This window comes from Falco cherrug, chromosome W, assembly GCF_023634085.1.
Source record: "Falco cherrug isolate bFalChe1 chromosome W, bFalChe1.pri, whole genome shotgun sequence".
Taxonomy (NCBI): Eukaryota; Metazoa; Chordata; class Aves; order Falconiformes; family Falconidae; genus Falco; species Falco cherrug.
Genome location: NC_073719.1, coordinates 5,095,236 through 5,670,352, shown reverse-complemented (window position 1 = coordinate 5,670,352; position 575,117 = coordinate 5,095,236). Strand labels below are relative to the sequence as shown.

The window sequence follows — 575,117 nt, the reverse complement described above, 5'->3', positions numbered from 1 at the left end:
GAATATCCTTACTACATGTGTCTGATACTGTACCCTCTATGGGACATACAGTATGGGCAAGTGACAAAGGAACATGGACAACTCGCCCTTGAAAGGAAAAGTGAGAAGTCATACGCAAGGAATGTTAACTCTGTGTCCTTTATGGAGAAAAAGACCTTTGGAACCTCAGTTGTGGGGAAGATTAAGAAGAGACTATGCTGACCTATGAAGACATCCCTCAACGGGAACCCAAGTAGAGTGGATATTAGAATCTATATTTAGTCCACAATTTACTTCTTTCCAAAACTGTATGTGGTTGCACAATTTGACTGGACAAGTGGAAATTTTAGCAAATACAACTAGAGCTGGACTACAAAATTTAAACAATCAGTTCCAGGCGACTTAAAAAATGACCTTACAGAATAAGCTGGCCCTAGATTTATTATTACTGCGAGAACATGAGTTATATGGGTATTTGAATTTAAACAACAAAAATTTTTGTGTCCATATCCCTAATGTTACAAAAGATTTAGACAGTCAAATTGACAAAATAAAACAATTAGCAAAGTCCAGTAGAAATCTTAGAAATTCAATGGAAGAAAGTTAAACAAAATATTCCATAGTTTTGGATTCTCCCTTCCTGAATGGTTAGCAAGCCTACTTCAGGCTGTAATTATAATAGTTTTATTTTATAATAGTTTTATTGCCATAATCTGTATTGTTTTGAGTTGTATTAAGAAATTAATTGTACAATCAGCTGTTGGAATTCATGTAATGATAGCTAAAAAGAATAGTGAGGCTCACGAGGCTTGTCATCAAGATAAATCTCTTAGCCTCAAAGGGGGGAAATTATATCAAATTAATAAAATTGAATGCATTGTTAGTAGTTTAACTTTTAAACAATTAGAACAAATAAGTTAATACGTTGATTCAGGTTACAAGCAATTTTGTATGTCCTTCTAAGCACTTCGTTAAGCACTGGCAAATCCTTTTGTTTAAAAGAACTTCAAGGTTACAAGCAAAAAGGAATTTCAAAAGAAAACACCCCCACAAGATCAGATGAGCCGACTGGAGGCTCACCACGAGAAATGAGCCCAGCGAAATTAGGGGAAAAGTAATCTTGAACTCAACAGGAAGTCAGTGAAACTAGAGGAAAAATAATTCCAGCAGGGGGAGACTGTGACCACCGACCCATTGACCACCAACTCAAGAAACCCTCCGACTCAAAAGGAAGTAAGAACTGAGCATGTGAACAAATTAACATAAGAAGCAAGAAAATTATTTGACAAATAGGGAACTGAATACTAAATAATGAAGGAATGATGTAACTTGTAACCAGTGAAGACTAACAACTTTGCTAAAATGTATAAATAGTGTAAAGTTTTCTCAGTGATTAGTTTTTGTGGATTACCACCTAGCTCCCTATCTTGCACAAACTAGAATAAAAGAACAGAAACACCTCAGCTTGGTGCGTGAATTAGTGCTGTGTACCGAATAACAGACCCGCTTATGGGACAACATTTCTTTCTTACTAGTTGGTGGAGACATAGCTGTTATTTTGTTGATCACATCCATTGGGATCTGATGACGTCCATCTTACCATTTTATTCCCAAAAACTGAATCTCCTGTGCAGGTCCCTTGACCTTACTTTGTTTTATGGCAAAAACAGCTTTCAGAATGGTTTGGATTATTTTCTTCCCTTTCTCTAAAACTTCTTCTGCTGTATTGCCCCATAATGATGGTGTCATCAATATATTGCAGGTGTTCCGGAACTTCACCCTTTTCCAGTGCAGCCTGGATCAGTCCATGGGAGATAGTAGGGCTATGTTTCCACCCCTGGGGCAGTCGATTCCAGATGTATTGGACACCCCTCCAAGTCAAAGCAAACTGGCCAGCACTCTGCTGCCAAAGGGATTGAGAAAAATGCATTTGCAATATCAGTAGTGGCATACCACTTGGCTGCCTTTGATTCCAGTTCATATTGAAGTTCTAGCATGTCTGGTACGGCAGCATTCAGTGGTGGCATGACTTCAATCAGGCCACAAGTGTCTACTGTTAGTCTCCATTCTCCATTAGACTTTTGCACTGGCCATAGGGGGCTATTAAAGGGTGAACAGGTCCTGCTGATGATTCCTTGGCTCTCCAGTTACTGAATCAGCTTATGGATGGGAATCAGGGAGTCTCGGTTGGTGCAATATTGCTGCAGGTACACCATTGTGGCGGAGATCAGCACCTATTGTTCTGCAACCTTCAATAACCCCACAACAGAAGGGTCTTCTGAGAGACCGGGAAAGGTAGACAGCTGCTTATTTTCCTCCATCTCCAAGGCAGCTATACCAAAAGCCCACCAGTACCCTTTTGGGTCCTTAAAATACCTTCTCCTGAGGTAGTCTATGCCAAGGATGCATGGAGTCTCTGGGCCAGTCGCAACGGGGTGCTTTACTACTCATTCCCAGTCAGGCTTATTTCAGCCTCCAATACAGTTAGCTGTTGGGATCCCCCTGCCACTCCAGAAATACAAATGGGTTCTGCCCCTGTATGGCTTGATGGCATTAGGGTACACTGTGCACCAGTGCCTACTAGAGCTTTATACTCCTGTGAGTCTGACATGCCAGGCCACCCAATTCACACAGTCAAGTGAACCCAATTGTCCCTGTCCTCCACCTGGCTGATGGCAGGACCCCTCTATTCCTGGTCATTGGATTCTCCACTTACTTCTTGTAAAACCAGATCAGAATCCCCTTCTGTATCATCAGGAGTAAGATCAGCCCTTCCACTCTGTCTGGGAAACTTCCTACTGGAGAGCAAAGCATCAGCCTTCCTGGAAGAACCCCTACTTGTGTTTATTTTTCCTTGCAATTCACATACCCATGCCTCCAGCGTCCAGTTAGGTTTTCCATCCCACCTCTTCATGTCATCTCTGTGGTCCCACAGGTAAAACCACAGGGTGCCCTGTGTTGTGTACCTCCTATATTCTCCCTCTTGAAAAGAAGGGTGCTTGCTGAGATGCGGATCCGTACAGGTGGGGAGTAGGATCTATCCTCTTTGAGTTGCTAGACCAGTTCCTGGATAGACAAGAGAAGGGACTTAGAGATATTATCTTTGTATTCTCAGAGTTGGCAAGCCACTTCATCCACTGTCGGTGCCTCTTTGTGCCTCCAGCTCATTACTGCCAATGAGTCGGCATATGACAGTGGTGCACTCTGTACAATTTCCTGCCACATGGGTCGTATGCATTGGACTTTGTTGGGATCTGTGGGTAACTGCGTGTTGTTTGGGTCATAATCAATCAACTCTTTCACAGCTAATTCCCTCAGGTACTGGATACCTCTCGCTATTGCAGTCCACTTGCCTGGGTGGCATGTAATATCCTCCTTGAAGGGTCCCTCATGCTTGACAGGAGTTGCCTCCAGAGGCTGAGGACTTGTGTCCCTTTTCCAGTTGCCTTGTTGTGAGAAAATTACTTGGGGGAAATACAGAAAACTGGGGTCCAAAAGAAGCTGTAGTATTACAGAAACTTAGGGCAAAATACAGTTGCCACTTTCAGGACAGTTGGCATGCACGGAATCTACTCCACCATGGTTCCCTAGGCAACACAACCTACTATCCTAGAAGGCCAGTGGAGGGTGGAGCAGAGTGGAGATACTGTGGCCAGGCTCTGCTGTACTCCCTGCAGGATTGGGAACTTGATGGTACCATACAACTGATAAGCTGCATAGCAGCTGTCAAATGGGAAATATAAGAGATGTCCATTGCTGAGTCAACAACTGTAGCGAAATCATTTTCCTTAGATGAACCTTAACCTTGCTCATTATAATCTTATTATAATACTAACACACACCTCCATCCCAAAGTTACCCACCTCCAAGGTATGATCACCCCTCACTGAGCATGCGCTTTCTATTTTCCATTGGCTATATCTTTAAACAAGAAGTGAGACAATTTTACACCAATCAATAATAAGAGAATGTATGACAAGTCACTCAAGCTCCACCTGAGAGTAAAGAAAAATATAAAAAGTGAATGAATGAGGGGAGAAGTTAGGGAAGATTCCATTGTAACTTCTGGGATCAGTCAACAGGCTGAACCTGTCTTCTCCCCCATTGGGACACCTATTGGCTAAGAACTTTGTCTTATGCACACTAAATAACTAACCCATGCTAGCTGTTATTAGTGATTATAGTTTTGGTTGTATATAGTTTGGTTGTATATAACTTCAAGCTTATTTTTGCAGACAGTCCCTATCACCAGCAATCATGAATCTTAATTTGTCACGTTTTTATATTAATAAAGAGTGTTATTCCATAAACTTTTAGCGTTAGTCCTTTGTGGGCCCAAACAGTCACCAGCTGTGGGTAACATGTTCAACTCAGTGGGAAGACCCATTGAGGGGTCCCCCTTATGCTGTTGGTATGTTTCCCTGAACAAGGCAGTCAAATCGCCCTCCAGTCCAGCAGGATTGTTCAGTGAACGGTCCCTAAAACGGGATGCTGATAGACTGGTTGGGCACAAGGGTCTCGCCTTTCCTGGGGCGCTGATAGACAGATCAAACATTAGGGGTAAAGAAAATCTCCCCTCCCTTTTCACATGACACATGTCAATGCCCCCTTCCCTAGAAAGTGATATAGCTTCTTGGCTTCCCTACCCTAGCTACTAAACTACTAGCCCTGTTATCTCAGCATCGAAGCAGCCAGGTGATAATATGCTCACCTGGATAACAGCTGAAATCTTTTAGCATATCCCACAGCTCATTCAGTCACTGGGATCAAGTGGTTACCTCTTGTTCTGTCTCTTCCTTCTGTTCCTGTGATGATCCTACTTCATCCTCCTTTACTAAATGAGCTGACTTTTGTATCCACTTCTTGTGTATAGGGGTGATTGATACTGGTACAGGATGGTCCTCTGGTTCAGCTGCAGAGTCTGTCACAGGGGTTGGAGTAGCTGCGGTGCCTGTTGCTTTGTCATCAGATCCAGAGACCTTCTCTGCCCCTTGAGGATACTGAATAGTGTTGAACAGGACTTGGTAGGCATGGGCTAAGCCCCAGCACGTTACAGTAATTTGTGCCTCTCGGGAATTGCCAGGGTGACAGCATACTTCTTACAAATATTTTACTAGTTTTTCCAGATACTGCACTTGTTCAGGGGTGAAGTTCCAAAACACTGGAGGTACCCACTGTCCTAGTACTTACCCATACTATCCCACACACCCTGTCACTCATAACTATCCAACTTTGGGGCAGATCTCTGAGTGGTGTTCTTAAATAGTTGTTTAACCTTAAACAAGACCAGAAACATATTCAGCATTCCTAGCAATAGGATCACGTTGGCTTCAACATCCCAAGGATATTCAAAATTTTCAGAGTTCTCAAACGCTACTGTAATTAAACTGCTGGGGAAGGGCAAGATGTAGGAGGGTGTCTCCTGCATAGGTTGGCTCTCCAAGGAAAAAAGGCAAAAGGTGTGATTGTTAATAGATCCCATTCGATGACTCCCGAAGAACAGAGGTGATGGCAATGCTGAGTACACAGACCAGATAACTTCCACGACCAGTGTCTGTCATATCAGAAGCCAGCACTACATAGTACAACACAATGATAACCGTAGCCCAGACCCCAAGGTCAATAAACGGCACCACAGGGAACACAATGCAAGTAAAGTACATAATGCAACCTTGAGATCATGGGCAGACACATTAAGAGCAAAGAAATCAACATTGTGTCCAGTGATTTTTAAACCAATACAATGAATACTTATAACAAGTACAACGGTTTAGTCAGATCTGTCGTTATCTAAAACCTTCATGTCCCATGTTGGGCAGCAAAAAGGACTGTCATGGTTTAACCCCAGCTGGCAACTAAGAACTATGCAGCTGCTCACTCACTCCCCCTCTCCCCTGGTGGGATGGGGAGGAGAATCAGGACAAAGGTAAAACTCGTGGGTTGAGATAAGAACAATTTAATAATTTAAATAAAATATAATAACAACAACAATAATAATCATATTGACAACAACAACAACAATTGGAGAGAGGGGGAGAGAGGAATAAAATTCAAAAGGAAAGAAACCCATGTGATGCACAATATAATTGCTCACCACCTGCTGGCCAATGTCCAGCCATTCTCCAAGCAGCAATCCCCCGGCTCTGGCCAATCCCCCTAAGTTTATATACTCAGCATGATGTTCTATGGTATGGAATATCCTTTTGGTTAGTTCAGGTCAGCTGTCCTGGATGTGTCCCCTCCCAATTTCTTGCACCCTTCCAGCCTTCTCACTGGCAGGGCCTGAGAAACTGAAAAGTCCTTGATTTAGTGTAAACATTACTTAGCAACAACTGAAAACATCAGTGTGTTATCAACATTTTTCTCATACTAAATCCAAAATACAGCACTACACCAGCTACTTGAAAATTAACTCTATTCCAGATGAAGCCAGGACATGCACATTAAAACTATATTGGGGAAAACAGTCTGTTATTCCTGCCTCAGGCAAAGGCCAACTCATTCATGGGACTGTTTCTGCTCAAGAACCTGGATGCACTTAGTGGGTAATGTGGAAGGATGGGGAAGTTTTATGTGTGTCTCAAGAGGAATTGATTTGGGGTGAAAATAGCCAATAAATCAAATAATTGTACAATGTTAATTGCTATAGAATCCTGTATATTGTCACTTCTATATGCTTGTGGCACCTGTGTCTGCCATTCCGGATTTGGAGATCTGAACCTGATTCCCTTCCAATTGCCACATTAATGAAGAATGAACTTTGATGAAACCAGACCAGCGCAGCCGTAATAGAATCAGAACTGGCTTCAACATGCAACAATCCAACACCTTGCACCATCTTTCCTGCCTTGAAAGACTCTTATAACAGATGGAGCCCAACATCATCAACTAAATTAACTCAATGGACTTTTAGAGGGATGGCCCATAGACTAAGGGAATGATATCTGTGTGTTTATATAAAAAGACAGGGAAGGTGATAGTGTATTGGAAAGTGAGGCCTGATGTAAATGGTATGGAAAAGGGGTGGTTATTGTCTTGGTTTTGGCTCAGATAGATTTAATTTTCTTCTTAGTAGCTGGTACAGTGCTGTGTTTTGGATTTAGTATGAGAATAATGTTGATAACACACTGATATTTTAGTTGTTGCTAAGTGGTGCTTACCCTAAGTTGAGGATTTCTCAAGTTTCCCATACTTTGCCAGTGAGCAGGTGCACAAGGAGCCAGGAGGGAGCATAGTCAGGGCAGCTGACCCAAACTAGCCAAAGGGATATTCCACACCACAGAATGTCATGCTGAGTATATAAACTGGAGGGAGTTGGCTGAAAGATGCTGATTGCTGCTCGGGAGCTGGCTGGGCATCGTACAGCAGGTGGTGAGCAATTGTATTGTGCATCACTTGGGGGGTGGGGGTGGTCTTTGTAATTTACTCCTCTCTCTCCCTCTCCTCTTAATTACAATTATTGTTGTTGTTCTTGCTATTCTTCATATTATTATTTTTACTTTATTTCAAGTGTTAAACTGTTCTTTTCTCAACCCGTGGATTTTACCTTCTTGTCAGTTCTCTGTAGAGAGCTTTATAGCAAGTGCTGGAGGCCATGATGCCTGTGAAGGACCTTGAAGGCTAAAGAAGAAAGCAAGCAAGATAAGGTTGGCTGAACGCCTGGAAGAAAAATGGGTTATGAAGCAAGGCTGGAGCGGATGCACAATGCCATGTCTTGGCGGCTGGCTGAGAACATGAAACTCCCAGAGATAAGAAAGAAGAGGGGAAAAAAATGCAAGAAGTTCAGTGTGTTTGTAGCTTAGTAATTAACCAATTATATGTAGCCAAGAAGCGTGTGAACAGTATTGATTAACCAATGATATTTAGTATGTTGCGTGTGAACAGTGAACAAGGATATATAAATGTGGGGTTTGGACTAATAAAGGGTCTTCAAGTCAGATTCAGGAGGCCGTGTCTTAAGCTCCTCAAATGGTGACCCCGATGGAGGAGTTCTGAGACCTTGGAAGGATAAAGATGGAACTGGACAAAAAAAACAACTCGTGGAAGAGAGCTGCGTTCCGGAGGAGATGTCTTGGCTGTTGGGGTCTGCAGCAGGTCTGCAGACAAGTTAGTTGACTTCAAAGACTTAGCCATGTACCTTTAAGACAGCCACAAATTGTCAGGTATGTAAACAGGATGTGAAGAACCGGAACTTAGAACCGCAGCATACGGGCACCTACAGCAACAACAAATAGCAAGCAAGAAGAAGAACACAAAAACCTATCAGAGTCTGACACCTGTACTGTCTAAGGTATATAAATAATTTGTATAAACAATAAAGGCCATTTTGTCCAAACCCAGCCACGCAGACATGGTGTTTTTTCAGTCCACCTCAACTTGCGTCACCACACTTGGCTGATCGATCGTCCTGCCGGCTGGACCAGGTGGACAGCCCAGACCCCGGGGGCTAAGGAAACTAAGGAAACAATGCCTGTACGCATCAAGACAGGTGAGCAGCCAAGAAACTTTAGAAACTTTCAGAAATTTTAAGAAGCTTTAAAAATGGGTTTGAATATGTCTGCAAAAGAAAAAAGTATATTAAGGATGTTTCAGCATATTTTGCAAAAAAGAGGAGTCGTATATGAAAAAAGTAATCTGGGACTGTTGCTAGCCTGGTTAAAGAGCCAAGGCACCCCAGCAATCTCTACACAAATATTTGATGTTAAAATGTGGGAGTCAGCAGGAGAGCAAATTAGGGAAAAGGCATCTCAAGGGGACTTGAATGCTAGCCAAATTATGACTACTTGGAGATTAGTGCTCGAGACATTGAAAGAGACGCGTGCAGAAAAATAGCTTGCAGGTATTGCTAAGGAGGCTTGGTCAGAGACTGAGAAGGGGCAGGAAGCTGATGTAACAACAAAACAAGATGTTGCTCAGCAGACAGAGCCGAATGAGAGCGAGGCTGAAACTGAGCATATTTCTGATGAACTAGAAGGAGCAGAGTCGGAGGACACGGATGAGGATGGACAAGATGAAAATCTGTTAAATTTAAGATTGGACGATTTGCGGTTAAAAAAGGAACAGTCAAAAGTAAGGAAGAAGCAAGTGGTGCGGCAGAGCGGTAATACGGGAAGCAGTAGCGATAATGAAAATGATAACAGGTGACAGATTAAAGAAGGGTGGAGGAAAGTGCACTTGGAAAGTATCAAAGATGGAGTGCACGCATTTCCCGTGACATTACAAGATAGACACCCAGGCCAATATCGGGCGTTTCACTGGGAAATGATTAAGGAACTACGGAAAACTGTAATGCCAAATGGACTATATGCTCCTTTATCACAAACTTTATTAGAGAATGTGATGATGGGTCCGCAGCTAGTGACTCTGTTAGAATGGATCTGTGACAAAGTGCTGGACTTTCCACCTGATGGCACTTTGCAAATTCCTGCCTGGCAAGCGGTTGGCAGACAATTGTATGATGCTGCCGCAGAGGGGGACTCCACAGTAGGAATGCATTTAGCACCTTGGTGGCAAATTCTGACTACTCTTTGCCATGTGTGGACTAATTCTACTAACAGTGCTAAACCAGGGGAAACTGTCAATTCCACCAACAGCAAGACTGCTAAACCAGGGGAGGCTGTAAATCCCACCAACAGCGCGACTCTTCTCAACACACTGTCAACGATCACGACTCCATGCACACCTCCTCTGCCCCCAAAGCTCCTGTCAACAATTGCAGCAACCCTCACAGCACAGGACCAAGTGTGGGAACAGAACAACTCGGACAATGATTCCATTGAGATTGAGAAACCTTTTGATCCAGGTCCTATAGATCTGGAAAAGGAGCTAGACCTTTTTCCTCCCCCTCCCCCCCCCCCCCCCCCCCCCCCCCCGATGCATTGACTGTATTTTCGGGGAGGGTGAAAGGGGGTATGAGGGATTGGTGGCACAAATGCAAGCGGCAAGTGCTTAAGCAAGGGGATTTGGGAGTCGCTGTGGCATGTTCAGTATTTTGTCAGACAAATCAACTTCGAGAGTGGCAGCCTGTGCAATACGAGGCTGTTAAAGAGTTAAGCAAAGCAGTGCAGAAAGGGAGGATTCATAATACATTTGCTATGTCCCTTCTTGAAGTGATGGCAGAGCCTTATACACTCACACTACATTATTGGAAGTCATTGCTTTGTATGGTACTAACTGATACAGTATATGATGTGGTTATCTGATTTTTGTGAGCTATGTGTAGTGGCCTCGATTGAAAACCTTAATCGGGCAATTGCTGTTAACTAGGAGCAGTTGGCTGGAGAAAATAATTGTGCCGATTCTGTGACTCAGGCAAGGTATCCCAGGAACAACTATTTGCAAATGAAGGAGATGGCTATTAAGGCAGTCCAGATATGGGACTCTGGGCGAGCCTCTAGTGAGTCGTTCGCCACAGTCTTGCAGGGTCCTAAAGAGTCATATACTTCGCTTCAGAATATTTTGCAACAAGTCGAGCATGAGGAAGCTCGAGGGTTGCTTTTAAAACAACTACCTATGATAATGCCAAGGAAAACTGCAAACGGGCATTGCAGCCCTTTTACAATCGCAACCCCAGCATGTGTCAATTTATCATAACCCAGAACTCACAGCAGACTGTAACTCTCAGGTTGAGTTCTGGAATGTAGCATAACACATTTTTGCTTCTCTAATCTCTTCTGTAGGAATAGTACACGCTTTTAACTTGCTTAGTTTAGTAAATTAGGCTGCTGTCTTGCTAAAGAAAGTAATACTACAAATACTGTTCTTTTTCCTGGCTTATTAACAGATGTTGGTTCTGTATGTCATATGTTGCTACAGAACTGAGATGCTATTGATTTTTATTGTTAACACAGGGACATGAGTGTGAAGACTTTGATAGGATGTGTTGTGTGAATCTGAGTGACCACTCTGAATCAATCCACAAAAGCATACAAAACTTAAAAGCCTTAAACAAAGATCTGCAGCAGAGCCAGGGGCGGGATGCCTTTGGTCTCTTCTCACGGCTGGGAAACTTTGGGCCATGACTCAAAAGTATTACAGGATTTATTATAATTACTTTAACCACCTTATTGATGTTTGCCTTATGTCTCCCATGCCTTTTTTCCTGTATTCAGCCTTTAGTTGATCATAACATAAATCAGGTCATGGTCACCCAGCTGCACAAAACCTTCGCCTTGTTGCAATTAACAAGCAAAAAAGAGGAGGACAGTGAATGTCTGAAGAGAGATATAGGAGAGGAAGATGGAGAATGTCTGACCTGACAAGAGATGGGAGAACAGCTAGGTATTGTGAAGGAGAGTAGGAAAGATGAACATGGTTATCTAGTGACAAATAGGTGTCTGCATGCTTGTAGTGATATATAGCTGTGTAACTGCATGAATGGTTTCTGCCCTGAGCCTGGTGGTGCATGCAGCTGCAGTTTGTGTCCGGGCTCAGTCAGAGATGTAAATATGGGCTTGTCTGTTACGGTAAAGTGTCTCTGGTTGCATAAAAAAAAGAAGGAAAAAAAAAAAGAAAGGTTACTTTAATAAGACTTAGAAAAACAATTGTAAACATATTTTTTTTCAGTTACTCTTCTTTTTCTAGAAATACGGGTTTTCATCATGTGTGTTTTCAGTTAAGGGGTAAAGTGTGGAAACTAGTTGTTAAGATGACAACCGCAACCTAATCTAATTCCAAGAAATTTGAGATACAATGAGATTCTGAATTTTGTTCATAAATTATAATGGAGTGCTACATATATATAAATGCTAGAACATAACCCTATTTCAGTGTGACCAGAATTTAGCATACAACTGCATCAGCATATTGACAGAATACCTTTTGAATTCTTTCTTTTTTTTTTAACCTCTAAATTGGGAACAGCTCAAGGTGAAAAGACTGTTCAAATCCTCAGCTGTTGCTTCAGAAGGAATAAGTGTTCTTTGTGTACAGGTGAATTTCACACAGCTGAAAATTTGTTTTGTGTTAAAAGTCAAATATCTGTCACATCTTCATCACCACCACCACCACCACCACAACCTTTAAGGTCAGTGGGAAAAGTATTCTGTACTCCATTACAGCAGTGAAACTTCCCCTGAGCAGCATTAGTTTGTGTACTTAACTGCAACTCCTTTGGTCAAAATGAAGTTGTCATAGGAGTTAGTCATTAACCCGAGTAACATACCATTTGATACCTTGTAAGTGAGAAAGATTGTGTCCCGACAGCATGCCGTTTCCCACACTTGTGCCTAGAGTTATACTTGAAATCAGCTTGCGTGTTAAGTTTAAATGTAATCACACACACTCAAAGGCCACAAAGATATGTTACTGCTTAGGGTATTCTTGCAGTACAGCAGGTGCAAAACCAGTTCTAAAGTAATGATCTAAAGAAGTGTTTTCTTTCAGGAACACCATTATTTCACTTCTAATAGATCATACACAATGCAACATAATATCTCTCCATAAAGTGTCTTGTGGATAGAATGCATTCTTCAAATTTGTATTAGAAATAAATGTTTGTATTTTCACCTGATGAAATAGCCTAAGCTAAAGGATTGTGACCTAGGCATTGTTACAAAGCTCACAGATAGAGACAACAGTGATGGAGAAGAGTGATTTAACATATAGTTGATTTATGGTTTGTACAAGACTATATTACACTGCAAAAAAGGTATTAATTCAAAGTTGTGGATGTACTGCATGTTCAGGTAACAGTTTATATACAATTAAAAAAAGGGGGGGTGACTAAGCTGTAAACACTGTATACTATTATATTTCCTTTTTTTAAGCAAATTTTTAATTTCCCTGTTTATGTATAGTTATATATATATATATATAAACCCCAACCAACACAAAGCATCCAGAACATTTTGAGAAACTTTTATAGTTAACTTCTACATTTAATTCCAGTAACGATCTAAATGTGTCCATTCAGCTGTTTGTTTAGTTCTAAGTTTTCATTGTATGCTTGCAGGTTCTTTGAAAAGCAGCAATAACAGTTGAACAATTATTTAAAGTAAAACTTTGTTCTACACAATTTCCACTTCCATGCTTCAGAATGGAGGCACAGTGGAACACTCGCCCAAGTGCAAGATTTCAAGAGCTTTTAAGTAGGTTTTATCTTTTTTTTTAGGATAAGAAAATGTTTCTTAACAGCTTATATACAGAATTTACAAGTTAAACACAATTTCTCATGCTCATTTATTTGATTAGAAGTTTCTGATATAATATTTTCATAAAATTTCCATACCTTATTGCATGTTCTGACAAGTAATCATAAACCTATGCGTTGACCTCCGTATGAAATGTGCTGATAACAAAAGTTTTGCATTTTGTGAACCTGATTGAAATGTACAAATGTACACATAAAATAAGGCTAAAATTGGTAATTAAGTGATGAAAGGAAAAAAAAAGAGAGAAAAAAAAAGGAATGAACAGTCCATAACATGTTAAAGCAACCTTATGAAAAAAAAAAACAAAAACAAAACCAAAAAGGGGGAATTGTACAGAACAGAGACAGTGGGTTGTTTTCACATTGATAATGTGCAGCTGTGACCTTGCTATGACGATGTGCAACTGTGATCCTGCAGCAAAGATTTAAATAACTTTGAGGGAGTATGAGAAGAAACCTGGATGAGACAGAAACAAAGGAGGAATGTGATCTCACCTCTAGAAGATAAGGAAACAGTATGAACAGCAGAGAGTAGCCTTTAGTGAACAGCGCTAAGGAAAGTGTTGTATGAACCGTTTGGACCATTCGGAGTCAATTCACAGTCAATTACAAAAATTGAAGGACATGTCAAAGGACTTACAGCATGAACTATCGGGAAAAATGGTCGCGGAATCTTTTTAAGTCATGGGGAATCACCGGAAGGTTGCAGGAGCTTACAATATGTGGAGGAATGTTGTTTTTGGTAATTGTAGTTATATTGATGATTATTCCCTGTATGTTGAATTGTATAAGATCTATGATTCAAAAGCAGTTTAACCTGTATGTTGTTTCTGTCAAAAATAAAGAAGGACAAATTGTAGAGGGTTTTATAGCAAGTGCTGGAGGCCACGATGCCTGTGAAGGACCTTGAAGGCTAAAGAAGAAAGAAAGTAAGATAAGGTTGGCTGAACGCCTGGAAGAAAAATGGGATATGAAGCGAGGCCGGAGCCAATGCGCAATGTCACGTCGGCAGCTGGCTGAGAACATGAAACTCACAGAGATAAGAAAGAAGAGAGAAAAAAAAAATGCAAGAAGTTCAGTGTGTTTGTAGTTTAGTAATTAACCAATTATATGTAGCCAAGAAGCATGTGAACAGTATTGATTAACCAATGATATATTAGTATGTTGCGTGTGAACAGCGAACGAGGATATATAAATGTGGGGTTTGGACTAATAAAGGGTCTTCTGGTCAGATTCAGGAGGCCGTGTCTTAATCTCCTCACCTTTCTATTCACATTTAAACTTTAATTATTCATTTCATTAGACTTATTAAAGAATGCTTTGTACACTTATACCAACAAATTTATTGTTATAAATATTTAATTTGTGTGTGTTTGTGTATATGCTACATATAAAATATATATATATATGAAGTGTATCTATAAATAAATAAATATATATTTATACATTATGGTGGATAGGCTTTGGCTGTGCAGCCAAACTCCCACCCAGCTACTCACTCACTCCAGCCCACCTCGTCAGGAAGAAAGGGAGTGAAAAAGCTCGTGGGTCAAATTAGGAAGAAATCCTTTACTGTGAGGGTGGCGAAACACTAGAACAGGTTGCCCAGAGAAGTTGTGGATGCCCCATCCCTGGAGGTGTTCAAGGCCATGTTGGATGGGGCTTTGAGCAATGTGGTCTAGTGGAAGTTGCCCCTGCCCATGGCAGTGGGGGTTGGAAGTAGGTGATATTTAGTGTCCCTTCCAACCCAAACCATTCTATGATTCTATGATTCAATGAAGTATGTATATCACAGGAATCTCAGCATCTTGTACATTGTCCAGAATGTTTTTTGTCAGGGTAAAAAGAGCCACACCATCACCCTCAACACAAAATGTTTGGTGCCATTTCAGAACCTCTGACATAAGCTCTAGGTTGTATCCCTAGCCAGGCAGATGTAACCTGGCAAGGCCTGGTTCATTTTAGAATCATTTGATGATGCTATGCAGTCACCCTATATGTACCTTGTTGTTGATTCAAACTCCTCTGTGTTGGAGACTTTTAGTCTAAGAACTGGCCTTTTCCCACCAGTGCAACCTTCCATTTACATATTGGGAAAAGACTAGTGTTCAGAAATAAATAGAGAGCACATGTAGCAGTTGCTTTGGAAGACATCTTAATAATCAATGTCCCCCACCTTCCTCCTTTCTCTTAGCTTTCATTGCATGACGTCATATGGTATGGAATATCCCTTTGATCACTTTGGGTCAGCTGTCCTGGTTATGTTCCCTCCCAACCTCTTGTCCCACCTCCAGCCTACTGGCCTTTGGGAGTGGGGAGGGTTGGAGAGACAGCTTTGATGCTGTATGAGTACTGCTCATCAATGGCCAAAGCATTGTTCTACACTGTTCTAGCTACAAATACAAAGCACAGAACTATGAGGGCTGCTATGGGGAAAGTTAACTCCATCCAAACCAGACCCAATACAGAAGGACAAAGGTAGCAGTTGTTACTCTGTCTTATCAGTTGGTCCTCCAGTGTAATGTCCAGATAGCTAAAATTAGAGGTCAGGGGGGAATTCATGAGGCCCATGGTCTCACCAGCGTACAAGGTTAGACTTGTCAGCTTTTACAATCTTGTAGCAAAGGTACAGTAAAGTCTTGTTCAGATCTTTCTAATCTTTCCCATTCCAAGCTATGAAAAAGTCCAGAGCTGCAAACTCTGCAACAGTGGAAAGTGGAGGCACCTCAATAAACAGGCCTTTCTCAGTGCTGATGTGCATTGGGGACACTTCAAACAAATCCAGGTCAGATTTGGTACATTCTTCTGAGCAGCCCTGAATGAAAGCCATCCTTTTTAAAGTGTATTTCCTTTTCTAGCTGTAGAACAGGACATCTTTCACTGGGTTATCTGTTTCTTTTGCACCACATGGCCTGGCTTGTTCTTTTTCTTCTTGTTGTCCTGGTCAGGCTGTTGTCTCATGTTGGGAGAGGGGTCCGCCGGAGTCAAGAAATTACTCAATATGAGTTATACATCTTGCTCATCTTTATTGGCTTCTAACTCTTCTTATATAGCCTCAATACACAAGCATGTTCCCAAAGCAAACATAGAGCCGACGGCTCTACTGGAATTGAATTATTGGTGTCAACCGAGGGCACCGGTTCCAGCTCATTTAACAACTCTGCAGGTATTTTATAAGTTTTATCACAAGCCGTCAGAAAGCTTTTCATGTACATCTCATCATCAGAGTCCTCCCAAAGCTTCACCCTCCTTCGCGGTTCATGGGTTTTAGGGCGTGCTCCAGAATCTACAATCTCTTCTCCTTCCAACACTACATTCCCCGTTGTCCCCTTAGCGTCCATAATTTGTGCATTTCTCTGAGTCTGTTCCTTTGAAGGAAGTGGCACAGGGGGTTCAAGACTTTGCACGGTATTAGAAGCAGCAGCAGTGCCCTCTGCCTGATCTCGCTGTGCTTTAAAGTCTTTCAAAGTTTCATAAAGCAGACGCCACGTCGTTCAAAGTGCTGCAGCATCTTTGCCCCCCCCGTGTGGCACAGTCAAACAGTTTATCGCCTAACTCTTTCCAAGTAGAAACACTAAAAGTTACAGTATTTCTTTCATATCCTTGTTCTTTACTCCATAATAACATTTTTCGCAATAACAACTCCTCCAACTTAACTCCTCGTTTTTGCAAAATCATTTTCCAAATAGTAATGATCATAGTCTCTTTACTTAATGAAGTACCCATACCGATTAGTCCCCAACGGCTCACCTCTCCCGGTGTCTGTTATCGCAGGCTCTCCCCGCCTGTCTCAGCTACGTTGGGTACCGCCGTCACCGCTCGCTCCTGCGGTCTCATATAAACAAACTTTAAGTTACGGCGGTCAAACTTCCTTCCCTTTGTCCCCAGCAGCTCACCTTATCCAGGTGTCTCTTTCAAAGCCGGCTCTGGCAGCTCTACCCGCTTGCTCTGCTATGCTGGGCTCCGTCTCAGCGGCTCTGCCCGCCGCCCTTGTAGTCCAATTGCTGTAATCACGTCGGGGTCACGAGATGTCGCTGTTGAGACGGACACGACACAAAGGATTGTGCACAAAACCAAAAGGCCAAAGGGGGCCGTTTATTGTTCTAACAAGCCTTTCTATATATTTCTTAAGAAGAGGTGTCTATACATGATTGGTTCACTCACAGACCATCAGTTCATGATTGAATGGCCTTTTCTTTGCTACATCTTTGATACACTTCTACTTGAGCATCTGGCAGTTCCTTATCTTGTTGGCTCAGCTCTTCTCAGGAGTTTCCCAGGCTCTTCAAGGATACAGGGGTATCTGTTCAAGGCTCATGTTAAGCTTGCATTCCGATCCCTCGGACCAGCCGAGGTTTCCCACAGTTGAATATGTATACATGTACTGCATAAAAAGAGCTACCCGAGAGAAGGAAGCCATCCATGGTGGAGCGATCCTCTGTGCATCCAGCGCTGCAATAAAGAATGCCTGCTTCTTAATGCTACGTTGGTGTTAAGGAGTTTTCTTATTCCCGATTTTGGTGACACCGTGCAGCCCCTGGTGAAGACCATGGTGAGGCAGGCTGTCCCTCTGCAGCACATTGGAGGTCCACGGTGGAGAAAATATCCACCTGTAGCTCATGGAGATTTTCATGATGGAGCAGGTGGATGTGACCTAAAGGAGGCTATGATCCCATGGAGAGCCCTCACTGGAGCAGGCTTCTGGCAGGACCTGTGGCCTCGCAGGGGACAGGTGCTGGAGCAGTTTGTGAAGAACTGCAGCCCATGGGAAGGACCCACGTTAGAGAAGTTCATGGAGGACTGTTCCCCCATGCTGGAGCAGGGGAAAGGTGTGAGGAGGAAGGAGTGGCAGAAACAACAAGTAATGAACTGACCACAACCCCCATTCCCTGTCCCTCTGTGCTGCTCAGGGGGAGAAGGTAGAGAAATCAGGAGTGAAGTTGAGCCTGGGAAGAAGGGAGGGGTGGGGGGAAGGTGTTTTTAGATTTGGTTGTACTTCTCATTACCCTACTCTGAATTGATTAGTAATAAATTAAATTATTTTCCCTGAATTGAGCCTGTTTTGCTTGTGATGGTAATTGGTGAGTCATCTTTCTGTCCTTATATCAAACCATGAGCATTTTGTAGTATTCTCTCCCCCTGTCCTATTGAGGAGGGGGAGTGATAGAACGGCTTGGTGGGCACCTGAGGGCTAGCCAAGGTCAACCCACCACATTCCCTCATGGGTTTGTACAACTTTATGGATTCCATAACCCCTCCCAGTCTGGGATCCCATCTGATTTAAAATCTTATCAATTGCAAAGTCCAGATTGATCTTCCTGGAAGTGGTGCCTGTAGTTTCTTGATAGCCCATCAATTATTGTGGCAACTTGTTTCTTGTCATTGTTTCCTTGTTTGTTTTGTCAGGTCTATGTTTTCTGTATGTTTTGTTTATTGTTTCCCTTCCACATACACTTACAGGGACATTTGTGGTTATGGTGTTTCTCATCCCGAGTAACTGTTAGCAACCGTTATGTGTGGTAAGGCCCTGCTTTCCAGGAGGTGGTTAAACATCTGCCTGCCAATGAGAAATAGTGAATTAATCCCTTATTTTGCTTTGCTTGCATGCACAGCTTTCCTTCACTTATTAAACTGTCTGTATCTTGACCCATGAATTTTCTCACTTTTACTTTTCTGATTCTCTCCCCCATCCTATGCAGGAGTAGCAAGTGAGTGTCTGGGTGGGTACTTAATGGCTGGCCCAGGGTCAACCCATCACAGGAGGTCAGCCCTATCCCATTTCAGGTTTGTTCTCTCACCTGAGAGATTGGATATCAGTTTTCCCATTTCCCTGCTCTACCTGATTTCCACAGGAAAATAAATACACCGATGGGGGTGGTTTTGCACTGGGAAGTTGTAAGAGTTGGTCTAAAGAGAACGATATTGTCTCAACATTGCTAACAGAGACCTGGAGATGGAATGTGCTCCTCATGGACACCGAGATGCCAAGACCCTGAAGGAGAGCTGCATGGTACGAGGAGTACTATGCCGCTCCCTGATACCCGGCGCTGGAAGGAACAACTACGATAAGGTCGCATAACAACTGTTGTTGTTACGACAAACCATAACATGCGTGATAACCTTGCTCAAGAAGGCAGAGACTGACAGCAAGCCATGGGCCAGAGGAGGAGCAACGTGTATTGCTCGGTATAAAAGAGGACTCTTTAGCAACCGAATTTTAGGAGATCTCCCCCACCAAGGATCAGGACGATCAGAAGGATCAGCGGGACGCTGCCTGGACCTGGGACCATAGGGACACCTTGGACCCATGGTGGTAGCTATAATCCTCTTTCCTTTTTCTTTTTACTTTATCTTTTCCTTCACTTTCTGTCTTTTTACCTATTGCACACCGCTTTACGGGCAAATAATAAAATTGTGCTGTTTAATTGAAGCATAACCCCTTGGCGTGGTCGCCTTGATTTTTGCGCTTTGAGATCATAGTAAACGAACCATCACGATTCCACTGAGTGGACTGTGACAGAAGTTCTAATCCATTATGATCCTAGAAAGAAAGGCACTCAGACTCTGTAAAGTACCATTTCAAAAGGTAATTATTAGAGCTAACACTATAAAGAAGGAGAGAATAGTATAGATAATCTTGCATCCCTTTATATGCTGGGAACCTCAAGTTTTGGAGCATCAAATAGGCCTCCAATCAGGGTGCAACACACCATGCAGATCCCGTCCATGGCAGTTATGCTATTGTGGTCATTCAAGTCATTATATGGCTTTCTTACAAGGAAATGAATCTTTTCATAATGTCTATTGTCAAATAGAAAGGGTGTTCACGTGAGAACTTCTTGCTGCGCTTTTAGATAAAGGACACATAGGTGGCATAATCGCGGTACCAAGTGGGATCTGCCTTCAAGCTCCTCTGTTACAATGAGCTGGCTGAGTTTATCCTGAGGCCAAGGAATCTGAGCAGCACAAAGCAGGCCTGAAGGCCAATCTGTATGTGCAGCACAGCAGAGCACAGGCCTGGGCCTACTCAGGTGTTGTGGTTTAAAACCCAGTAGGCAGCTAAACACCACACAACTGCTTGCTTGTTCTCCCCACAGTTGGAGGGGGTGGGGAATAATTGGAAGGATAAAAGTGTAAAAACTCATGGGTTGATATAAAGACAGTATAATAAGAAAAAATAAAAAGGAAGAAAAACCCTCCCCCAACAAATAAAAACAAACCCAAGAAAAAAAAGTGATGCAAAAAACCCCCTAATTGCTCACCACCTGACTGATGCCTGGCCAGTACCAGAGCAACAGCAACCCCAGCAAAACTCCCTTCCCCCAGTTTTTATTGCTGAGCCATCATATGGTATGGAATATTCCTTTGGTCAGTTGGGGTCAGCTCTCCCAGCTGTGTCCCCTCCCAATTTCTTGTGCACCCCTGGCCTACTCACTGGCAGGGCAACGTAAGAATCAGAGAAGGCCTTGATGCCTTGAAGCACTCTTCAGCAATAGCTAAAACATCAGTGTGTTATCAACACTTTTCATCAGAAATCTAAAACATAGCACCATACAAGCTACTATTAAAAAAGTTAACTCTATCCCAGCTAAAACCAATACATCAGGTTACCCGTTACGTGGATCACTAACTCCTCAATGTACAATGATTTTTCAGTCAGGATCACTACAAGGGTCATTTTTTATTTCTTCTTCTGAAGCTGTTTTACTTTGTAAAAATAACTGAATATTTACTGGAGCAGAACTTAAAGCTGATATTCCCACAGTCAGTGTGAACAGTTTAATCAGCAGAATTTAATTTTCATCTTGCACTTTTTCTCTCTGGAGCAATGAATGTTAAATGACATATAAAGTTGAACTCCAACTCTGAAACTCAACCCCGTGTATTCAGTATCTGGAAGATATACAGAGAGAGAGAACTTAAGATACTTTTCACTTGCATTTGGAGAATAGAGTCCACTATTTCAGCTCTAAATCATGCCTCACAGGAATTTGAAAAAAGTTTAACTCCTGGATAATTGCATACAATGGACATAGAGCCAAAATTTGTGATATGTTGGGGAACCTGGACAGTGCCATACAGGTATGACAGAGGAGAATTCTCTAGAGATTTATGTGTGAGTACTTGGCTAAATATCTGTAAATTAGCTATGTAAACTGAGCACCCCCCAGCAAAAAACCGGGATGAGCAGCTCTTGCGCATGTGCCTATGGTACCTCTGGTGCCGAGGGGTCATCTGTGTGAACTTGGACACCACCTCAGCTCGCTGGTATCACAGCCGGGCCCCACTGCAGTGCCGGGCCGTCATGCTCCCTGACAACCGTTGTCAGACAACAAACGCACAACCGCGCACGGCAGAGGCGGGGAACGCCCCCTTTCACGCTAAACACCACGTCTATAAAACTATGGGGACTCACCCGGAAACGCTTCTATGAGGGCGGTACTAGGTGTCGTGGTTGCTTTCGGGTGTGTAGTGTGTTTCCTCAGTTAGGTTTCTCCGTCGTGACCGGTTGTCGCCGCAGACATCTTTTTCTGGATTCCGCGCCTGCTGGCTTCTGACGTGAGGCTGCCTTCTTTCCACCCGGTTCAATCTTTCTTACCATTAGTCCCCTCTGCACGCCGAGTGATGCTGTTACAGGGTTCCGGAACCGCGGGACCGTGGGGGTGGATGACGCTGCTGCTGGTGGTGGCCTGCACGGCACGGGCCTCTGAGCTCACTTTCGAGCTGCCTGACAATGCCAAGCAATGCTTCTACGAGGAGATTGTCCAGGACACTAAGTGCACCCTCGAGTTTCAGGTACTTCTTGCTTCCCTCGACTCCTGGGGAATCTTATGTTATTTCACTTTTACCGTTAATATTAGAGTTTTAATAACTTACTACTTATATAAATTGGTGGACACTCAAACTGTTATGTGAACAGCGTATCTGAAGTATTGCTTTTAGTGCTTGGCAACTCTGAATAAATCTTTATAGCATTATATGTTTTAATAAATATTTAAATATTTCAAATAAAATGTCTACTATTTTAGAAAGCTTCTGTATGCATGTAAAAGGGCTGTGCCTTTGGATAGAAGTCTCTTCATCCTTCAAGATGCTTTATCTTAAAGTCAAGAAGTTTAGAGCAGGGATTAAATTTACTAGCCTGAGCGTCATCAGAATAGTAGGCTGTGAATATCTAAACTTCCAATTGCTCTTGCTGTGGTGATAGGATAGCTAGCCTGATTCTGCAGAACAATGTGCTGTAGACCAACAATAATTAAAGGCTGACAGTACTTGAGACACACGTATGAAGTTTTGAGTTGCTTGTAGGCATAATCTGAATGTGCTGGTATTGGAAAGAAATGCTGTCATTAATTGTGCAGGAGTGAAGCAGTAGAACTTCTAGAACATTGCTCTGTTGACGTGCACATATGAAAATGAGCCAGGCTGTAATACCTGTTCTATTGGACATATGCCATTCCTGCAACATAAAGCAGCTTGACCTAATAGGCTAGTTAGCTCCTTTATGTATGGCCTAAATTGTCTGTTTTACTGCTTTTTGGCAATCTCAACTTGCTGAATAAATTGCATGGATGGGCTTGTGGATATAGTAAATTACTGATTTATTACAGTAATGTCTTTGTCCCGTCAAATTTCATCTACTCCAGCCTTTGCTATGGCACCAGTATCTTAAAGCAAAGTAACTAAAACTTCCCTCAAACCGTTAGAAAACTTGTTGATTTAAAGAATCAGTCACCAATATTCAAGTGAGCAGAGGTTATCTTTATTCAGCAGCGCTGGGTGCATGGGGGATTGCTCCACCAGTCATGCACACCGAGGGGATTTTTCAGTCCCCTCTTTATACAAGTCACTCATACCTATTCATTAATTTTCCAGGAAATAATTTACATATTCATTACAATTCCAGGAACTCATTTACATATCTCACTAAACTAGTGACCATGATTTAAGTCCTTGTCTTTGCCACGTTGTATAAACAACAGGAACTTAGGACCAGATGGCTTTTTAAAGATGACAAATCCAAGGACTTAGCAATTAGTACATCTGTCATGTTAGCAATAAGGGTCCTTGGATGTTTCCCAACTTTTAGATAAAGATAAGTACATCATCCTATAGATAAGTGGTACATCATTCATTGTCATTACGTATCCTCAGTTTAAAAGATCTTATTTTTATTTGTTCTGTGAATCTTCCATAGGATGAGGATTTTGCAAACTGGTATTGGAATTATTTTTTTAAATTTATTTAATGTATTTTATTTTAAAACATTTGTTAGATCAAACAATTTGCAGTGCTAGTTGGATGTCTGTTCTGCTTAAGACAATTTCTTGTTGTTTTCAGGTGATCACTGGAGGTCATTATGATGTTGATTGTCGGTTGGAAGGTCCTGATGGTGCTGTATTATACAAAGAGATGAAGAAACAATACGATAGTTTCACATTTACTGCATCCAGAAATGGAACATACAAGTTCTGCTTCAGCAATGAGTTCTCTACTTTCACACACAAAACTGTGTACTTTGATTTCCAGGTTGGAGAAGATCCACCACTGTTTCCTAGTGAAAACAGAGCAACTGCACTTACTCAGGTAAAATATTGTTGTTTGACAGCAACTGTTAGGTTGAGGGTGTTTTTCAAATTCAACTGCATTAGATATCTGTATCACTGTTGAAAATGAATGGGTTGGAGCTTCTTTAAAATAAACTGAGTTACTAAAAGGGAACCTTTTCCAAAAATTAGAACTTTTGGAATGCAGAGCTGAGGAGGAATTACCAAGTGTTTAAGTGGGAATTAGGGAAAATATACTGTGGCCTAGAGTTTAAGGGAACTTTTTTATGCCATGGTTCTGTCTGTGGAAGTGTGGATTCTATAAAGTGTAAAATATCAATGGAATGGGATTTTTGAAATTTCTGAACTTTGGAGAAACTTTGAGAACAATTTGGTTTTATAATAAAATTATTTAGAGTCTTTTTTTGAGGGGAAGACTTGAATGGTTGATCTCCTATGTAACTGTCACTTTTAAAATGGAAAGAGAATTCTAGCAAAATAAACAAATGAACAAAATCACTCATACTTAACTGGCTTCTAGATATGTAATTTATAAGACACTTAAGTGGCAAAGCAGTATTCTTGCTCTGGACTTATTTTCCTAATGTTCCCTTCTTTCTTCAAAATTTTAGTTTTATACCACTTCTGCCCAAACTAAATCAGCCAACTTCACTTGGAATGGTCACTTTGCGAATTCTCACTAACATTCTTACACTATAACTGTTGCCAAACTTCACTTTAAACAACCATTATAAAATGCTGGACACGGCCACTATTTTACTAGTTTAAACTCAATGGTAGAAATGCCAGTTCCCAAATATCCATCTTGCTCACTTGAATTTGTCCCATATAATTCTGCAGTGGCTAAAGATTTGTAATGAGTATGTGACTTGCTGTGAATTTGGTTATAATTCTTATCTCTTTCTTCTCATCACCTTTCTCCTACTTTATGTTGTCTTTTGATTCTTGATCCTGTAGCTCCCTATCTCCCTGCAATTTCTTTAGCCTTCATTCTGTGTGTTCTGTTACATGTTTTGGTTATTTGTGTAGTGGGGGGTGTGTGTGTTTGGGGGGTTTTGTTGGTCAGTACTTTTGCACCAGTAGAGAGAGAGTATTGAGAACACAGAACATGCAGGTTCTAGATCCAGTATCTTTGCAGGCTGTGGGAGAAGATAAAAGAAAAAGTTTCACTTGGTTGTAGCATACATAATGCAAATCAGATCTTTGGGAAAGGAGAAGTTAACTTTCAAAGCATAACACATCTTTGGTAAGTAGGTTCTCTGCTGCAATTTTCTTGAGGCTTGTAGTATGACCAAATTTGGGCAGACTTTCACAGGGACTGTAAAAGGTAAATCCCTGAAACTAGACTTTGTTTAAATTTAAGGTCCCTGCTGCAGAGTAGAGGAGGGCTCTATAATTTAGCAGTGAAACAAATGGCAGAATTCAATGCATGAAATCTCTTCCTGAATTTTGTTTAGAAGAATATCTTGGACTTGTTCAAACACCTGTCCTGAAAGTCATCAACTTGAAAAACTGATTTGACACAGATATAAGTAACTGACAGTGGTTTTCATTAGGGTGTCAAACACTTCCTTTTATAATAGATTGTGGTTTTGATCTTCAGGAAATACTGTTTTTTAGGGGACAGCCAGTTGGTTAGTTGTTCTAAAACTTAAGTATTTTGAAGATATTAATTTCTTGATGGTCAAAAGACAGTCATGGGTACTGACTCTTACTTTCAGAAGATAAACTGAAAATGGAAGAAGTTTGTATAAAATGATCTAGGTCTTGGAAAGCCAGTAGTACATAGATTGAAAAGGTTAAGATTTTTCAGTTTGGAAAAGGGAATGTGATTCTTATGAAAGATGACAAGTGCAGTTGGACAATTTGGTCTTGAGTGTTTGTTATATGAATATGATAGGGAACATCCAGGAACACTGAAAGATGAGTTGTCCTTTAATCACTTTTTACATATGTGACTAATAGAAGGGTCTCATGCCAAAAGAGCGCGTTGAGGTCGGCAATCTAGATTTCAGGCTTTTGTGAAACTGAAGTTTCAAAATTATGCAATGAAGAATTACATACTTAGAAAAACTAAAAGTGTTTTAGTATCTACTATGCACATCTTAATGATATAAGAAACTTGCTAGCTATCTAAATCTGGAGAGAAATTTACTACTTGTTTTGCTGATATATGCGGAATTAACAAGTGTTGGATCACTGTCATATTTCAATACAGTGTTTATGTTCACTTTTGAATCCAAACATGCATGAATTTTAATATTCAGTTTGTGGTTCTTAGTCCATTACTTTTTGAGTCTGCAGTTTTGCATTCTTTGGTACTTCAGTGTTTAAATTCTGTGTTTAAATTCCTGTGTTTAAAACTTGATTGATATGTTAGATTTATAGTATATCAGTCCAACAGTGGACTGAGATAATCTTTCATCTGTAAAGCTATGTGAATCTTAATTTTAAATATCAAACCATAGAACTTCATAGAACAAGCATTAGAAGGGTTCTTAATTTGAGCTGTGTATTTGTTTGCTTCTCTAGATGGAGTCTGCGTGTGTTTCAATTCATGAAGCTTTGAAGTCTGTCATTGATTATCAGACTCATTTCCGGTTGAGAGAAGCACAAGGCCGCAGCAGAGCAGAGGATTTAAACACAAGAGTAGCCTATTGGTCAATAGGGGAAGCAATCATTCTTCTTGTAGTTAGTATTGGGCAGGTATTTCTCCTTAAAAGCTTCTTCTCAGATAAAAGAACTACGACAACCCGTGTTGGATCATAACTAGTAGTGATAATGCTTAGGGTCATTGTGCTATTCACTTGTGAAATTACTGTTCTACAATTAATTGTAGGTACAAAGGAACTAAATATGTGTAACATCTAAATGTCTACCCTTCCTCACTGATTAAAATCACAAAGCATACCCCAAAAGCTATGAAAAGGACACCCAATTTGAAATAAAGAGTAGACTTAATGTTTTCTAATGCTTGTATTAAGTATCTGGCAAAGACCAGCCTCTTTTGGTTTTGCTGATTTTAATCAAAATTGAATTTGACTTTACTGATAAGATTGCCCATCTGTGGTATAATGCTTTAAAAGAACCCAACAATCTAGTGTCTGACGTGAAAGACAATACTTATTAAAAATTGATTTGACTTTTTCAGGCTGAATGTATTGGTTTATTATAAGCAAGCTAATGTGATGAACTGTAGCTGCAAAATGTATTGCACTGCTTTGATTTGCTGTAACAAAAAAAAATATCCAATCATATCCTTTGCTTATATGTAAAACTGTTGCAAGCTTGATATTACATGATGGTGCAAATTCTCCACCTGCTTGGTAAATCTCAACTTTCAAAATCTGCTAAATTTTATACTTGAGTGTATTTGCTTAAACACATACTTTTCTACATTAAAATATAATGCATTTCCTCTCTTACAATGTTTTACTAAACAACTTCTAAATTGAGACTACTCAGGAAATGTGCTTTCTCTATTCAAAAACTTAAAATATTCAAGTTATTTTAAAAAATGCAATAAAATAGGGAATCTTGTAACTGTCACTAAAGCTGTGCAATCTCTACTTGTGCTGCTGCTGCTTGTCACATAGACCACAGGTAGCTTGATTTTTATCAAGCAATACAGCAACAGCACTGGACAGTTATATTGCATCCATCAGGCACATGCAAAGCTTTTTAATAAATTGTTTTCCTATTAAGAAGTCCATTTGATGATAGTACTGCATTGTGTGAGTGTTGTGAACTTTATTTTCCTGTTTGGTGCACTGATACATTATGGCCTTGTACATGTAATTGCCACTCTTATCTGTCAGTGGTCAGGAAATGTTTTAAATATTTTGGGGTATCTTTTTGGTAAATTTATAGATACATTGCTTCCACTGCTCATGTCTTTAGTTTATGTATTGTAATAAAAACTTGTTTTATTTGGATGTGGAAGATAGTAAATGTATGTACATACAAGTTGCTTGAATTGAGCTAGTCAAAATAAGGGTAAACTTTTTCAGATGGTTCTAGAGGAATAAATGAACTCTGACCAATTTTTAAGTGTGCACAAACCAAAACTAAGATGAAAAAAATTGGAGTTACTAACTCTAATTCAAAAGATTCCACTTAAACTAGTTTTCAGCAAGCAGAGAAAAAAATGCTAAATCCTCATTAGTTGCCTGTATTATTTCCAGTAAAACATTGATGAGTTTTGCATATACATATGTCCAAGTGGCACTTGGAGGCTCTGAATAATTGATCTAAGATGACCTCACTTTTAAAAAAAAAAATAAAAAAATAATTCTTTCCTCTGTTGTAAACTGATAAGCTACTCTTTCAGAACTGAAAAAAAATATTTAACACCTCAAAAATGAGTTAAAAGATCACAGGTATTAAAAAGCTTAATGTATATTATATTCAGAATTATGCATAATAATGTCCTTCTATCCTGTATTGAGCTTGCAACATTGCAGTCCCATTTCTGAGATACAAACTTCCCTGAAATTGTAAGTCTCAAAGATCACAAAACAAAAAAGCTAGTGTGTTCTTTTTATGCCTGTACACTATTCTTAATTGTATCTATATGCTTTATCCTTGTTTCAGCAACTGATCTTCAGTATTTTTTTGCTTCATTACACAAATGGTGCAGTTTAGGTGCAAGAGTCAGTTAAAAACATGATTTAATTTTGATAGTGTCCATTATAATCTTTGAAGCCTGAATATCATTTCTTGAGTAGCTTTAATCACAACAAAAACATTTGTTTCAAAAATTCAAACTTTTTTTTCCCCACTCAGTTCTGTGTACTGTCAAAATTGGTAAACAATGGGGTAAACAAAGTATTACCTGGCTGTCACATACATGTCTCTAATTTTTCTTAATTTTTGAATGTGTTGAATGGGACTGTTTAGCACCCTATTATTCCTGCTGAGGTTTAGTGAATTTGAATTTTGCATTGAAATTATGTATCTCAACCAAATCTCTGGTATAATGCTGTATAATATGCAGCAATAGCTTAAAAATGCCTTTTTTGGGGGGGTTATGAAAAATATGATGCACATTTTAAAATTTAATGTATTTTTAAAATAAGTGATTGGATAGAATATAATAAAACATATGCTACCACTTCAACACTGGGTGAAGAATTGTTTTGTGATTATTTATTTTTTTTTTGTTAAAGCTGCATATATGAATAGAATAGTTTAGTCAGTGGTGTGATATGCAACTAAATCACCCTGTGTTAAATGTGATACAACTGTGTTTGAAATTGTGGAAGGTTTCAACTATTCTTTGGATGTTTTATGTTTACATGATTTCTTTTCTTGTCCTGAAATGTTCTTGTTTTAATTTGAAGTGGGGGGAAAAAAAGTTTGAATAAGACAAAAAGACCCTGTGGATGTTGTATGGGGAAAATACAAATTAATATATGAATGTGATCTGATTTGTTATTCAAAGCTTTTTGGAAGAATAATGCTCCTCTACCAAATGAAAACAAAACAATTTGAGAAGTCAGCCAGTATTTTAACACATTACCTTCAAAAGTGTTAATCCACCTGACATTTAATTGTTACTTCTATTACTGTATGTTGAGAATTGTACAAGTTGACTGTTGTTCATAATTAGACATGCTTTAAGGTCTTTGGAAAAACTCAAGTTAGACCAAGATGGCATGGTTACTGGCTCTTTGCTCAGCACATTATCAGTGCATGCAATAGTAAACCTGTTCCTGTTGGAGTGGAATTTTAAGTATTTGACTTCTGATGCCTGGAATGACTTGACCTATTGCATCTGTTCCTGTTAATACAGGATGACCTAGAAAGATTAATCTCTAGAGATGTCTAATAATGGAATATAAGCTTTAAGTAATTCTTATATGGTAGCTAGATGTGTGTTTGGAGGTATTTTATATTGTATAGCTTATTGTTGAATCTTAGCACATACCACTTCAACTTTTAAGTTTTAAAAACCTCATATAGTAACCATCACTGGTATGTGGGCATCTTCCAAAATGGCTTTTTCCCCTCCTGTTTTTTCTTCTCCGATGTTGGTTGCTCTACATTCAAAATCTTTCAAGAATATTTACACTAAGAGGTTTAAAGAAAGGGGTTTTTGCTAGAAATATGAGTAAATTCTACTCTTTCTGTGACATGTTACAGTTATAGTCAAGTAGTGGTGTGGAGTATTTTTAGGTGCCTGGCACCCCAGGACTAGAAGGTAGCTTAAGATTGTGGTGGTGCACTGCACTGGGGGTGAGGGGGAAATAAGAGATGGTGCAGTGTTCTTCCTAGATCTCAATAAGAAAGGCCTGACAACAGATGGCTTAAAATAGCTGTTTTAATGTAATAGAATAAAAAGAGGAATATAGATAGCAAATACTATGGTCCCTTTAGATGCTGGGAAACCCATGTTTGTGAAGCACTTAGATGGATTTTCCTGTGGCATACTACACAGATTCCATCCATGGAAGAGTTCTTCCTCCCTCCTATGCCATAGTGCCTCTTATGTGTAACAAAATTCTACATCTTCTCCTGACAGGCTGGAACGTTATCTCTGTCATAACACCTGCCAGTTGCACAGTACAGGCTGGCATGGGGCATTCCAGCAAGTTTCTTTGCAGTGGCTGCTCATGCTAACATAGGGGCTTCTCAAGCCTCAAGTATGAGGCCTAATAAAGCAGATATGGCTTGTTCAAGATCATTAAATCCTCAAACAATGTCTTTCACAAGGCTCTCAATAGAGGTGGTTCAGAGCATGTTCCCACTGAAAACTGATCATCTTACCAAAACAAATAACTTTTTAAAAAGGAAAAGTAAAAAGATAGATCTAAAGTAAAAAGTGGATCAGCTGACTGATATGACAGTGAATTCTTTTATCAAGGAAAAAGTGGAAACATGCTTTGGACTATTGCAACCCATCTTAAACAGATACCCTTAAATAGGTCTCTGTGGTGAGTTGACCCTATCTGGATGCCAGGTGCCCACTAAAGCTGCTCTATCACTCCCCTTTGTGCTGCTGCCCCCCCCCCCCCCCCCCCCCAGCTGGACAAGGCAGAGAAAAATATAATGAAAAGCTTGTGGGTCAAGATAAGTACAGGGAGATCACTCAGCAATTACTGTCATGGGTAAAACAGACTCTACTTGGGGAAATTAATTTATTATCAATCAAGTCAGAGTTGGGTAATGACAAAATAAAAATCAAATCTAAAAACACCTTCCCCCCTACCCCTCCATTCTTCCCAGGTTTAACTTTACTCCCGATTTCTCTACTCTCCACATCCCCCCCCCCCCCCAGCAGCACTGGGGAATGGGGGTTGTAGTCGCTTCATCACACATTGTCTCTGCTGCTCCTTCCTCCTCAGGGGGAGGACTCCTCATATTCTTCTGCTCCAGTGTGAGGTCCCTCCCATGGGAGACATGCCTCCACAAACTTCTTCAAAGTGAGTCCTTCCCACAAGCAATATAGTTCTTAATGAAGTGCTTCAGCATGGGTCCCTTCCACAGGGTGCAGTCCTTCAGGAACAGACTGTTCCAGTGTGGATCCTCCACAGGGTTACAAGTCCTGCCAGAAAACCTGCTCCAGAGTAGGTTCTTCTATGCATGGGTCCACAGGTCCTGCCAGGAGCCTGCTCCAGCATGGGCTTCCCATGGGGTCACAGCCTCCTTCAGGTGCATCCACTTGCTCTGGTGTGGGGTCCTCCACAGGTTGCAAGTGGATATCTTCTCCACTGTTAATCTCCATGGGCTGTAGGGTGACAGCCTGCCTCACCATGGTCTTCATCACAGGCTGCAGGGGAGTCTCTGCTCTGGTCCTGGAGCATGTCCTTCCCCCTCCTTCTTCACTGACCTTGGCATCTGCATAGTGGTTTCTCTCACATATTTTCACTCCTCACTCTGCTGCAGTTGCTGTTGCACAGCAACATTTTCCCCCCTTCTTAGATATGTTATCACAGAGGCACTACCACCATTACTGACTGGCTCAGCTTTGACCAGCGGTAGGTCCATTTTGGAGCCAGCAGGCATTGGCTTCATCAAACAGGGGAAGCTTCTAGCAGCTTCTCACAGAAGCCACCCCTGTAGCACCCCTGCTACCAAAACCTTCCTGCTCAAATGCAATAGTCCTTCTTTTGGGACCTTATGATTCAGAGAGTGTGGATAACTTGCATCCTCCTAATATATAAATAGGCCTATATAATATATAAATATGCATATAATTATATATACATATATAGGCAGTTGTGATGGAGTCTTCATGAGTGTTGTGGTTTGGTCGTTGCTTCCTTCAGAATCTTAAGTACAGCAAAAGGTATCCTTATTCTCTTTACTTAAATCATAGAAGAAGGGATATGCTAATGAGAGTTTTAGGAGTTCTTAAATACTTTTTTATGAGTACTTGTACTATTTTTCCTCATTTTAGTTTTTTTCTTTGCTATTTGAATGATAATGGTCTATCTACACTGTGTTGAAAGAACACCCTATTCAATGCCAGATGCTAGAGTCTTCAATGATTGAATTGGTTTTGAATTTTCCTCTTAAAATGTGATGATCTAAAGTTGAAAGTGGAAGCCAAACTTCTTAATTTGGAAAATACAAAAATAATTGCATTTAAAACAGTTGTGAAATTTATCACTTTCTAGCTTTTGGAAAGCACTGATCATTAACAACAAACTCTTTCTAATATTTCATTAAATTAAACAGTGAAAACTGGGAGAAAGAAAAGTGTTTTCATTTTGAGATGACACAAAGGTGGATTTTTTAATGATACAAGATATTTTTGCTCTTGAATACCTTCTCTAAACAAAATAAAGTTTATATAAGCTCAGACTTACCCATTTTCTTGGAGTTGGGTTTTATGATAACAGAAGTAACTATAACACCAAACCCCCTTGCTTGGACTTTCATCTACTCTGTCTCTTCATGAGATGATTAGAAGAATCCCTTCTCTGCTGGAATTGTGTTGAATATATTTATACTTTAGTTTCATTAACAGGATTAGCATATGCCAGTTCATAACTCCTGCTAATAGTGCAAGTCAGCACACATAACAGAATCACAAAATGGTTGAGGTTGGAAGGGACCTCCAGAGGTCATCTGGTTCAACCCTTCTGCTCAAGCAGGGTCACCTAGAGCTGCTTGCCCAGGACTATGTCTATATGACTTTTGAATATCTCTGAGGAGGAGGTCTCCACAACCTCCCACAACCTCCCTGGGCAACCTGTTCCAGTGCTTAGTCACCCTCACAGTGAAAAAGTGTTTCCTGTGGTTTAATTTGTGCCCATTGCCTCTTGTCCTGTCACTGGGCACCACTGAAAAGAGCCTGGCTCTGTCTTCTTTGAGCCCTCCCTTCAGATATTTGCACACATTGATGAGATCTCTCCCCCCTCCCCTGAACCTTCTCTTCTCTAGGCTAAATAGTCCCAGCTCTCTCAGCCTTTCCTCATAGGAGATATGCTCCAGTCCCTTAATCATCTTATTGGCCCTGTGCTGGACTCACTCCAGTATGTCCATTACTCTCGTACTGGGGAGCCCAGATATGGACATAGTATTCCAGGTGGGGCTTTACCAGTGCTGAGGGCCCAAGTAGATAACTCCCCTCAACCTGCTGGCAGCACTCCCCCTAATGAAACCCAGGATACCATTTGGCCTATTTGCAGCAAGGACACATTACTGGCTCATGTTCAACTTGGTGTCCACTAGGACCCTCAGCTCCTTTTCTGCCAAGCTGCCTTCCAGCTGGGTGGCCCCCAGCATGTACTTGTGCTTGGGATTGTTCCTCCCCAGGTGCAGGATTTGGTATTTTGAAGAGGGTCCCACGTGGAGAGTTGGCCAAGTCACGACAATCACACCAATATGGCTACATGCCGTGCTCACTTTATTAAACAAACAGGTCATATTTATAACTTAAACCGACCGCTCACCCGACTGCACACAGGTGATTGGATAAAAGTCTCTGGCCACGTGGGCGTCCGTGTCACTGATTGGTGAGCATGCTGCAGGTGTCTTATCAGAGTGTGCTGATGAGAGTGTGTTGATTTCGCAGTTCCCAGGACTTGCTCTGCACCTGGCTTCTTGTTTGTGCATAGCTTGTTTTCTTTTTCCCACTGCTTGTTCCAAGGACAATTTAAAGTTGCTCTGCAGCTTCAACTAACAGGCCTGGGTTGTCCAACCTGGACAATGGTAACATATGTCCTTGGTCCTTTAAAAATCCCTCTACATATCCCCCTTTTTCTTTTTAAACAATCCATGTCTGTTTCACAATAGATGTTAAACCTTTATTCAAAAAAGAAAATAAACAGCTAAAAACTAAAAACATTACAACAATGATTATAACAAAGCGTATTCCTTCCATCAAAAACTTCTTTAACCAACCTGTTATCCCCAGTCCTCTCAACCATTCATCAAAGGGATTATCATCAGCAAGAATATGCTTCATGTTTCCCTGCAGTTGTGACAACATCTTGTGCATCGATATGGAATGATCGGAAAGGTTCATACAACACATCCCTTCAAAATCCTCACAACCGTGTCCATGTGCTAATAACAAAAAATCTATTGCAGCTCTATTTTGTAACGTAGCATGCCTAACACTATCTACATCAAGCAATAACGAACTTAAAATCTGCGATGCAAGATTAAATTGTTTCTCTCCCCAGCACGCTAACCTTCATATATTCTTAGCATTTAATGCTGCCATTGCCCCTGGCATAAATATGGAGGCTAGGACATTTGCTGTTACTGAATGTAGATCGACTCGGTCATTACATGTTTCATCAAAGGTGCGCAGTGCCCTCTGTGATCTATGAGATTGTTGAGTCATTTTTAATAAGTCTTTCATATGTGGAGCAAACAAAGTTAAATGCCCTAAATAACATGGTCCACCGACAGGATACAAAGGAATCCCTGGCCACGCTCTGTCCCCACATATCAGAAAGACTCCCGGTGGCAACTGATAGCCCCCTCATACATCTATATGGAAACCCCCAGTTTTCAATTCACCCCAAATAGGTGAACCGGTTAGATTTTGAAACCCTGTATAAAACCCCCGTTCACCTTGACGTGTTAGCTATAACCGCCACGGGTCACCAAACTAAATTACTCCAGTGCCATTCACGGGTTGAAGTGGTGATGACATGCGGGTACAGTCTGCCATACCAGTTGCAGTTACATTAACATATTCAACAGGTACAACGCTAGCCAATAGGACTAGCTCCTGCAAAGGTAAATGATGTGGCTGATTTAAATTCTCAATAACCGTCTTCTGCCACGCTGCATTACGCATAGAAGGCCAAACATATTGCCCATTTGGATTCATACATGTACCATTCTGATTGGAAGTCAGATCCACTGTTTTAACATTCCAAAACCCATCAAAGTTTTTTTCATTCTCTTGCAGGGGACTACCAATTAAACAAGTTCTAAAGGGGTTGTCATCTTGTTGCAGACTCAAACAAAAGCCTGTTACTCCCGTGATATTTGCCCATGTCACCCATATGTTTTTCCTAGGCAAGATGTCAAAAATACTTTGGCCAATGGGTAAAAAATTCATCAAGACCGCAAACCAAGTCCACCACTTAAACATGTTTAGTCCTACATTTTCCACTTTTTTTTTTTTTTTTTTTTTTACATTCCACCCCACAAATCTGTGCTTTCACTAGTCGTATGCTTTCTCTTGCTTCATGCCCGGTTACTAATCAAACACATACACTCTTTACACCATTTACATTTCAGCTTTGGCTTACAGAACCGTTTTACCCCACATAAAACACATTGGCATAATACCCACGTTTTACATCCCTTACAACATAGACAGTTTATTCCATCTGCTCGCTCTGAGTCTTCTCTTCCGTCTTCTGATCTTGACATACAGGTCGCACAAACTTGCTAGGGACCCATCTAGGTCCTTTATCTGTGGAGATACAAAAATAACCTCTACCGATAAATAACACCGGATTAGGTCCTTCCCATATGCCTGAAGCCATATTTTTATACAGGACATTCAAACCAGGAACTGTAGTTGTTTGGTTCCCTCGTGCTGTTTGGTGATGTATAACAACAGGTGGTCCCTCTCTATCCTCCATAAGGGAGAGATAGTTTAAGGTAAACAACACCTTAGTCAACCGTTTAGTTCCATCTATGTCCTGCGATACTTTCTGTCTCTGAAGATAATCCTTCAGGGTACGGTTTGCCCTTTCAACAGCTGCTTGCCCCGTTGGGGAGTGAGGAATCCCTTTGACGTGTTTAATTCCCCAAGCTGTCATAAACCTAGCGACTCGTTGACTACTATACGCTGGACCATTGTCTGTCTTTATTTCTACAGGTACTCCCATGACAGTCAAACAAGACATTAAGTGTCTCTCCACATGTAATGCCTTTTCACCGGTTTGTGCAGTGGCCCATATAAAATGAGAATAGGTGTCAATTGTGACATGCACATACTTAAGCTTCCCAAAGTCAGGTACATGTGTTACATCCATTTGCCAAACCTGAAGTGCCTTCAGACCTTTTGGGTTAGTGCCCACCCCTAAACCAGGTCCATGATGACTACATTGAGGACAGGAGCGAACAATACCCTTTGCATCTGCTATGGGTATTTGATACTGTTGATGTAAAGACTTTGCATTTTGATGAAACATCTCATGGCTGTTACGAGCTTCTTCAAACTTATTTGTTGGAGGAGTTATTGCTGGACAGCTGACTGCTTCATCAGCTCTAGCATTACCTTCACCCAACCCAATGGTCCACTGATGACTTCTAATATGCATAATACTAAATTCATGTTTTCTCTGTCGAAGAGTACTACGCAGTCGTATAAACATTTCACCAAGATGTTGGTTCTTTGTCTCTCTCAACAAGACATCTTCAATGTGCTGTACTACACCAACTACATACAATGAGTCTAATACTATGTTTACAGGTGTGTTGTTCCAGCTTCCCAATGCCCAACACACTGCTTTCAGTTCTAAGGTTTGAAGGTTGTCCCGTGGTTCACCAGTGATCACTTGTTTCTGCAACTGATTATCGGATTGCCAAACACACGCAGCCTTCTTCATCTTTCGTCCTGCATCTGTAAACACCGTTGGCCCGTTAACTGGTCTTTTTGAGCGTAACGGTCTTGCAATCCACTGATAATGTTCTAACAACTCCAGAGAGGTCCTTTTGGCCGGTTGTTGTGTACAACACCTGTATAGCCCATCAAGGCTTCCTGTATGGCTGTTGAATGTCTCAGGAGCCACTCATAATCATCACCATGGACTGGAATACTGATATCTGCTGGTTCAGTCCCATCAATTTCAACAATCCTGTCTCTTCCTTTTCTCACCAAGGTCACTACTGCTTCAGGGCGACTTAAAATACGATGTCTGGGCTGCAATGGCAAAAACAACCACTCTAAAACAATCGCTGTATTTCCCCCCGTTTTTCTTTTGCCATTGTAAAATAAGGGCAAAAAGTGAAGTGGCAACATTACAAACCAAAAAAGATAACGGGTGAATTGCCATTCGGTGACCACACCAGCCAGTCTGAATCTTGCGGGACACAACTTCTAGGGCAGCCCGCTGTTCTGGTGAACAAGTTTGAGGACTGTTGGCTTTGGTGCCATGCAACCAGGATCAGAACGGTTACAAATCATCGTTAGTGAGGCCAACTATATTATGAACCCACTGTAGGTCTCCTAAAAGCCTTTGAGCATCATGCAGATTAGTTATTTGTGTAGTAAGAGTTACCTTCTGTGGTCGGATTTGAGCATCCGAGATGAGCCAGCCTAGATATTTCCATGGGGCCGAACGTTGAACCTTCTCAGGTGCCACAACCAAACCACATGATAGAAGGTGGTCAACAAGACATTTCATTTGATCATCTGAAATCCCTTGTTCAGCGACCAATAAAATATCGTCCATATAATGATAGATCAGGACATGAGGCCAACGCTGTCGTACCGGAACAAGTGCCCAATCTACAAAAGTCTGACACATCGTAGGAGAGTTCTTCATTCCTTGTAGTAAGACAACCCATTCATACCGTTTGACCAGAGCGGCACGGTTAATTGATGGCAGAGTGAATGCAAATCTTTGCGTGTCGTCAGGATGTAAGGGAATCGTAAGGAAACAGTCTTTCAAGTCTATCACGACAATTTGCCAATTCTGAGGGATCATTGTAGGAGTTGGAAGACCAGGTTGCAACGCTCCCATCACTGACATCTGATCATTAACCTTCCGTAAATCATGCAAGAGTCGCCATTTCCCAGTTTTCTTTGGTATCACAAAAATGGGAGTATTCCAAGGACTTGTAGAAGATTGAATATGACCTATTTTCAGTTGTTCCTGCACCAATTCCTCAGCAATGTGCAGCCATTCTTCTGTTATCGGCCACCGGTCTACCCAGTTTGGCTTTTCTGTTAACTATGTAATCCTCAGTATGGGTTGGCTGCTGATCAGTGGCCATGGTGCAAAATGCTGATCAGTTTTCATAACTAGTCCCAATTGTGACAAAACATCCCATCCAATCAACCCAGATAGTGTGTGTGGGAGTTGCATTACATATGGCTGAACTACAATAGCCTGGCCATCTTCAAACTGCAATGTAATCAAGTCTTTACTCTGTTTTGGGACTTTTGCACCTCCTACTCCTACCACTTGGGTGATTGGAGCTTGCAGTTCCCAATTCTGGGGCCATAGATGTTGATTAATGATGGTGACATCTGCCCCAGAGTCTAATAGAGGTTCCAGACTAATTTGCTGACTGCCTTTCTTCAATCGAATCTTCTGATATGGTCTTTGATTAAGATCTAATGTGAAACACACCTCATGTCCGGTAGATCCAAAACCGTCTTCTCCTCTTATCTTAGATGTCTGGCCTTGTTGTCTGAGTTGCTCATAAGATTGTCGATGTGCAAGAAGGCTTTCATAGGGAAGTATTTGAGCAATTTTACTTCCTTTTGGAATAGTAACAGTTGGTTGTAATGCATAGGCCATAACTTGTACGTGTCCCGTAAAATCTGCATCAATTAACCCAGATAAAACAATTACTCCTTGCCTTCCTGTTGAAGATCTCCCTAATAAAAGTCCTCCAACTGCAGAATTCACGTTAGACAAAGGTCCTTTTACTTCAGTTGGAATTAAAGTCACTTCTTTATTATTCAAAGTTACTTCTACTGTGGTTGCCACATCCACCCTGAGACTCCCCCAGGTGGTTAGGACACGCTGGTATAAGAAACCACATTTCTCATCTGCGTTGTTGGGGCCTGTACTTGTGTCTTTGTGCGTAGACCCATAGCGCTGTGCTGCATGTTTCCCGACCTGTTATATCTACAAACAGCAGTAGCATGTGAACCTAAGTTACATTTGTGACACCAAACAGTCTTTGAACAAGGACTCCTCATGTGTCCAGATTCACCACATTGATAACAAATACCAAATCCTGATTTACCATCATTCCCTTTTCGATGTCCACCTATATGATTTGTTAAGGCTGCTGCAATTATATGCCCTTGCTCCCTCATCGCAGCAGTAAAGGCAGCCACTTGGTTATTTTGTTCGACTTGAGTAGCTCTAATAAACATTTCATCTACAGGACTTCCTTGGGGTAGTGTTGCTAAGATCGCCCTTGTTCTTGGATTAGCCCCTTCAAAGGCGAGGGTGCGGAACAAGTGTTCCTGCAGGTCCAAAGGTAAATCAGAATTGTCCTTTAATGCTGCAGACAAACGGTCTACAAATTGTCCATAGGGCTCCGTTGTCCCCTGACGAACAGTGGTATAGGAAGCAGGTTTCTTCCTGTCTGGCACAGACAAAAGGGCTCGATGTGCTAAAGTTTGAGCAAGTCGATGCATTTGTATAGGATACTGCAATTGAACCTGCGTAGTAAAGTCCCTGCCCAGTTAACATATCTGCCCATATACCATAAAGTGGATCTCCTATATTTGGATCTTGATGTTTATTTGCTTCCTCTAAGGCTAGTCTCTTCCACTCCCTCTCAAACATTAAATATTGAGAAGGAGTCAATAACAGGGAAGCAAGTCCAGCACAATCAGCAGGTGAGAGAATGTCTGCTGTGAAAATAAACTGTATGATCTGTTGTGCAGCCTCTGAACGCAGACCATGAGTAGTGACCGTTTGCTTTGCCTGTTGCAATATTTTCCAATCATGCGGCTCCCATTGTGCATCAAGGATATTAACCACTACTGGACAAGCTAATGAGCTAGTCATATGCCAGTCACCCTCCAAAATAGCATCATGAACAACACCAGACCAACACTGTAGAATTGGATCTTTTCCCGAGTTCAGCATTGGAGGGGTAGTTGGGCTAACTGGAGGAACTACAGGCATTGAAGTAGTAGGCAGGTTCATTTCAACTCGCTTTTCCATGTTTCTTAATTTATCTATTACCTCCTGTAAAGATTTCTCTGTATTGTTATCACAAAGCTTCTCCCCGCCTTCCTCCTCAAATTCGTCCAATGATGTTTCAGGAAGAGGAGGATACGACATTGGATGGCGCTTTTGCCCCCCTTGATTTGACCTACGAGCTGTAGCCACCCTCCTTTTTGGCCTTGCTCCACCCACAGCTCCAATTGGTGCAGCAGGACTCGCTGCTCCTCCTTCCTGGGGAGGCTCAACAGGCTCTTCCGGTTTTGGCTCAGTTACAACAGACCACTGAGGAGTAACTTCCGGTTTGTCTGCTGTCTTATCTAAAAACTCCTGTACTGTTGAACACGCAGAGGCTGACATACCCTTCATAGGACGAGTATGCCCAACTCCGAAAAATGTAGCCAAGAGAGAAGGCTTAGGTGAATCACCCTTCTGCTCTATTGGCTTTTCTACCACATCTCCTCCCAACGCTTCTATAGCTGCTGCCGCTACTTTTTTTTCCACCTTCATAGTTTCCAGAGTGTTAATTATAGATCGCCGCATAGCTCCTAATGCTTTAGCTTCTTTTCCTTCTTTACCTCCCTCGATCGTAGTATCCCAGAGACAATTTCCCACTTTTCTCCATTCCGTAATACTAAACAATAATGCGGGCTTGGGAATCTTATCCTTTTTTCGTGCCCAGTGAACTAAATCCTCCACTTCTGTTTCTTAAGTGCTCTCACCTCTCTTAAAGAGGATACTAGTTAAAAGTTTAATTGCCAGGTCTAGTTCCACTGCGGTCTTCCTCAGTGCTCCCCCGTCTCACAGAGAGGGTATCAGCAGAGAGCCCTGCTGCGTTTTTTTTTTACCTTGCGGTCTTCCTTAGTGCTCCCCCCTCTCTCAGAGAGGGTATCGGTGGAGAGCCCTGCCGCGTTTTATTTGTTGCGGTCTTCGTTAGTGCCCCCCTCTCTCTCAGAGAGGAAATCAGCGGAGAGCCCTGCTGTGATTTACTCGTCACGGTCTTACCTCCGGCGGGGGTGTGATCTGCAGCTCTACACCGAACTCTGGACTCTGCTTTTTGCCTTCCAGGTTCCGCCTGCCTCCGACCTCCAGCTCCCTAATCGGACAACGTCCCTTCAGGTCCAATGCACGGAGACTGCCGCATTTAAGCAAACAGTATTTAAGCTAAACCGCATTTAAGCGAACTGCATTTAAGCGACTAAATGGGTCCCTGTTCGGGTGCCAGACGAAGAGGGTCCCCTGTGGAGAGTCGGCCAAGTCACAACAATCACACCAATATGGCTACATGTCGTGCTCACTTTATTAAACAAACAGGTCATATTTATAACTTAAACCGACCGCTCACATGACTGCACACAGGTGATTGGATGAATGTTTCTGGTCACGTGGGCGTCCGTGTCGCTGATCGGTGAGCATGCTGCAGGTGTCTTATTAGAGTGTGCCAATGAGAGTGTGTTGATTTCGCAGTTCCCAGGACTTGCTCTGCACCTGGCTTCTTGTTTGTGCATAGCTTGTTTTCTTTTTCCCACTGCTTGTTCCAAGGACAATTTAAAGTTGCTCTGCAGCTTCAACTAACAGGCCTGGGTTGTCCAACCCGGACAATGGTAACATATGTCCTCGGTCCTTTAAAAATCCCTCTACAGCCTTCCTCCATCGGATTATGCTATCTCTGAGCACAGGCACCTTTCGGGGTGAGATGGGAGCTGGACAGTCCTGCTCACACCCTTCCACAGTGCTCTTCAGGGTCTTGCCTGTATCCCTCAGTGTTGATGCTGCAACCCCTCCTCCCCTAACTCCCCTAGATCTGCCATAAATCTATCTACAAGAAAAAAAGAAAAGCAGAGCTGAGATGCTCCATCCGTAACCCACAGGCTGGGGCAGGTTGCTAATTCTCCAGACACCTGAGAAATAAACCCCAACCAAACAATTTCGAGGCAGGAGGGGAAGGGGGTCAAAAAGCTTGTCAGAGCTTGTGTGTTGGTGAGAGGGCTGTGGGCGCGATGTCACCCTGGCTGCTCGGCAGCCTCTGCTGCGTGCTGGTGCGTGCTGGTGATGCTGGGTGGCAGCCCCACGGAGGAGGAGGAGAAGCTGATCCGGATGCTGGTGCTGCTGCAGCAGGATGACACCTAATTCTCGCTGGGGCAGATGCGGCCGGCTATCGAGTACGTAGTGCAGGGCCTGCGGGAGAGCAGCGACGGCCTGCAGCCCGGCTATACCTTCCAGCCCACCTATGAGGACTTGGCGTGCAGCAACCACACTGTCTTCGGCCTGGCGGACATGGTGGCCCTGCAGCGCCGCCACTCGACCGGCTGCTGGGGCACGTCTGCTAGTAGACGATGGCGCCGGTAGCTCAGCTGGCGGCGCACTGGGATGTCCCCATGCTGTCGGCGGGGGGGCTAATGGAGCCATGCCACACTGCTCTACAATGACAGCAACCCCAAGTGCAGCTGCTACTTTGCCATGTAGGGTGTCCATCTGGTCTTCCAGAAGGAGGCCTTCCACATGGCTGTGCACAGCTTCGATGAGAGCAGCTGCCACCTCGACATCATCTGTGCCCTTGATACAAAGATCAGCAGCATCCAAAACCCCTTGCTTTCTAACTTCGCTGAAGTGTGAAGCTAGGTGCAGCTGGGTAACGAGTCCAATATAATAAAACTCAATAACAGCAGACTGTTATTAAGTAAGGTATTTGTTACTGCAGTGCTGGGGTAGCACTGGGGATAGCTCCACCGTAAGCGCTCCAACAATCTGGCAAACTTTTAGAGACTATATACCATGAAGTTACACATATTCTTCAGATTTCCAATAACTCATTTACATATACATGAGATTTCCTGGAACTCATTAATATATGCAAATGTCTGGTTCGCATGCGTAGTCATCTTCCCTGGTGGTCTTTGGGTGGTCATTGGGGTCTTTAAATGAAGGCTTGTAGTCTTCTTCACTGTGCCCACTGACTGACCTTTACTTCTGCAAACTCAGTTCTGGGATCAATAGATCATATCCTTCGAGGCTATTGTTGCCATTCTCTGGTAACTTTCTTGTCTTTATGGTCCTGTGTAACCCTTCTCAAGATTTAGTTGTTTACCATGAGATTATCTCGGTGCCCCCTTATTTTACCCCAGATCCCTTATCTTATAACCATCCAGAGCCTCTTTTGTTGAGCTAAGTATCTAAGGTACTTACAACATCTTCCTTGGTTTCAGGGCCTTAACCTTTTCACCCTCCTGGCCAGCGAGAGGGGTGAGTGGCAGTGGGGCACCTGGCTTGGCTCCTCAACGGCTTTTGGTGGCATCTGGAGTTGGGGACTGGGGACGTGGTGCTGGGGCAGCAGGAGCACAGGAGATGGAAGATCCTGAGGGCGAGGGAGTCATGTCCTATCTCTGCCGGTGGAGAAATTGGGCTGCAATGCTGGGCCAGCATCCCTGGGCCAGGCATCCCTCAATGGATGGGGGCCAGCTTCCCCAAGAAAAAGTTGTGCCCACAGAAGTTTATTAGAGCTTTGCCTCCTGCAGCAGGAAAGGGAGGCTCACCTTCGGAAACCGCACTAGGAGGGTTTTTGCGGCATAGTGAGAAATCAGCTTTTTGCTGGTGGTCTGGGTTACCCAAAACTGCCCACATCCACAGAGCAGCAAATCTGTTACTTATTCTCAGAGATTTTTGAAGTGAGTCTGTGTAAGTTCAATGGTTGAGCAAAGATGTTTTCTTCTCACCCTGCTGTGTCTTGCCCTGTCGAGTACTTCATAAATAACAAATGCATTTAGGGGAAGCAAGTTGTTTTGGTGGATGTGTGGATGCTAAACCTGTGAGTGTGTACGGTAATATTGCCACCAACTGTAAGCAAAACACTGGAGATAAATAGCTTGTAAAACATCTTGGAAACTCACCCCTGAACTGGATGAAATGGCTTTTCATCATGAAGTAGTAAAACCCTCAAAGTGTTTTGGAACATGGAAATTTGTAGTTGCATTTTAAAGTGAGATCTCACTGAGCAATACAAGGTTATGTGGGCTCATCAAAAAGGCATTTTCTGTTAGAGGCTTTTACCAGCCATAGGCTTCCTCAGTAAGTTATTGCAAAAAAAGAAAAGGTATATTCCAGGTGTGGACTGCAAGATCAAATTGAAGAAAGTCTTTAGCTGTTTTTCAAAAGAGGCATAGATGTACAAAGCGCTTTGTACAATTTTTACATCCCCAATTGTAGAAAGCATCAAAATTGGACCAATAAAGATCATGCCATGTGTGACTGGCACAACTGGTGTTATGGTGCCATAGGCTGCTGACAGCAGCCTCGCACTGCTGCTGTTGTTATGCTGCTGTGAATTCTTTAACATGCACAGGACTGTCTGAGGTAACTGAAGTCCAATAGCATATGGCTCTTTAATTCTCTCTTCACCAAAGCAGGTGCTTTTAAATATAGCTTTCCTAGTAAGTACCATTTGGTGAAATATACTGAATGGAGAGAAAGAAATGTGTAAGTGCTAGAGGAAACTGCTACATATGGAAAGATGATTTTTTTTTTTAATCAGCCTAACTTTTGCGTTTGTGTTTGGCTTTCCTGATGCTGAAAGCATAACAGTATGCTTACTGCAGGAAAAGACGAGTGTTTGCCCTTAGCCAAAGGGAGCTGTGGCTATTATGTGGGAACATGACTGATGGCTAAAGACAACCCTGCTCTTCAGACCGTGCTGACAGTCAGGAAAGAGAGGCTTGCTTTCAGCCCAAACTTAAATGCTTTGTTGAGCTGGGACCTTTGGTCTTACATTGTTCTGTAACTTGCAAATGAGTGAATGAAAGCAGTTGTCTGTCTGTCTTCTTCCCCCACCCTCCCATCCCACCCTGTGTGCCCTGTGGGGTGCCCTCCCTCTGTCTCACCTATTCATTTGTCCTCTGACTCATGCCACTACTGCAAAATGCAGCAAGTGGGGTCCTTCTGCCTCCACTTGTGCATTTCTGACTTTAAAAACTGACTGCAGGGTTCACCTTGCATGTTCCTCTAGGCCTGAGGAGTGGTCCTGCTGCTCATGACATTTTTCAGGTTGTCACAGTATTTTAAGTCATATATAATGTGAAGGATGCACCACATGCCTTAGCTGACCAGATGAGGTCTTCATTTTTCCTGGAGACTCCTTGGAGGTCCCCCCACAGGGAAGCAGGGCTAGTGGGTAAAAACATTTTTGGTTGGTTGGTCGGTTTTCTCACCAGTTTATAAGGGCTCCTGTATTGCACCTACTGTGACATCACCCTGTGCTCTGATCCTGCACCCTTTCCATTTCCAGAGATCACTGCTGGTGGTGGTCCTGAGTGGTGGGGCTTCCTTGAGCTGCTCTAAGTGGGAGTGGGCTTTCAAGCAGATACAGGATACATGCTCAAAACTCTCCCAGGGCTGAGAAAGAAGCTGGCCTCGTGGGTTAGGTGCTGCTGGCTGGGGGTTTGCACGACTCTTGGGGGTCCAGGAGGCAGGGGCGCACTCAGCCACACACCCATGTTTGCCAGCGGGTTCCTGTCCAGACCTCGGAGACACTTCAAAAGACTTGCATCTTGGAGCCACAAAAAAATTATGATGAAAAATACAATGATAAAAGTTAACCACTTGTTTTTAATTAATTTAATTAGTAGTTCAAGCTCACTTGTAGGCTTGGTTAGTCATGCTGCAGACTTGATGCTGTAGGCACAGGTTAGCCGCAATGGTCACAAACCCAGGACTGTGCTTAAACATGTTCTGCATAAGCATGTAGTTGAAGGGATGGCATAGCGAAGGGAACACTTACTCCTTTAACTGGAATTAAGCTCTAAGTATTTGCAGGATGAGTCAATAATCCTAATGAGGAGATTGAGACACAGACTCCTGAATCTGACCAGAAGACCCTTTATTAGTCCAAAAACCATGCTTATATATCCTTGTTCGCTGTTCAAGCACAACGTACTAAAATATCATTGGTTAATCAGTACCGTTCACACACTTCTTGGCTACATATAATTGGTTAATTACTAAGCTACAAACACACTGAACTTCTTGCATTTTTTTTCTCTCTTCTTTCTTATCTCTGTGAGTTTCATGTTCTCAGCCAGCCGCCGAGACATGGCATCGCGCATCCGCTCAAGCCTTGCTTCATATCCCGTTTTTCTTCCAGGCGTTCAGCCAACCTTATCTTGCTTTCTTTCTTCTTTAGCCTTCAAGGTCCTTCACAGGCATCGTGGCCTCCAACATTTTCCATAAAGCTCTCTACATCCTAATAAATTTGGAATATTAGTATTAGAATTACTGTGGTCTGTGTGTATTATACTGGAGGGAGAACATTTTGTATGCGTGTGCACATACACATTTGTTTGTATACAATTGTAAGGTACAGATGCAGATTAAATACACATAATTTAAATTTTTGGGACACTGAGAGAGACTTGCCCATAGCTTATTTGCCTCAAAATCTTGAAATATGTAATCTTTGCTCTCCAGCTGGGTTAAAAACTACATCCAAATAGTTAATATTACTTCCCTTACATTCCTTTAGAGGCTTACAAAATATGACTTAAATGTATTTTAAAGTAGAGTTCCTCCTCCCTCTCATTTTTTATTCTTTTTGCTCAAGATCTTTTACTTGTGTTGTGGGAATTTCTTTGATTCCATTTACAGATTATAATTTTATGACAGATGTTAATTATAAAGATGAAGTCAAAGGGGAATTGGGAGGGCAGCAAGGAAATGTTTCAAAAGGAAATCTCTCACCTATACTGAGATTAGGAACAGTGAGAAAAATTCATTCCTGATGTGCATCTAGAAAAGATTTGATTCAAATTTTATTGTAAGAATTATTTTTCTTCTTCTTTTCCTTCATGCTAATATACCTCACAATAGTAATGAAATATGTCTTGCTCTGTTGCTCTGGAAATTATTATATTACTCTGCTATAATCAGTAGGACATAGCTATGGATGGTATAACTCTCCTGAAGTGTGGGGATATACTGAATGTGACTCATCTCAGAGGCAAATCTGGAATTGATGCCTGTGATGGCATCCAACCATAAAAGCAATGGGAGAAGATTCATTGTGTGTGAAAAGAGTTGGCCCCTTTGGCCTTTTAATTTCTTATAATAGCAAACTTTTCAACTCAGAAAAGTTGAATGTGGTTTTGATTCAGTTTTATTGTTGGGGTGAAAATATTTGTGTACATTATTGTAGCTTTTGAGCCCTGCCATGTGTGACAGTGTTCTTGGAACTGTGTGCGCAGTTGGTTTTGAATCATTGTCCCAACAAGATCTCTTATGACTTTGCTATAGGATATAGCCACGAAGCATTCATTGGTACAATACTTCGCTATTCTTTCTGATGTCAGTAGCTTCATACCCATAGTCTTGTGAGCCTATATAAAAGTTTATGGTATAATGTGCTCTGCGTGGGCAGTATCTCCCCATTGCTGAAGACTCGTCTGAGTTCCTGCTTTCCCTTTGCAGAGGGAAGGAATAGCAAGGGGAGTAGTTCCCCCTGCCCAACAGGTTGGGGAACTGACCTCTCAATCACAGTTGTTGCAATGTGGATCATGGTGCCTGCATGGAGCACACCTGCAGGCTTGTAGGTCCCACTGTAGCAGCAGATCCCCTGATTAGCTTTTGATCCATGATAAATGAGGCTCTGTGGCATTTAATCTTGTAACCACCTTTGATCTTCACACTCAGAAAGTGGAGCTTGCTTTTCCCTTTTCTGAACATTAAGTGTCCCATCAAAGGTCATTGCCTAGGCTTATTGTATAGTCTCTGAAGAGAAAGTCATGTCTTAGAGAGATTCATACCACTGTTCCTAGACAGCTGTCTTGGGAAGGAGTGAATCAGCTGCTGCTTTCCATTGACTGTAGAGAGGCAACAAATTCTAGATCAGATACCTAAATTTTGGATAGCTGAGGAGTAGGTGAGATGAATCTAAGACAAACTGTTCAATGGAATGGAAATTAAAACGGTAATATCATTGTATCATCTTAATTCTTCATTTTCAGATTATCATATGTCCACTTAGAAGTAACAACAATGGCTTATGGTTGCAATCAACTCTATGAATATATGCAGTTGAAGAAATTTGAAGCCAGAACTTATCACGTGTTGCAGGAATAAAAAAAATAGATCATACAGAGACTCTTTTTAATTATTTTCAGAGGAGACAAGGGAATAGGAAGCATCTCTGTGTTTGGTACCTATCTTTTGTCAACTGTTTGGGAAATCAGCTTGCTTTGCCATCTGCGTTGTCGTGTTTGTTGCAACACTGGGAGGACAGCTTGGGTCACTGTCTCTGGCAGCTTAACAGGCTGTTCCCTGAAGTTCTTGAACTGTTTCTTATCTGTTTTTTCTATTTTCTTCCACCAATTGTAATCATGTGTGCCAGCAGCAACACAATCAGGAACATTGTGTTGGCTGCTCATTGGCAAGGAATGACTAACAGGGATTATGCTTTCTTCAATATTGAACTCTTCAATGTTTTTCCTGCCCAAGTATGTTGCAAAGTCTTCTGTAAGACTGGTAATATGTTTAGATTTGTTAGCCTCAAAATATGCTGCACTGAGTCCTAAGATACACCACTGTCTCTCCCTATTGTTGCATTTACCTTCCACTTGGGCTATGATATTGCAGGAAAGGACCCCATGGCTATAGTTGCCACTGGGTCGATCACAAGATGCCAAGATCACTATAGGCATTATTTATGTAGTTACTTGTAGGGGAAGCAACACCAGACAGAGATGTTGGTTACAGCATCTAGGTGTGGGTCCACCACACTGCAGTGTGTGTGCTCAGCTCTAGGTTGCTTGTACCACATCCAGCACCGTGACTGCCAAATCTCAGGGCAGGCATATTCCTAGCTCCCCAGTAGGTTGCAATCTATGCAGCCAGCTGGGAGAAGGCACTAGTGATGGCTGGGGCTGTGGGCAGCCGCAGGGCCTGGGTCTCCAGAAGTCATCTCTGGAGAGATGGGGAATCCACGTCTCATTTGTTTCAGTTTTTGATCACAAACTACAGCTGCAAAAAATATTCAGCACTGTTGTGTTGAAGGGAAAGAACTGAGTAGGACATGGACAGTCCAAATGTACTAGAGTAGGGTGGATAAAACTGGCTGATTTCATCCCTAAGTAAAAAGGATCATATTTGTCAAATTAAGACATGACTTTAAAAATGTAAATGAAATACATTTGCTTTTTGAAATATACCTATGTTCAGTTACATTTGATATTATGACAGTGCATGGCAGGGACTAAACCTGCTCTCAGCTGCTACAGCTGTTTCAGTTAAATTCAAGGTAATACTGTAGCAATGTTTGCTGAGTTTTAAACAATCTCAGATGGCTGAAGCTGAGGAAAATTCCTGCCTTGGAACTAGATTTTGTTGAAGTGTCAACATGGCTTTTGAAAGGAGCAGCCTCTTTTGCAGGTGCAGAGAAAATAATTTCCCCCCTGTAGGCTGCCTTAACTAATCCACTACAATAACAAATTAATTTCAAATTGAAAACCAAGTGGGATTTGAGAAAGAAGGAAAACTTAGGGTTTTTTTTTTCTTTCAAGCCTCAAAAAGCTGATGAACAGGAACAATTGAATTCACAAAATGATGATGTATTTTGTTTAATAAATCAGTTAATTCTAAGTTAAATTCTTTTGCATAAACTTTTTGTTATTCATCTACCACCTCTGAGATTATTTTACAATAGTGCTGTTTGTTGAAAAGCTTTATAATGAACATATGTAGCTGTATAATTCAGAGATGCAGATAAGTACAGGAGTACAGATAACACTACATGTATCTTCTAGAAGTGCCAGGTTCTGCCAGGTAATAAAGTAATCAAATAACTAAAAGATAAAGTTGTAGAACAAGATCAAAGCCAGTGGTTCAAATCACTCGCCAAGGTGATCAGCTCCAGAGCAGGTGTGTTCTGCAGTGGAGCAGGGGATAACAGCGTACGGGGTGTGGGTGTGGGGGTGTTACAGAGCCAGGGACACGCCAGGGGAGTGCAGAGACCCACCAGGAGCCAGTAGCTTACAGGAGCTGGCAGCTGAGGAAGTGTGGGTGATGTGGCCAGGAATAAGGGCAACCACTCCCCACTTCCACAAAAGGCAGCCCTAGGGATAGGGAGTGCTGTGAACAAATCGGGCAAACAGGGTGTGTCAGTTTGGGAGGGAGGGCACCTCTTTGAAGAAGGGACATTCCACTGGCTGAGTGGAGAGACTCGAAATCCACATAACCCAGCAACTGGGCACCGTTCTGTGACCATCTGCACAGGTCAGAGGCACTCATCCTACCCAAACCTCAAGGCAGAATAGTGGGCACTCATCTGAGAGCAAAGGCTGCAGCTCTGGTAGGGGGTCTGCACTATCTACCCCAGCAGTGGCCAATGCCTCTACCCAGATGGAGCTGCTGAAAGGAGAGGCTGTAGTGCAGACCTTGGATTGCAGTAAGTGCCTAGACCTTTCTCCTGGGGCAGAGACAGGCAGCAGACCTGCCTGCAAAAGGTATGCCCAGGTGGAGAACCTCCTGCAGCAGGTGGACTGTTGAAAAAACAATCTGTGTTCCAAAGTCTCTTACTGCTGCTCCCAGGGCCCTGTAATCCTTCTTGATGCCCCTCAGACTGCTCCTGGCTGTATCATGGGTGCCCACATGAAACAACAGCAGTGGATAATAGTCAGTAGACTGTACTAGGCTTGATAGTCTCTTGGTGACATCCCTGATATGAGCCCCCAGTAAGCAGTACACCTCTCTAGAGAGCACATCAGGTCAGCAAATAGGTGTCTCCATACCTCTCAGAAGGGAGTTGCCTACTACTATCACCTGTTGCCTTTTCTTAGTTGAGCTGGCTGTTATACGGGGAGCAGATCAGGCTGCCTTACTCAGCTCCAGTGTCTTTTCTGATGTGACAGGTCTTTTCCTCTTCAGTCTGCAGAGCGGTGAAGCAGTTCTGTGAGGGCACCTCAGGCTTCTGGGGCAGTCTCTTCCTCCTGCAGGTCCTTGCCTTTGCAAGCTTCCATTCTTCTGCATTATTGGTTTCCCTCCCTTCTGTGTGTGCCAGTGGGGGAGTTTTTCGCTGTTTGGCCATGGGTCCACTGCAGACTACACTTGGAACCAGCGATCTAATTCCTTCTCAGCCTCCCTGATGCTATGCAGCCTTCTCACTGCCTCCTGCAGCTCAGTCACCTGCTGCAGGAGGTCCTCCACCTGAGGATACAATGCTCTGCCGTGAAAGTTGGTTTGTGGTGGTGTTGAAAACAGTTAGCAGGGGCTGTAAAATAGAGGACTTAATTTTAGAGCCAGTCCTAGGCATTGCTCATTTGAGTTTAAGTTGTTTCTTTATTTAAATGGGAATTACTTGTAAAACTCTAAATGTAATCTAAGTATAAATTCAACCATCAACAAAGTTCAGGATTTTGATTTGCTTTATCTCTTGAAAAGATTTAATGTGGTACTGCCATTGGAAAGCTATGCCTGATCAAGTGATTTGTCATCAATTGAACTTCAAGAAAAAAGGAACAGAACTCCCCAAAAGGACAAAACAGTGGAGTTCCACCTTTTTGCAGCAAGATTAAAATTACAAAAAAACCCACCCTGAAGAATGTGGAATTTCCCCCTTGAAAGTCTTTGTAAAAGAAACTCCTTCATGAGTCCATGGACTAAACTTATGCCTGAAATTTTAAGAGCAATGATGAATTATGATGAATTATCGCATTACACTTTGGATGAAATTTTTTCTACTTCCTATTGTTACTGATTTGTTAATAAGTTAGAATTAATTAACCATATTTGATTTTATAGAGCTATTGTAATAATAATATAGAGTTATAAGAAATATTTTAATGAAATTTGTATTTGTACTGCAATAGCTGCTATAAAATCCTCTGTATAACCCCGTACCAAGGCTGAAGGAATTGGTCAGAATCACCTAGTAGGAATGTTTAGAACTTAGATAACAGACTTAAGATTCAAGATGATTGTTTATATGTAACCTAGGAGAATGTACTAAAATGTTAAAATGAGAATTAATGTGAACTGGGGAGAGTCGAGTGAAGCAACTCATAGTTACCTGCCAAGAAACAGTTACCTTAAGTGAAAGGTAATTCCGGCAGGGGGAGATCGAGACCACCGACTCATGTACCACCTACCCGAATAATACCCCAGCTCTATTTTAAAACTAGTTCCTATTTTGACCAGCCATCCATTCTTTTGGACAGGATTTCTGTAGTACAGTGCTCTGACTTCTAGGGACTGTCTGTAAATTCAGTTCATATGAAAGTGAAAAAGGAACCAGGTCATTTTTCCCTCTTCAACTGAAAAGCAACTACTTAATTGTTGGTAAATGTGGTGTATAGCATTTTATCAGATGTCATTCTAGATGCAGTAAGAAGTAATGTCATTTTGTATATCTCTACATGGGAGGAGATGGGGTTTCCATAGTCTTTCAAGAGATTAATGCAGGAAAACCACATCGAGTCAGGTTATAAAGAGCTTCATAGTGTCTACCACTTTTATTAGTAGCACAACTTTGTGAAACATTTGGATTCTAGTTCCTAGCCAGGCTGATATCCTGGAGAGCTGAAGCTATGCAGAAAGGACTGTTCTTGTGCTATTTTCAGCCATGATATGAGATTCAGATGAAGGACTGATTTACAAGGTATCAGGATCTAGGCCCAACAGATCATCATGTAGCTGTGCACCCTATAGTCAGAGCCTCATTTGATGCATGAAAAACATTTGCATAATCTCCACAGAAGCTTTCAGAACCTAATTCAGAAATTTCCCAAGATTTAGATATTATTGCTACACATGCATGAAAGCATGGAATAAAATAGCTTCTATTGTAAGAAGTAGAGTGTTCTTCTAAAACAACAGGAAGTGACTTAAAATATTTAATTAAATTAAAAAATATGTATTGGGAGTTTTAATTTCAAGTTTTTTAAAGCACTAATGCGATAAAAAATAAATGTATAGACTTGGTGGAATACACATTTGTCATTTGTCATCACATCGCTAGAATGGGAACAAATGAGATTACCAAGAGAGAAGGACAAAGGCTCCAAGAACAGATGGGTGGATGGAGGATGACATGGGAGACTAATGAAAACAGTACAGAGAAAAGAGTGGGACAGCAGTAGTCAATGAAGTGCTATGCACCAAAGCAAGTTAAAAGAGGAGGTATTACACTTAATGAGGAACTGGCATTTTCATACATCAATTAATGTAATTTAATTTGACCAAGATGGGTAAGAGGTCAACAAACAAGATGGACAGAGGTTCACAGAAAAGGCTAGAAGGCAGAAACTTGGTAGTGAAGAACAGATCACTTCTTCAAGCTGCCAGAAGCAGAGGAAGAGGAATTGGAGGTATTCTCATCTTCTCTGCAGACAGAAGTATTTTGGAAATGTAGCTTCATTTGTGCACTGACAAGAGACCTCTAGGAAGTGATGTCTTCTTTATGTGCAGTTTACCATGTATTTCCAAAGAGCCTGCTTGTTCTTTCTTTTAGTTGTATATTTTGCTCACAGCATGAGTAATTGCTTTTATGACATACACACACACAAAATGCTGCCTTAAAATTTTTAACTCATTCTCCTGTAGAGTTGTAGACTAAGGTCAAAAGGACAGAAATGTTCCTTATGTTTGTAAAAAAACATCTCTTCCATATCTTTTTCTGCAAAAGCAGACAGAAAGAACAAACACATGCAATTGTGGAAAGGTTAGCATGAATTAGACCTCATCTTTCTGAAGAAGTAAGCAGTTTTATTCTTCTTTTCTCCTCTTAAATTTTCCCAGCAGTTTTCACATAAGAAAAAAAGGACAGAAAATATCAGGTTTTAATTCTTTTTTTCTTCAACTTTAATTGTTACATCATTCTTTTTTTAAAACCAGACAGATCTTTTCAGGAAAATGAGTTTGGCCAACTCTTTTCTCAAAGGCAGTCGGGAGCTGGTCCAATGTAGGACAGAGCACAGCAAGATGCCAATGTAATTTGTAGCTGAAGTAGGACTGTTCTGGGGTTTGTGTACAACTGTTCTTGATGAAATCAATTGGACTGCTATGAATAAAAAAAAAAAAAAAAAAAGGGCAAAACCCAGCTTGAGGTCACACCTATTCTGGCAGTAGGTGATCTGAAAGAAGGGGCTTTGGGGATGGGTCTCCAGCCCCTTTCTGGCTGGCTGGGTCCTGCTGCCAGAGTTTACTGTCCTACCAGATATGCTAGATATACAACTGCATGTGTAATTGCTGCTTACCCCCATTCTGTCAGTATGATCTGAGTGTAAAAGATGTTTCTGCTAAACTAGGTCATTTGACAGAACTGGGCTAGGGAGTAGCTCCATGTGAAGTAATGCCAAGAGACTGGGAGGGGGTAATAATTTATGGTGTAGTGGAGAAAACAGCTCCAGGTGAGCTGTCATAACAAATTTCTTATCCCAAGGCAGCTGCACCCAAGGTGTCATATTGGGCTGAGGTGATCTAGAAGATAAAATAAACATATATGTAGACAATATATTTTATTACCACCTTTTCCTTCTCTTGTGGTTTACCCTTGGTGCCATCATTAAACAGTACTATTGTTTAAAGGGGTGATTCACCCTATGATGTTTATGAAATGAAAGTTTTATGTACAGAGCCTAGCAGCACAGGCTGTGTAAGTATGTGCTATGTACAATGAACAATGTAGTGCTTTCCAGGTATGGCTTTGGGTATGGGAGAATCACGTGAAGACAGAGCCAGAATCATGACAAATGTGGAGGCATCAAAAAGACATGAAAACAATGAGAAGTGCAGCTAGTCCTGACAATAATCACTTTATTGAAACAAAAAGGTATGCATTAGTATAGACTGCATTAGTTTACTGAACGCTTGCTCACATGATTAGATGAAACTGGCATAAACGTTTTAAAAAATATACTTAGAGAGAAGTTATCAGTCAGACTGCGTTAAACTGGAAGAGTATTTCAAGTAGGTTTTCTCCTGTGTTTGGTTCTAGTCCAAAAAGTCATTAGGTGTATGAGGGAGGAAAGAGTACATGTTAAAAATCTGTGAACATGTCAAGATGAAACAAGGCTGACAAATACTTTCAAATTTTGATGATCATAACAAACTGGGGAGGTAGTTTGAAGTCAATCAATCAATTTAATAATGTCCAGTGCTTTGCCTTCCAGGAAAGTGTACAGAAAAGCAGAATAGAGTACATAATAGCACTGCAGAAAAGATTCTACTTGTCCTAAACAGCCATGAATTGAAGGCGAGTGAGCAATATGATGTTATTAATATTAGCAGAAGTGCTGTGTGTCAGGTCTGAGCCATAGTCCACTCTGCAGGAGTACTCTGATTTGAGCATTACTGTTTTGAGAGAAACACAAAATAGAGAGTTCAGGAGGGAAGAAAAAGAATCTGGAAGCATGTCCCCCTGAGATGGGTTCAAAAGTTAAGTTTGCTTAGTCTAGAAAAGAGATGTTATGGTCCCTCTATATGGAGCAGATGTTTTAAAGATAGTGATCAGCTGTTTTTTCTGATCCATGATATTGCCAAGACATCCCATCTCATTCTTGCAGGTAAACGGTGAATAACTAAAACTTTGCATCTCCCCTTGGAATATCTTTTTCCTCTTATTAGCATCTAACTCAAGTCCCTCAAGAATCCATCTTCTGGCAGCTACCGCTAACTAAGGGGAGTTTTGTCCTCTACTGTTGGAGAATGGCTGGATGAGAAGGGTCACAGATCATTAGAGCATTTGTATGAGCAGAGCCAAATCTAACTGGTGTGCTATCAAGACTAGGCCTCAGCTGAGGTTGCCAGCTGTGCTGATGGCTGCGGAGTTGCAGGGACACTGCGGCCTTAACAGGCTTCACAAACAACTCTGAGGAGGTATGTGCAGTAAAGATAAAGAAGTTATGTAAGCTAGCTAACCGCAAGTAGGAGGACCATGTAAATGACTAGGTAGTGATTCTAGCCAATCATAGACTGCTGAGTATGCATAATTAGATACACTGTATAAATAGGAGCTATTCGGGCCAATAAACTGAATCATGCTTTATCACTCATATTGAGTTGGCTGCGTGTTATTCCCCGCCGCTCGCAAGTGATGTTCATGAGAAGATCACTAGAACATTTGAGTCATGGCTAAAAAGAAAAACCAAGAACATACTTTGCAAATAAAATAAATTTCACTGGAAATGTGTGAAATCAAGTCATAACTGCAATGAAAAACATGGTCAAAGGAAACAAAAACCTAGAATGCAACATCTTCTTTCCCTGTGCTGTCTGCCATTTCCCAAAAAAATTCTCTGAGAGAGCATGTGCAGGAGAAGCTAATGCAAGGATTCCTTTGGTATTTGGAGAACATTTCCAGTGTTATGTAGTATGATGGAGATTGCTTGGAATAAGGAATTGAATATGGAAAATAGATGTTTGTGACTAAATAAATGACTGGAAATGCATTTCTTGCTTCTAATCAAGTTATGTAGGAAATTTCTCCATGCGCCACATTATGCCATGGCATGGGGGACTCTGCTCACAGAGGAGATGAAGGAACAGTTTGGTCTCCATAATGTGCAAATCACTACTTTTCCTGGTAAGAGTATTAGGAAAGATGTTTGATCATGCTAATTATTTTTTGTGGTAGACATAAACTATGAAATTTAGCTCTTCATTGTATAGTTATTATGTAAATATATCCATGGTCTGCTGTTACAGGCACAGAAAAGACTATTCTCAGGAAAAGAAATAATCAGTGATATCTATAGTGGAAAAAAGCTCTTCAGAAATTGTAATTCCATTACAAAAGTATCTGAAATAAACCACACTTTCAGAGTTTAAATTCTGAAATACACACTAAAATGAACTATAACAGGCTTTTGTTAGGGAAAAAAGGTCACCATGAAAGTATTTTGGATTCTGAAAAATTCCATATATGAGCAAAAAAGTTGTATATAGTAGAACAGCTTGGTGATGCTCAGTTATAGTAACAGCTAGTTTTAAATTAGGTACAAAAAACAAGGGTGTGTCCAAGAGCCAGAATTCTGGGAAAAAATGTTGTGTCAATTGGATTTTTAACATCAGTTCATTGTAATAGCTTGTTGTGACTAAGAACAATTAAGGACATGTGATTTGATTTTTTTTCAGTTTTTCATCCCTCCTCATCAGTATATGAAATTGCTAACATTTTATTTCCCGTTTTAAATGACTGTTGCCTCACTGTTTTTTCTTAACCAAAGAATAGGAAATGGAAGGCAAGAGCTCTGAATCCCCATCTCACAGCCCAGTCACAAGACTGAGAGCGAAGACCAGAGCGGGAGTCACAGAACTGCACAACTACAGACAGCAAACCTTTTATGAAGACCAGTATCCAAAAAAGATTTTTAATGAAAAACAAAAAAATGTATTTATGTTTTTAACTGCAAATCTTACTGGAAAATTGGAGTAATCTGCTGTAATACCATCTACTTGGACAGTTTATCCTAAAGGCAAAGATGTGGAAAAGCATCTTAATCCTGGATAGATCACTTGGGTTAATAATGTGCCCCCCAAAATTACATGTATGAGCTCTATGAGAAGAACACAGGAAAGATCTGAGTTTGATTGAATGTATGCACATCGATTACTTTTCATAGGATGATAGAATATCTTGAGTTGGAAGGGACCCATAAGGATCATCAAGTCCAACTCCCTGCTCCTTGCAGGACTACCTCAAACTAAACCATATGACTAAGAGCATCATCCAGACACTCCCTGTACTCTGACAGGCTTAGTGCTGTGACCACTTCCCTGGGGAGCCTGTTCCAGTGACTGACCACCCTCTCAGTGAAGAACCTTTTCCTGATGTCCAATCTGAACTTCCCCTGATGCAGCTTCATTCCATTTCCTCCCATGCTATCCTCCAGAGAGAGCAGATCAGCACCTCCCCCTCCACTGCCCCTATCGAGGAAGTTGTAGGCTGTGATGAAGTCACCCCTCAGCCTTCTCTTCTCCAAGCTGAACATGCCAAGTGACCTCAGCTGCTCCTCCTAAGTCTTGCCCTCAAGGCCTTTCGCTATCTTGGTCACCGTCCTCTGGACACACTCTAATAGTCTGATGTTCCTCTTATATTGAGGCACCCAAAACTGCACACAGTACTCGAGGTGGGGCCACAGTAATGCAGCGTTGAGGGGGACAATCACCTCCCTTGATCGACTAGCTATGCTGTGCCTGATGCGCCCCAGGACACAGTTGGTCCTTTTGGCTGCCAGGGCGCACTGTTGACTCATATTCAACTTACCATCAATCCAGACCCCTGATGCCAAAATGGCACAGAGTAACTGCTCAGAGACAAATTTTGTCTTTAAGCAGCAAAGGTATTTATTTCATGCAACATTGGGGAACTAACCGGTTTGCGCCAGACAAACTAGCTCCCAAGTTTTCAGTGAGAAGTCAGGTAATTTATACAGTTTTCATGAGAGGTTACAACATCTTTACATACATTTTCACTTAATTTTGACATCTAATTATCATATTCATAATAGGTGGGGTTTAGGTGGAGCTTGAGGCAGAGTCTTCTAGAATCGTCTTTTTGGGGAGACTTTTGTGTGGTCCTTCCGTTCTTCGGCTGGAGCTTGCAAAACTTCCTGACTCATGGCCTCTCATCTCCTTCAAATGCCCATCTTATCTTTATTTATGACTACTAGATTGCTCAGAGTACATTCCTCCTATCTCTTTAGTACCGTCAGCAGAACAGAACAGGCTGTGCCATCTCTGTTACAGAGCATCACCCAGAGCATGGTACCAAACCCATCCTGACTAATCCTTTAAGACCTTGCTCTGTTTCACCCCCAGATCTCTTTTCACAGGGCTGCAATTTGTATGTATAACCAGAATTACCCTGTTCCAGGTGCAGAATCTTAAACTTGCTCTGTTAAATTTCATACAGTTGGTGATTGCCCAGCTCTCTAGTGTATCCAGATCTCTCTGTAAGGCCTCTCTACCCTCAAGGGTACAAGACAGCTCCTCTTAATTTAGTGTCATTGGCAAACTTACTTAATGTACATTTGACTCTTGCATCAGGATCATTTATAAAAACATTAAAGGGCACTGTCCCTAAAATTGAGCCTTGGGGAACCCTACTGGTGATTGCCTGCTAGCCTGATGTAACCCCATTTACTATAACTCTCTGAGCCTGACCTGTCAGCCAACTGTCATCTCGCGATGTAAGTTTAAAAGTATTGTTGCTTCAACTGTAAGTATGCACAAAATTTTTAGCCAAGTGAAGTAGGGGTAAATCTGAGATACAGGGAAATTTAGAGACATGAGTTATCATTGTTATGTTTGTTAGAAAGACGCAGAAGGCCAAACCTAGTTTTATTAGAGAAAAAAAATCACCCAGTATCTCACTTTTTTAAAAAGATAACAATTTTCTTTTAATAATAAGCCACAAAAGTTGAAAAAATATCAAAAGCCAAGGCTTAGATTCAGTTTTTCTAGCATGTTCATTTGAATCAGGACTTCAGTTATTTTCACAGCTATTTTAATGTAAACTATTTTTTTCTTTAACTTGATGTGTTAAATTTCTGAATCTACATTTCTAAGCTTGCTATATTGAACTTCTAAGAAGTTTACTGCTTTCTTGTACCAGCCTAGGTGAAATTAATACAGCAGAAAATTGCACAAAAAGATTTCAATTCTCAAAGCTGAGATTCCTGTATTTGCATGATTTTCTAATAGGAGCTGATAGCTCTTCCCTTGATGTGGGCTTCTGGAAATCCATTAGGCCTTGTTTTCAAATGATGTATTTTCAACTCTAGATGTAAATGGATGGCTTTCATACAATTTGATTTTCAAATTAGTTGGGAGTTTGCAACATTAGGAAATACTCTGCAGTGGATAGAGTTGATATAATGTACACCAAATATAAACAAACCCAGACACTTTACAGAAAGGCCAGTGCTGTATCACAAGTTAGATGGGTTTCCCTAAAGCAGCTGGTGCAAATAAGTGGTGTAGATAGATATGTTACAGGTTGTGAAGTATTTTTCTTAAAATATCATCTTTTTCCCCTTCCTCACTTCCTTGTATTGTCATTTACCTTTTGTTTGTTTCTCACTCTTTTTTACGCTCTTCTCCTTTTAATATTTTTGACTAGCATTTTTAAATTTTAAATTACTAAATTTTGATTAATTTTTAAGATTTTTATTTTAATTTTGATTTTTCATTTTGGTAAACAAAATATAAGCCAAATAACATTGCAATTCCAATCAAACTTTGCAACAAATTTCAAACGAAGCAGAAACATCCAGACATTCACTTGGTGATAATTATTAAAGAATACTGAAATGAATTTACACTCAGAGTCTGGTTGAGTTTACTCACATCTCTTTAATTACACTGCTTAAGAGGGAAGCCAGCAAAACACTCATTTGGTTTTGTATTTTATGCCATAAATCCCATTATCTAAAGCTGAGAGTTGTGAACAGGGCACCTTGCAGAATACTTTCTCATCAACACAGTGTATTTCACTGCTGCCATCTGGCAAAAAGGACAGTTCTTCAACAGTTCTCCCAATTGCTTTTGAAATATTTAATAACCTTTTCTCTTTAACAGTATCACTAAAGATTTTGTTCATTTGGGGGTTAGCTAATTTATGTATAAGTTTTACAATGTGTTGTCTCTTAGCCAGTTGTAATTCATCCACACAAAAAGATTTTAGAAGACATTGCAAATTTAAAAATTTCTATTTTAAAACAAATATCCTTTGTATTAATAAACATTGTATTGCTATACAACATCTTACATATATTAAATGTAGTTAAGAAATGTTTTTGCCAATATTTATGCTTCTTATATTTTACTTTTAGACAGCAAATAAATTATTCAAGTCTATTCTGTAGACCTGATTCTGTCTTTAAATTCATATTTACTAAATCTACCCATTTTAATATTTTTAAAAATAGAAAAATATATTTGCAATACTTTTAAGCTCCTACATTTGTGGTCAAATAATGTGATGATGTGCTCTCGACCATCCTTCACCCCTACATAACCAGTATTTGAAAACTATACAAAACTGCCTATTTTTCCTGAACATTTATCTTACAACACTTAGGTCCATAGAATCTGAGGTGCTCTGGTGTTCATCTAAACACATTTTAGCTGAATGAAACACTCTAAAACACAGAAGTGGTGTTGGGCATTCTGCAGGCAGCAGAGGTCCAAGCCAAGCTGTAGCCTTGACCTCTGATTTAGACTCTTCAAAGGCCCCATCCATGTAAGGACACTATGTCTGAATTTCTTAAAAATGTGAAATCTTGTAATAAACACCTTTCTTAAACTAGGATACTGAATGAATTCACCAAACACCTAAGGCCTTGGGACAGACTGCTCTGGGACCCCAGGGCCACCATGAGAACATGCTGAAAGTAACCTTCTAAATTAAACTATTATTTATTTTTATATAGAAACAACAGCAAGGAGAGAATGGGAGGAAGGTTACAACAGCAAAATGTCATACCTCAATACCATGGCCTTTTCTTAGAGATATCAGTAGCCTCCAACCCCCTCCCTGACAGCAAGACTCCCCTCAGGACAGTGATATCATATGATTAAGGGAATAATTGATAAAATAAAATATATTGTTAAAAGTTTGACTTCAGGACAATTGAAAGAAATGAGTTGTTAATAGTTAATTCAAGATATAAGTATATCCTGCTAAGTGCTTCGTTAAGCACCAATAAATCCTTTGTCCAGAAGAACAACTTCAAAAGGAAGCACCCCCACAAGATAGATGAGCTGACTGGAAGTCCACCATGAGGAATGAGCTCAGCAAAAACTAGGGGAAAGAATTCCAGCAGGGGGAGATTGCGACCACCTACTCATGAAATCCCCCAGACCCAAAAAGAAGTTGAGACTGAACACACAAACTAATTAACATGAGAAGTGAGAGAATTATTTGACAAATAGGAAACTAAGTAATGAAGGAGTTAGGTAACTTGTAACCAATGAAGGCTGATGTCTTTGCATGCTAAACTGCATAAATAATGTAAAATTTTGACAATTGGCGAGCTAGGCATTTGTGGGTTACCACCTAGCTCCCTACTTTGCACAAACTAGGATAAAGGAATAGAAATACCTCGACTTGGTGTGTGAATTGGCACTGCTCACCAGGTAATGGGCCTGCCTGTGGGGTAACAGGTAAACACAGATCCCTCTGTGCACAGAGAGGGCCCAGCTGCTGGCCAGCACTAATCCTGAGCCAACTGTATAGCTGTATAACCTTGGTTACGCCCAAGCTGATAGCCTTGATGTCATTATACGACATGAAGACTGGAGTCAGGTTCTGTATGCATGGTTTAGAGTAGAGATGTTCCCTAAGGTTTTTGACCTAATAGTAAAAATCTGGTTTTATGTTGAACTTCTAGTCTTTTCAAACTTTGTTTTGTTTTTTGGGTTTGTCATTGCATATCTTATTAAACAGGTGTTTAATAAACTATGTAGTAGCTTATTAACATATGTTTAGTTTACTAAGAAGGTATACAGTGGTACATTTCAAAGTAATAATTTTCATTAAACTGAAGTTTTATAACAGTACTATATAAGTAACCTGTAATAATAATGGTTGCTTGTTAGATATAGCACATATAGTCACATAGCTCCTTGTGAAAAGTATATGCATTCTATTTGCATTCTTGACATAATGTGATATTAGATTAATAATCTACTGATTATTATTTTCTCTATATTCATTATATATAGCATATTATATAATGCATTTATCAATGAGCATTTAGAGATGTGCAATAAACTTAAAGCTGAACATGATGCTCTCTTTGCAGAAAGAGCTGCAAATGTCTGTAAACCCGTTAAAGTTACATTATCCTATGGCAAGCAGGTTGATGCTGAATCATGGAAGACTACTCTTTATCATATTGCTTGTGGAATTAGGTATGATTCTATTATGTGATATATTCTACTTTTTAGGTAGATCTGTGTCTGCAGATTGTTGCTGTGAACTTTAATGTCAGGATAATGTGTAATTTATCCCTTAGTCATTTATATCAACTGTTTTCAAGGCATCTTGTATATAATGAACTGGAGGTAACCAGTAGTGTTCTGGTTCTGGAGTGTAATTTTTTGCCTTATGAAGATACAGTTCCTAGAAATAAAAAGAACATAAGTGAGATGTTTTAGACAGACATTACTTGCATATTTTTCCCCACAAGTACTGCTGTTGCATTAAGAAGTAATTTGATAATAAATTTCCTCTATCAAATTGAATGTTAGTGCATGCAAACTAGATTGCATGGACTTGGGAAAGATGACTGTTGGCTGATGTGTCAGTTTATTTCAGAGAGTTAATGGTATGAGTATCTTTCACTTGAATGCATTTTTACTTGCATGAGAGGTACCCATAAAAAGGAGCATTGTGCATCTCCTGGTGACTAAAAATTGCTGTGGGGTGAATTTGGACAAAACACACCAGACACCCTAACAGTTAAAATTATCAAAACTGTAATTCTTAGAGATGTGTCATGGTTTAACCCCAGCTGGTAATTAAGTACCATACAGCCACTCACTCCCCCCTCACCCAAAGGGATGGTGAGAAGAATCAGAATGTGACCAATGCCCAGCCAGTCCCCCAAGCAACAATCTGCCTACCCCAGCCAACCCCCCAGGTTTATATACCAAGCATGACTACCCATGGTATGGAATACCTCTTTGGCTGGTTCAGGTCAGCTGACCCAGCTTGTGCCCCTCCAGCCTTTTCACTGGTAAGGCCTGAGAAACTGAACAGTCCCTGACTTCCTATAAACATTACCTAGCAACAACTGAAAACATCAGTGTGTTAACAACATTGTTCTCATATTATAGGACTGTACTGTGTTTTGGCTAGCTCCTAGTAAGATAATTAACTCTATCCCAGCTGAAACCAGGACAGTATCGCTGAAACCAGGACAGTATCCACCCCTTATTCCATACCATTTAAGTCATGCTACATTTTCCAATACATCATCACCTCTCCTGTCCTTTAATATAAATACAGAGATATCATCCCTCTAAAGTTCATTTAGTCCATGACTTTGGGCCCCACCTGTTATAACAGTCTTTCTGGGCAGGGAAGATGGTATGAGGTGTTGGATTGTTGCACGTCAAAGTCAGTCCTGATTCTATTACAACTGTGCTGATCTGGTTTCACCAAAGTCATTCTTCATTGGTGTGGCAGTTAAGGAGGAGTCAGGTACAAATCTTCAAATATAAAAGAGTAGAGATAGGTGCCAGAAGCTATCCAGTCTCTCTAGGGGCATGGGTTCAAATCCTACTGCTGCCACCAGTGACAACATATAATAATCCATAACAATTAACATCACTCAGTTTATTGGCTGGTTTCACCCAAAACCAAATCCCTTCAAGGAACACATCAAACTTACCCATCCTCCCACATCACCCACCAAGTACTCCCAGGTCCTTGAGCAAAAGCAATCCCACAAATTGGTTTGCATTTGCCTGAAGCAGGAATGACCCTGACTGTTTTCTCAAGCATATATTTAAGATGCACTACAGGAACTTTATCCCCTTCTACAGTATGTAAAAGCTTTGATTGGGCAGGACCAGCTCAGCTGGCAGCTCCTCTGGTATTAACTAACCAGGTAGCCTTTGCTAAATGTGTATCCCAATGTTTGAAGGTTCCACCACCCATTGCTTTCAGTGTAGTCTTTAACAGTCTGATACATCATTCTGTTTTCCCAGAGGCTGGTGCATGATAGGGAATGTGATATACTCACTTAATACCATACACTTTGGCCCAAGTGTCTATGAGATTGTTTTGAAAGCAAGTTCCATTGTCTGATTCTATTCTTTCTGAGGTACTGTGTTGCCATAAGACTTGCTTTTCAAGGCCCAAGACAGTGGTCTGGGCAGTGGTACTGGGCACGTTTCCAGCCATCTGGTGGTTGCTTCCATCATTGTAAGCACATGGCACTTGCCTTGGCAGATCTGTGGGAGTGTTATAGTCAATCTACCAAGCCTCCCTGTTGCAGCACTATCAAAACTAGCCAGCTGCAACAAGGCTTTTACTATCACATACCAGGTTAACTTCAATAAGTAGTTCCTGTGCCTTGCCCCAGCACAGCCACCAATCCCCCACAAGGCTGCAGAAGTTCATCTACTGCCCATGCTGTTTGTTCATCCTCTTCAGGCCAGTCCACCCTGCTTCTTGCCTCTACTGCATCTGGATTGCTCTTTCTCCAGGCTCCTCTTCCAGCCAGCCTCTGCTCATCCAGGCCCCCTTCTTCACTTCTCCCAGGACCTCTCCAACATCTAGGGTGCTCAATCTTTCCTCCCTCTACTTTCCCAGATCTCTCTTCATCCAGTAGTCTTCTTTCATACCCCTTAGAGCTATTTAACTACTTTGCAGGAACCAGCCACAGCTGCACATTATCCATGTCAGCCAACCCACTGCCCCTGAAGCCAGCCCACAGCTGTATATTATCAATGTTAATTAACCCAGCTTCATTGCTCTATAATTCCTCTACACCTCCCCATATTTATATTTCATCCATCATCCTCCAAACCACTTGGCTTGCTTAATTGCAGTGCATGTTTCACATTCATGGATTACCTGTGTAATAGTGTCCATGGTTAAGTCCACCCCTTGATCTCAGGCCGATCTATATGTTGCATTTCTTCCTTGATGACCTGAAGTGTCATGGGCCCACCGAGCTATAAATAATTCACCTTTATGTTGCCAATCCAAATCTACTTGAGCCACTTCAGTCTTGGCTGCTTTATCTACCTGCTGGTTGTTTAGATGTTCCTCAGTGGCCTGACTCTTGGGTACATGACGTACCTTTACAACCAGGTTCTCCAACCGAGTGACGACATCTTGCCATAATGCAGCAGCCCAGAAGGCAAATGTCATAATGCCAAATGTCCCTCATCTTCTTCCCCCAGTTTATATACTCAGAATAACATCATATGGTATGGAATACCTCTTTGGTTAGTTTGGGTCAGCTGTCCTAGCTATATCCCCTCCCAATTTCTTGTGCCACTCCAGCCCTCTTGCTGTCAAGGCCTGAGAAACCAAAAAGTCCTTGACTTAGTATAAACATTACCTAGCAACAACCAAAACCATCAGTGTCCTATCAACATTGTTCTTACATCAAATCCAAAACACGGCACTGCGCCAGCTACTGAGAAGAAAATTATCTCTGTCCCAGCTGAAACCAGGACAAACTGCAACCAGACAACTGTGGAGGCATATTCCTGTCCAAGGCAGACAGAAAACACTAGTGTGGATAAAGACTGAGTGGTTTTGGAAATACTCTTTAAGTACCAAACAGTATGTGCTGGTTTTGTTTTTATAAGCATAGCTTCTAGCAATACTTAATTTTCATAGCATCAGTTTACCATTACCTGATTTGAGTGCCAATTGCTCAGATCTTTCCCAGAATTGACTGTGCAATTAAAAAACAGTGAAATTACACAGGGCATAAGCTGAAGTCCTGAAATGAGTTTCCAAAGGCCCCTTACTCAGGAAAAGTCAGACTTGGCAAACTAATTTTCTTTTACCAGAGGGCTTGCTGTGTTTGCTTTTCTGGGGGAACAGGCATGGACTGGGTTTGGATGCAATAGGAAAAAAATGTAGTCAGGGCAAGACTGACTGTGTAAAGATGCATACAGTAATTAACAATGTATCTTACAGATGGGTTATCCCTAAAGGTGATGCTTCCCTGCTTTTAGAGGAATTGACATAATATTACTGTATCTGAATACTGAAACTGAATCAGATTGTCCCAGTGGTGTAATTCAGGAAGTAATATTAGCCATTGTGGGAATTTCATCCCAAGATGTGACAGGAAGTATCTTAGTGGAATTACCCTGGTTTATGGAGTGTCCAGATGACTGAGCCAAGCGAAACTTTCAGGGGAGTTTGCACAACTGAGGAATCTCACTGAAGGCCAGAACAGGGATTTATCCAGGTACAGAAATTCCTGCCAGACCTTATTTGTATGTTCTTGGATGATCTATCAAGTTAGATACCTTCCTTCCCTGTCTTTCTGTGTGGCTCCTTCAGCAATTTGCTTTGAAATCTGCTTTAAGGTATGAGCAAACAAAAATTGCTTTGAAGTAATGCAGAGTTTGAGCTGTACCTTATCAGCTACTCCACTGGAAATGCCCATGGCATGGGAGAGTCTGAAGGGCCAAGGGTTCCAGGAAGGCTGGACATTCTTCAAGAAGGAAGTCTTAAAGATACAGGAGCAGGCCATCCCCATGTGCCAAAAGACAAACCGGTGGGGAAGAAGACCAGCCTGGCTGAAAAGAGAGCTTTGTCTGGAACTCGAGGGGTGGGGAAAGGAGAGTTTACCACCTTTGGAAGAAGGGGAAGGCAATGCAGGAGGACTATAAGGATGTTGCGAGGTTATGCAGGGCAAAGATTAGAGAGGCAAAAGCCCAGCTAGAAATCAGGCTGCCCACTGCTGTAAAAGATAAAAAATGTTTTTACAAATACATTAGAAATAAAAGGAGGGCCAAGGATAATCTCCATCATTTATTGGATGTGGGAGGGAACATTGCCACAAAGGCTGAGGAAAAGGCCGGGGTATTTAATGCCTTCTTTGCCTCAGTCTTCAATAGTAAGACCAGTTACCTTCAGGGTACTCAGCCCCCTGAGATGGAAGACAGGGATGAGGAGGAGCAGAATGAAGTCCCCACAGTGCAGGAGGAAATGGTTAGTGACCTGCTGCTCCACTTAGACATGCACAAGTCTGTGGGGCTGGATGGGATCGACAGTACTGAGGGAGCTGGTGGAAGAGCTTGCCAAGCCACTCTCCATCATTTATCAACAGTCCTGGATAACCGGGGAGGTCCCTGAAGACTGGAGGTTAGCTAATGTGATGCCCATCTACAAGAAGGGCAGGAAGGAGGATACAGGAAACTACAGGCCTGTCAGCCTGACCTTGGTGACTGGGAAGGTTATGGGGCAGATCATCCTGACCGCCATCACATGGTACGTGCAGGACAACTGGGAGATCAGGCTCAGCCAGCATGTGTTTATGAAAGGCAGGTCCTGCTTGATGAACCTGATCTCCTTCTATGAGAACATGACCTGCCTAGTGGATGAGGGAAAGGCCGTGGATATTGTCTACCTGGACCTTAGTAAAGCTTTTGACACCGTCTCCCACAGCATTCTCCTGGGGAAAACTGGATACTTTACACTGGGTAAAAAGCTGGCTGGACGGCTGAGCCCAAAGAGTGGTGGTGAATGGAGTTAAATCCAGCTGGCAGCTGGTCGCAAGTGGTGTTCCCCAGGGCTCAGTATTGAGGACAGTTCTGTTTAATATCTTTCTCAATGATCTTTATGAGAGCATTGAGTGCACCCTCAGGAAGTTTGCAGATGATATCAAGTTGGCAGGGGGGAGTGTTGATATGCTTGAGGGCAGGAAGGCTCTGCAGAGGGATCTGGACAGTCTGGACTGATGGACTGAGGCCAGATTTATGAGGTTCAACAAGGAGAAGTGCCAGGTCCTGCACTTGAGTCACAACAACCCCACTCAACACTACAGGCTTGGGGAAGAGTGTCTGGAAAGCTGCCTGGTGGAAAAGGACCTGGGGGTGCTGGTTGACAGCCAGCTGAGCATGAGGCAGCAGTGTGCCCAGGTGACCAAGAAGGCCAATAGCATCCTGGCTCATATCAGAAATAGTGTGGCCAGCAGGACTAGGGAAATGATTGTCCCTCTGTACTCAGCACTGGTGAGGCTGCACCTCGAATTCTGTGTTAAGTTTTGGGCCCCTCAGGTTCGGTTCCTCTTAGCATGTCTAAGGTTGCAGGTTGTGTTGCCTGGGGAACTACTGAGGAGCAGATTCTGTGCATATCAATGGCATTCCACCCTGGAAGTAGCAGCTGCAGATTTACCCTAAAATTTCCTTAATGTTATATCACTTTAGCCTTTTTTCCACGCATAGTGACACTTGGATTCATGGCTATGTGTCTCACTCTACATTGCATGAAACGTGATATTTCCCTGTATCACAATCTGAAATCGTCAGGTAGTTAGGGAGTAAATCTGAGATTTTCAAAAGAGCATGAAGAGCCATGGTGTCCAACTCTACTGAATTTCAAAGGAATCTAAATGTCACACTGTCAAGCTCTTTTGAAGATGCCCAGCTTTGCTTCAAAGGGTCCAGTCTGGTCTCCCTAAAAGTTGTTCTGCCGTTTCCTTCAATAGCAAAACAGATATGCTATTTGGCTAGTACTCTCCTAATGATGCCTGAGGCCCAGAGCTATGCAGATACTCTGGGTCTCAAGCTCCTGTCCCAGGTGCCCTCACCCTCACTATAATCAAGGATTTGCAGTGGAGGAAAAGTTTGCTGTGAAAAAGGTGATAGAGTACTCTTGTGGATGTAGGCTTATGCTCTACTAGGAGATACTGGATTAAATGATAGCTCTGTCACTGAATAACAGTGTGAATTACAATCTGTCTATTAAGGTGGTAGATGCAAACAGCTTTGCTTTCATGGTAGCAAGAAATGTTGCTTAAAATGTATTTGGGAACTTAACATTCCAGATTTGGTGGGGTTTTTAGGTTAAAGCAAGACATTTGCAGCAGGAGAAAACTGGCCAGGACAGGATATTGCTGAGGTATCCTTTGGAAGTTCAGTTAAGTACTAAAGGAACATTTTTTCTTTTGAAAAACCCAATGCTTCAATTTGGCCTGCACTTCATAATCAGTTATTATAAAACTCCACTTTTAAATTTATGCTATAAGAACCGAAGTGAGCAAATAATTTAGAGAAACACTGCCACTTCACTTTGATTCCTAAAAACAGAAAAGTGAGTGAGCACAGAGGGGTCTGTCCCCACTGCCCTGTCAGCCATCTTCACTCAGCACTACGGATTAATATATTTGATTCCCCCCCCAGTATTATTATGAAACCCACTGCCATGAATAGGCTTACAGTGTTGTAGCTTTTGCTCTGGTCAGCTTCTTGGTAGTTAGCAAGGATGGACACTCAGGAAGATACTTGAAGAAAATGGGGCACAACTCACCCACACCCACCCCTGAAATGCAACATGAAGCCAGCACAGGGAGAACGACTGCCCTGCAGCTGCCTGCAGTGCTCACCAGCAGGATGCTCCAGCTGGCACAAGTGGATGACCACTCCCTGGCAACATCCTCCTGCAGATCCAATTGCCATGTCTGATGCCACATTCAGTTCCAGTTTTTCCTCAATTAAAAGGGATGTGTAGTCTCACTGGGCAGGATCTGTCTCCTCTGTCAGCAAGCTGCATGCATGCTATGTGCTCTGGGTATGGAGACAAGCTGGGTTGCCTCCTGGCATGGCCCCTCTCTCTCTATTGATGGAGCTTACATCAAATATGAATATTTTAGATAGCTGAGTCTGGCCTCAGCTGAAATGTTTCTTTCCCCTTTTTCACTCTTCCTTCCCTCCCTTTGATGGCCCCAGTACATCACTCCACCACAGGGGGTCCAAACTGGGCAGTGCTGGCCCTGTGACAGCTCCTGCTGCTCTGCTCACTGCAAGTGTAGCACATTAAGGTCCTAGTTGCTTTGATAGTAAAGTAAGGTCAGACCACTAGAATTTCTGGTCATTTTGGGGTTTTGCCTCCCCAAAAGCAAGTGCTTCCCCTTTGTGGTGCCCATCATAGCAGGACTCCATGTTGCACTGCAGGTTCCTGCAGGGCATGAACTTCAGTTTGGATGCAGAAATGAATCTACAGCAAGACCTCAGACAAAGCCAGGCAGAGTGCTTCTCTCCTCCCAGGCAGGGTGGACATCTTTAGCCCCCGTCTCTGCTGCTCATCTTTGCTTTGCCTGTGTAACTTCCTAGCACACTTCTAGTGGGGATTGATTTTTCCTGGTTTTCAGGAAAATATGTGCTTGATTGTTGTGTAGGCATGGTAGGTTGACCTTGTCTGGCCGCCAGGTGCCCACCAAGCTGCTCTATCACTCCCCCTCCATCAACAGGACAGGGGAGAGAAAATATAACGAAAGTCTCATGGGTTGAGATAAGGACAGGGAGATCACCCAGCAATTGCCATCACAGGCAAAACAGACTTGACTCAGGGAAATTAATTTAATTTATTGGCAATAAAATCAGAGTAGGATAATGAGAAATAAGAACAAATCTTAAAACACCTTCCCTTCACCCTTCCCTTCTTCCCAGGCTTAACCTTACTCCTGAGTTTTCTACCTCCTCTCCCCCCAGCAGCACAGGGGGATGGGGAATGGGGGTTGCAGTCACTTCATTATGCCTTGTCTCTGCTGTTCCTTCCTACACACAGTCTTCCCCTGCTCCAGCATGGGGTCCCACCCACAGGAGCCAGTCCTCCATGAACTTCTACAATGTGGGTCCTTCCCATGGGCTGCAGTTCTTCATGAACTGCTCCAGCAGTGGTTCCTTTCCATGGGATGCAAGCCTTCAGGAACAGACTGCTCTAGTGTGGGTCTCCTGCAGAGTCTCAGGTCCTGCCAGAAAACCTGCTCCAGCATGGGCTCCTCTCTCCATGGGTCCACAGGTCCTGCCAGGAAGACTCTCCATAGGGTCACAACCTCCTTCATGTGCATCTGTTGGGGTCTGCAGCGGGCCTGCAGACAAGTTAGTTGACTTCAAAGACTTAGTCGTGTACCTTTAAGACAGCCACAAATTGTCAGGTATGTAAACAGGGTGTGAAGAATCGGAACTTAGAACCGCAGCATACGGGCACCTACAGCAACAGCAAATAGCAAGCAAGAAGAACACAAAAACCTATCAGGGTCTGACACCTGTATTGTCTAAGATATATAAATAGTTTGTATAAACAATAAAGGCCATGTTGTCTGAACCCAGCCACGCAGACATAGTGTTTTTTTCAGTCCGCCTCGACTTGCGTCACCACATTTGGTGACTGTGATGTGCCGATGTGATCCCAGTAAAGGGTATCAAAAAGAGATTCTGAGACTGTGCCGATCTGACCCCGTTAAGGGGTGTCAGGAGCAGATACTGAGACTGTGACCAGCAGGTTGCTGGAGAGGTGGAGCCTGGTGAAACAGAGTAGCGCAGCGAGCGGCTGCAAGATCCTGGGAGAACGTGATACAGGTAAGGTGAGCCACCAGGGACAGCATAGGGAGTAACTTATCTAAAGAAGATACCATGGTGCTATCAATGTGGAAATTAGTATTAGAGAAGCGTGGAATTACTTTAGATGGGCTTCAGTTAAAAAATGTGTTATTGTGGGCCAAAATACATGGAGTGGAAATGTCCCCCGCGACTGCTCTTAGTGTGTCGACCTGGGACAATTTAGGATCAACACTGTCAGAAGCTCTGGAGAAAGGGGACAAAAAGGCGCCGGGGCTTTTGCTTACCTGGGGACTGCTTAGACATGTTGTAGGGGGCTTCAAGAATCCACAAGACACAAATGGGGGCTTGCAAAATCAGCAAAATGCGACTGGGGGCTTGCAGAGTCCGCAAGACGCAAGTGGGGGCTTAAAAAGTCAGCAAAATGCGAATGAGGGTACATCGTTCAAACCTCCCCTGTATCCCCCTCCAGAATACAGACAAGAGGATGAGGGGGTGGGGGAGGGGGAGAGTCTGTGCCCCTTACCAGGCGTCACTCCCCAATGCCCCGAATCCCCTAAATCTCTCCAACTGCATCAACTTATACTCGATACCGATTCCGAGGATGAGGACGACAAGCAGAAACCTCGGTGGACTGATCCCAGCCCCCCTGACTCCCCCCAACATTTGTGCCAGCACACACGCCTTCCTCCCTCGGCTCCGGCCCTGCCTGCACAGGATGGAAATGCCGAAAACCCGGATTCGGGTCCAGCTACGACAATGTTATCAGTCACAGGCAATGAAGAAGTTGGAGGTGGTAAAAATCCAGTTTCCAGTGGTACAGTAATGACGAGCGACCCTCAGCGATTTTGGCAGGCTGCAAGAGATGGAGCATTAAGAGATGGAAACTGGGATTTAGTAGAACTGATAGGCGGACCACTCCTTGATCTTCCTACTCCTTCCACCGATGCACTGCATGCATATCCTATTGTATTGGGAGATGCGGCTGCTGGTAATCCTCACGTTCACACACCATTTGCTTGGAAAGTAGTCCAGGACTTGCAAAAAACTGTTTCTCAGTACAGGGTGAATTCGCCACCTACAATGCAATTGCTGCATTTGCTAACCATGGGTGCTTTGACTCCTTTTGATAATTCTCAGCTGGCACAGATTATGTTCCAACCTGTGCAACTAGCTGTTTTCCATGCCACGTGGCAGACAGCTGCAGAACAGCAGGGGCTGCAGAATATAAACCTTCCACAAGATGATCCCCGGTTTGCTAATGGGCCTGATCTGTTGATGGGTCTTGGGCAGTATGCCAACCCTCAAGATCAGGCTCAGTGGCCCACCGTAGTATTAGATCAAGTAAAAAATATAGGCATGCAAGCAATATTGAAAACTGCACAATTAGCAGAGCCAAAACAGCGTTATACAGCAATTAAGCAAGATCCAAAAGAACCATTTTTGCCATTTGTGGAAAACTTGCAACATGCTATTGCCTCTCAAGTGTTTGACCCTCACCTGCGTGACATGCTAGTAAGGCAACTAGCCAAAGATAATGCTAATGCTGATTGTCAAAAAATAATAGAAGGATTACCAGGTGAACCCAGTTTAGAAGCGATGATATCAGCCTGTGCCAAGGTGGGCACCGTGGAACACAAACTAGCAGTAATGGCTGCTATGCAAATGAAATATTATTCTTGCGGTAAGTCAGGACATCGTAAACAGGACTGCCCCTCCAAAAGACAACACGCACCATGACCAAAACTGTCCTTGACGATAATTCCTTGTTTCTGCTGTGGAAGGCAAGGGAATTTTGCAAAACAATATCATTCTTGTTACGATAAAGAAGGATTTCACCTACCACGCCAGGGAAACGCTCACAAGAGCGCGAGGAGGCACGCGATGACACAAGTACCTCAGGTTGTCATACCAACCGTCCAGCCTTATGTGACCAATTATCAGGGAGGACCCAGGGATCAGCAGGGATGGATGTATACACCAGTGAATCAGTAACTCTAACCAACCATGGAGTGTTTAAGGTCCCTTTGAATGCTCAGGGGCCAATAGGTAAGGGCCTTAGTGCCTTACTAATAGGTCGATCTAGTACTACTTTGCAAAATATCCAAGTACATGTTGGTGTTGTTGATGCAGACTTTACAGGTCAAATATGTGCCTCAGTTTCTACACCTGTGCCTCATGTTACAATTCCAAAAATTATATGCCTTGCTCAACTTGTGCCTTTTATGAGTTGTATTCCCAGAACAGAGCCTAGGTGGCGGGGTGATGAAGGATTCAGCTCCACAGGAATACCTCAAGTGTGTTGGACACAAGAACTATCTTCACAACTACCCAACCTGACCTGCACCTTGGCGCTATCGGGAGGCACTCCTGCAGAAGTGAGATTGAACGGTCTTCTGGATACTGGAGCAGATGTAACTGTCATATCGGGCAAAGACTGGCCACCTCAATGGCCTTTGATAAATAATGCAGCAGGAGTTGTAGGTCTGGGGGGCATGACTACTAGCTAATGGTCTGTAAAACCTATACAGATCAAAACACAAGAAGGACAGACTGCCACCGTCTGCCCATACATTGCCACCGCACCATTCACTTTGTGGGGTCGAGATTGTTTAGGACAATGGGGAGTTCATATCACCATGGATTTTTAACTGGGGCCACTGTACTGCAGGGAGTGAAACAGCCTACCCTTGGTCTCACTTGGTTAACTGACAAACCGGTATGGGTAGATCAGTGGCCCCTGCCCCAAGAAAACCTGTATGCCCTGCATGAATTACTTAAGGAACAGTTAGACGCAGGCCACATTGAAGAATCACATAGCCCGTGGAACACCCCTGTATTTGTGATAAAAAGAAGTCTGGTAAATGGCGATTATTGCATGACCTGCGTAAAGTCAACGCAGTGATGGCCCCTATGGGGGCCTTACAGCCATGATTGCCATCTGCCACCGTGATACCAAAGGACTGGGACATTTTAGTTACTGATCTGAAAGATTGTTTTTTTACCATTCCTTTAGATCCAAAAGACAAAGCAAAGTTTGCTTTTACAGTACCATCTAGAAATAACTCTGAGCCCACAAAAAAGTACCACTGGACCGTGCTGCCTCAGGGCATGAGAAACTCGCCAACCATTTGTCAATGGTTTGTGGCCCAAGCCCTGAGCTCTGTGAGAGACAAATACAAGGATGTTTACTGTTATCATTACATGGATGACATTTTGCTGGCAGCACCGTCAACAGAACTGCTGAACATAGTTGAAAAAGATGCCAGACATAGCTTAGCAGAGTTTGGATTGGTTGTAGCTCCTGAAAAAGTTCAGAGGCAAGAGCCTTGGAAATATCTGGGCATGAATGTGCTGAAAAGAACTCTGTCTCCACAACCTATTAAATTGAAACTGGACATAAAGACTTTGAATGATGTCCAAAAACTTGCAGGAATGCTAAATTGGTTATGGTCTTATTTAGGCCTTATTAATGAACAAATACACCCTCTTTTGCAACTTTTAAAAGGAGACACAGATCTTTTAGCCCCAATTTAACACGTGCAACCTTAGCACTTGTGAAAGAAGATGAACAGTTGATCTCTTTGCGACATGCGTGGCGTGTAGATATCACGCTTCCTTTAAGGGGTTTTTATTTTAATGGACCAATCTTCCCCTTATGCTATGTTGGCCCAGTGGAACCAGGCTTGGGAAGATCCGCTGCATGTACTTGAATGGTTGGTTTTGCCTTTGCAGCCTAAGAAAACTGCTGTTGAATGGTATGAACTTGTTGCCGATTTGATCATAAAAATCTGAAAAAGATGTTTAGAGTTGACTGGAGCTGATCCAGCAACTATGATTATCCCTGTACAACAATACTATGTTGAATGGGCGCTGTTAAATTCTGCTGCCCTTCAAGTGGCTTTTGCCAATTTTCAAGGGCAAATTCAGTACCATCACCCACCTCATCCACTTCTGAAAATGACTGTAAATCTAACTTTGCAGCCACAGCAACTAAGTCAAAGACAACCAATTGAAGGTGACACAGTATTTATAGATGGATCTGGAAAAATGGGAAAAGCCACAGTTGCTTGGAAAAAAAGTGGGCAATGGCATTCCCAAATTGTATATCAGGAAGGATCCCTGCAAGTTGTAGAATTACAGGCTGCGGCTTTGACATTTCAGTATTTTCCAGGCCCTCTTAATCTTGTTACTGATTCGGCATATGTGGCAGCCCTCCTTTCCAAGTTAGATATGGCTGTCCTTGGCCATGTCAACAACCCCAAGCTTTTTTGCAATTTTGACTTTAGTTTGGGAAGAGATTCGGAAACGCCATTCTCTATATTATGTTATGCATGTTAACAGCCATACTTCCCTACCTGGTTTTATAATTGAAGGCAATGCTCGAGTTGATGCTCTAGTTTCTGTGGCTCTGTCAGTGCCTGTTCCTGATGTCCATCAGCAAGCCGTGTTAGCCCACCAATTCTATCATCAGAATTGGCGATCCTTGTATCATCAGTTTGGCCAAAAGGGTCTCTCTCAGGCTGCTGCATGCAGTATTATTGCAGCCTGTCCAGACTGTCAAAATGTTACTTCTGTGCCAAATTATGGAGTTAATCCTAGAGGCCTTCAAGCTTTACAACTTTGGCAAACAGATGCAACTCATTACAATGAGTTTGGCAGACAAAAATATGTCCATGTTACAATAGATACATATTCTACTGCAATGATTGCTACTGCCCACACAGGTGAGACTAGTCGTGACGTCATTCAGCACTGGCAATGTGCTTTTTCTGTGCTCGGTGTCCCTCTTGAAATCAAAACAGACCGTGGACCTGCCTATAGTTCCAGGCCTGTCAGTCAGTTCCTTTCCCAATGGAGGATCTCCTGCAAATTTGGAATTCCCCATTCCCCTACGGGCCAAGCCATTGTTGAACGCATGAATGGTACTCTTAAACACCAGCTTGAAAAACAAAAAGGGGGAACGAAGGGAATGACCCCAGAGGCACGATTAGAGAAAGCATGTTATGTTTTGAACTTTCTGAAAATCTCTGCCGACCATGCGGTGCCTCCCATTGTGCAGCATTTTGTGTCAATTGGTGACAAGCAGCAAAAGCATGAAGGTGTCTCAGTATGCATGAAAGATCCTCGTACTGGGCATTGGTCGGGACTGCATGAATTGTTAACTTGGGGGAGAGGTTATGCTTGTGTTTCTACAGATGAAGGTCTGCGATGGATACCTGCTCGCTGTGTGCGGCCTGAGCTTAGCGTGCCAGACCGTGGGAGCACTGCTGCTGTCAGTCAACCCAACAACTAATGTGTGGCCTCCTTACTGAACCAGTCCTTGTTTGGTGTGCCCTTCCTTGAAACTGACTTGCAGACATTGTTGCAAAAAAGTGAATGTATGTGGGGAATGAAGAATCTTACTGAAAGTCTTGATATTTGGGATAATTGATTAGCTCTGTATAATGTTAACCCAAAAGAAGTCAATATTGTTTGCACTTTGAATGTCGATAGTTGTCTTTATGTAGATGCTAATGTAGTGGAAGACTATGATGGGACCATGACACCCACATAAGTCAACACATGAACATGCTGATAAGCATAATGCGTTTAAAAGCAATATAACTTTGGATGAAGCATGTAATGATGTAGTTGATTTATGGAACTGATGGGAACGTATTGCAGAATTTCTTCTCTTATTCGAAGTAACAGCAGGGAAAGCATTAAAAAGTTAAATCACCTTGTTTGTTAGGCAGTTAAGAATGTGAGTCAAATTTGCCACCATTACATACACAACAGAGCAACTATTGGCTTTTTGTTGTTGGCTCAAGAACATGGCTGTGAGGATTTTGATGGTATGTGCTGCATGGATTTTAGGCCCTCCATTGCAGCAACATGTTACCAAAATCTGAGAAAATGTCAGCCTTTTTGGCATCCATTCACTCAATTGGCAGTATTGCTTGTTTGCTATTGCCTTAGTTGCTGTCATGTTTGCAAGGGCCCTGTAGAACATGACAAACCTGGTACTAGCTGTTCAAAAACAAAAAGGGGGAATTGTTTGGGTCTGCAGCGGGTCTGCAGACAAGTTAGTTGACTTCAAAGACTTAGTCGTGTACCTTTAAGACAGCCACAAATTGTCAGGTATGTAAACAGGGTGTGAAGAATCGGAACTTAGAACCGCAGCATACGGGCACCTACAGCAACAGCAAATAGCAAGCAAGAAGAAGAACACAAAAACTTATCAGGGTCTGACACCTGTATTGTCTAAGATATATAAATAGTTTGTATAAACAATAAAGGCCATGTTGTCTGAACCCAGCCATGCAGACAGTGTTTTTTTCAGTCCGCCTCAACTTGCGTCACCACATGCATCCATCTGCTCCAGCATGGTGTCATCCATAGACTATAGGGCGGATATCTGCTCCACTGTAGACCTCCATGGGCTGCAGGGGGACAACCTGCTTCACCATGGTCTTTACCATGGACTGCAGGGGAATCTCTACTCTGGTGCCTGGAGCTTCTTCTCCCCTTCCTTCTTCACTGACCTTGGTGTCTGCAGGATTTTTTCTCTCACATATTCTCGTTCCTCTCTCTTCCAACTGCTGTTGCGCAGCAATTTCCCCCCCTTCTTAAATATGTAATCACAGAGGTGCTACCACCATCACTGATTGGCTCAGCTTTGGAAAGCAGTGGGTCTGTCTTGGAGCCACCTGGAACTGGCTCTGTTGGACATGGGGAAGCTTCTGGCATCTTCTCATAGAAGCCACCCCTGTAGCCCCACTACCAAAACCTTGCCATGTAAACCCAGTACACTAGGATACAGGTAATCTGTGCAATGTGCTATGTTTCAGGAGGCAGGGGGAAAATGGGGTAAGGACCAACAGCAGAAAATCCCGTCAGTTGGCGCACATGGTAAAGATATCACACTGAGACTTTCAGAAGTTACTTGAAAGGATTCAATTTCCTTTTCAGAGGCACTCTGAGAATCACGTTTTTTCTAAAAAAAAGATAAATAAAAAATACTTAAGTCACGTCTGTGGCTAGTCTCCTGGATCAGTTTTATCAGCAGATAGGTGAAACTGAGTTTCCAAGAGGAGCTGAAAGCTGGTGCCCTGGGGAGAGGGGTTAAAATGAAGATTTGCCCCAGCCCCACTCTGCTGGCCCCCCCTCAGCTGGTGGGGAAGGACGGGAGATGACCTTGGCCAGCCTGGTCTCCTGCCCCAGTGGGGTTGTGATCCACCAGTTTCCCCCAGGACAGGCAGGCTCTGCTGGCTTTGCTGCTGCAACAGCAGATATGTCACCAATGGTGGCTGTGTGGTACAGAGTTTCTCTCTTACATGTCTCTGCGATGCTGCTGCCATCTTTCAGGCTGCATCCTGGCAGCTACCTGCTTCGTCCGTGCCTACAGCTGGCCACAGAGTGCAGCAAAATAAATGTGCTGACCACAATGATAATGTTACTCTTCCTATGTATCATCCTTATAACTCAGCCTAAAGGTGGAGGCATAGGCTTGGCTTGCTGCATTGTGCATCAGGAGCATCTCTGGCCAGAGATTTGCTAACAGTCCTCTGGCTGAGCCTTTCATAGTACTACTCAGGTTTCTTTCCCCCCAGAAACTGACTTTGACATTACTGATGAACAGAAATGACACACATGGAGTGAGACTTGTTGAGCAAAAGTGTTCCACTGCAGAAGATCTCTTGGCCATAATTCAGTGTCCCATCTGTTTTTCTTATGAACTAAGAAGCATCATTAAAATCAGATCAGTAAATTTAATGTGTGCTTTAGCAGCTTCCATGTCCTGAGGTTTCTGAGGCTTTTCTAAAGATGTATTAGAGAAATAAGGTCTCTCTATTTCTCTCCAAAGCCTGTGTTGGCTAAATAAATTTGAGCTCTATATGAAAAAAATTACACCTCCTATGAACTCATCCAGATTTCTGCGCTTGTTAAATTTAAATTACCAAAGATGCCAAGACGAATGACTTCTTTAAAAAAAAAAAACACCATTTTTTCTCCTAAACAGTAACAGCATATGAGCCAAAAAGGAAAGCAAATTAATTTATGCACCTTTAGTTTATGCACCTTTAGGGGTATATACCCCTTTGTCTGTGTCAGTGTCACCTGAAACAGGCTATGGGGCACCTCTGACAGCTTTTCACTGACCTGCCTCTGGTTATGGTAGGTGTAATGTGGTTTACACTGTGTTGGAAGGAATTAATTGCATTATACAAGGTCTTCAGTCACTTAGAATCATAGAATCATTTAGGTTGGAAAAGACCCTTAAGACCATCAAGTCCAACCATATAACCCAGGACTGCCAAGTCCACCACTAAACCATGTCCCTAAGCACCACATCTATGTGCTTTTAAGCACTTCCAGGAATGGTGATTCCACTACTTCCCTGGGCAGCCCGTTTCAATGCTTGACCACCCTTTCCATGAAGAATTTTTTCCTAATATCCAATCTAAACCTACCCTGGCGTAACTTCAGGCCATTTCCTCTTGTCCTGTTGCTTGTTACCTGATAGAAGAGACCTACCCCCACCTGTCTACAACCTCCTTTCAGGTAGTTGTAGAGAGCAATAAGGTCCCCCCCAGGGCCTTCCTTTTCTCCAGACAAAACAACCCCAGTTCCCTCAGCCATTCCTCAGAAGACTTGTTCTCCAGACCCTTCATCAGCTTCATTGCCCTTCTCTGCACGTAGTCCAGGACCTCAACATCCCTCTTGGAGTGAGTGGCCCAAAACTGAACACGGTATTCAAGGTGCAGCCTCACCAGCGCCAAGTACAGAGGGACAATCACTTCCCTTGTCCTGCTGGCCACACTATTTCAAATACAAGCCAGGATGCTATTAACCTTCTTGGCCACCTGGGCACACTGCTGCCTCATGTTCAGCTGGCTGTCAACCAGCACCCCCAGGTCCTTTTCTACCAGGTAGTTTTCCTCCCACTTGTGTGACTTTTAGTTTTGTGTTACAGAAAAATAATTTTTTTTGGCTATCCTATTTGTAGACAAAACTCCTGCAGGATCCATACATAGGAAGAGCAAAGCAAAGAATCCTGCTGTCCTCAGTAGCAGGGTACAGAGCAATTAGTAACTGACATTGAGCAGATCATGTCACTGTATACTTGAGAAACAACTAACCCTTGTTAAAAGCAATGAGCCAGACAGGGAAAGAGAGGAGCAAGGCAAAGTGTAAGAAATTGTCCAGTTCAAGAGAGTTCACAGCATTTCTCACAGTGCACCTATGAAACTCAGGGAGAGGCAGAACTGCTCTGCAAAGGAATTCTCCATAATCCTGTAACCAATGGCTGTCTTGGATGGAAACACCGCTGGTCTGTGTCTGGGCCACTGCCAAAAAGGCTGTTCTAACCCTGTTTTGGATTTTCACAGAGCATCAGCCTTACCAAGAAAGTGGCAGAAGTCTACTCCGGTAATGCTACCAGAAAGAATTTGGGGAAATCCTATAATGCTTTGGTGAAATCCTATAATGCTTGTAGGCCTAAAGGGCAAAAAACTTAGGTAGTATTGCTTTTCCGCTTAGATTTTTACACTACCTGCTGAACTGCAGCCTGTATTTGATTTACACCGTGACAGAAAATTTTACTCATCTTGTCAATGTGTGCGGTTTTGCTCATGGAAATCTACTCACATGATACAACTTCCCTTCAGGGCAGCATACTTCAGGCCAGACACACTACTTCACTGTGCCTGACCTGGTCATGCTAGCAGGAGAAGGGACTTCTCCAGGGTTGAATCACAGAATGGTCAGGGTTGGAAGGGACTTCTAGAAATCATCTAGTCCAACTCCCTGCTAAAGCAGGTTCACCTAGAGCGGGTTGCACAGGACCGCATCCAGGTGGGTTTTGAATGTCTCCAGAGAAGGAGACTCCACAACCTCTCTGGGCAGCTTGTTCCAGTGCTTTCACCCGCAAAGTAAATAAGTTCTTCCTCATATTCAGAAGGAACTTCCTGTGTTCTAGTTTGTGCCCATTGCCCCTTGTCCTGTTGCTGGGCACTATTGAAAAGAGCCTGGCCCCATCCTCTTGACATTCACCCTTAAGATATTTGTAGATGTTGATAAGATTCCCTCAGTCTTCTCTTCTCCAGGCTAAACAGGCCCAGCTCTCTCAGCCTTTCCTCATAGGGGAGATGTTCCAGTCCCCTCATCATCTTTGTAGCCCTCTGCTGGACCCTTTCAAGTATTTCCCTGAGGGATATGAGGGATTAGACTGGGCTGCTGGCTGCTCAGGCTTCAACGATGGGATAGAGCTGTGTCTTTAAAGAGGTACATAAACCTGGAGATTCAAATAACGGGGGTTTTTTCCGCTTGCTAGTTTGTTTGTGTTGCATTATTTCCTGAACGCCGTAACTCAAATTGCAACAGTTCCCTCTCTCTCTTGAACTGGGGAGCCCAGAACTGGACACAGCACTCCAGGTGCAGCTTCAACCAGGGCAGAGCAGAGGAGGAGGATAACCTCCCTCAACCTGCTGGCCGCACTCCTCCTAATGCACCCCAGGATCCCATTGGTCTTCTTGGCCTCAAGGGCACACTGCTAGCTCATGGTCAACTTGCTGCCCACCAGAACTCCCAGGTCCTTCTCTGCAGTGCTGACTTCTAGCAGGTCAGCCCCAGCCTGCACTGGTGCATGGGGTTATTCCTCCCTAGGTGCAGGACCTTACACTTGCTGTTATTGAACTTCATTAGGTTCCTCTCTGCCCAACTCTCCAGCCTCTCCAGGTCTCACTGAATGGCAGCGCAGCCTTCTGGTGAATCAGCCATTCCTCCCAGTTTTGTATCATCAGCAAACTTGCTGAGGGTACACTCAGTCCCTTTATCCAGGTCTTTGATGAATAAGTTGAACAGGACTGGACCTAGTACTGACCCCTGGGGAACAGCACTAGCTACAGGCCTCCAGCTAGACTCTGCGCTGTTGATCACAACCCTCTGAGCTCTGCCATTTAGCCAGTTCTCAGTCCACCTCACTGTCCACTCATCTAATCCACACTCCCTGAGCTTACCTGTGAGGATGTTATGGTAGACAGCGTCAAAAGCTTTGCTGAGGTCAAGGTTGACAACATCCACTGTTCTCCCCTCATCTACCCAGCCAGTTGTTCCATCATAGAAGGCTATTAGGTTGGTCAGGCATGATTTCCCCTTGGTGAATCCACGTTGACTGTCCCTGATGACTACATGCTTCGAGACGACGTCCAAGATGAGTTGTTCCATCACCTTTCCAGGGATGGAGGTGAGGTTGACTGGCCTGTAGTTTCCTGGGTCCTGCTTCTTGCCCTGTTTGAATACTGGAGTAACGCTGGCTTTCCTCCAGTCCTGTATTGGGTCTGGTTGAGCCCCATAGCAGCCCTCATAGTGCTGTGCTTTGTATTGGGTGAGGGCAGAAACCATGTAAGAGAGCTGGATCTGCCCCACTCTCCTCCTCTGGCAACTATCAATAGCTTCCTCTAACCAGTGAGGAAAACACCTACAAAACACACCTTTCTGCTAGGTACCTCTGGGAACTGGTGTAACTGCAAATTACACACAGCTTGGGTGTCACAAAACAAATTGTCCAAAGCACTTCTGCACCATTGCTGTCAGCAGAGCTCAGATGCAGTGAGTTGCAGGAGAAGAAAATGTTTAACCATGGAGAAAATGTGCACAGACTGTGACTGTAAGCCCTTTTTGGGTGCACAACACTGGGAAAACCCCATGAATCTGCATTCCCCTTGGTAGCCCATCTTTGTGGAGGCTCCCTTGAGGAGAAGGGTGGTGGGTTTTGCCTGAATTCTTGTTACTGACCAAAACTCCTGCAGAAACAAAGAGCAGATCACAGAAGCCTTCTGTGAAAATACCTCACTTGCTCCTGTGGGTTCACAGTGGTCAGCGTAGAGGTGAGAAAAGGCTTCAGAGCCATTTTCACCCTGCAGCCATGCTGAGGTCTGAGGGCTTTGTCCGTGGCCGTTGCAGCAGCGAGCCAAAGGGCAGCACAGGCATTTTGGAGGAGACTTCATCCTTATGTTGCTGCAGGAGCAGTGGAAGTGCCAGCCAGACCGAGGGAGTAGGTAGCCCACCAAGAGCAGGGCTGGGAGCATGCCCAAGAAGGAACAAGCCCAGAGAACTATGGTTGGCTAGGAATTTGGTGATGGTTGGTGTGCTGTGGTGGCATGGTGCTGAGTGGCCTTCATCCCTTCAGCTGTGGCCTGGCTCTCGTAGTATGGCTCAGTGGAGATTGCTTGTGAAATAGCAGTTTATGTCTGGTATAGAGGAGTTAGCACTGCAAACGATTATTTCTAAGTGAAGGAACTGTAAATGTTTAATTACAGATACAGCCCTGCCTGAGCCACAGCAGGCTTTTTTCTTTTTTTTTTTTTTAAAAAAAGTTTTAATTATTTTTTGTTGCTTCTTGAAAGAGTGGCCTGTAATTTTACATAATAACATCACTAATAACCCACTTTCCCAATGTCATTATGTATAACATAAGAGTCACCTTTCTCACAGAACAGAGTTTTTGCTTGCAGAGGAGGTGGAAAGCAGCTTTCATCTAGCACTTATTGCATTTTAGCTGAGATCTCATTATCTGACAAACAGATCCATGTGCTTCACTTCATCTTAAACTGTTGATTACCAGACAGAGGAATATGCTGCTGCCAGAGAACCAACAGGGGAAAGATAATTATGGCTGTGTTTGAGCTCAGCTAGCAAAGGTTGGAAGGGTAATGCTGGGTGTACAAACACACAGCTGAGAGGTAGGGAGGGGGTCAGATTTTTTTCTCTTTCAGCACTCTTGCAACACACACTGGCCCTGGAACTAAAAGCAAAATTAAACCTTTTAGATCATCTCCAGATCAGTAGGATATGTTCTCAGCATGAAGCATTTTCATTGTTTTATTCCAGTACAAAGTGAATTCAAAGCACTGCTATTTTGATGTCCTATTATTTTAGATTTGGTTCACACATTCAGATAAGTGTATTTGATCATTTATAGATTTTCCTGGTTTCAGCTGGGATAGAGTTAATTTTCTAATTAGTAGCTAGTGCAGTGCTGTGTTTTGGATTTGGTGCTAGAACAATGTTGATAACACCCTGATGGTTTTAGTTGTTGCTAGGTAACGTTTATACTAAGTCAAGGATTTGTCAGTTTCTCAGGCCTTGCCATTGAGAAGGCTAGAGGGGCACAAGAAATTGGGATGGGACACAGCCAGGACAGCTGACCTGAACTAGCCAAAGAGGTATTCCATACCATGGGATATCATGCTCAGTATGTAAACTAGGGGCGGGTGAGGGGTGTTAGCTGAGGCAACCGATCATTGCTCAGGGACTGGCTGGGCATCAGTCAGTGGGTGGTGAGCAATTGTATTGTGCATCACTCGTTTTCTTCTCTCCCTTCCCTTTGAATTTCATTCCTCTCCCCTTCTCACTCCTTTTCATTATAACTGTTATTGTTGTTATTATTATTATTATTGTACTTTTGGTTTTATTTTAATTAATAAATTGTTCTTATCTCAACCCTTGAGTCTTACATTCCTTTCCAATTCTTCTCCTCATCTCTCTGAGTGAGGGGGGAGTGAGTGAGAGGCTGCATGGTACTTAGTTACTGGTTGGGGTTAAACCACAACAGAGATCAAGAATGGAAAATCAGTTCCTCCATTGCTTTTTACTTCTGAGTCCAAAATTTCTGCCCATAGACTGTGATTTTGTGGGCTAGCTATTCCTTGCTGAAGGCACAGAGGAGAATGATGGGCAGCAAAGATTTCTGCAGATGGGATTCTGTCCAAAGGTTTGGAAATAAAAGAGCAAAGTCTAAACTATTATTAATTTGGACCAAAAATTGTGTGTAGCATCAAACTACCAGAGAAGTGATGGGTAGGAACCATGTGGACTCTATTAGAAAGCAAAGAAGGGAATGTTTCTTCTTTCCAATAACTGCCAAGAAACATGCTTGTTTCAGCTTTTGCATGAAATGATAGATAGAGGCTTTGAAGCCCAAATCTCTCTGGTTTTATTCCTCTTCCCTTTGGGACTTGGGTGCTGTGGATGTTCATTACTCATGTTGGAAACATTTGCCACAGGAAGCTCCTGGAATGGAGTTTGGAAAGCCACGAAAGCCCTAATAGCAGCTGAAAACAGTGCTTTTCCAGCATTTGCTGAATCAAATTAAGTGCCAAGATAAATTAGTGTTTGTCTTTGAGTCATTCCCAATTTTCCAGAGTCCAGGGTTATCAAACTCCTTTCCTATCAAGAAAATCCTCTCTCCTTGAAAAGGAAACCCCATTTTGGTGGCAGCAGCTTCCAAAATCTGGAACTGTGTTTAGAGAAGACTTGCTTCACTCTCCACTGAATTCCTTTTCATCTCTCCTTGCCCATTGAAATAACTGGAATATTTGCTTTTTTTTTTTTTTCAAGTCAGGATTTTCAGTAGTTATAAAGCATAGGCTGATGAGCCTCTTCTGCAAGGCTCTGTAGTTGATTTTTATACACTGAAGCAAGGCTCAAGAGCTAATCTATTACGTGCATTCAATGATCCTGAACATCTGGCTTGAGAATCAGAGTTTTCACTGAAATTGAATTAAGATTCCTTCCATTAGGGCTTCAAAACAAGGAGGATAAATACAACAAAAGCATAAAGCAAGGAGTCACAGTTCTGTCTGGCAAGCCCATGGACTGAGATAACCATGAGCTGCCCCTGCTCCTGGGGGTGTCGCTGAGACTACTGGGGTACTGCCAGGCAGCAGGTCAAGTTTATCCTTGGGGGGAAACACTGAGCCCACAGCAGCTGAGGTCTCTGCTCCTATGCTACAGTTGGCTAATGGAGAAGGAGAAAATGGGAATAAGCTGCCCTTGGCAGCCTTCGCTCCTGGCAGCCCTGAGCACTGCCCCTGCACTGCTCAGCCCAGACCCTGTATGTCTGTAGGGGCTGGCACTGCCTTTCCAGGAGATTGGCACAGCCCCACACTCCTCTCTGTGGGCTGTTAAATAAAAATTGCTGGAAATAACAGAGTAAAGTGGCAGGGTACAGGCCAATGCTGACACCCTTCCCAGTACTTGTACTGCCAGCAGACATACCCCAATTGAACATTGCTCACCTCTCACCACCATATCTCCAGGCAGCACCTCCTCCTGTAATTTGACTTGCCCTGCTGTCTCCTACAGAAAGAATCAGAATATAAAACAGAAAGCACTTTCTCATCATCATTCAGCAACCATCAATTGCACATCCGTTCCAGCATCTGCAAGGGTGTGAACAGCCTTTGCATCATGGATCTCCCATTTGGGTTCATCTTCCATTTAGACAGGAGAACCACAGCCCTTTTCAAAATCCTTGCTGCTTGAAACTTATTCTCCTCACTTGGGGTCAAAGAGAGAGTTTCCTATGATTCCACAAGGATTAAGACTAGTCTTTGTTTCTTCAAACTCTCCATACCTCATCCCCTTCTCAGTAATATGCCAGGGAGTGAAGATACATGATGGCTGCCACTTGTAGCTGCAATCAATGAAGTTGGGGCATTTTAACAGATTTAACTAATTTCCCTTGTTTAGCAGAGCCTGTGGTGTTATGCTTTGCTGCCATAGCATGGTGGTATGATGAAGGCTTTTTACATTATCGAATAACTTAGTACCTCATTTCACTGGTGGGTCTTGGCCTTCTGCTTAGTCACATCCTGATTTGTTCCCAGAATCTCTTTTAGAGTGCACAATTTCCCCCCTCAAAATTAAGCCTGAATTATATTTGTAGATTCAGAGACTGCCTTCTGGATGAATGATCCTGATTTAAAGAATCAGTCACCAATATTCGAGTGAGCGGAGGTTGTCTTTATTCGGCAGCGCTGGGTGCATGGGGGATCGCTCCACCTAAGTCATGCACACCGAGGGGATTTTTCAGTTCCCTCTTTATACAAGTCACTCATACCTATTCATTAACTTTCCAGGAAATCGTTTACATATTCATTACAATTCCAGGAACTCATTTACATATCTCACTAAACTAGTGACCATGATTTAAGTCCTTGTCTTTGCCACGTTGTATAAACAACAGGAACTTAGGACCAGATAGCCTTTTTAAAGATGACAAATCCAAGGACTTAGCAATTAGTACATCCATGTTAGCAATAAGGGTCCTTGGACGTTTCCCAACTTTTAGATAAAGATAAGTACATCATCCTTTAGATAAGTGGCACATCATTCATCATTCATTCCCCCCTTTTCTAGCAACTTTTGCAAATTCTTTTGCAACTACAAAAAATCATTATGCCTTATGATCATTCTTCGACAGCACCAAACAAAACATTGAAGTAATACACATATTAATATTCCTAAAACTATTACAATAAGTATTATAATAGAAGCATGCTTTAATCATTCCAAATTAGGTAACCACGAAGTTAATTTGTCCCATATAGCTTTAGATTCCATGATAAATCATCTTTAGTAATTTCATGCAGGATCTGCACCTTGTTCCATATCTTATGGATGTCTGTTTAATCATTCCATCCATCAGATTGGGAACAAGTGTTTTGCCCTGGGTTTCCAGGACATGCTTCTTCTGTCTTTTTTCGAGCTTTCCAATGACAATTATTATCACTTTTCATAAATACTGTGGTGGTTAGGTTTAATATTTGTAAATCAAGTCTGGGACCCAACTCATATGTTTTATTATCAAATAGGCAATATCCTCCACCATGGTTTGGCTTTTTCCAAAAGTCTGGCCAGGTAGGCCATTTGTCATCGAGATAATTCCAGTTTTGAGAGGCCACCCCATACAGGGGTGTTACCAGGCCTCCTTTAGGAAGAGAGGTACATATCCAGCATTCCTTAGCTTTCGTAGCATTAACAATTATTTGCAATGTTTGAAGACGGATATTGTTTAACCATGTTTCAGTTTCTAATATCTCTCCAACAGTTACAATTAAGATCAGAATAACTTTACACAAATGTCCCTGATCCTTTTTGACAGTCCACTGTGTCTCCGGAGATTTCTTTACGATCTAAAGAACCGTAGTTTAATGGGCCCTGCTGGGGTGATGGCCCATGATTTCTCAGGAGCCTTCTTTATCCGAGAGTAGTGAATCCAGGCTGGTTGTTCTCTTATCTTGACGGCGGTGAAGGTTGTCAGCAGCACCTGATAGGGTCCTTCCCACTTTTCATCCAAAGGTTTCCCTGAAAAAGTCTTTATATACACATAGTCACCAGATTTAAAGGAATGGACTGGTTGATCCAACCCTCTGGCCCTTGTTCCCAATACTTGTTTATTTATAACTTTTAATTGTCCCTGGAGGGCCTTCACATATTCACACAAATATCCCTCCCCTAACTGCCTTAAATCTTCTCCAGCAAATTGTAACTGGTACGGTTTCCCATATAATATTTCAAAAGGCCTTAAATTCTCCTTTGTTCTCGGTTTAGTTCATATTCTTAATAATACCAAGGGAAGAAATTGTGGCCAAGTTAGATTTGTCTCTTGTCCTATTTTCGCTATCTGTAAATGGTTCATTTTTTCCACTTGACCACTTGTTTGAGGCCTATAAGGAGTGTGTAATTGCCATTCTATTCCTAATACTGTACTCACTTGTTGTATTATTTTGGCACAAAAGTGTGAGCCTCTATCAGAAGAGATTGTTGCCGGAACCCCAAAGTGGGGAATAATCTCATTTAACAATCCCTTTGTTACCTCTCTTGCTTTATTTGTTCGACAAGGAAAAGTTTCTGGCCAACCTGAAAATGTATCAGTCATAACTAATAAATATTGGTACCCCCCCCCCCCCCCCCCTTTTCCTGGGAGTTCAGAAAAATCAACTTGCCACTGTTGTCCTGGCTAATTTCCTCTACTAATGTTCCCTAGTTTTATTCTATTTTTTACATTGGGATTATTACGTAAACACACTTTGCATTGCTGAGTCACCTGCTTTATTACAGTATACAAGTTTCGCCCTATCAGTTTCTGATTTAGACTTTTATATAACGTATCAGCTCCCCAATGAGTCTTATTATGTTCTGTTAGGGCTGTGGTCCATATTAAATTGGATGGTACCACTATATGGCCATCTGTCAAATAAGCCCACTTATTTAATTTTATTTTACCTTTCATGTCCTGAATTAGCTTTAGGTCTTCTTTAGAATAGTTTGGCTCCTGATCTGCACTTACAGTTTGGATTTTACCGTCTGGTATTAAGGATAATTCCTCCTCTGCTACTCGTCTGGCCTCATGGTCAGCCAGGCGGTTTCCAATTTCCAAATCAGTGCCTCAATGGGTCATCTTATGTTCTTCCTTCCTGGATGACCCTCTTATAACAGCGGGGGCCATTCCTCACATCAAGGTCTGGCATGGCATATGCTCTCACCGCTCAACGCCTACTGGGTTGCAGCTAACAGCGGAGCTCAAGATTCTTCTTGGTGGCAAACACAGAGGCCAACCCAGTCTTGCCCTTGATTGTGGTAGGAGGTACCTGACCAACCTTATTCCTTGTACTTCACTGTCAATGCAGTTTCATCTGCACATCCCATAACAAGTCACTGTCATGGCAAAACACACAGATTTACATTAGTAGAACTACTACAGAGTGTATTTTATTTCAGTTTTTATGCCAATATCCCCCACAGCCCTGCTGACCAAGGGATATTGTTTTACCTGAACTAGGCAGGCCTCCCCCTTATCATTTTTACTTTAGCAGGTAAAGCATTTTTCGCCTTACCTGGAATTTATTCCCAGATATACCTGGTTAAAGATTTCTTTTACTTCAGGGAGGTCCTCTTTTCCTCTTTTCTGTTGAATTAAAGATAAGCTCAATATTTCAATTACTTGATCATTTTTAACTTTTAGTTTCATTTCTCCTTCTTTAAATGTCTAGATGTTCTAATAAATCTCATCCCAACAAAGATTTTGGTGAATTGGGCGTTCTTATTTGTTTTCTTAGTTTGTACTTTAAAGGTTTCAGGATGTTTTCCTGGTGGCCAGCAGCTCCCACAACTGTAACAAATTCTTTTCACTGAAGTTTAACACCAAATAAGTTGGTTTTGTATTCACTAAAAGTTCCACGTCATTTTTCCTAGTCCCTAGTTCACCAGAACCCCTTGATGGTTCTTTAGCTAAGGGCAATCTCACTTCCAGTGTCCACTTTCCCTACAATATGCACAGTGATCCGATCCCATAGGAGAGGGGTTCACTCTTTCACTTCTGCCTGACATTTCTCCTCTGTCTCTGCCTCATCTCCTCTACCAGTTTAGCACGACCCAGCTCTTCTTCTCTTACCTTCTGTACACGTTCCCTGTTCCTTCTATCAACTTTTTTACATTACCTAGTAACAATCAACTCGAACCTTCTAGATTATCCTGATAAGTCTTTCACAACCAACTTTCAAACATCTTTTAGTTTAGGTCTGTTTTTCCCTATCCTTTTCTAGAGCCATAATCAAAGATCAGGTGGTGTTAATCCCACACTCCTTCTGTCACACAAACATAGCTGCACACAATACTTCATCCCACTTTTGTTTTCTTCAAAGAAACAGCATAAGCTATAAAATTGTGTTGTAATATAAGACTTCCTTCGAGTGGCCATCTTTCACCATCATCTAATGTATACAAAGGCCACCAATTCTGACAATATTTTAAAAATGTCTTTTTGTTCAAATTTCCTCCGGGAATTCCGCCAAATTCTTTCCAATGCTTCAAAATACATCCCAGGGGTGTTTTGGTATTTATTTCTTGGCTAGGTCTGCCCCCCATCTTCCTAATAAGTCTGGTATTTGTCTACAATGTATGAGTTATTACTGGAGGCACCATACTTATCTCAGAACACACACCACAGTTCAAGACCTCTATTTAGCCTTATTTCTTGGTCTCATTATTTTTCTTCTTATTATTATTATTACATATTATGTTAGTTCTAATGTTTGGTCCACAGTCTCCCACTCTAATTTCTAATTATGCATTCCAACACTTCATAAATTGATTTTTCAATCGCTCCATCCATCTCTGGCCGGCCCCTTGCGGGGGAACACAGAAACACAGATCGGGACTCCCCACTCGCTTCGCAGTGACACCGCGTCTCTCACACACATCACACTCTCCGGGCAGCCCTCAGTCACACAGGCAGCATGTTACACAGTACCGTGCACTTACATACAAGTCTAGGAATGCTGACAGTTCGCATTATCACACAAAATACACATTTCAGTGAACAATTGCCAAAAACCACATTCTAATTTTTTTTCTGGCCTTAAGTAGAGTGTTAAGTTTTCAGCTATTTGCCTAGAATTACCAGTATATTATTTTTTTTTTCAACATACATTTCATAACTCCAATTTTGAACATGTAACAAGACAACACATAGAACAAACAAGACACAGAGCGCTACTTCAGTTGTTACATTCTAGGAATTCCCCAAATCTTAGGACAACCTAAAGGAAGTTTTTAGTTTCCCAAATCTTAAGACAATCAAATAGGGCTATTACCCTTTTCAGAAGGCGTCCCTTCTTCTCAACCCTGCGAGACGGCGTCCCGTCTTTCGTCTTATGGGGTAAAACCAACTCTTAAGACAATCAAATATTCAAAACAAAGAATAAATATAAATACCTTTTATGTTGTGCAGAAGTCCTTGTCCACCTGTGTGAGAAGCCAAGGGGTAGGAGAGTCTTGCTGACAGAAGATGCAGTCGGGAGCCCTGAGGGTCCCCAGGCCCCTGGATTCCAGCACTGGTGGAGAGTTCTCCTGGCTGGCTCCCCAAATTGATGCCAAAACAGCACAGAGTAACTGCTCAGAGATGAATTTTGTCTTTAAGCAGCAACCCCCACCATATACGCAATAATTCTTTACACTATATGTGCTTTAAAACATATAGAGGTTTACACTCACCCCTCAGATGTTCAAGACAATAACCACATACCAACATTCATAATATACCTAATACAGAAATGTTCTCACATTTCCAGCATAAAATGAGTATAACAATTATTATTAGTAACCCTATATTATTAATCCTATATACACAGATTGACTTCAAATCATCAAACGTGTCAGTCTTCCGACCAAAACAGAATCAGAGTTCTGATATTACCTCAATATTGGAATGAATACCAGATCAGAATCAGATGTATGCCTGCAGTGCTAGCTACCTGGCATACGCCACCCTGCATAAGCACACAGAAATCTTACGACTTACAGACAGCTTTACAGATGGACCGGTCCCCAGAACCAGAAATATCCAGAACAAAACAGTACTGTTCTAAATATAATAGTAATATAATATTTACAATTAATATAATATTTGAATAAAGATAGTACCTTTGCTCCGCAAGATGGAGTCCTTGTCTGCTCCTGTGATGATCCAGATGAGACGAGGAGCCCCTCCGGGAAAATCCCCGGGGGTACCCTAGGGAGTCCCCGCTCTCAATGGGTCCCGCAGCCGAGCAGAGGAGGTCCCACCTGGGGTGCCAAATTGATTTAAAGAATCAATCACCAATATTAGAGTGAGCGGAGGTTATCTTTATTTGGCAGTGCTGGGTGCATGGGGGATCGCTCCACCAAATTCATGCACACCGAGGGGACTTTTCAGTCCCTCCTTTATACAAGCAACTCATATCTATTCATTAACTTTCCAGGAAATCGTTTACATATTCATTACAATTCTGAGAATTCATTTACATATCTCGTGCCTGTGCAATGTCCTTGAGGAGTTGTCTCTGCGCAGACTATTCCTTAGCGGCCATGTTTAAAGTCTTTGTCTTCGCCACGTTGCATGTACAACAGGAATCTAAAACCAAATGTCCTTTCTAAAGATAACCAACCCAAGGACTTAGCAGTCTGTACATCCGTCATGTTGACAATAAGGGTCCTTGGACATTTCCCGACTTTTAGCTAAACATAGGTGCGTCATCCTTTAGATTAGTGGTACAGCATTCACTATTCATTCATACACTACAAAGTCCTTTGCAAGCAGCAGAACTAGTGAAGCCTGGCTTCCCTGCATGTTTTCTTTTGTATCCCTTCTCCACCTCATCACGGTACCTGTAATTTTTTCACCCTGGCCTTCAGTGTCTGCCCTTTCTGCTCTTTCTCAAACATGTGTGTAGAGGTAACTCTCTCACATGTGTCCTAGTTTCAGCTGGGATAGAGTTAATTTTCTTCTTAATAGCTGGTGCAGTGCTGTGTTTTGGATTTGGTGTGAGAACAATGTTGATAACACACTGATGGGTTTAGTTGTTGCTGGGTAATTTTTATACTAAGTCAAGGACTTTTCAGTTTCTCAGGCCTTGCCAGCGAGAGGGCTGGAGGGGCATGGAAAATTGGGAGGGGACACAGCCAGGTCAGCTGACCTGAACCAGCCAAAGAGGCATTCCATACCATGGGATGTCATGCTGAGTATATAAACTGGGGGGGTTGGCCGGGACCTGACCTCGAGGTCAGTGGGTGGTGAGCACTTGTGTTGTGCATCACTTGTTTTCTTTTCTCCCTTCCCTTTGGATTTTATTTCTCTTCCCTTCTCCCTCCTTTTCATTATAATGGTTATTGTTATTATTATTAGTGTTCTTTTGCTTGTATTTCAGTTATTAAATTGTTCTTATCTCAACCCTAGAGTTTTACATTCCTTTTCGATTCTCCTCCCCATCCCTCTGGGTGAGGGGGGAGTGAGCGAGCGGCTGTGTGGTACTTAATTACCGGCTGGGGTTAAAGCATGTCCCCCATGTGCCTGCTGGGCATCAGGCAGCATCTGCTGGGGCTGTTTCAGATTACTAAAACAAGTAGTACAGTTGGCTGTTTGGCATTTGACATATCAAACAAAACAGCTAAGCTCATGCTGATCCCTTTGGTGGAAGCGCTGTATTATTCTTGTCTACATAATCACCGTTTTTCACGTAACTTGCGCGAGTTTATCTTGGAGATTACTTCCTAGCTTTCAGTAATCTTGGAGTAGGTGTACTGGTATAGAATGATTACATAAACCTCTGGGGGTGGGGTGTGTGTGACACCAGATTAAAAGCTATTTCAAAAGAAATAATTTTGGAACAAGGACAGGACCTTCAAACCTGTATTGCTGAGTTTGTTAAAACTAGCCTTACCAAGGGCTGTAGGTTTCTCTGACACTTGGTCATGAATACCAGCAGTGCTAACAGAAAGCTACCAGGTAGGAATAGTTTTTAAAGCTGATGATTTATATTCAATAATAGGGATGTGTTTTCTGTCTATGCTAAATAAACTTGTTAGGAGATCCAATTCCACTCTGTAAAATAGATGGAAGTCTAAAAGTGTCATATTGAACTAATTTAATAAAGTTACTTAATGTGGCTGTTCTGGAAACTTCTTTATTTCAGCAAGCATTTGGCTACACTTGTAATTTGAGAATAATCAAGGAATAGATTGTTTTCTCTAGGTGTTTTTTTTTTTACATCGGGTGGTTGGAGCAAATGAGTTGTTAAGGGTTAATTCAGATAACAAGCACTTTTTACGTCTCCGTTAAGCACTGATAAATCCATTTGCTCAGAAAAGGAACTTCACAAAGGAAGCACCTCCTCGGGATGAATAGGCTGATAGGAAGCTCATCACAAGCAATGAGCTCAGCAAAACTAGGTGAAAGGTAATTCCAGCAGGGGAAGGTCGGGACCACTGATTCTTTGACCACCGACTCTTGAAATCCCCCCAGACCCAAAAGAAGTTGAGACTGAGCATGCAAACTAATTAACTTGAGAAGCGAGAGAATTATTTGACAAATGAGAAACAGAGTACTAAGTAATGAAGGAGTTGGCTAACTTGCAACCAATAAAAGCTGATGTCTTTGTATGCTAAACTGTATAAATATTGTAACATTCGTACAGTCCTGGAGCTAGGTATTTGTGGGTTACCACCTAGCTCCCTACTTTGTGCAAACTAGAATAAAGAAATAAGGAACACCTCGACTGGGTGTGTGAATTAGTGCTGTGCACCAGGTAACAAACCCGCTTACAGGACAACACTTTGTGCAATGGCACTTTCAGCCACAACTGACACCCTGAAACAGTAGGACAATATTCTGACATGTATCTAACTGCATAGTTTCTTGTAAAATAAACTCAAGCTATTGCTGCATTGCAGGTTGGTTTGTTTTTTTCAACCTGACATCTTGCAACCTCTGCCCTAAGGGTATAATCATATTCTGTCACTGTCGTTGTTTTGAGGACTTAAATGGCACATCTTGCATCCTATTTCTTGCTACTTTTACACTGTTGATGCAGACAAGAAATTAAAAGAGTTAGAATAGGGTATTTTGTCTTTATTGTAGTGTCACCAAAATCAGGAATAAGAAACTCCTTAACACTGATGTAGCATTAAAAAGCAGGCATTCTTTATTATGGCACTGGATGCATGAGGCATCATTCCACCTAAAGTGCATAGCTTCCTTCTCTCAGGTAGCTCTTTTTATGCAGTACATGTATACATATTCAACAAATTTCCTAGAAAATACATACATATTAATGAGATTACCCAATGCTAATTATAATATCCAGCCTTCCCTTCATGCATGCCCAGTTATCCAGAGCAGGGGTCTTTGGTGATCTTGAGGGTCTGCAAATCTGCCCACTCCTCTACTCAGTTGGCTAGAGTTTTCCTTTGTAGTCCCCATATATGGTCTTAAATCAGGTCATCTCAGTCTCTTGCTCTTTCTTGGCCTGAACTCTCTGGCCTTGGGCCACTTTTCCTTCATCCTCCAGGGCTACCCTTTTGTTAAAACCTACATTCATTGCTTACTAGCATACAAAGATTAGTTTCAAACAATTAAGGTACCTTAACACTAGGTATTCGAACCTAGGATGCATAACTACTACTAAATTCTAAAGATTAAACCTTAAGCCTTCTGTAACAGTAGTCTTGCCTTCACCATTCAGGGATGGAGACTATTGAGACTCTTATACCTTAAGATGCAAGTGTCTCACATTTGCACCAGTCTGGATAGCTTTCAGGAATGCTGGCTGCCTGGTTGCTGCAGCACAATCAAACTAGTAGACTGCAACAAGGCTTTACCATTGGTCAGATTCTACTGTCTGTGCTGTGTCACCTTCCTCCAGAGGTCAGACCACACTACTGCTCCTCCTCTATCTGACAAAACACCTCCCTCTGCATAATCCTCAGGGCTATTTAACCACTTAGTGGGAACAAGCTACACCTGTACATTGTCCATGTCAATCAACCCACTGCCTTTGCGGCAAGGCCACAGCTGCATGTTATCAATGCTAATCAACCCACTGCCTTCATTCCTCTACACCTGGTGCCTACTCTGTCCAGGTGCCTCCTTCAGTCTGTCAGAGCAGTAAAGATTTTAGAGGAAAGATGTATTGATGTGCCTTGTCTCAGGAGATTTTGCCTAAAAACCAGGCAGTGACTAGATGGCTTATATGCAAAACATACATGTTCTGTATGGGAGATTGGTATAGTATTATTGTTGGCTTCCTCAGCAGCCACAAACCTGTTACCTGAACAAGATGCTGTAAACTAGTAAACAGTCAAGATATGCTATTCTATTAGTAAGTTTATCAGACATTCCTGCATCTTAGAAAAATGTAAGTGAGGGTTGGACAAACACTGCAACACAAATTCTGTTGGATAGCTTGGGAAATGCTCTTTCTGTGAGAATGATTTCTCCTTGGTCTTGTTTCCCTTCCTTTGGCTCCCCATCCATCTTCTGAGGAGACCAACAAGCAAGATACTCCACTACAGGGTATTGATATTGCACAAATGTAGTGACTTTCATAATATTTCTCTCTTAAGTGCACACATGAATCTAAGTGCAAGAAAAGATTTTTTAGAGTAGACAAACCAAAACAGTTGTGGGACTGGGTGCAAAGTGATTTTGCACTCTTCTATGGGGAGGTGTTGGGACTTGTAGCAAAATGCATCAAACCACAGTCTAGTCTGCATAGCTTTGAGAAATAGAATACATAGTTGTGATACCATCTCATTTGAACTGTACTGTTTCTAGTACTGGTGTTTCAATAGTGCAGTCATTTTGTGAGCCTGGGGTGCTCTCTGGAATGATATAGGGCACGTGATTGCCCATTGAGTCATCTGTGGCAGTTCAAAGATTGGAACAGGAAAATATTTTCTAAAGCAAATGTTGAAAACTTACATTCAGTGTTAAAAACAGGACTTTGCAATGCTGCAATTTGTAAAACACAAGCAGTCAGTGACTTCTTCATTAGTATACTTAAATGCTTGATGCAGGTCATTACAAAAACCCTACTGCAGACTTCTTTTTCCTTCGTTACTGGAAAGCTGAGTTGGGTTTGCAAGAAAAAAGCTCTGGTTCCCATTTTCATCTGAAATATGAACTCTGCTTTACATTCCTGACCTGTAATAGAGCTATTCTAAAAGCATGCTTTTTCTCCACCAGAGGAGCATGTGCTGAATTATAATGGCCCATCCTGCAATGCAGACATTTTAATTTTTAACAGGCATGAACTTCTGCAAAGGGGTGAAAGTTTGGAAGGGGGGAACCTAACTCAGAAAATATGAATAGAAATATGCTCCTTTCCCAACCCTCTGTTCTTTAGAGCATTCTCACTAAAAGAAATTAAAACCAGAAAGAATTTTAAAAAGATATTTTTCTTGAGAACTAGATGCTTGTTTTGAGTTTTTGGAATGTAAATCATAAATAAAAAGCCATCTTATATTTGTGTACAACTTTACATTATTTAGATGATAGGGGGAAATACATCTCTGTCTGAGGGCTAAAAATAGGCCTGTAATTATGTATAATACTCAAAGATAGCTGTCTGTCTTGCTTAGTCTTAGCATTTTAGCCTACAGGAAGGGGAGCCTTTCTCCTTCCATTGAAAACATTGAAATTCTTCATGCCTTGTAAAGCATGTTGTCTGTAAGTTGTGTGCATGTTGTTTAGCTGGTTAATTTCAGCTTCTGCTGTATCTGTTGTTCACTACTCTGCTGGCTCTGTTCCAAGCAGAAGCTGAGCCATTTGCCTAATGGGATATGAAGTTCTTGCTGGTGCCTTCTGGCTGCAGCTTTCTGTAGCTCAGGGACTGAGCAGGCTAACAGGTAACTGCTGTAGTAATAGGTACAAATTGTGCTGTACTTCTGAAAAAAACTTAAAGGTGGAGAGTTTGAGGGGTAAGCTGGGTGCAGGTAGCTAAAGAGATTAAATTGTGGTGATGGATTGACTATTTTAGAGTGCTAAAAACCTCTACCTGCTTTCCCCAAAGAAGAGGAACATCCATTTTTTTTCAAAAGGTATCTCCACCTTGATATACATGTTACTGGAATAAAGCCACGTGTCATTAGGGCAATAGAGATAGCATGTATCATACTGCCTTCTTGTACATCCTCAGCCAGTCTTGTGAAGCAGGAGGATGTTATATATACTAATAGAGTGTTCCGGTCCAGGACAGCCCAAGCTGGGGAGATTTGATGTTACACCTGGAGTGAGATGAAGACACAAACGAGGTCAAATGCAGCCGATCAGGAAAGTTTATTGAAACAAAGTGTTCCTAAGAAAATAGCGATAGGAAAGGGAAGGAAGGATAGAAAAGGAAGAAAGCTAGCAAGCAGTCAGGATAGAGTTGGAAGAGTTAGTCACCACCATGGATCCAGCGGCGTCCCGTTGGTCCATAATTTCCTTGTCTGTCAGTGGTGGGGGTCCCTCACTGTTCAGTTGTGCAGTCTTTTGTAGAGTATTTGGGGAGACTGTTTCCTTGACAACGGCATGTACTGCACGTCTGCGCATGCTCCCCATCTCAGCACACTGGTTCCGAGAGGCACGCACGATGGCCGCATGGTCCTTTGTCATGGACTGTGCATGCCTTGGCAGGTTGAGGTGGTTGTTCATGTCTGGACATGTCCCCCAAAACGATGTGGCTGCTCCTTGATCCCGGCTGATGTCTGGTTTCGGATGGCTTTTTGCTCCTTGTCTGGTCCACAACTGCTGAATTTGTTTAAACCACCAGATAGCCTTGCACCAAGCTCAGCAGTGATGTAAACAAGCTTTGAGACAATCATCTCACAATATGGTCTCCCACATAGGGAGCACATCTCTGTTGAAAGGATCTAGAAGATATTTGACAATTCTGTATACAGGATTAAAGCAATGCACTGGAGCTGTCTGTTTCCATAGAGCCTGACTTAATGCAATAAGAAAAGCAGAACTTAAATTTGGATCAGTGTTCGTGTCTGTTCAGCATAATGCTGAAATAGGAGGAAACTGTAAAATCAATGCAATGAATTGTAAACAAACGATGCTTTCCTTGTCCTGACCAGCCCATAGCTCTGTTGACCTTGTTACTTTGGCTTATTGATCATCCCTGAGATGTACAGGGATGCATGTACCTTAATTCTGGGTGAAATTTGGTCTCAGTCTCCCTGTGGCAGTTTCAAAATACATATGTGGAAGTGTGTGCTTTTTTTTGAATTGTTATAAATTTTCCCCTTTCTCCTACCTGTGTTAATAGAGTGACTGTTAAGTGAATGTTTTGAAAAAAGTGAATATTTTTACCTTTTTGAAGACTACCTGCGGCTGACCCAGCTGTATGGAATACAGATAAATACAGACCATATAAAACCTGATTGTGGAACAGGTTGCCATGATAACATGCTCTATCCTCCCATGTAAACAGTTAAGGAAACTGGAATGCGTTAACCATGCAAATCAAATATAATCATACTCTTCGAATGGATTCTCTGCCTTTATTTCAGCTGTTGGTGCAATAAATGCCCCTTTGTGCTGTCTTCAGAAACAGAACAAAAGTGTTCTTGAATACTATGCATCATTGTAGATGTGTTGAGCTCCTTTTTCATAGCTCTTTCCGATTCTCATGTGACTGTTTGTTGCAGGGCTCCACAGTGTATTTCTCAGATACAAATGATTTCAGGCTCAGTTTAGAAAGAGCAATTTTAAGATGAGTCTGCTGTATTATTCTTTTAAAAATAAACATGAATATTTGTTCCAGCATGTGTCCCTAAATACCAACTCTCTGTCTGTCCCAGAGATTATAAGTATTAAACCAATGAAATAATTGGTATCTTTTCTACATTTGGTGGGAAGGAAACCTACTTAGATGAATGTTTTCAGTATGATATATACTTGTTATCTGTACAATCTCTAACAAAAACAAACAAAAAAGCTGTTGTGTGTAGCCATGCTCCTATTGCACCATGGTTTTAATACTCTCATATATACTAGGTTCTGGACACAATTATTTTCTCCTTTATGTTGAAATTCTAGCTATGCTGGGAGGGTAGCTGAAGTACTAAAATTACTTTGATAGTTGTTTTCTTTTTGTGTCCTTGTGTTCTGCTCAAGCACATAGAAATTGACTGGCTGTACCCAACAGAGATACATTTTGGTAAAATACATCTTGTGAGTTCTGCCAGAGCTATCTGGGAGTGGTCTCCAGGGTAACGAGGTTTTTCCTGGCATAATTCAATAACTGTCTAAAACAAGTGCTGGTAGTGACTGCCTTGGTGCAGTACCAAGAAACACATAATTTATTATTGTACACAACTAATTAGCTTTCTGCTTATGGACCAGTGCTTTATTTAGAGATCATCCATGTGAGACAGGCTCTGTCACCTCTGTGAAGGTTCAGAGTTCAGTCCCAAGTTCCTGGGGCCAGAAGAGACCATGTGTTGAAGCATGCTCAACTTCTGGGATGGAGAATAAATCTTTTTTTGCTTGTCTCCCTAGTGATTTCTCCTTCAGCCAACTGAAAAAACAGTACTGACTTGCTGTGGTAGGAGGTGTATATGCAGCCAATGAAATATATAATGAAACCTGAAGTCTTACGTGTGTGTGGGTTTGGTTGGTTGGGGTTTTTTTGGGTTTATTTTTTGTCAAGCTAAATAAATACATCTTAAACATAATAATTTTGGATACCATAAGAATAATTAATATGCTGCAGTATAGCACCTAATTTTTCTAGGTCTACTGACATGTATAGATTTTTTTTATTGTCCTTTTATTGTGTGTTGCAGTGTAGAAGAATGGCTTCAGAAGCATGGCCTTAGAATCTCTGAAGATCTGCACAGTCCAGGCCTGGTATTAGAATAGGCCTGTAATCAGAATTGTACTGAAGTTGCTGTGCTGAAGTTAACAAGAAAGGTAGCCTTGAGCTATTCTTGAATCCTGAGACCAAGTAATTATGTTGTGCCAACAGGCCGTGGCTGTAACAAGATACAGCTGCTGGGAAAGCAGGTGCAGGGCCAAGAAAGATGGGGACCGGTATGGGAAAATAGGGAGTAACAAACTACAAGGCTGAAGCACAGCAACACAATTAGCTACATGGATAGAATGCTTATTTTAGTCATGATAATTAGGGGTGTGAGAACCGCGTGTGTTTAGAGACTACTAACCAATTATATTTCTGCTTTACGAATATGCATGTGTATCGGTTCTATATAAGTAGTGTTAGAAACTAATAAAGTTGAGCAAGATGCATAACTCATATTGAGCGTCTTCTTGACTCCGGCAAACCCTTCTTCCAACATTGCAGTCTCATGCAAACAACATATGGATCATAAACAACACAGTATGTTAGTTTGGACTTCACATTGAAATTCTATCAATTCTGTTTGCAAAATATGATGTCTCTTAAAATAGCAGTGGCATGACTGATTATAGTGCTTGTTGTAATTCAGAGTGTGTATAGTGTGTCAGGATGTATGAAGTGTGTTAATAAAGCTCAGTTAGACTGGCTGTCATCCATTTACCACTTGTTTTCCTGTTTGTCATTAAATGTTTGGAAAACTCTTTGAATAAGCATAGAAATAAAAGAATGACACATTCTAAAATAAAACAAAGCTAAGGAAGTGGCTAACTAATGAAGATACATATTAATCTAAAACTTCTAATTTATTTCCAAATAATGTAATATTCTCAAAATTTTCTTCTTTTTCCAAGATGCTTATTACCTTCATTTAAAAAAACCTAACAAAATAAAACAACAACAATAAAAAACTGACCCCAAAAAACTCAAAACCAAAACTGAACTGGACAATGGAATTCACCTTTCCTTCCATCATTTATACCTGATGATGACCCTTTGTTTTAGTTTCCAGTGTGAAAAGCTAGTGCATGAAACTCACCCAGCTCTTTTTAACACACTGGTAGAGGCTGCAGGTAACCTTCCAGCACTCATGAAGCCAAGGCCCAGCATTTGATGTCCTGTGTCATTTACAGCATTTGTGCTAAAAGAAAGTGGCATTGGAGGTAGCCAGCCTGTAGTGACCATAACAGCCCAGTTTTACAGAGAGGAGCATAGTAAAACCAGTTCAGTGGCTGAGAAGGCATGCAGCAAGCAGCCTAAGGCAACATCTTGTGTCAGGGACTGAGTACAAAGCCTTGGACAGCTGCAGCACAGAGGTTTAATTTAAGGTGATGTTTCAGAGTGTGTGCCAAAACTTTCTTCACTCCTAAGGAAACATTTCCATTCATAATCATTCGGCTTTGTAGAGTTCTTCAGAGATGTTGAAGAGCACATTGGGGTTTTTTCTCAAGCAGATAGCCATGCTTTGTGGTTAGGGTATGGTGGACTTGTCTATTCATGCTTGTCCTGGTTTTGGCTGGGATACAGTTAATTTTCTTCTTAGTAGCTGGTGCAGTGCTGTTTTGGATTTGGTGTGAGAACAATGTTGATAACCACACTGATGTTTTTAGTTGTTGCTGGGTAATGTTTATACTAAATCAAGGACTTTTCAGTTCCTTGGGTCCTGCCAGTGAGAGGCACGGGAAATTGGGAGGGGACACAGCCAGGGCTAGGCAAAGGAATATTCCATACCATATGATGTCATTCTGAATATATAAAGCTGGGGGAAGGAGAAAGGTGGGGACATTTGGCATTATGGCGTTTGTCTTCCCGAGTAACTTACACAAGATGGAGCCCTGCTTTCCTGGGGATGGCTGAACACCTGCCTGCCCATGGGAAGTAGTGAATGAATTCCTTGCTTTGCTTTGCTTGCGTGCGTGGCTTTTGCTTTACCTATTAAATTGTTCTTATCTCAACCCTTGAGTTTTACATTCTTTTCTGATTCTCCTTCCCATCCCTCTGGGTGAGGGGGAGTGAGCAAGTGTCTGCATGGTGCTTGGTTGCTGGCCAGGGTTAAACCACAACAATGCTTCACTGTAATTTCTATAGTCGCTCCAGTGATATTACTCCCATATTTTGCTTATAGCAGTGTCTTCACTTTAACCTTTTTTGGAAAAGTAACAGGAGGTTGATTTCACTTTCTTAGCTTTATCAGTCTCTTCAATTCATACAGCATACCAGGTCAAAATCTAAAATGTGATTTCTCAGAAGTAATTACAGGGTTGTTGTGAAATATTCTGTGGAGTTTTCCAAATGTAAATCTGTACTGGGTCTGGCTGAGCCCCATAGCAGCCCTCATAGTGCTGTGCTTTGTATTGGTAGCTAGAAAGGTGGTGATAACACACCAGTGTTTTGACACCTGCTGAGCAGTGCTCCCACAGCACCAAGGCTGTCTCTCCAAGTTTCCCCCCCACTCTCACCAGTAGGCTGGGGGTGGGCAAGATATTGGGAGGAGACATAGCCAAGACAGCTGACCCAAAGTGACCAATGAGATATTCCATACCATATGACACCTGCTCAGATATAAAAGCTTAGAGAAAGGAGGAAGGGGTTTTGTTATTTACAATGTTTGTCTTCCAGAGAAACTTCTATACATACTGAAGCCCTGCTTCCCAGAAAGTGACCAAACATCGCCTGCTGATGGAAAGTAGAGAATAACACCTTTTGTTTTCCTTTGCTTCCACGTGAGTGAGTTTTGGTATTGCTTCATTAAATTGCCTTTATCATGACCTACAAGTTTTTCTTCATCTTATTTTCTCCCCCTTCCTTCTGCTGAGGAAGGGAGTGATAGAGCAGATTGGTGGGCACCTGGCATCCAACCAAGTTCAACCCACCACAAAATCCTTGATTATTTTTTTTTTTGGAGTACAGTGAAGTTTTTTTGAAGGCTCAACAAAAGTTTATATATGTTACTTGACAATTCCTCTGTTTAAAAATAAATAAATACACAAATTTGCTAACATCCAGGCCAAGTTCTTGAGAGCTTCCTTTTCAAATCCATATTTAGGTGTGGATAACTGGCTAGCTGAAAAGGGTCACATAGACATAGTCCAGCTGGCTGGACAAAAATGCACATCGCTCTCAGCTTATCTGAAGTAAAGCAAAAATACACTGTCTTTGGCTGTTCTTGTTACACAATAACAGGAAGATCGGGGTGGGAAAAGAATGTTGCAGGTGGGAACAGATAACTACAGAAGAGAAACTAGGGGCGGGCTTGGTATTTAGGCAACTAACCAATAATGAGCTTAACTTTTGTAATATGTATGAGCTAATTATAACAAGGCATAAAAGGTGACTGTAAGGGACAATAAACGAAGTCTGCTGATCACTCATATTGAGTGACTGTGTCTTCCCTCCGTCGCGACAAATGGCGCCCGAACAGGGACCCTAGAGAGGGCTGAACCTGCGAGCCACGGTTCGGCGGAGATTCGGGTACCGGTGCTGAAAGCAGCGCAGGAGGCGGAAGGGCACAGTCCCCGCGCCCGGGAGCACCTACAGAGGGTCCCGCCGGCCACGCGTCGCCGAAGTCTCGCAAAGGCTGCAACAGCGCTGACGACGGTATGGAGAGACAAGCGACGTACGATTCGCTCATATGCTTTTTAGAAAAGCTGAGCGTTCAGGACATAGATTGTAAAAAGGAATTCCTCGGGTTATTAGCGTATGGGATAGCGTCCGTGACCCCCGCGGCAACGGCGAGCGGCGGCGCGCAGCCCGGCAGGCCCCTTCCCGGCCGCGGTTTCTCTCCAAGGCGGCACCATCCCCCCCCCTCCGATCGGCGCCATGGCGATGCAAGCGGCCAAGCGAGCTGACATCCGGCTGCCCCCAGAGGTCAGTCGGACCCTTTATATTCGGAACCTGCCGTATAAAATCACAGCGGAGGAAATGTATGATATGTTTGGGAAATACGGACCTAGTCGACAAATCAGAGTTGGAAACACTCCTGAAACAAGAGGAACAGCTTAAGCTTCTCAAGGAAAAATACGGAATTGATTACAAACCCACCAAAAAAAGTGCTTCAGATGTCCCCTACAAGAAATGGGTTTCTGCCTTGAACTAGCAAACATCTCTGTGTTTAACGAGAAGCCTTTTTGCCTTGATGGAGATAATTCTGTATTCTGTATTTATGCTGTATTCTGAATGTGGAAATTGGTTGGGACTAGGAGGCTGGCTTAAAGGCATTTTGCAAACGGGATTATTATTTTTGATCATTATTGTAATAATAGTTTTTTGATCAAAACCAGCCAAAATTATTTGTAAGCATTAGGCATATCTGAAGAGAATGCCTTTATTTGAATCAGCAGTTAAGGCGTAGTTTAGTCTGATGCTGTGGTTTTATCTGCTTCTGGTGAATTTTTGAAGTGATGAAATCAGAGATACAAGGTATACTAAGAGTTATGAGGTAATAAGGTAATAATCTAAGTAAGGGTGCTGTCTTTTATATCTACAAGTGCAACATGCTTTTATGTAGCAGAGAGAAACTTTGACAATAATGTTGCTTGAGCAAGATGTGCATGTGACAACTTGGGAAAAGGGATATCACAACTGGAGTGCAACAGTGTTTCTATGTCTGGCAGAGTGAAATCTTTCAAGACCTGAGTTTAGACAGTCTAAAATAAATTGTTAGTATTCAGAAAACCCATCTTAAGCCTCTTTTGCTTACATAGTGTTATGGAAGTCAACTGCTATTGTAGAGAATTAATGATTTTTAATACATATTAACAAATACTACTATTTTAACTTGAGGCAGTTGAGTGAGAAATACTCACGTGTAGCATTTGAGGGAATGTCAGCATAAATCGCACTTACAGTAAGACTGCATTTTTAATTACTGTACTCGTTAAGATTCGATGATGCCATAAGGCTAAGGCCTTTTATCACAGATTGGTTCTGAACTAAAAGGTGTGTGCACATGTAGATATGCACATTTGTGTTATTTTCCTTAATTGGCTACAAAATAATATAATTAGGTTGGGGACTAGATCTTGGGAATTTGTCTATTATACTTCTGTTTGTTAAGGAACGTGCATAACATACAGCACCCATGTAGGCTTGGCTTGTGGCACAGTTGTCAAATTTAGCATAGACATTCAGACAGATAAGCAACGTACTCTTCTTGTGTGTATCACCTACAAGCCATTATGGCTTAGTGTGTAAATCTGTATGTAACTATTGAAAAATCCCCTTATGAATGTATATAGCTTAGAACTAATTTTTCCCCTTTGTTAATTCTTTGATATCAATGAGGTATTCTTCAGAAAATGTATGGACTGGTTGGTTGCATAAGGGCAGTTGTTATTTGGACAGAAAATTGTTAATGGTCAGGGATTTTCCACTAAAATATTTGCAAATATTCCTAGTCAAACATCAGTTTGGTTTCTTTTTGGGTTTTGAGCTTGCATTAGTCCATGTTCAGAACTTTAAAATTACCTTTGAATTTTTTAAACTTTTTATATCACTGGAACAGAAAAAGCATCTAAATTAAAGCTTCAAGCTAACTTTATTTTTCAAGTATTTCTGGAATTATACTTCTGAACTGAGATTCTATAAGTTGGCTGTGTATTTTCCTGTGTTAAAACGCTGTTATTGAAAATGGTCAACCAAGCCTGTGTCGCCCAAAATAAAAACGGGGGAATTGTGGATAACTGGCTAGCTGAAAAGGGTCTCATAGACATAGTCCAGCTGGCTGGACAAAAATGCACATCGCTCTCAGCTTATCTGAAGTAAAGCAAAAATACACTGTCTTTGGCTGTTCTTGTTACACAATAACAGGAAGATCGCGGTGGGAAAAGAATGTTGCAGGTGGGAACAGATAACTACAGAAGAGAAACTAGGGGCGGGCTTGGTATTTAGGCAACTAACCAATAATGAGCTTAACTTTTGTAATATGTATGAGCTAATTATAACAAGGCATAAAAGATGACTGTAAGGGACAATAAATGAAGTCTGCTGATCACTCATATTGAGTGACTGTGTCTTCCCTCTGTCGCGACAACGTATTAAACTCCTCTTATCTCAACCCACAGTTCTTACCTATTTTCTGACTCTCCTGCCCATTCCACTGTGGAGGGGTGGGTGAGCAAGCAGCTGCACGGTACTTAGTTGCTGCCTGGGGTTAAACCACAACACCCGTGACATTTATTGCTGAGTGATCTCACTGTCCTTACCTTGACTCACAAGCCTTTCATCATATTTTCTCTCCCCTATTCAGTTTGGAGCAGGAGTGATAGAGCAGCTTTGGTGGGTACCTGGCGTCCAGCCAGGATCAACCCACCACACAGATCCAGTAAATTACTGAAGCACATTGAAAGTAATTTGGCGGTGGTGCAGGTACTAAGGGAGCTGACTCGGAAAGGTGTCCTCCTAAATTTGTTGTTTGTAAACAGAGAGACTCATGGATGAAATGGTGATTGTTGCCTGTCTTAGTCACAGTGACCACGATGTGGTTGAGTTTCAAATCGTTGGAGACATAGGAGATAAACTTCCAGCAAAGCTTTGACCCTGGATATGGGGAGAGCAGACTTTGGGCTGCTGAAGGTGCTAGTTAGTAAGGTCCCCTGGGTATCTACTTCTGAAGGTGTTGGGGTCCATGAATGCTGGCCACTTTTTAAAAGCCGTTTCTTAAGAGCACAGGAGCAGGCAATTCCAAAGTGTTGGAAGTCAAGCAAGTGGGGCAGAAGGCTGGCTTGGCTGAGCAGAGATCTTCTTCTAGAACTTAGGCAGAAAAGGAAAGTGTATGCACTTTGGAAGTAAGGACAAGTGACACAGGAGAACTACAGAGTTGTTGTTTGCCACTGTAGGGAGAAAATTCATGTGGCCAAAGCTCAATTAGAGTTCAAGTTGGCCAGCACTGTGAATGACAGCAAAAAGGGCTTTTGAAAATATGTTACCAGCAAAAGGAGTATCACACTGGTCTGTTGCTTGATGAGGTTGGCCACCTTCACAAATAGGGACATAGGCAAAGCAGAGACATTTAATGCCTTAATCGCCTCTGTCTTTAACAGCAATGATGGGCCCTGGGACCTCTGGAGCTCTGTGTTGGAAGACTGTGACTGGGGGGACAATAAACTCCCAGCTGACTCTGAACTTGTTTGAGACTTGCTGCTCCAGCTGGATGTGCATAAATCTATGGGGTCTGATGGAATTCATTCCAGGGTACTGAAAGAGCTGGCTGATGTTATCACAGGACCTCTGTCCATTACTTTTCAAAGGTCTTGGGAATCTAGAGAGGTCCCAGTTGATTGGAAGTTGGCAAATGTTGTCCCAATCTTTAAGAAGGAACACCCTGGTAATTACAGGCCTATCAGTCTCATTTCAGTGCCTGGTAAAATTATGGAGAAGCCAGTAGATGTGTGGGGGGGTTTTGGATTTTAGCAGTATTTGATACTGTCTCTCACGGCATCCTTCTGGAAAAAATGTCCAGCATGCAGCTAGATGACTCCACAATACGTTTGGTGAGCAATTGGCTGATGGGTCAGGCTCAAAAAGTTACAGTAGATGGGGTTACATCAGGCTGGCAGACAGTCATCAGGGCGGTTCCCCAAGGCTCAATTTTAGGGACAGTGCTCTTTAATGTGTTTATAAATTTTCTGAATGCAGGAGTCGAATGTATGTTAAGTAAGTTTGCCAATGACACTAAACTAGGCAGAGCTGTGGACTTCCTTGAGGGTAGAGAGGCCTTACAGAGAGATCTGGATACACTAGAGAACTGGGCAATCGCCAACCATATGATATTTAACAAGAGCAAGTGCCGGATTCTCCACCTGGGACAGGGTAATCCTAGTCATACATACAAATTGGGGGATGAGAGGCTGGAGTACAGCCCTGTGGAAAGAGACCTGGGAGTTTGGGTTGATGGTAAGTTGAATATGAGTCAACAGTGCGCCCTGGCAGCCAAAAGAGCCAACTGTGTCCTGGGGCGCATCAGGCACAGCATAGCTAGTTGGTCAAGGGAGATGATTGTCCCCATCAACACTGCATTGCTGTGGCCCCACCTCGAGTACTGTGTGCAGTTCTGGGCACCTCAATATAAGAATGACGTGGTTTAACCATGGCTGGCAACCAAGTACCACGAAGCCGCTTGCTCACTCCCCCTCACCCAGAGGGATGGGAAGGAGAATCAGAAAGGAATGTAAAACTCAAGGGTTGAGAATGAACCATTTAATAGGTAAAGCAAAAGCTGTGCACGCAAGCAAAGCAAGGAATTCATTCACTACTTCCCATCAGCAGGCAGGTGTTCAGCCATCCCCAGGAAAGCAGGGCTCCATCACGCGTAATGGTTACTTGGGAAGACAAATGCCATAATCTCAATTGTCGTCCCCCCTTCCTCCTTCTTCCCCCAGTTTATATACTCAGCATGATGTCATATGGTATGGAATATCCCTTTGACTGGTTCAGGTCAGCTGTCCTGGCTGTGTCCCCTCCCAATTTCCTGTGCCCCTCCAGCCCTCTCGCTGGCAGGTCCCAAGAAACTGAAAAGTCCTTGATTTAGTATAAACATCACCCAGCAACAACTAAAAGCATCAGTGTGCTATCAGCATTGTTCTCACATCATAGCCAAAATCCAGCACTGCACCAGCTACTGAGAAGAAAACCTAACTCTATCCCAGCTGAAACCAGGACAAAGAAGGACATCAAACTATTAGAGTGTGTCCAGAGGAGGGCAACCAAGATAGTGCCTTGAGGGCAAGACTTAGGAGGAGCAGCTGAGGTCACTTGGCTTGTTCAGCTTGGAGAAGAGAAGTCTGAGAGGTGACTTCATCGCAGCCTACAACTTCCTCAATAGGGGCAGCGGAGGAGGAAGTGCTGATCTCTCTCTGGTGACCAGCAATAGTACAGGAGGAAATGGAATGAAGCTGCATCAGGGAATGTTGAGATTGAACATTAAGTTGTTCACTGAGAGGGTAGTCAGTCAGTGGAACAGGCTCCCCAGGGAAGTGGTCATGGCAGCAAGCCTGTTTGAGTTCAAGGAGCATCTGGACGATGCTCTTAGTCATATGGTTTAGTGTTAGGTAGTCCTGAGAGGAGCAGTGAGTTGGAGTTGATGATCCTTATGGGTCCCTTCCAACTTGAGATATTCTGTGATTCTATGACTGCTTTAGCTGTCCTCTAGGTTTTTATTCAATCCCTGATCTACAATGTGGCTGCAGCCTGTCCTCAGTTTGTACTTCAACACTTGACTCAAGTTACCATTAAAAGCTTTTGCCAAAATATTATAGGAATGGGTGGCTGGGGTATGAGAAGACCATACAATCAAAAGCATTCTAGCCTTCCACCTGAGTAATTCTCAGTGGTTAAGCAGCATGGCCAAATCCAGTGGCTTTAAACCATTTTTCTTCTGCAGTCATGTTAAAAATGTTGTGCTGGTGATATAGAGCTGGCCTGATGAATTCAAGATTACTGCCTTGTTTTTCTTAATTACCTTTGGATGAGATGGAGCTAAGGGACCTATAGCATACAGGTTGCTTGCACACAGAGGTTCCTTAGAAATATAGTTGGTGATATGAAGCACAGATGAGGGGTAGCCATGATGTTTTTTTCTTTCTGCTTTCTATCTCACTAATGAAGAAAAGCAGTGTCACATGTGTGGTTAGCTTCTTTAGGGTAGTGTTTCTAGTGTGACTTGGTCCTGATGCCCATCAGGTTGTACAGATGCCAGTATGACTATTGTTGATTTTTGTTCTGCAGAGCAGGAGAAGACAATAGGAGCTGAGATGCAAAAAGCAACAGGGATGAACAGATTTATAAGAACAGAAGAGCAGTTACTGGTTCAGATTGAGGATTCCTAGTCTTTTGTTTCCATTAGTGCCTGTCAGTGCATATCTAGGGAAGAACAAGTACTGAGCGAGTGTATATGACGCTTCTCCATAATACTTTCATAGCTGCTGACTATTTTCAGCTCAAGCAATTTCCTGAACATGGAAATTCATCCTTTGTGGTTTGAATGAATCTCTCTTCCAAATCTGTAGTGAATATTTCTACCTAATACATGAACCCATGTAAACTTATTGCATCTGCAACATCCTTTGAAAGGAGTTCCACAAGTCTATTATTGACTTCCTTTTGTTTCGTTTTGACCTGGTCCCACTTTCATGTGATGGTCCCTCACTGTGGCAGAAAACATACTGAACAGTTGATCCCCATCCACCTTCCCCATATTACTGACTTATCAACTTCATATCCCCCTTAACTTGCCTCTGTTTTGAGGCTGAGACATCCTAGCCTATTTGTTCTTTATACAGGTGCTGGTTTGGATCCTCTTTTCACTTCTGAACCTTTTCCAGCTCTAATGCCGTTTTAGAGATGAAAGAGACCTATACTGCACATTGGTGAATAGATTGAATGTACAGCTGATGTACAGTCCATAGTGATTCTATTTTCTTCTTTATGCCTTACCTGATGATTACTAACACTTTGATTTGATAGGGATTGGACTGGGAGTCAGGAAACTTGGATGCTTTTCCTGGTTCACTTGTGTAGTCACTTCTTAGTTTCTGCTGCTTCTCTAAACCTATATGCTGGTGTGGTTAAGTGTGCATGCTCTTAGGGAAAAGGATACCCAGTGTATGCACTTGTAGTGGCTGCCAGGGCCCTGTCTCTGTTGGGGAGCAAGGTATTATTACATAGTGGGGAAATTTAACATGGTGGTTTTAGAAAGGCTTTGGAGTAATTATATCTCAGTCCCCAGTAATTTTCCCTTGCTAATTTTGTCACTATGAGAAATGAAATTATTGTTGCTTGTCATTTTCCTTACTTTTCTTGCTGGAATTGGTCTATTTTTCTGATAGCCTGACTTGAGTCATGGGCAGATTTAGACTACCTACAATAAAAAGTGGAGGATTTTATAGAACTATTAGGCATTGCATGCTTAGTTAAGGCATCTGTGCATACTTTCTTATATGGCACCCTGAATATAATGAGGACCAGAGTGATAACAATGTACTGAATGTTTACCATTAATTCCAAGTGGTTCTGTGAAATATTTGTATTGTTGAGGTATCAATGACTTCTGTTGTGCATATTTGGGTAATTAATGAATTGAAAAGTATTTTACCTCTCAGAGTTGATGGCTCTAATTTCCTTAGTAGTTTTTTTCATTCAACCTTTACATAATGCAGAAAATAATATTCTTTACCACTTAGTGTATGTGTATTCTTAGTTAATGTATATTTTTTCTCTTTCCTAGTTATTTTTAAAAAGGAAGCTTAATTTGATTTCCAAATAGTCCTTTAAACTCTTTTCTCTAGAATTTTCATGACCATTAAGTGTGAAGTAGTAATAAACCACAGAATGCTTTCAAAGTTTATAAAGGCAAAGTTTTTTATAGCTGAATTGCTACAGAAAGATGTAACAAGTTGTCATGGTTTAAACCTGGCTGGCTCACATCATAGCCAAAACACAGCACTGTACTAACTACTAAGAAGAAAATTAACTCTGTCCCAGCTGAAACCAGGACACAAGTAAGTAGTTTATAATACCTATTTAACTGAGCAGTTTGTAGCAATAATGGTTGATGCATTAATGTAGATTTTAAGTCATATGTCTAATGTCTTTCCTTCTCCTGGGACCAAACTGCATTACATCATATTTTATAATTACAGGACAGAATTTTAGTGGAACTTGGCCATATGGTTGAGTCATCTGTTCTCTTCAGTTTTGGAAGGAGTATACTAGCATCTTCAAAAGACTTAAATATATTATATATTGGCTTTTTTTAACCCATAAATTTTGGAAACTCTACTGTCTCTGGCATTGAAAACTACCACATTTTCATTTTTTTATTTATATAATCCTTTGCAGTTATTAACTTAATCTTTTAAAGATGCTCTTACATGATACAATAAAGATGCTTGTATGTTATTTTGGGTTTCATATCTCATGCAATTGAAGGGAACCCCAAAGATATGTGAAGTGGATTCTTAAAAAAAAACACACACACCCCAAAACCCCCAAAAAACTCCAAACAAAAACAACAAACCCATGTTCTTTTCATTTTTTGTCATGACCCACAAAGCTCTTAGGCATTATCTCTTACTTGAAGACTTAAAACCTGATACAAATCCTTCCTCTCCCTCTCTTCCTCCCCTTTTTCACATAAATTATTGAAAAGTGTGTTTTTAAAAGGATGAGAATTAACTTTCTGCTGACTGGACATTTGCTCCTGGGAACAGTTTGAATTCAGCAGTGATTAATAATTATTTGTTACATTAGATGCACTCCACAGAATCCAGCATAGCCTTGATGTGCAGTATCAATCTTTGAAAATTATGTAGAATAAACAGAATGTAATAGTCACTGTGACTATCTAGGGATATTTGCCAGGTTGCTCTACTTGTAAGTATCAAAGGGGTAGGGTGGCTTTAGGGAAATGTTTTATAAGATTTATATTATTAATAGGCATTTTTTTTCATGTTGGCCCCTCCATGGACCCTGACAAATAGGTTATGGCTGTAACAGGAATATTGTTGATGATGGGAAAGGGATTCATAGCACAACAGGCTGTCCTAGTTTCAGCTGGGATAGAGTTAATTTTCTTCTTAGTAGTTAGTACAGTGCTGTGTTTTGGCTCTGGTGTGAGAAAAATGTTGATAGGACACTGATGTTTTTAGTTGTTGCTGGGTGATGTTTATACTAAATCAAGGACTTTTCGGTTTCTTGGGCCCTGCCAGCAAGAGGGCAGGAGGGGTACAGAAAATTGGGAGGGGACACAGCCAGGACAGGTGACAGGAACTAGGCAAAGGGATATTCCATATCATATGATGTCATGTTGAGTATATAAACTGGGGGAAGAAGGAGAAAGGTGGGGACATTTGGCATTATGGTGTTTGTCTTCCCAAGTAACTGTTACGCGTGATGGAGCCTTGCTTTCTTGGGGATGGCTGAACACCTGCCTACCGATGGAAAGTAGTGAATGAATTCCTTGTTTTGCTTTGCTTGAGTGCGTGGCTTTTGCTTTACCTGTTAAATTGTTCTTATCTCAACCCTTGAGTTTTACAATCCTTTCTGATTCTCCTCCCCATCCCTCTGGGTGAGGGGGAGTGAGCAAGCAGCTGCGTGGTGCTGAGTTGCCGGCCAGGTTTAAACCATGACACAGGCCCACTTTCTTTACATGGGATTCTGTGCTCTGTCTCCAAAGAGGTTCTGGGCACTGTACTGTCCTTCAGGATTATTTTATGCTTTGTGCATCTTTTCATTGTAGATTTTTAATTTGCAGTGGCTTTGTATTGGGAAGTTGAGAATCTCTAGGTTGAGCTGCTGAGCTCTCTTATTAAATACAATGTTCATGGATCTTTTGAAGAAATCAGAATATAAGCTAGGCAACCCTAAGTAGGGTTTCTCTGTGTAGCGGCAACAGTATTCCTCACAGAGGGAGATCAAGACTGTAACAGTCAAACCATTGGCAGCACATGTCTGATAAGAGTAATTCAATGATTGTGGCATACAAATTATAATCCAACCTAGGAGTAATTAATAGGAGCCAAGTGAATCTTTAAGGAAAAAAAAAAAAGGTGTTTTGACTTCTGTCATCTTGTGTGAATAATCCTAGCATGTTTGGTGAGATGCAGGGTATCCAAATTAACAATAGCACTTTAACAATAGCACTTAGTGCTCTAGTAAATCACACATGGATAAGAATATTCAGGTGAGAATGAGAGGGCTCTTTGTGTAAACTGGTCCATTAATACTGAGCTGGAGCGGTTGTGCCAGATGGCAGATAGATCAATCACTGTTCAAACAAGCAAGAGTTAAACCCCAGCACTAGCTTGGGGCAGCAGTAGCTGATTTTCCACAGGCTGCCTGGAAGATGGTGTACCAGCTGTGGCCTTGACTGGATGAAAGGTGAGACCATCAATGCCTGCTGAACAGAAAATCTGCATAAGGCTGTGTGTGTTTCATTATTCATCCCTGTAGAGAAACAGAGCTCATTCTGTAGATGAGGCCCAAGGGAAGGAACCAGGGTGAGTGCCTGCTTGCTCTTTCTGTCCTTTTACTTAAGACCTGCCCTGTGTGGGCAGTTGATGTTCCACATAGAGTCTGATGCATAAAAGACTCGTCTGATTCTCAGTGCATGTGATGTGGAGGATAAACAACATGAGAAGATGTGGTGGTATGAAATCTCATGTGCTCTTCTCTGGCTGCTGAAGTGGATTTTATTTTCATGCAAAACAATTGCTTGCTTTCCCAATTTCTGAAGTCCAACTGGGAATATATCTTAGGTATAACTTTCCAATGACTCTTGTATTATCCTTCATTACACCCATGGAAGTAAAAGCAGCTAAGCTTAGCTTGCTACTTTAATATTTGATTTTGGAGGCTGACAAATATTAGATCTAAATATCAATCCATGGCAGAGGCATCTGTCAGCAGCCTCATGAAGATCAGACAGATAGTGAAATTTTTTTTACTTCTTTTGTAGTCATGAAATACTTACAGATATTGAGTTGAACCCTTGAAGACTCCAAACAAAATAATTTCTTGGAATAGGGATTTGTCTGTGTACACTGTGTTTTGTTTGGCTGTGTCATGAGCTTCAGAATAGAAGGTTATAACTCAGTAACAGTGGATGTGCCCTTTACAAGAATGACAAATTCAACTATAAATAGACTTTTTCTACTCTGATTAGTTTTGAGATATATTTTGTTATGAATGTAAAAATTATATTGCTTCTTACAATGGCATTCTAGTAGGTATGAAAAATAATGTGAAGTGGTTTTAAAAACAACCATCTAATATTTTCTGGTGGTTGTGGAGTATATTAAGATGGTGGAGCTTTGTCAAGTAATCTACTTTAGTCTTGCTAGTAGAAGAAAAAAAAAGGAAACTGTAGAAGAATGAAGCTGGGTTAATTATCATTGATAATATACAGCTGTGGGCTGGCTTCAGGGGCAGCAGGTTGGCTGATGTAGATAAAGTGCAGCTGTGGCTGGTTCTATTAAGTGGTTGAGAGCCAATGAAGAGAAAGGAGGGGGAAGAAGAAACAGAGAGAGTGAGTGTGCCTACCCTGGATGAGGAGAGACTAGGAGAAGGCAGCAGAGGGACTGGTGTGAAGCATGTGTTAGTATGTGGTGGTAAAAGGACTTGTTGTAGCTGGCTAGTTTGGAGAGTGCTGTGGCAATTGGTGCCCTGTGTGAGGCTTGACCTCAGGACCTTCAGATTATGAGACTGAGTGTAATGAGCGGTGACAGAAATAATGGCTGTGCTAGGGGATGTTTGAAGTTTTGAGCGGTAATGGTGGTGCCCAATGTAGCAGAGACAAGCGGAGATAAACTGTGATCTGGATCACAGTGAGATAGGTGGGAGAGCCTGGGGATCTGGATCAGACACTGGTAGAGGTGAGCTGTTGGGATCAAAGGGAAGGAAGCCTGACTGCTGTGGAGTGAAGAGACTGAGGGTAATGGGCAATAGCGAAAGATTACATGGCCAGATGTGGCAGCAGCCTGCAGCGGCGGCAGGTCTAGAGCGGGTCTGGCTAGACAGCAGTGATGGCTGTGCTGGGGGAAGCGTGGAAACTACTTATTGAAGTTAACCTGGTATGTGATGGCAAAAACCTTGTTGCAGTTGGCTAGTTCAGATAGTGCTGTGACAGTTATCCATCTCTGCTCCATTTCAGAAAGCCAGATGAGTTTGGTGGAGGTAATCAGAGGAATGGCACAGACACTTAAGAGCTTGGAGTTTTCAGTAAGACTGTGGCTCAGACTACAAGAGAAATATTGAATAATAACTTCAGCACAGTGGTACAGAAAGAGTGGATTCCATATCCCAGCTTCCAAATTCCTTTTCCCCCAGGGCTCCCCAACTGTCCTGTGACTGACCCCTGTTAATATCTCTGACAATATTGATTCCAGTTTTGCTGATCCCTGCCTCCAGAGTCATTACAAGCTGACTCCCCTGTTCCTGCACACCTGGAAGGGGTTATTGTTAACCACTGAGGCTTCCCTCCTTGGGATTTCATTGCAAATATCTACTACTTCTAATGTAAACCTATTTATGGCATAAACAGTGACGTCAAGTTGTCACTGATTGTATTGCATGCAGCAACATGATCAACTAAGCAACTAGATGCGTGTTTAATACCAAGTATCTGCTGCCCATTCACTTTACAATCTATAACCACAGTGCTTTTGTTGATATTTTGGTAATTTTTATTATAATAAACAGTTTTCTAAATATGTTGTAAGTGCAAGCCCACTGGTAATATTCTCTAGTAATGCTCTTTGGGTTGCTTTTTTTTTTTTTTTGCTTCTGTGGACTGGCTTTGTGATATAAGCTGTCTGTATATGTGAGGAATGTTTAATCTTAACATGCTGGAGTTGAATTAAAACAGGCTAAATAATTACTTTATACAGGCAGAATTTTGACATTTTTGTTATGGAATCCAGTGATATATATGAATCTATATTCATAGGAAACCATAGAAGTGTTGGAGGCGGTACTACATTTGAAGGTCACAAGCTCTAATTGTTTTTTAGAAGCCCATTATTTAAGGGTGATTTCTTTCTTTGCTGTAAACTAAAACTAAAATCTTCTGTAGCAAAACAAGTCTTGATAAAGATTTGTAACTTTAAATTTTTTTTTATTACTTCAAAGTCTAGATTGATCAGTAGTAGGTGGTGGCTTATAATACTACAAAATATAAATGGATTGTTGATGCTTTAGCTCTTATGAATGAAAATGAAATGTTATTGCCTTTGACAGAAATAATTCAACACTAATTGCCTTAGAATGTGGTTGCTTTAGTTCTTACTATAATGTAAAATATTTAGCTTTTGTGAAGCAGGGGAGAGAGTTTCTTTCCTTGTTTTATTTCCTGGTTTAAATTGTTCCAAAACTGTAACATTTTTTTAGGGATATCTCCCTCACTATAAGAGTTTCCTATGGCTTCAGTGTAAGATAGTACCAAGAAAGGAGAGACCAGATTGGTAGAGAGGAAAGTTGTGCCTTTCTTCAGTATTTTTTTTTTTATTATACAGACTGAGCTTTCTGGAGTAGCTCATAAAACTTTTATCAAAGATGTTCAGCACTCTGTCCTTAGCATCAAACATATGTTTTATTTTTTTGGTGTTTCTCTAATTGCTTTTTTCCTTCTCCTTTTTTTTTTTTTTTTGAACTGTACAGAGTAAATGTCCAGCAGACAGCCCTGATAATTCAGGGAAAACAGCTTTAAATCATGCAGGTAACTTCTTCGTTGAAAGTTTGTACTATTTTGTTGTTCCTAGCTCTTCAGCCTGGTGGAGCTTTTTAGATTCTAATTGTGTAAGTCTAATACCTGAAATTTGTAAGCTATCAGGTGGAGTTATTTTTTTAGATAAATACTGTGAATACTGAATTTCAGTTAATTGCAAATATGAACTTGTTAACTAAGTGCAGAGCCATTGGGATACTTAAGGTTAGGTTGATTTTGATTTCAGTCCTTAAAGACTATATCTTCTCATGCAGAAATATAGCAAATATTAATGGTCCAAATTAGCATGAACAGCTTGCTGTTCATGTTTTAGTCTCTCTCCTTCTTAAAATGGAGAAATACAGTTTAATTTGTTTTTCTTGGACCCTGCTGTAATGCTGCAGTATTGCAAGTGGAAGTGTGTGGATAACTGGCTAGCTGAAAAAGGTCACATAGACATAGTCCAGTTGGCTGGACAAAAATGCACATCGCTCTCAGCTTATCTGAAGTAAAGCAAAAAGCAAGGATACACTGTCCTTGGCTGGTTTTGTTACACAATAACAGGAAGATTGCGGTCGGTAAAGAATGTTGCAGGAGGGAACAGATAACTACAGAAGAGAAACTAGGGGTGGGCTTGGTATTTAGGCAACTAACCAATAATGAGCTTAACTTTTGTAATATGTATGAGCTAATTATAACAAGGCATAAAAGATGACTGTAAGGCACAATAAACGAAGCTTGCTGATCACTCATATTGAGTGACTGTGTCTTCCCTCCGTCGCGACAGAAGTGCAGAACACAAATTTTGAAAATGGGGTTTAATGGATTTGCTTGTCTTCCTTTTTTTTTTTTAGCTGTTTGTGGTTGTCTTTAGGCAGTTCAACTTCTGTGTGAACACAAATGTCCAATTAATGTCAAAGACTTGGTATGTACCTCTTTTCCCATTGCGTACTTCAAAGTTTTACCACCCTCTACTCCAGTCATTCTCAGGTGCAGCAGTTCAAAGAAATATTATGCTTATATTTCTTATTAGATTTATCTGGTAGAGGGAGTTCCTTTTGAAGCTTGGCATGGCAGAGGTGGGGAAGTACTTCAAAATCTAATACAATAGTGGCATGATTTGCTGCTCATTATATTGAGACATTGTACAAGTAGCTAGAATCAGTTCTGATATATTTAAAACATGATTAAAAGTCTTCCCATTGACTACAGTAGGTTTTGGGAAAGGCCCGTTATGTGGCCAAGTGCTGTGAAATGCTCACGAAGGTGGTCAAGCACTGGAACTGGTACCCAGAGATGTCATGATATCTCTGGCTTTGGAGATGCTTAAAACTTGACTGAGTCTGAGCAATGTACTGTAACTTGAAGTTTGCCTAGCTTTGGGTTGAGGGCAGAGTGAGAAAAAACCCAGATAATTCAAAGACACCTTTAGAGGTCAAGTTGTTCTGCAATTATGTGAAATGTTGTAATTTTGCCTTGTAGTTATCATTTTTGTTGTGGAGCTATGTAAAGGTATTACGTAGTTCCAAAATCATGTTATAGCATTAAGCAAACAGCAAAGGGAGTACAGATGGCAAAACGCATTCTAATTCTTTGCATCCCCCATGATCAAAGAAGTAAACCTGTCTGCATTTATGGTACACAAGAAAAATGTAATGGTAGCACTTTGTTTGTGCTATGTGACAGGAGAGTTTGTAGCTGACCTTTAAATTTCAGAGTGATATATGTAAGTGGATGGATTATTGTTCATAGGCGTTTTTGTTTGGTTTTTCTTTAAATGCATTCATAGGAAGGGAACATACCTCTGCTGCTTGCAGTACAAAATGATCACATGGAAGTCAGCAAATGTCTGCTCCATGATCTAGAAGGTATCAACACCAGAAATAAAAATGGAAGGTACAGCAGGTTAACATGTTAATTCTTCCCCAAAGCTGACTATCAAATGAAGCGCTCTTCCCAAATCTTTCCCAAAACAGTTATGTGAAATAATGCCTTTTTTACTAGACAGCATATCCTGATTGAGAAGGCTAACAGGGTTCTGCCTAAAGGGAAAGGTGAAACATAAACTAAGCAACTATAGAACTAGATGTGCCTGTAAGATTTCTGCCCCCCCTTGGGTTACCAGAGCAGTAAATCCCATTTTAAAATAATTCCTACAAGGATCTGATTGATAGCACTTACCCACACATCACTTTGTATGTGTCCCAGTTTAAATGCTGCTCTGTTTTTGGCATGAGCTAATTTCTCCAACTTAAATCCTAAAACTGTTACTTTGGAGTGACATCTGTGGAGGGTTCTTTTTTCTACCATAATGCAGCCACAGTACCAAGAGAAAAATACAGTAAAGCTATATAGTGAAGATGCTGTCCTCTTAGAAGGTGTCATTTAGAGACTTGTTGCATTAATAGATACTTAGTTTGTCAGAAAACTGTTTTTAAAAAGCAACAACCTTATTGTGAAAAAATCACTTGTTTTGATGATACTGATAAAGTTCAGGAGTCTTTGAAAATTATGGACAGGTTTTTTAAACAGTTAAACTGTGAAGGTAAAGCAGGATGCTGAGGAGACTTGGTGCTTACACCTGATAGCAATCTTAATTATTGTATGTGAAACAATGCCCATATTGTTCTTTGGCAACACCTGGGAGGATAAGACTGGGCCCTAACTTTTTTTATCACTCTGATGTTTATTAGTTCACTCTGTTTTAAGTTGTCTAAAGAAACCCCTATTGTCATCTTGGCTGGTTTGAATGGCCTCATCTGTGCTTTGAACCTGAGTTACTCCCCACTGGAACCTCTATTATCCCCTCACTCTGCTGTTGAAACCCTTAACATTGTTCATTGTTTATAGTTTAATTGAATGAATGTTTCTGACATAGTACAGGCTTGCATTTTTTTATTTTATTTAAGAAAATACTGTGTATAGAGGCAAGGAAATTGATAGAACATGGAATCATTTAAGTTGGAAAAGACCTTTGAGATCATAAAGTCCAACCATTAACCCAGGACTACAAAGTCCATCATAAATGCGTTGCTTATGTGTCTTTTAAGCATCTCCAAAGATGGTGATTCTACCACCTCCCTGGGTAGCCTGTTCCAATGCTTGACCCCCCTTTCCATGAAGAAATTTTTCCTAATATCCAGTCTAAACCTCCCCTGGTATAACTTCAGGCCACTTCCTCTTGTCCTGTTGCTTGTCATTTGGGAGAAGAGACCTACCCCCACCTGCCTACAACCTCCTTTCAGGTAGTTGTAGCGAGCAATAAGGTCTCCCCAGCTCTCCTCCTCTCCAGACTAAACAACCCTATTCTCTCAGCTGCTCCTCAGAAGACTTGTTCTCTAGACCCTTCACCAGCTTTACTGCCCTTCTCTGGACATGCTCCAGCACTTCAATGTCCCTCTTGAAGTGATGGGCCCAAAATGGAACACAGTATTCAAGGTGTGGCCTTGCCAGTACCATGTACAAGGGGACGATCAAGTCCCTTGTCCTGCTGGCCACACTGCTTCAGATACAAGCCAGGATGCTATTCACTTTCTTGGTCACCTAGGCACACTGCTGCCTCATGTTCAGCTGGCTGTCAACCAGCACCCCCAGGTCCTTTTCCACCAGGCAGCTTTCTAGCCACTCTTCCCCAAGCTTGTAGCTTTGTGGGGGGTTGTTGTGACCCAAGTGCAGGACCCAGCACTTCTTGTTAAGCCTCATACAATTGGCCTCAGTGGAGTGGATGGAATGGAATATACCGTTTTACTTCTCACTTTCCTTCTGGTAAGGAGAGTGACTACTCTTGCATCTCCTGTTCACAAAAGTAAAGTTTATACTTAAAAAGGAGAAGCCTTATTGGCAGAGGAAGGGGAGAACCTTTGAAAACAGCATGTTGTATTGGGTTTGTGTGGCAAGGTTTTGGTAGCAGGGGAGGACTGTAGAGATGGCTTCTGTGAGAAGATGCCAGGAGCTGTCTATGTGTCCAACAGTCAATGCCAGCTGGCTCCAAGATGAACGTGCTGCTGGGCAAGGCTGAACCAATCAACAATGGTAGTAGCCCCTTTGTGATAACATATTTAAAAAGGGGATAAAACTGCTGGGCAACAGTAGTTGGAAGAGAGGGGAGTGAGACTATGTGAGAGAAACCACTCTGCAGACACCAAGGTCAGTGAAGGAGGGGGAGGAGGTGCTCCAGGCACCAGAGCAGAGATTCCCCTGCAGCCCATGGTGAAGACCATGGTAAAGCAGGTTGTCCTGCAGCCTATGGAGGACCCCACATCGGAGCAGATGGATGTGCCTGAAGGAGGCTGTGATCCCATTGAGAGCTGGCACTGGAGCAGGCTCCTGGCAGGACTTGTGAACCTGTGGGGGACCCGTGCTGGAGCAGTTCATGAAGGACTGTCTCCTGTGGGAGAGACACCACACTGGAGCAGGGGAAGAGTGTGAGGAGTCCTCCCTCTGAGGAGGAAGGAGTAGCAGAGACAATGTGTGATGAACTGACGGCAGCCCCCATTCCTTCTCCCCCTGTGCCACTTGGGGGGAGGTAGGTAATCAGGAGTAAAGTTGAGCCTGGGAAGAAGGGAGGGGTGGGGAGAAGGTGTTTTAAGATTTAGGTTAATTTCTCATTACCCTGCTCTGATTGTGATTGGCAATAAATTAAACTTTCCCAAATTTAGTCTGTTTTGCTTGTGATGGTAATTGGTGAGTAATATCTTCCTGTCCTTATCTTGGCCCATGAGCCTTTCATTATATTTTTTTTTTTTCCTCCCCTGGACAGCTTAAGTATGTTTTCACATTGAGAAGGGAGAATTATACCCAAGCTGGAAAGTAATATTTGGGCATGCTTGAAAGGTGGGGGTTTACACTGTGTGTGTTGTTGTTCTATACGTCTCTTCTGATCCCTTCAATTCATTGAGGGAAAACCAGATACAGTCTGTTAAGAAAACACTCCTGGATGTTACCCTTGCTCTAGGATCTGGCATTGTCTACCTGCCCTGTGTTGGAGAGGGAATTGATTGTACTCTAATGATTTTTTTTTTTTCTTTTAAAGAGCTTTGGGATTTATTTGGCTTTTTGGTTGAAAACTTTTTGTCTTAAAAGGAGCATGTGAAGGACAGCAGCAATGAAATCATAGATTCATGGAATGGTTTGGGTTGGATGGGACCTTAACATCTAGTTCCACCCCCCCTGCTATGGGTAGGGATACTTTCCACTAGATCAGATTGCTCAAAGCTTTAGCCAACTGTCCTTGAACACTTCCAGGGATGGGACATCCACAGCTTTGCTGGGCAACCTGTTCCATTGTCTCACCACCCTCACAGTAAAGAATTTCTTCCTGGTATCTTTCTCTTTCAGTTTAAAACAGTTATCCCTTGTTCTATTGCTATGCTCACTGCTAAAGAGTCCCTCTATCTTTCCTGTAGGCTCTCTTTAAGTACTGGAAGGCTGCTATAAGGTCTCCCCAGAGCCATCTTCTTCTCTAGGCTAAACAACCCCAACTCTCTCAGCCTGTCCTCATAGAGGAGGTGCTCCAGCCCCCTGATCATTGTGACCCTCCTCTGGATAGCACCTGAGCAGGTACATGTCTGTCTTATACTGGGGGCTCCAGACCTGAACTCCAGGTGGGGTCTCACAAGAGCAGAGTAGAGGGGGGGAGAATCACCTCCCTTGTCCTGCTGTCCACACTTCTTTTGATGCAGCCCAGGATGCAATTGGCTTTCTGGGATGCTAGCTCACATTGCCAGCTCATATTCAGTTTTTCATCTACCAATACCCCCAAGTCCTTCTCTGCAGGGCTGCTCTCAATCCACTCATTGCCCAGCCGGTATCTATGTTTGGGATTGCCCCAACCCAGATGCAGGACCTTACACTTGGCCTTGTTGAACTTCATGAGGTTCCCATGAGCCCACCTCTCTAGCCTATTGAGGCCCCTGTGGATGGCATCACTTCCCTCCAGTGAATCAACCACACCACTCAGCTTGGCATCATCTGCAGACTTGCTGAGGCTGCACATTAGGTCCATGTCCCTGAAAAAGATGTTAAATAATATTGGTCCCAATGCAGACCCCTGAGGGATCCCATTTGTCACTGATCTCCACCTGGACATTGAACTGTTGACCACAATTCTTTGAGTGTGACCATCCAGCCAATTCCTTATTCACTGAGGGATCCACCTGTCAAATCCCTGTCTCTCTAGTTTAGAGACAAGGATGTTGTGCAGGACAGTGTCAAAAGCTTTGGACAAGTCCAGATAGATTATGTCAGTGATGCAAAAAAAACCCTCAGAATGAAGAAAACTGCTAAGAGACTTTTTGTACTTTTAGCAGCAAGGTATTTATTTTCTGCACAGGGGAGGAGGTGGTTTGCACCACAGAAACTTGCTCTGAAGTACAGGTGTAAAACAGGCTAACTTATACACTTGACATACATGATTGCAACACCTCCTCATACATTATTCATGTAATTACAACATCTCATTGCATATTAATGATGGGCAGAGTCTAGGCGGGGCCTGGGCAGAGTTTAGGCAGAGTGGCATCAATTTTTAGTGGGTTGTTCTGGCCTTTGGCTTCAGTCAGGTGGTCTTCCTCAGAGTTGAACTTTTCAATTTTCTTTCATAAGTGACCCTGCCAGGATCTTGTATGTGAATCTTGGCTTATTACCATTTTCTTCTATTGATGTGTCTAACTCTACCTAATTTATGATTTCTAGTACCTGGTACAGTGATTTCCAACAATGGCTTAGGCCTGGGTACAGTGAGCAAGAACAGGGCGATTCAGCACTACATGCTATGGTTCCTCAGTAACCAAATTGAGCAATCTTGTAAGGCAGGACAGAACTTCTACCTGAGACTTTTTCTCAGGTGAATCTTTAGGGTTTTAGGCCTTTTTCCTTTTCATCAGTCACTCTGTCCTTATCCACCAATGCTGTAACCCCATCATAGGAGGCCACCAAATTAATCAGGCACGATTTGCCCTTAGTGAAGCCATGTTGGCTGTCACCAATCACCTCTCTCTTCTCCATGTGCCTTAGCACAGTTTTCAGGAGGACCTGCTCCATGGTCTTGCTGGGCACAGAGGTGAGTCTGATCTGCCTCTAGTTCTGTGGGTCTTCCTTTTTTCCCTTTTTAAAAATGGGGGTTATGTTTCCCCTTTTCCAGTCAGTGAGAGCTTCACCAGTCTGCCACAACTTTTCAAATATGATGGATAGTGGCTTAGCAACTTCATCTGCCAGTTCCCTTAGGACCTTTGGATGTATCTCATTAGGTCCCATGGAGCTGTGCACATTCAGATTCCTTAGACATTCTCAAACCTGATCTTCTCCTATGGTGGGATGTACTTCATTCTCTTAGTCCTTGCTTTTGGAGCCTGTGAATTGGGTGGCATGGCTAGAGCACTTGCTGGTGAAGACTGAGGCAAAAAAAGTTGAGTACCACAGCCACCTTCATGTCAGTTGTAGCCAAGTCTCCCGTTTCACTCATCAGGGGGGTACAGTTTCTTTCATCTTCCTTTGTTATCCTGTGTACCTGAAGGAAACTTTCTTGTTAATTTTTATGTCCCTAGTCAAGTTCAGCTCCAGCTGTGCCTTGGCTTTCCTGATCCATTCCCTGCACTGTTGGGCCATATCCCTATAATCTCCCCAGGATGTATATCCCTGCCTCCACTGCCTATGCATTTTGGGTTTGTGTTTTTTGTGGTTTAGTTTGGCTAAGAGGTCTTGACTTAGCCAAGCTGGCCTCCTGCTTCCCCTACCCAACTTCTTGCATTTCAGGATTGAGAGCTCTTGCACCCTAAGAAAATTGTCGTTAAATATCTCCCAGCTCTCATTTGCTCCTTTGCCTCTGAGAGCAGTTTCCCAAGGGATCCCACATGCTAGCACCCTAAACAGCTGAAAGTTTGCCTTTCTGAGATTTAGGGTCCTGTCTCTACTTTTTACCCATCTTGTACCCCTCAAGATTGAGAATTCCACCAGAGCATGATCACTGCAGCCCAAGCTACCTCTAGTCTTGATCTCTCTGATAAGTTCTTCTGTATTAGCGAGCAACAGGTCCAGAAGTGCCTGTCCTTTGGTTGGGCTCTCTATCACCTGTACTAGGAAGTTGTCCTCAATGCACTCCAATAGTTTCCTGGACTACTTGCAGTTTGCTGTGCTGCTTTTGCAGCAGATGTTCAGGTGGTTGAAGGCCCCTATCAGGATCAGGGCCTGCAAGTGTGATGCTTCCTGCAGTTGAAGAAAGAACTCTTTGTCAACCTCCTCTTCTTGATCAGGTGGCCTGTAGTAGACACCAACCACAAAGTTTCCTTTGTTGTACCACCACTTGCAGAGCTATAATTGGAGTGTGGCAGTGAGATTTGATAGTCTGACTTAATCCTGCAGCCATTTCTATCTATGACTCTCCCCAACCTCAGGAAACCAATTTTAAAAATGTTTGGAGACATGTGCAAAGCAAGCCAGATCTTTGCAGATGATCCAGCTGGGGAGTATGGGGAAGTGGGGGAGGGACAGGCAGGTGTTTGTAAGGAGAACCAAAAGTTACATGTATGTGTCAATACACATGTTGATAAAATCTTAGACTTCATTGCACAATAACTGTCACACATTTTTCCTGAAAAAAATGAGCTGCTGCTTAAAGAGTACAGTCTTGACACTTTGTGTTTGTTTTGTCCAGAACTGCTTTGATGATGGCTTGTGAAGCTGGTAGCCTTAACATGGTGGAAGCCTTTCTTAGGAAAGGTGTAGATGTCTTTGAACAGAATGCCCTGCATTACTCCAAGCTCTCCAAGGATATAGGGTTCCAGAATCTCCTATCATCAAAGTTATCTCAGGATGTGGGTATGTAAGAGATGACGATCTGCAGTTTGTCACTTCTTGAATTGGCTACACGTATATTTAGCAATGAACAAATTTACTTCATACGGCAGTCTGAAAAATTTCAAAAGCCATCTTCAAGATGGTCTGGCTGAGGTTTCCCAAAAGCAGGAAAATGTGGTCTTTGCCATAAATGGTAATATTTAGCATGAGATAAAGTACTGAGCAAGGCAAAAAGAGGTGTTTTGTAGAAAGAAAATGTAAGCTAATGTAGCAGCATCGTGAAGTCTTGCATACAATTTGGAATAGATCCTCTTTTATTATGTGAAAAAGTGGAAATATAGCTCCTCAGTAGAGGGATTGGAGAAGGATCTAATGCAGACAGAGGGCTTTATGGTCAAGCTAAGACATATTTCTAAAGTAGGAAGATAATGTGCAAGAATGGTGTGAGACTATAGTAGAATAAGAATTGTCACAATCCTTTGAATTATATCTCAATATGAAACACAAAAAGCAGCAGAGAAAGGATGGAATTTGGAAATTAAAGTATATTTCTCAGATTTCAGTCAGGAATTAAAAAACCAAACAAAGCATTTATGATGTGGGAAGTAGAGCTGAGAGATGGATTAGGAATGGCAAATAACTTGGATAGCTATTCTTAATTCCACTTCTTTTCTGCTTCACAGATACAAAGTCACCAACAAAAGTAAAGCAGGTATTTGTCCTTTTGGTTTTAAAAATACTCAGGCTATATAGGCTTGTAACTTAAAAAAAATAATGTGATGTACATGACTAGAAGCACTAGTAAATGTCACTGTGAGATGCGCTGCCATTGACTACTCTGTAATGTGAAAGATTTTTGTTGCTTATTTAAGAAATGTGTTTCACGAACATCACTTTTAGACTTAGCTTCTCTCTGTAATAGTAGCCAGCACCCTCATTGAGAAAAGGGAAGGGAGAATGTGTGTGTGCCAGGAAAATACTCCACTTTTCTCATGTGTAATGCAGGATCTTGGCTCTTGGACTCCCTATCTCTTCAAACTGTAGAGAAGATGATCTAGAAAGGTTCTCTGTTTCCAAAACACATAATTAAAGGTTATACCTGGTCACATCTTACTGGAGACACCCACCTGTGAGAATCTCAGCAGAATTAGGCAATTAAATAAGTTTTTTACATTTTTTTCATTTAGTATCATGATATCTTGGAGTGCAAGTATCTTGTAGACCTGCTGGAAAATGGATGAGGGTGCAATGCATTGATTTGTTCCTTCTCTGAGTGGAGAGGTGGGTTGTTTGGAGAGCTCAGGCAGAAGCTGATAGAGAGGAAAGATGGTAGCTGTTAAGAATTACATGACTGGACTATGTATGAATGGAAGTATTTAAGATCACTAGTGTTAAACTTATTGTCAGCTTCTGCTTTTTCACTAAATCTTGTTTGTTTTCACTGAAGCATAAATTACAAGGGGGCATATTCTTATTGTCAGGCATGTTTAATATCTTTGCGTTAGTAGAGATGTAGTCTTTACATAGGAAAAAAACGATAAGGCACTGCATGAGCTGCTAAAGTTGATATTAATGTGGGGTTTTATTTTTTTATAAAACAACTTGCTCTAACTTTTCTAACCAAACTATCAAACCTACCTTTTCTGGCTGGTGAAACTTTCAGCATGATCAAGGCTCTCAATTAAGTTCAGAAAGAAGTGGAACTCCAAAACAATGCAAAGCCCCACCTCTGCCTATCAGTCCTATTCAGGTAAAGAAAACACCAATTTTGAGATGCTTTTAGGGGTTGAAAAACATTTTGAGCATTATGTGGTCTGGATTTTCTCTGTCACTGTTATTTTATATGCCTGACTTACTGTGAGTGCTTTTCCTGACATTAGGATGACACCATGAAAGAACATGTTGGTTAGGTTGATTAAAAAATTGCTTGAAATATATCATGTACAACTGTACAAATTTTACTGTACAATTGCTTCTTCGATCTAAAGTTGAAGGTCTCCTGGTTTTGCTGATTTCCATAAGTGAGTATGTACATTTTAAATATATATATACACACACATTATTATATTCATATATACATATAAAATTAAAATACTTAAATAGTTTTATATAGTATCAAAATGCAGTTTAACAGTTAGATTTAATGTTAAACAGGAATGTTACCTGTATAGCAGCTATACTGCATGTATAATACTGACTCAGAAGAACACTGAATACTTAGATCTGCTCTTTGAAACTAACCTAGAGTTGTGACTTACATTAGTGCAGGGAAAAGTACTCTTTAGTGTGTGTGTGTGTGTGTGTGTATGGGCACATATGTATTCATATAAAATCTTTTACAGCTTAGTGATTTGTCCTCTCCACACTAATCAACTTCAACTCCCATGACTGGAAAAGAGCAGGCTGCCTTTGCTGACCAAGTGTGCAAAGTATCAAAGTTTTCTGTTCTTATTAAGCTTGGGGAAGGAAAGTACAGTACCTTATTAATCTAGTTTGCTAACTGCAGAGTCTCCTGTGAATTAATTAGCTGAGTTTTAGGAACAAAAAGGAATCAAAATCTGTTTCAATGTAATTTATAAAGCAAGTGTGGATTACTTTAATGTTTACTTGTTGCAGAATGGATGAAAGAGAACGGCCACGGTTCCATAGAAGGACTGTGTGATACAGCTTTTGACATAAGTCTGGAGTGAACCAAGCTAGGCCGCAGCGGGAAATTACCAGGCTTGCTAAAAATGGAAAATTACCAGGCTTGCTAAAAGGGAAGAGAGATAAGGTCATGCTGACCTTGTGCCTAATGTTGTAAATAACTTTGAGGAATTCGCGTAGACAAGAGAGGAAAAAAAAATATATGTAGCTAGCTATCCGCAGAAACCGCAAATAGGAGGATGTATGAAAGTGTAACCCTTTAGAGCTTAGCCAATCAGCAGATGATTTGTAGGCATAATTAACTGGAATGTTGCAGAATGGATGAAAGAGAACGGCCACGGTTCCATAGAAGGACTGTGTGATACAGCTTTTGACATAAGTCTGGAGTGAACCAAGCTAGGCCGCAGCGAGAAATTACCAGACTTGCTAGAAATGGAAAATTACCAGGCTTGCTAAAAATGGAAAATTACCAGGCTTGCTAATAAGGGAAGAGAGATAAGGTTATGCTGACCTTGTAAATAACTTTGAGGAATTCACATAGATAAGAGAGAAAGCTATCCGCAGAAACCGCAAATAGGAGGACGCATGAAAGTGTAATCCTTTAGAGCTTAGCCAATCAGCAGATGACTAGTAGGCATAATTAACTGGAACTGTATATAAGACATAATCGCGCCGTAATAAATTGAAGCTTGCTCTATCACTCACATTGAGTCGGCCGCATGCTTCCCCTCGCTCGTCGCAAGTGGCGCCCGAACAGGGACCCCCAATCCCTGTTCTTCACCGGACAGCGAGGACGGAGAAGCACTGGTAGCAGCGACCAGGGAGCAAAGATCGACTGATGCTGGCATCGTGCCCGATCCGTGCTTGAACCAACATTAATCAAGGAAAGGTTCACCGTCCGTGAGTGACTACCCAGGGAAAAGGCTGCATCTTAATCAAGGAAAAGAACTGTTTAAAGCGCGCTATGGAAAAAGAGGTAGCACTTGCTCTTTTACAATGCTTTTTAGAAAAGCGGGGAGTAGGCCCTTTAAAAGATCTGGCCGGGTTAATTGCATTAGGTAGAGCAAAAGGATATTTTGCAGATCCTGAGCATATGTTTGAAGTAGAAGAATGGCGTAATTATGGGGATTGTTTATGGGATTCAGTAATTGATGATGATAAAGCTGCTAAGAAATTAATGAAACCTTGGAGAGAAGTTATTAATTGTTTAAAAAGATATAAAGTTGAAAAACAAATGGCAGCAGCTGCTTCCAGCCGACTCGAACGGTCTGACCTGGCTGCTGGGCGTCTTATGGCAGGAGGTGATTATTTTACCCCCCCTGCCTCGGGAATCCCTGTTCCTGTTGTTCGCCGACCCTCAGACCATCCTCCTCCCCCTCCTCTTCCGGAAGAAAAAGCTTGTCCCTCGGCACCACCTCAAGAGGAGGTGCAGGGAGAATCACAAGAAAGTGAAACTGAGGAGGAGACAAGTGACAAAAATGAGGGGGCAGATGATGGGAAGTTAAAAACTGATTCAGCTAATAAAACTTTTAAACCGCCTTGCCTTCACCCGCAGCCACGACTAATTCGAGTCGGTTGGGACAAAATAGTCCGAGAAGCGATGGAACAAAAAGACTTTGATGTCGTAGCTCAAATTAATCATCAAGCCTATCCAGTAATTTATACTGTTGATAATGCAGGAGTAATGACAGGAGAACATCATACTTTAGACTGGAAAATATTAAATCAGTTACGGAGTACAGTTAATGAGTCAGGTTTACATGGCGAACCTGCAAGGCAAATGTTAAACTATATTTGGAGTAGCGGAATGCTTTGTCCAGAAGACATTAAAAATATAATGAGACTCATTTTGAAACAATCACAACAGTTGTTATGGCAAGCCCATTGGCAGAAACTTTGTGAACTGTCTGTACATATGCCTCGCGCACCGAATGATCGTTTAGCGGGTTTAACAGTAGAACAATTTATGGGAACCGGGCCCTTTGCTTCTGTAGAAATGCAGATGCAATCTGGCCCAGATGTTTTATTAGAGTCTATGAGGCTAGCACGAGGAGCCTTACAAAAAGTCAAAACTACACCGGCTACGCCCTCATATATGTCAGTCAAACAAGGAAGGGATGAATCTTTTGCCTCTTTTGTAGATAGGGTTACAGATGCTATTAATTGTGCAGATATGGCTGACTTTATGAAAGGACCTTTGTTAAGACAATGTGTGCTGGAAAATTGTAACTCTTATACAAAAGGCATTTTAGTTACTCTTCCTCTGGATGCCTCTATTGAAACCATGTTAGAGCGAACGAGCAGAGTTCCTGTAGGACCCCAAGCTCTGTTAGTTGAAGCGCTTAGGGAGGTAGGGGACAATTTAGTTAAGGCTCAGCAGCAAGCATTTGCAGCCCTCGCTCCACTGAAACCTCCGGATGAACGTCGAGACAGAATACACCATCGACGGGACTATATATGTTTTCGTTGTGGACGTTCGGGTCATACGCGCCGGCAGTGTCGAGAACGCCAAGTATGGTGCCAAAACTGTCAAATAATCATAATACCGCAGCTTGCCGGCGTTCGGGAAACGGGAAGCGGAGCGCCAGGAGTCACGGCGCGCCGACCCCAATAGCGGCTCCAGCAACCTGCATGCCGATGACTGTCCCCAGCCAGCTCCCCAACCAACAACCAACACCTCCCGCCTTCAACCAGCCACAAATTTACGACCAGCAACCCGAGGGAGCCTCGGATTGGATCTGGCAACAGCAATAGACATTACTCTACTTGATAATCGTCCACAGAAAGTTGCCACAGGAATCAAAGGACCTATAATGATAAACGGACAACCTCATGGAGCTTTACCGCTGGGTCGTTCTTCCACTGGCCTCAAGGGACTCTTTGTTTTACCAGGACTTATTGATTGTGACTATAAAGGAGAAATTTTTATAATTGTTCAAACAAGTTTTCCACCTATATATATTCCTAAAGGTAGTCGCATTGCTCAATTAATACCACTCCAACACTTAACTCACCAAATGTCTGCAATCTCCAATCATGATTGCGGGACAGATGGTTTTGGGTCCACAGGAGGCTTAGCAATGTTGACTGTACCTATGAATCAACGACCACTCGCCCAAATTATTCTTGTACATGGGACTGATAAAAAACACATGACTGCACTTTTGGACACTGGTGCCGCTATCACAATCATCGCACGTGGTCAGTGGCCTTCTTATTGGCCACTGCAACACGTCCCTGGAGGAGCTGAAGGAGTAGGGGGAATAGCGCCTGTTCAGCGCAGTCAACAAAGAATACAAATCATCATAGATGGAAAAACAGCGATACTACATGTTACTGTTATGCCCTTACCTAGTGGAGTGAATGCACTCATCGGAAGAGATGTGTTGAATCAATTAGGAGTAATACTTACCACAAATTCACCTTTTTAGGAACGGTCACTGTCAATTGGACTTTCCCGATTCCTTTGAAATGGCTAACAGAAGAGCCTGTTTGGATCGGACAGTGGCCGTTGAAAAAGGAAAGTCTGCAACAAGCACATTTGCTAGTTCAAGACCAGTTAACACAAGGTCATCTTAAACCGTCAACCAGTCCTTGGAATACACCGATATTTGTAATCCAGAAAAAATCAGGAAAATATCGGCTTTTACATGATCTACGAGCAGTGAATCAACAAATGCAAGCAATGGGAGCCTTACAACCGGGTCTTCCTAATCCTGCTATGTTGCCCACCGAATGGCATTTATTAATAATTGACTTAAAAGACTGCTTTTTTACGATTCAGCTACACCCCAATGACACTCAACGATTTGCATTTACATTGCCATCGGTTAACAGAGAGGGACCTGACCAGCGATTTGAATGGACTGTGTTACCACAAGGCATGAAAAATAGCCCTACCCTGTGTCAGCTATTTGTTGATGCTGCTCTCCAACCTATTTGAAAAGCATGGCCTCATGTTATTATTTACCATTATATGGATGATATTCTATTTGCTCAAAAACAGCCTTTCACTGAACAACAGGAGACCTTTTTACAATGACAGTTAGAGACGCAAAATCTCGTCATAGCAACTGAAAAGGTCCAGCGTTCACCCGCATGGAAATATCTTGGCTGGAATATTACTCAGTCACAAGTGAGTCCACAAAAATTAACCATTTGTAAAGATCTGCATACCCTCAATGATGCTCAAAAGTTATTGGGTGACCTCCAATGGCTACGCCCAGTAGCAGGCATCACCAATGATGAACTAGACGTGTTACGACCTTTATTAAAAGGAACAGATCCATCTAATACTGTTATTGTTTCTAAGGATCAACAAGTTATGATTCAACAACTCAGTGAGCGGGTTGTAGAGCGTGCAGTAGATCGAATTGACCCTAATCTTCCTGTAGACCTCACTGTGTTAAACGGTCCCTCACACTTTACTGGTGCACTTACACAGTGCAAAAAGAAAAAGGGGAGACTGTGAGAGTATTAGAGTGGATCTTTACCAAAATGCAACCAAAGACTACCATCCAAGAAAAAACGCAAAATTTGGCAGAAATCATTCGAAAAGGAAGAACGCGAATTTTACAAATTACCGGAATGGAGCCAAATGTCGTGTATCTACCAATACGCAGAGAAGACTTGGAGTGGTGGTTGCAGAATTCATCAGCTTTACAGTTAAGTTTATTAAGTGAAGCTCTGGAGATTAAAGTTGAGCCTTTAAAAGCACCTATATTAAAATGGATTAGTAATTATGACTGGTTAAAGCGTCCGAAACGAAGTGAGCGACCCTTAGCGGATGCTATCACAGTTTATACGGATGCAGGGAAACGCTCAAGAAAAGCAGCAGCAACATGGCACGAGAACAATCAATGGCACCACCAAATCCTTCCTGCGAAAGCAGGAGATTCGTTACAAACTTTAGAGCTAGCTGCTGTTGTATGGGTATGTACCCAATGGATACATGCGAGGTTAAACATTGTAACGGACTCGATGTATGTTGCAGGAATCGTAAGCCGAATTGAAGATGCTCGCCTTAAAGAAGTGCAAAGTCAACGGCTGTTTGAACTCCTTAGGCAACTGTTGTCAGCAATACAGCAGCGCACGCAACCCTACTGCGTTATACATATTAGAAGTCATAAATGGTCTGAAGGTTCGGGGGAAGGGAATGCGCGCGCTGACCAGCTCGTGTCTGTAGCAGCTCCACTAAGCGAGTTTGTTAAAGCACGAGAATCACACAACACATTTCACCAAAACACGCGGGGACTGCATCGACAATTTGACATTACAATGGAAGAAGCTAGAGGAATTGTACGAGCTTGTCCTACGTGCAGTCATCATGGACCGGGACTAGGTATCGGAGTGAACCCCAGAGGACTTAAAGCCAGAGAGTTGTGGCAAATGGATGTCACTCATGTTGCTGAATTTGGCAGATTAAAATATGTACATGTTACAATTGATACATATAGTAAATTTGTATGGGCTACAGCACAAACAGGGGAACGAGCACTCCATGTAATAAGGCATTTAACAAGTTGTTTTGCTGTCATGGGAGTGCCACAGACAATAAAGACTGATAATGGCCCTGCTTATGTCAGTGAAAAAATGAGACGTTTTTGTCAAGCATGGGGAATGCGACATATTACAGGTATTTCTCACTCTCCCACGGGACAAGCAATCATTGAAAGAACACATCAGACATTAAAGCAATATTTACAAAAGTTTGAGAAGATTACAGATGTACAAGAGAGACTTGCTAAAGTTCTTTTTGTGTTGAATCATCTATGTATATTTGCAGAACAGCAAGAATCACCTGCATGGTTACATGGGTATCTTAAATCATGTAAATATGATGTTCCAATGTTTGTTATGTACAGGGATCCTTCAACTAGTTTGTGGAAAGGGCCAGCAGAAGTAAAGTATGCTGGAAGAGGTTATATGTGTGTACTTACCCCCACAGGGCCGCAGTGGATCCCAGCAAAATGGACCAAAGCAGCAGTGACTGATGCTCCAGTAACCAATGTCAACTCGTGATTGATTTATTAATATTGTTTTAGCTATATTTTAAGCATAATGTTGAGAATTGTTGTGTTAATTAATTTTGTTGTCGTAGTTGTAGCTTTTGTGCCTAAATCATTGTTTGATTTGTGAGAAAATGTATGGGTAACTTTAAGTAGAGCTATTAACACAACCACGTTTTGTGCGAGTTTGTCAACCCCTAGCGTACCCTTTTTAACTTGTTTAGTAGGTGTGCCGTTAAATGACTCAGATTGGATCGCCCTTAACCAGTCTCTTAACCAGATGCCAAAAGTTACCATATTGGCTCGAGGTAATAATATGAGCAGCTTTTTTGAAAAATTTGATAACTGGGATGACAAACTCCCTATTGGTCCTAGCCCTCAAGAAATCGAACTAGTCGATTCACTAAATGCCTCTTATTGTGTATATTTGAATTCTTCCCGGTACCCTTGTGCTGGTGAAGCCTCTAACATGCCTTGTAGTACAACTGCTATCACTCCCGTATATCCAATTAAGAATCAGTTTAATTGGAGTGTTTGGTGTAACCATACCAGTCGAAATCTGTCTAATCCTGCACCTGGAGTATTATATCCTAGGAAATTACCCCCTGGTTTGTTTTTTATTTGTGGTAATAGAGCATGGAATGGAATACCCTCAATGCCTGTAGGTGGTCCATGTACCATCGGTCGTCTGAGTTTAGCCTTACCACATATTCATCCTAACAAATCAAATCCAGTGAGATGGAGAAGAGACACTTCCCAGATCCTTGGTAACACCTGTGATGATAACGTTCAACTTTGGAACAAATGGGAGGTATTTTTTGCTTCGTTATTTATCCCAGGTGCCGCCGCTGCTCGGGCCCACAAAAATTTAGAAACGCTGTCTTGTTGGGTGGTTAAACAAGCCAACCTCACCAGCAGAGTTTTATCAGACCTAGCTGATAGTTTAACTATTGTTCAACATGCTGTTTTGCAAAACCGCATGGCCATTGACTTTTTACTATTAGCACATGGACATGGCTGTGAAGATTTTGAAGGCATGTGGTGTATGGACCTTGAAGATAATTCAAGCTCCGTACATAAAGAAATCAAACAATTGATGGAACATTCTCAAAAAATTCAACAAGATGTTGGATTTTTTGGCCTTGAAAGCTTAACAAATTGGCTTGGGATAGGAGGCTGGTTAAAAAGACTGTTGCAAAGTGTGTTGCTTATAGTAATAATTGTTATCATTGGATTTATATGTTTAAGCTGTGCTCTCTCTTGTATTCGAAAATTATTTGAGCGTGTAACTGGACCAGTTTTCCTTGTCCAAAAAGAAAAAGGGGGAATTGTTGCAGAATGGATGAAAGAGAACAGCCACGGTTCCATAGAAGGACTGTGTGATACAGCTTTTGACATAAGTCTGGAGTGAACCAAGCTAGGCCGCAGCGGGAAATTACCAGGCTTGCTAAAAATGGAAAATTACCAGGCTTGCTAAAAATGGAAAATTACCAGGCTTGCTAAAAATGGAAAATTACCAGGCTTGCTAAAAATGGAAAATTACCAGGCTTGCTAAAAGGGAAGAGAGATAAGGTCATGCTGACCTTGTGCCTAATGTTGTAAATAACTTTGAGGAATTCGCGTAGACAAGAGAGGGAAAAAAAATATATGTAGCTAGCTATCCGCAGAAACCGCAAATAGGAGGATGTATGAAAGTGTAACCCTTTAGAGCTTAGCCAATCAGCAGATGATTTGTAGGCATAATTAACTGGAACTGTATATAAGACATAATCGCGCCATAATAAATCGAAGCTTGCTCTATCACTCATATTGAGTTGGCTGCTTGCTTTCCCTTGCTCGTCGCATTTACTGAATATGTAAATAGTTAGTCATAAGTTAGTAAGTATTTAGGAATATGGTTATGAAAGTATTAATGCTGTGAGAGCTCATTATCTAATACCAGTGAAGTGTATGGCATTGTGCAATGTGAAAAGTAGAGACCCTTTCACCAAATACATCAGGGAAATATGTGTGTGCATTCTGTCTGATCTTTACCTTATTGTATTGAATATATATATTTTTTAATATATCACATTATATTGCAATTATTTATCACAGGGGCTGCAGCCTTCCAAACTACCTATGAGATAGTTGCCCGTGTTTCTTTAACTTTTATTGAGAACTGGGCAATGGAACTTGAATGTCTTTAGTGGACTTTGAAATACTTGTCACATGCTACAATTAAACAAGACCCCAGAAATAAAAGAAACCCACTTTGACAGGCTTTATCCGGCAAGATCTATACTATCTCTACTTATCTTTGGTGAACTGTCCAACTTTACATCTGCTTTCTGGGAAAGCATTTTCTTTTTCTGTCTCAGCAGGAAGAATTCAGCTTCTTGCATTGAGATAATAAAGACAGACTGAGTGACAGCACAACAAGTATACAATAACACTTAATCCTTATTTTTGTATTTGGTTAGGTGTTTCAACAACATTCATGTTGAAATCTTGTCAGAAATCCACTGTTTCTTTCCACTTAGAATGTGAGACACAATAAGAATTGGGAGTAATGTTTTGTAACTTCACTAGCAGCTCCCCACCAAAACCTCCTGCTTCTATTGGGTGATCTAACACATTTTTGGGAAACAGTTTCTAGGAACAGTTCACTGTTCACACTTAGTGGTCATGGGAACAAACTGTTTCATTTGAAAGGTTAGAATAACTAACTATCTACCAGATCATCTTTTTGAAAGCTTTTGAATCCTTTTTTTTTCCTCTCTAAAGGTGTGGATAGTTTATTGGATGTGAGTTCTGAAGCTGACCAGCAAGATCTACTTCTGTTGATGCAAGCAAAAATCACTTCCTTGACATTGCACAATAAGGAGCTAAAGGACAAATTACAGGTGGCATATTTTTGTGCTGTTCTAGTTCTCTGTTAATCTGCTAGCAGAACAAAGACCTGCTTACTGTTTTAGAGAGATGTGCTGTGAAGATAATTTAATGAGCTTGTTGGTGGTAAGATCATGGAAACACTCTGTCCCAAAGGATTCAATCAGTGTTTTGATCTTCTCATTTTTCCCATAAATTACTGAATAACTGTTTATTATGATAACCACATTCTAAAATATGTTAACAGTTGTATTAGCAGAATTTTAATTTGCATAGCTTTGATTATTAGCTTATGGAGATCAGACCAGACTTTCAGAGGAGCTTGGCACTTATTGCCTTCTCTTGCTGTAGATGACTAAATGGGAGCAGCTGCATTTTGAATTTTTCTAAAAACTTTTTTCCATGGTGCTTTAATTGTCTGTCTCTGTAGGATGTGGCAAGATTTCCTAGCTTGCTCTATTCTAAAAAATATAATCATGTACTTGTTTTTATTGTGCAATTGTTTGGGTTTCTTTTTGCACAGGAAAGAACACCTAAAGAAATGGATTCAACCACAGAAACTTATCGTTCATCCCAAACAGAGTTTGATCAAACAGCAGACAGATAAAGTGAGTTCTCCGCTCAGGAGCTGAGGTCTACAATAAATGTCACCCAAATTTAAGAAAAATCGGCAAGCCCCAGTGAAGTAAAAATGAAATACCTCCAGGAAGACTTAAAGGATATGCAGAGGAAATTAGAGAATTCTGAAGCCAAAAGAAAGCACATAGAAGCTCAGGTCCAGTCTAGAGTCCCCAAAACAGATCATTTAAATAGCACAGACATTTCAGGAAATGGTTCTGATCTTAACGTAAAGTTCCAAGAAATCCAAAACAGATACGAGGAAGCTGTGAAAGAGGTTTTGAATGTACAAAGGCAAATGAAGCTGAGTGTTTTTTCCTCTGAAAGTGAAGAAACCAATTCTGAACTGAGTAGGTTGAAGGTTACATGCAAAGAAGTTGAAATGCTTAAGCAAGAATTGAAGAGAGCATTGGAGGAAAGTGAAAGACAAAAAGAGAAAGTGAGAGCACTACAGAAAAAGTTTGAAGAAAGAGAAGAATGTGGCAAGCAAATTGTCTGTGGAAGAGTGTGAGGAAATAAAGATTTCATATTGTTCAGTTATTGATAACATTAATCAAGAGAAAGCATTGTTGATTGACAATGAGAGGTACAAAGAAGGGCAAGAAGAAATTAAAAGGCTACAGGACAAGCTGACAAATTGGACACAGTTGGAATCTAGTGCTGAAGCTGGAGAAATGAAAGATGCAATGCAAAGAATGATAGATGAGCTCAACAGAAAACAGTGAATTGTCTCAGTTGTACAAAGCACAAACAAAACTTGAAGACTATAGGAAGACAAAAGCTCTAGATGATATAGCTTTGGACTACATTCCTAGGGATGAACATGAAAAACTGATCCAGGTAACAAATTCTTTGAAAAACAAAGCAGAGAATGAGTTATCAGAAATGAAAACCCAGTACACAAAAGTATTAGATGAAGCAGAAGTACTAAAGCAACTATTAGACACTCAGAAACAAATGCCAATCACCGTCAGGTGATGAATGGACTCAGAAATACTGTAAAGGAAATGGAGGAAGAAATAAATGAGCTGAAAGGACTGCTTACCAACAAGGAAAGTGAAGTAAGAAACCTACAGAAGGAATTACTGGAAGAAAAAGTTGCAATTAATGAAGCAATGGTACCCAAGACTACATATGAAAAGCTCCAGTCATCATTAGAGAGTGAAGTTAGTGTTTTGTCTACCAAACTGAAGGATGTAATCAAAGAGAAGGAAAATGTGTCTTTAGATGCTATGCAACTGAGAAATTAAGTTTTGCACTTGAAAGAAGAGAAAGAAGGTATGCATACTCTACTTGAAGCAAAGAAACGGGAGGTGACTGGTCTTCACCAAAAGTACCATCAAGCTCAAGATGATCTTGAAATGAAAAGATATTCTGAAAGCTCATCAAAACCAAAAGAGGATAAAGATGAAAAGGTTAGTGATTCAGGTAGCACATGAGTTCAGACTGCAAAACATGTTGGATGGTGCATGGGTGACCTAATAGACAATGTTGTGTCAAGTGTCACAGTAGAGTAACTTCTGAGTGCATTTGCCCATCTAAAAATTCAGATATCAAAGTCAAAGAAGTTTTCAATATGTTTGACTTTACAGTTGGTTTTCCTCTTCTGTGGAGATATGCATGACCTTTCAATTTACCTCTTTTAAGTTCTGCTTAGGTTGGATTCACACTGTTTAGGCAACTGAAGTCAAAGAATTGGGATTTACAGCAGGAAGAGATTCCAGAGGAGACAAGAAAATAAAATATCAGAAAGGAACAAAATTTCACTGAGTTTACTATATCATCTCAATGTCAGCATGAACCAACTATTTTTACTCTGCAACTACCATATCTATCACTACAAATTTCTTTATAAAAAGCTATGTATTTTGTTGGCTGTGAATAGCTGGCCTATGTTTGGTATGTTTTTGTCTTGTGTTCAGCAGCAGTGTCTGTAAAGGTGGTAAATGTTTACAAACAATCCTTGTTTGTAAATATTGCTGGCTTTCAGAACAAGGAATGCATTTTAAATTGGCAGGGCTACGAGGGGGGACAGAGAAGCATTAACCCTTTGCTTACATGTCTGTCCATTGAGTTTACATCTTGGTTTTCCCTACTTCTTAAATTTAAGTCACAAATACTCCCAAGATGAGACCCATGAATATACAGTATGCCTTGTAGCTTTTCATGAAAACCTATTTTTGCCTCCCTAGATCAATGAAATGTCCAAGGAACTTAGCAAATTAAAAGAAGCATTGAACAGCTTTTCTCAGCTTTCCTACTCAACCAGTGCCCCCAAAAGACAAAGCCAGCAGCTGGAGGCATTACAACAAGTGAACCAGTTGCAAAACCAACTGACTATAAGTGTGATAATTCACAAACCCATTATTCCCAGTTCTCCCAAGATGTGTGTGCCATTCCTGACTCTGCCTTATTTAAAATGGAGCACAGTCAATGAGTACAAGGAAAGGAATTTTCATCCAGAAATTCTATAATGGTCTGAAACATTTTGGAATCTGCAGTTCACAAATTGCTCCTCAGAAACAGTCTAACTAAAGAAAGCTGTTTCCCCACTATATTTCCTCAGATAAATAGTAGAGCAAAGTTCCTGTACTTGTAGTAGAATGCAGTGGCCAGACCTGCTGCTGAGACCCTGATTTGTGAAAAATATGGACAGTGTGCAGTGGATTTGTGTTTTTTCTCAGGAACTTGTGGATTGATTCATCAGATGAAGTCTTTTGGTTTTTTTTAAGCTAAAATAAGTTTGACTTCTTGAAAGAAAATAGTCACTGAAGGTGTGAAGTTTCAAATCAAGCAAGTCCATAGGGAGCACAGTTTATTCTCTGAACTTCTCTAGTGCTTAAAGATTTTTAAGATTGTACTTGTTTGTGCATGAAAGGTCCAGTCTTCTAAGCCAAGTTGAGCCATTTCCAAGAGCTTGCCTGTCCAAAAGAGCATTTTAGTTCACTGTAGAGTGTGAAAAAAAGGTACTGTCCGCCAGAGGCCTTTGAGAGCTCTGGAGTAACTCTGAAAAGAAAATTCCCAGCCTTAATGGCTTACCTGGTGTCTGCTCTCCTATCCTCCCCAGCAGACAGAAGAGTCAATATGTATATGAGCTAGAAAAATTCCCTTGCAGTGGGAAGAAATAAATAAGCATACTGCATCCTGTCAGTATAAAGGCCCATGGCTGTTTATTATCCCAGTCCACCAAGTCCAAAAGGAACCTTCATCTCCCACTGCTCAAGGACCATCAAAGTAGTGTAAGGTACAAAGATATTCAACATATTAGGAAAGTGGGTAGTATTTAAAACAGGACAAAAGCATTCTTTCCTTCTTGTAGGCTAGCTTTCCTAACAGCTTCACATTATTTTGGAAAGATGGCTTCTGGGATGTGGCAGTCTGTGATAATGAAAAAGGAGTTTGACTTTCCTTGTTTGAATGTTTAGTAATTAGCTGAGGATTTCATGGGTTGAGACCTTTGTAAGCACCTCTTCTTCCCTGGGAAGGCATTAGCTGACAGATGGGTCACTAACATCAGGGAAGAGCTCGGTTGCAGTTGAGGGTTGATTTGTCAGAATATTGTTGGCTTTCCTCAATTCTGATTGCTGATAAGCTCAGAAGTAGAGTATGTGCTCATTCCACATCTTTGAAACTCAGCACTTCTTACAACTACTGTCATCTCACAAGCTTTTTTTACTGGAATGGGTAGAATTACAGCATTTCTGTAGACTACGCTTCCGAGCAAATTCTGTTTTGGATGGCTAGTGGCACAGTACTGTCTGAGCTGGTTTTCCATGCATGCATAAAACTATGGTTTGTAATTCCCCAGAGCTCCCTAAATCTAGTTGGAGAGTTCTGAATTCAACAGTTCTGAATGCTCCGTGACTTTCTGCTTAACTATTTTCTAGTAAACAAAGAAACAGCATCAGGAAATTTTCTCAGTTTACAGGATGCATCTTCTCTGTGCTGTGCAGGTATGGTTGCATATTTTCAGTTACAGAGTATTGGTATTTTAATGAAAGATGTTTCTTCTGCAGATCTAGTAAAAACTTTGCATTTTTTATCTAAGTCATCCTACCCAAAAGGTATGACTGTTTAAACACAAATTTAACACTACTTCCTTTTGGGAAATTGATGTAATTAATATACCTAAAAAATAGTTTGTAAATCTTCTTACGGAGTAAAGTGATGCTTGAATTCAATCATCTTTTCTTTTTCCCCTTGTCTAGGGTCAAATGGATGAAGATGTCCAGAAAGTGCTTAAACAAATTTTATCAATGTGTAAAAGCCAATCACAGAAAAAGTAAAGAAAAAAGCCAAGGAAAACTCCCCATTTTTATTAATTATGTCATGGGTGTTTATCTAGATTTGCCTTATAAGATTTAAAATAGACAATTTGCTGCTTTTGTGTTATTGTGCTATTTGTGAGGTGGATTTGTTTGTCTCTACCACTTCCCATGTGCATTTGTATGTGCAGTAACTAAACACATGCTTGCTTTTCATATCCAAACTGCAAGTATGTTCTTCAGACTTTTCGCTTAGGCCACTCCATGTCATGTTTACCTTGAAAGTACTTTCTGGTTTCCTCAAATAGAGGGAGGTTAATCTAGAGCAGGGGTCCTCAAACTATGGCCCACGGGCCGGATACGGCCCCCCAGGGTCCTCAGTCCGGCCCCCGGTATTTACAGAACCCCCCCACCGGGGTTTGGGGGGGGAAACCAAGCAGCCGCAGATGACCTCCTGCCACTTCATCCGCGCGCCAGCCCCCTGTTTAAAAAGTTTGAGGACCCCTGAAGAGGAAAGCACTCATGTTGCCTAGGTAAAGGTGAAATTCTCCATTAGGTCTTCTGTACTGTTTATAAGCTGCATCTTGTTATTGGGGAGTAATTTAGTTGCTTGATGTTGTAGCACTCAGATTCCTGACATATTGCCATATGCAGTCTTTGGCAGAGCAGAAGTGAGCCTTGCAGCAGTGAGCAGAAGTAGATATTTATGGTAAGCCAAAATATCAAACAGCTACACTTCTTAATATAATATTTAAGATTAATACACCATAAGGTAGCTGTCCCAACCCATCCAATGCACTGAGTACACAAAAATCATACCATGCTTCATAATTTCCTTGAACTGCCTGATAGTAAATGAAACTATTTCAAAAAGTAAAATCATTAGTTTATTGAAGTTCTGTACAAAGCAGTACAGAAGGGTCTGTATAAACAACCCTTTATGACAGATTTAGCTATCTATGCAAGTGTTGGCCATGAAGCTCAGGAACAAAACCAGAACATATACTTTAGACAAGGGATTCTAGTGAACACAGGATGTTTACAGTGAATGTCAATGTCTCATACTTCCTAACTTTACTTTTGTAAAGAACTTCTCTTTGGTATATTTTTATTGGCCCTCTAATGATTTATATTTTTTTTTGTAACTGAACCATTTTTTCTACATAATGTTTGTATTAAGCTTATTAACAAATATTTTTAGGTAATCATGCTTTAGAGAGTTTCTTTTTATACCCACAAGTATTCAGTAATAGTGAAGCATAGTGAAGAGTTTTCAGTGTGAAAAAAAGATCATTATAGAATAATAGACCTGTCTGTCAGCATGGTCCAGAGCAGTGAAGTGTAAAATGCAGTTCAGCCTGCTGTTTCAGCAAATGTAGAAATGATAGGTAGAGAACAGTAAAAGGTGTCAAAAATGTCTGTGTGTTGTTTCTAGAAGCCAGGATCATCAGTAAAGCCTTTATCAGCACTTCTAAATTTAAAAGTCAAATAAAAATGCCTGATGTGGTATAATATGAAACTGTGGAAAAATGTTTCTAAGCATACACTGCACTTGAGGGTACAGCCATTCTAACTAGCTTGCAGCTTCACTATGGTATTTGTTTTATTCCTGTTACTGGGTATGTCTCTAACAGAGAAATCTCTAGAGCTATATAATCTATTAAATTTATATACAGTCATAATATGACAAGGGTCAGCAGTGCCTCAGGCTGACTGGACTCATAGTGCACTTTAATAATTCCTAACTCTGATAAAACTAAAATGGATTTTAAAAACAAAACCAAAACTCACACCTTTGCATCAGTTAGACCTTGGTGTTACTTTTCTTGGGTGCTTTAACTAATGCCTGCTAATTTTGAAAAGTATTTTATAGTTAGATGGTTTTAAAAATACTCCAAAGATATGTGAAAAGAATTTTTTTGCAGCACTTCAAAATGAACAACAAGATTTTAAGCATGCTAGTGCTGCAAAGTATAAAATTTGATAAACCGTTGTGTAGGTTGCCTGATGGATTTAGTCATCTACTTTGTTTTGGTTTGTATACAATTATCTTTGCGGAATATTAAAATTACACACTACAGCATAGCAAGTTTCTTTATATGTAATTTACAAGAAGTTTCCTTATGCAGCAAATAAACAATTTCCAATTTTTTCACCTTTCTTCTTTTTGTGCCTTCATTTACTTTTTGTATTGAGGGAAATCTCAATACACTGTTTTAACATAGTGCAAATATGTTCTATAGCTCTTGTTTAGATAGCTGTCAGATGTACTGGGGTTTCCTCCCTGAAACTGCCACTTGATGATTAACTTTCTTGATCTGTCAGGTAGAATAGAATCCACTCCAAACCCCATGCAACCAGTTTTGCAAATTATGCCTTCTATCTTGATTGCTAAATTCAGAGCCATTTTTCACGGGGACATCCTACTAGAGGTAATAAAGGTTTCCCATTCATCACTGGATGCATTCCAACTAAGTTTAAAACAGCCTTAGACCAGTAGCACAGATCAGTGGTCCCACAATTGTTCAGAACTGCAGTTCTCTATCACTTAGCACTTCACGCACAGAACTACAGTGAAACTATATGTGAGTATATATATATACGTATTCATATGGATATGTATACTTCTCTTTAAACTTAGCAATAGTTACAGTCAGCTCCATTGTCTTTTTATCATCTCTCTCTCCTGAGTTTTATTTGAGAAACTAGTTTTTCAGTAACTTATTTCCTAGTAATATCTTCTTATCTGAGGGCAGAACACACAAATACCAAGAACTTCTTTTGGGTGAATCCTGTGGATCAAGTAGCTTTTTAGTCTCTGTCCTGCTTTTGGCTGGGATAGTTATTTTTTCTTCTCAATAGTTGGTACAGTGCTGTGTTTTGGATTTGGTGTGATAATAATGCTGATAACACACCAGTAACTAAGCGCCATGCAACTGCTCGCTCGCTCCCCCCCCCCCCCCCCCCAGGAGATGGGGAGAAGAATCAGGAAGGAATGTAAAACTTGAGGGTTATACAATTCAATAATTAAAATAAAATAAAAATAGAAAATATATAATAATAACAATTATAATGAAAAGGAGGGAGAAGGGGCAAGGAATAAAATCCAAAGGGAAGGGATAAAAGAAAACAAGTGATGCACAATTGCTCACCACCTGCAGACTGATGCCCAGCTGGTCCCTGAGCAGCAATTGGCAGGCCCTGGCCAACTCCCCCTAGTTCATATACTCAGCATGACGTTCTATGGTATGGAATACCCCCTTGGCTAATTAGGGTCATGTGCATAGGACTTTGTTGGGATCTGTGAGTAATTGTGTGTTGTTCTGGTCATAATAAATCATCTCTGGCACAGCTAATTCCCTCAGGTACTGGATACCTCCCTCTATTGCAGTCCACTTGCCTTGGCGACATGTAATATCCTCCTTGAAAGGCTATCTTTCCTTCACGCTTGACAAGTCACCTCCAAAGACTGAGGACTTGTGTCTCTCTTCCAGTCGCCTTGTCAATGCCCTCTTCCCTAGAAAGTGATCCCAGATGCTTGGCTTCTCTGCCCTCTAATTCCAAACTATTAGCCCTGTTATCCAGCATCAAAGCAACCAGGTGACAATGTGCTCACCTGGATGACAGGCAAAATCTTATTGCATAATCTGCAGCTCATTCAGGGGTAGGGATCTAGTGGTTACCTCTTGTTCTGCCTCTTCCTTCTGTTCCTGTGATGTCCCTGCTTAATCTTCCTTTACTAAATGAGGTGTTTTCCATGTCCACTACTTTTTCTGTATAGGAGTGACTGATACAGACACAGATTGGTCCTCTGCATCACTCGTCATGGGGGCTGGAGTAGTGCACTTGCTGCATTTTGAGTAGCCACGGTGCCTATCATCAAAGTTTGAGTAGCTGCAGTGCTTGTTGCAGTGGTTGGAGTAGCCACAGTACCTATCCGTGGGTTTTGAATGGCTGTAGCGCTTGTCGCGGCAGTTAGGATTTGAGTGCCTGCAGTACTTATCAGCAGTTAGGGTTTGAGTGCCTGCGGTGCTTGTCGTGGTGGTTGGAATACCTGCAATGCCTGTTGCTGGGGTTTGAGTAGCTGCAGTGCTTGTTGCAGGGGTCGGACTAGCTGCAGCTAGTTGCTTAATTCTCAACAAAGTTTGCAGCACATTCAGTGTTCCCAGCAACAGAATCAGGGCCACCAATATGCTGGTCTCAATATTTCAAGGATACTCAAAGTTTTCAAAGGCCTTAAACGCTTCTGTAATTGGCCTAGAAGAGAAGGGGAAGGTGTAGGAAGATAAATTTCGTGATTGGCTCTCCGAAAAAGCCAATGGTGCAATTATCAATAATTCCCGCCAGAGGGCACCCGAAGAACAAGGGCGACGGCAATACTGAGTACACAGACCGGATTAGTTTCATGGCCTATAGTCTATTATATCATAAACCAGCATTATAAAGTACAACACAATGATAACTTTAACGCAGACACCAAGGACGATTAACAGCACCACAGGGAACACATACTGCAAGTAAAGTACATAATGCAACCCTGACATCATGGGCAGCAACTTTGACAGCAAAGACAATGATGTTGTGGCCAGTGATTATTTAACCAATACAAAGAACACATAACAATTTTGTTTTATCACACGCTAGTCAGACCTGTCTTTATCTCAACCCTTCTGCCCTACATTAGGTGCCAAAAAGGACTGTCATGGTTTAACCCCAGCCAGTAACGAAGTACCACACAGATGCTTGCTCGCTCCCCCCCCCCTCCCCAGGGATGGAGAGGAGAATCAGGAAAAAGATAAGAACAATATAATAATTAAAATAAAATAGGGGGAAAACTTATAATAGTAATAATAGTAATAATATGAATAATAATAATATATGTAATGAAAAGGAGGGAGAAGGGGAGAAGAATAAAATCCAAGGGGAAGGGAGAAAACAAAACAAGTGATGCACAAACAATTGCTCACCACCTGCTGCTGACCAATGCCCAGCCAGTCCCCCAGCAGTGATTCGCAGGCCTCAGCCAACTCCCCCCAGTTTATATACCCAGTGTGACATTCTATGGTATGGAATATTCCTTTGGCTAGTTTGGGTCAGCTGTCCTGGCTGTGTCTCCTCCCAGTTTCTCGTGCCCCTCCAGCCCTCTGGCTGGCAAGGCCTGAGAAACTGAAAAGTCCTTGACTAAGTATAAACATTACCTAGCAACAACTAAAAACATCAGTATGTTATCAACATTATTTTTATATCAAATCCAAAACACAGCATTGCACCAGCTACTAAGAAGAAAATTAACTCTATCCCAGCTGAAACCAGGACATGTTGTTTTTACTTATTATGGGGGGAGAGAGAGAGAGAAAGAAAGAGGGAAGGGAAAGGCGACAGTGTATTGGAAAGTGAAGCATGACATACATGGTATGGCATAAGGGGTGGATACTGTCCTGGTTTTGGCTGGGATAGAGCAGCAGCCTGCATGAAAACTTCTTTTCTAATTAGCTTTTGTGTTTATGGCTTTGCTTGGTCTTCTGATGTGCTATTTCTGGTGGGGTTTCTTCTTACTTGACTGGTCCACTGGCACAGAGCCATACCTCCACCTTCCCAAGGCAGAGAGTTGCCTAGAACAGCAAGGGCTCAACACAGCTTCTAGCGTGAACCAGTGTCACAAAAGGAGTGGTTAGGTCAAGTCACTTAAAGAATTACCACCAAAGAGTTTAAGTGAAATAGGTTTAATATAAATTTGTGGAAATACGACTGCACAAGATTCAATAGCAAGGTTCACTCTATTACTTATTACATGGAGTAAATGCACAGAGATAAATCAAGTTGAAATCAAGTCAGAATAGAGTTGGAAACAGTTTATAAAGATCAAAGTTATAAAAGAGTAAAGGAGATACTCCCATCGAATCATGAGGTTTAGAGTAGACTCCCTTGCTTTCTAAATTCTCACAGTTTAGGTGCAGCTGGATCTATTCCTAGTCTCAAACTTGGACAACAGGTTATATCTAAAGGGGAGAGAGAAAGAGAGTTTGTTCACAGTTAAAGATTATTCATAAGTGTCATGTTAAGAAGGAGGATTTCCTCAAACCATTTCTATTTGATCAGCCTGTCAGTTTCCCAAGAAAGATGAGACCCTTGGGTCCAACCAGCCTGTCTGCTACCTGTGTTTTGACAGCCCACTGTATCAGAGGGTGATTCAACCAACCTATTCAGGGACCTCTGCTGACAGCATCACTGAGTCAAATCCCTTATCACAACTACTCGAATCTCTGGAGACTTATACAAAATGAACTTCAGCTGGAGATTTTTATTATACAAAATACAAGTTTGTGACAGAGTAGTAATTTCGCCACAGTGGTTGGCTCAGCAGTGGACATCTCATATATTCTTCATGTGATGACTGCTATGCAGCTTATCAGCTGTGTGGTACCAACAAGTTACCATTCCTGCAGGGAGCACGACAGAACCTGTCTGTGGTGTCTCCACTCTGCTTTACCCTCTGATACTCCTATCAGCAGGTGCTGAGATCGCAGGGTGTGTTGCTTAGGGAGCTGTAGTAAAGTAGATTCTGTGCATGCCAACCATCCTGAAAGCAATAGCTGTATTTTACCCCAAAAATCTTTCTGTAATACTGTGCTTCTATTAGGTCCCAGTTTTCTCTAATTCCCCCCCAAAGTAATTTTCCCACATGCAGCTTGACAAAAGTACCCCATCTCTGGGAACATCTGGGAGAACTGCAGTGCACTGAGCATGCACAAATCAAGACTTCAAAAAAGCCTCCTAAAAATTGATATATTTAATAAGTATATTTGCATGTGATATGTTGCATCTTTCTCTTTCTAGTAGGCCTACACTCCAGTGAAAGACTTCTTAAAAGGAAAAGCAGATGCTTATGAGGACTTTAGTGAGAAGATGGTTGAACTGTACTTTATAATGAGTAACATCTGTCTAGCAGATGAAAAGATGGGAGAAACTTATAAGCTATTCAGTAAGGTAAGTATAATACCACACTTTGCTTTTTTCTTTAGTTATTACCTGTCTTTGAAATGTAAATGAAGACAGTTACACAGAGGTTGTTGCATCAAAACTAGCCCTTGTTAAAGGTAGTTGAGATCTTTCTAGTATCCTTTGGGTGTATGTCTCCATGGAGGCCCAGGATACTTGAATAGAATGACATTCACATTTGTGGTGGATATTTAAGCCCACTTCTCACTGTGTATTAATGCCACAAAGAGATTAGAGTTTGTTGAGCATTTGATTACATTTCCCTACAACACTCACTCCCTCACAGAGCCCTTACAATTAGATTTACCAATGCTAATACACTGCCATGTTAGTTGTTAGAGCCCAACTAAGGAGAAAAGCACAGTAGAAAGAGGCTGAAGCAGCCTGTTGTGGACCTTGGCTTCTATTTCTACTTAAGCAGTCCTGCCACTCCTTTACCCTCTCCCAAGATAGATTCATAAAAAAATGAGTTTCTGTCTCAACAGGAAGATATCAAGCCTCTATTCTGTAATAGCTCAATTTTTAAAATAATTCTATATTTGTTCAGTTTAATGTTAGTGTTCTATCAGCAAAAGCACTGTTTAATGTTCTATAATTTTTTATACCGTTTAAAACTATTTATTTCTGTAAGACCCACCTGCTGGATTCTTAGGGTTATGCAAGCTGCTACAAAATGAAGTTCAAAACAGCATGTGGTTTATCTCAACTTTTCCAACTACTCCACTAACCTCACCAAAGGCCCTTCCTAGTCAAGAATACAATAATATATTTCCTTATAAATCCATATGTAATTAGATATTGAACAATTGATTCTTTCCCATGACTAATTTTGAAACAGAGGTATAGAACTTAATTCCTTTTGTGGAATTTTGTACTTAACAGCTCTTACAAAGTCAAGTGGTTGTAGATGTTTTCAATATGTGAAAGCCAGAGAGACCAAAGAACTTCTCAACACATTGGGAAGAGATAATATTAGCATATTCAAGTGTTTTGTTGCACAAAGACTGTCAGGACTGGGAGCCAAAGTCATAAAAGAGGTGACTTCTGGAAGACTTCAGGTCAATTCTTAGTCTGAAAAGCAGAACTTTGGAGGAAAAGTCATTTCTCAGTGTTGTGGACTCTGGATCTGAGTTGCCCACAGTCCCAAATGCAGTAAATAAAAGCAGCCAGGGAGCACCTGCTACGGCTATAGTGATCCTGGGTGGAAAACACTGGTTCCAATTCTCCCCTCCAGGAACTGTTTTCAGTTTACACCACCAGTAATTCTGAGTACTTGTTCCGGTCCAGAAAGACCTGAGCCAGGGAGATTCTTTGTTATACCCAGAGTGAGATTAAAATACAAATGAGGTCAAATGCCACTAATTAAGGAAATTTATTGTGTGCTTATATAAACAAAACGTTCACATGTTGTGGTAAGAAACTAGCTATAGGAAAGAGGGAAAGATAGGAAAGAAGGAAATCTAGCAAGCAGTCGGGACAGAGTTGCAAGAGATAGTCACCACTATGGATCCAACGGCGTCCCATTGGTCTGTAGTCTCCGTTCACATAGGTGATGGGGGTCTCTGGATCACCCCTTATTGTTTGGTGGCACAGTCTTCTATAGGGTGTTCAGGGGGGTTGTCTCCCAGACAACAGCACTTACCACATTCCTCCATGGGGCACATGCGATTACTTTGTAGGTAGGGGTGATCGTCGATGTCTAGGCACATCTCTTACAGCGGCACAGCCTTTCCTTGACTCTGGCCAAAAACTGATGTCAGACAGCTGTTGTCTCCTTATTTGTTCGCAACTGTTAAGTCCTGCAGGAGCTCAGCTAACAAGCTTTGAGACAGTTTGAGATATGGTCTCTCACAGTACTTATATGTGCTATTTTATAAGAAGGCAGATGGGCAAACAATGATAAGTCCATTCTGTGATACTACTAAAGAAAAAACCCCAACCACTAAATGTTTCTTCTAATGTTGGTTTCTGTCACAACCTGAAAGGAGTCATTTAGGATGATTTCCCTTCCCTTGGGACCAACAACCAAGTTCGTGATACCCTTGGACTGAATTAAGGTGAAATGACACCAACCAACCAGGTTTATGATTTATTCATAGAAAATACAAAGCATGTGGTTAGATATGATAGCTCAATGACAATTACTTTAACTGGATAAGCAAGTCCCGTCCCACATGTTTTTACTTAGATATGGTCACTATTCAATAAAAAGAAAGGGGGGGGGGAGGGGGAAGAGATATGACCACCCATGTATCCAGCAGTGCCCCATTGGTCCTCTTCACCCTAGATGTCTTGGTGGTGGGAGTCCCACCTGAGCTTTCATTGATTCAGGTTTTATGCTCTCGAGAGGATGCCTCCTCATTTACGTACAAAGCAAGGGCAGGTGTTGTCTGTGTCTGTGCAAGGTCAATGTGTGATTGGTGGTCACAAGGGGTCCTCATCAGTGATCGTGAAGGGTGAACACCCCCAAAAGTTTTAGGCAGCTCCTGCTGTACACATGAGCAGTTGCTTTACATTACTGCAGAAGTTTCTTCCAGGAAGCTCTAGATAGATCTTGCCTTCACAAGACCTACAGCTGTTACATCCTGTACCAACTCGTGGTTACCAAGTTAGGCAACAGCAGCTCACTTTGCAGCAACAGCTCGTTTCAGTTCCTCTCCAATTTGAGCAGAACCACTTTTTGCACCAGTTCCACTTGAGTTTGTGCACTAAGCAATGTTTAAAGCAATTATCATTATATTGGTTCCTTACAGTTTCCCATTGTATGCAAGGGGAAGAGACTTCTCAAGTAGAAGAGATAAAACATACTAAAGGTACTGTCATCTGAGTTCTGGATCTAATGCAAAGTGTGGTAAGAAATTAGATCTAATCCAACGGTGGAAGTTTGCACAATTTAAGCAGCTTACCAGGTCAAAAAGATGTGCAGTGGCTTTCCAGTTATTTTTCTCTTCACCTTTTTTTTTTTTTAACTGTGTTTGAGGGCAGAGACATAATAGATCCTAAATCCACTTCTTGCCTTACTGCACAGTAATTTGTTTCTGTAGCCCGGACTCTTTGTGGTTTTGTCCACCTAGTACCATATCCACAAAGGCAAAAAGTGCACAGGCACCTCCCCACCTTTGTGAGTCTAGGCCCTGTCTTGCTCCTCTGGCGTATAGACATGTCTTGCACAAACCTTGCATGTCTGTAATAGCTATTATTTATGAAATGCAACAGTTACTTTCTGGTATTTTGCAATGTTCTAACTTCTTCAGATATTATTTCCATGATCGTTGTTGGTAGATTATAGAAGAAATTTTTTTAATTACTATTTTTAGAAGTAATATAGTACATTTGTAGTCAATTATATAAAAATACAAATTTTAAGCCACAGTAATGTCCTTGAACACAAATAACTTCAATACTCTAAAATAAAAATATATCATATTAAGAAAGTCATATGTTCAATTTCATTTTTATCCTGTCATCCAGAGATTATGTAAATCATTCTGAACACTCAGTAGTCAGGGATAATATTAATAATTCCCAATGAGACCATAATCATCTTTTTTTTCACTGAAGAAACTGAGATAGTAAGCCAATATACCTATACTGAATACTTATGTTTGAAAAAAATAAAATAAAATACAATAAATAAGAGTAATTAAGAATATTGTTAGGTATCTTTATCAGTCCTGTAGTTTAAAGATTTGTAATTGTTTTTCAAATATAAAATTTATTGCAATAAATGGATGATCTGTACAGAAAACAAAAGTGAACTGTTGGTGCTGTGTACTCTGAAAGTATGTCTTGCTGACATAAGGAAGAGGTGAAAAATGGTCAACAAAAGCATTATAAATGTAAAATAAACTCGAAGGATTTGGATTATCTAGAATTATCTAGAATTATGGAGCAGTCATCTTACTAACATATGAACATGCTGTTTTCCACGTGCAAAGCAGAACCTCATCTTCTGACAAACAACTGTTGTTGTTTAACCCCAGCCAGCCACTAATCACCACACAGCTGCTCACTCATTCCCCTCACAGTGGGATTGGGAGAGAATCAGAAAAGTGAGAAAACTCATGGGTTGAAATAAAGACACTTTAATGGGTAAAGCAAAAGCTGTGCAACACAAGCAAAAAAACCAAGGAATTCATTCACTACTTCCCATTGGCAGGCAGGTGTTCAGCCATCTCCAGGAAAGCAGGGCTCTGTCATGTGTAACGGTTACTTGGGAAGACAAAACACCATCACTCCACATGTGTCCCCCCCTTTTCCTCCGTCTTCCCCCAGCTTTATATGCTGAGCATGATGCCATACGGTATGGAATATCCCTTTGGTCAGTTGGGGTCAGCTGTCCCAGTTTTATCCCCTCCCAACTTCTTGTGCACCCCCAGCAAACTCGCTGGTGGGGTGGTGTGAGAAACAGAAAAGGCCTTGACTGTGTAAGCACTGCTCAGTAATAACTAAAAGATCCCTGTATCATTAGCACTGTTTTCAGCACAAATCCAAAACATAGCCCCATGCTAGCTACTGTGAAGAAAATTAACTCTATCCCAGACAAAACTAGCACAACAAAACTCAACTACGGTCTAAACCTCTAAAAACTACCCACAGATCACTGACTCTTGGATCATACCCCATGGCAGCAAGGCAGGAAGACTTCTGTCTCTTACAGCATAATTTGCAGTCTCTGCATCTGGTTCTATGGACCTCCTGTTTTGAGCAGGTTTGCAATGGAGAGGTGTGAAAGGAGAAGTGAAAATTTACACCTAAGTACAGCCCACCTCACTACTTTGAAAAGCTGTCCACTGCAGAAAACTCTCCAGAAATCACACACCCTTTTCAGTGTGTAAGAAGTTAAGCTTATTTTTAGCAGTGATATGAATAAACCATTCCATGAGACCCAAGCAGGCATTCCCTTACTTCAGTTTAGGAGTCCCTCCCTTTGCTGACAAAGGCTATTGAGAAGGTAAATTAATTTCACAAATAATTTCAAATATGAAAATTTTCTGGTTTTTTATGATTATTAACAGTGTTAGTAGAGAGTAGCAGGGTAGGAATAGGGACGTGTACATATGGAAACATTTAAGCAGCAGCATTCTTGAAGATGTGTAAGAAATTACTAGAAACAAAACAATAGAATCAAAAAATCATAGAATCATTTAGGTTGGAAAAGGCCTTTAAGATCATCAAGTCCAACCGTTTAACCCAGAACTGCCAAGTCCATCACTAAACCATGTCCTTAAGCACCACATCTATGCATGCTTGACCACCCTTTCAGTGAAGAAATTTTTCCTAATCCAATCTAAATCTCCCTTGGCATACCTTAAGGCCATTTCCTCTTGTCCTGTTGCTTGTCATTTGGGAGAAGAGACCTGCCCCCAACTGCCTACAACCTCCTTTCAGGTAGTTATAGAGAGCAATAAGGTCTCCCAGGCTCTCCTCCTCTCTAGACTAAACAATCCCAGTTCCCTCAGCTGCTCCTCATAAGACTTGTGCTCCAGACCCTTCACCAGCTTCTTTGTCCTTCACTGGACATGTTCCAGCACCTCTACATCACTCTTGAAGTGAGGGACCCAAAACGGAAAACAGTATTCGAGGTGTGGCCTCACCTGTGACAAGTACAGGGGGACAAACACTTCCCTTGTCCTGCTGGCCAAACTATTTCTGATATAAGCCAGGATGCTATTGGCCTTCTTGGCCACCTGGGCACATTTCTGGCTCATGTTCAGCTGGCTGTCAAGCAGCACCCCCAGGTCCTTTACTACCAGACAGCTTTCCAGACACTCTTCCCCAAGACTGTAGCACTGCATGGGGTTGTTGTGACCCAAATGCAGGACCTGGCACTTTTCCTTGTTGAACCTAATACAATTGGCCTTGGCCCATCAATCCAGTCTGTCCAGATCCTTCTGTAGAGCCTTCCTGCTTTCAAGCAGATCAACATTCCCCCCACCAACTTGGTGTCATCTGCAAATTTCCTGAGGGTGCACTCAATGCCCTCATACAGATTGTCAATAAAGATATTAAACAGAACTGGCCCCAATACTGAGCCCTGGGGAACACCACTTGTGACTGGCCACCAGCTAGATATATCTCCATTCACCACCACTCTTTCGGCTCAGCCAGCCAGCCAGCTTTTTACCCAGTGTAGAGTACACTTGTCCAAGCCATGAGCAGCTAGTTTCTCCAGGAGAATGCTGTGGGAGACAGTGTCAAAGGCTTCATTAAGGTCCAGGTAGACAATATCCACAGTCTTTCCCTCATCAACTAGGCAGGTCATCTTGTTTAGAAGGAGATCGGGTTTCTTAAGCAGGGCTTGCCTTTCATAAATCCATGCTGGCTGGGCCTAGTCCTCCAGTTGTCCTGCATGTGCCACGTGATTGTGCCTAAGATGATCTGCTCCATAACCTTCCCCGGCACTGAGGTCAGGCTGACAGGCCTGTAGTACCCCGGATCCTCCTTCCTGCCCTTCTTGTACATGGGTGTCATATTGATTAACCTCCAGTTTTCTGGGACCTTCCTGGTTAGCCAGGACTGTTGATAAATGATGGAGAGCGGCTTGAAGAGCTCCTCCACCAGCTCTCTCATTACCCTTGAGTGGATCCCGTCTGGCCCCATAGGCTTATGCCTGTCTAAGTGGAGCAGCAGATCACTAACCGTTTCCTCCTGAACTGTGGGAACTTTATTCCACTCCCCATCCCTGTCTTACAGCTTAGGGGCCTGAGTATCCTGAGGGTAACTGGTCTTACTATTAAAGACTGAGGCAAAGAAGGCATTAAATACCCCGGCCTTTTCCTCAGCCTTTGTGGCAATGTTCCCTCCCACATCCAATAAATGATGGAGATTATCCTTGGCCCTCCTTTTATTTCTAATGTATTTGTAAAAATATTTTTTTTATCTTTTATGGCAGTGGCCGTCCTGAGTTCCAGCTGGGCTTTCACCTCTCTAATCTTCACCCTGCATAACTTCACGATATTCTTATAGTCCTCCTGTATTGCCTACCGCTTCTTCCAAAGGTGGTAAACTCTCCTTTTTCCCCCCTGAGTTCCAGCCAAAGCTCTCTGTTCAGCCAGGCTGGTCTTCTTCCCTGGCAGCTCGTCTTTTGGCACATGGGGACAGCCTGCTCCTGTGCCTTTAAGACTTCCTTCTTGAAGAATGTCCAGCCTTCCTGGAACCCTTGGCTCTTCAAGACTGCCTCCCAAGGGACTCTGTCAACCAGGCTCTTAAACAGGCCAAAGTCAGCCCTCTGGAAGTCCAAGGTAGTGGTTCTTCTGACCTGCCTCCTTATTTCTCTGAGAATTAAAAACTATCTTTTTGTGATCACTATGGCCAAAATGTCCTCTGACCACCACTTCACCCACCAGTCCTTCCCTGTTTATAAACAGGAGGTCCAGTGGGGCACGTCCCCTGGTTGGCTTACTCACCAGTTGTGTCAGGGAGTTATCTTCCACATACTCCAGGAACCCTCTAGACTGTTTTCTTTCTGCTGTGTTGTATTTCCAGTGGACATCTGGTAGGTTGAAGTCTCCCACATGAATGAGGGCTAGCGATCATGAGACTTGTCCCAGTTGCTTCTAGAATGTTTCATCTGCCTCTTCATCCCGGTTGGGTGGTCTATAACAAACTCCCACCAGGATATCCACATTGTTGGCCTTCCTTCTGATCTTTACCCATAAACATTCAACCTTGTTGTTACCATCATTAAGCTCTAGGCAGTCGAAACACTCCCTAACATACAGAGCTACCCCACCGCCTCTCCTTTCTTGCCTATCCCTTCTGAAGTTTGTAACCATCCATTTCAGCACTCAAGTTATCCCACCATCTTTCCAGATAATAATAATGTTACCAGAACAGTTATGAGTACTGAGTAGGTAAATCCTAGCTTCTATCTTCAGTTACCAGTTCAACATCAGTACTGCAGACAAAAGGGTAAATTGGTATCAGATGAAATTCCAAGGAATTGAGTTATATTAGGAATGAATCAAGATGAGGAGGAGCTGTGATAGCCAAGAGTCTTTATTTTTGTCTCAAAACAACTCAAAAGATGGAAGGAACTGAAGGAGACTTTTACTTGAGAGACTGATTTTAGACGGTTGTCTGTGGTGAGCAGTTTGTCTTTGCCTGGGCAGATGTTGTGGAGACAGAACAGGTGGTCATGCTCCATGAAAGTGGGGGATAGTTTCCTGTATTGGCTGCCCTGGAGACAACTCCCTGGGCAAAACCGCCTAGAGACAATGTTATATAACATGATGCATGCCCATCAAGGACCAGACACCCCCACCACCATCTGGAACATTCTAGAACTGCTACAAATCATGTGCAAGCATGCAAATGAGTCTCCACCTGTGGGAGGATCCCAAGAGAATCCAACTCTATAAAAGGCAACCTCTCTTCAGCCATGTGGGCACTCTGCTACTCTGGACCCCAGACTTGCTGGCTGAGAGGAGTTCAACTTGCTAACCAAGGAGACATCGCTGTATCCAAGAGCAGTGATCCTATCTTTCTGGTTTTTCTACTTCTTTCTTTCATTTCTCTCTGTCTCTCTCTCTACTTTGAATTTTTCATAGGAATAAGAACTTGCCAAGACTTTTGTTCCTCCTGACACAGATTAGGGAAGTTTACAATAAAATTAATTGTTTCAGCCTCTGGAGCGCCTGTGGTTTCTCACATAAACCACACAGAGTATCATAAAAGATCACCTCCCCCTTGTCACCGAAATCGGGAATAAAACTTAACACCAATGTAGTATTAAGAAGCAGGCACTCTATTGCAACGCTGGGTGCTCAGTGGAATCTCCACAAATCAAGCACACCTATGCAGATTTTACTGTTACATTTATACACAAAAATTACAAGGTCGTACACTCCCAGTTGGTTAGAAATTTGCATATAATTATAATATCTGCTGTGTCTTCTTTTACTACGCTTGTGCAGAGGAAGGGTCTTCACCTGGGCAAGGGTCATCTTGACCTGTGGGTGTGTTTTTTAGTATTATAATGAAGGTAGTTCACTTCAGGACACCTTAAAAGTAAGTTTTGTTGCCAAATTGGATGGCTGGACATCTGCCTTGCCAAGCTGTCCAATAACTCATACTATACACAACAGAACCCAGGTGCTTTGGTTATGGTCTAGAGAGTAAGGACTAAGGTTACTATGGTCTATAGAATAGGGACTTCAAGTAACACAATCTCGGATAACAAGCAGCACAGCAACCCATACATCATTGGTTAATAAGTGCTAACATCATATAACAAGCAGCATAGCTAACATGGAGGTTAACTTCTTAAAATCAAGTTGTTCCTATAGCTAACTATTTCTCAAACAAACACAAAATATAGAAAGATTCAGTAAAACTTTAAGACAATCTGCAACAATGAGAGGCCAGAGAAAAGCTGAGTGCTGACAGGATAGAGGCAATATGCAGAATGCTGCTCCCACTTCAAAGAAACAATTGTGAGGGTTTCTAGGAATGGCTGGATAGTGTGTTGGCTCTGGATTCCAAATTTTGGCTTGATAGCCAAACCTTTATATGCTGCTACAAAAGGACCAGAAACAGTGTTCGAATGGACTCCAGAATGCTGAAAGGTTTTTGATGAAATAAAGAGAAAGGTAACAGAAGCTCCCACATTGGGACTCCCGAATTTGCAGAAGCCATTTCAATTGTATGTGCATGAAAGACAACAAGTAGCATTGGAAGTGCTTACACAGCAGTTAGGAAGCTGGAAAAGACCAGTGGGATACTGTGGTGAAAATTTATTAAATTGATTACTGCTTATGAAAAAGTCTTTGTCTTTAGTTAGGAATCTTTTAACTTGGACAGTGAGCTCAGGGAGCTCAAGGACAACTTTAATGAGCAGGTGGTGTTTGTCCTGAGCCCTCTGAAAAAGCAAGATATGAGCACGACCATCCAGACAATAAATATTGTGCGCAGCTGTGTCATGACGGTAAACTCTACCATGCTCGGGCATCTGGCCAGCACCCCTGGCACATGTGAACCTTACGAATCATGAGATAGTGCACGCCTGCACTTAGCATAAATTTAAAAGTTTACATACACTAGGTGTTTAAACTCTTTTTGTTTTTCACCGAGTATAAAGGCAGGCAAGCTCTGGGAGTGGGCCAGAAGCCTCACCTACAGGTGGATGCACTTCGTAGGAATTTTCCCAGTTACCAGCTGCAATGAGGCTTCCCAGCCAAAGTGTGGGCCTGGATGATGTTAAGGAGGTAATTGGTGATGTATCCTTTTCTTAGTCTCTGTAACACTTTGCAGTAATGATTTGATGCTTCACTCCTATTGCTCTTCTACCATATTTTGCATAATAACTAGTACGGTTTCCTTTTATCATATTGCATGCTATTTTTCCTTTATTGTATTGTAATATAATAAACTGCATTCATTTTATATTTGATTTGGAATTAATTTTTGATTGGTATCCAGTCAGTCAGCAAAACAGATACTTCTCCAAACCATTGGATGAAGTAAGCAAAGGGTGACCTGCTTGCCTGGGAGCAGTAGCTGCAACTATAACTGATCAAAAGGTCTCAAAAACTGACACTGGGCCAATCCCTTAGTGTGTATGTACCCCATGCTGTGATCTTTCTCCTAGAAAATAAAGGACATCACTGGATTTCTCCAAGTAAAAATATCCTTATTTTTATACTTTTTTTATACTTCATCCTTATGAGGGATATAAGGGATTAGACTGGGCTGCTGGCAGCTCAGGCTTCAACGATGGGATAGAGCTGTGTCTTTAAAGAGAGCGAGCCGCGATCTTGACCAAGTGAACTCGGAGACAGGAAGGAAGAAAGAGAGAAAACAGGATATGAAGCAAGGCTAGAGCCAGATGCGGGGTGTCAGCAGCTGGCCGAAAACAGGAAACCCGCACATCTTAGCCAATCAATAGTTGTTGGTGAGCATGCTAGCTGTAAGGACAACCAATCAGAAAAGCTGGAGAAAGGGTATAAAAACCTGGAGAAACAAATAAAGGGAAGCTTTTTTGCTGCTTGCTATTTTGTTTGTGTTGTGTTATTTCCTGGCTGCCATAACTCAATCACAATAGCCTTATACTTCTGTGGGTCTGATGTGCTAGGCCATCGAATCCACACAATCCAGTATGCCTAGTCACCTGTTTCCTCCTCCTGGCCGAAGGCAGGGAACCTCTATTCCTGTTCCTGGTTGGAGCATTCACTGTCTCACCCTTGCAATGCCAGACAAGAAGTCCCCTCACCAGGATCAAGGGAGGAGATTTCAGTTCTTCTGTGTCTGGGAGATTGTGGATTGCCTTCTACCTTCTCAAAAACAACTGAACTGACAGCCTTCTTGGGTGGCCCCTTAGCAGCTGTCTTTCCCCTCAGTTGGCATACACAGGCTTCCAGCTTAAAGGTGAGCTCACCATCCCACTTCCTCATGTCCTCTCCTTGGTCATGCAGGAAGAACCAGAGAGTACCACATGGCATATGCCTGGGGCTCTCTTTCTCTCTGACTGGAGCAGGAGTGGACTGGCTCCATTGGGGCACCCCTGACAGCTGAGGTACCAGCATATGGGGACAAGGAGGTACAGAGATTTTCTTCAAAATCATGGAGCCATGAAGATGCTCTCCCCACAGTTGGTATATCCAAGTCTGGATAATACATTGTTGCCAAGCTGTTGGAATATGACGCTGGGGCATTTCGGACCACCTTCCTCCACATGGCCCATATACACAGGATATCATCTGAAACTTTGGAGACCTTGTCATTGTCTAGGTCATGTCACTGTAGATGACTTCCAGCACCACTAATTCTCTCAGGCACTGGATGCCTTCATCCATGGTAGTCCACGTCACTTGGTAGTTCACAAGACCTTCCTTGAATGGATATCTTGCCCTCACACTTGACAGGACCCACCTCCAGATAGCATGAATTGTTGTCTCTTTTCCAATTCCTCTCTCAATTCCCTGGTTTCTAGCAAGGGCTCCCAGTTGTTGGACTTCCTTACCTTCTGTTGTGGTTTAACCCTAGCTGGCAACTAAGTACCACACAGCTGCTTGCTTACTCCCCCCTACCCCCAGCAGGATGGGGGGGAAATCGGAAAAAGGTAAAACCTATGGGTTGAGATAAGAACAGTTTAATAATTAAAATACATTTATAATAATATTAATAACAAAACTAACAACAATTATAATAATGGAGAGGAGAAGGAGATAGAGGAATAAAACCCAAGGGAAAAAAAACAAGTGATGCACAATACAATTGCTTACCACTGATGCCCAGCCAGTCCCCCAGCAGCGATCAGTAGCTCATGGCCAACTCCCCCCAGTTTATATACTCAGAATTATGTTCTATGGTATGAAATATCCCTTTGGTTAGTCTGGGTTAGCTGTCCTGGCTCTGCTCCCTCCCAGTTTCTTGTGCATCTGCTCACTAGCAGAGCATGGGAAACTTGAGAAGTCCTTGGTTTAGAGTAAGCACTACTTAGCAACAACGAAAACATCAGTGTGTTATCAACATAATTCTTATACTAATCCAAAAAACAGCACTGTACCAGCTACTAAGAAGAAAATTGACGCTCTCCCAGCCAAAATCAGGACAGTATCCACCCCTTATTCCATACCATTTACGTCGTGCTCAATGATGGCATTCTCAGAGGTGGTTTGGGTCCCTATCTTAACCACAGTCCTCTGATAGTACTGAACCATAGTTCAGTAGGCACAGACCAAGCCCCAGTACAGTACTAGGAGCAGCTGGGTGTTATTGGGGTAGAGAAAGCACCCTTGTATCAGGTGGCATATCAATTTACCAGGATTACTTGCCTGTTCAGGTGTAAAATCACAGGCTATGGGAGGTGATAACCACCCCGGCTGGCTGCCATTCTCTCATTCCCCCTCCTCAGCAGGACAGGTGAAAATACAATGAAAAACTCATGGGTCAAGATAGACAGTTTAATAAAGAAAAGCAAAGGCTGCATGTAGAAGCAAAGGAAAACAAAAATATGTTATTCTCTCCTTCCCATTAGCAGCTGATGTCCAGCCTTTTCCTGGGAAGTAGGACCTCAGTACATGTAGGGGATGGTCCAGAAGACAAACACCTGAATAATAAAAGCCCCTCCTCCCTCCCCTTTCTCTTAGCTTTTATTGCTGAGCACATCATATGGTATGGAATAGCCCTTTGTTTCAGTTTGGGTCAGCTGTCCTGGCTATATCCCCTCCCAATATCTTGTCCACCCTCAGCCTATTGGCCTTTGGCGGGGGGTGGGGGGGGTGGGGGGGTGGAGAGACAGCCTTCATGGTGTATGATTATTGCTCAACAATAGCCAAAGCACTGGTGTATCAACACTGTTCTAGCTACAAAGCACAGCACTATATGGGCTGCTATGGGGAAAGTTTAACTCCATCCAAGCCAGACTCAGTACAACCACACTGCAGATTGATGTCCAAATTTCTATCCATTAATTCTCATGGGTCTTTTCCAAGTTTGTTTCTGTATATGGGCACCTGTCCTTTTTGATGCTTACAGTTTTTAGTCTTTTATCTGGGACTTTATTCACCCCTGCATCTCCCTGGACTGGAAACCTGAAGCACAAGTAATGACATCAAGTCCAAATCATGAGAAGTGCCAAACTCCTCATGTTTGTCATGACTAAGGCCATAATAAGCCATTTGCAATGTCAAACAGTAAAGATTATGCCAAACAGTGATATTGTCTAGAGCCAGAGCTTCCTGTGTTGTGCAAGAATCAGATAATTCTCCTTAAAATATATTTATTAATAGGACAAAGCCAGTAATTTTTTATTATTTTAAAACCATTCAGTACAGTTAAATATACATCTGGAAAAATAAAGATGCATTTCATGTCACTGATTTCCCAGTTATTGTAGAAATACATGGAAGGAGTTAACTTGACTCAGTTTGAAATTCATGGCCATAACAGTCAAGATACTGTAGACACTGTGCAGGCTGTATCTGAAATTCAGTATTTTGTGTTTTTTGACAAAGTGTTAAAATAGCTCAACTAAAATGACCTGCACTGAATAGGACTGAAATATTCTACTGAATTATTCAAATGTTTATTTACAATACTGTCAATAGAAAAACAAACCCAAGGAGTTGAAAAATCAAGTGAAAAGTAAAGACAAATGTTTGTTTAACAGAGAAAAGTATCAATATCCAGCCTAATCATGTGGTGACACAGGCCTAGGAAGACAGCTGTCATCACCTGTCACACTAGGAGTGGCACCAGCTAGCTGCGGCGAATGAACGCAGCTTGATGCAGGCAAATGTCAATTTATTGTACAGAAGCACGAGTTTTTATACACTTTCAGAAGCTGCGCATTTTAAACTAATTGGTTCTTGAAGCTAAGCCTTGCATACTAGGCAATCCCTGATTGGTGGTTAACTACCAGCAATTAACCGCAAGGTGTTACCTTTCCTTGGCGCCATCCGTCTCCCACTCCCCCGTGCTCTGCAAACATGCTTCATCATGTTAATTGTTGTCTAGACAAGCTCGAGCACATTCCCCTCAGCTAATTGGTTGCCATGCATGGTCCTAGTTTGCAGACCGCTCCTGCATCTAGCCTTCACCCTGACTCAGCAGAAACCCTAGGACCAAATCTGCAAAGGCAGGTTTGAAGTGCCAGCTTGATCCCATGTATTGGGAGTCTTGTGGAAGATCTTGAACAGGCCACATCTGCTCTATTTGGCCACATACTTAGGGCTTGAGAAGCCCCTATGTTATTAATATAATCTGTAATTTATAATATCTTTGGGAAAGGGAAACTGTGGATCAAGGGGTGGAATATAGTGATCCTGACCAGGAGACTGTGGCATGTTTACGAATTAATGAACCATAGAACAGTTAACCTGAGTAGGCCCACGTCTGTGCTGTGCTGCACATACAGCTTGGCTTTCAGGCCTGTGTTATGTTGCACAAATCCCTTGGTCACAGGACAAACTCAACCAGCTCATTGCAACAGAGGAGCCTGCAGGCAGCTCCCACTTCGTACCAGTGATTACACCATCTGCATGGCCTTGCCTCTATTTAAAAGTGCAGCAAGAAGTTCTCATGAGACCATTCTTTAGGAATAGAGTTGTCCTTGTAAGGAAATTATATCATAGCTCAAATGACCAAAAGGGAGAGCTTCTCTCCACAGACAGGATCTGATCTGCTCTGTGCAGTATGCTGTGGGAAAATTCATCCAGGCTCCTTCCAATGCTGCATGAACATGAGGTGCCTGGCAGCTGAAGGGATGCAAGATTTACTTGTATCTATATTCCTCTCCTTACTCTGCCTTATTAAAGCAGTTATCTTATTAAGCCATTTTTTGTCAAACATTTCCTATTGAGATCCAGAAAGAATCCTGCATTATTTCTCTCTCGCTCACCCCTTCTCCCTACTTTCCCAGTGCAGAACACTCATGTCCAGCACTCTGATACCACAGGCATCCTCAAAACCTCCCAAACCTCAAAACCAAGATCCTGAAACCTAGAAGTACCTGCTGTCTCTTGGCAAGAGGGCAGACATCCTTGCAGCACCCAGGACTGATGCTTTCCAGCCTTCAAGGAATCCTATTTCCCCTTGTCCTACAGGTTTTTCCAGCAGAGGAGTTTCTTACTGCCACCTTGCCCTTCACCCAGCAGCTGATTTCAGGCAGTTCACAGTTTGCACAAGACAACCAGGAAGATGTGGGGCCACCTCCTTCCTCCCTCCCATTTCACAAGCTAGAGGGAGCAAGTATGGGGGGCTGACACCCCTGCCTGCTCAGGGATTTTGTCCCACATTCCCAAGTGACAGGGACACCTTGATAAAGCAAAGTTACAGGGATACCTTGGGCTGTGAGTCTCCCGACAAAGTCATTGAGTTTGTCCTGCTGCCTGTTCCTTGGAGAGGGACCAGGAAATTGTGTCTCCCCAAGGTGCATTCATCACCAGGCCTCCATCTCCTCTGCTAAAGAACCTGACAGCACACCAAGGGCCTCACCAGGAAAGACTAGGAGGTACTGAAAGCTAAAAGTACCTTAATGTTCATGGCAATGACTTGTGAGCCCTGGTGTGAGTATCAGTCCTGAAGGGGTCCACAGCAGAGAGGTCTGAACCTGGTGGCCCAGAGGAGTGCCCTGCCCATTGCGCTGCCCTAAATATGCTCAAGCATGAGAAAGGAGAAACGTTTCTGTAAAACAAAACATTCTGTCTAGCACAGTACTTTTATCCACAAAACTATCTATCTTGACCCATCTAATCTTAAGATATCTTGCTGTCAGCAGTGCCACAGGTATTCTTATTTTATGTAAATATACAAATTTCCTTTATCATTTTTAGGTTATTTCACTTAAGCATTTCATTGCTGTTCTTTTATCATTGTCCCTTTTATATTGAGTGATGGGTTATTATTCAGTTACTCACTGTTACATTCCTATCAGACAGAAGAGTTGGGTATTTCCACCTGTGGTGACGCAAGTCGAGGCGGACTGAAAAGAAACACTATGTCTGCATGGCTGAGTTCGGACAAAATGGCCCCTTTATTGTTTATACAAACTATTTATATATCTTAGACAGCACAGGTGTTAGACCCTGATAGGTTTTTGTGTCCTTCTTCTTGCTTGCTATTTGCTGTTGCTTAGGTGCCCGTATGCTTCAGTTCTAAGTTCTGATTCTTCACATCCCATTTACATACCTGACAATTTGTGGCTGTCTTAAAGGTACACGGCTAAGTCTTTGAAGTCAACTAACTTGTCTGCAGACCCACTGCAGACCCCAACATCCACCCTATGCATTTCCAAACTCTTCTCTCCCAGATCATGCTAGGACTTGCCAGTGGGAGATGGCTTCGCGCTGGGACCTCCATGAGTCCCCTTGCCAACCACATTGCTCCAAAACACCCCATTTTCCTGGATTTTGCTTTATGGTGAAGGGTATTAAGAAAATTCCCTTCCTTAACTATCAAATCAACCAGTCTTCATAGTATGAAAGTCTATTAACTTTGTTAAAATATATATTAGTTCATGTTATACACTGTAATGTAATGTAATGAGGTAGTGGAATTTTACTGGTGTTGCGTACCAAACGTGGCCACAGTCTGGTTATTTTGATGATATTAAACTGAGCTATTTATGCTAGCATTTGGAGGATTGGTTCCCATCACAAATGGACTACTGGTATATCAGGTATTAAAACAAATTTTCCCCTCTGGAGCAGAGAATAAGTAAAGATCTCTGAATGAATGGGAAAAAAAGAGCTCTTCACATTCTGGAATTTATAAATGTCAGAGAGAAGTTTCCCCTTTGGATTGGAAATTAAATAAAATCTCTGGCTGAACATGAAAATCAGGGATGTTCCACATTCATCTCTACCTGTCTATCCTACTGCTCTTTTTTTTGCTTTTACTCCGATATTTGCTCCAGCTATTGCTACTGCTTCTGGTTTGGAAGCACCTCTCCAACAAAAATTATAAAGCCAGGACTGGAACATAGCCAGCTTTCTGTAGGAACAGTCTACATGCCATTTTCACCCACTGATTTGCTTTTGGGGCAACAACAAATGCCCAGACTGTGAGATGATCTGGAGAAGGTGATACAAACTATATGCGGCATCTTACATGTTTACAACCCTACATGGGCTGACGTACAGCAACTATTTGAGACTATCTTTGCTCCTGATGAAAGAATTAAAATCTGAGAAACAAATCACAGATCAGCCAGGGAAGCACAGAGAAGAACCTCATGGCCAGCCAATGACCCAGGTCAGTCCCCCAAATTTACCAGCCAATAAAGGTATGCTGCAAAGAGTGAGAGGAGGATTGTTTGAATCCTTAGAACTGGCAAAAAGGAAGACTGTAAATTGAGCTAAGGTGCGAGAATGCCAGCAAGAAAATGCTGAACATTTTTCTATTACACCCGATTGGTTAAACAAGTGAGAATGTTCAAAGAGATCAGTTCTGAAAATGAGGAAATTTGGACTCTAATGATATTTTTCTTTGTGGATCAGTCAGCCCCAGATATTAAGAAATGTTTTTCAAAACCTATGCCTGGATGACAGGGCAAAGGATTGGATGAAATAGTCAGCATTGCTACATTTGTGTTTAATAAAAGTGATGAAAGACAGCTGAAGAAAAAAAATAAGAAAATAATAGGAACAGAAAGCCAGTCTATTGGCAGAAGCATTAAATAATAATCCTAGATTAAAGGGATGAGGACGTGGAGGTTTCCAAGGTAGGGGCAGAGAAGACAATTTTAGAAGCAATGGATCTCAAAGAACAGGAGACTGTTGTAATTGCTGTGGACAACAAGGCCACCATTGGAAACAGGAGTGCCCATTATGACAAAAAAAAAACCCAACAAACAAACAAAAAAAGAAAAAAAAAGAAAAAAAGAAAAAAAGAGAAAGCTTCTGTGGTGGTTTGACCTTGGCTGGATGCTAAGTGCCCACCAAGCTGTTCTATCATTCCCCTTCTCAGCGGAAGGGGGGTGGGGTGGAATAAGATGGGAAAAAAAAATCTTGTTGGTAAAGATAAAGGCAGTTTAATGAAACAATAGCAAAAGTAATGCATGTGGAAGCAAAGGAAAACAAAAGATGCTATTCTCTACTTTCCATCAGCAGGTGATGTTCGGCCACTTTCCAGGAAGCAGGGCTTTCCTTTCTCTTAGCTTTTATATCTGTGCAGATGTCATATGGTATGGAATATCCCATTGGTTACTTTGGGTCAGCTGTCTTGGCTATGTCCCCTCCCAAGATCTTGCCCAGCCCCAGCCTACTGGTGATGGGGGGAAAGATTGGAGAGACAGCCTTGATGCTGTGTGAACACTGCTCAGTAAGTAGTAGCCAAAACACTGGCTTGTTATCACCACCTTTCTAGCTACCAATACAAAGCACAGCACTAGGAGGGCTGCTATGGGGAAAACTCCATCTCAGCCAGACCAAATACAGCCTCCCAAAAGGACCTCTCAATCCTATGATGCAGTCTTGCCCTGCTCTATGCAACAGGGGCAACTAGATTTTACCTTGGATTGACAGTTAGCAGGGATCTATTGTGTAGTCACTGCAAAAGCCTCTGAATATAAAATATTTTCTCCTTCTTCTTATGAGAATCTGGTCTTAAACATTTTAATTAATGAACATAATTACCCCTATCTAATACATACATGGGAAACTTTTTCATCCAGACTCTCAATATCTTTTTGCATTTCCTTGGGGAAAAATGCAACTAATTATAGACAAGGTTCCCTCAGGGCTTTACTGAGTCTTCCACTATTTTTCTAAAGTTTTAGTAAAAGATTTTCAGGATGATGTGATTAAAAAAAAAAGGATCTGTTTTTTATACATTTTGTTGATGATTTATTGATAGCCAGGGAATTTTGTATAGCTGACACCCATACCTTACTGCTTGCTTTAGCTGAGAAGGGCCATAGGGCTTCTCCACATAAACTACAATTGTATGAGAGACATGTAAAATATCAGGGTTATATTCTCCAGCAAGAGGAGTGGCATTTATCTGAAAACCATATCAAAGCCATTCAAAATCTTCCCTGACCAGTCACTAAAAACAAATGCAAGCCTTTTTAGGAGCTGTAGGATTCTGTCAAACCTGGATAGCTGCTTTTGAGGAAATGACAAAATCACTGATACAGATTACTGCTCAAGACACTGGAGAACTCATTCACTGGACAACAGACAAGGTAAAGACATTCAAGCCTTTCAAGCAAGCTGCACCTGCTCTGGGATTGCCAGACTACATTAAGCCATTTACCATGTGTCCTGGTTTCAGCTGGGATAGAGTTATTTTTCTTAGTAGTTAGTACAGTGCTGTGTTTTGGCTATGATGTGAGAACAATGTTGATAGCACACTGATGCTTTTAGTTGTTGCTGGGTGATGTTTATACTGAGTCAAGGACCTTTCAGTTTCTTGGGCCCTGCCAGCAAGAGGGCTGGAGGGGCATGGGAAATTGGGAGGGGACACAGCCAGGACAGCTGACGCAAACTTGCCAAAGAGGTATTCCATACCATAGGACGTCATACTGAGTATATAAACTGGGGGAAGAAGAAGGAAGGGGGGGACATCCGGCATGATGGCGTTTGTCTTCCCGAGCAAACATTACGCGTGATGAAGCCCTGCTTTCCTGGGGATGGCTGAACACCTGCCTGCCGATGGAAAGTAGTGAATGAATTCCTTGTTTTGCTTTGCTTGCATGCTCACCTTTTGCTTTACCTATTAAATTGTTCTTATCTCAGCCCTTGAGTTTTACATTCCTTTCCAATTCTCCTCCCCATCCCTATGGATGAGGGGGGAGTGAGCAAGCGGCTGCATTGTGCTTGGTTGCTGGCCAGGGTTAAACTAAGACACCATGTTGTACATGAAAGGAAAGGAATAGCCTTGGGGATGTTAACTAATATTCTGAACCCTGCTACTCTACTCCCTTTACCTGGGGAAGGAACTCCACACCACAGCTGTGTAGTAACAATCCATGAAGCTGAAAAAACTTGAGAAGATTTAACAGATGTGCCATTTCTAGATCCCAATCTGGAACTCTTTGTTGATGGATCCTCGTATTATCTGAATGGCAACTGGGTTATGAGTTATTCAATAACTACTGTGAATGATGTAGTGGAGGCTTCACCACTCAGTCTGAAGCTGAGTGTACAAGCAGCGGAATTAATTGCATTAACAAAGGCCTGTCAGCCAGCCAAAGAAAAGACTAAATATTTATATTGTTTCTTGATATGCATTTGGTGTATGCCACACTGCTTGACATTTATGGAAGCTGCATGGGTTTATAACTTCTAGTGGAAGTAAAATATCAAATGGTCTGCAAATTACTGAACTATTAAAAGCTATACAATTGCCAGAGAAACATGGTGCCATTCATCAGCCAGCCCATACCAGCAGAAGGACAAAAGAAGAGATAAGAAATAGTTGAACTGATATTGCCACTAAAGCCACAGCACAATGGCCATATGAACCACTGGACTTACAAACAGTCTGATGGTCTGACCTGATGTTGCCCACTCCTGAAAAGATATGTTTGACTGTTCCTGATGAAGAAATTGACTCTTGGAAGAGGTATGAGGTCACCAAAGACTCCCAAGGAATATGGAGAGCAGATATGGAAAAACCTTCCTATTTTACCTAAGCAACACCTTATTCCCATAGCAAATATGCATCACCATCTAGGGCATTTGGGGACTGTTGCACTAGCCCAGGCAGTGCTGAAGAATTGGTTTGCACCAGGAATTTGTGCTACAGCCAAATAAGTAGCCACGTTGTGCACGCGCTACCTTTAGCCTTAATGAATATTTAGATTTGAAAGACTGATACAACTCCCCAGAACTTATATACCTGCTCATGTAAGTTTATTAGCGGAAAATTAAAATGTGACTCAGTATATTTTACAGGTTGTTATGGAAATTACACGACAGCCACCATAACAGGGTTCAACTCTAGGTTTCCACTGAATTGATAAGCGAAAATAAATTCTTCTATAAAGTCCTTTTTATTAATAGCACTGCAGCTCGAGTTGGGTGCCTCTGAAGACGGACCCCAAACAAAGAAATCCCTGGGTAATTATACCCTTACAATCTAAATTCCCTATCCCTCACATGACAGTTCGGACCAATAGTAATTTTAAGGTCTATAGTCTTCCTGTTCTTTATTGGGTTTCTTCATTGTCTCTAGGCAGGCTGTTTCTTTTCTTATCTCTAAGGTTGCAGCTTCTGCTGACAATTGTAGCTTCCTTATCTTCTGGCTTGAACAGGCACTGGGGCCTTATTTTACTTAACTAGGTAAAAGTTCAACATAGCTGGGTGAAAGTTCACAGCTTGCGGCCTACGGGTTCAGCAAATTTAGCTACTAATGCTAAGGAAGTTATACTAAGCAAGTTCTATATAAGTAGTATACCAAATCGCACAACAAGGTTCAGAAATTATTAAAATACAATCAGGTCCAGGCACAGCTAGTACAACCAGTACCTCTAGAAGGGGCTCTTCACCCCTTCAATCCAGGAAATTATGTTTGGGTAAAAGCACATAAAATAAAAGTTAACTTATCTCCTTGGTGGCAGAGACCATTTTTGGTATTGCTAACATTTCTCAGCAGTAAAGGTGGAAGAAAAATCGACTTGGATCAATCATTCTCACCTGAAAGGTGCAACCAGTCTAGAGTTGGAACCAGGAAACCCTCTTGCCACCAAGAGAACATCTATCACAGCAAAGACAAAATTACCTGTGACCAGGAATTTACACAGAGCTAGTAGATTGGCTGTGGACTTGCTAACCTTGCTTAAAATTCAACAAGAAAGTGAAAAGTAATTTGATACTTATCAATTGCACATGGACTGAACTATATCCTTACTTAAAATTAGAGTGCAATCAAGAGATAATTGTCTTTGTTACAATACACTGTCTTTTTTTCTTACTAATACTAGTTTAATGAAGAGGGTCCCTGTGGAGGGTCGGCCAAGTAACGACAGTCACACCAATATGGCTACATGCCCTCTCTCAGCCACACTTCCCAAGTCAGCTGAAGTTTGAATCTCTCTGTCTTTACTCATCAGCCAGGATAACTCTCCCTGCAGCCCCTTCACATTTCAGGTATGTCACCAAGCCTTTCATGTGTGCCTTGTGATCCCATCGCATAGGGGATCCTTTTCTTTAAACTCTGGTGATCCTCAATTTAAAAGTGCTGACAAAGAGGACAGCTATCACACATGCATGAGTCCTGGGATTTAACCTTTGGGGCCTCAGATACTCAGAAGACTCACACTCTTAGGAAAAAGGACACCATTCCCTTTGATGACAGCCCAAAGAAGAAGAAACTATCAGCAGCAATTTTTTGGTTTGTATCTTGGGATGGAAAGAAATGCAGTTTTGGCCACAGCAGTCCCCAGCACAGCCACTGACATACTTGGTGAGATGGCAGCTATCACAGTGCTGATTATAAACCTACTTGCATGATGGGATTCAGCCCTGCTGAAATGTAGATACTAAAGCTTATTAGCTTTAGTAAATAAGCTTATTAGCTTAGACTAAAGATTATCTCAGTTAATGATTTGCAGAAAAAAGGGTGGCATTGATCTCCCTCAGGAACACAGCAGGAATCATTCAGTTGGAAATAGCAGCGTAGATGCAGTAAACAAGCACATTAGGTGCTCTTCCTTTTATTGCCAGTGCTACCTACACAGCAGAAGGGGGGTGTGTGTTTCAGGCACTTGACATCCACACAAGCTCTACATACTCAGTTTCCCCTCTTGCAGCATCATACCACCACCTGTGCTCACAAGGCCAGCACAGACTCTGTATAAACCCAGTTTCACAGATTCTGACCAGGAGGGAGAAGAGCAAGCGAGTGAACAAATGGGCAAGTTTGTTATTGTAAACATGAATGCTATGCACTGCTATTATGTCCTTGCAGCATGCTTTCTCTATTTCTATGCAGAAAATATCCTATGCTATTGTAGTCACATCAGTTTCTAAAAAAAGCTTTGTATCAGCACATGCTGTATACTGGCAGCTAGCAATTTCGGAAAGTTGAAATTGTCTGCAGCAATCAGCCACTGTTTCAGGGAAGAGAACAGGTTGTCCTGGCTTTGACCAGAACTTTTATTGGACTCTTAATTGTTACAGATCTGCTAATAAGTTAGAATTAATTGACTTTATTTGATTTTACAAAATCATTTGGAATAAGAAATATATTTTAATGAAACTTGTAGTTGCACAGCAAAAGCTGCTATGAAATCCTTTGTACAGCCCTGTACCAAGGCCAGAAGAATGGGCTAGAATCATTGTTTAAAACTTAGGTAACAAATTTGGGATTTTACAGATTTCTTTGTATTTGACTAGTCTTCTGTATGTAGAAAGTGTATTGAAATGTCAGAATATAGAATTAATGGGAGCTGGGGAGAGTCGATTGGAACAACTTGTAGTTACCTGCCAAGAAACCGTGAACTTTAGTAAAAGGTAATTCCGGCAGAGGGAGATCGCGACAACCGACTCATATACCACCTACCCAAATCGTACCCCAGACCCATTTCTGGACCTTTCTAACCGTTACTGCGCAGAATCGGATATGGGAGGAGGGTATGTTAATGATTTTCGGGAAGTATTATGATTATGCATGAATACTTAATGAATATGTATGAATAAGTTCTATATATGGTGTATGATTTTGAAACTTGGTGTGCGTTGATCGTGAGAGTACTCACACACCCAGCCGTCAATAAAGAAGTGTCTGCTTATCTGCATCACATTGGTGTTGATAAGTTCTTCATTCTGAGATTTCGGTAACATAATGATCAGCACTCTCTCTGAGATGCTTTCATTACTTACTGAAATAACCAGTTATAACCTGCCCTTGCTGCTTTAATTTAGCAATGAATGACCTCAGAAAGCTGGGTGCTTTTTTCTGGGTTTTGTAAAGTAGATTTGCCTACTTTAAGTTACATTAAAGAGCACTAAAGGAACTAGAGTCTCATCAGCTTGAGTAGAGGTTCACTGCTGGCTGGGCTTTTGTGCAGGCTGTGTCAGATCAGACTTCTCCAGACTGTTCTGTCAATGTGCTTTGCTCACAACAAATCAGCGTAGTTCAGTTGCTGGCCATGGACAATCAGTGTTAACCTAAAGCAAACCCAGCGCTATCTGCTAGGGTGGCTTGTGTGATCTGAATGGGGGACCCTTGCAGTGTCCAAATCAGAGGATTACATAAATCAGCAGAAAGAAATTTCTGCACTAGGCACTAAGGTAACAAACAAATCAAGCCATGCAACTCAAAACCATACATTTTGCAGAGCCCAGAAGATACAAGTGTCAGGGCAGACTCCTTCCTAAATGGAGATTTAATGTTATTATGGATGTGAATACAGAATTTAGGTATCCCTGCAGGTGAAGGCTTGATTTGGCAGTGCTCTGCCATCCCTCCCATCACCCTGTCCCAGACAGAGGCTAGCCTACTCTTGACTTAGGCTGCTTACATACCCTTGGCTGAAGCTGAGCCTCTCACATGGCCACAAAGATTACATTTGGGTTTGTACTGACAAGATTTTAAACATTGACAAATGAGCCAGTCCTCAGAGCTGGGCCAGTTCTACAAGCTTCTGAATCCCCCACTGACCAGCTGGCTCCACAACACAAATTAGAAAGAACTGAATGTATTATGCCCTCTCTTTCTTCACACACTTGTTAACATTCAGCTGTTGGTGACAACTCTGTACAGAGCATGGTCAGGCTCCCAAGAAGGGAACAGAGAGCAAGCATTGTCTCCCCTCGCCCATGTTAGGGAATTTTTATGGTACCCCTTGAGGTGAATTAAACACACGTTTGTGCTTAAATATAAAAAAAAATAATTAATGAGCAATGCATTGGGTAGAGTCCTACCATCATAGGCTGATTCCTTATATACACTCTCACCAGCACCAATCCCATGAGTAGTTGCAAGGGGTGTCTCAGCCCGGCCTTGGGTCCATCCCCCAGCTCAGCTTTGCTGCCCAAAGGTAGCCCCCTAGCACTCCCATTCCAGGACAGTGTTGCCTAAACTCCCCAGTTACCAAACTCTGATTTAATTGAACAAGAACACAAAATTTAGGTCAAGTACACACCATCTCAAGTTGTCGAAACTGATGACTGCAAGGACTTCTAATCAAGGTAGTCAATCTCGGGAAACAAAGAACAGATAATGATAAGAGAGGGTCTGCAGCAGAAAAAACAAGCTGAGCTGGTTCTGGAGTTTGTGAAGGAGTGCTAAGTAGGGGGGGAATATGTACAAGAACCTAGGTGGAGTCATGGGGCAAAAAACGGGGTGAAGAGGAGATGACCATCGGGAAGACCACCTGGAGGCATAACTGACCAGATGTGAAGACTCATACATATGCAAATAATTCCGATAAATGTAATGAATATGTATAGCTGTGTAACATAAAATGAGACCCGTGAAACAGTTCAGCATGTGCATTAGGTGAAACACTCCCCCCCCCCGCATCCGGTGCCACGGTGCCACAATAAATTATGCCTGCTTCTTAATGCTATGTTGGTGTTAAGGAGTTTTATTCCCGATTTTGGTGGCAGCAGCTACAAGACAATGCTGAGACTGTTTCTTATCTCATCACCCAGGGAAACTTCACTCTCTTACAGGGATCCTTCTATCTCTGGCATACATGCTTTCAGCCAGTTTAACCACTTCTGCAGTTGAGCCTTCTTGCCCTCCATGCCAGATCATTCCTTGGTCAGGAATTACCACTGCTGCACAGTTACAATTTGAATTTCCCTGTGACCCATCACTGACGGGCTTTGGTGGCTGCCAGCTTTGCTGGACTGGTCGTTGCTTCCCTGCCACTTCTGTACCTGGAGGAGCTAGCCTCTTTGGCCAGCCACTGTGGGAGAAGTGAACACTCAGAAATGGCTCCTAAAAACTGCCTAAAGTGTAAAGCTTACCAGATGAAACTTTGAAACTTCCAGACAAAACTTCCTACAGCTTTCAAGAAGAGACAAATGACAACAATAATGCAATATAGTCAACTCCATCTTCCTAGATCTGTGCTGATAGAGAAGGGTTTAAAGTATTGTTCCGCCTTCTTTACTCAGCATGCAACCTATTTTGCTGAAGTGAGAAGGCAGAATGCCAGTTATAGCAGCTTATGACATGAAATGGCAAGTACTCTACTGGAGCTTAAATTGACCCATCATTAAATCATCTCTCTCATTAGCAACTGAGTAATTTCACAGAAATCTCTAACTGTCCTTTGAAAGAGATAAAGCATTCATTAATATTAATCATAGCAGGATTAAGTTAGTGACATAGAGCTGATATGTAAGGGACGAAAATAAGTTGACCTTGTAGAGAAACAAGGCTGACTTGGCAGAACTGTTAGTGTATAGATAAGATGTCGTCCTCCCTTTATTCCCAAATTGCACGTCTTTTATGCCACTTAGCTGTCATCCACGCGGCATCACACTCCATTTGATTGGTCCCAGTGTGGTGCCCACACACTGCTCCCCCCTTGTGCAGGCATCCTGTTTTTTCTCATCTTTCTGTCCAACTCTCTTATCTCTCTGTGAATACAGTTTCTTTGTCTCCCTTGGCCTTGCATATGTCCTTCACAACACCTGCAGCTTGCTAGGGCTGCGGCCTGTTATTACAACCAAGTTATTCGGTCTGGATTGCTCATAATATGCCCGTTTTCTTCCAGCCACTCCACAGTTTAAAAAATCCTTACACGAAACCCATTATGAGACATCACATTGTAGATTTGTTCTGGGATGGAGTTTATCAGGCTCTGAAAACTCCAAAACAATGTGCATATTTACAGATAGATTAACTTGGTATTCTGTAGGAAGCCATAATCAAACTAAAGATAATTGTAAAATTTTGGTTTCCACTATGGGCCTATGAGATCCTAATTGCTTTGAGTCATTTAATCTGGGTCTGAGCCTTACTGGTTTACCTAGACAATCAGAACCAGCACATGCTAACCCTTTTGCACAAAATAGTTTACATTTAAGATTTATTTGAGGATTATATTACCCTATTTACACAACAATCAGAGAAATATTGGATATGTGGAGAAAGGGCATTTCCCTCATCCTAGTGGATGAGGAAAAGGCTGTGGATGTTGTCTACCTGGACTGTTCCGGCCTGGCACAGCCCGAGCCAGAGGGATTTGATGTTACACCCGGAGAGGGATGAAGATGCAAACAAGGTCAAATGCCACCAATCAGGAAAGTTTATTGAAACAGTGTTGATAAGAAAAGAGGATAGGAAAAGGAAGAAAGGATAGAAAAGAAGGAAATCTAGCAAGCAGTCGGGATAAAGTTGGAAGAGATAGTCACCACCATGGATCCAGTGGTGTCCCGTTGATCCATAGTTTGCTTGTCCATTGGTGGTGGGAGTGTCCAAATCATGCCCTTACTGTTTGATGGTGCAGTCTTTTATAGGGTATTTGGGGAGACCATTTCCCTGACAAAGGCATGTACCGCATGTCCACACATACTCACCATCTTGTCACGCTGTTTCCGAGGGGCATATGCGATGGCTGGATGGTCCTTTGTCATGGACTGTGCATGCCTTGGCAGGTTGAGGTGGTTGTTCATGTCTGGACATGTCCCCCAAAACAACATGGCCACTCCTTGACCCCGGCTGCTGTCTGGTTCCAGGTGGCTATTTGGTCCTTGTCTGGTCCACAACTGCTGAATTCCCGCCAGATAGCCTTGCACAAAGCTCAGCAGTGATGTAAACAAGCTTTGAGACAGTCAGCTCACAATATGGTCTCCCATGCTGGACCTTCGTAAAGCCTTTGACACCATCTCCCACAGCATTCTCCTGGAGAAACTGGCTGCTCATGGCTTGGAGTGGTGTACTGTTTCCTGGGTTAAAAAATGGCTGGACAGCCAAGCCCAAATTGGGGTGGTGAATGGAGTTACATCCAGCTGGTGGTCAGTCACAAGTGGTGTTCTCCAGGGCTCAGTATTGGGGCCAGTTTTGTTTAATCTTTATTGTTTATCTGTATGAGGGCATTGAGTGCACCCTCAGGAAATTTGCAGATGACACCAAGTTGAGGGGGGAGTGTTGATCTGCTTGAAAGCAGGAAGGCTCTACAGAAGGATCTGGACAGACTGGATTGATAGGCCAAGGCCAATCGTTTGAGGTTCAACAGGGAAAAGTGCCAGGTCCTGCATTTGGGTCACAACAACCCCATGCAATGCTACAGTCTTGGGGAAGAGTGTCTGGAAAGCTGTCTGGTAGTAAAGGACCTGGGGGTGCTGCTTGACAGCCAGCTGAACATGAGCCAGCAGTGTGGCCAAGAAGGCCAATAGCATCCTGGCTTGTATCTGAAACAGTGTGGCCAGCAGGACAAGGGAAGTGTTTGTCCCCCTGTACTTGTCACTGGTAAGGCCACACCTTGAATACTGTGTTCCATTTTGGGTCCCTCAATTCAAGAGTGATGTAGAGGTGCTGGAGCATGTCCAGCGAAGGACAATGAAGCTGGTGAAGGGTCTAGAGCAGGGGTCCTCAAACTACGGCCCACGGGCCGGATACGGCCCCCCAGGGTCCTCAATCCAGTGCCCGGTATTTACAGAACCCCCCCGCCCCCCCGCCCCCCCCGCCGGGGTTTGGGGGGGGAAACCAAGCAGCCGCAGATGACCTCCTGCCACTTCATCCACGTGCTGGCCCCCTGTTTAAAAAGTTTGAGGACCCCTGGACTCTAGAGAACAAGTCTTATGAGGAGCAGCTGAGGGAACTGGGGTTGTTTAATCTGGAGAGTAGGAGGTTCAGACGAGACCTTATTGCTCTCTACAACTACCTGAAAGGAGGTTGTAGGCAGTTGGGGGTAGGTCTCTTCTCCCAGATAACAAGCAACAGGACAAGAGGAAATGGCCTCAAGTTATGCCAGGAGAGGTTTAGATTGGATATTGGAACAGGCTGCCTAGAAAAGTGGTAGAATCACCATCCCTGGAGGTGTTAAAAAGACACATAGATGCATTGCTTAGGGACATGGTTTAGCGATGGACATGGCAGTCCTGGGTTAACAGTTGGACTTGATGATCTCAAAGGTCTTTTCCAACCTAAGTTATTCTATGTTTCTAAATATTTACCCTCAGCCTTGGATGAGAAGTGTATTCTAGGCACATTAATGAAACTGAAGATAATATTGGGGCCCTATAGAAAAAAATCAAATTCTTATAAAAAATGGTAATACAGAATTGATTAGCCTTAGACTACCTGTTAGCAGCAGAGGACAGGATATGTGCATTATTGAATAATAGCTGCTGGTTTTATGCAAATCAAGACAAGAAAATTGAAACTAATATAAACAAGATAGGACACATTTAAAAGTCTTACACGAAGTAATACAGTAATTTCCCCTAAAGCTGTTCATGTGGTTAACCTCTTGGCTCCCAGACTTAAGTATAGGACTGTGAATTAAAATAAATTTGGCTGTTGTATTCATTATCTTTTTTTCCTTTGTAATTATATATGTGTATTTGCAGTGTTGTATTATCTTATGCACTCAATTGCTACTAAAATAATTGTCGCGACGGAGGGAAGACACAGTCACTCAATATGAGTGATCAGCAGACTTCGTTTATTGTCCCTTACAGTCACCTTTTATGCCTTGTTATAATTAGCTCATACATATTACAAAAGTTAAGCTCATTATTGGTTAGTTACCTAAATATCAAGTCTGCCCCTAGTTTCTCTTCTGTAGTTATCTGTTCCCACCTGCAACATTCTTTTCCCACCGCAGTCTTCCTGTTATTTTGTAACTTTTGCTTTACTTCAGATAAGCTGAGAGCGATGTGCATTTTTGTCCAGCCAGCTGGACTATGTCTATGAGACCTTTTTCAGCTAGCCAGTTATCCACAAATAATATAATGTGATCCTGATGGTCAAAAGAAGAGGGACTGTTATGAAAATTCCCTTCCCTAACTATTCAGTCAACCAGTATTTCTAGTATGAAAATGTATTAAATTTGTTAATATACATATTGTTTCACATTATACACTATAATGTAATGAGGTAGTGGAATTTTACTGGAGACTTTGGTATTGTTCATGCCTTAGCAAAACAAACTAAAGGACAGCCTCGCCCTGGAAATAAGGATTTTCCTTTATGGAAGCTTAGAGCTGTCTACAAAGGATAAAGGATACCCCTAGACAACCAAGATAACACCAGCATCCTAGCCCTTCTAAAATGTCTTTGACACCCTACTGGTGCTGTCTGGTGTCATAGCTAAGTAAGTATAGCAAGTCTGACTCCAGGGATGTAAGGGACGAAAATAAGTTGACCTTGTAGAGAAACAAGGCTGACTTGGCAGAACTGTTAGTGTACAGATAAGCGGCCAAATTTGGCAGTGAAACCACAAGCGTGTGAACAGCTCGCAATGAGCAGCTGATTTTCTACACATTGATAAATTTCCCGGTGCTTTGCTACACGTAGGCACGTTCCAGGGCAGAACTTGGGTAGATAAGCGATTGTATATAACCAGCACTTATGTATGCAATAAACGATCTCACTTCTTCACTGACTTGGGGTCCGTGCCTTCATATGCCACAAATGGCACCAAAACAGGGACTTGAGGGATAAAAACTACAATTCTGATGGCATAGCCCAGCTGAACCAGGGAAAAGGGAAAAAGGGAAGACGGATACACAAGAGCTCTCATCACCACAGCCAGACAGCAAGTGAGCAGCTGGGAACCATGGGGCAATCATTAACACGGGAACAGAAAAATCATATGGAAGTTTTGCAGAAAATTTTAAAAACTTATGGGGACAATGTGTCTCAGCTATCCCTTGTAAACCTCTTGGCATGGGCTTGGGACAATTGTTCTTGGTTCCCTAAAGAGGGCACGCTGAATATCACTGTATGGAAACATATCGGGGATGAATTGGGACAGCAAAATGATAAGAAATCAAAGAGTGTGCTGAAAAAGTGGCAGCAAGTGTTTTCGGCTCTTAGCCACTTAAAGACTGTTAATGAAGCAAAACTCCCGCATTATAGCATGACAGCCTCATCAAAAGCAAGCAGAGATAAAGAACAGTATCTTCTGTCTTTGCATAACGATCCTGAGCCTGATGATCCTTTCCACCCAGGCTTAGCAGATCCAGAAAAGGGAGCCAGATCTCTACCCACCAGATGATAACGATGCAGGTGTAATCCCTGTGCCTCCAACCAAGCCCACAGTTCCATTTAACCCTCTGACCGAGAAGCCTGGACCAAAACAGCCAAAATCACCCCCACCCACAGATCCTGCACTTTGGGCAAACCCAGCTGAGTCGTCACATTCCGGTGAGTCGTCCAAAGTATACTATGGTGCTTTAGATCAGTGCAGAAAGGAGGCTATGTGAAAGGGAGATATGGAATTACTCAGTGTATTCCCCATCCGGTACCAGGCAGGGCGACCAACTGTGTGGGAGCAACTCCCGTAAGAAGCTGTAAAAGAACTCAGATGCTCAGTTAAGATTTTGGACTCAGATCGGCATTTACCATGAACTTGTACACTGCTATTGCAGAAGGGTATGTTATGACCCCATATGATTGGAAAGCATTGTGTCGCATGATGCTTACCTCTATGCAGTATACAGTTTGGATAATAGAGTACCGAGACCAAGCTACTACGCAGACAATGGACAATTTAATGAACATGAAAAATATAGGTATGGATGAACTGATGGGGGAGGGCAGATATTCTGCTGCGGTAGCGCAGGTACAATTGCCTAGAGAGGCACTTGAACAAGCCACCTGGATAGCTCTTGCCTCCTTAAGAAAGGTCCCTGGGGGAAAGCCTGAACAGTTGTTTGCGTCTGTCCGTCAAGGGTCCCCAAGAGCCTTATGCAGACTTTTTAGATCGCCTAAAAAATGTGATAGATCAACAAGTAGAGTCAGAGGAAGCCAAACAATTACTTCTCACGCAGCTCGCAGTGGAGAATGCAAATGCGGATTGTCAAAGAGTTTTGCATCTGCTTCGGAACTGTAACTCTGTATTAGCAGATATGATAAGGGCTTGCCAGAATGTTGGCACCGAGACCCATCGTGCAGATATATTTGCTGCTGCCTTGCCACAGCAAATGGTAGTGGCAACTGCACAACGAGGCTCTTGTTTTCATTGTGGTCAGGCAGATCACTTCAAAAAGGAATGTAGGGCAGGAGATAGGAAAAAATCAAATGGGCCCAAGACTCCTTAAAACCTTGTCCACGCTGCCAAAAAGGGCATCACTGGGCCAATGAGTGCCGTTCTAAATTCCATCAGGACGGCCATGCCCTTTGCCCAAACCAGGGAAACTGCCGCGTGCCCAGACAAAAAGTCCGGCAGCAATGACGGTCCAACAACAGCCGACTCTCGACAGTTGGCCTCAGACCTCCGGCCAGCCACCCATGGCAGTGCTGGACTGGACTTGGCCGTCTCCCAGTCAATCTTAATCACTGATACCGCTGTACATTCGCTCCCAACCAGAGTCTGGGGTCCCTTAGGGAATGACTGTAATGCGCTTTTGTTGGGACACTCTTCAGTCATTCACTCAGGACTGTTTATACTTCCTGGAGTGATTGACACCAATTACATTGGTGAAATAAAGATTATGGCTTGGACCCCATCCCCTCCTGTGTCATATTCAAAAGGGAGAAAAAATAGCTCAGCTTTTCAAATTATTTCAAAATGTGGGTCCAAAAGGGAGAAGGCAAGGTGGGTTTTGACAGCACCAACCTTCCACAGATTATGTGGGCACACCAAATTACTCACGACCAACCGTTATTAACCTGTTATATTGAGGGGAAGACCCTTTTTGGGCCTAGTGGACATTGGCGCTGATGTTTCAGTAGTTTTGCAATTGGACTGGCTGAAAGAGTGGCCTTTGAAAGACCCCACATCAGCAATAGTAGGTGTTGGGGGAATACAGCTAACCTAAACAAAGCACCTGACCAGTTTTATTACTCGGCCCCGAAGAACAACGAGGACCTATTACTCCATACGTCATGCAAGTCCCCTGCACCCTGTGGGGACGTGATTTGTTGAGCCAATGGGGGGTTACCTTGAAGACAAATTTGTCCTAAGGGCCGCTGAGGTGCAGCCAACGATTAAACTCGCCTGGAAAACAGATACACCGGTGTGGGTGGAACAGTGGACCTTGCGCACAGAAAGGCTGCACAAATTGCGTGAACTGGTGCAGGAGCAAATCAAAGCAGGCCATATTGTGCCCTCCACTAGCCCTTGGAATACTCCTGTCTTTGTAATACCAAAAAAAGAGTGGCAAGTGGCAACTTTTACATGACTTGTGAGCTATCAGTGCAGTGAATGAGCCTACGAGACTTTACAACCCGGCATCCCCTCTCCTGCTATGCTGCCTGTTGTGGTTTAACCCCAGCCGGCAACCCAGCACCACGCAGCTGCTCGCTCACTCCCCCTCACCCAGAGGGATGAGGAAGAGAATTGGAAAGGAATGTAAAACTCAAGGGCTGAGATAAGAACAATTTAATAGGTAAAGCAAAAGCCGCGCACGCAAGCAAAGCAAATCAAGGAATTCATTCACTACTTTCCATCGGCAGGCAGGTGTTCAGCCATCCCCAGGAAAGCAGGGCTTCATCACGCGTAATGTTTGCTCGGGAAGACAAACACCATCATGCCGGATGTCCCCCCCTTCCTTCTTCTTCCCCCAGTTTATATACTCAGCATGATGTCATATGGTATGGAATACCTCTTTGGCTAGTTTGTGTCACCTGTCCTGGCTGTGTCCCCTCCCAATTTCCCATGCCCCTCCAGCCCTCTTGCTGGCAGGGCCCAGGAAACCAAGTCGTCCTTGACTTAGTATAAACATTACCCAGCAACAACTGAAAACATCAGTGTCCTATCAACATTGTTCTCACATCATAGCCAAAACACAGCATTGTACTAACTGCTAAGATGAAAATTAACTCTATCCCAGCTGAAACCAGGACACTGCCAGACTCCTGGTCACTTATAGTGATTGATCTTAAAGACTATTTCTTCACCATACCGTTACATCCTGACAATGCACCTCGGTTTGCAGTTATGGTGCCAGCAATTAATTATCAGGAACCCACCATGCGTTTTCATTGGACTGTGTTGCCACAAGGCATGTTAAACAGCCCCACCATGTGTCGAATATTTGTAGCACTGGCTATCAGTCCTGTTCGCAAAAGGTTACCACAGGTTTTGATCTACCACTATATGGATGACATTTTAGTATCGGCATCATCATCATCCTCATTGGTCACTGAAGCCGTGATGGACTTAAGATGATCATTAAGCAACGCCAGCCTCTGTATAGCAGAGGAAAAGATCCAAACTCGAGCACCATGGAAATATCTCGGATGGAAAATTGTTGAGACAGCTATTCATCCTCAGCCTTTACGCCTTGCTACAAATGTTAGGACCCGCAATGACCTGCAAAAGTTACTGGGTACCAAAAACTGGGTGCGACCATATCTTGGAATAACTACACAAGACCTGGCACCTTTGTTTACCCTGTTAAAAGGAGACTCTAATTTGTTGTCGCCGCGTACACTCAGCTTCGAGGCCAAAAGGGCTTTGCAGACCATAACTAATAACATACAGGAGCGTCAGAGTCATCGCATATACTAACTTTGTCTGTTTTGTTGTTTTTGATTTATAATGAATTTCAGCCTTACGCTCTCTTGTTTCAATGGGCAGCTGAACACCAGGATCCATTGATAATTTTGGAGTGGATTTTTTTGCCTCACTCTTTTTCCAAAACAGTGACAACTCTTATTGACATGGTGGTGATCCTCATTCAAAAGGCTCGACATCGTCTGCAGGAACTTATGGCCCGTAACCCAGCCACCATTTTTATGCCTTTGGCCAAACAGGACTTTGATTTTTGGTTTAAGCAAAGCCTCTCACTACAGTCTGCTTTGGCCGACTTTAGTGGAACCATTGCCTTTTCTATTCCTCGACATAAATTGCTTCACTCTTTAACTGATTTACCCTTACAATTGAAACTGCATATTTCTCATGTACCTATCCCAAATGCCCTGACTGTTTTTATTGATGGCTCAGGGCCTTTGGGAAAAGCTGTTGTGTCATGGAAAAATGAGCAAGGGCATTGGGACTCAGACGTTACCTTTGTTACTGGCTCTACACAAATAGTGGAGTTAGCTGCAGCTGTTCGTGCCTTCACATTGTTCAAACAACCACCTTTAAACCTAGTTGCAGATTCTTTATATGTTGTAGGGATAGTGCGTAGATTGGAACATTCATTTTTAAAAACGGTTTCTAACCAACAGTTATTTGTTTTGTTGAAGCATCTTTTGTTCCTATTGGAGCATTGCTCTCATGACTATTTTGTTTTACATGTGCAGTCACACACCTCGTTGCCTGGTCCCATTGTTGAAGGCAATAAGGTGGCGGACATTTTTACCGTGGCTGTTGTTACCACCAGAGCTTATCAACAGGCTAAGCTTTCACACAACTTTTTTCACCAAAATGCTAAGGCGCTGCAACATTTGTATCACCTGACACAAGAACAGGCCCAGGAGATTGTAAGGGGCTGTCCCAACTGTCAAAACTTCAGCCCTTTACCCGTTTATCCCAGTGTTAATCCTCATGGCCTCCAAGCCTGAGAAATTTGGCAAACTGATATCACACATATTCCCTCGTTTGAGAATCCTAAATATGTTCATGTTTCAGTTGACACCTTTTCACACTATGTTTTTGCCACCGCTCACACTGGGGAGAAAAAGCCGTGATGTTTGCCGTCATTGGCTTGCTTGTTTTGCTACCATGGGACTTCCTGATCAAATTAAAACCGACAACAGCTCAGCATATATAGCACAACACACGCACCTGTTTTTGCAGAATTGGGGCATTACCCATGTGATGGGCATTCCCCACTTGCCCACTGGACAGGCTATTGTTGAATGAACTCATCGGTCTCTTAAAGACATGCTGCAAAAACAAAAAAGGGGGAATAGCCCAGGTACCTCGCCACAGGAACAACTGTGGAAAGCTCTGTACGTGATCAATTTTTTAAACCACTCTTCCGACCATAGTGCTGTACATAAACATTTCTCTTGTCCTGCTTGGTGGGAACTGCCCTGGGTCCACTACAAAGATACAGAAACTAACCAATGGAGCATTCCGGTTGAATTAATAACGTGTGTCTCTACAGATCGAGGGCCTCTGTGGATCCCCGCTCAGCTCGTTCGACCAGCTGATCACAATGAGCCAGAGAACAAGCCAGAATAGTGCAAACAGACTAATGCGACTAGTTTGGCCCTTGAAAAATTATTGATTGATGGATGTACAATCAGTGTGACATGCCACTTTGCAAAATAGAGCTGCGATTAGTTTATTGTTATTAGCTCATGGGCATGGATGTGAGGAGTTTGATGGAATGTGCTGTATGAATTTCAGTGTCAGTTCATCAAAGTTTGAAACAGCTACATGATTTGACGTATAAGTTGAAGGAAGATCCCGGATGGAATCCTTTTGAAGGTTGGGATTGGACCCTAGGATTAGGTCCTTGGATATGAAAAATATTGATGTGTGGGTTTGCTATATGGCTAGGGGTTTTGGCCATTGTTATATGTCTACCGTGTTTGATGTACCTGATGCGAGCCATGATACAAAGGGCTGTCCATCAATCTATGACGGTTTAAATTCACAGAGCCTTAACCTTATCCAATTTAACAAACAAAAAAGGGGGAATTGTAAGGGACGAAGATAAGTTGACCTTGTAGAGAAACAAGGCTGACTTGGCAGAGCTGTTAGTGTACAGATAAGCGGCCAAATTTGGCAGTGAAACCACAAGCGTGTGAACAGCTCGCAATGAGCAACTGCTTTGCTACACGTAGACAAATTCCCAGGTGCTCTGCCGCACGTAGGCACATTCCAGGGCAGAACTTGGGTAGATAAGCAATTGTATATAACCAGCACTTATGTATGCAATAAACGATCTCACTTCTTCACTGACTTGGGGTCCGTGCCTTCATATGCCACACAGGGACATCTGGATCAATAGACAAGCAGCAAGAATGCTGCAAACACATAGTTGCTTTGCAGAATTTTACTATTATTAGTAACGGATAGTGTGTGTGTGTAGAGGAATGAAGGCAGTGGGTTGATTAGCATTGATAATATGCAGCTGTGGCCTTGCCTGGATGGCAGGGGGTTGATTGACATGGATGATGTGCAGCTGTAGCTCATTCCTGCTAAGTAGTTAATGGCTCATGATGGCAAGCTGTGGCTCCTTTCCAAGTTACTTGCAAGCAAAACTAGAGAAGAGGTGGCCTTACTAATCTCAGAAAAAACCAATGGTGCCACACCACTTTTGATGGCAGCCCGTTATGGGCACGTTGACATGGTGGAATACTTGTTGGACTATTGCTCTGCTTCTATAGAAATTGGTGGTTCAGTTAATTTTGATGGTGAGACCATTGAGGGAGCTCCGCCATTATGGGCAGCATCAGCTGCTGGCCACTTGAAGGTGGTTCAGTGTCTGTTAGATCATGGTGCATCTGTCAATAACACAACTGGCCTGGCCTGGCCCGGCCTCTGGAGGAAGGAGAAACAGCATGGACAGTAGAATCTGACTGACAGTAAAAGCCTTGTTGCAGCCTGCTAGTTTGTGCTGCAACAATTGGTGCCCCATGTGAGGCTGAGTTGGACTGACTACAACTGGTGCCCAATGTAGCTGAGACAAGCGGGAAAACCTGCGACCTATAACAGACATTGTGAGAGGTGAGCTGTTGAAAACTAATCAATATTGCTGTATTTCAATACTTGTCCATCTTAAATTGCAACTTGTGTGTTAGTGATTAGTCAAATCATGTTGTACGTGAACATTTGAAGGGTATAAAAGCCCTGTGTAAAACCACATTTGTGGTGCCCCAATCTGGCTGAGACACCTCATGTGTGTGAGTAAATATTTACCCTTGTAATTCTTTATTTTGCATCCTGGCCCCTCTCCTCAGTCAGCACAGGCCAGTTGTGAATTTTCATGACAAGGGCATTGGGGCTCCCATCCCTCCCCACAGGCACAGGAAGGCACTGGAGCCCCCACACCAGATCCTCACTCTGGCCTACATCACAGGTGAACAGGTCTGCCTCTGAGCTGCTGGCACTGCAAGCCTTCATGGCTGCCTTTCCCACTAAATGAAGGAGCATCTAATTACCCTGTTCAATTTAGCAGTAAACTGATCTATTTCTGAGGAGAAAACGCCCACTTTTTTTTTTTCTCCAGACTGGGCTGGTTTTGCATCCCTCTGCAAGGGATGGGTTTATTGCCCGGATCTGCTAAGCAGATCCACACGTGGCCAGCCGTGAGGGTTTTCCTCCTGCAGTCCTGCGGGGTTTTACTGCTCTCCATGGAAGCGCCCCTCCCCCGGTACCGTGCGCCCCCCGCTGTCCCCTCACCCCTGCGACATCTCTCCCCACCTGTGCATGCTCCGCTGTAGCGCTGTTCCGCCCTTTGTTTTACTTTAGAGAAAGGAAAATAAGGCACGGTCTGGGGAAAAGGACACCCCCTATCTTGTCCCCATACCACAGCTAACCTAACCAAACCATACCTCCTCCCCGCTACGTTCTGTCAGTCCACTCACGCTATAGCGGAGGGCGGTGCCAGGAAACTCGCTCACCCCCCTAGCGGACAGCTACCACATCGCCAGCACCGCCCCGCTCTCGGTGTAGCTTGAGCGGCTGCGTAGTCCCACCTCCTGTCCTGCTCCGAGTGGCTGGCGGCGCTTAGGCGTGTTTCTCATTGGGCCTGGTGGTGGCCGGGCTGTGTTTGGTAGGTTCCGCTGTGCCCAGATGTTGGGCTAGTGGTGGAGGCTAGTTGCTGTGGGGATAGGTTTGTCGTGAAAGAGCTGGACGGAGTGCGGGAGGCGGTGGGTATTTCCTTGTGAGGGTGACTTCGGCGGGAGAGAGCCGGTGGTGTTCTGGGGAGGTAGCCCGCACCCTTGGGTCCTTCCTCACAGATATGTTTTCCGTGGGCGATGGCGCTGTTGCTGCCTCTCCGGTTCTGGGCAGGCGGTGGAGGCCGTCCTGTCGCGGCCGTTGTGTGTGGAGCGGCTCTGAGGAAGCTGGGAAGGGTTTTTTGGGGACCCTGAGGTGGTATGGGGAGGGTTGCCCAGGTTAGGGAGTGAGCTTGGGGGGCGAGTGGTTATTGGACTTGGAGTGGAAAAGAGGGGGACGATTTGAAGAGAGGCATCGGGGGTAATCCTGGGGGGGGAGAGGGGCGTGTAGGTGGCTTTGGGGTGGGAGGCAAATACGGTGTCGTCTTGAAGGAGGAGATTTGGAGGGGAGGGGGTGGGGCTTTGGGCAGGCTGAGGGTGGTTGTGGTGGAAGGGAAAGTTCAGGTTTTTGGTGTCTGATACTAAATCAAACTACTCTGGCAAGGGCGTCTTTCCGGTCAGGTTCTGAACTTGTTCCCTTGCCAGTAGGGTGGAGATAACACGGGGTCGCGTGTGTCTGTGAGCATGGGCCTCCGCAGAGAACCTGAGGGGGGATGGGGGGAGTGGGGGTGGGTGGGCGCTAATGGTTCTTTGTTTAGGCTGTGCTTAAAAGCAGAAGTTGATACAAGTGTAGGGTTTGTTATGTCGTGAGGGGAAAGTGTTTTCGTGCCAATGGTATGGATACTGCACTGCTAGGATCTGGCTTTCTGCTCAACATCTTTCCTTAAGGGGCACTGTGCAGTCTAGAGAAGTCCCATGGAAGTCAGCTGGACATTGGTGCACCACCACCAGTGGTTTGAGTATAACTGTAGAAAAAATGTAATTGTATGTACTTATTTGAGAAGTAGAAAGTAAAAACATTCAGAATTCTTTTCTTTTGCAGAGTTACCAAGTGCAGCCTGTGCTTTGTCAGGACCTCGTTTAGAGTCTCCATGTTGTCCCATCTGCCTGATCTGAGAAAAAGTTGGGGATACTCTGTTTGGGCTGTGTGTTTCTAATAAGCTTTTGTTTGTGACTCTGAAAAAAGCAGGTCTGTATCCTTCAAGAAAGAGGTACAGACTAAATGGATTTAAAGACAGCAGTGTTCAGTGCAGCTTGTGATGGCAAGCTGCGGCTCCTTTCCAAGTTACTTGCAAGCAAAACTAGAGAAGAGGTGGCCTTACTAATCTCAGAAAAAACCAATGGTGCCACACCACTTTTGATGGCAGCCCGTTATGGGCACGTTGACATGGTGGAATACTTGTTGGACTGTTGCTCTGCTTCTATAGAAATTGGTGGTTCAGTTAATTTTGATGGTGAGACCATTGAGGGAGCTCCACCATTATGGGCAGCATCAGCTGCTGGCCACTTGAAGGTGGTTCAGTGTCTGTTAGATCATGGTGCATCTGTCAATAACACAACTCTAACAAGTTCAACTCCGCTTAGAGCTGCCTGTTTTGATGGTCACCTGGAAATAGTAAAATATCTTGTGGAGCACAAAGCAGACTTGGAAGTATCAAACCGTCATGGGCATACGTGCTTGATGATCTCATGTTACAAAGGCCACAAAGAAATTGCTCAGTATTTACTTGAAAAAGGAGCTGATGTTAACAGAAAAAGTGTTAAAGGTAAGTTCATTGTTTCAGTGTTCCTTGTGGTAAATAGGGGTGAAATTACTCATGTGTTCTTTAGGAGACTGACACCCAAAAATATTCTTCTAGTCTCATAATGTGAATGTTTTTTCCAGTAAGAGATTAAGTGTGTCTAGCTATCTTTTTACAAGTTTTTTCATCATACTTATTTAATAATGGCTATAAAACGTAGTTCTAAATTGATACATTTTCACAGAATGGTCAGGGTTGGAAGGGACCTCTGGGGGTCGTCTAGTCCAACTTGCTGCTAAAGCAGGTTAACCTAGAACAGGTTGCACAGGACTGCATCCAGGTGGGTTTTGAATGTCTCCAGAGAATAAGACTCCACAACCTCTCTGGGCAGCCTGTTCCAGTGCTCTGTCACCCTCAAAGTAAAGAAGTTCTTCCTCATATTCAGATGGAACTTTTGGTGTTGTAGCTTGTGCCTTTTGCTCCTTGTCCTGTTGCTGGGCGCTACTGAAAAGAGCCTGGCCCCATCCTCTTGACGTTCACCCTTAAGATATTTGTAGACGTTGATAAGATCCCCTCTCGGTCTTCCCTTCCCCAGGCTAAACAGGCCCATCTCAGCCTTTCCTCATAAGGGAGAGGTGCCAGTCCCCTAATAATCTTTGCAGCCCTCCACTGGACCCTTTCCAGTAGTTCCCTGTCTCTCTTGAAGTGGGGAGCTCAGAACTGGACACAGCACTTCAGGTGTGGTCCCACAAGAGCAGAGTAGAGGGGGAGGATAACCTCCCTCGACCTGCTGGCCATGTTCCTCCTAAAGCACCCCAGGATCCCACTGGCTGCCTTGGCCTCAAGGGCACACTGCTGGCTTGTGGTCAACTTGCTGCCCACCAGAATTCCCAGGTCTTTCTCCGCAGAGCTGCCCCCCAGCAGGTCAACCCCTAGCCTGTACTGGTGCATGGGGTTGTTCCTCGGTGCAGGACCTTATGCTTGCCTTTGTTGAACTTCATTAGGTTCCTCTCCACCCAATTCTCCAGCTTGTCCAGGTATCACTGAATGGTGGCACAGCCTTCTGGTGAATCAGCCACTCCTCCCAGTTTTGTATCATCTGCAAACTTGCTGAGGTTTGTTGCAGAATGGCTGTGTGATCATGGCCATGACTCCCTTAAAGATCTTTGTGAAACAAAGTTACCGTAAGTTAGCTGAAGCAGGCCTTGCAGCTATGCTGAGGCATGCTGATAAGGAAGCTGAGAAAAACACTGACCTTGTGCCTAATGTTGTAAATAACTTTGAGGAATTCGCGTAGACAAGAGAGGAAAAAAAAATATGTAGCTAGCTCTCCGCAGAAACCGCAAGTTGGAGGATGTATGAAAATGTAACCCTTTAGAGCTTAGCCAATCAGCAGATGACTTGTAGGCATAATTAACTGGAACTGTATATAAGACATAATCGCGCCGTAATAAATCGAAGCTTGCTTTATCACTCACATTGAGTCGGCCGCTTGCTTCCCCTCGCTCGTCAGAGGTTACTCTCTGTCCCTTCTTTGATGAATAAGTTGAACAGGACTGGACCTAGTACTGACCCCTGGGGAACAGCACTAGCTACAGGCCTCCAGCTAGACTCTGCGCTGTTGATCACAACCCTCTGAGCTCTGCCATTTAGCCAGTTCTCAGTCCACCTCACTGTCCACTCATCTAATCCACACTCCCTGAGCTTACCTGTGAGGATGTTATGGTAGACAGCGTCAAAAGCTTTGCTGAGGTCAAGGTTGACAACATCCACTGTTCTCCCCTCATCTACCCAGCCAGTCATTCCATCATAGAAGGCTATTAGGTTGGTCAGGCATGATTTCCCCTTGGTGAATCCACGTTGACTACTCCTGATAACTATTTCTTCCACATGCTTCGAGATGACCTCCAGGATGAGCTGTTCCATCACCTTTCCAGGGATGGAGGTGAGGTTGACCAGCCTGTAGTTTCCTGGGTCCTGCTTCTTGCCCTGTTTGAAGACTGGAGTGACATTGGATTTCCTCCAGTCTTCAGGCACCTCTCCTGTCCTCCATGACCTTTCAAAGATGATGGAGAGCGGCTTGGCAATAACATCTGCCAACTCCCTCAGCACTTGGGGGTGCACCCCATTGGGACTCATCGATCTGTGGGTGACAAGATTGCCTAAATGATCTCTAACGTGATCCTCCTCGACCAAGGGAAAGTCTTCCTTTCTCCAGACTTCCTCTCTTGCCTCCAGGGTCTGGGAAACCGGAGTGCTGGCCTTGGCAGTGAAGACTGAAGCAAAAGCGGCATTCAGTAACTACCTTCTCTGTGTCCTTTGTCACTATGTTAGCCAGGGAACGAAAACCCCATCTACATGAAGTAGATAAGCAGGCATTTCTTTATTGCAGCACTGGGTGCTTCGTGGCATCTCCACAAATCAAGCACAACTATATTGATCTCACTGTTATATTTATACACAAAAATGATAAGGTAGTATACTCCCAGTTACAATGATTGGCTATTAATTTGCATATAATTATAATATCTGCTGTGTCATCCTCTTCGGTTACTATGCTTGCGCAGAGGAAGGGTCTTCACCTGGGTGAGGGTCTTCTTGACCTGTGAGTGCGTTCTTTAGTATTATAATGCAGGTAGTTCACTTCAGGACACCTTAAAAATAAGTTTTGTTGCCAAGTTGGACGACTAGATATCTACCTTGCCAAGCTGTCCAATAATTCATCCCATACACAATAGAACCTAGATGCTCTGGTTATGGTCTTGAGATTAAAGACCAAGGTTAACATGGTCCAGAGAGCAGGGACTCCTAAATATCACAGCTTAAGTGACAAGTAACACAGCAACTCATACATCGTTGGTTAATAAGTACTAACATAATACTAACATTTGCTAACATAGGTTATAACTGCAATTTACCATTAAACAGAGCAGAAGGAACTGTGCAGTGACCTTGCCAGATGTTCTTTGCACTCCTTTTGAAATTTCCCCATCCATGACTTAGCATGATTTTGTGCTGCTAGGAAGTTTTCCTCTTCATGCATACCCTTTTGGAAGGAAAACCAGACCAGCAGTATTTATCTTACGAGCTGTGTGAATAATTTTTTACAGACACATGGCCTTATACAATATAGTTATTGACAGAAAGAAAATATCCACCATTGTTTACACTGGGATAGACTTCGCCATTAGCATTTTATTCAGCACAAATCACACAGAAGGAAGAATTTACACCCTCTCCCCTAAAGTGTGATTAAGTCATGGAGAAAAGTGCATGTCACAGGGACAGGAGGGAGAATTTATTGCATTGAAGTTGGAAACATTTAAATAAACATAATTAATAGCTCTGTATACAGCGTCATATATATTCTTCTAAATGTGCTGTTTTGTATGAGTTGCCATAGAATTGTTATTTGATAAACCTTGGTAGCACAGTTCTGGTCTTAGTGCAGAGCAAAGCAGTGCCCCCACACGAAGAGGGTCCCCCGTGGAGAGTCGGCCAAGTCACGACAATCACACCAATATGGCTACATGCCGTGCTCACTTTATTAAACAAACAGGTCATATTTATAACTTAAACCGACCGCTCACATGACTCTACACACAGGTGATTGGATAAAAGTTTCTGGTCACGTGGGGTCTGTGTTGCTGATTGGTGAGCATGCTGCAGGCGCCTGATCAGAGTTTTCCGATGAGAGTGTGTTGATTTTGCGGTTCCCAGGACTTGCTCTGCACCTGGCTTCTTGTTTGTGCATAGCTTGTTTTCTTTCTCACACTGCTTGTTCCAAAGACAATTTAAAGTTGCTCTGCAGCTTCAACTAACAGGCCTGGGTTGTCCAACCCGGACAATGCTAACATATGTCCTTGGTTCTTTAAAAATTCCTCTACACCCACATGTAAAATACACATGCCACACTGGCTGGTACTAATGTGGAGGTAAGGAGGCCCAAAGCTGCTTTTGGCCCACAGTAAATACATGGGTACAATGACTCATCTGACATTTATCAGGTTCACTATTGCAAGCGTAGATCTATAGCTGAAAAATAAACAAAAAGTTGAGATCAAAAGTTGTGCCCCCAGTACCAACAAACAGGTTACACAACTTGCAGCACTATGAATAACTGTCATATGCATAACTGAATGCTGTTCTTGATGTGTCTTCCATTTAAAGTTGATGATGTTTGAGATTAGGAAAGAATGAACAAAATTCCCTGTATTGACTACCAAAGACAGTCCTACCAAGTACTGGCTTACATAAAAAGAACAGTTGTTTATTTTCTCAGAAAAAAATGTCTTTGAAGAGAAGCAAAGGCACATAGCCAGGAGACAGCTATGTTTCAGTTTGAGTTATTTCTGGTTAACCTAAATTTTATAGATGGCAACCAAGAGACTAGAAATAGACTGCTAGGGCACACACAAAACTTTGAGTATATGTCATTCCCTGTCTGTTAATGATTGTTTTACTTTGATGAGGCTCTTAGTTTGGGGTTTGGGGTTTTTTTGGTTGATTTGTAAATCTTATATATTTACAGCCAGCCAAAGACTTAGCAGTGCCCTGTGAGGTGTGTACTACTGCTCCTAGGATACAAGAACCTGTTCAAGGCCAAGAGCCTCCTCTACTGAGAGTTAGGCTCTATCTACCCCAGGAGCTGTTGATCTCAAACTTGGAAATGAAGATATTAATAGCAATTTATTTTCTCTCTGCCCCTCCCCTTTAAATTAACTTGAATAAAAAGTGAGTTGATCAAATCTGCTACTCCTTCAAAATCCATGTTACCCTGTTGCTGCCCAGTTTCTACACTTCCATTTTGTAGCAAGAACATTTTTATAGCAACCAATAGCTTCAGGATCCTGCATATTCCAGGTTCCACACTAGCAGACCCTCCTTAGCACTATAAATCACCTCTGCACTGCAGGCTCCCATCACCTACCTATTCTCTTCATAAAATGAATCAAGGTCCTCATCTGCAAAGTTCTCAGTGCCTTAAGATATCACTTGATGTCAAACTCATCTCTTTGTAGCAGCTCTTGCCAGGGACTAGACACCAAACACCCACATTTAAGCTTTCAAAGGGCCGAACAAGAAGTTCTCCCAGGAACAGAATCCAAACTTTGGATTTTCTTCCAAGGAAGACCCATTTCTGTCCCAGTATGGTTGTCATCACATCAAAGTGAAACACATGCCCTTTCAATAAAGCTAAATGATACTCAGTAAAATCCCCTGCAGAGATACATACACATTATTAATAGGGAAAAACATTAAAAAACCCCTCTGTTTTGTCTTGGACTCCTTCACAATTCTGAGTGGTACTTGAATACTGCAGATAGGCACCTTGAAATGGGGGGCAGGGGGAAGAGCTTTCTATTGAACTAGGCAAAGATGATTTTCCCCTGCCTTTTATTCAGCACTTTTACTGAGAGATTTTTAAAGGCAGGCATAATCTTCTGATGCACTGCTTTGAAATATCATGCAGAATGCTTATTTACTATTTCAATTACTTTAATTTTCAAATTGTTCTCCATTAACATGCTTGCTCTATAATATATAACCGAAGGTGACCCCTCCTCAGGTTGTTGTAATTTCCTTTCCTTACTGCTTCATAGCTCCTTACACTGAATTTCATTAGTATCTAGTAACCCAGTAGGCTTGGTCTAAGTAGGTCATCCTGAATTTAGTTACTGCCCTCCTTTTGTATAAACCCAACCTCTTTATATGTCTGTAGCTATTCTGAGTTGCACTCACCAAGGGAGGACCAGAGTAGGATCCAAACTTGAGATCGCAGCCCTTATACTGGGGCTTTGTACAGATCTCATAGTAAGCTACAGACACTGTCATAAAGGCCTTAAAATCTAAATAAACAGCAAGTGAAAGGTGATCCTCATTTTACAAATAGGAAAATGAGGCACTAAAAGATGATGCATTTATCCCAAGTCCATGGCAGAGCACAGAAAGGACAGCAGAACTGCTCTAACCTTGTAATACTTTTACCACTCAGCTGTCAGTGTAATTGTCTAACATAGATTTTGATTTCCCAGCCAAATCTTCAGACAACAGATTTGTACTTGAAACATATTTGCTCTTTCTGTGCAGAATAACATACATCCAGATTTTTGCAGGCACTCTCAGTGCTAATTTGAGAAATTAATTGATTTAACTTCCTCCTGTGTGAGCAAGCGTGACCACCAATAAAGATCAAGACAGACTAGCCGATAAGTGAAGCAGCCTGGGAGCAAGGGGGTAAGTGGGTATCTTAAGGACCAGCAGCTCTGGGTGTGAGAGCACCTGTGTGTCTAAGGGTGAGAGCGGGGGGGGGGAACAACAACACATGGGACCAGAGAAGTCCTGGCCAGCTGTGTGGAGTGAGGCTGGGGCCTCAGGAGCTTGTACAGCCAGGTGCCAGTAACAGGAGACAGATCCAGGGCCAGCTACTGGGCAGACTGAGTGCCTGAGCCCTGCTGCTGGAGGAATCTACCTTGAACATATAAGTGTGTGTATATGTATATTCTCACTTGCAGACCTCCATCCTGCTCAGCCAGAGTGCTGTCTGTGTTTGTGTGAGTGCTCTGAGTGTCTGTGATCAGACAGATCACAGGGGATGTGAGCCTTCCCCTCAGCACTGGTGAGGCCCCACCTGGAGTCCTATGTCCAGTTCTGGGCTCCTCAGTACAAGAGAGATATGGACATACTGGAGAGGCCCAACAAAGGGCCACAAAGATGATTAACGGACTAGAGCATCTCTCCTATGAGGAATGGCAGAGAGCTAGGACTGTTTAGCCTAGAGAAGAGAAGGCTCAGATGGCATCTTAATGTGTATAAATACCTGAAGGGAGGCTGTAAAGAATATAGAGCTAGGCTCTCTTTGGTGGTGTCCAGTGACAAGACAGTAGGCAATGGACACAAACTGAAACACAGGAAGTTCCATCTGAACATCAGGAAACACTTTTTTCCTGTGAGGGTGACTGAGCACTAGAAGAGGTTGCCCAGAAAGGTTGTAAAGTCTCCCTCCCTGGAGATATTGAAGAGCCATCTGGACATGGTCCTGGGAAACCAGCTCTAGGTGGCCCTGCTTGAGCAGGGGAGCTGGACAAGACCTCTAGAGGTCCCTTCCAACCTCAATCATTCTGTGATCTGTATGGCCGGCCATGTACACATGCAGCATATACGTGTGTGCATACTTGCTGAGAATATACCTTCAGTCTTACTACTGGGTGGATCTGGGGACATGGAACAGCAGTAGCCTCACCTCTCAGGCTGTTGGATACAGCATATTTTTTCCTCCAAGTTGATGTATTGAGCAAGCCAAAACAAAAACCAAACGTCACATAACCACAGTCTGACTCTGGTAAAACACACAAATAATTCTACACTTGAAGAGCAGAAATGAGAAATCTTTCTTTCCAATTATTCAAAAAAGAATTTAGATGATTCTCTAAGAAACATGTACCACCAAGATTTTGAAGACCTAACTGGACAAAGCCTTGAGGCAACCCCATCCAAGTTCAGAGCTGGAGGTTGGACTAGAGACCTCTTGAGGTCCTTTCCAATCTGAATTATGCTATTAAGGTCTGACTAATGGAACCAACAGCTAAAAAAGTGAGACGCTGTGTGTTTTCAATTGGCTGATAGTCAGATCCTGCAACACTTGCATACAACATACATTTCCAGTCTCCCTTAACAGCAGGCATTAAAGCAATCTGAAAAGCTTGAGACTATCAAAACCAGGAATCTGACAAGGCAAATTCAGAACAGTCATATTGCAAATACATTTTGAAAGGCTTTTGAAAACACAACTACAGCTAGTTTAATCACAAGTTCCCTGTAATCTTTGACAGCCTAGATCTTATACTATTAAATGGCTTAATGTCCATGCCTGACAAAATTCCACTTGACACGTCACTGCATACAGTGCATTCTTATCTCCGTGTGAATGATTTATTTCTATTATAACATACTGTGGCTTGATAAGACCTGTAAAGATCATCTAGTCCAACCCTCCTGCTGTGAGCAGGGACATCTTTCACTAGATCAGGTTGTTCAAAGTCCTGTCCAACCTGGTCTTGAACACTTCCAGGGAGGGGTCATCCACAACTGCTCTAGGCAACCTGTTCCAGTGTCTCACCACCCTTATTGTAAAAAATTTCTTCCTTATGTCCTATCTAAACCTACCCTGTCTCAGTTTAAAACCATTACTCCTTATCCTGTCACTACAGGCCCTGGTAAAAAGTGTATTTCTTATAAGCCCCCTTTATACATCAAAAGGCTGCTATAAGGTCTCCCCAGACCCTTCTCTTCTCCAGGCTGAACAACTCCAGCTCTCTCAGCCTTTCTTCATAGGAAAGGTGTTCCAGTCCTCTGACCATTTTTGCGGCCCTCCTCTGGACCCACTCTAACAGGTCCATGGTTGTCTTGTGCTGGGGACCCCAAAGCTGGGTGCAGTACTCCAGGTGGGGTCTCACAAGAGCAAAGTAGAGGGGAAAAATCACTTCCTTTGATCTACTGGCAACGCTTCTTTTGATGTTGCCCAGGATATGAATGGCCTTCTGGGCTGCAAGCGCACATGGCCAGCTCATGTCCTGTTTTTCATCTACCAGTATACCCAAAATCCCACAGCCTCAGCCCTGCATGTTTCACAAGAACATCCAGGACTGGGGAATGTGAGCCACTACAGGAAGTAACCCTCCTCAGAAACATTTTCTTGATTTTCCACATCCATGGTGATGCTATTACAGGTTCTCCCCTTTTGCCATGCACTTTCCTCATACATGAGTTGCCAAAGCTATACTGGGGGGAGGGGGAACGACATAAATTAAAAAAGTAATAATTCATCTGCTTCCAGCTCTCTTAACTTCAGATATTTTTCGTCATTCCAGGGGAGCTCCAAACTGCTGGTTGTGAGAGACCATATCTCAAAATGTCTGTCTCAAAGCTTGTTTGCTGAGCTCCTGCAAGACTTAACAGTTGTGAATAAATAAGGAGACAACAGCTGTCTGACATCAGTTTTTGGCCAGGGTCAAGGAAAGGCCATGCCACTGTGAGGGATGTGCCTAGACATGGACAATCACCCCTACCTACAAAGTAATTGCATGTGCCCCATGGAGGAATGCAGTACATGCCGTTGTGTGGGAGAAAACCCCCCTGAACACCCTATAAAAGACTGTGCCACCAAACAATAAGTGACGATCCAGAGACCCCCACCACCAATGTGAAAAGAGGTTATGGACCACCGGGACACCACTGGATTCATGCTGGCGACTATCTCTTGCAATTCTGTCCCAACTGCTTGCTAGATTTCCTTCTTTCCTATCTTTCCCTTTCCTATCGCTATTTTCTTACCGCAACACGTGAATGCTTTGTTTATATAAGCGCACAATAAATTTCCTTGATTAGTGGCATTTGATCTCGTTTGTGTATTAATCTCACTCTGGGTATAGCAAAGAACCTCCCTGGCTTGGGTCTTCCTGGACCAGAACACTGGTGTAATGTTACCTCCCCATTTTATGAAGCCTTAATTCCACTGATGGAAGACAGAAGCATAACCTACAGCTGAGCCAATCACTGCATCTCTTTCCTCCTTGTGTCCTTCACCAATTTGAATAAGTTCTTACAGTTTTGTATGTTATTCATACTGTAGCTGGGAAAAAAATCTAGTGAATTTGACTCCAAAGTACTCTGAAACATTAAGAAATATCTTTAATTCCTTGAGGACAGGAGAAATCCCAAGTAGCCTGCCACTGAACTTTCCTGTGTTGGCAAGTCCTTTACCATAACACAGACTTCCAGAGAAAAGTCATGACCTCAGAGGACAGTTAAATTGCTATTTTGGTTGGCAAAGCACATTTCCACCAGTGAATCAGTGATTTCTGTAAGAGGGAAGAAGAAAGCAGCACAGATACTTTGCCAAAGGAGGATTTCCGCACACAGTTAATCTTTAGTGGTACAAGCTAAAAGAAGCCCACAGGAATGCTATAGAGGGAATACAGGAGCCAAACGTAGATTCTTAGTGGAACCACATTTGGATACATGCACAGCATAAATGTGAGACAACATTCTGGATTAACCATGGCTGGGAATCAGGAAAAACAAATGCACATGGTTGCACTCCTAAATGTCACTAAATCCTGGAAGCCAATATAACAATATTAGTAATCCTAACATTTCTTTGCCCTTCCTAAAAGCTTTAGGTGGCATTTAAATAGTTAATAATGTTGTCATATCATTGTGAGCTTTCACCTTCATTATCTTGAATGAATGAATGACTGGAAAACAACTCACTTGTGAATGCCAAAGCTTCAGGCTGTCAGCAAACATGAGATCTCTAGTTTACCACTGGTTCACTTCTGAATGTTAACATTACAGCCATAAAAATCTTAATTTCCTTTTATAAAACAGAAGTCTAAAACTAGGAAACAGTCAAACGGAAAGATGTTCTGCAAGCTTCTGTCTCTGTTCCTTCTGATTTAAAGAATCACTTCACCAATATACGAGCAAGCAGAGGTTATCTTTATTCGAAAGCACTGGGTGCATAGGGGATCGCTCCACCAAAGTCATGCACACCGAGGGGATTTTTCAGTCCCCTCTTTATACAAGCAACTCATACCTATTCATTAATTTTCCAGGTAATCATTTGCATATTCATTACAATTCCAGGAACTCATTTACATATCTCACTAAACTAGTGACCATGATTTAAGTCCTTGTCCTTGCCACGTTGTATAAACAACAGGAACTTAGGACCAGATAGCCTTTTTAAAGATGACAAATCCAAGGACTTAGCAATTAGTACATCCGTCATGTTAGCAATAAGGGTCCTTGGACGTTTCCCAACTTTTAGATAAACATAAGTATATTATCCTATAGATAAGTGGTACATCATTCATCATTCACTTCCTATTGTTAATATTCACACCTGTATATGTACTCACACCCCACTTCAGAGGTATCTCTTACCAGTACATGTTCTCCAGCTTAAACCATACCTAATGACATATTTTAGTAATAGTAATCACATACCGAGGTGTCCTCTAACTTAACTACTTTTCCCTGGGCATGATGGAGAATTACTATAAACTTTCTCAGACAATAGAGATAAACCAGAGAGAGACCTATTTTTTCACAGAAATGTGCTAGCGAGCTATTTAATCAAACCACAGTCCTACTTTGCAGGTAGAATGATCATTTTCAGATAAAAGATAAAATAATTTTGTTGCAGTTCTCTTTTACATGCAGCTATTCCAAAACCAAATGAGTTTATAAAAATTTTTAAAAATTAATTAAAAAACCCCACAGTCTACAGAACTTAAATCTTTAGGTGTTCCTCTTCAAAAGGTCCTGTTTTTATTAATATTGGAACACACTCTTCTTTCTCTTTCCACTTAATGAGCAGCCTCAATGTCAGTGCCCTGTACATACCTATCAGATTCCATCCAAGAGATAACTCCAGGGCCAAAGTACATGAGACAACTTGCAATCAGATTGTAAAACATTCATAGCAGGAAAGGAAATAAAGGTAGGTTTAGGTTTCTTTTCCCTGCTATATTAGGATGTCACACATTTATATAATTGTGCCAGACCAAAAAAAAAAATATTGATTTACCCAGATATGCAGTTGCACCATATGCCATTGAATATACAAAAATCAATAATCTTTATGAAGTTTTCTGCTTAGCAAGTATCTTTGTCCAAGTGCACAGATATTTTTCCCCTGCAGCCAGTATCTAATAGTCAGACAAATAATAAACCAATAATGTTTAATACTTCTGCTTCTCTTAGTGCCTTGATGTAACAATGTATTTGGAAGAAAAGGGACATGCGGCCTATCAAAAGTCACTCTTGCTTTAGCAGCTAGATATGATTAAAAGCTTTATCTGTTCAGCAAGGCCGAAAGGTTGTGTGAGAAAGACACCTGGAACAAAGAAAACAGGATCTTTGGCAGTTAAGCAGGCAGAAAAACAGGAGCTGAGCTGGGAACTGATGAGCGCAGGAATGTCAACAATTTTAATGATGGGACTAACTAATGCTTGTATGCTTTTAACCAATTAGTATCTGTATAGCAGTGTGTGAACAGTTTATGTAACCAATAGAATTAAGGTGTGACGTGTGTATGAATATGAAAATTGTATATAAGCTTGCAGAAACTTAAGTGGCTTCAACTAGGATCATATCGATATGTCGTTGAGTCCATGATTTTGCTCCTGCACCTTGATATCTCTGAAGTTGCTTTTTTGTGACTTTCAGTCACTCTGCTTTGCCTCTGCTACTTGAGGCAAATGAAAAAAGAGCAGACTATGAGAGCACAGTCAATTACTAAGGATGGTTCACAGTTCTTGCAGCAAATGGTGTTATTTCCCTGTAAATATGTATATATACACATATATATTTATGCAATGGGCTATATATGCACATATTTTGATTTAATACAGGCACACTTGCTGGGCCTTGCCTTGTTAACTGCGATGGAATGTCTTAAGCTTTGTAAGTTGTTGTTTGGTACCCAACATGCATTCAACTTCAGCTGCTAAGTCCAAGAGGATACCTTTCCGTAGTCTCCACTGTTTAAGTGCTTGGGCAGGAGACAAAGACTACAAATTCTAGGAAGGTTATTGGGTTTAAAGTTGGGTTTTTTTTAATATATATATACACACACATATACATTCTTGATTAATAAAATACCCACCTCTATCCAAAAGCAGCTAACTTCTTCAGTTTGAATAGTAACATCAATATTCCCAGAACTCAACCATCTGAACAATTACTGAATTGCCTCTCACTGTAAGCTAAGAAATCCTTTATTGGAAGGAGAAGCATCAGCCATCTTTCAAAAAACATATAATAATAATAAAAGATATAGACAATATCACTTAACATTTTCTTCTTGAGGTCTTTATTTTTTACAGATAAAGGAAATGGGTTATTTCAGTTGTCAAGAAAGAATTCTTGAGTTGAGAAAAGGATGTGCATTCCTTCCCAGTTTGTGAAGTTACTTTCTTGAACAAGAATTTATTCAGCATCAAGTTGCTCTTTAGTTTTCTGATATTGTTGCACAATCCCTAGAACATTTTTTTGTTTGTTTCTGTCCATGTTGGAGTATTTCCTCACTTCAAGAGTTCTCTTTTATCCAAGTAGATTGCTGAAGACTGGACAGTGCTGATTAACTCTGCCTAGAAGATACAAAGTTTGTACTGAGAAGCCTTTTATAGAAGACACTTCAGTGACTTCACATCAAGCACAGAAGGAGATCACAGAAATTTTCAGCACCATGTCAGGGAATACTTCAATGACTATGCGTAAATTCTTAACTACTAGAAAGAAAAAAACCTACCATCTCTACTTGTTTCTTTTCCTGAGGTTGAAGTTTGCTAACATTACTGAAGTGTTATTTCAGATTTCTTTTCTAACCTGGGAGTTTATGAAATGTGAGTACAGCCACTGATACTTTATTTATAGTAGTTGCCTTGCATTGCTTTTTGCCACCAATATAGTAAGGATACTTTGTTTTCCTACTGACTGTTCTAACATCTTCTCACCACCACCATCACCCCCAAATAAAATTTACCATTACCTTGTAAATTAGTCTGGTTTTGCAGCAGCAGCATGCCCTTCTTTCATCACCGAGAACTTTTTTTCCTGGATATTTTCTGCCAGCGTAGAAAAACATTACACTGTTGAAGACTAAATGGAGCACGGTTTTCAAGGAATTATCAAGAAAGAGTGGCACCCCACCAGCTTGTCTCTGTACCATTTATGATTAGAACAATACATTCAGGCACCTAGACTGATGCTCATCCTAGCTCCTGATCATAACTCAACTCAAAGTAGGCAGCTGCCTAGATCAACACACTGCTTCTTGCCTCTGGAGAACAGGAGCACCTATTTGTGGCATATGATGCACAGACTCTGAGAGCAGATCGAAGACACTCAAAGACACTTTATTAAAATCAAGCAAGCTTTTTATACCTTTACAAGGGGCTGATGTGTCAGCTTGTAACTATGCTCAGTAATTTTCCACTCTTAGCTCTTTTTTCTATTGCAGACACAGCAACTTAGCAACTCCCTTTATCTACAAGGCCACAAGCTCTGCAGACTACTCCGTATCTTAAAAGTTTCTCTTCTTGCTCCCATGGCTTCCTTCCAACAAGCATAACTGTGTCTCTCTCCCAAGATCGGTTTTTGCTCACTGACACCGTAGAGCTAGCTCAAGAAATACCCACACCTGTTGCCTTCTATATAGCTTGCTCTCCACATTCACTGCCCCCTGCCCTTATTGATATTGTTGACAGAAGGATCAAGGCGGGCATGAAGGCGATGGCTGCTGTGTACAGGGGAAGGAAGGGGCCTTTTAGCAGCAGCATGAAACAGCAACCTGGTGGATAAACTAGTGTAACTTAGGAAGACACTGGAGAAGTGACACATTAAAGGAAAATTTTTCAGAAGCCACAAATCATAAAGACAGCATGTTTCAAAGAACCAAAGCATATGAAAAAGGTGCTTAAACAAGTGCAAAGCTTTTAAGTAACTTCTGCATGGGAAAAAAAATATTAGTGTTACTGATTCTATGATGAGATTTGCTTAGACTTATAACAGCTTACATCAACAACAACTGCATAGTACTCATCCACAACCTCACCTAAGACATAATATGTTGCATAGAGTGAATAGGAAAGACTACATTTCACATTAATGAGGAGACTAAGCAACAACATAAGCATCTTTACTTTGAAGAACCAGGCAAATGAATAATAGACAAGCAAGCTGAACCCTACATTTCTTCCAATTCTCTCTTCCTAATACCATTTAGAAATAGCACAAACTGCTTAAGGCATGGCAAGTGCTTCCCATTTCAACATGGGCCTGGAGTCAGTCCAGATGTGGCAGAGGAAGATTGGGAAATGGGAAACACCTGGGAGCAATTGGGAACAGTAAAGGCACAGAGAACACAATGAGAAACAACAATGGAATGGCTAAAAAAAGGTCATCAGAGGTGGAGGGAAATTTGAACTCATAGGTTTTGATGTTTGAATAGCTACCATTCCTCATCCTCTGTACCAGACTTTCACGAAGAACTACACATCACTGGCAGAAAGGGGCTGACTTGTTTGGCAGCTGATTCCAACTATGATTGCAACACAAGGGCAGATGGAAAAGGCAGAGTGGACAGCTAAGTTCAGTGAGGATAAAGGCAAGTGAAGGCAATCTCTTCCCCAACAGGGAGGGAAAAAAATGTTTTTAGAAGGCTCTACAGAGGGATCTGTACAGGCTGGATCAATGGGCAGAGACCAACTCTATGAGATTCAACAAGGAGAAGTGCCAGGTCCTGCACTTGAGTCACAACAACTCTACTCAATGCTACAGTCTTGGGGAAGAGTGGCTGGAAGACTGCCTGGCAGAACAGGACCTGGGGGTGTTGGTTGACAGCAGGCTGAACATGAGCCAGCAGAGTGCCCAGGTGGCCAAGGCCAATAGAATCCTGGCTTGTATCTGAAACAGTGTGGCCAGCAGGACAAGGGGAGTGATCATCCCCCTGTACTTGGCACTGGTGAGGCCACACCTTGAATACTGTGGCTTTGGGCCCCTCACTACAACAGGGATATTGAGGTGCTAGAGTGTGTCCAAAGGGCGGCAATGAAGCTGGTGAAGGGTCTGGAGCACAAGTCTTATGAGGAGCAGCTGAGGGAACTGGGGTTGTTTAGTCTGGAGAAAAGGAGGCTCAGGGGAGACCTTATTGCCCTCTATAGCTACCTGAAAGAAGGTTGTAGACAGGTGGGTGTCAGTCTCTTCTCCCAAGAAACAGACAACAGGACAAGAGGAAACAGCCTCAAGTTGTGCTAGGGGAGGTTTAGACTGGATATTAGGAAAAACGTCATCACTGAAAGGGTGGGTCAAGCACTGGAAGAGGCTGCCCAGGGAAGTGGTTGAGTCACTGTCCCTGGAGGTATTTAAAGGATGTGTGGATGTGGCACTTAAGAACATGATTTAGTGGTGTGTCGCGACGGAGGGAAGACACAGCCACTCAGTATGAGTGATCAGCAGACTTCGTTTATTGTCTCTTACAGTCACCTTTTATGCCTTGTTATAATTAGCTCATACATATTACAAAAGTTAAGCTCATTATTGGTTAGTTACCTAAATACCAAGTCCGCCCCTAGTTTCTCTTCTGTAGTTATCTGTTCCCACCTGCAACATTCTTTTCCCACTGCAATCTTCCTGTTATTGTGTAACTTTTGCTTTACTTCAGATAAGCTGAGAGCGATGTGCATTTTTGTCCAGCCAGCTGGACTATGTCTATGTGAACTTTTTCAGCTAGCCAGTTATCCACAGTGGTGGACTTCACAGTGTTAGGTTAACAGTTGGACTTAATCTTAAAATTGTTTAGGTTGGAAAAGATCTTTATCATTCTATGATTCTAAGTCATCACAGCTGGAGAAACACTTCCGCACAAAGAAAAATCAGGGAGTTGGAAAATTAATCCCAGGCATGGAGAGATGACAGATTTTGCATAGGCATAGTCCAGAAGTTTCTGCTGCATATCTAAACATCTATCATCACCTGCAACTGCAGAGAGATGAATAATTACGTGATTCTTTGAAGTTCTTTTTTTTTTCCTAATTAAGAGAATCTATACTTGATTCAGTAAGTCATCTATGCAACAATTATCTTACTGTGAAAGCTCTGGACCAATTTTCCTCATCCAGTGCCTCATCTTCTTGATGCTGTTTGTTACCAGTGAAGAATAAATCTAGATAAACTCTGAAGTCTACACTGCCTTTTAAGTATATTATGACTACTGCTCTAACTATAAAGATCTCAAAATTCTGATGGTAATGTTCTATAGAACATAAGACTTTTGAAGAAGTCTTTAATAAGGATCTTGCCATAATTCTTTAATCCTTAGAGTATTTCTTTTTCTCTTTTTAAATTATGGAAGCAATGGTAAGAGACTTCAAAAGCTATAAAAAATAATTTGTGCAACTTTCTTGGAAAAGCATCTGTTGCTTATTTATTACAAGATCTTACTAGTTACTTTTGTTTATGCTATAAACAAACACTACTAGGTTTTAACAGAGTTAATAGCATGACCAACTGCATTTTCTAGAAAAACTGTGAAAGTGTCTCCTGTAATCCTCTAGTTTAAACCTTTTCCTTACTACTGCCCATCACCAGATTTGAAAGGTTTAGCTGGACCATCATTTCATAGTAAGAGAATGAAACATGATAGTCTGTTTAGGGTATAATAATTAACAAGATAATCAAAGTCTAAAGCTACAGCATTCACATTTAACTATTCATACTCAACTGAAAAAGAGGTTTAGCAATCAGTATTACAGTAACCCTAAAGAAAACAGATATATAGACTCAGACAGGTGTTATCCAAAACATTTTTAATGTAATCTGCATTTGGAGCATAAAGAGTAAGAGCAGAGAGATATATTTGTTACTCCTTTTTAAAAAAAAATATTGAAGCTAAATTAAGTAGAAAATGCAGTATTTCAATACACGGAATTGATATATTTGAATTTATAATTGAAATATTTCAATTACATGGAATTTCCCTGCACAGGAAGTCTTTGTGGTAGAATGGAACACAGAGTTAAAACCAAACAAACAATTAACTTCTCATTCTGCTCACTGAGGGTTCAACAATTACTTGCACACCCAAAGCAAAGAGATTTGAACAATATAAAACAAACTATATTTAATCTAGTATGTCTCCATCACATTCCTCAAAGTTACTTTGAAGCATTAAATACCACTTCATTGTAGTCACAGAACACAAATTAGTGTTAAGTCTTTGTACTCACATTTTTCAATATTTTAGAGCATAGCAGGTATCCCACTCTATAATTCAAAGCACAAGAAAGCTATTTCCAGAGTAGCCATATCCTGCCACTATTAACTTACAGTTGATGTGAAACTGAGAAGAGGCACATGTCTTTCCTATTAAGGTTTTTATCCTTTTGTAAGAATTTTGCTACAGCATTCCATTTCTTCTATAAACTCCACTTTTTAAAATGCTGTCTTAATTTCAACCATTTTCAAAACAACTGTTAAGAGAACTTTTGGTATTTAGGTAATATATAAAAATACCTCCTATCCAAGGACTGCTGCAGAGTATACATGGAAAAAATAACCACACTGTTGCCTTGCATTTTAAAAAGTGCCTTTATACCATGTGCTTAACAATCAGAACCTCAGAGACACCACAGACAGCTGGAATCTTGTTACTGACATAAGTGATATAAAAATGGAAATCTAGTTTTAGGATTTGGCAAGGACAACTTTTTTAAACTACAATACTTTTCATCTTCCTGGCTGAAGTACTTCAGTGGAAGCCCAAGAAAATTAGAAGGAAGAATGCTTTGAGTATTTATTAAAAAATAAATCCAACTTCAGAGGTCTCAACAAGCAAGGGGGTATCAGTATCCTTGTCTTTAAAAATACATACCTGCAAATTATTTAATCAATTTTTATATCTATTTCACCCCCACAGGGCATACAATTTTTTCCTCAATGTTCTCAATATCTTTATGGGCTGGGAGCTCTGAAAAAGTACTTTTAATTAAAAAAAAGAAAGGAAAAATAATGAGTTAATATGACAAAAAAAGGATAACAGTTTTGTGTTTTATGAATGCTCTTTAGTTTCTTGTCCTTACTGCAGTTTGTGTTTAGCTAGCAACACTATTGCATTTAGCATCAACATGTTTCACTAAAATAGTCTTATTCCCATCTCTGAATGGGAAATAAGAATAAGAAATAATAAGAAAAACAAAACAGAACAAAAAAAAAAACCAAAACCAAACCCATACAAAACTTCTATTCCAGAAAGTTGATATCTATACTTAGGTGGAGACATTCATGGTTTGAATTAGTGACTGAGGGGCTAGTACCCATTAGCAATGACCATAGTGGCACAGACATCTCAGACAGGGCCTACTGTCCTTACCCTCTTCCCCAATCAGTAAATCTTTAACTAATCCTTAACACATAACCCAACATAGGCTCTGTACAGGTTTATTTTAAAATGAAGCAAAAATTAAATGAGGTAATGTACACGTTCAGGGTTAAATAGAAAGTGGAATTAAATGCATTATTTATCCATCTAGTCACCTAAACTTGAATATCTGACATAATCAGTTAAGAATTCAGCAGATAGCCTCATTATTTTGCAAAATTAAATGCTGAACATAGGTGATAATATTTAGGATTGATGTGTATCGGTAGATATTTAGACAGAATTACAACAGTAAATCATTACTTTGTAAGTTAAAAACAAACAGAAAACCCCCAAACCCAAGTAGCTAACAATAAGCCCTGTAAGGCCTGGCAATTTTCACTAATTTACTAGATATGTATTAGATAGCAATATGCTTTCGTTTCTGGGGTGTTTTCTGAACTTTGCTAATAATAGCAGGACATAACCCCATATTTTTTTAGTTCTATTTCTGTACTAATAATCTCTAAATAATTTTAAACAGACTATTACACAGTTATAAAGACAAATTCAAATTGCAAGCACTAAAGAGCTGTACAGATTCCAGAGTATAAAACAGTGATCAAAAAATCCCTTTCTCTGTGACCTATAGAAAGAAGACTATTTTTATTACTTGAAATATAATGAGGAACATTTCTAGCATGGTATGATTTGTTGATTACACCAGCTTAGTAGAGAAGCATATAAAAAATAAGAAATACAAAATCAAACTACTTGTTCTCACAAATAACAACTTGGGTGGCATGTAGTTTAATAATTACAAATCAGAAAAAAGTCAGCCAATTTAATAGAAGTTTACTGCTGCACATTTGCAAGAGAAACAAATAGGATTTTCTTATACTCAGAATTTCATACGATACGGGTATGCCATGGGACAAACAGGTGAAAGTTGTTTCAAAATGAGTTTGAAAGTGGCACTATACTAACAGCACTACTTTCAACATATCTTTGTTTAAAAGTATCCCAATATTTTCCCCAAGAATGGCTAAGCTTGTTACTGTACACCAAGAGAAACCCTGAAACAGCCAAGCAGCAAGGATGAACTTTTTTTAATATATATACTTATTTATAGTCAAGACATTCATCATCAACTTAACCAAAAAAAGAAAAATGCTTCAACATCAAATATAAAAAAACCCTCCTAAATTTTTCCCCCCTTTATCTACTTAATTTGGCTTTTAAATATCTCTACCAACAACAAAAGCCTAAATCAACTTGTTGAGTTTCTGGAACAAGAAACCCATTTACTGCCCATCACTGAAATAAAATGAAATTAAATGAATCATCAAGTCAACAATATCCAATATGCTAGAATACTAAATTTGCAGGTAAACTGTATTCTACTCAACACAAGTATTTTCACTTAGACATTTGCAGGGCTAATGTACCATAATAAATTCTACTGTTAATGAACAGTAAAGTGCTTGTTTATATTAAATACCTGAATTTCACTCTCATTTATGAAATTATTTTATAGAATTCTTAACAAGTCAAAAGAGCCCTTTCCATTGTAAAAGTTAAGCTATTATGCAAGTATAAAAATAGGTAAGTTTGATTAGGAGCTATATATACACAACAGAACTGCTTTTTCTTTCAGTACAGCTGACAGATAAAAGAGATGGAAAAACCATGCATTTATAAAGAGATTTAAAATCAAGAAGAGGACACTGCTATAGAATTTCTGTTACTCTGGCATACATTCATTTACTATGTCATAATGATGCCTATATTACTGGACTGATAAGCATCACATCACCAATGTGCTTTAGTTTCTTTTGTAGCTTAAGAAGTTGATTTGTAAATTTAAACTATGACATACATTTAATCTATTTCCTCATTAGACTGTATCATTAAGTTTGAGGTTCAACATTGAACAAACTTTACATCTAGTCACATAATCAACACAAGCAAGACATTACTGCAAAAGGAAAGCTGTCAGTTGTACATGAAGAGGACTCTTCCCCTAACTGCATGATGTGAGAGAACAATTATCAGATTAAAAATTCAAGTGGATTACCACGAGAACAAGAGAGATTTTTCCTTCTCCCAAATTTAGCACAGATTTCCAGAGGTTCAAGAGGAAAGCAACATCAGTTACAGCTAGAATAAAACAGTTAAACCCCAGTTCAGAAAGGTGATATGTAGCCCCAAAATTTGTCATGTTACGAAGGCAGCATTCTCAAAAAGAGCTCCAAACAGAACTGCAAATCAAAATGGGCATTTAAACTGAAATTGGCCAACTGCTGCACAAAAATATGTTCACACACACACAAGTCACATTTAAATCAGTGCATAGAGAAGATAAAAAGCACTTATGGTAGTTGCCAATGTTAACAAGTCTATACAACTTGCACGGTTTAACAAGTCCATAGAAAAAGAATAGAGTAAGAGTAGAAATACTCAAGCAAAACCAAAAAAGATGGCCCTTCAACTGTATAAAATCCACACAACAGTTGTAGCAAAAAGACATCAGTGGGAAATATTCAACTCGGTTCTAAACATCCAACAGGCACATAAGATCAGAATAGACAAGCCTCTGGCCAACAATTTAAGAGTCTAAATATGGCACATTATTTCTAAATAATCCACAAAATATAATATATGGCATATTCAAATATTGGTTAACCAACTCTACAGATGCGATGCTAACAATGCTTTAGCTAGTGAGAGCAAGATGAGGCAAAGTAAGGGAATACTGGTCTATCACAACATTGCCACCAAGTCATGCTTCAACAACAGCACTCTGGGACTGCACACTATCCATGGAGCAAAACAAATTTCTCTAGTTTTTCAGGAATGTGTCCTGCATAGCATATGTTATGATTCACTATAACACGAGCAGCAAGACACTGCAACGTAGTATGATTTATAGGCTGGATTAAGTTTTTTGCCATTTTCTTCTCATCCAGCAAATCACTAGCAGTTTGTTTATGTGAGTTTGTGGCATCAAAGTGCGAACCTGACTTGATAAGAAAATTCATGATGCCTGGATGATTGTTCAGCGCAGCAATATGTAAAGGACTGTTGTTATCTGAGTCTCTGACATTTATATTAGCACCACATTCCACCAGGACAGCAGTAACTTGTAGAGAGGGGAATTTACAAACTGGGTAGCGGCCCACACATGTAGTATTCTTGTCAACAGCAAGGTGAAGTGGACTGAAGTTATTCTTCCCTCTAGGCTGAAGCTTAAGAAACTTGTAAATAGTCTGTTTCTTAAAATGCTCCTGTTCTGAGCTGCAAGGTACTTTTTCCAACAAGCAAATTAAATGCAAAATGATAGAAAGGGCTTTGTTCAGTTGTATTGGATCAGGAGGGCACTGGATTTGCTTCACAGCCCGCTCTATTTCCAGAACACTTTTGCACAGTATACCCATGAGATCATCAAATGTAACAGTACTTCCTAGCAGGCCTTTTGCCCTGTCCTGCAGCATGAAGGAGAAGAGTTCAACAAACGATAGTAAACTGCTCGCTGTCATAGGGCTCAGTGGATCTAGATTGCTCTGCTGCATGTCCAAAGCATATTTCCATAAGTTGATGCATTGCTTAAAGTTTCCAGAGTCTGCATAGACAGCACCTCTATATCTAATATAGTAGGATGTATCTGGGTGAGAAGGACCAAGAATACGTTCCCTAATTAATAGTGCTTGCATTCTCATCTCATCAGGGTCTGCAATAAGATTTTCTAGCTCTTCTGAGCTGTTTACCTCTTTAGCATAATCATAGGCCATAATTAGTGTTTGTGGCACAGGTTTGTTCAGGATACTAGTCCTATCACTGTATCTCATTTCCATAGCTCGCTTCCAGTATTTCAAAGCGCCAAGCAGATCTCTCTTTTTGTCCACAAATGTTGCTCCTAGAAGTTCCAGAGCATTTATACATTCTATCTTACTGGTCTGTTCATGTTGGGTCAGGAAGTCCACAATATTTGTGTGGCCCGTCACACTGGCTGACAGAAGAGGAGTCATTCCATAGCCATCCTTTTCCATCTTAGCACAATACTTGAGAAGCATCTTCATGATCTCTAAACTTCCAGATTCTGCACAGTCATGTAACGCAGTGTTTCCTAGCAAAAGAAAAAAACAATTACATAAATCATAATCAATTTATAGTCCAAATATCACCACACTAATAATTAAAAAAAAAGAAATAAAATCTGCTTTGACATCTACAGACTATGAAAGGCTTAAATGACAAGTTAAAACATTCAAGACCTGATTAAAACATCAAGGCTACCCCAGGCAGTTATAAAAATCAAAATACTTGACGTTATTACCCAAAAGAATTAATCAGATTTTTAAGGACACTTATGTCTCATTATTCAAAACTGAAACCAGAATTCTCTATTACATGAGCAATTTTGTATCTGCTTTCAAGTATAAAACAGAAACCTAAGCTTGCCATCTGAAGTGGTTATATTTTCCCTTCTTCCCTTGTCAAATTTCCTTCCTTCCTCCCCATCTCCATCCACAATTAAAAAAAAGATAAGATCTGTATAAAAATTAAAGCTGTGCTAACTCAGCATTGGCCTTGCTCACCTCTACACTGTACCTCTTCCTTTCTATTTCATCCAAAGCCTTTGAATAAAGTGTTCCAAGGTAATAATTGTACACAAAGGCAAATACAACTCATCACAACACGCCCTGGGGCTTCAGAGAATGCCAGAATATTCTGAGGGACCTGCTTATTTTGTCAAGCCTATGTATACACGCAAACTATTCTTAGTACTTTATTAGGTCTTTATCCTGAAGTCCCACATTAACCCCTCTGCTCAGGATTCCCAAAAGCCAAAAAACCCCAACAAAACCAACCCCAAAATCTCAAACAATGCCTTCAACACACAACATACAGTCATTTATCCTATAAATCTTATCACTTAAGATTATTTCTCATTATGAGAATGTGCAATGTCATGCTAAAGGCATTCAGGTGGCACTCACACTATGTGGTGAAATTTCCAGCAAGCACTAGTGCCACCTGACTGAAAAACATTTGCAGCAAATTAAAACCACTACAGTTAAATATTTAACTACTATGCTTCAAGTAGAAGAAAGTTTTGCTTAAGATCATATATGGAGTATTTCACTGGGGGAAACAGGAAGATGGATGACCAATAACTCCCTCCCTAACATAATAAAGCCTCTTGCATGGTTGATTGCTTTTAAACCCACAAAATTTAAATCTAGCTTCTTTTTCATATACTACAGTTCAGCCTATCATGGTTTAACCCTAGCTGGTAATTAAGTACCATGCAGCTGTTCACTTACGCAGAGGAATGGGGAGGAAAATTGGAAAGGCATACCAACTTTTCAGCTTCCCACTTTATTAACATGAAAATAATTAACAGCATACCCATGTAAGAATCCCACCCACCCCCACTCCCCAATTAAAATGTCTTATACCACTAGCCTTGCAAATTCTGGTTTACCGGACCTTCAGATCATCAGTATCTGTTACACCATCGGCAAGTTTCCACATTCTCAAGCGAGAACTCCTTTTCCAAGGATTCTGTACATTCTTAGTCACTGATTTGGCTTTTAAAAAGTTCAGAGAGAAAGTTTCCTAAAACTTCCTCATTTGTATTTTTGGCAGAGTTTTTTCTATGCCAACAAGACACTGATTTCCAGTGGACTTTGACAGAACTGAAATAGGGAAACAAAGCAGTAGCCTTGAAATCTTCAGTTGATGTTTGGGAAAAGTGCATTTTTGTAGGTATACAGCCTCCTGATCTCAACAGCTTAGATTTACCTTTATACATTTTCTTAAAGTACTTCCCCCCTCCCCCAGGCTCCAACCTCTAGAACGTGCAGTTCACTGTTTATATGAAGAGTGTTTAGCCAGTAAAACTCAAATCAGTCCCTAAAGCATGCCTGAGATTTGTCTTAAAAGCTGAACATTGCATTGAAATAAACTGAAAATAAGATGGACATAAAGGCTTTCCATTAACAAATTAATTCTGCCCAGAATGTATTGTTCATGCTGTCTTAAATAGGTTAAATTCAAATGCAAAAATATTTGACATTGGTACATGTATATATCTATCTACAAGAAAAAAGGCAAAAAAGAGGGCAAAAAGATTCATATTTGTTAAATACACTTCAGAAACAGAAATTTTGTTCCTTGTTCTCATTCCACTTATAAGAATTTGAGTTAAGTTTATGTAAATAATCTTGGTATCTTCTAGCTTTTTACTTCACAGCATTCTTATTTCCTTTTTAATGAGAAACTTGGTAAGGGGGTATGAAGTCAAAGTTGGATGAAAAAAAATCAAAATTCAGAAATATCAGGTGAAACCATGATGACCATCCTCTAAATTCAATACCTGCTTGTCACAAGCAGAACCAGACGCTTTAGATCCACAATACAAACCTCTATCCTATATTTTGAGTTAGATTATCAAGTAGTAGCTTGCTTTTATCTTCTGTAGATAAACCACTAGTATAAGAACAAGCATATCCAAGAGTTTTGGGAGTTTTAGTATACAGCAGAAGGATGTAGAAACTCAATTTAGATGTCTATTTAGATGAAAGTGTTAACGGGCACAGAACATTTTGCCTCTGTTCCCCTGCTAGCATTCCAACCATCCTCTCCTCACTTTCTCTTCTAATCTTTCACTTCCTGAAACTTTACATGTAAAATTAATCTGTTGCTGCTTCCTCAAACTTGCTTGTGGGCCATTAGAGGAAGAACTGACAGCACATTTCAAGACTTGCTTAACACTGTGAATTCCAGTAACCAGAAAGAGTAATAAGGAAGAACAGTAGTTATTCAAGACAAGCAGAGTCTCAATCCAAGCACACTGGATAAGGATTTAGCTACCACATTAATCAACTTCATACCAAAGGCACGCAAAAAGCTATTTTCAGATTAGGACTAAAGGTTAACAGGTTTTTATAATTATAGTAGAACAGGAGCTGTGATCACATTTTGTCTCCTCAAACAATTTAAGTGCAAGTTCTAAATATTAAAACCCCCCAAAACAACAAAAACACCAAATCCAACCCACAAAACATTAGACTGTTTATCAACATACAGCGAGCTTAACTTGCTAAATGTTCTTTTTCCAATACATTTCTGAATAGTGGCCAACTATTTTACTATCACTTAGAAAAAGCAGAGGAAGACACCACACACAAAGTGGCACCCAAAATTATCTGTTAGATTAAGACTCATGAAACTAAACCCAGGTCTTAATAGGAAGTGATCTTCAGTCTCAAATACCCTAGGCAATCTTTTGTCACTAATGGAGCATTAAGTCAGTGACTGAAGCTTCACCTATAAACTGGTCTGGTCACACTACAGTTCATACAGAGACCAACAAAATTTCCAATCATAGGAACAGATTTTTTCCAAGTTTAGGTGGATTAAAAGTTTGGTTTGCCAACTGTAGTTTATTAACTATAATTCCTTCTTTATTATGGAAAACTGTTCGTACCTCCAGATTGACAAGCATGAGACCTTTAAAATATTAAGATGGAGAGAGATCAAAAGCAGACAAATACTCAAAACCAGCTTGCCAATGCACAGGCACATTATAAAAGTAATCTTGCTGTGTTGAAGAAAGTCCAGTTAAAACTTAATTATAGCTGTCAAACCAGAAGTCAATACTGACTGACTCCTCTGGACATTTACACTTCTGGAACACTCAGTGATGAAGCCAAAAACAGATCCACCTGAGTATAGGCTGAGCCAACAGTTAACGTAGCCAGTTTAGGGTATATTCATACTACCTCACTCACAGCAGAGCTCTAAAACACTAGAAAGGTCTTTTGGAGGGTGCCAATTCTTAATGCCAATCTAGACATGGCTTGGGATTAAAAAGATTCATAACTACAAGTGTTTGCATCAATGTATGTCAGAACCTTGTGTTAGCTGGGCAAATTTAACTAACATTTAAAATGCAAAATGTTAGTGCATGTAGTTTAAGTTATATTTGAGGTGTTAGTCGATTTAAAAAATAAAAAACCCTCTCAAAAATGTTTTATTACAGACCATAGCGTGCTTGTTGAAATACTGACGTAATCCTTAGGTCACAAATATTTAATCTTTATATGTTATCACATGTTTACAATCCTTTACTTTCTACCTTCAAGTCAATATTTTTCAGATAGTTAGTCATAAAAAAAGCATATTAAAGAAAAATCAAAATGCACTAGTAACCAAAGTTTTTATAATTGCTTGACAGCTATTGATATACATCTTGCTAGCTTTGATAATAGGATCAACAGCAAGCTATTCATATTACACACTGTAAATCCATCACCATATAATGCTGCCCTTTACACTCTTTCATCAGTTGCCAGAGATGTATGCTATGACACTGATAGTGCAAAAATTCACACAAATTAGGTATAGCCATTGCCTACATAAATTCAGGTACAAACCAACAGTTAATAAGTCATTAGTTTACAACACAGCTATGCAGAACATGTGGAAATATTCCTAAAACACCAAGGATTTTCAGTACTCTCTCCACCTGGATCTCCTTCTGTCATGGTTTAACCCCAGCTGGCAACTAAGTACCACACAGCCGCTTGCTCACTCCCCCCTACCCCCAGCAGGATGTGGAGGAGAATCAGAAAAAAGTAAACCCCATGGGTTGAGATAAGAACAGTTTAATAATTAAAGTAGTAATAATAATAACAGTAATGTAAAGGGAAAAAAGAGAGAGGGGAATAAAACCCAAGAGAAACAAGTGATGCACAAAACAATTGCTCACCGCCTGTTGACCGATGCCCAGCCAATCTCCCAGCAGCAATCAGCAGCTCACAGGCAACTCCCCCCAGTTTATATACTGAGCATGATGTTCTATGGTATGGAATTTCCCTTTGGCTAGTTCAGGTCAGCTGTCCTGGCTCTGCTCCCTCCCAGCTTCTTGTGCATCTGCTATCTGTTCACTGGCAGAGCATGGGAAACTTGAGAAGTCCTTGATTTAGAGTAAGCACTACTTAGCAACTAAAACATCAGCATGTTATCAACATAATTCTCATACTAAATCCAAAACACAACACCGCACCAGCTACTAAGAAAAAAATTAACTCTGTCCCAACTGAAACCAGGACACCTTCGTTAAGAAATTTGCTTTTTATTAGTATTATAATTTACTAAAACAGCAGTTACTAACAGCATATTAGAAATAGGGTAATTTTTTAGCTACTTCTATTATATAGGCCTTGGAGACCACAGTTATTTCAAGCAATGCACAAACTACTAAAGGATAGCAATTACCACTAAAGTTTAGTGGCTGCACCTCACTTCACTTTGAATGTAACAGCAGCAGGAAAAAAATATTATAGGAACACAAGTTTCCATAAACTAAAAGTGGACATGAGCAGACAGATGTAGAGCTCCCAACTTAAAACAAACAAAAAAACCCACCACCCAACAAAACACACAAACCCCAACCTTAAATAATAAGAATTCCAGCCATCTACCCAACAATTATCAAGTATTAAATTTGAGGAAGAATTTAAGAGGACACAGCAGATAGACCTTGAGTTAGATATTAAAACTATGTTCCACACGTTACCCATAAATGCAACTGTTCAAATATAAGGATGGCAAATCAACTATTATCCACTTCAAAAATACTATATTGTCTACAGTGACGGAAATAAAGCGCCTGAACACTACTGCGCTGGTTTCAGCTAGGATAGAGTTAATTTTCTTCTTAGTAGATAGTACAGTGCTGTGTTTTGGCTATGATGTGAGAACAATGTTGATAGCACACTGATGCTTTTAGTTGTTGCTGGGTGATGTTTATACTAAGTCAAGGACTTTTCAGTTCATTGGGCCCTGCCAGTCAGAGGGCTGGAAGGGCATGGGAAATTGGGAGGGGACACAGCCAGGACAGCTGACATGAACTAGCCAAAGAGGTATTCCATACCATAGGACATCATGCTGAGTATATAAGCTGGGAGAAGATGAAGGAAAGGGGGATACACACACATTTAGCATTATGCCATCTGTCTTCCCAAGTAACCATTACACATGATGGAGCTCTGCTTTCCTGGGGATGGCCAAACACCTGCCTGACCATGGGAAGTGGTGAATGAATTATTTCCTTTGCTATGCTTGCATGCATGGCTTTTGCTTTACCTATTAAATTGTTCTTATCTCAACCCTTAAGTTTTAAGATTCCTTTCCAATTCTCTTCCCCATCCCTCTGGGTGAGGGGGAGTGAGCAAGTGGCTGTGTGGTGCTTGGTTGCCAGCCAGGGTTAAATGACGACAACTATCTATGCAATTCTGTGGTTAAGTCAATCCAATTTTTGTAACAAATTATTTTATTAGTAAAAAATTTAAAACAACAGATCTACTGCTGTATTAAAGAGGAAATAGGCTGAAAAGAAGCAAGTGTCCTTTGAAAGTCATTCTCTTTGATAAGCAGCTAATAGAAACACATACAGAGATGTTGGTCAAATTTTTTAAGCATTCTTCAATTTAAGGATGATTATTTCAAAGCAGACTTCATTAAGTTTTCTTAATCCAGTTCTAATTTTTATGTGATCTGCTGGAATTTGATCACATGTAGAAGCTAGCTAGTATTACAACATGAGAAACTTCTAATTCTTTCACAAGAATAAAATTGTACCGGAAATATGATGCTAGTCATAGCACTTCTCTGCTAGAGAAAGTGCTGTTATATTGCAGTATACTGTATTGCTAATACTGTTTTCTATCTATAAAAAAACTCTACTGTTCATACCACCTAATAGTGTTCTCTAAAAACAAGAGCAAAAAGGAATAATCCAAATATCACAAAGACACATTAGGGGGAAAAAAACCATCATACAAACTGATGTCATAGTTTCATGTTTCATTCTTTCATTATATTCCTACTTTTACAAAGGTAGTATGAACATTACACAAATGCTTCACATATCAACGTATCACAGAACTAATTCCCGAACTATCCAGTCTTTAAATAATAATTTAAAAAGTAGCTCATTTAGGGAAGTGCATCTAATGAAGTTGTGTCTATATCAGAAAGAAATTATTCTCAAAATAAGCTGGTAGCTTGTGACATCGGGAAGAAAGAAATTGAAGTAGTGACACAAAGTGATTTCCCTTAATTTGCCACAAATATTAACTACATTCACTACCCAGAATTTTCAAAATGATTCACCAAATTTCTTTGTAAGTTTAAAATTTGATTTAAAAAATATGATAGCAGTATGATATCATACCAAAGATCTCTTCCTGAAAATACACTCAGCTGCTGAATTTGACACAATGGTCAATCCTTCAATTAATTTTTTTCTTCATATGTTCAAAATAAACCACATGTATATATTTTTGCAGTCTCACAGATGAAATCAATCAACTTTGTAAAGTGAAGTTGTTCATAAAACAATGAATTTTTTAATTTTTCATTTTATGCAGAGCACTTGAGGGAAATAATTTATTAAAGCTGCTAGAAGACACTTTCAAAAATCAAAAAACGCATAGATACACAGTGCAAAAGAAAACTGTTTTACATATCTATACTTTGTATACATGACTGTGCTAGTTCTGGCTAGAATGGAGTTAATTTTCTTCATAGTAGCTAGCATGGAGCTATGTTTTGGATTTGTGCTGAAAACTGCTGATAACACAGGGATCTTTTAGTATGCTGAGCAGTGCTTACAGAGAGTCAAGGCCTTTTCTGCTTCACACCCCACCCCACCAGCAAGTAGGCCGAGGTGCACAAGAAGTTGGGAGGGGACACAGCTGGAACCGCTGAGCCCAACTGACCAAAGGGATATTCCATACCATATGATGTCATGCTCAGCATATAAAGCTGGGGGGAGAAGGAGAAAGGGGAGTTTGTTTGGGAGTGATGGTGTTTTGTCTTCCCAAGTAACCGTTAGGCATGATGGAGCCCTGCTTTCCTGGAGATGGCTGAACACCTGCCTGCTGATGGGAAGTAGTGAATGAATTCCTTATTTTGCTTTACCTATTAAACTGTCTTTATTTCAACCCACGAGTTTTCTCACTTTTACTCTTCTGATTGTCTCCCTCATCCTGTTGGTGGAAGTGAGCGAGTGGCTGCATGGTGCTTTGTTGCTGGCCAGGGTTAAACCACAACAATGACAAAGGAAAATTAAAGGTATGCCTTCCTTTTAAAAATAAATTAAATAAAAATTGTAAAGAACTGTTAACCTCAACAAGTTGTTCCATGTTCTGTAATGGAACAATTGTTCCATTGGTCACAAGAGTACTTAATGATAACTCATATTATCAAGATTAATAGTACAAAGTGGCAATAACATATAAAATATTGTGAATAATTTCAACAGGAACCATTTTTTGCATCTGAAATTCAATAATTTATTCCTTGTGACCTGCAAGGAACAACTGGGATGCCTCTTTCTCACATTGCCAAGAGTTGCACTTCAAGATATTTATAATAAATTTATAAATTTGAAATTCTGTCTAGGAGCTGCTTTATGAGAATGAAAACAGTAAAGTCATAACACGACAAGAATCTGAAGAACAAGGAGTTGAAACAGGGTCTTCTGTCAATCCTTTACTAATTTCACTAACACTAAGAAATGTCTCTTATTCCAAAGAAAAAATTTCTAATAAGGCTTGTAAAAGTGCACAGCCGCCCTCCTAATGGAGCAGGGGGGGGAAGAGGCTGTTTCAAAGGCTGTTTCAAAGTTTCAGTGTCCTTCTAAAAGGAAACTGTTTGCCCTTACTACAATGAACACTGTTGGGGAAATTTTATGGTACCCCTTGAGGCAAATTAAACACATTTGCGCTTAAATAGAAAAAAAAAAAAAGAACAATGCATTGGGCAGAGTCCTACCACCATAAGCAGTTCTACAAGGAGTCTGCAAAGACTCGTCACAAGCAGATTCCTTATATACACTCACAACAGCACAAATCAAACGAGTGGTTGCATGGGGTACCTCAGCCTGGGTCCATCCCCCAGCCCAGCCTGTTCCTCTTTAAAAGGACAGACTGCATTTTCAACTTCTTCCATCATTTCCCTGAACTTGTCAAAAACAACAAAAAAAACCTAAAGAAAAGAACAGAACATATCACTTGTGTTTAAAGTATTCACTATTAATTCAGAAATACAGATGCTTGCAAAGAATTCTGGAATGCATTTGTTACAGTGTACAAAAAAGTCTGCATTTCCATCTCAGTCTTAAAAGGCTCATTTAGTCACAAGGTCTGATTTCACTGTGTTTTAGCTAACTCTATACAAATCCCAGTATAAACATTAATTTCAATTGAAGAAGTGACTCATTCTGTTTAAGCTTCAACTGATTCACAGAATAAAACAACTTTATCCTAAAGTGTTTCCACCTTTGTTGGTTTTTCCCCAACAATACTTAACATTTATTTCAACAATGTTTAGAAGACATGTAGATGTGACACTTTAGGATGTGGTGGTGGACTTGGCAGTGTTTACAGTTGGACTCTGATCTTAAAGGCCTTTTCCAACCTAAATAATTCTGTGATTCTAATACAATTACAGTGACTTAAGAAGCTCATTCAAATCTTTGGTTTACACTAGGCTGTATTAATCCAATTTAACCTACAACTCCCCAATTTCTACAAAGTTGGGCCTACAAAGAAACATCAAAGTTAGATTTTTGTATACAGTCCTGTTAGTGTGCTTCACTCACGTTCTGGACAAAGTCAAGTAAAACAGCTATCTAGAGAAGGCCTATTTTGCAATGGTAGAAAACTGGTTTAGAATCTGAGTGGTTTTAACCAGCATAACTTCCCCACAGACACAAACTGAGTACATATGTTCAATTAACTTGGCTTTAAAAAATAGTAAGGAAAAAACCTAAATTTGATACCACTGTATCATCTAAAACTTAGTTCAGCTTTCATGTCTTGTTAGATCTTGTCATCTTTGCTGACAGTTTAAGAAAGAAAATAATGGGTTTTTTACAGTATAGACACTGAAAAAAATAAGTTTATGTATCATCATAAACCCCTCAGCTAGAAAGATCTTCAACCTGAGCTCCACAAAAGGTAGTGGAGCACTGCAGAATGGGTCTTTCAGTGCCCATTTCCCAAGAGGTTTAAAACACCCCAACTGAAAAAGCTGTTTAAACATTTCCAAGAGAATATTCCAACTTACACTTCAAGCCACCTGGATGGCTAGAAATGAACTCCCTGTAGACCCTGCTCTGTGACCTCTTATCAGATGACAAGGGAGCTATACCTAAACTGTATTAAAATATTAACTTCATTTTACACAGACCAAAGACCAACATATAGAAAATACTTGATTCTCAATAGCCTGGATAAACAAATCCACAACACTTCTAAGAGAGAATAAGCCACTACTTCCACAAAAAACTACAAGAACTTTTACCATTTCTTACATTCCTCCCTTCCCAGATTCCTGGAAAAGCAGACAGACTGGAGGAGTATTCCAAGTCTGCAGAAGCACAATCATAAGAAAAAATATCTGTCTATAAGGGAAAATGTTTTTAATTTCAACAAGAACTATTTTTTGCATATGAAATTCAATAATTTATTCCTTTAAAATGTATCTTTTGTTATTTTATTTATGGATGCATGTACTGAAGTTGTTTCATACAGCATCACACAAAATATCTACAAATTGCAGTGCAGAGCATTATGTAGTATCATCCAAAAAAGGGAAAAAAAAACCCAAACAAAACAGATACAAAACGCTTTTTAGAACAAGGAAAATTCATAAGGTGGAAAAAATATTTGGAATTTTTGTTTTCTTGTTTTTTTTCCAAAATTAATCTTGGCAAGCAGACAAAACAACTCAGAAGAGAACAAATCTGTCAAGATTCCTTGATGTTTACTTCAAGGGAAGATTAATTATTTTTCATGTATACTTAACTGCACTAGTCATATAGTAGAGTGTGCATCCATATAATCCTCCTACTTCTGAGTCTGCCAAATCTGTAAAAAAAAATAAATATCCAAGTATTCTGTCTTGAGTTAGACTAGAGGTGTAACAACCCTTTAAAATGGTTTGCATGCAAAATATCTGTTGTGGAAATTAATTTTAAATAGAAAATCCAATTCCAACACACACAGTCCCAGGTAGATCACCAACAAATCCCAAATCCGCAATTTTGAGGCCCAACAAAGACTGCTATCACTTGAACTACAAGAGCAAGCATCTCCCTCACCCCACACAAACACCAACTAGCCAAAAGAGGACTGCAAGGAAACACTTCAACAAAACACTGACCCAAAGCTCCAGAAGTCTATTAACACTGTAAAGGGAGCACTATCCTTTAACTACAGATCATTGGCAGCCATCACAATGCAGCAGAACAGAAAACTGCATGCAGCCAAAATGCAGAATGTTCCTCCTGATCCAAGCACATGGGTAGGTGGTCTGTACCTCATTTGGAGTTTAGTTCTAGGGTTCTTCCTCCTCATGAAAAAAAATCATGTTTCTGCTACTACAGCATTATCCATACTATTCCTTATTTAAGATCAATTTTTTTTTAATTAAAAAAAAAACCACAACAAAAACCCCAAATTAATTTGCTGTTTGAGACCTCTGTTTCATACCAGTGAAACATATCAAGCCCTGTTAGTTTTAACCTGCAGCTTCTCAAACCAGTAGTGTACTGGAAAAACCTCTGAATCAGGAAGACAACACCAAGTAAACTCACACTGGAACACTGCTTTAACTACTTTCTGCTTCCCTCCCCCCAAAAAAGTCTTTAATTCTACAGGTATCTGATATTTTCCACAATTCTAAAAGAAAGAGAAGAGGTTTTTTTACCCTGTTTGTCCCTGGAACTATCAACACTTGAAAACATATTTTCACATTTTCCCCAGCTCTAGAATTCTCATTTTTTAAATGTGAATAAATTCCTACCTTACAATAACAAAATCTACTGAAAAAGCCTAAGGGATAGTTAGAGTAATTTTACCTTCTCACTCTTTCCCTGGTTTCAAGAATACCTGGAAGAAAATCTCTAGTAATCTCCCATATCAGCATTTTTCTAAACATAGTAAAATTACGTTAATTTTGTTCTTTAAGCAGCTTTGTAATTTATGATGCAGCGAAATTGACAGTAGCTAAAGCTTTCGCATCTTTCACAGAGCAGTGGGCTTCTCCATGAACGTCCCAGAAAGGGGTCTAGTTTAGATACAAGGATAGCAAAAACTTTACTTGACTAGAGCTCTCCAAATTATCTCCCTACCACAAGCACCCCTACTCTGTCAAGGGAGCTGTTAGACAACAGGGAAGAGCAGAAACTGAAAGCAATAGACAGAAACTGAGGTAGAATATGACAATGTTGAATGAATCCTATTGGAAACATTCATTTTTGAAATTAATAGCTAGTGAGCATTCTTGCAAAACAAAGTTCAGGTTAGTTGTTGAGCCTCAGCCATTGCAACATCCATATTGTTGTAATATTTAAGGCTACCAGTTTTGCTCAGTTCTTTCGCTTTTCCACCGCTGACTTTCACAGTTTACAGCACTTTCTCTCTTCCTTTAACTTGCCATTGCTTATTTAATAAATTCAGAGACCAGACTGCTTCATGATGCCAAAAAAATATGCTCATGTCATATCAGAGAAGTATTTGTTTCCAAACATAAAAAGGCAGTCCATACTTGACTGATATATGTAAACACATGCATTTGTACATACTGTAGTTCAAAAGATAAAGTTAATTTTTATGAGCTAAAACATATCCAATCCAACACTTCTATTATTATTAAAAAAATCTGTTAATACCTTAGGAAGTTTTGCTCATGTGCCTAAGTTGTAAGTCACAAACTGAAGGAAGCAGAGAGGAAAGAATTAAGATCATAAAAAAACCCCCAACCCTGAGAGCAGCGAGAAAATCCTCAGGAGTGCACAGCTGCCATTCAGTCATTTAAGCAAATAAAAAAAATTAATGCACTAGTAAAGTGAATAGTAAGGATGAGTAAATTAAAATCTACTCCGCTGACACAAAAGGAAGGAATAAGAGATCCACAGATTTATTTTTTTCCTGTTAAATCAGGTATTTAGCAGCTCTGCTCTGTTCATACCTACCATATAAAAGTATGTTTTAAACTAAAAAAAAAAAATATATATTTAGCTTGTTATTCCAAGAACTCAGTCTTGAAACATGACATTTTTAAACATCCCAAGTCCATGATTCATAGGCAACCCTAAATCTTTACAAAGATAGATTTATTTTGCTCTGCTCACCTCTGTGACAAATTTTTAGTTTAGCTTTCTTTATATTAAATCCACGTATCTCCCTGACTTGCAGAAAAAAAGGCATATTTAACTGAACAGCTTTGTCAAAGAGATTACTTTCTTATTTGGCATTTAACAATACTGTGCAATAAGCTAGGCACTACAGGTTTTTCTGTCAACATATACTTGAAGTATATTAGACCGTTAAAACCGTAATGAGCCGGAAAAGGGCAAGTGAAGTCTTATGCTACAGAAAGATTTATTAGCAAATGTATTAAGCATATTAAAAAAAAGCTGCTGAGACACAACCCTGACTCAATGAGCTAAAAAGTTAACCATAACCTGCAATAATCAATATGCTTTTTAGGCCAACATCATATTCACATACAAGTTTAAGATGCAACAAATCCCAGCAATTTGAATAAGAAGTCCACATGAACATGATAACAGCAAAAAAAGGACATAAGTCTTCACTTTGAACAATGTCAAGATAATTGTAAAACAGAGACAAACAGATGTTCTTCATGATCTACAAACCACTGGAAGACTTTCTGTTGTGATCACAGTCACATGAAGCTTCATTTCCTTAATTCTAAAACACATTTTTGTTTACTAACATTGAAAAGAAAGATCCAAAAGCATTCAAGAATTCAAGGGAGAGGAAGAGTAGAAAACTAAGTGATTATTCATTTCCAACATAGAAAATATTTTCCTTTATGCATCTTTCCCTATTCTAGTCTTAGTGCAGATGATACAAAACTGGGAGGAGTGGCTGATTCACCAGAAGGCTGTGCCACCATTCAGTGATACCTGGACAAGCTGGAGAATTGGGTGGAGAGGAACCTAATGAAGTTCAACAAAGGCAAGCATAAGGTCCTGCACCGAGGAACAACCCCATGCACCAGTACAGGCTAGGGGTTGACCTGCTGGGGGGCAGCTCTGCGGAGAAGGACCTGGGAATTCTGGTGGGCAGCAAGTTGACCACAAGCCAGCAGTGTGCCCTTGAGGCCAAGGCAGCCAGTGGGATCCTGGGGTGCTTTAGGAGGAACATGGCCAGCAGGTCGAGGGAGGTTATCCTCCCCCTCTACTCTGCTCTTGTGGGACCACACCTGAAGTGCTGTGTCCAGTTCTGAGCTCCCCACTTCAAGAGAGACAGGGAACTACTGGAAAGGGTCCAGTGGAGGGCTGCAAAGATTATTAGGGGACTGGCACCTCTCCCTTATGAGGAAAGGCTGAGATGGGCCTGTTTAGCCTGGGGAAGGGAAGACCGAGAGGGGATCTTATCAACGTCTACAAATATCTTAAGGGTGAACGTCAAGAGGATGGGGCCAGGCTCTTTTCAGTAGCGCCCAGCAACAGGACAAGGAGCAAAAGGCACAAGCTACAACACCAAAAGTTCCATCTGAATACGAGGAAGAACTTCTTTACTTTGAGGGTGACAGAGCACTGGAACAGGCTGCCCAGAGAGGTTGTGGAGTCTTATTCTCTGGAGACATTCAAAACCCACCTGGATGCAGTCCTGTGCAACCTGTTCTAGGTTAACCTGCTTTAGCAGCAAGTTGGACTAGACGACCCCCAGAGGTCCCTTCCAACCCTGACCATTCTGTGAAAATGTATCAATTTAGAACTACGTTTTATAGCCATTATTAAATAAGTATGATGAAAAAACTTGTAAAAAGATAGCTAGACACACTTAATCTCTTACTGGAAAAAACATTCACATTATGAGACTAGAAGAATATTTTTGGGTGTCAGTCTCCTAAAGAACACATGAGTAATTTCACCCCTATTTACCACAAGGAACACTGAAACAATGAACTTACCTTTAACACTTTTTCTGTTAACATCAGCTCCTTTTTCAAGTAAATACTGAGCAATTTCTTTGTGGCCTTTGTAACATGAGATCATCAAGCACGTATGCCCATGACGGTTTGATACTTCCAAGTCTGCTTTGTGCTCCACAAGATATTTTACTATTTCCAGGTGACCATCAAAACAGGCAGCTCTAAGCGGAGTTGAACTTGTTAGAGTTGTGTTATTGACAGATGCACCATGATCTAACAGACACTGAACCACCTTCAAGTGGCCAGCAGCTGATGCTGCCCATAATGGTGGAGCTCCCTCAATGGTCTCACCATCAAAATTAACTGAACCACCAATTTCTATAGAAGCAGAGCAACAGTCCAACAAGTATTCCACCATGTCAACGTGCCCATAACGGGCTGCCATCAAAAGTGGTGTGGCACCATTGGTTTTTTCTGAGATTAGTAAGGCCACCTCTTCTCTAGTTTTGCTTGCAAGTAACTTGGAAAGGAGCCGCAGCTTGCCATCACAAGCTGCATTGAACACTGCTGTCTTTAAATCCATTTAGTCTGTACCTCTTTCTTGAAGGATACAGACCTGCTTTTTTCAGAGTCACAAACAAAAGCTTATTAGAAACACACAGCCCAAACAGAGTATCCCCAACTTTTTCTCAGATCAGGCAGATGGGACAACATGGAGACTCTAAACGAGGTCCTGACAAAGCACAGGCTGCACTTGGTAACTCTGCAAAAGAAAAGAATTCTGAATGTTTTTACTTTCTACTTCTCAAATAAGTACATACAATTACATTTTTTCTACAGTTATACTCAAACCACTGGTGGTGGTGCACCAATGTCCAGCTGACTTCCATGGGACTTCTCTAGACTGCACAGTGCCCCTTAAGGAAAGATGTTGAGCAGAAAGCCAGATCCTAGCAGTGCAGTATCCATACCATTGGCACGAAAACACTTTCCCCTCACGACATAACAAACCCTACACTTGTATCAACTTCTGCTTTTAAGCACAGCCTAAACAAAGAACCATTAGCGCCCACCCACCCCCACTCCCCCCATCCCCCCTCAGGTTCTCTGCGGAGGCCCATGCTCACAGACACACGCGACCCCGTGTTATCTCCACCCTACTGGCAAGGGAACAAGTTCAGAACCTGACCGGAAAGACGCCCTTGCCAGAGTAGTTTGATTTAGTATCAGACACCAAAAACCTGAACTTTCCCTTCCACCACAACCACCCTCAGCCTGCCCAAAGCCCCACCCCCTCCCCTCCAAATCTCCTCCTTCAAGACGACACCGTATTTGCCTCCCACCCCAAAGCCACCTACACGCCCCTCTCCCCCCCCAGGATTACCCCCGATGCCTCTCTTCAAATCGTCCCCCTCTTTTCCACTCCAAGTCCAATAACCACTCGCCCCCCAAGCTCACTCCCTAACCTGGGCAACCCTCCCCATACCACCTCAGGGTCCCCAAAAAACCCTTCCCAGCTTCCTCAGAGCCGCTCCACACACAACGGCCGCGACAGGACGGCCTCCACCGCCTGCCCAGAACCGGAGAGGCAGCAACAGCGCCATCGCCCACGGAAAACATATCTGTGAGGAAGGACCCAAGGGTGCGGGCTACCTCCCCAGAACACCACCGGCTCTCTCCCGCCGAAGTCACCCTCACAAGGAAATACCCACCGCCTCCCGCACTCCGTCCAGCTCTTTCACGACAAACCTATCCCCACAGCAACTAGCCTCCACCACTAGCCCAACATCTGGGCACAGCGGAACCTACCAAACACAGCCCGGCCACCACCAGGCCCAATGAGAAACACGCCTAAGCGCCGCCAGCCACTCGGAGCAGGACAGGAGGTGGGACTACGCAGCCGCTCAAGCTACACCGAGAGCGGGGCGGTGCTGGCGATGTGGTAGCTGTCCGCTAGGGGGGTGAGCGAGTTTCCTGGCACCGCCCTCCGCTATAGCGTGAGTGGACTGACAGAACGTAGCGGGGAGGAGGTATGGTTTGGTTAGGTTAGCTGTGGTATGGGGACAAGATAGGGGGTGTCCTTTTCCCCAGACCGTGCCTTATTTTCCTTTCTCTAAAGTAAAACAAAGGGCGGAACAGCGCTACAGCGGAGCATGCACAGGTGGGGAGAGATGTCGCAGGGGTGAGGGGACAGCGGGGGGCGCACGGTACCGGGGGAGGGGCGCTTCCATGGAGAGCAGTAAAACCCCGCAGGACTGCAGGAGGAAAACCCTCACGGCTGGCCACGTGTGGATCTGCTTAGCAGATCCGGGCAATAAACCCATCCCTTGCAGAGGGATGCAAAACCAGCCCAGTCTGGAGAAAAAAAAAAAGTGGGCGTTTTCTCCTCAGAAATAGATCAGTTTACTGCTAAATTGAACAGGGTAATTAGATGCTCCTTCATTTAGTGGGAAAGGCAGCCATGAAGGCTTGCAGTGCCAGCAGCTCAGAGGCAGACCTGTTCACCTGTGATGTAGGCCAGAGTGAGGATCTGGTGTGGGGGCTCCAGTGCCTTCCTGTGCCTGTGGGGAGGGATGGGAGCCCCAATGCCCTTGTCATGAAAATTCACAACTGGCCTGTGCTGACTGAGGAGAGGGGCCAGGATGCAAAATAAAGAATTACAAGGGTAAATATTTACTCACACACATGAGGTGTCTCAGCCAGATTGGGGCACCACAAATGTGGTTTTACACAGGGCTTTTATACCCTTCAAATGTTCACGTACAACATGATTTGACTAATCACTAACACACAAGTTGCAATTTAAGATGGACAAGTATTGAAATACAGCAATATTGATTAGTTTTCAACAGCTCACCTCTCACAATGTCTGTTATAGGTCGCAGGTTTTCCCGCTTGTCTCAGCTACATTGGGCACCAGTTGTAGTCAGTCCAACTCAGCCTCACATGGGGCACCAATTGTTGCAGCACAAACTAGCAGGCTGCAACAAGGCTTTTACTGTCAGTCAGATTCTACTGTCCATGCTGTTTCTCCTTCCTCCAGAGGCCGGGCCAGGCCAGGCCAGTTGTGTTATTGACAGATGCACCATGATCTAACAGACACTGAACCACCTTCAAGTGGCCAGCAGCTGATGCTGCCCATAATGGCGGAGCTCCCTCAATGGTCTCACCATCAAAATTAACTGAACCACCAATTTCTATAGAAGCAGAGCAATAGTCCAACAAGTATTCCACCATGTCAACGTGCCCATAACGGGCTGCCATCAAAAGTGGTGTGGCACCATTGGTTTTTTCTGAGATTAGTAAGGCCACCTCTTCTCTAGTTTTGCTTGCAAGTAACTTGGAAAGGAGCCACAGCTTGCCATCATGAGCCATTAACTACTTAGCAGGAATGAGCTACAGCTGCACATCATCCATGTCAATCAACCCCCTGCCATCCAGGCAAGGCCACAGCTGCATATTATCAATGCTAATCAACCCACTGCCTTCATTCCTCTACACACACACACTATCCGTTACTAATAATAGTAAAATTCTGCAAAGCAACTATGTGTTTGCAGCATTCTTGCTGCTTGTCTATTGATCCAGATGTCCCTGTGTGGCATATGAAGGCACGGACCCCAAGTCAGTGAAGAAGTGAGATCGTTTATTGCATACATAAGTGCTGGTTATATACAATTGCTTATCTACCCAAGTTCTGCCCTGGAATGTGCCTACGTGCGGCAGAGCACCTGGGAATTTGTCTACGTGTAGCAAAGCAGTTGCTCATTGCGAGCTGTTCACACGCTTGTGGTTTCACTGCCAAATTTGGCCGCTTATCTGTACACTAACAGCTCTGCCAAGTCAGCCTTGTTTCTCTACAAGGTCAACTTATCTTCGTCCCTTACAATTCCCCCTTTTTTGTTTGTTAAATTGGATAAGGTTAAGGCTCTGTGAATTTAAACCGTCATAGATTGATGGACAGCCCTTTGTATCATGGCTCGCATCAGGTACATCAAACACGGTAGACATATAACAATGGCCAAAACCCCTAGCCATATAGCAAACCCACACATCAATATTTTTCATATCCAAGGACCTAATCCTAGGGTCCAATCCCAACCTTCAAAAGGATTCCATCCGGGATCTTCCTTCAACTTATACGTCAAATCATGTAGCTGTTTCAAACTTTGATGAACTGACACTGAAATTCATACAGCACATTCCATCAAACTCCTCACATCCATGCCCATGAGCTAATAACAATAAACTAATCGCAGCTCTATTTTGCAAAGTGGCATGTCACACTGATTGTACATCCATCAATCAATAATTTTTCAAGGGCCAAACTAGTCGCATTAGTCTGTTTGCACTATTCTGGCTTGTTCTCTGGCTCATTGTGATCAGCTGGTCGAACGAGCTGAGCGGGGATCCACAGAGGCCCTCGATCTGTAGAGACACACGTTATTAATTCAACCGGAATGCTCCATTGGTTAGTTTCTGTATCTTTGTAGTGGACCCAGGGCAGTTCCCACCAAGCAGGACAAGAGAAATGTTTATGTACAGCACTATGGTCGGAAGAGTGGTTTAAAAAATTGATCACGTACAGAGCTTTCCACAGTTGTTCCTGTGGCGAGGTACCTGGGCTATTCCCCCTTTTTTGTTTTTGCAGCATGTCTTTAAGAGACCGATGAGTTCATTCAACAATAGCCTGTCCAGTGGGCAAGTGGGGAATGCCCATCACATGGGTAATGCCCCAATTCTGCAAAAACAGGTGCGTGTGTTGTGCTATATATGCTGAGCTGTTGTCGGTTTTAATTTGATCAGGAAGTCCCATGGTAGCAAAACAAGCAAGCCAATGACGGCAAACATCACGGCTTTTTCTCCCCAGTGTGAGCGGTGGCAAAAACATAGTGTGAAAAGGTGTCAACTGAAACATGAACATATTTAGGATTCTCAAACGAGGGAATATGTGTGATATCAGTTTGCCAAATTTCTCAGGCTTGGAGGCCATGAGGATTAACACTGGGATAAACGGGTAAAGGGCTGAAGTTTTGACAGTTGGGACAGCCCCTTACAATCTCCTGGGCCTGTTCTTGTGTCAGGTGATACAAATGTTGCAGCGCCTTAGCATTTTGGTGAAAAAAGTTGTGTGAAAGCTTAGCCTGTTGATAAGCTCTGGTGGTAACAACAGCCACGGTAAAAATGTCCGCCACCTTATTGCCTTCAACAATGGGACCAGGCAACGAGGTGTGTGACTGCACATGTAAAACAAAATAGTCATGAGAGCAATGCTCCAATAGGAACAAAAGATGCTTCAACAAAACAAATAACTGTTGGTTAGAAACCGTTTTTAAAAATGAATGTTCCAATCTACGCACTATCCCTACAACATATAAAGAATCTGCAACTAGGTTTAAAGGTGGTTGTTTGAACAATGTGAAGGCACGAACAGCTGCAGCTAACTCCACTATTTGTGTAGAGCCAGTAACAAAGGTAACGTCTGAGTCCCAATGCCCTTGCTCATTTTTCCATGACACAACAGCTTTTCCCAAAGGCCCTGAGCCATCAATAAAAACAGTCAGGGCATTTGGGATAGGTACATGAGAAATATGCAGTTTCAATTGTAAGGGTAAATCAGTTAAAGAGTGAAGCAATTTATGTCGAGGAATAGAAAAGGCAATGGTTCCACTAAAGTCGGCCAAAGCAGACTGTAGTGAGAGGCTTTGCTTAAACCAAAAATCAAAGTCCTGTTTGGCCAAAGGCATAAAAATGGTGGCTGGGTTACGGGCCATAAGTTCCTGCAGACGATGTCGAGCCTTTTGAATGAGGATCACCACCATGTCAATAAGAGTTGTCACTGTTTTGGAAAAAGAGTGAGGCAAAAAAATCCACTCCAAAATTATCAATGGATCCTGGTGTTCAGCTGCCCATTGAAACAAGAGAGTGTAAGGCTGAAATTCATTATAAATCAAAAACAACAAAACAGACAAAGTTAGTATATGCGATGACTCTGACGCTCCTGTATGTTATTAGTTATGGTCTGCAAAGCCCTTTTGGCCTCGAAGCTGAGTGTACGCGGCGACAACAAATTAGAGTCTCCTTTTAACAGGGTAAACAAAGGTGCCAGGTCTTGTGTAGTTATTCCAAGATATGGTCGCACCCAGTTTTTGGTACCCAGTAACTTTTGCAGGTCATTGCGGGTCCTAACATTTGTAGCAAGGCGTAAAGGCTGAGGATGAATAGCTGTCTCAACAATTTTCCATCCGAGATATTTCCATGGTGCTCGAGTTTGGATCTTTTCCTCTGCTATACAGAGGCTGGCGTTGCTTAATGATCATCTTAAGTCCATCACGGCTTCAGTGACCAATGAGGATGATGATGATGCCGATACTAAAATGTCATCCATATAGTGGTAGATCAAAACCTGTGGTAACCTTTTGCGAACAGGACTGATAGCCAGTGCTACAAATATTCGACACATGGTGGGGCTGTTTAACATGCCTTGTGGCAACACAGTCCAATGAAAACGCATGGTGGGTTCCTGATAATTAATTGCTGGCACCATAACTGCAAACCGAGGTGCATTGTCAGGATGTAACGGTATGGTGAAGAAATAGTCTTTAAGATCAATCACTATAAGTGACCAGGAGTCTGGCAGTGTCCTGGTTTCAGCTGGGATAGAGTTAATTTTCATCTTAGCAGTTAGTACAATGCTGTGTTTTGGCTATGATGTGAGAACAATGTTGATAGGACACTGATGTTTTCAGTTGTTGCTGGGTAATGTTTATACTAAGTCAAGGACGACTTGGTTTCCTGGGCCCTGCCAGCAAGAGGGCTGGAGGGGCATGGGAAATTGGGAGGGGACACAGCCAGGACAGGTGACACAAACTAGCCAAAGAGGTATTCCATACCATATGACATCATGCTGAGTATATAAACTGGGGGAAGAAGAAGGAAGGGGGGGACATCCGGCATGATGGTGTTTGTCTTCCCGAGCAAACATTACGCGTGATGAAGCCCTGCTTTCCTGGGGATGGCTGAACACCTGCCTGCCGATGGAAAGTAGTGAATGAATTCCTTGATTTGCTTTGCTTGCGTGCGCGGCTTTTGCTTTACCTATTAAATTGTTCTTATCTCAGCCCTTGAGTTTTACATTCCTTTCCAATTCTCTTCCTCATCCCTCTGGGTGAGGGGGAGTGAGCGAGCAGCTGCGTGGTGCTGGGTTGCCGGCTGGGGTTAAACCACAACAGGCAGCATAGCAGGAGAGGGGATGCCGGGTTGTAAAGTCTCGTAGGCTCATTCACTGCACTGATAGCTCACAAGTCATGTAAAAGTTGCCACTTGCCACTCTTTTTTTGGTATTACAAAGACAGGAGTATTCCAAGGGCTAGTGGAGGGCACAATATGGCCTGCTTTGATTTGCTCCTGCACCAGTTCACGCAATTTGTGCAGCCTTTCTGTGCGCAAGGTCCACTGTTCCACCCACACCGGTGTATCTGTTTTCCAGGCGAGTTTAATCGTTGGCTGCACCTCAGCGGCCCTTAGGACAAATTTGTCTTCAAGGTAACCCCCCATTGGCTCAACAAATCACGTCCCCACAGGGTGCAGGGGACTTGCATGACGTATGGAGTAATAGGTCCTCGTTGTTCTTCGGGGCCGAGTAATAAAACTGGTCAGGTGCTTTGTTTAGGTTAGCTGTATTCCCCCAACACCTACTATTGCTGATGTGGGGTCTTTCAAAGGCCACTCTTTCAGCCAGTCCAATTGCAAAACTACTGAAACATCAGCGCCAATGTCCACTAGGCCCAAAAAGGGTCTTCCCCTCAATATAACAGGTTAATAACGGTTGGTCGTGAGTAATTTGGTGTGCCCACATAATCTGTGGAAGGTTGGTGCTGTCAAAACCCACCTTGCCTTCTCCCTTTTGGACCCACATTTTGAAATAATTTGAAAAGCTGAGCTATTTTTTCTCCCTTTTGAATATGACACAGGAGGGGATGGGGTCCAAGCCATAATCTTTATTTCACCAATGTAATTGGTGTCAATCACTCCAGGAAGTATAAACAGTCCTGAGTGAATGACTGAAGAGTGTCCCAACAAAAGCGCATTACAGTCATTCCCTAAGGGACCCCAGACTCTGGTTGGGAGCGAATGTACAGCGGTATCAGTGATTAAGATTGACTGGGAGACGGCCAAGTCCAGTCCAGCACTGCCATGGGTGGCTGGCCGGAGGTCTGAGGCCAACTGTCGAGAGTCGGCTGTTGTTGGACCGTCATTGCTGCCGGACTTTTTGTCTGGGCACGCGGCAGTTTCCCTGGTTTGGGCAAAGGGCATGGCCGTCCTGATGGAATTTAGAACGGCACTCATTGGCCCAGTGATGCCCTTTTTGGCAGCGTGGACAAGGTTTTAAGGAGTCTTGGGCCCATTTGATTTTTTCCTATCTCCTGCCCTACATTCCTTTTTGAAGTGATCTGCCTGACCACAATGAAAACAAGAGCCTCGTTGTGCAGTTGCCACTACCATTTGCTGTGGCAAGGCAGCAGCAAATATATCTGCACGATGGGTCTCGGTGCCAACATTCTGGCAAGCCCTTATCATATCTGCTAATACAGAGTTACAGTTCCGAAGCAGATGCAAAACTCTTTGACAATCCGCATTTGCATTCTCCACTGCGAGCTGCGTGAGAAGTAATTGTTTGGCTTCCTCTGACTCTACTTGTTGATCTATCACATTTTTTAGGCGATCTAAAAAGTCTGCATAAGGCTCTTGGGGACCCTTGACGGACAGACGCAAACAACTGTTCAGGCTTTCCCCCAGGGACCTTTCTTAAGGAGGCAAGAGCTATCCAGGTGGCTTGTTCAAGTGCCTCTCTAGGCAATTGTACCTGCGCTACCGCAGCAGAATATCTGCCCTCCCCCATCAGTTCATCCATACCTATATTTTTCATGTTCATTAAATTGTCCATTGTCTGCGTAGTAGCTTGGTCTCGGTACTCTATTATCCAAACTGTATACTGCATAGAGGTAAGCATCATGCGACACAATGCTTTCCAATCATATGGGGTCATAACATACCCTTCTGCAATAGCAGTGTACAAGTTCATGGTAAATGCCGATCTGAGTCCAAAATCTTAACTGAGCATCTGAGTTCTTTTACAGCTTCTTACGGGAGTTGCTCCCACACAGTTGGTCGCCCTGCCTGGTACCGGATGGGGAATACACTGAGTAATTCCATATCTCCCTTTCACATAGCCTCCTTTCTGCACTGATCTAAAGCACCATAGTATACTTTGGACGACTCACCGGAATGTGACGACTCAGCTGGGTTTGCCCAAAGTGCAGGATCTGTGGGTGGGGGTGATTTTGGCTGTTTTGGTCCAGGCTTCTCGGTCAGAGGGTTAAATGGAACTGTGGGCTTGGTTGGAGGCACAGGGATTACACCTGCATCGTTATCATCTGGTGGGTAGAGATCTGGCTCCCTTTTCTGGATCTGCTAAGCCTGGGTGGAAAGGATCATCAGGCTCAGGATCGTTATGCAAAGACAGAAGATACTGTTCTTTATCTCTGCTTGCTTTTGATGAGGCTGTCATGCTATAATGCGGGAGTTTTGCTTCATTAACAGTCTTTAAGTGGCTAAGAGCCGAAAACACTTGCTGCCACTTTTTCAGCACACTCTTTGATTTCTTATCATTTTGCTGTCCCAATTCATCCCCGATATGTTTCCATACAGTGATATTCAGCGTGCCCTCTTTAGGGAACCAAGAACAATTGTCCCAAGCCCATGCCAAGAGGTTTACAAGGGATAGCTGAGACACATTGTCCCCATAAGTTTTTAAAATTTTCTGCAAAACTTCCATATGATTTTTCTGTTCCCGTGTTAATGATTGCCCCATGGTTCCCAGCTGCTCACTTGCTGTCTGGCTGTGGTGATGAGAGCTCTTGTGTATCCGTCTTCCCTTTTTCCCTTTTCCCTGGTTCAGCTGGGCTATGCCATCAGAATTGTAGTTTTTATCCCTCAAGTCCCTGTTTTGGTGCCATTTGTGGCATATGAAGGCACGGACCCCAAGTCAGTGAAGAAGTGAGATCGTTTATTGCATACATAAGTGCTGGTTATATACAATCGCTTATCTACCCAAGTTCTGCCCTGGAACGTGCCTACGTGTAGCAAAGCACCGGGAAATTTATCAATGTGTAGAAAATCAGCTGCTCATTGCGAGCTGTTCACACGCTTGTGGTTTCACTGCCAAATTTGGCCGCTTATCTGTACACTAACAGTTCTGCCAAGTCAGCCTTGTTTCTCTACAAGGTCAACTTATTTTCGTCCCTTACATCCCTGGAGTCAGACTTGCTATACTTACTTAGCTATGACACCAGACAGCACCAGTAGGGTGTCAAAGACATTTTAGAAGGGCTAGGATGCTGGTGTTATCTTGGTTGTCTAGGGGTATCCTTTATCCTTTGTAGACAGCTCTAAGCTTCCATAAAGGAAAATCCTTATTTCCAGGGCGAGGCTGTCCTTTAGTTTGTTTTGCTAAGGCATGAACAATACCAAAGTCTCCAGTAAAATTCCACTACCTCATTACATTATAGTGTATAATGTGAAACAATATGTATATTAACAAATTTAATACATTTTCATACTAGAAATACTGGTTGACTGAATAGTTAGGGAAGGGAATTTTCATAACAGTCCCTCTTCTTTTGACCATCAGGATCACATTATATTATTTGTGGATAACTGGCTAGCTGAAAAAGGTCTCATAGACATAGTCCAGCTGGCTGGACAAAAATGCACATCGCTCTCAGCTTATCTGAAGTAAAGCAAAAGTTACAAAATAACAGGAAGACTGCGGTGGGAAAAGAATGTTGCAGGTGGGAACAGATAACTACAGAAGAGAAACTAGGGGCAGACTTGATATTTAGGTAACTAACCAATAATGAGCTTAACTTTTGTAATATGTATGAGCTAATTATAACAAGGCATAAAAGGTGACTGTAAGGGACAATAAACGAAGTCTGCTGATCACTCATATTGAGTGACTGTGTCTTCCCTCCGTCGCGACAATTATTTTAGTAGCAATTGAGTGCATAAGATAATACAACACTGCAAATACACATATATAATTACAAAGGAAAAAAAGATAATGAATACAACAGCCAAATTTATTTTAATTCACAGTCCTATACTTAAGTCTGGGAGCCAAGAGGTTAACCACATGAACAGCTTTAGGGGAAATTACTGTATTACTTCGTGTAAGACTTTTAAATGTGTCCTATCTTGTTTATATTAGTTTCAATTTTCTTGTCTTGATTTGCATAAAACCAGCAGCTATTATTCAATAATGCACATATCCTGTCCTCTGCTGCTAACAGGTAGTCTAAGGCTAATCAATTCTGTATTACCATTTTTTATAAGAATTTGATTTTTTTCTATAGGGCCCCAATATTATCTTCAGTTTCATTAATGCGCCTAGAATACACTTCTCATCCAAGGCTGAGGGTAAATATTTAGAAACATAGAATAACTTAGGTTGGAAAAGACCTTTGAGATCATCAAGTCCAACTGTTAACCCAGGACTGCCATGTCCATCGCTAAACCATGTCCCTAAGCAATGCATCTATGTGTCTTTTTAACACCTCCAGGGATGGTGATTCTACCACTTTTCTAGGCAGCCTGTTCCAATATCCAATCTAAACCTCTCCTGGCATAACTTGAGGCCATTTCCTCTTGTCCTGTTGCTTGTTATCTGGGAGAAGAGACCTACCCCCAACTGCCTACAACCTCCTTTCAGGTAGTTGTAGAGAGCAATAAGGTCTCGTCTGAACCTCCTACTCTCCAGATTAAACAACCCCAGTTCCCTCAGCTGCTCCTCATAAGACTTGTTCTCTAGAGTCCAGGGGTCCTCAAACTTTTTAAACAGGGGGCCAGCACGTGGATGAAGTGGCAGGAGGTCATCTGCGGCTGCTTGGTTTCCCCCCCCAAACCCCGGCGGGGGGGGCGGGGGGGCGGGGGGGTTCTGTAAATACCGGGCACTGGATTGAGGACCCTGGGGGGCCGTATCCGGCCCGTGGGCCGTAGTTTGAGGACCCCTGCTCTAGACCCTTCACCAGCTTCATTGTCCTTCGCTGGACATGCTCCAGCACCTCTACATCACTCTTGAATTGAGGGACCCAAAATGGAACACAGTATTCAAGGTGTGGCCTTACCAGTGACAAGTACAGGGGGACAAACACTTCCCTTGTCCTGCTGGCCACACTGTTTCAGATACAAGCCAGGATGCTATTGGCCTTCTTGGCCACACTGCTGGCTCATGTTCAGCTGGCTGTCAAGCAGCACCCCCAGGTCCTTTACTACCAGACAGCTTTCCAGACACTCTTCCCCAAGACTGTAGCATTGCATGGGGTTGTTGTGACCCAAATGCAGGACCTGGCACTTTTCCCTGTTGAACCTCAAACGATTGGCCTTGGCCTATCAATCCAGTCTGTCCAGATCCTTCTGTAGAGCCTTCCTGCTTTCAAGCAGATCAACACTCCCCCCTCAACTTGGTGTCATCTGCAAATTTCCTGAGGGTGCACTCAATGCCCTCATACAGATAAACAATAAAGATTAAACAAAACTGGCCCCAATACTGAGCCCTGGAGAACACCACTTGTGACTGACCACCAGCTGGATGTAACTCCATTCACCACCCCAATTTGGGCTTGGCTGTCCAGCCATTTTTTAACCCAGGAAACAGTACACCACTCCAAGCCATGAGCAGCCAGTTTCTCCAGGAGAATGCTGTGGGAGATGGTGTCAAAGGCTTTACGAAGGTCCAGCATGGGAGACCATATTGTGAGCTGACTGTCTCAAAGCTTGTTTACATCACTGCTGAGCTTTGTGCAAGGCTATCTGGCGGGAATTCAGCAGTTGTGGACCAGACAAGGACCAAATAGCCACCTGGAACCAGACAGCAGCCGGGGTCAAGGAGTGGCCATGTTGTTTTGGGGGACATGTCCAGACATGAACAACCACCTCAACCTGCCAAGGCATGCACAGTCCATGACAAAGGACCATCCAGCCATCGCATATGCCCCTCGGAAACAGCGTGACAAGATGGTGAGTATGTGTGGACATGCGGTACATGCCTTTGTCAGGGAAATGGTCTCCCCAAATACCCTATAAAAGACTGCACCATCAAACAGTAAGGGCATGATTTGGACACTCCCACCACCAATGGACAAGCAAACTATGGATCAACGGGACACCACTGGATCCATGGTGGTGACTATCTCTTCCAACTTTATCCCGACTGCTTGCTAGATTTCCTTCTTTTCTATCCTTTCTTCCTTTTCCTATCCTCTTTTCTTATCAACACTGTTTCAATAAACTTTCCTGATTGGTGGCATTTGACCTTGTTTGCATCTTCATCCCTCTCCGGGTGTAACATCAAATCCCTCTGGCTCGGGCTGTGCCAGGCCGGAACAGTCCAGGTAGACAACATCCACAGCCTTTTCCTCATCCACTAGGATGAGGGAAATGCCCTTTCTCCACATATCCAATATTTCTCTGATTGTTGTGTAAATAGGGTAATATAATCCTCAAATAAATCTTAAATGTAAACTATTTTGTGCAAAAGGGTTAGCATGTGCTGGTTCTGATTGTCTAGGTAAACCAGTAAGGCTCAGACCCAGATTAAATGACTCAAAGCAATTAGGATCTCATAGGCCCATAGTGGAAACCAAAATTTTACAATTATCTTTAGTTTGATTATGGCTTCCTACAGAATACCAAGTTAATCTATCTGTAAATATGCACATTGTTTTGGAGTTTTCAGAGCCTGATAAACTCCATCCCAGAACAAATCTACAATGTGATGTCTCATAATGGGTTTCGTGTAAGGATTTTTTAAACTGTGGAGTGGCTGGAAGAAAACGGGCATATTATGAGCAATCCAGACCGAATAACTTGGTTGTAATAACAGGCCGCAGCCCTAGCAAGCTGCAGGTGTTGTGAAGGACATATGCAAGGCCAAGGGAGACAAAGAAACTGTATTCACAGAGAGATAAGAGAGTTGGACAGAAAGATGAGAAAAAACAGGATGCCTGCACAAGGGGGGAGCAGTGTGTGGGCACCACACTGGGACCAATCAAATGGAGTGTGATGCCGCGTGGATGACAGCTAAGTGGCATAAAAGACGCGCAATTTGGGAATAAAGGGAGGACGACATCTTATCTATACACTAACAGTTCTGCCAAGTCAGCCTTGTTTCTCTACAAGGTCAACTTATTTTCGTCCCTTACATATCAGCTCTATGTCACTAACTTAATCCTGCTATGATTAATATTAATGAATGCTTTATCTCTTTCAAAGGACAGTTAGAGATTTCTGTGAAATTACTCAGTTGCTAATGAGAGAGATGATTTAATGATGGGTCAATTTAAGCTCCAGTAGAGTACTTGCCATTTCATGTCATAAGCTGCTATAACTGGCATTCTGCCTTCTCACTTCAGCAAAATAGGTTGCATGCTGAGTAAAGAAGGCGGAACAATACTTTAAACCCTTCTCTATCAGCACAGATCTAGGAAGATGGAGTTGACTATATTGCATTATTGTTGTCATTTGTCTCTTCTTGAAAGCTGTAGGAAGTTTTGTCTGGAAGTTTCAAAGTTTCATCTGGTAAGCTTTACACTTTAGGCAGTTTTTAGGAGCCATTTCTGAGTGTTCACTTCTCCCACAGTGGCTGGCCAAAGAGGCTAGCTCCTCCAGGTACAGAAGTGGCAGGGAAGCAACGACCAGTCCAGCAAAGCTGGCAGCCACCAAAGCCCGTCAGTGATGGGTCACAGGGAAATTCAAATTGTAACTGTGCAGCAGTGGTAATTCCTGACCAAGGAATGATCTGGCATGGAGGGCAAGAAGGCTCAACTGCAGAAGTGGTTAAACTGGCTGAAAGCATGTATGCCAGAGATAGAAGGATCCCTGTAAGAGAGTGAAGTTTCCCTGGGTGATGAGATAAGAAACAGTCTCAGCATTATCTTGTAGCTGCTGCCACCAAAATCGGGAATAAAACTCCTTAACACCAACATAGCATTAAGAAGCAGGCATAATTTATTGTGGCACCGTGGCACCGGATGCGGGGGGGGGGGAGTGTTTCACCTAATGCACATGCTGAACTGTTTCACGGGTCTCATTTTATGTTACACAGCTATACATATTCATTACATTTATCGGAATTATTTGCATATGTATGAGTCTTCACATCTGGTCAGTTATGCCTCCAGGTGGTCTTCCCGATGGTCATCTCCTCTTCACCCCGTTTTTTGCCCCATGACTCCACCTAGGTTCTTGTACATATTCCCCCCCTACTTAGCACTCCTTCACAAACTCCAGAACCAGCTCAGCTTGTTTTTTCTGCTGCAGACCCTCTCTTATCATTATCTGTTCTTTGTTTCCCGAGATTGACTACCTTGATTAGAAGTCCTTGCAGTCATCAGTTTCGACAACTTGAGATGGTGTGTACTTGACCTAAATTTTGTGTTCTTGTTCAATTAAATCAGAGTTTGGTAACTGGGGAGTTTAGGCAACACTGTCCTGGAATGGGAGTGCTAGGGGGCTACCTTTGGGCAGCAAAGCTGAGCTGGGGGATGGACCCAAGGCCGGGCTGAGACACCCCTTGCAACTACTCATGGGATTGGTGCTGGTGAGAGTGTATATAAGGAATCAGCCTATGATGGTAGGACTCTACCCAATGCATTGCTCATTAATTATTTTTTTTTATATTTAAGCACAAACGTGTGTTTAATTCACCTCAAGGGGTACCATAAAAATTCCCTAACATGGGCGAGGGGAGACAATGCTTGCTCTCTGTTCCCTTCTTGGGAGCCTGACCATGCTCTGTACAGAGTTGTCACCAACAGCTGAATGTTAACAAGTGTGTGAAGAAAGAGAGGGCATAATACATTCAGTTCTTTCTAATTTGTGTTGTGGAGCCAGCTGGTCAGTGGGGGATTCAGAAGCTTGTAGAACTGGCCCAGCTCTGAGGACTGGCTCATTTGTCAATGTTTAAAATCTTGTCAGTACAAACCCAAATGTAATCTTTGTGGCCATGTGAGAGGCTCAGCTTCAGCCAAGGGTATGTAAGCAGCCTAAGTCAAGAGTAGGCTAGCCTCTGTCTGGGACAGGGTGATGGGAGGGATGGCAGAGCACTGCCAAATCAAGCCTTCACCTGCAGGGATACCTAAATTCTGTATTCACATCCATAATAACATTAAATCTCCATTTAGGAAGGAGTCTGCCCTGACACTTGTATCTTCTGGGCTCTGCAAAATGTATGGTTTTGAGTTGCATGGCTTGATTTGTTTGTTACCTTAGTGCCTAGTGCAGAAATTTCTTTCTGCTGATTTATGTAATCCTCTGATTTGGACACTGCAAGGGTCCCCCATTCAGATCACACAAGCCACCCTAGCAGATAGCGCTGGGTTTGCTTTAGGTTAACACTGATTGTCCATGGCCAGCAACTGAACTACGCTGATTTGTTGTGAGCAAAGCACATTGACAGAACAGTCTGGAGAAGTCTGATCTGACACAGCCTGCACAAAAGCCCAGCCAGCAGTGAACCTCTACTCAAGCTGATGAGACTCTAGTTCCTTTAGTGCTCTTTAATGTAACTTAAAGTAGGCAAATCTACTTTACAAAACCCAGAAAAAAGCACCCAGCTTTCTGAGGTCATTCATTGCTAAATTAAAGCAGCAAGGGCAGGTTATAACTGGTTATTTCAGTAAGTAATGAAAGCATCTCAGAGAGAGTGCTGATCATTATGTTACCGAAATCTCAGAATGAAGAACTTATCAACACCAATGTGATGCAGATAAGCAGACACTTCTTTATTGACGGCTGGGTGTGTGAGTACTCTCACGATCAACGCACACCAAGTTTCAAAATCATACACCATATATAGAACTTATTCATACATATTCATTAAGTATTCATGCATAATCATAATACTTCCCGAAAATCATTAACATACCCTCCTCCCATATCCGATTCTGCGCAGTAACGGTTAGAAAGGTCCAGAAATGGGTCTGGGGTACGATTTGGGTAGGTGGTATATGAGTCGGTTGTCGCGATCTCCCTCTGCCGGAATTACCTTTTACTAAAGTTCACGGTTTCTTGGCAGGTAACTACAAGTTGTTCCAATCGACTCTCCCCAGCTCCCATTAATTCTATATTCTGACATTTCAATACACTTTCTACATACAGAAGACTAGTCAAATACAAAGAAATCTGTAAAATCCCAAATTTGTTACCTAAGTTTTAAACAATGATTCTAGCCCATTCTTCTGGCCTTGGTACAGGGCTGTACAAAGGATTTCATAGCAGCTTTTGCTGTGCAACTACAAGTTTCATTAAAATATATTTCTTATTCCAAATGATTTTGTAAAATCAAATAAAGTCAATTAATTCTAACTTATTAGCAGATCTGTAACAATTAAGAGTCCAATAAAAGTTCTGGTCAAAGCCAGGACAACCTGTTCTCTTCCCTGAAACAGTGGCTGATTGCTGCAGACAATTTCAACTTTCCGAAATTGCTAGCTGCCAGTATACAGCATGTGCTGATACAAAGCTTTTTTTAGAAACTGATGTGACTACAATAGCATAGGATATTTTCTGCATAGAAATAGAGAAAGCATGCTGCAAGGACATAATAGCAGTGCATAGCATTCATGTTTACAATAACAAACTTGCCCATTTGTTCACTCGCTTGCTCTTCTCCCTCCTGGTCAGAATCTGTGAAACTGGGTTTATACAGAGTCTGTGCTGGCCTTGTGAGCACAGGTGGTGGTATGATGCTGCAAGAGGGGAAACTGAGTATGTAGAGCTTGTGTGGATGTCAAGTGCCTGAAACACACCCCCCCCTTCTGCTGTGTAGGTAGCACTGGCAATAAAAGGAAGAGCACCTAATGTGCTTGTTTACTGCATCTACGCTGCTATTTCCAACTGAATGATTCCTGCTGTGTTCCTGAGGGAGATCAATGCCACCCTTTTTTCTGCAAATCATTAACTGAGATAATCTTTAGTCTAAGCTAATAAGCTTATTTACTAAAGCTAATAAGCTTTAGTATCTACATTTCAGCAGGGCTGAATCCCATCATGCAAGTAGGTTTATAATCAGCACTGTGATAGCTGCCATCTCACCAAGTATGTCAGTGGCTGTGCTGGGGACTGCTGTGGCCAAAACTGCATTTCTTTCCATCCCAAGATACAAACCAAAAAATTGCTGCTGATAGTTTCTTCTTCTTTGGGCTGTCATCAAAGGGAATGGTGTCCTTTTTCCTAAGAGTGTGAGTCTTCTGAGTATCTGAGGCCCCAAAGGTTAAATCCCAGGACTCATGCATGTGTGATAGCTGTCCTCTTTGTCAGCACTTTTAAATTGAGGATCACCAGAGTTTAAAGAAAAGGATCCCCTATGCGATGGGATCACAAGGCACACATGAAAGGCTTGGTGACATACCTGAAATGTGAAGGGGCTGCAGGGAGAGTTATCCTGGCTGATGAGTAAAGACAGAGAGATTCAAACTTCAGCTGACTTGGGAAGTGTGGCTGAGAGAGGGCAGGGGCAAGGGCCAGGGCACTTGCCAGGAAAACTCCTGCTGCCTCCATGATCATCTGAGCCCAAGTCTCTGTATGGACGCACTGAGTCAACCCAAGGCCTCATCTTTGGGCCATCTTGGAAGATCCTGTGATTGGCATGCAGCCATCTTATGGCAAGCCCTCTTGCTACGGACCAATGATGGATTCACATCTAAGCAGCTAATAATGCTGTCCTGGGAGTGCTGCGGCCACTTCTTCAGATGAGTAAGAGGGAATGACTGCATGGATGGTGGTTCTTTCATTGAGATGATGTGTGAAATGGAAGCTGCTGGTGCCTATCCAGCTGGAAAGTTGTTTGGGTTTTGTTTGTCTGTTTTAAACCTTCGAAATATATATATATAAGCATAGGGGATGACCTTAGGACTACTTTAGTAAGATGGATTCTAATGTCCAAGGCTGTATGTGAGTAAATTTTAAGCGTTGTCGTGGTTTAACCCTGGCCAGCAACAAAGCACCACGCAGACACTTGCTCATTCCCCCAAAGTGGGATGGGGGAGAGAATCGGAAGAGTAAAAGTGAGAAAACTCATGGGTTGAGATAAATACATTTTAACAGGTAAAGCAAAAGCTACACATGCAAGCAAAGCAAAACAAGGAAATCATTCCCCATTTCCCATCAGCAGGCAGATGTTCAGCCATCTCCTGGAAAGTAGGGCTCCATCAACATAACAGTTACTTGGGAAGACAAATGCCATCACTCCAAATGTCCACCTTGCTTTCTACTTCCTGTAGCTTATATACTGACCATGATGTCATATGTTATGGAATATCCCTTTGGCTAGTTTGGGTCAGCTGTCCTGGCTGTGTCCCCTCCCAATTTCCAGTGCCCCTCCAGCCCTCTCGCTGGAAGGGCCCTAGAAACCTAAAAGTCTTTGATTTACTATAAACATTATCTAGCAACAACTAAAAACATCAGTGTGCTATCAACATTGTTCTCACATCATAGCCAAAACACAGCACTGCGCCAGCTACTAAGAAAATTAACTCTATCCCAGCTGAAACCAGGACAGTATCCACTCCTTATGCCATACCATTTACATCATGCCACGCTTGGCAATACAACCTCATTAACCATCATCACCCTTCCTGTCCTTTGATATAATACACAGACATCATTCCCCTAGTCTATGCACCACCCCTCTAAAACTGTCTATAAAATGTCCACAAAATGTCCATTGAATTCATTTAGTCCATAAACACGATCTCTTATGGTGGTCACTCAGGAGAAGAGAGGTTGTGTGTTATATGGGGTTATCAGGCACCAAAGCCAGCTCAGGTCATGTCACTGCTGCACTTGCACTGCTTCTTGTAAGGCTTGTCCTCCAATGGTTCAGGTGGTTGCTGCTATAGTCATTCCTATAACGTGAAACTCAAATCATGGGTTACAACAATTTAAAGGTATATCCATTAAAATCTCCACACCTGGTCCCTTTAGACCAGCCCGTAGGTTTTAACATTGCAATGAACTCCTCCCCTTGCCTCTGCTCCGACTTGGACTTATCCACAGACTGCAGTCCCTACTATAGCAAACTATAGTAAAGGTACCAGCTGAGAAGCAAAAAGCCCACCGACCAAAAGGATGTGGCAGAGGCTCTTCACCTCTATGTTAGTATGCCCCCACCAGGAGGGCTGGGGATAGTGCTGGGGACTTTATCACATCTTGTTGCAACTGTGAGAGCAGATATGTTCCCAGGCTTGTTGGGGGAAAGAGGACATACAGCAAATCTTGTGTCCCTAAGAAAGACAGAACATTTATTGAAGGAAGCCATTTGTGCAGAATGGCTGCAGATTTAATATCAATCGATAATTCAAATCAGTGCCCTAGGCTATTAAAATACTCTTAAACACAGTACTGATGGACAGGTCTGCCTAAAACGAAGTCTAAGCTAAACCTTACCTCAAAATTAGTCTTTTCAGGTATATTGGTTTACATGGTGTCATGGTTTAACCCCAGCTGCCAACCAAGTACCATGCAGCTGCTTGCTTACTCCCCCCCCACCCAGAGGGATGGGAAGGAGGATCCCAAAAGGAATGTAAAACTCAAGGGTTGAGATAAGAAGAATTTAATAGGTAAAGCAAAAGACGCGCATGCAAGCAAAGCAAAGGAAAGAATTCATTCACCACTTCCCATGGGCAGGCAGGTATTCGGCCATCCCCAGAAAGCAGGGCTCCATCACGTGTAGTGGTTACTCGGGAAGACAAACGCCATAATGACTGATGTCCCCACCTTCCTTCTTCTTCCCCCAGTTTATATACTCAGCATGATGTCATATGGTATGGAATACCTCTTTGGCTAGCTTGGGTCACCTGTCCTGGCTTTGTCCCCTCCCAATTTCCCATACCCCTCCAGCCCTCTCGCTGGCAGGGCCCAAGGAACTGAAAAGTCCTTGGTTTAGTATAAACATTACCCAGCAACAACTAAAAGCATCAGTGTGCTATCAACATTGTTCTCACATCATAGCCAAAACACAGCACTGTACTATCTACTAAGAAGAAAATTAACTCTATCCCAGCTGAAACCAGGACACATGGGAAGCTTTTGGTAGCAGGAGTCTGCGGGGGTGTCTTGTGAGATAAAAGTCGGTGCCAGATTGCTCCAAGACAAACCCTCTACTGGCCAAGGCTGAGCCAATCAGCGATGGTGGTAGCACCTCCTGATAACACATTTAAGAAAGGGTAAAAAAATGTTGCACAACAGCATCTGGGAGAGAAGAGTGAGAGAAAAAGCTACGTAGATACCAAGGTCAGTGAAGAAGGAGAGGGAGGAGGTTCTCCTAGTGCCAGAGCAGATTCACCTGCAGCCTGTGGTGAAGACAATGGTGACTCGGGTTGCCTTCCTGCAGCCCATGGAGGTCCATAGTGGAGCAGATATCCACCCTGCAGCTTGTGGAGAAACCATGCTGAAGCAGGCTCTTGGCAGGACCTGTGGCCCCATGGAGAGGAGCCCACAGAGGATCAGGTTTTCTGGCAGGACTGTGGCCCCGCAGGGGGCCCACGCTGAAGCAGTCTGTTCCTGAAGGTCTGTACCCCATGGAAAGGACCCATGCTAAAGCAGTTTGTGAAGAATTGCAGCCCGTAGGAAGGACTCACAATGGAGAAATTTGTGAAGGATTGTCTCCCGTGGGAGAGACCCCACACTGGAGCAGGGGAAGAGTGTGAGGAGGAAGGAGTGGTAGAGACAAAGTGTGATGAACTGACTGCAACCCCCATTCCCCCTTTGCCTCTCATGGGGAGGGGGTAGAGAAATCAGGAGTGAAGCTGAGCCTGGGAGGAAAGGAGGGGTGTTAGGAAGGTGTTTTTTAGATTTTTTCTTATTTCTCATTATCCCACTCTAGTTTGATTGGTAACAAATTAAATTAATTTCCCTGAGCTGAGTCTGTTTTGCTTCTGATGGTAAATACTGAGTGCTCTCCCTGTCGTTATCTTGACCCGTGAGCCTTTTGTTCTGTTTTTTCTCCAATCCAGTTGAGGAGGGGGAGTGATACAGCAGCTTGGTGGGCACCTGGTGGCTAGCCGAAGTCAACCAACCACATCATGAGGTTTATAAAGCTACCTAGTATTTTGTTTTCTGCTCTTCTCCTGGCTGCATTTCTCATGTCTCCTTATGCTTATTCACGTATATGCAGCAGAATTCCAGGATCCACAAGCACATCTAGCAAAAAACAGCTTTATGATGACTTTTCATTTAGAACAGGATTGGTGCCCCACCAGCTCAGTCTGGGGCTCGTGACTGAACATCCCTGAGAGGCAATGTTAGGCAATCCCTGCAGGAATCAGTGTTGGGCCTGGGAGAAGGCTTTTCCCAAGGCCTCCAGGGTATGCTTGTGCCAGCTGAAGTGCCCCCTGAGCCAGGATATAGTAAAGTTTTGCAAAGTGTTTGAACTTTACTTGTGGGAGAGGAGGATGGAGAATGTCTGATCAGGCAGGAGATGAGAGAACAGCTGGGTACTGTGAAGGAGAGTAAGAAAGATAAACATGGTGTCCTGGTTTCAGCTGGGATAGAGTTAATTTTCTTCTTAGTAGATAGTACAGTGCTGTGTTTTGGCTATGATGTGAGAACAATGTTGATAGCACACTGATGCTTTTAGTTGTTGCTGGGTAATGTTTATACTAAACCAAGGACTTTTCAGTTCCTTGGGCCCTGCCAGCGAGAGGGCTGGAGGGGTATGGGAAATTGGGAGGGGACAAAGCCAGGACAGGTGACCCAAGCTAGCCAAAGAGGTATTCCATACCACATGACATCATGCTGAGTATATAAACTGGGGGAAGAAGAAGGAAGGTGGGGAAATCCGGCATGATGGCATTTGTCTTCCTGAGGAACCTATACACGTGATGGAGCCCTGCTTTCCTGGGGATGGCTGAACACCTGCCTGCCGATGGAAAGTAGTGAATGAATTCCTTGTTTTGCTTTGCTTGCGTGCACGGCTTTTGCTTTACACTTTTCTTTTCCCCACCTTTCCATCCTAATTGTTATTATTATTATTGTTATTGCTATTATTGCTGTTCTTACCTCTTTATTCTGTTTAAATTATTAAATTGTTCTTATCTCAACCCTTGACTTCTACATTTCTTTCCAATTCTCTCCCCCATCCCTCTGGGTGAGGGGGAATGAGCAAGCGACTGCGTGGTACTTGGTTGCCGGCTGGGGTTAGTAGCAAAAAGGTGTCTGCATGCTTGTAGTGATATATAGCTATGTAACTGCATGAATGGCTTCTGCCCTGAGCCTGGTGGTACATACAGCTGGAATTTGTATCTGGGGTCAGAGATATAAATATGAGCTTCTCTGTACAATAAAGTGTCTCTGGTTGCACCACTACCTGAGTCCGTGCCTTTGTACACCAGAAATGGCACCCCACATTGGGGCTTGAGTAGGAGGCTCACAGAGCCTGAACCGGTGGCGTAGCCCGACTGAACCAGGATTCGTGGAAATTCTGTGCACCCATCACCTACAAATAAGGTGAGCAGTCGGGAACAATGGGAGGAAAGTTATCCCAAGATCAACAGCGCAGCCTGGACGTATTGCGACGGCTCCTTGCAGCTCAGCAATGAGCTGTGACGGGTCTGCAGACAGTGACTCTGTTAAAATGGACCCATGACAAAGTGCCGGACTTTCCACCTCATGGCGCTTTGCAAATTCCTGCCTGGCAAGCAGTCATCAGGCAATTGTATGATGCTGCCATGGAGGGGACACCGTGGCGGGAATGCATCTAGCAAATTGGTGGCAAATTCTGGCTACTCTTCGCCAAGTGTCTAACAGAGTACTAACAGTGCTAATCCAGGGGAGGCTGTAAATTGCACCAACAGCGCGAGCACTGAACCAGGGGAGGCTGTAAATTCCACTGACAGCGCTGAGGAGATTGAGGCATGGACTCCTGAATTTGACCAGAAGACACTTTATTAGTCCAAAAACCATGCTTATATATCCTTGTTTGCTGTTCACGCGCAACGTACTAAAATATCATTGGTTAATTAATACTGTTCACACACTACTTGACTACATATAATTGATTAATTACTAAGTTACAAACACATTGAACTTGTTGCATTTTTTTTTCTCTCTTCTTTCTTATCTCTGTAAGTTTCATGTTCTCAGCCAGCTGCTGACATGGCATCGTGTATCCACTCCAGCCTCGCTTCATATCCCATTTGTCTTCTGGGCGTTCAGCCAACCTTATCTTATTTTCTTTCTTCTTTTAGCTTTCAAAGTCCTTCACAGGCATCGTGGCCTCCAGCACTTGCCATAAAGCTCTCTACAATTCCCCCTTCTTTATTTTTAACAGAAACAACATACAGGTTAAACTGCTTTGAATCACAGCTCTTATACAATTCAACATACAGGGAATAATCATCAATACAACTACAATTATCAATAACAACATTCCTCCGTGTATTGTAAGCTCCTGCAACCATCTGGTGATTCCCCATAACTTAAAAAGATTCCGCAACCAATCTCCCGATAGTTCATGCTGTAAGTCCTTTGACATGTCCTTCAATTTGTTTGTAAATGACTGAATCGACTCCAAATGGTCCAAAAGATTCATATAGCACTTTCCTTAGCACTGTTCACTATAGGCTACTCTACTATTCATGCTGTTTCCTTACCTTCTAGAGGTGAGATCACATTCCTCCTTTCTTTCTGTCTCATCCTGGTGTCTTCTCATACTCCCTCAAAGTTATTTAACTCTTTGCTGCAGGATCTCAGCTGCACATAGTCAAAGCAAGGCCACAGATGCACATTATCAATGTCAAAACAACCCACTGTCTCCATTCCGTACAATTCTACAATTCCCCCTTTTTGGTTTTGTTTTGTTTTTTTTTTTTTTTTTCCAAAAGGTTGCTTTAACATGTTATGGACTGCTCATTCTTTTTTTTTTTTCTCATCACTTAATTACCAATTTTAGCCTTATTTTATGTGTACATTTGTACATTTCAATCAGCTTCACAAAATGTAAAACTTTTGTTATCAGCGCATTTCATACGGAGTTCAACGTATAGGTTTATGATTGTTTATAAGAACATGCAATAAGCTATGGAAATTTTATGAAAAGATTTTATCAGAAACTTCTAATCAAATAAATGAACTTGAGAAATTGTGTTTAACTTGAAAATTCTATATATAAGCTGTTAAGAAACATTTTATATCCTAAAAAAAAGATAAAACCTACTTAAAAGCTCTTGAAATCTTGCACTTCGGTGAGTGTTCCACTGTGCCTCCATTCTAAAGCATGGAAGTGGAAATTGTGTAGAACAAAGTTTTACTTGAAATAATTGTTCAACTGTTATTGCTGCTTTTCAAAGAACCTGAAAGCATACAATGAAAACTTAGAACTAAACAAACAGCTGAACGGACACCTTTAGGTTGTTGCTAGAATTAAATGTAGAAGTTAACTATAAAACTTTCTAAAAATGTTCCAGTTGCTTTGTGCTGGTTGTTTGTTGTTGGTTTTTTTTAAATATATATATATATATATATAACTATATGTTGAGGCAGAAGGCTCAGACACAACTTATATGACCAACGTGATCAAGTTAGTGCCACTTTATTAAGGGATACACAGCAATTTATACTCTACAGGTGCCATTAATAGACCCACACCAATTTATACCCCCAGCTAAAAATACACAAGCTATGCAGGCTTTGTTATGTAAAAGGTGATAGATTAAAACTACTCGTTCACACTCTTCCACCTCCCCTATGATTGGTCCCGGTGTGGTGCCCACACGCTGCCCCCCCCTTGTGCGGGCATCCTGTTTTTTCTCATCTTTCTGTCCAACTCTCTTATCTCTCTGTGAATACACAGTACCTTTGTCTCCCTTGGCCTTGCATATGTCCTTCATAACACCTGCAGCTTGTTATAGCTTTGGCCTACTCGGCCTGCTATTACAACAAAGTTACTTGGTCTGGATTGCTCATAATATGCCCATTTTCTTCTAGCCACTCCACAACTATACACAAACAGAGAAATAAAAATTGACTTAAAAAAAAAAAAAAGATAATAGCATACAGTATTTACAGCTTAGTCACCTTTTTTTTTTTTTTTTTTTTTTTTTTTAATGAAACCAGAGACACTTTACCGTAACAGAGAAGCCCATATTTACATCTCTGAGCCCGGAAACAAATCGCAGCTGCATGCACCACCAGGCTCAGGGCAGAAATCATTCATGCAGTTACACAGCTATATATCACTACAAGCATGCAGACACCTATTTATCACTAGATAACCATGTTCATCTTTCCTATTCTCCTTCACAATACCTAGCTGTTCTCTCATCTCTTCTTAGGTCAGACATTCTCCATCTTCCTCTCCTATATCTCTCTTCAGACATTCTCTATCCTCCTCTTTTTTGCTTGTTAATTGCGACAAGGCAAAGGTTGTATGTATCTGGGTGACCATGACCTGATTCATGTTACAGTCAACTAAACGCTGAATACAGGAAAAAAGGCATGGGAGATATAAGGCAAACAGCAATAAAGTGGTTAAGGCAATTATAATAAGTCCTGCAATACTTTTGATCCAAGGCCCAAAGGTTCCCAGCCATGAGAAGAGACCAAAGGCATCCCACCCCTGGCTCTGCTGCAGATCTTTGTTTAAGGCTTTTAAGTTTTGTATGCTTTTGTGAATTGATTCAGAGTGGTCACTCAGATTCACATAACACATCCTATAAAAGTCTTCACACGCGTGTCCCTGTGCTAATAATAAAAATCAATAGCAACTTGGTTCTGTAGCAAGATATGACGGACAGAATCAACATCTATTAATAACCCAGAAAAAAATAAAGAGTATTTGTAGTATTACTTTCTTTAGCAAGCTATCAGCCTAATTTACTAAGCAAATTAAGAGCATGTACTATTCTCACAGAAGAGATTAGAAAACCAAAAATGTGTTATGCTGCATTCCAGAACTCAGCCTGAGAGTTATAGTCTGCTGTGAGTTCTGGGTTATAATCATTTGGCACATGTTGGGGTTGCGATTGTGAAAGTTGCTTGTTTGCAATTTTCATTGGCATTATCATAGCTAGTTGTTTTAAAAGCTTCCTCATTCTCAACTTACTGTTGCAAAATATTCTGAAGCCTATCAATAAAGTTAGTATATGACTCTCTAGGACCCTGCAAGACTGTGGCGAGACTCCCGCATCCTGACTGCCTTAATAGCCATCTCCTTCGTTTGCAAATAGTTGTCCCTGGGTCACGACAGAGGGAAGACACAGTCACTCGATGTGAGTGATCAGCTGACTTCGTTTATTGTGCCTTACAGTCACTTTTTATGCCTTGTTATAATTAGCTCATACATATTACAAAAGTTAAGCTCATTATTGGTTAGTTGCCTAAATACCAAGCCTGCCCCTAGTTTCTCTTCTGTAGTTATCTGTTCCCACCTGCAACATTCTTTTCCCACCAAAATCTTCCTGTTATTGTGTAACAAGAACAGCCAAGGATAGTGTATTTTTGCTTTACTTCAGATAAGCTGAGAGCGATGTGCATTTTTGTCCAGCCAGCTGGACTATGTCTATGTGACCTTTTTCAGCTAGCCAGTTATCCACACCTGGGATACCTTGCCTGAGTCACAGAATCGGCACAATTATTTTCTCCAGCCAACTGCTCATAGTTAACGGCAATTCCCCAATTAAGGTTTTCAATCAAGGCTACTACACATAGCTCACAAAAATCATATAACCACATCATATACTGCGTCAGAGTTAGTACCATACAAAGCAATGACTTCCAATCATGAAGTGTGAGTGTATAAGGCTCTGCCATCACTTCAAGAAGGGACATAGCAAATGTACTATGAATCCTCCCTTCCCGCACTGCTTTGCTTAACTCTTTAACAGCCTCATATTGCACAGGCTGCCACTCTGGAGGTTGATTTGTCTGACAAAATACTGAACATGCCATAGCGACTCCCAAATCACCTCGCTTAAGCACTTCCCACTTGCATTCCTGCTACCGATCCCTCAGACCCCCTTTCACCCTCCCCAAAAATACAGTCAATGCATCGGGGCGGGGGAGGAAAAAGGTCTGGGTCCTTTTCTGGATCTATAGGACCTGCAACAAAAGGTTTCTCAGTGTCAATGGAATCATTGTTCGAATTGTCCTGTTCCCGCGCTTGGTCCTGTGTTGTGAGGGTTGCTGCAATCAGTGACAGGAGCTTTGGGGGCCGAGGAGGTATGGATGGAGTTGCAATCGTTGACGGTGTGTTGAGAAGAATTGCACTGTTGGTGGAATTTACAGCTTCCCCTGGTTTAGCACTCGCACTGTTGGTGGAATTGACAGCCTCCCCTGGTTTAGCACTATTAGTAGGATTAGTCCTCACTTGGCAGAAAGTAGTCAGAATTTGCCACCAAGGTCCTAAATGCATTCCCGACGCGGAGTTCCCCTCCGCAGCAGCATCATACAATCGTCTGCTGACCACTTGCCAGGCAGGAATTTGCAAAGTGCCATCAGGCGGAAAGTCTGGCACTTTGTCACGGATCCATTCTAACAGAGTCACTAGCTGCGGACCCATCATCACATTCTCTAATAAAGTTTGTGTAAAAGGGAAATATAGTCCATTTTGCACTACAGTTTTCCATAGTTCTTTAATCATATCCCAATGAAATGACTGATATTGACCTGGGTGTCTATCTTGTAATATCATGGGAAACGTGTGCGCTCCCTCTTTCATACTTTCTAAGTGCATTCTCCTCCACCCATCTTTAATCATTTTCATTATCACTACTGCTTTCCTTATTAGCACTCTGCTGCACCACTCGCTTCTTCCTTACTTTTGACTGTTCCTTTTTTAATTGCAAATCCTCCAACTGTAAATTCAACAAATTTTCATCTTGTTCATCCTCATCTGAGTCCTCTAACTCTGCTCCTGCTAGTTCATCAGAAATATGCTCAGTTTCAGCTTTACTCTCACTCTGCTCCATCTGCTGAGCAACATCTTGTTTTATTACACTGGCTTCCTGCCCTTCCTCAGTCTCCGACCAAGCCTCCTTAGCAATACCTACAAGCTGTTTTTCTGCACGCATCTCTTTCAAAGTCTCGAGCACTAATCTCCAAGTTGTCATAACTTTGGTAGCAGTTAAGTCTCCTTGAGATGCTTTTTCCCAAATTTGCTCTCCTGCTGACTCCCACATTCTAACACCAATTATTTATGTTGAGGTAGCTGAGGTGCCTTGGCTCTTTAACCAGGCTAGCAACAGTCTCAAATTACTTTTCTCATATACAATTCCTCTTTTGTGCAAAATATGCTTAATATACTTTTTTACTCTGCAGACATATGGGATCCCATTTTCTAAAGTTTCTAAAGTTTCTTAAAATTTCTTAAAATTTTTAAAAACTCTAGAGCTTCTTGGCTGCTCGTCTGTCTCAAACTGTACAGGTTTCTAAAGCTTCTTAAAATTTCTTCAAATATTTAAAACTCTCTAAAGTTTCTTGGCTGTTCACCTGTCTAGATGCGTACAGGTGTTATCCCTGAGGTTTAGGTTGTCCGCCTGATCCAGCCAGCATGACGATCGTTCAGCCAAGACATCTCCGCCAGAACGCAGCCCTCTTCCACGAGCTGTCGTTTTTATTGACCAGTCCCATCCTTATCCTTCCAAGGTCTCGGAACTCTACCATCGGGGTCACCATTTGAGGAGATTAAGACACAGACTCCTGAATCTGACCAGAAGACCTTTTATTAGTCCAAAACCCATGCTTATATATCCTCGTTTGTTGTTCATGCGTAACGTACTAAAATATCATTTGTTAATTAATACTGTTCACACACTACTTGACTACATATATTTGGTTAATTACTAAGTTACAAACACGCTGAACTTCTTGCATTTTTTTTTCTCTCTTCTTTCTTATCTCTGTGAGTTTCATGTTCTCAGCCAGCTGCCGACGTGGCATCATGCATCCACTCCAGCCTCACTTCATATCCTATTTGTCTTCCAAGCGTTCAGCCAGCCTTATCTTGTTCTCTTTCTTCTTTTAGCCTTCAAGGTCCTTCACAGGCATCGTGGCCTCCAGCACTTGCTATAAAGCTCTCTACACAGTGCAGCTCTTCTCAACACACCATCAACATTGGTGACTCCATCCGTACCTCCTCGGCCCCCAAAGCTCCTGTCACTGATTGCAGCAACCCTCACAACACAGGACCAAGCGCGGGAACAGGACAATTCGAACAATGATTCCATTGACACTGAGAAACCTTTTGTTGCAGGTCCTATAGATCCGGAAAAGGACCCAGACCTTTTTCCTCCCCCGCCCCGATGCATTGACTGTATTTTTGGGGAGGGTGAAAGGGGGTCTGAGGGATCGGTAGCAGGAATGCAAGTGGGAAGTGCTTAAGCGAGGTGATTTGGGAGTCGCTATGGCATGTTCAGTATTTTGTCAGACAAATCAACCTCCAGAGTGGCAGCCTGTGCAATATGAGGCTGTTAAAGAGTTAAGCAAAGCAGTGCGGGAAGGGAGGATTCATAGTACATTTGCTATGTCCCTTCTTGAAGTGATGGCAGAGCCTTATACACTCACACTTCATGATTGGAAGTCATTGCTTTGTATGGTACTAACTCTGACGCAGTATATGATGTGGTTATATGATTTTTGTGAGCTATGTGTAGTAGCCTTGATTGAAAACCTTAATTGGGGAATTGCCGTTAACTATGAGCAGTTGGCTGGAGAAAATAATTGTGCCGATTCTGTGACTCAGGCAAGGTATCCCAGGTGTGGATAACTGGCTAGCTGAAAAAGGTCACATAGACATAGTCCAGCTGGCTGGACAAAAATGCACATCGCTCTCAGCTTATCTGAAGTAAAGCAAAAATACACTATCCTTGGCTGTTCTTGTTACACAATAACAGGAAGATTTTGGTGGGAAAAGAATGTTGCAGGTGGGAACAGATAACTACAGAAGAGAAACTAGGGGCAGGCTTGGTATTTAGGCAACTAACCAATAATGAGCTTAACTTTTGTAATATGTATGAGCTAATTATAACAAGGCATAAAAAGTGACTGTAAGGCACAATAAACGAAGTCAGCTGATCACTCACATCGAGTGACTGTGTCTTCCCTCTGTCGTGACCCAGGGACAACTATTTGCAAACGAAGGAGATGGCTATTAAGGCAGTCAGGATGCGGGAGTCTCGCCACAGTCTTGCAGGGTCCTAGAGAGTCATATACTAACTTTATTGATAGGCTTCAGAATATTTTGCAACAGTAAGTTGAGAATGAGGAAGCTTTTAAAACAACTAGCTATGATAATGCCAATGAAAATTGCAAACAAGCAACTTTCACAATCGCAACCCCAACATGTGCCAAATGATTATAACCCAGAACTCACAGCAGACTATAACTCTCAGGCTGAGTTCTGGAATGCAGCATAACACATTTTTGGTTTTCTAATCTCTTCTGTGAGAATAGTACATGCTCTTAATTTGCTTAGTAAATTAGGCTGATAGCTTGCTAAAGAAAGTAATACTACAAATACTCTTTATTTTTTTCTGGGTTATTAATAGATGTTGATTCTGTCCGTCATATCTTGCTACAGAACCAAGTTGCTATTGATTTTTATTATTAGCACAGGGACACGCGTGTGAAGACTTTTATAGGATGTGTTATGTGAATCTGAGTGACCACTCTGAATCAATTCACAAAAGCATACAAAACTTAAAAGCCTTAAACAAAGATCTGCAGCAGAGCCAGGGGTGGGATGCCTTTGGTCTCTTCTCATGGCTGGGAACCTTTGGGCCTTGGATCAAAAGTATTGCAGGACTTATTATAATTGCCTTAACCACTTTATTGCTGTTTGCCTTATATCTCCCATGCCTTTTTTCCTGTATTCAGCGTTTAGTTGACTGTAACATGAATCAGGTCATGGTCACCCAGATACATACAACCTTTGCCTTGTCACAATTAACAAGGAAAATAGGGGAGAGATGTGGGAGAGGAGGATGGAGAATGTCTGATCTGGCAGGAGATGAGAGAACAACTGAGTATTATGAAGGAGAGTAAGAAAGATAAACATGGTTACCTAGTAGCAAATAGGTGTCTGCATGCTTGTAGTGATATTGATTTAAAGAATCAATCACCAATATTCGAGTGAGCGGAGGTTATCTTTATTCAGCAGCGCTGGGTGCATGGGGGATCGCTCCACCAAAGTCATGCACACCAAGGGAACCTTTCAGCCCCCTCTTTATACAAGTCATACATGTCTATTCATTAACTTTCAGGGAACTCATTAACACATCTCACACCAGGACAATTAGCACATTCCCGTTCAAGGACCTAGTATATCTTCAAGTTAACAACATTAACATATCTCATGCCTGGACAGCTAGCACACTCCCCGTTTCACCCATTCAAGGATTTAGTGCATCTTCAAGTCAACAATAAGGGTCTCCTCAGATAAACATGAGCACACCGTTCTTTAAAGAAATCACATATGGCCCATTATTCAATATATAGCTATGTAACTGCATGAATGGGTTTTGCCCTGAGCCTGGTGGTAAATACAGCTGGAATTTGTATCCAGGCTCAGAGATATAAAAATGAGCTTCTCTGTGCAATAAAGTGTCTCTGGTTACACCCCAACCAGAGTTCGTGCCTTCTTATGCCACATTTACTGGCTCAGTATGGGCATGCTGTCTGCCTTTATACTAAAGCATTTTAAAACTTTGACATCTAGCATACCTGTATGTAGGAACTACTGTAAATAACCCAGCACACTAATAGCTAAAGTGTGTCTTTCCAGGTTCCTGACCCTATCTCAAAAACAGCTGAAACTGATTTGTCAGTTATAAATTACATGCATTGTTTCGATTAGCAGGTGTCTCCTTTCTGCCTACAGTCCTCCCTCCTACAAGTGTGTGCTGTAGATAATGTGTTGGTTTTGGCCCAAATAAAACATGATGGGAGAAATTATCCAATAGGATTCATCCTATTCGTGTTGCCTAAACTCCCCAATTACCAAACTCTGATTTAGTTAAACAAGAATGTGCACCAAGTTTAGGTCAAGCTGACCTGTGGATAACTGGCTAGCTGAAAAAGGTCTCATAGACATAGTCCAGCTGGCTGGACAAAAATGCACATCGCTCTCAGCTTATCTGAAGTAAAGCAAAAGTTACACAATAACAGGAAGATTGCGGTGGGAAAAGAATGTTGCAGGTGGGAACAGATAACTACAGAAGAGAAACTAGGGGCAGGCTTGGTATTTAGGCAACTAACAATAATGAGCTTAACTTTTGTAATATGTATGAGCTAATTATAACAAGGCATAAAAGGTGACTGTAAGAGACAATAAACGAAGTCTGCTGATCACTCATACTGAGTGGCTGTGTCTTCCCTCCGTCGCGACAAATGGCGCCCGAACAGGGACCCTAGAGAGGGCTGAACCTGCGAGCCACGGTTCGACGGAGATTCGGGTACCGGTCCTGAAAGCAGCGCAGGAGGCGGAAGGGCACAGTCCCCGCGCCCGGGAGCACCTACAGAGGGTCCCGCCGGCCACGTGTCGCCGAAGTCTCGCAAAGGCTGCAACAGCGCTGACGAAGGTATGGAGAGACAAGCGACGTACGATTCGCTCATATGCTTTTTAGAAAAGCGGAGCGTTCAGGACATAGATTGTAAAAAGGAATTAGCCAGGTTATTAGCGTATAGCATCCGGGACCCCCACGGCAGTGGCGAGCAGTGGCGCGCGGCCCGGCAGGCCCCTTCCCGGCCGCGGTTTCTCTCCAAGGCGGCACATACACCACCACCACCCCCCCTTCCGATCGGCGCCATGGCGATGCAAGCGGCCAAGCGAGCTAACATCCGGCTGCCCCCAGAGATCAATCGGATCCTTTATATTCGGAACCTGCCGTATTAAACCACAGCGGAGGAAATGTATGATATTTTTGGGAAATATGGACCTAGTCGACAAATCAGAGTTGGAAACACTCCTGAAACAAGAGGAACAGCTTAAGCTTCTCAAGGAAAAATACGGAATTGATTACAAACCCACCAAAAAAAGTGCTTCAGATGTCCCCTACAAGAAATGGGTTTCTGCCTTGAACTAGCAACCATCTCTGTGTTTAACGAGAAGCCTTTTTGCCTTGATGGAGATAAGTTATTCTGTATTCTGTATTTATACTGTATTCTGAATGTGGAAATTGGTTGGGCCCAGGAGGCTGCCTTAAAGGCATTTTGCAAACGGGATTATTATTTTTGATCGTTATTGTAATAATAGTTTTTTGATCAAACCCAGCCAAAATTATTTGTAAGCATTAGGCATATCTGAAGAGAATGCCTTTATTTGAATCAGCAGTTAAGGAGTAGTTTAGTCTGATGCTGTGGTTTTATCTGCTTCTGGTGAATTTTTGAAGTGATGAAATCAGAGATACAAGGTATACTAAGAGTTATGAGGTAATAAGGTAATAATCTAAGTAAGGGTGCTGTCTTTTATATCTACAAGTGCAATATGCTTTTACGTAGCAGAGAGAAACTTTGACAATAATGTTGCTTGAGCGAGATGTGCATGTGACAACTTGGGAAAAGGGATATCACAACTGGAGTGCAACAGTGTTTCTATGTCTGGCAGAGTGAAATCTTTCAAGACCTGAGTTTAGACAGTCTAAAATAAATTGTTAGTATTCAGAAAACCCATCTTAGGCCTCTTTTGCTTACATAGTGTTATGGAAGTCAACTGCTATTGTAGAGAATTAATGATTTTTAATACATATTAACAAATACTACTATTTTAACTTGAGGCAGTTGAGTGAGAAATACTCACGTGTAGCATTTGAGGGAATGTCCGCATAAATCGCACTTACAGTAAGACTGCATTTTTAATTACTGTACTCGTTAAGATTCGATGATGCCATAAGCCTTTTATCACAGATTGGTTCTGAACTAAAAGGTGTGTGCACATGTAGATATGCACATTTGTGTTATTTTCCTTAATTGGCTACAAAATAATATAATTAGGTTGGGGACTAGATCTTGGGAATTTGTCTAATATACTTCTGTTTGTTAAGGAACGTGCATAACATACAGCACCCATGTAGGCTTGGCTTGTGGCACAGTTGTCAAATTTAGCATAGACATTCAGACAGATAAGCAACGTACTCTTCTTGTGTGTATCACCTACAAGCCATTATGGCTTAGTGTGTAAATCTGTATGTAACTATTGAAAAATCCCCTTATGAATGTATATAGCTTAGAACTAATTTTTCCCCTTTGTTAATTCTTTGATATCAATGAGGTATTCTTCAGAAAATGTATGGACTGGTTGGTTGCATAAGGGCAGTTGTTATTTGGACAGAAAATTGTTAATGGTCAGGGATTTTCCACTAAAATATTTGCAAATAGTCCTAGTCAAACATCAGTTTGGTTTCTTTTTGGGTTTTGAGCTTGCATTATTCCATGTTCAGGACTTTAAAATTACCTTTGAATTTTTTAAACTTTGTATATCACTGGAACAGAAAGAGCATCTAAATTAAAGCCTCAAGCTAACTTTATTTTTCAAGTATTTCAGGAATTATACTTCTGAACTGAGATTTTATAAGTTGGCTGTGTATTTTCCTGTGTTAAAACGCTGTTATTGAAAATGGTCAACCAGGCCTATGTCGCCCAAAATAAAAACGGGGGAATTGTGGATAACTGGCTAGCTGAAAAAGGTCTCATAGACATAGTCCAGCTGGCTGGACAAAAATGCACATCGCTCTCAGCTTATCTGAAGTAAAGCAAAAGTTACACAATAACAGGAAGATTTTGGTGGGAAAAGAATGTTGCAGGTGGGAACAGATAACTACAGAAGAGAAACTAGGGGCAGGCTTGGTATTTAGGCAACTAACAATAATGAGCTTAACTTTTGTAATATGTATGAGCTAATTATAACAAGGCATAAAAGGTGATTGTAAGGGACAATAAACGAAGTCTGCTGATCACTCATATTGAGTGACTGTGTCTTCCCTCTGTTGCAACACTGACCCACCCTCTCAAATCGTTAATGGTCAAGTACCCACCATCTCAAGTCGTCCAAATTGATGACTGAAAGAACTTCTAATCAAGGGAGTCAATCTTGGGAAACAAAGACCAGGTAATGATAAGAACACCATTATGTATATTATGCAGAAAAAAGGTCTCCAAGTGAAAAAGTTCTGGCTGCAAGAGGAGACAAGCTGATAAGGTGTTGCAATCACTAATTTGCTCTAGAAGGAGAAGCTTTTAACCAAAACTGTGCGTGAATGAAAATGAATATGCAATGTGCTATGAATATGCAAGTACTCAATGTATATAATGTGTACCCTCAATTAGTTCGGTGTGCATGTTAGGAGGAAAAATCCACCATGCACCAAGTGCTGCAATAAACCAATGTCAGCTTTCTAAACTATCATTTTGTTTGGAGAGTTTTCCTAGTTATGATCTTCAGTAACATTCCTACTACTTTTTTTTAATGTTCTTCTCCTGCCCACTTCCTGTATGCTTGCTCCCAGCTTGCTTAAACCTTCATACTAAGTGCACAGTGGCAACGAGCTTCATATCTTGAGGGGATCCATGTTTCTGCAAACCTACATGACTTCAAAGATGAACTTTTTATGGGATGCTCCAAATAATAAGAAATCCCCACATTGACTGTGTTAACTGACTTCTATTTTTGAGCTGTGCCGTCAAAAGCTAGTTACTGGTCAGCACAAGCAGAATCATGCTTGTTTATTGGACTGATAAGTTAGACGGTGGTAAGAGGAAGTCACACTGTATTTTTTGCCAATGGCATACTCTGATTTCCTCCTGAGTGTCCCATTCAATAGGCTGTTAACTGTTCACTGCAATATGAGTAGCACTATGTCAACAAATGTTTAAGAACCTGTTTAGATCCCAGTTTGGCTTCACTTATACATCTTTATGGGAAATTTTTTAGGAACATATATGGCTGGTACTGCAGTCCAGTTTAAATCGATCTCTAAAATGAAGAGATTAAATTGAATCCAAAATTAGCTGATATAGAAAGATGTGGGTAGAACAGAAATAAAGGCAGCATACAAATGTTCATGGCATTAATGCATACAGTCATCAAACATCTTCATGTGAATGTCAGTAAAGAAGTAGAAAAAGGTTTTGATTGTTCTTAATGCTGTGGGAAGTTTGTGTGGTTCAAGCACGGAAGAAAGGAATAAGAGGAAGATATTTATGTATTGCTGATTAATAAAATTGAATGTATTGTTGGCAGTTTGACTTTAAGTCAATTAGAGCGAATGAGTTGTGTAAGGGTTAAGTCAGGTTACAGGCACTTGGTATGTATGTCCCGCTAAGCCTTAGCCTGACTTAATCCTTTTGTTTAGAAAAGGAACTTCACAAAGGAAGCACCACCTCGGGATGGATGCGCTGATAGGAAGCTATCACAGGCAATGAGCTCAGCAAAACTAGGGGAAAGGTAATTCCGGCAGGGGGAGGTCTCGACAACTGACTCATTGACCACCGACTCAGACTCAAGAAATCCCCCAGAGCCAAAAGAAGTTGAGACCGAGTATGCAAACTACTTAACATGAAAAGCGAGAGAATTATTTGACAAATGGGAAACGGAGTACTAAGTAATAAAGGAGTTGGGTAACTATTTCTCCATATCACTCCTGGGAATATTTGGGGGGGTTGTTACTTATCCCCTGTTTAAACTAAGACATGAATCAATAAGATAAACAAAAACAAAGGGGGGTGATATGGAGAAATAGTGTGAGATGGGGACAATGGACATCGATTGTGATTGTATACGTCCGCCCGGGAATGTGGGTATGGTGACTGGTCATGGGTGCGATGTCTGGTCACATAGGCACACAGCTTTGAGGAGACGCCTGCCCTTCTTCCTCTAACAAAGGGGCTATGTAAAAAGGAATGATAAAAGGATGAGAGATATTCCAATGTTATCTAGAGGGAGGGAGTGCTAAGTCTCCTCGCTGGAGACGATCGGATGGTCACAAGAACATGAATCACCTACAAACCTGCAAGACCACCACATTCCAGGAAACAGACTGATAAGTTAATTAACGTACGAAGCGGGGTTTAGGTAACGAATATGTATAGGCGTTAATTGAATATTCATTTGTTTTATTGTATAAATGTGAGATGGTTCGTCACTTCGGGTATGCACGCTTGTGGAGGAGCGATCCCCCGTGCATCTGCGCGCAATAAACATACCTACTTTATAACTTTCGAGTTATAGAGTCTAATTCCGCACGTCAGTTTGGCGAGCCAGGCAGGAGGATTTCTGCTCGGCCGAGGGACCAGCTGCGGAGCGGACGCTCCTAGGCGCGCCCCGGGAGATTTCCTCGGAGGAGCCTCCTCTTCTCAGCTGTTCACCCGGGAGCAGAAGAGAAACCCCTGGATCCACAGATAAAACGGTATGTTTAGTAACGGGGCGGCTGGTGAGACGCACGGAGACGTCCGGCGCGCAGCGTAGTCCCCAGGAGGAAAGGTACCTTGGGAGGGGGTTTGCTGACCAAGGGGTGGCCGCTAGCGATCCTGAGGGCAGATCGAGCAAACCCGAGGTTACTGCCATTCCTAAAAGCCCGGAGGCCTCGTGACGGAAAGCGGGGGGCGGGACGGAATAAGGCGGAATCTCACAGGAACAAGAGGGACCTCACAGCAAAAGGGAAACTTTTGCGTAGGAAAAAAAAAAAATAAGAAAAGAAAAAAAAGGGGGGGGGGAAGCTAAAAACTTCCTTTAGGTTGTCTTAAGAATTGGGGAATTCCTAGAATGTAACAACTGAAATAGCGCTCTGTGTCTTGTTTGTTCTATGTGTTGTCTTGTTACATGTTCAAAACTTGGAGATATGAAATGTATGTTGAAAAATAATAATATTCTGGTAATTCTAGGCAAATTGCGGAAAACTTAACACTCTGCTTAAGACCAGGAAAAAATTTGGGTTTTTTGTTTGTTGTTTGTTTTTTGGCAAATCTTCATTGAAATGCATACTTTGTGAACTGTTAGTGTTCCTAAAAGTTGTACATAAGTGCACGGTACCGTATAACACACTGCTTGTGTGACTGCGGGCTGCCCGGAGAGTGTGAATGGTGTGATTGAGATGCGCATTTTGATTTTCCGTGTATAGCTTAATTATTTTGACTGAGTGTGAGTGCAAGAGTGCTTGAGACACGCGTTTGAGTGCAAAGCGAGTAAGGAGCTCTATCCGCGTTTCCGACCTTGGGTGGCTAAGGCGGCCGGAGAAAAACTAAGTAATTAAAATTGCGAAATAGGAAATGGAAGGAGTAAGCCCTGTGAAAAATCGCCCTTGGGTTGTATATTAAAACATTGGAGGGATATCGTAGGACAGGGTGGTACCGAAAATAGAAGGAAATGGATTAAATATTGTAATCAGTGGTGGCCTTTGTATAAATTGGGGAGTGATGCGAAATGGCCTCAGGAGGGAGGAACGTTAGATTATAACACTCTCCTACAATTAATGTTGTTTCTGAGGAGAGAGGGAAAATGGGACGAAGTATCATATGCAGACATGTTCTTCGTTTTCCAGGACAAACCTGAGTGGCAAAAGGACTGTGGATTAGTACCCCCTCGGGATCCTATTGATATGGAGAAATAGTGTGAAATGGGGACAATGGACATCGATTGTGATTGTATGTGTCTGCCCAGGAATGTGGGTATGGTGACTAGTCATGGGTGCGATGTCTGGTCACATAGGCACACAGCTTTGAGGAGACGCCTACAGTTTTGAGGAGACGCCTGCCCTTCTTCCTCTAACAAAGGGGCTATGTAAAAAAGAATGAGAAAAGGATAAGAGATATTCCAATGTTATCTAGAGGGAGGGAGTGCCAAGTCTCCTTGCTGGAGAAGATCGGATGGTCACAAGGACATGAATCACCTACAAACCTGCAAGACCACCACATTCCAGGAAACGGACTGATAAGCTAATTAACATACGAGGCGAGAGTAAGCCGGTTTAGGTAACGAATATGTATAGGCATTAATTGAATATTCATTTGTTTTATTGTATAAATGTGAGATGGTTCGTCACTTCGGGCATGCACGCTTGTGGAGGAGTGATCCCCCGTGCATCTGCGCGCAATAAACATACCTACTTTATAACTTTCGAGTTATAGAGTCTAACTCCGCACGTCACTATGGTACTAGCACTAGAAAGAGTGCGGGATTAACATCACCTGATCTTTGATTATGGCTCTAGAAAAGGATAGGGAAAAAAAACCCTGAGACCTAAACTAGAAAGATGTTCTTGTTGAAATTTTTGTGTTAAAAAGCTCGGGTTGTGGTTCCTTCTGTGGAGCAACCAGAATGAAACACGTTGTAAGATAAAAACTTGTACTGACGTATGTAAAACCTGAGGCGGGGGTGGGTGGAGAATCAAAGACCTTGTGAAAGTGTTAAAGTATTGGGGTGAGTTTGTACAAACCCCCGTATCCCCTCGAAGGTGCGACTGAGTCATGCTGGGATGCATGGCAGGATGTTTGCTGTTTGCCTGCAAAGGCATAATATGCAAGAACACAGACTTAAAGCAACAAGTAGCAGATTTGCATTCAGGGTAAGAAAGAGTTAAAACAGAAGTGCTGCTGCACAGGCAGGCTTGTGTAACCTGCAGAGCAGGAAGAGCATCTCCTGCCCCGAACCCTTCTGCTGGTAAGGAGGAGGGGGTTGCTACTGCTGACAATTGAGCAGAAGGTCCTGACAATGTCACCCCAATTGCTGCAGCATTTGTAGTACAACAGGACCGGTAACGGCCCCTTTAGGGTAGGCAATGGGTCTGAGGAGGATAAAGGTGAATCTTTGATGAGAAATTTAGATGTTTGAAAGTTGGTTATGAAAGACTTGTCAGGATGATCTAATAGGACTAGATAAAGGTTCGAGTTACTAGGTAAGCGTGATATAGAAAAGTTGATAGAAGGAGCAGGGAACGTGTACAGAAGGTAAGAGAAGAAGAGCTGGGTCGTGCTAAACTAGTAAAGGAAATGAGGCAGAGGAGGAATGTCAGGCAGAAGTGAAAGAGTGAATCCCTCTCCTATGGGATCGGATCACTGTGCATATTGTAGGGAAAGTGGACACTGGAAGTGAGATCGCCCTAAGCTAAAGAACCATCAAGGGGTTCTGGTGAACTAAGGACTAGGAAAAATGAGGTGGAATTTTAGTGAATACAAAACCAACTTATTTGTTAAACTTCAGTAAAAAAAAATAAAATAATTTGTTACAGTTGTGGGAGCTGCTGGCCACCAGAAAAACATCCTGAAACCTTTAAAGTACAAACTAAGAAAACAAATAAGAATGCCAAGTTCACCAAAATCTTTGTTGGGATGAGATTTATTAGAACATCTAGACGTTTAAAGAAGGAGAAATGAAACTAAAAGTTAAAAATGATCAAGTAATTGAAATATTGAACTTATCTAATTAAACAGAAAGGAGGAAAAGAGGACCTCCCTGAAGTAAAAGAAATTTTTAACCAGGTGTATCTGGGAATAAATTCCAGGAAAGGTGAAAAATGCTTTACCTGTTACAGTAAAAATGATAAGGGGGAGGCTTGCCCAGTTCAGGTAAAACAATATCCCTTGGTCAGCAAGGCTGTGGGGAATATTGGCAGAAAAAGTGAAATAAAATACACTCTCTAGTAGTTCTACTAATGTAAATCTGTGTGTTTTGCCATGACAGTGACTTCTTATGGGATGTGCAGATGAAACTCTGCATTGACAACGAAGTACAAGGAATAAGGTTGGTCAGGTGCCTCCTACCATAGTCAAGGGCAAGACTGGGTTGGCCTCTGTGTTTGCCACCAAGAAGAATCTTGAGCTCCGCTGCTGGCTGCAACCCAGTAGGTGCTGAGCGGTGGGAACATATGCCATGCCAGACCTTGATGTGAGGAATGGCCCCCTCTGTTATAAGAGGGTCATCCAGGAAGAAAGAACATAAGATGGCCCACTGAGGCACTGATTTAGAAATTGGAAACCGCCTGGCTGACCATGAGGCCAGACAAGTAACAGAGGAGGTAGGAAAGGAGGAATTATCCTTAATACCAGATGATAAAATCCAAACTGTAAGTACAGATCAGGAGCCAAACTATTCTAAAGAAAACTTAAAGGTAATTCAGGACATGAATGATAAAATAAAAATAAATAAGTGGACTTATTTAAGGGATGGTCATATAGTGGTACTGACGTGCGGAATTAGACTCTATAACTCAAAAGTTATAAAGTAGGTATGTTTATTGCGCGCAGATGCACGGGGGATCGCTCCTCCACAAGCGTGCATGCCCGAAGTGACGAACCATCTCACATTTATACAATAAAACAAATGAATATTCAATTAACGCCTATACATATTCGTTACCTAAACCCCGCTTCGTACGTTAATTAGCTTATCAGTCCGTTTCCTGGAATGTGGTGGTCTTGCAGGTTTGTAGGTGATTCATGTTCTTGTGACCATCCGATCTTCTTCAGGTGATTGCGACCACCCAATCTTTTCCAGCAAGGAGACTTATCACTCCCTCCCTCTAGATAGCATTTGAATGTCTCTCATCTTTTCTTATTCTCTTTTAAATAGCCCCTTTGTTAGAGGAAGAGGGGCAGGCGTCTCCTCAAAACTGTAGTTGTCACCGCACCCATGACTAGTCACCATACCCACATTCCTTAAGCAGACACATACAATCACAATCCATGTCCATTATCCCCATTTCACATTATTTCTCCATATCAGTACCATCCAATGTAATGTGGACCACAGCCCTAACAGAACATAAGACGCATGCAGTGGGGAGCTGATACTTTATATAAAAGTCTAAATCAGAAATTGATAGGGCAAAACTTGTATACTGTAATAAAACAGGTGACTCAGCAATGTGAAATGTGTTTACACAATAATCCCAATACAGCAAATAAAACAAAACTAGGGAACATTAGTAGAGGGAATTATCCAGGACAACAGTGGCAAGCTAATTTTCCAAACTCCCAAGAAAAGGGGGGTACCAATATTTATTAGTTATGTCTGATATGTTTTCAGGTTGGCCAAAAACCTTTCCTTGTTGAACAAATGAAGCAAGAGAGGTAACAAAGGGATTGTTAAATGAAATTATCCCCTGCTTTGGGGTTCCGGCAACAACCTCTTCCAATAGAGACTCACAGTTTTGTGCCAAAATAGTACAACAAGTGAGTACAGTATTGGGAATAGATTGGCAATTACATACTCCTTATTACTTCAGTGTTCTGTTTGATGCTGTCAAACAATGATCAGAAAGCATAATGATCAGAGAGCATAATGATAGTTTTTAGAACAGGGGGGATTGAATAATGAGCTACGTACAATGAGTGATGAGTGGTATACTACCTTTTTAGAAAATGATGTGCTTATATATAATTATCCAAAGTTGGGAGGTGTTCAAGGACCCTTATTGTCAACATGATGAATACACCAAGACCCTTAGTGTCAGCACCACGGATGTACTAGACACAAGGTCCTTGGATTTGTTATCTTTATAAGGGCCATCTGGTCCTAAGTTTCTGTTGTGTATATAACGCTACCTAAACAAGGAATTTGAATCATGCTCATTAGTCTATCGAGGAACAGAGTCTGCACAGAAACAAGAAGGTAAAAAAGGTTCACTGGAGGAAGACAACTCCTGATCTTCATCCTGAAGACACCCAGACAACCACTCCTCAAGGACATTGCACAGGAGCAAAATACGTAAATGAATTCCCAGAATTGTAATGAATATGTAAATGATTTCCTGATGGAAACCATAATTGGTGGGATACTCTCTTTGGCTGGTCACCTTCTGCAACAGGAATTCTTAACACTATGGCACACCCTATTGTGATCTTATTGATCAGTTTAGGAATTTCCTTAATACTAACCATTATGTTATATTTGTGGGTTTGGAGAATGTTTAAAAGGGTAACACTTATGTATGATGCTTTATATCATTCGGGAAGACTGCTTAAGTAAAAGAATTTACTTAATTTAATAGAAAAGGGGGGATTGATATGGAGAAATAATGTGAAATGGGGACAGTGGACATCAATTGTGATTGTCTATGTCTGCCCAGGAATGTGGGTATGGTGACTAGTCATGGGTGTGGTGTCTGGTCACAGTCACACAGCTTTGGGGAGACACCTACCCTTCTTCCTCTAACAAAGGGGCTATTTTAAAAAAGGATGAGAGACATCCCAATGTTATCTAGAGGAAGGGAGTGCTAAGTCTCCTTGCTGGAGAAGTTCAGATGGTCACAAGGACATGAATCACCTACAAACCTGCAAGACCACCACATTCCAGGCAAAGGACTGATAAGCTAATTAACATACGAGGCAAGAGTAAGCAGGTTTAGGTAACAAATATGTATAGGCATTAATTGAATATTCATTTGTTTTTTGTATAAATGTGAGATGGTTTGTCACTTCAGGCATGCACGCTTGTGGAGGAGTGATCCCTTGTGCATCCAGTGCTGCCAATAAAGAATACTTAGTCACTAAGAAATTTTTACTTCAAGTCACTTTGCTGACTTCATCCAGCTGCTTGGATAAGTAAGCTACTGGTCTCTTGTCTGGCCCTAACTGTTGAGCCAGGACCCCTAAGGCCATTGCCTGCCTTTCATGGGAGAACCACCAAAAAGGCTTCCTCACATCAGGCAAACCCAATGTGGGAGCCTCCTGGAGTTTCAGCTTCAGCAGTTCAAAGGCCTTATTTGCTTCAGGGTTCCAGGCTATGTTGTCTTTAGCCGGTCATACAATGGCTTTGTAATCAATCCATACTGATAGATCCATAAACAACACCAACCTGTCATGCCCAGAAAGGCTCACAGTTCTCTCACTATCTGAGGTCAGGGCATCTGGCAGATGGCTTCTATTCTTGCTGTTCCCAAGGAACATTGTCCATCAGAAACTTCATATCCCATGTACATCACTTTCTGTTGCACCAGCTGTGCCTTCTGTTGAGAGACTCAATAGCCACTTAAACCCAGAAAGTTTAAGAGAGTAATTGTCCATTGGAGACATTCTTCCTTTGTTTCAGTTGCTATTAGCAAATCATCTACATATTGTAGAACACCATCTCCTGGTGGCTGCTGCAATAGCTCTAATTCTTTAGCTAACTGATTGCTGAATAAAGTGGTGCTGTTTTTAAACTCTTGAGGTAACACTGTCCAGGTTAACTGCATCTTTCTCCCACTAGAAATTGATTCCCTTTTAAAGACGAATATCCTTTGACTCTCTTGTGCTAAAGAGAGGCAGAAAAATGCATCTTTCAAATCAAACACTGTAAACCAAATCAAATTGTCCCTTAATTTTTTCAAAAGAGTATATGGATTCACAACAACTGGGTGTATGGGTTTTGACATTTAATTTAGTGCTCTTAAATCTTGTACCAATCTATAAGCTCTGTTTGGTTTCTTGACTGGGAGAACTGGAATATTGAAATCTGATTCACATTCAATTAAAATTCCTAATTCTAGGAACTTTTCAATAATTGATTCAATCCCTTTTTTATCTTCTAGTCACAGTGGATATTGCTTCTTAGCTACTGGTTTCGCTCCTGGTTGCAATTCTATTTGAATAGGGGTTGCCCATTTAGACTTCCCTGGGGTGTCAGTAGCCCAAACAGATGGGTATACCTGATCTATAATTTGCTTTACAATTTGGTCATTTTGTTTTGGTTTCACATAGCTCATAACCAAACAGCTGTTATCAATTGATCTTCTTGAAATTAAATTTCACCTTGTTTAAATTGAATTTTAGCTTCTAGATTTTCCAACAAGTCCCTACCCAATAGGGACCTGAATGAGCTTGGTAAATACAGAAATTTATGTATTCCCATTTGTTTTCCAATTTTATATTTAAGTGGTTTCAAAAAATATGCTTTCTCTGGCCAGTGGCTCCTGTGAAAAGAACAATTTTATCACTTTTAGATATCAACTCCTGATTTAAAACAAAAGAAGTAGCACCCATGTCAATTAGAAAAATCTAATTTTTCTTTTTTTTCCCCTAGCTCAATTTTTAACCAGCAGGTCTGCTATAGAGAAACCAGCCAGTTCACCCTATTCCGTATTCTGGTAGGCAATGACAGTCCCTTTAGGTTTTGATTCCTATCAGGGCAGTCTTGCTCCCAAAATAAGATACAGGTGAGATGGACTAAATGCCACAAACTACTTTGATTGTTATAGAACCTCATGTCTAACACCATATAGCTGCATCAAAATTACCAAACCTAATTCTAGTTTTGGGCTGGCATATGCGAGTTATATTTCATGCTTCTCAGCAGTTGTGTTCAGGGTACTGTTATGTTTGAATTTGCTCTGAAAAATCCTCTTATAAATGTTTTGACCTGCCACTATATTATAGAAATACATTCTTAGCAGCAAGTGGTACTATGGCAACTGCCCCTGCAATATTACACAGTAGCAAGAATTCTATATGCTTCTAATCCATAACTCCCAAAATATCTTCTGCACATCCCAAGCAATGTTCATTGTTGCTAGGTAATGCTTATATTAAGTCAAGGACTTCTTAGTTTCTTGGGCCCTGCCAGCAAGAGGACTGGAATGGCAGAAGAAATTTTGAGGGGACACAGCCAGGACAGTTAACCTGAACTAGCCAAAGGGATATCCCATATATCATATGACATCATGGTCAGTATATAAGCTAGAGGTAGAAGCAGCAAGCAGGGGGGGATGTTTGGAGTGATGGTATTTGTCTTCCCAAGTAACTGTTATGTTGATGGAGCCCTACTTTCCAGGAGATTACTGAAGACCTACTTGCTGATGAGAAATGGGGAATCAATTCCTTGCTTTGCTTGTGTGCACAGCTTTCACTTTAACCTTTTCAACTGTCTTTATCTCAATCCATGAGTTTTCTCAGTTTTAGTCTTCCAATCATCTCCCATTCCCACTGGGGGGGGGGAGTGAGCAAGCAAGTGGCCACATGGTGCTCTGTTGCCAGCTGGGGTTCAACCACAAGAGATTCTTAAAACTGATCTCATACATCACCTCATCTTACTTTCCTTTCCATCTTAAAAAGATTAATTGCAACAAAGTATTATAATTTACAGATCCATTCATAGGCCATTTCTCCCCATCACCCAGTTTATAAAGAGGCCACCACTGATTCCAATGCTTAATGTTCCTCAATCTATCGATTATCCTGACACACACCCCCAATTTGTTTCCAATGTTTTAATATACATCCTAAAGGTGACTTCTTCAAAATACCCCCCATGTATAAATAGATGTTACCAAACCCTTCGACACAATCTTAGTCAGAATAACAGAATCAAAAAGTTTAAGTCCAGAAAAATCACTCTAAAACTAGGAGGGGTAGCTACTCCCTCAAAACACACGAGGCATCTCAGGTTTTTCCCATGCGATTCAACCAGGAGGGGCCTAATCCCTTGGGTACCCTTCAGCCCAACCTTGCAGGGCTTTCGCCACTGTCTTACAGACAGGCAGAACAAAAATAAATCCAAAATAAATATGGAAAATAATGCCTTAAAGCTTACCAATGTTCTTGGCTCTGAGATAGTTGTGTTGGGAATCAGGGAGTCTCCTCAAGAAAGCTTCTTGATGCCAGCTGGAGGGTCCACAATCCCCTGAGCCACTGATCATTAGGAACAATGTCCCATCTGGGTCACCAAAATGTTATCAAAAGATCAGTCAAAGGAACTTTCTAAGACTTGTTTTGAAAGCAGGCATTCTTTATTACAGTACTGGGAGCACAAGGGATATCTCCTTCTCATGCACTCACCTTGTCCTCAAATATATGTTCCTTCTATCCTGTATAATCATACATAGGCATTAAGTTTCCCTGAAATCCCATACATACTCAACTATTTCCCAGAATTCATTTACATTAGTCCCTCCTTTTGCACATACATAGTCTTTCTGAATTGAGTTGAAAGGCTGCTTTCATGCCCACCAACCCAAATCCATTTCTAGATACTTCATGACCTGGTCATCTTAGTCCTCTTATGATGTTTCTTGGCAAAACCTGCAAGGTTTCCATGAGATTCAATCAGTTTTCTTTCATCCTAGATGTTCTTTTCAAGTTGGATCATGAATCTCATCCATACAACACCAGGTTTTCTTGATCAATATCCAATAATTATACTAATACAGGAACTTCTCAATTATAATCTAATAATTATACTAAGGTTATACATTAAACTTCTGGTGTCACTGGTATCAGCCACTTGGCTTTTCCCACTATCTTCTGAGCTGGAGAAGCAACTCCTTCCCAATTTATTTTTCTAGTTCAGTCTGAGGCAAAGCTATCTTGAACCAATTTAAGTAGATCTGAAATAACATACTCAGTCCCTGCTGTCATAACCTACATTGCAGGATATTCCCTTTGCTTTATTATGACACTTTCCCAGTTGTTCATATGATCTCTTCCCTCAGGACTTCTGAAATAATTCTTTGACATGAGTTCTAACAGACTATTTCTCTTTGTACATCTTACCAAAGGTTATTTGTCAACAAGAAATCTACATAAGCTTCTACTTGCACACTTTTAAATCAATAGGTTTTATTCAGAGGTTAATATATCTATTTAAAGCCTCTGACAAAACAGTCCTTTGTTTTATTGACATTTCCTTTACAATAGCTAGAGACTTGGGAGCCCACATGTGTCTGAAGTCTGCTTTTGTTAGGAGCTGTATAAGCACACCGTAAGAGATGGTATCTGCCTTAGAGCTGAAGACCTGATATTATAAACACACTCAGAACAAGCTATTATGTATTCAGAAACTAACATACATTTAGAGATAGACCTATAAAAAACCTGAAATATTTCAACTCTTTCAAACCATGCTAATTACTTCAGCTACAAATTTCTCAAGTACACTGTGGGCTCATACATGGCATTCTGCTAGTAATCAGGAGCTGCAAGTGCTTGAATGCCAAGCCACCTACAAATTTCACAGCATTTAATGAATAATTGAAGGATTTGTGTTTAGTACATCCCATGTGCCATGAATGTCTTCAAGTGGCAATAAAGTGCTAGCAACAAAAAGCTTATTTAAAAGTCCTGCAGATAATAGGCTAAATTAATCTCTGATGTAACCCCATTGACTTTAGAAAACTGATAACCATCCTGGAACAGTAATGGCAACATACAAGGGTGTTGCAAAACTAGCAGGCTGCAACAAGGCTTTATCATCAGTCAGATTCCACTGTCCATGCTGTTTCTCCTTCCTCCAGAGGCCAGACCACACTGCTCCTCTCCTCCATATAGCCCCCTTCTCTTCCCATCCTCAGTGCTATTTAACCACTTAACTGGAACAGGCTACAGCTGCACATCATCCATGTCAATCAACCCACTACCATCTAGGCAAAGCCACAGCTGCATGTTATCAACACTAATCAACCTTCATTCCTCTACAATTCCCACTTTTTTGTTTTTAACCAAAAAGGCAATGTCTATCATCCATTGCAGGGCCCTTGGAAAGGCTGTTCAGGCCGAGTTAAGAAGGCACAAAGCTGCATCTGACTCAGGGTCTGCATCAAGGCCACCCAGATATTCTGACTCCCCTCTCAAGGGCTCTGTGGAACAGCCGGTATCTGATGTCCTCTTGTCAATTCTAGAATCCAAAACAGGCTTAACGCACCTAGCAGGAAGCCACTGCAGCCCTGCAACTGCGGAGACACAAGCATACCCACATCCCCAGGTAATTAAATCCCACAGGCCTGTCCATTTTCCCATTTGTAGGTCTCTCATTAAGACCTTTGCTCAGATAGGAGGATCTCCTCCCTGCAAAGACAAGAAATGAGAGATAGTCACAGGACACCCTTTCCCAGCCAGCACAGTCAAATAATCCAATGTATACACAGCTTTCCATAGACAAGCATGCGGAGTCTCAGAACCCATTCCCCCTTTTTGTTTTTCAAGGAGTAGCTTTAAGTATAATGAACACATTCCACAATGGCTTGGCCAGTCAGGGAATGCAGGATACTGGTAACATGTTCCAGCCCCCAAGCAGCAAGGAACTTGGCCATGCATGCAGATGAATATGCTGGTCCATTGTCTGTCTTGAGATGCTTCAGAACCCCCAGAGCAACCCAAGCCTTTCAAAGATGTGAAATGGCATCCAGAACCTTCTTCTCAGTATGGGCCGATGCCCACACAACTTTTGAGAAGGTATCAATGGAGACATGAACATACTGTAAACGACCAAAAGAAAGCACATGGGTGACATCAGTTTGCTACAGATCCAAGGACTGATATCCACATGGATTGACCCCTCCTAGAAACATCAGTCTGGGACCCAATCACTGACACTCCAGACAAGTGGCAATGATATCTTTTGCAGATGCAAAATCTATTTTAAATTGACAGACCAGTGCTGAAGCCCCCAATTAAAAAATTGATGAGACATCAGGGCCTGTCATATCAGAGCCAGCACTGGAGGAGTCCAAGCAGGAGCTGCAAGAGCATCAGCACAGGCATTTCCTTCACAAACAAATCCTGGCAATCCAGTGTGACTGCAGATATGCAGAATGCAATATCTACGTGCACATCGTCTCACCATCACCTATAATGTTTTTAATAAAAATAGTTGTTCTGAATTTACCTCCTTAAGCAGTGCACGGTCAATGAGTCGCGCAACATCTGGAACATAAGCAGAGTCTGTAACAATGTTTACAGCACATCAAGAAAATGTTTTAAGGGCAACAATGACAGCACTAAGTTCAACCAATTGAGGTGATCCCTGTGTTAAGTCTATCAATGCTTACCATTGCTTCCAATCATACCAAGTGACCACTGCCTTTCCCAATTTCCCAGAACCATGCATAAAGACCGTAGGGCCTTTCACTGGGCTATCTGCCAGTGGCTTTTGAAGTATTTGTATGTCCAAATAAGTTTGTAACAGTTTATGACCAGGAAGATAAAGATATTTGTCCCTTAAATCCTTCCAGAGCTAACTGAAACTGTAAACTGTTTGCCAAACACCAGCTTACATAATCACATTCAATGGGAATTATCAGGTGATTGGGATCTTAGCCTGTGATCTGAACACAGTGTACATCCTTTGGTGATGATTTTTGAATACTAGTTCAATCCGAGTGCTCACTGTCTTCCGTGGTTGTACAGATAAAAACCATTCTAACACATGTAGCAGATCCTGCCAGCACTCATTCCATTGGCCCAGCAATCCCATGGGATGATAGTTAGCAATGACAACATATAAACTTAATAGAATTTCTAAGTCTAGACAGCATACTTTTTTTATTGAAGACCATTGGTCACCCTCTCTAGGGCTAAGCTGGCTTCTTTAGTTAGTGATCGGGGAGACATTCAATCAGTGACACCCTTCAATAGATCAAAGGGTGGTTTCAATTGGTCTGTTCTAAGGCCCAAGTATGGCCTTACCCAATTTATGGTCCCTAATAATTTCTTCAAATCATTTAGGGTTCTGACATTTACTCAGAGCTGGATAGACTGTGGCTCAAGCATTTGATCTAGCACTTCAATTCCCAAGTATTTCCACGGGGCTTGTTGTTGAATCTTTTCTGGTGCTATATGTAACCCAGAGGTGGCCAACAACTGCTGCAAAACTGGATATGCTTGCTGAAGTTCAGCCTTATTTGCAGCTGACAAGAATATCATCCATATAATGATAGCAATACACTTGCTGAACTTGTTCCCATACAGGTGACAACGCCTTTGCTACATACCATTGACATATAGGAGGACTGTTTTTCTTACCCTGCAGCAACACAGTCCACTGGTATCACTTACAAGGAGTGATATTGTTTCTGCTAGGTATGGAAAAAGCAAATTTACATTTATCAGCTTCATGTAAAGGAACACTGAAAAAACAATCTTTTAAATCAATTACCAAAGTGTCCCAGTTTCACAGGATCATCATCAGGGAAGGTGTGCCCAATTACAGGGCTCCCATTCCCTCCATTACATTATTTACTTTCCCTAAATCTTGTAACAAGCACCATTTGCCCAATTTCTTTTTTATCACAAACACAGGGGTATTCCAAGGACTATGGGAAGGTTCTAGGTGTCCTTGTGCTAATTGTTCTTTAACTAATTGCTGGAGGGCCACACATTTTCCTCAGGAAGGGGCCACTGCTCCACCCAAACAGGGGTATCTGTCTTCCAAGTCAAAGGCAGAGTAGGTCTTTCTATGCCCTCCATCACAGCGGCCCCTATTAAAAAATCCTTCTGGGTACCAATGATGACTCCCCATTCTCTCAAAACATCCCATACCCACAAATTCAGAGGAACATCAAGCATGTAGGGACAGATTGTTGCTGTCTGGCCCTCAGTTTCAAACTTGCACCATATACTGACTTTGGACACTGTCACATCACCCACTCCCACCAATATGGAACCTGCCAAACAGACAGGCCAAGAGCTAGGCCAGATGTGCACAGAAAGAAAAGTTATATCTGCTTCCGTGTCAATCATTCCGGTCACCCATATTGCAGAAGGGGTCCCTTTGGCAAAGGTGATTTTACAGGTTAGAGTTGGTCAACCATTTTGTACACTCCATGTCCAGAAAATTGGTCATGTTCCTGTCAAACCAAACCCTTCTTTGCCCCAGACTTTGCCATGAGCATAATTAACTTGTGCCTAGAAAGGAATTAATTGTGCAATCTGGCTACCTTCAGGAATTGACACGGGGGGGTGGGGTGTCCACACCATTGCTTAAATCTGACCCATATAATATGCATCAATGACTCCTGGTAAAACAAACCAACCTTGTAATGTTACACTAGACCAGGGGTCCTCAAACTTTTTAAACAGGGGGCTGGCACGTGGATGAAGTGGCCGGAAGTCATCTGCAGCTGCTTGGTGTTTCCCCCCCCCCCCCCGCCAACCCCTGACAGGGGGATATGTGTGTGTGTAAATACGGGGGGCCAGATTGAGGACCCTGGGGGGCCATGTCCAGCCCATGGGCCGTAGTTTGAGGACCCCTGCACTAGAACATCCAAGCAACAGCATGCTCACTTTATTGCCAAAAGGCCCCACTGAATGCTGTGGGACCCAATGTACTTTATCATCCTCTAGTGTGATGGCAGTTACTGTGGTAACATCCAATCCAGTGTTCCCTGAAGTTCAGGCTTTGAGTTGGCTGCATAAGCCTGGAATTGTGGAGGATTCATTTGTATCATCATGCAGTTCCTCCCTGCATTCCTCCCCCCATTTCCCTGCTTTCTGTTGCCACCTGCAAGTAACTGCCCTTGAGTGTTATATTTAGATTTACAGTATTTTGCAAAATACCCTGGTTATTTACATCAACAGTATACCAAACCAGAGCTATCAGCCCTTCCCAGCCTCGATCTCTTTGGACAGTCCTCCTTTAGATGACCTTCTTGACCACACGTGTAACAGCAGACGACCCTGACTGCATCAGCAAAGGTCTTCACCAGACACTCCATTTGGAAGTCAGCAGTTCCTACCTTCCACACACAACAATTAATTCTATTGAAGTGGAATTACAATTGACCATGCCTGAAATCACCTTTCTACAATCCTCATTTGCCTTGTCCTTAGCTAGTTGAAGTAACAATGCTTCCTTGGCTGCCCCATTCTGTATTTACTTATCCAACGCATCTCAGCCTATCTAGGAACAACATGTACCCCTCATTTGGGCCTTGTTTTATTGTTGAGCACCATGACCTGGGACCTGCAATAAAGCTTGGAGAGCCAATTCTTTTCCCTGCTGCAGGACTAAAGGATGTAAGAGAGCTTCTAACTGAGGAGCGTTAACCAGAGCCTCACCCATCAACTAGGGAACAGTTGCCCCAAAACATGGATCATCCCAGGGGTATTCTAAATCCATTGATGATTGTTCACTTGTCAAACACCTCCAATTAAAACATTAACATTTGCATATAATCTGTGTAACTGAACAGCAATCATGAGTAGTAAACACTGCTGTGAAAAGACTATTAACAATGATTGAGCATAGAGTGAGCCTATTCCATACTGTATACAGGTTGTTCTTAACTTTTATCACCCCCCAGTTGAAAGGTTCCCACTCAGGAGGAGTATTACCATCCCTTCAAAGCACTGGGCAGGCTAAAACCCTGCTCCCCCATGGTGGTTGCAGCATAGATAGCCCCTTCCACAAGGGCTTGCTCCCACATCTTTTCCCAGAATTTGGCAGGATCTGGTCCCAATGTTGTAATTTGGGCTGGTTGTTGAACATGACCTGAGGTCTCCTCTGATAAACCTATCAGAGCTGGCTCAGGAACACAGTCAGGCAACAGGACAATGACCAGATCCCCCTGCTGCCTGGAAGGGAACTGACTGCCCACTCAACCCAACACCACTCTGCTCCTCCTGTCAGCCCCAACTACATGAATCAGGCTATGGCAGAGAATCCAATGGCTCCAAAGTTAACTTATTGGGCATCATCTCTGCAACCAGGGATGTGGCTATTTCAACTTCAGCCTTTGTCTCCCTGTCTGCTTCTAATTGTTCTAGCAAAACTAAGACCAATCTCCATGTTGTCAATGACACTGTAGCAATTTTGTCCCCTCTTGTGGCAGCCCCAAAAAGTAATGTTCCAGCACTTAGCCATATCTGAATGCTGGAGACATTTTTCACTGTAACTGGTAAATCATTCCTTTTACACCCCCCCAGAGTTCTTATTGCCATCTCATCATACTTTAGGCCTCTATTTGAAAATATGTCTACTAGCATTGTTAATATAGGGTTTGTCTGTCCACTTCAATCAACACTAACAAGGCTGTGGCAATTTTGTCTCCCCTCAAGGCAGCCCCAAAAAGTACCTTTCCAACACTTTGCCATGTCTGAATGCTGAAAACCTTTTGCACTGTAAATTGGCAAATCATACTTTTTTTACACCACAACAGTAGCATTCTTATTGCTGTTTTATCATACTTTACACCTCTGTTTTCAACTAGATCCATAAGCATTGCAAATATAGAATGTCTCCTTGTCCACTTTTAATTGTTCTAGTAAGTCTAAGACTAATCACCATGTTTGTGATGTTGTTACAGTTTTATTCCCCCTCAAGACAACCTCAAAAAGTAGTTTTCCAGCATTTTGCCATGTCTGAATGCTAGAGACATTTTTTGTCATAACTAGCACATCATTTACTTTGCACCATCCTAGCAAAGTTCTTATTGCCCTCTTGTTATACTTTATACTTTTTTCAAATACATCTATAAGCATTGTTAACAGACTTTTCTTCTGCACCCATATCAATTAGTCCTCATCTACTTTGGGCACCAAAAGTTGCTATTTGAGTTAAGATGGACAACAAATATTGCAATACACCCACATCAATTAGTTGTCAACAGCTCACCTCACTGCATCTGTTATGGATTGCAGGCTCTCCCACTTGTCTCAGCTACATTGGGCACCAGTTGTAGTCTGAGTCCAACTTAGCCTCACATGGGGCACCAATTGCTGCAGCACAGGAACTGGTAGGCTGCAACAAGGCTTTTACCATCAGTCAGATTCTACTCCTTCCTCTAAAGATCAGACCACACTGCTGCTCCTCCATCCAACATTCTCTCCCACCATCCCCAGTGCTATTTAACCACTTAGCAGGAACAAGCTACAGCTGCCCATCATCCATGGGAATCAACCCACTGCCATCTAGGCAAGGCCACAGCTGCATATTATCAATGCTAATCAACCCACTGCCTTCATTCCTTTACAAGTTTATATACTCAGCATGACATCATATGGTATGGAATATCCCTTTGGCTAGTTCAGGTCAGCTGTCCTGGCTGTGTCCCCTCCCAGTTTCCCATGCTCCTCCAGACCTCTCACTGGCTGGGCCCAAGCAACCAAGTAGTCCTTGACCTAGTATAAACATTACCTAGCAACAACCAAAAACATCTGTGGCCCATCAACATTGTTCTCACACCAAAACCAAATCCAAAACACATCACTGCACCAGCTACTAAGAAGAAAACTAACTCTACCCCAGCTGAAACAGGACACGGGTTAGCTTCAAAATCTTGAATTTGAGTCACCACTACATATCCTGCAGTTCTCTGTTGTATACAAAGCTACTCCCATCTGTGAACCATTCCATCTCCAGGCTCTCCAATGGTCCATTTTTCAAGTCTGGTCTACTAGCAAAAACTTGCTTGATAGTACTTAAATAATCATGTTGTAGAGGTTCTTGTTCTAGCAGGGGCAATAGCATGGCAGGGTTCAGGGAGGTTACTGTTTTAAGATCAGTGTCACCTTGTTCCAGCAACACTGCTTGGTATCTCACTAGTTGACTAGGAGAGATCCAGCAATATCCTTTCTATTCTAGAACAGCTATTACTGCATGGGACACTAGGACAGTCATTGGTTATCCTAAAATGGATTTTCATTTAGCAATACTGTAGCAGCTACTGCTCATAGGCAAGTAGGCCAGACCTTACTTCATTTAATTGTTTAGAAAAGGAAGTGACTGGCCACTTCCAATTACCAAGCAGATGAATTAACACTCCCAATGCCACCTGCTGACTTCCATGAACATAGAGCTGAAAAGGCTTATTCATGTTAGGTAAGACCAAAGCTTGAACTTCCCTCAACTTCCTTATTATTTCATCAAAACCTTTCTGACGTTCTGGAGTCCACTAACAGTTCTCTGGGACCTTTTATGGCTTCACATAAAGGCTTAGCCATTAGTCCAAATTTTGGTATCCACATTCTGTGCTATCCTGCCATTCCTAAAAAATTCTCATAGCTTACTCTCTGCTTTTGGTACTGCTATTCAACAAATAGCATCTTTTTGCTCAGTTCCAAGTTCTCTCTTCCCTTAAAACTTCAAACACCACACATTAAACTTTTACTTAAGCTATTTGTGCCTTCCTTTTTGAAGCTCAGTAACCTGCAAGTCCCAGGAGGTTTAATAAACTAACCATTGGTTCCAAACAACACTTTCTACTATTAGCTCCAATCAATATGTCCTCTACATATTGAGGCAAAGTAATATTGAGGTATCTACCTTGCCATGGCTCCAGGTCTTTTGCCAATAAATTACCAAACAGACAGAGGCTGTCATTGAAACCTTGTTGGACCACAGTCCAGCACAGCTACGCTTTTCTTCCAGTGGTCAGGTTCTTCCATCCAAAGGTGAAGAGGGTCTGACTCATACTCATCAACAGGTATGCAGACAAGAGCATCTTTCAAATCCAGAACTGTAAAATAAACATTTGTCTCAGGTATGGTGGTTAAAAGCATATATGGATTTGACACCACAGGATGAACACCCACAGCGATACAATTCATTTCAATTAACTCTTGGCCCCAGCTGCACTTTTGAGCATAGCCAGCCCACACTGCCTATTCTCAGTCCTACCCTCTTCTCTCACTATCCTCAGTGCTATTTAACTACTTAGCAGGAATGAGCTACAGCTGCACATCATCCATGTCAATCTATGCACTGCCGTCCAGGCAAGGCCACAGCTGCATATTATCAATGCTAATCAACCCACTGCCTTCATTTCTCTACACTAAGTCAAGGATTTTTCAGTTTCTCAGGTCTTGCCAGCAAGAGGGCTGGAATAGCACAAGAAACTGGAAGGAGATACAGCTGACTTGAACTTGCTAAAGAGGTATTCCATACCACAAGACATCATGCTCAGTATATAAACTGGTGAGGTGGGGGTGGTTGGTTGGGGCTTGCTGATCATTGTTTGGGGATTGGCAGGGTATCAGTCAGCAGATGTTGACCAACTGTATTGTGTATTACTTGCTTTCTTTTCTCCCATTCCTTTGGATTTCATTCTTCTCCTCTTCTTCCTCCTTTTCATTATAGCTATTATAATAATTATTATTGGTTTTATTTTATTTCAACTATTAATTTCTTCTTATCTCAACCATTGAGTTCTACGTTCCTTTCTGATTCTCCTTCCCATCTCTCTGGGTGAAGGGGGAGTGAGCGAGTGGATGTGTGGTACTTAGTTATCGGTTGGGGTTAAACCATAACAAAGGTGCATCCTGTCTGTCACTAGCAGGCCTGGTGTTTTTCAGATTGACCTGTGATCAAAAAACCCAAAATTCTGTCAGTGACACCAGTCATGGATCCAGGTGTAGAACAGCTGGGTCTTCTTGGTTTTACCCTCACCATTCCCTGCAACTGGAAGGACAGAGGAGAACACTACTTGTGTTCCTAATCCCTTAACCAGTTGTCCCAAGGCCCTGAAGACTCTCTCGATCACTCTAGGACTTCTTATTGCAACTTCATCACTGCCTACATGAAAGAGCAATAATGGATAATAGTCCAAGGGTGATACCAGGGTAGGAAGACCACCATAAGAGATTGCGTTCATGGACTAAGTGAACTCAATGGACATTTTGTGGACATTTTTGGACATTTTTACAGGGATGGTGCATAGACTAGGGGAATGATGTCTATCAAAGGATGGGAAGGGTGATGGTGGTTAATGAGGTTGTATTGGAAAGTGTGGCATGACGTAAATGGTATGGAATAAGGGGTGGATACTGTCCTGGTTTCAGCTGGGATAGAGTTAATTTTCTTCTTAGTAGTTAGTACAGTGCTGTGTTTTGGTTATGGTGTGAAAATGTTGATAGGACACTGATGCTTTTAGTTGTTGCTGGGTAATGTTTATCCTAAATCAAGGACTTTTCAGTTCCTTGGGCCCTGCCAGCAAGAGGTCTGGAGGGTCACTGGAAATTGGGAGGGAACAGAGCCAGGACAGGTGACCCAAACTAGACAAAGATGTATTCCATACCATATGACATCATGCTGGGTATATAAACTGGGGGAAGAAGAAAGAAGGGGGGGGACTTGTTTTCCCAAGTAACTGTTATGCATGATAGAGCCCTGCTTTCCTGGGGATGGCCGAACACCTGCCTGCCCATGGGAAGTGGTGAATGAATTCCTTGCTTTGCTTTGCTTGTGTGCATGGCTTTTGCTTTACCTATTAAATTGTTCTTATCTGAACCCTTGAGTTTTACATTCCTTTCTGATTCTCCTCCCCATCCCTCTAGGTGAGAGGAAGTGAGCAAGTGGCTGTGTGGTTCTTGGTTGCCAACTGGGGTTAAACCATGACACTCATCACATCTTTAACTCGGGCCCCAGGGAGGCATGTGTGGAGATATGTGTGATGAACTGTGTACATGTATACATACATCAATATTTATGAAACAATTCATCCAAATGTATAGGGTATTGTGTTGTCAGAGAGTATTGGCCAGTCTGACAGGAAAAAAATTCTTTTGGTGAAGTTACTTATAGCAATTGATCTTCACTGGTAGGAACTTCTGGATATAATTCTACATATCCTGTAACCTAGCTGGATGCATTTTTGCAGTTGTCTTAGGAAACTATTTCTTGAGGAATATTCATCACTTTTCTGAAAAATTATGGTGGCTGTTGAGCCAAATTTTGGTCTTGAACCTCAGCCAATATTTTCTTGACTTGAAAGAGCGCTGCCAATAAAAAGTAATTGTACAACTGACAGAACCTCTTTTGTTGCCTCCTAGGAATAATCTTAATTTGCAGTCTGTAATGCCAAAAGGGTGTCCCTGTGTATGTATGCTACTCTTGGAAAATTTGTCTTTCTATAAGTAATTACTCTGTCCAGCTGTTTGTTCCAGCTGTGCAGTAGTTTATTATCACTGTCCATTGCTTCTTGACACTGCCATTCAGTTTACACTATAAACCCCTGCTTTCCAATTTTAGGTACATATATATAGTTTAGAAACTAGCTGATGGTGAAAACTGTAGCCCTGGATCTATATTTGTCCAAGACATAAGGGAACATAGGATGCACATGCCTGTGGAAGCCCTCTTCTTCTCCCTCCTATATTTCTACAGTACCAAAGCAGACAATTTCCCCAGCCTGCTCTATTCCTAGCACCCACTATGTGAACAACCACCAAAGACCAAATATTACCATGCTGTCTATGAACCAGCAAGCTTCACAACTGGTTATTTCTCATTTTGTCTCCCTTCTGGGGTGTAGCAAGCTAATAGCACGCTTAAACCATACAAAACATACAGAAGAAGCTGTGCTTGTGCCTCTTCCTCTTATGTCTTGCTTAGTGTTAAAGTAGTAGTGGCATGACTGGGGGAAAGCCAGTGTCCTGGATTTGGATCAGGGATAGAACTGCAGTTTTTATGCCTCCTAAGAGAATAATCTAAACATGAATGCTATTTGTGAACCAGTGTCTTGCTGATCTCATTTACTGTTGTATAAAAAATGAAAATGTCTCAGTAAAGGCATTTAAAAATAATTTTCTCATAATGTAAATGTATGCCTAGACTGCCAGACTACAGAAGGGATTTCTCTGAACTGGTTTTGACTGGGATAGTTATTTTTCCTTCTCAGTAGCTGGTACAATGCTGTATTTTGGATTTAGTATGAGAATAATGTTGATAACACAATGATGGTTTTGGTTGTTGCTGGGTAATGTTTATACTAAGTCAATGACTTTTCAGTTTCTCAGGCCTTGCCAGTGAGAAGGCTGGAGGGGCACAAGAAATTGGGAGGGGACACAACCAGGGCAGTTGACCTGAACTAGCCAAAGGGATATTCCATACCATAGAACATCATGCTGAGTATATAAACTGGGGGGAGTTGACTGAGGCCTGCTGATTACTGCTCAGGGACTGGCTGGGCATCAGTCAGCAGGTGGTAAGCAACTGTATTGTGCATCACTTGTTTTCTCCCTTCCCTTTGGATTTTATTCCTCTCCTCATCTCTTTTTCATTATTATTATTAATGTTATTAATTTTATTTTATTTCAATTATTAAACTGTTCTTATTTCAACCCTTGAGTTTTACCTTTTTTCCCCGATTCTTCTCCCCATCCCATGGCGGGGGGAGTGAGTGAGTGGCTGCATGGTACTTCATTGCCGGCTGGGGTTAAACCACGACACTTCTTATTTCTCTTGCTGCAGCAGCACAGAGGTTTTTGTTTGTTTATTTTTATTTAGCCTTCAAAGAGAAAGAGTGAGAAGACAGCCTATACACTATAGTTCAGGAGCCATTCTGACAGGAACATAGATTTCTGGATTTAAATCCTCTCTTCAAACCAAACAGAAGAAAGATTTGATCTGGGGCTTGTTACAGCCCTTGTAACTATTACTGATTAAAAGGAAAGTAGTAGGAACAGTCCCTCTGACTGTGACTTACGTGTCCCAGCCAAATTAGATGCCTGAATCAAGAAGTGGACTAATGGCTCTGATATCTGAAGGACAAAACTGACATGATGTAGAATTTCAGATAGTGAGAAAGTCCTGACAGCATTGTCACTGAACTTGCACACGTGTATAATATGTCACTGCTGAAAAGGATTACCAATAACAATTTTGTTGAACTATTGTTTGGTCAGCCTTAAAGTATGGAGTGTGCTAGGAATCCTCTGCAGTATTTGTCTCCATGTGCAGCATGGGGGGTCTAAAGGAAGAATTCACAGTCCTTGACTGAATCTTTTCATGCAAGATTTCTTCAGAACAAGGGAAGGTATCCCACTTGATCCCATTTGATTACTGCAGTGTTTCATGGGATAACGACTGAAATAACAGTTTAAGAAGAACCTTTTTTTCTTATGAAAAAATACTTAAGAAGTACCTTTCAGGTTTGGGCATCAAAGAAACAGGTCCAATGAAAAGATATTTATAAACTCCTTCAGCTATTTCAGGGAGAACAAAAAGCATGGCAACAGCCTGATGAGTACAGGAAATTGAACTGAGGGAATTAGGCTACTGGGTAATGACTAGAAAAAGGCATATTATAGATAGAGGAGATCAGGGATTTAGTCTGTTCTCAGAAGAGATTTACCAGAGTAGAGGACTGGCCACCCTCCTACCTCCCCGAGATAGAGAAATTAAGCTTTCTACTGAGTCCTGGGCAGTTTTAGGGAAGAAATAATGGAGTCTGTCAGAAAGACACCAAAAGGTTTAAGGAATATGGACTAGTTATGCCTTTTTGCATGCTGCCTTCACCAGAAATAAACCTCAGAACCACCTGGGGTTCACCCAGCACCAGTTATAAATAGGAATAACAGAGTAAAGACATCAAAGGAAAATGTAGGCTATGTATCAGGAAAAATTGCATAAGAGTGTGATCTATTAGCCCTCAGGAACCCCTCCCAAAGAGGGTAGGGGTGGAATTCTCTTGCTCAAAGCATTAAAACCCTAAGCCCTTGGGAGTGTGCTGAATGAACAATCTTGCACTGACTAGAGGGAGAATGAGGTGATTTAACTGCTCATCATTTCTACCCCCAAATCCCTTTTATGTACATTCCAGGATGCCTTTAGTGACAAGCTGCAGTTCAATGCCAGAGTTGAAATCAGCCTGGACACAGACCAAGAGCATGATTCAGAAGATGTAGACGGGACAGGAGGTATAGAAAAAGGGTTGGGGGATTAATTTAACTGAGACAAGCCAAAGTCATTCCAGTTCAGTTTTCAACGGGAACTGAGGCTTAAGCAAAGAAAGAGTGGTTAAGTGATCCTCAAATATTTATAGATGCATGCCATATGTTGTGGTTTAACCCTCACTGGCAACTAAGCACCACACAGCTGCTCGCTCACTCCCCCCACGGTGGGATGGGGGAGAGAATTGGAAGGGTAAAAGTGAGAAAACTCGTGGGTTGAGATAAGAACAATTTAAAGAGTAAAGCGAAAGCTGCACGCACAAGCAAAGCAAAACAAGGAATCCATTCGCTACTTTCCATGGGCAGGCAGGTGTTCAGCCATCTCCAGGAAAGCAGGGCTCCATCACACATAATGGTTACTCAGGGAAGACAAGCACTGTAACTCCAAATGTCCCCACCTTCTTCCTTCTTCCCCCAACTTATATACTCAGCATGATGTTCAATGGTATGGAATATCCTCCCAGCCAGTTTGGGCCAGCTGTCCCAGCCATGTACCCTCCCAAATTCTTGCCTTCTTGCTGGCAGGGCCTGAGAAACTAAAAAGGCCTTGATTTAGTATAAACATTACCCTGCAACAACCAAAAACATCAGTATGTTATCAACATTGTTCTCACACCAAATCCAAAACACAGCACTGCAGCAACTACTAATAAAAAAATTAACTCTATTCCAGCTGAAACCAGGACACGTGTCAGTGGCAAGTATGTTAAAGCCTCATTAACATTGCTTTCCTTAGTCAGGGCCTGAAAAATTAATACAAATATTAAAGGCTTCTGCCTCCAACACAGATACCGCTGCTCTGTAAGCCCTCACCTGCCTGAGCTGCAGCTGAAACAAAAGTTTCCATCAGCACCAGCACCAATACTTAATTTCTTCCTCCCTATAGCTTCCCCTTCTCTGCCAAGGAAATAAAAATGAAAGAGAAATAACCTTTCCTAATTGTGAACATCTGCATAAGAAATCATGTTTTCTTTCACCCTTTATATTGTCAGTCCTTTCTATAGTCCCACCTTTCATCACTTGTTTTCACTTTGTCTTTTTTTCCCTTTATTTCCTCTGTCATCCTTTCTAGTCCCTTTATCCCATACCTAACCTTCCTTCTCTCTGCTTGCCAGTTTTCCTAAGTGCTCGCTTTCTCTTTCTTTAAAGCTATTTTAAAAATTGTTGTTGTCTTGTTTTAAAGAGTCCACTCGGATTATCCATACCTAGAGAAAAATCCTCAGCGAAGCTGGCAGCCAGAGGCAATGAATATCTGGCCCAGGGGCCTTTCCTTTGGGGCCACCAGGCTGTGCTGAGGGGTGCTGCATTCTGCTCCTTTGTGACTGACCTGCTCTTAGTGTCATTTTTACCTCCTTACTGCTGCAGAGACTGCTACTGGGGGAGAAATTACCTTTCTCTAATTAACATAATTAGGAGGCTGTGTTCTGCCAGAATATAGCGTACCTAACTAGGCAGAATAATGTTAACAGGATAGTACCATTGTAGAGGTAGGAGGGAAAGACACACCCATATGTATCCCGTGATGCCAATACAATTCTTCCTATTCCTACAGGGCTGTAAAATTTGAAGCTGACTGGGCTATCTTTAGACCTACAGTCCTGTGTTTAGGCAACATAGAGAGATACATCACAGAAGAAAAATCTTTGGATGCTGATTATAACTACACCTTACATAAGGCATCACAAAGGTAAAATAATCTTACACCACATGGTACTGACAAAGAGTAGTGCTGCCTCTCAAAGAATGTTTTAATGTTTTGACTGAATGCCAGCCCAGTTTTCCTTGTAGAGTAAGTTCTTTGACTGAAACCCTATATAAGTCAATATGTCCCATGACAGATCAGGTATATGATACAGCCCTTGCATTTCTGTTGTTGATTTGGCTACATATTGAACCTGACTATGGGGCAGTCCTCATAACTTACTTGCATCAGAATAGGCTGGTTGGGTTAAGATGCTTCCAGATGCAGTAGTCAAGGCTTTGAAAAAGGACTGATGGTTTTAAATCTCTCAGTTCAGGGGATGCCTAATTTGAGATACTCTGATGTAATTTGACTTTTCCAGTGGCAAAGCCTTGCTCTGAGAAAATCAGAACTACTTTAGATTGGCTCAAGCAGACCTACGTATAAACAATGCATCCAAAGTCACTAATAACTTGGAAAACAGAAGTATTTTAAACAAAGTCAATGCCCAAATCTTGTTCAGTAGCCCTTAATTACTACCATAAAAATCTGATTATTGTGTCCTTTTTTTTTTGGTAGCCAGTTTCTTCTCACTAGTAGTTTTACAAATGCACATATGGGGAAAACACTGAAAACAGCAAGAAAACTGTATAGGAAAGCTTGAAATACTGGGGGGGGGGAACCCAACAAACCAAAGAAATAACTTTTAACCAAATTTAATATTAGTATAGAAACACATATGTTCCTTTCATTAGGAAGTCAAGAATGAGCCTAATCCATTTCTTTTTGCATGCTGTGAATTGACATAAGTATCTCCCAGAATTCCAGAAGCCCCACCAGCCCTGTGAATGTAACAAACTTGAAGTCATTGCTTGACTAACACCTCTATTCAAAACGCAATCTGAAGCAGGGTTTTCAATCAAAACATCACCTCTCAGGTCTGCAGCCATGGTAAGTTTAAATGCTGACATATTTACATTACATTTACACTGCTCCAGTGCTCTGTGTTTCACATGTTGCTTAGGCTCTCTTGTGGTTGCAGGGCTAACTGGATTAATTCACATTTCCCAATAAGATTAGCATCCTAGGTGGGAGGCAGGAAGCTGGGCAGTTTTGCAAACTATCCATCTTGTTCTGCTGATGGAGCAAATTGCTCCCTATTGTGGTTACAGTTTAAAAATCAAGGAGGTAATGTTATACTAACTAAATACTGCATTAACTTCAACTTAATAAAACTAGCCAAATTGTATCAATGCATTCTCATGTGCAACAAACACATTGTCTTCTTTTAGATCATGCCATATCTATGTTGGAAATACTAAAAGCATGCATTAACTATATAGAGGAAACAGAGCTGGGTTGTATATCTATGTGCTATTTTCAGAGAGTCAGGAATAAGTGCTTTGTATGCCATAAAAAACATGCTTCCATTGGAGAGAAAATTAATAGTTGAGAAGCAACAGTTTTTAATGGAAACAAGGGCTTTTTTCTCTTCTCTTCTCTGACTATCCCTCTTTTCAAAACCCTCTTTAGGGTTTGAAGTATTCAGAAAAGGAAAAAAGCAGCTTCTAGAATGAAGGACAAGCTTTAGAAATTGTTCAAGTCATGATCTGCCAGTATAAATTTGGTAAAATTATTTCCGCTCTCCTACCACTGAATTTAGCCCTTAAGACACACGTGCAAGATTTCTCACAAACATTTTATGTAATACTATCAAAGCAAAATACATTCAAGAGTAAAAGACTTTTCAATGCTAATTCCAAGTTATGAAACTTCCTGATATATTTTCTATTTGTTGCCATTCTTGCTTGATTTGCTTTATATGTGAGGTTGGTTTAAAAATGTTTATCAGCACTGTGAAAGAGCAAAGACTGTTGAGCCCTGCTCATATACTCTTTACTTCAAAACCTTTGAATGACTGTTACATCTTGAACTAAAAAAATTCTTTTCTGTCAGTCTTTTTAAAAAAATGTAGAGGGATTTTTAAAGGACCAAGGACATATGTTACCATTGTCTGGGTTGGGCAACCCAGGCCTGTTAGTTGAAGCTGCAGAGCAACTTTAAATTGTCCTGGGAACAAGCAGTGGGAGAAGGAAAACAAGCTATGCACAAACAAGAAGCCAGGTGCAGAGCAAGTCCTGGGAACCGCGAAATCAACACACTCTCATCGGCACACTCTGATAAGACACCTGCAGCATGCTCACCAATCAGTGACACGGACGCCCACGTGACCAGAGACTTTTATCTAATCACCTGTGTGTAAAGTCGGGTGAGCGGTCGGTTTAAGTTATAAATATGACCTGTTTGTTTAATAAAGGGAGCATGGCATGTAGCCATATTGGTGTGATTGTCATGACTTGGCCGACTCTCCACGGGGGACCCTCTTCGAAAAAACAGTATTTTCTGCAAGGAAAATAGCCCTTTTTCTTTTGAATAGCTGTTTTCAAGCATGCAACAAAGAAATTACTTAAAGGCAAGGGAAATGTATTAAGTAAAATTACCTTCACCATTTTTTACTGAAAAACACTCAATTTTTAAACCAAGAGTTTTGTAGCAAGGTAAAACTTGAAGGAAGGGTTTCTGTAATTAAGGGTCCCATAATGCCTTCCCCTGTGCTTGCCTGGTTTACTAAAGGAATGGACTTATGCACTCCAATAGTTTGTCCATTAGTGGCAAGTTTTGAATCAGCTGGCTAATTTCAACTACATTTGACAGAGGGGTGGAGGGGTCTGAAAGATATTTGGGGTTCAGAGATTTCATGCATATGGATCACTAAATATGGGGAGGGTATGAGAGGGAGCAGGAGAGGGGAACAGCTGAAGGTCTATACTGATGGAAGGAATCAAAGCTGGGTTCAACATTTATCATTTCTGTTGGCCTGAAGCTAGCCAATATAAATCCATGCACCGAGTGGATGATCAAGTGTGCTGTCCTAGGCCCATTCCACAATAACAATTTTGAATGGTAGTGTAAGTTGGAGTCATCATTTTTCATTTGGCATTGAAATAAACAGGAAAAGGACAAGGAAAGGGAAGGATAAATATTTTTGCAAAACACTAATGAACATTAAATATTTTATACAGGAGTTTGCAAATCAAAGGAAACAATGAAGAAGCCATCTTAAGTTTGTTAAATTGAGAACTACTACACTTATTTTTGTTTTTCTACTACTACCTGGAATTTTCCTTCTTCCTAACATTATCATTATTACCTTACATTTAAGCCTACGCTAAGTGTGATTTAACACAGGAAACAGAAAAAGAGAGGTCTAGTTTTCAGTATCAGAGGTGTCTTTGTTGTGGAAAGTTATCAGCTCCCAAACATTGTCTACATTGCATAGGTCTGTGTACTTTAGCAGGTTTATAGCTCAGAATCAAACTCCCTAGAGACTTGCTGCAACTTATAAACCCATAAGGAATTTTTCAGACCAGTTCTATATCCTAATTCATTCACTTATGAGAACAGATCCATTATAACATTGTTTAAAAGGCATTTTCAAATACCTGCTTTTCTTTCTCACTTTTGCAGTAACAGTGATTTAAAACATTGAAAATTCACTCTACCAGCTAGTTTTGTCACCAAAATCGGGAATCAAACCTCTTAACACCAATGTAGTATTAAGAAGCAGGCACTCCTTTATTGCAGCACTGGGTGCTTGGTGTCATCTCCACAGATCAAGCACACCTGTGTAAATTTCACCATTACATTTATACACAAAAATTACAAGGTCATACACTCCCAGTTACAATGATTGGTTAGAAATTTGCATATAATTATAATATCTGCTGTGTCATCCTCTTCTGTTACTACGTTTGTACAGGGGAAGGGTCTTCACCTGGGCAAGGGTCTTCTTGACCTGTGGGCGTGGTTTTTAGTATTATAATGAAGGTAGTTCACTTCAGGACACCTTAAAAGTAAGTTTTGTTGCCAAGTTGGAAGGCTGGATATCAGCCTTGCCAAGCTGTCCAATAACTCATCCTATACACAATAGAACCTAGGTACTCTGGTTATGGTCTAGAGAGTAAGGTTATTATGGTCTATAGCAGGGGTCCTCAAACTTTTTAAACAGGGGGCTGGCGCGTGGATGAAGTGGCAGGAAGTTATCTGCAGCTGCTTGGTTTCCCCCCCCCAAACCCCGGCGGGGGGGTGTGTGTGTCTGTAAATACCGGGGGCCGGATTGAGGACCCTGGGGGGCTGTATCTGGCCCACGGGCTGTAGTTTGAGGACCTCTGGTCTACAGAATAGGGACTTCAAGTAACACAGTCTCGGATAACAAGCAGCACAGCAACTCATATGTCATTGGTTAATAAGTGCTAACATAATTCTAACATGGAGGTTAACTCCTTAAAATCAAGATGCTCCTATAGCTGTTTCACAAACACAAAATATAGAAAGATTCAGTAAACCTTAAGATAATCTGCAACAGTTTGAGGAAATCTTCAGATGAGGAGGGGGACTTCTAAAGAAGGTGATATTTTGCATTTTTAAAACTGAGGAAAACATGCCAGCCAAACTGTCTGACCACTGGCATTCAGCATCAAAGACAAAACTAAGGAAGGTTAATTTGTCTGAGGTTTCACTTCTTCCCTTGTATAAGGCAGTAAGAATAATTACTATGAAGTCAATAAGGTCACTCAATTGACTTGAAACAAGGTTTCATTTTTAAGCCTGGATGTGGATGTTGGTTTAATATCAAAGAAATTCTATAGCTATAGCTGGGAAAGGAAACCATGGAGGCTGACTTCCTGATGAGGGACATGATTATTTTTATCATCTCTGGTGAGAAATATATGCATTACTCAGAGGAATAATAATAATGAAAAAGAGATCAGATTTTTTGAGGGATCTTTTTAATTCATAGCATTTACCCTGTGTTCTGCAGTGATCAGATAGTTTAAAGAAAGATGAGGAAAATCTCATCAGCTAAAGCCTTTCCAGAGGAGAATTTTTTCCCAATCTGTATTTGTGATTATTTTGTGTCCTGAAGTAAAGGGTTCATGTATAAAAACAAACCATAATGCCTATATTAATGTTGGATTCTTATTTGAATTAATGGAATTGTGTCTGTGAAAAAATAGCATTTTCTATAATGGATTTCCAGAATATTTCTGTCAGATATTCCTGTGCCTTGGGTACTTTTGAAAGGCAAATTAGAGCCTATTACATAGTCAAGTTTTGAAAGTGGGCCGTGACATGACACAATTAAAAAATTGTCTCTCTGAACTTTTTTCCTATGCTAAAACACAATGGGTCTAGGTGAAGGTTGCATGGTACATAGTACACCTAACACAAAGAACAACAAAATAAAAATTGCAGGTTATATATACCTTTTAGAACTCTCCTGAGAGAGATACTTCAACACTGTTAACAGCTATAGTATGAGCCTGGCAATGACCACAACTGTAACTCTGTCCCAGGGCAGATCACTGTCAGCTTCCTACTGCTCCAACTCGTTTGTGACTCAGCACATCTCCAAAGAGTTGTATTTGGTGATTGGAATACTGTAGGACTACTGCTGACTTGATATGCATTGCTGGAATATCTCTATGACCTGCAAAATCTCCTGCAGTTTCCTTCTCCTCCTACTCAGTATGGTGAGAACCCCTCCTGCAATTTCATTAAGAGAGCCAGAGCAGAATACAAAGAAAGATGCAAAGCCTGACTGATAAAGGATGCTTTTCTCAGATAAAAAATACTTGTTTTTAAGCCAGATTTAGAGCTTTCACAAGAGTATGTGGACATGAAGCAACGTATCTTGATTTTGCCAGCACCTTGTGTCATAAGAAATCTGTCTAGCCATTCCAGGAGGAATTTTGGAGGTGTTTGTTTCTCACATAATTTTACAATTTTAAAATACTTCTCACTTCCACATGAGTAGAAGGAGAATGATAGTCAGGACAGCAGACTATGAAACAGAAAGTTGATGCTGACTGTGCTACCCTTAATCAAGCTGAAGCGCTAACCATTTGTGCTGGTTTTGGCTGGGGTAGAGTTAATTTTCTTCATAGTAGTAAGCATGGGGCTCTGGTTTGGATTTGTGCTGAAACCTGTGTTGATAACACAGGGATGTTTTAGTTATTGCTGAGCAGTGCTTACAGAGAGTCAAGGCCTTTTCTGCTTCTCACTCCACCCCACCAGTGAATAGGCTGGGAGTGCACAGGAAGCTGGGAGGGGACACAGCTGGGACAGCTGAGCCCAACTGACCAAAGGGATATTCCATACCATATGACGTCATGCTCAGCATATAAAGCTGGGGGAAGAAGAAAGAAGGAGGGGATATTCAGAGCGATGGTGTTTGTCTTCCAAAGTAACCGTTATGCATGATGGAGCCCTGCTTTCCTGGAGATGGTTGAACACCTACTTGCTGAGGGGAAGTAGTGAATGAATTCCTTATTTAGCTTTGCTTGTACACGTGGCTTTTACTTTATCTATTAAACTGTCTTTATCTCAACCCATGAGTTTTCTCACTTTTATTCTTCCGATTCTCTCCCCCAGCCCACTGTGAGGTGATTGAGCAAGCAGCTGTGTGGTGCTTAGTTGCCAGCTGGGGTTAAACCATAACAGTCCTTTTTGGCACCCAACATGGTGCTTGAAGACTTTGAGATAACGATCAAACTTAGATCAAATTTACAGCTGTTATTTTTGTTAGCATCAATATTATTTCCTGTCTGCTGGACATATTCCCACAGTTCTAATAGAGAGAGATGGTATATTGCTCTAATTGAAAAAGCTTAAGTTGTCCAGGAGGCTTGCTTTGTATAAAGTGCAACATAGAACATTTACAATCAGCAGAAAATATAGAAGTTAATCTAAACATGTCTATGTTGCTTTCAGCTTTTAAGAATTGTTTCATGAGCAGAACTAATGAATGCCAGTTACATTATGCAGTACGCTATGCTACCCTTTTAATAACCCTGACTCTCTGACCCTTTCACAAAATCACTGCTCTCATATTTACCTTAAAGCATCTCATTCATTTTCCCCAGTACTTCCTCTCTTTCCCACCTTCTCTAATGCCTGCTTATGCAGAAATTCATGCCTGCTGTAATGTGTTCTAATCCAAACAGGTATTGCCCTGCAACCTTTCTCTTGGTGGTGGTGGCACTAATCAATTGATTTTCAGGAAATGAAGAGGAACCCCTTTATGAAATGTGCTTGAAATCAACCAACACATTCAAAAGCTATTAGTGGAGTGTCAGATGAACTGTCAGAAAGACATTATAGATGGTTAAGAAACTGGACTAAAAAACAGGCTGGAGAAATAGTTACTTTTATATCTAATGGGAGTACATGCAAATCATCCAGGCACCACTTATGGTGCACAAACTTCAATGTATAGCTGTTTCTTAAATCTGCTGTGTTCATTAATGAGTATTTGAAATGCATTCTATAGCAATTAGGCAAGCCTGTCTGTTTGTAGGAGTACTGATCTAAATCAACTCTAGATCCAGCTCCTTCTCTTCAGGCAGAGATTTACTGAGTACTGATTGAAAGCTATTACCTTATTGTGCAACCAGAAGCTCTCTATCTCAGGTAATGCAAATCTGAGATCGCTGAGAACAGTAAAATGATCATTCTGTTCCTTTCTCTGATTTTGGTGCCTAATCACCCGTTTCTGATAACTGAAAACCTGTGGTCCTTGAGTTTAGACACTGTGATTAGTATAGCAGCCACAGACTCTCAAGGGTCTTGGCATAACCCTTCACAGTTTCCTTTCATGGGCAGTCTGACTTATAGTTCATGGCTTCAGGGACGCATGATGGTGGAAGCAGACAGACACAGGCCTTGAAAAAGATCCAAATCTATTAAGCTTTACTTCGGTTAGCATAAGTGTTATTCAGATCCAGACAAACAATAAGCCATCTGTATATATTTGCCTGCTTCAGTTTCCTCATACTTAGGCATTCTTTGGGGTTAAGTCACTCTTCTAAGGAGTTCAGCATTTTCTCCTTCCTACTGTACTTTGACTTTTCCTTTAGAGCACAGAGTTGAAACAAGCTCTTCTCTAAACTACTTGAAAATGTCCAATGGAAAAAATGTTTTATTTTATAACTCACTTTATCTTGACAAGCTGGCTAACTTTAATTTCTTAAACATGTCTTGGGGAGCTCAGACATGAAGAACTAGTTTGTCCTGAGCAACAGTTCTCTGTAATGACATTTGAATGCACACTCATTAAAAAGTTTAACATATTATCATTATCTTCCATTATTATCCCTGTAACCAGTGCATGATTTTTTCTTGACATTGCTGCTGACATTTACTAGTGAGGCAAGAGACCACAATGAAAGCAATTGAGCTCCACCTCCAAAACAGATGTTACAAGCTGACAAAGTCATGTGCATATGGAGAACTCATTTCACATGGACATTTTCAGTGACCTTTTTTCCTATCCTACTGCAGAAATTATATTCTGCAATAACTGTGTCCACATGGCCAGCTGTTTCATACTTAATTTCTACAACAATGGTATAGAGACAGCAGGGGTCTATTTCAAAGTAAGCACAGCATTCTGAGCAGGAATCCTATGGTGGTGCTTCCAGATGGTGAGCTAGCTGTCTGTGTTCTGGATCCTCTCTTGTGGTGTGCTGTGATTACATAGCAGAGCCAGCTGGAATCAGCCAGAATTGCAAGACTTGTGGTCAAACTACACATTTCCACTGGTTCATCTCTTTTTGGCGTACCAAAGCATTTTCAAGTTGCTGTCAGCTAGAATGAAGGCAACTCTTCTGTCTCATGCCTCTAGGAGTCTCTAGTACAAAAAAGACTGAGATCACACTGAATGGATCTAGCTATAGAAAGCACACACCATTTTGATGGGTCATTTAGCAGCTCAAATGAGGTGATGGCACCAGGAAGAAGACAAGAATCCTAAACAGGAATGACCTATTTCTGAAATAATTTATTTTTCTGAGCACAGGGAAAAGGCAGGACATGCTGGGAAAGCACTGTGCTGCAGATCTATCATGCTTAGCGAAGACTACAAAAATATAAGTACTATGAAGATCTCCGTTCTTAGGATCTCTGCCATGCCAGTCTTATGGCTATAGCAGCAGTGCAGCAGCATGGATCATAAAACATAGAAGGCATAGGAGATTCTTGGTGGCTTTACCTGTTTGTTCCCATGTGATACTAATGTATTAATGGCACCCATGCACCCACACTTTGCCTGCTGCACCAGGATGAAATGTTCTAAAGAAATGTGGTTAAAGAGATGTTTCTCTCTCTTTTTTTGATGGCCTGGTTGCTTAGCATGGCAGCTTCTCCAACACCAGTCACAAACTCACGTATGTGTAGAAAAATCTAGGACATTGATCCAAAAACCACGGGGGATGCTCACAGTGTTTAGATCATTGCTATTGTTTGGGGGAAAAAAAGCATACCTGCTGTTCCCCTTGCCCCTGAAAGCCTTTAAGCAAGAGTCCTGCACAGTAAGGTGTATTAGTTTATCCTGAGAAGCTACATGTTGACAGTAGAGTGTGCATTTAAGGGACTGAACAGGAGAGTGCTTAAGTGGATGACTTTGAGCATTACCTCCCTTGTGCATGCTTGCTCGCTCGCTCACTCTAGTTTTAGTGAATTCTACTTTATGAGAACAAAGGAAAGTTTTTCTCATGGAGGCAAAGAACAAGAGGTGTTCCTCCCCAGATGACAACTGGCAAGGTCAACAAATTCAGAGAGGATTTGTGTTCCTACATGGAATGTGAAAATAGACTTTTTTCATCAAATCTTTTAAGCATGGGAATTATGCTTAATGGAAAAGAGAATTACTTTTCACAGAATGGTGTATCTTAAATATATTGCTTTGATAGGAGAGACCACTGTATACACTGTATTTTGCTGATGTGCATGAAAGCAAATGCTTTTATGAGCCATTCATTGTGCTCTCAGCCTGGGGTACTTTGTCTTACAAAAATCAAATCAGTTGTTAAAAAAACATTCTTATCAAACAAACAAAATCCACTTACCATCACCTAACATGTAATCTTTATAACCACTGAAAAAGATAAAAAATCTGGGGAGGGTCTAGCTTTCTACCAGTCTCTCTCAATGAGTTCAGCAGTGTGCTCAAAACCTCACTTTCAAGCAGAAGGTCATGTTCCATCACCAGCAGCTCTGTCTGCCCTGAAAGGTGCTGGGGATAGAGAGGAAGGTGCTGCATAGAAAATTTCACCTCTGAGCAGGCAGTATTCTCAATGACTCACATACATGACTGGATCATTGCACTGGTATGAGATGGTAAAAGACCTTGATGCAGCCGACTAGTTTTGAGAGTGCTGTGACAATTGGTGCCCCCTGTGAGGTCCTTCAGATTATGAGACTGGGTGTAATGAGCGGCAACAGCGGTGATGGCTGTGCCAGGGGATGTTTGAAGTTTTGAGCAGTGACAGCGGCGCCCAACGAAGCAGAGACAGGAGGGGATGGCCTGTGATCCAGATCACATTGAGATAGGTGGGAAGAGCCTGGGGATCTGGATCAGACACCAGTAAAGGTGAGCCATTGGGATTAAAGAGAAAAAAGCCTGACTGCCGTGGAGTTAAGAGACTGAGGGTAACGGGCGATAGCGGCAGAGTACATGGCCAGATGTGGCAGCAGCCGGCAGCGGTGGCAGGTCCAGAGCGGGTCCGGCTAGACAGCGGTGATGGCTGTGCTGGGGGAAGGCACGGGAGCAGCGCAGTGCTGCAAGTGGCTTCCGCCGTTGCTGCTGCTGCTGCTCAGCCTGGTGGTATTCTTGCCGGTGTTTATGTGCTCCTTGAAGGTGTCTCCAGTCAAAGAAGAAATGAACAACCACAAGGATGTTGAGAAGCTTGTTGGAAGACGGAGTAATGTACTAGTGCTGTATTCTAGATCTGCTGCTGTTGAAAGCTCATTCAGGTTACTGTCCAGTGTGTCCCAAGAGGTGAAAGGACGAGGTACTATAAGTTCATCAGAACCCCACTCTGAAGAAAACAAAATCTTAGATGTTAAGAAAGCAGATGAGAAGAAAGGCGATCAGCTCCCAGAAGCTGAAAAGCCCAAGATAAAATGGAAGAAGGGATATGTGTATGAGTTCAGGGACAAATTGTCTGGACTGTATGAAAACTTTATTTGTGAAAAAGTTGTGATGATTATTAAATACATAAGGCATGAAATGTTAAGAAGAAAAAAAGAGTTCAGGGTCAAGTTTTCCAGACTGTTTGAAAAGTTTATTTGTAAAAAGGTTGTGATGATTGTTAAAAACATAAGGTATGAAATATTAAAAAGAAAAAAAAAAGGGGGGGGAATTGTAGAGGAATGAAGCTGGGTTAATTAATATTGATAATATACAGCTGTGGACTGGCTTCAGGGGCAGTGGGTTGGCTGATGTAGATAAGGTGCAGCTGTGGCTGGTTCTGTGAAGAGGTTGGGCAGTCAATGAAGAGAGAGAGAGTCAGCCTGCTAGCTAGCCCTGGATGAGGAGAGCCTAGAAGAAGGCAGCAGAGGGACTGGCATGAAGGGTATGTTGGTATGAGATGGTAAAAGACCTTAATGTAGCCAGCCAGCTAGTTTTGAGAGTGCTGTAACACATACTGATACTGGTTGTGTGAAGTCATAGTCTGGACTAGTGGACACCAGCATCTGGCTTTACACTGTGCAGTGGGACATGGTTAGAAGTCAAACAATGAAGTAGCCACAGGCTTTGAGTTTGAGGAAAGGGGAGAGTGGATTGGATAGGAGCAGGTCAGTAATTGCACCTGCATGTCTGCAGGCAGCCCTTACAATGTTGGATGTTACATTTTTGTGTTTAACATTATTAGAAGAGATTGTTCACAAGATAATGCAGATTGGAGAGATATACAACAATACTGAACCAGGTGTGTTATGGATTTGCTAATAAGTTAAGATTGACTTTATTTGATTGATTATTTGATTTTATAAAATTATTTTATAGAATAGAAATATAGAAGGATAAGAAATATATTTTAATGAAACTTATAGTTGCACAGTAAAAGCTGCTATGAGATCCTCTGTATATCCCGTATCACGGCTAGAAGAATGGGCTAGAACCATTGTTAAAACTTAAGTAATAACTTTAGGGTTTGAAAGGTTTCTTTGTATTTGACCAGTCTTCTGTATATAGAAGGTGTATTGAAATGTCAGAATATGAGATGAATGGAAACTGGGGAGAGTCGACTGGAACAGCTTGTGGTTACCTGCCAAGAAACCATGAACTTTAGTAAAAGGTAATTCCGGCAGGGGGAGATCACGACCACCGACTCGTATACCACCTACCCAAATTGTACCCCAGACCCATTTCTAGACCTTTCTAAGCTCTACTGCGCAGAATCTGATATAGGAGGAGAATGTGTTAATGACTTTCGGGAAATATCATGGTTATGCATGAATACTTAATGAATATGTATGAATAAGTTCTATATATGGTGTCTAATTTTGAGACGTGGTGTGCGTTGATTGTGAGAGGACTCGCTCATGCACCCGGCCGTCAATAAAGAAGTGTCTGCTTATCTGCATCACATTGGTGTCAATAAGTTCTTCATTCTGAGATTTCGGTAACAGGTGAACTCCTCCAAAATTTTACTGGACAAGAAATGCCTCCTTATGTGGTTTGTTGCTGTACAGTTCTGCCATACTGTATATCTTCTGCACTGAAACAGAACATCCCTTTGGTTGTTCAGAGGCTCAAGATTCATTTGTCCTCCACAGATTTCTACATAGATGTACTCAACATCTTCTTGTGTCAACAAGAAATCCTGGGTTTCAAGGAGGAGCTCTGTCAGTATCAAGGGCTTTGCTAACTAGACCGGTGAGCTTTGTCCTCCACAATCCTGGATGCTGAAACAGCACCCCAGGCATGGAAAAGTAGAAGAATCATTGGGATGCACATCGTTAAATAAGCAGGAAGTTAGTAGAGAATGGTAAAGCACTGGAGGACTGCTGTGAATTGCAGATACATATATGCAAACATTAGTCAGAAAAACACAAACTGGAACCTTTTTGAATGCAGACAGGAAAAGTCACATCAACTGGCATGTAAATTCACAAAGAAAAATACATCAAGTAGTGCAGAAACAGTAAATGTGAACAAATAGTCTGATGCAGGCATGCTCACAGATACTTAAATAAAGTTCCTACTGTAAAAGATCCATGAGCCATACAAAAATTTTTCTTGGCATTAAGTATGAAGCTATTTATCTAATTTCTATGTATAAATACCATATAAACTGGGGCTCAGGTTCATAGGCTTTCAAAAATGAATGCAATTAAGCTCACTAATCAGGTATGAAAAATTCAATTCTAGATATTTGCATATAGCACTGTAAATAATTGATTTTTCTAGTTGGCTAGGCCAGCATTTCTGTTTGATTTCACTCGAGTGCACAGAAGAGATACAGGTTCCTCATTAGCGTGGAAAGAAGAAATATTTCTTAGCCTTTTTATACCTCAGACACTCCTATGAAAAATAGAGTAGTTCTACACCTACCTTGATACAGTTAGAGTAGGAGGTAAGGTTTAGTTAATCATGTTAAGATTCTGTTTCTCTATTTTTAAATATACAAATATACTTTGGAAAAATGTTATGTTGTTGATGTTTGATGTAAATTTTCTGGGAGGAGATGTGACAAGCAGCAAATGCATGTAGTCTTTAATTTACTATATCCAAATGAGGTCCATTTTGTAAAAGTAAAATTTTTTTCTAAAAGCTGTTCAGTCATGTTTAGGTTAATATGTGCATGGCATTGTGTTCAAGGGCAAGAACACTTACAGAGATAAAATGAGTTACACCAACACATACACAGATTCTACATCGCTGATTTGTCTTGCAATAAAAAGGCAACAACCCCTGTCATGGACATTTACCACACAATGAAAGTGTGACAATACCCAAAAAAACCCCACTTATCCTTTGATTAAAACACAACTTCTCAGGCTGACAAATGTATGTGTCTAGATGTGTGGCAGAAAAGGAAGTGAAAAAGCATACGTTGTCCATCATTAGCAATGAGGAAAACATTTCTATGCACAGGGTGACATCCACTCTCATATATGATCTGAATGTCAAGGTCAATATGCTGACTTTTGAGAATAGGATCATGCTCTGCTTTAGATTAAGTAAATCTTGGTATTTTGGTACAAATTTTCATATGAACATTTCTTTCAGTTTCAGTTTGCATCTATACAAAACAGATAATTTCACACAAGTATTTTGAAATAAGACATGTAGGTGGTTGACATGAGTGGAAATCTGCAGCATGAAATTTGCTTAGAAGTGATCATGTTGAGTTCACCTTTGGGATATGCAGCAGGAGAATCCAGGACTCATGCAGAGTATAAGGCAGGACAGACTGAAGTGTTTGCTAGTCTCTGCATTGTGTCTATGACCTCGGCTGATCTGCAGTTTCATATATATGGGATGAAGCTCACATACACATCAAACTTCTATATTATCTAGAAATGTTCCCTGAGATTAAGCCAAATCCACACGTGTGATATTTAATTATAACAAACGTTGAGTTGAATTGTAGATTCATAGATATTAAAGCCAGAAAGGCCTCAACCCTGACATCCTGGATAACACAGGATAGTCAGATTGTCATGATCTGACTCAAATTCACATGAGCATTAAAGCAAAAGGACCGAGTTCAGTGAGTTGGCGCCTTTTTAGCAAATACAGTTGGTTACTTTTTATTGTCAATTTCTCATGGAAAATCCTCTCATTGATGAAAAGCTCTTGATTTTCGAGGATGGTTTGCAAGGATTTAAATTGGGCCAGGGACAGCCCTAGTATAGTCAGCAGTTGACCAGGGCAGTGGCTTGCTGGCATGATAAAATGACCATGGCCTCACTGTTTACCTTTCCCATGCTGTAGGAGCTGAATGGATATAGAGGAAGCTGCAAATGGTAGTAGTGTTCCCAGCAAAGGGCATTGTTGAAAGGCTGGAGGCCTTAAGGAGAGTTGAGTTCAGCTCCTGATCTGCAGTCACTGAGGAGAAAATGGATCACCTGGAGGTAGTTTGGGCTTAGACTCGGGGTAATGGGGCAGGGAGGCAGGAGAAGTTTATAGGGTACAGAAGGTGAAAGGCACATCTAGTTTTTAATTATTGGATAGCAAAGCAGCATTACAGTAGTGTAGCACTGTGTCTGCAAAACAGATGGCATGCAAGGCAGTAGAGAGCTAACAGACATCCTTTCCACACCATAGCCCTGATGTTTCCCCAGCCTATATAAAGTTGCAGTCTTGTGTTTAGTAACATGATGAACACAACTACCAGTTAAACATGAATTGACTTATCTACTAACTACCCAGCACACATGTAAAATTCAACAATTCATATATATAAACAGAAGGCAAGCTAGAGAAAAAATGCAGTGATTGTTTGACCAAATACATGTGGTGAAAACAGTTGCGATTTTAATGGAATGAGCTGTTATTAATTTGCCTTCTTTATAGCCCAGTTTCTGCTAAAGTTCTCAGTAAGGTTTAATGTAAAGTATGAAGGCTTAGTAAAAATATTTAAGTAAACAAAATGAAATTTAGAAATACAGTTTCTTAGAAGGCTGGTTAAATTAATTTTAATCTGCTCCCGAATTCCTGTAAAATTTAATCTTCACTTACAAAAATGGTGGATTTTGGACAGACATTTAGCATTCTTCACATGAAACATTGTTATTTCATTTAATCCCCACATTTAACTCCCCCTTTAGCCATAGAGTTATGCTTTCAGTGTTTGTATACTTACAATGTATTATAGTTTCATCAAATCACTGATTAGAAATTGCAAATACTCACGTGAGAATAAAGTAGAACAAAATCAAAAGAACATATCAGAAATATTATTTAGGTTCTAATGTCTCTTGCACAAAGTTTTAGAAAACAGGTATATATGAGTGGAAATCTGATATCTTAATCGGCAATGCCTGCCATTAACTCTTTCTTATGCAGTTCATAAATTACTGGGCATTAGACTGGGTTCGTCATTGCTCCTACAAACTCAGCTGGACTCTAAGTACATACAAGCCTGAAAATTTTCTGTATCCTCACTGTTGTGGGCCTTGCTTCTGATAAACTCTGGAAAGTACTCACACTGATAAATTAAAAATCCATCCTCAAAGTTGCCCTTAATAGTCATACGTTGTTTAAACATACTGTGCAAACTGTGACTTCTTAGAACAATTACACAGATCAGTTGCCTATACTTCATTATAAACAATAATTAGTTGGAATGGCTTCCTTCACCTCTGATGTCATAAAAATGCTATTACTAGCTCTTCCTTGGACAGAATAAACAAGCATACCTGCTATGCAAGCTAATATAATGTCCTTTGTTTACACAATTGTAAGTCCTGTTAGCTCTAAACCAATTTTGAATTTAGGAGGGTCAAAAAGGGGAATAACAAAGGGGAGAAGTAACCTCAGTGATTCTACACTGACATACCTTCAGCCTCATAACTGGCATGGGAAGGTTGTGTTATCAGTTGGCTTGTGAAACCTAAGTGATGGTTCAGCCACTCTGCCCACAGCAGGACATAAACAACTATATTAATAGTTTCAGGAGTTCATAGCTTTTACCTGTACCTCAGTTAAGTTTTCTATGTAGTATGCATAGGGTTTCAGACATGCTGAATGGAGCTAATCCTTTAAATAGAGTTAAACTGGGATTTTAGGGCTTCATCTTCCAAAGAACTTTGTGTTCAATATCTAATTGTTTTAGGCTTATGCTATAACATCTATGAGTATTTTTTCCGTGGCTGCTCATCACATTGAGCAACCTGTTTGTTTAAGCATCTAAGTGGGAAATCTAACCTCTTTCAAAAATGGAGACCATATCGCCTCTGTAAACACAGGTTGTTTTCCTTTTTATTTGTTAAGGGTCTAGTGTAGAGTAATGATAAACAGAAATCTGAGGCTATGATGAATATCAAGTTGCCGTACTTTCCTAACATTGAGGAATGTGTCAGTTACTCAGCTGTCTGGGGCTAATGCAGACAAGGAGAAGAAAGGCTCCTGATAGTCAGATATCAGCTAATAATTAAGAGTTTAATAATACTAAAACTACTAAGTTTTTATGATTTTGTCTCCACGTCCCCCACTTTCAGTTAAGAAAAGTCAATACCTGCAAATCCAGATTAAAGGACTCCTGAAAAGTGAAAGGATTTGAAAATTCATGTAGAGGAAGAATGAAGGGTGAAAAGTTTATTTTCCATCTGTTAAGCCAAGGTGAAAGACTGGGGTTGAGTCAAAATATGCCTTAATTCAAACTGGTAAGCACTTAAATGTATGCTACAGACTGCCTTCCTCCCCAACCGAAATACAAGAGATGTGGGAGGCCAAATGATCAGGGATGGATCTGGCTGCCCTACAAAACTCTTCTGTGCAAACCAAAAGGCAGATAAGGAGCTGCACCTGAGCACATGTATCTGTTAGCTATTCCTATCATTCATCAGATACCAGAGGCTTCCTCCTAGGAGTGGAGAGGGCATGGTGGGGAAGGAAAGCAGAACTGTTTGGTTAAACTCTAGGTACTGTCAGTTACCACATCTCAGCTGAGACCTATGCTGAACTATAGTCACAGCTGGGAGGGGTAAGTTCAGTCACTAGGACAAAAGCCAGGGGCTCAAAACCAAGCTTAAATGCAAGATGAGCATTACCTTAAATAGGGAAGGCTGCTGGAAATGTATGAATAAACTAGGCATGCCTCATTCCCCTGTAAGGGCTGGAAAGATTCTAGGGGAAATAGATCTTTGCTTGTTATCAGCTAATGAACATTCTGTTTAGAGAGCTGCTTGGTCACTACATACTCCTGTTCAATGGCACCAAGAGCTGCAGATTAGATCTGCAGAACATTGAACAGCTAGTGGTTAGTGCAAAAAGGCCACAGCCTAAGAAAAGGAAAATTTCAAATTTTAACATAAAATCAGTTGAAATATTAAGCTAGAGTTGTGGGAATATGTGGGGAGAGAACGAGTGGGGAACTAAGACAAAGCTGTCAGGACAGAGTTCATGAGGTGGTTTGTTAGGAGCAATATAGTTAAGTGAAAACTACACTGACAAATGTTCCCTAACATTTCTCAGACTTGACCCCTTTTTATGAAAATTGAATTGTAAAAGCTTTATTTATAAAGTTCAATTTTAAGAGTATAACACCTTTTGAAATTATTTGCCTCAGATCAACAAAGAAATTTTGTGAGACAATAAGGAGCAGAATGGAAGATCTATGATTTACTTTTTATGTTCCACCCATTAACTCATGCTTTATCTTCCTAAGCCAAACAGGAAGAATTATTGAAACCTGTTACATGAATCAGGCATACATTAGGGAAAAATTTTCTTCTGAGGCTATAAGTGGATGTAATCCACTTCAAATTTACTTTTACAGCTTTTGTGTAAACATTTGTAAGTACAAGTAATATGGCTTATAAGGGGAAGTCAAATTTAAATATGTACCTTGGACAGATCTAAGTTTCAATATGTGCATACTGGCACGAGGAAACATGACTTACATATACAGATTTTGTTGATAAATAGGTGTGTACAAATTTTGAGCATCCTGTTGATGTGAACTTTCAGTTTAAATGTCCCTACCTGAAGGAACACTGAAAAATGCAAAAGCTACACTTCAATAAATTGTGGTGGTTTGACCCTAGCTAGAAATCAGGTGCCCACCAAGCTGCTCTATCACTACCCCTGGTCAACTGAACAGGGGAGAGAAAATATAGCAAAAAAGTCATGGGTTGAGATAAGGGCAGGGAGATCACTCAGCAATTGCCATCATGGGCAAAACAGACTTGACTTGTGGAAATTAGTTTAGTTTATTAAACTAATAAAGGGGGGAGGGAATAAAACCAGGCTCACTAGAGATGAGCCCGGGGGAGGCATGGTAGTGTTGGAGGTGAGATCAATAGCACAGCTGAAGTGTATGCCAATGCCTGAAGCATGGGCAACAAGCAGGAGGAGCTGGAAGCCATTGTGCAGCAGGAAGACTATGACATAGTCACCATCACGGAAACATGGTGGGATAGCTCGCATGAATGGAGTGCTGCAATGGATGGCTATAAACTCTTCAGAAGGGATAGGCAAGGAAGGAGAGGCAGTGGGGTAGTGCAGGACAAGGCCTCAAGGACAAGAGTCCAAGTACTGTTAGCCTGATGAATAGAGACATGTTAGAACTTGTAGGGCACAAGGCCTGGGAACAAAGGAGCAAGCTAACTGCAGACTCTTGAGCCGTTGCAGTTGAGATGGCAACCAGATGGATAAAGAGGAACAAGTAGCCAGATAAGGGAATGGATAGTGCCGATAAGGAATTTTATTAATTAAGAAAGTCACGTAGGAAGAACCCCCCTAATCTTAGAATAGAAATTGTTGCTATGACAAGGTAAATTAATCAGTTTCTATTGTTTTAACGGTGTGCCTTAAATGTCAACCAATCAGTGTTTTTTATGCTTAAGATTTAACCAATCAGTGTGTAATATGTAGAAGATAGAAACGTATATAATTGTAAGAAAATCACTAATAAATGGACAACTTGCTTGCATCAAGCTGCGTCCCGTCTCTTCATTCGCTGCAGGGTAGCTCTGTATGTCAGGGAGTGTTTTGACTGCCTAGAGCTGAATGATGGTATGTCCTGGTTTCAGCTGGGATGGAGTTCATTATCTCCTTAGGAGCTAGTATGGTGCTGTGTTTTGGCTTTGATGTGAGACTTTTCAGTTCCTTGGGTCGTGTTAGTGAAAAAGGCTGGAGGGGCACAAGGAATTGGGAGGGGACACAGCCAGATCAGTTGACTCAAACTAGCCAAAGAGGTATTCCATACCATGGAGCATCATGCTTGGTATATAAACCTGGGGGGTTGGCTGGGGCAGGCAGATCATTTCTGGGGGATTGTCTGAGCATCGGTGAGCAGGTGGTGAGCAGTTGCATTGTGCACCATGTGTTTCTTTCTTCCTTTCCCTCTGGATGTTATTCTTTACCTCCCCCTTTTCATTATAATTGTTATTGTAATTGTTGTTATTATTGTTCTTTCATTTTCATTCTATTTCAATTATTAAATTGTTCTTATCTCAACCCTCGAGTTTTACATTCCTTTCCAACTCTCCTCCCCATCCCTCTGAGTGAGCAGCTGCGTGGTACTTAATTACCAGCCAGGGTTAAACCACGACATGGTGACAATAGGATTGAGTGTTTATCGGTAAGAATCAGAGTGAGAGCAAACAAAGCAGATACCCTCGTGGGGGTCTGTTATAGACCACCCAAAATTTGGGATCTCATTCTTCAATGAATAAGCAATTTCCCTTTGGGCGTATTGTACCATAATTCTTTATATCATGGTTTTCTTGTAGATTCTTCTCAAGATTTTGCACATGGATAGTGCTGGAGGTAAGATACTGGATTAAGTGATTTTTTTTGTGTGTGCTCTAATAGGATTGTGCCAAAAATCCTTAACAAATTTCTCAGTTTCTTATCAGCTATGAACCCTTTTTAACACGTGTAATGACTGTTAAAAATGTCATGTCAGCCTTCCAAAGATACCTGAATTTGATCCAAAGAAAAAAACCCACGCTCAAGTAAATGGGAGAACCTATGTGAGAAGTGTTACAAAATGAATGGAGAACGTTTTCACTTGCTTTTATATATCATATCCTACCTTTATTAGAAATTATCTAGCTAGACTACATCAGTAGTGTGATTAATTTGATCTTTAAGAAGTATTTCTACACAAGAGAAGCTCTTATATTTAACTAATCAGTAAAACTAGACAGCATTTTACAGTTGTACTCAGTATTAAACTAAAATAGGTCTGAACCAAGGATAGGGAGAAACACATCTAAGGGAACATAAGATAAACTAAACTAAATACAGAAAGCAGTACATCCAAAGCAACACAGCTGAATGATGGCTGATCTACCTTCTTTAACGGGACTGAGAGGCCTGTGATTGTATTCTGCATCCAGTTTTAAAAAATACTTTTTTGAAAAGATGTAGATTACCTGGGAGAATCCAGAATAGTATAGAGTGTTAAAAAAAAAAAAGTTACAAAGGAAGTTGAGGATTTTGTTTTCTTTAGAAGAAAGAAGACCAAGAAAGGCATGATTGTAGCCCTCTGATATATAAAAGACTGTAAATATAATAATGAAAAACTGTTTCTCATGCAAACAGAAGAAAGATCAAGAAGAAATCTTACTGTAAGTACAGAAAACTTTTTGGTTGGATATTAAGGAAAATATTCTAATCAAAAGGTGTTGAAAAACTGGAATAGGCTACTTCAGTATTCTGTGGTATCTCTTGGATAACTTGGAGAACAGTTCAGAAAAATATATCTGTCAAGTACATGCAAGGATATCTGATTCTGTTTCAGAACAGTTCTGGATAAGATGATGTCTCATTGTTCCCTATAGCTGTCCATTTTTATCATTTTGTGGTACACTCCTGGGCAGATGAATCTCAAGGGAAGATTCCTTGTGCTTAGTGGGAAATCCCAATGGGCTATGCCAAGGAGCATAACAGAGAATTTAGGACATGGACAGCTCAAGTACTTGTAGATACACTGGAAAAACTGTAACATACCACACAAGCAGCTTTTGTAATTCCTAAACTTGGTATGTATTCATCATTCAAAACTAACATGATACAGATGCCAAAACCTACATTGTTTTCTGTGCTGATTTATATTGTGGTTAAAATAGAGAGAGCGCCTACATTTTCATACAAAATATTGAATTCATATACAAAACCATTCATATACATGTCTTTTGAGTTAATAAAAAGAAAGACCTTTTGAGATGTTTTAAAAATGTAATCCAGCCATCTTCAGGACTGACAGTAACTGGTTTTCAGCAGTATTAGCTGAGAAACGAAGAACTGACAAGGCCTAAAAGATGAAGGATGAAGATTCAGTGGCAAAGGCTGGGGCATTATTGACAAACTTCAATTTTTAGGACTATCTTTCTGCTTCCTTTCGAAATACTAAGATTTTAGATAATTTTCTGATTCCCATCAGGTTTTATTCAATTTAGCTCTCAGTTCTGGCACTTTTCCTAATACATATCAGTTTAAGTTGCCTTAAAATCAGCTCCATTTGAATTTTTTTAAACAAATATGCTAAATCTTACTGAGTTAAGCAAGAAGTTCTGCTATTTCATGATACTGTGTAAGAAAGGACTGATCAAAAGCAAGTTATTTATCTCATTAACCTTTAACTAGTTATTTTCATTTTCTTCCAACAGTAACAGGGAAGATCGCTTCCCTTGAACTGTTAAAGATATAATAGTGAGTTGAGTTTTTTCCATGTTAGCCTGATTAATCATTAAGATAATGATTTTTCAAGAATTGTCACAATGCTGTCAAGTACCATGTAAAAACAAGAGAAGCCACTGTTCGTCTGAGAGAGCAAACAGTTCATTTGTTCTATGAATACTTCTACTCTATCAGTTTTGGGGTGTTTAGATTTGGACTGGGAGCAGCTTTACAAACCCCTACAGGAAATGATCTACACAAAGGTGATAGTAACAATTACAGGATAGCACGAACAAATATAATTAGAAAAAGTCATATAGGCAGGGTCATATAGAAAAGGTCAGACAAAAGTGTGGAAGGTGTATGTGAAAGGTATATTTCCAGTGAAACTACTTTATTTGCCAGTAACAGTATTTGCCAGTGTCAGTAATGTGCCAGTACTTCAGAGGCTTCAGTTCTCCTTGACACATTTCATCAGCTTTCCAATTCATTCATTATATATATAGCATTAATACATGGTGTATAAAAAAAATAGTATATGCAGCATGTTTAAACTTTAACTCAAAGGAAGAATTTAAAAATGCAACAAAACTGACAGTTTTGATATTCCGCTGAGATCCTGAAACTTCACACATCCTTCAACCTTCCTTTTCTAGCCACATTAGCATTGGGCACCTTGAAAGTTGGCAAACCTGAATGGACACTGGGGAATACAGTGGTCATGGGGCTTTATAGGGCACAATCAACTCTTTAATCATCCTGTTTCAATCTACAGCCAGGTCAAGGGTAACTTGTATCATGGCTTTGCACTCAAATACCTGTTTTAGAAAGCTAGTAAGTGCATACCCCTTTTCTACACTGACTTCAAAACAATAGAACAAAGAGGTGGCCATGCCTTGTAATAGTGTAGTTTTGAAATGGTAGCTGTAGTAGGAAGGACTCTAACTGAAAAAAATTATTTTAATCTCCAGAGGTGAAGCAAATTAATGACTTAATTTGTAATGGTTCTCCAGGGTTGCTCTGAATTCCTTCAGCTCTCTGTTCTGCTAATATAGTAAGGGCATTCATCTCTTTCAAGTCAGTGGGCAAGGAAGGCATTCAGGGCCTGACCATGCAAAAGCTAAGTTATAAAAGTATGCAAGTTTTTGGAATCCCAGGAATTTGAAAAGCTTTAGAATTTATACTTCTGGTATTACAGTTTTTAACCTGACTGTCTCAGATGCAGTAGCTGGAATCCTAGATTTGGAACAGATATTCTGAGGATGTTCCAAAGCATATGTAAATCAAGCACCATGATTATTTTTAAATGAACCAAGAAGCACTTTGTTTTGTTTAACAAAAGTTTTTTCATACCCCAAATAATTGTACGTTTGCATGTGTATTTAACTAGGGGCTGGATTACATCTACATTGCAAAATAAAACACACAGGAAGGAACAAAACTGCAAATGAGTTTCTTCTCTATCAGCCAAAGTGGTATTTTCATTGCAGTTCAGGGTAGGAGATGGTTCACTGCAAAGCAAATTCCCCAGTTGAGTTTGCTAAAAGTTTGCACTCCCCTTTGAGCAGTAAAATATAAAATTCCAGTTGTGAATTAGTCAGGTATAAAAGCTATCCCTGCCAATACTCAATATTTCTATGTCATTGTGGGAGAAACAGCAAGGATGGAAAGCCAAGTAGAAACAATATCATCAGACTTTGCACGAACCTGTTCACTGAACTGGTCACTTGAACATGGATGGATATGAGACCAGAACTCTCAAAAGGTCCCCCAAGGAAACCAAAGATTTACTGTGATGCCATTAGTTTCCTACTGCACAGTTTCAATTTTCAGCTAATAATCCTCTGAAATCAGTCTTTACAGCTGACAGAACCTGTTCTCAGATTGATATGCCTGTCACCATGTGTCTGTGTTTGTTTATCCCAAATCCAAATCACTGAAGGCATCATCTCCCCATGCCTTCTCCACAGACTTCTTTCTGTACATAACCCTGATAATAATAAAAAAAATCAGCCAGGAAGAGGAAAGTAAATTTCCTCCTTTCCTAAAGCCAGTATTATTACTACCATGACCCTGGAGAGGGAGACCCTAGGAGCACATGTAACATCAAATGATTATTTTTTTTTAACTGGGGAGAAAAACAAAATAAAGTACAACTGCCATCCAACTGCCTTAAAGAACTGCCCGATGACTGCACAAATGGGAATGCTTTCAAGGGAAGACTTCTTTATGAATTTAGCTTTTACAGGGAGTGCCCATGCTCTTCTTTATCCATGTCATGATTTTTTCCATCAGTTCTGAGACTAGAAATTGGGCAGACCTAGTTCCTGAAACTCTTCTCTACAGATACTGTATCCAATGACTCCTTTAATCAAAGCTCTAGGTAGCCTGTTTTTCCCAGATGGAAAGAACCTGACATCAGTTAACTGATAAGGCTGTCCAGGAGAGCTGTAGAAACTGAGAAGACAGAGGGCAATGACTGACTGCTCTGGTTGTAGCTGCAACTTACAAAAAGTATTTCACAGAGTTGTTGAGATCGGAAGGGACCTCTCAAAATCATCAGAGCTCCTCAGAGCTCACATCATAGAAAACTCAAAAAAAGCACTTACAAAGTCACAATTCCAGAAGATCCCTTATGGTCACTCATCCAACAGACATGTGCAGGTAGAAGTTTTCACAGGAGTTAGCCAAAAGTACAGTCTTCAAATAGCTAGTAAATAGTACAGAAAATACCTGACTGCCAACTCCACCTAGTAAGTCATCCCTTTTTCAGTAGAGACTCACATGCAGCAGAAGGTCAATGAAGTCTTCAAGGTTTTAAATTGATACCTACAGCTACAAGGAAATTATACCTTGTTTCTACATGGAAGTTTTTGCATAATGTTCAAAAACTAGCATTGCTGGGATTGATAGAGCTCAGCCCAAACTGAAAATACCATCTGTGGAACAGTGATAAATAGCCATATCCTCACAATGATTTGCATCTGTTCCGGTCCTGGAAGACTCAAGCTGGGAAGATTTGTTGTTATACCCAGAGTGAGATTAAGACACAAACAAGGTCAAATGCTGCTAATTAAGGAAGTTTATTGTGTGCTTATATAAACAAAACATTCACATGTTGTGGTGAGAAAATAGCGATAGGAAAGAGAGGGAAAGATAGGAAAGAAGGAAATCTAGCAAGCAGTTGGGATAGAGTTGCAAGAGATACTCACCACCATGGATCCAGCAGTGTCCCGTTGGTCCGTAGTCTCCATTCACGTCAGTGGTGGGGGTCTCTGGATTGCCACTTATTGTTTGGTGGCACAGTCTTTTATAGGGTGTTCAGGGGAGTCATTTCCCAGATAATGGCACGTACCGCATTCCTCCATGGGGCACATGTGATTACTGTGTCAGTAGGAGTCCATGTCTAGGCATAGTCCTCACAGCAGTGTGGCCTTTCCTTGACCCTGGCCAAAAACTGATATCAGGAAGCTGTTGGCTCCTTATCTGTTCACAACTGGAGTTAAGTCTTGCAGGAGCTCAGCTAACAAGCTTTGAGACAGTCAGTTTGAGATATGGTCTCTCACAGCATCCAACATACACTCATTCTGGTACAGGGGCAGAGGTTCTTGATTTATAGCAGCTCTTGAGTTGTGGCAGAACTGGCAGTTAGGAATGTGGCTAGACTAAAAGGCTTGTTTACCTCATGTACTGATTTTGGCAACCAAACAAAGGTGGAAGGAGATGGAAATGGATCTTGGACCTCACCTCTGGACCTTGTGGTTGGCATCTAGGACCCTCATTCTCATGTGGTGGCCTTCCAGGTTCATGTCCATCACAGAGAAGAGAAATGGGAGGCTGCTTGCTTTAGAACAGGGGTCCTCAAACTACGGCCCGCGGGCTGGATACGGCCCCCCAGGGTCCTCAATCCGGCCCCCTGGTATTTACAGACACACACACACCCACACACACCCCGCCGGGGGTTGGGGGGGGAAACCAAGCAGCTGCAGATGACTTCCTGCCACTTAATCCGCGCGCCAGCCCCCTGTTTAAAAAGTTTGAGGACTCCTGCTTTAGAACCAGTTTCATCCCCAACCTGCTTTACTACTAGGGAAGCTGATACATGTGGTGCACAAAATGACAAAAATAAATAACTCTTCTGAATGACTGATAAACCTCTGAATTAATTGTGGTGTCCATTTTCTTTTACATCTGGCTATAGAAATAAGTGAAATATCAAGTCAATGTTCCAATCATGAGAGTAGGCAATACTTAAAACATTTCAGCATAATGGAGACAAAATGTATAAAGTCCAATTTCTTACTGAATTTACTGAGATTTTTGCTATCAGTGGGATGGTGGGATTCAGAACCAAGTTCACTAGTATTTCAGGAGTAAGCCAGAAAACTGAGACAAAGTATCCATTTTTTTCACTGGAGCTTGAAATATGCAAAGACATTGAACTTTATTCAGAGGACAGACTAGATTTCTGATATTCAGTGGCATTCTGAGTGTCCACAAAAAATGTTCCTTTCATCCAGTAATATGCATTCATGCCATCATTATGAACCATAGATTGTCACATCCATATCAGAACATGGACTCTGTGTCTAAAATGTAATTGGAATGTTTTGCAGACACCTCACTGGGGATGAGCCAGTAAAGGAAATGATTTGGCAAAGATCCCTTTCTTAAGTTTTTAATCAATACCAACCTAGAAGGTGGGTAGTAATGTGTAGTTCTAACTCTCAGTAGCCATTTATGTGCAAAGGTAAAGAAAACATTGAAAGCAGGCTGAAAAACACAGCAATTCACTATTGTACTTTATCACTGGATCATATTTTACTTAAAGGTGCATAAAATGTTTGAAATTCTGAAGTTTAAAAAAGTACTGCAGGAATCCCAGTGCGGTTTTGGTTTGTGGTTGTTTTTTTCATAATAAGCTTGCATAAGTGCCACTTTCTACTTTTGCAGCAATTTACCCACTGACCTCTCTGTCCTTTCTTCCATGCTGCCTGGAATGCAGAAACACTTTCCTCTGCAAAATTTACCTCTGCTCTGAGGACTGAAAAAAGCACAGCTGCATGGTATGTGCTTATTTATATGTATGACTACAGGGAAGAGTAGAAGGAGACAGTTTTAAGTAATTCATGCATCCAGTTTTACTGATAGCTGACTACTGGTTAGCCTTTCTCTCTTTTACTTCTTCTTTGCTAATGGTAACTATGTTCTGTGTGCCTATTCAGCTAAATTAATTTAAATTGGTCTGAATGTGATAAAGAGGAAATTGCTGTGATCCTAACAAAGTCAGCTTCTAAATCTATTTATTAAAGTGAGCTGCAAGCTGAGTTTAACATTCATCTTGACTTTTGCTGTCACACTACATTTTAAATATCTTGCAGTACAAATCTAGCCTTTATACCACCTTACACATTGTCAGGGACTATTTTATTATCATGCAGAGGATAACAATAACTGGAGAAAAAGAAACACGTTTTATTGATACAAGAGGGTATCCCAGGCTATTTCACATGAGAGCCTTTGAAGAAAGAACCAGGCATGTTTAATGCCAAGACACAGCAGAAAACATCTGTGTGCCCTTCTTATCCCTCATGTCTGATACAGATGAACAGAGCCAGAAGAGCTTCAGTGAAGAGCTAACAATAGGATCCAAAAGGAAACATGGGAAACTGAAAGAGGTTTTTTTGCTAAGTCTGCAAGGAGATAGTATTGCTCTTTACAAACACACAGATGGATAGACATCAGTGGTAGAGAAAAGGTATTTAAACTGAAAGACAATTTTTGCAGTATTTATACCGTGACATACCAAAAGAACCAGCTGGTAAGAACCAGTAGTGAATGACTAAATCTAAACGTTCCTCTTTAAAAGAGCTTTTCAGAAGAAAGAATCAGGCAAAAAGCTTAATTAGCTTCCATATAGGGTTTGATTACATGCTGTTTTCTGTCTTTATCATAGCTAGGGAATTGGACTTCATGGTCCTTTCCTGCAGTGTCTTCCTACACAACATAGTCATGATTCCCCCATTTAAAACCATGCAGTAGATTTAACATTTACAGATGGGTTCAAATATTGATTTGATGTTACAAGTTGGAACTTGGGAAAATTTTCTTTCCATATTCATAGTATCTCTCTGTTATTTTAAGTATCAGAAGATAATCTTTTTTCTGGATCCACCATGACCATTCTCACCTTTCCATATATGTATCATGATATAAGATAGGATGTTAATGAAATTATAGGATTCTCTGTCTTCATATAAAGTAAAATAAAAAGTACAGGAAGAGATCAGGAGACTATTGAGACAAGTCCAGCAATGTGACAAGTCTTCTCCAAAGACCATTTCCATCTGCCAAGGTGGAAACCTCAATCCCATAATGTGGAATGGCTGGAAGACAACAGACATATTATGAGCAATCCAGACCAAGTAACTTTGTTGTAATAGAAGACCGAGCAGGCCAAAGGTGTAACAAGCTGCAGCTGTTGTGAAGGACATATGCAAGGCCAAGGGAGACAAAGAAACTGTGTACTGGCAGAGAGATAAGAAAGTTGGACTATTAAGGAACTGTACGTGGGAAAGAGATAAAGGAGTTGGACTGAAAAATAAGAAAATAGAATGTTGAAACAGAGTGTAGGCGAGGAGCATGGATACCACGCCGTGACCAATCATAGAGTGCAGGAGAGTGAATAGACAAGCAGCTTTAGCCTATTAGCAATCTAGAAGCAATGTGTGTGCTTTGTGCTACTGTATAAATTGCTGTGTATCCCCTAATAAAGTGGCACTAACTTGATCACATTGGTCGTATAAGTTGTGTCCGAGCCTTCTGCGTCAACAAGTGGCGCCCGAACAGGGACCCTCTTGTCCATGCTTCCAGGAGCAAAGAGGTGGCTCAGAGGGGGTGGAAGAAGCTGGCTGTAGCAGGCACTGCCCCGGTGCCTGGAAGACGCTCGAGCACAACTGTCAGAATCACATCCTGATCAGGTGAGCGGTCGGGGAGGAGATGGGGTCCACGCCAAGCAAAGAAGAAGCGGCAGTGGTTAAGCTCCTCCAACATATCCTCTCTAAGAGAGGGTTATCTTATGATGAGGGAAGCCTGAAGAAGTTGCTGTCATGGGCTTGGCAGCGAGGACTGATCACCTCAGTGAGCGCGGCTTTTGAGTTAATGACTTGGGATAAGATCGGCGTGGCACTGTTGGAGGACATTAGTTCAGGCTCCAAAGAGAATGTAAAATTCTCCACAATGTGGAAGTTGATTTTAGAGACTGAAAGAAATGAAAGTGGTCAGCAGAAAATTGTATGATGCTGCCGTGGAATGGGACTCTGTGTCAGGAATGCATTTAGCACTTTTGGTGGCAAATTCTAACTACTCCTCGTCAAGTGTGGAATAATTCTACTAACAGTGCTAAATCAGAGGAGGCTGTAAATTCCACCGACAGCGCGACTCTTTTCAACACACCGTCAACGATGGCGATTCCATCCATGTTGGGGTCTGCAGCGGGTCTGCAGACAAGTTAGTTGACTTCAAAGACTTAGTCGTGTACCTTTAAGACAGCCACAAATTGTCAGGTATGTAAACAGGATGTGAAGAATCGGAACTTAGAACCGCAGCATACGGCACCTACAGCAACAGCAAATAGCAAACAAGAAGAAGGACACAAAAACCTATCAGGGTCTGACACCTGCGCTGTCTAAGATACATAAATAGTTTGTATAAACAATAAAGGGGCCATTTTGTCCGAACCCAGCCACGCAGACATAGTGTTTCTTTTCAGTCTGCCTCAACTTGCGTCACCACACATCCACACCTCCTCTGTCCCCAAAGCTCCTGTCTCTGATTGCAGCAACCCTCACAACACAGGACCAAGCGCAGGAACAGGACAACTTGGACAATGATTCCATTGAGACTGAGAAACCTTTTAATCCAGGTCCTATAGATCTGGAAAAGGAGCTAAACGTTGTTCCCCCTGCCTCCCCTGATGCATTGACTGTATTTTCAGGGAGGGTGAAAGGAGGTCTGAGGGATCGGTGGGCAGGAATGCAAGTGGGAAGCGCTTAAGAGAGGGGATTTGGCAGTCGCTATGGCATGTTCACTATTTTGTCAGACAAATCAACCTCCAGAGTGGCAGCCTGTACAATATGAGGCTGTTAAAGAGTTAAGCAAAGCAGTGCGGGAAGGGAGGATTCATAGTACATTTGCTATGTCCCTTCTTGAAGTGATGGCAGAGCCTTTACACTCACACTGAGAGATTGGAAGTCATTGCTTTGTATGGTACTAACTCTGATGCAGTATATGATGTGGTTATCTGATTTTTGTGAGCTATGTGTAGTGGCCTTGATCGAAAACCTTAATTGGGGAATTGCCGTTAACTATGAGCAGTTGGCTGGAGAAAATAATTGTGCCGATTCTGTGACTCAGGCAAGGTATCCCAGGGACAACTTTTTGCAAAGGAGATGGCTATTAAGGCAGTCAGGATGCGGGAGTCTTGCTACAGTCTTGCAGGGTCCTAGAGAGTCATATACTAACTTTATTGATCGGCTTCAGAATATTTTGCAACAACAAGTCGAGCATGAGGAAGCTTGAGGGTTGCTTTTAAAAACACTAGCTATGATAATGCCAATGAAAATTGAAAACGGGCAACTGTTGGGGCTCTTGCTGTATTGAATGATTATACTGAACTCTGAAGCAAGTGGAAAAATACTGAAGAAATAAGACGAGGTTACGGCCAGAACAGTGGGATGAAGAAAAAGGAGCAAATTGCAGATGTTTGCTCAAAAGCAAGGCCAACGGGACGTGATAAGAGGAGCTGGGAAACCGCAGAAAGGAGCCTACGTGCCAGAGAAAGCAGAAACAGAAATCTTCCCAGTAAACAATTGTTAACCAATCATATTATTATACGCTTGTAAAATAGCCAACCACATTATTGCACGCTTATAGAATGCCTTATAAAAGTCTACCTGGTTTGTACAATAAACGGATCAGATCTTGAACTCTGTGAGTATTTGAATCTGACTCCCGCTCGCCCGAAATGCCCGCAGCATCTGGTGACCCCCGACGTGATCCGATGAGGGTCGACAGGATCGGTTAAAAGTCAGGAAGATTCATTAAGGATCGTGTTACAAGCTGCGGAGCCGGCGAGGATCCTGCTGCCAGCGGAGAGAGAGCTGGGCGCCCGAAGAAAGGCGGAACGTGCACGGCTGACCGGTGAGTCAGGAAATTTAAGCAGGATGGGAATCACTGCATCAGTGGTGGAAAAAGCAATCGTAGACAGTTTGATGAAACTGGCAGAAAAAACTGAAACGCCAGTCTCACGGCAGGCAGTAGTTGATCTGCTATGTTGGAGTCGCCGCCGTGGTTACCTTGCTTCTACGCAAGATGTATATAATAATGAAACATGGAAGAAAGTAGGAGAGGACTTATGGGAATCTGTGCAAGTTGGGACTAAGGGGGTAAAGACTTTGGCTCGCACGTATCGAGCTGTACGGGGTATGGTCGCGCAATTACCACCCTGGTGTCCTGAAAAGGAACAAGCGGCGAGCGGCGGCGTGCGGCCCGGCAGGCCCCGTCCCGGCCGCGGTTTCTCTCCAAGGCGGCACCCCCCCTCCACCCCCCCCCCCCGCTCCGATCGGCGCCATGGCAGTGCAAGCGGCCAAGCGAGCTAACATCTGGCTGCCCCCAGAGGTCAGTCGGATCCTTTATATTCGGAACCTGCCGTATAAAATCACAGCGGAGGAAACGTATGATATTTTTGGGAAATACGGACCTATTCGACAAATCAGAGTTGGAAACTCTCCTGAAACAAGAGGAACAGCTTAAGCTTCTCAAGGAAAAATACGGACTTGATTACAAACCCCTTCCCCCCCCCCAAAAAAAAAAAGAAAAGAAAAAAAAAAAAAGAAAGAAAAAAAAAAAAAAAAGAAAAAAGAAAAAAAAAAAGAAAAAAAAAAGAAAAAAAAAAAGAAAAAAAAAAGAAAAAAAAAAGAAAAAAGAAAAAAAAAGAAAGAAAAAAAAGAAAGAAAAAAAAAAGGGAAAAAAAAGAAAAAAAAAAGAAAGGAAAAAAAAAAGAAAAAAAAAGAAAAAAGAAAAAAGAAAGGAAAAAAAAGAGAAAAAAAAGAAAGAAAAAAGAAAAAAAAAGAAAGAAAAAAGAAAAAAAAAGAAAAAAAAAAGAAAAAAAAAGAAAAAAAAAGAAAAAAAAAAGAAAAAAAAAAAGGAAAAAAAGTGCTTCAGATGTCACCTACAAGAAATGCATTTCTGCTTTGAACTAGCTTTTGAGCCTTTGGGAGTAAACTATACGGCTATAAATCAATCATATTGGGGTTGGTTAGATAAGAAGTATAATGACACGAATTTTGGCTTTAGTGATAACTGTACCTGGTGGAATACTACACTTGTTAAAAATATGTACAGTTGATTTACCGTTTAAATGTATCAATTTATTTACCTCAACAAGAATTGAGGGTGGTTGAGGGATTTATTGAAACAAGGTCTGTCTATATTGTTGTTTGTTATTCTTTTGTTACTTTTAGTGCCTTGCCTTTTACAATGTTTTCAGAGCTGTGTGGAACGCAGTATTAATGCTGTATTTAAAAAGAAAGGGGGAGGTGTTGGGGCTCTTGCTGTATTGAATGATTATACTGAACTCTGAAGCAAGTGGAAAAATACTGAAGAAATAAGACGAGGTTACGGCCAGAACAGTGGGATGAAGAAAAAGGAGCAAATTGCAGATGTTTGCTCAAAAGCAAGGCCAACGGGACGTGATAAGAGGAGCTGGGAAACCGCAGAAAGGAGCCTACGTGCCAGAGAAAGCAGAAACAGAAATCTTCCCAGTAAACAATTGTTAACCAATCATATTATTATACGCTTGTAAAATAGCCAACCACATTATTGCACGCTTATAGAATGCCTTATAAAAGTCTACCTGGTTTGTACAATAAACGGATCAGATCTTGAACTCTGTGAGTATTTGAATCTGACTCCCGCTCGCCCGAAATGCCCGCAGCAGGCAACTTTCACAATCGCAACCCCAACATGTGTCAAATGATTATAACGCAGAACTCACAGCAGACTGTAACTCTCAGGCTGAGTTCTGGAATGCAGCATAACACATATTATTTTTTTTTTTCCTTCTCTAATCTCTTCAGTAGAATAGTACACGCTCTTAACTTGCTTAGTAAATTAGGCTGCTAGTTTGCTAAAGAAAGTAATACTACAAATACTATTCTTTTTTTTTCTTTCCTGGCTTATTAACAGATGTTGATTCTGTCTGTCATATCTTGCTACAGAACCTAGTTGCTATTGATTTTTATTATTAGCACAGGGACACGACTGTGAAGACTTTGATAGGATGTGTTACGTGATTCTGAGTGACCACTCTGAATCAATTCACAAAAGCATACAAAACTTAAAAGCCTTAAACAAAGATCTGCAGCAGAGCCAAAGGCGGGATGCCTTTGGTCTCTTCTCACGGCTGGGAAACTTTGAGCCGTGGATAAAAAGTATTACAGGATTTGTTATAATTACTTTAACCACCTTATTGTTTCTTGCCTTATATCTCCCATGCCTTTTTTCCTGTATTCAGCGTTTAGTTGATTGTAACATAAATCAGATCATGGTCACCCAACTACACACAACCTTTGCCTCGTTGCAAGTAACAAAAAAAAAGAGGAGTGTTGGGGTCTGCAGTGGGTCTGCAGACAAGTTAGTTGACTTCAAAGACTTAGCCGTGTACCTTTAAGACAGCCACAAATTGTCAGGTATGTAAACAGGATGTGAAGAATCGGAACTTAGAACCGCAGCATACGGGCACCTACAGCAACAGCAAATAGCAAGCAAGAAGAAGGACACAAAAACCTATTAGGGTCTAACACCTGTGCTGTCTAAGATATATAAATAGTTTGTATAAACAATAAAGGCCATTTTGTCTGAACCCAGCCACGCAGACATAGTGTTTCTTTTCAATCCGCCTCGACTTGCATCCCACATTTGGTGACCCCGACGTGCCTATATGATCCCAGGAAAGGGTATCAAAAAGAGATCCTGAGACTGTGCCGATGTGACCCCGGTAAGGGGTGTCAGGAGTGATCCTGAGACTGATCAGCGGATTGCTGGGGAGGCGGAGCCTGGTGAAGCGGAGTAGCGCAGCGGCTGCAAGATCCCAGGAGAACGTGACACTGGTAAGGTGAGCCACCAGGGACAACATGGGGAGTAAATTTTCTAAAGAACATACCATGGTGCTATCAATGTGGAAATTAGTATTAGAGAAGCGTGGAATTATTTTAGATGGGCTTCGGTTAAAAAATATGTTATTGTGGGCCAAAACACATGCAGTGGAAGTGTCCCCCGCAACTGCTCTTAGTATGTTGATCTGGGACAATTTAGGATTAACACTGTCAGAAGCTCTGGAAAAAGGGGACAAAGAGGCATCACGGTTTTTGCTTACCTGGGGACTGCTTAGACATGTTGTAGGGGGCTTCAAGACTCCGCAAGACGCAAATGGGGGCTTGCAAAATCAGCAAAATGCGAATAGGGGCTTGAAAAATCAGCAAAATGCGAATGGGGGCTTGCTAAATCAGCAAAATGTGAGTGGAGACTTGCAGAGTCTGCAAGACACGAGTGGGAGCTTAAAAAGTCAGCAAAATGCAAATGAGGGTACATCGTTCAAACCTCCCCTGTATCCCCCTCCAGAATACAGACAAGAGGATGAGGGGGTGGGGGAGGGGGAGAGTCTGTGCCCCTTACCAGACACCACTCCCCAATGCCCCGAATCCCCTAAATCTCTCCAACTGCATCGACTTATACTCGATACCGATTCCGTTTCTGAAGACGACAAGCAGAAACCTCGGTGGACCGATCCCAGCCCCCCTGACTCCCCCCCACATTTGTGCCACCCCACACACCTTCCCCCTTCGGCACTGCCCGTCCCGCCTGCCCCCTCGGCTCCGGCCCTGCCTGCGCGGGATGGAAATGCCGAAAACCCGGATTCGGGTCCAGCTACGACAACGTTATCAGTCACAGGCAATGAAGAAGTTGGAGGTGGTAAAAATCCAGTTTCCAGTGGTACAGTAATGACGAGCGACCCTCAGCGATTTTGGCAGGCTGCAAGAGATGGAGCATTAAGAGATGGAAACTGGGATTTAGTAGAACTGATAGGCGGACCACTCCTTGATCTTCCTACTCCTTCCACCGATGCACTGCATGCATATCCTATTGTATTGGGAGATGCGGCTGCTGGTAATCCTCACGTTCACACACCATTTGCTTGGAAAGTAGTACAGGACTTGCAAAAAACTGTTTCGCAGTAAAGGGTGACTGTGTTCTGTCACGCGGAAAAACTGTCTATAATCTACTGTATTACAGCGGTTGAAATGTATTTTGCTGTTAAAAAAAAAAAAAGGAATTGTAGAATTGTACGGAACAGAGACAGCTGGTTGTTTTGGCATTGATAATGTGCAGTTTGGGCCTTGCTTTGAGTGATGTGCAGCTGAGATCCTGCAGCAAAGAGTTAAATAGCTTTAAGGGAGCATGAGTAGAAACTAGGATGAGATGGAAGCATGTGAACGAGTAGTTTTAACCTATCACCTTTTAAGTAACAAAGTCTGCGTAGCGTGTGTATTTTTAGCTGGGGATATAAATTGGTGTGAGTCTATTAATAAAGTGGCACTAACTTAAAAAAAAAGGGGGGGGGGCGGGGAATGAAGGGAATGACTTCAGAGGCACGATTGGAGAAAGCATGTTATGTTTTGAACTTTCTGAAAATCTCTGCCAACCATGCAGTGCCTCCCATTGTGCAACATTTTATGTCAATTGGTGACAAGCAGCAAAAGCATGAAGGTGTCTTAGTACGCATGAAAGACCCTCATACCAGGCATTGGTCAGGACCGCATGAATTGTTAACTTGGGGGAGAGGTTATGCTTGTGTTTCTACAGATGAAGGTCTGCAATGAATACCTGCTCGCTGTGTGCAGCCTGAGCTTAGTGTGCCGGATCGTGGGAGCACTGCTGCCGCCAGTCAACCCAACAACTAATGTGTGGCCTCCTTACTGAACCAGTCCTTGTTTGGTGTGCCCTTCCTTGAAACTGACTTGCAGACATTGTTGCAAAAAAGTGAATGTATGTGGGGAATGAAGAATCTTACTGAAAGTTTTGATATTTGGGATAATTGATTACCTCTCTATAATGTTAACCCAAAAGAAGTCAATATTGTTTGCACTTTGAATGTCAATACCTTGTTTGTTAGGCAGTTAAGAATGTGAGTCAAATTTGCCACCATTACATACACAACAGAGCAACTATTGGCTTTTTGTTGTTGGCTCAAGAACATGGCTGTGAGGATTTTGGTGTTATGTGCTGCATGGATTTTAGGCGCCCCATTGCAGCAACATGTTACCAAAATCTGAGAAAATGTCAGCCTTTTGGGCATCAATTCACTCCATTGGCAGTATTGTTTGTTTGCTATTGCCTTGGTTGCCGTCATGTTTGCAAGGGCCCTGCAGAACATGACAAACCTGGTACTAGCTGTTCAAAAAACAAAAAGGGGGAGTTGTTGGGGTCTGCAGCGGGTCTGCAGACAAGTTAGTTGACTTCAAAGACTTAGTCGTGTACCTTTAAGACAGCCACAAATTGTCAGGTATGTAAACAGGATGTGAAGAATCGGAACTTAGAACTGCAGCATACGGGCACCCACAGCAACAGAAAATAGCAAGCAAGAAGAAGGATACAAAAACCAATCTAAGATATATAAATAGTTTGTATAAACAATAAAGGCCATTTTGTCCGAACCCAGCCACGCAGACATAGTGTTTCTTTTCAGTCCGCCTCGACTTGTGTCACCACAGAGGATAGAGAATGTCTGAAGAGAGATATAGAAGAAAATGGAGAATATTTGACCTAACAAGAGATGAGAGAACAGCTAGGTATTGTGAAGGAGAGTAGGAAAGATTAACATGGTTATCTATTGATAAATAGGTCTCTGCATGCTTGTAGTGATACATAGCTATGTAACTGCATGAATGGTTTCTGCCCTGAGCCTGGTGGTGCATGCAGCTGCGGTTTGTGTCCGGGCTCAGAGATGTAAATATGGGCTTCTTTGTTATGGTAAAGTGTCTCTGGTCGCAGATATATATATATATATATATATTAAAAAAAAAAAAAAAAAAAAAAAAAGGAATGAAGGGAATGACCCCAGAGGCACGATTAGAGAAAGCATGCTATGTTTTGAACTTTTTGAAAATCTCTGTCGACCATGCGGTGCCTCCCATTGTGCGGCACTTTGTGTCAATTGGTGACAAGCAGCAAAAGCACGAAGGTGTCTTAGTACGCATGAAAGACCCTCCTACCAGGCATTGGTCAGGACCACATGAATTGTTAACTTGGGGGAGAGGTTATGCTTGTGTTTCTACAGATGAAGGTCTGCAATGGATACCTGCTCACTGTGTGCAGCCTGAGCTTACCGTGCCAGACCGTGGGAGCGCTGCTGCTGCCAGTCAAACCAACAACTAATGTGTGGCCTCCTTACTGAACCAGTTCTTGTTTGGTGTGCCCTTCCTGACTTGCAGACATTGTTGCAAAAAAGTGAATGTATGTGGGGAATGAAGAATCTTACTGAAAGTTTTGATATTTGGGATAATTGATTACCTCTGTATAATGTTAATCCAAAAGAAGTTGATACTGTTTCACTTTGAATGTCGATAGTTGTTTTTAGGTAGATGCTAATGTAGTAGGAGGCTATGATGGGACCATGACACCCACATAAATCAACACGTGAACATGTTGATAAGCATAATGCGCTTAAACGCAATATAACTTTGGATGAAGCATGTAATGATGTAGCTGATTTATGGAACTAATGGGAATGTATTGCAGTGGTTCTTCTCTTATCCGAAGTAACAGCAGGAAAAGCATTAAAAAGTTAAATCACCTTGTTTGTTAGGCAGTTATGAATGTGAGTCAAATTTGCCACCATTACATACAAAACAGAGCAACTATTGGCTTTTTGTTGTTGGCTCAAGGACATGGCTGTGAGGATTTTGATGTTATGTGCTGCATGGATTTTAGGCGCCCCATTGCAGCAACATGTTACTAAAATCTGAGAAAATGTCAGCCTTTTGGGCATCCGTTCACTCCATTGGCAGTATTGTTTGTTTGCTATTGCCTTGGTTGCCGTCATGTTTGCAAGGGCCCTGCAGAACATGACAAACCTGGTACTAACTCTTCAAAAACAAAAAGGGGGGAATTGTAGAATTGTACGGAACATAGACAGCTGGTTGTTTTGACATTGATAATGTGCAGTTTTGGCCTTGCTTTGATGATGTGCAGCTGAGATACTGCAGCAAAGAGTTAAATAACTTTAAGGGAGTATGAGTAGAAACTAGGATGAAACAGAAACAAAGGAGGAATGTGATCTCACCTCTAGAAGATAAGGAAACAGCATGAACAGTAGAGAGTAGCCTATAGTGAATAGCGCTAAGGAAAGTGTTGTATGAATTTGACTGATCACTCAAACTCTATTCATAAGCAGCTTGCAGAGTTGAGAAAAAATGTACAGGCTATAAAGATTGAGAACGGGTTAACGGACTGGCTATAGAGTTTAGGAATTACTGGATGGTTTAAAGATTCGTTTCTGCACGGGATAATGGTATTAATTGCCATTGTAATCTTTTTAATGATATTGGACTGTGTGTGGAATTGCTTTATGAGAATTATGAACAGAATAATAAAAGGGGTCTGGATCACTCAAAAACAAAAAGGGGGATTTGTGGAATGGCTGGAAGACAACAGACATATGAGCAATCCAGACCAAGTAACTTTGTTGTAATAGAAGACCGAGCAGGCCAAAGGTGTAACAAGCTGCAGCTGTTGTGAAGGACATATGCAAGGCCAAGGGAGACAAAGAAACTGTGTACTGGCAGAGAGATAAGAAAGTTGGACTATTAAGGAACTGTACGTGGGAAAGAGATAAAGGAGTTGGACTGAAAAATAAGAAAATAGAATGTTGAAACAGAGTGTAGGCGAGGAGCATGGATACCACGCCGTGACCAATCATAGAGTGCAGGAGAGTGAATAGACAAGCAGCTTTAGCCTATTAGCAATCTAGAAGCAATGTGTGTGCTTTGTGCTACTGTATAAATTGCTGTGTATCCCCTAATAAAGTGGCACTAACTTGATCACATTGGTCGTATAAGTTGTGTCCGAGCCTTCTGCATCAACACCATAAACTCATGCAAAACACTTCAACCTAAATTGGATCTGGAGCCCACACTAGTCTCTCCATTGAGATTCCAAGTCAAACGATCAATTAAAATCCTACATCTTAGTTTTTAAAACAGATGCTTCACATCCAGCTACCAGTGAAATCACAGATCCTAGCAGAATCTTGTACCTACCTCTCTGTTTTTATTCTCACAAACACTGTGTTGCCAGTTCCCAGTAGTACAAAGCTTACATAACAAAATTTTCTCCAGAGAGCATATTTTGACAATGACTAGTTCACCTATGACCAACAGACACAAATATTAGACAAATCACCTAGTGCTGTTGTTGCATAACTGAGAGTTTGTGTCCCATCATGATCTGAATTGTGACAGTAGAATCAAGGTAAAAATGAGACCCTGAAAATTAGTTTAGCTTTAGTGCTTTTCTTCAGTAGATACAGTTTGCAAAAGTATGTCCCTTGATTGCTTAGAATAGTCTTCTAGTTGCAGATTTTAAACTATAGAAGAAACTATTATGAACGTTTACTCTGACATTTGTGTTTTCACTTACTAATTCCTGCCCTAATACCTTAATTTGTGATGGAGCCAGAGCAATTGTTCTAGGGAGAACTGTGATGTCAGTTTCAAGAGTCAGGAATTCAGAATAACACAGTTGAGCTCACAGTGAAAATAAGACCCAACCACTGCATCTCACCATGCTAATTTTAGAATTTTCTTTGTGAAGATTTGCTTTGCTTCTGAAATTCCTTTGTCAATTGTGTTGTCTGCAAAGAGCTGTACAGCAGTAACTTCATTTCTTTCACATAGCACCACTTGTATTTTTCTATGTCACTAATAAGGACTGTAAAAAAAGTTAATTAGAATAAATTAATTTAGAGAGTACACTTCATTTGGGAAGAGATGGACAAAATTAGTTTATTTTGGTTTTTTACCTGCATGGATTTTATTACCTCCTTGTATTTAGGTCTAAAACTAGATGGAACTTTCCCTCGCTCACACAGCTTTGCTGAGTTACTGGATATATTATAATATCTCAGAGTATTTGGTCATTTCCCAGAAAATCTAGAGGTTAAAGGAGATGAAATAGGGTAAATTAGCATGGCTTCTGCACGACACGATGTGGATGACCAGTCCAGTGGAGCAACGAAGAAGCAGAGATTCACAACTGCTGGCAAGCTAACTGGAAAGGACACTCAAACACTTTTGCACACCAGTATCTCAAAATATAGTCCTGTCTGATATGATTTTTCTCACAGCATCACAGAGCCATTGTGAGGAAAATGCACATGTGCAATTGTGAGAAAAAAAATTGTTTAATACCTAGAAACCTAACCTCAAAGAACAAAAATAGTGGCAGGGCCAGCTAAGCATGTGAAAAAATGTTCACAGGACAAGCTGCGAAGTTACATAAAAACACCCTTCTTAGGAACCTCTATAATAGCAATCTTGAATCTGCCAGATCCATGGACTGCAGTATCTAGTCTTTAGTGGTGAAAATACCTGATACATCAAGAAAAAGAGATCTTACCCCCTTTCCCTGAAAGCCTCCCCTAGGTTATTTAGATGATTGGATAATTTTTGTAATGGTTAAAAAGGAAAAGCTCTGACCCTTGTGGAATCTTAGTTCTCTGCAGCACAAAATGTAGGTTTTATTTTACCAAACTGAGGGCACTTCTGTCAGAGGTGACAAGCCAAGTGGAATTCATTTGCAGAAGCAGGATTCAAAAGTGGGCATTAGTCCGAAAGAAGGAAGAGTTCCCAATGGGAACATTCGTAACCTGATGCTTTTGCACATAAGAAAAATTAACTCAGCTACCAGTTCTCAGCTTTGAGGAGAAAAAAACATCTTCCTCTTCAGACACTTCCCCTAGAGGTCCAAGAAAACCATGTGGGAAATGCACAGAAACACCAACATGCCTCATCAACACCATTCCCTCAGATCTCAGATCTCAAGCTAATGTGAATGATTTCAAAGCACAGATTACTGACATGGGGATTATGTACAAGACAGGCAACTGAAAAAGGTGCCACAAATTACCTGATGCTTTATTTGCTGCTGCTCCAGCCAGGGCTGTTAAAACAATGGACAGCTGGACCCAGAGAAATCACCTAAGGACACCAGTAGCCACTATTTTATGAACTTACCTAACCCCAGAGTAGAAACTAGTAGGTCTTTCTTTTGTTATGCTAGGCTGTACAAGGGAACTTAAGGTGGATTGGCACTTTGCTGTTGATCACACAGGTCACATTCACATCCCCAGCTGACAAAGTCAAAACAGCCTGGTATGACATGTACAAGGAGTGTAAGATGCAAAATGTGCACTGACACGGCCAGAAAGACAAATCTTTTCCATATCTTTCCTCAAACTGCACAAATGAAGATGCCTAGCACTGCTTTTGTCTGTGACTAAACTGGGCTGGTTTAACCAAGTGAAGGAAATGCTACTCACACCAGCAAGGCTGTGGGCAGTGTATTCAGTCCTTTGGTTGCCATGAAAATCAAACTCAGCAAAAACATTTAACAAAAAATTATTCATTCTGAAGAGTGAGGGAGAATGGCTAACACAGTCAATGCTTAACAAAGATAGAGAGTCTAATAATTGGGAAAAATTTGCAAGTATAGACTCTCAACAAGATTGAGTAGTTAAAGTGTTGTGGTGAAATATGTACATGCAAGCCAATTTAACATACTCTTCAGAAGAATATATTCACATACCAAATAAAACAGTCCTTTTCAGCACAGTCATATGATGCAAACTGACTTTTGGGGTAATTTTGTAATCACAAGAGGGAGGAAAAAAGTGGAGGATTTATTTCATTTTAAATAATGGCAAGATTACATAAGTTAATTTTATTATTTCTGCATTAAATGGATACTTTTCAATAGTAAGTGTATGTTATGCTTTACCTTGGTGTCCATATTATTATTTTACAATGAGCTCTACAAACTGCAATATCTGGGAGCACTAAAGGGCTTCACTTGGGAAATCTTAACACTGTATGAATGAATATTCTGTGTTGCTGGCAACAGTGGCTTCAAAGGACAATGATGGGTTATAGTGATAGCTAGTGGATTCAATTCCTATGATGATGAATCCACAATTAATGACGGCACAAAGATATTCTGCGATATGTTCCAAATAAGGAACATCTTGACTGATGTAATTCTAGGTGAAGCAAATTGCAGAGAAAAGCATTTTCTATGAAAAGCTCCCTGCTTCTAGTTTCTTGGAAACTTAGCACAAAATACCTTCTGGTCTTATAGGGAGTGAAGCAGACCTTGCAAAATACATCAAGGAAGGCTTGAAGACTCTCCATAACAATAAAGTGGTACTAGCTATTATTGGGCACATGGCTATGTGAAAAGCCATCTACTGGCACTTCACTAATGGCAAAGAAATGGAAGGTTAAATTGGCCCTGTTAGAAGAAAAAATTACAGTTAGTATAGTTACATCTGGAATCGCCACTCAAGGTCAGTTATAAAGATGAATTACAAAGCAGAAACTTTATAAAAATAAACCTTATTTAAAAAAAAAAAAAAAAAAAAAAAGAAAGAGGGAGTTCTTCCTGTTATTCACATGAGGAAATCTACTGATTTTTTCCTGGAAGACTATGGATGGCTGGAGAACGGGTGGGATTATGACCACTGTAGAATATAAATAAAACCTAATTAATAGAGAAGGGAAGTGGTTTATTATTTGGACTGTTAAATGCTTTGAGTTATTTTTGTTAACACCTACTTGAGACACACCTGGAAGAAATATCTAATCCATTTTACATTTCAGTGGAGGACCAAGAAAGCTCATAATACATATGGGACCTCCAAAGAGGCTTTTAGAGAAAACAGGAGAGATGAGATTTAATATTGCTGATAATTTTAAGATGAAAAGCATCCATGACTGCAACACCCTAAAGAAGTATAAAAGACCTCACAGCTTCTTTTTCCTTTTTCTCAGTACTTTGGTTGAGTATTTATAATGCAGGAAGAACCAATGTCCTTTGACATTATCTCACAGGATAAGGGCACAGCAGACTGCTACATCATTGCACCTACACACCAACAAATTCTGTACTTCATTTTGCATGGAGCCATGACAAGACTTATGTTTCATAGAAGTGAAAGAGCTCACCCTAATTAACCCAGTAGCTGGAGGTTTTCAACCCATTAGATTTCCCCTAATACATTATAAAAGGACCTAAGCATTTTGGTTGTAGGTTCAGTCATGCACACTAGATAATCATTTCTGCAAGGCAGAAAACACACTGATGTTTTTTGTTGCTGCTGGGTAATGTTTATACTAAGTCATGGACTTTTCAGTTTCTCAGGCCTTGCCAGCTAGAAGGCTGGAGGGGCACAAGGAATTGGGAGAGGACACAGCTAGGACAGTTGACCCAAACTAGCCAAAGAGGTATTCCATACCATGGGGCATCATGCTTGGTATATAAACCTGGAGGGTTGGCCAGGACAGGCAGATCATCGCTCAGGGACTGGCTGGGCATTGGTGGGCAGGTGGTGAGCAGTTGCATTGTGCACCATGTGTTTCTTTCTTCCTTTCCCTCTGGATGTTATTCTTTACCTCGCCCTTTTCATTATAACTGTTATTGTCATCATTGTTATTATTGTTCTTTCATTTTCATTCTATTTCAATTATTAAATTATTCTTATCTGAACCCTCGTGTTTTACATTCCTTTCCAACTCTCCTCCCCATCCCTCTGGGTGACAGGGGTGTGAGCGAGTGGCTGCATGGTACTTAATTACCAGCTAGGGTTAAACCATGATAGGTAGGTTTTCCATTCTACCTCCTCGTGTCCTCTCCATGGTCCCAAAGGTAAAACCACAGGGTACCCTGTGGTGTGTATCTCCTGTATTCTCCCTCCCAAGCAGAAGGGCACTTGCTGTTAATAGCTGAGGTGTGGGTCTGTACAGGTAGGAAGTAGGATATATCTTTATCAAGTTACTGGACAAGCCTCTCCACAGCTGAGATGAGGGAGGAAGAGATGTTATCTTCATAGTCCTGGAGATGGTGAATCACTTCATCCACCGTTGGTAGTACATTGTCTTTCTAGGTCATTATTGCCAATGAGTTGGCATATGACGATGGTATGCTCTGTACAAATTTCCCCCACATGGGTTGTGTGCATAGGACTTTGAGATCCGTGGGTAACTGTGTGTTGTTCTGGTCATAATAAATCATCTCTTTCATGGCTAATTACCTCAGATACTGGATATTTCTCTCTATTGCAATCTGTTTGCCAGGGCGACACGTAATATCCTCCTTGAATATTTCCTTCACACTTGATGGGAGTCGCCTCCAGAGGCTGAGGACTTGCGTCCCTTCTCCAATTGCCTTGTCAGTACCCCCTTCTTTAGAAAGTGATCCCAGCTGCTTGGCTTCCCTGACCTTTAATTTCCAACTATTAGCCACATTGTCTCAACATTGAAGCAACCAGGTGACAATGTCCTTACCTGGATGGTGGGCAAAATCTTTCTGCATATCCCACAGCTCATTCAGGGATAGGGATTGAGTGGTTACCTCTTGTTCTGCCTCTTCCTCCTGTTCCTGTGATGGCCCTGCCTCATCCTCCTTTACTAAGTGGGCTGGTTTTCATGTCCATTTCTTCTTTATAGGGGCAACTGATACCAACACAGGTTGGTCTTCTGCATCACCAACCACAGGGGCTGGAGTAGCCACAGTTAGTTCCTAATTTCTCAACCAGATCCTAAAACTCAAAATCCCATTCAGTATTCCTAGCAATAGGATCAGAACCTGCACTATGCTATTTCCAACATCCAAAATATATTCAGAATTTCCAAAAGTTTTAAATGCCTCAGTAATTAGCCCTGAGGAGAAGGGGAAGGTGTAGGCCCCAGCCATACGTTGGTTCTCTGAAAAGGAAAATCCAAGGATGCAATAATTAATAATCCCCACCCGGAACACAGGTGATGGCAATGCTGAGTACAGACACCAGGTTAGTTTCACGACCAGCGACGCTATCATATCATAAACCAGCACCATAGAGTACAACACAATGATAACTTCAGTCCAGGCCCAAAGGACAATAAACAAAACAACAGGGAACACATACTACAAGTAAAGTACATAACACAACCCTGAGATCATGAGCAGCAAGTTTGAGAGCAAAGCACTTTGGCCAGTGATTGTTAAACCAATACAATGAATGCTTAAACCAAAATTGTTATAACACACTCTAGTCAGAACTGTTGTTATCTCAACTCTTCGTGCCACACCTTGGTTGACAAAAAGGACTGTTGTGGTTTAACCCCATCAGATAACTAAGTACCACGCAGCTACTCACTCACTCACTCACACACACTCACACTCACACACACACACACACTTACTCTCACACACACACACACACAGACACACACAGACACACACACAGACACACAGACACACACACACACAGACACAGACACAGACACACACACAGACACAGACACACACACACAGACACACAGACACACACACACACTCCCCACACCCACCCACCCCCCCCAGGGACCAGAATCGGAATGGAATGTAAAACCTGAGGGTTGAGATAAGAACAAATTAATAATTCAAATAAACCCAATAATAACAATTATAATGAAAAGGAGGAAGAAGGGGAGAGAAATAAAATCCAAAGGGAAGGGGAAGAAAAAAACCACAACCTTAAGTGATGCACAATACAGTTGCTCACCACCCACTGACCAATGCCCAGTCAGGCCCTGAGCAGCAACTGGCAGGCCCTAGACAACTCCCCCCAGTTTATATACTGAGCATGACAATCCATGTTATGGAATATCCCTTTGGCCAGTTCAGGTCAACTGCCCTGGCTGCGTCCCCCGCCAGTTCTTGAGCCCCTCTCCAGCCTTCTTGCTGGCAAGACCTGAGAAACTACCAAGTCTTTAACTTAGCATAAACATTACCTAGCAACAACTAAAAACATCATTAGGTTATCAACATTATTTTCACACCAAATCCCAAACACAGCACTGCACCAGCTACTAAGAAGAAAATTAACTCTATCCCAGCTGAAACCAGGACAGTGATAAAAAGATGACCAGGAAAAATGTGGTCCCTCTCCAGAAGGAAACAGGAGACCTGATTACCCAGGACATGGAGAAAGCTGAGGTACTCAATGACTTCTTTGCCTCGGTCTTCACCAGGAAGTACTCCAGCCACACTGCCCAAGTCACAGAAGGCAAAGGCAGGGACTGGGAGAATGAAGAACTGCCCGCTGTTGGAAAAGATCAGGTTTGAGACCATCTAAGGAACCTGAAGGCGCACAAGTCCAGGGCACCTGATGAGATGCATCCACAGGTGCCAAGGGAACTAAGCTAAGCTTCTATCCATCATGTTTGAGAAGTCATGGCAGTCCGGTGAAGTTCCCATGGATTGGAAAAGGGTAAACATAACCCCCATTTTTAAAAAGGGAAAAAAGGAAGACCCGGGAACCTACAGGACAGTCAGTCTCACCTCAGTACCCAGCAAGACCATGGAGCAGATCCTCCTGGAAACTATGCAAAGGCACATGGAAAACAAGGAGGTGACTGGTGACAGCCAACGTGGCTTCACCAAGAGCAAGTCATGCCTGACAAATTTGGTGGCCTTCTACAACGGGGTTACAGTGCTGATGGATGAGGGAAGAGCAACTGACCTCATCTACCTGGGACTTGTGCAAAGCTTTCGACATGGTCCTGCACAACATCCTTGTCTCTAAACCGGAAAGACATGGGTGGACCACTCTGTGGGTAAGGAATTGGCTGGATAGTCACACTCAAAGAATTGCCGTCAACGGCTCAATAGCCAAGTGGAGATTGGTGACAAGTGGATGGAAGGGATACCATGCAGAGGGACCTTGACAAGCTTGAGAGGTGGGCCCATGCAAACCTAGTGAAGTTCAACAAGGCCAAGTGCAAGGTCTTGTACCTGGGTCAGGGCAACCCCAGTATCAATAACAGCTGGGTGGAGAATGGATTGAGAGCAGCCCTGAGGAGGACGACTTGGGGGTGCTGGTGGACAAGAAGCTCAGCATGGCCCAACAATGTGTGCTTGCAGCCCAGAAAGCCAACTGAATCCTGGGCTGCATCAAAAGAAACATGACCAGCAGGTCAAGGGAGGTGATTCTCCCCTTCTATTCTATTCTCATGAGACCTCGCCTGGAGTACTGCGTTCAGCTCTGGAGCTCCCAACATAAGGAAGACATGGACCTGGTGGAGCAAGTCCAGAGGAGAGCCACAAAGATGATCAGAGGGCTGGAGTACCTCTCCTGTGAGGAAAGGCTGAGAGAGTTGGGGTTCTTCAGCCTGGAGAAGAGAAGGCTCTGGGGAGACCTTATAGGAGCCTTCCAGTACCTAAAGGGAGCCTACAAGAAAGATGGGGACAGACTTTTTAGTAGGGCCTGTAGCGACAGGACAAGAGGGAATGGCTTTAAGCTAAAAGAGGGTAGATTTAGATTAGATATAAGGAAGAAATTCGTTACTGTGAGGGTGGTGAGACACTGGAACAGGTTGCCCAGAGAAGCTGTGGATGCCCCCTCCCTGAAAGTGTTCAAGGCCAGGTTGGATGGGGCTTTGAGCAACCTGGGCTAGTGGAAGGTGCCCCTGCCCATGGAAGGGGGGCTGGAACTAGATGATCTTTAAGGTCCCTTTCAACTCAAACCCATATTCTATGATTCATTGTCCAAAGCACACAACAGCCTCTTGGTCCAAGAACTTCCATACAAGAAGTTAACATGTCTCTTTCTTCAGGCAAGGATGTGACCTCCATCTGTGGAAGGCTCCAAAGACCTCACAAAGCTTCATGGAAATTTACCTACTCTCATGGTTTAACCCTAGCTGGCAACTAAGCACCATGCAGCCACTCACTCCCCTCAATTGGATGCGGGAGAGAATGGGAAGAGTAAATGTGAGAACTCATGGGTTGAGATAGACAGTTTAACAGGCAAATCAGAAGTCACACAACCAAAGCAAACCAAAGAATTCATTCACTACTTCCCATCGGCAGGTAGTTGTTCAACCATCTCCAGGAAAGCAGGGCTCCATCATGCGTAACTTATTTGGGAAGACAAATGCCATAAATCTGAACATCCCCTCCTTCCTCCAGCTTTATAGGCCAAGCATGACATCATATGATATTGAATATCCCTTTGGTCAGTTGGGGTCAGCTGTCCCATCTGTGTCCCCTTCCCAACTTCTTGCGCATCCCCAGCCTACTTGCTGGTGGGATGGGGCGAGAAGCAGAGGCGGCCTTGACTGTGTAAGCACTGCTCAGCAAGAACAAAAACATCCCTGTGTTAACACTGTTTTAGCACAAATCCAAACCAGAGCCCCATGCTTGCTACTGTGAAGAAAATTAACTCTACCCCAGCCAAAACCAGCATACCTACTCAGTCAAGATGAATGCTTCAGAATACCAAAAGCACAAATAAAAACACTTAAAAACTATTGTTATAGACTCAATTAGTTTTAAAAATGTTGTGATGCTAAACAGTGTTATCTAGGCAGTGCTTTTTTAAAAAATTCATTGCTATAACTTTTTCAAAAATATTGCATTAAAAAAAGCACACATTTGATGAACTCATGTTTGAATAGAAGCAGCTCCAAATTTAAACTTACCATTTTTTAACAGTTTTGGGTTTAGTTTTTGCCTTCAGTTTCAGAAAAAAACGTGTTCTGAAAAAGTTCAGAAAATAACTCATTTCTTTAGCTGCACATTTCCCTCTCCTCATCTTTTCACAAGGTGTATCACAAGCTTGCAATTTTATAGTCCTGACAGAGACTTTATCTCTTTTCAACAGGTGCTCAGACTACAGAGCAGTCTCAGCTTGATAATCTAGGAATCTAACAAAGTCTAGTAAGAAATGCATCCAAGCATGAACTTCACAAGTGCATTTTCAAAAGCTGCAAGTGGAGCATGTTAAAAAAAATGAGTTGCAAAATTCCTTAGTGACCACAGAAAAAAAAAATAATTTGTTTTCCGCAAAACACAAAATTAAAATACCAATGCATGAACAATTTTATTGCAGAAATGGGGAAAAGAGGTAGATGTGTTCCAAAAGATGGAAAGATGCTTTAGAATACAAATAATAGAGGAAATGCAAAGGGGGCTGTAGGTCTCAGGTAAGGAATGACAAATGGAAAGCAGAGGAAACAGCAGAGCTCCATGAGGCCATTTCACATTGAAATAGCTAGCAAAAAGCTTCTAAGATTACATAAAATCAACACAAGCAGACATCAAAATTTTATTGCGATATGCAACTTAAGTTTCAATTTCAAGTAGTTAATTGTTATGGTTGCCTCAATCTCAAGCTTATATTAATATATGTAATATATTCGTCTCTCCCTCCGATATATTGTGTGATATTTTAGTGAACGGAACTTAGGTCTTTTCATCCTTAAGATGAAATGGACTTTATTTTCAACAGCCTGAAAGTTATTCTGAAACATTAGCCTATTACTGAAAGCAGAAAACACTGAAATTCTTAAGTTGTGAAACAGTTCTTTAGATAGCTACTCTCTATACAACACTAGTAACAGGGTTATGTGAAAATCTTACAATTTCTTTACTTCAGCAGTTTTTACCTTATTAACTTCTGCCCGAGTGAACTAATATCTAATGGTACTCTTCTAGACATGCTGGCCAAGGAGGCATACATTGTGCTTCTTATTTAGCCTTATGAAATAAACCTGGAGATTTCCAAGAACATGTCTGCATTGCACCAACTTTTGCAGTTTTACAGCAAACTCTATTCACCTTTAGGATTATAGAGCCCACCTCCTTCCAAAGGACAATAATGTTTTTAAAAACTTGCCTCTTCAACCCAACCTCGGTTCCTACCTCATTTGCCACCCTGTCAATAATGAACATATGGATTCATTCAAAGCAAAAAGTACATTGAAAGCCAAATTAAGCAGATGTTACAAACATTTTTGTTCAATGAAGCACCATACCAAGGCAACAGCTGTGTCACCAAGTTCTCAGCCTTTAAGTTATCCTCATGACTAATGGCACGTACCTCTGCTCACAAGACAGCACAATTTAAGCTTCCTTGATAAACCATCACTGAACCAAGTAACATTTATTTCAGTTCTTCAGCAGGTGTCCTCACATTTTTACATAACAATATTGAGTATAACAAGCTTGATTCACAACAGGAAAAACATTGCCTGTCAGATTGCTCTTCCATATGTAGTCACCAGAGCTACAGTTAAAGGTGAATCCTACCAATAGAATGGATGGCAGCAAATGGAAAATAGGTAGGACACTGACCCTGTATCCAAACTGTGTATCTTCCCTTTGAGCCAAGGTCATTTCTGATCCTGTGGCTATAAACTGCTAAACTAATCAAAATTACTTGAAGAAAAACCTGTTTGGTTCAAGGCTACAATCAGTTAATCCACTCCCTACAGATCAGTCACAGCAAGCATACAAAATCCAAATATCCTTCCTAAAGAAGCCTACACTATGACCAATGATAGAAATAAAAAAAAAAAAAAAAAGCTTTCACACATTGAATGTATGGTTACATTTATTGTCAGATCAAAAAGAAACTCCACTCAAAAGATAATCAGCCATTTTCTTAGTAGCAACTTATCAGGCACTTCTCTTTGGTGTTTGAAAGTGTGTTTGTATCTGCTGCTTCCATATTCACATGACACTTGTTCTTCTATCATAATGAAAAACTTCTATCCCTCTGGGCTAACATAAGCAGCCACCCACCCACAAACATGGGCCATAAGTCCATAAGAGATGATTTTCAAATTTACAGATTACAACACTTGCAAGAAACAAATTATGAAAATGGCTATTTAAGAAAAAATAAGTTTTAGTGCAGCTAAATTTCTATTAAAAACAACACTATGTCAACAGAAGTCTTGATTTATTTCCAAGTGCTCAAACTGTTATTACACATATGCCATTTAACTACTTTTTATTTGAACATTAAGGTAATTACAGTTGGAGGGCACATATTTCCAGTGGCGCCTCTGCAGTAAATACCACCAGAACAAAACATGAAACATTCCACATGGTTAACAATATGACATTTGAGTTACCAGAATTACAATAATAATTTTTTTTGCTAACAAATCACATTAGTACATAACTGGGGCATTTCCTTTAACAGAAATATCAAACTTAGTACTGTATGCTTAACTTCAATATGAACATCTCTACATAAGAGCAACATTGTACATGACAGTGATTCAGCACACATATGGTGCTTTGGCAGCTCTAACTGATGTATTTTTCCTCCTAAGCTCTAGAATAGGTTTATTTTATAAAACATATTGCTAATATGTCAAGCATAAATATCAACAATCAAATTCATCTTTCGTTTGCCACTTCAATGGGAAAGGGAGCAGTGTTTATCTCACATTACACAGTCTTTTCATACATGCAGTTTTCTTCCATGGACGCTTCTACATGTACCTTAACTACCATTTTGTCCGCAAGAAATTTTTTTTTATAAAAAAAAAATGTTAATTTTCTTTTCAAATTAGAAAGACTACAGCCATAGACAACTACATGACAAATCACTACCAACTATTTATTTCAAAATAACATTAATGTGCCACATTTTTATCACGTAACCAGCACATCAGTCACCCAAGGTGCAATGAATTATCTCGAAATTAAACATGTCCCATTTTGAGTTCATCTGTGAAACTGACTAGTTTATTAGTTACCTTTTTTGTAGGACATTCATGCAGACATTAAGACTGATTCAGGTAAAATATATATTTTATCATTATTACAGGCAGAAATAACTGGCAGACGGAAAATATTTTTAAAAACACAAGCTAAGTAAAATGAAACTGCTAAGTTTTCTCAAGTAATTATCACAAATTCAGCAAGGCTGTTATCTATAAGAGGAACTAATAGTTCTTGTTCAAAGATATGTTAACCATCTCTACCATCAGTTTCCACAAGATAACTAATCACTACATTAAAACTTTTTTCCCCTTACTCCCCCAAAATGAATGAATTTAATTCTCCACCTTCCTGAATACAATATATTGTACTCTGATACATAACTGCCATCCAATGACCTACTACCACAGTAATCTAAGTGAGGACAATGTTCCCTTTATTGTGATAACCATGCACTTTAAAAGTAGCTCTTTGAAAGCTGAGGTAAAATGGGTGAAATCTGGTTGCAAATTTTCAGATTTAAAGGAGAAGGAAAAAAAAAACCCCACATACATACTGCAAATTGAAATCAACACCTAGAATTTGTTGATAGTGATCTGAAGCAATTTATTTCATTCACTCATCTGAAAATTTTAGCAGATATGTTTATTCTATTTGGTCCAAATATCTCTACATGCTATTAAGAGTCACTCAAAAAAGAATGTTGTGCCCAAAAATGCAGCTCCTACCACAAAAGATCTCTTCACCCTTTTATTCACCTTCAAGCAGAGTTCTTAAAACCTCATATTTCCTGAGCTATACAAAAACATCTTAATTTTATTTGAAATATGCCAACAATAGATAAGTCAAAGAGCAGGTGGAGGCATTCTGACATAACATTTAAATTAATATATAGTTAATTTGATGAAGTCACCCTTCAATATCCATTTGTATTTAATTATAAACTCTGCAGCACAGGAACAATCTGTATGGCACTTAGCAGAACAGGACTTCCATGCATGTCTGCAACAATCACATTAATATATTCCAAAATTAAACAAATAGTAAATCCTTTATTTAAAATTTAAAAAATACATTAAATTTAACATCAAATGGGAAAGTTACAGCCAAGCCATTAAGCTGTACATTCACTAGTGTCTTGAAATGTCAGTTTTCATGAAGTTGTTTCATCTTTTTTCAATTAACTATATTAAGTCAGAAAATAAACTTCTCCAATTCTGCTAACATACATTTCTTCACTGTAGTTATTATGTATCAGCTAACTTCGATCTTTCATTGTTAACTTCTGTACTGGTGAACCCTTTATCTCTCCAAAGTTCTATTCAATCATCATATTCTCCCTTCTTCATTCCATAGTTTGTGACACCTACCAAACAGCCCTTCAACCAGGGCAGCATCTAGTCTAATAGATCTTCCACTGGACAGAAGCTTGTCTTACCAGAGTAGTACACTGGTAAGAAGCAAAGGTCTCTAGAGTCATGATCCACTATGTACCAGCACTCCATTGTAAGCACAAAGTATTTTCTGTAGATAAAAAGAGTTGTGGACATGTAAGCCACACAAGACAAGCAAACTTAAATGGTTTGGGTAGGCGGTGCAGAAGCATGGTAGACAGATATTTTGGCTGAAGCAATTTTAACCCTGTTTGGCTGTTTAACAGGTGTTACAGCCTAGTTTAAGCACTGTTGTTTACACAATACTCTCTAACGAACAAAAGCCCTACAAAGACAGGTTAACTGTTCTTTTCTATAAGCTAACTAGTCAGTATGTGTTCAAAAATTAATTTAATGCAAAACTTGAAAAAGGTACCTAATAACCACATTTGGAGCTTTTAAATATTACTCTACTCTGAAGTATATGTCTATTACTATAAAAGTTTTTGCATCACATTCTAAAATCTAGGGTCCAAGAATGAAGGCTAATTGTATTTTCTAAGTCAAGCAGATTATAGAAAAATGGGAAGAAATAGCACGTGGCTTGTGTTCAAGTGTTACTGTTTAGCATAACACTTCATGCAAGTAATGCAAAAAGTCTATATACTCAGGACTGTTTACATATGAATAAATATGGTAAATTAGCAAATAGTGTTTAAGATTACCTACAAAAATGTGTTTGACCAGGTATTCACTGTTTGTATCAAGTCTTAAAGCAGAAATCTGCCAGGGTAATACAGTATGAAATAAAAGAAAAAAAATTAAGTGGAGACATTTTAATAAATTGCCTCAGAAAACAAATTCATATTTACAGTTACTAAACTGAAACTAAAAAAAGACTAAAGCTATTGATGGCGTTACTGGCAAAAACCTTCAAAAGGCCCTAAATAATAAGTAAAGCATAGGTATTTATTTAATACCATGAGGTGAAAGCAACACCTTTCTTTTTAGTAAAGTATACACAAATAGCCTCACTTAGAATACACTTTTAATGCACATTAAAAAAAGTATTCATCTTAGAAATAGTTTTGCAATCCAAATATACAATAGCTTGGAAAACAATATTTTAGAAAACAAAAGCCAATGTAAAAAGACCACTTAAAAGAACTAAAATGATAAAGGTTTCTGTATGGCTCTGTATTTACAGTTTTCTTACTGCATCATCAATATCAGAAATCTGTTCCTTCAGCTGGTTCCACTGTTCTGGATTTAAAGAAATACCTGAAATGCATTAAAAAGAAATACTTAGGAAGAGAATTGTAGCGCAGGACCTTGTATAATTACTGTCAAGGCTGGTTTCATACACAAAGTCTATGTCACAACTATTAATATTTAAGCTATCTCAAGTGTAACAACCATCTCAATTACAAAGTTAAAACTACTCATTTGGAACACTTCAGTTTAACTTTAGACCTTAGCTTATCTCTGGACAAGTTAAACTTATTTTCTCAGTAAGTGCAGTATAACAAATTTATTCACAAGCGTTAGGCTAAACACAGGAAGTGAAATACAGCTCTGGCCTTGATAGAAGGCAGCACAAAACAAATGTAGGAAATCAATCTTATTCCTGTTGGCTCCTAAAAGCCATACCTCTGCAGACTGAACTTCAATGCACTTTTAAAGTACCATAATTCTGGGGTTTTTTTTCCCCTCTCCTGTTTCTTAAAGCACTTTGAATAACATATAGTATAAAGTAACATTTTGGAGAGACTATTTCACTCCCTAGCACTCAAACCAACATGGAAGTTATTTTTTCACTTCAAGTTCACTATAGCCTCTAGTGACATTCAAATCAATAATTATTCAGTGCCCCACAACCCATCTCCTCAGTTCTAAATTTGTACTTCCTCAAGTTCAAGCCCAGGTATGCTTCCTTCATGCTTTAGTCTTATCATTCTTCCCCTAAAATCTCTATACCAACTCTATGCAAGTACAGACTCACAGGCCTACCTCTCATACTCTCTTCAGCAAGGCTCTTCTACTATTTACCCCCACTCTCCCCCCTCAGTGATCAGGCTTCCTTCATTGCTTTCGCCCTGTAGGTGGAGCAGGACCTGAAAACAGGTGAAATTTTGAATTCCATTTTTGGGGCTCATGACCTTTTTTTCTTCTATCATCACTGCCTTATCAGAGCACCACTTATCAGAGCAGTGAACAGTCTGCATAGAGCTATTCTAAGCAGTCTTCCACTATTCTTTAGAGGGCAGGTTTCTTTTGAAAACAGGTCAGTCAGGTGTGCTAACCATTATTAGGGGACCAAATGACATCAAGATGCCTCTGAACAACATCTCAGATAAACTGCATGCAGTTTAGACCTGCTGTCAGAAACAATCCAACACAACAATTCTAAACTGTTGGACATTTTTTTTCCTATGTTTTATGACACAATTTCAACTGTTCATAATTATTTTAGGATAGCTAGATAAGGGGCTTATAAGTGCATCAATGGAACATAAGATTCACATACTGTATCAGATTATTATTCATTTTATCCTAATAAAATTCAGATCCTTTTGCCACATTGATAAGCATTTCTATCAGCATCATGTAATCTTTGTCACTTGGCATACCCATCAGGTTTCATTGTAGTTTACCATTCAAACTGCATATACTTTTGATATCCACCTCAAAACACAGCAGTTTGGATGTGTTGCTGCTACTTAAAAAAAGATTGCTTCAACTTTTAATGACTTCAAACCAATACATTTTTCTGTACAGCACCAGTGTACCTGTTCATACAAACCCATTCTCAGTGGTTATTTAAGAGCTGTTGAAAGTGTTTCTCAAAGCTTTCCAAACATTTATTTGCTCCTGGACACACTAGGAGAATGTAACAAACCTCATGGTGGTTCTACATTAAATGTCTTCAGTCTCCATGACAGGAAGTTTAACACTTACCTCTTTCCTTGGTGCAATAGGAAAACTGATTACAAGTAAGTTTTACCAACATAAGCAACATGACATTAAGGAAAGCACTACTACTGCAACTATTCTCACATCCCTATCTTGCGGGTGGCAAAGTTCTGAAAATGGTTTAGTGAAGGCATGCCTTAAAAAAATAGGTATGGGAGCAGCAATTAAAAGGTACAATGGCTTATGCTGTGTTGCACAATACCAGAACTTGACCACTTGAGGCATTTTCACCTGAACTAAGAATCTTGAAATATTTTTTACAAAATTATTCACATTAAACATTTTAATTATTTTAATCTAAAATTTGATAGAAATTGAAGATCATCATTGTTTTAAAGAAATTAACATCTTACTACAAATTAATTACTTAAATATTTTCATTGACTTGAAATAAGAATTCAAACTATAATAAAAGCAAGAAATAGAGTTAAGTTAATGGGAAAATGTACAGCATGTATATAAGTCCCATACCAAATTTGCTTGTATTTCATACTTTGTTTTCCATAAATCATGGGGGATCCATTTAGGAAAACAGACTCAGACCAACAAAACTACTTTGCCTTTTGTTCATAATCTACAGATAAAACTAATCATTTGTCAAAATATCAATTATGAAAAAGGAAAATTATTATTATAAAAAGACCATGTAGCAACAAAGTATAAAAATCTGATACATAAAGTTCTCCAGGAAACTGCAGATGATGTTTTAATACAAAAGAACATGAAGCAGAACAATACCTTTTCTGCCAGGTTTCATTTCACCTTCTTGATCCATCCAATATTCTCTAATATCAATTAAGACTTTCCCTTTAAAGTCACGAACACTGACATACCTCATTTTGCCAATCTGTTAAAACACATATAAAAATTTTTTTAGATATTTTACATATTACAGTATTCACTTTTCTCAGCAGTATCAGACTTGGACATGTGACATTGCACACCACAGCTTATTTTAGACACCAGAGAAACAACTAGATCAAGAGCTTAATCCAGAGTAATCAGTAGATAAATAAGTAATGACAATATAAATGGATGAACAACTTAAAACCAGCTGAGCATTCAATGCAAAAGTGGCTCTCCTAGAATAAACACACCTATATTCTTAACAAGTTTACCTCTTACAAAACCCACTAATTTACTGGGTTTTGAAATAAAATTTTGCCTCTACTATAACCATCTTTGTTAGTAACAGTTAGTAAACAGGGAAGAGGGAACTGTCCTCAAATCCAAATTAGTCCATTCCATATGTACAGAAATCAAATTAGATATTCACATAAGATAAGTACAATTTCTAGAGGGGGTTGTTTGGGATTTTTCCCTTCCTCCTTCTCCTTCCCCCTTCCCCCCCCCCCCTTTTTTTTTTAACACAGTAAATACAGGTGGAAACAAAAGTAAACCACCAACTGTCTCAAGCCTGCTCCCAAGTCCTCATGGCACTTTACTGCAAGCATGGTTAAGACTATTGTACTGTATCAGATGGGGGGGGGGGGGGGCGCGGCGGTGGCAGACATCCAAATCCTTTAAGTTTACCAGCATATAGCACAGTATGAAATTACTTTGGAATTTTGTAGTTTCACACCACAGTGGCTTAACTGAATTATGAGGGCTTCTTTTTTCTTAAGACAAGGAGGGAAAACAAAGGGGAGGGGAGGAGAAACAACAGGCACATTGACAACTACACATTACACTATATATTTAGGCTTTACCCTGTTTTTCCAAATTTGTTAAAAAACCCTATTAATTCACATAAATTCAAAGTATAATGTGAATTTAAGAATCAGAAATTAAATAATAAAAACACAATTCATGTAAGAAATTCTTAGTATTCTCTATGAACCTTCCGGATACACTTTATAAAGAACGAACACATTATAAAGTAAACAATTTTTAAAATAGAATATTCCTTCCTGATAAAACATTAGTTTTAGTTTTCAATTTCCTTAATTTATGCATCTTGCACTTTTACATAATTTAACAGGGGGCCAAACATCTTACTAGCATTAAGTCTGACCAGAAAGCATGAACTACTCTCCAATCAACTAAAATATTCTACAGAGTTAAGTCATAAAAGCTATTATTTCACAAAATATATATAAACAAGTATGCTGTTTGCTTAAGGTAATTTTTCTTCTTATGCAGATCATGCTAAATTAACTCTAATTTTTTTAAAACAATTGAGACATCTTTAGATACTATAAGTCTGAAGCTGTTGTTTTCCTACTTCAAAGCATTCTTTATAAATGAACAAGTTTATAAGACAGTATTTTCAGACTGATTTATTAAATACTTTTACAGTACTACAAATTTAACATTCAAAAATAAGGTATGATGTCACAGTAGCTGAGTTGTTTCAGACTAAATTTGGACTTTAGGCATGGTACCATCAGCACTGCTGGCAAAGGATATCCTAAATAGCCTACACAAACAATTATTGGTTTCACCCTGTAATGCTTCAGTAACTTTTAAGGTCACCTATAAACCAGCTTCAAGTAGTAGTACTCCATAACATCTTTTTTTTTTCCCTCAGGTCTATCAAAGAATATTAGTGCATTGACAAGTAATTCCAGATTTGCTCTAAGAAATAAAATCTGATACAACATAGCAGATTATTGCTGTGAATACAGTAAAAGAGTTCACAATTTGAATATTAAAGATAAAAGACTACACATCTTAATTCAATTACGGTAAGGCAAGGGGCAATAATACAAAGTACACATCATTTAGTCAGTAAGTTTACCTTAAAGGTAAACAGTTCCACATGAAAATGCTGAAATTAAGGTAGGTTTTACACCACTGTCTAAATTTCAGCTGAATGCTCACATTTTATTTTGAATGTTTAGTTGAACTCTATGCAGAACAGTGGCCACTGTTAAAAGCTTTAAATAGGCTTCTAAAGTACAGTTTAAAAGCCTCAACCAAAACATCAATTTACTTAAGTAAATCTACGTTTCTTGAAGTTCAGTTATCTGCAATTCTGGCATCGAGTTGTTTCTAAACAATTTTTGTTCATGCAGCAGCTGATAGTCCTAGAATAATTTCACTGATCTAAGACACCTTTGTATCTCCATAACCACATTAGTGTTCCAAGGGCTGTATTAATTTAAAGCAGGTTAGTTACTGCAGTTCAACCTTCACAGACAAGTTCATATGCTTTTTATTAAATATCACAGCTCCTTAAATATACTATTCTATTGAATTAAATCAGAATACATTAAAAACATTATTTCTAGGTTTCCATTTCTTAGAATAAGATGCACTGAACTGAACCTAGGTTTCTTTCACAGCTATGCAACTGACTTCCTGTATGAGTTTCAGCAACCATCATCCTCACCAATTTTCCTCCGATTTCCATTTTGCCTTGATTAAACTGTATACGCGATGTGGAAGTAGAAACAGCAAAAAAAGCATCCTTCTTAGCTGATAACTATATGTATATCATTAGAAGAAGCACAATAAGCTAATACAAACTCCTAGAATAGAGTCCTGTTGACAGCTGAGATCTGCAACACAGCAAATTAATTCTGAAACTTAGATGATCAGCGATGCATTTCACAGTCAATCACCTTCCAGAGCATCACAAACATTTATCTGCTTTCAGGAGCCTATAATCAGTAAAGACATTACAATGGGAAACTGAAGAACTTCTTTCTCACAAGTCAAAAAAGCAAATTCGACCCAAACAAAAAAAAAAAAAAGGTGGATGACAACACAACAGGGGACACAGGACACACACAGCAACCGGCAAACTATTTTTCAAGTATAGTTTCTCTGAAATGCCTGATCACATCATGTGGTTCCACTCTGAATAGTCATTAATACCATACTCTGACAGCATAAACAAACCTTAGCCAAATCAGGCATAGGTAGATGACAAGATTTGTCAAACTAACCAAATCAAATGATACAGAACTCACATTGGCTGAAAGCCAGACGGCAATCTAATGTATCAACACTAAACCCTTCCACATTAACATGAATAATGCTTGTCCTTAGGGCCTCTAGTAATACATCACAAACGGGAGTAAGAAATTCCTGCACCCCAACTGTGTCCAAATCCTTTAATAAATTATAAAGAATACAAGGCTACCTATAAAACCTAAAAGAGCCAAGACACGTAAATAAATAAAATACACTGTCTCTTATACTGAATTCCCTCCTACTTAGAATTATTCTATTCTTCATAGTTAGTTTCAAGAATACCTTGAACACCAGCATTATTTTCAAACAAAAATAATAAAACATAGATGTGGATAACTGGCTAGCTGAAAAGGGTCACATAGACATAGTCCAGCTGGCTGGACAAAAATGCACATCGCTCTCAGCTTATCTGAAGTAAAGCAAAATACACTGTCTTTGGCTGTCCTTGTTACACAGTAACAGGAAGATTTCGGTGGGAAAAGAATGTTGCAGGTGGGAACAGATAACTATAGAAGAGAAACTAGGGGCGGGCTTGGTATTTAGGCAACTAACCAATAATGAGCTTAACTTTTGTAATATGTATGAGCTAATTATAACAAGGCATAAAAGGTGACTGTAAGAGACAATAAACGAAGTCTGCTGATCACTCATATTGAGTGACTGTGTCTTCCCTCCGTCGCGACAAATGGCGCCCGAACAGGGACCCTAGAGAGGGCTGAACCTGCGAGCCACGGTTCGACGGAGATTCGACGGAGATTCGACGGAGATTCGACGGAGATTCGACGGAGATTCGACGGAGATTCGACGGAGATTCGACGGAGATTCGACGGAGATTCGACGGAGATTCGACGGAGATTCGACGGAGATTCGGGTACCGGTGCTGAAAGCAGCGCAGGAGGCGGAAGGGCACAGTCCCCGCGCCCGGGAGCACCTACAGAGGGTCCCGCCGGCCACGCGTCGCCGAAGTCTCGCAAAGGCTGCAACAGCGCTGACGACGGTATGGAGAGACAAGCGACGTACGATTCGCTCATATGCTTTTTAGAAAAGCTGAGCGTTCAGGACATAGATTGTAAAAAGGAATTCCTCGGGTTATTAGCGTATGGGATAGCGTCCGTGACCCCCGCGGCAACGGCGACGCGCGGCGCGCGGCCCGGCAGGCCCCTTCCCGGCCGCGGTTTCTCTCCAAGGCGGCACCATCCCCCCCCCTCCGATCGGCGCCATGGCGATGCAAGCGGCCAAGCGAGCTGACATCCGGCTGCCCCCAGAGGTCAGTCGGACCCTTTATATTCGGAACCTGCCGTATAAAATCACAGCGGAGGAAATGTATGATATGTTTGGGAAATACGGACCTAGTCGACAAATCAGAGTTGGAAACACTCCTGAAACAAGAGGAACAGCTTAAGCTTCTCAAGGAAAAATACGGAATTGATTACAAACCCACCAAAAAAAGTGCTTCAGATGTCCCCTACAAGAAATGGGTTTCTGCCTTGAACTAGCAAACATCTCTGTGTTTAACGAGAAGCCTTTTTGCCTTGATGGAGATAATTCTGTATTCTGTATTTATGCTGTATTCTGAATGTGGAAATTGGTTGGGACTAGGAGGCTGGCTTAAAGGCATTTTGCAAACGGGATTATTATTTTTGATCATTATTGTAATAATAGTTTTTTGATCAAAACCAGCCAAAATTATTTGTAAGCATTAGGCATATCTGAAGAGAATGCCTTTATTTGAATCAGCAGTTAAGGTGTAGTTTAGTCTGAGGCTGTGGTTTTATCTGCTTCTGGTGAATTTTTGAAGTGATGAAATCAGAGATACAAGGTATACTAAGAGTTATGAGGTAATAAGGTAATAATCTAAGTAAGGGTGCTGTCTTTTATATCTACAAGTGCAACATGCTTTTATGTAGCAGAGAGAAACTTTAACAATAATGTTGCTTGAGCGAGATGTGCATGTGACAACTTGGGAAAAGGGATATCACAACTGGAGTGCAACAGTGTTTCTATGTCTGGCAGAGTGAAATCTTTCAAGACCTGAGTTTAGACAGTCTAAAATAAATTGTTAGTATTCAGAAAACCCATCTTAGGCCTCTTTTGCTTACATAGTGTTATGGAAGTCAACTGCTATTGTAGAGAATTAATGATTTTTTAATACATATTAACAAATACTACTATTTTAACTTGAGGCAGTTGAGTGAGAAATACTCACGTGTAGCATTTGAGGGAATGTCAGCATAAATCGCACTTACAGTAAGACTGCATTTTTAATTACTGTACTCGTTAAGATTCGATGATGCCATAAGGCTAAGGCCTTTTATCACAGATTGGTTCTGAACTAAAAGGTGTGTGCACATGTAGATATGCACATTTGTGTTATTTTCCTTAATTGGCTACAAAATAATATAATTAGGTTGGGGACTAGATCTTGGGAATTTGTCTATTATACTTCTGTTTGTTAAGGAACGTGCATAACATACAGCACCCATGTAGGCTTGGCTTGTGGCACAGTTGTCAAATTTAGCATAGACATTCAGACAGATAAGCAACGTACTCTTCTTGTGTGTATCACCTACAAGCCATTATGGCTTAGTGTGTAAATCTGTATGTAACTATTGAAAAATCCCCTTATGAATGTATATAGCTTAGAACTAATTTTTCCCCTTTGTTAATTCTTTGATATCAATGAGGTATTCTTCAGAAAATGTATGGACTGGTTGGTTGCATAAGGGCAGTTGTTATTTGGACAGAAAATTGTTAATGGTCAGGGATTTTCCACTAAAATATTTGCAAATATTCCTAGTCAAACATCAGTTTGGTTTCTTTTGGGGTTTTGAGCTTGCATTATTCCATGTTCAGAACTTTAAAATTACCTTTGAAGTTTTTAAACTTTGTATATCACTGGAACAGAAAGAGCATCTATATTAAAGCTTCAAGCTAACTTTATTTTTCAGGTATTTCTGGAATTATACTTCTGAACTGAGATTTTATAAGTTGGCTGTGTATTTTCCTGTGTTAAAACGCTGTTATTGAAAATGGTCAACCAGGCCTATGTCGCCCAAAATAAAAACGGGGGAATTGTGGATAACTGGCTAGCTGAAAAAGGTCTCATAGACATAGTCCAGCTGGCTGGACAAAAATGCACATCGCTCTCAGCTTATCTGAAGTAAAGCAAAATACACTGTCTTTGGCTGTCCTTGTTACACAATAACAGGAAGATTTCGGTGGGAAAAGAATGTTGCAGGTGGGAACAGATAACTACAGAAGAGAAATAAGGGGCGGGCTTGGTATTTAGGCAACTAACCAATAATGAGCTTAACTTTTGTAATATGTATGAGCTATTTATAAGAAGGCATAAAAGGTGACTGTAAGAGACAATAAACGAAGTCTGCTGATCACTCATATTGAGTGACTGTGTCTTCCCTCCGTCGCAACACATAGATCTTTATGGAAGTGCTAAATCTTCTGAACGCAGTAGTCACAATGAGCTCAATACTAAGGGAAGTTGTATATTTTAAGTACACAGCCCAAAGGTGTATTAACAGAAAACCACTAAGTTTCACATCATTTGCTGCTACTTCCACATACAGCATGGATGCTACAAAACTTCTGACTATACTATGAATGCTTTACAGCCTGATTTCCATCAACTGAAGCCACTTTAAGGTTGTACTGCAAAGTCACTTGCACAAAGATCATTTTACTACCATGGGGAAGCAGAAAGGAAAGTTTCTAGTATTACCAATAGTCCTAGATCAAACAAAACCATACCCAAAAAATTATGCAACTAGATCTTCTAGCATGCTCCTGGGGGGGGTGGGGTGGGAAGAGAGGAAGTATCCTCAGACCTACAGTGCTATTTCTACACTGAAACAGTTGCATTTTAGTTAACGCACATAAGCTGATGTACCATAAAAAAACCCACAATGCTTCACATAACACAACGAGCAATCTAAAAGACTTATTGTTGAGTAACTAAAAGGCAGGCAGAAACTAAGGAACACTGATTGTTTAGGTCAAGGTGATATTGAAACATTTTTCTGTATTATACTCAACACTGGAAGAATCCTGCTCTTATCAGACTAATGAGCCCTCCGCTGTCTGTTTTTAGTAACTTTTTATTATCTTCAGTCAAAAAGGTTGAAAGAAAACAGAGCACACAAATACTTTTGCTTTTATTTGAGAGGGTGGTTGGTTTTTAGCTTGCTTTCTTTCATTGGAAGAACATTAAAAGTTTTAACCATTTTCCCTAAGGCTGGAATTTCTGAACCTATTACAAACATAGCATAAAGCCTGTATGTTGGTTTTTTTGAGTTCTAACTGCAGTTCACCTCATTAGATGTAGAAGATACTATCTCATTTTCCCTGCATGAATCAAAGCATGCCCCAACAGAACTAAAAATATTATATTATTCCTTCAATGGGAAATCCAGGCATTGATACCTAGTGTCTTAAACTGAAGCTGTCTCTCCAACTATACATGAACGGGAAAGAAGAAATTGATACTGTAATACAGGACAGTTATTTTTAATGTATCAGTTAAGCAGGTCTTCATTTTTTTGCACAGCTACAACCCAAAAACATTTCTTATGCTTTACTCTGTGTTGGGACCATCTTATTAGGCATCTCTCCCATACCCTCTTCTCAAACTTAAGAATCCAAGTCTCTAAGAATTTAAATTCCTTTCCTATCTCCTGCCCCTTTCAAGCCAGCTAGTCACAGATATTTAATAAGTCATGATCCACACCCCTAAAACAGGTAATGCTGAGCTACGCATATTCTTGCGCAGCTTTCAGCAGACATTGTTACTGCCTCAGCTAACCCCAGGAATTCCAATATCCTGAATTCATAAATGCTTCTTGCTACTGAAAAATGTACATTCATCCCATCTTAAAAATAAGGACAACATAAAAAATAACAATCTTTTTTGGATGTTCAGCGAGAAAAATTTGCATCATAAAAGAACAAGCAAAATTTATTCCAAGAGAACATCTTGTAAGACAGAAGCCAAGTTGCCCTTGACCTAGTTAAACAGGAATGAAGATTCCATGCTTTGGTTTCCAAGATCCTTTCTTTCAAGGGGCCTGATTAAAAAAACATTTCCATGTAGAGACCATCCTGATGTAATATTTACAGTATATTCATGGCAAGTGCTGTATTTACAAACAAAATGACTAACCAGAGAGTTACCATGGGCAAAGACATGAGGGTTAGGATAAACTGTCACAACTCAGATTCTTTTATTCTACTGAAACCTGACAACACTTTTTCTGAGCATCTCATCTGCATGCTAGCATCATAATCCCCTTTGGCCAAGGCTTCAGGAAACCAAGCACTATGCTATCAAGATATTCAGATAGCCACATAAAATTTATACTGAATATGATGTAAATTGTTACCTTAACTAGGCTCTAAGAGTCATCAATTTTACCTGAAACATATTCTCATCTCTGTTATTGCTTTGCTTAGAAGAAGCTGCACCTTTTGAACTTTCACCAGTCTTTTGTTTCTTTACAGGCTTTTCTGGAGCTGCTTGCTTTTTCCGCTTTGCCTTGGAACAAGAATTAAAAAAAAAAAAAAAAAAAAAGAGAGAAATACATGAACCACAAATCATTTTATAAATTCCAAAAAAGTTTATGTTAGAGGTCACAAACTACTACTACACAATACACATTATCACCTTCCTTCTGTGAAGGCAGGAATCCAATACTGTATATTTAGACTAAATTTTTTTTAAAAAAAAATATCTTCAAATGAGCCTATTTCTGTTCCCAGTGAGGTTTGCCATAACATTTTGGCTTTAAAAAGAATTATATATCAAAATACACTTCAAAAAGCCTATTCTTTTTACGCAGTAATATTATCAATGTGGCTCAGTAGTTTTAATTAAAACTTTAAAGTCGGATGGAAGTTTCACCTTCCTTTCCACTGAGTGCAATGAAAAATGCAGGACAGCCAACAACACTTCTAAAAAAAGAAAAAAAAATAGGTGAGAGAGTCATAATGAAGAAAGGATATGGAAATAAAATCCAACAGGAGCTTGGCTTTTTGTGTTTGTTTGTTGTTTTGGGGTTTTTTTTAAATTGGAGTCCAATCTCTGTCGATAGCATGATAAATTAAATGCGTTTTTAAAGCATTCAGATAATATCACCTGTAAATCAATTACTTTGCTAGCAGATGCTACAAAGTTACATTTCTACTAATGATTATATAGTAATCATGCCCACCCTAAGGAAGGAGTAATACAAAGATACTAAAAATTAGTTTCACCTGCTAGAATCATATTGTAGATAACCTCTTTTAAAGACAAACAGTTCCAACAAATATAGGAGGTTGTCATAGAAAAAGAAAAAAACCCAAAAAACCCAAAACCAAACAAACAACCTTACTGCCCACTGAAGCAGACTGTTAAGACTATGTCTTTTTAGGAATATGTTTCCCTAACAACAACAACAAAAAAAAAATAACCACCTGGCCATTTTCTCTTGTATTAAGATTTGACAAAACACATAATTTAAGTGCAACCACATCACATTTGAACCAATTCAGTGAAGCAGACCAAGTTTCTTTGCATCCTGCACTAGAAGACCTGATTGTCTGCATTACCCCCTAGCATTTCTGAAAAAGTAAGTTCACTGATGTATTCAATTTTTGTTTGTAACTACTGGTACATCTATACAAACTTATAAATTAAATAGCTATTAAAAATATGTAACACTAAATTTACGCATTTTAAACAGTCAACGTTAAAATTATCAACTCTAAGACATTCCAGTTGGCTCAGCTTTTAAGTGAGAAACTATCAGATAATATTACAGTAAACGTAAGAATCTGAAACAGAACAAGACATGTGAACAAGATAAGCAAGTGGCACGTGGATGACAGGGCAAGCAGAGGTTTTTGTTTTGTACTTGCAAGTAATCCAGATACCAAAATGAAGGGGAGCAGGGGAGTGTCCTCAAAATTAATCCAAATTCTTGCCACCAGAGGCAGCTTATACAGAAGCCTTGTATCACTTGCCACAAAGCAGCAAAGAATTCCAGGAAGCTTGTGGCTACATACAAAAAAATCCTGAAGCAAGCATAATACAAATAAAGAAAAAGTTTACTGCAAAGCAAAAAGCATCCACCCCAAACCCTAATCTTGGGGGGGGGGGGGGGGGTTGTTGAATTTTGTTGTTGTTTTGGGATTAGAAGGGCAGTTTGGGGATTTAAGTGTCTAATAAATCATACAGAATGACATGGATTTTGTGACATAATGCTCATCTAATTCCTCTAGCACCAGCCTGAAATATAAGAGTTAATACAGTAGTTATAAACTGCATATAATGTTCACCTTTTTGTCAACTTCACTATCTGAGTCACTAGCAGATGAGCTTGAAGACACAAGTTCCTTTGACTTAGGCATTCTAGGAAGAGAAAAATAACATGAGAACACTATACAATGAATATGTCCCGTTACGGCTAGAAAGCCATCTCCAAACCTGTTTGTAGAGGCTCATCTTATTCAAGATGCTCCTGAAGAACTTTCCTGCCTTTTCATATAAGCTTTAATACACATTGCAGATGCGATCTCAAACACTCTTCCCTCATGTCCCTTCCCCTTTTTGTTGCAACTGCTTTAAATATAGTTGTTTAGATTCTGAACTGTTTACTACAAAGGGACAAATTTTCACCAGTTTCATATACCCCCAAGTATAATAGAAACTATAATGTAAAAAATATAATACTGTCCTCCAGTTGAATTCTCAATATTACATCCATAAATATAAACAATTAAGGCCCCAGCATTACCTATATTCTCACATGGGTATTTCACCTAGTTGAATTTGCAAGCAACAGCTGCATAATCGTCATACACGAAGCTAAAGTTGCCATCAATAATAGAAAAGTCTTTAAAAACATCTTAGTTGCAGTGAACTACAGTACTGCAATTAATATTTCCACTGCAGCTTTACTACATCAGCTACTAGAGTCTCTTAATTTGCCTGGCAAGCAGACATTCAACTTTCCTTGAATGCATGCTGCCAGGTGTGCTTCTACATCTCACTAGTATGCAAACACGTGGTTAAATATAGCAGTTGAACATCTTGCCTGCTACTAGAATCTCTTTGTAACAAATAAATAGCTCATTTGTTCTTTCAGAATAAAAATAAGCATCATCGGAATAAACTATATTTAAAAACCCTACATCTAGGAAAGGCTTATAAAAGATTAAAGCAGTACATCTCAGGAAAGGAAAAGGAATAATTGTTTTTTAAACTGGCAATGAAACCACGTGCAAAAGAAAGAATGGAGTCTGAAAAATGCTAATGGATCAATGTGGTTCCAAAGCAGGGCCAACTCTGTAGTAATAGTTCGGAGCACAACGATAGAAGCTGTAGCGCTGAAAATGAAACAGGGTATGGAAAACACACATAAGCCACTCTACACCAATATTAGGGAGTAACAATATAGAGGAGGGTGGGGGCGGAAACTGGAGGAAAAAGAAGTAGGAAGTGGTGCATGCCCCTTGGGAGAGGCTGGCAGGCAGAGCCTGAGGAGACACCGCAGTACTGGGGAAATCGAAGGTGAAACGAGACGGGCCAAGCTAAGACGATGGAAAAGAAGATGAGAAATACAAGCGAATACAAGCTAAAAACACCAGGTAGGCGAATCCCAGCCGCCCTTTTCCTCCCCTCTTCCTCTTTTCTACGGTTTGTGTTACCCCCTAGTGAAAAGGAGCAAGGGCCCGATGGGGGAGGGGGGAGCCAAGGACGCCCAGGTCCTCTCAGGGCAGGGCGACAGCAAGAGGGGAGCAGTTTACCGGCAGCGAAGGAGAGGAAAAAAAGCCACACACACACACAAAAGGATCGGGGGTCATCAGCGGGCAGGGTCAGATCCCGGGGGGGAATGGAGCCGACCCGGGCGGTTCCCCACCGCCATTTTCTCCCTCATTGAAATCCTCTTTGCTCCCCCAACATGGCAGCAGCTCCTCTTCCCGCCCCAGGCCCGCTCCACAACGGGGCGTTCCTCCCGCAGGGGACTACAGATGCTCAAAGAAAAGGTGAAGACTCGCCACACAGTTACGCAGCGCACTTCTGTGTCAGGCCGGAAGGTACCGAACCCCCGACAGTCAGAGGTGAGAGATGGAGAAAACAGCAGTAACCCCCACCAAACACGAGGAGAGATACCAATACTCACATCCTACTCCGCACACAGCTTCTCTATACCACGAGACAAACAGAAGTGATGCATCACACAATCCCCGCCCTTGACCTGTACCACGTGGAACGAGGCGGGGGAAGTGTTTAAAGGAGACTCGTCCCTTTGTTACTCGTTCCTACTTCCCACGCTTAGACTGGGGCAGTAGCAAAAAAAAAAAACCCACACCAAAAACAACCAACAACAAAAACAACACCACAAAAACCCCACCAACCCAAAATATGTCTTTCATGGGGTTAGTCACCGTATCCATCGCTTCGCACCAATCGAGGGAGGCCTGTGAGGCTGACAGCAGGGCCCTGCCCGCAGCCCAACCAGAGGCCAGACGCTGCTGGGGCTGCAGCTCCACGGAGTGTTATGTGGGGAGGGGGCTTTGTTAGTAGGGGGCTCCCAGTGCTCGAGGGTGAATCTTTTAGTATGCTAATTAGGATAGTTCATACATAGTTTAAGTAATTTTTTTGTCTCATTAACCCTTTGGTTTCTCCTTGAGTTTATCTTGTTATGCCCCAGCTTGACATATTTATGGGTTTTATTCCTTCTTCATAAGACCATGTTTTATTAACTATTTCTAACATCCTAGGTTTTTCAAATTCTTTCTTGTTTTTCATTATAGGTATTTACATATTTTGTCTAAATTTCAAGTTAAATAAACTGGCCTTCTATTAACCACATATCTGTGAGCCAGTCAACTACAATTCCCCCTTCTGAGACTACCTAAGAATGCTTTTCTTTAGATAAGTCTCACCTTATCTCCTGATTGCATTATCAACTTTGAAGAACATCTACAGATACATTGGATCAATACATAAATGCATACGGACACTAACAGTCCAATTATTCATGTGTTTAACAGCGTTTTTAATTTATGTGGTTAAATCAGGGAACCAAGATGTTAACCATTTCGATGTTTCTTCACATCCTAAAGAGGTATTATCCTTTTGAATTTCATGTAAAATTTTAGTTTGTTTCCATATTTCATTCAAATCGGTAGAAATGCGTCCACTTTGATCCACATATACACAACAACCGGTATTAGTGCAGTACACACTCCCCCTTGTGAAGCCAAAAGCATATCTAAAGCCATTCTATCTTAAATTGCAATGTCAGCTAATTGTCTAACTTCCTGTTGTAAAGCCCCAGTGGCATCAGCAGTTTCATTCCTGATTTTTTCTATACATGTGTTACGGAAAGGTTAAGATTTAATCTTAAGAAGTAGTCATGCATTCTAGGTTCAAACAGTTAGTATACCTTGATCGTTTGAAACTAATCTTTGTATGCTTATAAGCAATAAATTTAGGCTCTAACAAAAAGGTAGCCCTGGAAGATGAAGGAAAACTGGCCCAAGGCCAGTGATTCCAGGCCAAGAAAGAGTAAGAGACTGAGATGACCTGATTTAAGACCGTATATGGGGACTACAAAGGAGAACTCTAGCCAACTGAATAGAGGAGTGGGCAAATTTTCAGGCCGTTGAGACCACTGTAGACCCCCTGTCCTGGTTTTGGCTGGCATGGAGCTAACTTTCTTCTTAGTAGCTGGTGCAGTGCTATGTTTTGGCTATGATGTGAGAACAACCTTGATAATGCACTGGTGTTTTTAGTTGTTGCTGGGTAATGTTTATATGAAGTCAAGGACTTTTCAGTTTCTTGGGCCTTGCCAGCCAGAGGGCTGGAGGGACATAAGAGACTGGGAAGGGACACAGACATGTCAGCTGACCTGAACCAGCCAAAGAGGTATTCCATACCATGGGATGTCATGCTTGGTATATAAACTTGAAGGGTTAACTGCAGCCTGGGGATCGTTGCTTGGAAACTGGCTGGGCATCGGTCAGCAGGTGGTGAGCAGTTGTACTGTGCATCACTTGTTTTCTTTTGTCCCTTTTCCTTTGGATTTTATCCTTTCCTCCACCTTTCCATTATAACTGTTGTTATTATTATTCTTACCTTTTTATTCTGTTTAATTTATTAAATTGTTCTTATCTCAACCCTTGAGTTTTACATTCCTTTGTGATTCTCATCCCCAGCCCTCTGGGCGGGGGGGAGCAAGCAAGTGGCTGCGTGGTGCTTGGTTATTGGCTGAGGCTCTGGATGATTGGGCATGCACGAGGGGGAGGAAGAATATTATAATTAGTTTTGGGTAATCTCATGAATATGTATGTTTTTTTCCCGGGAAATTTATTAAATATTTATACATGTACTGCATAAAAAGAGCTACCTAAGAGAAGGAAGCTATGCACGTTAGGTGGAGCGATCCCCCATACATCCAGTGCTGCAATAAAGGATGCTATATTGGTTTTAAGGAGTTTCATAATTCCTGGCTTCAGTGACACTTGCAGAGATATTTACAATAGCTTTTCCTAATTCACTTACTCCTAGCCACAGAAGGAACCACAGAGCAAAAGCTGTAGGTCTCTCAATTAGTGGATACCAGCCTCTTTTATGTCTCTCTAAATAGGTTCTCAACCAGGCTTTAGAATCTCATTTTTCCATTACTGTAATGCTCAGAAATAGCGCTCCTAATGTACGTATTCCTGTCTTTGGTAAATTTTTTCTAACCTTTTCCCCACAAAGCCAATACCAGTCTTTTCCTTCTGGAATAGGTCAGGACTTTTGAAAAACTCCCTCCCCAATTAGTTTGAAATGGACATTATGGTCCCATGGACTTAAAAGACTGTCCTGGTTCCCTTTAAGTGTTGGCAACATCAAGTAAAAGAGGACTGTCACCCTTTTAGTTTATTCATTTCTATTTATGAGAAGTCTGTATACTTCTAAAGATATAACAATGTTATTATTCCTAATAATACAAAATATAATAAAATGCCTCCCTGTATACAATCTAAATAAACTACTGATCCCCAATTCATCCAGGTCAAGTTCATTAACTCCGTGTTAATTTCCATTTCAAAGGTCCAGTCTCTCTTGACTTCTACTCTTCCAGAGGGCCACTCTTCACTCGAGTATAGTGAATCCAAAAGTCCATTCACTTTACCTTGATCACTGTGGGTGTGATTAATCATATCAAATATGGTACTTTCCAGCATTCTTTCAGGGGCTCCTATTTCCAAGTTCTGATATAAACTAGATCTGTGGTTGGAAGATATGTACTGGGGTGTCCAGAGGTACAGCTGCTCTTTCATTCAGGTACCAAAGCATATCCTGCTTTTTGCTGTGCATTGTCCATAAAGCTGCTTCCATGAGTGAATTACTCCTAGTTCAGATTCTCTAAGACAGGGGTCCTCAAACTTTTTAAACAGGGGGATGGAGCACAGATGAAGTGGCAGGAGGTCATCTGCAGCTGCTTGGTTTCCCCCCACCAACACCCAGCATGGGGGGGGCAGCACACAGGGAGGTTCTGTAAATACCAGGGGACAGATTGAAAATCCTGGGGGGCCATATCCAGCCCATGGGCCGTAGTTTGAGAACCCCTACCATAAGAGTATATATTTCAGATCTGATTGGCTGGAGTACACCTGTTCTATGACATATAGACAATCATGTTGCAATACATGATTTTCATTAACATGGAGTAGGGTTGCAGGTTTCAGGATGGAAGTCGCCTTAAAAGAGACATCATCTTGTTCAATCAAAGATGCTTGATGTTGAATCAATCTGTTTGAGAACAACCAGTGATGGCCCTCCTACTCCAATACTGCCTAAGCAGTAATACAGCATAAGGCACAAACCCATCAATTGTCCCAGTCAGTTTTCAGACTTCCAAAAGGGCTAGGGAAAGGTCAAGTGGCAGAGAACCCTCCCTGTTGTAGCACAAACTAATAGGTTGCAACAAGGCTTTTTCCCATCAGTCTCATTCTACTATCCAGGCTATTCCTCCTTCCTCTATCTAACCCCCTCTCCCACCATCCTCAGTGCTATTTAACTACTTAGCAGGAATGAGCTACAGCTGCACATCATCCAGGTCAATCAACCTATGCCTTTGAGGCAAGGCCACAGCTGCATATTATCAGTGCTAATCAACCCACCGCCTTCATTCTTCTACACCTCCCCAGACAGGCACCAGTCTCTTCTTACTGTCCTGCAGTCCTGGGGGAGACTGGGGATGGCTGCACTCACTGTTTTGCAACCTGAGATCAACAGGACCCTGATGAATTAGTTAAGAACCAGGGTTGCTGTTAAGGCGTTATGAGTGCTTTCCCTGTCTGGACCTTGGTACTACTAGCAGAGGTGTCTGAGGGAGATGCTCTGAAGATGCCATCTGAGTGCTTAGAGGAGCCAGCAGGGTGCCCTTAGCACTGATGGGATGTTCCACGCCAGGATGGCTGTAGGGTTCTACTTAGCATGGCAGGGAAGGAAGCTATCAGTCCCCTTTGTGGGGCACCTGAAGCAGGCTGCCCCATGAGGCCCTATCCACCCCTGCAAGGACTCCTTGGGGGCTGCTGGTCTGCACCCTACTGGTGAGGTTCACTTCCTGCTAGTAGGAGGGTGTCTGTCTTTCTGTTTCCCCTGCCCCAGGCATCCCCAATGACCCTGTGGTTGCTGGGGTGTCCCTGGTGACCGTGTGGGATGTGACCCATTTAGGGTGTGACCATGGTGACTTCCATGGCATGTGAGTCTCTCAGGTGACCATGGTGACCCCATGGAATATGACCCACCAGGGTGACCTTGGTGATCCTATGGGAAGTGACCCCCCTGGGTTGTCCCTGGTGGCTATGAGTGCTGGGACATCGCTGGCCTGGGAAGGGGCAAGCAGCATGGGGCTGCAAGGGAAGCAGCCCCAGGCCTTTCTTTGCCAGCCTCTTCTGGAGTTACTCAGTTTCTCTGGAGACTTGGTGTTGCCACCACCACCTCCTCCTCATCACTGGTGATGAAGGTCCCACTTCCCATCACTCAGGCTGGGGAGTCATTCATGGGCACAAACTGTGTGACCAGTCTATCTTCCTGCATGTGCAGAGAGGCAGATGTTGGCTTCAGGGCTGTCAGTGCAGTCATTGCACCCTTGAGCTTCAGGTTCCCACCTTCAAAGTGATATCATCTTGTTCGATCAAGGATGCCTGATATTGAATCAATCTGTTTGGGGACAACCAGTGATGGCCCTTCTGCTCCAATACTGCCAAAACAGCATGAGGCACAAAACCATCAACTGTCCCAAAGTCAGTTTTTGAGCTTCTGTAATTAAGAAGACCGTTGCTGCCACTGCTCTGAGGCATGCTGGCCATCCCTTGCTCACTTCATCTAATTGCTTAGCGAAGTATGCCACCAGCCTTTTCCAGTCTCCAAGGGTTTGAGTTAGAACTCTGAAGGCCACATGTTGTTTTTCATATACGTATAAAGTGAATGGCTTACTCAAGTCTGGCAATCCCAGGGCCCTCATAAGTTCCAATTTTATAGTGTCAAAGCTTTTACAACATTCAAGAATTTCTTCAGGCCCTTTGATAGCAGCATATAACGGTTTAGCAATTAGACTGAAATTTGGTATCCACAGGCGACACAACCCGGCCATTCCTAAAAATCCTCTTAATTCTTTCTTTGATTTTGGAGGGGCTATGCGGCATATCGCCTCTTTTTATATTGCTCCCAATCTTCTCCCGCCCTGCAAAATCTCAAAACCCAGATATTCTATGGGAAGCTGAGCAATTTGTGTGTTTTTTTCTGTGATACTTGGTACCCAGCAAGTCCCAAGAAATTCAGTAAGCTAATGGTGGCTGCCTGACATTCCTGTTGCATCATGGCTCCCAGTAGAATATCGTCTACATATTGAAGCAAGGTAATCAAAGAATCTTACCTTGCCAATCTTCCGATTCTTTGGCCAATACATTACCAAACAGAGTAGGGCTATTCTTGAATCCCCAGGGTAACACAGTTCAGCAGAGTTGAACTTTTTGTCCTGTCGTTGGGTTTTCCCATTCAAATGCAAAAAGCTTTTGACTCTCCTCCTCCAGGGGTACGCAAAAGAAGGCATCTTTCAAATCCAATACTGTAAAATCAACATTGTTATTAGGTAAAGATGATAACAAGGCATAAAGGGTTTGGAACCACAGGCTGTACGTTGACTGTGATTCGATTATTTTCCATCAAATCTTTCACCAATTGGTATTCTTGAGTCCAGGGTTTCTTAACTGGCAAGATCAGGGTATTATATTCAGATTGTCACTCCTTCAATAGTCCATATTGAATAAAACCATTTATTAGTGGTTCTAAACCCAAATGAGCTTCTAACTTAATAGGATATTGCTTTTTTCTTCCTGGTTGGGCTCTGGCTTTTAATTCAGCCTTTACTGGTACTGCATTCTTTGCTCTTCCAGGTCTGTTGGTTGCCCATACGGTGGGTATTACAGCATCCAAGATTTCCTCCGGGGTATTTGCATCTCTCCGTTGTTTCTCCGTCAATAAACAGATTTGAGCCTTCCAAGCTGTTTCCTTTGGCAGGTGTAGCTGTATTGTCTTATCAGAGAAAGCTATCTGTGCTCTTAATTTACACAACAGATCTCGCCCTAAGAGGGGTAAGGGACATACTGGCATATAGAGGAATTAATGAGCTACAGTTTTACTTCCAATTTTGCATTCCATCGCTTTTAAAAATGGTTTCAAAGCTTGCTTTCCCGTGACCCCACAATCGGCATATAGCTATTACTTAAAAGACCTTTACAACTAGTTATAACGGAATATGTCTTTCCTGTATCCTCCAGGAAATCAATAGTTTCGTTCCCCAGCTGAACTGGAACCAGGGGATCCTCTGGGGAAATTTTAATATTGTCCCCTGGTCCCCTTCAATCTAAACCTATTTCTGCCATAAGTCCTACAGCTCCTTCTGATCCCCTGTTCTGTCCACTCATAAGCAGTGGGCATTCTCTCTTCCAATGTCCTTCTTTTCTGCAATAAGCACATTGGTCGTTTTAGAGGGGCAATTCACGTCCTCGTCCCCGACTTTGTCCTCTCAATCCTCCTCATCTTCGGGCACTTACTCCTTCTCCCCATCCTTGGCCATTAGCATTAGCTAGAGCAGCTGTTAATTTAGCTTGATTCTTTTTATCCCTTCTATTTTGTCCGTTATTATACACCTTATAGGCAATAGACATCAGTTGTGAAATCACCATCCCGTCTGCCCCTTCTACTTTTTGAAGTTTCTTTCTTATATCTGGTGCAGACTGTCCAACGAAGAGCATATTAAATAGCATTACATTTCCCTCACTTTCAGGGTCCAAATCTGTCCACTTATGAACCGTTTCACACAGTCTCTCACAAAAGGCTGAGGGAGATTCCTTTTCTCCTTGTTTCACCTCATACAATTTGGCAAGATTCTTAGGTTTCTCTACTCCATTCTGAATCCCATATAAAATCAACCTTTGATACATTTTCAACTGATCTAATCCTCTGATTCTATTTGGGTCCCACTTCGGATCCTCCTTGGGGAGAAATTAATCAGGATTTGGAGTTCCCGTGACTTTTAAGTCCAAACCCTCAATTTTTCTAATTACTCCTTCTTGGGCCTTTTCCAACACTGCCTTCCTTTCCTCATATGTAAAAAAATATTCCAACAAAGCTTGAATGTTTCCCCAATTAGGATTGTGTCTTAATATCACTGTTTTAACCATGCTATACATTCTATCAGGGTTGCTACGGTATGATCCAATCTCTCGCTTCCAATTTAATAAGTCTGAGGTAGTGAATGGAACGTGTACATACACTACCTCCCCTTCAGGCCCCACTGATTCTCTCAAAGGGGCCTGTAATATCGGGGGGGGGTGGGGGTGGGGGGTGTTTCCTCTAGTTCTACTTGAAATTGGACTAGTATCGGAAACAACTTTTTCATTAAATTAACTTTCTAACCTTCCTTGTTTTCCTAGTCGGGGGAGGGTACCAACATATGGACGTCTTCTTCAGCTTCTCTGTCCCACTCACCGTCACATTTAGCACCACAAGACTTAGACTTTCCATTCTTTTTCTCGGTTTCTTTAGACAATGAAAATATTCCATTCTGATGTTTTGAATCTATTAAGTTGCATTTTCTCCTACAAACCCAATCATCTCTTAAAGCAAAGAACAAATCAACATAAGGAATTTCATCCTACTTCTCCTGTCTTCTACAAAATAACATCAAGTGTAGTATAGTATTATATTTCAAAGATCCATTTTCAGGCCATTTTCCCCATCATCTAAATCATATTGTGGCCACCATTTATTATAGTATCGCTTCAGTTTATCCTTTGTCATAGGGTCCTCTCCAAACTTATTCCAATTCTTTAGGATGCATCTGAGGGGAGAGCAAAGGGTAATTTCTACAGAAGCAGAGGAACCCATTTTGGTATCCAAAAGAATTTACCCAATGTTTCATACACTATAATTACAAATGCATACACCTCAAACCCAAGTTTTCACACACATATCCAAAAAAAGCAAGTGTGAAAATGTGTACGCAATACCAAAACCCAAGACACGTGTCACTAAAGCGTAGAAACAGCTCCTGCTGCATATCGTCTTGATGTTTCTTATGCAGGGCCCAAACCCAAAATCCTGCTGCTTCTTTTTCAGTTCTCAATCACCCCGCTTTCACCCAAGAAATACCTTTAAAAAGTGTTGCACCATTAAGTCGCTGGTCGTCCTGGCTCTGGGGCTGGTTGTACGAAGTACGAGGCCCCGATCAAAAGGTCCGTGCGCACTGGAAATTGTCCGGCCGAGCCCCTTTGCCTGGAGTGGTCAGTCAATCCGGGCAAGGCACTACGGCTGTCCCACCAGAGTCACCAGAAACTGTTGTCTCACAAATGGAGTTTGTTACCCAGTGCGCACTGCCAATTCACATACCGAGTCCAGGTATTTGTTTATTGTAGGTCTGCTCAGAGGTGGGTGCTAGGTGGTAAATCCACAAAGCTAGCACCCCTCTTAACACAGTAAAACGCTTTATATGTGGCGTATGAAGGCACGGACCCCAAGTCAGTGAAGAAGTGAGATTGTTTATTGCATACATAAGTGCTGGTTATATACAATCGCTTATCTACCCAAGTTCTGCCCTGGAATGTGCCTACGTGCGGCAGAGCACCTGGGAATTTGTCTACGTGTAGCAAAGCAGTTGTTCATTGCGAGCTGTTCACATGCTTGCGGTTTCACTGCCAAATTTGGCCGCTTATCTGTACACTAACAGCTCTGCCAATTCAGCCTTGTTTCTCTACAAGGTCAACTTATTTTAGTCCCTTACATTTATACACTTTGAACAATTGTTTACAATTGCGTTAAGTTACACTTACTTTATCATTGGTTCTTACAAGTCTTTTCTCCATTTAAAGGTACAGCATTCTTTTTATTTCACAGGGCATGTTCTGTGGGGAGGGGGCTTTGTTAGTAGGGGGCTCTCTTTGCTCGAGGGTGGATCTTTTAGTATGCTAATTCAGATAGTTCACACATAGTTCTCATTAACCATTTGTTTCTCCTTGGGTTTATCTTGTTATGTCCCAGCTTGACATATTTATGGCATCTATCCCTTCTCCCAAGGCCATGTTCCACCAACTGTCTGTAACATCCTGTTTCTCAAACTCTCTCCTGTTGCTCACTATAGATATTCACATCTTTTTTCTAAATTTCAAGTGAAATAACAGACGGGCCTACTATTAATCATGTATGTACGAGCCAGTTGACTACGCCCAGGAGAGGCCACATCAAGCAGAAGTCACCACATATTTAGCAGTGGTGGCCTCTGGGTCTCCAGACCAGGAGTTCAAAGACTCACAAATTTCAGTGTTTGTGCCATAAATCTGGCAGTGATGGTGTCAAGTCTAAAAACCCAGAAGGCTCAGATCAGGGAAGCCCACAGAACTTTGGATGCATAAAATAATGTGAATTTCAGGTTTGGCTCAGGACTGAATCTCAATGAAAACTATCTTTTTGTGTTATCTCAGCAATTGCCAAAAAGCAGAAAATTATGGCACCTGCAAAACCAAGTAAAATACCTCGTTAAGCTTTTAAAACCTTAGTCAAAAATTTCTTGGCACCATACGTGGGAAAACAGAGTCATGAGGACAGTCAGTCAATGACCCATTGGACCTGCAGTACTGGGAAACCTCAAAGGTATGGAAGAGACTCTCCAGTATCCCTGTTTATTAATTTATCTCCCAAAAGACAAAAGCATGCGCAATAAGCAATGCATTGAATCTAGTATTGGCAACTCTGATAATCATTCTATCTATCCATGGTATTTTTTGCTTGTATTTGTTTCCCTGTCCCCAGCTTTCCCTTCTTTAACTTTCTTTTTTATTGTGAAGCTTCTGGATTTGGAAGAACTGTTTGTCTCTCTCTTCCTTCTGAATGATGTCCTGCGAACCAGCCACATCCTTAAATTAAATAGAAAACCTAGATTTTAAGCAGACTTGGTGAAAAGTAACCATACTATTTTTCCTTAAAATTTTATTTTTTTTTAAATAGTCTATTTATCCTAGGTTGTAAAATATTTGAGATGAGGGTTATTGGTTCATGATACTGAATTGACATTATTATTAACTTTATTAATGTGTGGTCAAATTACACTATTAATTTACATAGATAAATTATAATAGAATGATTGGAAATGTGAGGTATACATGTAATTGGGGCAATCACCAAAATAAACTTGATACTTATGAGAAGTTAAAGGAAGATCACATTCTTTCACACATATATAGGCAAAGTGACCTGTAAGCTGAAGACCCTGGTCACAAACTCCCTTCTAACACTGAAGCAACAGTATTAGTTCTCTTTCATTAGTATATTTGGGGGATTCATTGGCCAGGACTAGAGAAAGATTGCTATTTATTTCTCTATACACAAACAGGAGTTTGCTGCTGAAGTCTGATGCAGAATAGAGCTTTTTGGAGGAAGCATTCAAGGCAGCCTGCTGCTGAAGCAGAGCTGTGTGCTCTACCATGAATAGAGAGATTTTCTCTTGCTTGTTCTCTTAATATCTAAGGTCATTCCATCTGGATGCATATGGTTGCTCTTCCATCCCCTCCAATAATCAGTATATGGCTACACCCAGTGGCAAATGCAATGGAGGGAAATTCTCAGTGTGAGTCTAGGATTATTTGGCAAGAAAGTTATTGGAGTGGAGGATCAAAGTCATTGTGTTCTCTGGGATAGTGGGATCAGTACGTTTTCCTGTGGTTATAAAGTATTTAATCCCATGCTCTGAGCATGAAGGAGAATCAGCATAGCACATTAAGCATTGCCAGGCAGAGTTAGCTCAGGCACTTGCCTGTAATGGTGGCTATGGAACACCTTAGAAAGAGAATGCTCGGACTATTGAAAACAGTATAGGCAATGAAGTAAGCTTTCCTTTCTTTTATTCCAACAATTTCTGGCAATCTAGAAGAATAAAGACTCCCTGATTCAGAAGATACATTTGAGGGCTGCATATTAAATACAATTAATTATATTTAATCCTACAAGAATAAGTTTTCTTCTGAAGCCATTTACAGGTTTGACTTGGACACTATTCTTTGGCAGTGTGGCTAAATTCTGCACGGGAGTTACCGACCTACAGGTTGGTTATCATAGCTCTAAATCATTATCTTATCATTTTTCTGCTAGCTCTGCCAATCTAACTCATTCTTTATTTGGATGATTTGCAAGACACATTGTTGCAGATTATTTTAAGATTTTACTGAATCTTTCTATATGTTGTGTTTATGTAACAGTCAGTTATAAGAGCATTTTGATTTTAAGGAGTGTTGCGACGGTGGGAAGACACAGTCACTCAATATGAGTGATCAGCAGACTTCGTTTATTGTCTCTTACAGTCACCTTTTATGCCTTCTTATAAATAGCTCATACATATTACAAAAGTTAAGCTCATTATTGGTTAGTTGCCTAAATACCAAGCCCGCCCCTAGTTTCTCTTCTGTAGTTATCTGTTCCCACCTGCAACATTCTTTTCCCACCGCAGTCTTCCTGTTATTTTGTAACTTTTGCTTTACTTCAGATAAGCTGAGAGCGATGTGCATTTTTGTCCAGCCAGCTGGACTATGTCTATGAGACCTTTTTCAGCTAGCCAGTTATCCACAATTCCCCCGTTTTTATTTTGGGCGACATAGGCCTGGTTGACCATTTTCAATAACAGCGTTTTAACACAGGAAAATACACAGCCAACTTATAAAATCTCAGTTCAGAAGTATAATTCCTGAAATACTTGAAAAATAAAGTTAGCTTGAAGCTTTAATATAGATGCTCTTTCTGTTCCAGTGATAAACAAAGTTTAAAAAATTCAAAGGTAATTTTAAAGTTCTGAACCTGGACTAATGCAAGCTCAAAACCCAAAAAGAAACCAAACTGATGTTTGACTAGGAATATTTGCAAATATTTTAGTGGAAAATCCCTGACCATTAACAATTTTCTGTCCAAATAACAACTGCCTTTATGCAACCAACCAGTCCATACATTTTTGAAGAATACCTCATTGATATCAAAGAATTAACAAAGGGGAAAAATTAGTTCTAAGCTATATACATTCATAAGGGGATTTTTCAATAGTTACATACAGATTTACACACTAAGCCATAATGGCTTGTAGGTGATACACACAAGAAGAGTACGTTGCTTATCTGTCTGAATGTCTATGCTAAATTTGACAACTGTGCCACAAGCCAAGCCTACATGGGTGCTGTGTGTTATGCACGTTCCTTAACAAACAGAAGTATAATAGACAAATTCCCAAGATCTAGTCCCCAACCTAATTATATTATTTTGTAGCCAATTAAGGAAAATAACACAAATGTGCATATCTACATGTGCACACACCTTTTAGTTCAGAACCAATCTGTGATAAAAGGCCTTAGCCTTATGGCATCATCGAATCTTAACGAGTACAGTAATTAAAAATGCAGTCTTACTGTAAGTGCGATTTATGCTGACATTCCCTCAAATGCTACACGTGAGTATTTCTCACTCAACTGCCTCAAGTTAAAATAGTAGTATTTGTTAATATGTATTAAAAAATCATTAATTCTCTACAATAGCAGTTGACTTCCATAACACTATGTAAGCAAAAGAGGCCTAAGATGGGTTTTCTGAATACTAACAATTTATTTTAGACTGTCTAAACTCAGGTCTTGAAAGATTTCACTCTGCCAGACATAGAAACACTGTTGCACTCCAGTTGTGATATCCCTTTTCCCAAGTTGTCACATGCACATCTCGCTCAAGCAACATTATTGTCAAAGTTTCTCTCTGCTACGTAAAAGCATATTGCACTTGTAGATATAAAAGACAGCACCCTTACTTAGATTATTACCTTATTACCTCATAACTCTTAGTATACCTTGTATCTCTGATTTCATCACTTCAAAAATTCACCAGAAGCAGATAAAACCACAGCATCAGACTAAACTACACCTTAACTGCTGATTCAAATAAAGGCATTCTCTTCAGATATGCCTAATGCTTACAAATAATTTTGGCTGGTTTTGATCAAAAAACTATTATTACAATAATGATCAAAAATAATAATCCCGTTTGCAAAATGCCTTTAAGCCAGCCTCCTAGTCCCAACCAATTTCCACATTCAGAATACAGCATAAATACAGAATACAGCATAAATTATCTCCATCAAGGCAAAAAGGCTTCTCGTTAAACACAGAGATGTTTGCTAGTTCAAGGCAGAAACCCATTTCTTGTAGGGGACATCTGAAGCACTTTTTTTGGTGGGTTTGTAATCAATTCCGTATTTTTCCTTGAGAAGCTTAAGCTGTTCCTCTTGTTTCAGGAGTGTTTCCAACTCTGATTTGTCGACTAGGTGCGTATTTCCCAAACATATCATACATTTCCTCCGCTGTGATTTTATACGGCAGGTTCCGAATATAAAGGGTCCGACTGACCTCTGGGGGCAGCCGGATGTCAGCTCGCTTGGCCGCTTGCATCGCCATGGCGCCGATCGGAGGGGGGGGGGATGGTGCCGCCTTGGAGAGAAACCGCGGCCAGGAAGGGGCCTGCCGGGCTGCGCGCCGCCGCTCGCCTTTGCCGCGGGGGTCACGGACGCTATCCCATACGCTAATAACCCGAGGAATTCCTTTTTACAATCTATGTCCTGAACGCTCAGCTTTTCTAAAAAGCATATGAGCGAATCGTACGTCGCTTGTCTCTCCATACCGTCGTCAGCGCTGTTGCAGCCTTTGCGAGACTTCGGCGACGCGTGGCCGGCGGGACCCTCTGTAGGTGCTCCCGGGCGCGGGGACTGTGCCCTTCCGCCTCCTGCGCTGCTTTCAGCACCGGTACCCGAATCTCCGTCGAATCTCCGTCGAATCTCCGTCGAATCTCCGTCGAATCTCCGTCGAATCTCCGTCGAATCTCCGTCGAACCGTGGCTCGCAGGTTCAGCCCTCTCTAGGGTCCCTGTTCGGGCGCCATTTGTCGCGACGGAGGGAAGACACAGTCACTCAATATGAGTGATCAGCAGACTTCGTTTATTGTCTCTTACAGTCACCTTTTATGCCTTCTTATAAATAGCTCATACATATTACAAAAGTTAAGCTCATTATTGGTTAGTTGCCTAAATACCAAGCCCGCCCCTTGTTTCTCTTCTGTAGTTATCTGTTCCCACCTGCAACTTTCTTTTCCCACCGAAATCTTCCTGTTATTGTGTAACAAGGACAGCCAAAGACAGTGTATTTTGCTTTACTTCAGATAAGCTGAGAGCGATGTGCATTTTTGTCCAGCCAGCTGGACTATGTCTATGAGACCTTTTTCAGCTAGCCAGTTATCCACAAAGGAGTTAATCTCCATGATAGAATTATGTTAGCACTTATCAACCAATGACATATGAATTGTTGTGCTGCTTGTTATCCGAGACTGTTACTTGAAGTCCCTATGCTATAGACCATAATAACCTCAGTCCTTATTCTCTAGACCATAACCAGAGCACCTAGGTTCTATTGTGTATAGGATGAGTTATTGGACAGCTTGGTAAGGCCAATATCCAGCCTTCCAACTTGGCAACAAAACTTACCTTTAAGGTGTCCTGAAGTGAACTACCTTCATTATAATACTAAAAATCACACCCACAGGTCAAGAAGACCCTTGCCCAGGTGAAGACCCTTCCCCTGCGCAAGCCTAGTAACAGAGAAGGATGACACAGCAACTATTACAATAATATGCAAATTTATAACCAATCATTGTAACTGGGAGTGTACGACCTTGTAATTTTGTGTATAAATTTAACGGTAAATACTACACAGGTGTGCTTGATTTGTGGAGATGCCACCGAGCACTCAGCGTTGCAATAAAGGAGTGCCTGCTTCTTAATGCTCCATTGGTGTTAAGAGGTTTGATTCCCGATTTTCAGTGACAGTTTTGGCGACCCAGATGGGACCTTGCGTGTGAGACTGGAGGGGATCAAGTGCTGATTGAGCTCCAGCCGGCACCGAGGATTTCTCGGGGAGAACCATTGCCCTCAACCCATAAAGCTCCTCGCAACGTTCCCTGGAACAAGGTAAGGCACTTCCTTAAAAAAAATATTGTTTAGTTGTATAGCCATGCAGGGTTGGGGCTCAAAGGTACCCAATTTGGTTGGTCTGCTTAGCATAAGCAAAAGCTGTTGTCGGATCAGACATTTGTTTTGTCTGCTCGTAAGTCATAAGCGAAAGCTATTGCTGGGTTGGACATTTTGTTTGGTTGTGTGCACATTTGGTTGTACAATATATATGAATATATATTGATATTTTTGTCTGCCTTATTGTTAGGTTAGACATTTTTTTGGTTGTAATATGCGCATATATTGATTTTAAAGTTTACATCTAAGTTATAAGTGGGTAACTGCTGAAACTTGGAAAATTTGAATGTTATCTGTTCTGTTGAGTGTGTGAGTGGGTGATTAAGATGTGCACGAAGTGAGTGTGGAGTCCCAATCCACTGTCCCAACATCCCACGAGGGGCTTGATTGGAGAAGGACGAAGTGTTTGATTTGGTCGTTATATAAAGTAATAACTAAAAGAAAAAAAATAAGAAAAAAAATTGGTAACATGGCAACAAGACTTATGAAATTATTTAAGAGTAAATGTGTAGGGAATTTAACATTGGATGAAAAGATACCACAAACCTCACCGTTAGGATGTTTGTTAACACATTGAGGTAAATTACATGAAGATTTACGAAAACGTCAAATGATAGAATATTGTAATAATTGGTGGCCATAGTATGTTTTAGAAGATCAGGAAAAGTGGCCAACGAATGGAACACTAAGTTATAATACTATATTGCAATTGATGCTGTTTTGCAGGAGAGAGGGGAAATGGAATGAGGTACCATATGTGGATTTGTTCTTTTATCTGAGGCAACAAACGGATTGGCAAAAGGAATGTATATTGATCAGTTGGGATGATCTAATAATGACATTAACCTCAGAGAGCAGTAAAAGTAAAAGTTGTTGTTCTGCTTGTGACATTGGCAAGAGATGTATTAGATGTACAGTACCGAGGGAGGATGAAATGGAATTGGAACTTGAAGTAGCCCTCCCAGGGAGAAATCGGGAAGAACCAGAATTAAAGATAGCTGAACCAGATAGTAGTGGTTGAAGGGAAAGAGAGGCAGAAGATTCATCAAAGTCAGGACCTTCGGGAATTTATTCACAAGGATCTTGAAGAACTAGACAATAATCCAAATTAATAGCTCCTTTAAGACAGGGAATAAGGCAGCAGGGGCCAGTGCATGTGAAAATGCCATTTTCTGTTACGGATTTGATGGCATGGAAACAAGCTGCATGAACGTATAGGGAGGACCCAGAAAGGGTAGGAAGGGTTGTAGAAACAATTATTAAGACATAGGATCCTGATTGGAATGACATACAAGTTATATTAGATAATTTATTAGACAGTACAGAAAAACAGATGGTGCTAAAAACTGAAAGGGCACAGACAGAATCTGCACATACCAACGATTTACTTACTGGAACACTGGAACAGAATTTTCCCACAGGAGACCCTCAATGGGATCGGAATATGCCAGAGAGCCATAGGAGGTTAAGTCAGTACCAAAAGTGGGTGCTGTATGGGGTGAAGCATGCAATACCAAGAGCTTTAAATTGGTCTAAATTATATGTGGTAAAACAAGACAAAAATGAATCACCCTCAGTGTTTTTAGAGAAACTGAAAGAATCAGCCAGAAAGTTTACTGATTTGAAATTAGAGTCAGAAGCAGAACAACAATTGGCTTTAATATTTATGGGGCAATCAGCACCAGATATAAAGAGAAAACTTAAAAAAACTAGAGGGAGAGGATTCAAGGAATTTAAATAAGGTGCTTGAAACAGCATGGAAGGTTTACAATAACCGGGAAAAGGAGGAAGACCAGAGAAGGGAAAAGAAAGAAAAGATTAAAGAAAGCCAACTGATAGCTGCCTTACTGGGGAATGTAACGAGAGGAAGAGGAAGAGCTAGAGGACGAGGGGATTTCAGGAATTTTGAAAACAGAGAATTTAATACCTTTGGAATTAATCAGTGTGCATATTGTAAGGAGGAGGGACATTGGAAAAAGAACTGCCCAAAATTACAACTGAAGATACACTAAGAAGAAGCAGTAAGAATGATGACTTTAGATGAATGAAGAGGACCGGAGGGCAGCCCAGCTGAACTTCTGGTTACAATTAAGCTGGGAGATGAAGGAGTTAAATTTCTGGTTGATACTGGAGCAACGTATTCTGTCTTAAAAGTTTTTAAAGGGAAACTGGGAAATAAAACTGCAAAAATAATTGGAGCAACAGGGAAAGAGGAAAACAGGCCATTCCTACAGCCCTTGGATTTAAAATTTGGAAATAAAATAATTACACATTAATTTTTATGCATACCAGATTGACCGATACCTTTTGTAAAAGAAGAGACTCGAACTCTTATGGGTTACTCTAGGTTTGCATGTTTTAATCGGTCCAGCAGCGTTGGGTCACCTCCGCAGAGTGACAAGCTTACAAGATTTTCAGTCACGTATTTATAGTATCTACCTAAACATTACATAATCTCTTGATTCCACAATAAATCTTCTATCAGTTCCTATCCTGACAGTCGGCTTCACAAGTTGTTCTGTATCTTGATCACTTTGCTGTTTTGCTGCTTCTTTCAAGGATGATTGCTTCAGATTCCATACGTCCCAGTTCTGAGTAATCACAATAGACAATCTCCATCGTTTCAGCCTTCTAAAGGTCAGGGTCTCCTGTTCTAAAAAGCTCCTTTGAACTGTCAGGCATAATCTTATTAATATTAAACTTTTATTGTCTAGCATCTATCAGCTGACTGCGCTTGCAGTCCTGGTTTGGGCTATACAGGGGACAAAGCTGAGGTGTACAGCCTACAGTAGCACTGATCTGGCATTTTCCTCCAACACCTTTGTTAGGGCAGGATTTACTATCTAAGTTAAACGCACTGATAGTTTTTGAGGAAGGAGAAGTTTTCTTAAAAATCCCAGAATCAAAAACAGGAGAAATACTGATGATAGAAGAGAAGATGAAGGAAACGCAGATACCGCAAGAAGTAGATGAGGCTGTCATACCAATAGTCTGGAACACAGACATACCTGGTAAGTCTAAGGCAGCACAGCCTGTAACAATAGAATTAAAGGAACAGGCAAACCCGATAAGAATTAAACAATACCCAATTAAGCTAGAAGTGAGGCAAGGAATTAAGAAGTTAATTGATAAGTTTCTAAAATATAGGATTCTTGAGGAATGTGAATCAGAATATAATACTCCAATCTTGCCAGTAAAGAAACCTTCAGGTGAATACAGACTAGTTCAGGATTTAAGAGCTATAAACCAATTGGTTAAAGATATACATCCTGTTGTTGCAAACCCATATGCACTCTTAACTGCATTAAGAGAAAATTATCGGTGGTTTACAGTGCTTGATTTAAAGATGCTTTCTTTTGCATACCCTTGGAGAAGGAAAGTCGAAAACTGTTTGCTTTCGAATGGGAGAATCCACAGACAGGATGGAAGATGCAACTGACATGGACAAGGTTACCCCAAGGATTCAAAAACAGTCCGACAATCTTTGGTAGTTAGCAAAGGAACTTGAACAGTGAAAACAAAATGATTCAGAACTGAAGCCTGGACATTTACTTCTACAATATGTGGATGACATCCTGATTGCTAAAAAACAAGATCCACTTGTGTGAAGGTAACAATAGACCTTTTAAATTTTCTCGGACTAAGTGGATATAAAGTATCTAGAGATAAGGCTCAGATAGCGAGCCAAACTGTAATATACTTGGGCTTTGAGATTTCTAAAGGGACAACGACGATTGGGAAAAGACTGAAAGGAGGCAATATATGGTATCCCTGAACCTAAAAATGTACATGAATTGAGAGCTTTTCTAGGAATGGCGGGGTGGTGTCAACTTTGGATAATGAATTCTGGTTTGTTAGCAAAGCCATTATATGAAGCCCAAAAGATTGTACCGTTTATGTGGGGCCCAGAACAACAAAGGGCCTTTTGGGAATTTAAACAGGCTTTGATGACAGCACCAGCATTAGGACTGCTGGACCTAACCAAAGACTTTCAGTTGTTTGTTCATGAAAGACAACATCTTGCACTTGGGGTGCTAACCCAGAAGATGGGAAGTTGGAAAAGACCAGTTGGGTATTTTTCCAAACAGCTGGACGTTGTAAGTAAAGGGTGGTCTACTTGCCTTCGAGCGGTTGCTGCTACAGTAATGTTGATACAAGAAGCTCGAAAATTAACCCTGGGAAGGATGATAACAGTATATGTACCACATATGGTAATCACCGTTTTAGAACAAAAGGTGGGTCACTGGCTGTCCCCTAGCAGAATGATGAAATATCAAGTAGTCCTGACAGAACAGGATGATGTGATTCTGAAAACAACTAACCTGACCAATCCTGCAGTCTTTTTGAGTTTTGTACAGGAAGAAGAACAACTAGAACACGACTGTCTAGCGACCATTGAACATGTGTACTCCAGTCAAGAGGACCTAAAGGATACACCATTGGAGGCTCCTGACTGGGAGCTGTACACAGATGGCAGCAGCTTTGTGGAGAATGGAATTCGATACACAGGATATGCGGTGACAACAGAAAACTCTGTCATATAAGCAAATTCTTTACCTTGCACAACTTCAGCTCAAAAGGCAGAATTGATGGCCTTAAGAAGGGCACTAGAACTGAGCAAAGAAAAGAAAGTAAATATTTGGACTGATTCAATATATGCCTTCGCTGTAGTACATGTCCATGGAATTCTGTGGAAAGAAAGAGGATTACTATCTTCCCAGGGAACAAGTATTAAATATAAAGAAGAAATTCTGAAATTAATACAAGCAGTTCAGAAGCCAACTAATGTGGTGCTCATGCACTGTAAAGCACATCAGACAGGAAATACAAAAGAAATATTGGGAAACAAACTAGCAGATAGAGTAGCTAAAAGGGTAGCAAAGAAAGGTGCCTTTCAAATGGCATTAATTCCTACTAAAACTATTACTCTACCCAGAGAAAAAACTAAGTATTCAGAGGAAGATGAAAAATTAGGAAAATTACTAAATGCAAAAAAGAATTTAACAGGATGGCTGGTGACAACAGGGCAAATAGTGATCCCACTACTTTTAATGAGAGAAATTATACAGACAAAACATAGGGAATGTCATTGGGGAGCGGAAACATTAATCACCTTCCTGAAAAGGCAAATTGTATCAGTAAAGATGCTAGAAATGGCAAAGAAAACAATTGCAAGATGTGAAATCTGTTTAAAAAATAATCCATTATAGAAGAAAAAAGCACAGATGGGAACAATGAGATCAGGAATAGAACCAGGGGATTATTGGCAAATAGATTTTTAAGAATTACCCAGGCAAAATGGGTATCGATACATTCTGGTAGGGGTTGATACTTTTTCAGGAGGGCCAGAACCCTTTCCCTGTTGGACCAATCAAGCAAAAGAAGTTATTAAATGGTTGTTACAAGAAATCATTCCAAGATTCGGAGTACCTATTGGGATTTCCTCAGACAGAGGTCCACATTTTATTGCAGTAGTACAGAATATTAGTAAGGTGTTGGGAATTACTTGGGATTTACATACACCTTGGAGGCTGCAATCTAGTGGGAAAGTAGAAAGAATGAATCAAACATTGAAGAGGCAAATTAGTAAAATATGTCAAGAAACTGTAGAGAGCTTTATAGCAGGTGCTGGAGGCCACGATGCCTGTGAAGGACTTTGAAGGCTAAAAGAAGAAAGAAAGTAAGATAAGGTTGGCTGAACGCCCAGAAGACAAATGGGATATGAAGCAAGGCTGGAGCGGATGTGCAATGTCACGTCCGCAGCTGGCTGAGAACATGAAACTCACAGAGATAAGAAAGAAGAGAGAAAAAAAATGCAACAAGTTCAGTGTGTTTGTAACTTAGTAATTAACCAATTACATGTAGCTAAGAAGCGCATGAACAGTATTGATTAACCAATGATATTTTTGTATGTTGCACATGATCCAAACACGAGGATATATAAGCGTGGGTTTTGGACTAATAAAGGGTCTTCTGGTCAAATTCAGGAGTCCGTGCCTCAATCTCCTCAAATGGTGACCCCTACAGAGGAGTTCTGAAGCCTTGGAAGAATAAGGACAGAACCAGTTGATAAAAACAGCAGCTTGTGGAAGAGGGCTGTGTTCTGGAGGAAATGTCTTGGCTGAACAATCGTCTTGCCGGCTGGACCAGGTGGGCAACCTAAACCCCAGGGATAATACCTGTACGCATCGAGACAGGTGAGCAGCCAAGAAACTTTAGAGATTTAAAATATTTGAAGAAATTTTAAAACGCTTTAGAAACCTGTACTCAGTGAGACAGGCGAGCAGCCAAGAAGCTTTAGAAACCTGTGCTGATTGAGGCAGGCGAGCAGTCAAGGCGCTTTAGAAACCTGTGCTCATTGAGGCAGGCGAGCAGTCAAGGCGCTTTAGAAACCTGTGCTCATTGAGACAGGTAAGCAGCCAAGAAGCTTTAGAAACCTGTATGCATTGAGACAGGTGAGCAGCCAAGAAGCTTTAGAAACCTGTATGCATTGAGACAGGTGAGCAGCCAAGAAGCTTTAGAGACTTTGATAATTTTTAGAAATTTTAAGAAACTTTAGAAACTTTAGAAAATGGGATCCCATATGTCTGCAGAGGAAAAAAGTATATTAAGGATGTTTCAGCATATTTTGCACAAAAGAGAAGTTGTATTTGAAAAAAGTAATTTGAGACTGTTGCTAGCCTGGTTAAAGAGCCAAGGCACCCCAGCTACCTCGACGCAAATATTTGATGTTAAAATGTGGGAGTCAGCAGGAGAGCAAATTTGGGAAAAGGCATCTCAAGGAGATTTAACTGCTACCCAAGTTATGACTACTTGGAGATTAGTGCTCGAGACTTTGAAAGAGATGCGTGCAGAAAAACAGCTTGGAGACTGAGAAAGGGCAGGAAGCCAGTGTAACAACAAAACAAGATGTTGCTCAGCAGATGGAGCCGAATGAGAGCGAGGCTGAAACTGAGCATATTTCTGATGAACTAGAAGAAGCAGAGTCGGAGGACTCAGATGAGGATGGACAAGATGAAAATCTGTTAAATTTAAGATTGGAGGATTTGCAGTTAAAAAAGGAACAGTCAAAAGTAAGGAAGAAGCGAGTGGTGTGGCAGAGTGCTAACAAAGAAAGCAGTAGCGATGATGAAAATTATATCAGGAGACGAATTAAAGAAGAGTGGAGGAGAGTGCACTTGGAAAGTATGAAAGAGGGAGCGCACACGTTTCCCGTGATATTACAAGATAGACACCCAGGTCAATATCAGTCATTTCACTGGGAAATGATTAAGGAACTACGGAAAACTGTAATGCCAAATGGACTATATGCTCCTTTATCACAAACTTTATTAGAGAATGTGATGATGGGTCCGCAGCTAGTGACTCTGTTAGAATGGATCCGTGACAATGTGCCGGACTTTCCGCCTGATGGCACTTTGCAAATTCCTGCCTGGCAAGTGGTCAGCAGACGATTGTATGATGCTGCTGCGGAGGGGAACTCCGCGTCGGGAATGCATTTAGGACCTTGGTGGCAAATTCTGACTACTTTCTGCCAAGTGAGGACTAATCCTACTAATAGTGCTAAACCAGGGGAGGCTGTCAATTCCACCAACAGTGCGAGTGCTAAACCAGGGGAAGCTGTAAATTCCACCAACAGTGCAATTCTTCTCAACACACCGTCAACGATGGCGACTCCATCCACACCTCCTCTGCCCCCAAAGCTCCTGTCACTGATTGCAGCAACCCTCACAAAACAGAACCAAGCGCAGGAACAGGACAACTCGGACAATGATTCCTTTGACACTGATAAACCTTTTGATCCAGGTCCTATAGATCTGGAAAAAGAGCTAGAGCTTTTTCCTCCCCTCCCCAATGCATTTTGTATTTTCGGGGAGGGTGAAAGGGGGTCTGAGGGATCGGTGGCAGGAATGCAAGTGGGAAACGCTTAAGAGAGGGGATTTGGGAGTTGCTATGGCATGTTCAGTATTTTGTTAGACAAATCAACCTCCAGAGTGGCAGCCTGTACAATACGAGGCTGTTAAAGAGTTAAGCAAAGCAGTGCGGGAAGGGAGGATTCATAGTACATTTGCTATGTCCCTTGAAGTGATGGCAGAGCCTTATACACTCACACTGCATGATTGGAAGTTATTGCTTTGTATGGTACTAACTCTGATGCAGTATATGATGTGGTTATTTGATTTTTGTGAGCTATGTGTAGTGGCCTTGATCGAAAACCTTAATCGGGGAATTGCCGTTAACAATGAGCAGTTGGCTGGAAAAAATAATTGTGCCGATTCTGTGACTCGGGCAAGGTATCCCAGGGACAACTTTTTGCAAAGGAGATGGCTATTAAGGCAGTCAGGATGCGGGAGTCTTGCTACAGTCTTGCAGGGTCCTAAAGAGTCATATACTAACTTTATTGATCGGCTTCAGAATATTTTGCAACAACAAGTCGAGCATGAGGAAGCTCGAGGGTTGCTTTTAAAACAACTAGCTGTGATAATGCCAATGAAAATTGTAAACGGACAACTTTCACAATCGCAACCCCAACATGTGTCAAATGATTATAACGCAGACTGTAACTCACAGCAGACTGTAACTCTCAGGCTGAGTTCTGGAATGCAGCATAACACATATTATTTTTTTTTTTCCTTCTCTAATCTCTTCAGTAGAATAGTACACGCTCTTAACTTGCTTAGTAAATTAGGCTGCTAATTTGCTAAAGAAAGTTATACTACAAATACTATTCTTTTTTTTTCTTTCCTGGCTTATTAACAGATGTTGATTCTGTCCGTCATATCTTGCTACAGAACTAGTTGCTATTGATTTTTATTATTAGCACAGGGACACGACTGTGAAGACTTTGATAGGATGCGTTACATGAATCTGAGTGACCACTCTGAATTACTTCACAAAAGCATACAAAACTTAAAAGCCTTAAACAAAGATCTGCAGCAGAGCCAAAGGCGGGATGCCTTTGGTCTCTTCTCACGGCTGGGAAACTTTGGGCTATGGATAAAAAGTATTACAGGATTTATTATAATTACTTTAACCACCTTATTGTTTCTTGCCTTATATCTCCCATGCCTTTTTTCCTGTATTCAGCGTTTAGTTGATCATAACATAAATCAGGTCATGGTCACCCAGCTACACATAACCTTTGCCTTGTCGCAATTAACAAGCAAAAAAGAGGAGGATAGAGAATGTCTGAAGAGAGATATAGGAGAAGAAAATGGAGAATATTTGACCTAACAAGAGATGAGAGAACAGCTAGGTATTGTGAAGGAGAGTAGGAAAGATTAACATGGTTATCTATTGATAAATAGGTCTCTGCATGCTTGTAGTGATATATAGCTATGTAACTGCATGAATGGTTTCTGCCCTGAGCCTGGTGGTGCATGCAGCTGCGGTTTGTGTCCGGGCTCAGAGATGTAAATATGGGCTTCTTTGTTATGGTAAAGTGTCTCTGGTCGCAGATATATATATATATATGTATTAAAAAAAAAAAAAAAAAAAAAAAAAAAAAAAAAAAAAGGAATGAAGGGAATGACCCCAGAGGCACGATTAGAGAAAGCATGCTATGTTTTGAACTTTTTGAAAATCTCTGTCGACCATGCGGTGCCTCCCATTGTGCGGCACTTTGTGTCAATTGGTGACAAGCAGCAAAAGCACGAAGGTGTCTTAGTACGCATGAAAGACCCTCCTACCAGGCATTGGTCAGGACCACATGAATTGTTAACTTGGGGGAGAGGTTATGCTTGTGTTTCTACAGATGAAGGTCTGCAATGGATACCTGCTCACTGTGTGCAGCCTGAGCTTACCGTGCCAGACCGTGGGAGCGCTGCTGCTGCCAGTCAAACCAACAACTAATGTGTGGCCTCCTTACTGAACCAGTTCTTGTTTGGTGTGCCCTTCCTGACTTGCAGACATTGTTGCAAAAAAGTGAATGTATGTGGGGAATGAAGAATCTTACTGAAAGTTTTGATATTTGGGATAATTGATTACCTCTGTATAATGTTAATCCAAAAGAAGTTGATACTGTTTCACTTTGAATGTCGATAGTTGTTTTTAGGTAGATGCTAATGTAGTAGGAGGCTATGATGGGACCATGACACCCACATAAATCAACACGTGAACATGTTGATAAGCTGTGCATGCAGCTGTGGTTTGTGTCTGGGCTCAGAGATGTAAATATGGGCTTCTCTGTTACAGTAAAGTGTCTCTGGTTGCACAAGAAAAAAACCAAAAAAAAAGGGTGACTACGCTGTAAATACTGTATACTATTACCTTTTGGGGAGTTTTTTTAGCAACTTTTTTATTTCCCTGTTTGTGTATAGTTATAAATATATATGTATATCTATAAAAAAACCAACCGAAACAACCAACAAACAACACAAAGCAACCAGAACATTTTGAGAAAGTTTTATAGTTAACTTCTACATTTAATTCTAGCAACAACCTAAAGGTGTCCATTCAGCTGTTTGTTTTGTTATAAGTTTTCATTGTATGCTTTCAGGTTCTTTGAAAAACAGCAGTAACAGTTGAACAATTATTTCAAGTAAAACTTTGATCTACACAATTTCCACTTCCATGCTTTAGAATGGAGGCACAGTGGAACACTCGCCCAAGTGCAAGATTTCAAGAGCTTTTAAGTAGGTTTTATCTTTTTTTTAGGATAGAAAATGTTTCTTAACACCTTATATATAGAATTTACAAGTTAAACACAATTTCTCATGCTCATTTATTTGATTAGAAGTTTCTGATGGAATATTTTCATAAAAATTCCATAGTTTATTGCATGTTCTTATAAATAATCATAAACCTATACGTTGAGCTCCGTATGAAATGCGGTGATAACAAAAGTTTTACATTTTGTGAAACTGATTGAAATGTACAAATGTACACATAAAATAAGGCTAAAATTGGTAATTAAGTGATGAGAAAAAAAAAAAGAAAAAAAAAAAAAGAATGAACAGTCCATAACATGTTAAAGCAACCTTTTGGAAAAAAAAAAACCAAAACAAAACCAAAGAGGGGGAATTGTAGAATTGTACGGAATGGAGACAGTGGGCTGTATGTTGAATTGTATAAGATCTGTGATTCAAAAGCAGTTTAACCTGTATGTTGTTTCTGTTAAAAATAAAGAAGGGGAAATTGTAGAGAGCTTTATGGCAGGTGCTGGAGGCCACGATGCCTGTGAAGGACTTTGAAGGCTAAAGAAGAAAGAAAGTAAGATAAGGTTGGCTGAACACCTGGAAGACAAATGGGATATGAAGCGAGGCTGGAGCGGATGCACGATGCCATGTCCGCAGCTGGTTGAGAACATGAGACTCACAGAGATAAGAAAGAAGAGAGAAAAAAAAATGCAACAAGTTCAGTGTGTTTGTAACTTAGTAATTAACCAATTACATGTAGCCAAGAAGTGTGTGAACAGTATTGATTAACCAATGATATTTTAGTACGTTGCGCGTGAACAGCAAACAAGGATATATAAGCATGGGTTTTGGACTAATAAAGTGTCTTCTGGTCAAGTTCAGGAGTCCGTGTCTCAATCTGTTCAAGAAACCAATTTAAAGTGGCCGCAGGCTCTTCCATTGGCCCTTTTGCAGATTTGGGTTCAACCAAAAGGGGAGACATTAGTTAGTCATTATGAGATATTATATGGAAAACCTTTTGAATCTCCTGAGCCAAATGTAAACATGCATTTAAAAGGGAATCAATATGTATATAACTATCTGCTTTCTCTAGGAAAAACTTTAACTGCGCTTCAGAGTGTGATTGTGTGGAACAGACCACTGTCTTTAGAAAACCTAGTACACTATTTTCAACCGGGAGATTACGTTTATATAAAGACCTGGACTTCTGAACCTCTCCAGGAACGTTGGAAAGGACCTTTTCAGGTGTTGCTAACTACATTCACCACCATCAAAATTGCTGAACCGGATGCGTGGGTACATTATACTAGAGTGAAGAAAGCTCCACCAGCATGGAGGATTGTTAAAAGGGATGCTGAAACTTCAAAATTTACCCTGAAATACGTCTTATTTTGGATATCAGTTTGTACTGCTTGTGGAATTAATACTGATTTGGGAATTATTGTTAGTGGGAGCCTGGTTTGAAACAAAAATTGGACAACATGAAGTGTCAAAAGGATATGGAGATGCTGATCTTAGGGAGAGAAAAATTAGAAGTAAAAGACAAACAGAAACAGAACAATTGATATATCTCCCAAGGAAAACTCAGGAAGAAAACTTACTGTTAGGGTTAATCAAAGAGTTTGCCAATTTACAAAATGTGTCACAAATTACAGCTTGTTTACCGATACCAAGGGCAGTGGGTGAGCAAATGCCATGGGGAAATTTTAACTATGAATCTGACTAAATTAGAATATAAGAATGGGACAACGACTTGTAAACAGGAACCTCGGGATACTTGGGAATTACAAAAGGTTAAAGTTGGGCAAGAATTACCAGTATATTCAACCATTTGGGAATGTAAAGGACGATTTGCAGCAAAATCTGGTTTATATGAAGGTTTAGGAAATAATAAGGGATGGTGTTATTACCCTAAGATGGTTACAACAAACACCAGTGTATGGATATCAGAGACAAAATGTGAAAAGAATAATCAAACTCTACCAGGAAAAGAAATAATTTGGGAATCAGTTTGGTCTATGACCATACTATCCCAATTTCAATATATGGCAAATGCTTCTTGGTGCTTTGCTTGGGAAGGGTAGACTTTTACAATATGACCGTCAGTGGATGATAAAGGAAGTTCATTACAAGAAAAGGAAAGTTGTGTACCCTGGTGTAATTGTAAAAGGGTCTGCAACTGTAACACGGTAGACTGGGTGATCCAGGAGATTCCCCCTTTAGCAGCCACCCTAAAATATGGATGTCTATGTAGAGGCCTTAAGAATGACCTCCTATTAACTGATGCATATACTATTGCAAGGGAAAAAGATTTAGTTGTAGAATGGCTACAATTCAAAGCCCAGGACACTTGGTTTGGGCAATGAGTGGTGGGACTTGGAGAACCCACTTGATATGAAGAAATTGTACGGAATAGGGACAATACATCAAGTGTAATTATATATTTACCCAAAGAATGTAGGTATAGTAATTAGATCACATAACCATATAGTTTGAAGAAAATAACTAATGGAAGAAGAAGTCTGTCTTTCTTTCTCTAACAAGGGGCCTATTTATAAAGGATAAGAAACATTCCAATGTTATCCAGAGGGAGCGACTATAAGGAACAAGAATGAGAAACAGATGGTCGACAAGGATATATAAGTTAGCTCAGACTGATAAGAACACTGCAAACTTGCAAGACCATCACATTCCAGACAAAGGGTGAGAAGTACACCATGAGGAAGACATACGGCCTTCCTCCCAAAGACCACCGCCCGCGTCCCGAAGACCCCTGCCCACAAATCTTGGAAGAATTTGCGCAAGTGCAAAGGACTGATAAGCTAATTAACATACGAAGCTAGAGTAGGCGGGTTTAGGTGATGAATATGTATAGGTGTTAATTGAAGATTCATTGTTTTATTGTATAAATATGAGATAGTTCGTCACTTTGGGCATGCACGCCTGTGGTGGAGCGATCCCCCGTGCATATGCAATAAACATACCTACTTTATAACTTTCGAGTTATAGAGTTTAATTCCGTACGTCACACTTACCTTTAGATAGAAAAGTAAACCAAATAACATTAGGCATGCCAACATTATGTCCAATTTGGAAAAATCTCCCTTTCAAGGAACACTTGAAAATTTAAAATTAGAACGTGTGAAAAGGTCAGAAGAGGAAGATAAATAGAAAGAACCTTCAACTGGGATAAAGATAGGCTGTTTTTTGGAATCACCACTAACTCCTTTGTCAACATACAGGAATACAGAATGGATATATCAATTAACAGGACAGGTAGAGATTGGCAAAAGCAACTAGGAAAGGATTTAAAAATTTAAATATACAGTTACAGGCAACATTTAGGATGACTTTACAAAATAAATGGCATTATATATGCTCTTAGTTAAAGAACATGGAGATATCTAAAAGATAGAGTGGACCATTGCTGTATACATATCCCAAATGTGACACAGGATGTGGAATATGATTTAGATTTATTGAAGAAAATAAAAACTGATACCCAAAAACTCCAACAAGATATACAAGAAAGATGGATAGATAAAATTTTCAGCGGACTGGGATGGAATTTGAGTTCATGGGTTAAATCATTGATAAGCACTGCATTAGTTTTGTTAATAATCTTTCTGACAATTTTTCTGATTTATTATTGTCTAAAGAAGCAAATAAACAGCAAGACTGCCTTTAATCGGATGCTAATCCATGCAGTGACCAGACAACAAGATGAAAAATAAGTGATTCTAAGGCTCCCACTAGCACATGATAAGTGAAAATATATTGATAGATAAATTTCAGAAATAGGGATGAAAGTCTTGAAATGATTTTCAAAACTTTCAAAGGGGGGAAATGTTGCAGATTATCTTAAGATTTTACTGAATCTTTCTATATTTTGTGTTTATGTAACAGTTAGTTATAAGAGCATTTTGATTTTAAGGAGTTAATCTCCATGATAGAATTATGTTAGCACTTATCAGCCAATGACATATGAATTGCTGTGCTGCTTGTTATCTGAGACTGTTACTTGAAGTCCCTATGCTATAGACCATAATAACCTTAGTCCTTATTCTCTAGACCATAACCAGGCACCTAGGTTCTATTGTGTATAGGATGAGTTATTGGACAGCTTGGTAAGGCCAATATCCAGCCGTCCAACTTGGCAACAAAACTTACCTTTAAGGTGTCCTGAAGTGAACTACCTTCATTATAATACTAAAAACCACGCCCACAGGTCAAGAAGACCCTTGCCCAGGTGAAGACCCTTCCCCTGCACAATTATAGTAACAGAAGAAGGTGACACAGCAGATATTATAATTATATGCAAATGTATAACCAATCATTGTAACTGGGAGTGTACGACCTTTTCATTTTGTGTATAAATGTAATGGTAAAATCTACCACAGGTGTGCTTGATTTGTGGAGATGCCACTGAGCACCCAGCGCTGCAATAAAGGAGTGCCTGCTTCTTAATACTCCATTGGTGCTAAGAGGTTTTATTCACGATTTCGGTGACAACGAGAGCTGGATAACTGCAGTAAAATTCAGAAATACAGGAATGATGAGACACATTCACAGAAATAAGCCTAGGTCAAATCTCTTGTGTTTCTAAGGATGTCTGATTAATCTCTTTAATTTATGCCTATACACATAGAAAATCAGCTGATGGGAGAGTCCGTTTGTCCTGGTTTCAGCTGGGATTGAGCTGACTTTCTTCTTAGTAGCTAGTACAGTGCTGTGTTTTGGCTATGATGTGAGAACAATGTTGGTAACGCACTGGTGGTTTTCGTTGTTTCTGGGTAATGTTTATACTAAATCAAGGACTTTTCAGTTCCTTGGGCCCTGCCAGCAAGAGGGCTGGAGGGGCACAGGAAATTGGGAGGGGACACAGCCAGGACAGGTGACCCAAACTAGCCAAAGAGGTATTCCATACCATATGACGTTATGCTCAGTATATAAACAGGGAGAAGAAGAAAGAAGGGGAGGACATCCGGCATTATGGCGTTTGTCTTCCCGAGTAACCGTTACACATGATGGAGCCCTGCTTTCCTGGGGATGGCTGAACACCTGCCTGCCCATGGGAAGTGGTGAATGAATTCTTTCCTTTGCTTTGCTTGCATGCACAGCTTTTGCTTTACCTTTGAAATTGTTCTTATCTCAACCCCTGAGCTTTATATTCCTTTCCAATTCTTCTCCCCATCCCTCTGGGTGAGGGGGAGTGAGCAAGCGGCTGCGTGGTACTTGGTTGCTGGCCAGGGTTAAACCGTGACACTGTTTAAGAACAAAACTGAGAAAAACCTTTATGTAAAAGACAAAGCAGTCATCAAAACTTGTCTATGTAATTATGGGCTATGCACATCTTATATTTACCGAAAAAGAGGAAATGGAATACTTTACATGTTTAAAATGTGCTTCAGCCAACAGCCAACATGATTAAAATCTATCCATTTTCATGCCTCTTTACTTTAGCCCTAATTGATGTTTCCACAGTTCAGTAATCTCTGGTATAGAGAAGAGGATAGGAGGCCTCATTACAATCCATTTTTATAGTGTTTCTCTGATTGTTTATCAGAGAATTATCAGGAATTCTTGCTTCTAGGTATAGACTAGCCCAGGATGTTGCAGATGTTGACAATGCTAGGAATGGGGAGAATTGTGCCCCCGTCCCCTTCAGTCTGAATCTGAAGCTCTCAGCATAATCAGATCAGCTTCAGGGGTCTTTCCCCCTTGGGGAATGGTTGTTCTTTTGGGGTGTTTGTTTTTCCAATGTCCCTCTCCTTTACAATAGGCACATTGATTTGGCCCTATAGAACTTTCTAAAACCAATCCAGAATTCCAGCCCCGGCCTCTACCTCTACCCTGGATATTTTCTTGATAACATCTTCAACCTCTTCCATTGCCTCTCAGTGAATTCTCAGCAATCACGGCAGCTAACAAAATTATCCTGCATTTTGTGAACTTTTAATCTTTCTTTTTGTCTGTCTTTTTTTCTCTACTTCATCTTGATTATTATATACTTTATAGGCTATTTCTATCGATTGAGAGAGAGTCATTCCTCCTACCCCTTCTATTTTCTGTAACTTTTTTCTTATATCTGAAGCCGATTGTCCAATAAACAACATATTAAGCATTCTCCTATTAGTTTCATCTTCAGGATCTAAATCAGTCCACTTTCTAACTGCCTCACACAATCTCTCGTAAAATGCTGAGGGATTCTCATCATTTCCTTATCTAACTTCATATGACTTTGACACATTCTTTGATTTTGGGACCCCAAGTTGTATACCATATAAAATCAGTTGCTGATACTGTTTAATCATTCCCCTCCCAGCACCAGAATTTGGGTCCCATTCTGGATCAGTTTTAGGCATAAATCTGGCAGGATCATCATTAGCATTTCGGCTCTGTTTCTCTTGTTTGGCTTTTTCCAAAATCAATTGCTTTTCTTCTGGAGTAAAATGAGTGTTTAGCAGTGTTTGCATGTCACTCCAGATAGGATTATGATTCAACACAACTGATTCCCTTAACTGACATATTTTATCTGGATTATCTCTATATGATCCCAATGACTGTTTACAATCTAATAAGTCTGAGCTGCTAAATGGGACATGTGCAAACACCGGCAAACCTTCAACTCCCACTGCCTGCCGGAGTGGTACCTGTATCACTGGGTGCTGAACTCAAGTTCTTCCCGAAAAAAAATTTAAGCTCTGTGTGTATATATATACACAGTAGTTATTACATGCCTTATGATATCTCCTAAAGTAAAAGTAACTGGGAAAACACCTAGTTAGTATACTACTACACTGTTCTGTAGCAGTGATTGTTGGCATATAGTTTGTGAGCGATCATTTAATTGCACACAAATGGTGATAGTAGAAGGCATGGCTATAAAAGCTCTAGTAAACTCAAAGTTTAGCTTAGAGCTACCAGTGGTGAAGAGACAATGTTGGGAAAACTTTTACGTATTTCTTCTCTGAAGGCAGCAGTGTTCAACTTGAGCCATGTTTGCATAGGAACTTACTTAGCTGACAAGCATGACCTTTGATTAAAATTACTTGTATAAGATGCAGACTTAGAAGTTAAAGGCAGCATATTGTGTTTTGTTTTCTGTGTTGGCTTGCAGGAGCGGACTGGAAATTAGGACCATGCGTGGCAATCGGTTAGCTGAGGGGAATGTGCTGAGCTTGTAGGTCATGAACCCTGGGAGGACAAGGAGTGTGAATAGACACAACAATTAACATGATGAGTCATGCTGAGAGAGCATAGGGGAGTGGGGGACCTATGGGCCAAGGAGAGGTAACACCTTGCTGTTAATTGATGGTAGTTAACCACCAATCGGGGATTGCCTAGGATGCAATGCTTAGCTTAAAGAACCAATCTGTTTAAAACACACAGCTTCTGAAAGTATATATAAACTCGTGCTTCTGTACAATAAATCAACATTTGTTTGCATCAAACAGCGTCCTGTCTCTTCATTCGCCGCAAATTGGTGACCCCGACGTGATCCGGTTAAGGATCCGACGTGAAGGGCTCTCAAATAGCCTAACTGAGTGACTTGCAGCGAATCCCACAGAACTTTGAATGAACCGCTGAAAGGAAACGGGAGCCGGCCAGCCTGAAATCCCTCCGGAGTTGAGAGGTGAGCTGTGGGAAATCCGTAATGGGGAATCAGGCTTCGTCCCCAGAAAGAGATGTTTATGAGCTTATGAAAGGTCTCCTTAACAAACATAAGAAAAATATTTCTGGGCATGACCTTAAAACAATGCTCAAGTGGGTGCAAGTAAATATGCCTGCCGTGACTGCATCTACAATTTTTACGTGGGAACTTTGGGACGACACAGGGGTGAAACTGTGGGATAACGTGACAAAAGGGAATACTGAGTCCCACTGCCTGCTCTCTTCGTGGAGTCATTTTCGAAACTATGAAGGCACAGGAAGGAAAGACAGAGGAAGGAGAGGAGGAGGAATCGCGAGGTCCTATAGCTCCTTCTTTACCGACCTCTAAGTCACAGTGCCCTAGATTCCTGGGTGTGAATGCAGCTGGGTATCCGCCAGAAGAAGATCCCTTTGACCCAGGACCGATAGACCCTGAAAAAGGACCTGATTTGTATCCTCCTGATCCACACGATGTATGGGCAAATATAAAGAAACAGGCCTTAAGGGAGGGGGAATTAGAAGTGACTAAAACTATAGTTGCTCCGGTCTTGTACACTCAGGGCCGGGCGGGGAGAGCACGATGGGAGGCTCTTTCTTTTTCGGTTGTTAAGGAACTGCGCCGCACGGTTACGGAGCATGGTCTTTCCTCTCCCTATTTTACAAGTTTGTTATCTTCTGTGTTTGATACTTATGTCATGACCCCTCATGATTTGAAATCTTTAGCACGATTATTGCTAACCCCGACTCAGTACTCGTTATGGGAGTCACATTGGAGAGGAGGACTTCAAACACTCCTACTCACGTATGTTAATCATAATAATGCTGCATTAGCTGCATTAACAATAGAACATCTTATGGGCACCGGTGCACATACTGATCCGGTAGCACAAGCTCGAAACTGCCCCCGTGAGGCTCTCGAAGCAACTAGGGAAGAGGCAAAAAAGGCTTTTTTCCAGGTCCCTGACTCACAAAGGCCACAAAAAGCTTTTACTACGATCACTCAAGAGCCTCGGGAAACTTATATGCAATTTATTGACAGGCTAAAACAGGCTCTGGAACATCAAGTAGATAATGCGGTAGCTCAGGAAATATAGTTGTCAAAACTAGCTGTTGAAAATGCTAATACTGACTGTAAAAGGCTACTGAAGTCTCTTCCTAACCAAAACCCCACACTGGTGGAAATGGTGGAAGCATGTAACTGAATCGGTACGGTTGACCACAAGTTTGAGGCTATGGCTGCTGCTTTCGCAGCGATGCGTGGTGTGGGGAATTGCTATGGTTGTGGTAAACCTGGTCATCTGAAGAGAAATTGTCTTGATTGGGTTGCAGGGAATAAACAACAATCCCCTGGCCCTGTAGTTTGTCTGAAATGTCAGAAAGGGCATCACTTTGCTAATCAATGTCAATCTAAGTATGACTTTCAGGGACAACTGATACAGGGAAACCGACCGCGGAGCGCAGGGCAGCAACGCGCGCAGACACAAGTGCCACAGCTGACATTTCAACAACCTCGGAGAGACGTACCGATGCCTCAAGTCTCTGTCCAGCAACCTCAGGCAGTGCCGGATTGGACCTGGCAACCTCCCACACAGTAACGTTGCTCGATTCCTCGGTTCATTTATTACCAACAGATGTCAAAGGACACTTACCCCCCGATACACAAGCTTTATTAATTGGCAGGTCCTCCACAACACTGTCCGGTCTCTTTGTTTTGCCAGGTGTTGTTGACTCTGACAGTGTTGACAAAACCAAAATTATGGCATGGACTCCATTTCCGCCTTGTACGACACCTCAGGGTAGTCAAATAGCACAACTGATTCTGATCCCAGCAAGGGTAAGCTCCCTTATTGCTGACCATCCTCCACAGAGGAAAGGAGGTTTTGGGTCCACAAGGTTGCCCCACATTTTGTGGGTACAATCCATTTCTCTACAGCGACCTATGTATCAGTGTACCCTTATTTATCATGACCAACAAATAGCACTAAATGGAATCATTGACACTGGAGCTGACGTCACAGTAATTTCTCAAGCTAAATGGCCTCCACAATGGCCACTGACTGATGTCTCTCAGATGCTGGCTGGGATTGGGGGGACCGGTAACAGCCGTCAAAGTTTGGGACTAATTCGAATTCGGGGACCAGAGGGACATGTGGCTTCTGTTAAACCTTTTGTGTTACCACTCCCTATGGTTTTGTGGGGACGTGATGTATTGGCACAATGGGGAATGTCTATCCGAACCCATTTTTAGATGGGGCAAATGAAGTGCACGACACCCTAAAAATAACCTGGAAAACTGATGCTCCCATTTGGGTGGATCAATGGCCCCTCCCTCTGGAGAAACTTTGCGCACTCCAAAATTTAGTCTCAGAGCAACTGTCCAAAGGACATATTGTACCCTCTACTAGCCCCTGGAATTCACCTGTTTTTGTTATTAAAAAACAAACTGGCAAGTGGCGCTTGCTCCATGATCTCAGAAAAATTAATGACGCTATGGAAGATATGGGAGCCCTCCAACCCGGGCTCCCGTCCCCCACTATTGTTACAGATTTGCTAATAAGTTAAGATTGATTGACTTTATTTGATTGATTATTTGATTTTATAAAATCATTTTATAAAATAGAAATATAGAAGGATAAGAAATATATTTTAATGAAACTTATATAGTAAAAGCTGCTATGAGATCCTCTGTATAGTCTCGTACCGAGGCCAGATGAATGGGCTAGAATCATTGTTAAAACTTAGGTAAAAAATTTAGGGTTTGAAAGGTTTCTTTGTAGTTAACTAGTCTTCTGTATGTAGAAAGTGTATTGAAATGTCAGAATATAGGATTAATGGGAACTGGGGAGAGTCGACTGGAACAGCTTGTAGTTACCTGCCAAGAAACCGTGAACTTTAGTAAAAGGTAATTCCGGCAGGGGGAGATCGCGACCACCGACTCATATACCACCTACCCAAATCGTACCCCAGACCCATTTCTGGACTTTTCTAAGCTCCACTGCTCAGAATCGGATATGGGAGGAGAATATGTTAATGATTTTTGGGAAATATTATGATTATGCATGAATATTTAATGAATATGTATGAATAAGTTCTATATATGGTGTCTGATTTTGAGACTTGGTGTGCGTTGATCGTGAGAGGACTCACTCACGCACCCGGCCGTCAATAAAGAAGTGTCTGCTTATCTACATCACATTGGTGTCGATAAGTTTTTCATTCCGAGATTTCGATAACAGTTTTTGGCGACCCAGATGGGACCTCGCTGAAGGAGACCGGAGGAGTCGGGGACCTGATCGGTTCCAGCCGGCACCGAGGATTTCTCGGGGATACCCATCGATCCCCGATCCATAAGGCTCTTCGCGACGTTCCCTGGATTTTGGTAAGACACTTCTTTTTGTAATTGTAGTAAGTGGGTTAGAGTCCACTAAAGTAAGTGCACCGGAGGAAGTGGGTTGGAGTCCCACTAAAGCAAGTGGGTTAGAGTCCCACTATAAGGAGTGTATTGTAAGAAGTGGGTTAGAGTCCCACCAGTGGGTTCGAGTCCCACTGAGTAAGTTAAGGAGTGGGTTAGAGTCCCACCAGTGGGTTCGAGTCCCACTGAGTAAGTCTGCCTGTCAGACGCGGTGAAAGCTGCGCAGGGTAGGACTAAGAGTCTGCCCGTAAGACATAAGCAAAAGCTATTGCAGGGTTGGACAAAAGTGGAAACAAGAAAGCCTATATGCTATAGTGTTCTCTAAGGTAGTGCCTCTAACAAGAAGTTAGAAGGTTTTCTTTGATATGGAATTGTTTATTGTGTTTGTGTATTGAGAAGAAAATTAGAAGTGTATAATATTGTGTTTCATATCTTTGTTTAAAGTAATAATTGTGGAAAAGTGTGAGTGTGGCTGCAAGGGTGAGACGTGCAATTGAGCACAAAAGCGAGTGTGGAGTGTGGATCCGCAGATCGGAGTGACAGAGTTGGATAATTGTGTATTGTACTGTGAGTGATTATACCATGGCATCTAAGTTAACTCTGTTGTTTAAAAGTAAAAGCATGGGTAATCTTGCTGTAAATGACAAAATCCCGAAAAATTCTTTGTTGGGATGTTTATTGGCACATTGGGGAAATTTACAGGATGATCTGCAAAAGAGCCAGATGATTGAGTATTGTAATAATTTGAGTATTGTAATAATTGGTGGCCTTTGTATATATTGGATGATCAGGAAAAGTGGCCCATGAATGGGACGCTGAATTATAACACTATTCTGCAGTTAATGCTGTACTGTAAAAGAGAAGGGAAATGGAGTGAAATGCCAGATGTGGATTTGTTCTTTTTACTTAAGACAAAGAAAGGATTGGCAGGATGAATGTAAGCTAACTATTAGAGATAATTTGGCAATGGCTATAATTTCTGATAATAGGAAAGGAAAAAAAAATGTTGCTCAACCTGTGAGATTGGGAGTGGATACAGGAGCGACATTTTTGGTATTAAATACCTGTAAAGGAAAAACTGGAACAAAAACAGGCCATTCCTGCAACCCCTAGATTTGAAATTTGAAAATAAGATAATTACACATGAATTTTTGTATGTACCAGAATGTCCGATACCCTTCTTAGGAAGAGATTTGTTATCCAAATTAAATGCACAAATTGTTTTTGATGAAGGAGAACTTTTCTTGAAAATACCTGAGTCAAAAACGGGAGAAATCTTGATGATACAAGAAAGAGTAAAGGAACAAGAAATTCCATCAGAGGTGGATTTGGCAGTGATCCCTACTGTATGGGAAACAGATATTCCTGGTAAATCGAAACTAGCAGAGCCTATTAAAATAGATTTGAAAGAAGGTGCAGGGACAGTGAAAATTAAACAATATCCAATCAAACCAGAATTGAGACAGGAATTGAAGAAATTGATTGATAAATTTTTGGAGTACAAAATTTTGGAAGAATGTGAATCTGACTATAATACTCCTGTTTTACCAGTCAGAAAACCCTCGGGTGAATATAGGCTGGTGCAAGACTTGAGAACAGTAAATTAAATAGTTAAGGATATTTATCCTGTAGTAGCAAACCCTTATACACTGTTAACAGCGTTAAGGGAGACTTATCAGTGGTTTACAGTGCTTGATTTAAAAGATGCTTTCTTTTGTATACCTTTGGAAAAGGAAAGTAGAAAACTGTTTGCTTTTGAATGGGAAAATCCTCAAACCGGGCGAAGGATGCAACTGACATGGACTAGATTACCCCAAGGATTTAAAAACAGTCCAACTATTTTTGGAAATCAGTTAGCAAAGGAACTTGAAATCTGGAAACAGGATAAATCAAGACCTGGACATTTACTTTTACAATATGTGGATGACATACTGATTGCTACAGAAGAAAGATTTACTTGTATACAGGTGACTATTGACCTCTTGAATTTCCTGGGACTAAATGGGTACAAAGTGTCCAGGAAGAAAGCCCAGATAGCCTGCCAGACTGTGATATATCTGGGCTTTGAGATTTCAAAAGGACAACGGCAGTTGGGAAAAGATCGCAAAGAAGCTATTTGTGGTATACCTGAGCCGAGAAATATTCATGAACTCAGAGCATTTCTGGGAATGACTGGGTGGTGTCGCCTTTGGATTATGAACTATGGACTAATAGCTAAACCGCTATATGAGGCCCAAAAGAATTCTCCCTTGGCATGGGGCCCACAACAGCAAAAGGCTTTTTGTAGAGTTAAAACGTGCCTTAATGTCCGCACCTGCTTTGGGACTTCTGGATTTAACCAAAGATTTTCAGTTGTTTGTTCATGTAAGGCAACACCTTGCACTGGGAGTGTTAACTCAGAAGATAGGAAGCTGGAAAGGACCAGTCGGATACTTCTCCAAACAACTGGACACAGTGAGTAAAGGGTGGCCAAACTGCCTTCGAGCAGTGGCAGCAACAGTGATGCTCATACAAGAGGCTTGGAAATTGACTTTGGGAAGAACAACAACAGTCTATGTTCCACACATGGTGATAACTGTTTTAGAACAAAAGGGGGGACACTGGCTGTCTCCAAGCCGAATGATGAAGTACCAGGTGGTATTGACTGAACAGGATGATGTGATTCTAAAGACAACTAACCTGGTAAACCCTGCAGTGTTTTTAAGTTCCATACAGGAAGAAGGACAACTGGAACATGACTGCTTGGCTACCATCGAGTATGTTTACTCCAGTTGTGAAGACTTGAAGGATGTACCATTGGAGCGATCAGACTGGGAATTGTATTACTGATGGAAGCAGATTTATGGAACAAGGAGTCCGATACGCTGGATATGTGGTAACAACAGATACTACAGTTATAGAAGCAGGAGCATTGGTGAGTACCACATCAGCCCAGAAAGCGGAACTTATTGCCTTGATTCAAGCCCTGGAATTAAGTAAAGACAAGAAAGTAAATATCTGGACAGATTCAAAATATGCCTTTGGGGTAGTGCATGTCCATGGGGCCTTGTGGAAAGAAAGGGGGCTATTGTCCTCTCAAGGATCTAACATTAAACATCAAAAGGAAATTATACAATTATTGCAAGCAGTTCAAAAGCCAGATCAAGTAGCAATCATGCACTGTAAGGCACATCAAATTGGGAATACAAAAATAATAGCTGGAAATAATTTGGCTGATAAAATGGCAAGAAAGGTAGCAAAGAAACAAGCATTACAGATGGAAATACTTCCTTCTAAAACAGTAACCCTTCCCAGGGAAAAACCAAAATATTTAGAAGAAGATGACAAATTGGGTCAGTTATTAAATGCTAAGAAAAACCTAGCTGGGTGGTGGATAACTCCTAATGGACAAGTAGTAATTCCACCTCTTCTGATGAGAGAGATAATTCAAACAAGACATCAGGAATGTCACTGGGGGGCAGAAGCCTTAGTAACTTCTTTACGAAAACAAGTAGTATCAGTTAAAATGTTGGGAATAGCTAAAATGGTAACTGCAAAATGTGAAGTATGTTTGAAAAACAATCCAGTGATTAAGAAAAAGGTTCAAATGGGTAGACTGAAATCTGGTACAGAACCTGGAGATTATTGGCAAGTAGATATTTTAGAGTTACCTAGACAAAATGGGTATCGGTACATCCTGGTAGGGGTTGATACTTTTACAGGATGGCCAGAAGACCTTCCCTGTCATACCACACAAGCAAAAGAATTAGTGAAGTGGTTATTACAAGAAATAATTCCAAGATTTGGAGTACCTATTGGAATTTCTTCTGACAGAGGTCCACACTTTGTTGCTGAAGTAGCCCAAAGTGTTAGCAAAGTATTGGGTATTAATTGGGATTTACATGCGTCTTGGAGACCACAATCTGGTGGGAAAGTGGAAAGGATGAATCAAACTTTGAAACGACAAATAAGTAAAATTTGTCAAGAAACCAGTCTAAAGTGGCCTCAGGCACTTTCATTGGCATTATTATGAATCAGGGTACAGCCAAAGAGTGGAACCTCAGTCAGTCCTTATGAATTATTATATGGAAAACCATATGAGTCTCTAGAACCAAATCTAAACATACATGTAAAAGGAAAACAAGATGTGTATAACTATTTGCTTTCTCTAAGGAAAACTTTGGCTGCAATTCGGAGTGCAGTAATTTGGAATAGACCTTTATCCCTGGAAAATTCAGTGCATGATTTCCAACCGGGAGACTATGTCTATGTGAAAACCTGGACCTCCGAACCTTTACAGGAACATTGGAAAGGACCTTTTTAAGTACTGTTAACCACTTTTACAGCTATCAAGATAGCAGAATCAGATGCTTGGATACATTATACTCGAGTGAAGAAAGCACCTACTCCATGGAAGATTGTCAATCGTGACCCAGAGACTTTAAAACTGACACTGAAACATGTCTAATTTTTTTATATCAGGTTTTGATTGGGGTTTTTTTTGTATTTTATTTTGGTCGGTAGTGTTGGTAGGATCATGGGCTGACTTGGTGGATAGGAACAAAAGACAACTAGAAACAGAACAAGTAATTGACATTCCCAAACAAATGGTTGAGGAAAATCTGATGTTGGGATTGATTAAAAGGTTTGCCAATTTGCAAAATGTTACCTAGTTTACTGCTTGCTTACCAATACCGAGGGCAGTAGGTGAATCTATTCCATGGGGAATTTTAACCATGAATCTGACCAATCTGGAATATAAAAATGAGACCACCTATTGTGAACAAAGGCCAGTAACTCAATGGTATGAACAAGTAAAGGTTATTAGAAAACAGTGGAAGTCACCAGGTAAAGAAACAGATTGTAAAAAACTACTGAATTATGATTTTGTAACAGGATCCCGACCTAGTGCCATAGCTCGAGTTCTTTTTCCTGGGGTTCCAAATCCCCGGTTAGGATGGTGTTCTTATGATGAACAACTTAAAACCAATGTGAGCAGAAGTATCATGGAATGGAAGTGTAACAAAACTGGCCAAGGTACACAATTAGTAGAACAATGGGGCTCTATATGGTCTATGTCCATATTTTCCCAATTCCGGTACATGGCCAGAACTTCTTGGTATTTCACCTGGGATGGAAAAGTTTTTGCAGTATTACCCTCAGTCAATGATAAAGCAACTTCATTGAGAGAAAAGGAAAATAAAATAGTACCATGGTGGAAATGTGAAAAAGTGTATGATTGCAGCACCCGGCCGTCAATAAAGAAGTGTCTGCTTATCTACATCACATTGGTGTCGATAAGTTCTTCATTCCGAGATTTCGGTAACACTATGATCCCTCGACATTGGCATCTGACTGTCATAGATCTTAAAGATTGTTTTTTCAGTATCCCATTGCATCCAGATGATGCCCCAAAATTTGCTTTCTCAATTCCAAACGTCAACATGCAAGCCCCGTTGCAGAGATACCAGCGGGTTGTACTGCCACAAGGTGTGAAAAATAGTCCTACAATGTGTCAATGGTATGTTGCGAAAATACTTAGTCCTGTCCGAAATGCTATGCCTACTGTGTTATTGTATCATTATATGGATGATCTTTTGGTGGCAGCACAACATCACGAAGTCATGGAGAAAGCTGTAGCCCTTGTCACAGATGCTGTGAATTCGGCAGGTCTCTGTATAGCACCAGAAAAGATCCAAAAGTTTCCCCCTTGGAAATATCTGGGCTGGCGAATAAGGGCACAAACTATTGTTCCTCAACCCTTGCAGATCAATACCAATGTAAGAAACCTGCATGATGCACAAAAATTACTGGGAACAATAAATTGGGTTCGACCACTATTGGGAATTTCTAATACGGACCTGAATCCTCTGTTTGAACTACTAAAAGGAGACACTAATCTTTGTTCTCCACGTAACCTTAACCCTGAGGCAGACACATCTTTACAAAAGGTTGCCTCAGCTATCGCTTCTCGACAAGCCCATCCATGGGCTCCTGAACTACCTTTTTACTTGATTATTTTAAACCCTGCTCGACAGCCTCATGCCCTGATATTTCAATGGGACCTTCAGAACTCAGACCCCTTGTTAATTATTGAATGGATCTTTTTACCTAACCAGTCTACAAAAACTATTTTGACACAACATGAAATGTTTGCCTCTCTGATTGTTAAAGCTAGATCACGCCTGTTAACCTTATCAGGGAAGGATTTTGTCTGTATTTGTCTACCAATAACAACAGTATACTTACAATGGCTTTATCAGCAATCAGACACCTTTGTTAGGGCACTTGTCGACTATACAGGTCAAATAACTTCCCATCCACCTTCACACAAACTGTTTAACATTGACTTTCGTCTGATGTTAAAACCCAAAAGAAGCGAACAACCCTTACAGGCACTTACTGTGTTTACAGATGGATCAGGCAAATCACATAAATCTGTTCTTCTATGGTGGGACGATCAACGGAGACGATGGGACTCGGACATAGAGACAGTCTCCGGTTCACCTCAAATAGTAGAACTGAATGCAGTTGTTCGCGTTTTCCGAAAATGGAATGTACCGCTTAATCTTGTTACTGATTCCACTTATGTTGCAGGTATTGTTACACGAGCTGAAGCTTCTGTGCTGCGGAATGTTTCACATTCACAACTTTTTACCCTGTTACAGGAACTTATTTTCCTTTTGGACTCTCAATCTGCGCCTTATTTTGTTATGCATATTAGGTCTCCCACCTCACTACCTGGTTTTCTTACAGAAGGTAATCAGCGAGCTGATCTGTTGACTTTATCAGTTCAAGTATTGCCAGACTGCATTGCACAAGCTAAACTAAGCCACTCTTTTTTCCATCAAAATGCTGGAGCTCTTAAACAACAATTTGACCTTACTTCTCAACAAGCTTCAAGTATTATTGCTGTCTGTCCTGATTGTCAAAAACATTCTTTCCCAGCAATTGCTGCAGGAGTTAATCCTAGAGGATTACAAAGCTTGCAGCTATGGCAAACAGAAGTTACACGTTATTCAGAATTTGGTAACCTTAAATATATCCACTCCTCCATTGATACGTTCTCAGGTGCCTTGTTCGCCTCTTGTCATACAGGAGAAAAGGCACGAGATGTTCGTAGATATTTAATGCGTGCTTTTGCCACTTTGGGTATCCCCTCTAAAATAAAGACAGATAATGGCCCAGCTTATATTTCAACAACTATAAAAACCTTTTTTGCCCTATGGGGAATAACTCATGTTACTGGCATTCCTCATTCCCCCACCGGTCAATCTCTCATTGAACGGTCTCATCAATCTCTAAAATGTTTATTACAACAACAAAAAGGGGGAATGGGAATGGCTATTCCTGAAGAACGCTTACAGAAAGCATTGTATGTTTTTAATTTTTTAAATTGTTCTTTAATAGATAACAACCCACTGATAGTTCGACATTTTGCTGCAAATGGCTCCTTCGAGGCACAGGTTAAAGCCCAGTATTGGTTTGAGATCCAGAAACAGGTAAAATTATGGGACCGTATCCTCTTGTTACATGGGGAAAAGGCTATGCTTGTGTCTCCACAGAAAAGGGACCCAGGTGGATCCCAGCGAAGAATGTACGACCTTTCCGTGAACCTTTACCACAGACAGATGACACCGACACCAACCCTACAGAATGAAATAAGAATCTGCCCTTCAGCACCGCTGCTGTGGACCAGATTGGACAACGTCTCAATTTCTACAGTTATATTGTTATGAACATGGACCAATCTGTCGATCATGGACATAGATTTTTTACTTTTGGCACAAGGTCACGGCTGTGAGGAGTTTGAAGGGATGTGTTGCATGAGCATTTCAGATCATTCAGAGTCGATTCATGCTAGCATCCAACAATTGAAGGATGAAGTTTCCCATCCCAGAGTGATTCTTGGAATTGGTTAGATAAACTGTTTAGTGGCTGGGGCATTTTGGGATGGTTAAGAAGTTTAGTAAAGACAATTATATATGTCTTAGTAGCTTTTTTAATTTGTTCTATTACTTATACCTTGTTTTTTACAATGCTTACGAAAACTAATGACTCGTTCGGTTTCAAAGGTTCTTTTTGTGCAACAGGAAGGGGGAGATGCAGGAGCGGGCTGGAAATTAGGACCATGCGTGGCAATCAGTTAGCTGAGGGGAATGTGCTTGAGCTTGTAGGTCACGAAACCTGGGAGGACAAGGAGTGTGAATAGACACAACAATTAACATGATGAGTCATGCTGAGAGAGCATAGGGGAGTGGGGGACCTATGGCGCCAAGGAGAGGTAACACCTTGCTGTTAATTGCTGGTAGTTAACCACCAATCGGGGATTGCCTAGTATGCAATGCTTAGCTTAAAGAACCAATCTGTTTAAAACGCGCAGCTTCTGAAAGTATATATAAACTCGTGCTTCTGTACAATAAATCGACATTTGTTTGCATCAAACAGCGTCCCGTCTCTTCATTCGCCGCATTGGCTGCCAACTGTAGTTACAAATTTCTTCACAACACCGCCACTCATTTTATAACCTTTGCCTCTTTTCAACCTGTCTCGAGTCTCTGCTCTTCTCATTACATGGATTCCTGGTGGTTTTAGTTTTACTATGCAGCCTTCAAGCTTTGTTTTGGGTCTTCTGAGTGTTGAGAGCAAGCGTTTATATGAATGGCAAAGGGGGATTATTTTTATGCTCTCAGGGGCTTTTGTTTCTTCATATTTAATCCAGAAAAACTGCTATTTCTTATGTCTCCTTTTGATTGCTTGCCTTGATTTGCAATATCTGACTTTGGTTCCTGGTCCTAAAGTAAAATTAGTTTGCTTACTGCTGTGTCCCCGGGGTGGGATGGGGGGTGTGTGTCAGTCCAGTTAACTAATAGCTTTCCAGAAAGATTCCAGTGCACGTGAAGTAATTCTGACTTAAGGGAGGAAGTTCTGAATTGACTGAGCAGGAATGGTGTAGCATGTCCTCTAGTTTAGTAGTCTGTCAGCTGGAGGTTTTAGCCCAACTATCAGTGCCTCACGGCTAGGATAACTGATACTGAGAATTTAATAGGCTTGTTTTGTGCAATTTGGGTCCAAACTAAAGGATATCCTGTGATTTGTTTTGCCTCTTAGCTCTGGGGTTCTGAAATCCCTTTCCTTATAGTCTTAGTAATACCAGTAACTTGCATACTATGATTGCAATAATGCATACAAGAAAATTAGAAATGGATAGTGAAGGATACTGTAGAGGAATGAAGGCAGTGGGTTGATCAGCATTGATAAAATGCAGCTGTGGCCTTGCCTCCAAGGCAGTGGGTTGATTGACATGGACAATGTGCAGCTGTAGTTTGTTCCTGCTAAGTAGTTAAATAGCCCTAAGGATAGGAAGTGGTGGCTGAGTGGTGTGGTCTTGTCTCTGGAGGAAGGTGAAACAGCACAGACAGTAAAATCTGACCAGTGGTAAAAGCCTTATTACAGCCTACTAGTTTGTTTGTGCTGTGACAGGATTCAACTCAAAAAACTGTTAAGGGTCCATTAGAAGCAAATATTATGTCCAAGTGGAAAAGCTTGTGGATTAACTCTGGGAGATGGTGAAGTAATGCTAGGTTTATGCTTATCTGTTTACATGTTGTGGTGGATTGACCTTGGCTGGATGCCAAGTGTCTACCAAAGCTGCTCTATCACTCTCCTCAACTTGACAGGGGGGGAAAAAAAAATATAGTGAAAAGCTCATGGGTCAGTATAAGGACAGGCAAATCACTTGCTAATTACTGTCATAGGCAAAAAAGACTCAACTTGGGGACATTAGTTTAACTTATTACCATTGAAATCACAGTAGAATAATAGGAAATAAACCCAAAACTTAAAAACACCTTCCCCCCCACCCCTTCCTTCTTCCTGGGTTCAACTTCACTCCTAAATTCTCTACTTCCTCCCCCTGAGCAATGCAGGGGAATGGGGGTTGCACTCAGTTCATCACATGTCTCTGCTGCTTCTTTCTCTTCAGGGGGAGGACTCCTCACACTCTTCCCCTGCTCCAGCGTGTGGTTCCACCCACAGAAGACAGTCCTTCATGAACTTCTCCAGTGTGGGTCCTTCCCATGGGCTCCAGTTCTTCATTAACTGCTTCAGCGTGGGTCCCCCATGGGGTCACGAGTCCTGCCAGAAAACCTAACTGACATATTTTATCTGGATTATCTCTATATGATCCCACTGACTGTTTCCAATTTAATAAGTCTGAGCTGCTAAACGGGACATGCGTAAACACTGACAAACCTTCAACTCCCACTGCCTGCCAGAGTGGTACCCGTATAACTGGGTGCTGAGCCTGAGTTCCTCCTGAAATGGGAGAGAAATTTCTCTTCCATTTGAGGAGATTATTCATCAGAATTGCTACCAGCCTCTTCTCCTCTGATCGGTGTTACCAACAATTGCACATCCTCCAGCTCCTCATTTCCCTTAATATACACCCCTTCCCAATATCACAAGCCAAACAGCACCTCTGAGTCTTCTTTAATCCACTTTCAACCAATCCATAGATACCATTCAGATCACTGTCTAACAATGCACATTTCTTCCTCATTTCATGATTATCATGCAAGGCAAAGAACAAATCAGCATATGGTACTTCATCCCATTTACCTGCTCTTCTACAGAAAAGCATTAACTGCAATATAGTGATACCAGTGATGCCAGAGGTTTAATGTATAACCTTAGGTTTAATGTATAATTTTAGTATATGTACAACATTATTAAAATTATCAGATTGTAATCGAGAAGTCCTTATAATAGTGTAATTGTTAAGATAGTGATCAAAGCGACCAGGTGTTGTATTGACATGCGGAATCGTACTCTCCAACTCAAGGAGAGTTATAAAGCAGGTATATTTATTGTGGTGCCGGGTGCAAGGGGGATCGCGCCTCCTAACTTGCACACTTATGTATTTATACATATTTATACAGAGAAGTTGGTTAGTTCCTCCCAAAGTCTATACCTACTAACTAATTATTGGTTAGTTGCTTTCTCGCCTCAATTTAAAGGTACAGTTTATTTTAAATTCACTACGCATGCTCCCTGAGCGGGGGATCCACCCTCTTCAGGGGGACCATTTGAGTAGGAGGTCCCAATCTCCCACTACCACAGTTATTTTACCCTCCTATCCTTGAGTCTTATCTCTTCAGCAGTTTGTTTTCTTTTAGCAGTTAGCATGTCCTTGTCAGAAGGCTCCTTATTTACATTCTTGTTGAGCTCATCTACATCTGTACTAACTGTCCCTTCTTGAAGTGCTGAGTGGGCTGAGCTCCCGAGAAGACAGCGAGGCTCTTTCTCACATGTTGATGTTTCTGTTTTCTATACAGCTCCTGTCTGCAGCAGTTTTAGTTTTTTCACTATATTTTCTCACATCAATGTGGATGAGATGTATGATCCAATTTGAAAGGAACACCTGGGATGAAAGAGAACAACTAATTGAATCTCATGGAAACCTAGCAGGTTTTGCCAAGAAAACATCATAAGAGGACTAAGATGATCAGGTCATGAAGTATCTAGAAATGGATTTGGGTCGGTGGTCACAAAAGCAGCCTTTCAACTCAATTCAGAAGAGACTACGTATGTGCAAAAGAAGGAGGGACTAATGTAAACGAATCCTGGGAAGACAATCGAATATGTACGGCATTTGGGGGAATTTAATGCCTATGTATGATTATACAGAATATAAGGGACATGTATTTGAGGACAAGGTGAGCACATTAGGAGGAGATATCCCCTGTGCTCCCAGCACTGTAATAAAGAATGCCTGCTTTCTAAACTTCAAAACAAGTCTTAGAAAGTTCCTTCGACTGATCTTTCAGTAACAATAGTATTATATTTCAAAGTCCCATTTTCTGGCCATTTCTCGCTGTTGTCCAGCTTATACTTTAGCCACAATTGATTACAGTATCTGTGTAATTTTCTCTTAGTTAAGAGATCCCCACCAAAATAGTTCCAATTTTTCAGGATGCATCCTAAAGGAGTGCAAAGGGGTATCTCGATGGAGGAATCAGAACCTGTATTATTTCCTAGGAATTTTTTTTTTACCACAACTTCATGTACTCAGGAAACGGAAGGTAGCCTGGGACAAATAAGTATAGACTAGTGCAAGACCATCTTAGTGGAACAAGATGACGTCAAATTAAAGACAACTAGCTCCACCAACTCAGCCCTATTTCTGACATCTACATCAGATGAACCTTTGATTCATGACTGTCTGGAAACCATAGAACAAGTATATGCCAGTCGTCCGTATTTGCGGGTTGAGCCCCTGGAGAATCCTGACTATGATTTTTTTACTGATGGAAGTAGTTTTGCCCAGGATAGAAAACATCAAGCTGGATACACAGTGGTGACAATGATGACTGTGATAGAAGCCAAAGCCCTGCCAGTAAATACTTCAGCGCAGGAGGCAGAATTTATAGCTCTACAACGAGCACTGGACTTAGTGGAAGGAAAAAAGAGTAAATATATGGACTGACTCTAAGTATGCCTTTAGCGTAGTGCATGCTCATGGAGCCATCTGGAAGGAGAGGGGCCTGCTGTCTGCGCAAGGCTCCACAATAAAACACAAAGAAGAGATACTGAAATTGCTAGAAGCTGTTATGAAGCCTGAAGAAGTTGCCATCTTACATTGCCAGGTGCACCAGAAGGGGGGTTTCTTGATTCATCAAGGAAACAAATTGGCAGATAAAACAGCAAAAGAGGTTGCACAACAAAGTATCTTAGCATTGATTCCAGAGAAACTGGTTTAATCCCAAATACTAGGCCAAGTTATAGCCAGGCTGATCTTAAATTGGCTTCTTATTTAAAGGCAAAAGAAAATTATTATGGTTGGCTTGTAACTGCACAACATCAAGTAATAATTCTGCTGCATTTAATGATACAAATAGTAAAAGAAAAACATCAGCAAACTCATTGGGGAATAGAATCAATGCTAGCTAGTCTAAGACCTCAAGTAATTAGTGCAAGAATGACTAAAATAGTAAAGTCAATTACTGAAAAATGTCCAATGTGTTTGAAAAATAATCCCCTGAATATAAGGCACCTGCCCTCAGGTATAATTGAAACAGGAAATTCCCCAAGAGATTATTGGCAAATTGATTTTTCAGAATTACCTCGACAGCAAGGGTACCTTCTGGTATTAGTTGATACTCTTTTGGGACAGCCCAAAGCTTTTCCCTGTCGCACCAATAAAACAAAATAAATAATCAAAACTAAAATATCTAAAATTTTCTGTTCAGAGGGCGAGTATCCTGAGAAGTAATCCCACCAATAGTGAGCAGTGTCATCTTCAATTTGACTAGGCAGTCCAACAAGTTTGCAATTAAACTTAATACCTCACCTTGTTCCACAGCTTGTCTTGCCTCATGATCAGCCAATTTATTTCCTGCTTCCCTGACAGTGTTACCTTTCTGTTGTCCTTTGCAGTGCATAATCGCCACTGCTGATGGAAGTTGTACAGCATCTAAAAGTCACAAAATTATATCAGCATGTTTCATACCTTTCCCTTGAGTAGTTAAGAGTCCTCATTTTTTTCAAATTGCTCCATGGGCATGGACTATACCAAAGGCATACTTTGAATCTGTCCAAATATTCACTCGCAGTCCTTTGGCAAGCTCCAAAGCTCTTACCAGGGCAATTATTTCAGCTCGTTTTGCAGGTGTGCCCTTAGGAAGAGACTTTGCTTCCACCCGCTGGTCTGTGGTTGTCACAGCATATCCTTCCATTGGAACTCCATTCTTTACAAAACTATTCCCATCAGTATACCATGTGTGGTCAGCTTCCTCCAACAGCTCCTCCTTCAAGTCTGGTCTGCTTGCACACACAGTCTCAATAGTTTCTATGCAATCATGTACTCTATTCCTGTCTCCATGTCTCCAATTCCTGTTTATCACTCAAAAAGGAAGCAGGGTTTAGAAGGGTAGATGTGACAATTTCTATATCATCCTGTTCCATTAACACTGCTTGGTATTTCAAGAATCTTGATGGCAAGAGCCAGTATCCCCCTTTCTGCTCCAAAACTAAGGTTACAGTGTGGAAGTGTGTACAATCATCTTCTGACCCAGAATAAATTTTCGAGCTTCCTGAATGATCAGAAAAACAGCAACCACTGCCCAAATACATCCTGGCCATCCTTTGCTTATTTCATTGTCCTGGTTTCAGCTGGGATGGAGTTCATTATCTCCTTAGGAGCTAGTATGGTGCTGTGTTTTGGCTTTGATGTGAGACTTTTCAGTTCCTCAGGCCTTGTTAGTGAAAAAGGCTGGAGGGGCACAAGGAATTGGGAGGGGGGACAGTCAGGTCAGTGGACCCGAACTAGCCAAAGAGGTATTCTATGGAATACCTCATGGTATGCCATGAGGCGTCATGCTTGATATATAAACCTGGGGGGTTGGCTGGGGCAGGCAGATCATTTCTGGGGGACTGTCTGGGCATCGGTGAGCAGGTGGTGAGCAGTTGCATTGTGCACCACGTGTTCCTTTCTTCCTTTCCTTTTGAATGTGGTTAGAAAAGAAGACAGGTTCAGCCCATCGACTGATCCCAGAAGTTATGATGAAGCCTTCCTTATCTTCTCCCCTCATCTATCCACTTTTTATACTTTATAGTACATTGCATATTCAGTCATCATACACAGGATACAAGTTTCTTGCTTCTAATACAAATTAGTATACATCCTCAGATAGCACTACTGAAGTTCTCTACTAACTATGCATGCTCCTCAAGCAGGGTTTTGCCCTCTTTTGGGGGGACTATTTGAGTTGAAGGTCGTGATTGCCCACTACCACAATTAACATTGTCCTATTTTCAGCCAATTTTCTGTTGATGTATGGGGGTTGCAACACCTTATCAGCCTGTTTCCTCTCATAGTCAGAACTTCCCTCACTTGAAGGCTTCTTTCTGCATAACTTAGATAATGGTGTTCTTTTCACTATCTGTTCTTTGTTTCTCATCCTTCCCAAGGCTGACTACCTTGATTAGAAGTCCCTTCATTCATAACAACTTTAGAGAGTGGGTCATCTTGACCTAACTTTGTGAACACTGAATCCAAATTGGTTAATCTGGGAGTTTAGACAACAATTCCCCCCCTCTGGATTTATTTCAGTCCAGGACTAGTCCATTTCCATCACATTTAGGTGGAGCTTGAGTGACTCTATTCATACATATTGTTGTTACTAACTGGTATCATGTGCCCAGTGAGGTGTAGTAGTACCTTGGAGGCAGGTAACTTTGGGATGGAGGTGTACGTTAGTATTACAATGGGATTATTTCATCTGAGGGAAGTAATTTCACCACAGTGGTTGGCTCAGCCACAGACACCTCATGGATTCTTCATGAGACAACTGGTATGCGGTTTATCAGCTGTGTGGTACCATCAAGTTCCTCTTCCTGCAGGGAGTACAACAGAGCCTGGCCACGGTGTCTCCACTCCTCTTCACCTTCCATTACTCCTATCAGCAGGTACTGAGCTGGCAGGATGTGTTGCTTAGGGAGCCATGGTAGATTCCATGCATGCCAACCATCCTGAAGGTGATAGCTTTATTTTACCCTAAAAAGCCTTCTGGATTACTACACTTCTATTAGGTCCTAGTTTTCTCTAATCCCCCCCCCAAGGTGATTTTCCCACACCCACAAATCCTACACTAATGCCATATGCCGTTTTGCCATCAGGCTTTTTGATAGGCAGAATAGGAGTGTTATATTCTGAAGGGCACTCCATCAATAGTCCATATTTTATAAATTCTTCTGTAATACCTTTCACTCTTTGCCTGTCCTCCAATTTCAAGGGATATTGCTTTACCCTAACAGGTCATGCCCCTCCTTTAATTTTAATAACAACCCATTCTGCATTTTTAGCTTTTTCAGGTATTCCTGAGGCTCATACTCCTGGGTATACTTGGTCTTTTATATCTTATATAAATTCTTCTTCCCTAATTTGGGGTTCAATAAGAGTCAAACTTTCAATGTGGTTCTTTTCTGGTATTTTAAATTCAATTTCCCTATCTTTAAACTTTATTTCATTGTGGCAATGTATTTGGAAGAAAAGGGACACCTGGCCTACCAAAAGTCACTCTTGCTTTAGCAGCTTGATATGATTAAAAGTTTTATCTGCTCAGCAAGGCCGCAAGGTTGTGTGAGAAAGACACCTGGAACAAAGAAAACAGGATCTTTGGCAGTTAAGCGGGCAGAAAAACAGGAGCTGAGCTGGGAACTGATGACCGCAAGAATGTCAACAATTTTAATGATGGGACTAACCGCTTGTATGCTTTTAACCAATTAGTATCTGTATAGCAGTGTGTGAACAGTGTATGTAACCAATAGAATTAAGGTGTGACGTCTGTATGAATATGAAAATTGTATATAAGTTTGCAGAAACTTAAGTAAAGTGGCTTCAACTAGGATCATATTGATATGTCATTGAGTCCGTGATTTTGCTCCTGCATTTCATCATTCAATTGCTCTAATAAATCCCTTCTTAATAGTGGTCTTGGAGCCTCAGGCAGATAGAGAAACTTATGAATCCCCATACTCTTCCCAATTTTGAATTTTAATTATTTCCAAAAGAAAGCTTTCTCAACTTGTACAGTTGCTCCTGTGATATTAACATTTTGTTCACTAATGGGCAATAAGGTCTGATTTAGTACTGAAAATGTGGCACCCGTATCTACTAGAAATTCTACAGGTTTCCCTTCCTTCCCTAGCTGAATTTTTACCAAGGGCTCTGCTAGGGAAGATTCCCTCTGGTTCCCATCAATCAGCTTCCACATCAGTAACCATCACCAACTTGCCCAGTCTCAGGCAACCCTTTTTCCAGTGCCCCATTTGCTTACAATAAGCACACTGATCTATCAGGTGTGTTTGATTTCTCTTAGGTGGAGCATTTATACCACATCTCGCGGCCTCTCTCCCTCCATTTAGTGTTGTTTTCTGATGGGTTTCAAGAGAGTACCTGGCCTCCCATGGTACATAAAGCAGCCACAGTAGCATTAGCAATCATTTTGCCCATTGCTCTCTTTCTGACTATCTCTGTTTTGGGATACTTGCCACGCAACCTCCAGCAATTTTTCTAAATCTTTTGCATCTACTCCTTGCACTTTCTGTAACTTTCTTCTGATATCATTTCTGTCTGCTCTCACAACCATCTGCTTTTCTAACTCACTAAACACCACATCCAACATTGCCTAAACCAACCTTTAAACATCTTTGCCCAATGCTACAAGCCAAGCAACATCTTTTTAACTTCCCATTCTTATTTTTCTCTTTTTCTATCGCCAGGACCACGAGGTCCTGGGGTGCTAAAGTAATTCCACATTCCTTTTGCCACTCTGGGTGATTTTACAGAGTAAAGAACATATCTGCATAAACCACTTCATCCCATTTACCTTATCTCAGAAATAACATAAGCTGTAACAGAATATTATAATTCAGAGTTCCATTTAAAATCCATTTTTCTCCATCATCTAACTTATATAAAGGCCACCACTAATTGCAATATTTTATCAGAGTTTTACGGTTCACACTCCCTCCAGGTGGTCCCCCAATATCTTTCCAATGAGCCAGAACACAGCCCAAAGGACTCTTTTTCAAAACCTCACTCTGTTGGTTTCCCATTCTGGAATTTATACAACACAAGGACAGGGACTAAGACTCAAACACTTACACACACAGCTGACAATTATTATAAACACAACAGCTAAAACCTGACCCACAGCCTCTGATCACACCACATGCATTCCAAAATGAACAGAGGTCTGCAATTATTTTCTGGATGTAGTGAATACTTTTCAGGTTCCCATGCTTATCAATCACTTCATCCTTCTCTGGCCATTTCCCTCACGGGATAACAGAACTGTGGATCTGGACTCCGCACTCACTTTGTACGTATTTGTACGCCTCACTCACACAATCATATATCACACAATCATAAAGATTTAGATACCGAGTCAAGTTACAATAAACAAATTCCAAATCCAAATGTTCCTTTAAACATTCATTTGCCCCCTTAAAAACCTCTATACAACCAAAACCTCAGGGGGGTGAACAAAGGTACACAGATTACAAAGTTACCAAATGCATGGTTTCAAATCCAAATGTTCCATGTCTTGCCAAAGTCATCAATATTCAAATCACAAAATTCCACAGATCAACCGAATACCAAGGACATGTCCAAAGCCAAAAATACTAAAATTCCAATTGCATACCGAAGTATACCCAAACAAATACTGAAGTATACCCAAATGTATACCAGTAAGGTGCTAGTGTGATAAACGCAGTCATGATTCAGGTCAAAAATAGAATGTACTGTGATAAGTGTAATTGTTGTACCCTGTGTAAATCTGGGACCTGTATCACAGTTGTGGTGAGTGGGCACGTGTGGTTGTCCTTTAAGACAATGTGATGGCTTCCCCTTCCCCTGAGGCAATCGCTGCCTGGAAAAGCCCACCGAAGGAGATAAGTAAAGTGAACCAGCCAGAGAAGGCCCGCCAAAGGAGACAAAGACCTTGAGATTTGAAAAAGCGCGCCAAAGGAGAACCAATAGGAGGAGAAGGTGTACCCTAACGACCCAATGGGGAAAGAGCAGGACGAACATCCGGCGAGAAGAGATTGGTCAAGATCTGGGGATAAAAGACGCTGCTTTTAGGACTCAGGTGTGCGTGTGGTGGAACTAATTGAGTTCTCCGCGCACCCAGTGCTGTTTTTGCTTATTGTTTCTCAACGTAAATTGATTGAACCCAAAATAAAATTGTTTTAATTGTTATCGTTTATAACAATTTGGCAACTCGGTATATGCTATCCAATGGAAGATCTTGTCTTGCGGATCACAGATAGCTCCCAAATGACCGGTCCCCCAAAACAAAAAAAAAAAACAAAAAAAAAGAAGAAAAATAATACCTTCATCAGATGGTCCTTTTCTATTCCTGCAGTGATCTGATTTAGGCAAGAAGTCTCTCTGGAGAAATCTCTGGGGGTACCCGAGAGAGTCCTGTTCTCACCGGGTCCTGCAGCCAAGCAGAGAGGGTCCCATCTGGGTCGCCAAAACACAAAGATCGGCATCATCCAAACCCCCTTGCTTTCTAAACATGCCGAAGTGGGAGGCTAGGTGCAGCTGGGTAAGGAGTCCGATATAATTAAACTCAATAACAGCAGACTGTTATTAAGCAAGGTATTCTTTATTGCAGTGCTGGGGTAGCACTGGGGATAACTCTACCATAAGTGCCCCCCCCCCCCCCCATCTGGCAAACTTTTAGACTATATATCATGAAATTATACATGTTCATAAGATTTCTGAGAACTCATTCACATTTACATGAGATTTCCTGGAACTCATTAGCATATGCAAATGTCTGGTCCGCATGCGCAGTCATCTTCTCTGGTGGTCTTTGGGTGGTCGCCGGGGTCTTCAGATGAAGGCTTGTAGTCTTCTTCACTTCACCCACTGATCAACCTTTACTTCTGGGCAAATTCAGTATGGGATCAATAGATCATATCCTTTGAGGCTATTGTTGCCATTCTCTTGTCCTGTGTATCTGTTCTCAAAATTGAGTTGTCTACCATGAGATTATCTGGGTGCCCCCTTACTTTACACCCAACCCTTATCTTACAACCATCTGGAGCCTCTTTTGTTCAACTAAATATCTAAGGTACTTACAACATCTTCCTTGGGTTCCGAGCCTTAACCATTTCACTATCGCTAAGAGACCAACCTCATTTCACAGCTTCATTAGATGGTTCATCCCAGGGTTAGGAGTTAGAAAATTAGAGAAAACAATAGTTAACATTTCAGCTGTGGTTGAAAAAATAGAAGGTCACACTATGGATGTTATAAAGGCTCTGCAAATAGAAGTGTCAGGTCTTTCTGAATTTTGAAGTCCTTCAAAATAGAATGGTACTGGATATGTTTTTAGCATCACAAGGGGGAAACTGTGCAGTGCTAAACACCAGCTGTTGCGTGTATATTGACCAATTAGGAAGAATACAGACAGACCTGAATAAAATTCAAAACCAAACTAAATTAATGCATCAGGTGACAGAAGACAACACCTCCCTTGGGTTCAAAGAAATCTTTGATAGATTGACCTCCTGGTTACCAAATTTGAACTGGTTGAAACAATTGCTTGCACTTGTAATAGCTATAGTAGCTGTATGTATCCTTGCTTGTGTGACATGCAGAATCAAACTCTACAACTCGAGGAGAGTTATAAAGCAGGCGCCGGGTGCAAGGAGAATCTCTCCTCCTAACTTGCACACCTTTTCAACAAGCCGACAGATATTTTATTATACAAAGTCATGCATATACATAAGGTTTCCAAAAATTCATTATCATAATCTCCTCCCTCTGGTGCCTCTTTAAAATGTACTTTTCACCTTCTTGGGCAGTTACCTAAAGTTTCTGCTTATCTTTGCATACATTAGCAGCCTATTGTTGTATAGTTTCTGTTATCTACTAGAGTTCTTTACATGTCATCCATTATCTAACCTTTTGTTCAAGTGTAAAACATCTGCTAACTAACGATTAGTCCTTCCTTATTTCCCACTCTAAACACATCAAGCTAATACATGCCCACTGGGCTGATTTTAATCTATATCATGTGTTATATCTCAGTGTTGTAATTGTTTTATCTGATTATGTTCTAATGACAGAAGAATATATTGGAGGTAAATATTGAGGCTTTGGGTTTGAAGGGCCCAAAGTCTCAAGAAAAAAAGGTGGAAAGATGATACAATGCTGTAGTTGCTTCATGAACCTTTGTTCTAGTGTATAAAAAAACAATATTTTAGTTGCAGGTCGACTGTGTCCTTATGTTGCAGATTATCTTAAAGTTTTACTGAATCCTTCTATATTTTGTGTTTGTGAAATAGATAGCTATAGGAGCATCTTGATTTTCAGGAGTTAACCTCCATGTTAGAATTATGTTAGCACTGATTAACCAATGACGTTTCAATTGCTGTGCTGCTTGTTATCCGAGACTGTTACTTGAAGTCCCTATGCTATAGACCATAATAACCTTAGTCCTTATTCTCTAGAGTGACGTGCGGAACCGAACCTTACAACTCGAGGAGAGTTATAAAGCAGGTATGTTTATTGTGGTACTGGGTGCAAGGGGGATCGTTCCTCCTAACTTGCACACCGTTTCAACAAGCCGATGGATATTTATTATACAAAGTCATGCATATACATAAGGTTTCCAAACATCCAGAATCTTCTCCCTCTGGCACCTCTTCAAGATGTACTTTACATCTTCTTGGGCAGTTACCTGAAGTTCTTGTTTATCTTTGCACACATTAGCAGTCTTTGTTAATTAGTTTCTGTAATCTTAAAACATCTGCTAGTTAACAATTAGTCCTTCCTTATTGTCCACTCTAAACAATACAGCTAATACATGCCCACTGGGCTGCTTTTAATCTATATCAGCATGATCTCCGGGGGGGGGGAGAGGGGGGGATCCACCTTCTTTGGGGTGGGGGCCATTTGAGTAGGAGGTCGCTGATCTATTACTACCACAATTATTTTACCTTGGCTTATTTTCTTTGAGCAGTTAGCACGTCCTCATCAGAAGGCTCCTTATTTACATTCTTGTTGAGCTCATTTACATCGGTACTAATTGTCCCTTCTCAAAGTGCTAAGTTCCCGCCCTTCACTCTTTCTCGGGTGTTAATGTTTCTGTTATCTATGTAGCTTCTGTCTGCAGCAGAGTTCTAGGTTTTTCACTATATCAAGTCCATAACCAGAGCACCTAGGTTCTATGGTGTATAGGATGAGTTATTGGACAACTTGGCAAGGCCGATATTCAGCCATCCAACTTGGCAACAAAACTTAATTTTAAGGTGTCCTGAAGTGAACTACTGAGGGAAGAGGTTAAAGAAATTTTAGTAGATCTAATTGCTTAACGATTACCTAGATTGTTGTTGATAAATAATGCTTTGTTTTACTAACTATTGTGTAAATTAACTGAATCAAGGAATTTACAGTTCCTCCTGAAGGAGTGATGAGAACTAGCTAAAACCAACTCTATAGTTTGGAAAAAGACCAAGGAACAACTGAGTCTGCACAAAGAGAGAAGGTAAAAAGTTCAGAGCGAGGGAGACTACCAAGCCTTCATCCCCATGACCACCACCAAGAGGCACTATGCAAGCACAGTTGGGAGGGACTTATGGAAATGACTTCTTGGAACTAATTTTAATATGAAGCGGGCTAGGTTATGAATATGTATAGGCGTATTTGGAAATCTTATGTATATGCAATTTTGATTGTATAAATTGAGGCAAGTTGTTGCCCCAGGCGTGCACGGCTTTGGTGGGACTACCCTCCACCCCCCACACACCCCCACCCCCACCCACACCCCCGTGCTGCCCAGCGCTGAATAAACATACCCACTTTAAAATCTAATTAAGATTGTGGAGTCTGATTCCGCACATCACTACCTTCATTATAATACTAAAAATCACACCCACAGGTCAAGAAGACCCTTGCCCAGGTGAAGACCCTTCCTCTGCACAATCATAGTAACAGAAAAGGATGACACAGCAACTATTACAATTATATGCAAATTACTAACCAATCATTGTAACTGGGAGTGTACGACCTTTTCATTTTGTGTATAAATGTAACAGTAAAATCTACACAGGTGTGCTTGATTTGTGGAGATGCCACTGAGCACCCAGCGCTGCAATAAAGGAGTGCCTGCTTAATACTCCATTGGTGTTAAGAGGTTTGATTCCCGATTTCGGTGACACTTGTGGCCAGCTATTGTTTAGGCTTTGTAGTTGTTGTATGTACAATTGTTTATCTTTGTCAAGGAATATGTTAAGTGATAAGAGAGGGTCTGCAGCAGAAAAAGCAGGCCGAGATGGTTCTGTGGTTTGTGAAGGAGTGCTAATTAGAGGATATGTGCAAATACTTGTGGAAGAGTCATGGAGCAAACAATGGGATGAAAAGGAGTGAAGAGGAGACAAGGACCGTCAAACCATCTGGATGACCACCTGGAGGCCTAACTGCCCAGGTTTAAAAGGACATTATAATATTAATGAAGGTCCCTCCAGGGAAGACTCCTACATAGGCAAATAATTCCAAGAAATGTAATGAATATGTATAGCTGTGTAACATAAAATGGGACCCACAAAATAGTTTGGCATGCACATTAGGTGGAACAGTTGAGCCAAGGCATCCTAGCCTGATAAACAAGCACATACTTAATCAAAACTGCACATATAATGCTTCTAAGTTGCTAAGAGTTATATGTCATGATGAGTCCGCATAAAAGTCGCTTGGTGTTACTTAGATATGTTTACTGTTTTAGCATGTTTGCTGATTACTTCTAATCAATGCTTTGCAGTGGAGGTGTGGCCTGGAGATTGAATATAATCAATGTATCCAAAATTACGTGTGTTTTTAGATAAAGAAATGTAACATGTATAAATAGGTCTGAAAATGTTAAAAAGGCGTGCATGATTTTGGTGGGACTACCCCCCGTGCCGCCCAGCGCTGAATAAATATACCTACTTTACAATCTAACCATTGTGAAGTCTGTTTTCTGCATGTCAGTTTTGGCGAGCCAGCCAGGAGGACTCTCTGCTCGACCGCAGAACTTGCTGTGGAACAGACGCTCTTGGGCACACCCCGAGTAACTTCCTCGGTGGAGCCTCTGCTGCTGGCCGATTACTGTGGGAGCAGACAAAGACCTCCTGAAGCCGCGGAATGAAATGGTATGTTTTTAAAATAGAAGCCTATAAGCTGTACGCGTGGCTAGTGGGGGTGGCTGGTAAATCGCACAGAGATGTCTGGCGTGCAGCGCAAAACAAGTGCAAAAGAAGTATTCTGAGAATTAGGTAAAGGATTTGCTGACCAGTAGAGTGGCCTCTAGCGATCTTGAGGGTAGATCGAGCAAATCCAGGGTTGCCACCACATCTTATTATTAAGAACCAGGATGGACCTGTCAATGATTGGTATATAAGTGACAGGTGAAGGGTAGGCGGGACCTACTTGCAATTGCGCTTGGATAATTTCTGTTTGCAGCTGCCAAGTAGAACGACTAGATCGAAGCGGAAATTGGCATAAAAAAACATAAGGAAAGGTGGTAAGAAATCTAAAATATACAATTGCATGCATGGAAACCAAGTTATATTTGTTAATAACAATTATTGGCTTATGTGTGTTAGTAGTAACTTTTTGGATGATTAAGGAATCGGACCCTAAGTGTTGTCCAATTTGGAAGGAATTGAACTCGTAATTGGATTGATATAATTGTGATATCTGAGGGGTGAAATATACCAAAGTGGAGGAGGATAGAGAGTCACTCCTTCAGTGGTTTGGGCTTGAGTCTTGGGAATATTTGAATGACAGTGGACATTGGATAAGAAGGGAAAACAAACAACGGTTTTATTTAAGAGGAGCATATATAACACCCGAAGGGTAGCAAGTGGCTTTGGGCTAGGAACAGCCTCTTGGGGAAACACCTCAGAATTCAAGAATTAATGGACAGATAGGGATAATCCCCTGCTTTATATGTGGATTTGTAATTAGATTATATGAAAACTGGCACCCTGCTTGGGTCCTACTAAGGCGTAGATCTTGTGGAAAGCGATGGTATTGTACATCTAGTAGACGAAAGCCTGATTGTCCAAAGTGTTTTCCCCAAATATCACACTTTTATGATCAGGAGAGATATCACCAAGAAACATAAATAGTGAAACTAGTGTGTGGAAAGAAAAATTTAGTTCCAGAAATTTGGGACGTGTGGGAAGAAAACTGGGAAAGAACTATAAAAAAGTGTAAAAAGCAATTTGCAAAAAGGAATAACCAAGATCTAAACTAATAAGAGATGGGAAATAACCAAGGGGGAGGAATATTAAAAAAGAGCCCCTCATTGGAAAGATATCATTGGGTCTGGAGGAACAGAAAGTAAAAAGGTTCTTATCAAATATTGCAATCAATGGTGGCTGCTATATAAACTAGAAGGTGATGCTAAGTGGCCATTCAATGGGACCATAGATTATAATACTCTGTTACAACTAATGTTATTTCTAAGGAGAGAAGGAAAATGGGATGAGGTCTCATATGCAGATATGTTTTTCACCCTCCAGAACCATCCGGAGTGGCAAAGGGACTGTGGAATGGTACCCCCACAAGATCCCATGGTACTCGCACTCAAGTGAGAGAATAACAAAGAGTTTAAAGGCAAATTGAACGGTGTTGTTCAGCTTGCAGCATTGGTCAAATGTGTACTAAAACAGGTAAAATTCACCAGGCATCAGAACAAGATTTGACTGACCTATTTAAGCCTCCCCCTCGACTACAGGGGCAGGATGTGGACTCGGATGGAACGCTCACTCCCCCTGACAGCCCCATATCTTCCCGCACTGGGAAAAAGACGACCTTGGCTGTGGTCCAAGCGCCACTCCGAGAGGCGGTGGGGCCTGATAGTGGGGCAGTGATACTCAAAGTACCTTTCTCCACTAAAGACCTGGGGGAGTGGAAAAAGGTAGCAAAAGATTATAGAAATGACCTGATAAGTGTAACTAAACATTTCAAGTTTATTATAAAACAGCGTAATCCTGACTGGAAGGACATACAATTGTTATTAGAATATATGACAGAGACCGAAAATCATCTGATTTTAAAAACGCCAGGGAACTTAGCTGAAGACCATGATAAAATTACGGGGGGAGATGTTAAGGAATATTTTCCCCTCCAAGATCCAAAATCAGTCCATATGGAGATGTTATGCGGCGAATGAAGAGACGGGACGCCGCTTGATGCAAGCAAGTTGTCCATTTATTAGTGATTTTCTTACAAATATATACGTTTCTACCTTCTACATATTACACACTGATTGGTTAAATCTTAAGCGTAAAAAACACTGATTGGTTGATATTTAAGGCACACCATTAGAACAATAGGAGCTTACTAGTTTATCTTGACCTAGCAATAATTTCTATTCCAAGGTTAGGGAGTTTCTTTCTACGCGGCTTTCTTGATTACATATTGGCGCCATCCGTTCCCTTATCTGGCTACTTGTTTCTCTGTCCGTCTGGTTGCCTCCTCAACTGTGCCGGCTCAGGGGCCTGCAGTTAGCTTGTTCCTTTGCTCCCAGGGCTTGTGCCCTACGAGTTCTAACAAGTCTCTATTCATCAGGCTATCAGTACTTGGACTCTTGTCCTTGAGGCCTTGTCCTACAATGTTACAAGAATATCAGGAATGGATTTTGAAAGGAATGGAAAGGGCTATCCCTAAAACTATAAACTAGTCAGCGTTGTATGCTATTAAACAGGGTCCCACTGAGTCCCCATCCAAATTTTTAGATCGACTGAGAGATACAATGCGTCACAGCACACCACTAGATCCAGGGTCAGAGGTGAGGATACAACAGTTCGTCTCACTATTCTTGGATCAGTCTACAGCTGATATTAGAAGAAAACTTCAGAAGTTACGAACCACAGAAAGTAGGGACTTGGAGATATTATTGGATGAGGCCTGGCGAGTTTTCAGCAGTCGGGAAGATAATAACAGGCAGGGACAGAGGAGAATAATAGCGGTGGTACAAGGAGAGGAGAAAAAGTGACTGCAACAATCAGCTCGATTAGGAAAAAATCTACGTGCATTGTGTAAAAAGTTTGGACATTGGAAAAAAGAATACCCGAGGGACAGGAACCGACAGTCGCAGAAAATAATAGCTCATATAAAAGAAGACTGATGGAAACCTGGGGAATCTACCCTAGCGGATCCCACTTAAGCTAGGGAAAACACAACAAGAGGTAGAATTTTTAGTAGACACAGGGGCAACATACTCAGTTCTGAATCAAGCTCTAATGCCTCTGGGAAATGATTATGTTATGGTAAAAGGGGCAACTGGCCAAAGTGAAAAGGCATACTTTTGTAAGCCAATAAAACATAAAATGGGCAAGCAATGGGGCATCCATAATTTTTTATATATGCCTATCTCTCTGAAGGCGCTTTTGGGGAGAGATTTGTTGGAACAATTGGGAGCAAAAATTGTATTTGAAAAGGGAAAAATTACTTTAGAAGTAAAAGATCAACAATATATTCAAATATTAAGCCTAACATTAACCAGTCCTTCCTTAGAAATAAAAATGAATGATGAAGTTGTAAACCAAATGTACCCAGGGGTATGGGCTACTGATACACCTGGAAGAGCAAAAAATGCTTTACCTATTGAAGTAAAAATTAAAGAAGGCCGAAAACCAGTAAGAATTAAATAGTATCCCCTAAAGAAAGAAGATAGAGAAGGAATCCGGCCAGTAATAGGAGACATTTTTGCAGTTAGGATTATTAAAAGAGTGTGAGTCTGAATTTAATACCCCTATATTACCTGTCCAGAAGCCCGACAGATCATATCAAGTGGTCCAAGACTTACGGGCAGTAAACAAAATAACTGAAGACCTTTACCCAGTAGTGGCAAACCCATATACATTGCTAACCACACTAACACCTGAATTGATTTGGTTTACTGTCTTAGACTTGAAAGACACTTTCTTTTGCCTCCCTCTCCACGAGACCAGCCAAATATTATTTGCGTTTGAATGGGAAAATCTTAAGAGTGGTCGAAAGACCCAGCTCACTTGGACAGTGCTGCCGCAAGGATTCAAGAACAGTCATACTATTTTCGGCAACCAACTTGCAAAGGACTTAGAATCCTGGGAAACCCCGTCCGAAGAGGGAAAATTGTTGCAGTATGTGGACGATATCCTAATCACTACCAAGACAGAAGAAGGTTGGATGATGTGGACGGTGAGTTTACTAAATTTCTTGGGACTCCAAGGGGTATCAGGTATCTAAGAAGAAAGCACAGATAATACAGCACAAAGTAAATTATTTGGGATACGAAATTAGTGTGGGACAGCGAACACAACAAACTTTGGGACAAGCCTGTAAAGAAGCAATTTGCCAGATTCAGAGACCACAGACAGTAAAAGATTTGACAACCTTTCTGGGAATGACGGGGTGGTGCCGGTTGTGGATCTATAACTATGGATTACTCGTTAAACCACTGTATGCCCTAACTGCCACTGAGCAGAAACATCTTGAATGGAACAAGGAAACTGAACAAGCCTTCGAATCACTGAAAAAGGCATTGATGTCAGCTCCGGCTTTGGGGCTCCCAGATGTAAGCCGTTTCTTCTTTTCTCTTATGAGAAGCAGGGTATTGCCCTAGGAATATTAGCACAAAATCTAGGCCCATATCGATGGGCAGTTGCTTATCTTTCTAAACAGTTAGATACAACTGCCAAAGGTTGGCCTGGATGCCTGCGGGCGGTTGCAGCAGTGATATTAAACATCCAGGAAGCCCGAAAGTTTACTCTAGGCCAAAAGATGACTGTTATGGTTTCACATACAGTATCGGCAGTATTGGAGGCAAAAGGTGGACATTGGCTCTCTCCACAAAGTTTCTTGAGATATCAAGCTATGATAGTAGAACAGGATGATGTGGAAATTGTAGTCACTAATATTGTCAACCCAGCCTCTTTTCTCAGCGGAAATACAGGAGAACCAGTACACCACAACTGCCTAGAAACCATCGAAGCAACATATGCAAGCCGTCCAGATCTGAAGGACAGCCCTATTGAAAAGGAGGAAAACTGGTTCACAGACAGAAGCAGCTATGTGCTAAACAGTAACCGACATGCGGGATACACCATCACTACCAGCGAAGAGATAATAGAATCCGGAGCTTTGCCTATGAACACTTCTGCACAAAAGTTAATTGCCCTAACTCGTGCCCTGGAATTGGGCCAAGGTAAAGTTGTGAACATTTATACTGACTCAAAATATGCTTTTGGAGTAGTACATGCACATGGAGCAATTTGGAAGAAGACTGTTAAATTCTCAAGGGAAAAACATTAAACATGCAGAAGAGATCCTGAAGTTATTAGAATCTGTCCAACTCCCTAAGAAAGTAGCAATCATGCATATAAAGGCACACCAGAAAGTGAGCTCGGATTTAGAAAAAGGGAATGAGTTGGCAGACAGAGAGGCAAAACAAGTTGCCAAAATAAAGCAAAAATAAAAGGAGCTTTAATCCCTGACAGACAAATTTCCCTAAAAAGCGAACCAGAATATACTAAGGAAGATTGAAAACTTATTACGGATTTAGAAGGCTCATATAACAAAGAAGGGTGGGCCTATACCCCACAGGGAAAATTAATTATTCCCTCTTACTTACTGTGGCCTTTAATATGGGAAGAGCATAGGAAAAGACATTGGGGGAGCTGAGGCTTTATATAAACACCTAATCAGGGAAATTGTGGCCAGAAATGTATATACTACAATAAGACAGGTAACTCAACAATGTGAAATATGCCTCCAGACAAATCCTAAAAATACTCCCAAATTAGAGATGGGGCAAATTGGGAAAAGTAATGGACCTGGACAACAATGGCAAATTGACTTTACTGAACTCCCAAGAAAAGGGGGGTATCATTACTTATTGGTGTTAACAGACACCTTTTCAGGTTGGCCAGAAGCATTTCCAACCAGAACAGCAAAGGCAAGGGAAGTAACTAAAATAATTGTACAGGAAATTATACCATGATTTGGGGTCCCAGCAGTTATTTCATCAGATAGGGGACCACATTTTATTTCCAAAATAGTACAACAAGTTAGCTGTTATTTGGGTATAGACTGGCAACTGCACACTCCATATCACCCACAGTCAAGTGGACAAGTGGAAAAGATGAATTATTTGATTAAACAACAAATTGTGAAGTTAGGGCAAGAGGCAAACTTAGCCTGGCCCCAGTCTCTACCTTTAGCACTTTTACGAATACGGACAAAACCTAGAACTAAGGAGGGAGTGTGTGGATAACTGGCTAGCTGAAAAAGGTCACATAGACATAGTCCAGCTGGCTCAACAGAAATGCACATCGCACTCAGCTTATCTGAAGTAAAGCAAAAAGCAAGGATACACTGTCCTTGGCTGGTTTTGTTACACAATAACAGGAAGATTGTGGTCGGTAAAGAATGTTGCAGGAGGGAACAGATAACTACAGAAGAGAAACTAGGGGCGGGCTTGGTATTTAGGCAACTAACCAATAATGAGCTTAACTTTTGTAATATGTATGAGCTAATTATAACAAGGCATAAAAGATGACTGTAAGACAGAATAAATGGAAGTCTGCTGATCACTCATATTGAGTGACTGTGTCTTCCCTCCGTCGCGACAGGAGTGAGTCCATTTGAAGTTTTATATGGACAACCATATGCGATACAGAGAGGAATATCTATCCAATCAGGAGACGAGGTTATAACCTCTTATATGACCGCACTAGGGAAACAATTAAATAAAATCCGAAAACATGTGATTGGGGCCTGGGGAAGGGGCCTTGATGAACCAGTGCATAATATTAAGCCAGAAGACTATGTATATATAAAGTCTCTTACAGAAAAGACTTTGGAACCACAGTGGGAAGGACTGTTTCAAGTACTTCTGACCTCCTTTACTGCCATCCAGATCAAGGAACAAAACCCTTGGATCCACCACACTCGGGTGAAGAAAGCACCAAGTAAATGGACAAGTGAATCAGATGGAAAATTGAAGATATGAATAAGAAGACAACAATTATGAAAAATATCAGAATAATTGTAGTAAGTATGTGCTTGGTATTGGTGGATGCATGGCTTGAGGTCTGGACCCCTCATAAACAATACAAGGTTGAGGAAGGGCAAGCAGTTGCACTACAATGTGCATTTACAAAACCACAGACCTCAGATTATAATGCTATATTTGTAAGCTGGGATAAAAAAGTAATTAGATGAGAAGGAAAAGATTATTGGGAAAGGGACCAGAATGTTTACTTAATGATAGATGGTAAAGAAAATTGGAGCCAACAGGACCAACAATATAAAGACAGGGTAACAGGAGAAAAAAATTCTTTGCTAGGGGGACTATCTCATATAGTTATAAAGAAGGTTATAATTCAGGATTCAGGAATTTATAGGTGTTTGATACAAGTCAGAGGAAGCGGAATGGATTATAGAATTGTCCATCTTGTTGTCCGAAAAACAAGGAGGATAAGAAGGGAGGCTCAGGGAAACTGGCCTGATCAGTGGAATTGAAATATCCATGTCAACCTAATGGCAAAGATAGCAGTGGCTATAAATTTAAGTGATTGTTGGATATGTCACAAATTTCCAAAACTTAGCGATGAGCGCAATATTACCCTTATAGGGATTCCCATTCCCTTGTTAAATAATGATTCTACATGGCAGGTGCTCTGGACAAAACCCAAAAGGTTTTTGTTCAATTACAGTTCAGGGGACCAAGAATGGCCAGTTAAAGGACAAATAATCATAACGGAGTCGGTCAGATGTTTAAAAAGTCAAGTCGGAAATTACTTGGTTGGAGAATATCCTCAACGTAATAAAAATGTCACCTTAGCAGGATCTTATTTAAGGAGACAATACTCTACCTTTTATTGGCATGCTCCCCAGAAGGGACTCTATTGGCTCTGTAATGACACTGTTGCTAGAAAGGAGTTGCCTCCTTTTTGGAAGGGAGCTTGTACTCTTGGGTCAGTAATGCCAGATGTATGGATAACCAAAGATTTATATGATAAAGATTATGGAAAAATATAATTAAATAATAAAGAGACAAAAGCAAACAAGTAACCCCTTAATTACATGACCTTCTACATTTCATTCTTTTGTTAGATGATTTATTCCGGTTTTAGGAGTAAGCGAATTAGGGAAGGCAATAATAAATATTTCAGGAGCTATGGAAGAATTTGGAAATGCTACTAGTGACGCTATTCAAACCCTACAAGGAGAAATGCGTCAACTTTCTAAAGTAGTATGATATTAGCATCGCATGGAGGAGTCTGCACAATAATTAATTCTAGTTGCTGTACTTACATAAATGAAGATGGGAAAATAGAAAGAGATTTGAGAATAATGAAGATTCAACTTGAAATACTCCACAAGGTCACGACAGATGATACTTCATGGGGTTTTTCTGAGCTATGGAGTAAGGCAACATCATGGATGGAGTCGTTATTTCCATTGGGATGGGTAAAGTGGATCAAGTATCTCCTAAGAGGTATAATCATTTTTGTAATAATCTGTTTAATTTTTTGTATAAGTATGAAATGTTCTCAACTATGCTTAAAGTGAAGAAAAGCCCTTAGAAAAGGGCACAAGAAAAAGAAAAGGGGGGAGTTGAGCCAAGGCACCCTAGCCTGATAAACAAGCACATACTTAATCAAAACTGCACATATAATGCTTCTAAGTTGCTAAGAGTTATATGTCATGATGAGTCCGCATAAAAGTCGCTTGGTGTTACTTAGATATGTTTACTGTTTTAGCATGTTTGCTGATTACTTCTAATCAATGCTTTGCAGTGGAGGTGTGGCCTGGAGATTGAATATAATCAATGTATCCAAAATTACGTGTGTTTTTAGATAAAGAAATGTAACATGTATAAATAGGTCTGAAAATGTTAAAAAGGCGTGCATGATTTTGGTGGGACTACCCCCCGTGCCGCCCAGCGCTGAATAAATATACCTACTTTACAATCTAACCATTGTGAAGTCTGTTTTCTGCATGTCATGATCCCCCGTGCATCCGGTGCCGCCATAAAGAATGCCTGATTCTTAATACTACATTGGTGTTAAGGAGTTTTATTCCCGAATTTCGGTGACTCTTTCTTTTGGTTTATGATGAGATTTATTAACACTAAAATATTATCGTAGTCAATACAACTTCACACAAAACTAATGTAGCCTGTCATTGTTTGCTTATCAATGTGCCAATAGGTCATGTAGTTGTGCTGTAAGCGTGGCAGGATGCAAGTGCTTCACATACCAATTTTAGTTTAGTCCTTTTCTCATTGTTATTACTTCTAGATTCATGCTTTTGCTACCATTGTTGCCTTTAAAATGCAAGTCCGTTCCTGGTGTGCAATAAGCCAGTCTTTCACGCTGAGACAAGATGTTGTTTTATTACAGAGTTGCGCAAGTCTGTATGCTAGCAAACAAAATTAGCATATCACAGTACAAAGTTACAAACGTTATATACAAAATCTTATCGCACTTTCCTTACCCAGAGGGCAGGTCCACATAGATGATTGGCTATATATTTGCATATCCATTACCTAACTTATGTTACTACTATGCATGCTCTCTGAGGAAGGGTCTTCTAGTGGGCCTGGGTCTTTCCCTTAGGGGGTGTGACTTTTAGTATTATAATGAGGATAGTTCACTTCTAGGGCAAGGCTAAAGACCATAAGAGCTGACTAATCAGAGTTTAACAGGACCAAGATAGTCTAAATACACATGGCTTACAGCACAAAGACAGGATGTTCTTTGTTTTGTCTCTCCCAAAGCTGACTCATTTGATTAGAAGTCCCTTCATTTGTCATTCTTGAAAACTCTAGAGGGTCACCTTGACCTAAACTCTGTGCACATATAGTTAAATACTATATCAGAGTTTAGCACTAAATCAGAGTTCAAGAATTCAGGAGTTTAGACAACAATATGACAATACAAGCTTTTTGTAAAAAGTGTAAAAAAACTACTCAGAAATATGAAGCAGATTCTAGTCCCCATCCTAGCTTCCACATGAAGCTATTATTGGTACAGATGGTAGTGGGGTGGTGGGTGATCAGCTTTTGTAGTTCCAAAACCAAACACCTCAATAAAGTGTTTGAAATCAAGTCTTGGGCTTTCTAAATTCCAAAGATCCCTGTTCATTAACATGGGCCAGGAAGATAAACATCATGTTTGAAATGGGGATAATCTGCAAAAGTCAGCATGAGCGGTTCCAAGTCCTAAGCAGTTTCTGAAAAAGTACTTATGGGAGGTGGGAGAAGAGGTTTTTAGAAGGGATCCGTGAGGTCTGTACAGATCTCACTATGAGCTGAGGAAAACTGGTTCTCAGTATGACCCTTTTTCACTTTAGTAGCAGGAAAACAGGAATACCAGAAATTAAAAGTGCACTCTTTTAACTAGTTATTGGAAATTGGCTGTATCATAAAGTTATTAACTTGCAAAACAAAAATAAAAATATAAAAATATATAGTTCTTACTACATACCTAGCCTTTGGAAAATAAAACTATGGTTGTTTACACAGAATCAAAGCACAGTAAATCATATGTGTGTAAATATAGTAATTATCACCACTGTGCAAATATCAAGCTTGTCAAGCCACATAATTGTGGAAGATGAACAGATGATCTTTTCATACTTAATGCTTAACTCCAAAAAAAACCCCCAAAACAAACCAACCTATTCTATACACGATAGTCTCCACATATGGAATATTAATTTGAAAAAAACATGACTATTCTTTTCAAGGCTTTTACTACCTTTTCATATTAGAATAGTAATGGAAGTTCAGGTCTTTGTAATCGCTATCTGGTTTGCTTTCTTATAGGTCAACACCTGGTACACAAAGAATGCCAAGGTTTTAGGAGCATCACATTCAATTCAACAATTCTTTATGCATTTTTAATCAAGTCCTTTAGCTGTGAAATAAATCAAAATGACTAAAAGAAAGAGATATTTCTGTTGGATCTTAATGAGTTACCTTCTCCCACCTGCAGTGTTTCCTCCAAACCAAGCATCAAGGTTATTTTTACATCTGAATTCCCAAATAAAAGGTCAGTGAGGGGAGTGTTTGCTAGGACTGGGGATTTCATTTATGTTTTTCTGTAATTATGGGTTTCTTTTAAGAATTATTCTGCTACTTGAGTTTAGTGGCTGTTTGAGCTTTTTGGTAAATTGCCCTTACTATATTTTCTTCTGTTTAAAAAGAAGAAGATACTAAGAAAAGATACTGGCTTTAGAAAAGTGGGGAAGGAGCCTTGATTTTCCAAGGTAAATTTCTTCTGCTACCTTCTGAGTGAATCATCTATTCACCCAAGGGTTATAGTTCACTTTTTCAGCTATTAAAATAGATTTTTTCATAATGGGTTTGTTCCATTATCAGACTCTTTCCTTCTGTACGTTATCCCATAGGTGGGCTCATTACCCAGCGTACAGTGCCAATTCACACACCAAGTCGAGGTATTTATATTCTTTTATTCTAGTTTGTGCAAAGTAGGGAACTAGGTGGTAACCCACAAATGCCTAGCTCGCCAATTGTCAAAAATTTACACTGTTTATGCAGTTTAGCATACAAAGACATCAGCCTTCATTGGTTACAAGTTACCTAACTCCTTCACTACTTAATACTCAGTTTCCTATTTGTCAAGTAATTCTCTTACTTATCATGTTAATTAGTTCGCATGCTCAGTCTCAACTACTTTTTGGGTCTGGGGGGTTTCCTGAGTCGGTGGTCATGATCTCCCCCTGCCAGAATTACCTTTCCCCCAGTTTTAGCTGAGCTCATTCCTCATGGTGGACTTCCAGTCAGCTTCTCTACCTTGTGGGGGTGCTTCCTTTTGAAGTTGTTCTTTTGAACAAAGGATTTATCTGCACTTAATGAAACACTTAGCAGGCTATACTTATATATTGAATTAACTATTAACAACTAATTTGTTTCAATTGTCCTAAATTCAAATTTCTAACAGTAAATTTGATTTTATCAATCATTCCCTTAATCATATGATGTCATGTAGCTGTCTTAAAAGGACTTAAATGTTCCTAGTTAGAACCCAATTGCCTCCTTTCATATTGCACATGTCTCTGGTTGAGAAGAATATTAAAGTATTACCTTTTTCTTCAAAGAAATACTTTATTATGCAGATTTGAATGGGAATTACGAAAAATACAAGCTCATGTGTGGGAGAGGATGGAAACTGATCATTACTAATGGGAAGTAAGAAAACAGATGGGTCTTATGAAGGAAAGTAAGAAAGAAAAACATGTTTATCTGGCCAAAAGGTGTTTGCATGTTTATAACCATATATAGCTATGTAATTGCATGAACGGCTTCTGCCCTGAGCCTGGTGGAACATACAGCTGGAATTTGTATCCGGGCTCAGAGATATAAATATGAACTTCTCTGCACAATAAAGCATCTCTGGTTGTGCCACAACCTGAGCCCATGCCTTCATATGCCATAAATGGCACCCGAACAGGGGCTTGAGTAGGAGGCTCATGGAGCCCGAACCAGTGGCATAGCCCAACTGAGCCAGGATCCACGGAAACTTTAAATTTGTGCACCCATCACCTACAAAGAAGGTGAGCAGTTGGGAACCATGGAAGGGAAGTTATCCCAAGATCAGCAGCACAGCCTGGATGTATTGCGATGGCTGCTTGCAGCTCAGCAATGAGCTGTGACAGGTCCGCAGCTAGTGACTCTGTTAGAATGGATCCGTGACAAGGTGCCGGACTTTCCGCCTGACGGCACTTTGCAAATTCCTGCCTGTCAAGCGGTCAGCAGATGATTTCATGATGCTGCTGTGGAGGGGGACTCTGCTGTGGGAAAACATTTATCAACTTGGTGGCAGATCCTGACTACTGTTCGCCAAGCGTGGACTAATTCTACTAACAGTGCTAAACCAGGGGAAGCTGTAAATTCCACTGACAGCACGACTCTTTTCAACACACCGTCAATGATGGCAACTCCATCCACACCTCCTCTGCCCCCAAAGCTCCCGTTGCCGGTTGCAGTGACCCTCACAGCACAGGACCAAGTGCGGAAACAGGACAACTTGGACAACGATTCTATTGACACTGAGAACCCTTTTTGATCCAGGTCCTATAGATCCGGAAAAGGAACCAGAGCTTTTTCCTGCCCCCCCGATGTGTTGACTGTGTTTTCGGGGAGGGTGAAAGGGGGTCCAGGGGATCAGTGGCGGGAATGCAAGTGGGAAGCACTTAAGCGAGGGGATTTGGGAGTTGTGATGGCATGTCCAGTATTTTAATGGCCAAATCAGCCTCCAGAGTGGCAGCCTGTGCAATATGAGGCTATTAAAGAGTTAAGAAAAGCAGTGGGGGAAGAGGGGATTTATAGTATGTTCGATATGTCCTTTCTTAAAGCGATGGCAGAGTCTTATACACTTGCACCGCATGATTGGAGGTCATTGCTTCACATGGTACTAACTCCGATGCAATATATGATGTGGTTATCTGATTTTTGTGAGTTATGTGTAGTGACCTCGCTTGAAAACCTTAATCAGGAGATTGCTATTAAGTATGAGCAGCTGGCTGGAGAAAAGAATTATGCCTCTTCCATGATGCAAGCAGGGTATCCCAGGGATGCCTATTTACAAATTAAGGAAATAGCTATTAAAGCAGTCTGGAAATTACCGGAATCTGAGCGTGCCTCTAGTGAGTCGTTCGCCACAGTTTTGCAGGGTCCTAGGAGTCATATACTACCTTTATTGATCGGCTACAAAATATTATGCAACAACATGCTGAGCATGGGGAAGCTCTTGGGTTGGTTTTGAAACAACTAGAGTATGATAATGCCAATGAAGATTGCAAGTGGGCATTGCAGCCTTTTCGCAATCACAACCCTATGCTGTCAGACATGGTAAGAGCATGTCAAAATATAGGAACCACAGTGTCACTGAAATCGGAAATCAAATCTCTTAACACCAATGGAGTATTAAGCAGGCACTCCTTTATTGCAGCGCTGGGTGCTCAGTGGCATCTCCACAAATCAAGCACACCTGTGTAGATTTTACTGTTACTTTTATACACAAAATGAAAAGGTCGTACACTCCCAGTTACAATGATTGGTTAGAAATTTGCATATAATTATAATATATGCTGTGTCACCTTCTTCTGTTACTACGCTTGCGCAGGGGAAGGGTCTTCACCTGGGCAAGGGTCTTCTTGACCTGTGGGAGTGATTTTTAGTATTATAATGAAGGTAGTTCACTTCAGGACACCTTAAAGGTAAGTTTTGTTGCCAAGTTGGATGGCTGGATATCGGCCTTGCCAAGCTGTCCAATAACTCATCCTATACACAATAGAACCTAGGTGCTCTGGTTATGGTCTAAAGACTAAGGAGTAAGGTTATTATGGTCTATAGAATAGGGACTTCAAGTAACGCAGTCTCAGATAAGAAGCAGCATAGTTAACATGGAGGTTAACTCTTTAAAATCAAGATGTTTCTATAGCTGTTACACAAACAAACACAAAATATAGAAAGATTCAGTAAAACTTTAAGACAACTGCAACAACAGGACACCATGTGGCAGCCCTTGCGTCTGCACTGGCTGCTCAAATAAAACCAGGATACAAAGCCAGCAAGGCTGCCTGTTATCATTGCAGGGCTGTTGGTCACTTCAAAAAGGAATATCCCCAGGTGGCCTTCTGAACAACACATTTTTAATCTGTGGGGACAGGGCCTGGATGGGAATTCTGAGCAGGGCGGGGGGGGTGGGGGTGGGTGAGTGAGGGGCTTGTACATTTGGTAAGCTTTCTTTCTTTCACCCCAATGGCTCACCCATTAATACATGGAAACTACACCACTCTTGAGAGTGACGCAACACAGACCTCACAACAGACTATAACTCTCAGGTTGAGATCTGGAATGCAGCGCAACGCATTTTTGTTTCTCTAATCTCCTCTGTAGGAACGACACTTGCCCTTAACTCAATAAATTAGGCTGTTGGATTCCTAAAGAAAGCAATGCTACAAGCACTGCTCTTTCTGGCTTATTAACAGATGTTGATTCAGTCCATCATGCATCGCTACAGAACTGAACTGCTATTGATTTTTTTTTTTGTTAGCAGAGGGACACAGGTGCGAAGACTTTGATGGGATATGTTGCATGAATCTGAGTGACCACTCTGAATCAATTCACAAAAGCATACAAAACTTAAAAGCCTTAAACAAAGATCTGCAGCAGAGCCAAGGGTGGGGTGCCTTTGGTCTTTTCTCATGGCTGGGAAACTTCGGGCTGTGGATCAAAAGTATTGCAGGATTTATTATAATTGCTTTAACCACCCTATTGATGTTTGCCTTATATATCCCATGTCTCTTTTTTTGTATTCAGCGTTTAGTTGACCACAGCATGAATCAGGTCGTGGTTGCGCAGCTGCATGCAGCCTTTGCCTTATCGCAATTAACAAGAAAAAAAGGGGGAGATGTGGGAGAGGAGGACGGAGACTGTCTGATCATTACTAATAGGAAGTAAGAAAACAGATGGGTCTTATGAAGGAAAGTAAGAAAGAAAAACATGTTTATCTGGCCAAAAGGTGTTTGCATGTTTATAACCATATATAGCTATGTAATTGCATGAACGGCTTCTGCCCTGAGCCTGGTGGAACATACAGCTGGAATTTGTATCCGGGCTCAGAGATATAAATATGAACTTCTCTGCACAATAAAGCATCTCTGGTTGTGCCACAACCTGAGCCCATGCCTTCATATGCCACACTCATGCTTCTGATCACATGGTAATTATTAACTGCAGTTGTTGAGTCCTCTTGTTACAAATGGTAGAGCTGGTAGGAAACACATTTTGGGGCAGGCAGAATGAGGGACAGCACTTTAAGATAAAGTTTTAGTATTCAGTGCTTAATATTTTAAAAGGGGGAGGAAGAAAGCGGCTGAGCAAGTGAAGGGTACCCTATAATACAGACACTAATGTTATTAAAGTGTCAGGAAAGAAAGTGTAAGGGAGCGGGGGGTTGACCTTGGCTGGATGCCAGGTGCCCAACAAGTTAAGTTGCTCTATCACTCCCCTCCTCAGCAGAACGACGGTGGAAAAAATAGGATGAAAAAAACCCTTCTGGGTCAAGTTAAAGGCAGTTTAATTAAGCAATAGCAAAAGTCATGCATATGGAAGCAAAGGAAAACAAAAGATGTCTTGGGTGACCCCTTCTTAACAGCTGGCTTCCCTCTCAGTTCACGTACATGGGCTTCCTGCTTAAGGGTGGGTTCACCATCCCACTCCCTCATGTCCTCCCCCTGGTCATGCAGGCAGAACCACAGTGCACCACGTGGCATGCACCTGGGGCTCCCTTTCCCTCTGACTGGAGCAGAAGAGGACCGATTTCTTGGGACGCCCTTGACAGCCAAGGTGCTGGCCCATAGGAATAAGGGAGTACAGAGGTTTTCTTCAAAGTTTTGGAGCCAAGAAGATACTTTCTCCATAGTTGGTGTATCCATATCCAGGAAATACATCGCTGCCAGGCTGATAGAATATGATGCTGGGGTGCTTTGAATCACCTTCCTCCACATGGCCCATGTGCACAGAACATCCTCTGGACCTTTGGAGACCTCACCATTGTCTAGATCATTGCAGATGACTTCCAGTACCACTCAGGTACTGGATGCCTTCATCTGCAGTAGTCCACTTTCCTGGGGAGTTCACAAGATCTTCCTTGAATGGATATCTTGCCCTCACACTTGAGAGGAGCCACCTCCAGAGACTGCAGATTGCTGCCTCTTTTCCAATTCCTCTCTCAATTCCCCAGTTGCTAGCAAGGGATCCCAGCTATTGGGCTTCCTTGCCTTCCAGTTGCTGACTGTCAGCCCTGTTATCCCAGCATCAGAGCAGCCAGGCAGCAATCTGCTCACCTGGCTGGCGGCTGTAATCTTTCTGCATATCTCGAAGTTCTGATGAGGTCAAGGACCGGGTAGTTTCTGGCTCATGTCTAAATTGTCTCACTTCTTCCCCCAATTTCTTTGTCGAAGGACCAGCCTCTTGATCCAAACTTTAGTCTTCTTCCTCCTCCCTTACTAATTGATGATATGGCCCCATTGTTCTTCTTGTCCACCCTTTCTTTTTCACTACTGGGGCAATCACTCTAGTTGTTGGTGTCTGTGTCCCTGTCTCAACCATAGCGTCCTCAGATGCTGTTTGGGTCCTTGCTTCAACCACAGTCCTCTGAAAGTATAGAGTATGGAGACAGTGGGTTGTTTGACATAGATAATATGCAGCTGTGACCTTGCCTTGTCAATGTGCAGCTGTGATCCTGCAGCAAAGAAGTAAGTAACTTTGAGGGCATATGAGAAGAAACCCAGAGGGAACAGAAACAAAGGAGGAATGTGATCTCGCTTCTAGAAGATAAGGAGACAGCGTGAACAGCAGAGCCTATAGTGAACAGCGGCTGGGTGTGTGGACAATAGAGTTTGACCAATAATAAAGCTTTTAGTGGTGCGTGTAGAGTATAAACTTATAAAAGCTGTAACTAACTAACGATAAAGGTCTTTGCTTCAACATCCTTGCAAAGTCTGTGCCTCAATCGCCACATGAAAGTACTGAACTGTGGCTCAATAGGCACAGGTCAGGCCCCAGTACAGTGCTAGAAGCTGTTGGTTTTCATTGGGGTAGGCAATGAGAGGTGATAACCATCATAGAAATCTGCCCAAAGCCTTCCACACACGCAGCCACCCAGGGACGGGCTGCCTCAGGGCACATTTCAGTATTGCCTTACCCAAAAGTTGTTTTCTCCTACATCAGGAGGAGACCAAATTCCACAAAACCTATAATATGCCAACAGTTTAATTAGCAGTATTAAACAGCTCACATAAGGGTGAACAAGGACCTTGGGAGCCTGCATAACAAAACTATGCACATCAGTCCTGGGCAGGGAGAGGGAGATGTATTCCCTCATCTTCTCCACACAATAGCTTCCCCCAGCACAGCAAAGCCATCAATGCCAGGGCAAAGTACATACCCATTATTTCTATTAACATCTTCCCAAGCTTAGCAAAACAGAGATAAGCAGTTCAGCAAACAAACTTTGTGACCCACTGTAAGAGACTGGGTTGGTGAGACCCACCATCACCACAGCAGATGTGTTTTCTCAACATTGCTATGGTAGGAAACTCATGCCATCACCACAGTGAATGATCTATCTATACATTGTTAAGGCAGGAAGATAACACCACTGCCACAGAAGAGATTTAAGGCGGGAAGATAACACCACTGCCACCGCAGAGATTTATCTATACGTTGTTAAAGGAGGAGACCGACGGAGCAATGGGGGAGGCTGATCCTGCAAAACTTAACCAAACCCCTGTGCATGGACCCAGACCTGGGGTCAGGGGGATCAAGGTGCCTGGAGGCCCCTGACAACCATGTTGGGCACGTACACGATTACCGAGTGGAAGGTGTGGTTAAGCAGAACAGCTTGTAACAACTCTATAAAAAAAAAGGAACCAACTAACATCGGATGGAATGTTCCCCCACCGGACTTGGAAATGAATCGGACTGTCGGGACACCACAGCTCCAGGGTGGTAGCTATTGCTGTGAACTCTTTCATTCTTTCCTTCTTTCTTTCCTTCCTTTCTCTCTTTATCTCTCACTCTCTCCCTTTGCATTTGCAGATGTATTGTTGGGTAAATAAAGTTCCTTGGCTCTTGACTCCATTTTGAGTCTTAATTCTGTTCCCAAGAATACAAACAGAACCATGCTCCGGTCTCAGACTGGCATGCGATACCCACACAGGAGCTTGCCACTTAATAACTACTATAGCTATAGCATATTTAATATAAAACTGCTGTTGTCTTGCCCCACATTGGGCGCCAAAAAAGACTGTTGTCAGTTGACCTTGACTGGATGACAGGTGCCTGCCAAGCCACTCTATCACTCCCCTTCTCAGCAGAACAGGCAGGGGAGAAAATAAGATGAAAATAATCCTTGTGGGTCAAGATAAAGGCAGTTGAATTAAACAATAGCAAAAGTCATGTATGCGGAAGCAAAGGAAAACAAAAGATGTCATTCTCTGCTTCCCATCAGCAGGTGATGTTTGGCCACTTCCCAGAAAGCAGGGCTTCAATATGTGTAGCAGTTGCTCTGGAAGAGAAACATTGTAAATAATGAATGCCCCCACCCTCCTCCTCCTTTCTCTTAGCTTTTGTATCTGAGCAGACATCATATGGTATGCAATATCCCTTTGGTCAAGTTGGGTCAACTGTCCTGGCTATATCACCTCCAAAGATCTTGCCCACCCACAGCATACTGGGGGGGGGATTTTTGAAAGAGAGACGAAGAGGGTCCCCCGTGGAGAGTCAGCCAAGTCACGACAATCACACCGATATGGCTACATGCCGTGCTCACTTTATTAAACAAACAGGTCATATTTATAACTTAAACCGACCGCTCACACAACTTTACACACAGGTGATTAGATAAAAGTCTCTGGGCCACGTGGGGGTCCGTGTCACTGATTGGTGGGCATGCTGCAGGTGCCTGATCAGAGTGTGCTGATGAGAGTGTGCTGATTTCGCAGTTCCCAGGACTTGCTCTGCACCTGGCTTCTTGTTTGTGCACAGCTTGTTTTCTTTCTCCCACTGCTTGTTCCCAGGACAATTTAAAGCTGCTCTGCAGCTTCAACTAACAGGCCTGGGTTGTCCAACCCGGACAATGGTAACATATGTCCTCGGTCCTTTAAAAATCCCTCTACATATCCACCTTTTTCTTTTTAAACAACCCACGTCTGTTTCACAATAGATGTTAAACCTTTCTTCACACAAGAAAATAAACAGCTAAAAACTAAAAACATTACAACAATGATTATAACAAAGCGTATTCCTTCCATCAATAACGTCCTTAACCAACCTGTTATCCCCAATCCTCTCAACCATTCATCGAAGGGATTATCATCAGCAAGAATATGCTTCATGTTTCCCTGCAGTTATGACAACTTCTTGTGCATCGATATGGAATGATCAGAAAGGTTCACAAAACACATCCCTTCAAAATCCTCACAACCGTGTCCATGTGCTAATAACAAAAAAATCTGTTGCAGCTCTATTTTGCAATGTAGCATGCCTAACACTATCTACATCAAGCAATAACGAACTTAAAATCTGCGATGTAAGATTAAATTATTTCTCTCCCCAACACGCTAACCTTCGCATATTCTTAGCATTTAATGCTGCCATTGCCCCTGGCATAAATATGGAGGCTAGGACATTTACTGTTACAGACTGTAGATTGACTCGGTCATTACATGTTTCATCAAAGGTGCGCAGTGCCCTCCGTGATCTGTGAGATTGTTGAGTCATTTTTAATAAGTCTTTCATATGTGGAGCAAACAAAGTCAAACGCCCTAAATAACATGGTCCACCGACAGGATACAAAGGAATCCCTGGCCACGCTCTGTCCCCACATATCAAAAAGACTCCCGGTGGCAACTGATAACCCCCTCATACAACTATATTGAAACCCCCAGTTTTCAATTCACCCCAAATAGGTGAACCGGTTAGATTTTGAAACCCTGTATAAAATCCCCGTTCACCTTGACATGTTAGCCATAACTGCCACAGGTCACCAAACCAAATTACTCCAGTGCCATTCACGGGCTGAAGTGGTGATGACATGTGGGTACAGTCTGCCATACCAGTTGCAGTTACATTAACATATTCAACAGGTACAACGCTAGCCAATAGGTCTAACTCCTGCAAAGGTAAATGATGTGGCTGATTTAAATTCTCAATAACCGTCTTCTGCCACGCTGCATTACGCATAGAAGGCCAAACATATTGCCCATTTGGACTCATACATGTACCATTCTGATTGGAAGTCAGATCCACTGTTTTAACATTCCAAAAACCATCAACATTTGTTTCATTCTCTTGCAGGGGAATACCAATTAAACAAGTTCTAAAAGGGTTGTCTGCCTGTTGCAGACTTAAACAAAAGTCTGTTACTCCCGTGATATTTGCCCATGTCACCCATATGTTTGTTCTAGGCAAGACGTCAAAAATACTTTGGCCAATGGGTAAAAAATTCATCAAGACCGTAAACCAAGTCCACCACTTAAACATGTTTAGTCCTACAATTTCCACCTTTTTTTTTTTTTTTACATTCCACCCCACAAATCTGTGCTCACAGATTCTGATGATGTATACTGTCTCCAATCAGCATGGTATTACACTAGTCGTATGCTTTCTCTTGCTTCATGCCCGGTTACCAATCAAACACATACACTCTTTACACCATTTACATTTAAGCTTTGGCTTACAGAACCATTTTACCCCACATAGCATACATTGGCACAATACCCACGGGTTACATCCCATACAACATAGACAGTTCATTCTGTCTGCTCGCTCTGAGTCTTCTCTTCCATCTTCTGATCTTGACATACAGGTCGCAGAAACTTGCTAGGGACCCATATAGGTCCTTTATCTGTGGAGATACAAAAATAACCTCTACCGATAAATAACACCGGATTAGGTCCTTCCCATACACCTGAAGCCATATTTTTATACAGAACATTCAAACCAGGAACTGTAGTTGTTTGGTTCCCTCGCGCTGTTTGGTGATGTATAACAACAGGTGGTCCCTCTCTATCCTCCATAAGGGAGAGATTAAGGTAAACAACACCTTAGTCAACCGTTTAGTTACATCTATGTCCTGCGATACTTTCTGTCTCTGAAGATAATCCTTCAGGGTACGGTTTGCCCTTTCAACAACTGCTTGCCCCGTTGGGGAGTGAGGAATCCCTTTAACGTGTTTAATTCCCCAAGTTGTCAAAAACCTAGCGACTCGTTGACTACTATAAGCTGGACCATTGTCTGTCTTTATTTCAACAGGTACTCCCATGACAGCAAACCAAGACATTAAGTGTCTCTCCACATGTAATGCCTTTTCACCGGTTTGTGCAGTGGCCCATATAAAATGAGAATAAGTGTCAATTGTGACATGCACATACTTAAGCTTCCCAAAGTCAGGTACATGTGTTACATCCATTTGCCAAACCTGAAGTGCCTTCAGACCTTTTGGGTTAGTGCCCACCCCTAAACCAGGTCCATGATGACTACATTGAGGACAGGAGCGGACAATACCCTTTGCATCTGCTATGGGTATTTGATACTGTTGATGTAAAGACTTTGCATTCTGATGAAACATCTCGTGGCTGTTACGAGCTTCTTCAAAGTTACTTGTTGGAGGAGTTATTGCCGGACAGCTGACTGCTTCATCAGCTCTAGCATTACCTTTGCCCAACCCAGCGGTCCACTGATGACTTCTAATATGCATAATACAAAATTCATGTTTTCTCTGTCGAAGAGTACTACGCAGTTGTAGAAACATTTCACCAAGATGTTGATTCTTTGTCTCTCTCAACAAGGCATCTTCAATACGCTGTACTACACCAACTACATACAACGAGTCTGATACTATGTTTACAGGTGTATTGTTCCAGCTTCCCAATGCCCAAAAAACTGCTTTCAGTTCTGAGGTTTGAAGGTTGTCCCGTGGTTCACCGGTGGTCACGTGTTTCTGCCACTGATTATCGGATTGCCAACCACATGCAGCCTTCTTCATCTTTCGTCCTGCATCTGTAAACACCGTTGGCCCGTCAACTGGTCTTTTTGAGCATAACGGTCTCGCAATCCACTGGTAATGTTCTAACATCTTCCAGAGAGGTCCTTTTGGCCAGTTGTTGTGTAGAAAACACGTATAGTCCATCAAGGCTTCCTGTATGGCTGTTGAATGGATCAGGAGCCATTCATAATCATCACCACGGACTGGAATACTGATACCTGCCGGTTCAGTCCCACCAGTTTCAACAATCCTGTCTCTTCCTTTTCTCAACAAGGCCGCTACTGCTTCAGTGTGGATAACTGGCTAGCTGAAAAGGGTCACATAGACATAGTCCAGCTGGCTGGACAAAAATGCACATCGCTCTCAGCTTATCTGAAGTAAAGCAAAATACACTGTCTTTGGCTGTCCTTGTTACACAATAACAGGAAGATTTTGGTGGGAAAAGAATGTTGCAGGTGGGAACAGAAAACTACAGAAGAGAAACTAGGGGTGGGCTTGGTATTTAGGCAACTAACCAATAATGAGCTTAACTTTTGTAATATGTATGAGCTATTTATAAGAAGGCATAAAAGGTGACTGTAAGAGACAATAAACGAAGTCTGCTGATCACTCATATTGAGTGACTGTGTCTTCCCTCCGTCGCAACACTTCAGGACGACTTAAAATACGATGTCTGGGTTGCAATGGCAAAAACAACCACTCTAAAACGATCGCCGTATTTTCCCCTTTTTCCTTTTGCCATTGCAAAATCAGGGCAAAAGGTGAAGTGGCAACATTACAAACCAAAAAAGATAACGGAAGATTCTCCATTCGGCAGCCACACCAGCCAGTCTGAATCTTGCGGGACACAACTTCTAGGGCAGCCCGCTGTTCTGGTGAACAAGTTCGAGGATGGTTGGCTTCGGTGCCATGCAACCAGGATCGGAACGGTTGCAAATCATCATTAGTGAGTCTCTTTGTGTGTCATCAGGGTGTAAGGGAATCGTAAAAAAGACAGAACAGTCTTTCACAACAATTTGCCAAATCTGAGGGATCATCATAAAAGGTGGAAGAGCAGGTTACAACACTCCCATCGCTAAAATCTGATCATTAACCTTCCATAAATCATGTCCCAATTATGTGCATCAAGATTATTAATCAGTACTGGACCAGCTAACGAGCTGGTCACCTGCCAATCACCCTCCAAAGTAGCATCATGAATAACACCAGACCAATGCTGTAGAATTGGATCTTTTCTCGAGTTCAGCATCGGTGGGGCAGTTGGGCTAACTGGAGGAATTAAAGGTATTGAAGTAGTAGGCAGGTTCATTTCAACTCGCTTTTCCACGTTTCTTAATTTATCTATTACCTCCTGTATGGATTTCCCTGTATTGTTATCACAAAGTTTCTCCCCGCCTTCCTCCTCAAATTCGTGCGATGATGTTTCAGGAAGAGGAGGATACGACATCGGACGGCGCTTTTGCCCGCCCTGACGAGACCTACGAGCTGTGGGCACTCGCCGTTTCGGCCTTGCTCCACCCACAGCTCCGATTGGTGCAGCAGGACTCGCTGCCCCGCCCTCCTGGGGAGGCTCAGCAGCCTCTTCCGGGTTCGGCTCAGTTACAGCAGACTCCCGAGGAGGAACTTCCGGTTTGTCCGCTGTCTTATCTAAAAGCTCCTGCACTATTGAACACGCAGGGGCGGACATACCCTTCCTAGGACGAGTATGCCCAACTCCGAAAAGTGTAGCCAAGAGAGAAGGCTTAGGTGAATCACCCTTCTGCTCCACCGGCTTTTCTACCACATCTCCCCCCAACGCTTCTATGGTTGCCGCCGCTACTTTTTTTTCCGCCTTCATAGTTTCCAGAGTGTTAACTATCGACCGCCACGTAGCTCCTAACGCTTTAGCTTCTTTTCCTTCTTTGCCTCCCTCGATCGTAGTATCCCAGAGGCAATTTCCCACTTCTCTCCATTCCGCTGACGTGCGGAATTAGACTCTATAACTCGAAAGTTATAAAGTAGGTATGTTTATTGCGCGCAGATGCACGGGGGATCGCTCCTCCACAAGCGTGCATACCCGAAGTGACGAACCATCTCACATTTATACAATGAACAAATGAATATTCAATTAACGCCTATACATATTCGTTACCTAAACCCCGCTTCGTATGTTAATTAGCTTATCAGTCCGTTTCCTGGAATGTGGTGGTCTTGCAGGTTTGTAGGTGATTCATGTTCTTGTGACCATCCGATCTTCTTCAGGTGATTGTGACCACCCAATCTTTCCAGCAAGGAGACTTAGCACTCCCTCCCTCTAGATAGCATTTGAATGTCTCTCATCTTTTCTTATTCTCTTTTAAATAGCCCCTTTGTTAGAGGAAGAAGGGCAGGCGTCTCCCCTTTGTTAGAGGAAGAGGGGCAGGCGTCTCCCCGTCTCCCCTTTGTTAGAGGAAGAGGGGCAGGCGTCTCCTCAAAACTGTAGTTGTCACCGCACCCATGACTAGTCACCATACCCACATTCCTTAAGCAGACACATACAATCACAATCCATGTCCATTATCCCCATTTCACATTATTTCTCCATATCACCGCAATACTAAACAATAACGCGGGCTCGGGGATCTTATTCTTTTTTCGTGCCCAGCGAACTAAGGTGTCCACTTCTTTTTCTTTAACGCCCTCCCCTCTCCCAAGGAGGATGCCAGTTAACAGCTTAATTGCCGCGTCTAATTCCATTGTGGTCTTCTCAGAGCTCCCCCCTCTCACAGAAAGGGTATCAGCGGGGAGCCCCGCCGCACTCGTTGCGGTCTTCCGTAGTGCTTCCCCCCCCCCCCCCCCCCCAGAGAGGAATTTAGCGGAGAGTCCTGCCGCGATTTACTCTACGCGGTTTTACCGCCGGCGGGGGTGCGATCTGCAGCTCTACACCGAACTCTGGACTCCGCTTTTCGCCTTCCAGGTTCCGCCCGCCTCCGACCTCCAGCTCCCTAATCGGACAACGTCCCTTCGGGTCCGATGCACGGAGACTGCCGCATTTAAGCGAATAAATGGGTCCCTGTTGGGGCGCCAGACGAAGAGGGTCCCCCGTGGAGAGTCAGCCAAGTCACGACAATCACACCAATATGGCTACATGCCGTGCCCACTTTATTAAACAAACAGGTCATATTTATAACTTAAACCGGCCGCTCACCCGACTTTGCACACAGGTGATTAGATAAAAGTCTCTGGCCACGTGGGGGTCCGCGTCGCTGATCGGTGAGCATGCTGCAAGTGTCTTATCAGAGTGTGCCGATGAGAGTGTGCTGATTTCGCAGTTCCCAGGACTTGCTCTGCACCTGGCTTCTTGTTTGTGCACAGCTTGTTTTCCTTCTCCCACTGCTTGTTCCCAGGACAATTTAAAGCTGCTCTGCAGCTTCAACTAACAGGCCTGGGTTGTCCAACCCCGAAAATGGTAACATATGTCCTCGGTTTTTTAGAAATCCCTCTACAGAGAGCCTTGATGCTGTGCGAGCACTGTTCAACAGTAGTCAAAACACTGGTGTGTTATTACCACCTTTATAGTTTCCAATAGAAAGCACAGCACTATGAGGGCTGCTATGGGGCTCAGCCAGACCCAATACAAAGGATATTGCTAGGAAGTATTTTTGCTTGTGTACTGCAACTGGTTCATTTACCGTGTGCATATGATGCAAAATTTGAGTTTGCATTAACACTTGTGAGACTTTGTATTAGGATTGAGTGCTGGGACATTGAGTTTTATTGTTTTTCTTTTTTTTTTCTGTTGAAATGTGGTATTATAAACACTGATAACTTTCATTTATGATTTAATAGATTATTTCATTAATCTTCTGTTGATACCATATCACTGCTCAACGTTTGAATCCTGTTGTTAAAAGATAACACTTTTTTGCTTTAATCACTTAAAACCTTGGTGAAAACATCTGGTCTTTGTTTTCACTGCTTAAAAAAATGTAATTTCACTTTAAAATAAGGTTGATAAACTGATGTCTCTGTGTAGCTATGTGAAATAATTCCCAGGTGCGAAGATAGCATTGGACTTATAGTGTTTTTTAAAAACTCCTATTTAGGGTTTTTACAAAGAAAGCAGTAGGTATTAAATTACCTTTTCAAGAAATAAGTGCAGCTTTTGTTAAAATGTTCTGTACTTAGTGTAGGAAAGCTTTAATCTTCTGCTGCATCTGTCTGCCCTCTGGTGGTCACACAAAGGCCAGCTGAGAGTGTTTTTTAAACAAACTGGAAGGTTGCCTCTAAGTAATCTTACCTACATCTGCTAAAAAAAAAAAAAGAGTCTAGGTTTGTTCAGTTTTATTGGTTTACAGAGAAGGTACAAAAGATTTAGAGTTTTCCTCGTGTTTCAACTACAGCCTTGAAGTCCTGTGGTAGCAGCTGAGATGCGCATCTTGGAAATTAAACTAGTAGGATTGATGACACTGCACATTATATGGTGCTTTCTTCTTCTCACCATATTTTGGAGATTTCCTTTCATACAGATGAGATGAAGGTCAAAGATTTGTTTTTCTGAATGATAGTTTGCTGGTTTTGTCTGTGATAATTTTTAGATGCATTGAACTTTGCACAAATAGAGTAGCTGTACTACTTAATCACAAATTAAAGTTTTGCATTCCAGTGTATGTTTTCATTCTGGAAATTATTGGCTATTCTTCTCTAATCTTAATAGGAACAGAGATTAAGAAGGTTTTTTCCTATTTAAAAAAAAATAATCTTTTGAATATTTCACTAAAGCTTTTCTGCCTTTCTCTCTCTCTGCCACATGATTTTTACTTTATCACTCTATTTATTTTCCTTCCAGTTATGGGTACAGAAATGGGTAAAGTTCAAAATGCCCTAAAGGATCTAATCTGAATTTATTATGGTTTCATTTTGAAGCAAATATGTTGCATGTCTTACAGAGATGCAATCTTGTTTTATAACCTGTTGGGGTCTGCAGACAAGTTAGTTGACTTCAAAGACTTAGCCGTGTACCTTTAAGACAGTCACAAATTGTCAGGTATGTAAACAGGATGTGAAGAATCGGAACTTAGAACCGCAGCATACGGGCACCTACAGCAACAGCAAATAGCAAGCAAGAAGAAGGACACAAAAACCTATCAGGGTCTGACACCTGTACTGTCTAAGATATAAAAATAGTTTGTATAAACAATAAAGGCCATTTTGTCCGAACCCAGCCACGCAGGCATAGTGGTTTCTTTTAAGTCCGCCTTGACTTGCGTCACCACAATAACCCACTGAGGTTTTCTAAGTATAGACTATGAATCTGATCCTGCAAGCTAGTAGTAATGTAAATAGATGTTATGTAACAGTTCACAAAGTCACCAGGCAGCATCAGGTTCTTATTAGGAAAATGCTGAGGGAAAGACTTGCATAATACCACTGTTTGGTTTTGGTTTTTTCCCAAGAAAATGGGAAAACTTAGTATTTTTTTGTCATACTTCGTAAGTGTGACTTCTCATAAAGTATGTTGCAATCTTTTTAAAGTGATATATGCACTGAAGATTCAATATGCAAAATTCAACTGGAAAAGTAATCTGAAAGTTCTGTTGAAATTGCAGCCTAATCGGGCTGCCAAACAGGAGCTTATGCACAGACAATATGCAAGGCTGAAATCACAAGATATAAAGTGGAGTATTTTAATTAGAATGACTAGAAATTACTTGGATGAAAGAAGGTATGAAAACTAAGACAGAAGTCTGTATTGTGAAAAAGAAAGGTGGGTTTTTTTCTTCAGCTTTTGGAGCCAAAGATTGAAAAGAGTGTAAATATTCCGAATTTACCTCATCAATCCAGAAAGAATAGGCAATTGCAGACCTACCCACTTGTAAAATATAACTTTAGCGGTACAGCATTAAAAGGTATGTTAATGTCCGTGTGTGTATATAGATGCTTATTTTTTTACTGAAGTGTGTATTGAATATATATGTTTATCAGTATATAGGAAGGTTTATAACTGAAAAAACTTGAAAGAATGGAACAAAGAAAACTTCCATTTCCTGTTTGTCCAAGTACTGTGATCCGGTGGTCCAATTGTGAACAATTTTTCATAAAAACAAGGAGAGGGGAGTATAGGTATCTCTCATTTTTGTATCCCAAGTGCACTGAGGTTCTTGTGGCAGAGGTTCTTTCAGTTCTGCTATAGAAGATTTGTGTAGAACCCTTTCCTGAAATACTCTTGTATATAGGTTCAGGATTAGGGCTTTTGTTTTTCTAAGTAATAGCAATTAAATGTCTTCACCCAATAGCTGCTTTCTTCACATAAAAGCACTCTGACTGAAAGTGCACCACAGAAGTTGGAAACTTATTATTTTTCCCATGCAGGATCCTTTTCCTATTGTGCTTGATTAGGATAATATTAAGTTCCTATGCAAAGCTAATAATAATGACCAATAAATTATGTTCAGTGAATTGGCAAGGATGTTTGGCATCTTAAGCTGCTATGCTTCATATGCAGCTGTGTGATGGGTTTGACTTGGGCTGGAAGCTAGGTGCCCACCAAGCTGCTCTATCACTCCCCCTCCTCAACTGGACAGGGGAGAGAAAATATGCCAAAAGGCTCATGGGTTGAGATAAGGACAAGGAGTTCACTAAGCATTTACCATTACAGGCAAAACAGACTCAACTTGGGGAAATTAATTGAATTTATTACCAATTAACAACAGACTAGGGCAATGAGAAATAAGAACAAATCTAAAACCACCTTCCCCCTACCCCTCTCTTCTTTCTGGGCTCAACTTCACTCCTGAATTTTCTACCTCCCCCCCCACCAAGCAGCACAGGGGGATGGGGAATGGGGGTTGTGGTCAGTTCATCCCTCATTGTCTCTGCTGCTCCTTCCTCCTCACAGTCTTCCCCTGCTCTAGTGTGGGGTCTCTCCCACAGGAGACAGTTCTCCACAAACTGCTCCAGCATGGGTCCTTCCCACAGGCTGCAGTTCTTCACAAACTGCTCCAATGTGGGACCCCCACAAGGTCACAGGTTCTTCAGGTGCATCTGCCTGCTCTGGCATGGGATCCTCCACAGGCTGCAGGTGGATATCTGCTCCACCATGGACCTCCGTGAGCTGCAGGGGGACAATCTGCCTCACCATGGTCTTCACCATGAGCTGCAGGGGAATCTCTGCTCTGGTGCCTGGAGCACCTCCTCCCCCTCCTTCTTCACTGACCTTGGTGTCTGCAGAGTTGTTTCTCTCACCCAGCTGCTGTTGCACAGCAGTTTTCCTCCCTTCTTAAATATGTTATCACAGAGGCCCTACCACTGTTGCTGATTGGCTTGGCCTTGGCCAGCAGTGGGTCCATCTTGGAGCTGACTGACACTGGCTCTATCGGACATGGGCAAAGCTTCTGGCATCTTCTCATAGAAGCCACCCCTGCAGCCCCACCCCACCGAAACCTTGTCATGTAAACCCAATACAAGCTGCAATAATATAAACTTTAGATGATAAATTACTTTTCTCGTTTGTTTTATGATCAAAAATATTTCTGTTGAAGTTTTACTGCCTAAGATGATTGCTGGTACTGTGGGATAAGGGAAACCTGTGTTTTTGTGAGGACTGTGGGAGATCCCAAGCAGGGATGTTTTGAATAAGTTGGACTTATGGAAAAGAAATACTTCTAAAATGATCACTTTATTCCAGAAGCGAGTGTTTTAGGAGTCTCGATTAGTTTAGATCAGGGGTCCTCAAACTTTTTAAACAGGGGGCTGGCACGCAGATTAAGTGGCAGGAAGTCATCTGTGTCTGCTTGGTTTCCCCCCCCCCCCCCCCCCCAAACCCCGGTGTGTGGGGGGGGTCTTTAAATACCGCGGGCCGGATTGAGGACCCTGGGCGGCTGTATCTGGCCTGTGGGCTGTAGTTTGAGGACCCCTGGTTTAGATGATTAGAGAAGTGTATATCATAGTGAGGACAAAGTACACAAATGAGATGCAAGTATTTAAGGATTTAAGTTTTGCTTTGTTCAGAGCTTTGAGAAGCATCTGCTTCTCAGAGGGAAAGTGGAACAGGGTTATGGGGAACAGATACAAAATCAGTCACTTTGAACGGGAGGTTACTGCACTGACTGTAATGTACTGCCCAACAGTTTTTAGGAACAATCTGATGGACTGTTGGTTCCTAGAAACTTCAGATAAATGGGCCCTGTACAGGTGAGTATTTACCTCACATATACAATAAGCACATGGGAACTATTGCACAATTTATTTGTGTATGTGTGTCAGCTGTGGTGCTTTAGGGACAAGTCAGATGATGTGCAGATGGCTGGATGACAGCTATGTTGCTCTTCACGTGTGGGGTTGTGGCGGTGCACCCTGGGGCCCAGGTGAATCTAAAACTTGTTGCAAGGTTAGACAAGTCCTAGGTCTTGCTGTGAACTCTGCATGTGTGCACTAGCTGCAGGTGCTGCCTTCTAGTTCCATGGCTTTGTAAGAGTGCTAACTAGGTACCTGCTGCATATGTCAATCTTCAGCTGACAATGTGCTTGTTTGGGTGTTTTGCTGACTGACTGGATACCAAGCAAAAATGATTTCCAAATCAAATGTAAGAATAAATGCAGTTTATTATATTATAATACAATAAAGGAAAATAGCATGCAATATGATAAAAGGAAACAGTAATAGTTATTATGCAAAATATGATAGAAGAGCAATAGGAGCAAAGCATCAAATCATTACTGCAAAGCATTACAGAGACTAAGAAAAGGATACATCACCAATTACCACCTTAACATCATCCAGGCCCACACTTTGGCTGGGAAGCCCCGTTGCAGCTGGTGCCAGGAGTCTCTCAGCAACTGGGAAATCCCTATGCAATGTGTCCACCCGTAGGTGAGGCTTCTGGCCCAGTCCCAGGGTTTGCCCACTTTTATACTCAGTGAAAAACAAAAACAGTTTACATACCTAGTGTATGCAAACTTTTAAGTTTAGGCTAAGTGCAGGTGTGCACTGTCTCATGATTCGTAAGGTTCACACATGCCCAGGACATTGGCCAGATGCCCAAGCGTGGTAGAGTTACTGTCATGACACAGCTGCACACAATATTTATTGTCTGGATGTTCCTGCTCATATCTTGCTTGTTCGGGAGGCTCAAGACAAACACCACCTGCTCATTAAAGTTGTCCTTGAGCTCCCTGAGCTCCCTGTCCAAGTTAAGCGATTCCTAATTAAAGACAAAGGCTTTTTCATAAGTAGTAAGCAATTTAATAAATTTCACCACAGCGGGAAAGTGGGTAAATACTGACATGTGCAGTACATGCATAGGGACAAACACCAGTATATGGCAAGGGTGGTGGTGACCCGTTTCTCCTAGATTTCTGTTACTTGAGCTACCTACTTTGGTGTGTTGTGCCTTTGCAGGCAAGAATGAAAATCCGACCCTATCCTTGCAATGAGTTCACAGGTACAGGTGTGATGTGACTGTGTTATCAAATTTTGTAACCAGAACATATAAACTAACTAACAAAAACTATATGGACATATGGTTTTGTTTAACATTTTGCACATATTCTTGAAGAAACAGAATGCACACATTATTTCAACTCAGGGTGTCCCATGCAAAGAACTATCAAGGATGATTAACTCAAGTAATTGCTGCTGAGGACAAGGCGACTTTGAAGAACAATTACATTCTGGAAAGTTGGTAACACAAGTCTCTTGCAATCAAGATATATCTGATACTTGTTGGACAAATAGCCAGATGTGTCTTTAAGCAAACTACCTTCATTATAATACTAAAAATCACTCCCCTTACACCAGGTACCCTGGCCTACAAAGACCCTTCCTCAATGAGCATGCAGTTAGCCAATAAGATTGTGTAACCATTATGTAGATTACCATCCAGTCAGTGTTAGAGGGTTGGAAGTTAAAAAATTAATATTCATGAAATCATGTATAAATCTGTTTGTGGAAACAACCAAGGTGTGCTAGTTCACCTAGCACAACTTTGGGCAACTTTGTATTAAAAGCAATATCTCATGTTTTTATACTTTTTCTTTGACTTAGCACACTGGGTAACGAACTCACTTTTGAAACGCGAACTGTAGATGCAGAACACGGAATAATGGAGGGAGGAAAGGGGCAGGCGAGTGATACCTGCGACAGTCCTCTAAGAGCAGCTCTCTCGCGCGCCTAGGCCTCAGGGAGGGAGAACTACAGGTCCCAAGAGCCTTTGCACAGTCCGCGCATGCGCATATGAGGATTCGCGCCTCAAGCGTGGTGGCAGCTTCCACGGCAGTAAGCGCAGTATTCTACGGATGGGGGAAGGGTATGTAGTTATGGGCCAGACTACAACTCCCAGTAGCCTCTGAAACGTCTTGCGCGTGCGCACGGGTCCAGCCGCAGTCCATCGTAGTCGCCGGTGGGGGGGGAAGGGAGCGAGCGCAGCGGGGAGGAGTGGGAGAGAGTTGAGAGTTCAGCCGCCATTATCACTGTCAGTTTGGACTCATGATTCCTATATGCCCGGTAGTTTCGTTCACTTATGGTAAGTAACGGCGCTCGGTGTTTATGTGTGTTTGTGCGCGTGGGGGCGGCGGTGAGGAGGAGGGGATGCGGCCTGCGCGTGGAGCGGATGAACGGGGGTCCTGAGGCGCCATATCTGACCTGGCGCTCGCGCGCTTTCTGTCTCTTGTCTGTCTGTTGTTGTTTCCACCACCACCACCACCCCCCGTCGGGTCTCCTGTCATGGCCCCGATCACCGCCGCTGCCGCCGCCTCTTGGTTATCGTCGCCACAGTGCCCAGCCGGCTGGGAGAAGATGCCAAAATGGCCACCGGCAACTACTTTGGTTTCACCCATAGTGGGGCTGCTGCCCAGTATAGGTAAACACCGCGACCCCTCCCGCCCCTCCTCTCCCTCTGTCTGGGCCCGGAACCACCCCTCCCCTCTTCGCCTTCGGCCCCGTGTCCCTGACCGGGATCTCCCCGCCCCCTCGGGGTGAATGCTCGGGACTGCTCCCACCCCCCGCCCCGTGTGTGGGGTCTCTCCTGCGCCCCGCTCCTCCGGAGTGGTTGTGTTTGGGACACTTCTGCTGGTCTGCCCTGCCCGCGGGTATGTTTCCTTATCTTCTTGGTAAGGGCCTCCCTGTATCCCTAGTGGTGGGGAGGTGGAGCCGGGCACTACGGAGGAGGAGGAGAATCAGCGGCAGCATCAGGTCCCAAGGCCCTTAAATTAAAATGGCCACTTGCAGTCAACAACACCAGCGAATTACTATCTGCTGCTCCTGGGCCCTTCATCTTCAGCGAAGATGGGGCTTGCTCCCCAAGTCTTTACCCCCCCTGCGTCAGCGTGGGAGAATGGAATTTTTTAACATAGGTTAAAATTACACCAACCCGACCTACGGGAGACTGGATGGATAAGGGAAGAGCTGAAGCACCAGAAAATACAGGCGACTGTCTCATTCCACTGAAGCAATGTTATAAGTAATGTGTCTCAGAAAGTAGAGAAGGCACTTTCAGGGCCACACACCTTTTAAAAAGATTTCCTACTTGGATATCTAAGACCAGGAGCAAGTCTTATAGTGGAGCTCAGGGACTTGTAACTGTACATCTTGTATAGACATACTGCCTTAAACCTTTGTATCTTTGTACTCTTTGTGCATCCAAATTGTGTATCAGTGTGTTTAAAAAGTAATTGTTAGCATCTGTTATCTCACTTTTTCTGAAATCAAATTATTAATTTGGCAAAACCCAGATACAGTCAGGGAACATCTTCACATTTTTGGGTTTTATTGGAGTAGCACCTTGAAGTCCACATTTTAATCTAAATTATTTGTTTCATAAATCTGTAATAAAGACTTTCCTTGACTCCTAAGTCTTGGTTAATGGGAAAAACAGAAGAATAAAGAAAATATCTGAGGGGTTATTAACAAATGAATGCAGATGTGTGCTACTGTTAACTAGCTAATAAAAAAATGCATACCTGACAGTTTCAGGAATATATAGTTTCATGGGGGTCTTGGAATGACTCCCAATCTATTCTTTCTATCTGTTCTTTCCTGGAAATGGACATAAAGTGCATAAATTTTCATTTACTCTAATGTATAACAGTTAAAGGAGAGAATTAAACTTCACCTGTCATCTTGTTCTTTTAAGATTAGGTGCTCACAGTATGTTTATGTTTTACTTGACAGTTATAGTGAAATTTGAAACTGGTTCATCATGGGGTATGAAGGAGTTTCTAAATAGCATAGAGGATTTTTTTTTTTTTTTAAGTAAATAAACAGTCTTTAAGTGAAAAATAAACTGAGATCTGTACATCTGCAATTTTGAAGTGGAGACTAATTTTTGAAAATTATTCCTTTTATTGCGGAACTGAGGTGATCTGTAGGCTTAAGAAACTGAACAACTCATTTGAAATTTCCTTTTGAATTGCAATATAAAAACGTATAATTGGAATAAATTTCAAGTTCAAAACTGTTTCAGTAGTTAATCCTAAATGTGTTCTTGAGAAAATGGAAAAACAGATTGAAAGGCACTTTTTTTCCTTTGCTGTCATAAGCGCAAGATACTATTCTATTTGCGTATCAGTAAAAGACTGCATCCTGTAAATGGTTTGTATATTTGCTGCATCTGAAAGTGAAGAGACAAAGTAATTGGTGTCGAAGCAGTCCTTTCACAAGAATTAATTTAATAAGTTGAGCAGAAAACACAGGAGTCTCTTAAAATGTCTAAAAGGGAGCTTACCTTCATGGAGCAGATTTGGCAGGTCCTTAGTAGCTTGTTTACGGAGTGCTACAAAATGTATATTCCACTCCAGTATATTTGCAAAAGAGATGGTGGTGGCAGGGTATATATAATAAAAGATTTATTATTGCAACAAGTCCTCTAAGATTGTTACCAGTATTCAAAGTAACAGTTCATAGAACAAAAAAAAATCCTATGTCGTTAGAAACTAGGATAATAGAGAATACGAATGGATGTTTATCTGCATAGTTAATATGTGAGTGAGTCTCATAAATCTACAACAACAACAAAAAAATTATGGCCACAGGACTAATCCATGGATTTTAAAAGAGTTACTCAAAATAGCAAGTTGTTTTAGGAGGGCAAATCAGACACTTGAAACTGAAGACCTTAGGTTTTTGATGTATGCCATTTAGAAGTCCTAGTGCTGTAGTTTTTATAGCAAGTAACAGAAACTTTCATAATAAAAAACATTAGTCAAATTTTTTTTGGTTCTCTCTTGACAAAAAGGCTGTTAAAAATTCTGATGCACTGGGAGGACTTTAGGCTCCAACTGTAAAGGAATCTGTCAGTACTCCCTAATGATAACATATAGAATGCTGTCAATTTCAGCACTTCAGCTAAGTGCAAAAAATCTGTGCGCTTCTTTTTAGGATATAAGCCTTTCTTGGAATATCTCAAAGTATGAAACTGTTAAATCTTTAGCTGGAGTCATGCAGAAATAAAACCCCAAAACAACTTTGCATCAGAAAGAAGAGAGTCTAGTTTCTGATAGATAATTTCAAAGGAGAAAAATCTGCTATACTAACTAAATATTTGAAAGGTGCTTGTAGTAAAGGTTTCCTGTATTTAAATCTAGACTTGTAGACCAGTATAAACCCTGTTGGAATTCCAGTTTCTCAAAATGACAATATTCTAATTTGCATTAGTAGTAGTGAAGGGACAATGTATTAGAACTATTGGGTTCAAGGAAATAGCTTCTTAAAATCAACAATTGAAAAGATGATGCTATTATTGGCATAGAAATCACTGTGTCTTCCTGTGATTCTAGTTTATGTGTGGCTATGGTGGATAATTTAAATACTCCCTCATCCTTCACATGAAGGATAAATTAAAATTTGTCCAAGTAATATAGTTTTAATACTAAATACTGATATTTGAAGCAGTTAGAAAGGCCAGATTGGTAGCTGCTCAGATGTTAGATCTTGAATTAATAAGTAGTGTGTGCAGGAGTTGATAATGTATTTACTGTTGTAACAGCATAAGCAGTATAGTTCCCTGAATTGACCAGATAAGAAGGGGAATAGATGTCTGTTTTTATTGGTTCATAAATATTAGTTTTCATAAAATACACCTAAAATCTTAACTTGTTTCATATTTAATCAAAGGTAGCAAGAGTTAAGTGCTTTTTAAACCCGTAAATAATGGATTAGAAGCATTCTTGTTCCTTTCAGTGTTGTCACTGCATAAAATTTCCTGCTGCTCCACTCATTCAAAATTCTTTGTGCACTACCTGGTAATAACATCATGACTTAATGAGAGAAGCATTAAATTATGCAAATAACGATACAGGAAATTTCTCTGAATGTTGCAATACTTTTGTACTTTCTGCTAGTGGTGGTATTGGGTCCTAAGGTTATAAACCTGTGTGCAATGCAAACCTCATGTTACTTAGTTAACTGTATTAGTCGATCTATTTAGGAGCCTGAAATAAATGTGGAATTTGGTGTTACTAGTCTTCTAATGTGTGTGTGCGCATGTGCGCTCTGTAGGGCACCTGAACCACTGTGCGTGTATTCAGTTTGAAATGAGCAACTTAATATAGGCTTGTCCTTATGTGTAAAAAATATTAGCATTCTTGATTCAGTGCTGGAGAAGAGGCATATAGTTATGCTTTTATTTTAAAGTTGGCTGACTGAAATGTGGGGATGCTGATGGAGAGATGGGGATGTTGAGAAATGTTTGGATGGAGAAGTGTGTGCAAATGTGGTGGTCTTAATTAACCTTGTGTTAAGGTTTTGGTTTCTGTTAAGAAGATAAAGAATCTTTGAGTGTCTGAGTTTCATCTTAGTGATGTTCACATTGTGTCCCTGCTCTAATGAGGTAGGTCACAGACAGGAGATTCTTGGGTAGTTAGGAGTGATTTGTTAACTTTGAATTGCTATCAAATAGCATGAATATTACTGAGGTGAGCCTTCACAGACAAAGGCAATTGTAGTAGTTAGGGTCCAGAGCCAATCACAGTGCCTGTGAGTTCTAGGCAGCCATATGGAAGTGAATTCTTGCAACTATAGCTAGTTAGGCATTCAAGTACAATGCACAATTTTATGGGATATTTGAGACTGGTGCAGAACAGCAAAGGAAGGTGAAGTGCTGTGGATGGATAAGTTGGCTATTGAGAATTGTTTGGGGGTGGAGTGTTTTTTCACATTTGCTAGTACTTGTAATTAACTTCTGTCTTCTGTGTCTGCCCCAGTTACCTCTTCTTCAACTAGATACTGGTTACAAAAGTATTCAGTCTTTCAGAGATGTTAAGGCTATAATCCACACAGGCCTACTAGCCCAAGCTTAAAGTATTACTAAACATAATTTGGACTTGTACTGGTGGACAACAGGAAGATAGGGACAATAATAGTGAGTAGGACTTCAGGCTTATTCTGAACTGAAAATGTGCCACTAGACTTAAACTTAAGAAAAACATTTATTCATCTTACGGTATTGTGTTATATATACCCCATTTTAAAATGCATGGGGAATGAAAGTAATTATGGTTTTATCATAGGATGGATGTACATATATCATAGTATAAAAGTTCCAAATGCTTTATTTCTGTGAATTTTATGAAAATTATGATCTCTTGAGTTGCATCCCATCTTAAAGGATATGCAAAAGGGACTTCACTGAATAGGGTTGAGCTGCATGATGCTGATTCTCCTTTGTTCCAATCTATGTTAAAGTGCCGTCTTAAACATGCTAGTCTAGCTTATTTAATGTATGCAAGAAGCCTCTAGTAAGTTACTGCTGTTGATAAAAAAGATTTTCATAGGCTTATTTTCAAGTCGGTGAGGTCCCGCTCTCAAAGGAGATATGCCAACATTACAAAGGTAACAAGGGGCTCAGGGTTTGTTAACATGGGCTGTATGCCAGTATTGCAGTTGACTAATGGTGGGGAGAAAAAGTACCTCACTGTCATGGTTTAACCCCAGCCAGCAACTAAGGACCACGCAGCTGCTCGCTTGCCCAGGGAACTTTTGGAATCTTCCTCCTTGGAGATAGTCAGAAGCTGTCTGGACATGGTCCTGGGCAACTGGCTCTAGGTGGCCCTGCTTAGGCAGGTGGGTTGGACCAGATGATCTCCAGAGGTCCCTTTCAACCTCAGCCATTATTTGATTCTGTGATTTTGACAGGGAAAATGTTAGTAGTTGGTACTTTTTCCAGCCGATGTAACATCTCGAGCTCAGTTCTTTTTGTCTCGTGTTATCATTGTGAACAAAGCTGTTAACACTGATTTTATTCAAGTCTGGTTTTGGTAATGAAGGAAGTATTATAAGCATTGAGCTGTCCATTGTGTGCAACTGAGTAAAGAGAGGTAGATACAGAGCATATATTGCATCACTGTTACAGGCATTTGCAGTTATGTTGTGATGTACAGTGAGGAAAACATTGCAGAATTTGATTGGATATCAATCAGGTAGTGAGACTAAATGTGAAGGTGAACAAAGCAGTAAGGGTGTATTGAAAACATGAGGATATTTGTCTTTGAGGTGAGTTATTGATAGTATATGGTTTAGCTATCCATTAGAAATCGGTATTTTTTTGGTTTTAATTGAATGATGCAAAGATGTTACTAGAAACAAGGAAGAGGAAGGGAAACTCAAAATTACTAGAGATAAATGTCTTTTTAGGCTGTGTGTAGTTAAACCATAGAATATGTTACCAGGAACTGTTAAAATTTAACAGAATTCAAGAGGACTGCACATGTGCATGCCTTCGGGTTTAGTGAATTGTATTATAAACAATGTTCTGTTCACAGGGTACTAATAATAGGAAACAATAATTTTCATTAAAGTTCTAAAAATATAAATTCAGTCTTCAAAGTTTTATGCCTTTATTGAGTGACAGGCTATAGAAAAACATAAGTCTTCTAAAATGCAACTTACCGTAGTGCGATATTTCATTTAATCATTTTAGGCTGTTTATTGTCAAGTGTGGTTTAGGAGAAAAAAGCTCATTTGATTTTTTTTTTTAAATTATTATTTTGTTTTTACTTTGCCCAGGTTCCATTAACACACCTGAAACTTCATCTGACCAGTTACTCAGTAGTGTCTCTTTCTAGGTTAGAAACTGAGGAAGCAGCAGTTTGTAGTGCTTCTTTCAGTTTTTGGAGAGTTAGGTCATACTTGTTTCAGTCTTCATATCCTTGAAAGAAAAACTGCAGAATTGTATGTTTTGCTATTCTGACTAATAGAGTAGTCTATGAAACTTTGAGAAATCTAGCAGTTAGGTCTCAACAAATATAGTTTCCTTAATGCTGAAACGTTCGAATATTCCTAAAAGTTACAGTTAGAGAAATAAAACTTTGTTTGTGTGGGGTGTTTGATTGTTGTTTTTTTTTAGTTCAAGATATTTGTATTTTAAAAATTATTTTTAAGAGTAGCTTAAGTGTTATGCTAAGTTAGCCTGAAAATCACTTCTGCATTTGCATGCAAAAAAACCTGCAAGAAATATGTTTTAGAAGTTGTCATTTCTGAGGCAGCTGGTAATTTGGGTAGAGACAAAATTGGTTTTAGTCCTGATTGTAACTCTATATCAAAATAGCACTCTTCAGAAAACTAAAAAAGAAAAATAAATGTCCTTTACCTCTAGGAAGAGAATTTTCAGTGTTCATCACCCTAAACAGAGCTGAAATAGTAGTAGTGTTAATGTGTGTGGTGATTGTTAGTACAGAGATATGCTGGAGATCAGCATTTTTGTATTCCTTTGGCTTATGTGCACATTAATTACAATTAATTTTTGTTTTTAAATTAAATCAGTCAGTGTGATGAAAAGCAAGGCTTATAGGGAATCTTCTGTGTGCTTTCCTCTATATATACCTTTTATGTTCTATATATCTTATATGGAAATAGACTGTGTTTTTCTGAAAGTGTATTCCTCTGACAATAGTTGCTAGATACCTTAAGTTTCTTAATGCATGACTGCACAGATATCCTAATGTGAAAAATAAAATATATTATAATTTTAAGTCACCTGAATTTATTACCTGACAAAATAGATAGCATTATATGAAAGCGTTGCATTTTCTTGATATTGTTAATGTGCAATAAAGAAAGCTTTCTACCGTTTTTTTTGGGGGTTTTTTTGTTTACAAAAATACCTCAACACTTTTTTACTAGAAAAGGCCAATAGCTGGAAATGAAAAAGGACAAAAGCAAAGCGTTCTCCAGAAGATAATTTAGTATTTGTTTCTCAAATTCAAATACTCTTAATTCTTTGTCAGTCTTGGGCTGATAAATCCCAGGAAATCCAGACCCTCTATCAGTGTCACTATATTAAAGTAACAAGTAAGGATTCTGCTATTTTAGATCTAATAATAATACAGGTTCTCACCTAAGCTGCTTTTTTTGTGTGTGTGAATGAATGTTGCCCATTTGCAGACCTATATAAAATAGCTAAATTAGGCAAACCTGTATGGTTTTGGAACTGGAGAACAATGTTTTGTGAAGTGGACACCAATACTTCGTTAATTCCTATTGATCGGCACTTTCTGCCTCCTAGCCAGCTTCTGACTTAAAATCATTTTAGGTGTACTGCCATCTTTTTTTCACTCTGGAAGCTCATATTTCTTTTTCTGTATAACAAACACTGCTACAGTTTCCTTGTTGAAGATCTTTGTGCAGTTCAAAAAAGATTTTTTTAATTGCTTCTTGAATATTTGGGGTTTTGAAAAGGGGAACAAAAATTACTAACAGAAATATGAAATAATCTAGTTATTTTAATAACTAATGTGGAGTAGTGATGGCTAACACATTCTTTTTCAGAGCTTGTTCTCAGGGTGTGGACTTTTTGTTGCTGATGCTTTAATACAACTTAACCAAATGTAAGTATTCAGGCTGGACTTTTCCAAGCTAAATATCTACCTAGACTTATACTTTTTAAAAAAGCTATACTATAGTTTAATTAATTTTATAAGCTATACTATAGCTTAATTTGTGGTGTAGAATCGGGCAGGGAGATCTTAATAACTTTGATACCTTAGTATTTTGGAATGGGGACTTAGAATTTGCAAATGGGAAAAAGATTTTTACATGTGTTATTGTTTCAAAATCACAGTTCTGAGTGTACACAGCAATATTAAACATTGATACCATGAAAGTAGCTTCAGTGTTAGTCTTATGTCCAGCTTGTAATGTATCAACACAAAACATGCACCTGTCTTGGGAAAACTTCATTTCACTTGGTGAAAGGAGTTTCTTATACCAGACAGCAATGTGGACAAGGCTAATTTTTGCTGTGGCCTTTGCTCTGGGATGAATTCTGCAAGATTGTGAGCCAGTGTGGCCCTTTGCTCCCCAGAAATTCAGGTTGACATGGAATTGGAGGTTAGAGTGGAGAAAGATACACAGTCACAGCTCACTGCAGTCAGTCTTATCTAGAAGGTTTAATATCATAGTGATATTTCATAATATGTGGTACTTTTTCTGATACTAATGCATCAGAAAGATTAGTGTTTTCCATCATTAATTAATGTCAGTAGAAATTCGTATAGTTGTTATTCAAAGATTTGAGTCAAAGGTGTTTTACAAAAATACTTTTTTTGTGCACTGTAGTACAATAATTGTGTGTAAAGAATTAATTCTCTTGATCTTGAGGTTCCTTAGATAAGATGTGGAAGATAAGAGTAAGCTAGGTATATGCTGGAGTGTAAAACTTCTGAATAGAAGCAAGCTTATTTGGGAGGAGGAAGCAAAAAGCATGGGGAAATAGGGATATGAATGTAGCAGTTGAGGGCAGGTAGGGAGAGACAAAAAAACATTAGGTAAAGTGCTGGAAATGACCTTCTGTAATTGACTGAAACATACATCTACAGAATGTGGAGCAGAACAGTTGAGTGCAACATGTAGACTGTAAACTGGCTGTGGCTGGGATAGTGAAAACACAGTGAAATAGAAATCTGAGCCAGATGATGAGTATTGAAGAATGTGTGGTGTTACTAGAAAATAGAAACTAAAGTGAGCTTGGTGGGGAAGCACTGTTACTGTTATGATAAGCTCAAGAAATAGGTGTGGTATGAATAAAATGTATTCTTTTAAAATGAAAATCTCGGGCAGAAGAGTTATTATTAGAGCAATACAGCAGAGTAAGATTTGAAGCTTCCAAGTCCTTTGCCTGTAACTTCTTAAATCAAAGATCAGTGTTTATTTTGATAGTAAGTTAAAACACCGTAAGAATTGTAATATGAAGTTACTTTGAATTGAATGTTCACAAACTGAGTTTGCTTTAAGTAAATGTTTCTCTAGAACTCATTTGCTTTTGAAACTGAATCTTTTCTAAACTAAGGGAAAAAATCTTGAGAGTGCTCAGACACCGGAACAGGTTGTCTAGAGCAGTCTTGCAATCTCCATTCTTGGAAATGGCTAGAACCCGACTGGGCACAAAGCCCTGAGAAACCGAATGTAACTTCAAAATTAGCTGTGCTCTGAGCACAGGGTTTGAACAGATGACCTCCAAATCTTTGTTTCAGCCTAAATTATTCTGTGATTTTTAAGCTCTGCCTAGTCAGTAAAGCTAGTTGGACTGTGTATCTTTTTATCTTTTCATATGAAGAGCGCTAGAATTCCTTGAACTCAAAGATGCTAATAAGGATATTAGAATTTATTTTGGGAAAGAATTAACCTACAAAGAAAACTTGCTAAGTTGCCAGGTCAATCAGCTTCTTTGCTTGTAATTTGGTTCAACTTTTTTCTCACTGCGTTGGGGATTAAGCTAAACTGAATTACTTTCTTTGTTGTGATGAAGAACACGCATGTGGTTTGTTACCATAGCTCAGCTGACATACTGTATTTCATTGTTGCTTTGATAACTTGACCAGATTCCTAAGTCGTTTGGAGTCTTATTTATTGGGACTAAGTTTAAATACTTGATGTGATGCAGTATGGAAAATTATTACTTAAGGTAGAGGTAGTAAAAGGATTGTAGAGAAGGAGCTGATAGGAACAGTTAGTAGAATTAAAGAGTGATTATCAAATAGGAATAATTGCAGTGGAGTACCCTGGGGATTGGTCTTGAGCCTTACTTTAGTATTTATATTAGTATGGTGTATTGTGATATTTGATGCAAGGAAAATATTGTCAATACAAGAAGCTGCTCTGAGGAAGGTAGACTGTTTGGAAAGAAAGCAGTGTGTGTACCACAGCTGAAACGTCATCTGAAATGATGCATACAGTTCTTGCCATCTGTAGTAAGGAAGGAAGAATACATAATACTAGGATAGATGCAAAGAACAACTGCAAGAAAGATCAGTGGAATAGGGAGTCTTGCAAAATTAGTCTGGGAGGAGGTAAGTTCATCTCAGCAAATATGATGAGGCACTAATCACCAAACCAGGATTAAAAACTCTTGTAAGTTAAATGAAGTCGTCACAAAAATCTTTTGATATAAATTACTTACATGAAAGTGTCTGGTCATAATGTTAAGAGTTTCTCAGTAAGACCGGGGGAGAAAAAGAAACATCATAAATTTAGGAAATATGTGTCTGTGAATTTCTGTACCATAACTTTTAAAAAGGAAGGAGGAGTCAATTCTAGAATATTTTTCTTGTAGTCTTGCAAACTTGGTCACTAGCTCTGCATGATGTTGCAGAAGCAAGGGGAACAGATTTGCTAACGTAAACGTGGTCATAGAACTAATTAGCCTTAGAAATCAAAGTATTTGGACTGTTAATTTTATACCATGATAAGGAAGTTTGATACAAAAATAGCACAGAAGAAATGAAACTGTAGCAGAATCTTAATAGTCCTGCTCATAATGATCACAATCTCTTCACAATATTAAATACTGAAAACTGTCAGGCAGACTTAATCATATATGTTCTGAGAACAAAAGCATTTTCTTTGATAAACTGACTGATATTATTACCTCATAGTGTGTTGTGAACACTGTATTGTATTTTCTAATAGTAACTTAAGCATGGTTTCATGAAACATGAAGAGCCAAATTAATGCTTCCTGGACAGGTCTCTGTTCTTTCTCTCCCTCCCATTCCCCCCCCCCCTACTTCCATACATATAATTTATGTGGGGTCTGGCACTCAGCAGACTGTTTTACGAGCTCCAATGTTTGTAACGCTTCTACCATGTTAGAAAATGAGCCCAGGAAAAAAAAAATCTCAGTTTTCTGCTAGATTAATGAGTTAAATCAGTGCACTTAATAGCTTGACAAGTAGCAGAACTAGCACTAGGGATTGAATAGGATGGCATAGCCAAGTTTAGTATATGGGAGGTGGGATGTATAAGAGTGGGAATAGGATGGAGCAAGATTTTCCTTGTTGGCAGTATTAGACTGTTGATGTGTTCAAGTGCAGTCAGAGTTAAATAGTCTGCTGTCTGTTTTCTCAATTTAATGTATTTTTAGTAGATGCATACGATAATGTGAATTACCTCAGAACTTTTTAATATTTTACACCTCTGTACTGTTAGATATGTAGATAATGCAGCCTAATTTTATAGATTGTCATTGACTTTTACCATCATAAAATAATCTTCCTGAATTTTCTGGTGGAGTCTAATTTCTCATCTTAAACTGACAAAACAGAGAAACTGCCTATATACATCAAGTAGGAGGAATTGTTTCGAGCAGTGGTGGGAGCTACACCAGAATGGCTCAGGTCTTTTCCTTCCACTGTTATGTTAAGAAGCTGAAAATAAAATGAAACATAATTGTGAGTACAACTCACAGCTTAATTAAGTTTGGATGGAATGCAAGTGGTCTTTTAAGCAATCAGGGGCTTAAGATGGGAAGAAGGTGGAGTCCAGGCATGTAAATCAAATATTTTCTCTGTGTGTTTCTGCTGTAGGAATTTTATTATTTTTTTTAAATATATTAAAGTTAATGGGTTCTGCTGTAATTGACAAAATCAGTTTTTCTTAATAAATAAATAAATAAAAAATTACTAAATACAAGGGAGTTATGGAAAAGTCTTTTGCAAAAATAATAGTATCTATAATTAAAAGGTGCTTTGTTTCTGGTAGTTATGTCAGAGAGAATATTGTAGTCTTTAGGAAAAAAAATACTATAACTTCTTGTTCCTTTTGGTTTTGAGCATAACCATGCTGCAGTTCCACTTTGCCACTGAGTATGTTTGCTTCAAGTGAGATTTAATTTTTCTATTTACTTCTAAAAAATAGGGGATGCTGCCTTCTCTAATAGGCATGGAATTGGTTTTGAATTATATTTTTATAGTGGTATAGACATTCTTAAATATTATTGAAAAGCAGTGCTGGAAGTGTACTAAAAATTTCAGAATAGTCACTCAATCCCCATTTCATATCAGTGTTCCAGATAGTGATATTTTGCCAGTTTATTTGTTTAAAAATAAAAATAACTATTGTAGGCTTTTAATCATAATGCACAGTTATAGATCAATATAGGACAATAATATTAGTTTCAGTTCAAATAATTAAGCCTTTGAAGCCATATTTTTTTTATTTCCACTGTTAATATTTACTCATTCTTAGTAAATAGCCACATATTAATGTCCTACCTGCAAATTTAAGAGAGGCAGATTAGTCTCGTCATGTGTCTGGAAGCTTGCCAGAGCTCTGGTAGCAGTCATCTTGCTCGATCTGACTGACTGTTCTTTTGATGCTTTGTGTTGTGAGGCAGTAGAGTTCTGTACGAGTGAGTGGGACCAGCTTTTATAATTCTAAACTTTTGTGGGAAAAGTCCCTTATCAGAGGTGTGTATTTAAAGTGTCTTTGCCTTAAATTTAAGAGTTCTCAGCTAATTTTCATGCAAGTCTTTAAAATCTCATTACTTTAATATGGTTTACTGAAAAACATCATGCAAGTGCAGGTCAGTAATGAGCTCTCACAGAAAAGCAGTATTTTTCTGAATTTGACAGGTATGTCAGTTTTATTGAAGAACTACTAAAACACTTAAAAACTTATTGGTCATGAAAAGTTAATAGTGTAAGGCTTCTGTATTATTTTAAATGAAAGACTTGGGTTCTTTTCAAGCAGTGGAACACACCACCACCCCCTTTGCTAAGAAGAAAGTCACCACCTACATAATATGTCTGCATCCACAGAAACTTCAAAATGATACAGCCTTTTTCATGGGGGTGGAAGAGGGGTAATAAAAGCCATTAAAATGTATGATAGCTGCTCCAGGTCTGTTTGTAGAATAGACAGGTATTAATCAAATCTGTGATTTTGAAATGTTTAGGCATTAGCTAGTATGTTGAATCAATCTAATTATTTACTTACTGTCTTTTTCCAATATAGCCAGCAGCCAGCTTCAGGTGTAGCGTATTCCCATCCAACTACAGTTGCTAGCTACACTGTCCACCAGGCACCAGTTGCTGCACACACTGTTACTGCGGCCTATGCTCCAGCAGCAGCTACAGTTGCAGTAGCCAGGCCTGCTCCAGTAGCTGTTGCGGCCTCTGCAACAGCTGCTGCTTATGGAGGCTATCCTACATCGCACACAGCTACAGATTATGGTTATACACAGAGGCAACAAGAAGCTCCACCACCACCACCACCTGTCACTACGCAGAATTACCAGGTGTGTTAAAATAAGCAATTGCTTGTGTGATTTTTAAATTATATGTTCAAAGGAGGAGGCCTGCTTGGATAAGAGAATGTGATGATATTTATATCTTTTTCTTCCATGAATCAGTTTGATTGCAACTCAAATTACTTAGTAGCTAAAACTGATAGAATGTGAAGTGACTGCAGTCTCATATGCTGTGTATAGAGGATTATCAGCAGTAGTACTGCAGGAGCTAAGATTTAGATGTCCACACAGTAAGCAATGAATTGACATTTATCTCCAAATGATTTTGTGAACCTCTGCTGAAATATTTGTCTCAGCTAGCCTAAATGTTCAAGTGGCATGTGGTAAACTGGGTCATGGAACTGATTTAGATGAAAAAACTGTTCCAATAATTTTTTTCAGTGGGAGATATAGTTCCTTTGTCAGATTTCTGGGTGCCACAGGAGCCCTAGTACCAAATGTAAGAGGATAGAAGATTACCCTAGGAGAGGAACTACCCTTTGAGTAGGTTTTGGGTATCCTTTGTGAGACCACTGCCTAATCTTGTGTGGCTACAAGCTTCTACAAAAGGGAACTGTTGTCTGTTTTCGTCTAGCCCTGACCTTTGCTTGACACTTCCTTGCATTGAATCTAGCAGTTGTCAGCATTTGGGTGGGTCAGTTCAGGATAAGGATCCCACAGAAAACTAACCAACCAAAAAAGAAGTAGCATCTTTCCACAGATTTGACAGACTTCTGCAGAATTTCCTTGGTTCTGCACAGTTGTGATGCCAATGCAAGAGATAAAGGTGGGATTGTGTAGGGCTGTGAGGAGAGATGTGATGGTACCTCAGACAACTTCCCATTCTTACGCTGGCTTAAATGTCATATGAAACAACATCCTGTCAGTGACTTGTATTTCTCTTCAGTCCAGGAATAAAGAAACTTAGCAATACAAATCAGAGTGCTGCATCAGTTTTACAGTTGGAAGATTTCAGTCTGTAGTGGTTATCTTGGGACTTATCTAACATAAGTGTTTACTCCTGTTCAGTTTTTAAGAAAGAGTGAGAAATTGCAGTTTTCCCTGTCTGTCCAGATTCACACAGTGCAAGCATATATGTACATCAGTAACCCTAGCCCATTGGTTTCAGACAGCTTAGATGCAGAAAGATGAGGGATTTTACATGGCCAGGTAGTTTCCCATTGGAAATGTGAATTTTATTTGTATTTTTATCAGCTTTTTTTCTACATTAGCATTTGTTAGTCAGTCTTTAGTGGATATTTCTAGGCTGGTGTGTTTATGTGCAAGAGTTACCAAACTCTTATGGCATGGCCCGTAGTTAAAATGTGCATTTACTATGAGAAGACACTGAAATACTATGTCCCTTGTAATAATTCTTTAATTTTTTTAGTCCTAAACTTATCAAGGCATTATCTAGATTCTAATTAGTATTTTTGTTTGTTTAAAAGGACTACTGTTGCTCTATGTTATAAATTCCTTTGTATGGCTTTTGTAATTTGTCATGTATGGTAATGAATCAAAATGTAGGAATCTTTCCAGTAGCACATTTACTCATAAATACAAGGTCATTAAACTAGTCAATTATTAGATGCATTCAGGCAGAAAAGAGTCCCCTAAACTAAAGAAAAATAATTCTACTTTACACAGGCTGGATGGAAAAGAGGTTTATTGTTATATTTCTTTGAAATCAAATGAAATCGTATACGTTAGTACATTTCGGCTAATGTAGTTTGTGCCTTGCTACCCCTCAGTTGATCAACTCTGCACTTTACCATAAATATGGTGAGGATGGGAGAATATATGTACGTGCATATAGTGCCTTCCAAGCCCTCCCTTTCTAAGCTTGCTAACCATCTCCTGAGTTCTGGAGTTTTTGAGTGGGCTACTTACCTTTCCCTTATAAACTAGATATGGTTCCCCAATGGAATAGTTGATACACCAAAAAGTAAAGAAGGCTTTAAAAGTATAACTTTCATACTCTAAAAAATATAACCAAGAAAAGTATTGTTGTTTGTGGGATTTTTAAAGCCAGTAAAGGTTCATGTTTGTAAACTTGTGAATTTATTGTAGTTTGTGGAAATCTGTGGTGTTTTTTTACTTCATGTTTTACAGGAATGTAATCTGATACAGTTGTCATGAAAAACTAGTGAGAATAGTTGCTTTTTGGTAACAAAAATAATTTGGAAGGGAAAGTGACTTAATAGCATGAGGTTAATTCCTATATTAAGTCTGAAAAAGGCCATCAGGGTTGTCTTCAGGCCTGAAGTATCTGTAAACATAAATTTAATTTCTTTAATGCATATATTAGTATATACTGTCTCTAAATATTTTTTAAATATCTAATGTAGTAGAATAGAAGAAAATTCTTTGCTGCTGCTAATGATCTTTATTACTCCAGATATATATTTAAGGAGAAATTTGCTGGGTTTTCTCTTTTGAATTTTTAGGATTCCTATTCTTATGTTCGATCTACCGCCCCAGCTGTCGCTTATGACAGCAAACAATACTATCAACAACCAACAGCAACTGCTGCAGCTGTGGCTGCTGCTGCCCAGCCTCAACCTTCAGTAGCTGAATCATACTACCAGACAGGTGGGTGTCATGATTCAAACTCCTGTCATTATACACAGTCTGCGTACTACCTTAAAAATATATCTTTAAATATTTCACATTATCCAGATTTGGTTTTAGTTTAGTTTTCACATGTAATCCCTGTCAATGTGTAGAAAAATTTGCTGTACCTAGAATTTGAACGTTATTGTGACACTGCCATAAGTAACTATCTTTGAGGTCTGGATTGTTATTAAACACACTCAAAACATACTTCTAGGCAAACTTTTAAAAGTCAGTGGTGGGTTCAGATTACAACTTTTTTTTTTTTATTCTTTAGTTACTTAATGCATGTACTTTAATTATTGGTATCATGAATGCTACAATGTGTAAATCCTATTTACTTTTTGTACTATAAGTAGGGATAATAGGAAAGTTTAAATGTTTCTTAGGCTTAGTGTACACTAGTAAAACCATTGAACAAGAAGGTTGTTTAAAAACATGGCAGCACAGTTAAAAATACATAAATCTGAGGTACTGTAGAAAGAACCAAAAAACCAAAACCAAAAAACCAAACAGAATAAAATAACACCAAACAAAAAGGAAAAAAAAACCCACCCAACCAAACTAAAACAAAACCCACTTGTTATGTGTTTATTCCCCAGCATATCATTAAGTATCACTTAATATGGTTTGCATTTCATTCAACTAAAGCATGTCAGTATTCGTACACTTCTATTTTCTATCCTAATTAGCTCCAAAAGCAGGATATAGCCAAGGGGCAACTCAGTATACCCAAGCCCAGCAAACACGACAAGTGACAGCTATAAAACCTGCAACCCCAAGTCCAGCAACAACTACGTTTTCTATATATCCGGTATCCTCTACTGTGCAGCCAGTAGCAGCTGCAGCTACTGTTGTTCCATCCTATACTCAAAGTGCAACGTACAGTACAACAGCGGTTACTTATTCTGGTAAGAATTTTGTGTATTAAGTTGCTGGGAACTTTGCAGTTGTTACAGGAGAGGATTTAAATGCTCAGAATTTTAGCAGTTTGTGTTCAATTGCATCTTAGTCTACTGAGAAGTATCAACCAGTTAAATCATAATAATGGCAAAATATTTTGATGTATCTTTAAAAGAGGTTTGATGTTTGTACGTGCCTGTTTTGTTACATGTGAGAATCCAAAGTGTTGGCATTATGTGCATGGTGTTTTATGACTTACTGTAAGGTTTGGAGAGAAAAGATGGGGGATAGAAAAAATAACGAAACATCCACACAAATATAACCCAGGGAAACTGGGAGCATGCTGCCATCAAACAGCAGTGACAGAGAGGAGCGCGCCAATATAAATCTTGTAAGTTTGGGTTGTCTTGACCCAAAATGGGAGGAAAATGGGTGCTAAATAAAAAATAACTTTCCTTCAAACATTAGAAATCCAAAAAGTAGTTAAAGATGAAAAGATGTTAACTTTATGGCCAGATAGTAATCAACTGGCATATTATAGCTACCTTGAACTTTCTGTTTTGTTTTCTGTTTAAAAATGGATTTTAAGACTTCCTTGAAACAGAACCTGATCAGAGGATTAAAATGGTTGAACGTGTAGATATAGAAAGTTTATGGGAAAACCGGCTCAAAGGTGCGAAAGCCCAGTTTCCTTGATTTATTCAACTTTGATACTAGAAAACAAGGAGTGTGTAGACAGGGTGTGCTGCGGAGGTTTTAGCAGGCAAGCAGCTTCTTTGTACTAGAACAATTTAAATCAGTGAAATAGAATGTAATAGCAGTAGCAATTCTGTCTTTTATCTTTCTTTTCTACACCACGCCACCCCACCCCACCCCCCGCCCCCCCATCTGTCCTCCTTTTCATTTTGGAACTTGAACAGTAAATCTGATTCTGGAAGACTACTTACTATATGGCCTTTGATAAATCTTTTATTAAAATACTTAGAATGATAGAACTGTAGGTTTGGGTTGGAAGGGACCTTAAAGATCATCTAGTTCCAGCCCCCCTTCCATGGGCAGGGGCACCTTCCACTAGCCCAGGTTGCTCAAAGCCCCATCCAACCTGGCCTTGAACACTTTCAGGGAGGGGGCATCCACAGCTTCTCTGGGCAACCTGTTCCAGTGTCTCACCACCCTCACAGTAACGAATTTCTTCCTTATATCTAATCTAAATCTACCCTCTTTTAGCTTAAAGCCATTCCCTCTTGTCCTGTCGCTACAGGCCCTACTAAAAAGTCTGTCCCCATCTTTCTTGTAGGCTCCCTTTAGGTACTGGAAGGCTCCTATAAGGTCTCCCCAGAGCCTTCTCTTCTCCAGGCTGAAGAACCCCAACTCTCTCAGCCTTTCCTCACAGGAGAGGTACTCCAGCCCTCTGATCATCTTTGTGGCTCTCCTCTGGACTTGCTCCACCAGGTCCATGTCTTCCTTATGTTGGGAGCTCCAGAGCTGAACGCAGTACTCCAGGCGAGGTCTCATGAGAATAGAATAGAAGGGGAGAATCACCTCCCTTGACCTGCTGGTCATGTTTCTTTTGATGCAGCCCAGGATTCAGTTGGCTTTCTGGGCTGCAAGCACACATTGTTGGGCCATGCTGAGCTTCTTGTCCACCAGCACCCCCAAGTCGTCCTCCTCAGGGCTGCTCTCAATCCATTCTCCACCCAGCTGTTATTGATACTGGGGTTGCCCTGACCCAGGTACAAGACCTTGCACTTGGCCTTGTTGAACTTCACTAGGTTTGCATGGGCCCACCTCTCAAGCTTGTCAAGGTCCCTCTGCATGGTATCCCTTCCATCCACTTGTCACCAATCTCCACTTGGCTATTGAGCCGTTGACGGCAATTCTTTGAGTGTGACTATCCAGCCAATTCCTTACCCACAGAGTGGTCCACCCATGTCTTTCCGGTTTAGAGACAAGGATGTTGTGCAGGACCATGTCGAAAGCTTTGCACAAGTCCCAGGTAGATGAGGTCAGTTGCTCTTCCCTCATCCATCAGCACTGTAACCCCGTTGTAGAAGGCCACCAAATTTGTCAGGCATGACTTGCTCTTGGTGAAGCCACGTTGGCTGTCACCAGTCACCTCCTTGTTTTCCATGTGCCTTTGCATAGTTTCCAGGAGGATCTGCTCCATGGTCTTGCTGGGTACTGAGGTGAGACTGACTGTCCTGTAGGTTCCCGGGTCTTCCTTTTTTCCCTTTTTAAAAATGGGGGTTATGTTTACCCTTTTCCAATCCATGGGAACTTCACCGGACTGCCATGACTTCTCAAACATGATGGATAGAAGCTTAGCTTAGTTCCCTTGGCACCTGTGGATGCATCTCATCAGGTGCCCTGGACTTGTGCGCCTTCAGGTTCCTTAGATGGTCTCAAACCTGATCTTTTCCAACAGCGGGCAGTTCTTCATTCTCCCAGTCCCTGCCTTTGCCTTCTGTGACTTGGGCAGTGTGGCTGGAGTACTTCCTGGTGAAGACCGAGGCAAAGAAGTCATTGAGTACCTCAGCTTTCTCCATGTCCTGGGTAATCAGGTCTCCTGTTTCCTTCTGGAGAGGGTCCACATTTTTCCTGGTCATCTTTTTATCACTGATGTACTTATAGAAGCTTTTCTTGTTGTCCTTGACATCCCTGTCCAGATTTAATTCTGTCAGGGCTTTAGCTTTCCTAACCTAATCCCTGGCTGCTCGGGTAGTTTCTCTCTAATCCTCCCAGGCTGCCTATCCTTGCTTCCACCATCTGTATGCTTCCTTTTTGTGTTTGATTTCATCCAGCAGCTCCTTGTTCATCCATGCAGGCCTCCTGGCATTTTTGCCCAACTTTGTCTTTGTTGGGATGCATCGCTCATCGCTTCTAAGCTTGGAGGAAGTGATCTTTGAACATTAACCAGCTTTCTTGGGCCCCTCTTCCCTCCAGGGCTTTATCCCATGGTACTCTACCAAGCAGATCCCTGAAGAGGCCAGTCTTCTCTCCTAAAGTCCAGGGTGGTGATCTTGCTGCATGCCCTCCTCGCTACCCTAAGGATCTTGATTTCCATCATTTTGGGGTCACTGCAGCCAAGGCTGCTTTTGAGCTTTGCATTCCCCACCAGCCCCTCCTTGTTGGCGAGAATAAGGTCCAGCATGGCACCTCTCCTTGGAGAAGGAAGTTATCAATGCATTCCAGGAACCTCCTGAATTGCCTGTGCCCTGCTGTTGTCTCTCCAATAGATATCTTGTTACATCATACTCGGTCTTAACAGAAAATTTCACATAATTTCACGTATTCCTTAGGGATGCTTTGATATATGAAACATAACTATGTTTGATTTGTCTAAAAACAAATATATTCCTGATACAAGTGGTACGCTATGTATTTGTGGGCTGTGAAACATCAAGAAAAATTCAGACTGCATCACAAGATCTCAATAAATTGTTTATATCCTGCCCCCCCCCCCCCCCCAAGTATTCAATATGCTTGGAATTAGTGGATTTTGGGATTTTGTAATTGATACATGATGTACAGTGATGTAACATTTTATTTTGATCTTTGAGGTACCTCTTATTCTGGCTATGAAGCTGCAGTGTATTCAGCTGCATCATCCTATTACCAGCAGCAGCAGCAACAGAAACAGGCAGTGGCAGCAGCTGCTGCTGCTGCTGCAACAGCCGCTTGGACAGGGACTACCTTTACTAAAAAGGCACCATTCCAAAATAAGCAGCTGAAACCGAAGCAACCTCCCAAACCACCCCAGATCCACTACTGTGATGTTTGTAAGATCAGCTGTGCTGGACCACAGGTATATATATATAAATACAATATTCTGCTACATACTTCAGTCGTAATATTTTCAGCTAAAAAATGACCCCTTTAAGAATATTTGTTAATTTTTAAAGACTTGATTCTATACTTTTACTAAAGTTTTACAATTAAATGAAAATGTGTGCTATTATAGAAAGAGGTCCTATGAGAAGACAAAAAGATAGATCCCCTTAGCTTGTATAGTGAAGCTTCTTCAGCTGTGCTTTGGACTCCAGAAGTATTCTAAACTTTGAATTTGATTTGCTTTTTTAGCACAGCAAGTTTCTTAGAAAATACTTTTTTCAAAACTTTGTGAATGGTAAGCCTGAAAATTTATTCTTCATTGTATTCCAGCATCTCAGTTTAGTTTCACGGTGGGTACAAGTGCATAAAAAGTAGATATCAATTCATGTAGAGTGCTTGTGTCTGGTGAAACAGTTCTTACTCTTTAGGCAAATTTGTCATTATTTCCTACCCTGTCTGCTCTGTAGTTTGCCACTGTTGGTATAGGAACAAATAGCAACTTCTGCATTTCATTTTCAGCACAGCTTTATTTATGCATTACCTTCTTTTGAATTTATTTTTTTTTATTCTCTGGATACATATAATAACTGTGGTTTTGCAGTTTAAGGAAAATTAAAAATCAAGAACAATTTAATGCAGTGCAGGAAACTGCAACAGAGATGCAGTTTTCTGGTCTTGTTAAGCTTTCAATGGTAATATCTGTTGACCAGTACTTGATTGAGGAAGTGAGAAGGTAGAAGAGAAAAGACCATATTGTATTACCTAAAAGTGGAATCCTGGCGGTGAAGAAAATTCCTTGGTCTTAAAGTGGCCTGCTTATTCCTTAGAGCATGTCATATGGAAGAAATGTTTGATGTAGGAAGTATTTTCTCATACAAAGCATATGTTCTGTGCTATGTTCTATATTACACGTATTCACGAGTGATGAACAAGCAGTACGAAGACAGGTTATTGTGTGTGTATTGTTTATTTAAACAGACTTATAAAGAACACTTAGAAGGCCAGAAACACAAAAAGAAAGAAGCAGCATTAAAAGCTTCCCAGAACACCAATAACAGCAGCACTTCTGTTCGTGGAACTCAGAATCAGTTGCGTTGTGAGCTTTGTGATGTGTCTTGTACAGGGGCAGATGCTTATGCTGCCCATATTCGTGGAGCCAAGCATCAGAAAGTAAGAACTTTCTCTTGTCCTTATTATACAAGTCAGTCGTATATTTCTTCCCATAATTTTTTCTCATCTAAGAGAGGAGAAAATATGCAGAAACAATATAATTTGAATTATTTTGTTTAAAGACATTTAGTTCTGGTTTTGTTTCAAACTTATCTTTAAGCTCACTATTAGAAAGGCCTTGTTGGGAGCAAGGGGGAAAAATATTGCCACTGCATCAATGAGAAGAGGATATATTGGGGAAAGTATGTAAATTGTAGGAAGAAGGTATAGAGTAAGATGGGGAAAGCATCAATGAGGACATCCAGTAGCATGCTTGTGCCCCCTAACTCTTTTCAAGACTTTTCTTGACATTTTTCTTATTTGTCTGGTGCTGAGAAACTCTCAGTGCACTTTGAAACACTGTAAGCTGAGTCAGTGCCAAAGGACAGGACTATTACGCATCACTTTTTGGTATTTCTTGCAAGGAAAACTGTTCCTTGCTCCCATATACCAATGTCCTGTAGTAGACTTTATAATGTCTGTGTTTGGAAGAGTTTTGGTAAGCATACTTTCCCTACTGTCTGGGTGCAGTTAGGTAGACATTGTGGAATAAAGACTGCGGACTGTACTGTGAACCCCTGTGGACCAGTGTTTTAAATTTGACCATATAATAGTGAACGGAATGGCTGTGTAGAATGTGTGATTAGATATTACAGATTTTCCTCATAACTCTGGAAAGGTTAATGTCAGTAACAGATACAAGTATTAATATTCAGCTTTTATAGCTCTTTGTATCTCAGAACACTGTACGAAGTGGCATCAATAACATCATTCCTATTAACATAAATATAGCAAATTTAAGACAATTTTCCCAATATTATTTTTTGTTAGTACAAGAACAAAAATTATAATTTAGATAGACTTTCCTAGTGTTCTTTTTTTCATTAATGAAGTTGAGCCATTAAATTTTTGGGTTGTGCCCAGTAACTCCATAGGTATATATTATCTTTATATATTTGGATGTCGCTTTCTCTTCCTTATAGATAGGCACTAACTAATGCTAATTTAGGTTGTCATCAGTGTAAAAATGAAATCTCAAAGGACTCTATTTCTTTGGTATGCTGAAGTATCTTGTGAATTCTACTGGAAAAAAGTAATTCTGAAGAGTTGCTTGAACTTAAATTTATAGTATTATGTGGCATTAATATGTCTGTATTCTGACGGGGAACATGCTTAAAAACTAACAAAACCCTAAGATGTGTGTATACAGTTGTGTTCATATCGTGATTGTGTATATGTGTTTGCATTAAAGGCATGTCTAGCAGATTTGTTTGAGGGTTTTTTTTGGTTTTGGGTGGTTTTTTTTCCAGCTACTTTCAAACTCAATCTTTAGTTTTCATTTTGCATGGTTTTTTCTTACAGACTTACATGCATTTTGCTTTTTCAGGTGATGATCAGCTGTCACCAAAAAGAAGTATTCTGTCTCAAGCATATTGTGAAAAGGCCTCTGCTTATTACTTCTAAGAATAAGCATGTACCTCTTTACTTTCTGTGAAATACTAAAGAGCTCTGAAATATGCCTCTTGCATCCTCCTTAACAGTCTCTGCAGATGTGCTTTAAAAAAACCAACAAACAAACCCCCAAACAAACAAAAAACCCCAAAACCCCCCAAAAACCCCTTTGAGGAATATCTACTGTTTTACGAAGTAACCTAGAAAGTTTATTAATAAAAATACTCTTAAAATGTAATGATCAAAAGAGACAGTGATGTTGAATCTGAATTAAATAACTCTTATTTACAAATATTATTTGGAACCACAATAGTTCAATGTACTACAATTTTTGGGGGTAGAATAAAAAGCAACCAGGCAACAAAACAGTAAGGTTGAAAGTTTGAGCAAAATGTTTCCTTGAGTTTTACTGGCTTGTGAGTTTATTGGCTTTCTGTTCTTGTCTATGCAGCTTTTGGAGTAAATATCTGAATTTCTAATGGAAATAAGCAATCTGAGATAACTATTAAGTATTTCCTTGTTACAGATGACAAGAACTTTTACATGTCTGTCCGTGTGTCGTGTCCATCCACCTGTCCCCCCGATCACTTTTTGTAAAGAAGCAATAACTTTTTAGTTATATTGATTTATATATATATATTTTAGCAATATTGATGCTTCTGTTAAAGCTTCCGTAACCTATAACAAGTTCATTTTTTATAGTTATCCCAGGAAGATCATATTATGAATTTCTCTTTATTCTTACAGGTAGTCAAGTTGCACACAAAGCTTGGCAAACCCATTCCTTCAACTGAACCAAATGTGGTTACCCAAGCTACTTCCTCAACATCCATATCTGCTTCTAAACCAACTGTCTCTGCTTCGAATATATTAACTAGCGGCAGCACTGTGAACTCCTCTGTTGCATCCTCTGCAGTGAAAATTCTTACTCCCACGGCAAATGCACCACTTAATGCAGTGTCCAACAACAAAACATCTTCAACCCCTGCTAATATAGCTGTAAAGAAAATATCTACACCGAAAATAAACTTTGTTGGCAAGTACAGAAGTCAGTCTTTATTTTAAAGCCTAACCTATTCTATATATATTTTTTTAAGATTTTAGTGCAACAAATACAAATGTATTTAGTTAACTTTTATGTGTAACTGTTGTGTTTAAGAGAATTAATGATAGGTGAAAATAAGAATATATATAAAAGTTTGGCTTCACAGTTCATGGTGTTTTCTGCTCTGTTGTCTCCACCTGACCTCTCTTGGAGGCTTCTCCCACCTTTGGTTTCTTATGTAGTAGTTGTTGGAGTATTGCAGTTTATAGTCCAGTCGGTCCTAATTTCAGTTTACAGCCTGGGCTGTTAAGGCAACCTGCAGTAGATTAGCAGTTGATAACTGGGCAACTGAAACACCCTTGTAACGCTAGAAATCTTAACAGTGGAAACATGAAATAAGCATGACAGACAGGTAGAGACAGGAAGCAGTCGTTCAATAAGCTATCCTACTCTTGAAGGAAAGACCTATGCAATTGCAACACTGAGATTATACTACCTTTGTTACTACAAACATTATAAGGTTTTGAAGTACTTTTTTTTTTGGATCCACTAACAAAAAAATATCTGATGACAAAAAAAAAAAAAAAAAAAAGAGGAAGACAATTAAAATATATTTGCCGAGTTGTTCCCATTCAGTGCATGAAAATGAATGATAAACTTTTGCTTTATATAGTTGCAATATTGCTTCTTGCTAAAATAAAAAATTAGGTGTTTAAATAACTTTTTGTTAAACTTTTTTAAAAAAAACTTTAATTGTATTTAAAATATGTTAGTTTTAATTAATTTTAAAAGTCTGATAATGCTTTAGCCAGAACATTGCAAATAGTCTTCAGTTTTCACATCATGTGTAATCATATTCTCATTTTATGAAAGTTAATGATTTTACTTTTTTTATTTGTAGGTGGTAATAAGCTTCAGACAACAGGAAGTAAACTGGAAGAAATTAAATCAGCTGAAAGTGTTAAAACAACAACTGCTGCTACAGTACAAACGAACGAAGTAAAATCAGACACAGCAGCTGAACCAGTGACTCCTACAACTCTTGCTGCTTTGCAAAGTGATGTCCAGCCAGTAGGCCATGACTACGTGGAGGAGGTATTGATGTAAAAATGTGGATTACTTTTTAACTACTTTAGTAAAAAATTATTCAACGTGAAACATCACAGAATGGCTGAGGTTGGAAGGGACCTCTGGAGATCATCTGGTCCAACCCACCTGCTCAAGCAGGGCCACCTGGAGCCAGTTGCCCAGGTCCATGTCCAGACAGCTTTTGAATATCTCCAAGGAGGGAGATTCCACAAGTTCCCTGGGCAATCTGTGCCAGTGCTCAGTCACTCTTACAGTAACAAAACAAAACAAGTGTTTCCTGATGTTCAGAGGGAACCTCCTGTGTTTCTGTTTGTGCTTATTGCCTCTGGTTCTGTCACTGGGCACCACTGAAAAGAGCCTGACTCTATCCTCTTTGTACCCTCCCTTCAGGTATTTAAATACGTTAATTAGATCCCCTCCCAAGCCTTCTCCTCTCTAGGCTAAACAATCCCAGCTCTCTCAGCCTTTCCTCATAGGAGAGAGGCTCCAGTCCATCATCTTTGTGGCCTTTCATTGAATGCTCTCGGGTATGTCCATGTCTCTCTTGCACTGGGGAGCCCAGAACTGCATGTGGGATTCCGGGTGTGGCCTCACCAGTTGTTAAAGGGGAAATTCACACAGACGTGGGTACCGCTAGGTTGCTTTAATCACAACTCAGAGTTGGGCCACCACCTCAGTGAGTGGCAGAGAACAAAGGGATGCAGCACAGCTTATATACACTAATCAGATCATTAGTCAGTGTCTGAGGTTTTAGGAGTTTCTTTTGGTCTTATCAGCTCTGGAATCCATCACCTGACCTTGTCCCAGCTGATACATCTATTCTGGTTCCAGTCTCTGCCTCAGTTCTTAGGTCCTGTTTGGATCATGATTTTCTTTCTGCCGGCTTTAACTCACACAATCCTTCAAGCACACTTAGTCTTTGAACAAGCAATTCCTATTCATCTGCATTAAAACAAATAACGATTATTTTTTTCTAAAGCCATCTGTTTTTCAGAAAGCACCTGCGTAAACAAATTGTTCATCTATTTTTTTTTTCTATTTAAACCAGCCTTGGATTAGGGCTATACAAGGGCCAAGGCCTGGTTCTGCCAGTTATCAGCTTTAACACTTTAAATTTCTTTATTCAAACTATGTTTTCTTTAACACCAGTGCTGGGTTAGAGAAGAAGGATCACCTCACTCAACCTGCTAGGTAATACTTTGTCTAATGCAGGCCAGAATGCCATTTGCCACCTTTGCTGCAAGGGCACATTGTTGGCTCAATTTCAACTTCGTGTTCACCAGGCCCCACCCCAGGTTCTTTTCTGCCAAGATGCTTTTCAGCTGGGTGGCTCCCAGCATATATTGGTGCATGGGGTTGTTCCTCCCTAGGTGCAGGACTTCACACTTCTCCCTGTTGAACTTCACAAGGTTCCTGTCAGCCCATTTTCTCCAGCCTATTGAGATCTCTCTCTGGATGGCAGTGCAATCTTCTGGTATATCAGCCACTTGCTCCTAGTTTTGCATCATCAGTAAACTTGCTGAGGATACGCCCTGCCCCATCATCCAGATCATTAATGAAGATGTTAAAACAGGACTGGACCCAGTATTGACTCTTGAGGTAGGCTGCTAGTTACTAGCCTCCAACTAGGTTTTGTTCTACTGATCGACACCCTCTGGGCCTTGTCATTCAACCAGCTTTTTATCCACCTAACTGTATGCTTATCCAGCCCATACATCAACAGCTTGTCTATGAGAATATTATGGTGAGACTGTGTCAAAGGCCTTACTGAAGTGCAGGTAGACCAGGGGTCCTAAAACTACGGTCTGCAGGCCGGATACTGCCCCCCAGGGTCCTCAATCTGGCCCCCGGTATTTACAGAACTCCCCCGCCCCCCCACTCCCCCCCCCCGGGGGTTGGGGGGGGAAACCAAGCAGCCGCAGATGACTGCCTGCCACTTCATCCGCGCGCCGGCCCCCTGTTTAAAAAGTTTGAGGACCCCTGAGGTAGACCATATCGGCTGCTTCATCTACCAGGCCAGTCATGTCATTGCAGAAGTTTGAGTTGATCAAGCACGACTTCCCCTTGGTGAAGCCATGCTGACTATTGATGATGATTTTCTTGTCCTTAATGTGCCTGGAAATGGTTTCCAGGATCAGTTGCTCCATCACCTTCCCAGGGATTGAGGTGAGGCTGACTGGCCTGTAATTCCCTGGGTCCTCTGTGAAGATAAAAGTGATAAGGCATTGAACCTGCAAAGGCTTGTGCATATGTTTACATTTTTGTATTGTGCATGTTTCTTTTGAGCTCAGTGGGTGGCATGAGATGTGTGGATGAAGTCTGATGTAAATTTTTCATCATTTGCAGATTTGTAATTATTTGACTCAATATGTTTAGGCTCGAGTTTAAAGCTGTGTACTCTTTAGAATGGAAGAACTTTGTTCTTTGTTCATTACCAAACACAATGTTGTGTCTGTCAGAATTGAAAGTTCTTTTTTCCCTTCTTTCAGTTACTGTGTGAACTTTTTAGCATGTTTTAAGATGGGTAGATATTTTCCCATGTCACTGAATTAGGTTAATTTTTACATCAGCTTTGGTTTTCTTGTTTTGTTTTTTCGGTGGGTTTTTTTTTTTGGTTTTTTTTTTTTTAAAAAAACACCCTCAGAACCCAGTGTGTTATAACTTCATTTTCCAGGTAAGAAATGATGAAGGAAAGGTGATCCGCTTTCACTGTAAACTTTGTGAGTGCAGTTTTAATGATCCTAATGCCAAGGAGATGCACTTAAAAGGGAGGCGGCACAGACTTCAGTATAAGGTTAGTAGAAATGCTAATGCTTCTATCTAAAAATCTACCAGATGGCAGCTGACTGATTACACAACCTTACGTTTAAAGACTAGTCAAAAGTAGGTACTCTAAGTAAACAGCATATACAAGTCCCCTAGATAAATATATTTCTTGGGGAATATAATTACCAGCTGGGGTTAAACCACAGCAACTAAGTACTGCACAGCTGCTTGCTCACTCCTCCCTCACCCAGAGGGATGGGAAGGAGAATCAGAAAGGAATGTATAACTTGAGGGATGAGATAAGAACTATTTAATAATTAAAAGAAAATAAAAACAACAGTAATAATAACAACAATTATAATGAAAAGGAGGGAGAAAGGGAGGGGAACAAAATCCAAAGGGAAGGGAGGAAAGAAAACGAGTGATGCACAATACAGTTGCTCACCACCTGCTGACATGCCCAGCTAGTGCCTGAGCAATGATTGGCAGGCCCCAGCCAACCCCCCCCAGTTTATATACAGAGCATGACTTTCCATGGTATGGAATATCCCCTTGGCTAGTTCAGGTCAGCTGTCCTGGCTGTGTCCCCTCCCAGTTTCTTGTGGCTCTCCAGCCTTCTTGCTGGTAGGGCCTGAGAAACTGAAAAGTCCTTGACTTAGTATAAACACTGCCTAGCAACAACTAAAAACATCTGTTACCAACCTTGTTGTCACACCAAATCCAAAACACAGCACTGCACCAGCTACTAAGAAGAAAATTAACTCTATCCCAGCTGGAAACAGGACAGTAGTCTTTAAAGTAGTAATGCAAACTCTGAAACTACGTTTTGGTTTGGGTTTTTTTTTTAAACATTTTGAGCAATGCTTTCAGGCAACTTTTGCAACATTAAAATATTGTACAACATATGCAAGCAACAGTAGGTGTGTTATGTTGTTTACCATGAATTTCAAATAGCGTAAAATCGTAGTGCTCAATGTTTTTGGCAGGATAAACCACATAAACCCTTTGTGGAGACATTTGAGAAATAAGTTGCAGGCTTTTTAGTTGTGAATGGAGAGAGACCTATACTGACATATGGTTTTCGTTTTGATTATTATAAGATTATATAGGAAGAATCTACTGTGGTTACAGGAGATACAGAGGGCCTGCATAATCATGAAAGGGATGAAAAAAGAGAAAAAATTGCCAGAAGAATGTATTCAGTAACTCATGATTATGCCCCTGTATGAGGGACCCTTCAGGAACAGGGGACTAGGAAGCACACTGTAGTTAAGATGAAATGGGTTTTTCAGGTTATAGAGTAGTCATCCTGTTACAGAATGAACAGCAAATTACTTAGTATTTCATGTAACATTTTAATCTTAAATTGCTTTGTTCTCATATAATTGAAGAGGGAATTCATGCTATTGTAATATGTTGCTTTTTTTTCCCTTTAAGATACTGGTCACATTTTTCTTATTCAACCATTCATTCAGTGCAGTTTTTAAAACTGCATTTTACTCCCCTTGATTTTATTGTAGGCCAGTAGTGTGTGTTAAACATATCAGAAGAACTCCGTAACCTTGAGATGACAAGAGGCAAACCAACATTTCATTCGTTATTTTTCTGAACTAGAAAAAAGTAAACCCAGATTTACAAGTAGAAGTAAAGCCCAGTATTCGAGCAAGAAAAATTCAAGAAGAGAAGATGAGGAAACAGATGCAGAAAGAAGAATACTGGAGAAGGCGAGAAGAGGAAGAACGCTGGAGGATGGAAATGAGGTAATGCATTCTGTTTTGTCAATGAATGAGACAAAGCTGCAGTCAGATTATCTAAAACTAACTGCTTCTGTAGTTACTTATTTTGAGCAGTCTGTACTGTCTTATTTTAAGTTGTCACCTCTCTGGATTTCTGTTTGTTTTTGTTAATGTTCAGTTGCTCTGAGGAATGTAGACTTACTAGAATTATTTGCTATAAATTCAGGCCTACTTTCAAAATAACCATTCATTTTAGTTACCCTCTGGAGTTCACTGGTATTTGCTCATGACTTAGAAATGTGTTAGTGAGGACATCTGAGAATTTATTTAGAATGGTTGGAAGTATTAACAGCTATATAAAGAGAGCACTTTGATGCACTTCAGGCGATATGAAGAGGACATGTACTGGAGGAGAATGGAGGAAGAGCAGCATCACTGGGAGGACCGTCGCAGAATACCAGATGGAGGATATCCTCATGGTCCTCCAGGACCTCTAGGCCTGCTGGGAGTTAGACCAGGAATGCCTCCTCAGCCCCAAGGACCAGCTGTGAGTCTCTTAACTTGGGGGGGAATCATACTTACCAGGAGGCACGGTTAAGAACTATAAATTATTCAGTGCTACTTCAGCTGTCTCCAGTGTTTCTTAATAAAGGATTTGAAAAAGTGAAGAAAAAAATATATACCAATGAAACTGTGTAGATGGACCTGTCTTCCAAAATAAATCCACTTATATGACAAAAGGATGCCTTGAAGACAAATATTGTTTCTTCTGAAATACAAGTCATTCTGGGTTTGTGTACTAGTTCTTATTTAATTGCATTATACTTTATTTAGTTAATTGTGGAAAAATGTATGGATAATAAGTGGTTGGATTGTCAGTCCCACAGGGGATAATGGTTAGTGGTGGGTCATACTCTACCTGGAGTTCAGTAACAAGTGCAGTACCACGTGGGTTTATCCTGGGATTTGTCTCATTAGCATCTTATCAATGATCTGAAAGGTGCACACGCATTAGGTTTGCAGCTGACATGAAACTGAATTAGTTCAGGGTGGGACCTAGGCAGACTGGAGGAATGGACCAACAGGAACTTTATAGAATTCTGCAAGGACAAATGTCTAATGCTGCACTTGAGAAGGTCTAACCCCTTGCACTGAGGGACTGGGAAGTGACAGGCTGGGTAGCAGCCCAGCCCTGCTGGAAGGGACCTGGGGTTCTTGGTAGACAGCAAGCTGAACGTGAGCCAACTGTGTGCCCTGGCAGCAAGGAAGGCCAACAGCATCCTGGGTGATGTTAACAGGAGCATAATCAGTAGATAAAGGAAGGTGATCAGCTTTCATTAGACCCAAACTGCAATACTGCATTCAATTTTGAGCTTTCCAGTACAAGAAAGGTACTGATAACCCATATAGCAGGTTCATTGTGGAGCCACTGAGATGGTCAGAGGTCTGGAGAGCGTGCCCTGTGAGGAGAGATTTAAGGATCTGAGCTTCTTCAGCCTGGAGAAGAGATGGCTTCAGTGGGACATAATAGCTTTCTAATACCTGTGCATTATAAAGACAATGATGCTAGGCTCTTTATAGTTGTGAGGGGGCAAGATAAAACAACTTTAAGCTGAGACAAAAGAGGTTCAGACTGAATACAGGAATATTATTATTATTTTTTTCCTCACACAGATGTGCAGCTTCCATCTTTGGTGGTTTTCAAGAACCGACTGGATAAACCCCTGAGCAACATGATAAGGTCTTATAGCTGACCATGGTTTGCACAGGAGGTTGGACTAGAGGACCTACCTACCTAGATCCCTTCCTATTTGAATTCTGTGATTCTGTGAAAGCAATCATGGATACTTTATTTTGCAGCAGTATGCAAGTATTTCCCAATTAACGGAAAGAGAGTAGTTATTTAGGTTGGGGAGGTACTTTTGATCCTGGGATTTCATAATTTGTTTATTTTTGATACATTTCATGTTTTTTCAGACATGATTGATTGTGACCAGTGTAAGTTGTTAAGGACACTTCAGTTCATATTTTGTTACATTTCAATGATTTGAGGTTTGAATATTCTGTTGTTTAGCCACATGTTTGGGTTTTGCTCACATACCATCTGTGAACTTGGAAGTATACCCAAATTTCAGAAATGTACTTCTTTGTCTTTTAGCCTCTACGCCGCCCTGACTCCTCTGATGACCGTTATGTGATGACCAAACATGCAGCTATATATCCAACAGAGGAGGAACTTCAAGCAGTCCAAAAAATTGTTTCTATTACTGAGCGTGCTTTGAAACTTGTTTCTGACAATATGACTGACCATGAAAAAAGCAAGAGCAAAGAGGGAGATGACAAAAAAGATGGCAGTAAAGACAGGTATTTTTTTATTATTATTATTTTTTAGGAATTTCATCACTTGTTCCTGAAGTAATTTTATGGTTTTCCTTGCACTGTTATCAGTGCTTCCAGGGATTCTGTTCTCCTTGGGTTTTGATACAGCATAGGTTGCTGTGGCCTCAAGAGTATATGGAATACTCCACTCCTATTTTATTTCACTTTTCTACCTTCAGGATTAGTTTTATGGTTTTTATATTTTAAATGCAGCTTCTAATTATATTTCACAGAGCTTTGAAAGGAGTTTTACGGGTAGGCGTTTTGGCTAAAGGTTTGCTACTCCGTGGAGACCGAAATGTCAATCTTGTTTTGTTATGTGCTGAGAAGCCTTCAAAGATGTTACTCAGTCGTATTGCTGAAAGTCTTCCCAAACAACTTGCAGTAAGTAGTATTTAGATTTTTGGATTTTAATTTTTTTAAAGATACTGTAAAAATCTGTCCTCAAGTCAAATGTCTGCAGGGCTGACTGCTGCATTTCATAGCTCAGGTTCAGTTTCTTTTCATTTTCTGAGTGTTTTTATCTGAATTCAGGGACTATGCTGCATGTTTTGCTTTCTGTATATTGTATCCATGCAAGTGTCTAGGTGTTTGTGGTAGCAGCGTAGTATCGGTCATCATTTAATTGATTTCATTTAACTGGGAAGTAGAAATGAGCAGAAGAAAGACTATTATCCAGTTATCAGCAGTGATAGAGGTAACTTGTGCAGTGTTACAGGAAGCTTGTGCTCTGTATTAGATTTGTGTGGCAAAGTTTGGGGGGGGAGGCGCTACAGAGGTGGCTTCTGTGAGAGTATGCCAGAAGCTTCCCCTGTGCCTGACGGAGCCAATGTCAGCCAGCTCCAAGATGGACCTGCCACTGGCCAAGGCTGAGCCCATCAGTGACGGTGGTAGTACCTCTGTGATAACATATTTAAGATGGAGGAAAAAAAAACCACTTGCACAACAAATTGCAGCCGAAGAGAGGAGTGAGAATATGTGAGAGCCATAACACTGCAGACACCAAGGTCAGTGAAGAAGGAGGGGGAGGAGGTGCTCCAGGTGCTGGAGCAGAGATTCCCCTGCAGCCCATGGAGATCCACAGTGGAGCAGATATCCACTTGCAGCCTGTGAAGGACCCCACGCCAGAGCAGGTGGATGCCCAAAGGAGGCTGTGACCCCATGGGAAGCTGTGCTGGAGCAGGCTCCTGGCAGGACCTATGGAACTGTGGAGGGAGAGGAGCCCATGCTGAAGCAGGTTTGGTGTCATGGCTTGTGACCCTGTGGGGGACCCATGCTGGAGCAGTCTGTTCCTGAAGGACTGTGCCCTGTGGGAAGGACTCGCGTTGGAGAAGTTCATGGAGAACTGACTCCTGTGGGAGAGGGACCTCATGCTGAAGCAGGGGAAGAGTATGAGGAGTACTCCCCCTGAGGAAGAATAAGTGTCCAGAGACAACATGTGATGAACTGACCACAACTCCCATTCACTGTCCCCCTGTGCCACTTGGGGGGAGGAGGTAAAGAAATCAGGAGTGAAGTTGAGCCCAGGCAAAAGGGAGGGGTGGGGGAAGGTGGTTTTAAGTTTTGGGTTTATTTCTCATTATCCTATTCTGTTGGTAAAAAATTCAACTAATTTTCCCAAGTTAAGTCTGTTTTGCCCTTGATGGTAATTTTTGAGTGATCTCCCTGTCTTTATCTTGACCCATGAGCTTTTCATTCTATTTTCTCTCCCCTGTCAAGCTGAAAAGGGGGAGTGATAGAGTGGCTTTAGTGGGCACCTGGCATCCAGCCAAGGTCAAACTGCCACACTCTGCCTGAAGGTCAAAGTTCTCCATTAATGCTATTCTGTACTGATGTCTTGTTTCCAGTTTGTATGTGTCAGTGCTTTGTAGTCCCACAATTAGTTAACTAAGTCTTGTGGGTTTCTGTTTGTATATGTTTAGGGTTTTTTTAACTTGGGCCTTTAAAAAAAAACCAAAAACAACCAACCAACCTCACACCCCTCCCCCCCCCAAAGAAACCCCAAAAGTACATGCAGTCTTAAACCATTCAGCAGAATTCATATAAAGTATTTGCTGTATTTCCACAAGAAACGAAAGTACAGAATAAAGTCTTAAACTCCAGTGTGCTCTACTGAACAAAGCCTGTCTACCATCATTAGAGAATGCTTGTCACAGCATTACTATTTCAGTGTAGTCTGGTAAAATTCTTGGCAGAATCAGTGGCATGGTAGAAGCATTAGCAGGATCAGATTAGTTAAAGATAATCTTGGGTTTGTTCTTGTTTTGAAATATGCACATCTTGGTCTGGCTTTGTGAAGTTACTTGTCCCTCTGGTTTGTGGAAGACAGTGATAGAGGTGCTTACAGCTTCCTTTTGGGGGTATTTAGAGTTACTCAGTCTAGTTGCAAGAAGCAATTCTGAATAACCACCTTGTTACTCTTACTTTTTTTTTTTCTTTCCCTGGTGTTTATCTTACCCTTTGCTTTCATCAGAGGATGTTGTGATAGCCAAGTATGGAATGTGCCTAGCAGTACCCATCCTGTAACTACGAGCTCAAAGAACCACTGCATCTTTGTGCTTTTTAAAGGCTCCTATGTTCCAATGAGAAACATATCCAACTGGCATTTAAAGAAAAGCCTCGGTGCCACTTAATCTCAAACACTGTCAAGATTCTCGTTATGTTATTTACTTAATATATGGATTTTCTTTATGGGTGGTATTTTTCTTTTGCATGCTTGGTGACTGCTGTGTATTTTCATTAATGATTTGGAAACAATATGCAAATCCATATATATATATATATAAAAATTGTGAATACTGTTGTTTCTTTGAATGCAGAGATATCTGCTTCATATAATTATATTGCATTTCTGTTTTTCTATTAAAAAGACTATGTTGAAATCTATTTTCTTCCCCATACTTTTCTTGGCCACATTCTAATAGAAATTTCTGTTTCTCAATATTTAGGTAATAAGTCCTGAGAAATATGATATCAGGTGTGCAGTCCCAGAAGCAGCAATAATTTTAAATTCATGTGTGGAACCCAAAATGCAAGTTACTATCACACTGACATCTCCAGTCATTCGGGAGGAGAACATGAGGGATGGAGGTTGGGAAGTTGTTAAAGATGTTACTTCTTTCTCACCTGTTTTTATATGTTTATATATTCTGCTTAAGATGGCATTATGATCCTAGAAGGCAACATGCTGGCACAACTAATGTATTTGATTGAAACCTTGTTTTTCAACAACCAGTCTCGGTAGAGAACAGTTGGTTAAAATAAATGCTTATATGATGCTTTCATTTTTAAAAACTCTAACTTTATGTCCAACCTCAGCTTTCTGGAAAAGGTACAAACTTGACTCCCCACCCCCACCCCCCATAAAATTATGTGGAAAACTAAGTATTTTATAGCAAGTGTCTGTAAACTGATTTTCTAGAGCAGTCTTGCCCTAAGAGAAAGATTGTATGGTTTTAGAAAAATCAGAGGGGTTTGAGTTTAAACTGAATCAGTATTACCATCACTTACACATTCCAAATAGCAGCACCACTTAAAATGCACTTTTATAGTACTGTTGATGGTAACAGTGCTTCTAACTTTAAAAGATGATGCGATTTTTTTTTCCAGCTCTCTGAGGTTGCTTTTTGATCTGGAGTGCTTTTTGAGTATATTTAGGCTCCTGGTATTACAATCAGTCTTCTATCCAACTGGAAAACCCAGACTAGTACAATAAGAAATGGCTTTGTCATCAAGCTGAAGCAGAAGGTGGAGCTTGTAAATCAAATTGGTTTTGAAGTTCAGTTTCTCTGGTGCCAGCAGTGTTGCTTTAAGGGTCTGTTCTGTAACACTTTCAAAGCTCCAAAAGCTTTTAAGCCAACAAGCATGATTAATGTCTGCAGTACGTTGGTTCTTTTTGTTTACGGGTCAGATAAAATTAACTTTTGTTTCCTTTTAATCCTGTATTTTCATAGTTGAAAGCGATCATGGCTAACAAGGTTCTGGTGTTTGACAGTGAACCTACAGATAGGAAATCTGAGGCTATCTTAACACTTCTCATATGCAGGTTGAAAAAATCGTATGTGTGTATGTATACATGTACTTGTGTATATATGTACTTATATAAGCCACAGAGACCTTTTTTATTTCATCTCATCATTACTTGTCCTCTGAAATACTTGAGGTTTTTTTTTATATTGCATTAATAAATGTTCTGTAGCTAAGACTAGTGCATTGTAAGCAAGCTGTGTTAACAAAGTCATCCTACGTAATCAGAAAGAAAAACTTCAGGATGCATTCTCTAGTTTGGATGACTTCTGAAGAGTCTTTGAGTGCTTTGTACGTGATTTTTAAGCTGTGCATATTATTCCTAGCTATAAAGGCTTTGTACATGTACTATCACACCAAACCAATTTACTTGGTTTTTGACAGTCTAAGTGTAACATGATTCTTGGTTTGTCTGTGCTGAATCAGAATTCACGTATTATTTAAGCTTATAAAGAATAATTTAATTTGAAAGATTTGACTATTAAATTATGTTAACCATTAAATGCAGTTAACCTTAAACACCATGTTTATTTCTTAATGTACTGTGCAAAAGTGCAATATTGATTTCTGCTACAATACTCAATTTCAATTTTCCGGCCTAAAATTCTATGATATAGACTAAAAAGAAAATCAATTTCAAATTACTACAATCAATCCCTTAATTTATGCCACCTAAAGGAAGCAAATCTGTATTTTTGTCTGACCCACATGAGTTAAAATGATCACTGTGAGTTTATTCACTGGTGAATGCAGTACTGCCTCTAAGCAAGCAAAATAAAGTTAGATTTCTCTTCAAGACACTGAGCAGTATAAAATGGATGTGCAGAAAAGTTCACTTCTAAAACTAGAGCAAGTAGAAGACTGAATTGCAAATTATTGCAGCAAAGAAGGCCTTATTATAAAGACTGCTGCTTATTTGCTGCAGAGTAGTAGTATGTGTTTGTGGGTGTTTTTACTGCAGCTTCTCATGCTCTGTGTCTTACAGTGGTTTAAAGTTTGGTTTAGTTTTTGGGGTTTGTTTGGGTTTTTTTAGCTTGCTTGGGGAGCTTGTTCAGGTGATAAGGAAGGCTTTACCAGAAGAACAAGTTTGAGTAAAGATGAGACTGAGACTTGCATGTGGTGTAGAATCTTGTTTGATGTGTAATAATCCCATTACATGATAAAAGGCTAAAAAAATAATAATAAATACAGTGTGAAATAAAATTGTTAACCACATAGCTACTGTTCCTTGCAGTATTGTGCATTTGACAGTTTACCAAATCTATATATTCAAAGTACTCTAACCCCTGCTGTGGAATCTTTCCTTCAGCAAACAAAGTGTACATACTTAAAAACGCATATATGTGTGCGTCTTTTTTTTTCTTAGCTAACAGCCCTGGTCCAAAGCCTTCTAGCAGAGGGACTTGATTCCTGTCAGGGGTTGCTGCCAACACATCGGAAGGATTTTTGACCAAGGTTTTCTAAAGCTCAGTGTCACACCTGCCATGCTTTACAAAGGAGTGGGGTTGGATGCATACTCCTAGCATCTACTGTTACTTTGTGTGGGGTTTTTTTTCTATTTGTCTTTGTGTCTCTCCTAGAATTAAGGCAGTGTTCACACTAGTCTTGAAATAGTTGACTGGGTAATATGTATTTCTCATAATAAAACTTACCAAAATTGATATACCTGTTAGCTTTTAACAAAGAGGTAGTGTGGACACAGCATGTCTAACTGAAGATTAACCCCTTACGCTAGTAATAAGTTATGTAGGGTAAGAATTCATGCTTGTGTTTTGTAAATTAATTCATATTTTTTGTCTTAGTTTGACAGGGTGGTGTAGGTTAGGCATCTGAATTTAGTTAAATAGTCTTTAAGGGGTTAATCCTGAAATGTGAAACAGATGCAGAAATCCACAGATTAAGTATTACAAGAGTTTCCTTGATACATTTTTTCAGCCGATATATTCTCGGTGCAATAGGTGCCTTGCAACTTCTGACTAGAAGTAATTGAGTTTCAAATTATGTAGTGAATTATTGTGATAAAAGTTTGCACAGTGTTACCTATTTGCATATTAGTTTTAGAAGAATGTAAAATATTGATTAGGCTACTAGACCCAGCAGACCCAGATTTTTATTTTTAACTTTTCAATCTTACTTTGCCTCTCTTTACCTGCTGTGGGTTTTCTCCAAATGTACTCCTTGTCTTTTATATACAAGTTGTACTTGTTTCATCAGTTATCTTACCTGACACCTCTCTTGTATAAGTTTGGTGTTTGTTTTAAATGAAATACCGTTTTAGATGTCTTCATTTGCTCTGTAAATGCCTTGTTAGTGTAGTTTTTCTTCTTTCCAATTTAACATATAGTCCATAAGTTTTAATATCTGTGCGAGAAGATACCCAGGTTCTTCTCAGCTTTGTTCTTATTTTGAAATCCTCTCCCTTTTAGCCCAGTGCAGAGCAATGGAACTGTCCTATAAAAAAAAATGCCCAAATCTGAATGTAGTACTTCAGATTGAGTTTATTTATTATATTGCAAAGTTGTAGCATGATGTTCATTCATGGCTTTTTAGTTCTCTGTATGGTAAAGTATCCTACTATTTATTTTACATCTGTGTATAAATAGGTGGTTTCAGAGCTGTCTCTCTGCAGCATCCCTAGAACCTTCTCCTTGTTGGCATGTTTTGTGAGACTCAAAATATATACAAATTTTATTCTCAGACTTATCTAAATTTATATATTGCTGGAGTAAACTATATTGTTCCATACAGCCGGCTCCTGTGAAATGAGTGCCATTGAGCAAGGGCTTTTTCTTTCCTCTTCTCTGGTGTATCGCCAGCTATGCTACCAATATACTTTGTCACTAGTCACAATAGCCATTTTCATAATTAGTAAAACAAAGAGCCTTTAAAGTTGATCATTGCATTATATCCCTACAGTTTTTAAGTAACCTGAAGATACCATTTCATATTGTTCAGTGGTTCCAGTTTCATTGATTAAGCCACTTCCAAAAGGGCCTTGTGGTCTTTTCCTTTTGGGAAACAAAGCAATTGGTTTGATAATTTAATTAATCATGAACATTTAAATAAACAAGATCTACTATATTTTCTTTATTTTTCAGACATTCTGCTTTGTGTTTTAAACTATTCCTTGCTTTTTTTTCCCCTGCTGAATCTTAAGTAAAGCAATCGCTTTTCAAATCCTTTGCATCCTGAATGATATTGGAGCATGTATATCATGGGCTGAGGAATGTGAGTAATAGAGAGAGTACTAGAAAGTAATGGAGCTCTTAATACTGAAGAGCATTTCATGTTCCTTTAGTCAGTTTTTTTAAAAGCAAAATAATTTCTATTTTAAGGTATGATAAAAATTTCATTACTAAACGTCTAGTGCTTTTAAGATTTATTTTTTTTATATACTTAGTTTTTCTTTAAAAGAGTAGGTCCCAAATAAAACATGACAAAATTTACAAGAAATTAAGTTTGAATGTTTCTATTTGGTTAAAGTGGATTTTTGTGTTCCTTCTGTCTTGTGTTCTCTGTGCTGGTGCACTGTGTCCAACCATCCTTCCTGCAGTATTTAATTTTAGGGGATATGTGTTTTTCCAGTGTTAGCTTGAATAAAGAATTACTATGCATTGCATAATCTGCAATGCATTCAAAAATAACCTGAGAGCTATGCTCTTGATCTTCATACTGGGTTGATGCCCTAATCCTAATTGAATGGCTTTTATTGAGCATTTACATTTGTTGTTCAAGTGTTTAAACTTTAAATGGCACGTGTGACACTGAATCTACTTTAAGGAAGTGTCTTGCTCACCTGGTCAAACACCCATTCCTCACTGCATTTTGCCAATTCAATCCATTTTAGATGTAACCTCGGGTATGGTGAAAGATCCACCGGACGTCTTGGACAGGCAAAAATGCCTTGACGCTCTGGCTGCTCTACGCCACGCTAAGTGGTTCCAGGTTCGGAACATAATTTTACTTTCTTCTTGTAGCCTTATGAGAGATAAGTTCAGTTGCAATATAAATGTTTAATTGTGTGCAAACACTCAGCATTGTTCATGCTAATAATACATAATATTTTTCTGGTCCCTAAATTTAAATGTAGAAGGTTGAGTATGGAAGAACTGCTTTATGCAGATATTGCTCATTTGAATTTCACATTATTTTTTTTTATTATTTATATTTTTTTTTTTGCCATTGAGAAGTTGATGTTGAAAGCTTGACTCGCTTGGGGTGATCATGTGTCGTATATTTGTTATATATTCCATAAGGCTGCAGAGTAACTGTTTTAAATAATGGATTCTGTGTTTAAAGCTTTGGGTTTAGATTTAAGACTTTTTTTCCTATTTCTTTAAGTGTATTAAGTGTAGAGAATGAAGGGCGAGAAGTAACTGTTTGGTTTAGTGACTTTGCATTCTGGCAAAGGCACGATAAAGAAACCAAACAGATTCCCTTGACCTTTCGGTCTCTATACCCATTTCTTAGACCTTTACTTTATTTCTAATATAGAAACATACTGTATTTATTGTTACAAGTGAACATAGGTCAAAGTGCACAGGGGATCAAGAAATATTATTCTTGTATAGCCTGTGCACTTTGACTTCCACCACCTTAAATTACTAACCCTGTATAAAATACTGCTGTGAATGGCAGCTCATGGAATAAAGTTGTAGAATGATTGATTTGTTTCAATCTTGTATCTGAGCTTCCATTGAACAGTGGTGTTTTAGTCTTTCAACAAGCCCTATTTGCTGTAGGTGCTGGGATTAATTAATATGATTTTGTGTTGCTCACAAGGCTAGAGCTAATGGTCTGCAGTCCTGTGTGGTTATCATACGTATTCTTCGTGACCTCTGTCAACGGGTTCCAACTTGGTCTGATTTTCCAAGCTGGGTGAGTAATGTACTTTTGAATGAGTCTTTCTAAAGTACATGGTACTGCAAGTAAAGCGTAGGAAAGTGTTACTACAGTTTAAAAATGTAGACTTTTTCAAGGAGTAATGTAGGGTTTTGTTTGGTTTGGGGGGGGCTTTTCTCCCCCCAACAAATGATCCAGATTCCCTCTAAAAATTTAATTTTCTGAAGTTTTGTCATTTGCAACTGAAATTGTTTTTTCAAAAGGAATTTTCCTGTTCTTTTGAATTCTTTGTGGGTGGAATTCTTCTTCTAGGCTTTAGCGTTTTTTCCTTTACTCTCTATATAAAAATTTATTTTTTTCTAACCACCTAATCTGAATTGCTTGAACTTTACTGAAACTGATTGAAAGTAATGTCAACTGTGTCCAGATAGCTCTCTGATAACAGAAAGGCTACTTGAAAGAACAAATCACAGTAATTCCTGTGCTCATTAATATATCCTTTCTACAAGATGAAATACCACAGTACTAGTCTGTGGATGTGTCAACATTAGAATTTTAATCAGTGTAACTTAGAAACAGATCTCTAGGTTGTACCCAGTTACCTCTCTCAATTCTTGCAGCCAAGTGTTCTTGGAGCATTCCTTTTACATTGACTACCTTAAATGATGCTCTCCAGAAGTGCAACTTGTGCTCCAAATATTAACAGATGTTCAATCTGTGAACTGGAAAAAGCTAGTCTGAAACAAAATCTCTGAAATGTATATGTGCGGAGGTAAACTCAGCTCTGACTGTTTTGTTTCATAGACCAAATCCTCTTGTACTGCGCTACTTCCTAATGTAGATTTTTCAGTTTTGGCAGGAAGAGCACTAACGTCAAGACAGTTACAGTAGTTTGCATTATTTCAATGAGAAATGTTTTACAACTGTACTAAGCTTGCAGATAATTTTATTAAATTACTTCTGATGATATTTATTGCTTCTGGAAAAAATGTAGAGCAGTTATTTGGTTTTTTAAATATTTAAAGTAAAAAAAAGTAATCCCGTTTCCATGCTATACTTGATGAAAGATACGCTGTGCAAATATAGCTTAAAAGAAGCTAAGAAGTATGTGCCCTCAATATCGCTATGATACTGAGTTGCCAAAGAATAAACCCTGGCATACTTTTAGAAAAGCATCCTTAGAGCTACTGCAACACACAGCAGGCACATAGATGAAGAATAAGTAATGTTGTCTTATTTCTCATAATATCTGTTCTTCAGTGTATTGTATGAGGATCCAAAAGAACTAGAGTTGAATAAATGCAATAACATGATCTGCTTTTTTTTCTTTCCTACTGTATTTTGCTTCATACTTGAAAATAACTAAATTACTGTTGCTAAAACTCAAAAGATTGATCCTGAGTGTCACAGTGGGAATATGGAAATACCGTGCTCAAGAATTGAAATCTGTCATTTAAATTGAGCTAAAATAGAAAGGAATGGGCACCCTTAGTGAAGGATTGTAATCAACACTGCCTATAGTTACTTGCATGCATTAGAATAGACGTTTACTCTTGGATAATGAAAATAAAAGGCAACATATGAACAACTGTAAACTCAGGAGAGGAATCAAAAAACACACTCCCAAAAATCCCTACCAAAAAACAAGAGACACATATTGTTTGAAAATGAAACTTGCCAAAGGGGTAGTATTGAAACATCCATTTAATGCTGAGAAAGCTAAGGAAAGCTATTCTTTATTTGTGCAAATTTCTTTTATGGATTTTTCTGGAAAAAATAGTCCAATAAAAGTGAACAATGGACATATTCACAGAAAAAAGGCAATATTTTAAATACAGATAATAATTTAAACCATTTTCACTATTATCAAATAATGTGTGAATTTTAGAAAACCTGTTTATCATCAAGGTTTTGGGTTTTTTACACTCGTTTAACATCTGAGTTAGTGTTAGCCTATATCCAAGAAAAAACTTGCTGTGAACTTCAGTTTTGCTAAACTGAAGAACTAGTAACCGCTTAAACATTAGAAGGTCATGAAATTTTTGATGCTTTAAGTTTCTGTATTCTTGTAGAAAAAAATAATTTCTCTGTAGCATCCTGTTAATTTCATTAGATGAATCAAATTCATCATTTCATACTGTGTGCTGTTTATTCATGTGGCTGATGGATTCCGGTGGCCCACCATGTTTCATGCTCTCAAAAAATGTCTGGACATGTTGTCTACCTGCATGTGTAGGCTACTACTGTATAAATTTCTACAAAACTTTTGGACAACTTGTGATGAGAAGCAGCATATCAGTATCAGGACTCAATGTTAATCTTGTAGCAGCTCTCTTTTTATTCATCATTATAAAATATCTAAAATATTTTTTTTCCATTTTTAACTGAAAGTATTCTGTGATGTGTAATATTCTTCAAAATTCCAGTATCAGAAGTTCTGTATTGAACACCAGTAGTAGCTTTTTTAAATTTTAATCAATCTTCTAAATTGGCTGGATTTTCTTATTGTTGGTCTAGGCTATGGAGTTGCTTGTGGAAAAAGCAATTAGCAGTGCTACTGGACCACAGAGTCCTGGGGATGCACTGAGAAGAGTTTTTGAGTGTATATCTTCAGGAATCATCCTTAAAGGCAAGTTGCATTTGATCAGTGTCTGTATATTTATGCTTAACTAATGTAAAATCTGTAATCTTGGTTGAAATAAGGTAGAGATGTGCTACTAATTAGCCTAACCATTGTAGGTGGTCCTGGCCTTCTGGACCCTTGTGAGAAAGATCCTTTTGATACACTCACTGTAATGACAGACCAGCAACGAGAGGATATTACTTCAAGTGCGCAGGTAAGGAAAAATATGTGTGAAGTAACTAAATTTGATGGCTGGGTTTTTTGCTGGGTTTGTTTTGTTTGGTTTGTTTTTTTAAAAATTGAGCTATACGGTGTACAGGAATTTTCCTTTTTTAGGATATAGTCTTGTTTTTCAGATGATCAGTCTAGGCAATGAAAATGACACAACAGAGGATGTATAATAGTGTTCATTTTTGCACTAAAATTAATGTATTTCCTGAAAAGTTTGAAGCACTCCCATCTATATATATCTCTCTCTCCATAAAAATGCTCACTATACAGCAGTATGTTATTAGATTTAAAATTACATTGGCATTTAATATTTTATAAATAAATCTGTGTATGTTTAATTTTTAATACTGTATCCACTTACAGTATTGACCAATCGCACTTGCATCTTAAGAGGTTACTGCCCCTACCTCTTCATTTGATCCTTTTGCTAAATTTACTAATGTGTAATGGGACATGTGACAAGCCTTGGCTGCTTCAGTGCAAGTCCAGCAACTAAAACACATGTATATTATTTTTAAGCTAAGATGATGTACTTTGTACAGAAGCAGCAAATGTGACATACACATTTTATTGTGTTGACTTTTGTTGGGGGAAGGAAGAGGGGGATAATAAGAGCTAAGGATAATATCATACACTACTACTGTTCTTCATTAATTGTTTGACAAAGTACTTAAAATTGACATTTGTTTCATAACAGAAATATCTTCTTTCTACCCTTTTTCTAGTTTGCACTGAGACTCCTTGCATTTCGTCAAATACACAAAGTTTTAGGAATGGATCCGTTACCACAGATGAATCAACGCTTCAACATCCATAATAATCGTAAAAGGAGAAGGGACAGTGATGGAGTTGATGCATTTGAAGCAGAGGGAAAAAAAGACAAAAAAGATTATGATAACTCTTAAAAACATTTATCATCACTGCTAGGATCGAAGGTGATGAAAAGTCCATTTGTTGCCTTGTTTTTAAATGGACATAATGTCTGTTTAAAACATCCAAAACCAACTCTGTAATTAGATTTGGAAGAGAACAACCTAGCTCTTCTGTGAGATTCTGAATATTTTAATGGATGTACTGTATCAGACAAATTATGGATGGAAAGACTGCAAATGGAAATTCTGTTGTCATTAGAAAAAATAGTTTGAAAATGTTTTCCTCATTGCATTTTCTTTCAATGTGTTGCTAACTTTAGTACCTTTTCTTCTTTTTTGTCTTTTTTATTAACAAGTGCACTGTCATCTTATCTTGACTGTCTTTAATGCAGCATTTGTGCTTCTGTTGATATGTGTATTTTGACTTTTTACTTAGAAGGTTTTTTGTTTGCCTTTGACACTAGTTGTATAAGTTACTTTGTGTTAGATAGTATAAACTGTTCCCCTCCCAGTTAATATTTTACAGAACTTTATTTTGTAAAGCGAGACTGCAGGATTATGGAGATTTTTTTCCTGAATGTGAAGGGGTTACAACACATAATTTTCCTGCCATTTGAGTGCTCAGAATTAAATGTTTTTGCAATCTTGTGGCATTTGTCTCCTTAGTGTGACATAACAGTGTAATTAGGGCAATTTTGTTTTAATCTAATCAAATTTGCTGTTGTGCTTTAGCAGTATAAAAACTAATATATACAGTATGGTCTTACAACAGTTGTTGTAAGATGATGATGGCACCTGCCACAACCCTACAGGACCAAGACAGTACATTTTCAGCCAGTCTAAGCAGGCAGTCAAAGCTAGAATAACAGCATCAATGACAGATGTAGACACCCAAATGCAAGAGGTAATTGGAATACAGGGGTCATGTCCAAAACATCTGCCTTCCCTCACATACCCATCTCCTCAGTACCTTGCAGCTCACTAGGCATTTCTGTTTCTGCACCAAAATGTGGGCAGAACAGCCCATCTAAGCAGCTCAGCACCCAATGACAACCCTAAATCCAGCTAGGACCCAGAAACCCAGTAGGTCAAGGACATTAAAATGCTTCCTAAGAGGCCCACCTGAGGAGCATTCTTTACACACACTGAACAAAGAGGACCTGGAAAGAGCAGAAGCTGATGCTCTTGGTCTCATGGCTAATGGCATTCAGGAGAAAGACTTCATCAGCTAATCAGCCTGAGAGCACTCAAGATCATATTTTTAGGTAGTGTCCCAATCTTTAGGTGAAGTGGTCTCTAGGGTGGGACACTCTTGAGCCTTCCCCTTGCTCACAGCTGACACTGCGAATGTTTGGGCCAGAGACAGGGAACACAACCTTTGTAGCAAGAGAAGTGGAATCTGGTCCCTAGACTGTGACCATGTTCTAACTCAATGACTGCTTAATGTAAAATACATTTACTTATACTGGTCTTGTCTAAGAGCAAAAAACAGAACATCCCTGCAAGGGCTGCTGCAGGCCCCAAAGATTGAGGAAATATATTTCTTCTAATCTCAGCACTTAATGGATCTCTGTTTCAGAGCAGAATTTAAATGCATGTCTTGTGTAAAGGGATTGTCATACAGGACACCGGTTGTCTTGGATATTTCTCGCTGATCTGTTTTTGAACAGTATTTCAGTTGCTTGGTATCACTTTTTACACACCAGCATCACTTAATGGAACACAACATCTTTGGTTCAGAATGCTGTATAAGGCTTTTCTTTTTTAAAATAAAAAAATCAACCCTCTTATACTGATAACCAACAGGTCTTAACACCAAAACAAATTTGTGAAGTGAAATCCAGAATGTTTGCTGAGGTCTGAAACGGTAATTCTCAGGATTTGCAAAAAAAATAATTTAAAACCGCTGCACAGAGTTCATTTTCAAAGGCTGCAAATTAAAACTTCCCCTAAAGGCTGCATGCACTGCAACTGCATGCATAATTTTATTTACATGCATAGAATTTAGATCTAGCCTATCCCATCCAGTAACAGACTTTTAAAGACTGAAAATATAATTGGCATCCATCTCCAATAATAAAAATTACACTTCCCAGGCACCCTTTGATTTCAGTAGCAGATGGTATGCAGTTGCCTCTGAGAGACACTTTTATGACTGTGAATGATTTGCAGTGAGTCTTGATAAATGAGCACTTGATCTAATCACCAGCCTGCTTTAAAGTGAGCATTCCTCCAGCAACACTAAATCCCAGGCCAGCTTCTCCTCCTTTGCACAAGACTACAAAGTATGCATCTTCTTTGGTCTAGCAGAAAAATGGGGGTGGAAGGAGGAGGAAACCGAAACCAAAACCAAAGATCAAGACTAAGTTCCCACAAAAATTACAAATTCCCAGTGCCCTCAGATTATGGCAGGTGAAAAAAAAGCAACTCAAGGAATTAAAACTGAGATGTAAAAGACATTTCTGTTCATGCTACAGATGAGTAGCAGCCATTTAGAACTCAGGCGATAACAGAAATATCTTCAGTCAGTCCAAGGCTAGAAAGCAAAGTCAAAATTAGGCTAGTGGAAGCGTATTAAACCTTGGGCAGCCTAATTTTCACAGGCTGTAATCAACTTTGTGTTGCTGGACATTTTGCAGTCAAAACTGACTAGTTCCCATACACCTTTCTGGACCAAGCACTGTACTTTCCAGGGAACTGCTAACACTTTTTTTATCCCATTTCTCCTTCCTCTTGAAAGGCAGTTACAAAGATGTAATGGAGGGCAGTTATATTAACCTCTTTTCAGTAGTGCTGGACAGTCTTGCAAGGGGCAGTGACTACAAATTGAAGCTTAGGAAGGTTAGACAGGACAGCAGGAAAAACTGTTTCACTTGGGAGATGAAAGTAATGAGCCTGTTAGTAATCCAAACGGGACTAAGCTGTGCTGTTGTGGAAATAGGAGCATCCAGCACAGAAAAGGGACTGGCACAGATCTGCACCAGGGCTGAACTTGGCTCCAGACCAGAATGAAGGTGTAAAGCTGATTTCTTTGAAGTGATGGGCTGCTGCCAAAATACAGAATTTGTCATGAGAGAGTAGTCCTGTCCAGAAAGCTTGGTGCTGTTTTCTGAATAGTTATTAGGACAAACCAGACACAGTTACAGAAACTGCATTTTGCAGTGTAAGGGGGACTATAAGCAAGCATTCGGTAGAGCAAGGGGATAGAAACCATCTGTGGGGCAGAGCATCAGAAGTGAGGAGTAGTAAGCAGGTGTCTCAGCTTTTTCCCAGGATCCCATCCAATATCAGTGATTTCCAGAAAATGCCAATGCTAAAATTAATGGTGCATCATTAGAAACCAACCTCTTAATCTATTTAGCATTAAATAACGTATTTAGTTAACTAAACTCAACATTTTAAATCAGCATTTGCCTTTTAATTTAGTTTCATAAGGCACAGGGAACCACAGACTATTATCGCTGTTTGGTAAAACAACAGTCAAATTCTTGGCCTCTCTGTGTATGTTTTTGTCAAATAGTGGCCCTGGAAGATTTTTTGCATTCAAGGCATTCCTGAAAAACACAGAGCCAATGTCAGAAACTGATGCCACCCTGCTCCACATCACTGATCTATCAGTGCTCAAGGAGAGAAGAGCAGTCAGGGCTGAACATTTTGGGTCACAGTCTTTTGTAGCTGCCAAGACCCTTCTCACCTGTTCTTGTGAGAATAGCTTTATGTTAAGCTAGAAATAATAAAGTCAGTTAAATATCTAGGCTAGCCCCCTTCAAAGTGCAGCAAGGGTAACAGAAACATACTTGTATCTTTGACTGTTGGGTACTAAAGCAAGCCTTTTTGTTTAAGAGGTCAGATTCTTTCTAACCCTTGCTACCACAAAATAATTTTCTTACAACGGGGAAGAAAAAAATAATAAAAAATCAGAGGCTCAGATGTTAGAGGGTTGTGCGAGGACCACGTGTCCTGAGCCAGTCAACAACACAGTCTGAACTCTGGCTTCCCATTGCTGAGGTTGTGCATTTCCTCCCTTCCCAGCTCTCAATGCTGTCCTCAGCTAGCACATGTACTATGGAGCACAGACACCTGGCTATGGATGCTTATTGCTTTACTTGGCCACACAGTGGATGCACAAGGCCTCCAGTGACGACAACTACCTGCTGGGCTTTGAGAAACATCACTACAATAACTGCATATCATGTTTTTGAGGCAGGTTAACACAAATTAAGTCCTTGCAGTGCATAGGCAAGTTATTCTCTCAAAATTTCTAAGGAACTCGCCTAGAAGAAATGAGAAACACAATATGAAAGAGTTCAAATCTTCAGCCTCTCTTCAGCCTGTTAGCTGAAGATCATTGGTCATAGACATTTAAACAGTAAAATGCCTGTATATTTATTTTTTATATTAGTAACACTTATTGAATGCTAGCAGTAATTTCAGCACTGTTCAGAGCAAAAGATGATGACAAATTCTTTCCAGGGAAGCTCTCAGTCTGAATCAGGCAGTCCATCTCATTTTTCAGCAATTGCATAACTATGAAGAACTGTCCTATTGTACATTTAAATTCAGCATTTGACTAGCATAAAAATTTCCAGCCTACATGCCATACTGGGCTTAAATATGGATAAGAGACTATGCAGACAAGGAATGCATTCCAGAAAGCATTGACTTATTTATAAATATTTGGGTTCTCAGACTTTGAAAAGTGACATAAGCAATCTCTCCAAGACCTCACGCAAAATACTTTAAAGAACACGTAATTACTTTTGGCCAAAAGTACAATCCAATACTAATTTTTTCAGAAAATCTACCAAACCCTCTTGGCTCGTGAAGCTCCTGGGACTTACAAGCTTTAGCTATGCTGTCCCTGGAAGGAGGTAAAACTGGGTATTTTGGGGAGGTCCTGTTCCCCCCAGCCTGTTCTACATTTGAAATAGCAACCTTTGTGAATAAGACTCAGAAATGATCTAAATGCGGCTCAGCCAGCAGTTTTGTGGACCAGATGTTAGTTTCCTCTCCAGTGATGGCATTATTTTATCAAATTCTGTTCAAATTTAAAAAGGGTATGGAGGGACATATCCCTAAACCACAAACACTGCAAACAGGGAAGCAATGTTCGGGCAATCATTTCATTTTGGTGGCCTTCTTTAAACACCTAAATAATTAAGCAGGTTATCTTAATGCAATAACCAGTTTCCACAGAAGAAAACAAAAAGGGCACAGGAGTCTTACAAACCCTCTGTGGTGGTTTGACGTTGGCTGAACACCAGATGCCCACCAAAGCTGCTCTATCAGTCCCTTCTTCAACTGGACAGGGGAAAGAAAATATAACAGAAAGCTCATGGGTTTAGATAAGGACAGGGAGATCACTCAACAATTACCATCACAGACAAAACAGACTCATCTTGGGGAAATCGGTTTAATTTATTAGCATTCAAATCAGAGTAGGATAATGAGAAATAAGAACAAATCTAAAACCACCTTCCCCCTACCGCTCCCTTCTTCCTGGGCTCAACTTCACTCCTGAATTTTCTACCTCCTCCTCCTGAGCAGCACAAGGGGATGGGGAATAAGGGTTGTGGTCAGTTCATCACACGTTCTCTCTGCTGCTCCTTCCTCCCCACTCTCTTCCCCTGCTCCAGCATGAGGTCTCCCACAGGAGACAGTCCTCCATGAACTTCTCCAACACGAGTCCTTCCCACAGGAGAACTTCATGAACTGCGCCAGCATGGGTCCCTCCCATGGGGTGCAGTCCTTCAGGAACAGACTGCTCCAGCGTGGATCCCCCACAGGGTCACAAGTTCTGCCAGCATATCTGCTCCAGTGTGGGCTCCTCTCCCTCCACAGTTCCATAGGTCCTGCCAGGAGCCTGCTCCAGCACAGCTTCCCATGGGGTCACAGCCTCCTTTGGGCATCCACCTGCTCTGGCGTGGGGTCCTTCACAGGCTGCAAGTGGATATCTGCTCCACTGTGGATCTCCATGGGCTGCAGCAGGACAGCCTGCCTCACCATGGTCTTCACCATGGGCTGCAGGGGAATCTCTGCTCTGACACTTGGAGCACCTCCTCCCCCTCTTTCTTCGCTGACCTTGGTGTCTGCAGAGTTGTTTCACATATTCACACTCCTCTCTCCTGCTACAATTTGTTGTGCAGATTTTTTCCCCCCTTCTGATATATGTTATCACAGAGTCTTTACCACCATAGATGATTGGCTCAGCCTTGGCCAGTGGCAGGTCCATCTTGGAGCCAGCTTCCATTGAACACAGAGGAAGCTTCTAGCAGCTTCTCACAGAAGCCACCCCTGTAGCTCCCCCCCAAAAAATCTTGCCATGCAAATCCAATACACCTTCCATCAGCTACTTTCTGGAATTGCAAGCCACCAGTTCAGCATTAAACAAGATAAATTCAGTTTCCATGATCTCAGCTTCTAGCAAAAGGCAGGTGCTTCCAGGCACAGAGAGGAGCAGAGCTTCCCCTGCATGGTGGAGAAAGTGGATCTGACCCAGATGGTTGGTGGAAAGTTAAGTTCTGATGTGTAATTATTGGTAAACCCAGGAGTTTCTCAGCTGTAAAAATGACTGAAATAGAGACATACTTCTCCACTTAAAACAGGTCTGTTTATTGTGCCTCAAAACTGATGAGAGGAAACAACCTTAAGTTGCACCAGGGGAGATTTAGATTGGATATTAGGAAAAATTTCTTCGCTGAAAGGGTTGTCAAGCATTGGAACAGGCTGCCCAGGGAAGTGGTTGAGTCACCATCCCTGGGGATATTTAGAAGACCTGTAGATGGTGGCGTTTAGTGGTGGACTTGGCAGTGTTAGATTAACGGATGGACTTGATGATCTTAAGGGTCTTTTCCAACCTAAATGATTATATGTTTCTATGAGTCTATAATTCTATGAACTTTATGTCATAGTAAGGCTTGCAGTTAGTCTATGAAAATATAGGGGGAAAGACATAAATGGAGAGAAATCCCTGCTGATGAATTCACAGCCATTAGCTTATTTTTTCCCTTGCTGTAAAGATGTAGTAGGATTTCAAAAGGCAGTAAAAAAGTATTGGTTCAGAATAATTATTTTGTTGTTGTGGTTCCCATTTGTAGTGGGTGATCAAAATTAAGGCTGGGACAAAATGGAGTGTCATTATTACAGATGATATAAGGCTGTGTAGAGCCAAATTGTGGCTGTGACTCAACCTGGCGTGACTGTTCACTGTCTGTGTGCGTCTCCATCCAACTTCCAAGATTTTTTTTTATTCAGCCCTTTTAGTCTTATATTTACTGCAACATGTTATGGAGGATACATATGTAATGTGTTCTTTCTCTTGGGCTTTGCTTATGCAAAGTAAATCACTGTCACTACTGCTGCAGTGGAAGCTGTATGGATATGCTCTTTCAGAGTAAGATACCATCCTGGAAAAATTACTCTGCTTTTGAAGTAATTATTTCCAAATAAAATTGGATCAGTGTCCACCTGAGGACCAAGATAACTCTAGGTTATTACTGCAATCATGCTGGTTAAATTTTCCACACAGACAAGGAAATTAACAGGACGATTCATTTTAGTCTCCTTGAGAATGGAAATTATAATAGCACAGCCAGTGGTGGCTTGGCCTTGATCTATTTTATACCAGCTATATACATGGGAGAATGTGTGTCTGTGTAAAGGGCAGACTGTAAAATACTGTAAAAGCAGTATTAAAGATGAAGGGTCCTAGTTTTGTTCCATAAACACAGGAAAACACAAGTCTTGCTAGTGGAGCTCACAATGTGTCTGGAGTCATGCTGCAGTTTTTAAATCACAGACTGAATTTTGGAAGCTGCTGGGGGGAATTCACAATTTAGGTTAATCAACCCCAAATGCTTCACAAATATTGCCCCACTTTTTACTGTTCGTAGTGGAAGCATTACGTACATCCCACCTGGATATGAAGATGATGTGCTTTTTCATTTGCTCTACCTACTGCCAGACAGTCTGTCACCAAGCCACTAAGCTCTACCCGAGCGGCATCAAATCATCTACAGAAAAATTTCAGAATACTGTGAACCCCCACATCTGGGGATTTCAGAGAGAGTCAAGGGCAGGTGATAGCTCAGCAGATCTGTCTGGATCGCTGGATGTTGACCAGTCATCTCCCCAGAGTGCAGCAGCAGATGGACACTGTTAGTGGCACAGGTCAGGGCAGAGAATCCTGCTTGCACTCGGAAAATGTCACAAAATTACAGATTGCTGAAGCTGGCATTGAGATAAAATGTTGTTAGGATGACTAAAATCTGCTGTGTAGCAACTCTGAAAGTACTCCAGGTTTTTGAAAATACAATACTGAAATTTGATCCTGCTGATACAGCCACATGAGGTTATATGATCTAAGCAGTGTTTGAATCCCAAAAGCTGAATCTTACTCCATCGCCTTAACCTGATCTTTCTCCCTGCTTTTTGGTTTCTCCCCTTTTTCTTGGGCTCCAGCTCCTCTTCCAGGTTCCTATGGGGTCCAGATAGCTGTTTTACTTTCAGCATTCTTCCCTTATCTAAAACAAAATAAAATGAGATTTTGGGCATTCTCTGGGAGGTGAAGTGTGGAAAACACTAAGTGATATACTTAATCTCTACCCAGCTGGTGTCCGAGAAAAACACAGAATGCTACTAATCCTACCAACATCTGGCCAGGTTGCAAAATACAAGTATTGTAAATCCTATATATCAGTGTTGAAAGATCCATACTCATGAAACCATGTTTAATTAGGATTTTGATGTTCACATTGCAGAAGACTTGCATAACTTTCAGAAAGAGCAGTAGAAAAATAATATTTCTCAGATGTGTAAGAGGAGAATGTAAAATATTGCTGGCAGCCTCCAAAATTACTGATTCCAGTTGTAGATAAAGTTGACCTTTCCATAGAGATCTGCAGAATTAACCCAACACATATATCACAGTACCTTTTCCACCTTTTGGCCTGATATCAGAAGATATAAGCAACGATTGTTTTACATTACAAAATTGAATGTCAACAGCTGCCTATGAAAGTACTTAGCAAAAGACATTGTTTACGAGTTTTCCATAGTATAACCCTGCCAGAAGCCAAATGCTCTGCAGCAGGAGCACCAAACCTTCAATGCTTTATAAGGTTATCTTACAACTGGTGTAGAAAATGGGGGAAACTCATATGACTGATTTTAGAGAGATTTAAATGTTGTTGTTATGTGGGGGCATAAGAAAGATAAAGCAAAGTCCCTTATCATGCTATTTCTACATTGGTGCAACCCTGAAATGAATTGCTCTGATTTGAATGAGAAGGGATTCAGGCATAATCTGCTCCCTTGTCCTAGCGACAAGCTGCACAAATAGGCTGGACTTGTGGACCTTCAAAAATGAAGATAAAGGATAATAGGAAGTTAGGGGATTTTTTGTGATTCTGACCCATATGCTGCTGCTGCTGAAGTTAATCATCACATTTACATAGCTATCAGCTATTATTTCCTGCCAGAATTGATCACAGGGGACAGCCATGCTCTGAAATAAGGGCTCAGCACTCTAGTCTGCTATCTGAGGTGCATCACTTGTTTCTGCTGTGGAACCTCTGGGGTTTTTTCATGTCCTACTGGGAGATAATCACATTTTTTAACTCAGGGGTCAAAGGGAACAATTCTCAGAGTTTCTTTTGCTTCACTCCATCATCCATCTTGCTGTTGTGAGCCAGCACTGTTTTCAGAGAGCTAGCTGGTAGCATAGAAGAACCATTTGCAAGCACAGCAGATAAACAATGAACAGAGCATTGTTCAAAGACAGGCCCCTAGAATCAGGGTGGAAATATCACAAACAGAGACTGAATCAGTCTGATACTGCACTGCTTTTGGAGGGGCCTTGATCCCCTGTGACCTGGCACTGGCAGAAGCACAGATCAGCATTAGTCACCTGGGATCTTGACTGGTGGCAGAACTTCATACACCCTCAAATCTGGTTTCATTGACATTTCATTGAATTGTGTGCTGGATTAACCCAATCCCTGCAGGGACCACCTAACAGGATCGTACTTTAGCACGAAGACACAGGGGGAAAAGCACAGTGGGACATGGTCCTCCTGAGCGCTGCTTGGTTAACTGCAACGTGGCATGGTGTCAGCATTTGTCATCAGCACTGGTGGAAAACTAGGTGTGCTGCTTGCTGGGAGCTACTTTCCTGCCAGCCCCAGCAGTCCCAGCAGTTATTACTTGCTCTGTGTGCCTGGGATTTCCTCACTGAAACAAGGTCACTGGCAGGAATCACACAACTATGTTTTTCTGCCTCATCCCAGAGTTCAGCAGCATGGAAAAGGGTTGGTGGTTTGTGGTTTTTTTTCATCATGTGATACAGGGCCTGTCTGGCACCACTGAAAAGCTAGAAAAGAGCTCTGTGCTCATGGAGGGTGGTTGAGAGTGCATTCTGTGATACTGTTTTGTTTGCATGGAAGTATTCTGCATCCATGGAACAATTCAGCTCAAGTAACAGCATCTTTTGAGTGTTGAAGAGTACTAAGGCACTGCCTGGTACGTCATGCCAAGCCTGTCACTGCAACAAGTGCCTCTAGACAACACTCCACTTGCACAGACACTGCAGTCATGAGCAACCATCTTCAAAGGACTGACAGGCAGAGCATCTGGACCAAATTGTAAAGTGATTACCTGACAGTCTTTAATAAAGACAATACTTTAGAGACACTTTGGCTGATTTGAATACTTTTTTTAAAATTTATTTTATTTTTAGAACAGCAGTACTGGAAATGCACTCCCTGAGCCTTGTACAGGAGCATGAGTCAGAAAAAGACTTTGGCTTGAAAGAAAACAGAGCTGCTGACCATTTCCTTTTGCAGTGCCTAGGAAAAGTGAACCTGAAAAAGCAACCAAACATTTTAAAATGTACTTTCATTTTAATAACCTTAAGTTTATAGTAAAAAGGAGAACTTTTTTAAATTTTAAAAAAAGGATTCTTTTAGCTCTTTTTTTAAAAAAATGGGTAACGTGTCCGAAAATATTAAAAACCTGCAAAGAACGCCTGCTCCTCGAGGGCTGCAGATTTTAAGCAACTCTTCGAGCACCTGGCGACCTCCGCCGCACGCTTACTTCCCCAGGACTCCCTCGGCTCACCGGCAGCACGAGGTGCGATCGGGTGATGTTGGTACTGCCCGGTCGGTCCCTCCGGATCCCGGGGAGGTAGGACAACCCCGGCTGGGCGGGTTTCGCGGCACGGCCCCTCACAGGGCTTCCGCGCCGCCCGCCCCGTCTGGCCGCCCCTCGCGGGATTCCCGCGCCGCCCTCCTCGTTGGGTCGGGCCTGGGGGCAGCGCGGCGGTGCGGCAGGTGGCGTGGGAGCGGCGTTGGACCGGGGGCAGCCCGGTCCCGGGGCCGCCGAGCAGGTGTCTGGGCGCCGGGTTTCCCGTCACCGCCGAGGTGAGCGGGGAGCACCACGCGGCGCGGGGCTGCGGGCCAGGAGAGCTGCGGGCATCCGGTGCCTGCCCCACTGGCGGCATCCCTCCCGCAGGGACGGGGCTTGCCGCTGCCGTCCGGGGGCGGTGGGGCTGGGCTTTGCGGCCCTCCTCTCGCTGTCGAGAGTCGCTGTGGGAGCGGGACAAGCACGCAGCGGGCCGGGGGGCCTCCAACCCCCAGCGGTCGGTGAGAGTCATCCCCCCCCGGCCGCCCCCGGCACGGAGGGGCTTCATCCCTCTGTGGTCCGCGAAGTGCAGCCCCCACCCCGGTACCAGCGAGGCTCCATCTCCTGGGGATCGGTGGCAGCCCTCCCCCATTACATTGGAGACTCTACCTCCTGGAGTTGGCAGGGTGCATTCCTCCAGCCTGGTACTGGGGCACTTCATCTTCCCCCCGGAGGTTGGTGGGGTGCAACACCCCCACCCCCCCCGGGTGTCAGTGGGTGGCCTCCACCATGAGGGGCAGAGGGGTGCATCCCCCCTGCAGGGGTTCATTGGGATGCGTACTCAATAATCCGGGGGGCTCCATCCCCAGGGTGTTGGTGGGGTGCATCCCTTTGTAGGTCAATGGGGCAGGTGTCAGTAGGGCCCACACCCCCAGGGTCAGGTTTAACCCCAGCCAGTAACTAAGTACCATGCAGCCACTCACACACATACCACACCACACCACACCACACACCACACCCCCCCCCCGAGTGATGGGGAGAAGGATTGGGAAGGAATGAGAATTTCAAGGGTATGGTATGGAGGATGATGGCTAAAATATAAATATGGGGAGGCCTGGCAGATTGACTATATCACACTCCCACAGACCTGCCAAGGCAAGTGCCATGTGCTTACAATGGTGGAAGCAACCACCGGATGGCTGGAAACATATCCTGTGCCCCATGCCACTGCCCGGAACACTCTCCTGGGCCTTGAAAAGCAAGTCTTATGGTGACATGGCACCCCAGAAAGAACTGAATAAGACAAAGGAACTTATTTCCAAAAGAACCTCACAGACACTTGAGCCAAAGAGCATGGAATTGAGTAGGTATATCACATCCCTTAACATGTACCAGCATCTGAGAAAACGGAATTATATAATTGACTGTTAAAGACGACACTGAAAACAATGGGTGGTGGGACTTTCAAACATTGGGATACGCATCTAGCAAAAGCCACCTGGTTAGTCAACACTAAAGGATCTGCCAGCTGAGCTGACCCCGCCCAATCAAAGCTTTTACATACTGTAGAAGGGGATAAAGTTCCTGTACGGCACCTTAAATATATGCTGGGGAAAGTAGTGGATCATTTCTGCCTCAGGCAAAGGTAAACCCATTTGTGGGATTGCTTTTGCTCAAGGACCTGGGTGCACTTGGTGGGTAATGTGGAAGGATGGGGAAGTTCGATGTATGCCTCAAGGGGATTTGATTTTGGGTGAAAATAGGCAATGTATTGATTTGTGTGATGTTAATTGCTATATAACTTTTTATATTGTCACTTCTATATGCCCATTAATACACTGGGTGCCTTGCGGCGCCCATCTCTACCACTTTGGATTTGCAGATCTGTATTGGGTCTGGCTGAGCCCCATAGCAGCCCTCATAGTGCTGTGCTTTCTATTGGTAGCTAGAAAGGTGGTGATAACAAGCCAGTGTTTTGACTACTGCTGAACAGTGCTCCCACAGCATCAAGGTTGTCTCTCCAACCTTCCCCCCTTCATCACTAGGCTGGGGGTGGGCAAGATCTTGGGAGGGGACATAGCCAGGACAGCTGACCCAACTTGACCAAAGAAATATTCCATACCATATGATGTCTGCTCAGATATAAAAGACAAGAGAAAGGATGAGGAAGGGGGGGGGGGGGTATTTGTTATTTACGACGTTTGTCTTCCAGAGCAAATACTATGCATTCTAAAGCCCTGCTTCCTGGGAAGTGGCCAAACATTACCTGCTGACGGGGAGTAGAGAATAGCATCTTTTGTTTTTCTTTGCTTCCGCGCACACAACTTTTGCTACTGCTTCATTAAACTGCCTTTATCTTGACCCACAGGGTTTTTTAAATCTTATTTTCTCCACCGTCGTTCTGCTGAGAAGGGGAGTGATAGAGCAGCTTGGTGGGCACCTGGCATCCAGCCAAGGTCAACCCACCACAAGCTCTGACCTTGACTCCCTTCCAATTGCCACACCAACAAAAAATGACTTTGTTGAAACCAGACCAGTGCAGCTGTGATAGAATCAGAACTGGCTTCAAGATGCAACAGTCCAGCACCTCATACCATCTTTCCTGCCGTGAAAGACTGTTATGACAGATGGAGCCCAACATCATGGACTAAATGAACTCAACAGAGATTTAGAAGGATGGTCCCTAGACTAAGAGAATGATATCTGTGTGTTTATATTAAAAGACAGGAAAGGTGATGATGTATTGGAAAATGTAGCATGACAGAAATGGTAAGGAATAAGGGGTGGATACTGTCCTGGTTTCAGCTGGGATAGAGTTAATTTTCTTCTTAGTAGCTGGTGCAGTGCTGTGTTTTGGATTTGGTGCGAGAATAGTGTGGATAACAGATGATTTTAGTTGTTGCTAGGTAATATTTATACAGTTTATACAGCGAGAAGGCTGGAGGGGCGCAAGAAATTGGGAGGGGATACAGCCATTACAGCTGACCCAAACTAGCCAAAGGGATATTCCATACCATAGAAAGTCATGCTGAGTATATAAACTGGGGGGAGACTGGCCAGGGCTTGCCAATTGCTGCTGGGGGACTGGCTGGGCATCGGTCAGTGGGTGATGAGCAACTGTATTGTGCATCACTTTTTTCCTTTTCTCCCTTCCCTTTGGATTTTATTTCTCTCCCCTTATCCCTCCTTTTCGTTAGAATTGTTGTTGTTATTATTATTGGATTTTTACATTTTATTTTCTTTTAATTATTAAATTGTTCTTATCTCAACCCTTGAGTTTTACATTCCTTCCCAATTCTCCTTCCCAATTCTCCTCCCCATTCCTCTGGGGGTGCGGGGGGTGTGTGTGTGAGCGAGCAGCTATGTGGTACTTAGTTACCAGCTGAGGTTAAACCATGACTGTTGGGGTCTGCAGCGGGTCTGCAGACAAGTTAGTTGACTTCAAAGACTTAGCCGTGTACCTTTAAGACAGCCACAAATTGTCAGGTATGTAAACAGGATGTGAAGAATCGTAACTTAGAACCGCAGCATACGGGCACCTACAGCAACAGCAAATAGCAAGCAAGAACACAAAAACCTATCAGGGTCTAACACCTGTACTGTCTAAGATATATAAATATTTTGTAAAAACAATAAAGGGGCCATTTTGTCCGAACCCAGCCATGCAGACATAGTGTTTCTTTTCAGTCCGCCTCAACTTGCGTCACCACACATGACAACCAGTGTCTTCTAGAGCTTTATATTTCTGTGGGTCTGACATGCCAGGCCATTGGGTTCACACAGTCCAGTAAACCCAGTTGTCCATCTCCTCCACCTGGCTGGAGGCAGGGCCCCTTTAGTCCTGGTCATAGGATTCTCTACCACGGCAGCAAGCGGTGCAAAGTGACTGTCGTGTGGAGCAGTGACAGTCTTGCCCACTTAAAAATGGATTAGAATTCCTTTTCACAGGATCAAGAGTAAAATCAGACACTCTGTCTGGGAAACTGCCCCCTAGAAATCAGAGCAGCAGCCTTCCTAAAAGAATCCCCATTTGTAACTGTTTTTCCTTGCAATTCACATACCCATGCCTCCAGGGCTGAGGTAGGTTTTCCATCCCACATCCTCATGTCCTCTTCATGGTTCTGCAGGTAAAACCACAGGGTACTCCATGATGTGTACCTTCTATATTCTCTCTCTTGAGCAGGAGGATGCTTACTATTAATAGCTGAGATGTGGGTCTGTACAAGTGGGGAATGGGATATATCCTCATCGTGTCATTGAACCAGTTTTTGCACAGCTGAGATGGAGGAAGACATGTTATCTTCATAGTCCTGGAGATGGCAAATCACTTCATCCACTGTTGGTGGTGCGTCATCTTTCCAGCTCATTATTGCCAATGAGTTGGCATATGACAATGGTGCACTCTGTACAGATTTCCACCACATGGGTCAGGTGCATAGGACTTCATCAGGATCTGTGGGTAACTGTGTGTCGTTCAGATCATAATAAATCATCTCTTTCATGGCTAATCCCCTCAGGTCCTGCATACCTCTCGCTATTGCAGTCCACTTGCCTGGGCGACATATAACATCTTCCTTGAAGGGATACCTTTCTTTCTTGCTTCACAGGAGTTGCCTCCAGAGGCTGAGGACTTGTGTCCCTTTTCTAATTGCCTTGTCAGTGCCCGCTTCCCTAGAAAGTGATCCCAGCTGCTTGTCTTCCCTACCCTCTAATTCCAATCTATTAGCCCCATTATCCCAGCATTGAAGGAACCAGGTGATAATCTGCTCACTGCAATGACGGGCAAAACCTTTTCGCATATCCCGAAGCTCATAAAGGGATAGGGATCGAGTGGTTACCTCTTGCTCTATCTCTTCTTCCTGTTCCTGTGATTGCCCTGCTTTGTCTTCCTTTACTAAATGAGCTGTTTTCTGTGTCCATTTCTTCTTCTGCATAGGAGGGACTGATACCCACCACAGTCCTTTTTGGTGCCCAATGTAGGGCCATCTGTATATTGTGTGCTATAGCTATAGCAGTTATTAAGTGGCAAGCTCCTGTGCAGGTCACGGAGTTTCTTGGCTGAACTGCTTATCTCTATTTTGCTGAACTTGGGAACATTTTAATAGAAATAATGGCTATGTGTTTTGTCCTGGCATTGATGGCCTTACTGCTCTGGGGAAGCTATTTTGTGGGGAGGATGAAGGAACCTTGGAACATGCTACTACAAACTATGACTATGTGCTTTGCCCTGGCATTGATGGCTTTGCTGTGCTGGGGGAGCTATCGTGTGGAGAAGATGAGGGAATACAACTCCCTCTCCCTGCCCAGGATTGATGTGCATGGTTTTGCTATGCAGGCTCCTGAGGTCTTATGTAAGCTGTTTAATACTACTAATTAATACTATTGGCATATTACAGGTTTTGTGGAATTTGGTTTTGTCCTGGTATAAGAGAAAACAACTTTTGGGTGAGGCAATACAGAAATGTGCCCTGAGGTGACCAGTCCCGGGGTGGCTGTGTGTGTGGAAGAATTTGGGCAGATTTCTATGATGGTTATCACCTCCCATAGCCTACCCCAATGAAAACCAACAGCTTCTAGCATTGTACTGGGGCCTGGCCTGTGCCTATTGAGCCACAGTTCAGCACTCTCAGAGGACTGTGGTTGAGGCAAGGACACAAACGGCATCTGAGGACGCTATGGTTGAGACAGGGACACAGACACCAACAACTAGAGTGATTGCCCCAGTAGTGAAAAAGAAAGGGTGGACAAGAAGAACAATGGGGCCATATCATCAATTAGTAAGGGAGGAGGAAGAAGACTAAAGTTTGGATCAAGAGGCTGGTCCTTCGACAAAGAAATTGGGGGAAGAAGTGAGACAATTTAGACATGAGCCAGAAACTACCCGGTCCTTGACCTCATCAGAACTTCGAGATATGCAGAAAGATTACAGCCGCCAGCCAGGTGAGCAGATTGCTGCCTGGCTGCTCTGATGCTGGGATAACAGGGCTGACAGTCAGCAACTGGAAGGCAAGGAAGCCCAATAGCTGGGATCCCTTGCTAGCAACTGGGGAATTGAGAGAGGAATTGGAAAAGAGGCAGCAATCTGCAGTCTCTGGAGGTGGCTCCTCTCAAGTGTGAGGGCAAGATATCCATTCAAGGAAGATCTTGTGAACTCCCCAGGAAAGTGGACTACTGCAGATGAAGGCATCCAGTACCTGAGTGGTACTGGAAGTCATCTGCAATGATCTAGACAATGGTGAGGTCTCCAAAGGTCCAGAGGATGTTCTGTGCACATGGGCCATGTGGAGGAAGGTGATTCAAAGCACCCCAGCATCATATTCTATCAGCCTGGCAGCGATGTATTTCCTGGATATGGATACACCAACTATGGAGAAAGTATCTTCTTGGCTCCAAAACTTTGAAGAAAACCTCTGTACTCCCTTATTCCTATGGGCCAGCACCTTGGCTGTCAAGGGCGTCCCAAGAAATCAGTCCTCTTCTGCTCCAGTCAGAGGGAAAGGGAGCCCCAGGTGCATGCCACGTGGTGCACTGTGGTTCTGCCTGCATGACCAGGGGGAGGACATGAGGGAGTGGGATGGTGAACCCACCCTTAAGCAGGAAGCCCATGTACGTGAACTGAGAGGGAAGCCAGCTGTTAAGAAGGGGTCACCCAAGAAGGCTGTCAGCGTAGTGGCTGTAGAGACACAAGAAGGCAATCAATGCTCTCCCAGACACAGAAGAACTGAAATCTCCTCCCTTGATCCTGGTGAGGGGACTTCTGGTCTGGCACTGCAAGGGTCAGACAGTGAATACTCTGACCAGGAACAGGAATAGAGGCTCCCTGCCTTTGGCCAGGAGGAGGAAAGGGATGACCCAGTATACTGGACTGTGTGGATTCGATAGCCTGGCACATCAGACCCACAGAAGCATAAGGCTTTGGTAGACACTGGTGCACAGTGTACGCTGGTGCCATCAGGGCATAAGGGCACAGAACCAATGTGGATCTCTGGAGTGACCAGGGGATGTCAAGAATTGTCTGTATTGGAGTCTGAGGTGAGCTTAACAGGGGACAAGTGGGAAAAGCACTCCATTGTGACCGGCCCAGAGGCCCCTTGTGTCCTTGGCATAGACTACCTCAGGAGAGGGTATTTCAAAGACCCAAAGGGGTACCGATGGGCTTTTGGTATAGCCACTGTGAATACAGAGAAGATCAAGCAGCTATATATCCTGCCTGGCCTCTCAGAAGATCCCTCCATTGTGGGGCTACTGCAAGTTGAAGAACAGCAGGGGCCAATTGCTACCAGGACGGTGCACCGGCAGCAATATCACACCAACCGAAACTCCCTGGCTCCCAACCGTGAGCTGATTCATCAACCGCGGAGCCAAGGAGTGATCAGCAAGACTCACTCACCCTTTAATAGTCCCATATGGCCAGCGCAAAAGTCTGACAGAGGGTGGAGGTTAACAGTAAACTATCGTGGCCTGAATGAAGTGACGCCAGCATTGAGTGCTGCTGTACCAGACACGTTAGAGCTCCAATATGAACTGGAGTCGAAGGCAGCCAAGTGGTATGCTACAACTGACATTGCCAACACATTTTTCTCAATGTCTTTGGCAGCAGAGTGCAGGCCACAGTTTAATTTCATGTGTAGGGATGTCCAATACACCTGGAATTGACTGTCCCAGGGGTGGAAGCACAGCCCTACCATTTGTCATGGACTAATCCAAACTGCACTGGAAAAGGGTGATGCCCCTGAACATCTACAATACGTTGATGATATCATCATGTGGGGCAACAAGGCAGAAGTATTTGAGAAAGGAAAAAGAGTAATTCAGATTCTTCAGAAAGCTGGTTTCACCATAAAGAGAAGCAAGGTCAAGGGACCTGCACAGGAGAGTCAGATCTTGGGAATAAAATGGCAGGATGGATGCCGTCATGTGCCTATGGATGTGGTCGACAAGATAGCAACTATGTCTCCAGCAGCTAACAAGAAGGAAACACAAGCTTTCCTAGGCCTTGTGAGGTTCTGGAGAATGCATATTCTGGATTATAGTCAGCTTGTGAGCCCTCTCTATCGAGTAACCTGGAAGAAGAACTATTTTGAGTGGGGCCCTGAGCAACAACGAGCCTTTGAGCACATCAAACAGGAAATAGCTCATGCGGTAGCCCTTGGGCCTGTCCAGACAGGACCAGCTGTGCAAAATATACTGCTGCAGCTGGGGAGCATGGTCTCACCTGGAGCCTCTGGCAGAAAGCATCAGGAGAATCTCGAGGTCGACCATTAGGGTTTTGGAGCTGGGGGTATCGAGGATCAGAAGCCCACTACACCCCAACTGAAAAAGAGATACTAGCAGCATATGAGGGGGTTCGAGCCACTTCAGAAGTTGTTGGTACAGAAGCACAATTCCTTTTGGCACCGCGATTGCCTGTGCTACACCGGATATTAAAAGGAAACATCCCCTCACACATCATGCAACCAGCACTACATGGAGGAAGTGGGTAGCGTTGATTATGCAATGAGCTTGACTGGGGAAACTCAACCTCCCAGGAATTTTGGAAGAGATCATGGACTGTCCAGAAGGCAGAGATTTTGGAGCATTGCCTGAGGAGGTGGCTCGTGCCCAAGAGGCACTACCATGAGTTATCTGAAGATGAAAGTCATTATGCTTTGTTTACTGATAGATCCTGTTGTGTGGTAGGAAGCCGTCGGAAGTGGAAGGCTGCTGTGTGGAGTCCCACATGACAAATCATTGAGGCCACTGAAGGAGAAGGGGAGTCAAGTCAGTTTGCAGAAGTGAAAGCCATCCAAGTAGCCCTAGAGATTGCTGAATGAGAAAAGCAGCCAGCACTCTATCTCTATACTGACTCCTGGATGGTGGCTAATGTCCTATGGGGGTGGCTACAACAGTGGAAGAAGACCAATCTACAGTGCAGGGGTAAACCCATCTGGGCTGCCGCATTGTGGCAGGACTTCGCTGCCTAGGTAAAAAACATGGCTCTAAAGGTACATCATGCAGATGCTTGTATGCCCAAGGGCCGTGCCACTGAAGAATATTGACAGAATGAACAGGTAGACAAGGCTGCCAAAATTGAAGTAGCTCAGGTGGACCTGGACTGGGAGCGTAAGGGTGAGCTATTTGTAGCTCGATGGGCCCACAAAACATCGGGACATCTAGGGAGAGATGCAACATACAGATGGGCTCATGATCAAGGGGTGGACCTGATCGTGGATGCCGTCACACAAGTCACTCATGAATGTGAAACGTGCCGCAATCAAGCAAGCCACATGAATGAAGTGTCCCTGGAATAGAGGGTGGTGGCTGGGTTTTCAATACGGTAAGGCCTGGCAAATTGACTATATTGGACCATTGCCACAAACATGCCAAGGCAAGCACTATATACTCACCATGGTGGAAGCAACTACTGGGTGGCTAGAAATATACCCAGTAAACCATGCCATTGACCAAAACACCATCATAGGCCTTGAAAGGCAAATTTTGTGGCAACATGGTACCCCAGAAAGAATTGAATCAGACAATGGGACTCATTTCCAAAATAACCTCATAAACTCCTGGGCTAAGAAATATGACACTGAATGGGTGTATCACATCCCCTATCACCCACAAGCCTCTGGAAAGATTAAGAGATATAATGGACCGTTATAGACTATGTTGAGAGTGTTGAGCAATGGGGCATGGAAGCACTGGGATGCAAATTTAGCAGAAGCCACTTGGCTGGTTAACACCAGAGGATCTGCTAACCATCCTGGTCCAGCCCAAACAAAACCTCTGCATACTGTGGGAGGAAATAAGGTCCCTGTAGTGCACATCGGGAAATGGCTGGGGAAGGTGGTGTGGATTGCTCCTCCTGCAGGAAAAGGGAAACCCATTCATGGGATTGTCTTCACTCAAGGACCTGGGTGTACTTGTTGGGTAATGCAGAAGGATGGGGAGACCCGGTGTGTGCCTCAAGGAGATTTAACCTTGGGGGAAAATAATCTGTGACGTGAGTTGTATGTTGTAGGAAGTAATGCAGCGGGAGTGACCTGAACCGACAAAGAACGAGATACACAAGGAACCAGGCGAGTACAACAATGACCCAAACCAAGCCGGTGCTGCTGCCCAACAATCAAACATACTGCTTCTCCTGTCCTGAGTATCCATCTTGACAGATGGGACCCAAGTCATAGCCTCATGTGAACATCTGAAGGAGTAGAGGAAGCTCATGGAATGGAAAAGTAATATTTATCTGTTGAAGGACAAAGGACAGTAGTTAATGAGAATGTATAAATCTGTACATTGGGTATAAAGATGGTTTAGGTATGTAGTTTCAGTTGTAAGTGTTGGTAAGAAGGAATTTCAGTAATGAGAAATTCAATGTAATGGTTAGAAGATATGTACAAAGGGTCAGACAAAACTGTCAGGGACAACCTCCCGTTGAGTCATGAGGTTCAGAAAGGACCCCCTTGGATTCTGAACTCCTTCTGAAAGGGGAGTTTAGGTGCAGCTAGATCCAGACAGTCTCAGACTTGGTCAGTGGTTTATATCTAAAGGCTTATATGTGCGCAATCAATCCTTCATACTACTTAGCTAAGATTTCAAAATATGGCATGCTATTAAATCACTTACCGAGAATCTGTTGCAGCAAGGAATCTCTCAGCCTCAAGGAGTAACCTTGAGAGGCATCCCTACTCAAGGGGAGATCCTGTCGTTCAGCCTACTGCCATGCAGGAGAGCAAAACCGGCTCTGGGCTGCTGTCCACTATTTATAGAGTAAGATAATTGACTTTTATAGTCATATTTGCATACTGACTACAGAAGTCAATTTCCTTCAAACTTGGCTTGAGTTGGACCTTGACCAGCACTGTTAGGTGAATGCATTGTTCAAATTAGCCCTTGACTATCTGTCTGTTAGGGCTGCTGATATTAGCAGATATCATCAGGCTGCTGATAGACCCCTGATAGAGCCTGTTAGAAGTATAAATTGTTGGACGCCATCCTGTTGACAAGTATGGGTATTTAGACTGTACTATATCACTTAACTGTAATATGACTTCAGAGCACTTAGGGTCTGGTGTGTGTGTGTGTGAAAGAGAAAATCTAAAGGGAAGGGAGAAAAGAAAACAAGTGATGCACAATACAACTGCTCACCACCTTCTGACTCACGTCCAGTCAGCCACCCAGCAACCGCAGGCCCCAGCCAAACCCCCCAGTTTATATACTGAGCATGACATTCCATGGTATGGAATACCTCTTTGGTTAGTACAGGTCAGCTGACCTGGGTGTGTCCCCTCCCAATTTCTGGTGCCCCTCCAGCCCTCTCCTGACAAGGCCTGAGAAACCAAAAAGTCCCTGACCACATTGTTCCCACACCAAATCCAAAACACAGCACTGCACTAGACACCAAGAAAATTAATTCTATCCCAGTCAAAACCAGGACACTAAGTAAAAATGTGTGGCATGGGACTTGCTTATCCAGTAAAGTAATTGCAATTGAGCTATCGTATTTAAGCACATGCCTTGTATTTTGTATTAATAAATCATAAAACTGGTTGGTTGGTGTCGTTTCACCTTAATTCAGCCCATGGGCATCATGAACTTGGTTGTTGGTCCCAAGGGGATGGAGGTTGTCCTAAACGTCTCCTTTTGGGTTGTGACATTAAAAATAGGTGTCACAGACAGGATTCCCTTGCAATACTGAACCAACCAGAAGGTATCAGGGCCCTTAGTGTGGACCCTTCCATAGGAAGTGACTGACAGGAGAGGGGGCAGAGGATCTTTTTGTAAAAAACCACACTGAGTACATAAACCCACAGTAGGCCAAATACTTTGGAGTACTGCTTTTGAATTGTGTGACAGTTGTTGTTGGGATCGATTTGTGGATCTGACAATGGAGGATAATCCCCTCCTTGAAAAACTGAAGGGCTACAGAGCCCAACCCTCTCCTCCTGGCATGGCTTGGGCCCAAAACAATTGGTATGACTCACAGGCAGTGGCAGATAGGATCACTCTTTTGGCAAAGGAATGAAAACTGTGAGCGGGGAAAGGAAAAGCAACAGTTTATGCCATTTTAAGGGCTGCATTAATTGATGTATGTAGCCCTAAAGCTGCTTTGCCTGCAGGATTTCTGTTTAATTCAGGATCAGTGCTGTGAAATGACTGGGGCGTTGAGTCATTTGTGACCCTGAAACTCAGCTGCTCTGTCAGGACCGGTCTTTGCCTTCAGTCACCTCAGAGGTGGGAGAGTCTTCAGGAGGATGCAGTACTTTGGATTGGAGGACCACAGTGAGGTTGCAGGCCTGTGCTGGGATAAAATAGGTTACCCCTGCATGTTTGCTGAAAACCAGGGAGAAGACATTTGGCAATGCCAATTAAATGGTGAGGGCTTGTTCAGGAATGACCAAAATCTGATTGTAATAGCATGTATAATAGATACATAAAAGGTATCTTAATGTGAAAATTATGTAGCATAATCACAAATTAATCATGAGCCAGCAGTGTGCCCTTGTGGCCAAGAAGGCCAATGGGATCCTGGGGTGCATTAGGAAGAGTGTGGCCAGCAGGTCGAGGAAGGTTATCTTCCCCCTCTACTCTGCTCTGGTGAGGCCACATCTGGAATATTGTGTCCAGTTCTGGGCTCCCCAGGTCAAGAGAGACAGGGAACTACTGGAAAGGGTCCAGCGAAGGGCTACGAAGATGATTAGGGGACTGGAGCACCTCCCTTATGAGGAAAGGCTGAGAGAGCTGGGCCTGTTTAGCCTGGGGAAGAGAAGACTGAGAGGGGATCTTATCAATGTCTACAAATACCTTAAGGGGAAGTGTCAAGAAGATGGTACCAGGCTCCTTTCAGCAGTGCCCAGTGACAGGACAAGGGGCAACGGGCACAAACTGCAACGCAGGAAGTTCCATCTGAATATGAGGAAAAACTTCTTTACTTTGATGGTGACAGAGCGCTGGAACAGGCTGCTCAGAGAAGTTGTGGAGTCTCTTTCTCTGGAGATATTCAACACGTGCCTGGACATGATCCTGTGCAATGTGTTCTAGGGAACTCTGCTTTAGCAAGATCTCCAGAGGTCCCTTCCAACCCTGACCATTCTGTGATTCTGTAGTGAATGCATACCTGTATATGTATAATACATACAAGTGCAGTACCGACTTTTTGCTACTTTAATGTGGCAAATCACAATTGTGTTTTAGGAAATGGCACTTTTTTTCAGTCCACAGTTTAAAATTTTGGAGGTTCCAGCACAGGGAGGCATATGGCTCGCTCACTCCTAAAGCAGTGTGAACTCAAAGGTAAAGTCTTAATTTTGTAAATTAAACTCAGAGGTGTCTTAAAATGATGCAGGGTGAATATTTTAAGACACTTATTTGCAGGTATTGTTCATTGTGAGTAATTTAGAAGCCTTTCATTTTTCAGTAATTGAATACTGTTGGGTATCTTTTTTTACATGCATGTAGGTATGTGTTGGCTGAGTAACATCAAAGAGAGGTGGGGATATTTGTGTGTGATTCAGTAGTGGTATTGTGGCTTAACCCCAGCTGGTAATTAAGTACCATGCAGCCGCTAGCTCACTCCCCCCACCCACCCAGAGGGATTGGGAGGAGAGTTGGAAAGGAATGTAAAACTCGAGGGTTGAGATAAGAACAATTTAATAATTGAAATAGAATGAAAATGAAAGAACAATAATAACAATGATGACAATAACAGTTATAATGAAAAGGGGGAGGAAAAAGAATAACATCCAGAGGAAAAGGAAGAAAGAAACATGTGGTGCACAATGCAACTGCTCACCACCCGCTGACTGATGCCCAGCCAGTCCCCGAGCAATGATCTGCCCACCCCGGACAACCCCCCAGGTTTATATACCAAGCATGATGCCCCATGGTATGGAATACCTCTTTGGCTAGTTCGGGTCAGCTGACCTGGCAGTGTCCCCTCCCAATTCCTTGTGCCCCTCCAGCCTTCTAGCTGGCAAGGCCTGAGAAACTGAAAAGTCCATGACATTATAAACATTACCCAGCAACAACTAAAAACATCAGTGCATTATCAACATTGTTCTCACATCATAGCCAAAACACAACGCTGTACTAGCTCCTAGTAAGATAATTAACTCTATCCCAGCTGAAACCAGGACAAGTGGCTACAATTTAAAAGATAGATTTATTGTTTTAAGTCTGATAGTTACTATGGGTAGAATGATACGCTTCTCTACTAACTTTACAGCAAAAAAAAAAAGTATTTCACCCCGATTGCTTCTGTTCCTGAAAATACTTTTTCTTTTTTTTTTTTTTTTTTTTTTTTTTTTGTGAAGGATCAATAAACATCTTTATTGATGCTACCAGTGTTGATATGATTACACTAGCATTTCCTGACGTCTCTATTGGGGTAACATTCCCCGTAAAAGCCCTAGGATTTATGGAATATGGATCTGCTTTGTTACAAACCAGATGGATAGACTAAACAGATGTAGTAAACCTTTGGTTACACACCTGGCAAAGTAAATGTTCATTTTCTGAGAGTCTGGTTGCACCAAAATGACAGAGGGAGTTGCATTAGTTCATCAGTATTCAGTAGGTTCACAATCATTTTTGGCCTTGCTGTTTGCATATCAGTCCCCATAGTGGTTCTTTGCCATGCCAGAGGGGTTGGTCAAGCTCTAGGAGAGTGGTGACTCTCCAGAGACTCACAGCTGCATCTTGGAAGACCAAAAATTAGGGTAAAATCATGCATTTGATCCACAACTCTTCACCAGGGACCTGAAGGCATACCAGGTAAGATGAATTTGCTCCTAGATGGAGAAGGTCTGGTGGAGGGCTTTGCTGCTTCCAGGCCCCGGGCAACTCAGGATGTGATACTGTCATTGCATATTCTGCAGCCTTTTGTACCTGGAAGTTCTTTCCAGCTTCTGTGGGGACTGCATCTGTATTAAAACTCTGAGATTAGGCCTAAATTAGGGAGAGAGCAATCAATATCAGGTAATTTTCTTGCTAAAAAAAAAAAATAATAAATGAGGGCATATAAGTGTTAAGAAACTGTTGAGAGATTCATATTTTCTAATGACCCTCACTTAAAATTAACCCTAGTTAATGTTCTGCAGTGGTTCTTGTCAAAAACTGAAGGAACCATTCCCATCTGGGAATATTGACCTGCTTTGATGTTTAGGGTATATAAATGTATACATGAAAATATTGATGATAAGTAGACTAGATCATGTGAGAAATTGGGATCCTACTCTAGGTAGGTTTTGTGTATTAGGCTGATACGCTTCTTGTATGATATTGTATATATACACTTTTATTTATATAAATAAAACTTCTTTTAATGAAAACTGTTTAAAATTCCTTGTATATTATAAAAACTGAGTGCAATAACATGAAACAGATTGTACATTTTTCAATTTGCTGTCTCTGTTATGTAAATCTATATTGCCATAAACGGTTTTGTTTGGATTTTTTAGTGATTTTGAAAATAAATGGTATCCTTAGTACTCCTATAGGTATTTATTTCTGTTATGCTAAAGTCTGTCTGGTCCACAGTTGGAACTGGCATCACAGGGACAAAGTTGTCCTGGAGAGCACAGTCAAAGATTAAGCATTAACACTGTCCATATGTGCATCTAAGCTAGAAGTAAAATACCGCCCACACTCTAAGAACTGTCATTCAGTGTGAACAGGATTAAAGCTTTTAAGTGTTAGAAGGTGTTGTATAGGAGCTGCTTTTGTATCTTGGAAGTTGTGGTAGTTTTTTTCCTGCCCCTTTGCAAGAAAAGTGTGGATGGCAGAGGTGAAATGTAGTTTTCATTAAGAGCAGCAGTCTTGGGAGTGGGTCATCTATAAACCACTCTTGTACCTCCTGTGAGCTCAGAGCTACAGAGCTCAAATCTAAATGGGATAGACATGCCTACCTGGTTATTTACAATCAAGTTTATGATTTATTTCTCATTTTTTATGTCTTTGCCATTCTCCTGTTCCCTGTTAGCATCACTCAACCCAACTTATGTCCATATAAGATCCACATATCTCTGGTGTGGCTGTTTATGGATCTAAAAGGCTCATCTATATGGGAATGTGTCAAAATTGCTACATCCTCACATTTGACTGAAGGCTAATGGTTGCTGTGTGTCCCCACACATGGTGGCGTGAAGGAGAGCCCCCCAGGGGGGAAGTTCCCCATGGCCCTCCCCGGAGGCAGTGGCTGGGCAGGAGTAGGGCTTGTAGTGGATGGGTGCAATGCCTGCACATGCAGGGAAGCAACACTGCGGAGCAGTGTGTGACTGTGATGACAAGGGGAAGCAAAACCTTCCCAGGCCATGGCCCTGAGCTGCACTTTCTGGTGCCCAGGGCCACACAGGCCCAGCGCCAGAACCAGTCATTGCCGCAGGTGGTATGTCTGCCCCACTGCCTCCATGCTGACAGCCCCTCACCCTTGCCTTGCCCTGGGCTGGGACATTCAAAGTTTTAGTCCAGCAGTTCAATGCTTTTTTTTCTTTCCTTCTTCTTCCTTCCTATGCAATATTAGGTGGTATAAGAGCTCTCACAGCACCTCCACCCTGAGCCCAGCACCCCTGTATCAATAGGTACGTGGGAAGCAAGTGATGCTGCATTATCTAGGGCTGATCCCCACTACTTCTGGTAAATGAGGTTGGGTTGTTTCTCCTCATCAAGGAGTACAGCTGAAACCGCATTGTCATCACCAGCCCTTAGCAAAAGGAGTTGTGGCCTGTTTTGGATATTTGCCTTTACAAGGAAAGCCAGTTATGACTTGCTTTTTCCATGTAGTTGTGTTCCTCAAAGCACTTGGCTAAAAGATTTCACAAACTAATGATGATTGCAATAATTTCTAAAGCTTTTTGCTTTAAGAATATAAAATCCCTCTCATTAAATGATCATAAGAAAGAACATTTGATGCAAATAAATATCCTTTCTCAAAACAAGGAGTTGCCCTTCCATCCTGCAGTGTGTAAAGCTATGACTAGAAGGATGTTTTCTGGAAGTCAGGGTATTTTCTGAAGTTAGCCAATACTAAAACCATAATCTTTTTGCCTTTCCATTGATGGTCCCGTATGCACTGGCCTCACCTCGCTGTGTGGCTGAATCAGTCTAATACTGTTGCGCTGAGGAAACAAGTTACCTGAATCTGTAGTTGCTTGGATTTTTCCCTACCTAGCAAAGCCATTTCCTTGATGTGCTGACAATGTCACAGTGGCACTGGGGAAAGTGCAGCCGCTGTTGTGAAAAATTATTTCCCTAATTCTTGATCACAGATAGGAGGGACCTGGATGTGGCCTTGTGCCTTTGTCACATCTCAGTCACATCCCTTTTGGGAGTGTGAAGCAGAAATCTATCCTTAATCACTACCATGCAGCAAGTGGCAAAGGTGGCTGTGATCCTGGCTCAGATCCCAGAGCTGAGGGAAGGAGGTGCAAATATGGTACTTGACCTGGGAAGAGCATGATAACGTAGGCAAAATCCCAAAAGCACAAAAGTCTGGTGACAGGCACCATCCCAGGGCCATCATCTGCTCTGAGGCCCCCCCGGGCGAGCACTGCAGCAGTGTCATGGTGGCAATGCAGGGGTGCCAATGTCCTAACAGCAGCTCCAAGGTATGTCTGCCAGCCTTTACCCAGTGTTGTTGAAGGTAACTGGTTTCTTTTGAGGTTTTCAAGCTAGCCTGTCCCCTTCAGGAAGGTGCCTTGGCCCTTCAAGCAGTGACAGAAGCATGGAGGAATCCAGCCAGGTGGTGCTCCTGCTGTCCTTTCCTGCGGAGGAGGGAATGATGCTAAAGCCCCCGTAATATGAAATGGCTGAAACAGTTTTATTTGAGGTTGCTGTCATTTCATGGGATATCTCCTGTTACTAAAGGAGTTAGTGATGCCTGCCTCTGTGCTTTTGGAGGGCTTGCAGACTGGTGAGATTTGCATTGCAAAGAGCAAGGAGACCATGCATGAGAAGGGATGGCAGCCTTGGTGTGGCCAGTTTCTTATGCCATCCTCCAGACAATATAGCGATGCACTTGAGTCAAGACCCTTGTTTACAGCTGTAACAGCTTTTGGGACTATTGTTCACTGACAGTTCCACCATCAGACAGTGTCCTGGTTTCAGCTGGGATAGAGTTAGTTTTCTTCTTAGTAGTTAGTACAGTGCTGTGTTTTGGCTCTGATGTGAGAACAATGTTGATAGGACACTGATGTTTTTAGTTGTTGCTAGGTAATGTTTATACTAGGTCAAGGACTTTTCGGTTTCTTGGGCCCTGCCAGCAAGAGGGCTGGAGGGACATGGGAAACTGGGAGGGGACACAGCCAGGACAGTTGACACAAACTAGTCGAAGGGATACTCCATACCATATGATGTCATGCTGAGTATATAAACTGGGGGAAGAAGAAGGAAGGTGGGGACATTTGGCATTATGACATTTGTCTTCCTGAGTAACCGTTACAGGTGATGGAGCCCTGCTTTCCTGGGGATGGCCCAACACAACACCTGCCTGCCCATGGGAAGTAGTGAATGAATTCCTTGCTTTGCTTTGCTTGCATGCGCTGCTTTTGCTCTGCTGTTAAATTGTTCTTATCTGAACCCTTGAGTTTTACATTCCTTTCTGATTCTCCTCCCCATCCCTCTGGGTAAGGGGGATGTCAGCAAGTGGCTGCGTGGTGCTTGGTTGCCGACCTGGGTTAAACCATGACAGACAGTCGCCTACTTCATGGTAAACCCTGCCAGACCAAAAGACCATATCCCCAGCCCTTCCTGTCCAGCCTACTTGCACCTCTACGAATGCATGTCATGCCCTTGGACTGTCTCATGTCAATGGGAGAAAAATGAGAAAATTAGTCTCTTCCAGCAGCATATGCTAAAAATAATTAGCAGCATATGAGACATTCTTTTTCAGATGGCTTAAAAAAACATTCCACAGGAGGAGAGGGGAGGAGGAAGATGTTATCTGCTGTCTAGCAATTTGTTTAGGAAATACCGCTTGTGTATCCAGTCTCAGGTGTGAGAGCATGAGCTGTCTGGGGGCACCAGGCTGTTTTTTGCCTGGGTGATCACAGTGCAAATGTGGCCTGGGGCTGCACTTGTTGCTTTGGCAGGTGCCCACAGGCTGTGGTTAATGGAGAGCGCTACAGGGTGGCAACTCCAGCAGGTTGCTTTGGTAGGTAGGTTTGTTTTGTTTTTTTGATATGAGGTGCTTGGGGGTGAGTCAGGCTCCTTCAGACAGGGATGCCATGCCCCAGTGATGAGATGATTTTTTTTCCTTGCCCTTTTGGGAGGGGCAGGTCATAAGCATCACGCTCTGTCAGTCACCTGGCTGGAGAGGGGCCTGCCTCTAGCAGGCAGTGGTTGAGGATGTCTGGATGTTTTCACAAGGCTGATGAGTCTTATGAGTGTAATTTGTTTCCTGGTGGGGCTGTGCAAAACTTCACTGTACAGTGCCTGCAGTAGCACATGGCATCATGCTGATGTGCCTTCTCAGGATTGCTTCACTGATGCTCCCTGAAGTAAAGCTCTTCCAAGTCTCCACTGGTGGCTAACTGGGAAAGAACAGCAATTTGCTTCTCTTTGGGTTTTTTTTTAAATTTATTTATTTATTTATTTATTTATTTATTTATTTATTTATTTTTGGGTTTTAGTTTACTAGTAACCAGAGCCTTTGGCCAGGAAGCTTAGTCCTCCTCACACTGGGAACACATGCCCCAGGCATGGTGCTCCCTGCCCATGAAGCTGGGGAAAAGCAGCATAACAAGTCAGGGGAAAGCCTGCTGATGTGCACAGTGTAGCAGGTGAGGAACTTGGGCTCTCCTCTCCACAGACACGTCTTTGGTTCCCTGTAGAAGAATGGCTGCAGAAGCGTGGCCATAGAATCTCTGAAGATCTGCACAATCCAGGCCTGGTATTAGAATAGGCCTGTAATTAGAATTGTGCTGAAGTTGTTGTGCTGAAGTTAACAAGAAAGTGGCCTTGATCTATTCTTGAATCCTGAGACCAAGTAACTTTGTTGTACTAACAGGCCGTGGCTGTAACAAGCTGCAGCTGTTGGGAAGGCAGGTGCAAGGCCAAGAGAGATAGGGAGCGGTATGGGAATATAGGGAGTAGCAAACCGCAAGGCTGAAACATAGCAACGCAAATAGCTACGTGGATAGAATGCTTATTTTAGTCATGATAATTAGGGGTGTGAGAACTGCGCGTGTTTAGAGACTACTAACCAATTATATTTTTGCTTTGGTAATATGCATGTGTATTGGTTCTATATAAGTAGTGTTAGAAACTAATAAAGTTGAGCAAGACGCATAACTCATATTGAGTAATTTCTTGACTCCGGCGAACCCTTCTCCCAACAGTTCCCAGCTTTAGGGAGAAAGAATAAGCTCTGCACTATCCCTTTGCTATTCCCTTGTGGTAGGCAGTATCATTTACCCCTTTTCCAAAACTCTGGCTTCAAACTTCGGAGAAAGTAAAAATCTGACCTTGGCAAAATGCTGCATTCTTTTCTGCCTGCATCTGAGACAAAAATCTTAACTTGGATTTCTATCCTTCATTTATCACCAGGGACTCTCCATCAAAGCTGCAACACCTCTGGTAGAGGTAATGGTGCCCCTGACACCACCAAACTATTCTGCGGGCAGTAGTTACTAGAAAATATTTAAATAGGTGTGTCTTTCCCATTTGAAGTTCAAAGATATGGTTATGTCTTGTTCCTCTTAAAGGCAGAAGTAAAAGCCTAATATCCCAATGTATAACTACTGGCACTCTGCTATTGCCTTAGTGCATGCCCACTGACTTGGACACATGGAAGAAATTTGTATAATATGATCATGCATTCAGAATCTGCAAAAAAACCCTAAGTTATAGCAATTCATTTTTCTCACTAACATTGTATTTATTATCTCAGCAAGAATTCAAGACATACATAGATGTGGTATACAGCAAAACATCTGGCCTGTATCCGGATTTGGCCTTAAGAAAAACAAACTCGTGTTGACAGTCATATAGCAGATCCTTTAGAGAAGTAACAAAAGGACTCCTAGGGAGGACATCAGCAGGTGCTTGCTCATATACTGGCACTGACTGCTTGGTTCTAGGTCTTTTTCCTGAGCTCGCTGTGAATGCTAGCACTCTTGACAATCCTCAGAGAAACAACAAAATTTCACAAAAAGCAAATATTTTTTGCAGATCTAGACAGAAAAATACTGCACTAGTACTTAACTTGGATATCCCCGTGATAATGCATTTATGGGAATACCTTTTTTTCATAACATGTGTGTTATGTCCTGAAGAATTGGGTGGGCTCTATGAAGCCTGCACCTCATTTCCTATTGAATTTCAAAGCAGCATACATTGAACAGAACCCTTTTATTCAAATACATTTCAGCTACTAATGTGAATACTAATGCTGTATTTTCCTGAGAGTCTGGACAGGCACAATCATTGTTTAGTGTCCTTGATGAAGACTCCAGGACTCCACCAAAACCAGGGCACACAGTGGGAGCCTTTCTGTTGAAGTCGGGGCTGCCTTTGATGAACAGCTTTGCCAAGTTGCATGCAGTGCTAGCCTGGGAGCTGGTGTTTAGCCTAACAGAAACTCTTTGCATCTGTTTTTTAATACCTGAAAAACTGACCTGTGTACATGTCAGCAAAACATGTTATTTTGCAGTACTAAGATGAATAACAACTATTCTTGAAACATGTTCTCGTTGAAAATGTATTAGCTGGCTTAGAGGAGGAGGAAACCATGCATGTGGCTCAAGCCAGTGGCAAAGCTCCCAGTAACACCACTGGGACAGGGTTAAGTCCTCCATGCAGAAAGCAGGCAAAATCAGTGAGCTTCTGCTTAGTGAAATCAGTGTCAACAAGTAACAGCCATACACAGTTGGTTGTGACAGTGACCAGAGCTATGTAACGACAGTTTTGCAAAGGCAGATTCAAAAGAGCTAACTGAAAAAGTCATTATCAATGCAAACAAGAATTCATGACAAGGCAGGAAAAAATGTAATTTGAACAGACCCAAAATTCAGAAGGTGCAACACAAAGAGCTTTCTTCATCTCCCCGCGTCAGTGAAGCCTCTTGTTCCAAATCAACAAAACCAAGGTCTTCCCTATTTTTCAGCACACCGTGTCCGAGGGGAGCTTGTTTCTGGGCAGAATAGCATTCTCAGGAGGTTCAAGATCTTCTGCCGCAGGTCCCACTTGTCTTGTCGCCTATCTTGCGCAGCTGCAGGGCGCACTTTGACACCGCCGCCCACTCTGCATTGCACACGCACGGCCGTCAGCCACCCGCACCGCCATCTGCCCACCCATAATTGATTTAAATTCTAATGAGATCTTGGCAATATTGTAAATAAGGCAGCTTTTTTCTCAGTATTAACACACACACACTACGAGCAGCGGTTGTTCAACCCACCCCTTCCCGCGTTCACACGGGCGGCCCCAGGTGCATCCTGCCACCTGCGGCGCGAAGAGCACTGCCCCTGCTCCGGGTGCTGGAGCTGGCGGGCAGTGGCCCAGGCGGAGAAGCTCCCCACCACCATCCAGCTCCTTTCATCCTCCGGTACCTGCGGGAGTGGCGGGCGGCGCGGCCTTGTGCAGGGTTCTGCTGAGCATCATCGTGGCGGCGGGGCACGGCACGGCTTCAGTGGCTACAAGAGTGTGAGCGGGTGGGGTGGAGCGCGGCGCTAAGAATGGCGGCGCAGCAGGGCTTTCCCCGCGCCGTGACGTGAGTAAACCGCGGGGAATCCTGCCCTCCCACTGAGCGGGCACATGGCAGCATGTGGGAGCGTGCCCTGGTCGGTGCGGGGGTGGGGCGGGCGCAGAGGCCTGGCCTCGGGGACAGCACCTCTGCTGCGGGACAAAAAGGAATGGCGGGATGGGGTGTGCTGGAAGAGAAGGAGATGGAGGGATGGGGTGTGCTTGGGGAAGAGGAGATGAAGATGTGGGATGGGTTTGTGGTGGGCCAGGAGAGGTGGAGGGATGGGGTTTGCATCTTCTGGGTAAGAAGAGGCGGAGGGGCAAGGAGAGATGGGAGGGTGGGCTGTGCTTGTGGTGGTGGTTCAGAAGAGATGGACTGAGTTGTGCTTGTGCTGAGGAAGAGGTGGAGACATGGGGTGTACTTGGACAAGCAGAAGCAAGGGATGGGTTGTGCTTGTGGTGGGCAAGAAGACATGGCTGGGTGGGTCTGCTTCCTCTTAGTCAGGAGATGCCCCTGACACAACACTGTATTATTATTCAAGGTGATGGTGACCTTAGCCTCAAACAAGTCATAGAGAAATAATCTGGTCCACATCATATGCTATTTGTAACTTAGGACCTCAATCCTGCTGCTGGATTCTACCCGTGGCAGCTCAGTGCCCACATGACATGTTGCTGGCTGACACACGTAAGGGTGTGCTTACCTGCAGTTGCTGTAATTTTTGCTGATGCTTTTTACAAGAAACAAGAACTGGAATAATAAAGTCTCCCTCATGACTTTGTGATTGTTGCACAGTGCTGGGAGAGCTGCCAGTCACTCATCCACTTCCTGTCTCGGAAAGATGGTATTTGGTGTGATGGCACACTGGATGGACTTTTGTTTTTAGGGGGTGTCATGGTTTAACCCCAGCTGGCAACAGTACCACACAGCTTCTCACTCATGCCCGCACCCAGCAGGACTGGGAGGAGAATTTGGAAAAAGGTAAAACTCAAGGGTTGAGAGAAGAGCAATTTAATAAGTGAAATAAAATTAAAAAAAATAATAGCAACAAATGTAATGAAGAGAGGGAGAGAGGAATAAAATCTAAAAGAAAAAAAAGCACCCAAGTGACGCACAATACAATTGCTGGCCAATGCCCAACCAGTCTCTGAGCAGCAATCGGCAGGCCCTAGCCAACTCCCTCCAGTTTATATACTCAGCATGACATCCCATGGTATGGAATATCCCTTTGGCTAGTTTGTGTCAGCTGTCCTGGCTGTATCCCCTCCCAAGTTCCTGTGCCCCTCCAGCCCTCTTGCTGGCAGGGCCTAAGAAACTAAAAAGTCCTTGACTTAGTATAAACATCACCCAGCAACAACCAAAATCATCAGTGTGTTATCAACATTATTCTCATACTAAATCCAAAAAACAGCATTGTACCTCCTACTGAAATGAAAATTAACTTTATCCCAGCTGAAACCAGGACAAGGGAAAATGAAAACAGTTTAACATAAAGAGAGCACAGATAGGCCAGACATAACAAAAGTGATTTGTGGCTGAAAGCCAGTACATGCCCACCTATCCCACCAAAACACAGCTTCAAGCAGGAAAAGACACTGCATTATAATACAGACCCACAAGGGGCTGTCCAGAAGCTCCTTTCTGTGGGATCGGAGCCTCTGAAGTCAAGTGTCTAGAAACAATGATGATTTTGAAGTATATTAGAAGAGGAAACTTTTACCAGTTCAGCTCAGAAACCTTTTCTCCTGCATATGTGCTGGAAGCAATGGCACACCTGAAACAGGGCTGGGATTTCTCTCCCTGCGTAGGAAACCTCAGCCCCTGGCAGAAGGCAGCGGGCACAGTGGTTCAGTGGGGCTGGCTGTGGGAAAATTACTTTGGAGGGGGGGAATTATAGAAAACTAGGACCTAACAGAAGTATAGTATTATAGAAAGCTTTTTAGGGTAAAATACAGCTATCATCTTCAGGATGGTTGGCATGCACAGAATCTACCATGGCTCCCTAAGCAACACACCCTTCCATCTCAACACATGCTGATAGGAGTAACGGAGGGTGGAGCGTAGTGGAGACACTGCGGCCAGGCTCTGTTGTGCTCCCTGCAGGAAGGGGAACTTGATGGCACCACACAGCTGATAAGCTGCATAGAAGTTGTCACATGAAGAATATATGAGATGTCCACTGCTGAGCCAACCACTGTGGTGAAATGACTTTCCTCAGATAAAATAATTTCATTGTAATACTAGTGCACACCTCCATCCCAAAGTTACCTGCCTCCAAGGTACTACTACAGATCACTGGGCATGTGATGCCAGTCAGTAACAACAATATGTATGACTAGAGTCACCCAAGCTCCACCTAAATGTAAAGAAAATGGACGGGTCCTGTTCTGAGGCAGAAGGCTCAGACACAACCAATGTGATCAAGTTAGTGCCACTTTATTAATAGACTCACACCAATTTATACTCTACAGCTAAAAATACACACACTATGCACGCTTTGTTATGTAAAAGGTGATAGGTTAAAACTACTCGTTCACACGCTTCCACCTCCCCTATGATTGGTCCCAGTGTGGTGCCCACACGCTGCTCCCCCCTTGTGCGGGCATCCTGGTTTTTCTCATCTTTCTGTCCAACTCTCTTATCTCTCTGAATACACAGTTTCTTTGTCTCCCTTGGCCTTGCATATGTCCTACATAACACCTGCAGTTTATTAGAGCTGCGGCCTGTTATTACAACCAAGTTATTCGGTCTGGATTGCTCATAATATGCCCGTTTTCTTCCAGCCACTCCACAAATCCCCCTTTTTGTTTTTGAGCAATCCAGACCCCATTCTCAGACATCCGTTTAATTAACCCATTAATTATGCGTTGCAAACATTGAAACAAACAAGGAAGTAACAATATCAAAATCAAGAACACTATTAACACTACCAATGCTCCTTTAACTACAATCTGCAACCATCCCCTTAGCCCGAGGCTATTGAGCCAGTCAGAAAAAGTATCATGTCCTTCAGTAACATGCTTCATATTCTCGCGCAGTGTTGCTAATTGCTGAGCTATGCTTTTTGAGTGATCAGACAAATTGAAACAACACATCCCTTCAAAATCTTCACAACCATGTCCATGTGCTAACAATAAAAAACCAATGGCAGCTCGATTCTGCAAAGTAGCATGTCTAACACCCTCTACATCAGTAAGTAGCTCACTTATCATTTGTGTAGTCAAATTAAATTGTTTCTGACCCCAACATGCTAATCTACATATATTTTTTGCATTCATGGCTGCCATTCCTCCTGGAAGAAAAATAGATGTGGCTATAGCAGCGGCTACCGATGGCAGCTGTACGTTGTCATTACATGTATCATCAAAAGTTCGAATGGATCTGCACAATCTCCCATGATCCCTACTGACATTTAATAAATCTTTCATGTGAGGAGCAAACAATGTTAGCCGTCCAAGGTAACAAGGCCCACCAACAGGTTGCATGGGAATACTGGGCCATGCTCTATTTCCACAAACCAGAAACACTCCTGGCGGAAGTTTAAAACCCCCTGTGGTGCTTACATGTAACCCTCCTGTTCTCAAGTTACTCCAAAGAGAATGCCCTGTGACATTTAGATAACCTACATACTGGCCCTGTTCCCCTTGCCTTGTAAACCAACTATGCCACGGTTTATCAAACCAGATCACCCCTGTACCATCTACTGGTCGGAGCTGTGATGACATGCTTTTACAACCTGGCATTGAGGTTGCAGTAACATTAACATATTCGACAGGCACAATGCTAGCCAATAAGTCTAACTCCTGTAAAGGTAACTGATGTAATTGATTTAAATTTTCAATGACCGTTTTCTGCCAAGCTGCGCCATGCATAGAGGGCCAAACATATCTGCTGTTCGGGCTTAAACAAGAACCGCTTTCTCTGTTAGCCAGGTTTACGCTCCGTGGATTCCAATACCCATCAAAGTCGGTTTCATTCTCCTGCAAAGGAATACCAATCAAACAGGTTCAAAAAGGGTTATCTGCTTGTTGCAAGCTCAGACAAAAATCTGTTACCTCAGCCCATGTTACCCAAATATTCGTTCTGGGTAAAATGTCAAAAATCCCCTCACTACCTGGTAGAAAACAAATCAACATAACTATGCTCCACGTTTGAGGTGTCGCCATCATTTTACCTCCCTTTTCCAATTGCTCCAATGCACCTGCAAGCTTCAAGGAATGTTTATTCTAATTCTACAAATCCTGTCAACTATCTTATTATTCTGATTAATACACTGCAAAGCTAAGCGTCTTAAAAGCCTGAAACTAATTTCTACTAAAAATCCTTCACCCAAGGTCCTTAATTAAGCTTAAAACCTCAAGAAAACTACTGTTATTCTCTAAGTATTCGCACTTGTCTTTCCATATTAACAGCAGATTACCAATATGCTAACACACCTACAAAGTCAGACAACCCGCTCGCTTCGGAACAAAATACAACCCGATCATTACGTGAGTGACATTTAAACACACTATCCCAATCACATGCACGTGCGACTCTCCAAGTCTTCTTGTCACACTATGTGCAATGTATTAAAACCCAAGGTCGACAGTTCAGACCACATTCTCTACAAGCTGTGTCATTTTTCTTGATCTGTTCTGAGCTGAGCGTCTGTGTTCACATGGGGTCAAGACCAAGTTCAGTTGATGTTGGTGTCGTTGAAGTGCCTCAGGATGTAAGACTACCGTCGATATTGACCCATGTCCTGTAAAACATAAGAAATTAAACCTGATCCTCTACTTCAACCTGATCCTCTACTTCATTACTCTTAAGATCTCCTTTCCAGGGCCGCACCCAGTGACTTGGAATCCATCTAACACCGGTATCTGTAACAACACAAGCATATCCTCGCCACATCATTTTTAGTTCCACAGGTCCCTTCCATTCTCCTGTAGAGACATCTCTGTATCGAACAAAACCACTATTTCCACACTGGTTTACCCCAGATCTCAAACCCAAACTATGTATTATTACTGGCGGTTCATTTTTATCACCTGTAAACTGTAAATAGTTCAATACATATATCGCTTTTGCAAGACACTCTGCTGGACCCAATACCTCTCCCCCTTTTTGTTTTTGCAAAAGCGCTTTCAGTGTTTGATGCGCTCGTTCCACAGTGGCCTGTCCCGTGGGAGAGTGTGGTATGCCTGTGATATGACGTATACCCCAAAGTTGACAAAAATGAGTAAAGTTCCAAGAAGCGTAGGCCGGGCCATTATCAGTTTTGATTTGTGCAGGCACTCCAAGTGCCATAATGGCATCATGCATATGTTTAATTACATGCCGTGCTGTTTCACCAGCTTGTGCCGTTGCCCAGAGTGCTAGGGAAAAAGTATCAATTGAAACATGCACATATTTAAGCCTGCCAAATTCTGGGATATGAGTTACATCCATCTGCCAAAGTTGTAGGGGTCGAAGTCCCCGAGGGTTCACCCCCAAACCAAGGCCAACTCCTGCCTTCTGACAATCAGGGCAGGACTGTACAATTTCTCTAGCATCAGCCACAGGAATGTGAAATTGCCTGGCCAACACTTTTGCTGACTGGTGAAAAAACTCATGTGATAACCTAGCTTGTTCAAAGGTTTTAACAACAGGACCTGTCTAGGCTGGAGCGACAAGCTGATCAGCCCGAGCATTACCTAATGTGAGACCTCCACATTTCTGATGACTGCGAATATGCACAATGAAATATTCGTCCCAACGCTGGTTCAAAAGTGTTAACAATTGTAACAACAGAGTATACAATACAGGATTTCGCACAGGTTTCACCATACTATGTTCCAAACGCTGTACCGTACCCACAGCATATAATGAGCCTGATACTACATTAACAGGTTCTTGAAAACAGTGCTGAAATGCCCAAATAACAGCTTGGAGTTCTAAAGTCTGTAAAGAGTCTCCAGTCACCCCAGGGAGTAGTTTATGTTCCCAAGTTTCTCCTGCTTTCCAGGTGACTGAAGCTGTCCGAGATTTTCAACCCAGCATCAGTAAAAACAGTTATCCCTTTTACAGGAACCTCTGATCACAAAGGCAAATGTTCAATGCGCTGATGAGATAACAATGGCAAAAGTTTGTCCGAAGGGTAACTGTTAGTGAGAGTTCCCAAAAAATCAGCAGCTGCTATTTGAAATTCTGTTGAAGCAGACAACAGCCAGTCCAAATACAGTTGAGACACAAGTACATATATAACTGTCAGTTCGAGGCCTGAGATATCTACAATTCACTGCCTGCCTTTGATAATAAGCTGTGAAAACAATTCAGGACGTGTAACCACTGTCTTTCTGGGCTGGAAAGGGAGAAAAACCCATTCCAAAATTCGTAAATGCGGTCTCCCTTCTCCCAGCTGGATAATAATCCCTAATGGGTGTTCTCGCTCACCTCCTGAGTTAATTATCATAAAAGAAAGAGCTTGGTCGTCTAGTCGTCTGTGAGCATAAGTTGTCACTATCTTATTAGTGATCACCTGCAACGCCTGTTGCTGATCCTCATTCAATCGACGGCGCTCCTGAGCCTGCGTAGATGCTCCCAGGAGTGGCATCAATGGTTTCAGATCATCGTTCGTAATTCCGCAGTTATTACGAACCCACTGGATATCTCCCATTAATTTTTGCACATCAGACAATGTTTCTATTGCTGTGTTAATTTTCACTTTCTGAGGTCGAATCATTCCATTTGTAAGGATCCAACCCAGGTACAACCACAGCCCTTTCTTTTGAATTTTCTCTGGGGCTATCTTCAACTCCCTTTTTCCAAGACTATGTGTGAGCTGACATAAAATCGTCTCAGAATCCAGCTGTTTTCCTGCAACCAAAATATCATCCATGTAATGATAGATAAGTAAATGAGGACACTGCTTACGAATTGGTTCTAAAGCCCAGGCAACAAACAATTGACACATCGTAGGTGAGTTTTTCATTCCCTGCGGCAACACCACCCGGTGATATCTTTTTGCTGGCTCTGCTTTATTTATCGATGGCACTGTAAAAGCAAACCTTTCAGCGTCCTGTGGATGTAAAGGAATTGTAAAGAAATAGTCTTTCAAATCGATAATCACCAAATCCCAATCCTCTGATAACATAACCGGAGAGGGTAGCACGGGTTGTAAGGCGCCCATATCACACATAACAGCATTGATTGCTCGTAAGTCATGTAACAGATGCCATTTCCCAGACTTCTTTGGGATTGTAAAAACTGGGGTGTTCCATGGACTAGTTGAAGGCACGATGTGTCCAGCATCTAATTGTTCCTGCACCAAATTATTAACAATCTGCAGCCGATCTTACTTTAGCGGCCACTGATCAATCCAAATTGGATCATCAATTTTCCAGCTGATTTTTAGAATCGGCCGCTCAACAGTGGCCGCTCCTAAAAAGGCAAAGTAACGAGCCAGGCTCCCACCTGACTGTGCAGATCTCTTCCAATTAGTGCCACAGGCAGGTGCATTACATAGGGACGTGTAGTTACTACCCTACCATCAGAGAACATAAATGCAATTACATCTCTACTGATAAAGGTAGCTTGAGTCCCACCAACCCTTACAATGCCAGTACCCGCTGGCATTAGAGGCCACTGCCTAGGTCACTTAAAAAAAGGTACGATCGTTACATCAGCTCCAGTATCTATAATCATCTGCAATTTGCACACTTGTCCACTAGGGTGTCTCAGTTCCATTTGTTCCTCCGGTTTTCCCTGACTGATGTCCATGGCTAGCAAAACATCGGGCTGACCGGTGGATCCAAAACCTTCTACACCCCTTTTTTTTTTTTGTTCTGCGTTAGGCACTTTTGCTTCAAAAGGAATTAATTGAGCAATTTTTGATCCCTCCTTAACAGTTATAGGGGGAGTTAGTGTGTAAACCATTATTTTAATCCGTCCCTCAAAATCAGCATCAATAAGTCCTGGGACTACAAAAATGCCTTTCCTAGATACTGAAGATTAATAAGGCACTTAAACCATGTCCCAAAGGTCCCACAAGATTTGAATCAACCAATTGAACTGTGGTGTCGGTAAGAGTAATAGCTACTGCTGTTGCCAGGTCCACTCCGGCGCTTCTGGAGGTGGTGGCAGAGCAGCGGTCCAAGGACCCTGGACTTGTGTCGTAGCTCAAGGGCGAGACGTGCTCCGCATCTCGTTTCCCTTTTTCCGACAATCACTGGTGTTATGATTATCTTTCCGACACTGCACACACCATTTCTTTTGCTGTAAGCCTGGAACATGACATTGTGATTTAATATGTCCCATCCTGCCACAATTAAAACATCTCCTATCTTGACTCCCGTTATTATTTTTTCCTTGCACAAGCGGCTTCACTGCAGCTCCTACCGCGGCAGCCATAAAGGCAGCTTTTTCCTGATCAATCATTCTTTCTGCCGCCTCCAACAGCTGGGCAGCTGATGACCCACGCGGCAGGAGGCTTAAAGTTTTCTTAGTTTTCTCATTAGCATTATCATAAGCAAGCATATCAAGAAGCTTTGCTTTCATATCCTCATTCAGATCAGGATTACTCATGAGAGCGGCATGCAGTCTGTCTATAAATTTTGGATAAGATTCTGTAGGTCCCTGTTTTATCCCTGTAAATGCTGGCGCTAATTTGTCATCATGGAGGGCAAAAATCGTTTTCAGAGCTAGTTCCCGCGTTAATTGTAACACCTCGGGTCGGAATCCCACTTGCCACTCAGGGTTAGCAAAGGGGCCGGCGCCTGTTGGCATTTGGGCATTCACTCCAAACAGCGGATCCCCCTGCTGACGAGGCGTGGCCGCGGTAGCATCACAGGCTGCTTGCCATCGTTGAAAAAACTGTATCTGCTGAGAAGCTGTTAACAAAGCTTGTACAACCATACTCACATCATACGGAGTTAATAAATCTGCCGTGAAAATATGCTGAATTATTGAGTTAGTATATGGAGTTTTTAACCCATATTGTGTTACTGCTAATTTCGCTTCTTTAATTACCTTCCAATCTAAGGGTTCCCACTCGTTACCCTGTGGTGTTACTATCACAGGAAATGCCATTGGCCCAAATTGCCCGAATTGCCCCTCTATAATTGCATCCCGAATGACTCCCAGCTATCGACGTGATGGATTACAATTACCCCCCACGCCTCCCATTGGAACTGGCGGTGGTAACGGTCCCGCCGCTAATGTCTCCCCAGAGACGTCCTCCCCCCCTCCACCCTGTAAAAAAGGATTAGTAGAGAAGGGAGATAGTGGCGGTGCTGTAGGAGCTGGCTGCGCCAAAACTTGCACCCACGTCTCAAGTTGCTCCAATTTTTTCATGAGATCTTGCAGCTGCACATTCTCCAAACCACAGCAACGTTCTGCAGATGCCGATCAGGGTGACGGAGGCGTGGACAGAGGCAGAGGTGGATAGAAGCTGTCCTCTGTCGAGATGCTACGTGTGCGTTCTGGGGATTGCTCTATCGAACTTGGATCGGGAGATTCAAGCGGTGGCGGATTCGTTTCCTTTGGCTCTCGGCCCTTTAGCCACACTACTGCTACACGCAACGTATCCCTGTCCCTTCTTTTGGCTTTTGGGAACAAGGATCCCGAGAATGTCATAGCAGTAGCAGAGTCTTTTGCTCTAGCACCTTCAACTTCTGCCGACAGGGCAGCGAAAGCAGATGTGGTAGTTTGTCGTTCTGCTTTCATCTCTTTCAGAGTCTCTAGGATCATTCTCCACACTGTGGAGAGCTTCCCACTGTCTTTAGAGTCTGAACTAATGTCCTCCCACAGTGCCGCGCCAATCTTTTCCCAAGTGTCTAGTTCAAAGGCTGCACTCACTGAGGGGATTAATCCACTCTGCCGAGCCCATGACAGCAACCGCTTCAGGCTTCCCTCATCATAAGATAACCCTCTCTTAGAGAGGATATGTTGGAGGAGCTTCACCACTGCTGCTTCCTCTTTGCTCAGCGTGGACCCCATCTCCTCCCCAACCGCTCACCTGATCAGGGCGATTCCAACGGTTGCGCGCGCGCGTCTTCCCAAGCACTGGGGCAGTGCCTGCTACGGCCGGCTTCTTCCACCCCCTCTGACCCGCCTCTTCGCTCTTGGAAGCATGGACAAGAGGGTCCCTGTTCGGGTGCCACTTGTTGACGCAGAAGGCTTGGACACAACTTATACGACCAATGTGATCAAGTTAGTGCCACTTTATTAATAGACTCACACCAATTTATACTCTACAGCTAAAAATACACACACTACGCATGCTTTGTTATGTAAAAGGTGATAGGTTAAAACTACTCGTTCACATGCTTCCACTTCCCCTATGATTGGTCCCGGTGTGGTGCCCACACGCTGCTCCCCCCTTGTGCGGGCATCCTGTTTTTTCTCATCTTTCTGTCCAACTCTCTTATCTCTCTGTGAATACACAGTTTCTTTGTCTCCCTTGGCCTTGCATATGTCCTTCATAACACCTGCAGCTTGTTAGAGCTGCGGCCTGTTATTACAACCAAGTTATTCGGTCTGGATTGCTCATAATATGCCCGTTTTCTTCCAGCCACTCCACAGTCCTGGACTGAAATAAGTCCAAAAGGGGAGGGGATTGCTGTCTAAATTCTCGAATTACCACACTCCGATTTAGTGTTAAACACATCTGTGCACAAAGTTAGGTCAAGCTGACCCACTCTCTATGAATGAAGGGACTTCTAATCAAGGGAGTCAGTCTTGGGAAGGATGAGTGACAAAGAACAGATGGTGAAAAGAATACCGTTATCTAAGAAAGGAGCATTCAAGCGAGGAAGTTCTGGTTGCAGGAAAAGACAAGCTGATAAGATCTTACAACCCCCATACATCAACAGAAAATTAGTCAAAAGTAGGACAAAGGTAATTGTGGTAGTGGGAGATCGCGACCTCCAACTCAAATAGCCCCCTTGAAAGAGGGCAAACCCCCACTTGGAGAGCATGCGTAGTTAATGAAAAACTTCAGTAGTGCTATCTGAGGATGCGTGCTCATTTACACTAGAAGCAAGAAACTTGTAACCTATCCTGTGTATGATGAATGAATATGCAATGTACTATGAAGTATAAAAAGTGGACAGATGAGGGGAGAAGTTAGGGGAGACTCCACTGTAACTTCTGGGATCTATCAACAGGCTGAACCTGTCTTCTCTCCCATAGGGATGCCTACTGGGTAAGAACTTTATTCTATGACTAACTCATGCTTGCTGTTATTAAGTGTATTGTTTTAAGCTTATTTTTGCAGTCAGTGTATTATCACTGGCAATCTTTGAACCTTACTCTGTCACAAACTTGTATTTTGTATAATAAAAATCTTCAGCTGAAGTTCGTTGTGTAATAAGGCTCTGGAGATTTGAGTAGTTGTGATAAGGGATTTGACTCAGTGATGCTGTCAGTGGGGGTCCCTGAATAGGTTGGTTGAATCACCCTCCGATACAGTGGGCTGTCAAAACACAGGTAGCAGACAGGCTGGTTGGACACAAGGACACAAGTCTTTCTTGGGAAACTGACAGGTTGATCAAATATAAAGGGTTTGAGGAAAACCCCCTTCTTAACATGACAGTGGCATGTGGGAGAGGCAGCAGTTCTGGTTTGTGGATAGAGTGTTTCTCAGAGTGAGTTGTCCAAATGAAGATTATGGCTGGATGAGGTTTTTGCACGGCCATTCCCAAGATGGTGGCTGGGCTGCAGCAGGCGCTGGCTCTGGTGGTGTCCTGCAGTGTGCTCTGCTGGGCTGTGACCTGGCATCTGGTGTCAGTGAATTTTAAGTTGGCCACAGAAGAGTTTTTTGAGAAGGTATTGCCTTCATCCCTCATCCTTTGGTATAACCCTATATGGCATATAGGCTTATTTGCTTGATTTGATGTGTTCAGGGTTGGTTTTCAGTGTGAATACCCTTGTTTGTAACCCAGCCCCGTTCAGGGAGAGCTGCCCTTTGACTGTATCATTCCTGTTACATTAAGAAACTTTCTTAAAAATAAGTCATTTGGGTTTTAGATGGCAAAAAGGCAGGTAAACAGCTCAGAAGCATGTCAGACTGCATGATGTTGTGTCCCTCACGGTAGAGATGTTGTGGTCTGAAGCACGTGATTCTCAGGGCTGTATCTCATGGCCATAACACAGGCTGAGAAAAGCCTGACGGCTGCTCTGTAAATTATGGCAGCTCCTCCAGGAAACCGGCACAGGAGGCTGAGGTGCTTACAAAGACCTCCGTGTGCTACCAGTGCTCTCAATGCTCAGCAGTCCCAAATGCAGGGAAAGTGCTTATGAACTCAGGCTGCAGGAAAGAGAGATACACCAGTCCCTTATACTGCTGGGCACACACATGTTAGGTTGTGCATCTATTTTGCTCATTTAGGCAGAGCCAGGGATGACCTAGGGCTCGTTCTTTGTGAATTCGGAGACAGATCTAATACTTGGGCAAATTATTTAAACAATCGTTCCTCCAGTGAGGCCAAAACCAAATAAAACTCAATCTTGTCCTGCTTAGCAATATTTCCTCATCCAAAAGGGGGATGATCTTTAAAGGCAATTTCTCCATATATCTCTGTGGCAACACCAAGAGATGGCTACTTCTTTTGGGCCTATGTGGGTGAGGAGATGCTTTCCCTGCCAGGGCAGCTGGGCACAAACCAGTGGGCTAGTAGAATCGCAGGCATTCATTTATTTCAGAATAGTGGTAGGGTAATAAGAACAGTGGGGGACTTTACAAAATGGGATAATAGACCCGCCTGTGAACTGGAGTATCTGAAGTGCTCATCTCTGGCTGAGTGCCACCTCATTGCTGCAGTCAGAGCTGTGTATGTGAGTGCAGTGGTGTAAGGAAGGAAGCCTCACTGTTTAGAGAAGAGCTGACTTGCATTAGCTCCAGATCTGGCCCACCTCCCTGTAGGGAGAGGTCAACCTGATTGTGCCTTACTGATGTGTGACAAATCACAGTCCATTATGGCAGGAGCAGCACACGTCAGGGCTGCTGTCAATTATAGGATTGCACAACAGAGGCAGAGCAAAAAGAAGTCCATTGTAGTTTCAAGACACCAGTGAGCTCTGACATTTTTTTGTTTCAATTCCTTTAAATAAAGCAGTGTAGCTGTGGGAAGCACAGACGTCTGGGAAGCTGCTCTACCAGAACAGCCACAAAAGCTGATTCTTGCTGTGGCTCCACTGAGTGGGACCACAGGTCATCAGGTGGGCACAGCTGTGGTGGGGGAGCAGAGAGCAGCAGCACAAGGAGCACAAGCCTCTCAGAGCACTCTTCCAGTTTATTTCTGTTTAACATAACTTAAAGTTAGCACAATTACATAGCTTAGAAGAGAGAATCATCTTGAGATAACATGCTCAGAGCTTTGCCGGTGTCTGGGTGATGCGGTCTAACCAGGAACATGTTATTGAAAGCCAACATGTGACTGACTCAGTATAAATAATACCAGTGGGCAGACTTGCTGAAAGGAAATCAAATGTTGCAGAAAATAAATCAAGAGTAGGAGAGAAAGGAAACTATCTGGTTTTTCTCTGATTTCAGCTATTTGTGCTGAATCGGCTTCAAGCTGTTTCTGCACGTCCCTATAAGATCTTAAATAAATCTCTGGTACTTCTTCGTTATTGAAGTTCTTCTGATCTTCCAAAGGCTGTCTGGTGTTGGCAGCTTTTGTGTTAACTGAGAAGCTGTTTGTTTCTCTCTCCCCCTTTTCCCATTTCTGCAGACCCGCAGAGTTGGTGGTTCCTGTTGATCTTCACAGGTCCAACCACAGGTGCAGGAAACTCAGCTCTATTGTAAAGAGTACAAACCAAAGGGCATTTTGGGAAAGCTCGGCAGGGTGCGGCTGCACCAAGCATGGGTGATGATCACTGTGTGCTGGCCTCAGTTGACTTTTTTTTTTTTTCCATTTCCTAAATCACTCTAACTCTCGTTTGCTCTTCTTTGGTACCTTTACTCCAGGGATCTCTCTCATTGTTACAAGTAAAGCTTCATAAATCCTCAAGCCTTAAGCATTAATCTCAACTTCACTTTTCAAGGAAACAGATTTGTTCTGTGTTAGTGATTTTCTGGTGGCAACTGCAGCAAAGCTTCGGCCTCCAGCAGCTGCTGCTACACTGTTGACACTTCCACTATGGTGAAAGAAGAGGTGAATGCAGATTTAAATAAAGTGAAATACTCCAGCTAATTTGACTTTCAGTTGTTGGTGTGATCCAGCACCAGACAGGAAAAGAAACTAAGGAGAACTGCCTGCCCACTGCTCAAATGTAACCCCCACTTGCACAGGTCTTATCTTCTATTTAAATATTACCTAATGGCCCTACCACTAATTCTTAGATTCTTTCTCCTATGTTGCTCTCTCTTGCCTGCTTCCCTTGAAAGCTTAAACATATAATTTTCTTAGCAAAAGGTGAACTGCATGGCTTGTTCATATATCACAGTACTCTGTCACTGGTAGAGGCGATGAACACCCATCTTTTTCCTCTACAAGCACTTGTGTGCCAAGCAGGCTGCACTAATTATTTGTAAAATGCTTCTGAAAGATGACTTGTGTGTGTCTTATCTGGTGCCCATCAAAGACAGGGTGGGCAAAGCAGTTTTCCTACTGACAGCAGTAGCATTTGGTTGAGGATGAGGTTGGATACCAGAGCTCCTCCTTGATATAACTGGAGTGTAAGAGAGTTTATATTGACTGCATGCTCTTTAGTCAAGGAGTAACTGCAAAAGGACTCAGTTGATTGAATTTTCCTGGTATTAGGTTGTTATACAGTCAATTCTAAATTAGCTGGGGCAGATTATCTGGTGAGCTGAATTTTCTGTGAAAGCAAAAAGCAAAGATGCTGCAGGTGGCGCCTTGTAAGGCCATTCCTGATTCAGCTCATTGGTAGTCATTGAAAAGCTTTCTAAAGAGCTAAAAAGAATTTAAGAGATGGCAAAATTCATTAGGTAGTTTGTTAAGTGGATTTTAGCACTTGTGAAAATGACAATATCCTTATAAAGGCCAGTCTTTGAACTGCTATCCAGAAGAAGTAGGTATTAGTAAATATCGGCACTGATCACTGTTTATCAGGCTGGTGGAGTATTTGCTGAAGAACTCTCCTCCGTGTGTGTAGGTGTCTTTGCAAACACCAAGAATACAGCTGCGCCATCACTGCTGTTTTTTTGCAGAAGTCCTTCCTTGGATGTTGACTATGGTTATTTTCTGTCTTGCTATCTTTGTTGAGAATTTAAATTCCATTTCTGGAATTCATCATTGTTTGCTGGTCTGCCAGATCTTTTTCAGGGTCTGGCTGCCTCCTATTTCCCCCATTCCCTATGCGTCATCTGCACTTTGTCATAATTTTTGTATATAGTCAATATAGCAGATGTGGGATTGAAAAAAAAATGGGAAATCCCATGTGGGAGACACTTGGTACTTTCCTGGCATGCCTTGCAGCTGAGCCAGCAATCTGGTAATCCATGCAGGGCTCATTATCAGTCACTTGCTGTGAATCACAAGTCTAACAGGGGAATTAGGGAATCCAAAGGAGCTTTGCTAGACACCAGCATGGTGACCTGGGACTCCTGGTCTGGCCCTGAGCTGTCCCTCAGTGCTGCAGTGTTTCCCCTGTACTTTCACAATGCTCTTCAGTTGGAACAGGAGCTATTTTGCATGGTTAGAAGATTTTCAGGCTATTCTGAACAATATTTACTCTGTGCTGGGATTTGGAAGTACCTTGTTTGAATAATCTCCAGTTGGATAAAGAAGCACTTAGTGCCCCTAAATCCTACAAAGCAGATTTAAAAGGGAAAATATTTTAATTGGGGAATTTAGGGCGAAAGGCAAACTGAATTAATAACAGAAAGCAGGGACTGAACTAAAGTAGAATGTAGTATCTTTTGTGAAACCTCCTTTGCAAATTTTATGGCTTAACTTTTATTCACTGTAAAGATTAGAACTCTACATTGGGAAAAGGCAGATGGTATGTTCAACATTTAATAAAGTATAGGATCTCCTCTACATTTTGAATTGTCAGTGATTTGTATGAATAAGAGATTAGGTGTGTTTGGTTGGGGATTTTGGGGCCATGTCTTTGCTATAACAAGGAAATATTGAGAATATGATTTGGGTTTAATTTCAAAATGTCTGTTTAGGAAAAAAGACACAAATGTATGAGACTATATTGTGGGTAGATCATCACAGCCCAGACCTCAGGAGCTAGCAGGAGTATGGGAGCAGGCTGTGCCCCTACCCCACACATGTACAAACACTGCCAAGATATACCCATTTTGGGGTGTTCTGATGAGTACTGGCAGTCTCCAGCCACCAGAGCATCACTGGGAGAGGCTGGACCATTTCCATTTCAGGCCTGCATGCTGCATCATGGCAGTGTGAAACATGCCCTACCTCTCCATATTAATGGTACCTACACAGGTTGTGCTGGTTGAGAAGTGGGGCAGACTGAAATCATGTCTTGGTGAAAGCTGGCAGAGTGGCCACAGACTGTGAAGGCAGAGGGACCACTTGGCTCATCACTAGATTGACAACAGAGTTGGTATGAGAGGACTGACAGCATCCCATGTTCTGAGGTAGTTTCTCTTTAAAGCTTTGCCTCTGATTGCTCTGAAACGAGTCCATTCCTTTTCAATTTTATTTTTCATACATATAAACATATACAGAGGGAGGAGAGTGTGACTTTTGCTGCTTGTTCTAAATGGGAGAGAAAACCAAAAGCCTCCCTGGAGATGGAAAGTCCCCCACAGCTGCTCAGCAGATTTGCTGCAGGAGCTTTAGGCATGAAAGGCTGCAAGAAGAAATGCATTGGTGGCAATGACCTTGCATGGAAATGGAAGGAGGCTTGTCCCTTCCTGCCAAAAAGTGCTCTCTTTGGGGCTCTCAGTGCTTTCTCTATAGGTGTGAGCAGCTCGTAAAGAGGAGGACATGCTGGAAGTGGTGGGACAGGGTGTTCGGGCATGAGTGCTGTCCTCCTTGAGCATCCATCTATTACCATGCTGACCTAAGGACTGAATCCATCCACTGTCTCCTTGACTTCAGGGAAGCCCTGTGATGGAGAGCAGTTCCATGTGTCACCACCAACCTGCAGTCCGTAATCCTCCCATTGCTAAATTAACACCACCTTGAAGATCCTGCTTTATTTCCAGGTGGCATCAGGGAAAGCAAAACTAGCACAGAGCAGGATGTGTTTGATGACCACACTGGCTCTAAACATGGAGACAAGTTTATCCCATGCATCCACAGCCATGTGCTGAGTCCCTCCTCTCAGTATGCACACATTTGGTTGCGGGCATGCCACTGAAGGGTGTTGGTTACTGGTGGGAGAGGGAAAGCTGCTAGGGTGACCTTTGGTATTAAGAGTGCAAATAAGCCAGAAATAAGAAGTCTCCCTTTGAGGGTTAGGACACCGTGCTCTTCCTCACCAGAGACAGCCCTGCAGATGCACTGGCTGACTCCAAGGGGTATAAAGGAAAAGTAAATAGAGGAAACGGGAAAAAGGGTTTTGCACTTGACAACAACAAAGTATTTTTGCACTTTATGACCTGTTTCTATTCTCTGGGGCCTCCGTGCTTTGGGAAGGTCCCGGTGTTAGCTGCTCCCTGCCCCTACCCTGGGTCTGGGTGCTGTGTGCATGCCCTGTGCCCCTTTGCAGGGCTGTCATGATTGACTCCAACAACTCCACATGTGTAGGAGGGGAGCAGAGGAGTGCGGATGCAGTGAGAGGAAGTGGAGGGGGAGGTCATAGTGAGGAAGTACGTGGACTGTGTCCCACAGGCATGTAGGACTTGACTTTGCATGGCAGCATCTTGGGCTGCATCATGCTTTGGGGTCATGATGCCATCCTTCCTCATTATCTCATCATCCCACAGCAAGCAATGGGGTCCTGTTGGGGGGGGGGGGGGGGGGAGCACATGGACTGCAAATCTGCAAGGGGCTCAATCTACAAAGACACAAGAAATCAGGGTTTTGGGGGGGTTGGTGGTGGGTTTTTTTCATTACTGTTTTCAACGCAAGGCAATTTAAACATCAGGTGGTGGCAGGAGCCTGGCAGGGGATGGCTGGGCACGACCAAGCTATGTCTAGTATTATGGCAAAGCATGGTGGCAAGCAGGGAGAGTGAGGGTAGTGCAGTGCCAAAAAGGTGAGGAAGGACCTCCAAAAGGGCTAGGGAAAGGTCAAGTGATAGAGAACCCCTCCCTGTTGTAGCACAAACAAACTAATAGGTTGCAACAAGGCTTTTTCCCATCAGTCTCATTCTACTATCCAGGCTATTCCTCCTTCCTCTATCTAACCCCCTCTCCCACCATCCTCAGTGCTATTTAACTACTTAGCAGGAATGAGCTACAGCTGCACATCATCCAGGTCAATCAACCTATGCCTTTGAGGCAAGGCCACAGCTGCATATTATCAGTGCTAATCAACCCACCGCCTTCATTCTTCTACACCTCCCCAGACAGGCACCAGTCTCTTCCTACTGTCCTGCAGCCCTGGGGGAGACTGGGGATGGCTGCACTCACTGTTTTGCAACCTGAGATCAACAGGACCCTGATGAATTAGTTAAGAACCAGGGTTGCTGTTAAGGCGTTATGAGTGCTTTCCCTGTCTGGACCTTGGTACTACTAGCAGAGGTGTCTGAGGGAGATGCTCTGAAGATGCCATCTGAGTGCTTAGAGGAGCCAGCAGGGTGCCCTTAGCACTGATGGGATGTTCCACGCCAGGATGGCTGTAGGGTTCTACTTAGCATGGCAGGGAAGGAAGCTATCAGTCCCCTTTGTGGGGCACCTGAAGCAGGCTGCCCCATGAGGCCCTATCCACCCCTGCAAGGACTCCTTGGGGGCTGCTGGTCTGCACCCTACTGGTGAGGTTCACTTCCTGCTAGTAGGAGGGTGTCTGTCTTTCTGTTTCCCCTGCCCCAGGCATCCCCAATGACCCTGTGGTTGCTGGGGTGTCCCTGGTGACCGTGTGGGATGTGACCCATTTAGGGTGTGACCATGGTGACTTCCATGGCATGTGAGTCTCTCAGGTGACCATGGTGACCCCATGGAATATGACCCACCAGGGTGACCTTGGTGATCCTATGGGAAGTCACCCCCCTGGGTTGTCCCTGGTGGCTATGAGTGCTGGGACATCGCTGGCCTGGGAAGGGGCAAGCAGCATGGGGCTGCAAGGGAAGCAGCCCCAGGCCTTTCTTTGCCAGCCTCTTCTGGAGTTACTCAGTTTCTCTGGAGACTTGGTGTTGCCACCACCACCTCCTCCTCATCACTGGTGATGAAGGTCCCACTTCCCATCACTCAGGCTGGGGAGTCATTCATGGGCACAAACTGTGTGACCAGTCTATCTTCCTGCATGTGCAGAGAGGCAGATGTTGGCTTCAGGGCTGTCAGTGCAGTCATTGCACCCTTGAGCTTCAGGTTCCCACCTTCAAAGTGATATCATCTTGTTCGATCAAGGATGCCTGATATTGAATCAATCTGTTTGGGGACAACCAGTGATGGCCCTTCTGCTCCAATACTGCCAAAACAGCATGAGGCACAAAACCATCAACTGTCCCAAAGTCAGTTTTTGAGCTTCTGTAATTAAGAAGACCGTTGCTGCCACTGCTCTGAGGCATGCTGGCCATCCCTTGCTCACTTCATCTAATTGCTTAGCGAAGTATGCCACCAGCCTTTTCCAGTCTCCAAGGGTTTGAGTTAGAACTCTGAAGGCCACATGTTGTTTTTCATATACGTATAAAGTGAATGGCTTACTCAAGTCTGGCAATCCCAGGGCCCTCATAAGTTCCAATTTTATAGTGTCAAAGCTTTTACAACATTCAAGAATTTCTTCAGGCCCTTTGATAGCAGCATATAACGGTTTAGCAATTAGACTGAAATTTGGTATCCACAGGCGACACAACCCGGCCATTCCTAAAAATCCTCTTAATTCTTTCTTTGATTTTGGAGGGGCTATGCGGCATATCGCCTCTTTTTATATTGCTCCCAATCTTCTCCCGCCCTGCAAAATCTCAAAACCCAGATATTCTATGGGAAGCTGAGCAATTTGTGTGTTTTTTTCTGTGATACTTGGTACCCAGCAAGTCCCAAGAAATTCAGTAAGCTAATGGTGGCTGCCTGACATTCCTGTTGCGTCATGGCTCCCAGTAGAATATCGTCTACATATTGAAGCAAGGTAATCAAAGAATCTTACCTTGCCAATCTTCCGATTCTTTGGCCAATACATTACCAAACAGAGTAGGGCTATTCTTGAATCCCCAGGGTAACACAGTTCAGCAGAGTTGAACTTTTTGTCCTGTCGTTGGGTTTTCCCATTCAAATGCAAAAAGCTTTTGACTCTCCTCCTCCAGGGGTACGCAAAAGAAGGCATCTTTCAAATCCAATACTGTAAAATCAACATTGTTATTAGGTAAAGATGATAACAAGGCATAAAGGGTTTGGAACCACAGGCTGTACGTTGACTGTGATTCGATTATTTTCCATCAAATCTTTCACCAATTGGTATTCTTGAGTCCAGGGTTTCTTAACTGGCAAGATCAGGGTATTATATTCAGATTGTCACTCCTTCAATAGTCCATATTGAATAAAACCATTTATTAGTGGTTCTAAACCCAAATGAGCTTCTAACTTAATAGGATATTGCTTTTTTCTTCCTGGTTGGGCTCTGGCTTTTAATTCAGCCTTTACTGGTACTGCATTCTTTGCTCTTCCAGGTCTGTTGGTTGCCCATACGGTGGGTATTACAGCATCCAAGATTTCCTCCGGGGTATTTGCATCTCTCCGTTGTTTCTCCGTCAATAAACAGATTTGAGCCTTCCAAGCTGTTTCCTTTGGCAGGTGTAGCTGTATTGTCTTATCAGAGAAAGCTATCTGTGCTCTTAATTTACACAACAGATCTCGCCCTAAGAGGGGTAAGGGACATACTGGCATATAGAGGAATTAATGAGCTACAGTTTTACTTCCAATTTTGCATTCCATCGCTTTTAAAAATGGTTTCAAAGCTTGCTTTCCCGTGACCCCACAATCGGCATATAGCTATTACTTAAAAGACCTTTACAACTAGTTATAACGGAATATGTCTTTCCTGTATCCTCCAGGAAATCAATAGTTTCGTTCCCCAGCTGAACTGGAACCAGGGGATCCTCTGGGGAAATTTTAATATTGTCCCCTGGTCCCCTTCAATCTAAACCTATTTCTGCCATAAGTCCTACAGCTCCTTCTGATCCCCTGTTCTGTCCACTCATAAGCAGTGGGCATTCTCTCTTCCAATGTCCTTCTTTTCTGCAATAAGCACATTGGTCGTTTTAGAGGGGCAATTCACGTCCTCGTCCCCGACTTTGTCCTCTCAATCCTCCTCATCTTCGGGCACTTACTCCTTCTCCCCATCCTTGGCCATTAGCATTAGCTAGAGCAGCTGTTAATTTAGCTTGATTCTTTTTATCCCTTCTATTTTGTCCGTTATTATACACCTTATAGGCAATAGACATCAGTTGTGAAATCACCATCCCGTCTGCCCCTTCTACTTTTTGAAGTTTCTTTCTTATATCTGGTGCAGACTGTCCAACGAAGAGCATATTAAATAGCATTACATTTCCCTCACTTTCAGGGTCCAAATCTGTCCACTTATGAACCGTTTCACACAGTCTCTCACAAAAGGCTGAGGGAGATTCCTTTTCTCCTTGTTTCACCTCATACAATTTGGCAAGATTCTTAGGTTTCTCTACTCCATTCTGAATCCCATATAAAATCAACCTTTGATACATTTTCAACTGATCTAATCCTCTGATTCTATTTGGGTCCCACTTCGGATCCTCCTTGGGGAGAAATTAATCAGGATTTGGAGTTCCCGTGACTTTTAAGTCCAAACCCTCAATTTTTCTAATTACTCCTTCTTGGGCCTTTTCCAACACTGCCTTCCTTTCCTCATATGTAAAAAAATATTCCAACAAAGCTTGAATGTTTCCCCAATTAGGATTGTGTCTTAATATCACTGTTTTAACCATGCTATACATTCTATCAGGGTTGCTACGGTATGATCCAATCTCTCGCTTCCAATTTAATAAGTCTGAGGTAGTGAATGGAACGTGTACATACACTACCTCCCCTTCAGGCCCCACTGATTCTCTCAAAGGGGCCTGTAATATCGGGGGGGGGTGGGGGTGGGGGGTGTTTCCTCTAGTTCTACTTGAAATTGGACTAGTATCGGAAACAACTTTTTCATTAAATTAACTTTCTAACCTTCCTTGTTTTCCTAGTCGGGGGAGGGTACCAACATATGGACGTCTTCTTCAGCTTCTCTGTCCCACTCACCGTCACATTTAGCACCACAAGACTTAGACTTTCCATTCTTTTTCTCGGTTTCTTTAGACAATGAAAATATTCCATTCTGATGTTTTGAATCTATTAAGTTGCATTTTCTCCTACAAACCCAATCATCTCTTAAAGCAAAGAACAAATCAACATAAGGAATTTCATCCTACTTCTCCTGTCTTCTACAAAATAACATCAAGTGTAGTATAGTATTATATTTCAAAGATCCATTTTCAGGCCATTTTCCCCATCATCTAAATCATATTGTGGCCACCATTTATTATAGTATCGCTTCAGTTTATCCTTTGTCATAGGGTCCTCTCCAAACTTATTCCAATTCTTTAGGATGCATCTGAGGGGAGAGCAAAGGGTAATTTCTACAGAAGCAGAGGAACCCATTTTGGTATCCAAAAGAATTTACCCAATGTTTCATACACTATAATTACAAATGCATACACCTCAAACCCAAGTTTTCACACACATATCCAAAAAAAGCAAGTGTGAAAATGTGTACGCAATACCAAAACCCAAGACACGTGTCACTAAAGCGTAGAAACAGCTCCTGCTGCATATCGTCTTGATGTTTCTTATGCAGGGCCCAAACCCAAAATCCTGCTGCTTCTTTTTCAGTTCTCAATCACCCCGCTTTCACCCAAGAAATACCTTTAAAAAGTGTTGCACCATTAAGTCGCTGGTCGTCCTGGCTCTGGGGCTGGTTGTACGAAGTACGAGGCCCCGATCAAAAGGTCCGTGCGCACTGGAAATTGTCCGGCCGAGCCCCTTTGCCTGGAGTGGTCAGTCAATCCGGGCAAGGCACTACGGCTGTCCCACCAGAGTCACCAGAAACTGTTGTCTCACAAATGGAGTTTGTTACCCAGTGCGCACTGCCAATTCACATACCGAGTCCAGGTATTTGTTTATTGTAGGTCTGCTCAGAGGTGGGTGCTAGGTGGTAAATCCACAAAGCTAGCACCCCTCTTAACACAGTAAAACGCTTTATATGTGGCGTATGAAGGCACGGACCCCAAGTCAGTGAAGAAGTGAGATTGTTTATTGCATACATAAGTGCTGGTTATATACAATCGCTTATCTACCCAAGTTCTGCCCTGGAATGTGCCTACGTGCGGCAGAGCACCTGGGAATTTGTCTACGTGTAGCAAAGCAGTTGTTCATTGCGAGCTGTTCACATGCTTGCGGTTTCACTGCCAAATTTGGCCGCTTATCTGTACACTAACAGCTCTGCCAATTCAGCCTTGTTTCTCTACAAGGTCAACTTATTTTAGTCCCTTACATTTATACACTTTGAACAATTGTTTACAATTGCGTTAAGTTACACTTACTTTATCATTGGTTCTTACAAGTCTTTTCTCCATTTAAAGGTACAGCATTCTTTTTATTTCACAGGGCATGTTCTGTGGGGAGGGGGCTTTGTTAGTAGGGGGCTCTCTTTGCTCGAGGGTGGATCTTTTAGTATGCTAATTCAGATAGTTCACACATAGTTCTCATTAACCATTTGTTTCTCCTTGGGTTTATCTTGTTATGTCCCAGCTTGACATATTTATGGCATCTATCCCTTCTCCCAAGGCCATGTTCCACCAACTGTCTGTAACATCCTGTTTCTCAAACTCTCTCCTGTTGCTCACTATAGATATTCACATCTTTTTTCTAAATTTCAAGTGAAATAACAGACGGGCCTACTATTAATCATGTATGTACGAGCCAGTTGACTACGCCCAGGAGAGGCCACATCAAGCAGAAGTCACCACATATTTAGCAGTGGTGGCCTCTGGGTCTCCAGACCAGGAGTTCAAAGACTCACAAATTTCAGTGTTTGTGCCATAAATCTGGCAGTGATGGTGTCAAGTCTAAAAACCCAGAAGGCTCAGATCAGGGAAGCCCACAGAACTTTGGATGCATAAAATAATGTGAATTTCAGGTTTGGCTCAGGACTGAATCTCAATGAAAACTATCTTTTTGTGTTATCTCAGCAATTGCCAAAAAGCAGAAAATTATGGCACCTGCAAAACCAAGTAAAATACCTCGTTAAGCTTTTAAAACCTTAGTCAAAAATTTCTTGGCACCATACGTGGGAAAACAGAGTCATGAGGACAGTCAGTCAATGACCCATTGGACCTGCAGTACTGGGAAACCTCAAAGGTATGGAAGAGACTCTCCAGTATCCCTGTTTATTAATTTATCTCCCAAAAGACAAAAGCATGCGCAATAAGCAATGCATTGAATCTAGTATTGGCAACTCTGATAATCATTCTATCTATCCATGGTATTTTTTGCTTGTATTTGTTTCCCTGTCCCCAGCTTTCCCTTCTTTAACTTTCTTTTTTATTGTGAAGCTTCTGGATTTGGAAGAACTGTTTGTCTCTCTCTTCCTTCTGAATGATGTCCTGCGAACCAGCCACATCCTTAAATTAAATAGAAAACCTAGATTTTAAGCAGACTTGGTGAAAAGTAACCATACTATTTTTCCTTAAAATTTTATTTTTTTTTAAATAGTCTATTTATCCTAGGTTGTAAAATATTTGAGATGAGGGTTATTGGTTCATGATACTGAATTGACATTATTATTAACTTTATTAATGTGTGGTCAAATTACACTATTAATTTACATAGATAAATTATAATAGAATGATTGGAAATGTGAGGTATACATGTAATTGGGGCAATCACCAAAATAAACTTGATACTTATGAGAAGTTAAAGGAAGATCACATTCTTTCACACATATATAGGCAAAGTGACCTGTAAGCTGAAGACCCTGGTCACAAACTCCCTTCTAACACTGAAGCAACAGTATTAGTTCTCTTTCATTAGTATATTTGGGGGATTCATTGGCCAGGACTAGAGAAAGATTGCTATTTATTTCTCTATACACAAACAGGAGTTTGCTGCTGAAGTCTGATGCAGAATAGAGCTTTTTGGAGGAAGCATTCAAGGCAGCCTGCTGCTGAAGCAGAGCTGTGTGCTCTACCATGAATAGAGAGATTTTCTCTTGCTTGTTCTCTTAATATCTAAGGTCATTCCATCTGGATGCATATGGTTGCTCTTCCATCCCCTCCAATAATCAGTATATGGCTACACCCAGTGGCAAATGCAATGGAGGGAAATTCTCAGTGTGAGTCTAGGATTATTTGGCAAGAAAGTTATTGGAGTGGAGGATCAAAGTCATTGTGTTCTCTGGGATAGTGGGATCAGTACGTTTTCCTGTGGTTATAAAGTATTTAATCCCATGCTCTGAGCATGAAGGAGAATCAGCATAGCACATTAAGCATTGCCAGGCAGAGTTAGCTCAGGCACTTGCCTGTAATGGTGGCTATGGAACACCTTAGAAAGAGAATGCTCGGACTATTGAAAACAGTATAGGCAATGAAGTAAGCTTTCCTTTCTTTTATTCCAACAATTTCTGGCAATCTAGAAGAATAAAGACTCCCTGATTCAGAAGATACATTTGAGGGCTGCATATTAAATACAATTAATTATATTTAATCCTACAAGAATAAGTTTTCTTCTGAAGCCATTTACAGGTTTGACTTGGACACTATTCTTTGGCAGTGTGGCTAAATTCTGCACGGGAGTTACCGACCTACAGGTTGGTTATCATAGCTCTAAATCATTATCTTATCATTTTTCTGCTAGCTCTGCCAATCTAACTCATTCTTTATTTGGATGATTTGCAAGACACATTGTTGCAGATTATTTTAAGATTTTACTGAATCTTTCTATATGTTGTGTTTATGTAACAGTCAGTTATAAGAGCATTTTGATTTTAAGGAGTGTTGCGACGGTGGGAAGACACAGTCACTCAATATGAGTGATCAGCAGACTTCGTTTATTGTCTCTTACAGTCACCTTTTATGCCTTCTTATAAATAGCTCATACATATTACAAAAGTTAAGCTCATTATTGGTTAGTTGCCTAAATACCAAGCCCGCCCCTAGTTTCTCTTCTGTAGTTATCTGTTCCCACCTGCAACATTCTTTTCCCACCGCAGTCTTCCTGTTATTTTGTAACTTTTGCTTTACTTCAGATAAGCTGAGAGCGATGTGCATTTTTGTCCAGCCAGCTGGACTATGTCTATGAGACCTTTTTCAGCTAGCCAGTTATCCACAATTCCCCCGTTTTTATTTTGGGCGACATAGGCCTGGTTGACCATTTTCAATAACAGCGTTTTAACACAGGAAAATACACAGCCAACTTATAAAATCTCAGTTCAGAAGTATAATTCCTGAAATACTTGAAAAATAAAGTTAGCTTGAAGCTTTAATATAGATGCTCTTTCTGTTCCAGTGATAAACAAAGTTTAAAAAATTCAAAGGTAATTTTAAAGTTCTGAACCTGGACTAATGCAAGCTCAAAACCCAAAAAGAAACCAAACTGATGTTTGACTAGGAATATTTGCAAATATTTTAGTGGAAAATCCCTGACCATTAACAATTTTCTGTCCAAATAACAACTGCCTTTATGCAACCAACCAGTCCATACATTTTTGAAGAATACCTCATTGATATCAAAGAATTAACAAAGGGGAAAAATTAGTTCTAAGCTATATACATTCATAAGGGGATTTTTCAATAGTTACATACAGATTTACACACTAAGCCATAATGGCTTGTAGGTGATACACACAAGAAGAGTACGTTGCTTATCTGTCTGAATGTCTATGCTAAATTTGACAACTGTGCTACAAGCCAAGCCTACATGGGTGCTGTGTGTTATGCACGTTCCTTAACAAACAGAAGTATAATAGACAAATTCCCAAGATCTAGTCCCCAACCTAATTATATTATTTTGTAGCCAATTAAGGAAAATAACACAAATGTGCATATCTACATGTGCACACACCTTTTAGTTCAGAACCAATCTGTGATAAAAGGCCTTAGCCTTATGGCATCATCGAATCTTAACGAGTACAGTAATTAAAAATGCAGTCTTACTGTAAGTGCGATTTATGCTGACATTCCCTCAAATGCTACACGTGAGTATTTCTCACTCAACTGCCTCAAGTTAAAATAGTAGTATTTGTTAATATGTATTAAAAAATCATTAATTCTCTACAATAGCAGTTGACTTCCATAACACTATGTAAGCAAAAGAGGCCTAAGATGGGTTTTCTGAATACTAACAATTTATTTTAGACTGTCTAAACTCAGGTCTTGAAAGATTTCACTCTGCCAGACGTAGAAACACTGTTGCACTCCAGTTGTGATATCCCTTTTCCCGAGTTGTCACATGCACATCTCGCTCAAGCAACATTATTGTTAAAGTTTCTCTCTGCTACGTAAAAGCATATTGCACTTGTAGATATAGGAGACAGCACCCTTACTTAGATTATTACCTTATTACCTCATAACTCTTAGTATACCTTGTATCTCTGATTTCATCACTTCAAAAATTCACCAGAAGCAGATAAAACCACAGCATCAGACTAAACTACACCTTAACTGCTGATTCAAATAAAGGCATTCTCTTCAGATATGCCTAATGCTTACAAATAATTTTGGCTGGTTTTGATCAAAAAACTATTATTACAATAATGATCAAAAATAATAATCCCGTTTGCAAAATGCCTTTAAGCCAGCCTCCTAGTCCCAACCAATTTCCACATTCAGAATACAGCATAAATACAGAATACAGCATAAATTATCTCCATCAAGGCAAAAAGGCTTCTCGTTAAACACAGAGATGTTTGCTAGTTCAAGGCAGAAACCCATTTCTTGTAGGGGACATCTGAAGCACTTTTTTTGGTGGGTTTGTAATCAATTCCGTATTTTTCCTTGAGAAGCTTAAGCTGTTCCTCTTGTTTCAGGAGTGTTTCCAACTCTGATTTGTCGACTAGGTCCGTATTTCCCAAACATATCATACATTTCCTCCGCTGTGATTTTATACGGCAGGTTCCGAATATAAAGGGTCCGACTGACCTCTGGGGGCAGCCGGATGTCAGCTCGCTTGGCCGCTTGCATCGCCATGGCGCCGATCGGAGCGGGGGGGATGGTGCCGCCTTGGAGAGAAACCGCGGCCAGGAAGGGGCCTGCCGGGCCGCGCGCCGCCGCTCGCCTTTGCCGCGGGGGTCACGGACGCTATCCCATACGCTAATAACCCGAGGAATTCCTTTTTACAATCTATGTCCTGAACGCTCCGCTTTTCTAAAAAGCATATGAGCGAATCGTACGTCGCTTGTCTCTCCATACCGTCGTCAGCGCTGTTGCAGCCTTTGCGAGACTTCGGCGACGCGTGGCCGGCGGGACCCTCTGTAGGTGCTCCCGGGCGCGGGGACTGTGCCCTTCCGCCTCCTGCGCTGCTTTCAGCACCGGTACCCGAATCTCCGTCGAACCGTGGCTCGCAGGTTCAGCCCTCTCTAGGGTCCCTGTTCGGGCGCCATTTGTCGCGACGGAGGGAAGACACAGTCACTCAATATGAGTGATCAGCAGACTTCGTTTATTGTCTCTTACAGTCACCTTTTATGCCTTCTTATAAATAGCTCATACATATTACAAAAGTTAAGCTCATTATTGGTTAGTTGCCTAAATACCAAGCCCGCCCCTTGTTTCTCTTCTGTAGTTATCTGTTCCCACCTGCAACATTCTTTTCCCACCGAAATCTTCCTGTTATTGTGTAACAAGGACAGCCAAAGACAGTGTATTTTGCTTTACTTCAGATAAGCTGAGAGCGATGTGCATTTTTGTCCAGCCAGCTGGACTATGTCTATGAGACCTTTTTCAGCTAGCCAGTTATCCACAAAGGAGTTAATCTCCATGATAGAATTATGTTAGCACTTATCAACCAATGACATATGAATTGTTGTGCTGCTTGTTATCCGAGACTGTTACTTGAAGTCCCTATGCTATAGACCATAATAACCTCAGTCCTTATTCTCTAGACCATAACCAGAGCACCTAGGTTCTATTGTGTATAGGATGAGTTATTGGACAGCTTGGTAAGGCCGATATCCAGCCTTCCAACTTGGCAACAAAACTTACCTTTAAGGTGTCCTGAAGTGAACTACCTTCATTATAATACTAAAAATCACACCCACAGGTCAAGAAGACCCTTGCCCAGGTGAAGACCCTTCCCCTGCGCAAGCCTAGTAACAGAGAAGGATGACACAGCAACTATTACAATAATATGCAAATTTATAACCAATCATTGTAACTGGGAGTGTACGACCTTGTAATTTTGTGTATAAATTTAACGGTAAATACTACACAGGTGTGCTTGATTTGTGGAGATGCCACCGAGCACTCAGCGTTGCAATAAAGGAGTGCCTGCTTCTTAATGCTCCATTGGTGTTAAGAGGTTTGATTCCCGATTTTCAGTGACAGTTTTGGCGACCCAGATGGGACCTTGCGTGTGAGACTGGAGGGGATCAAGTGCTGATTGAGCTCCAGCCGGCACCGAGGATTTCTCGGGGAGAACCATTGCCCTCAACCCATAAAGCTCCTCGCAACGTTCCCTGGAACAAGGTAAGGCACTTCCTTAAAAAAAATATTGTTTAGTTGTATAGCCATGCAGGGTTGGGGCTCAAAGGTACCCGATTTGGTTGGTCTGCTTAGCATAAGCAAAAGCTGTTGTCGGATCAGACATTTGTTTTGTCTGCTCGTAAGTCATAAGCGAAAGCTATTGCTGGGTTGGACATTTTGTTTGGTTGTGTGCACATTTGGTTGTACAATATATATGAATATATATTGATATTTTTGTCTGCCTTATTGTTAGGTTAGACATTTTTTTGGTTGTAATATGCGCATATATTGATTTTAAAGTTTACATCTAAGTTATAAGTGGGTAACTGCTGAAACTTGGAAAATTTGAATGTTATCTGTTCTGTTGAGTGTGTGAGTGGGTGATTAAGATGTGCACGAAGTGAGTGTGGAGTCCCAATCCACTGTCCCAACATCCCACGAGGGGCTTGATTGGAGAAGGACGAAGTGTTTGATTTGGTCGTTATATAAAGTAATAACTAAAAGAAAAAAAAATAAGAAAAAAAATTGGTAACATGGCAACAAGACTTATGAAATTATTTAAGAGTAAATGTGTAGGGAATTTAACATTGGATGAAAAGATACCACAAACCTCACCATTAGGATGTTTGTTAACACATTGAGGTAAATTACATGAAGATTTACGAAAACGTCAAATGATAGAATATTGTAATAATTGGTGGCCATAGTATGTTTTAGAAGATCAGGAAAAGTGGCCAACGAATGGAACACTAAGTTATAATACTATATTGCAATTGATGCTGTTTTGCAGGAGAGAGGGGAAATGGAATGAGGTACCATATGTGGATTTGTTCTTTTATCTGAGGCAACAAACGGATTGGCAAAAGGAATGTATATTGATCAGTTGGGATGATCTAATAATGACATTAACCTCAGAGAGCAGTAAAAGTAAAAGTTGTTGTTCTGCTTGTGACATTGGCAAGAGATGTATTAGATGTACAGTACCGAGGGAGGATGAAATGGAATTGGAACTTGAAGTAGCCCTCCCAGGGAGAAATCGGGAAGAACCAGAATTAAAGATAGCTGAACCAGATAGTAGTGGTTGAAGGGAAAGAGAGGCAGAAGATTCATCAAAGTCAGGACCTTCGGGAATTTATTCACAAGGATCTTGAAGAACTAGACAATAATCCAAATTAATAGCTCCTTTAAGACAGGGAATAAGGCAGCAGGGGCCAGTGCATGTGAAAATGCCATTTTCTGTTACGGATTTGATGGCATGGAAACAAGCTGCATGAACGTATAGGGAGGACCCAGAAAGGGTAGGAAGGGTTGTAGAAACAATTATTAAGACATAGGATCCTGATTGGAATGACATACAAGTTATATTAGATAATTTATTAGACAGTACAGAAAAACAGATGGTGCTAAAAACTGAAAGGGCACAGACAGAATCTGCACATACCAACGATTTACTTACTGGAACACTGGAACAGAATTTTCCCACAGGAGACCCTCAATGGGATCGGAATATGCCAGAGAGCCATAGGAGGTTAAGTCAGTACCAAAAGTGGGTGCTGTATGGGGTGAAGCATGCAATACCAAGAGCTTTAAATTGGTCTAAATTATATGTGGTAAAACAAGACAAAAATGAATCACCCTCAGTGTTTTTAGAGAAACTGAAAGAATCAGCCAGAAAGTTTACTGATTTGAAATTAGAGTCAGAAGCAGAACAACAATTGGCTTTAATATTTATGGGGCAATCAGCACCAGATATAAAGAGAAAACTTAAAAAAACTAGAGGGAGAGGATTCAAGGAATTTAAATAAGGTGCTTGAAACAGCATGGAAGGTTTACAATAACCGGGAAAAGGAGGAAGACCAGAGAAGGGAAAAGAAAGAAAAGATTAAAGAAAGCCAACTGATAGCTGCCTTACTGGGGAATGTAACGAGAGGAAGAGGAAGAGCTAGAGGACGAGGGGATTTCAGGAATTTTGAAAACAGAGAATTTAATACCTTTGGAATTAATCAGTGTGCATATTGTAAGGAGGAGGGACATTGGAAGAAGAACTGCCCAAAATTACAACTGAAGATACACTAAGAAGAAGCAGTAAGAATGATGACTTTAGATGAATGAAGAGGACCGGAGGGCAGCCCAGCTGAACTTCTGGTTACAATTAAGCTGGGAGATGAAGGAGTTAAATTTCTGGTTGATACTGGAGCAACGTATTCTGTCTTAAAAGTTTTTAAAGGGAAACTGGGAAATAAAACTGCAAAAATAATTGGAGCAACAGGGAAAGAGGAAAACAGGCCATTCCTACAGCCCTTGGATTTAAAATTTGGAAATAAAATAATTACACATTAATTTTTATGCATACCAGATTGACCGATACCTTTTGTAAAAGAAGAGACTCGAACTCTTATGGGTTACTCTAGGTTTGCATGTTTTAATCGGTCCAGCAGCGTTGGGTCACCTCCGCAGAGTGACAAGCTTACAAGATTTTCAGTCACGTATTTATAGTATCTACCTAAACATTACATAATCTCTTGATTCCACAATAAATCTTCTATCAGTTCCTATCCTGACAGTCGGCTTCACAAGTTGTTCTGTATCTTGATCACTTTGCTGTTTTGCTGCTTCTTTCAAGGATGATTGCTTCAGATTCCATACGTCCCAGTTCTGAGTAATCACAATAGACAATCTCCATCGTTTCAGCCTTCTAAAGGTCAGGGTCTCCTGTTCTAAAAAGCTCCTTTGAACTGTCAGGCATAATCTTATTAATATTAAACTTTTATTGTCTAGCATCTATCAGCTGACTGCGCTTGCAGTCCTGGTTTGGGCTATACAGGGGACAAAGCTGAGGTGTACAGCCTACAGTAGCACTGATCTGGCATTTTCCTCCAACACCTTTGTTAGGGCAGGATTTACTATCTAAGTTAAACGCACTGATAGTTTTTGAGGAAGGAGAAGTTTTCTTAAAAATCCCAGAATCAAAAACAGGAGAAATACTGATGATAGAAGAGAAGATGAAGGAAACGCAGATACCGCAAGAAGTAGATGAGGCTGTCATACCAATAGTCTGGAACACAGACATACCTGGTAAGTCTAAGGCAGCACAGCCTGTAACAATAGAATTAAAGGAACAGGCAAACCCGATAAGAATTAAACAATACCCAATTAAGCTAGAAGTGAGGCAAGGAATTAAGAAGTTAATTGATAAGTTTCTAAAATATAGGATTCTTGAGGAATGTGAATCAGAATATAATACTCCAATCTTGCCAGTAAAGAAACCTTCAGGTGAATACAGACTAGTTCAGGATTTAAGAGCTATAAACCAATTGGTTAAAGATATACATCCTGTTGTTGCAAACCCATATGCACTCTTAACTGCATTAAGAGAAAATTATCGGTGGTTTACAGTGCTTGATTTAAAGATGCTTTCTTTTGCATACCCTTGGAGAAGGAAAGTCGAAAACTGTTTGCTTTCGAATGGGAGAATCCACAGACAGGATGGAAGATGCAACTGACATGGACAAGGTTACCCCAAGGATTCAAAAACAGTCCGACAATCTTTGGTAGTTAGCAAAGGAACTTGAACAGTGAAAACAAAATGATTCAGAACTGAAGCCTGGACATTTACTTCTACAATATGTGGATGACATCCTGATTGCTAAAAAACAAGATCCACTTGTGTGAAGGTAACAATAGACCTTTTAAATTTTCTCGGACTAAGTGGATATAAAGTATCTAGAGATAAGGCTCAGATAGCGAGCCAAACTGTAATATACTTGGGCTTTGAGATTTCTAAAGGGACAACGACGATTGGGAAAAGACTGAAAGGAGGCAATATATGGTATCCCTGAACCTAAAAATGTACATGAATTGAGAGCTTTTCTAGGAATGGCGGGGTGGTGTCAACTTTGGATAATGAATTCTGGTTTGTTAGCAAAGCCATTATATGAAGCCCAAAAGATTGTACCGTTTATGTGGGGCCCAGAACAACAAAGGGCCTTTTGGGAATTTAAACAGGCTTTGATGACAGCACCAGCATTAGGACTGCTGGACCTAACCAAAGACTTTCAGTTGTTTGTTCATGAAAGACAACATCTTGCACTTGGGGTGCTAACCCAGAAGATGGGAAGTTGGAAAAGACCAGTTGGGTATTTTTCCAAACAGCTGGACGTTGTAAGTAAAGGGTGGTCTACTTGCCTTCGAGCGGTTGCTGCTACAGTAATGTTGATACAAGAAGCTCGAAAATTAACCCTGGGAAGGATGATAACAGTATATGTACCACATATGGTAATCACCGTTTTAGAACAAAAGGTGGGTCACTGGCTGTCCCCTAGCAGAATGATGAAATATCAAGTAGTCCTGACAGAACAGGATGATGTGATTCTGAAAACAACTAACCTGACCAATCCTGCAGTCTTTTTGAGTTTTGTACAGGAAGAAGAACAACTAGAACACGACTGTCTAGCGACCATTGAACATGTGTACTCCAGTCAAGAGGACCTAAAGGATACACCATTGGAGGCTCCTGACTGGGAGCTGTACACAGATGGCAGCAGCTTTGTGGAGAATGGAATTCGATACACAGGATATGCGGTGACAACAGAAAACTCTGTCATATAAGCAAATTCTTTACCTTGCACAACTTCAGCTCAAAAGGCAGAATTGATGGCCTTAAGAAGGGCACTAGAACTGAGCAAAGAAAAGAAAGTAAATATTTGGACTGATTCAATATATGCCTTCGCTGTAGTACATGTCCATGGAATTCTGTGGAAAGAAAGAGGATTACTATCTTCCCAGGGAACAAGTATTAAATATAAAGAAGAAATTCTGAAATTAATACAAGCAGTTCAGAAGCCAACTAATGTGGTGCTCATGCACTGTAAAGCACATCAGACAGGAAATACAAAAGAAATATTGGGAAACAAACTAGCAGATAGAGTAGCTAAAAGGGTAGCAAAGAAAGGTGCCTTTCAAATGGCATTAATTCCTACTAAAACTATTACTCTACCCAGAGAAAAAACTAAGTATTCAGAGGAAGATGAAAAATTAGGAAAATTACTAAATGCAAAAAAGAATTTAACAGGATGGCTGGTGACAACAGGGCAAATAGTGATCCCACTACTTTTAATGAGAGAAATTATACAGACAAAACATAGGGAATGTCATTGGGGAGCGGAAACATTAATCACCTTCCTGAAAAGGCAAATTGTATCAGTAAAGATGCTAGAAATGGCAAAGAAAACAATTGCAAGATGTGAAATCTGTTTAAAAAATAATCCATTATAGAAGAAAAAAGCACAGATGGGAACAATGAGATCAGGAATAGAACCAGGGGATTATTGGCAAATAGATTTTTAAGAATTACCCAGGCAAAATGGGTATCGATACATTCTGGTAGGGGTTGATACTTTTTCAGGAGGGCCAGAACCCTTTCCCTGTTGGACCAATCAAGCAAAAGAAGTTATTAAATGGTTGTTACAAGAAATCATTCCAAGATTCGGAGTACCTATTGGGATTTCCTCAGACAGAGGTCCACATTTTATTGCAGTAGTACAGAATATTAGTAAGGTGTTGGGAATTACTTGGGATTTACATACACCTTGGAGGCTGCAATCTAGTGGGAAAGTAGAAAGAATGAATCAAACATTGAAGAGGCAAATTAGTAAAATATGTCAAGAAACTGTAGAGAGCTTTATAGCAGGTGCTGGAGGCCACGATGCCTGTGAAGGACTTTGAAGGCTAAAAGAAGAAAGAAAGTAAGATAAGGTTGGCTGAACGCCCAGAAGACAAATGGGATATGAAGCAAGGCTGGAGCGGATGTGCAATGTCACGTCGGCAGCTGGCTGAGAACATGAAACTCACAGAGATAAGAAAGAAGAGAGAAAAAAAATGCAACAAGTTCAGTGTGTTTGTAACTTAGTAATTAACCAATTACATGTAGCTAAGAAGCGCATGAACAGTATTGATTAACCAATGATATTTTTGTATGTTGCACATGATCCAAACACGAGGATATATAAGCGTGGGTTTTGGACTAATAAAGGGTCTTCTGGTCAAATTCAGGAGTCCGTGCCTCAATCTCCTCAAATGGTGACCCCTACAGAGGAGTTCTGAAGCCTTGGAAGAATAAGGACAGAACCAGTTGATAAAAACAGCAGCTTGTGGAAGAGGGCTGTGTTCTGGAGGAAATGTCTTGGCTGAACAATCGTCTTGCCGGCTGGACCAGGTGGGCAACCTAAACCCCAGGGATAACACCTGTACGCATCGAGACAGGTGAGCAGCCAAGAAACTTTAGAGATTTAAAATATTTGAAGAAATTTTAAAACGCTTTAGAAACCTGTACTCAGTGAGACAGGCGAGCAGCCAAGAAGCTTTAGAAACCTGTGCTGATTGAGGCAGGCGAGCAGTCAAGGCGCTTTAGAAACCTGTGCTCATTGAGACAGGCAAGCAGCCAAGAAGCTTTAGAAACCTGTATGCATTGAGACAGGTGAGCAGCCAAGAAGCTTTAGAAACCTGTATGCATTGAGACAGGTGAGCAGCCAAGAAGCTTTAGAGACTTTGATAATTTTTAGAAATTTTAAGAAACTTTAGAAACTTTAGAAAATGGGATCCCATATGTCTGCAGAGGAAAAAAGTATATTAAGGATGTTTCAGCATATTTTGCACAAAAGAGAAGTTGTATTTGAAAAAAGTAATTTGAGACTGTTGCTAGCCTGGTTAAAGAGCCAAGGCACCCCAGCTACCTCGACGCAAATATTTGATGTTAAAATGTGGGAGTCAGCAGGAGAGCAAATTTGGGAAAAGGCATCTCAAGGAGATTTAACTGCTACCCAAGTTATGACTACTTGGAGATTAGTGCTCGAGACTTTGAAAGAGATGCGTGCAGAAAAACAGCTTGGAGACTGAGAAAGGGCAGGAAGCCAGTGTAACAACAAAACAAGATGTTGCTCAGCAGATGGAGCCGAATGAGAGCGAGGCTGAAACTGAGCATATTTCTGATGAACTAGAAGAAGCAGAGTCGGAGGACTCAGATGAGGATGGACAAGATGAAAATCTGTTAAATTTAAGATTGGAGGATTTGCAGTTAAAAAAGGAACAGTCAAAAGTAAGGAAGAAGCGAGTGGTGTGGCAGAGTGCTAACAAAGAAAGCAGTAGCGATGATGAAAATTATATCAGGAGACGAATTAAAGAAGAGTGGAGGAGAGTGCACTTGGAAAGTATGAAAGAGGGAGCGCACACGTTTCCCGTGATATTACAAGATAGACACCCAGGTCAATATCAGTCATTTCACTGGGAAATGATTAAGGAACTACGGAAAACTGTAATGCCAAATGGACTATATGCTCCTTTATCACAAACTTTATTAGAGAATGTGATGATGGGTCCGCAGCTAGTGACTCTGTTAGAATGGATCCGTGACAATGTGCCGGACTTTCCGCCTGATGGCACTTTGCAAATTCCTGCCTGGCAAGTGGTCAGCAGACGATTGTATGATGCTGCTGCGGAGGGGAACTCCGCGTCGGGAATGCATTTAGGACCTTGGTGGCAAATTCTGACTACTTTCTGCCAAGTGAGGACTAATCCTACTAATAGTGCTAAACCAGGGGAGGCTGTCAATTCCACCAACAGTGCGAGTGCTAAACCAGGGGAAGCTGTAAATTCCACCAACAGTGCAATTCTTCTCAACACACCGTCAACGATGGCGACTCCATCCACACCTCCTCTGCCCCCAAAGCTCCTGTCACTGATTGCAGCAACCCTCACAAAACAGAACCAAGCGCAGGAACAGGACAACTCGGACAATGATTCCTTTGACACTGATAAACCTTTTGATCCAGGTCCTATAGATCTGGAAAAAGAGCTAGAGCTTTTTCCTCCCCTCCCCAATGCATTTTGTATTTTCGGGGAGGGTGAAAGGGGGTCTGAGGGATCGGTGGCAGGAATGCAAGTGGGAAACGCTTAAGAGAGGGGATTTGGGAGTTGCTATGGCATGTTCAGTATTTTGTTAGACAAATCAACCTCCAGAGTGGCAGCCTGTACAATACGAGGCTGTTAAAGAGTTAAGCAAAGCAGTGCGGGAAGGGAGGATTCATAGTACATTTGCTATGTCCCTTGAAGTGATGGCAGAGCCTTATACACTCACACTGCATGATTGGAAGTTATTGCTTTGTATGGTACTAACTCTGATGCAGTATATGATGTGGTTATTTGATTTTTGTGAGCTATGTGTAGTGGCCTTGATCGAAAACCTTAATCGGGGAATTGCCGTTAACAATGAGCAGTTGGCTGGAAAAAATAATTGTGCCGATTCTGTGACT

General features: G+C 41.5%; 9 protein-coding genes, 1 non-coding gene and 1 pseudogene across 19 annotated transcripts; 8 read left to right on the top strand and 3 right to left on the bottom strand.

Annotated features, from left to right (window-relative positions):
• The first annotated feature begins 21,546 nt into the window (after positions 1-21,546).
• Positions 21,547-28,816, top strand: LOC129734476 (transmembrane emp24 domain-containing protein 7). Its single transcript, XM_055698035.1, has 3 exons — positions 21,547-21,925; positions 23,471-23,716; positions 26,230-28,816. Exons 1-3 carry the CDS (start codon positions 21,755-21,757, stop codon positions 26,464-26,466), a joined length of 654 nt encoding a protein of 217 aa, XP_055554010.1. The 5' UTR covers positions 21,547-21,754; the 3' UTR covers positions 26,467-28,816.
• A 108,862-nt stretch (positions 28,817-137,678) lies between these two features.
• On the top strand, positions 137,679-146,577 carry LOC129734623 (ankycorbin-like; annotated as a pseudogene).
• Positions 146,578-183,395: 36,818 nt separating this feature from the next.
• Positions 183,396-433,612, top strand: LOC129734621 (uncharacterized). Its single transcript, XM_055698256.1, has 10 exons — positions 183,396-190,749; positions 191,699-192,422; positions 405,249-407,291; positions 408,486-408,577; positions 422,109-422,157; positions 426,315-426,562; positions 427,352-427,523; positions 428,638-428,829; positions 429,560-429,835; positions 431,481-433,612. The coding sequence occupies exons 3-10, from the start codon at positions 405,812-405,814 to the stop codon at positions 431,639-431,641; spliced, it is 2,670 nt and encodes an 889-aa protein (XP_055554231.1). The 5' UTR covers positions 183,396-190,749; positions 191,699-192,422; positions 405,249-405,811; the 3' UTR covers positions 431,642-433,612.
• On the bottom strand, positions 205,166-232,511 carry LOC102052076 (protein fem-1 homolog C). 2 transcript variants are annotated; one of them, XM_055698013.1, is made up of 3 exons: positions 232,029-232,511; positions 230,356-231,079; positions 205,166-215,449 (listed from the first exon to the last, which is right to left on the bottom strand). In XM_055698013.1, the coding sequence occupies exons 2-3, from the start codon at positions 230,897-230,899 to the stop codon at positions 214,140-214,142; spliced, it is 1,854 nt and encodes a 617-aa protein (XP_055553988.1). In that variant the 5' UTR covers positions 230,900-231,079; positions 232,029-232,511; the 3' UTR covers positions 205,166-214,139. The 2 variants fall into 2 exon arrangements, with proteins under 2 accessions (XP_055553988.1, XP_055553991.1); XM_055698016.1 differs by having other exon boundaries at positions 232,126-232,511.
• On the bottom strand, positions 345,686-363,896 carry LOC102046256 (SUB1 regulator of transcription). 2 transcript variants are annotated; one of them, XR_008730060.1, is made up of 6 exons: positions 363,573-363,896; positions 362,072-362,144; positions 360,168-360,287; positions 351,560-351,668; positions 349,859-349,962; positions 345,686-349,129 (listed from the first exon to the last, which is right to left on the bottom strand). XR_008730060.1 is itself a non-coding variant. In XM_055698040.1 (5 exons), exons 1-5 carry the CDS (start codon positions 363,596-363,598, stop codon positions 349,050-349,052), a joined length of 408 nt encoding a protein of 135 aa, XP_055554015.1. In that variant the 5' UTR covers positions 363,599-363,613; the 3' UTR covers positions 345,686-349,049. The 2 variants fall into 2 exon arrangements, 1 of the variants encoding a protein (XP_055554015.1); XM_055698040.1 differs by lacking the exon at positions 349,859-349,962 and having other exon boundaries at positions 363,573-363,613.
• Positions 362,151-388,823, top strand: LOC129734468 (uncharacterized). Its single transcript, XM_055698021.1, has 3 exons — positions 362,151-363,382; positions 379,188-379,334; positions 382,767-388,823. The coding sequence occupies exon 3, from the start codon at positions 386,318-386,320 to the stop codon at positions 387,323-387,325; it is 1,008 nt and encodes a 335-aa protein (XP_055553996.1). The 5' UTR covers positions 362,151-363,382; positions 379,188-379,334; positions 382,767-386,317; the 3' UTR covers positions 387,326-388,823.
• Positions 397,951-403,597, top strand: LOC129734622 (uncharacterized). The gene is made up of 5 exons (XM_055698257.1): positions 397,951-398,347; positions 399,403-399,518; positions 399,618-399,780; positions 400,894-401,063; positions 402,830-403,597. The coding sequence occupies exons 1-5, from the start codon at positions 397,951-397,953 to the stop codon at positions 403,556-403,558; spliced, it is 1,575 nt and encodes a 524-aa protein (XP_055554232.1). The 3' UTR covers positions 403,559-403,597.
• Positions 433,613-457,558: 23,946 nt separating the features above from the next.
• On the top strand, positions 457,559-503,939 carry LOC129734461 (zinc finger RNA-binding protein). 8 transcript variants are annotated; one of them, XM_055697988.1, is made up of 20 exons: positions 457,559-457,701; positions 457,953-458,037; positions 471,401-471,683; positions 474,122-474,266; positions 474,980-475,198; positions 478,751-478,995; positions 480,000-480,191; positions 482,430-482,718; positions 483,629-483,822; positions 486,491-486,610; positions 488,197-488,342; positions 488,703-488,865; positions 490,477-490,682; positions 490,931-491,081; positions 493,646-493,787; positions 498,571-498,668; positions 499,506-499,601; positions 502,083-502,194; positions 502,305-502,402; positions 503,145-503,939. In XM_055697988.1, exons 1-20 carry the CDS (start codon positions 457,665-457,667, stop codon positions 503,322-503,324), a joined length of 3,201 nt encoding a protein of 1,066 aa, XP_055553963.1. In that variant the 5' UTR covers positions 457,559-457,664; the 3' UTR covers positions 503,325-503,939. The 8 variants fall into 8 exon arrangements, with proteins under 8 accessions (XP_055553963.1, XP_055553962.1, XP_055553965.1 ...); XM_055697987.1 differs by having other exon boundaries at positions 482,430-482,730; XM_055697990.1 differs by lacking the exon at positions 474,980-475,198 and having other exon boundaries at positions 482,430-482,730.
• On the top strand, positions 468,723-468,858 carry LOC129734652 (small nucleolar RNA SNORA66). Its single transcript, XR_008730140.1, has one exon. It is a non-coding gene; the product is annotated as a small nucleolar RNA SNORA66 (small nucleolar RNA).
• Positions 503,940-536,479: 32,540 nt separating the features above from the next.
• Positions 536,480-536,987, bottom strand: LOC129734620 (phorbol-12-myristate-13-acetate-induced protein 1-like). The gene is given in 3 exon segments (XM_055698255.1): positions 536,480-536,569; positions 536,572-536,627; positions 536,936-536,987. Coding segments are annotated over 3 exon segments (198 nt in total).
• A 31,957-nt stretch (positions 536,988-568,944) lies between these two features.
• On the top strand, positions 568,945-573,073 carry LOC129734473 (uncharacterized). Its single transcript, XM_055698032.1, has one exon. The coding sequence runs from the start codon at positions 570,688-570,690 to the stop codon at positions 571,417-571,419; it is 732 nt and encodes a 243-aa protein (XP_055554007.1). The 5' UTR covers positions 568,945-570,687; the 3' UTR covers positions 571,420-573,073.
• The last annotated feature ends 2,044 nt before the right edge of the window (positions 573,074-575,117 follow it).

What these genes read in the sequence shown, in the direction of transcription:
- LOC129734476 (XM_055698035.1), top strand. Translation starts at nt 21,755, where the DNA reads ATGCTGTTACAGGGTTCCGGAACCGCGGGACCGTGGGGGTGGATGACG. An exon ending in AGTGCACCCTCGAGTTTCAG is followed by an intron (nt 21,926 to 23,470) that starts GTACTTCTTGCT and finishes TGTTGTTTTCAG; the next exon opens with GTGATCACTGGAGGTCATTA. An exon ending in GAGCAACTGCACTTACTCAG is followed by an intron (nt 23,717 to 26,229) that starts GTAAAATATTGT and finishes TTGCTTCTCTAG; the next exon opens with ATGGAGTCTGCGTGTGTTTC.
- LOC102052076 (XM_055698013.1), bottom strand. Translation starts at nt 230,899, where the DNA reads ATGGATTTAAAGACAGCAGTGTTCAATGCAGCTTGTGATGGCAAGCTG. An exon ending in TAACAGAAAAAGTGTTAAAG is followed by an intron (nt 215,450 to 230,355) that starts GTAAGTTCATTG and finishes TTCTTTTGCTAG; the next exon opens with GAAACACTGCGTTACATGAC.
- LOC102046256 (XM_055698040.1), bottom strand. Translation starts at nt 363,598, where the DNA reads ATGACCCCCGATCCTTTTGTGTGTGT. An exon ending in ATAGTGAAGTTGACAAAAAG is followed by an intron (nt 360,288 to 362,071) that starts GTGAACATTATA and finishes TCTTGTTCCAAG; the next exon opens with GCAAAGCGGAAAAAGCAAGC. An exon ending in AATGAAACCTGGCAGAAAAG is followed by an intron (nt 349,130 to 351,559) that starts GTATTGTTCTGC and finishes AATGCATTTCAG; the next exon opens with GTATTTCTTTAAATCCAGAA.
- LOC129734468 (XM_055698021.1), top strand. Translation starts at nt 386,318, where the DNA reads ATGGAGCCGAATGAGAGCGAGGCTGAAACTGAGCATATTTCTGATGAA.
- LOC129734622 (XM_055698257.1), top strand. Translation starts at nt 397,951, where the DNA reads ATGAAGGCACAGGAAGGAAAGACAGAGGAAGGAGAGGAGGAGGAATCG. An exon ending in GGCTGGGATTGGGGGGACCG is followed by an intron (nt 399,781 to 400,893) that starts GTAACAGCCGTC and finishes GGTGTCGATAAG; the next exon opens with TTTTTCATTCCGAGATTTCG. An exon ending in GCGACGTTCCCTGGATTTTG is followed by an intron (nt 401,064 to 402,829) that starts GTAAGACACTTC and finishes CCTTTGGAAAAG; the next exon opens with GAAAGTAGAAAACTGTTTGC.
- LOC129734621 (XM_055698256.1), top strand. Translation starts at nt 405,812, where the DNA reads ATGAATCTGACCAATCTGGAATATAAAAATGAGACCACCTATTGTGAA. An exon ending in GGTTTGAGATCCAGAAACAG is followed by an intron (nt 408,578 to 422,108) that starts GTAAAATTATGG and finishes CTTATTCTCTAG; the next exon opens with AGTGACGTGCGGAACCGAAC. An exon ending in TGCCCTGGAATTGGGCCAAG is followed by an intron (nt 429,836 to 431,480) that starts GTAAAGTTGTGA and finishes AGTCTCTTACAG; the next exon opens with AAAAGACTTTGGAACCACAG.
- LOC129734461 (XM_055697987.1), top strand. Translation starts at nt 457,665, where the DNA reads ATGATTCCTATATGCCCGGTAGTTTCGTTCACTTATG. An exon ending in AAAGATGGCAGTAAAGACAG is followed by an intron (nt 490,683 to 490,930) that starts GTATTTTTTTAT and finishes TATATTTCACAG; the next exon opens with AGCTTTGAAAGGAGTTTTAC. An exon ending in ATATTACTTCAAGTGCGCAG is followed by an intron (nt 502,403 to 503,144) that starts GTAAGGAAAAAT and finishes CCCTTTTTCTAG; the next exon opens with TTTGCACTGAGACTCCTTGC.
- LOC129734473 (XM_055698032.1), top strand. Translation starts at nt 570,688, where the DNA reads ATGGCGGGGTGGTGTCAACTTTGGATAATGAATTCTGGTTTGTTAGCA.